This window comes from Hemicordylus capensis, chromosome 2 (assembly GCF_027244095.1).
Source record: "Hemicordylus capensis ecotype Gifberg chromosome 2, rHemCap1.1.pri, whole genome shotgun sequence".
Lineage (NCBI taxonomy): Eukaryota > Metazoa > Chordata > Lepidosauria > Squamata > Cordylidae > Hemicordylus > Hemicordylus capensis.
In genome coordinates this window covers 342,870,257-343,446,972 of record NC_069658.1, presented here as the reverse complement: position 1 = coordinate 343,446,972, position 576,716 = coordinate 342,870,257, and the positions used below count along the sequence as shown (strand labels likewise).

The 576,716-nt window shown below is 43.9% G+C and overlaps 6 protein-coding genes and 3 long non-coding RNA genes across 22 annotated transcripts in view; 3 read left to right on the top strand and 6 right to left on the bottom strand.

Moving 5' to 3' along the window:
- MGAT4B (alpha-1,3-mannosyl-glycoprotein 4-beta-N-acetylglucosaminyltransferase B) overlaps positions 1–146,689 on the bottom strand; it is a 151,537-nt gene extending 4,848 nt beyond the window's left edge. Inside the window, exons 1-14 of one of the 2 annotated variants that reach the window (XM_053296451.1) lie at positions 146,236–146,689; positions 41,774–41,953; positions 40,225–40,365; positions 37,786–37,919; positions 34,193–34,239; positions 29,625–29,738; positions 29,358–29,433; positions 29,004–29,118; positions 27,086–27,216; positions 22,327–22,434; positions 7,410–7,603; positions 5,179–5,257; positions 4,432–4,519; positions 1,395–1,507 (exon numbers count right to left, since the gene is read on the bottom strand). In XM_053296451.1, coding sequence (XP_053152426.1) covers positions 1,395–1,507; positions 4,432–4,519; positions 5,179–5,257; positions 7,410–7,603; positions 22,327–22,434; positions 27,086–27,216; positions 29,004–29,118; positions 29,358–29,433; positions 29,625–29,738; positions 34,193–34,239; positions 37,786–37,919; positions 40,225–40,365; positions 41,774–41,953; positions 146,236–146,332 — 1,617 coding nt within the window. In that variant the 5' untranslated portion in view covers positions 146,333–146,689. Of the gene's footprint in view, positions 1–1,394; positions 1,508–4,431; positions 4,520–5,178; positions 5,258–7,409; positions 7,604–22,326; positions 22,435–27,085; positions 27,217–29,003; positions 29,119–29,357; positions 29,434–29,624; positions 29,739–34,192; positions 34,240–37,785; positions 37,920–40,224; positions 40,366–41,773; positions 41,954–103,710; positions 103,760–146,235 lie in introns of those variants that run through there. The other variant, XM_053296452.1, reaches the window with a different exon arrangement.
- Positions 146,690–155,090: 8,401 nt separating this feature from the next.
- Positions 155,091–169,004, bottom strand: LOC128341598 (uncharacterized). Its single transcript, XR_008314484.1, has 2 exons — positions 168,789–169,004; positions 155,091–156,137 (listed from the first exon to the last, which is right to left on the bottom strand). It is a non-coding gene; the product is annotated as an uncharacterized LOC128341598 (long non-coding RNA).
- Positions 169,005–184,526: 15,522 nt separating this feature from the next.
- SQSTM1 (sequestosome 1) lies at positions 184,527–198,902 on the top strand. The gene is made up of 8 exons (XM_053295707.1): positions 184,527–185,376; positions 189,931–190,026; positions 193,207–193,442; positions 193,563–193,719; positions 194,023–194,109; positions 195,579–195,820; positions 197,897–198,104; positions 198,606–198,902. The coding sequence occupies exons 1-8, from the start codon at positions 185,193–185,195 to the stop codon at positions 198,764–198,766; spliced, it is 1,371 nt and encodes a 456-aa protein (XP_053151682.1). The 5' UTR covers positions 184,527–185,192; the 3' UTR covers positions 198,767–198,902.
- A 668-nt stretch (positions 198,903–199,570) lies between these two features.
- Positions 199,571–208,704, bottom strand: MRNIP (MRN complex interacting protein). 2 transcript variants are annotated; one of them, XM_053295708.1, is made up of 7 exons: positions 208,442–208,704; positions 205,856–205,915; positions 204,979–205,076; positions 203,696–203,768; positions 202,752–202,897; positions 202,493–202,583; positions 199,571–200,765 (listed from the first exon to the last, which is right to left on the bottom strand). In XM_053295708.1, exons 1-7 carry the CDS (start codon positions 208,499–208,501, stop codon positions 200,217–200,219), a joined length of 1,077 nt encoding a protein of 358 aa, XP_053151683.1. In that variant the 5' UTR covers positions 208,502–208,704; the 3' UTR covers positions 199,571–200,216. The 2 variants fall into 2 exon arrangements, with proteins under 2 accessions (XP_053151683.1, XP_053151684.1); XM_053295709.1 differs by lacking the exon at positions 208,442–208,704 and adding an exon at positions 208,292–208,339.
- A 6,029-nt stretch (positions 208,705–214,733) lies between these two features.
- TBC1D9B (TBC1 domain family member 9B) lies at positions 214,734–307,592 on the bottom strand. 4 transcript variants are annotated; one of them, XM_053298501.1, is made up of 22 exons: positions 307,221–307,592; positions 296,449–296,559; positions 292,359–292,477; positions 290,598–290,826; positions 289,890–290,148; positions 286,949–287,156; positions 273,579–273,791; positions 260,532–260,693; positions 258,795–258,945; positions 258,162–258,376; positions 257,085–257,202; positions 255,371–255,656; positions 253,921–254,050; positions 251,958–252,056; positions 249,603–249,671; positions 236,020–236,257; positions 228,390–228,455; positions 222,117–222,191; positions 221,554–221,604; positions 219,311–219,364; positions 218,786–218,892; positions 214,734–217,252 (listed from the first exon to the last, which is right to left on the bottom strand). In XM_053298501.1, the coding sequence occupies exons 1-22, from the start codon at positions 307,336–307,338 to the stop codon at positions 216,566–216,568; spliced, it is 3,765 nt and encodes a 1,254-aa protein (XP_053154476.1). In that variant the 5' UTR covers positions 307,339–307,592; the 3' UTR covers positions 214,734–216,565. The 4 variants fall into 4 exon arrangements, with proteins under 4 accessions (XP_053154476.1, XP_053154479.1, XP_053154478.1 ...); XM_053298504.1 differs by lacking the exon at positions 307,221–307,592 and adding an exon at positions 303,098–303,179; XM_053298503.1 differs by lacking the exon at positions 221,554–221,604.
- An 8,636-nt stretch (positions 307,593–316,228) lies between these two features.
- RNF130 (ring finger protein 130) lies at positions 316,229–404,320 on the bottom strand. Of its 5 annotated transcripts, none has more exons than XM_053298508.1 (9): positions 402,931–404,319; positions 390,957–391,151; positions 385,900–386,150; positions 366,609–366,680; positions 359,391–359,473; positions 344,280–344,376; positions 342,083–342,287; positions 338,800–338,890; positions 336,878–337,062 (listed from the first exon to the last, which is right to left on the bottom strand). In XM_053298508.1, the coding sequence occupies exons 1-9, from the start codon at positions 403,187–403,189 to the stop codon at positions 337,047–337,049; spliced, it is 1,269 nt and encodes a 422-aa protein (XP_053154483.1). In that variant the 5' UTR covers positions 403,190–404,319; the 3' UTR covers positions 336,878–337,046. The 5 variants fall into 5 exon arrangements, with proteins under 5 accessions (XP_053154482.1, XP_053154483.1, XP_053154485.1 ...); XM_053298510.1 differs by having other exon boundaries at positions 338,800–338,893; positions 385,900–385,982; positions 402,931–404,317; XM_053298506.1 differs by having other exon boundaries at positions 338,800–338,893; positions 402,931–404,316.
- On the top strand, positions 404,230–436,092 carry LOC128345888 (uncharacterized). Of its 4 annotated transcripts, none has more exons than XR_008316684.1 (3): positions 404,230–404,480; positions 408,891–409,072; positions 435,927–436,092. It is a non-coding gene; the product is annotated as an uncharacterized LOC128345888 (long non-coding RNA). The 4 variants fall into 4 exon arrangements; XR_008316685.1 differs by lacking the exon at positions 435,927–436,092 and adding an exon at positions 427,759–428,048; XR_008316681.1 differs by having other exon boundaries at positions 404,231–404,480; positions 435,924–436,092.
- On the bottom strand, positions 422,442–573,191 carry FLT4 (fms related receptor tyrosine kinase 4). 2 transcript variants are annotated; one of them, XM_053298500.1, is made up of 30 exons: positions 572,706–573,191; positions 526,913–527,009; positions 516,964–517,238; positions 501,878–501,990; positions 499,928–500,090; positions 497,026–497,165; positions 492,721–492,892; positions 491,136–491,253; positions 490,000–490,154; positions 487,544–487,706; positions 474,913–475,054; positions 466,398–466,506; positions 464,528–464,887; positions 462,324–462,470; positions 460,448–460,579; positions 460,021–460,127; positions 457,482–457,617; positions 456,519–456,623; positions 447,283–447,396; positions 446,951–447,039; positions 443,990–444,149; positions 441,481–441,575; positions 439,632–439,754; positions 438,483–438,594; positions 436,427–436,526; positions 435,995–436,100; positions 432,534–432,673; positions 430,087–430,207; positions 427,994–428,079; positions 422,442–424,909 (listed from the first exon to the last, which is right to left on the bottom strand). In XM_053298500.1, exons 1-30 carry the CDS (start codon positions 572,923–572,925, stop codon positions 424,693–424,695), a joined length of 4,317 nt encoding a protein of 1,438 aa, XP_053154475.1. In that variant the 5' UTR covers positions 572,926–573,191; the 3' UTR covers positions 422,442–424,692. The 2 variants fall into 2 exon arrangements, with proteins under 2 accessions (XP_053154475.1, XP_053154474.1); XM_053298499.1 differs by having other exon boundaries at positions 422,442–424,912; positions 572,706–573,189.
- Positions 572,545–574,571, top strand: LOC128345889 (uncharacterized). Its single transcript, XR_008316686.1, has 2 exons — positions 572,545–572,857; positions 574,148–574,571. It is a non-coding gene; the product is annotated as an uncharacterized LOC128345889 (long non-coding RNA).
- The last annotated feature ends 2,145 nt before the right edge of the window (positions 574,572–576,716 follow it).

The following is a 576,716-nucleotide window of genomic DNA, read 5'->3' as shown; positions in this document are numbered from 1 at the left end:
GAGAAGTGTTGACTTGCTGTGGTTGAATATATAGAGTTATAGGTGGTCAGCGAGGCTATGAAAGTGTCAGAATAAGATAATCATGATGTAAAAAGCAAATATAAGTGGCAGTGACTACTACACATCTGGTGAAAACAAATGAAAGTCGGCCAGGAGAGCTGTCTAGAAGGCTCCTGGATCCTGAGTGGGTGCATCTGTTACACCAGTGATGTAACAGGCTGAAACTAAGCAAAGTGTTTTAGGCATGCATGCTCTGAGCTTGGGCCAAAGTATCGGAGGCTTGAAACAAAGTGGCATAAAACTTGTAGACCGATTGCATCTTGCCTGCTTGGTAAAGTGGAGACAGTGAATGCAGGATTCAATTTTTTTGCTCTTCACCAAGCCACAGAAGGCAGTGATTGTGACAGTGGTGGTAGGGAGTTAAGCCCTGCAATGGTTGCACTTTTAAAAATGAGGTCTTTTGAAATTTTGCACCATAAGCCTGTGGCTGCGCCTAGGGCAATAGCTGTGGAAAGAAAGGGGTGCCAATAAATGGGTGATTAAGCAAGCAAGCAAACCCTCAGGGGATGGAGCCACTCTGGGAAGAGCAGAAGGTTCCAAATTCCCACCCTGGTATCTCCAAGATAGGGCTGAGAGAGATTCTTGCCTGTAACCTTGGAGAAGCCGCTGCTAGTCTGTGAAGACAATACTGAGCTAGATAGACCAATGGTCCGACTCAGTATATAGCAGCTTCCTATGTTCCTAAACCAAAACAAAGATTACAAACAAAAAGGAAACAAGTGAAGACAGAAGAAGACGAAGGGATTAAATACAGTGTGGTGGGTGGGGAGGGGAGAGGAAGAATTTGCTTGGTTTTAGGGGAAAGTTTATTGCTACAGCTGATAAAGGAGAACGGAGGGAGGCGACGTGGGTTGCAGCCATTTGGGCATGCTCACTTGTTCCACAGAGGCAACACCTTTTTTAGGCTGAGCTCTAGAAAATTCTGAAAGACATTCTGCACAGGCACAGCTCTCAAGTGTGACTAGACAGATAACCATGCTAAGACAGGAGTGAAACAACCTGTTCTTGCCCTTGCACACCTTGACCACAGCTCTGGTTCTTCATGTTCTGTAACACCAGCACTGACTACTTTAACAGGTATTTAACCACCTAGTATTTAACTGAATGCCAAAGATGCATTAGCATGAAGAACACTGTGCAATCCATGGATGGAACTGCCCATTCCCATGATCATGGCAGCTGGAAAACACATGGCAGCCGTGTATGTGGAAATGGCTGCTGGAAAGGGGTACCAATTGATCGTCTGCGTCAGTTCTTACATTCTGCACTTGAATGCATCCCAGGCATCAGTCAAGACATAATGTAGAAGGAGCTGCTCCAGAAAAGTGTGTTACCTCGCTCAAGATTATCCATACAGGAGAGTCCGTCTGGATGGTCAGCCGTATTGCTTCCAGGGGCCCAAAGGAAGGGTCTACTTCTCCTTCAGCAATGCCCTTCAAAAAGGAGCCTATGGAAGAACAAGAACACAACTTCAGTCCAGATCTCTCCTCCTCGAAGCAAGAGCAAAACCAGGTCCCTCCCTAGGCAAGGAACCACTCCTTTAGGCCAGCTGCCAAATAAGCAGTCATGTCTACAAATGCTGGAGTAGTCACTCGTGCCTCTGCATTCACACAATTCATCCACCATTAACAACTGCTGTCCCTAAGCCTCTTTAAGGAAAGTTAACCGCTGGGAGCTGGCAAGAGTTGAATGCTGCTTTCATTTTACATTTGGCCTGCCTAGCTCAAGCTGTGTGCACTCTCCTGAATTGACACACGTCACTCCGCACGCTGGCCCAGTTCAGAGACCTTTTGAAGAGCACATATCGGGTGGAGTCACACAACTGGATTGCCAAGTGATGTCTGTGTTTGTTTGTCAAATTTACTACAGGCGAAGCTGAGCTATGATCATGCACTGCTCATCATGCAGAACATGTGTGGCAAGCCTGGCATGGGTGATCTCACCACCCAATTTGAATACATGAAGTGCTTCCCTGCAACGATTCACCAGGTAATTCCACATGACCTGCTACTGGAGCAATGTAGCTGCTGCGAGCACGGGCAGCCTATCATGTTCGGGCTTCCCCATGTGGTGTCATCTTCGGTCCATCCATGTATAATCAAATCTGATCTCTTCCTCTCCAGCAGCGACCACATCCAGTAGTAGAGCAGCTATGAATCACAGTTTTAGCCTGTACTGCAGCAAGGTTTCTGAAAGGGGAAACATGATACTGTCCAAGGGGAAGGGTGTGTCTGAAGAACAGACAATATCTGGATGGCCTTGGAGAAGTTAAGCTAAGCATGAATCCCAGGATCATGGAGGACCATTGCCTTTGCCTTCACCAGTATCTGGACCCACTGGGAAACCCCACACAACCAACTCCTGTGATGCCATCTTTCCACAAGGAAGCATGACTATAGCTCTGTTCAGACATGTATTCATGTACAGCACCCCTGAAATCCCACCCCAGTGCTGCTGGCATGCCAAGAAGCATCAGCCTCTCTGCACTCTCCTCACAATGTTTGTCTGAAGAGGCAAATGCCATAAGTGCGAGGACGGCTGCTTCTGTGATCAGAAGGGTGGGGCACAGCAGCCTTCCCATCACAGGAACAACTGCCCTCGTGCTTTGGCATGTCAGCACTGCTGCAGGGCTTGCCAGCATGCTCTTGGAGGCTGTGCGCGAGTAAAAGGTCCCTTCTTTTTCTATGTCTGGACACAACTTATTTCGAGCCAGGATGTGATGCAACAACACACTTAATGGGACAATCAGTGTGGAAATTTAACTCATCAAATTCTGAGCTAGGCATTGTACAGAACAGACTTTGGTTTGTATCAGAAGACTTTGGTTTGTTTAGGCAAAACCCCACTTGTCCAGCAGGTGGCGATACTCCACAGGATAGCATTTTCAATATGTGTCTCAAGTACCAGCAATGATACTGAATAGAAGAAATTGTTTGGTGGGTCGGTCAAGTCTATGGGATAGGTGCCAGAAGCCATAGGTCTCACTGGTTCTGTAGCATCAGGAGTGGAGTGGTTCACTGGTGCTGCGGCCTGTGTAAGGAAGGCTCTGGTCTGTGTCCTTGCCACGTCCCTCACTGCTCCAGGCAGTGCTGCTGGAGGATCACAAATCGCTCCGGCTGCAGTCACCTCCTTGCCACCACTTCCCATCCATTGCCCTGCCTTTTGGACGCTGCAGAGCTCCATCTGCTCTGCGGCCTTGTGGCGAGCGCTCCCTGGCTGGCAGTTTCCTTTGGCTGCACGGGCTGCTGATGGTCGGAGCCCACTGGGCCTGTCCCTCGCCTGTGCACGAGGCCTGCTCCTGGGAAAACAGGTGTAGCTGTGGCTGCTAAGCACAATGGGCCTGCGTGGGCCGAACTATAGTCAGCCCGACTCCAGTGGCTATTGTTGAGGCCACAGCAGAGATCGACCACCCCGGGACAGAGCTGGATCATAATGCCCCCTGGGAGGGCTGGTTAAAAAGCAGGGTGGGGTGGGGAGCAATGGCGAGGACCTGGAGATGCTTGGCACGCTAGCAGACAGTTTAGGCAGCAAGCCAGAGGGAACCCAAACGTTCCTGATTTGGGGCCCGTGGCCCTGCATTCCTCAAGCTGAGGAAGAGAGACAAGTAAAGAGGAAAGGGGAGAGGAGTAAATAAAAGTTTTGGGGTTTGTTTGTTTTTTGTAGGTAGGAGAATAAACCAAAAGCAAGGAGGACTAATCAAAATACTGGTGAGTACAGAGAACAAGAACAACAGAAAGGGAAGAGGTATAGGCCTCAGATTGAGGAAGAAAAGGCTGTCTCTGGAGCTGTAGCAGGACTACAGAAACTGGGTTGGGCTATCCTTCCCAGGCTCTTAAAGCTTTTGCCCAATTAGCATAGTCCTGCCTCTGGATCACATGGGAAGGATAACTCACATGAGATGTCCTCCGTTGCAGCAGCAGAGAAAGGAAGTCACCAGTTCAAATTCTGCCATGAGCACAGAAGGTGGCCTTAGGCAAGCCACTCCCTCTCAGCCTTCCATGCAGATTAACTCTAAACCTCCTGTTGTTTTTGCCTTTTGGGTTTGTTCAAACCACTTGACCTCTACAGTATTGTCAACTTGGTAGTTGGACAGTAGTAACAGAGGGAACCCACCTGTGCAGAGTCATTAAAACGATTAAGATGTAAGCAAGTTTTAACCCTGAGGGGAAATACCAAATGAGATGTGTGTTCTAAGTCACTCTAATTTCCTTATCAAGTGGAAAAAACACTAATTAATTCAGGCTTAAGCTTACCCTCCCCTCTCAAGCCTCCTCTGTCACCACTCTGTGTAATTTTGTTATCTGAACAGCAACATGCACAAGGCATTATCCACACCAGCAGGCCACTGTTTGCTCTGAACCAACCATTTACCTATCTGTATGTAACCATCAGATGTCCTGTGGTACTTGAATGCTGTTGCTCTTCCCTCCTGCAGGGCTTCCTTATCGGACTGGAGACTCTGTGCAGGGAAATAGACAACCTTCAGAAAAAGCCCGCAACAAGGATTGAGGCAGCCTGCTGTGGGTACAGCTTGAGCCACGATGGCCATAAAACACCAGGCAATGTTCATGTTCTAGCAGGCAGGTTGTTCGAAGAGCTTCTCAGTGCCTTTCAAGGACCCATAAAAAGATCTATTAAGGTTGACCCAGTAAGGATGAGACTTGGAATGCCTTTTCCTGCCACAGACCGTGTACCCCAATTAGAGAATTATCAAGCAGGCTTCCTTCTAGGATTTGGAATCATGGCTGGAGAATTTGAACTTGTATTCAGATTATATGGCACAGGTTTCTCACTGGCCTCAGACACATATTCTTGCAATGACATTCAACAGCAAGGTAATAGGAATCTGGATCATAATAATCTCCTGGGAACAGGTGATGTCTTCAAACGTCTAATGAAAGCAATCCCCTATGAACTACAAAGCCACCACCTGTTGTCGTCATGGGCACAGCGTATTTTGCAGAAACCTTGCCAACACTATCCAAAAGGTTTAGGAGTAAATCAATACAAGCTTTATCACACATATCACTTGCTTTAAAAAAAAAAAAAAAGGTTCCCTCACATTATGCAGAAGGGTTCGCCTCCCACCTCTCCGAAACTATAAGCTCAGCAACTTACATCGAAAGGTAAGACTTCCACCGTCGTGTTGAAGAGCTTGTCTTCAGGGTGTTCAATGTTGCCACTGCGGAAGAAAAACCTGCACAACAGGAACCAGAAATGACTGCACAGATTCACAGGGGATATAATAGCACAGAAAAGTCCCCTGCTATGAAGGAACTTACCAAAATGTCTTGAGCCCAACAGGTGGCTTTCCTCCCACAGAAAGCCCACTTTTAAAGAGAGAGACAGCTCTAAGTGGAAAAACAACCAATTATAGATTGATTGTTTGATTGCTCTTGCAAATTAAGCACTCCACTGCATTTGAATGAATATAAGAAGCACAATTATCCACTCCCATGGCGAGAGCAGTTTACTGTTCAGCTATACCAAACTGGAGAGATCAGAAGTGGTGGTGTATGCATTTGAAGTGTAAAAATGGATTCTAGGAAGGATGAGAGAACATACATGAAATGTTCCTACTTGAAGGCTCAACAGAAAGAACCCTCCACATTAAATGTCCAGGGTAATGTACTAGACAGACTTCCAGCGATCACATTTTACTTTCCCCACACAGTTCCTACGGACATATTTAAAGGAGTTCAGAAGAGACAACTGTGGCGGAGAGAGAGCTGTGTCCATAAGATTTACAAACATTAAGAGTCCTGGTAAAGAAGAAAAAGGCATGGCTCTGTCATTTGCAACAATATATTTTATTATTTATTATTTCTCTCTCTCTCTCTAATAAATTTAATTTATATACTACCTGACTCCAAAGGCTCAGGCATTTGCATTTAGTTCTCGAGTAAAGTAAAGGGATAGGAAAGGAGTTTTATCCTGCATAATAAAGATGTCCCTCCCTTTCCGAATTGATGTTGAGGGAGCAAGAGGTTGCTGGTTTGAATCCCTGCTGGTATGTTTCCCAGACTATGGGAAACACATATATCGGGCAGCAGTGATATAGGAAGATGCTGAAAGGTGTCATGTCATATTGCGTGGGAGATGGCAATGGTAAACCCCTCCTGTATTACACCAAAGAAAATCACATGGCTCTGTGGTCACCAGGAGTCGACACCAACTCGATGACACAACTTTACCTTTATACTTCTACAAATGTTGTTCTTGGCTTCAAAACACATTTTCCAAAGCAGAGCAACACACCACACACACACCCTTTCGGCTGAGGAAGAATGAATCATTCTTATGCCCTTCCAAAATCTGGAAGAAAGTCCCTTCCAAAAGGTCCCTTCCAAAATCTGGAAGAAAGGACAGCTTGGCCAGAGGCCCTCTTTGTTTCTTGAACCCTGGGCTCTAGTATAATCTCATACGAAGACATTCTAGCTCTTTCCAGGCTGCTAGGAGGGTGTAGCCAAGTCTTTTCTGTTATAGTGCCTTCCAGATACGACCACTGCTGCTTAGTACACTTTTTAGCACTATCAAAATCGGGAAAATTCACTCAAGTCAGTCACAAAATTATTATGAGAGGAAATACACATAGCCTGAATGTTCAGGAAAGTGCTCAAGGCTAGACTACATCAGCCTTATTACAAAGCCCCCCCCCAAGAAACCCCTCCCCCTCTATACCCACCTGTTCTGTCTGTCTGTGTCTTCTTTCTTTCTTTTTTTACCACTGCTGCAGGTTCTGATGGGCTGACTGATGACCCACTCATTCTTTGCCTCATTCTAAATTAAATACAATGGTGACTGGCAGCAGCAGACCCACTGGAATCTGTTCAGAAACTGCAGCAGTAGCACAGGTGAAAATAGTTTTTGGAAAAAGTCCCTAGAAAACTACTCCCCGCTGAAAATTTCCTGATCGCTAATTGCAGCTGGGTGGATGCTTATGGACATCGCTGGACTCAATATTATATTCAGGTAACACTGATGCTTTCAGAACAACAACAACAAAAGGAAAGGAAAATCCTCCATGTAGGCAAGCCGTAACACAGAAAGCAAGGCAGGGTCAAGGTGGCTGGACACCAATGAGATTGGAGTGGAATTCCCTTTGTGACTTTGAGCAAGCCAATTCTTTCTGTGTTTTAGTTTGCTATCTGTAAGGCTGTGCTCACAGAACTGAAAGCTAAAGGCATGTTCTGCAATAAGTGGTGCAAACAGGACAGCAAGTGAAAGAAATACAACCTGCCTTTCAGATGAACCCTCTTCTTCTAACACAGGGGAGAGAGAATGAGCGACTTTTAAATGTCAAGCTAATCCTTCTTGTTCTTCACTTCCACAAAGCCTCACGCACTTACCGTTCAATACGGAGTGGCTTAAAGAAGCGGAAACGTATGAAGTCACCCGCCGTGGGGGTAAATGCCCAAAAGAAATCTTCTCTCAAATACGCTTTCTCCAAAGAGAAATGCTGATAGGTCTTCAGACTGGTGCTCACCTCCGCAGGAGGGTTGACATGTTCTTTTCGAAGAGCTTGCTTTCCGAAATCTTTGTCCTCAATATATGAGAAAAAAGTAAAAACATTTTATTTAAATGCACAACCTACCCGGTTCCACTTTTACAGAAATATTCCAGTTCTGATGTTCCAGAGGTGAGAATTTTAAATAAAGGGCTCTGTAGTGATCAGCCACCCCTCCCACTAAAGAGTTAACTGGAAGTGAACTCTATCCTGAATGACAGGCTGGTGAACTCCAGGGCTCAGCCAATCAGTACACCAGTTGGTTGGGATCTAGAGAGCTGTTGGGAGCAGAAAGGCAGTTCTTTGTTAGAGAAGGGCATGTGTTCAGGAAGGATGGCTGCAGGAAAATGACTCTGCAGATCCTTGAAAGATAGGACAGGAAGCTTGAATTCTCCTCTAGAGTTTGATGAGTTCAGGAAAAAGGAAGCCTGGGCTTTGGCTTTGGAAAGTTTAATCTAGGGAAATGTTTGTTTAGTCAGACTTTGCGTTAGAAGTTATATTCCTTTTGCATGTGTGTTTTGCATATTCCTGATACTGTAATATTATAGTTTACCTACAACATATTTGAAATAAGAAACACTAGCCTATGCTCCATACAGCTAGGGCGTAGCAAGAGACTCTATAAACATTTAAAGTGTGCTGCTCCAACATCATTGGGGGCGCTTTTGAAGTATTCTTGTAACCTACTAAGTATTTTTATCTGTAACTAAAAGCTGAGTAGCCTCAGATGGAAGCATCCTGTAGTACCTGAATAAAACTTTTTTTCTTTTTTGTTCTTTTAACTCAGAAAAGAGGGGAGCTAAAGGGGGATTTCTCTGATGCAAACATGTCTCCTCAGGCGTTCAGCAGCTATCGGTTTTCTCACCACGTGTAGGATTGCACATGGAAGATTTTTGTACTTGTCTAGTAGCCAGCTAATGGAGCAGCAGGGAAATGACTTGACTAGCAAGCCAGGGGTTGCTGGTTCAAATCCCCGCTGGTATGTTTCCCAGACTATGGGAAACACCTATATTGGGCAGCAGTGATATAGGAAGATGCTGAAAGGCATAATCTCATACTGTGTGGGAGATGGCAATGGTAAACGTCTCCTGTATTCTACCAAAAGACAACCACAGGGCTATGTGGTTGCCAGGAGTCGACATCGACTCAACTGCCTTTTACCTTTTGTAGCAAAATAGAGTTCCCCCTGGACAGAGGCGCTCTTACCCCTGGACTTTGGGGTCGAGGGCCTTCACAGCCCCTGGGGGCCCCCAAATTCTCTTTAGTCTGTCCTGGGTGGTGTGATCACCCAGCGGAGCATGATGATGCTTAATTTGCAGTGGGGGGGGGGCGCCTCCAAAGGCCTTTAGGTCCAGGCTCCAAAATTACCTCAGTGCACCTCTGCCCTGGAATTCCACCCCAAGCCCAGGGAGGTTCAAGCTCTGTAATAAAGAGGGGTGGTGGCAGCAACCATTTTTGAACCTACCCAAAATACAGAGGAATTTTAGGAGAAGCCTAGTCATGCAGCTCAGCAGGGATGATTCAGCATTTCTTTCCCTCAAGTGAGCTTGCTCTGAGACAAAGGCTTTAATCCGCTACAGGCTCACAAACAATTTCTTTTAAGCTTTCCTCTCCTCATATATAATTATCTACTATCCAATCTGTTGAACAAGCATAAAGCCTTGGCTTTGTATGTCTCCCTCTGGGTGGAGTTGATTTAAATCAAATCAATTTAAATCACGATTTAAATCACTAGTCAGTAAGACTAGACTTAAATCATGGGGTTTTTTTTTACATAAAGACTCATTCTTGCTGGTATAATCTTAATATTTACAACCAGATGAAGGTTTCATTTTTGGTCCTCTTCTAGATAGAAAAAATGCCCAAAATAATCTTACAGAAACCTCTGGAAGAGCATGACACTGTGAATGGATTAATGGAATTCATTTGCCAAAAAATTTAAACATTGCATATATACAGCCTCATGCTACATAATTAAAAACTAATCCTTAATTCATGATGAATAACCTTTGGACTATAATGTATATTAAACAGAAAAATATCTTTAGATAGATTTTTTCCTCAAAAAGTATTTTATTTAAAAAATCAGATTTAAATAAAAAAATCAGATTTAATTTTTTTTTTTAAATCCATTTTTTAAAAAAATAAATCATTGATTTTTATCCACCCTGGACCCCCCTCTCTTCTGGTCCTCATATTCAGCCCATCACCATCACGAAGCTTCTTCATGAACACCACCACTACGTATACACAACCTTTCCACTCCCACTCCATAAAAACTCTGGCCCATGCTCAAGCAATCTTCTACTTCCAATACTGAAAGGCTTTTCTTCTTCTCATGCTTTTCTCTGGACTTCTGTTGCCACACCTTAGTCCTCTTGCCTGTCCACGACTCATTCACCTTTCTTGGCAGTCCGAACAAAAATGCCTCTTAATTGGCTCTTTGTCCACTCCTACAGCCAGTACAAACTTTCACCCTTCCTTTCAATACACTTCACCCCTTTTCTCTCTGTACTCTCACACTCAGATATACTCCTCCTACCCAGGATCTTGTTCTACCAACCCCACCACACTGCAGCCATCCCAAGGTTTCCTGCTCCTGAGTATTCTCCAATGTTATCCCTTGCTGCCCCTTATGCCTGTAACTTCCTCCTACAGCACACCTTTCTTTCCCCCTTCAAATCCCTCCATTTCTGGGAAGCCTTTGGGGCAAGCCTAGACCTATTTCGTACTGAAACTAAGACACTAACTGACACTATCGAACTCCATCCAATGATCTGATGGCTGTTCTCGTGCTTTTCTCTGTCTATGGTGCGACCACACTTGGAGTACTGCATACAATTCTGGTTACCACATCTAAAAAAGGACATTGTAGAACTGGGAAAGGTGCAGAAGAGGGCAACCAAGATGATCAGGGGCCTAGAGCACCTTCCTTATGAGGCAAGGCTACAACATCTGGGGCTTTTTAGTTTAGAAAAAAGACGACTACAGGGAGACATGATAGAGGTCTATAAAATCATGCATGGTGTGGAGAAAATGGATAGAGAAAAATTCTTCTCCCTCTCCCATAACACTAGAACCAGGGGTCATCCCATGAAATTGATTGCCAGGAAATCTAGGACCAACAAACGGAAGTACTTTTTCACACAACTTATAATCCACTTGTGGAATTCTCTGCCACAAGATGTGGTGACAGCCAACAACCTGGATGGCTTTAAGAAGGGTTTGGATAACTTCATGGAGGAGAGGTCTATCAACGGCTACTAGTCGGAGGGCTGTGGGCCACCTCCAGCCTCAAAGGCAGGATGCCTCTGAGTACCAGGTTGCAGGGGAGTAACAGCAGAAGAGAGGGCATGCCCAGGGGCGCAGCTAGGGGAGAGGGGGCCCGTGTTCATCCCTCTCTCTGGCGGCCCCCCAGACTGAGGGAGACAATGAAGAAAATAGGGAGGGATGGAGCTGGAGGGCCCTCAGGAGCTGGGGGCCCGTGTTCTTTGAACCCTTTTGCTCAATTATAGCTACGCCCCTGGGCATGCCCTCAACTCCTGCCTGTGGCTTCCAGTGGAATCTGGTGGGCCTCTGTGCGAAACAGGATGCTGGACTGGATGGGCCTTGGGTCTGATCCAGCAGGGCTGTTCTTATGTTGATGTCATATGTTTGTCACTGAATCTGGTGATGTATCATCTATGGAAAACAGTGGGGATGGGGAGAGCAGCAGTGTGATTGACATCTCTGCTTCAGTACCTCAGGCTTGCAGGTGCTCCAAGCATGCCTGCAATTGGTTCATCTCTCTTCCACTCACAATGCTTGGGGGAAGGGACGTAGAATTGTATACTACAAGGTGTCTGTGCCAAAACTCTATCCTTCTGTGAGGAAGGTATCCTTCTGTTGGGAAGGTACTGCTCGCCAAGGGAGGGTGCAATTGAATATTGTTGACCTTATCTGAATGTATATATGCAAAGCACAACTGTGGCTGACGGGAGGTTTGCCTGCTTTCTCTGAAACCCTGGCACTTCTGCACAAAATGGAGGTGATATCAAGCCCTTAGATAAAGGACCACCATCAACTATAAGAGAGATCTCCCATGTTTGAAAGTTTTATCCATTTCTGACTTACAATAATATATTTTGATGACTTCCCTTTACTTTCTATAGGCCATTATATTTATGGCCCATCAAACAGCCCAGCTTAATCAGTCCCAAGACCTATCTAGTCCAGCATCCTGTTTCACACAGTGGCCTACCAGATGCCTCTGGGAAATCTCAGGCAAGAGGTGAAGGCATGCCCTCTCTCCTGCTGTTGCCCCCCTGCAACTAGTATAGAGGCATCGTGCCTCTGAGGCTGGAAGTGGCCTATAGCCACCATAGCAGCAGCCATTGACAGACCTGTCCACTATGCTTGTAATGGATTGGATCTGATAATTTCATTCATATACATCCCTAAGAACAACCTGTTTGTTTGAGCTGCTTTGAATTGTAACACGTCCCACTAATTGGACCTAGTGTTGAGGGCCAGCGTGGTGTAATGGTTAGAGTGCTGGACTAGGACCGGGGAGACCCGAGTTCAAATCCCCATTCAGCTATGAAACTAGCTGGGTGACGCTGGGCCAGTCACTTCTCTCTCAGCCTAACCTACTTCACAGGGTTGTTGTGAAAAAGAAACTCAAGTATGTAGTACACCGCTCTGGGCTCCTTGGAGGAAGAGCAGAATATAAATGTAATTAATAATAATAATAATAATAATAATAATAATAATAATAATAATAATACACCCCCCAGTGAGGCACTACCTTGGCGTGGTTGTGGGGCTTGTGTGCTCTGAGGAAGGTGAGAGCTATGCCAGAGGTCCAACCATACTGGACAGGTCTCACCAGAGGAGCCAGACAAAGAGTGCCTCTCCCATCAACAATATGGTGAGACATAACTTTAATAAATCTATACTGGATCGGTCGTCGCCCGGGTCAACAAGGACCGTGCCAGGTGCTGGAGTCCCTGGACATCTGGTGGCAAGTGGGCAACAGGACTCAGGATCTTCAGTTGAGCAACCAGGGCTGAAGATAGCAAAGTTACTGGAAGAAACGTCGCTTAACCGAAAAAAATATACGAAAAATGCTAACAAGGAAATAATGATCTGCTATTACAAGTCTAGTCCAACTAGAAGAGGTTATTTAAAAAGAATGTACCAAATTTGGGAAGAGAAGCATCCAGATACAGAAATAACAGAACAAAGGCTAGCAGACCAGATAAGATTCATAATAAGAAATAAAGTATTCACAGGAGTTGAGCTGGAAGAACTGCAAAGAGCAACACAGGCTCAAGATATGGAAGAAGAATTACCACCAACTGAAGCATTTGCTCAGGCGCAGGTGGAGGAGGAGGTGTTGGAAATAGAGGATGCCACTGTTGCTGAACTGTTTCAAAATCAAAACCAGGCAACCGCCCCTTTGCCTTCACCTCAAAAACCCAAATGCCGTTTAACAGAAAAGCCACAAGAACTAAAGCAATAAATAACTGAGCACATGAACCAAACAACCACCAGGGTTCGACTTCCAGCTCTAAAAACAGTTGCCAAAAAACAACTTGCTCGGGTATTAAAAGATGTCAATGCTGCACTTGCAGAAATAACAACCAATAATTTGCAAGAAACAAACCAACTAATGTACAGTGCAGCAACAACAACAACAACACAAGAGCTTGGATATAAGATCAATGGACCTGTAAAAAAAGAAAGTAGTAAATCACCTAAATTGAAGATTAGATTAGAAAATAAAATCTCCAGGCTTAGATCAGATGCTAGTAAACTGAAAGATATGAAAGACAAGAAGCTGAAGAATGAAAACACCAAACAGTATTTGATCCAAAAATACCACCTAGATTCAAGGAAAATTAGAGAAGTCCTGGAAATAATAAAGCAGCAAATAACAGCAGTGTCAAAGAAGATTAGCAGATACGAAGCCAGAATTACACAACACAGGCAGAATCTCCAATTGCAGTCGAATCAGAGACGTTTCTACCAAAACATAGAAGGAGAAACTGCAAGAAACATAGAAACACCAAATAAAGAAGAAACAGTGCAATTCTGGGGAAAATTATGGGACAATCCAATAGATTATAATAAAAAAGCAGGCTGGATGAAAGAGGTCAAAAAATGTAACCAACAAATGCAAGATCTAATAATAACACCAGAATTAATAAGTGAAAGAGCAAAGAAAATTAAAAATTGGACTGCTCCAGGCGACGATGAACTGCATGGCCTTTGGCTTAAACACCTAACAAGCATTCATAAACAACTATCAAAACAGTTCGATCACATTTTGCAAGGAGGTGATATTGAACAATGGCTAACAACTGGGAAAACTCATCTCATCATGAAAGAACCAGCAAAAGGTGCAGTTCCAAGTAATTATAGACCGATAACCTGTCTGCCAACCATCTTCAAATTATTAACTGGAATAATAGCAGATGAAGTGATGCAACACTTATTAACTAACAAACAGCTTCCAGTTGAACAGAAAGGAAATTGCCCAAACACCAGAGGCACAAAAGACCAGCTGCTGATTGACAAAATGATTTTAGAAAATTGCAAGAGAAGAAAAACCAATCTAAGTGTTGCTTGGATTGACTACAAGAAAGCCTTCGATTCATTGCCTCACACATGGATACTAAAATGTTTAGAAACAACTGGTGTCAGCAAAATCATTCCGATATTTATAAAAAAAAGCAATGAGCATGTGGAGTACAGGGTTAACAATCAATGGCAAGACACTTGGACAGGTTAGAATTAGAAGAGGCATTTTCCAAGGGGACTCACTATCCCCTCTGTTGTTTGTAATCGCCATGACCCCACTTTCACAAATACTAAACAAAACAGGCCTCGGATACCAAACATCTAAAACATCAAGTCAAATCAACCATCTGCTGTACATGGACGATCTGAAGTTGTATGGAAAGTCCTAGTCAGAAATCGAATCACTGCTAAGCATTGTCCGTATATTCAGTAGCGATATAGCAATGGAGTCTGGACTAGACAAGTGTGCTGCATTAATAATGAACAGAGGGAAAATAAGAAAAACAGAAGGAATAGAACTGCCCAATGGAAGCAAGATCAAGAACCTGGAAGAGAAAGAACCTTACAAATACTTGGGCATTCTCCAGGCTGATAACATCGCACACACTGAAGTTAAAAGAAAAATGGGAAGTGACTACATCAGGAGAGTTAGAAAAATCCTCAAGTCCAAACTCAATGGCAGCAACACCATACAAGCCATAAACACCTGGGCTATACCTGTTATCAGATACACTGCAGGAATAATAGACTGGACCCAGGCAGAGCTAGAGACGCTAGATCGTAAGACCAGGAAAATCATGATCATCAATCATGCTCTGCACCCCCGCAGTGATGTCGATAGGCTATACCTCCCTCGCAGCTCAGGTGGAAGAGGAATGCTGCAAGTTCAACAGTAGAGGAGGAGAAAAGAGGCCTTGAAGAATATATCAAGGACAGTGAAAAAGATGCACTTCAAATGGTCAATAATGCGAAACTATTCAACACCAATGTAACAAAGCAGGCCTACAAGAAAGAACAAGTCCAAGAACCGAGCAGAAAAATGGAAAAATAAGCTCCTGCATGGTCAATATTTGCACAATATAAGTGGAAAATCAGACATCACCAAGACCTGGCAATGGCTTAAGAATGGCAACTTGAAGAAAGAAACAGAGGGTTTAATATTGGCTGCGCAAGAACAGGCACTAAGAACAAATGCAATAAGAGCAAATGTAGAAAAATCCACAACAAACAGCAAGTGCCGCCTTCGTAAAGCAGCAGATGAAACCGTGGACCACCTAATCAGCTGTTGTCAAAAGATCGCACAGACTAACTACAAACAAAGGCATGACAAAGTAGCAGGGATGATACACTGGAACATCTGCAAAAAATACAAGCTACCTGTAGCCAAACATTGGTGGGACCATAAAATTGAAAAAGTTGAAGAAAATGAAGATGTAAAAATATTATGGGACTTCCGACTACAAACAGACAAACATCTGCCACACAATACACCAGATATAACTGTAGTCAAGAAGAAAGAAAAACAAGTGAAAATAATCGACACAGCAATACCAGGGGATAGCAGAATAGAAGAAAAAGAAATAGAAAAAATCACCAAATACAAAGATCTACAAATTGAAATTGAAAGGCTGTGGCAGAAGACCAAAATAATCCCAGTGGTCATTGGCGCCCTGGGTGCAGTTCCAAAAGACCTTGAAGAGCACGTCAACACCATAGGGGCCACAGAAATCACCATCAGCCATTTACAAAAAGCAGTTTTACTGGGAACAGCCTATATTCTGCGACGATATCTATAACAACAGCAACAACATTGACAATAAAATTCAGCCATCCCAGGTCCTTGGGAAGGACTCAATGTCTGGATAAAACAAACCAGTCAATAACACCTGACTGACTGTGTAAAATAATAATAATACACATTCTATGTTAGGCTGCTGTTGGTGACTTTTCAGGAGTTTCGGTTGAGACAGAATACAGCAGCCTAGTCTCCCTGTGTTTTAGAGAGCAAACTAAACCAGTGCTACAATATCTGAATTCACTCCCACTTTCTTCCAGGAACAATGTAAGGTGCTAACTTCGTCTTTGGAAATCCACCATGATTCAGGACCTAAATACCCTGTAATAATTTGCTCTCCTTTGCACCATCATGATCAGTTGAGAGCACCGTGTCTTGACTGTACCATCCGTTTACCACGTTCAGATAGCAAATACATGTACAGATGCAATCTTGGCAACTGCTCCACAGTTCTGGAACTTCCTTTCCCTACAAGTCCATCAGGCCATATCCTGAACACTTTCAAGAACTAGTTAAAACACACACACACACACCCCAAACCTCTTCCTCTTTGGCCTGGCAACCAACTGTCAGAGTTATGCAGATATGCGCATTTTCAGTTTAACAGGATATTTTGTTTTCAGTGTGTGTGTTTTATGCCATACGTATTATTTAAAAAACTATTGCTACTGCCCATAGCTCTTGGGAAGAGGTGGGAGAGACACCAAACTAAAATAAATATTCCTTGAGATGTGGGTCTGCTCTGTTAAGCAAAAGTCACTTGCTAAAACTCAAAGTCACTTAGAAGTGAGCCAGAAGATTCAGGAATTTAAAACAAAACCCTACAAGAATCTGAACACAGGCACTTTGGAACAGTGCTGTTAGAGCCGATCCCAGCAGTATAAGCTTCAAATGGGTTGTGATGCCTAAGACTTTCTGAAACTCCTGCTCTGAGGCTTTAGAAACTGCTGCCACACACAGGTAGCAAACACTTCCTAGCCACTATTAATCAGAGTTGATAACTGCCATGCTCCAGTTCCCTCGTCTCCTGACCTGATGCCTCCCCCTTTCCTTCCAACCCATTAAAAATCCCCCCCCCGCGACTGTCAGCGAAGCATCCCTTCTCTCTCTGCAGAACAGCACAGCTGACCTCCTTTCCCCAGGGAATGCACCTGCATCTGAAGCACCTGCTTTTTCAGACTAAACTGCTATACAGATTCAGAAACCCATGGGACATACATATGTATCTGTCTGAGGCCTCAAGATGCAGCATGCATACGCACACACACAGGCATATACATACCTCCTGCCTACAGGTGAGCTCCTTAAAACAAGCAGAGACTGTAATTTGTTAATTCCAAATTTGTAATCTGGAACATAATTTTGTATTTGTTTTCAACCATGACATATGTTCATTTATATTTACTTAAAAACGTGGAATGTACAGAGTGTATTTGGCATAAAACAAGATATCCAATGAATCCCAAACTTTAAGCAAAAGCCAGCTTCCAGACCTTCTAAGTGGAGGGGGAGAGAGAGAGAGAGAGATACATATACAAAAAGAGATGACTGATTTAGGACTACCAGGGGCTGAGGCTTCAGTCTCTTTCAGTAGCATTATTTTGTGATATAAAACCTTAAAAGAAAAGAAACACACAGTAATTAAAGGCTGCCCCACTCCATGGGAACAGGAAATGACTCATCAGTAATCCCACTGCCACACTCAACAGCAAAAAAAAAAGGGGGGGGGAAGATGCAGAAGTGGCAAGTAGGAAACTTTTAATTAACACTTGCAAGTACAGTTGTGGAAAGGGACTTACTTCTGTGATGTAGACATCACAGGAGGATTCTGGCCATGAGGGAGAGCATTGCTGGATAATATAGGGCTATATTAAGCATTTAGTGGAACCTCAGTTTTAACTCTCCTTTCAGCTGATTGCGGGAAAGCAATATTTCAGCAGCTCTAAAGGACTCTATTTATTTATTACATTTCTATACCTCCCTATCCATTCAAAGGCTCTAGTGTGGAAGCAACGTGCACTATGGTCCGGAAGCTGGCTTTGGCTCAAAGTTTGGGGTTCACTGGATATCCTGTTCTGTGCCAAATACACTCTGTACACTCCTTGTTTTTAAGTTAATATAAATGTATATATAGAGAACATATGTCATGGTGGAAAACAAATACAAAATTACATTCCAGATTACAAATTTAGAATTAACAAATGTATAGGCATGTATGTACCTGTGTGCGTGTGCGCATGCGCACATACACACACTCTGCATCTTGATGCAGACAGATAAATACATATGTAGTCCCATGGGTTTCTGAATCTGTGTGGCAGTTTAGTTTAGTTTAAGCACCTTAAGGCTGTTTCTGCCCATCCCTTACTCTAGGCCCAATCTTTGCCTCAAAAACGGAAAAACTGTCCTTAGCAACAGGATGAATTATGCAAAATTAGATGGTGTCACACTTCTCCAAAAGGAACAGGTTCGCAGTCTGGGAGTACTTCTGGATCAACGTCTCTCCTTGGTTTCTCAGGCTGAGGCGGTGGCCAGGGGTGCTTTCTATCAGCTCCGGCTGATACGCCAGCTGCGCCCGTTTCTCGAGATCAATGACCTCAAAACAGTGGTACATTTGTTGGTAACCTCCAAACTGGACTTCTGTAATGCGCTCTACGTGGGGCTGCCTTTGTACGTAGTCCAGAAACTTCAGTTGGTTCAGAATGCGGCAGCCAGGTTGGTCTCTGGGTCATCTCGGAGAGACCACATTACTCCTTTGTTGATGGAGTTACACTGGCTGCCAATAGGTTTCCGGGCAAAATACAAAGTGCTAGTTATAACTTATAAAGCCCTAAACTGCTTAGGCCCTGGGTGTTTAAGAGAGTGTCTTCTTCGCTATGAGCCCCACCACCCATTGAGGTCACTTGAGTAGGTCCGTCTCCAGTTGCCGCCAACTCGTTTGGTGGCTACACAGAGACGGGCCTTCTCGGCTGCTGCCCCGAGATTGTGGAATGCGCTCCCTGCTGAGATACGATCCTCCTCATCTCTGGCAATTTTCAAAAACACCTGAAAACACATCTCTTCAACCAGGCTTTCTCAGCTTTTTAAAACTTGTTTTTAAATTGTTCTGATTATTTAATTGTTGTTTTACGATGTTTTTAATTGTTAATTATTGTTTTTATGCTTTATAATTTTTGTTTTAATTATTAACTGATTTTAATGTTGTTTTAATGTAAACCGCCCTGAGCCTTTTGGAAGGGCGGTATAAAAGTTTTAATAATAAATAAATAAATAATAATAAAATGCAGGCAGTTCCCAACTTACAACTGGGTTGTTTTCCAAAAGCTTGTTTGTAAGTTGGATGCTTGTAACTAGGGACACATATAGTTCCCCAGAGCGATGACTTGTTTATATGTACAGCTTGGCGTTTGTAAGTTGGGGATTTCCTTAACGTAATAAGTTATGGAGCTTTTTTTGTATGTACAGATGTTTGTAGCTCAGGGAATGCCTGTAACTGATCTTTAGGCCGATGAAAAAGTATTATTGTACTGGCCCTGTAGAGTTTGTTATAATGGCTCATTGATCTGATTTTGATCCACGTTAACTCATGTTTCCTTTGCGTGCACACATGTGTATATATGGTACAAAATCAATGCAGTGGAGTAATACACACACAACCCTCTACAGAGAGAAGTGCAATCAGGTGATCAACATATACAGTGGGGCACTTCAGAAAAACTGTTCAAGACTCCCTTCATCTCAGCCCTTCAGCTGAAAACAGCACTAAACCTGCAGCAAGGGCTGGGGATGCTGCGATCTCAGTTCCTAGGCTCCAGAGCTAAAGCAACAACCTCCCCACTTTGGAGAGACTCCTCCAGTTGCCTCTATATTGAGCAGGGCAGCCAGAACAAGAAGGGAAGTTGGCGGTTACGTCAATAAGGGGAGGGGCACAACCCTGGGTGAAGCGGAGCCTGCAATTGCACAGAGCTGGGTGCGAGTGATGCAAGAGGTATAGTGCCCAACACTATATTATCTAAATAAATTGCTAAGCAGGGTCTGCCCTGGTTTGAATTTGAATGGGAGACTACATGTGAGAACTGAGAGATATTCCCCTTAAGGGATGGGGTTGCTCTGGGAAGAACACCTGCCTGCTTGCCTGCAGAAGGTTCCAACTTCCCTCCCTGGTATCTCCAGATAGGGCTTGGGAGAGACTCCTGCCTGCAACCCTGGAAAAGCCACTGCCAGTCTGGGTAGACAATCCTGACCTAGAAGGACCAATGGTCTGACTCAGTATAAGGCAGCTTCCTATGTTCCTATATCAGTGCCAATTTCCAGTATTCCTTCATGCTCTAGAGACCAAACAACATAGCCCAGGATGGGGCAGGAGCAGGTTGTGAGGAACAAAGTAAAGGGGAGACACACCTACCCCAAGCATATATCTTGACCTTCTCCCTTTGAGGTTGTCATTCACTCTTATTGGGAAAGATGGCCTGGTTGCAGGGGCATATCTAGGGTGGGGCAGGCAGGGCACGTGCCCCGGGCGCCACTTGAAGAGGGGTGCCATTTTGTAAAATTATTTTTTTTTAAAAAAAGCTGCTGAAAACAAAATGGCCACCACGCATGCTCAAATGGCCTCTGTGAGGCCCTAGGCCATGCCAGGCCTTGCAGACCCTCCCCCTCACGGCGTTAAGGAAGCCCCCCGAAGGGGCTACAGGTAATTTTTTTAAAAAAATAAATAAATAATATAATACAAGACACTGTACACATATTCAGATTGGCTATGTACAGAGAATCAGGGCTTGTGAATACTGAGCTGAAGCTTATGAGCTAGGATTGTATTCATTTGCTCTTACTTTGCTTCTTGTGATAAGTGAGTTAAATGTGATGTCTTAATAATATGGCTATTAATGGTGAATTTGTCTTTGAATCAGTGTGAAATCCTTAGTATTAAGGCCCACTGGGAGTTTCTTGCTCTCTTTCTCTCATTTTAACTATCTTTCTGAAATACTAGAATGTATTCCAAGCAGTGACACAGTTTACTCTGCATATCCTTTAATTATTTTCAGAGTATCTGGGGAAAGTCAAATTCTCCATTGATTTTTAAAACTTATGTAATAGTGATGCTACAATGCATAGTACAGAATTAGACAGGCACTTCTCTTTAGTTTTCCAAGTACACCTCCACATAGTATTTGGGTATTTCATGAGCCCTAGCATACTGAAATTTGTAGTTTCCCAGCATTTTTGGGTCTGGCTAAGTCCACTGCTAAATAGTTTTTGAAATATTAAAAGATTAACAAGCTTGACTTGTATTTTTCAGCTGATATCATGGTAAAGTTATCTGAAAGATGGGTGTCAGACGTTTGGACAGGGGGCGCAATTTCAGTGCTTGCCCTAGGCACTATTTTCCCTAGATACGCCTCTGCCTGGTTGACATTGTTCCCGTACAAATGCATTACTGTATAAAGAGACACTGCATTCCTCCTGGATGTTTTTCATGCCTGGCTTTTAGTTCGCATCTCCTCTGGAATGGAGATGTGCATTCACATATCAGCCAGATTTACCTTGAAGTCCCTGCAAGCTATCAGGGAGCACTGCACACACAATTTTGGTTTTTAATGGTGCATTCGCGTGAAGCCCGATTTATATCCTGGGTAAAAAAAATCCACTTTTTGCATCATTTTGGGGGGCAACTGTGAAGTCTCAGCAAAGCCTCACAGAAAACCCACGGTAAAGCCTGCTGTCTGGGAAAGCTCCTGAGGCAAGCTGGATCCCAACATTCCACTACCTTCTAGCACATCCAAGAAACACAGCGCTGGACTCAGCTATACAGTTCCTCTTGGTTTTTATCGAGTCATCTGGAGGGAAAGTATTGCTCCACAGTAATGCATGGGAGACACAAGGGCTATTCACACGACCGCAGGGAAGGCAGGGTTCAACCTACCTTCCCCCCAGATGACAGCTCTGAGCCCATGGCACGCAAGCCATGCACCCACATGACCAGCGCTGCTCCCAGTAATGTGGGTAGACAGAGAATCCCACAGTACACTGTGCTCTGAGAAACTCTCCAAGGGACGTGCGTTCTAGGCGCCCGTCTCTGTGTTAGAGCGAGCAGTTTGCGTTGCATTGACACTTGATCCTGGGAGCTGGGTTAAGGGTGCATTTGCGCCCTTAACCTCAGGTAACAGCTGGGCTTCAGTGCTGGGTTTCGCGCTGAAGCACCACCAGGATCTGTGTGGATCCTGGTGGTTCTCATGGGCAGCCGTGTGCTTGCATGTTCATGTGAGTGAGGGAGCGATAATGAACTCTCCAGTTCTCAACAGGGGCTGCAACTAATAAACATATGACAGAAATATTATTGCTTCCATCACACACACATTTGACTTTTTGAATGTCCAGCGCGATGACCCTGCATACTCACTTTTAGCTTCTGTATTTTGCCAGCAAGGGAGGAGTGGGTTCCTACATGCTGGAAAAGCGAGGGCTTGAATCGGATCCTCAGATTTGCCTTCTGTCTGTCGCAGTGTTTCTGTAATAGCAGTAAGCACAGCAAGAACTCAGGGTTTCTGCTTCCAGTCTAGGAGGTTGAAGCATGAAGTGGAAAAAGACGATGGCGAAAAGCCTTCAGTGGAGCTTGACATTTAGGAGCACAATCATTTCCCAATCATACTTATTAAAACTGTTGGAGTTACAATCAACTGCTGCTGGACATCTCTACCTAGCAAAGCACCATTATTAGCCATAGCTATAATGAGGAATTTCCATGATCCAAATAAACTCTCCTGCCACTAGTGGAATTGAAAAAAGCAGATACACCCCAGTCATCACTTTGTATGTCGTGTGACTACAGTGTTCATTTTCTGGAGCCACAGAATCCCACCCAACACCTGAAGAAGCAAAACACTATACTCTGAGTATATTTACAAATTTGACCAACAAGGGAAAAATTTTGCCCATGCAGTTATTTTCTTACTATTATTTGCCCATGTATAGAAATATAATCAGGATGTGGGGTGAGGAACGAGAAATGGCAGATAGCGTGAAGATGGATATAACAATTTAGTAAGTGCAGTGGAAGTGGTTTGAACATACATTTGCTGCTTTGAAAACAAACATCTCAGAATGAAACAAGTGTGCATTCATATCACTTCCAGCATCTTTATATGAAAATGTTACATCTTTCTTCTTCAATCATATACCAATTGGTATGGATGGCACTACTCACTTCTAAAGGGACCACTGACATCGTCTAACTCATATTCCAATCTATTAATTGTTTTAAAAGTTCAGATGCTGGGCATGGATTGAGTTTAGCTGTCTAACTCAATTCTGGTGTCACGACTGGTGGGCTAATGTCCCTGGACAGATCAGAGTAGATGGACACTCAACTCCCCAAACTGCCTTCTTTAATTTGAATTTCAAGTGAGCTAGCCTGAGGGAAAGGAGATGGACAGGTTAGGATCTTACTAGGAAGGGAAACCACCCCCCCTCCCCACTCACATACTAGTTCCCTTGCTGAAGGCAGGGTTGTCCACCATTAGCTTTGGTAGTTGTTACATGCTTGGTTGCAAACATGGAGACTGAAGAGGAATGTACTGCTGACCAACAACTTGTGGGTCAGGGTATGAGGAGGGGAAGGGTCGGGGGGGGGTCTTGGGCATCTGGATGTTGCAAACTTCTGGCTGGCAGTTTCAAGGATGTGTAATTGATGCTGGATTAATTAAGCAGTTGTCAAAATAAAGAATGGCCTTCCTCCCTACTTGGTCTGTTCATAATCAAAATGCTATTTTATAGACTTCCTTTACAACTGCTTCATTTTCTTTCACACAGTAAACAGCAAAGGGGGCATCTTCTGTTTTCACACAGTTTGCAGGGGAAAAAAGGAAGAAAGGACGTTCAGCTAACTCCAGAGGACAAGAAGCTAAAGGCCCAGCTACATGCTAAGCATGTTGTTAGAGCCGACACACTTAACTTTTCTTCAATAAACAGAAGCTGTGGAGTGCAGGGCTCTGACCTGGATCAATGCTCAGTAGTGGCAAAGGGAGCTTTAAACCTTGGCCCCATCACAGTTCTGACTGGGACTGCACCACCCGTCCCATGGCTCCTGTTCAGGATTGAAAAGTTAAGCATGACAGCTTTAATGATGCACTTCGTGTAATGTGTAGTTGGGCCCTAAGTTTTTTGAATTTATTTATTTATTTTAGGTCTATGGCCCACCTCATGATTCAGAGAAAGAGAAAAACACACCTGAATGTGAAAGTGTCCAGATACATGCTGCACACAGGAGGAGAGTGATCAGCACAGAAGCATGACTGATAATGCTTAGCAAAGAAGCCCCTGAAGTGGGGATGTGCCCAGACCAATTTTTTTTTCATACCATCTTCTACCAATAGCCTTATGAGGAATCTGCATCTTATTCCCTGTCATCTGTGCTTCACTTTTGTTTCCCTTATTTAACCATGCAAAGATGAACCTCACTAAAGAGATTCACTTCTTTTCATGACTGGTCTTAGCATGGTCATGGTCTTTTCATGACTGCTTCTTGGCCACCACCCACCACACCTTTTTCATCACTGGAGCCATTTCTTTTTAAATTCTCCCCCTGCCCAAATGGAGGATTTGTGCCACTGAGCTAATTCACCTTGTTCATTTAACTTGCTAATTTCTTTTAGCAGACACTGAGCTTGCTTTAATGAGACTCACTATTTCATGAACTTTTCAAGGTCATTTCTCGCCCTAACTTGTATTTTATGAGGCAAACCGCAAACTTCTTAGGATGTGTAAGAGCACAATTGCACTATGTCAGCATTTGTTATGGGGGGGGAAATAAATCTAAGATCTGAGTCTCAAATTTTATGTGGAGGAAACATACAAACACTAAGATGACAAAGGAGAAAACAAAATGAAATGTGTCAAAAGGGCTGTCCATATATTACATCGTGCTTAAGGGTCTTTTTTTTAAAAAAAAACCTTCCCTCTTGTCACACATCACTTCATTTTTGTTCAAGACTGAATTCCTGCCAGTCACAACTTTGCTTCACTTTCTCACTTCTAGAGGTGCAACATACTTTATGGCTAGACCATGGGAGTGGGGCTGGATGTGTGGTGTTTTTAGCACCAAAAGATCCCAAGTGAAGCTTTAGCCAGAGTTTTTTTAAAAACTAGAAAAAGTTTGCAGACACCACAGTACTGTCTAGAAAATAAATGAAGTCTCCTTTGGCCAGCCTTTTAAGCAGGAGAAGTCCAACATTTTATGAAGGGTGATCTCCTGCTGTCCCAGTGGAACGGTCTGCCTAATATGCATCGCACGGGCCCCTTGCACCAGCCCTGTCTCGTGCACAGGCTGCTCTGCAAACACATGTGCACTACCTGCAGCACTTGGGATCGTGCCTGTTCCCCGCAACCCAGCTCCAAGTTAATCCCCTAAATCCAGTTCTCATTACTTTAGAAAATTAAAAACCAGGCTTCATGCGTGGGAGGATTCCTGAAGGCTGCTAGCAAAGAGCTTTCCCCATGAAGCGATATGAAGCGAAGCAGGACCCTGCAGTCAAGTGTGGCCCCATTTCCCCCCTTGCATCAGTCGCTGTGGCTGATGTAACCAATGAAAGCAGCTAACATCTAAACTCTGCTCTCAGACAGCAACATTCAGATAAGGCAAAGCATTTACCACAAAACCTCGGGTCAAGCAAGGAGACAAATCCTACAAGTTACCAATTGGATTCAACACAGGAGGATTTACAAAAAAAAAAAAAAGTCCCGTTTGTGCAGAGTTAATCATGCAAACAGTAGGAGAGGGAGCCAGAAATCCATGCAGGAACTAGGTTAAATTTTTAAATAGGCAGTGCTTCAGATGCTCTCAGGATCCCCTAGAAAGTGTTGGGTAGGAAGAGACAAATGAGTCTGGATGCACTCTGAAACACTGCTCTATTTCAAGTCTTTGTAAAGAAACAAGCACCAGCAACACAATGCACAATGCTCAACGTTGCCTACATCGGGAGGAGAGTGTCTGCCTTTTATTCCATAGGACTTGCAGACTGCCACACATGAGGCACTGCTGAAAAGCATCTGGGACAGAGGAACAACTGTGTGTCCACTACAAGCACATATTTCTCGGTGTTAACCATCCTGAGCCAGTTTTGGAAGGACGGTATAGAAATCAAATAAATAAATAAATGAATAAATAAATAAATAAATAAATAAAATTGTTCAGCCCATGCTGGTCCTTCAGCTTTCTACACTGGGGACAGAGGTAACTGAAGGCCCACAAGCGCAGTCCATTCTGAGCGAGGGTATTTTACTGTCTCAGTCAATCTGTATCAGAGAGGCAGACTTCTCCCCCTGGTGGCCAATATAGGTGGCTGCAGTTGCAAAGCAGTTCCAGCACTCCATTCAGCCACATCACATGCCCTGGACACCTGGCCTAGAGATAGCTGTTGCTGCTGTCTACTTACTAACCCAGAACACAGCCAGCAGCAACAGCGTTCCTCTGCAGGTCAAAAAACACCTTGCTTGCTCTGGTGACTGCTGCCCTTCCCTAAGCACATCTGCTCAGGGAAGTAATCGTGGTAGTTTTGCCAGAAAAGGCAACATGCTGCTGCTGAAGGTAGCTTGATACTGGGCGGGCGGGCAGGCAGGCATCCCTCTCGGAGCAATAAATCATCTTTCTTTCAAATGAACAAGTAATGGTACAATGTCACAGGCACAAGGCTTCTGCTGGATGGTTACCATCCCTCTAGCTACTTGAATGACTATTATGTCACTTGTGTTTTAATCGAGAGCACTTTGCCTCAAAGCAATGCAAACCCGCATTTGTCTCAGGAGCTCTCTTGTTGTGGGGCCACCTAAGCTCAGCATGCCAGTGAAGGAAGTCCTATGCTACTTGTGGTTTTCATCACCAATGAATTACAGTCCCTCCAAATAAACAATAACTTGGGGACCAGGAATGGGCTCACACATGCCTTGAATTTTTATCCTATAGGAGATTCTATCCTCTCTGAATAAAATGTTAGATTAAATATTGTGAATTAGAGTCACGATATTGAAGAATCTGTAGGCCTTTTTAAAACGTTCAGTGCAGGTACCCTTTCAGAATGCTGTATAGGTTTAAGGTAGCTATCATGAAATACACTTCTGCATGAGAATAAAATGAGGGAAATTCCTTTAAGAAGGTATTCACTTACTGCATCTTTCTCCGGGTTGCAGACTTTGACCCAGAGGATGTGATCAAGGAGCCAATCAATGGGTTTGTCCTTGTAGAACATGAGTATGAATTCCACAATCAGACTGAGATCCAGCGACTTGAACATCTTTCCTGAAAGCATATTTGAATGCAGAAGATAAAAAGGTAAGTCCAGTCAAGAAACTGACACAGTTCAACACTTCAGAAGGGAATCAGAATTAGAAACCAGATCAATAAAAGGGAACCAATCCCTTCCTTACTCTGAGCACTTCCCTAAGGACAAGAAATCATCTTGTAATGCACCCAACCTTCTGATGCTGAGTGAATTAGAATTCATTAGAATTCATTCAACCCTGACACATAGCTAGCAAATCACATACTGTTGTGACCTTTACATATGCTCTAAACCAGGGATGGCGAATTCTCTACTCCCAGGGCCATTCAGTTATCCAGGGAGTGGTTTGGGGACCTGAAGTATATTGTGCTGCATAGCCAACCCCTACACAGGAAATAAGACTCTGTTTTACCTCTTGGCAATAAAGGGCTTTACAGTTGTGAGGAGCCTATGCTCAGACACAGCCAAGGGTCATTATGAGCAAATCCAAAGAGATTAGCATTGAAAATGTACAACAGGTGTGTATCTCACAACTTTGGAAACAATTTTTAAAATATAAACAATTATATTTATTTTATGGCTGATCCATATGACTCCCACTCTCTGTTTTAAGATCTGCTGATGAGGTACTGCTCATGGCACCATATTTTGTGGCTGCAAGATTAGCATCCTCTCAGAGCAGTGCCTTTTCTACTGTGAAATTCCTTCCCCTGGATGGTCTATTTGGTCCAATTGCTTGCCTCATTACAGAAGCAGATTAAAATAGTTTTGTTCTGCCAGGTCTGCGAATGAGGCCTTTGTTCCCACATGTGCACCAAGGAATGGGTCACCCTCTTCTGGGTACTCCATCTTTGGAGGTGAGGCACATGGTGGTCAGGAAGATGGTTCCCTCAGCTGTGACACCTGGCCTGTTGAGTTATCTCTCCAGGGAGGCTGCCTGGTACCTACATTACTGTCCTTCAGGCACCATTTACCTTTTCGTTCTCCCATGTCCCCTAGAAACAACTGCTTCTAGTGCTGTTTTCTAATCTGCTGTAAGCTAAGTTTGTTGTATTTGTTATTGCTACTATTGTTGCTTTTTTATTTACTGTTTTTGTATTTAAATATAGAAACTTCGCGATAATGTATCTTAAAACAAACAAATAAAATCCCTCCTTTTAATTCTTGAATGAAATGAAGGCTCTGCAGCAGCAGCTACACTTGACAAGCGGTTTCCCAGACCATATTTTTTTAAAAAAGAAATAAACACTGCTGCCTGTGAAATTATCACACATGGATTGCCACATATGGCTTCCTGGTGTAGCTGCGCCAAATGCTCACAGAAACCATCTAACTAGTTGCCTGCCAACTGGGAGTGGTAGGAAGACAACTTCTATGATTTATCTGTCATAACTGAAAGATCACAGTGGTGTGACAACTATGTCTTCTCATCTCCACAGACAAGTATGTACAAGAATGACTTGTTTCTCTCAGCTTGTAACAGGATACTTGGCCTGTTTAACAAGGAACATTAATAAAACATCTCTGTCGCATCCAAATCAAAGGGAAATCAGAGACGGCTGGCCCTGTTGTGTGTTCTGAACTCCAGAGCGAGAGAGAATGCGAGAGAGAGCACATGGGCCCCTGGCACAGGGCTGTGGGCCATCTTTGTGTCAAAAGATGCATGACTCAGAACTCTGAAGTGCATTCTTGCCCCAGCAAACAGGGTTGACCACCGTGCTAACACACATGCCATTTAGCAGGACTGTTTCTCAAAGCAGGATGCAACTGAAGGCAAGTGTTCATGGGGAAGAGAGTCTGTTACCGATAAACCCGAGCTGTGAGAACTCCAGGATCATCCACTCCTCAGAGGGTTGCTGCAGAGCAAAGTTCTTCATTGTGCTGAGATAGTTTGGTTTCGCTACAATATCGTCTTCCAGCTACAAAACACAGAGAGATGTCAGTGCTCACGAAATGATCCAGCCCTTCTACAGAGAGGACTCTAAGAGCCAAATCAAGATAAGAGAACTAATAGCCCTGTCTAAACCAAGCACCCATTTCTCCACTTCTACAGTACAGGACTTACTTCTTGCATTTTGTCCAAAGACCCAGATGCAATGCTCCTCATAGACCAATGGAAATAGTATTCAGCATATCCTTTGGCCTGTGATAAACCTACCTGCACATAGTAAATGCCTTTGGACTGTGCATACATCATTAAAAAGCAGTAATCGAGGTTCTGTTTAGTCCGCCACCTATAAAATGAAGGAAGATTGCAATAGCATACGAGACAGAAAAGATGTTACACGGCTGAAAGACAACAAATGCTTCCTTTGGAGTAACACCACAAATTCAGCATCACCTTCAGAAACTAGAACCATGCTGGAGTTACTGTGCATGCATGGCTGTCATGCCAGTTTGGATGAATCAAGTTGCCAGGAATTACCTGACTCTTTCCTTGGGGTCACCAAAAGATTCTCGGAGGCGGGAGAAGTCTGGGTAGAAGTGTGGAGAAGGGGAAATGACTTCTAGAAGACCAGAATGTATTTCATTGGGGAACCTAAGAAAAAGAAAAGACAGAAGTATTCACTTGCTACAAAAAGGAGAACGCAATCTAACGCTAGTGATTAAGAGTCTAAAAGTCATGGCACACCACAGAGCCAGACAACATTAAAAGCTCTAGACAAAGTCACCACAGGAGCTTCTGAACTTTCAGGTCCTATTTTAAACAGAGGAACATCAGCAGGGGGATGTGTTGCCATTTTGAAAATCCTCTCCCCACTTGCATTTCTCCAACATATCACAGCAGCCAGAAGCTGAAGTGATATTTTGCAGCAGCACTCACATCTCCTTCTTACATACACATTGCTATTGAAAATGGCTCTAGAATGGTTTTTTAAATGTCAGCTTTATGGATTACATAGCGAGTACCCTGCTAATTGCAACACAAAGCCAAATGTAAGCTTCGTTCCTTCTTCAAGTACTATTCCATCATAACCCAAGAGCCCAGCCACTAAATGGCATCCTATCTGAGAGATTGTAAGGAAGACTTGCAAGTTGCATCGAGGAAATCTTAACCGAATGCATATACTAAGGACAAGGAGAAAAACCCTGTGTCAGCCTCTCCAAAGGGAATCAAGGCAAAAAACAAACACACACCTCAAGAGCCTTCTGGACTAGTACTGTCTTTCTTGTCCTCAGGACAGTCACCTCAAAGGGAAATTTGGGAGGCAAGGCACTGAGTATACCTTTGGGGGAAAACTGATCACTATATTTACATCTCAGCACATACATACCCGCACTACCAGGTCAGATCAACTAGAAAGACCAGGGCATTTTCTTCCTGTCCCTGTGTGCATGTTGGGGGATCATTTCCTTATGCTATCTTTTTGTTAGCCACCTTAAGATTCTATGATTTGGCAGTATATAAATGTGATAAATAAGAAAAATAATACATATTTGCTCTGTGAGCACATTATTAATATATCCGCTTACATATCATAATTGAAGACTTATTATTATTATTAGCATCATCATCATCAATTCGATTTCTATACCACCCTTCCAAAAATGGCTCAGGGCAGTTTACAGGCTGATTTCGGAAGTGGGAGTTTGATGGTCATGTCTTTGGACTGGATGATTGGACGGTTGCTTTCATCTCCTATTCTATGGATCCAAAAGTCTGAATGTCCTATTAATCACAAAACTCATCCATCAACAGGCCATTCAAGCACCTGCATCACACTCACTGGGTAAGGATGCTGGGTTTAATATATCTTCAGCTCTATCAAGTTACATTCAAAATATTTGACTGGGGAAGAATCAATGAACAGTTCAAGCATGCCTTAGAGAACTGTGTCTGCTTTAGCCTTCAAAAGACTCAGCAAAACTCAACATGGGGTTACAAAAAAACTTATCTGTACACATAATTATTTCAGTAGTTTACCAGTAGAATTCATTTACTGGTATAGTGGCAGAGTTCAAAGAGAAGCAAAGATTTCACAGAGCCAGCGTGAGCCATCTCAGATTGCAGATGGGATAGGCAGGGAAAACCAACCATATCAATATAGTTCACTCATGAACAGTTGTCCTCTTTCAGCAAGGCTATTTGAGGTTGCCTGCATTTAACTTGGCAAGAAGCAAATCAACTGAATGAACAATTTCATTCCATTAATAAAGCTCTAGTTTTCAGAGAACTAACAACATAGTTAAATATAATAGTTCAATTCTTTAAAAATATTTTGTGTGTTATGTGCAGGTGCAAAATCTAATTTAATCAACATTCTCTTGCAGAATGACACCACTTCATTTAGTCTCACAGTTCCTTAGAAGCACATCTGATATTTTGTGGTGTTTAAAATGGGTTTTTGTGTGTGTGTCAAGTCAAGCTACCTCAGTATTTTTTAACTAAGTTACAATTAAGGACAAGTTAAAGACTCATTATCAATGCAGAAACCTCATTTTGTTTAAATATATTTCACAAGGTTGCACAATTATACTAATGAATATTCAAAGTCCAATAAGTTCAGGGCTTTGTTCTCCATTGCCTCAATATAACACAGGATTAGCATATAAGCAGGCAGGTTCACCATTTGCCTCATAGTGAATCTTACCCTCTTGTTCCAGAGATTAGGAAAGAACAAGTAGAGAGATTCAGCCACAAACTAGTCTCTCTCTCTGTACATGTTTATAAAAATCAGATTTCCTGTTGACAACTTTGTGTGTGACTCTAAATTAATCTCCTTTCTACAATATTTGAACTGTAGCTTCTTATTGCCAATGCTGTCTCTCTAGATACTGGAGCAATTGCTTTTTCTTCTAAGCCATTTCAACTAAAGACTGCATTCCAGTCCCTGCGGTTTCCCCTTCTCACACACTACTCAATTTACAGGAACTAAAGTAAGTTATTTTAGTGAGGGTGCAGGAAAGCCATCACTAAGCTGATTAAAGGACAAGTTTGAGACACTTGACAGAGGGCTACTTTCTTAGACAAGGAAGCTTTCCACACGAGCCGTGTGGAGCGCCTAACCGGGATCTGCAGGGAGAGCGGGCTCGTCGCTTAGTAGACGAGCAGGGAGCCGCCATGGAGCCAGTAGGGGTGCGAGTGCACGGGGCATCCCGGGGAGTCCCCCTTGTTTTAGCCTCCCAGCAGGGACTCCTCATGAGTCGCTGTGGCACAAAGTGCTGCATCTCACAATCAGGTAAACGGGGTTAGCAGAGCGCGTGCTTCGCTAACCTTGTTGAAAGGGAGGGGTATTTTCGGAGGCTTGCTGCCGGAAGCTGCACACAGCCGGGAGAAACTGGGCTAGGCTGCCTTCGCCCGATTTCTCTGGGTCGTGGGAATAGCCTCAAGGGCTGTCAGTTTCATCAGGGTCCATTACACAATCAGGCCCCTAGTCTCTTGATAACTCTATTCTTGCCAGGAGCTGAAAGAAGACATGTGATCAAGCAGACTTTTTCACATGGTAAAAGCAAAGCAAATGGGCCCTCTTTCACCACTGAAGGCACAATGGCACCAACTTTGGCTATTACAGCAGTCCCTCATCATCTGCACATTGTGGAAGAGAACGTTATCCTTCCTCTCCCTGCAATCTTGATCCCAGCTGTTGCTATTAATAGGCAGCGTGCAGGAGCAGCAATAAACTCTGGGCCTTTTCCATTACCATTATCTTCTAAATCTTCTGTCCTCCGAGCTTGCTAATTCCTGCTCACCATCTCTTACAAGCCTGCTAATAATTAAAAACAATCCACCAGGGTCTCCTATCCAAATCCTTAAAAACAAACAAACCACCACCAAAAGAAACTGGAGCAGCCAATTGATGAGAAAGCCCTGGCATTGCAAACAGTGCAGGAGAGCTGCAAGACAGAAATCAACCGTTAAGTCAACAAGAAGCTCTGGAGAAATCAGAGACGCTGGCCTGAGGTGAGGTGGGAGAAGAGAAAAATATGACCTACTGTAGTAAAGGGCATCAGAGATATTGATGTCAGCCAGAATGGAAGTGAACCCTGAAGACTACATTAAGCTTTACTCTGGTTTTGAGGTCAGTGCTGCCTGATTTCCAGCCCCTCTCACATTGTAAACAGGCTGTACCTTGCAGATAACAAGAATAGTGTTCCTGGGACGACTGTAAATCTAAGTCAGCAGTATCTGCCATACAGCCCATGAGCAGCATAAATACAGGCCACATCATACTGCTGTTCTAAATGACCAAGCTCTCGACAACCCTAAGAAACAAATGGATGCCATGATTGCTCCTGTGACTGATGCAGACTCACAACTGGATTTAACAGGTAAGGAAGGAACTAAAGTTAAACTAGTGTGCAAATTCAATGCACATGCTTTAGTAAAAAAAATTCTTATTTAGAGACAGTGGTGTGCACAGAACTGCCACAATGCGATTTGACACCGGGGTGTGTGTCTTCCTTTAAGGGTGAGGGAGGGTGCACTTACCCCTCCCGCCGCCTTCCCCCTACCGGCGCTCCGTTTTTTGGAAGCTTCTTGGGGAGGCAGCGTACCTCCCTGCCACCCCTTCCCCTGTTCCTGGCCAGAAGTAGCAACTGCGCCTATGTGTGCCCTGTGTGTGCCTGCCGCGCAGGGTGCATGGACGCACACAGGTCGCGCACGCATATCACATGCATGACGTGCGCGGCATCCGTGCGATCTACGCAGTGGGTACACGTGCAGTTGCTGCTTCTTGCCACTTCCGGCCAGGAATGGAGGAAGGGGCGGCAGGGAGAAACCCAAGAAGTTTCCTAAAAATGGAGCGCCGGCGGGGCGAAAGCAGAGGGAGTGGTAAGTGCAGCCTCCCCCAGCGTCGAACCGTCGAGCTGGCGCCTGTGCGAACCGGTTCAGAGGCCTTTTGAATGGCCTTCAAACCGGTTCGTGCACACCACTATTCAGAGAAACTGTCATATCAGAACAAAATGTTAATTATTTTTATTGAGAAAAGCAAAAGAGAATTCTTCCTACAGTACCACTATGATATCAATGTGTGATAGAAGGACATTGCTTACAGGTTTTTGATATTCTCTGCCACTCCAGTTGTATACTGTGGATCTGTCTGGAAAAAAAAGTGGAGGGAAGGTATAAGGCAATGAGCACACCCAGGTTTAAAAGGTCACTATTACATTTATTTTGTATCCCAAAATTTACTGCCAACAGCACTACTCTGCTAAAAGCCTGAATTGTTCCCATGTCTTACCAAGAACTGCCAGACATACTTTATTCTTTAATTCCCTATTTGGATCACTGCAGCTCTACCAAACAATGCAGAAGCATCTCCCATAATTCAACACCATCTCACAGTCTGAAACTGCCATTGGGCAACCTTTGCTTGAGTGTATGTGAACATTCCCTGTTCTTAAGCACCTACGTGCTTGGCTACCTATGGCAAGTTAAGAACAGCTTTCAGGTGACAAGGCATGAAGTTTTACAAAAGTTGGCTCTTTTTTTTCCTTATAGGCCACAGAAGACTATTACAAATACATTTGGGCAAGGAGGCTAATTCATTTCTTTTGGTGGGCAAATGATTTTGGTGGGTATATTTGAAAAGCTGTAATAACCTACAACAATAACAGGCAATTATATAACCAGGTATTAGGGACGAGTAAAGAAATCTATACAAACGTACAAGCAAGAATAAAGCAGACAGATGAATTCTGGGAGGGAGAAGGGAATGCAATACACACACACACACACACACACACACACACACACACACACACACACACACAGACACACACAGACACACACACACACACTGAAGAAGCACAGAACCCTAATGGATTCATTGCTTCATAACAATTCCTAGAACAAAACCAGCCAATCAGCACTGAACCCACTGGCTCAGAATTTGGCACCAGAAAGCAAAAGATGCATCTACCTGCAAGAAATGCCATCCTGACTTAACATGGCCAGCATTCCCCACCAAAGATCATGTTCAGGAAGGCTCTATCTATTCCATTTTGGTGACTACCAGTCTCCGTTGTGCTTCAGATCACCTGGTCCATTCAAAGGACTCATGTAAACATCTTCCCCTCATTAGTTTTTATAAGTCTTCAAAAAGAATATGATTGTTAAACTATTGTGTTACTATGAGATACTGTAAAGTGTGCTGTCAAGTAGGTGTCGACTCCTAGCAACCACAGAGATGACTTGACTACCAAGCCAGAGGCTGCTGGTTCAAATCCCCGCTGGTATGTTTCCCAGACTATGAGAAATATTTATATCGGGCAGCAGCAATATAGGGAGATGCTGAAAAGCATCATCTCATACTGCACGGGAGGAGGCAATGGTAAACCCCTCCTGTATTCTACCAAAGACAACCACAGGGCTCTGCAGTTGCCAGGAGTCAACACCGACTCGATGGCACACTTTACCTTTCTGAGATACTATTCTTTGTTATTATATTATGTTAATACTGTTCCAATAAAAACCTTTTAAAAATTCTTCAAAAAGAAAGGGAAGCAGACTGTAACATGCTGTCAGATAAAATCGCCCTTTTACCTATTGGAGCAGAGTTACTGCTCAGACAAAAAAAAAAAAAAAAAAGGATTTCAACAGAAGTCATTAATTTAAAAAAAAAAATCCCAAACCCCAAACTAGCATCTTCTTACCTAATGAGATGATCACTTCAACATCAATCATTTCCTAGCACCCTAGGTTATTTCAGCTCCTATGCATTTAGCTTCTTTAGGTAGTCTGATGTGATCACTGACTAGGTACATCTTATGGCTTGTCTACACATTGCCTGATCCCCGTGCCTCACCATAACACACAGTACTGCCAGCACTGCCTGCTAAGTGGAAAGTACAACTGAGGTATAGAGTCAAAGTATAAACGGTGAGTTTCAGACACTAGTGTGGAAACTCTCCACATCATTGAAAGTTTATACTTTATATGTGGTGCTACATGTTACAGCAGAAGACCTAGAATCACTAAGGGGCAGCTTCTCAGCATGGAGATCAGTTTTTATGTTAGCAAGCATAACTTGTCCCCTTAGCTAAGCAGGGTCCACCCCAGTTGCAAATGAATGGGAGACTTGATGTGTGAGCACTGCAAGATATTCCCCTCAGGGGATGAAGCTGCTCTGGGAAGAGCAGAAGGTTTCAAGTTCCCTCCCTGGCTTCTCCGAGTTAGGGCTGAGAGAGATTCCAGCCTGCAACCTCAGAGAAGCCGCTGCCATTCTGTGTAGTCATTACTGAGCTAGATGGACCAATAGCAGTTTTCTATGGTTCCAACCAGGCCTAAAAAGGGAGAATGGTATAAATTAAGATGTGTGTTGCATTTGGGGGTCTGAGGTACTTTACCCTTTGACACCAAAGATTACTGCAACTGAGTCTTTTCCATTTCAAAATTTTCAGTATTATACTTTTTAGAATGGAGTGTTCGTAGACTAAGTTGACCATCTCTTTAAATTCTAACAAGGTTCACAGATGTTGGCTGAAAACTAAAGATGGATGCATTGAAATGTCAAAAAATAAAAAAAAAACCCAAACCCTCTGAAGACTACTTGACATCACTTTTGATTCCCTTGTCAGGCAAAATATGTAGCCAGTAGCAGCAAGAGAAGATCACTGTAAGTGTCTTCTCTGCAGCAAGCAGCCCATCCATACACTAAATCAAGAAATGCTGCCCTTTGTGCATTACAGGGCACATGCTTTTTCTGGCGCAGATAAATTTAAATGTAAAAGGAAATTAACATGTGAAACAGCCTTCCTTCCACCTAAGCAACAGCTTTTTGCTCTTATGAATAGCAGCCAAAGATCTCCCAAAGATAACCACTTTCTTCTATTAATTAAAAGGAGGCAAAATTACAATCAACAAAAATCCCATCTATTTTTTAAAAAATGGAGAAAGGAACCAGATAGGGGACATTAAGGCAATGTTTCTTATTTCAGACCTGAGATAAATAATCCCAATGGGAATGCCATGGTGGGGGGAAATGAAAACCGCAAATATATAAACCCCAAAGATATAAAAATAATGGCAATGGATTAATGTGCTGCAGTCATTCTAACTACAGCATTCAGGAGCTGGTTCTGATGATAGGCACTGGGGTAGCAAAACTCACAGACAGTTTTGGTTAAGTCTTCTTCTTCTTCTTTTGAGAGAGGCCTAGCAGGGGGTAGCAGCAAATACAGAGAATTCTGAGAGGACCTTCTAGAAGCAATTTCCACTGGAGATCTTTTTAGAAGAATTCAGTCAACAGCTGCATGACATTCTGTATGAGCAAGGGTCAATGAGCTGAGTACAATTTAAAAACTAAAGAGATGTGTATACAACTGCCATCTTGGCAGCAGCCACACAGCCTTCTGCTAACATATTGACCCTCCACAGCTGAGTGCATCCAAGCATTGTTTCACCCTGGAAACAGCCCGCTGGGCCTCATTGGTGGATTGTACCCGATGATCCTTGTCGGACAGCAGCCTGAGATACGACTTATCTCCATGTACCAAAGTAGGCACTGGCCCATAGCCATGTGGAGAAACATCCTGCTGTTTTATTACATGCAGCCTCCTGGATCAACACCAAGTCCCTGTCAGAAAGACAATGAAGGGATGCAGAGCTACCCAAGCTGGATTCAGAGGTGAAAAGAATATTTTACCTCCGCAATCAGAACAACAATGACAGAGTCTTCCTTCTCCTGCTGGTTGAGCTCTGAGATTAGAGAGTTTAGGGTATCTGTAAGGTAGGAATGCACTTCCCGCTTGACGCTGGGGATCCCCATCACTATTGAAACTGCATAGAAACAAAACAGAACATACCAAAAAGTTACTTGTTAACCACTACCTTCCCACTTGCTTTCAAAGTTCTTTAGATTTAACCAATACTCCCAGGCACACCATCAATGGGTACAGGGTGGTGATTGCCACAGGGGAGCGACACCGGCATCAAATCCTCTAACCGCACGTGGTTTTCAACTGAGGAACTAGCCCTCCTTGGTCAAAACTCAGATCAAAACTGCAGACATTAACCTGAACATTTTACTTTTAGGAAAGTTACTTTTATTTTAACTGTCAAAGAATTCAAAGGAACAGTATAGCCAAGGACGGTCTCATTTTAAATAATGTCGCATAGGCACTGCATCCCTGAGTGTTTGGATATGGTGGCAATTTTGCTGCAGCTGATACTCAGAAATACTCCACACCCATCTTCAGCCTGTGCAAATCCTGCTACCCCTCTGCACCACATTCCATTCCATTCCATTCATTCATACATATATTGTATAATTTCTATACTGTACCACCTTTCACAACCTTTATTCCAAGGCTATTTACATAGTAGGGAATCGTGGGATGAGCTGAGATGGTGCAATTCATACAGGCAAAGTGCACTCAAGCAAATCAAACTTGTTCCCCATTGTTTCTAAGAACTTCCTTCACTATTCCCTGGTTAGTGCAAACAGATAGACAAATAACACGGGGAACTGCTGGGCAGACATGTTCTTGGGTGGAAAGAACAAGCTATTTTCTTGGGACGATCAAAGCATAAGCAGCAACTTGTATGTACACCTGGCTATCACACCAAGTTTCATCTTAAGGTCAATGAATACATTCTGGTTGCCAAATGAAGACAGCTTTTAAGTTGCTCCATGGTGAAAACTGTTATCAAATGACTTACAAATACAGCAGGAGCAATTTTCTCCATACCAGTGCAGGAGTCTGAAAATAAAGGCTTGTCCTGGAATGGTCAAAGAATTTTACCAACTACATTTTATGTATTTATTTATTGTTCAGTTTTTATACTCTTTCATAAGGCATCCCAAAGCTGTTTACAAAAGTTAAAACACAATAAAATTCCATAAAAATCATATTTAAAACCTTAAAAAGTTAAACAATACAAACCATATTAAAAAGTTAAACAATACAAACCATAGAACATCTCCTGCAAAAAAACCCCAAAACAAAACAAAAAACCCCAGAAAAAAAAGCCTGAACAAATAAAGGGGTATTTAGTAGTTTTTTTAAAAAGCAGTCAGAGATGTCAAAGAGCAGACATTTGCTGGGAGATCATTCCAGAGCCTGGGGGCAACAACAGAGAAGGCCCTGTCCAGTGTGAGTGACAATTTAGCCTCTCTCAGTGTCAGCACATGGAGCAAAGACCCAACTGACAACCTTGTTGGGTGGGCAGAAACCCTTGGGAGCAGGCAGTCCCTCAGGTAATTAGGACCCAAACCATTAAGGGCCTAAAAGATAATAACCAGCACCTTGAATTGGATCTGGAAACAAATTAGCAGCCAGTGCAGCTCTTCCAAAATAGATGTAATAAGCTCTGAGTGAGCAGTTCTAGAGAGAATCCTGGCAGCTGCATTTTGCACTAACTGAAATTTCTGACTATTCTTCAAGGGTAGCCCAAGTTAAAGTGCATTGTAGTAATCCAGCTGCAACATGACTAAAGCATGGCTAACCATGGACAGATCTGCCTTCTCGAGAAAGACTGCACTAGCCAAAGCTGCAAAGGCACCCCAGGCCACCAGCTCAACCTAAGCATCCAAAAGCAGAGTCGGGTTCAGCAACACCCAGAGAAGATCATGCAGCTGGCTTACAACATGTTAATGACCAGCAGGGGTGTAGTGGAGGGAGACACGCAGGGACGGAGCACTGGTACTTTCCAGCTTCTCTGGTTGTTGGGGTGGGCATGGCCATGGGGGCCGTCATAGAGAGCACCTGCACTTCTGAATTTGCAACTATATCACTGATGACCAGCTACAGGGAGTGGCTGGAAGCAGCCGCTATTTAGTTGCAACATGTAAACCATGTTGATTTATTGGTCCTATATGGCAATGCAGCAAGCAACTTGACTGAAATTACACTTTAATTAGGACCAACTGAAATGTCACAAAATAGTGAGGAGCTTCCAAGAGTTAACCTGCATTGGTTTTTGTATTTTTTCCTCCTAATGGATCAAGATGGGTACCTACAATTTTTGAATGAAATGAGCAACCTTGACAGTCTTCATATCTCACTCAAGACTAGGAGAGAGTAATCACGGGCCAGGCAAGATGAGATGAAAGGAAGTGACCTAAAAAGCAGCAGCCACTTACCTCCAGTGCGCCCCTGTCCCACGTGCACAGCCGGCTGCAGGCTATTCTCTTTTGATAGCAAATGTGGCAAATGATGAAAGATGGTGGGGAGATGCAGCACATTTTTGTTAGTGATATTCCACAGTTTTAATTTTGTTTCATCTGGAAAAAGAGAGAGAGAGGGTAAAGTCATTTACACAATGGGGAAGGCAGGGGGAGAGAGAAACTGTAAAGCTTTACAGACATACCCACTTCATAGCACCATCTGGCCAGCTTAGATGATCATTTAACCAGTTAATCAGTCCAATCTTCTTCACTTGCACCCACTGATCCCATTAAGTTTATCAGGAATTACTTAAGGCTCAAGACAGATGAGCATGCACATCCTCCCCCTGCCCTGCCTTTTGAGATGAGGACAATAAAAGTTAAATCGAACCCTTGAGAAGAGATCAACATTTGCACCCAGCATTTTTGCACTTTTTCCAGATCACAGGAACCGAATTTCTCCCTTACAATTATATAGGAACTTGTGCCAAAAGGCACACACCAGTGATCAGCAGTTTCAAAAGCAAAATAAGTCAGTGCATATCTGGCATGCAACATCCAGTTGTTCACGGTGACAAAGTCTTATTTATTTCAAAGTGTATGAGTATCTCACATTTTGTTTCAAAACTCGATTCTACACCCCTCTTGATGGCAGTTGTAAGGCTTTATAAATCATAAACATTCCAGATGCAGTCCCTTTAAGGCTCTCATTCAATCACCGCCAGGGGGCACCAAAGCAGCAGAGGCCATACCCTGCAGGCAGTCTCTTCTCCCAACACTGTCTGTGAGGGCAGGAAAGGTCTGTCTGTGCAGGAGATGAGCAATACTTTCTAGACTGCCTGTGGGAAGCAGCGGGCAAAAGCCATTGCATAGGGAAGAAACAGATAGAAGAACCCCTCAGAAAGCACAGCTGCTTGAGGGGAATAATAGTAAATAACAACAACAACAACTTTATTTGTTAACCACCCCGTAACAAATTGTTGTTATCTGGGCAATTTCTCTGGAATGAAATTAGTGTTCTTTGGGATAAAAGGAGTGACATTTGAAGCAACTGAGGGACTAAGAAAGGCGAGAAGCTGTGTCTGGGATTCACAAGGGACAAGAGTTGGGGTAGTGGGAGGGGTGTGTGTGAGTAATTTGGTTCCAGAGGACTAAGCACATAAGGAGTGGGATTTTTACTGGAGTTTTGCATGCTATATGTCGGCAGCTGGAAAATTCAGATTAACATAGGTTTTCAGTGGATTAGGATCATATTCCCATCCTATTCACATTGCACACATGGCCAGCGGATGATATCTAGAGGGAAATGTTTAATGCAGCCACACTCTCTCTCTCTTTCTCTCTCCAAATAATACTTCCAGAGACTTCAATATGCTCAACACTACATCCAGTGACCTGGCTCCCTGCGACAAGACTGCCCAGGGACACCCAGAACACCTGTCTTATCTGAAGCTCAACACGGATGTGCACACTTCTCTGCAACTTCATTGCATCAGGAGCTCATCCTTGTTAAAGACTGATTTACCAGATAAGCTGCTCCATGTCCGGTTTATATCCCTCAAGGCCTGCTTCTCGGAGATGGCTCGCTTGATTTCATCTAGGACTAGGTTCAGTTCCTTAGACCGCTTGAGGCTCTCCTGTTCTGCAGCGTGTAAGCGGTCTCTGAGCGCTAGGAACTCTCGCTGATAGATATCCACAACGTCACCTGCAGAGAAGAGGAAAATGCACTGACTTTTTTTTCTTCCTGCTGCAAGAAGATGCATTTCTGACATGGAGACAAAGTAGTGCTAGTTTTCATATGTTCTCTCAGTGGAGGCAAGGAGGAGGAAGAGAGCATCCCCCTCCACTGGTTAATTTGGAACCGGGAAACCTCTGATATAACTAGATGCATATTACTCAGAGCAATATACTCCATCAAGCACATCCTATACATCTGTAAACACTGTAAAATGTCCACACCTACATTGGTGGTTAATGCCCCTGGACAGGCATTCTGATAAACTGATAATTTTAGAAGTAGCCAGGAGCAAAGTCACAGTTAAATGGTTTATATATAAACCTGGGTCCTTTGAAAGTCACCTTAAGCTGGAAGCTTGCTCTACAATACACCAAACTTCTCATTCTGTTAAAACAATACCTATTAAGGGAAGCAGTGATTATTCATGCACAGTGTCCTGCTTCATGGTGATCATGCATGGAGAATAGCATAGGAAAGCAATGTGTTTGAAGGAGAAATATATATGAGGTACTAGCTCATGTATGGGATGAGCATATTGGCATGTCAATTTGAGAATACACAACTGAGAAAGTGACAGGATGAGCAGTGACTTTTGTAATGTGTGAGCATTTGAAATGATATACACAGCCAGCAGCATCTGCATATATGTACGTGTACACACACACACACACACACACACACTGTTTCAATAGTATGGGGATATTGTACAATTTTTAATAAGAACCAAGAGGTATTTTAGAAAACTAACTTGACAGTCTAAATTTCTCCAAGGTTAACAAGAAGGAGGAATCTCCTACTTTATTAGGAAGGGATGAATCCTATCTTAAAACCAACCTGTTTTATTCTCCCTTTCTTTTTCAGACTTCACAATTAGAGCAAAATGTAACACTCTGGGGCAGAAAATAGGGCCAGAGCTATACTTGAAGCAAGGACAGACCTCCTGCAACTGCCCTAAAGTTTAACTAGATCTCAAACATTCAGCTGGGGATTTCACTATGCTAAGCAATGTTGATATTATTACTATAGCAACTAGTACCCCTGAGAGCAGTCACTGGAAACATACAAAAATAGTCTGCCTCCACAAAAAACAAAACATATACACCCTCCTGTACTTCCCACACTCCTGAAACACTGTGTACAATCTGGAGTGCGGAATTCCAGCAGTGAGCAATCGAAAGAGAGGGGAAAATAATCAAGGAGTGAAATTAAAATTCCAGGCCAAAGGCTCTCTAACAAAAACACTGTTTGAAGACTGCGGAATGAGGATCCCTACCATCACCCCTCTGTGGCAGGCCATGTGAGGCTCGCAAGAAAGACCTGCAAGGCACCTCACCAGTGGGGTCCCAAATGTCAGCTGCTTCAAAACAGGCCTGCATGAATAATTAAGCGAAGGATACAGGACCTCAGAATGTCTCCTCAGACAGATGGCACAAGGCAGCTCTTGGGAAAACAAAATCAATGGCTGGAGCGAGTATTTAATTAGCAGGCTGTTAGGCATTTCCCTGAGTGTCCTATATGTAAAGCCATGCTTCTGATTAGCCAGAAGTACTTTGTAGGCAAAGTCAAATTCATATTATTTTCAGTAGAATGTACCCAGAAGGCAGTGATGGACAAGCAGCAGCTGCTCCCCAGCCCTGACTTTATCTCCTGCAGGCCTCTGTTCTAGCTCAGTTCTTTCCTTCCTGCCTTGAATTCAGCCACGAGTGAATTCAGCAAGAAGACCCTTCACACATACTATCTCTTGGCACAGAAACTGGAGCTGCAGCTCCTTCGTAGCATTTATAGGCCCTGGTCACTCAAGCAACGGAGCTCAATAAGGCACTTAGCAGAAATAAAACTGCATCAAAGAGAAATGAGAGGCTGAGGGGGGAAAAAAAATAACTACCAGACCCAGGCGCAGAGCATCTGCACCCCTAGTTCTCCATTCCTCCTCCTCCATTTCCGGGCTCAGCCTCCCATCCCTTCAGCCAGTCTCCGTCACCGCCATTTCCACCGGCAGCTCTAATCCTCCTCGCAAGGAGCCTGGCAGCCCATTTTTGTCAGCTGCTTGGTTGCTTGCAGTGGCGGTACAGCCTTCTCCTCAACCTCCCCCTGCCCACCAGCTCTCGTCCTTCTTGCAAGGAAGCCAGCGGCCCCATTTTTGCCACTTGGTTGGCTTTCCTCAGTGGCTCCCAATGGCAATGCTTCCTCCTCCTCCTCGGTCTCCCTCCCTCCCCACCAGCTCTCACAACTCCCGGCAGCTGCTTGCAAACTCTCGCGAGAGCTGCCACACATGGGATTAGCCATGGCTTAGAGAATTATATACACCGTAGAGAGTTATCTAGATAGATAGATAGATAGATAGATAGATAGATAATAATTGATCCATTTCCATCAAGAGTGCCTGTCCCAGACTGTCAAACAGCTCTTGATTTTGCCACATCCACCAGTAAGCACAATGTTCCTGACAATGACCAACATGATGGGCAGCTAGACACTTCCCTCCTTGGAAGGAGTGCTGTATTGTATGACTGCCTGGAAGCAGTTTCAAGTACTCTATAGCAAGTCTCCTGTGCTATACTACTATCTGGGTAACATTTCAAGTTGCACAGCAGCCCCGGAGGCTCCCCAGTGTCAATATAGGACTGCCTGTCACATCAGCCATCAGCTCCAGGTGAATAAAAAACTGCATCCCTTCATAACAGACGCAGGTCGTGGCTGACCTGTATGCTCATCATTTTCAAGACATTGACTGAAGCAAATACTAAAGAGCTGGGGCAGGCCCATCACAGAGCGTTGTTTGTCCTATTTTTGTAATGCAAACTATCTCCCCACACAGTGTCATCCTTCTGCTGTGTCTCTTTTTGAAGGGAAGATTTCACATTCTACAAATCTATCAGAAAAGCCAAGCCCTTTCCTTCTTTGAACCCTAGTGACAACAGCCAAGAACAGCTTACGAATGCCAAGGACAAAATTTAAGAGTGACAAGGGAACAGACCTTTACAGAAACAAAGTATTCCAACATGAAGATATCTTCCCAACAGGTGTCACCATATTCAGTCAGAGAGATGAAGATTTCTCCCTTGGCATAAACTTTCAACACAACTGCAAAATCACTATGATGCAGAGAGCATGAACACAAAGAAAACTAATGAGACAGCAAATGAAATATTCACTGACAGTATTCAAGAAGGTACTTGAATGCTTCTGTTGTTGGTAGCTTCAACACCAATAACAAATGGTCTATTCAATCTAGAAAGGGACTTCAGAAGGTTGCAAAGCAAGGCCACAATACTTCTTTTATTTAAAGAATTATAATATTATAATAATAATAATATCAGCTGTTGTAAAAAGATCGCACAGACTGACTACAAACAAAGGCATGTCAAGGTAGCAGGGATGATACACTGGAACATCTGCAAAAAATACAAGCTACCTGTAGCCAAAAATTGGTGGGACCATAAAATTGAAAAAGTTGTAGAAAATGAAGATGCAAAAATATTATGGGACTTCTGACTACAAACAGACAAACATCTGCCACACAATACACCAGATATAACTGTAGTCGAGAAGAAAGAAAAACAAGTTAAAATAATCGACATAGCAATACCAGGGGATAGCAGAATAGAAGAAAAAGAAATAGAAAAATCACAAAATATAAAGATCTACAAATTGAAATTGAAAGGCTGTGTCAGAATAAGACCAAAATAATCCCAGTAGTAATTGGCGCCCTAGGTGCAATTCCAAAAGACCTTGAAGAGCACCTCAACACCATAGGGGCCACAGAAATCACCATCGGCCAATTACAAAAAGCAACTTTACTGGGAACAGCCTATATTCTGTGACAATATCTATAACAACAACAAGAACAATATTGATAATAAAATTCAGCCATCCCAGGTCCTTGGGAAGGTCTCGATGTCTGGATAAAACAAATCAGTCAATAACACCTGTCTGACTGTGTAAACAAGAAATAATAATAATGAAACACATGCATAGACGTGCCACTGCTTTGTGTTAAAATGTACACAATTGGATACAATGTTGAAATAATCATTTGACATTTCTTTCTAACATTAAAAAATCTTGCGTGTTTTGTATTTTTTTATTTATTACATTTTTAGACCACCAAAAACAGGTGTCTCATAGAGATTTACAAAAAACAAAACAATAAAACCACAATTAAAGCCAAGTAATAAAAACAGTTAAAAATAATTTAAAAACAGCAGTAACAACAATAAGACCAAACTACAGCTGGCCAAAGGCTTGATTAAATAAATGAGTGTTAAGAGCTCTTTTAAAGGCTACCAAAGATGGGGAAGCCCTTTCAACAACAGGGAGTTTGTTCCAGAGTCTTGGGGTGGCCATGGAAAAGGCCCAGCCCTAAGTCACCACCAGACAAACTGGAGGCAACCACAGCCAGACCTCTCCAAAATATCGTAATAAGCAGTGGGAATCCTGAAGAAGAAGGCACTGTCTTAAATACCCTGGGCCCAAGCCATTTAGGACTTTGCAGGTCATCACTAGCACTTCATATTTTGCCCAGAAATGTATGAGCAGTCAATATAGTGCTTTTAAAATAGGGGTAATCTGTTCCTTTTGGGGGTGTCCTGAACACCAAACTGGCTGCTGCATTTTGAACCAAATGCAGTTCCCAAGCTATGTCAAATGTAACCCTCATAGAGCGCATTGCATAAGTCAAGTCTGGAGGTTACCAGCATATGTACCACTGTTTTTAGGTCATTCTGCTACAGAAATGGCCATAGCTGGCATATCAGCCTGACCTCTGGCCACTGCCTCCATCTGAGAAACCAAAGAGAGGCCTGGGTCAAGAAGTAATCCAAGACTAGATTCCTGTTCCTTTTGGGGGGAGTGTAATCCTGTCCAGAACAAACAGCTCTAACTCATCTCATGAATTACACCCCCAACCCCCCCCCCCCCGCTCAAGAGTACCTTTGTCTTGCTTGGATTCAGACTCAATTTGTTCTCCCTCATCTAGCCTATTACTGCATGCAGGTAGGCATTTAGGGAAGTTATGCTATTCCGTGATTAAAATGAGATGGGGGAAAAAGATGTAGGTGTCATCAGCATACGGGTAAACACGCCACACCAGATCTCCCAAGGATCTCCCCCAGTAGTTTTATACAAATGTTGAAAAGCATAGGAGACGGTATAAAGCCATGTGGAAAACCATACAAAGCCGCCCATTTAGAGGAGGAGTCTTCTTCAAGCGACACCATCTGGAATCTCCACAGAGGCGTATCTAGGAAAAATAGCGCCTAGGGCAAACACTGAAATTGTGCCCCCTGTCCAAGCATATGACACCCATCTTTCAGATAACTTTACCATAATATCAGCTGAAAAATACAAGTCAAGCTCGTTAATCTTTTAATCTTTCAAAAACTATTTAGCAGTGGACTTAGCCAGACCCAAAAATGCTGGGAAACTACAAATTTCAGTATGCGGGGGCTCATGAAATACCCAAATACTATGTGGAGGTGTACTTGGAAAACTAAAGAGAAGTGCCTGTCTAATGCTCTACTCTGCATTGTAGCATCACCATTACATAAATTTTAAAAATCAATGGAGAATTTGACTTTCCCCAGATACTCTGAAAATAATTAAAGGATATGCAGATTAAACTGTGTCACTGCTTGGAATATATTCTAGTCTTTCAGAAAGACAATTAAAATGAGAGAAAGAGAACAAGAAACTCCCAGTGGGCCTTAATATTAAGGATTTCACGCTGATTCAAAGACAAACTCACCATTAATAGCCATATTAGCAAGACAATCACATTTAACTCACTTATCACAAGAAGCAAAGTAAGAGCAAATGAATACAATCCTAGTTCATAAGCATCAGCCCAGTATTCACAAGCCCTGATTCTCTGTACATAGTGCCAATCTGAATATGTGTACAGTGTCTTATATTATATTTTTATTATTATTATTTTTACCTGTAGCCCCTTTGGGGGGCTTCCTAAAGGCTGGGGGGTTTGCAAAGGTTTCCCCTCACCCTGCTGGCCTCTAGGGCCTCGCAGGGACCATTTGAGCATGTGCAGTGGCCGTTTTTAAAAATAATCTTTTTTTTTTAAAGGCCACAAAACAAAATGGCCACCGCACATGTTCAAATGGCCTCCGCAAAGCCTGGCATGACCTAGGGCCTCACAGAGGCCATTTGAGCATGCACGGTGGCCATTTTGTTTTTGGCAACCTTTTTTTTTTTTTTTAAATTAATTTTACAAAATGGCACCCCCTTCAAGTGGCGCCCGGGGCACGTGCCCTGCCTGCCCTACCCTAAATACGCCCCTGAATCTCCACAAAATATAGGAGTGAAAGCACTGTAAAACAGCACCTCCCACTCCCAAATCCTGCAGAAGAATTTGGAAGGATCCAGAAGGAGACCATTGTTGATGATATCAAAAGCTGGTAAGAGACCCCAAAGGGCCAGTAGAGTCACACTTCCTTTGTTAATTCCTAATTGGAGATTATCCAAGCAACTTGTCCACATCCTCAGGAGTCATAAACTGAAACTGATCCAATCTAACCATGCAAGGGAAGTTCCTGGACACACACACACACCCCACCCTGACTCTGCCACAACTGAGGTCCTTAGTGTTAATGAGATTGTTCCGTAGTGCTGGCTAACACTCAAATCGGGCTTTTGGGCTAACGTGGGGAATCACCATGACTATAAGGAACAGTAAGTTACAGAATAAATTTGTGCAAGGTTTTGGTCTGGAAAATAAAGAGGAGATGGAAATATGGTACAATCAGATTTATTTGGTGATTATCGGGGTGCAGGAAAAGAAAAAGATTGATTAGGCAAGGTGAGGAGACAATAAAATATTTAACTAACAGTATTAACTAGAGTCTCAGGTAGAGACGTTTTAGCTTAAAGTCCGAATTGTTAAAGTATCAGCTTAAGGCTTTACTTGAGAAAGGGCCAAGATTTAGACTTAAGGAGAAGAGAGAAGGGAGCAAGGAGATTTAAAGGCATAAGCAATTCATATTACTGGTCCCTATCAGTTAGTGTTTTGGTTACACATGCAGGTTGGGGTGTGCAGAAAAGCGAGAAGAAAAAACAGTGAGGAGCAGAGCACTACAATTTGAGAACCCAATTCTGGTTCCAATTCTGATCCCCAGCCATGTGGCTAGGCCAAGGGTTTTTGTATACAGAAACATATCCTGAGGCAATGCATAAGTCAAGTGCCCTGACTGCAGGAGCTGAAACTCACATGTAACAAAGAAATTATTAATTTATTATTATTATTATTATTATTATTATTATTATTATTTTGCATTTATATCCCACTCTTTCTCCAAGGAGCCCAGAGCGGTGTGCTACATACTTAAGTTTCTCCTCACAACAACCCTGTGAAGTAGGTTAGGCTGAGAGAGAAGTGACTGGCCCAGAGTCACCCAGCTAGTATCATGGCTGAATGGGGATTTGAACTTGGGTCTCCCCAGTCCTAGTCCAGCACTCTAACCACTACACCACACTGGCTCATGTTTACATGAACCAAGCAAGTGGGTGTGCTTTTTAAGGAACAAAAGCTGGAATGGCTAGTGTGGGTACGGTACTCTTTGAGTGAACTCAAAAGCCTTATCAGAGACCGGGGCATCTCTTTCCTGAGAGAGATAGGTTTCATTTTCTAATGATCCTCCCTTTGGGTACCGGCCAGCTCATTAACATTACAATAGAAGACTGGGGTGTGTGACATGCTAATCTGAGTAGTTGTGAAAGTGATTAATAAAGCTAATCCCACTGCAAAAAGAGTTAGCTATTTCGCTTGTGAAAGTCTCTTGCCAGCTTCCTCCCTGTTCTGCAAAAGACAGCCCATGGGGGTCTCCTTGCGGTCATTTGCTAACCTGACCTTGGGCAGTGCTGCCCCGTTTGCTTATGCCAAACAATCAAACTGCACATTTACAAATATGGGCATATACAGTGTTCATTATCCTGCGAGCTCAAGTAGCTAAGATGGAGGATGCAACCCTGCAACTTCAAATCACATAAAGGGGTGCTGTTTGTAGCCCCAAGACAAGCTGTTTCTATAACACCAGATCAGCCCGAATGCGAAAGATTTTATCTGCAAAAAAATCATTACAAGTGTCACAATGTGTCACTGAAGGATCCAAACTGGAATTCATGGAAGAAGGCACCTGAGTTTGTTCCTTCACAACATTAGAGAATTCCGCCAGATGCGAACTAGCAGATGCAACACGAGCAGAAAAGAACAGGTTATTTGCTGTCCATATTGCCAGTTTATAGATCTTCAAATGTGCTCTATGTTATAATCTGTCAGATTAAAGTTGAGTCTTTCTCCAATTGCAGTCTAGTCTTCTACATTGCTGTGGCAGCTCCCACAATTGTTCTGTATGCAATGGAGCTAGTTCTGAAGCAGGTTGGAGAGGATGTGGGTACGATCATGTCTATCCCCTTAGTGAGTTCCCTTTTCCAGGCTTCAACCAGGGTACCAACAGAATCACTGGCTGACTCAAATATAAAGTCTTCCAAGGCTTCTTGGAACCCTATTGGATCCAATAACCTTCTTGGGCACACCATACTAATCAGTCTGCCCAACCACCTGCAAAGGTGGGGTGCGGCAGCAATACAGCTCTTAACCAGATGTTGTCCAAGACAACAGGGAAATCATAGGAGTCCTCACCCAAGGGACACTACCCTGATCAGAGAGAGAGAGAAAGAACATCAAATCAAGAATGTGACCTACAATGTGTTTAGTCCCAAGACCACCTGGGATAGGCTCATAGTTGTCATGGCTGCTACGAACTGCTGAACTGCACCTGATCAACTGTTTATGTTCATCATAAATCTGGGAGCCTTCAACACCAGCTCCATGACCAGATCAGTCAGCTCAGTTAGGGACTGGGTCGGGCAGCAAGGTGAATGATACACCAACAGAAGTCCCAATCTATCCCTGGTCCCTAGACCTAAGTACACACACTAGATATGGGCAGTTTCCCTGACTGGGATACTTGTAAGGGAGACAACATTCCTAGAGAACACAGTCACACCACCTCCTCTCCCACATCCCCTCACCTGCTCAATAACAAAGAAGTAGAAATCACATACTGTAGATGGAAATAGACTTCCAAATTATTAGCCCATGTTTGTCAGTTAATATTAAACTAATACACCTGCCCCCCTCCCCAAATCTGTGATGTGTTATAATCCAACAGATTATAACACATCACAGATTAAAAAAATATCATGTGGCTTGCTGTGTTATGACTAGAGGGTAAATCGCTACATTTTTAAGAACACTTAAGAACACTTCTAAGCAAATATATCTATCCTTCCTTCCTTCCCAAAGAACATCTACATTCTCAATGTTAAGGACCATTTTTCATACCACTGCAGTGCAAACTCTCCTTTGTCTAAGGTCAGAATATAGGAAGAAGGGTTTGTGTCTGCTATGTTTAGCCACTCCTGCATTCATCAAATATCCACATTTTTCATTACAAAGGCATGTCTGCACCAGTTGATTTGTGAGTATCTTGAAAATTCTGCACATAATTCTGCCCCAATTAGCAATCCACATCTGGGTTCTATAGCTCTAAAGCTAGCTCCTTATGAAATAAGAACTAACCTAACCACAGTGATTTGAAACATTATAAATGGTGTTACCAAAACTGCCCTAGAGCGATTGGTTAGGGTGCTCCAGCTATGCTTTTGGCTAAAGTGGCCTGGCTGGGGTATTTATATCCAAAACCGTGCCCTGAGGCAACTACTGACTCAATCAGGTGGCTAGCTCATCCCAGAGGGCAAGGAGTTGCTGTGCAAAACAAGAGAGTCCATTGCTACATGGACTCAATCATTTTTGATGAGTCCTTCTGGACAAAGGTGAGAGCAAACTATGCAAATGTGACTGTGTGAGGTGTATGGGCTGTGCTCAGGGGTGTAACTATAATAGGGCAAATGGAGACAGTTGTCTGGGGGCCCACTGCCTTGGGGGGCTCCCCAGAGGCAAGTCACATGACTGACTCCCCCAGCCGTGCACCCGCCCGGGCTTCCTTCAGTTGTATTCATCCTCCAAAATTGATGCGAGTGTTAAGACCTGGAGCTGCCAGAACAGCATGTCTTCCTCTAGTACCATTAAATGACTTGCATCATCCGCAATTTACAAAACCTTTTTAAAAATAATTTAGGATGATGTTCTATTGTGCACATAGGTGTTACACACACACACACACATACACACACACACACACACACAATGCTTTTTGTTACCCCCTATTCAGCCTCATTTAAGATTTCTTTACTTCGTGAGCTGAGCTTCAGTGAGGGGGGGAGGCATTTTAAAATCTTGTCTCTGGGCCCACTCCATCCTTGCTACACCCCTGGCTGTGCTTTTTTAGTATCTCAGAGATCGGGATCTCTCCAGGTGCAAAGATGCACTCCTATAGTTTGCTAATAAGTAACTCCTCCCTGGTCTTCACTAGTCAGTTCATTAACATGAACAAGCTGGGATATTTGCAGTTTATCTGTGCTTCTGCTTGAGAGCATTTCACTGTTATCTTGTAGACTGGAGGATTCCTTCCCAGAGTGAATTACCTTTAATGGGGGTCTGTATAGCTTGGCCATGCCTCGTTAGTGAGGAGCGTGCATGTCCTGTTTTGGTTTTGTTGACAGCTTGACCTGAAGTCACGCTTCCAGCACAGCCTATGCTATCGACCTTATTTTGAGCCCAGTCCTTTCAACTACACACAACTCCTCTTGTGTGGTTAGACTGGATCAATTTCAGTTTGTGACTCCTGAGGATGTGGACAAGCTGCTCGGAACGGTGCGTCCTACCACCTGTCTGCTTGATCCTTGCCCAACGTGGCTTATACTATCTGGCAAGGGGTTGTTGTGGAGAGCCTGGTGGCAATTATAAATTCCTCTCTGAGGGAGGGCAGGATGCCTCCTTGTTTAAAGGAGGCAATTATTAGACCTATTCTTAAGAAGCCTGCCTTGGGCCCCTCTGAGTTTAATAGCTACAGGCCTGTCTCCAACCTCCCATGGTTGGGCAAGCTGATTGAGAGGGTGGTGGCCTCCCAGCTCCAGGCGGTCTTGGAAGAAACTGATTATCTAGACCCATTTCAAACTGGTTTTCAGGCGGGCTATGGGGTGGAGACTGCCTTGGTCGGCCTGATGGATGATCTCCAATTGGGAATGGACAGAGGAAGTGTGACTCTGTTGGTCCTTTTGGATCTCTCGGCAGCTTTCGATACTATCGGCCATAGTATTCTTCTGGAATGTCTTGAGGGTGTTGGGGGTGGGAGGCACTGCTTTGCAGTGGTTCCGCTCCTACCTTTCTGGCAGATTCCAGATGGTGTCACTTGGAGACTGCTACTCTTCAAAATCTGAGCTTTTATATGGGGTCCCTCAGGGCTCCATACTGTCTCCAATGCTTTTTAATATCTACATGAAACCGTTGGGAGAGATCATCCGGAGATATGGTGCTGGGTGTTATCAGTATGCTGATGACACCCAAATCTATTTCTCCATGTCAACATCATCAGGAGAAGGCATATCCTCCCTGAATGTCTGCTTGAAAGCAGTAATGGGATGGATGAGGGATAGCAAACTGAGACTGAATCCAGACAAGACGGAGGTACTTATTGTGCGCGGTTGTCACTCGGGAAGCGATATTGATCTACCTGTTCTAGATGGGGTCACACTTCCTCAGAAGGAACAGGTACGCAGTCTGGGAGTGCTTCTGGATCCACACCTCTCCCTGGTTCCCCAGGTTGAGGCAGTTGGCCAGAAGCGCTTTCTATCAGCTTTGGTTGATACGCCAGCTGCGTCTGTTTCTTGAAGTTCATGATCTCAAAACAGTAGTACACTTGCTGGTAACCTCCAGACTTGATTACTGCAATGCGCTCTATGTGGGGCTGCCTTTGTACGTAGTCCAGAAACTACAATGCGGCAGCCAGGTTGGTCTGCGGGTCATCTAGAAGAGACCATATTACTCCTATATTACAGTAGTTGCACTGGCTGCCGATAAGTTTCCGGGCAAAATACAAAGTGCTGGTTATAACCTATAAAGCCCTAAACAGCTTAGGCCCATGGTACTTAAAAGAGTGTCTTCTTCTGCATGATCCCCATCATCCACTACGTTCATCAGGGGTGGCTCGTCTGTGGCTACCTTCATGTTGTTTGGTGGCCACCAAGGGACGGGCTTTCTCTGTTGTCGCCCTGAGACTTTGGAACGCACTTCCCGTGGGAATAAGAATCTCCCCATCTCTAGTGGCTTTTAAAAAGGGTCTAAAGACTTATCTTTTTACCCAGGCCTTTTAGCTTTTTTAACTTTATAACTTTTTAGCTTTTTAACTTTTTAAACTTTTGATTGTTTATTATTTGTTTTAAATTGTTTTTAGTATTTGTTGTGAACCGCCCTGAGACCTTGGGTTAGGGCAGTATAAAAATGTGCTAAATAAATAAACAAACTAGGCAAGGTTAAAAGTTCACGAAGATGATGAGCCCATGATCCAGTGCTGCTGAGGCATCTTAATAGAGAGCTGCTTTACAGCAAAATCCCGAAACATAGCTTATTGGCAACAATGGTTATTTGAAAAGTGTCTTTTCATTGGCAAGAATACAATTCAATATGATTACTGCCCCTCTATCTCTATCTCCATTTTTACTGGCTCACTATACTTTTTGATCTCATCATGGGTATACCTAACTATTCACTAGCCCACTAGAAACCTCATTTGTACACCTATCTTCCTCCTCCCCAATGAAGGTAACCCCTCAGAGATATCCCATTTCTCTTCCCTTCCTGCTTTTTAAAATTTGCTCAGTTCATTAGTCTTACTATTGCTCAGTTCAAAGCTGTTGGTGCGTAATTTGGTATTAAACAGTGTGCACATCTTCATGCACACACAGAAACCGAGACCCACACTCAAAATTGTATATTTGTTGTATTTTAAATTATGTATACTGCCTAGGGATACAAATACCAGGTGGTATATAAATATGATAAATAAATAAGTAAATAAATATTTGATCACAGTTCATTAATCACAAAATAAGGAAGGATACATAAACGGTTAATATACAAAGTAATGAAAAATGATGACGAAGAGGATGAAAAATACCAACAAATGCAACACATTGATACAAACGAAGTCTGCATCAACTAGTTGAAAACACTTGTTGAAAGTGTCATTCAGCTGTGGAAAATGCAAATTCCATGCTAGGAGTCATTAGGAAGGGGAATGAAAATAAAATTATTATAATGCCCTTATAGAAATCTATGGTGCAGCCACATTTGGAATACTGTGTGCAGTTCTAGTCACCATATGTTAAAGAGGACATTGTAGAAATTGAAAAAGTGCAGAAGAGAGCATCCAAGATAATCAGGGGCCTGGAGCACCTTCCTTAAAAGGCAAGGGTATAGCATCTGGGATTTGGGGTTGGCTTTTTTTTTTTTTTGAAAAATATTGACTATGGGGAAACATGATAGAGGTACATAAATGTAACCGGGGTGCTTGGCTTTAGCCAGTGCCTCTTGTTTAAATAAGAAAAGACAGAAGGAGGGAACTATAACTGAACAAGAAAGTGTTTGGAATGTTCAGGAGGAAAAATTGGTGGACACAGGGTTGCCATATTCTGGCTTTACGAATCCGGGTGCCTAATTTGCATATTATGTAAATTGGCTTGAAAATAATTTTTGAGCTGAACAGTGACTGCATGTTTTGCTCCATAACTCCACTTCTACAAGGGCTAGAGCTTAACGTTTTTATTTTTAATTTTTAATGAAAGCTGAAATCCGGGCAAATATGGGTGAGATGTTTAAAATTTGGGTGAAACCTGAAATTCCAGGGGGCATGGCAACTCTAGGTGGACAGCAGTCAGGAGACCCTCTTTTTCACTCAGGAAAAGAGGGGAGAGACACAAGGAGAAAGGGAAAAAGAAGAGGAAGTGAGAGAAAGACAAGAGAGGACAGAAAGAAACAAAGAGAAAACGGAGCAGAGTGCAGCGAGCATCTGGGCCCCACCACCACAATGTTAAAATCCCCTAAGAAGGGCTACATAAAATTATGCATGGAGTAGAGAGAGAGGCAAAGGCGTAATCTCATACTGCACAGAAGAAAGGCAATGGTAAACCACTCCTGTATTCTACCAAGAAAACCACATGGCTCTGTGGTCACCAGGAGTTGACACTGACTTGATGGCACAATCTTTCCTTTCCTTTAGAAAAAGTGGACAGGGAGAAATTTTTCTCCCTCTCTCACAACACTAGAACCAGGGGTCATCCCATGAAACTGAAGGCTAGGAAATTTAGGACCAAGAAAACGAAGTAACATCTACATGAAACCCCTGAGTGACGTCATCAGATCTGGTGCAATCAGTATGCTGATGACATATTTATTTCTCATCATCATCATCATCATCAGGAAATGGCATTCATTCTCTAAACGCCTGCCTATAGGAAGTAATGGACTGGATTAGGGACAACAAGTTGAAACTGAATCCAAGCAAGACGAAGGTGCTCAATGAAGGGGCTCACAATTTGAGGGATGAGTTAGAGCTTCCTGTGCTGGATGGGGTTACACTCCCCCAGAAGGAACAGGTATGCAGCTTGGGAGTGCTCTTGGATCCAGGCCTCATCCTGGTATCCCAGGTGGAGACTATGGCCAGGAGTGCTTTCCATCAACTTTGGTTGATTCGACAGCTGCATCCATTCCTTGAAGAGAACTATCTCAAAACAGCGGTGCATCAGCTGGTAAACTCCAGGCTTGACTATTGCAATGCGCTCTACGTGGGGCTGCCTTTGTACGTAGTTTGGAAACTTCAGTTAGTTCAAAATGCGGCAGCCAGATTGGTCCCTGAGGCAACCCGGAGAGACTATATTATGCCTGACCTCAAACGGTTGTATTGGCTGCCAATATATTTCCAGGCAAAATACAAAGAGCTGGTTAATTACCTTTAAAGCCCTGAATGGCTTAGGTACAGGTTACCTCAGAGAGTGACTTCTTCTGTATGATCCCGATCACATGTTAAGATCATCCGGAGAGATCTGTCTTCAGTTACCACTGGCATGTCTAGTGGCAACTCAGAACTGGACCTTCTCTGTAGCTGCTCCGGTCCTGTAGAATGCACTCCCGGCAGATATCTATAGTTTGGGCTCGTTGTTGGTATTCATATTCACAAGAGACCTGGCCTTCCAAGGTTTTTAAATTGTTCTTAAGTATTTTAATTGGTTTTAAATGGCTCTGTTTCAAATTTATTTTTACATTGTTTTAAGCAGTTTGTTTTAAATAGTGATTGTTTTTTTACTTGTTGTGCACTGCTCAGAGCTCTTAGATGGGACAGTATAGAAATGATATAAAATAAATACTTTCCACCACAGCACATAATTAATTTATGGAATTCTCTGCCATGGGATGTGGTGATGGCCACGAGCTTGGATGGCTTTAAAAGGGCCTTGGACATCTTTAAAAGGGGCTTGGCCAGATACATGGAGGACACGTCTATCAATGGCTACTAGTCTGGTGGCTATGGGCCACCTCCAGCCTCAGAGGCAAGATGCCTCTAAATAAAGTTTAGATTTGCAGGGGAGCAACAGCAAGAGAGAGGGCATGCTATCACCTCTTCCCTGTGGGCTTCCTAGAGGCATCTGGTGGGCCACTGTGTGAAACAGGATGCTGGACTGGATGGGCCTTGGGCCTGATTCAGGAGGGCTGTTCTAATGTTCTTTCCACATCACAATTTACAGATATAGCAGTCACTTGTGGGAGAACCCGTGAGACTGAAATTTGAGTAGGACAAAAGTAAGTATTTTAATAATTATTAATAATTATAAATGTTTATTATATATAGTTATGATGAAAGATAACAACTAAACCCTATTTCAGCATTACTTATCTTGTTCTAGTAAACAGTGAAATTGGCTGTGGAAAACTATTGCTAACGTCAACAGGCTGGGATACACACACATACAATTTCATTGGGTTAAGATGCACACAGATGTACAGCATATGAACAGGGAGCCAGCTGTGGAAGCATGTGCATCAAGTTCTGGTCAGATGCACCATTTCCCCCAAATCAAGTTTGAAGAAATTCACTACAGTAGAAGCTCGTTGCAGCAGCGCAAGCTAACTGTGAACAGTATTGATCGGTTTGAGCAAGTAATGTCACTAACTTACCTCCCTGGAGCGCTTTTTCAACATTTTTGTTTGGTTTTTAAAAAGGGGACAAATGAGCATTTATTTGACTAAATGTACATGCAATGCTTTAAATACTAATAAAAGTCAGAGCGCCCACCTGAAGAATGGTGGAAGAGGCAGGCTTGAGAACAAACTGTTGTTTGAATCAGCAATATATAAAGCCTGCCTTTCCACAGCGAAGTTAGCTGGAAGCTCACTCTGAAGGAGGAAAAACTATGCCAAGTCCTGTTCTTCAGGTATGTCTGCACACATTTTTATTGTACTTTTGCCTCCAAATCCTTTTAACAGGGCTCCTCAAATGTAGGATTAGCTCACTAGCCAGTTGTTATTTGTGCTTGCCACCAACCCTCTCTCTTCCACCAGGCAGAGAGCTTAGGAGAGAGGCAGATCTTCTCTCATTTGTACTGGGATAGGAAGAAGGTAAGAAACCACAGAAGGTCCTCTCCTACTGCTCAGAAGGGATTCCTGCTGTTTCTTGCCTTCTTAACAATGGCACTGGAAATGAGACCTCTGGGGAGGAGATCTGTATGGAGCTGGGTGTCCTGCTCCCCAGAGGGCTAGGGACACTCGCTACTGGCAAGCAGGTTTGCAGATGCCTGTTTGTGCACAAAACCGGAGAGATGAGTGAAGTCAAGACGTAACTCAGTGGCAAAAAACGCCCCATCCACCTCCTCATGGTACAGTCAAAAGAGAAATGTCACTGACTATCAGTCAATTATCTGTCTGTTCCAGCAGAAAGACACACTTTTTATTGAACTGGAACGCTAGGGCACTCTCAGAGAGATTTCTTTTCATTAGTTGGAAATACAGCAAATGTGAAATGGTGCCTTTTTAATTCTTTAATCTTTTAAAAGGCCCAGAGCTACTTTACCCCCAATCTCCTGCCTTTAAAAAACAACAACAAAACCCAACATTGCAGACACAGGATGGACTATTAATTATAGATATCCCTATATATTGTAAAGTTTAGCACAAAGATTTTAGGGGGGAAACAATGTTCAAATGATGGTCTTCCTCACATAACAGCCAGTAGAGACAGAAACAATTTTTCTCACTCACTGTGCTGCTGGACCCATATTTCTGGAGGAAAAAAAGTTACTCCAAGTATGCATTTATTTAAAACCACTGCTCTGAAAATCAGAAGCAGGCACTCCCAAGGAAGCACAAGTATTCTTAGCAAGCAAGATATATATTCCTTGACCTCCTCTCCTCTCACATTTGGTGTATAGAGTAATCCTCCCCCTTAGGTCCATTTCTCTGGAGGTCTTGAAGGCATGCAGTATGCTTCTCCCTTTCTCCGTGGGCATTCCTAGCTCCCCACCTGAGGCAATACCAAGGACTGTGCCTTTTGAGGCTCTGCCTTTATTTAAAGCCACCATGTTGCAACTGCTTTCAACATCACTCCATGTAGCAGCAGTTCTCTCATGGTGAGATGCTCGCATGCAGCAGTTCCCAATGATTCCTGCACTCACCACACATACCTACCCAGCTCTTCAGAACAACCTCACAAGGCCCTGATCTCTGGCCCACCACTGTCTTGTGTTTGTCTGGTGGTAACCAAGGTGGAAAACAATGATAAAATCCTCTTCCCAGGGAGATTTTTCAGATCCCTACTTTAGTGGCTTTTAAGATGGCTATAAAAACTTTTCTGTTTCAAATCATCATCTGTTAACCACCATCTTAAGGTGGTTAAGGTTGGTTTCATGGCCACAACCCAGCTTTTCAGGGGTGCAGGCAGGGGTGTAGCTATAATTGAGTGGATGGGTTTGAACAAGCCAGGCCCCCCAGCTCCGAGGGCCCCTCTGCTCCACTCCTCCTTATTTTCTTTATCTTCCTCACTCCAAGGGTCACCGGGGAGAGGGGCAAACACGGGGCTCCTCTCCCCTACCTACACCCCTGGGTGCACAGCCTATTAGGATGGTCCACCCAAGAAAGCTACTGGATCCTACAGGCTTCCAAGAGGCAGTGGAGGGCTTTAGAGTTGGTTCTGCTAGTGATTCTGTTGATGCCCTGGTGGAGACCTGAAACAGGGAGCTTACCAGGGCAGTAGACACTATTGCCCCTAAGTGTTTTCTCCGTTCTGCTTTGAAATTGGCCCCTGGTACACTGAACTGCTACGGAAGCGGTAAGGGAGAAGACTAGGGTGTAAGTGGAGGAAGTCTCGGCTGGGGGTAATTATTTGGGGGTAATTATTTATATAGCAGAGCTTTTCAGGAGCTAACTCACTCCCATTACAGATGAAGTTAACAGGGTCAGAGGGGCAACAGCTTGTAAATGATAAGCATGGAGATTCATGTAAGGTTAAACTAATCTACTTTATTCAGAAGTACATGACAATAGGAAAAGACCTATATCTAACAGCTGGCTACATGTTGGTCAGAGAGAGACCTATAGAAGCATGGTGCTCAGAGAGAAAAAGCTAGAAGCATTATTGGAAGAAGAAGAAGAAGAAGAAGAAGAAGAAGGAAGTCACTCCAAAGAAGTTCCTGAGTACATTCTATCCATAGAGGGGTCATAGAGGCAGAGATAAGCAGGAAAGAGAAGGAGACCCTAACTATCTCTACTCCTAATGCCCCTACTGGTCATTAGGGTTACTGGTGCAAAAGGTCGATGCCATCTGGATCTGGATTTCCCCAAAAAGGCACGACATAAAGCCCAGGCTTATTCTGTGGCAATACGTGCAGTGAAAAAGCAATTTTATTCTGCATTTATTGCATTCACAAATTTGCATCCAGCGGAGTTCAGAGCTGTGAGGGGATTTACTCAGGTTCCCTCCTCTCTGAACTTAAGATTTTTCATCATCCCACTGTGATGCTTTTAACAACTTTTTTTGCAAATAAAATCTCTCACATTCGAGTTGACTTGGATTCAATGGTTATGGAGGACCAATTGCAGAGGTATCCAGTAACTCCTCTGGTTCAATTGGAATGGATCAGTTTTGTGACTCCTGAGGATGTGGACAAGCTCCTTGGAGCTGTTTGGTTTACCACTTAGACTTTGGATCCATGCCCAACATGACTTATAACATCTAGCAGGGAGACTGTTAGAAATGGCCTAGTTGACATCATAAATGCCTTGCTGAGGGAGGGCAGGATGCCTCCATGTTTGAGGGAAGCAATTGTGAGACCTCTACTTAAACAGCCTGCCCTAGAGCCCTTGGTGATGGATAATGATAGGCTAGTCTCTAATCTCCCTAGGGCAGGAAAAGTAATTGAGAGTATTGGCCGATCAGCTCTATGAAGTTTTGAAAGATATTGATTATCTCGATCCACTTCAAATTGGCATTAGAGTGGGCCTTGGGGTGGAGACGGTCAGCCTGATGGATGATCTCTACCAAGGAATGGACAGCAGGAGTGTGACTCTGCTGGTTCTTTTTGACCTCTCTGCAGCTTTCGATAATATCGACCATGGTATCCTGGATCATTTGAGGGATTTGGGAATAGGTGGTACTGCTTTGCAGTGGTTCATTTCCTATCTCTCTGGTAGATTCCAGATGAGGAGGAGATAGCTCCTTGTTTCTTGACTTGAGGAGGTTTGCTATGACATTTCTGAGAAATCTTGGCACTAGTTGCATGTTAACTTTTAGCTTGTTTTATGGCTTTCCTTTTAATGAATTTCTCTGCTCTAGTTGGTTCAAAAAAGAATTCCAGATGAGGAGGAGATACACTAGGAGATAGTTGCTCTCTATAACTAGAGCTACTGTATGGTGTCCCTCAGGGCTCTATCCTATCTCTGATGCTTTTTAACATCCACATGGAACCGCTGGGTGAGATCATCAGGAGATTTGGAGCAGGGTGTATTCAATATGCTGATGACATCCAAATATATTTCTCCATGACAACATCATCAGGAAATGACACAACCCCCCTAAATGCCTGCCTACAGGCAGTAATGGATTGGATAAGGGATAATAAATGGAAATTGAATCCAAACAAGATGGAGGTCCACTTGGTGGGGGTCATACTTTGAGGGACATAATAGATCTTCCTGTTCTGGATGGGGTTGCACTCTCTGCAAAGGAACAGGTATGTAGCCTGGGAGTGCTTCTGGGCCCAGGTCTCACTGGTTTCTCAGGTTGAGGCTATGGCCAGGAGCGCTTTCTATCAACTTTGGTCGATATGACAGCTCCATCTGTTCCTTGAAGACAATTTATTTATTTATTTATTTATTTAGTGCATTTTTATACCGCCCTAACCCAAGGTCTCAGGGCGGTTCACAACAAATAAAAACAGTAAAACACTAATTAAAAACAAAAACAGAAAATTTGAAAATTTTCTCAGAAAATTTTGTTCTCAGAACTGTGGTTAACTCTCTGGTAACCTCCAGGCTTGAATACAGCAATGCACTCTATGTGGGGCTGCCTTTGTATGCAGTTCAGAATCTTCAATTGGTCCAAAATGTAGCGGCTAGATAGATCTCTGGGGTTTCTCAGAGAGACCATATTATGCCTGTCTTAAAACAACTGCATTGGCTGCCAGTAGGTTTCCAGGCAAAATACAAAGGGCTGGTCATTACCTTTAAAGCCCTGAAAAGTTTAGGACTGAGTTACCTGGGAGAACGCCTTCTTCTACATGATCCCCACTGTACATTAAGGTCATCAAGAGAGGTCCATCTCTGGATGCCACTAGCTTGTCTGGCAGTGACTTGGGAGCAGGCCTTCTCTATAGTCACTCCTGGGCTGTGGAATGCACTCCCTATAGACATTCACGGTTTAACATCTTTACCAGCCTTTCAAAGAGCCCTTAAGACACATTTTTTTAGCCTGGCTTTTAGTAATTGTTGAATGGTTTAAATTGTTTTAATAGCTGTTTTGTTTTTATTGTATTTGTGTGAACCGCCTAGAGCCTTTGGAGTCAGGTGGTATATTAATAAAATAAAAGATTTGGTTTTAGTCTGGTTTATGTTTGCATTTCTTTTTTATCAGGTTTTTAACCTTGTTTGTAATATAATTTTTAGGGATTATGTTTTATTGTAAGCCGCCTTGTGAGAACTTTGGGTCTGAAAGACAAGGTATCAGATCTTCTAAATAAATGTAGATCATACAATTTCCACCATGCCATCACAAATATTTTTGCTGAAAGAGTTTCATGTTGATGTAGTGAAAATAATAAGAATTAAGTGTGGTTTAATTCACAAATGGCTCACTGAGTATGAACATCTGCCACATGGATTAAAGTGGCCTCCCTGTAGCAGTCATAAATGTGCACAGTGACCCCCACAGACATTTAGGAAGGCTTAAACAGATTGTTTCTTGACTTGAGGAGGTTTGCTATGACATATCTGAGAAATCTTGGCACTAGTAGCATGTTGACTTTTAGCTTGTTTTATGGCTTTCCTTTCAATGAATTTCTCTGCTCTAGTTGGTTCAAAAAAGAAACAAGCCCGCAGACCAAATTTGGTGTGTGTGTGTGGGGGGGGGAGTCCTTTAAGACATTAGGCAACAGATACTCTGGAAATTGTTCACACACACACACACACACACACACACACACACACACACACACACAGACAGACCACAAAGACTTTTGAGATCTTTTTTCAATTGCAAAAAAGACTTGTTTTGGGGTGAAACAGATTCTAGTTAAATGTGTTTCAGTATAATGCTACTTAAATGGATAGTGCAAATTCCCAGTACGAAAAATAAAAGAACACTAAATGGGTCAGCTTCAGCAATATCTCTTGACTTTCACCATATCCCATCCACATTTCACCATCTCCCATCCAAAGTACTAACTATTTGGGATAACCACAGGCAGTAGGAGTAAGAAGCAAGACTGTGGAATTAAGCATTGACTAGAACAGTGTTTCTCAAACGTTTTGGAGTCAAGGACCGCTAAATTCTTTGTGCAGAGTTTCAAGGACCGCTACATTCTTCATGCGCCGTTTCCCAGACCAGCAGTTAGTAAAGGGGTTTCAAGTCTGTCTATCTATCTATCTATCTATCTATCAGACTTCTCTACTGCCCAAAACTTGCATCTCTGGGCAGTTTAGAATGAAAATAATATAAGCATTAAAATAATTAAATTTGGAATCTTTTGCAAACATGGAATATTAGGGGTTCTTAACCTTGGGTCCCTCAGTTAAACTCCCATAACCCCCAACAACAATGGCATTTGGCCATTATGGCTGGAGATTATGGGAGTAGAAGTCCACCAACATCTAGGTACCCAAGGTTGAGAACCCCTGAATCTAAAAGCCTGGGTGAACAAATTTGTCTCCAGTATGTCTTCAGTATGTGCAGGGTGGGGGTGGAGGTGCTTGTGATTACTCAATGGAGAGGGGATGTTGGGCCATTAGAAAAATCCAAAAGCTACATGGGGCCAATGAAAACAACATACAAGCAAGCCCCACTGATGCAAGAGAGAAACAGTGTTCCCTCTCAAGGCGCCTCGACCACAACAGGCAGCTGGGTTTCAATCAACCACCCTTTGGCTGCAAACAATGAGCATGCAAGAACCAGCAGCCCTTCAAGTGGCGCCCACTGCCATACTTTTTCCTCCATGCCCCCGCACTGCATACAGTTTGAAGCTGTAAAGATAGGGAATAAGATAGCTGTAGGAAGATCTCAGCAGCACGTGGAGGCAAGACACAAGAAGGGTCCCATGTCTCCGTGATACTCTTCCTCTTCCGTACCATGTGCAAAATTGAGGAAGTGAGTGCCTTGATTTCAGTTTGGGGGGGTGGGGTTGACTCCCAGTCAGGGACCGGCACTCAACCCTTCGGGGACCGGCAGCGGTCCAGGGACCAGTGGTTGAGAAACACTGGACTAGAATATGGGCATAGCGCCTATTGGACAAACAGGGACAAATGTCCCTGGGCCCAGAAGGTCAAAGGGCTCCCAAGTGGGCTGCTTCATGGCTGGTGCTGCCCCTGCCCCGCCATTCCTTAACTGTTGGTGTCTTGGGGGGGGTGGAGTGGGGGGTGAACCAAGTGGGTCAGGCCGCCCCCCCGCCAGCGGTGGGCGCTGAGGCTGCCTGGTAGGCCTTCCCTCTCCTCTCTGTCCGGCCGAACTGTGCACCTGAGCAGTCTGAATACAGACATTGCATGCCTGTGATGTCACTGGCATGAGACGTCCATATTCAAATGGCACAGGCATGCAGTTCAGCTGGCCAGAGAGGAGAGGAAAGGCCTGCCAGGCAGCCACAGAGCCCACCGCTGCCACTCATCTTCCTACCAGACAGTTCAGAACTAGAACAGCACCAAGAAGATCTGGGAAGTGGTCCCACTGGTAGCCATGTTCCCAATTATTGCTAGTCAGATTATACTGAATGAATGGCTAAATACTAAGAAAAACTGCCACTTCAAGCCAGTTGAATCTGGGGAAGCCTGTACTTGGGGTATTCACTTCGTCAGCTTGGAAACCATGCAATCGTTCAGAACACCACCTAGCCATCTAAACTGACAGTTGTACTTAACTGCTACCAACAGTTAAGTAGCAGTTGCAGGGCAGTGGCAGTGGCGGGGAGATGCTGGTTGCCCCGTCCCTTGCATCTGATGTCAGATGCAGGGGGCATGCCTTAGGGTGCCAGGGGTGCACACACGATGCCCCACCCCAAGAAGACTTTGTCCCCTGGTCCCCAGGGGTCTCACTATGCCCCTGGACTAGAGGAATAGGAAGATTCAGCCTAATGCCTGGAAAGGGGGTAAACCTCTTGTAGGGGTACAAGGAGAAGCTAAGAAAACACAGCAGCAGGAGGAGGGGGGCAGGGGGGAGTGTCAGAAGTGTTCAAGAGATGGAGAACAGGAGATTACCATTGCGGGATTACCATTGCGGGGGAAACAAGGAGATCAGAAATAGGTCACTACCTTTCAGGTCCTCAAGGAACAGATCTGATTCTCTGCCCATCACCACCACTGCACCTTCTTAAAATCTTCAAGTGGAGTGCATTTGAGAACAGTTTCACTGTTTTTTCATAGGATCCACTAGGTAAGTTTCTCCACCTCTATTGCTTCAATGCATGTTTCTTACATACAATGCATGCCTCTATTGCATGTGTCTATTGCTTCATGCATATTTACCTATTGCTTCATGCATGCCTCTATTGCTTCAGTGCATCTTACAAATACAATGCATGTTTCTTACAACTGAATAAATCCATATGTACAGGTAGGAAGCTCTGCAATTTATTCTGTTCCATAACTGTTCCATTAGAACACAGCTACACTCCATAGTGTAGCGATCCCTCTTTTACAGATGAAGAAGCAGACAGACACCTGACAGGCCTGGCTCCACATGGGGTCTGTTTTTCGCTATGTCACTTTATAATGATTGGTGAGGGTTGCATGGGGGACAGTCCCTTATGTCTAACTCGGCATTCATGATATAGATGCCCATCTGGGGGTTGCATGTTTAATGAATTCATGCAATTAATTGTTTTTATTAAAAATTTAATATGGCAAGAAAATTATTGAAAATAACTGACCATAAAGGATGATAGGATATTAAATTGCCTAGAGATTACAAATATCAGAAATTTGTGAACCTCAGACCCATCTCCAACACTCTTCACCAGCGATACAGACAGAGGGAAAGTTGAGAAGCAACTATGCGCTTAAATTTCTTTTGGAAGGAAGATGCTTTTGGGGGGCGTGGGGAGAGAAGGGTTATTCGGTTTGGTGGGAGGAGTTCAGTAAAATGAGGGGGACTCTCCTCAAATGCTTAGGGGGTATATCTGCACCCCTGCTCTCCACTGCATCTTACCTTCTCTTTTTCCACCTCTCACACATATAGTAATGTGTGTGGCTGGATTCTGTAAGCATTAAAACAACACTGGACCTGCAACAAAATGGTGCCAAGTATCTCAAGCTCCCCAGGGGAGTGCTAGTATTCAAGCCTACAAGGCAGCTTGGAACAAAAGCTGGGTAGTAATGTTCAGGTTTCACAAGGGGGGAGGAGTTTGGGGTGGGTGGTGAAGGACACCTTTCCCTCCTATCCTATTCCCTTACGGCCCTCCCCTGCTATGCTATCTCTCATTAGAGGGTAGGTTTTGGGACTAGCTACCAGTGGGGGGAGGTGGTTCTGGAGAGTGGGAAAGTGTCTATTTCATTTCCTTCCTCTTGAAACAACCACGTACAGTGCAAGGATGGTAGTTTTGTAAGCTCACAGCATGCACCCCCTTACCCTACTCCCCTGCTAGATACTTGCTACATGTATTATGAGGCTTGATCAGACCGATTACTTCTCCCCCACTCTCTTCTCCCCTACATTCAGCTCTCTCTCTCACTCTTTGTTAAATCCAAATGACACTCTGGCCCAAAAGCCTGAACATCATAAGAACATAAGAAACTTCCTTATACGGAGTCAGACCATTGGTCCAAATAGCTCAGTCTTGTCTACAGTGAGTGGCAATAGCTCTTCAAGGTCTCTTCCAGCCCTACCTGGAAATGCCAGGGAGTGAACCTGGGAACTTCTGCATGCAAGCAGATGCTCTTCCACTGAGTTATGGCACCACCCACTAAAGGGAATATCTTAGTGCTCAAATGTAGACTTTCATTCAGTTGCAGACTAAGGCAGACCCTGCTTAGCAAAAGGGACAATTCATGCTCACTACCACAAGACACATTAAGTGGCACAGCAGGAAAATGCTTGACTAACAAGCAGAAGGTTGCTGGTTCGAATCCCCGCTGGTACTACAAAGGGCAGCAGTGATAGAGGAAGATGCTGAAAGGCATCATCTCATACGGCACAGGAGAAGGCAATGGTAAATCCCTCCTGTATTCTACCAAAGAAAACCACAGGGCTCTGTGGTCGCCAGGAGTCAAAATTGACTTGATGGCACACTTTACCTTTACCTTACCACAAGACCAGCATTCTTCCCCTATTCTGTTCCCTCACGGTCTTTATACAATAGTTCCTTGAAACTCACAGGGCTGTTCTGGAATGTTAAAAAAATATTATTTTTCTTTCCAATTTACAAAAATGTTTTAAACTTTTTTTCTAATTTACAAACTAATCTACTTCTTATATCTATCTTCTCTGAGTATGTAGAAGCCACAAGCTTATTTTCGCGGGTGGTGCTGTTTCACATCTAAATTAACAGGTATTCAATCAGGTTTGCTATTAGAGTGAATGATGGATAAAACAGACAGCAATACATGGGGGCGGGGGGACAGTCATTATTCCAAGTGAATATAATTTAAGTAGCAGAAACACAGTCACAGACTGATGTAGAATGAAGTTATTCTGGGGCCAAATGTGATGGTATGAAAGTCTGAGGAAATATCTTACTGAGAGAGATGTCTGGAATATGTGCTTTGGCACCCAGCGTAGCATTCTAAGCGATGTACCAGTATACATTGCTACAAACATGCAAGATATCGGTTTGACAAACAGTTCAAACACACTGGAGCACATCAGGCAACATATTTCACCAGCTAGCGAACAAGCTGTACTGGCCTGAAAACCTACACTTCGGAGTGTGCGCCAAGTTTCACAACCTGGCACATTTGCTACACAGCTTTTAATGCCTTGAATTTCAAAGCAAACACTGACCGAAATATCTACAGCCACAGCACCACTTGACTAATGTATTACCGTGCTGTTTACAAGGTATCTGGCAGAACCTAGACAGCTAGCATGTTAAAAGTGGGGCCAAGATGATAGAGAAATACCCTTGAAATCACACGCTTCAGGCTCAGAATCTGACAGTTGGTCCTCTTCCCTTCTCTTTACATAATATTGAAAAAGATAATCTAGTTTAGGTATGGATCACTTATTGGCAGCTCTGACTCCTACGGGAGTGTTGAGGATATCTATTCTCTTATTTAAAACTTTCTACAGCTTATGACAGTATAGATACTCTGAATACTTTAAGGAAAACCTGAACTTAGTAATCAGAAAGCAAAGACCAGTAACTTACAAGAGACCCATATATTTACTAGTCTCACTGCATTTTTAAAAAAAGGGCTGATGTCTGGTACAGATGTAGTGTGACCTGTCCATTAACCATAGGGCATTCCTTCCTCAAGTTCTCTTTTTCCCCTCCTGCATGCAAATTCTGCTCCACCCCCTCCCCACGGCTTAACAATGATGGGAAGAGCTGCTCCTGGCTGTGCTGCCAACGCAGAGCCAGCCTTAGTTTAGCTCTCGAAGGGGCTGCACGGCCCCTGCTTGGGAACTAAACAAGCACTCCCGCAACTGAAGTCAGACGCAGGGTGTGTGTGTGTGTGTGTGTGTGTGTGTCGGGGCTGCGAGGCGCAGCCCCTGATTGGGCATGGCCCGGGTTCTTTGAACCCGTTGGCCCAATGGTGGCTCCGCCCCCTGGGCTAGACATAAAGAGGAATTGCTTTAAGAGCTGCTCAGCAGTAGAAAAGCTTGCCTCACACAGTGGTGGGCTCTCCTTTGCTAGAGATTTTCAAACAGAGGCTGGATACAGCTTGCTACACCTAGCAGGGGGTTAGACCAGAGGACCTCCAAGGGCTCGTCCGACCCTACAATTCCGTGATTCTATATCTCACGCATAGCTTTTGGTGTGTGGGTACAATAGCCTAAGCCACACAGTACTGTACTTGGTTTGAAAGTTGGTGTTTCAATGAATATGAGTACTCGGCGGTGCACATGACTAGTTATCAAACAAGCCTGTCTAGAAAACCTAGTTCTACCATGAAGTCTCTCATCATTCTTTCTTGTATTAACACATGACATCAATAAAGTGTAAAATAGCCAGAAAATAAATAAATAAAAATATAAAACAACTCTCAAAATAATATGAGAATGCTGGAGCAAGGAATAAAAGCTCTATAGGCAGCTATGTATTATTGCTTGTCAACAAGGTATCAGAAGTCACATTTCAGAGAGACCAAATATTACTGCACCATCAACATGCTGAACAAGAATTCCTACAGCACTTTCAGCAAATAAAATGCATTCAAACATCTTGCTCATCCTAAGAGTTATTGGTTAGGCTTCCGTTGGTTGGTTAGGCCTCAGAGACAGTAGTCTGACCAAGTGCAGGTGGATAATTCATGACTGAGGGTCACCTAATTAGTAAATAAAGAAACATTCACATAACCCATCTACTTGTATGAGCAGCACAACAGTGACAGGAACATACAAAAGTGGCCACAGAGGTTTTTGTGCACAGGGAGCACTGGAGATGTGGAAATTCTAACTCATGGAAGCCGCTGCCACAATTTCCACAAGTGTGGGCATTGGACGTTACACTGCTCACGTGAGAAGAGCACTTGCCCAGGTAAAGCAGCAGATGGAATGTATAAACTGGACCAGAGCAGAGAGGCTGGCAACAGCAGAGGGGTCCCCATGTTTTTGTTATGCAGTAAATCATACTCATGACAGATGGGACTGCCCTCAAAAATTGAAGTTAGGAACTGCTCAAAGCATTCTTATTTTCTCACAATGAGACAGTGTGCTACTGAGTTTGTGCATTCCACATCCATTCTTGCTGTTAGATGTACAAAATATTCTCAGTTGTACTTTTACCCTACACCATCAAAAGAGCAGCGGGCGCGCAAATGTGTGTGTACACACACACACACACACACACACAATCAAAATCATGTTTAAGTTTATCCTACCCATGAGAAGCCCCCCAACACATGCACCATGCTATTTCAAATCACAGTTGAAAGTAACTGCCAGCATCTCAAGCAAAAAATATATGGGGAAAACACTGTCTCTGAACCATCAGTTGATATGCACATAAGAAGAACACTCAGACTCCATACCATATGGAAAGGGAGGAAACGGAATCCTCATGCAGTGAAGAATCCTGCATCCAGGGCCCCAAGGCTTGCCAGAGCACACAGATGACATATGTGAAGGAAATCCTACATTCAAAATGCGCAGGTGCTGCTTGATTGCATAATTCTGGGAGGTGATGAGGAACATCACACACTGACATACTCCTCCTCCTCCTGCTCTCTGGTGTTGGAGCACCAGTGACTTTCCCAAATGTAGTTAGGACCACATCAAGTTTGCAAACCTACTTTTCACCCTGGTTGCAAAATGTGATTTGATGCTATCTGTGATCAGTACTGCAGATATAACCTTAACTACAGTTAGCTGCAAGACTGAAAGAGGGAAGAAGGAATGGCCATGCAAGAGGAGAGGAGGGAAAGGAAAGAGTACGTAAGCCCAAGGGTGATCTGAAGCATGGCTAGATGATCAGGCAGTGTTACATCTGCACCAGGCCAATACTCAGAAAGTAGGGCCACAAAGTTCCTGGATCACTCTCTCTTCTCTCCTCCTTTCTGCTGTGAAGATTTGCTTTAAGCCAACGCCCTCACAGATCTGCTTTATTAGCAGTCTAATTATTCAAGTGGTGCAGCACAAATAAAGCTTTCCAAGCATTTCCCCCCCTGTTCAACACAAAGAGCTTTGTTTTTGTTTTTATATTCTCATTTGGTTGGGGAATAAAACATGCTGGGAGCGAACAACAGAACATATTATAGAAAAACTCTGATCATCAAATCTAAAAATAAACGACACGACTAGCAGAAAGGATGGATTCCAAAGTTAAAAGCCTGAAAGTTTGTTCCATCAGTTGATGATTCCTTTCTCTAGTGGGAAGCGATTGCTTTCTGGAGCACTCAGAGCAGGGGTGTACCAAGATTGGAGTGAGCCCTGGGACAGACAGTGAAGACCCTGCCCAACCCATTCTTTTTCAGAGAGGCAGAAGGGGGGAGAACAAAGAGCAAGCTATTGCCCAGCCAGTGGGGGCCGCCCTTAGGGGCCCAGGCCCCCCCCATTCTATTGTAGCTACGCCCCTGTTCGGGGCTAACCTACATAGTCAGGACAACCATGTGCATGTGCTGGCCCCATTCACCTGTAAAGTGGAATTGGGGTATCTACTTCTTATACCAGCAAAAAGAGCACATAGGCAAGGGGAATGCAACCCATCCACCCTGACTTACCTCACCAAGCTTCACTGGTGAGCTTGGTGTTGAGTAATTTTTCCCTAGTCTAGCACTAAATATCAGAAGTAAGCCAAGCAGGGAGAAACTACGTAAAGCAACCAGGCACAAAAGAAAGGTGGGAGACACAGGTGAATTTTGCTCCCCTCCCCAGTTTCTCTGGGTACAGAAAGTAGAACATGCCTCCCCTCCCCCATTTTCTAGAAAAATGAGCAAGCATGTGGTTCCCTTTCATTTATTCATTTTTAAATTTATCTATCATATTTGTATACCGTCTGGTATATGTAACTTCATGTCCAGCTTGGCTCTAAGGGAAATGTTTACTTGCTTTATATCAATCTGGCACAGAAATGCAGTTTTTACTTCAGGCAAAACAGGAAGGAAAAGCCAGTCTTCAGGATCAACAACAAAATTATGATACAGTTAGCACAGTAGCTTCCATACCACGCAGTGCCCTGCTGATGGAAGAGCTCACCCTGTGCGATTCAAAACCGTGCCCTCGCGGCTACCAAACTGCTTGCAAAGCTCATGGGGCTCCTAAGAACTGTGTCACTACTATAGTGATGCTGCTCCCATTTGGAATAACTGGAGCAGCGTCACTACCGCAGCGACACAATTCTTAGGAGCCACGGGGGCTCTGCAAGCTCAGTAGCAGCGAGGACAGAGTTTAGAATCACACAGAGTGAGTTGATGGGACATGCTGCACAGTATATAAGCCAGTGATCCTCAAATTCAGCCAAACCTTCTCTATGAATGGCTGAGGGACACCAGACAATTTTGCATGCTGTAATGGTAACATATTTTTAAAAGCCAGTGCTCAGCATGTTTGACCAGTGCAGATTCAGCATTACCTCAAGCTGGAGATGAAGAAGGTTATAAAGGAAGTTTCTATATAACCTTCTTCATCTCCAGCCTGAGGTAACCCCTCAGGCTACTACTACTCGGAACCAGGCAGAGGAATTAAGCAGTCTAGGTATGTGTAAGAAATAGATTTACTCAATGAGGTTCCTAGCCAGCAGGCAGGCATCTTGGTCTGTGTGTGCACATGTGCATGTGTAATAAGAGCTTTTTTCACTAGAAGTGAGTGGAGCAATGTTTGCAGAAAAGACTAAGCAACACTGGGACAGCATGTTTTCTTACAAAGATAAACAATAAGACTGTAATTCTATCTTCTAGATAAAGGAGAAGTCACTTGGTTAATAATCTCTGAGTTAGTCTTCCCAGTTACTCCTGTCTAATGTCAAATTAACATTCTTATTAATCTTCCATTTAAAATTTACAGTATAAACTAGTACCATTTTTATTGTTTGCAAACTACTTCGGACCACTTGGCAATCTTCAGGCTAATGAATTTATCAGACCACTCTCAAGAACAGAAGGAAGTTTTTCAAAGAAAGAATAAACTCTTCCTTCTGCAAACTTTATAGAATTGAAGTCTTCAACCAACAAAAATACATTCAAAATAAATAAATGAAAAGCACAATGCAGTTATTTCAAGAATTATCTTAATGGACAGATACCGAAGGTATTTAACTCTTGGAAGGAACCAGGGTAGATCATATGTCATGCAGTGGTGGTAGGGATATAAACTTGTTTTCTGTGTTCTGCAACTCTATGTTCCAGGTCAGATGCAACCTTGATGCGATTAAGTGCCCTAACGAGTTGCATCCAACACTCCTTTGTAATACTGTTTCAAACTGCAGTTTATACTAATACAAGTATTTGGGTACTGCCAACTTCTATTGTACTGCATTGGAAACTGAAAGTACTATGCACTCATGGTGCTAGGGGTCAGAGACCTCACAAAATGCTGTTGTAATAATGTAATCACTTTTAGTTCTATAGGTGCTTAGACCAGAATCTGTTCCATTTCTTGTGGGAAAGAAAGAGAGGCTAAATACACAATATCTTGACTATGTTTATAGTAGATCAAGTTCTCACTTTTCTCAGTTTCTGTACAAATGGTTTTGGGGGTAAATAGTACCCTAAGGATATTACAAATTTACTGTATCAATCCGGTTTGGGGATAAGGAGTACCCTGAATCATCTATACACAAGGGCGTAACTACTATTGGACAAGGGGAGACAACTGTCTTGGGGCCCACTGCCTCAAGCCACCCCGAGACATGACATATGACTCCCCATTGCCTGTCCACCCCACCCGTTTTGTGTTTTTTTTAATTTAACATTTTTGCCATCGCGTGGCCAAGGGATGGCTGCCGGGGGATGAGCCAGGAGTAGTCCCCCTCCCCCCCAGCAGCAGCGATCTCACTCCCAGAGCAACGCAGGGCATGCCTTTTGGCCCTGCGTCTCTTCCCAACTGTGAGGCACGCCTGCACAGTGGAAAGAGCATTGCATCACAGCAATCGATCGTCACAATGAGTGATACTGCCGCTGCCGGGTGTTTGCCCTTCGTTCTCCAGGCCCCAGTAAAGATGAGTCCCAACTGACTAATTTTCAGGGCTACCCCCGATTTCCTTTAATTGGTTCCTATTAGGTGCGCACAGTTTGGTGCGGCAGCCGGCCCACCTTTGTCACATGGCTTTACACACTGGTAGGTGGAACCATCGGCCGCAAGAGGCAGAGCACAAGGAATGGTTAGAACCGGAAGAAGGCGCATGCAAGGAGGGAAGTGAGAGAACCACAGTGTTAGCCAATGATGAGAAATGTACTCATCCCTTCACCCTCACCTGTTTATTATTTGTGCCGATCTTTGGCAAATAAAATAAATAATAATAAAAGTATTGGGGGGAGCGGGGCAAATAGCCCCCTCTGAGTCGTGGTGTGCTGGTAACATGGTTGTTACCGCAACGCTGGGTGCTTTGTAACCAGACACTGTCCCTTTAAGCTGCTACAGGGTGGGGTGGAGCACAGCCTGCAATCCTAACAAGGAAGAAAGTTCCAAGACTAAATTCAGCTGGTCTGACTTCCAAGTAAACTTGTTTGGATCGGCCAGCACACACCAGACAATAGTGCACCAGATTGCAGCCCTGGTAATTCACCCATTCCTTGCAGATTGGAATCAAATTCCCCTGAAATCATTGGGAATCGCTTCCCGGTAAGGAAGAGGAAAGGAGCACCTTTGAGGGTCGGTGAAAGGAGCAACCATCAGTCGCATTTCAGTGTCTTTCATTCTCATCGAGTCCACTTGGAACAGAATATTGTGCATGTTTTCAGGTGCAGGGCAGGGGGAGATCACTTACATTTGCAACAGGGCTACATACTTCGGGAAGTTTACAGAAGCAGCGGGGAGAAAAAGTGGTGCCGGGGGGAGAAAAAGCAGTGGCGGGGGAAAGAGGCAGCGGGGGAAGTGGAAAGCGACAAACTAGTGGCGCAGATGCTGTGCACCAAGTTTTCTAGTTAAAAGAAAAAAGCCCAACCCTAGTCTCCTTTTGACCGGGAAGCAAAGCAGAGCGCTCCCCTCCTCCTCCTCCATCCTTCCAATGAAGAAGAGTTTCCCCCTGGAGTGAAGAAAGCAAGAGGAAAAATGGGGGGGGAGGGGAGAGACAGCATTTTGGGGAATGCTTTATAATTTCAATCTGGAATAGTAGCGCTCCTCCCTCCTTTTTTCTGTTGAAAGAGAACACCACACTAAATAAAACCAAAGGGGGAAATGGCAAATGACTCTTTTGCAAAAAGTCTGAGGGACACAGACCTTTCCTCCTTGTGGGTGAGTGACTGGGTGGGGTAGAGGGCTGTTCCTAGTAAGCCCCGTGGGTTGCTCCAAGTACATGTGCACACACAGGGTTGCAGCCGTGCAGCCCCTGCCACTGCTTGTTTACTTGGAAGTAAGAAATCCCTCTGGATTGAGTGCTTGCTCCTGAGTAAATATGTTCAGGCTTTCAGCGTGAGACACAGCAAAGTTTTGCTGCTGCCTTCCAAAAGTGTCCCTCTTCCGACTGAGCAACTGACAAGCACATTTCAGTTTTTAGCCCGTTACCTGGGAAGCCTTTAAATTCCGAAACTAAAGAGATAATTTTCTCTTCTTTCTTCTTTTGCTTAACTAATGAACCACTTTAGACCATCTGCGCTTGGTAGATATTGATAACTGAAGGGTTTTATTCTTTAACGCATGCACTCTCTCTTTTAGTAAACAGGCTTATACTTGGGACAATCCATTAACAATCCTCTCTTCGTTTCTCATATCATTTCCATGTTGCTTTTTCAAAAGTTCCCAGCTTTGCGAGACTTGCTTCTTTGCTTGAGGTGGGCAGAAAGGAACATTGGTCTTACCGTGAAGGGTTCTTTTTCCCTGTAGTAGGAGATCCTCAGGATGGGTAGTGAACTGAGCATGCTCGAGACAGAACTGGACCACGTGACTTGTTTGTGGGCGTAGCCTCCTCCGCCCTAACCCCAATTCCAGGGCTGTTGAGCGAGGTGGTATGTCGAGTGGAGAGAGCTCTGTGTAAGTACTCTGTAAGCTGTAGGTAAAGAAAAAAGTGGGAAGAACTCGGAGAGGTTAGAGAATAACACAGACAAGTGCAAAAAACAGCCTAGGAGTCTACTCCTGAGGGGCGGCCTCCGTCCCCAATCAGGCCCATCCTTCAGTTGGCCCCGTTAACCATCTGTGCATCTCTACCTCCCGAAAATACATCCGGGTGGGGCTGAGGATCTCCTACTACAGGGAAAAAGAACCCTTCACGGTAAGACCAATGTTCCTTTTCCCCCTGAGTAGGAGATCCTCAGGATGGGACGTGCCCAAGCTGAAGACACTAATCCCTGGGATGGGAAGGATGTATTCAAACCCCTTGTCAAAGCACCATGCGCCCCAAGGCTGCCTGTGCCGCTGAGTGGTCAGAACCTTATAGTGCCTAGAGGAACGGAGCAGCGGAAGGCCAAGTGCTGCTGCCCTGCAGATCCCCGATAGTGGGACGGGCTGAAAAAAGGCCGCAAAGGTAGCTGTGCCTCTGGTCGATCGCACCATCAACCGAATGTTGAGATCCGAGTAGGCCAGGCGAATGCATGATCCGACCCTGCCAGTCGAGGTGCCCTTAGTTCCCCAAAGAGGAGAGACGGAAAAAGACAAGGAGGGTGTTGGAATTGTGAATGAACGCGATGAACGTGAATGAAGGTGCGATGAATGCCAAGCCCTGGGCCCATCAGGCTTGTGCTACAATCATTCCCCTGGCTGGACAGGGGAAAGGCAGAATGAAGGAAGAATGTCAACTCTGGATCTATGAAAGTGAGAATTGACATTTTGGGAGGGAGGTGGCTCAGAAACCCTTGAGCCAAGGTAATAGCTACCAGGAAGAGGGCCTTATAAGACAAGAGCTTCAGTGGACTGGTAGCAATGGGCTCGAAGGAGTCCTTCGTGAGAGCGTTTAGGAACTCAGTTGAAGTTCCAGGCAAAGAACGCCTGACTAGAGAGGAGATAGGTGTGTCGCTCCCCCAGGAATTTGTATGAGAGTGGGCGCAGGTTCGGTTGGCCCAAGAAAAAATGGCAAAACCGAGGCTAGTGAGGAGGCTTGGTGCCTCAGGGCACTTGGTTGCAGAGGAAGGTCTAGGCCGGCCTGGAGAAAGGTGAGGACCTTAGGCACCCCTGTGGGGAGTGGATCTCTCTTTGTGAGATCAACCCTCTGCGGAAGGCGAGCCAGGAGGCTTGATATATTCAATTGGTTGATTGGTGTCTGAAGCCAGAATGGTGTCTTAGACCTGTAGTATCTTTCTTTCTTTCTTTCTTTCAGACAATACATACACATAATAGTAAGACCGATACATAAAAACATCCATTAACCATCCTTCCAGATATGTAAGTAATTAGATGGAGGAAAATAATTACAATTATCTTGATTTGTGAACAGAATAAAACTGACCAGATCCTAAAGAAAAATCAGGGGAATTAGCTTGATCTGTTCGAAGATGAATAATATGAGTCAATTTTTCCCAGATATGGTAATGTGCCACACAGACTGGTGCCAAGAAGTCAACGACATAGTTTTATGCTTCCAACGTAGTGCAATGGAAAATCCAGCCTCAGTTAACATAAAAACTATAAGCTCCTTAGGTGATAATGTCAAATTAACTTCCGAAAATATATGTAATAGAGGCAACTCTGCCCAAAAGCAGAACAAGACCAGCATAAACGGAAGTATGTACCCCTATCACAACAGCCATTCCAACATCATGGGGACCGACTCTGATTGATGTGGGCTGCTCTAGAAGGGGTCAAATACCACCTGAGAGAGAGCTTAACAAAATACTCTCTAATTCAGGAAGAGGTAGAAAACACCAGCTTCCATTTTGGTATTCCTTTCCACAGTAAGTCGCTAATAGTTTGCTGTAGGTCATTTTCCCAAGCCAACTTAAGGCCAGTTAATGGATCAGATGATTGGCTTATTAAAATCTCCTATAATCTAGAAATCAAGCCCTTAAGAGTCTTCTGAAGCCTTTAATATTAATTCCACAAACATAGTCAAACTCCTATTAGCTTGCTTAACTATATCAGGATGTAAAATAGAGGAGTGAAACTGAAGAAAATTTAACCAAGAGCAATGCGTATTCATAAACTTCTGCCAAAATGGTTCTAATCAATTGGCGTATCAAAATAATAAAAATCCTTTAATCTATTGTGTGACACCTCCCAGACATCAAGTAATCGGGAGGGAGAGTCAAAAGTTGGAAATTTGGGATGACTACAAATGGTTAACAAGGGGAAATATGGGAGGGCAAAATTTTTATGCCAAATCCCCCAGATCTTAAAGGTGGTACTTAAGGTGGATTTGTAACAGAATTAGAACTCTTAATAAATTCAAATATCAATAACTGGTTGTTGAAATTACCAAGATGTTCCTCGGGAACCTTCATCTTCACCCAGAACTTTTCCAGGTCTACTATTAACCACAAAATATCCCTAAGATGCGAGGCTTCATAGTAGGCCATTAAGTTTAGAACTCCGATACCATCCTGTTATACTTTCCTATATAATACACTATTACGAAATCTGAACCTTCTGACAGAAAAGCATCTTTGTGGTCCTTGGCCACTAAGTCCGTGCACTCAGCCTCCCGGCAGAGAGCTGTACTGCTGGAATCGGTGTGAAGTAGTGTTGCCTGTAAGGGTGATAGGGAACTGGACCAACTACGGGGGACCCATTGGGCTCTCTGTGTGGAGAAGACATAGCCTACTCTTATCCCATGTTTTGACCAAAAACTGGGTCTAAGTGGGACCAAAAGGGGTAGCTCCCACAAATGGAGCAGTAATCAAAGGAAACATAGAATAATCGTCAGCATTTCAGGTCTTAAGCCAAGATGACCTGTATACAGCCACGCCCACTGCTATGGCTCGACTGTGTACAATCTAAGCTAGATTTGGCTCTAAGAGCAGCAGTCTTGTTCATTTAGTTAATGCCCTGGTGAAACCTTAGGCCGGTCGGGAGGGACCATCTTGAACAGTGCCTTGGTCCAGAGTCGAAAGCTCGAGCAAAATGGGGTTGGTGGTGCAAAACTTGAGGGACGTGGCTGAAGGCGTCTCGGACTTTCAAGAGAAGGGAGTGTCAGCTCCTGTTGTCCTGGGGCTAGAGAGGTCCCTGTCCTATGAGTGTAGGAGACCAATTGAGCCCCTGGAAGGGACAACCTTAGGCATGGCCAAAGGTTTTGAGGGGTCCCCTGGGACTGGAAATGTTGCTTGGGGAGGTCAACCATCAGTTTGGCTGAGGCAGAGCGCTGCCACTCCGCGCACATCACCCTGCGAAATAGAGGGGGGAACGTAACTGTGGATGTTACCAGATCAGCTGCAGGGAAAACTTGTTAGTCCAGGGGCGAAGACGGCTCTGCAGTTTCCGACAGGGAGACCACACTGATTGTGCGCTGCGCCTTAGACAGTAAAACCTTCCGAGTTCTGTAAGGAAAACTTGTTAGTCAATGGGCGAAGACGGTTCTGCAGTTTCCGACGGGGAGACAGCACTGATTGTGCGCTGCGCCTTAGACAGTAAAACCTTCCGAGTTCTGTAAGGAAAACTTGTTAGTCAATGGGCGAAGACGGTTCTGCAGTTTCCGACGGGGAGACAGCACTGATTGTGCGCTGCGCCTTAGACAGTAAAACCTTCCGAGTTCTGTAAGGAAAACTTGTTAGTCAATGGGCGAAGACGGTTCTGCAGTTTCCGACGGGGAGACAGCACTGATTGTGTGCTGCGCCTTAGACAGGAAAACCTTCCGAGTTCTGCTAAGGAAAAAAGTCTGGCAGAGTTAGAAATGGGCGGCATCACATCCCCCCCGGATAATTCCCCTTCCTCCAAGTCTGGCTCCAATGGCCCAGTAGGGTCCAGAGGCAGAGATTGCAAGGAGCCCCTTTTCTCGATTGCTGCTATCAAGGCATCTCATTGGGTTATCCTCGTCACGTGCTCCTGGGCAGGACTATGTAAATTCTAATAGAAAAAACCTATAGAGCCTGATGGGGATAACCCCTCCCCAGTTCTTATAGTCCTGCGTTGCTCCTGGCAGGCTGTTCCTCGTGCTCTTCTAATCAGGCTTGTAGTTTTCTCTCCTGTCTCTTTCCTTAGTTCAGTTTCTTTGTGTTCCCTCTATATATATATCCAAACCCCCCCCCCTCTGTATTCAGTTAGTCAACTCTCTTCCTTCGTGTTACTCTTACCCGTCCTCCTCCCTCCCCCCCTCCCCCTGTCCTTTCCATCTGTGTATGGAGCACGCAGATAGAGTTTTTAACAGGCAAGGAAGGAGGCTAAACGTTCTAGTCCCGGCAGGACCCCCATCCGCACGCTTTCCAAAGCACTCAAGGCTTCCCAGTGACCCTCCTCCATTGGCAGTTTCGCTTGCTCCGGCCAGCTCTCAGATCCTCCCTGCCCCGGTCTCGGCGGACTGGTCTCCGTCCGAGCAGGCAGTTGGAGAGGCTCCGCGTTCGATCGCGCCCCCCTCGGGCTGCGAGTTCGCGAGCACGACGGAGAGGACGAGGCAGCTTGCTCGCCCAAGGCGCTTAACGCGCAGCTCGGCGGCAGAGCGGGCAATGTTTGAGAGATTAACAGAGCAGCTTCTCTCAGGTGCAGAGTCCTCGAGAGTCGGCCGTTTGTCTCCCCGATCCTACCTCGGCGGCCGAAAGACCGTCCGAGCAAACGGAGCGAGAGGGCCTCAGTTTGTTCCCACCATGGAGCGGTGAAAACCGGGCCTTGCTAAGGAGGGAGCCACTGCTTTACCTCAGCGCTTTACGTGCAGCGAAAATCAGCTCTCCCAAGATGGCGGACGCACGGAGCGAGCGGGGGGGAAAGCCCGCCAAAACTCAGACCTCGACACAACAGACGGTGGTGAGATCTGATCAATGTATGGGGGGTGCGGGGACCTCTGAGAGGAATGTTTCTGTAGCTATTCCTAAACAGGTCCCGCCCGAGTGGCAAGCATGGCTAAAGAGTGCCATAGTAGATACTGTATACCAATTAAAGCCCACTAAAGCAGTTAGAAAAGCTATTTCAGTGCATTCTTCAGAAATTTCAGGGGAAGAGTCAGGGAATCAGCTTCAAGTGACTGTGAAGAGCGCTTTGGGAGGCTCCCTATTGCCAATGCCCCACCAACCTCTGAGGAGATTAGGCGGATTGGCAAGCTGGCTAGCAACCTGACCGGCAGGGCAGCGAGGCCATCACAGGCATCTCCTGCCCCTCCTAAGATGGCGACGGTTGTGAAGAATCCCTCCATTTTACCTGAAGGAGCTGGCAATGTAAAAGGGAGACAGTCTCTAAAAGGGCGGGGAAAGCCTAAGACAGTGATTATGGTGTTTGGCCAGCAGGGGGAGTCCGCTGCAGAGACTGGGCCTAAAGAATCCTCCAGTTCTAACTCTGCTGTTCTACCTAAGTCTGTGCTGCCACCTGAGTAGCAAGCATGGTTTCGCAATGCAGTCATTGGCACCATCTACCAGGTTAGGCCCCTAAGAGGAGTAAGAGATCCACAAAGGGGAGAAGGCATAGATCACCCAGTGTGAGCTCCTCACCTACCGAGTTGGGCAGTCCTTCTCCCAAGAAGGCCAAAAGCAAACTTATGCATAGTGAGCTGGGCAAGTTGGCTGGCAAGGTGGCATGGGATTCCTCTGATGCTTCCGATCAGACTCCGGGGGTCCTAGGGGTTTACTTGCACCTAAAAAAAAATTTAAAAAAAATTGCAAACTCAGAGGGGCCTAATCTGCCTTCTGACCCTGAAGACCCAGTTAATGCAGGGGGAGGTTTTCATCCGGACCCAATGGTCTGGAGGGGAGGACACTGGTGATGCCTCGGTGTCACAGCGCCTCTTTGTGGCAGAGGACTTCAGCCCACTGATGTCCAGAATTCTTAAAACAATGGGACTGAGGCTGGGCAGAGTTCTGACTCTTGCGCCAAAGGGGACTTCGTCTTTCCTAGAGCATGCCCCAGGGACAGGCTGATACCCATGCCGGAGTTGTTTGTGGATGTAGTCAAACAGGAATGGTTGACACCAGCTTCCAACTGCAAGGCTATGTCCATGGCTAACAAACTTTGTTCTTTTCAACAAACCACTACAGATATGTTGAGGACACCAAATGCAGATGCCCTGGTTTCACAATTGGTGTCGGATTCCCTGGTATTTCGAGAGGGTAAGTTTTCTCAAAAAAAACCAAAAAGCTGACAAGAAGGCTGAGCTGTCATTTAATCGTGTCATGAGAACGTGTCCCTGGTGGTCCAGCGACAGCGGCAGCATCCAGGGCAGCCCGTGACTCATTATAGGCGGTCAGTCTTATTATAGGTGGTCAATCTTCTGAGTGATCCTCCAGGGGACCCAGTTAAGATGTGACGGCAACTATTAAAGATCCAGAAGGTGCAGGCCCTTATGGCCGATACCACTCTTGATACAATTAGATTCTCAGCGCAAGTGGCGGTTTCATCATTTGTTGGCATACGCCACTTGTGACTCAAAAGTGGACAGTTGGTTCTACCTCTAGGCTTAACCTCACTACCGTCTCTTACGACGGCAAGAAGCTTTTTGGTGAGTCTGCCCTACAAGACATTCTTGTAGAATCGTCTGATAAGTGAAAGATGATGCCTTCAACCAATAAAAAGACTGATAAACAGCCTTTCAAAAGGCCCTTCCAATACAATCGTCCCTTTCATAGCTTCTGGCCCTTCAGGGGCCGGGACAGAGATACAAAATTCCAGAGGGGATCTTGGAATCGTCAGAGAGCACCCCTTAGAGGATTTAGTACCTACAAAAAGCAAGCTGTTCAGTCAAAAGCTACTACAATGACTTGAAGCAGGGAGACCTGCTCTCTTCTTTCGACTTAAAGGAGGCGTACCTACATATACCTATCCATCCAAAGAGCAGGCGGTTTCTACGTTTCAAGTCGATTTACAGTGCAGGCTCTGCCGTTCGGCCTGGCATCCGCACCCAGGGTCTTCACCACGGCCCTGGCACCAATCATGGCCCACCTGAGACTTCGAGGGGTCCACGTTTTTGCGTGTTTAGACAATCTTCTTGTGAAATCAAGCTCTCCAGAAGCAGCAGCAGTCGACCTAGCAGTGACTCTATCCACCCTGGAACAACACCGGTTCCTCATAAACAAAAAGAAAAGCTACCTACGCCCACTCACAGGTTTCAACATCTGGGAGTGGTCATAGATACCTTGCAAGGGCTCCCTTTTCTACCAAGGGAAAGAATCCATACGCTCATATCAAAAGCACGTCTGGCCTTCCAGTTATGGGAGAGCCCAGTATTAACCCGTCCAGGGTCAGGTTATCGTGACGACGGACGCCAGCAACAGAGGTTGGGGAGCTCATTGTCTCCAATCCTCGGTCCAAGGGAAAGGAAGTCAGGAAGAAAAGAAACACTCAATAAATTGGCTGGAGCTGAGAGCCATCAGGCTAGCATTCTTACATCTCCGCTCTCAAGTGTCAGGCTGGGATGTCCTGATAAAGACGGACAATACAACAGCAAAGGCCCACGTCAACAGGCAGGGCGGTACGAGGTCCAGGTCCCTGTATCAGGAATCGATCCTTCTGATGAGTTGGGCAGAACACCATCTGAAATCCATTGCAGCCCAACATGTGAAAGGGGACCTCAACTCAGTTGCTGATTGACTCAGCAGAGAGGATCTACTCCCAGGAGAATGGGCATGGAACATTCAAGTTTTCAAACAACTGCCATGCAGGTGGGAGTCCCCAGTGGTAGACCTGTTTGCAACACCTCTCAACGCAAGCTAAACAGGTACATCACCAGGTTCCACTGCCGGACGGCGGTGGGGACAGATGCCCTCTCCTGCCAATGTCCAAGGGGTGTACTGTATGCTTTTCCTCCAATACCACTTCTAACACGAGTGTTAAAGAAAATAAGAGGACAAAAGGCAGAGGTCATCCGATTGGCCCCCTACTGGCCAAGAAGACCGTGGTTTGCCGAGCTGGTTGCTCTAACCACAGACAGGCCGTGGCATCTACCAGTCGGGCAAGACCTGCTGCTCCAGGGACCAGTGCGTCACCCAAACCCAGCGTGGTTTCAGCCAGCCGCATGGAGACTGGGCGGCGGTTGCTGAACGCACAGGGACTAACACAAAAAGGTGGCTGCTACCATCCTGGCCTCTCAACGTTCTTCCACAAACAGGATATACCAATATACATGGAGGGCATTTCTCCGTTGGTCTTTCCAACATCAGATCCCAAGAGGTCAGGCCACGCTAAATCACCTTCTACAGTTTTCTACAGGACTGGCTTGATAAGGGTCTAAGACCAAACACACTCAGACAACAGGCGGCCTCTCTGATCCTGCTACTGATGGGGAAGGTGGCGAAGTTATCGATATCACACCCTCTGATAAGACGATTCTTAAGAGGGGCGACTTTGCTGTCATCACTTGTGGCACACCGCTTCCCTACATGGAATCTCAACCTTGTACTGAAAGCGTTGAAAAGTACACTATTTGAACCCATCAGATCGATTTCTCTCAGATTATTATCCATGAAGCTAGCCTTCCTGGTGGCCGTGACGTCGGCAAGGCGGGTGTCCGATTTAAGGTCACTGTCGGTGCATGAATCCTACTGCATAATTTCACAGGATGCAGCTCGTCTGATACCGGACCCATTCAGCCGTCCAAGGGTCCTGTCGGATTTCCTTATGGCACAGGATTTATACCGTCCATCATTCTGCCCACATCCGACACACCCTCAAGAAAAGCTGTGGCATAAACTTGATGTACGACGCTGCCTGAAACGATACATTGAACGCTCTGTGGATTTTAGGAAGTCCCTTTTCCTTTCATATTTACCAGCATCTATGGGAGAACCAGTTTCTGCTAGAACTATCAAAAGATGGATCAGAGCTTGCATTTCTCTGGCATATGAGACTCAAAAGGTGCACCCACCTGAACACATACTAGCTCATTCTACCAGATCAATGGCTACGTCAGCGGCTTTCGCTACTTATGCACCGGTTCAAGAAATATGTAAGGCGGCAGTCTGGAAGAACCCCTCCACTTTTATTAAACACTATAAGCTAGACTTATATGCCTCCACTCAGGTGGCCTTTGGGAGGCGGGTTCTTCAGGGAGTTCTTCCCCAAAAATAGAGCAAATCTGTGGGATCCCTCCCAGAGACGTACTGCTTGGGTATGTACCAATGAGATGACTTGATAGCAGCAACCGAGAACGGAGCATTGGTCACTTACCGTGAAGACTTCTTCTGGTTGCTGCTGTCAAGGCATCTCAGCCCACCCTGAGTTTCTGGTTATTATTACATGTATATAGTTTAGACCTGCTCTACTCCAAGGGAAGATTTTTGGGGAAGATTGTAAGGAAACGTCTTGTCCTTTCAGGCTATTTCAATCATTTGGACCCTTTATGTTTGCTCTGCTGTATTCAGTTATTCTATTATATATGGTTATATGTACTTTATCTGTTAACTCGGCCTATAAGAACTGGGGAGGGGTTATCCCCGTCAGGCTCTATAGGTTTTTTCTATTAGAATTTACATAGTCCTGCCCAGGAGCACGTGACGAGGATAACCCAATGAGATGCCTTGATAGCAGCAACCAGAAGAAGCCTTCACGCTAAGTGACCAATGCTCCGTTTCTGACTGATGGTCAGGTGGTAACTGGGCTGTAGGCCTCCCTGGTCTTTGGGGAAGGGGAGGGTACGAGGTGATGCCTTTCAGGCTCTTTGTAAATCACTCGTAACTGTATAGCTACCCGCGGGGATTTGAGCTGGCATCCTTCTGCTTGTTAATCAAGCATTTCCCTGCTGCACCACTTGAGGTGACTGGGGGGAAGGGAAAAGGGGAATGGTGCAAGTTGACCCGGTGTGAGACCGGAAGGCCGCCTTATTATTATTACATTTATATCTCGCTCTTCTTCCAAGGAGCCCAGTTCGGTGTACTACATACTTAAATTTCTCTCTCACAACAACCCTGTGAGGTAGGCCAGGCTGAGCGAGAAGTGACTGGCCCAGAGTCACCCAGCTAGAATCATGGCTGAATGGGGATTTGAACTCGGGTCTGCCCAGTCCTAATCCAGCACTCTAACCACTACACCACACTGGCTCCACTAGGAAGCATGGGGTGTTAACAACTCCTGTTCCACCAGCGAGGGTGGGAGGAAGAGGGGAAAGAATCTCTGCGCCTTCTCTTGGTTTTGCATGGCAAAAAATCTGGGCATACACCAACCACGCTCATACAGAGGAAAAAACCCGAGCCATGGGCTGGGTTCAAGCGAGGGTGGAAACAACTTGGGAGTCACGCGTGTCCCTGCGTGTAAGGGGTGAGGCCCCCGCAGAACTGGTAAGGGCCATGCCAGGGGAGTAGCAAGCGAGGCTGTAGGTGGCTCAATGGAAAACTTTTATATCTTACAGCGCTCAGTCTCCCATTCAAATGCAAACCATGGTGGACCCTGCTTAGCAAAGGGGAAAAATTCATGACTGCTGCCACAAGACCACTTTCCTCCCACTGCTCCGAAAAAACTCACACAGCCATTGAGAATCCTGGGTGAGAAAAGGTCTATACTTACAGCGGTGACTGCTGAGGCTGTGCGGGGAGCGTGTGAGCAATCCATCATGCAGCGTGGAGGGAATGCGCGGACCAGCCGGTTCCCCCTCAAACGCTGAGGCCCCAATGGCCGGAGGATGAGACGCCAGGATAGTGCCCACCGGGCTCTGGTCATCTCCCTCAAAGCGAAGGCGCTTGTTTGATTCAGCCTTCCACTTGGCGCCATTTGGTTGCTTTCGCTTTTGATTTCCAGCTGGCCACCTGAATCAACAGGCGCTCCCTTAAAAGTACGTTGGAAGGACTCACTCAGGCTGGCGCCTCTATTTCTTGGCGTCCACTGCGCCTGGACCTCTTGGGGGTTTTGGCTAAGTGCCGCCCCCCCAAGGTCCCTGTCCCCATTGTCTGAGCCTGAGGCTGCAGGGGGAATCTGAAGCAGTCATGCTGGACTAAGGCGCGGCAACAACAAGAGCTGAGAAAACACGTGCAGCTGAGAAGCCTGAGCCCTGAAAGAGTTCTTCTGACCAGGACCCCTCCAAACAAATGCAAATACTTTAGTAAGTAGCCAATCAAGCCGAATGCAAGCTAAAAGGATTAACTTGAGAAGGAAATCTTATCTGATTGTTTGTTTGTTTGCTGGCTCCAAATAGAGGCAGCTCCCTTCCCCACCCTTGCAGAACCAAGTGGGGGGGAGGGAAACCACCAGGCAGGCACAGACCGAAGAGTTGTGACTCCTGTTTCCCTCAATAGCCAGAGGCTGGTCATTAAGGAGAATAAATAAAACAAACTGAAGCAAAGGCTTAACTGCATGAGCTCTCTCCTAAAACATCCTATTCCGAGCAAGACAGAACTGGAACTGGGGTTAGGACGGAGGAGGCTACGCCCACAAACAAGTCACGTGGTCCAGTTCTGTCTCGAGCATGCTCAGTTCACTACCCATCCTGAGGATCTCCTACTCAGGGGAAAAATGCAATTCTCTTTATGTAGATTCTGCAGGTAGCTCCCCCGCCCCCCCCCGTGTCTGCTAGTACCCAAATGACTAAACTTGCACTGAAGTCTTGGCTCTCCGCTTAGGTATGTTTGTCAGCCACAAGTGAGGAGCATATTTATAGATAATTCTGCAATTTTGTGGTGTGGAAGGTTTCAATTTGTCAGTTGAGCAATACACCACAGTTCTAGGCTCGCTCGCTCTCTCTCTCTGAGATATGCTTGCAGCACATATGTATAGCTATAAATTATATACAGTAATTGCATTTAAAAAAAAAAAATCCCAAGGTCCATTTAAAAAAACCCCATTACCTTGTTTTTTTACATCTTTATATTCTTGGAAATTCAGTTGCTTAAATTTTGGATCCTTTAGAGACAGAGAGGAGAGTGGATAAAGGATTAGGCAGGATGTGGGAATATGTTGTGTGTTGAAATGTTTCTGCTAATGCATATTTGATGAATATACTTGTTTTATAGTATTACATTTTTGTGAGTTCAGTTGCTGTTTGTGCCCTCAAGAACCCACATGTGCCATGTTGTGTATGTGTGTAGGGGGGAAAGATGCTAGACTTCCCAGTCAAATAGTACAGTGGTCCCTCGACTTACGTAGTTAATCCGTTCCGAACGGACGTTCGTAAGTCGAAATTTTCGTAGGTCGAAAAGCGCACCCACGGAGGTCTGGAAACATTCGTAAGTCGAGGAAACCGCATCTAAACCGCCAACTACTTCCGGTCTTTTTTGTCGTTCGTAAGTCGAAAACGTTGGTTATCGAGTAGTTCGTAGGTCGAGGGACTACTGTATCGCAATACACAGGATTGCAGTTTTACTATAAAAATATATCAGCACAAAGTCTCAGGTGGTGTGGTTGTGTTTTGAAATAAAGGTCAAGGTTTTCAAACTGAGTCACTTGGTGACAACCCTAGATTGGAAAAACTCTGAAAGAACCACATCCAAGCACTGGTTTGGAGGATTGCTTGGATGTTTTAATTGTAAACCACCCTGAGCCATTTCGGAAGGGTGGTATAAAAATTGAATTAATAAATAATAAATAAAAATGTTAAATTGATTTGCACTGCTCTTTAAGACATGTTATTTTACCATGGGAAACCTCTACTGTGAAAAGCCAATATACTTAAAACACAGCGTGTAATTTCTACAAGTTGCCTTTCCCATATTTTGCAAATTGTTTTGTTGGGTTTGAGAACAACCCCCCATCATTTGGTCCATATATCTTGGAGTGGATTCAGATGACAGTTTGGGTTGTCTGTTAATCTGTTACACTATATTAAACATGTCCTTAATGTTCCTCTGCAGCAGAGACATGGGTCCAGGAGAAGGAGATGAAGACAGCGAGGGGCCCATTTTAAAATCTTGTCTTTGGGCCCACTCCAACTTTGCTACGCCCCTGTCTATACACTTCAAAAATCTGGGGTTTACATTAAACCTAGGGGTAGCATGACACCAACTGTAAAGTCAACACCTTATTTACTTCACAACTTTTAATGGGAAAGAGTAAAAGAAAACAAGACACTAGGATACATGAGATCCCACCATGTAAGCTGCATTATGAATTGGAGGTGTCTTTTTGTAGCACTTTGCAAACTGGGTAAATGAACAACAAAATGGCAAAGGCTGTTCAATGCAAATTAACTGTATAATAAGCCACACTAAGGCAAAACCACCACCACCACCCACTGATGGGTTTTGAGCTGTTGACTAATGAAGGCTAAAAAGTTTGGGACTTTTGGTTTTGAAGAGAGAGAGAGAGAAAGATGACTATGGGGCAGACTGAGGTTTATAAAATTATGCACTGTTTAGAGAAAGCCAACAGAAGTAAATTTTTCTCCTCGCATAAGTAAATTTTTCCCCTCGCATAACACTAAAACTGGGGTCATTTAATGAAACTGACTGGCAGGAGATTTATAATATGATGAATGGAAAGTACTTCTTCAAACTGTGCATAATCAATCTTTGGAATTCACTGCAATAAAATGTAATGCTTGCCACTAGCTTAGCTGGCTTTAAAAGGAGATTAGACAAATTCATGGAGGACAGGTCCATCAATGGCGACTAGTCTTGAGGCAGAATACCAGTTGCAGGGGAAGAGAAGCAAGAGGAGGGTATACCTTCATCTCCTGTTTGTGAGCTTCCCAGAGACATCTGGTGGGCTACTGCGAGAAACAGGATGCTGGACTAGAGAGGCTTATGTTTTTATCATTGTATCTATCAAGGAGTCAGCTTCTCCCACCTGTTAATGAGAAATGCATTTTACAGGAGAGAAAGCACCAACCAGGTATCAATGGTTAAGTATTTAATCACCTGGAAATATAGGAAGTTAAAAAGAGAAAAAAGCAAAAAAAATTGGGGTTGGGATGTGTGTCAAAACGATAAATTAGTCATCAGTTTTATAATGGAGATACTAGTGTGACTTGCTCAGAAACTCTTAAGTTATAGTATCCTTCCAGACTTTTATTTGGGAGATAAATCAAGAAGCATCAAAAGACATGGAGTAGGGGAAGGAAAAAAGCACAAAAAATTCAAAATGGAAGGAAGAAGAGCTGCAACTAGAGGGAAAAAGTCCGTCGGGGGCCCCCGCCGGCCTTACTAGCTCTGACGTTCCCTCGGCAGCCAAGGCCAGAGAAGCCCCAGGCAAAACAGGCAGCCAGGCAGAGGAGCCCGATGAGCAGCCAGCCGAGATGCTGCACGACCAAGGAGCCGGGATAGAGGGGCCAGGGGAAGGGTGGGGGCGAGTGAGGCAGGAGGCAGCAGCAGACAGAGGCACAGCTGAGCGGGATAAGGGTGAGAGCAGCCTGATATGGCAGAGTGGAGGTTCAACCAGTGGGGGCGTGGGATGCATCAGTTGTCAGGAGGGATTTAAGGCAGGCTCGGCCCGTGATGAGGGGCAGTTGGAGGGCGAGTGGTGGAGGCCTCCGGAGAGAGACTGCCACAGTGACCCCGAGGAGCCTGGAGGAGGAAGACTCGGGTGAACCCAACCCCCTCCCCTCAAAAACACATGGTGAATCACACAAGAGGAGAATAATGGTTTGCACCATCAACCCAAGCCTCCTAGTAATGCAGAACCCTGGGAGCGGAGGTGATGCACTAATGAAGGCAGAGTGCCCACTTGGCTGGCTGAGGCCTATCTCCCTCTAGGCATCCTTGTACGCAAGAGGAAATTAGCTCCAAGTGCCCACCTCAGACTGAGACCATTCTGAGCTCTAGGAAGGGGTGGGACTCCTGACTGCCATATAAGCCATGACTAACCATATCAGCTCTACAATTCCGAGTCTGGCCTTCACTGGTGCAACAGTTCTACACACAGCTCCTCTTAGCTCCAGCCCTATCCTGGGCTCCTCACCCTGCCAGACCTGGGCATGGACACCCAAATGAGGAAACTAAGACTCCGTACAAGACTACTTGGTGTATGGTGAAGAGCAATATTTACTACTACCAGGCAAGTTTTGATTGCAAAATCAATTCAGTGCTCACACTGTTACCTAGGATAAGCTCATTTAGAAACAGGAAACCCTGCAGAATATAATGTATGTGTCACATTTATATCCTGCCCTTTGAATCATTTCATCTTCACAAGTCTGTAGTTAGGCTGAAAGCAAATCCCCTTAGTTCACTAAGCAAGCTTGATGTCCAAAAGCCAATTTACACTTCATGTGGCAATTCCCCCCCCCTCTTGCCTACGTGTGTAAAGTGCAATGTCCTTTTCCCTGTCTCCAGACATTTGGTTGACATGGACCAGGAAGCCATGGCTTACAGCAGCTCATTGTTCGCTGTGTTCCTCAGTTTCTACAGAGGAGTGTCCCTTTCATACCTTATGGACGGGATCCAGACCAAGTTAGTCATGACTAAGCACCACTGAAATAAAATAGAGACAAGTTAGTCATGACTAACATGTCCCATCAATTTCAACTGGACTTTGTCGCATCTAACTTAGCCCAGATCCTGTTCTATGTATTTAAAACAGCAAGCCCACCACTGCACAGGTAGGAAACACAACTGCTGCGTAATGTGAATCGAAGCTGGGGAAAGATTAAATCCCATATTAACAACAAAACACTAGCTACCGGACTGAGTTGGATCTTTCGCTTATGGGTTTGATTACAGTTGATGTATACAACTGTGGTATCTTAATAACAGCAATGCTGGCAGATAATCTCACATATACAAAGTGTCTGACAATTTCACAGGATTTAAAATGTCTGCTATGTATAGTCATATACAAATGTAAGGATAAAGTATAAATCGTCAATACTGTTTTCCAACATGTATAAAGTCAAATCAATTTTACAATAATGGTTCATAACTTTTCACTGGCAATCGTAGACAAACAGATTAAAGGTGCCTGCATGGAACAAAGTTTCAAACGCACAACAGGGGAGGGGAGATTTTCACCAATCCTCCGATCCCCTCTGATGATCCCAATGCCCCCTGAAAATATGTCTCAGTTGCGGATATTAGTCCGGATATCTGTCAATGTCAGTAGATTTCAGAACTGACATAAAAGGCTGCTTTGCCAAAACCCGAATTGATTTGAGGGAGTAAATATCTCCCCAAAGAATCCTATCTTGTCCCAGATTTCTTGCAAACTATGGGTAAATTCTCAGGTAACTTTTATTTCCATATCAGTGACTACATGAATAATTACAACAGAGAAAACCATAATCTCAGAAATTGTTGCCTATGTGAATTTTTCAGCAATGCTAGATAAACAGAAGCCAGCAGGAATCTAGTTGTTTCCTACCCACAGATCTTTCCTGAGAAATCCACTTGTATCATTTTTCTTCTGTGTGTCTCCATGGGAATCAACCTTAAAGCACTTGTGTAATATAAAGACACAATTTTATGTCAAAAGAGACCTAGTTATCTTTCCCAATGACATTTTCCATGATTTAATATAAGAGCCTGCAAAATAGATAATTGTATTACCAAATTTCTTCAAAAGAACCAGGAGCATTAACTTGCAGATTATTTCAATCTTATTTCCAATTTCTCATTCTTTGAAAACGTCCCCTTTAACCATTTGCCCCATCATGGTCCCAGTTCATATCAGGCCTTCCCTGTGTTGCCAATGGGAGATTCCCACCCAGAGCAAACAACAGCCATGGGGCAAGAGCACCTGCTAGGCTGCCATGCTAGGCTTCACACTGTCAGCGTGCTCTCCCTATGAACCTGTTCTGTTGACCTCACAATCCAGTGAAGATGCATCAGGTCCTATGACATCCCTGTCCTCAAACAAGCCTGTCAGTCCAAGCAATGTTCTACCTAAGGAGATACACAGACTCCATTGCCTTATCTTGCCTCCTCCAGTATATGACCACTAGGTCCAGCTCCAACCACACTACGTGGCTATGGATCATGGCTTTTATGTGCCTGATCTGGTACCTGCCCCTGGTTCATCCTCAACCAGGCCTCCTGCCTCTGGGCCTCTGCTCTCCATCTGCTTGATCTGGTACATGACCTTAGTCTGTCCACAGCTGCATCCACCTCTACCTACACCCCAATCTTCACTTGCCTGTGCCTCAAATGGATGACTCCTACTACGGCCTCAGAGCTTGGCCCAGGCATGAGAGTTGTTCAAAGAAAAGAAAAGAAAGCTAGATATACCTAAAGCTAGTTCTCTAGCACATGGCCATGATAATAAAAATGTTATCAATTTGCGGGCATTAATATTCCTGTATGTGTAGTCAGGGACACAGCACTGATTCAGTGCTTCACCTTTGCAATCAATATATAAACCCCATTATTATGCCTGTTTTTACCTTGTATTAGATGTTGTATTAGAAATAATTAGAGAAATAACCATTAGTGTTAATTCAGAATCTAAACGTATACTAAATGGGCAAACAGATTCACACCCACATTATCAGCATTAAGAGCTTCTGCAAATCTGTGTAATACCCAGAAGCATTATGGAAATAGATTTTGCATGGGGTGGGGGAGGATGAGAGATGAACAGTTGGAAGGGATTATAAACAAGCATGAAGACAGGCCCTCTAATAAAAATGGACTCAGAAGAAATTAACAGAACAAGGAGAAATAGAGGCATAGATGCAGGCTGAAGGCATGCCTGTTCTTATCAACTGATTCTAGGGGAAGTGAAGGCAATTCTGCCTTTTCTCTGTTTTCTTTTAGGTGCTAGGCCAACACAAATATGGTAGTTATTGCACTGACAGAGCTACTTCTAAACTGCTGCTGACAGGGCGGGAGAAGAGAACTTTCACCGGAGAGCAGAAGGTGATGAACAGAAAGCTTCCTTTGCAAGCAAAGGAGAGCTCCTTGAAAGCTGGCACGAAGTTGTAGGGTAGCCACCATAACTAACTGTCCATAAGGAGCTTCACAATGGTAGACTGCAAAAGGTTTTATGGCTATGTTGGCAGGTGGTGCTGGACAGAGTGCAACATGAAGTGTTCCGAAAGGGGGCAATCACCAGTCCGAAAGCAGGACCAGCTGCCAAGTCCCAAAGACAACTTCCATTCAAGCAGGGCTGCAAAAAAGGTTCTATGCTCCATTTTCAAGAGAAGCTTTATAGGATCTATTCTCTCATGAGCAGAGATTATTGGAGACTTGTGGTGATTTTATTAACTATGCCTCTTTACAAATAAATAGGTTGAACATGGGAGCAAGCTGGTACACAGACAGTCCTAGCCCTAAACCATACTGTTTTATGTTTTAATTTGTACACTGCCTAGATATTTCTATATCAGGCCATACAGAAATAAATAAATAATAAACCAGTATCAGTTCTCCAAAAAAATCAGCACAACCCCGCAGTCGCCCCATCAAGTCTGTTTATTGCCAACCAGCTCTTTACTGTTTAACTAAAAACAGTCTCGTTTCATTCTCCTGGTACACACATGCACTTCCGCCCTCTCTCCCCTCAAACTCAAGTCTATACTGGCCTTTTAGCCTTCATCCTAGTAGGAGTGCACAGCATTCTAAACATGGCGTTTTAAGCAAAAAGTTGTTATGGCCCACGGTCTCCACCAACATCAGGGCATAAAGTCTAAGGAAAGAGGCACTAAGACAGGTCTGCAATAATATTTTAAGGTTTTAAATAGCCAGGCCCTGTAGAGAAAAGTATTGAATTTCCTCAGCATCAGCATTATATAGGAGTCAGAGGCAACATAAAAGTGTTTCTAAGGGAAGGAGGAAATGTAAATATGTCACTTATTTAGGCAATGGAGTTAGCTTCTGCAATACATCCAACTCCCACAATCCATGCACGTGGGGGCTACAGTCTTTCCTAGCTCCCTACCCAGCTACTGGCAGAGCCTCACTCAAAGATTCTTGGGAGCATTTCCCTGAACTTGCCCAAACCAGTGTGGATAGCTGGTATACCAATGCTGATAACTCAGGTACCATGTGGAATACTCCCACTTGCTCATGGACATGAGCTACCTCAAATACAGAGGCCTTTCCATATCTTGGGATAGCAGCAATTCCCCATTTCTGCACTATGATCAATTCAGATCCACATAATCACCACCATCCCATCTTCCCTAAAATCTGCCATTTATACATATAACATGTTTTGGAGGCAGGTAGGCTCAAAACAATGGATCTCTCTGCACTTATCACCCCTAACCTGAGGGCAGAGCCAACCCTGTTTCCTTTCTAACACTAAAGCAGAAGTAGGGCACTTGCAAGGGACAAATGGTCTTCTGGAAGGAATGACAGTATTAACTCTTTTCCTACTTGCCAATTGCTCCCTGCAAATGTACCCCAGGCCATTTTAAAATTATCTTTCTCTAGCTGGGTTCCAAAACCAGAATTAAGCCTCAGGGGAAACTGCCTGGGAGGGCATTTATAGGGGAGAATCAGCAGGCATGGAAGAGGTTAAGTGCTCCTGTTTGCTACAAAGGCACTCATACTTGGGCTGCATTCACAGTACTTCAGCAAATTGAGGTTTGGGAACATGCAACATGCAGGGAACATCCCCTGCTAACTGGGCAAAGAGGCACCTTTTACTGCGGTGATTCTCTTTATTTAGCAGGGGGAGAGTAACTGGCCCTATCCACCCCCAGCACAGAACCTCCAGTGACTGTTGCTGGTGTCTATCTTGTGGGGTTTTTTTAAGAATGTGAGCCCTGTGGGGACAGGGAGCCATCTTATTTATTTATCATTTCTTTGTGTAAACCGCCCTGAGCCATTTTTGGAAGGGTGGTATAGAAATCAAATTAATAATAATAATAATAATAACAACAACAACAACAACAACCATCTGCCACACAATACACCAGATATAACTGTAGTCGAGAAGAAAGAAAAACAAGTTAAAATAATCGACATAGCAATACCAGGGGATAGCAGAATAGAAGAAAAAGAAATAGAAAAAATCACCAAATACAAAGATCTACAAATTGAAATTGAAAGGCTGTGGCAGAAAAAGACCCAAATATTCCCAGTGGTAATTGGCGCCCTGGGTGCAGTTCCAAAAGACCTTGAAGAGCACCTCAACACCATAGGGGCCACAGAAATCACCATCAGCCAATTACAAAAAGCAGCTTTACTGGGAACAGCCTATATTCTGCGACGATATCTATAACAATTGACAATAAAATTCTGGCATCCCAGGTCCTTGGGAAGGACTCACTGTCTGGATAAAACAAACCAGTCAATAACACCTGTCTGACTGTGTAAACAAGAAACAATAATACTAGAAGAAGAAGAAGAAGAAGAAGAAGAAGAAGAAGAAGAAGAAGAAGAAGAAGAAGAAGAAGAAGAATGCATTTTGTTGTGATATACCCTTGTAGTCCCACAATGCACAATGAGAGTCAAACTAAACATGAGGCGGAAGATCTAGGATTAAGATCTCCTCCCAATTTTGTTTTCTATTTATTAGAAGATAAAGTAAGAGGTACCATGCTGTTACCTCGATGTAAATCGCTCCCCACACTGCCTGAGCTGCTATTAGTTCCATGGGGGAGGAGGGTAAAGCCAGGTTGAGATGCTGTTCTTATCTCCCCACCCCAATGGAGCTAACAGCTTCAGAAGAGAATTGAGCTACATAAGGGAAAGAGCAGACAAGGGAAGAGAGCAGGAGATCCCCACTCAGTCATTACTCTCTCTCCTACCTTACCTCAAGTTTGGCCCTGAGATCTTAGCAGTCATGCATCTGCTGAAATCTGTTTCCCCCAGGGCTTCAATGAGAAAAATGTTTGGTGGATACACATCAAATTCTTTGTAAAAATATTATATAAATGTTTTAGGGAAGGCTACCATAAGGTTACCTTAAGTGGGACAGCGGGGAAATGCTTGACTAACAAGCAGAAGGTTGCCAGTTCGAATCCCCGCTAGTACCATATTAGTCAGCAGCAATATAGGAAGATGCTGAAAGGCATCATCTCATACTGAGGAAGCAATGGAGGAAGCAGTGGTAAACCCCTCCTGTCCTGTATTCTACCAAAGAAAATCACAGGGCTCTGTGGGTGCCAGGAGTCGAAATCGACTTGACAGCACAATTTACCTTTACCAAGGTTGGTCCCAGAGGAAAAAAATCAAGGAGGCAATGCCAATAGATACATTTCAGTCTAAAAGTATTCAGAGACACAGCTTTTGACCTTAAAATTCTTCAGTGAGAAAATTAACTAAGCTTAAATACCAAATGGGTTACTTATTACAATCAGGAATGGCTTATATATTTGACTTAGTGTGTCTAAAGAATGCAAAACTGGAAAGTTCTTATCCACAGAGATTGATCCAAAATTCAGAACAATTCTATAATATATGTTCTCAGCTGTGTCAGCTCTCTAAATGTGACAATGCTGAGGCCAGACTCCTCCTCCTCGATTATTTTTTCTTTGTTAAATAATTTGAAGTACTTAATTGAAACATATGTACTAAAGAACTGACATATCTTTTTTTAACTATGAGCAAGCCCCTTATTTTAAGAATGAGTCTGTCCCATGTACTGCCTGGATTTCTATACTCCTCCCATTTGTATGCAAGGAGAATTACTTACAGAAGGCCTTCACTCTTCTGTGTTATGGTGGCAAGAAGTACATGTAAACAAACAAGTTGCACCACAACAAATTGCTCTCTGGGTGACTCACAACAACACAATGCTAAAAAAAAATCCAATAAAAACACACAAGATGAACAAATTACAATATAAAATACAAAATATAATGAGGCTGTTCTCACACGCAGCCTAACCCAGGGTAGGGAAGCCCAGCCTGGGTTAGGCTGTGCATGTGAACCTCCAGGATTGGGCCCAATCCTGGTGGGGCAGTGCCGTCTAGCCCGGCTTTTTAGCTTGGCTATTAGCCTGGGTTAATGGCACCAATATGCCGTTAGCCCAGGCTCCGGGACTGTGCATCTCCTCGGGCTTCATTTAGCCCATGTAGACCACCTTAAGTGGCGCAGCAGGGAAATGCTTGACTAACAAGCAGAAGGTTGCCGGTTCGAATCCCCACTGGTACCTATATCAGGCAGCAGTGGTACAGGAAGATGCTGAAAGGCATCATCTCATAGTCCGCGGAAGGAGACAATGGTAAACCCCTCCTGTATTCTACCAAAGAAAACCACAGGGCTCTGTGGGCGCCAGGAGTTGAAATTGACTTGACAGCACACTTTACCTTTAAACACAGAGACATAGATTCTCCTGGGGGAATCCCCCAATGCACCGTACTTGTACGCAGTACATTGTGGGATACCTGGAGGCTGAGACTCATCGTTTTGGTTTCCAGAACTCAGTGCTGCCTAGCGCACCAGAGGATAGTCAGGGAGTGCAGTTTGCACTCCCAGCAACGATACATGGATTGTCTGAAGGAAAGGTAAGCTTCGTGCAGCCTTCCACTCCCCCCCAACCTGGTTATGTGAATGGCCCAATATAAAAAACATTTTTTAAAAAAAGTTTCTTTTTTTAAAAAATCAAGCAATTAAAAAAATCAAGTGAGCCTCACTGGGGAGGCTAGTCCATAGATGTGGTATCACCAAAAGAGCCTCTCTGTAGTAGCCCCCGCCTCAACTCATCTGACAGGGGTACTCAGAGCAGAGGGCAGGGAAGAGTTCAGGGAAGCTGGAAAAGAGCAGGGGGCAGGGAGAATTCATGGTGATTTAAAGCAAAATTAAAAACACAAACAGAAAATAATATCTATAGAAAATAAATGCAAACTACACTGAGATATTAGCAGCAGCAATAGAACAAAAATACACTGAGCTTTTCAATTAAGGCTACAATTCTATACACACTTGGGAGAAAATCTGATTGAAACCCATGGTACCAGTTGCAGGGAAGCAATAGCAGGAGAGAGGGCATGCACATACCTCTTGCCTGTGGGTTCCCCAGAGGCATCTGGTGGGCCACTGTGTGAAACAGGATGCTGGACTAGAGGGGCCTTGTGCCTGATCCAGCAGGGCTGTTCTATTCTTACTTACTTCTAAGTAGGAATGCATAGAATGGATTGCACTACCAAGTCGAAAACCTTAAACATTACAATACACAGATAGCCAGTGATTTACATCAAAATCAAGCTATCCTCTCAACTGCCCCATAGACATCCCCCGCTGACAAAGAACAAAGGCAACATTCCTGGAGGGGGGGTGATTACCTATCGTGAATCTCTCCCAGCCAGCCTCCTGTGCTTTACCTGCCTTACTTGAAGTCCAGCGGTTGAGCAGAATAGTGACTGCACATTTTGCTCCATAACTCCATTTCTACAAGGACTAGTTCTTAGCTCCACCCCCCTCCTTTTTTTTGTTTTGTTTTAATGAAAGCTGGGAATCCGGGCAAATCTGGGCAGGTTAAGCAATCCAGGTAGGTGACTTGCATAAAATCCAGTGACTACCCGGAAATCCGGGGGAAGATGACCACCTTACACAGAAGCCATTTGAGCCTCTAGTGATAATGCTGGACTAATGAACAAACCAACCCCTGCAGACAGCAGATCTGGTCCTTTAAGGCAAGGCTTCCCAACCTGTGCTACTCCAGATGTTGCTGAACTACAACTTCCATCATCACCGGCTACAATTTATCATGACTGGGGATGATGGGTGTTGTAATTCAGCAACATCTGGAGTACCACAGGTTGGGAACTGCTGCTTTAGGGGAAGTGCAACCCCATCCAACAGAGGCTGAACATCATTCACCCGGACACATGAACTACCGACCAACAGTACTTCTGTCTTGTCTGGACTGAGTCTCAACTTGATCACCCTCATCCAGCCCATTACCTCATTCAGGCACTGATCAGAACAGTCACCGCCTCACCTGCATCTAATGAAAAAGAGAAATACAACTGAGTGTCATCCACATACTGCTGACACCTCAGGCCAAACCTCCAGACGATCTCTCCCAGTGGTTTCATGTAGATGTTAAACAGCATCGGGGAAAGAACAGAAGCCTGCAGAACTCCAAAGCACAACTGCCAAGGGGCTGCACAGTCACCACCGCCCCAACACCTCCTTTTGGAAATGGGCCTCGAAGGAGGAGCAGAACCACTGCCAAGCAGTGCCTCCCACACCCAACTTGGCCAGCCTATCCAAGAAGATACCATAGTCAATGGGACTGAAAATAAGTTACCTATCCCTGTGGTTCAATTCAGACATTATGCCAAACTATTTTAGAACTGTTTTTATTTTCCATCAGCTCAGCATTCGTGTTTCTATGGTGCAGAGGTTTCCATGGGTCATAATTATTATTTACCAAGTTAAGACTTCATATTAAACTATAGTTAGCACAAAACACAGTTTTTAAGCCTACTCCAAAACACAATTTCCCCTGTATGCAAGCCAACTGCAACCATGATTTCTAAATTCACACCAAATAATAATAATTATTTATTATATTTACATTTTATATCCCACTCTTCCTCCAAGGAGCCCAGAGCAGTGTACTACATACTTAAGTTCCTCCTCACAACAACCCTGTGAAGTAGGTTAGGCTGAGAGAGAAGTGACTGGCCCAGAGTCACCCAGCAAATATCATGGCTGAATGGAGATTTGAATTTGGGTCATCCCAATCCTAGTCCAGCACTCTAACCACTACACCATGCTGGCTCCCTTACTCCTGAATTGAGCCTACATGTTCTGACATCCCAGATAATGAGCACTTGGTTCCTAGCAGTGACATTATTTATTTAGAATCCATGAGGAAAGGCCCACAGTAAAAGACAGAATAAATTGGATTTTAACACATGACAAAATACCAGCAAAACTACCCCCTCTCTTTCAGCATTACCCCACTGTTTCATTGTCTTTTGCTTTCATTTTATTGTATTCAGTTTCATGAGGGCTGAACACCCTCCCTCCCTCCCTCAGTTACCTGCATCCTTGTTTATTCTCGGTCAAGTGGCAAACGAGATGAATTGTCAAGCACAAGGTCCTCATCCTCTCACACTGTCCAGCCATTACACATGGATTCACATTATGCTATTATCCAAGAACTGGAAGTTGAAGAAACATCGCACATAGTATTACATGCAATTGGGGCACAGGATTCGCTCACTGATCACTTAGAATCCCACATCAGTTTGTGAGGAAAAGTGTTTCTGTAGCTAAAATGTACAGGTAAACCCCGTTATCCACAGGAGTTTTGTTCTCTGCTACAACCACGGATAACAGGGCACTTAGGAAACACAGATACTTAACCCCTCTGAATTCACAGCTAACGAGGACGGGTATCAATTAGGCTCCCACAGATACGCAGCACCTGTAATAGCATTTGTCATCTAATCTTTTACTATCTGCAGTCAAGGTTCTCTAGAACAATATGTCACAAGTCAAATAACTTTGTAGAGGAAGCTTCTAGACAAACCAATTATTTTTTAACACAAAACAAGGACACTTATTTCTGAATGCAGTTTTTGCTTTTTACACTCCCCCACATTACTGTAATAACCAAAATAGACAAAACTAGTCCTTTGTATTTCCAGTTTGTTTACCCTGAAAATCTGAAAGCATTGCCTGAATAAATTAGTCTGTTTGCTCTTTCAGATTGGTGGTTTGTGTAGGCCTTTCGCATTTGAAAAGACAAGAGCAATCTCATTAATAAAGAAAAAGCAAAAGAAAATGGCTGTCAAGATTTGGAAAGAGCCCTCACTGGACATCAAACTGATAAGTGTCCTTTCTTAAGTATCAGGAAGTAATAGCTAAAGATCTACAGTGCCAGTTCATTACAGAGTCCTTGCAAGCAATGTGAAGTCACAGTGCCATTCAACAAACATTGACAAGGTTGTACTCATGAGGAATGCCAGAGTAGGCTTGCAAACAGAAACAAAGCAGCCTACAACACACACAAAATTCACTCTTATGTTCTGCCAACAAAAGTTTCCCTCCCTCTTCAACCTATAACTATCTCTTTATGTTCCTAATCCTCCTATGTTATACAAAACCACAACAATAGGTTTAGTTAACATAACCCTGGAGTGAACTAATAGTTAACAGAGGCTTTCGAGTAACATCTGTGCAATAGGACAGTAGTGTCTAAAATCAATAGCCCTGTTACAGAAAACCTAGTTGAACATAAAAAGCATTCTTGCTGCCAAAGCCTCTCACAACACCTTGCCACCATAAAACACTAATGCCTCCCCTTAGAGAGTTCTACAAGCTTCTGCAATTCCTCTGAGAACATCCCCTCTCTTGTTTTCCCCAGCCAATTTCCCAGAGGCCTTGTGCTGTTGGTTGTGCTGACCAGGATGTTCTGCACACAGCTTCTTGTAATCCAGTAAATGTCACCCCTCATCCCACTGAATGAATGAATCCAAACCAAACAATGCACCAACATACTTCGCTGTGAAGCACAAGTACTTGGTTTAGGGGGATTAAGCCAGTCTTGCAGTAGTGAGCATGAATTCCCCCCTTTGCTAAGCAGGGCTCTCCTTGGTTTGCATTTGGATGGGTGACTACATGTGAGTGCTGCCGGCTGTAAGCTATTTCCCTAGGAGATGGGGCTGTTGCTCAGTGGCTAGAGCATCTGTTTTGCATGCAGCAAGTCCCCGGTTCAATCCCTGGCATCTTCAGGGAGGGCTGTCATTCAGTACTGAGCTAGATGGACCAATGGTCTTACTCAGCATAAAGCAGCTTCCTATGTTCCTGCAAATGTGGAGGGTGCCGTCTTCAGATTTAGTCTCCCTGTTCTCTAATTTTTATTAACTATAAGAAAAAACACAAAAAACAGACACTGCTAAACTACATTCTAAAATATCATGTGATCACAATGTTATCAATCCCTTTATAAAAGAGTCATATCAGTTTAGACAAGATGCATGAAAGTTCTCTGGCTTCACAGATAATGCGACTTGACCAAGGTCACAATGAACTATCAGCGGCAGACTTAGAAACAACAGAAAAATTACACTTTCCCAGACCGTGGTCTTTTAGTCCATCCCCCCACCACCACCGCGTGCGCTCTCTCTCTCGCTCTCTCTCTCACACACACACTCACACACACACACACACACACACACACACACTCTTTCTAGCCAACTAGAAAGTGTTTTGGATTTCATTTGTTCGTTTGCCCCTTACATTCTTTAGTATGTGCAGAACAAGTCACAAAGGCTGAAGTGCAAACAAATCCTCCCCTGGAAAGCACGTGCAGCAGCTACTTGCAAGGAGGGACAAGACACTGCTGCAAGTGCTTCCTATGGGGAACTTACTGAGTTCTAAGTCAGTTCTAATGGTGCACGCTTTAAGGCATTTCAATTACAAGACAAAAAAGTGGACTCTAGAGGAACAAACAGCACATGATGATGTGCACAGGGCTATGCAAATGGAAGAGTGTCTCTAGATTCGACTTTTCTTTTCTTGCACCGCTCTTCCACCAGGGTGGAAACATACTTACATGTGCAGGAGAGGAAGCAACAAAAGCTTTCCATTGGGGATCTGCATGTTCTCAGGGGCGTATCTAGGGTGGGGCAGGCAGGGCACGTGCCCCGGGCACCACTTGAAGGGGGGTGCCATTTTTAAAATTTTAAAAAAATAAAAATTAAAAAAAATAAAAATTAAAAAATTAAAAAACAAAATGGCCACTGTGCATGCTCAAATGGCCTCTGTGAGGCCCTAGGCCATGCCAGGCATTGCAGAGGCCATTTGAGCATGCACGGTGGCCATTTTGTTTTCAGTGGCCATTTGAAAAAAACCAAATTATTTTTAAAAATGGCCACTGCACATGCTCAGATGGTCCCTGTGAGGCCCTAGAGGCCAGCGAGGAGAGGGGTAACCTTTGCAGACCCCCCCATGGCCTTTAGGAAGCCCACCGAAGGGCCTACAGGTAATTTAAAAAAATAAAATAATATAAGTCACTGTACACATATTCAGATTGGCATTATGTACAGAGAATCAGGGCTTGTGAATACTGAGCTGAAGCTTATGAACTAAGATTGTATTCATTTGCTCTTACTTTGCTTCTTATGATAAGTGAGTTAAATGTGATGTCTTAATAATATGGCTATTAATGGTGAATTTGTCTTTGAATCAGTGTGAAATCCTTAATATTAAGGCTCACTGGGTGTTCCTTGCTCTCTTTCTCTCATTTTAACTGTCTTTCTGAAAGACTAGAATATATCCCAAGCAGTGACACAGTCTACTCTGCATATCCTTTAATTATTTTCAGAGTATCTGGGAAAAGTCCAATTCTCCATTTATTTTTAAAACTTATGTAATAGTGATGCTACAATATATAGTAGAGAATTAGACAGGCATTTCTGTTTAGTTTTCCAAGTACACCTCCACATAGTACTGAGGTATTTCATGAGCCCCAGCATACTGAAATTTGTAGTTTCCCAACATTTTTCGTCTGGCTACGTCCACTGCAAAATAGTTTTTGAAATATTAAAAAATTAACGAGCTTGACTTGTATGTTTGAGCTGATATTATGGTAAAGTTATCTGAAAGATGGGTGTCAGATGTTTGGACAGGGGGCGCAATTTCAGTGTTTGCCCTAGGCACTATTTTCCCTAGATACGCCTCTGCATGTTCTGCAATGGGCAAGCTAATGTTGTGCAATGCCTGCTAAATGAGCAGACACACCTTTTAAAGTGGTGATTCTCTTCTATTTAGCAAGAGGAGAGCAACTGGCCCTACCCATCCCCAACACAGTATCCCTACAGTGGCTGTTGCTGGTATCTGCCTTGTGTTTCTTTTTAGATTGTGAGCCCTTTGGGGACAGGAGGTCATCTTATTTATGTATTATTTGTTTTTCTATGTAAACTGCTTTGAGAAATTGGGTTGAACAGCGGTATATAAATATCTGTAATAGTAGTATGCGGTACAGAATCATCATGGGACACACTTCTTTGGATTCAACCCAAGGGCTTCCAGAGATAAATAAATAATCTCAAGATAAACGTTGCAATATGTTTTTGTATTACAATGCAAAAAACAAATGCATAAACACACAGATAAGTACTAAAATTGTTCAGCTTTTTAACCTTTTTGTGCTAAAACATTGTACTCAACCTCCAGGTGGAGAGTTGGAGCCACTGGAGCTCTGGGTGAAGTATGGGCCCTTGAACTAGAAGGTCCAGCCGAAGAGGAAGTTGCCAAGGTGGACTGACCAATAGGTTCTGGAGGCTTGAGAACCAGGGTCTCAGAAGCCAAAAAGGAACTACCAGGAAGAGCTCTGCTCTTTCGATGCAGAGCTTTTAAAAGGAGCTTCCCAATGACTGTTGTCGGGATGAAAGGCATACAGGAGGCCGGGCAGCCATGGGGCAGTCAGTGCATCCATCAACTCCACCCAGGGCTTAAAGAAGCGGGAGAATAAATGTGGCAGGAAATGATTGTGGGGAGAGGCAAGCAGGTCTACTTCTGGCTCCCCAAAGCGGCATGTGATTTGGAGGAAGACTGGCAGGTAGAGGGACCACTCCACCAGATCGATTGTCTCTTGACTGAGCCAATGGGCCTGGGAGTTGGCTATGCCCTGAAGATGTTCCACTGAGATTGATGTCAGGTGTTCTGCACACTGGAAAAGCCTGTAAGATTCCGCCATGCTCGGGACTTGGTGCTGACCTGGCAATTGATATGGGACTTTGTCGTGATATTATCCATGCGGACTAGGATGCTGGAGTGATAAATGATGGATAGGAAGTTTAGGAGGGCCAGTCGGACTGCGTGAAGGTCTAGCCAATTTATTTTGTGTCGCTTCTTGTGGGGACTCCACATGTCCTGGGCGTATTGGCCATTGCAATGGGCTCCTCACCCCGCCAGGCTTGCATCTGTTGTGAGGACTATCTGCTCTGGAGCCATCAGGGGAAGGCCCTGTAACTGGATGATAACCACCATTGTAGAGATTGTCGACCTGGAATTGGCAGGTGCATTTCCTTGTGAGAGCATGCCATGAAATCCTCCTGGAATGGGAGGAGCAACCACTGGAGAGGGCGTGAATGCCACTGGACCTATGCGGTGCATTCCATGCATGCAATCATGGACCCCAGAATTTGTGCCAGGAGCAATAGGTCACCGAATTACTGTTTGCAGAGGTCGAGTGAGGAAAGACAGCTTTTGACGCTACTCTGGGGATAGTGAGACAGTTGCCTGGGACATATCGAACACTGCCCCCAGACATTGCAGAGTTTGAGATGGGACCATACGGCTCTTCTGCTTGTTAACTAGGAATCCACGAGAATTGAGGGTCCGAAGTGTACAATGGACCGCCTGCTGTGCCTGGGCGAGAGATGGTGCTCTGATCAATAGATTGTCCAGGAAGGGGTGGATGTGAACCCTGCCCATTCTGAGTTGTACTACCAGGGCCATCATCACCTTGGTGAAGATCCCTAGGGCCGATAAGAGGCCAAAGGGGAGAACCCTGGAAGGATTGAGATGCGGAGGTATGCTTCTGCAAGGTCAATACATGCTAGGAAGTCCTGAGGAGGAATAGCCTCTTTGATGGTTCACAGGGACTCCATGCAGAATTTTCATTTGCAGATGAAGTGACTGAGGTGTTTTAGGTCCAGAACAGCCCTCCAAGTCCCATCTTTCTTTGGCCCTAAAAATAATATAGAATAAACACAGTGCCATAAATCTGTTGGTGGCACAGGTTCGATGGCATTGATCTGGATCAGATGAAGGATGGCCTGCTTCATCTTGAGATGTTTGTTCGGATTCCTTGACTTTGGTCACACAATGACGTGATCGGGTGGAAGAGATAAGAAGTCCAGAGTGTAACCATTGGCAATTGTCAAGAGCACCCAGCAATCCTGTGTAGTGGCTTCCCACTGAGGGTCGAAGTGGAGAATCCTGCCCCCCACTGGAGGGTAGTCACTGCTTATAGGATGAATGGGCAGAGCAGGGGGGAAGGCTGGTTAATACGTCCATTCTGTCATCATGACGTCATGGAACAGGGGTGGAAATGGAACAGTAGCTGTGTGAGTGGAGCTAGAAGGGAAAACATTTTGATCTAGAAAGGAAGCCACTGTCACAGATAAAACTACTGGCAAAGGGCTTCTGATAGGAGGTGCAGAGTTTGCAGGGGGGTGGAGCACCCTCTGATGATGATGATCTGGTTCTCTTTTTGTGCCTAGAGCCCTTAGTGTGAGGTTGAAAACGACCCCTTTCATTAGCAGGGATGGCTCGATTGGAGAGGCTGGAATCAGGAGAGGAAGACAAGGAAGGCCGCATGTTAGATCTAGGTTGGGCAAGAGGGAGTGCAGGGGACGGGGAGAGGAGGAGGAAGAGGAGGTGGTGGTGGTAAGGGAGGAGGAAGAAATACAGGCTTATTTGGAGGCGTTAGTTGAGACTTTAATAATGAGGTACACTGCCTTGTAATAAACTCCCCCAACCAAGTGGAAACATCTGGGGGGGGAAGGTTCCTTGAAAGGCAAGGGGACCTTACTTACATCTACCTCAACTGGTAAACTGGGGCCTGCTGGCAGGGTAGGCAATTCAATAGGGTCCAGAGCACATAGCAGCATGTGCGGCAATAGTGGAGGCTCCGAAGGCAGCAGCTGCACGGGGAGGGCCAGCACACATGACAGTGGCAGGCTGGGGTTGGAGGGAAGTGGCTCTGTCTGAGCGGAAAGCTCATTGCCATCAGGGAGCGGCTGAGGTGGTTCAGCTAGCCCTGAAGGCGGGAGAGACTCAGAAGGAGCAGGCGATTCAAGCCCCTCTATGGGCGCAGCAGGAGGTAGTTGCAGAGCTCCAAAGTCAAGAGGTAGCGCAGGGTTTTCCTTCTCTGTAGCTGGCAAGTGGTGTGGAGGGCACTCTTCACAAACCACTTGGAGGAGGAGCCTTTTGCTCAGCCAAACAGCCACTGAGGGCACTGAGTGTTTTCAGTGCTTTCCACCTGCCCATTTAGCCTCCTCAAAATGTTTGGTCTTCTTTTTTTGCATTTTTTAGAGCCTTCCTAGAGGCCTTCATGGCATTGCTGTGGGCAACTGGGGGATTGTGCATGTCACGCTCCCGGCAAGGTGAGGCAGAGCAGGGTCCTACTATCCCTAGCCTGGGATTCTTTCTCTCGAGGCCTTTCTCTGGCCTCCAATTGCAGACCCTCCAAAAGTGAGCCCTCTAGGGTGGCTCCAGCACGAGAGTGCTGCATACGCAAGCAGAGTGGGAAAATGAAAGCAGAAAGAAAGGCCAATAGGACCGAATTCAGAGAGAAATTTGGTTATTTTTAGAATAAATCACGATTTCGTTCCCACCCTGGCACAATGCTGAGAGCAGGAGGAAGAAAAAGAAAGAAGATCTTAAAAAGATAGCCACAAATAGCAAAAAAACCGAAGGGGTGCAGGAGATCCTTCACAGCCCTGTGTATAGAAGTAAGACAGGGCCGGGGTCTGGCGCTTTCCAGAAAGGAAGCTAGCCATGCCTTCAGTTCAAATTTGGGCCCTGTCTTTGGAGCATCCTCATTACACAACTCATATGTTTGGAGGATGAGGTCTTCGGGGTGTGGGGAAAGAGCTTCCATTTACATCTGACCAATATAAAATTCCAGCTACCCTTGCCTTTTTATCTCTTCTAATAGGTTGCTCAAACATCCTGGGTACAAATGGAAAAATCTGTTCTCTGGATAGTTCTCATGTTATGGGGGAGGTCACAGTTCAGTGACAGACCACATGCTTTTAATGCAAAAAGACCTAGGTTCAGTCCCTGGCATTACCAGGTAAGTCTGGGAAAGACCCCTACCTGAAACCCTGGAAAACCATTACCAATCAGTGTAGATTATACTGGGCTCAATGGACTGGCTCATTATAAAGCAGCTTCATATGTTAGAAATTTTCTTGTTAGAAATTCACCATTAAAAGTGTTGCCAGACCTTCTTACTTATCCCATTTGGGTGTATTTTATATTGCTTCATATGGTGTTATACAAGATTAGACCTAAATAATGTTATCCAGTTGGGGTGTATGTTTGTGTGTGTGTGCGTGCTCACGCATTCACACACATATGCATCATGCTGTCACTTTCGGACAGAACTGCTTTTATCAGGCAAATATTTCACCATTCTTTGCTCCTGTACAGATGACACAAGGTTGACCCTCTGGTTAAAGTCATGCTTTGGTTTCAGCACTAGACAGACATGACAATAAAAACAATTTCCATACCCACTACGGTAGAAGAAAGGCCATTGGGATCAACGCAGGAATGAAAACACAATTGCTAAGATTTGTTTACAAACGCGAATGAAGCTAGCGGGGGCAGCCAGGGCACGTGCCCTAGGCACCACTGCGGGGGGGGCGCCAGTGCCATGCTGCCCCCCACCCCCTCCCCAATTCGTTGATTTTTTTTTTAAAAAAAAGATACCTGTAGCCCCTTTGGGGGGCTTCCTAAGGGCCACGGGGGGCAGTCTGCAAAGGTTCCCCCTCCCCCCCACCGGCCTCTTAGATCACTGCCTCAGCCTGTCTCGGGCTAATTTTCAGGCCTGTTTGGGCCTACAAAGATCAGTGCAGCGGCCATTTTAGAGGTCGCCGCACATGCTCAGAGGGCCTCTGTGAGGCCTGGCAAGGAATAGGACCTCACAGGGACCATTTGAGCATGTGCAGCGGCCATTTTCTTTAATTAAAAAAAAAGCTTGCTGAAAACAAAAATGGCCACCGCACATGCTCAAATGGCCTCTGCAAGACCCCAGTCTAGATTTTTCCCTGATCTAGGGAGTCAGAAGAATGCAAAGTTGTTGGCAAGGGATCTGAGCATTTAAAAAACAGATATAAATGGCACAAAAGTAAGTGGACAAAACATATCTTAAAAAGACAATGTTGGTCTAATACCTTGTAAGCTGGCAAAACTGAAGAGTGGGCGGGGGAGAGGCAAGGAATAAAATAGAAATATTCACTCGCATGCTGTTTAATTCTCTATACTTTATCTGCATATTGTCAACCAATCTGATTATATGGTTTGTGGGATTTCAAACTTGGAAAGTGCCTGCCTTTAACTTGTGTGGTGCTTACAAAAAAACTAAAAACCCTGAATATCACACTGTTTTGCTGTTTTGTGGCTAGCTGCAGCTTCCACCTTCTTCCTGATCAGGCTGCTGGATCCAAGCCGATTGTAAGCTGCTGGATAATTTCAGATTGTTTTGGGCCCCTAGGATTTCCCATTGCAATTATCTCCCTTTAAGGCAAAAGCTGTTTGGACAGAAAAAACCCATCCCTGAATTTCTTGGAGGCAGCACCCTGTCGTGAGGTGTGCTGAGGTGGCAGAGAATTTGCTAAAGAGAGCTTTCACTGCTTAGCTCTATGGAGGCATGCCCACCACATGGATGTGCTGCGTTTCCTTGGGAAGGCGACTAGCATATATGTGCCACATGCATGGTTGTGTGTGTGTGTGTGTGTGTGTGTGTGTATGTGTGTGTGTGTGTGTATGTGTGTGCGCGCACGTGTGTGTTACTTACAACCTTTTTCTCCTGAAAGTGTCTGAACTTGTATTTTTGAGCTGATATTATGGTAAAGGTATCTGAAAGATGGGTGTCAGATGTTTGGACAGGGGTGCAATTTCAGTGCTTGGCCTAAGTGCTATTTTCCCTAGATATGCCTCTACACACACACACACACACACACACACTCCACTCTTTCAGAAAAGATAGATCTTGAAAAATCCTAAACATCTCTTAGCAATTTATAGGGTTTGGCATTCCAAACGCATGGAAATTTTGCCAAAGCAAGAGTAACCTACTGAGAGTTAATGCAGCTGAGATAATTATCTGGATCCCTCTTTATTCCATTACTGAGATTCATCTGTGCCTGGGAATACTATACTATAAGCGGATTGCTCAAGCATTATTTGCCCGTGTAGTTTCAATCCTGACTGGAATTATCTCTACCATTGTATCAAAGATAGATTACACACTTTCCAAGGCTAGCTGTAATGCCTTCTTTTGAGAAGCTCTCACACCATACAACAAAGAGAAGTGCTGTGTTTATTATCAATACATACAGAGGTGATGAAATGGCCTCCTCACCGTCACCATAGCTTAATTGGAAAATGAAAATAAAAAGGTGGCCTTCAGCTATGGCCTTCAATGTGTGTTTAAGTTTATTTATTTATTTATTTATTTATTTATTTGATTTGATTTCTATACCGCCCTTCCAAAAATGGCTCAGGGCGGTTTACACAGAGAAATAACAAACAAATAAGATGGATCCCTGTCCCCAAAGGGCTCAGAATCTAAAACGAAACATAAGACAGACACCAGCAACAGTCACTGGAGGTACTGTGCTGGTGGTGGACAGGGCCAGTTACTCTCCCCCTGCTAAATAAAGAGAATCACCACATTAAAAGGTGCCTCTTTGCCAAGTTAGCAGGGGTTATGATGGGTATGATACGTGCTCCCACCATAACTATACAGACAGCAGAATATAACACAGGGTTGAGAAAACATGATGAATAAATTTAACCAAGTAGAACGTTCCAAGCCAGGGGTGGCCAATATCTGAATTCTCAAGGGGCCAATATTTTCTTCAGACAATAGCTTGAGGTCAGAAATATATTTTGCTGCACCACCTGACCCCTCCATTACACTAGTGTTCAGCTTTTATTGTAATGGAAGGGCAGTATAGAAATCGAATAAATAATAATAATGTTGACTTCATCTAGCAGTAAGAAAGGTTTCACAGTACTGGAGCACATATGCCTGGGCTAAGCACGGGCATTATATATAAAAACCAGAGAGAGAGAGAGATCAGATTAAAAGTTAGGATATCTCTAAGAATAAAACCAATGGCAAAATGTAAATCATACCTTGATTAAAATCTGGTAGGGTCATAGGAAGCCAGATAAAATTGTTTCATAGGTCAGATCACATTTAGATTCACAGGTTATGAGGCAACACCTGGGACTATTTAGTTCAGAAAAAGAGACAACTGCGGGGAGACATGATAGAGGTCTATAAAATCATGCACGGTGTGGAGAAAGTGGACAGAGAGAAATTCTTCTCCCTCTCACATAACATTAGAACCAGGGATCATCCCATGAAATTGATTGCCAGGAAATGTAGGACCAGCAAACTGACGTACTTTTTCAAACAACACATAATCAACTTGTGGGATTCTCTGCCACAAGATGTGGTGACAGCCAACAACCTGGATGGCTTTAAGAGGGGTTTGGATAACTTCATGGAGGAGATGTCTATCAACAGCTATTAGTCAGAGGGCTGTAGGCCACCTCCAGCCTCAAAGGCAGGATGCCTCTGAGTACCAGTTGCAGGGGAGTAATAGTAGGAGGGAGGGCATGCCCTCAATTCCTGCCTGTAGGCTTCCCTTGGCATCTGGTGGGCCACTGTATGAAACAGGATGCTGGACTAGATGGGCCTTGGGCCTGATCCAGCAGGGCTTTTCTTATTTTGGCAACATTTGGAGTACTGTGTACAGTTTTGGTCACCACATCTTAAGAAGGGCATTGCAGAACTGGAAAAGATGCAGAAGAGGGCAACGAAGATTATCAGGGGCCTGGAGCACCTTCCTTTTGAAGCAAGGCTACAGCATCTGGGTTTTTTAGTCTGGAGAAGAGGCAAATACGGGTAGACATGATAGAGGTTTATAAAATTATGAATGGGGTAGAGAGAGTGGACAGAGAATTTTTTTCTCCCTCTTTCATAATACCAGGGATCATCCCATGAAATGGATTGCCAAGAAATTTAGGAATGACAAGAGGAAGTACTTTTTCAATACAGCTCATAATTAATCTATGGAATTCTTTGCCATGGGATGTGGCGATGGCCACTAGCTTGGATGGCTTTAAAACGGGCTTGGACAAATTCATGGAGGACAGGTCTAGCAATGGCTACTATGGACCATCTCCAGCCTCAGAGGCAAGATGCCTTTAAATACCAGTTGCAGGGGAGCAACAGCAGGAGAGAGGGCATGACCTCACCTCTTGCCTGTGAGCTTCTCAGAGGCATCTGGTGGGCTACTTTGGGAAATAGGATACTGGACTAGATAGGCCTTGGGCCTGATCTAGAAGGGCTGTTCTTATCTGACCCACAAGCTCACTATCGGCCATCTACATATGACAAAGGATAACCCATGCTTTAGCATTTAATTGGCTTGCATAGCTATACTAGATCATTAAGTGTTCCAGCGTTTCTTATGGTAGGTCTGATTAATTCAAAGCCCAATTAAATTCCCTGAATGTCACACAAGAGGGAAAAGAGGGTGCAAACCCATCTCGCACCCATGGACGTCCATGGGAGGGGTCAAGGGGGGCAGCTGCCCTCATGGATCCAATCAGCATTGGGGAGGAGGGGCAGCAACATCCCTCTCCCTATCTTTGGCTCTCGGTGCTTTGTTCAACACTGCCTGGAGGCCACTTTCTAAACTCCAAGTCAGCACTGAACAAAGCACCAACTGCTGAGGACTGAGAGACAAGCAGAGGAGCCCCTCTTCCTGATACTCACCCTTGTGTCTGATGTTGATGCAGGTGGTGTGGTTAGTCCGAGCACACTAGCATGCACACCCATTTACAATGGGGTAGGGGGCCCAGAGGCCACCATCAAGAACTTGGCCCCCCCCACCATGGAAAATGTCCTGTTGATGCCCATGGTCTCAGATTTCTAATACAGGAACACCCACGAGGAATTTTTCAGGAGCTTCTTCCAGTACACTATCCTGTAGCATTCCTTTACATGCAGGCAGCATGCAACACAATCTGTTAATTGCAAAATCTCTTTTATTTGCATACCCCAATATCTTTATCCCCAAAAAGCAACAACTGACAAAAGGAAGCAATCCACCAAATATGCTGCTATGCAACCTCAATTTATGGCCCTGAGGCTTAGGGAAAAACAAGCTACTTGGGGGGGTGGGCCTTCTCTGTTGCTGCCCCGAGGCTTTCGAATGTGCTCCCTGTTGAAGTATGAGCTTCCCCATCTCTGGCAGTTTTTAAGAAGTTGCTTAAAACAAACCTATTCACCCAAGCTTTTAAAATTGATTTTAAAAATTGTCTTAATGTTCAATTGTTGTTTTATTATGCTGTATTATTTAGTTGCATTTGTTGTAAACTGCCCAGAGACGCAGGTTTGGGGCGGTATACACTAAATAAATAAAACCCCACAAAATATATGAAAGAGATATTTCTGGACAAACACCCATTCCTGTTTCTCTCAAAGCTACACATGGGCCAAGTAACATGTTTTACTTACACATACATACATACATACACACACAAAAATTCTACAGTGTATAGTTTTATTTTATGTATTTAATTAATTTATATACCACCTGATTCCAAAAGCTCTAGGCAGTTCACTAAGATGAATACAATAAAAACAAAATAAAACTGTTAAAACAACAATTTAAAAAACATTCAAAGATTACTAAAAGTCAGGCTAAAAACATTCATCTTAAGGGCTCTTTTAAAGGCTGATAAAGATGTTGAGCCGAGAATGTCAATGGGGAACACATTCCACAGCCCAGGAGCGACTACAGAGAACTACAGGTTGGCAACTAAGTGGTTTCATATTAATACACGTAAGCTGTTCAACAACTATACATTACAGCTCTGTAACTGTAGCCATAGGAGAGTTGTCTTACATAACTGGATTTACACTGACTTGTAAAGAAAGGGGAGAGCGAGTGCTAACAGGTGCCAGTTATTCTAAAACCCTCCAACAGGAGTTCCTTTCTCCAAAGCAAGCTGCAATGTTGCTTGTAAAGCTGTTAACAGGTCTTTTTTTGCTTGCCCACAAGCAATGAATGTTTCTTTAGGCACTCCTGAAATAACCACAAGTTCACACACAGACACACTGCAGGCAGTGCTTCCACAGCTTTCTCCACAACACTGCACAAGCAAACCTGAAATCAATAAGACAGTAAAACAAAAGTGTATTAGTAATTCAACAGGCATTTAAATCTCTTTGAACCTAGTAGATGTAGTAATAGTCAGGCATGAGGGACAACTCAGCCTCAATTATAGTTGCTGTTTGGAGAGTGGGCTTCTCCAAAGGAAGAAAGCCCAGGATAATCAAATCCCTATGGCCCAATCCGGAGTGAGGTGCAGGGTTTACTGGACAACAGCCTATAGAGGAGTAGGGGAGGGGACTGTTCGAATTCAGTTCTTCCCTTGAGGCCTCTGAGTGAGGTCTGATCAGCAGCGACTGTAGGGAAAGGTGAGACCAATAGCCTTGGGCTGGGAATCAACTGGAAGTTCCTTACCTGGAAGCAAGAAGGATAGGGACCAGTACAGGTAGACGCATCAGGGAATTTATTTTTATTTAAGTGCTTGGATTTGACTGCATAGTTTTTGTTGTACCTGAGGAAGGATATTACTTGAATGGAAGCAGCGACTGTTGATGCCTCTAAAGTTTTTATAAGAACAGCCCTGCTGGATCAGGCCCAAGGTCTATCTAGCCCAGCATCCTGTTTCACATAGTGGCCCATCAGATGCCTCTGAGAAGCCCACAGGCAATAGGTGTGGGCATGTCCTCTCTCCTGCTGTTGCTCCCCTGCAACTAGTATTGAGAGGCATTGTGCCTCTGAGGCTGGAAATGGCCCACAGCCACCAGACTAGTAGCCACTGACAGACCTGTCCTCCATGAATTTGTCTAAGCCCCTTTTAAAGCCATCTAAACTAGTGGCCATCACTTTATCATCCAATTATTTCCTTATCATTCAATTATTAATAAATCCCTTGTTGTTTCTGTTATAGTGTGTCACTTCTTATTGGATCCTGCCCCACTCACACCCTTGAAGGCTCAAGACTGCTCAAGCCTTTCTTGTGGGGAGGAGTTTCCCACTTTACTCTCCCAGAATATTGCCTCTGCTCATATATAAAGTGCGGCTGCACGGGGTGAGAGGAATTCCCCTTTACAAGTATTAGCTGCCCGAACCACCAAAACAGGTTTGGTCAAACAGCCCAGATGGTCAGTTCAACCAAATATGTGTGGTCCCAACAAGAATCACACACACTCACACACTGCTGGCGAAGAATGGTGGGGGCTGCACTCCCAGCAGCTTTGCGGAAGCTTGCAGCAGAAAAGCAATGACTGGATGCTGCTCCAATGGCCAAGTCTGGAAGGGAGGGAACCTGGGTGGCACTGATGCCCTGCACTATATTTGGTGTTACTACTAGAAGTAATATAGTTTAAAACATTTCATCTAAATAGTGCTTGGCAAACATTCCAAAAATAACAGAATGAATAAGGATTTATAAGCTGACAAGAGGGGGAAAATCATACCATAAATCAGATGGAACAGAGGCTGGTTTTTATGAGGAAGTGATAGATAATGAATGAACAGAAAGCTATGCAAGAAAGGAAGACAATGCCTGGGACAGATTGTTCCCTAAAGAAAAGGAAATACTATGAGGTTAAGCAAGGGAAGGAAACAAACTAAGTTAACAGCCTAGGGAGACATATTAGTAAAGGTAGTCAGACTCCAGGAAAAGTGTTGTTTTGAGAGCATGAAAATTGGTTGAATAATATATGGAAATATTTCTTTGCACTATACAGTTACGTTAAGAACCCTGCTAACTTGGCAAAGAGGCACCTTTTAATGTGGTGATTTTCTTTATTTAGCAGGGGGAGAGTAACTGGCACTATCCACCCCCAGAACAGTACCTCCAGTGACTGTTGCTGGTATCTATCTTAAGTTTTTTTTTATATTGTGAGCCCTTTGGGGGCAGGGTTCCATCTTGTTTGTTTGTTATTTCTCTGTACAAACCACCCTGAGCCATTTTTGAAAGGGCAGTATAGAAATTGAAATAAATTAATAATAATAATAATAATAATAATAATAATAATAATATCATCATCAACAACAACAACAACAACAGGGATGATACACTGTAACATATGCAAAAAATACAAGCTACCTGTAGCCAAAAATTGGTGGGACCATAAAACTGAAAAAGTTGAAGAAAATGATGATGTAAAAATATTATGGGACTTCCGACTACAAACAGACAAACATCTGCCACACAATACACCAGATATCACTGTAGTCGAGAAGAAAGAAAAACAAGTTAAAATATTCGACATAGCAATACCAGGGGATAGCAGAATAAAAAGAAATAGAAAATAGAAAAAATCACCAAATACAAAGATCTACAAACTGAAATTGAAAGGCTGTGGCAGAAAAAGACCAAAATAATCCCAGTGGTCATTGGCGCCCTGGGTGCAGTTCCAAAAGACCTTGAAGAGCACCTCAACACCATAGGGGCCACAGAAATCACCATCAGCCAATTACAAAAATCAGCTTTACTGGAAACAGCCTATATTCTGCGACAATATCTATAACAACAGCAACAACATTGACAATAAAATTCAGCCATCCCAGGTCCTTGGGAAGGACTCGATGTCTGAATAAAACAAACCAGTCAATAACACCTGTCTGACTGTGTAAAATAATAATAAATAATAATAATGATACACCAAACAGTATCTGATCCAAAAATACCACCTAGATTCAAGGAAAATTAGAGAAGTCCTGGAAATAATAAAGCAGCAAATAACAGCAGTGTCAAAGAAGATTAGCAGATACGAAGCCAGAATTACACAACACAGGCAGAATCTCCAATTCCAGTTGAATGAGAGATGTTTCTACCAAAGCATAGAAGGAGAAACTGCAAGAAACATAAAAACACCAAACAAAGAAGAAACAGTGCAGTTCTGGGGGAAATTATAGGACAATCCAATAGATTATCATAAAAAAGCAGGCTGGGTGAAAGAGGTCAAAAAATGTAACCAACAAATGCAAGATCTAACAATAACACCAGAATTAATAAGTGAAAGAGCAAAGAAAATTAAAAATTGGACTGCGCCAGGCGACGATGAACTGCATGGCTTTTGGCTTAAACACCTAACAAGCCTTCATAAACAACTATCCAAACAGTTCAATCACATTTTGCAAGGAGGTGATATTGAACAATGGCTAACAACTGGGAAAACTCATCTCATAATGAAAGACCCAACAAAAAGTGCACTTCCAAGTAATTCTAGACTGATAACCTGCCTGCCAACCATCTTCAAATTATTAACTGGAACAATAGCAGATGAAGTGATGCAACACTTATTAACTAACAAACAGCTTCCAGCTGAACAGAAAGGAAATTGCCAGAACACCAGAGGCACAAAAGACCAGCTGCTGATTGACAAAATGATTTTAGAAAACTGCAAGAGAAGAAAAACTAGTCTAAGTGTTGCATGGATTGACTACAAGAAAGCCTTCGACTCATTGCCTCACACATGGATACTAAAATGTTTAGAAACAACCGGTGTCAGCAAAAACATTCAGATATTTATTTAAAAAGTAATGAGCATGTGGAGTACACAGTTAACAATCAATGGTGAGACACTTGGACAGGTTAGCATTAGAAGAGGCATTTTCCAAGGGGACTCACTATCCCCTCTGTTGTTTGTAATCGCCATGACCCCACTTTCACAAATACTAAACAAAACAGGCCTCGGATACCAAACATCTAAAACATCAAGTAAAATCAACCATCTGCTGTACATGGACGATCTGAAGTTGTATGGAAAGTCCCAGTCAGAAATTGAATCACTGCTAAACACTGTCCGTATATTCAGTAGCGATATAGCAATGGAGTTTGGACTGGACAAGTGTCCTGCATTAATAATGAACAGAGGAAAAATAACAAAAACAGAAGGAATAGAACTGCCCAGTGGAAGCAACATCAAGAACCTGGAAGAGAATGAACATTACAAATACCTGGGCATTCTCCAGGCTGATAACATCGCACACACTGAAGTTAAAAGAAAAATGGGAAGTGAATACATCAGAAGAGTTAGAAAAATCTAAAAGTCCAAACCCAATGGCGGGAACATCATACACGCCATAAACACCTCGACTATACCTGTTATCAAGTACACTGCAAGAATAATAGACTGGACCCAGGCAGAGCTAGAGACACTGGATCGTAAGACTAGGAAAAGAATGACCATCAATCATGCTCTGCACCACCGCAGTGATGTAGATAGGCTATACCTCCCTCGCAGCTCAGGTGGAAGAGGAATGCTACAAGTCCATCAAACAGTAGAGGAGGAGAAAAGAGGCCATGAAGAATATATCAAGGACAGTGAAGAAGATGCACTTCAAATGGTCAATAACAAGAAACTATTCAACACCAATGAAACAAAGCAGGCCTACAAGAAAGAAAAAGTCCAGAACGGAGCAGAAAAATGGAAAAATAAGCCCCTGCATGGTCAATATTTGCACAATATAAGTGGAAAAATCAGACATCACCAAGACCTGGCAATGGCTTAAGAATGGCAACTTGAAGAAAGAAACAGAGGGTTTAATACTGGCTGCACAAGAACAGGCACTAAGAACAAATGCAATAAGAGCAAAAGTAGAAAAATCAACAACAAACAGCAAGTGCCGCCTTTGTAAAGAAGCAGATGAAACAGTGGACCACCTAATCAGCTGTTGTAAAAAGATCGCACAGACTGACTACAAACAAAGGCATGACAAGGTAGCAGGGATGATACACTGGAACATATGCAAAAAATACAAGCTACTTGTAGCCAAGAATTGGTGGGACCATAAAACTGAAAAAGTTGAAGAAAATGATGATGTAAAAATATTATGGGACTTCCGACTACAAACAGACAAACATCTGCCACACAACACAACAGACATAACTGCAGTCGAGAAGAAAGAAAAACAAGTCAAAATAATCAACATAGCAATACCAGGGGATAGCAGAATAGAAGAAAAAGAAATAGAAAAAATCACCAAATACAAAGATCTACAAATTGAAATTGAAAGGCTGTGGCAGAAAAAGACCCAAATAATCCCAGTGGTAATTGGCGCCCTGGGTGCAGTTCCAAAAGACCTTGAAGAGCACCTCAACACCATAGGGGCCACAGACATCACCATCAGCCAATTACAACAAGCAGCTTTACTGGGAACAGCCTATATTTTGCGACGATATCTATAATAACCAAGAGTACTAAAGATAAAATTCTGGCATCCCAGGTCCTTGGTAAGGACTCGATTTCTGGATAAAACAAACCAGTCAATAACACCTGTCTGAATGTGTAAACAAGAAAGAAGAAGAAGAAGAAGAAGAAGAAGAAGAAGAAGAAGAAGAAGAAGAAGAAGAAGAAGAAGAAGAAACTGAAATATTGTTCAGCAAATTAATTATGGAGAGTGTAGCCTAATCTTAATATGTATTTTAGAGCTGGTCTTGTGGTAGCAAGCATTAATTGTTCCTTTCACGAAGCAGGATTCACCTTGATTTCCATTTGGATTGGAGACTACATGTGAGCGTTACAAGATGTTCCCCTTAGGGGATGGAGCCATAGCTCAGAGGAAACGCATCTGATTATATGCCATAAGGTCCCAGGTTTACTCCCTGGTATCTCCAGGTGGGGCTGTGAAAGACTCCTGCCTGAAACCTTGGAGAAGCTGCTGTCAGTCAGTAGACAATACTGAGCTTGAAGGAGCAATGGTCTGACTCGGTATAAGGCAGCTTCCCATGTTCCTATATCTGCTTCTCAACCCAACCTTTTTATGTAAAATAAAGGAGATATGAATGGCAGTGCAGAAAAAAGCAGCATCAAGATTGTGAGCATATGGAGCTAAAAGTACACTTTGCTCTGCTTAATTACAAAATAATGGACCAAAGAAAATAGGTAAAGGAAATCTTTCAAAAACTTGCCTGTTTTGCAAATTTTGAAGTGACAAACACAGTGTAGGGGGAAAGTTCTAAACAGAGGGTGTCATCTGATCCAGCCTCAAATGCTGCTTCTACACTAGGACCTTCTAGGGCTGCTGACTGAGTGTTGCTTTTCTACCATTAGCCGAAGGCAGGGTTGAAATTATGGGGAGTACATTAAAGTGAGCAAGGGTCATTGCTCTCCTAAATTTTGACATTGCTAAATGATTTAAACAGCTCACAGGTCTCAAAGAAATAAGTTGATTGGACAGAAATACACCTTTTGGAAGACTGACTAGATCTAATTGCCCTTCAACATCAAGTAAAAGTAAAGTGTGTCATCGAGTCGGTGTCAACTCCTGGCTACCACACAGCCCTGTGGTTTTTCTTTGGTAGAATACAGGAGGGGTTTACCATTGCCATCTCCCACGCAGTATGAGATGATGCCTTTCAGCATCTTCTTATATCGCTGCTGCCCAATATAGGTGTTTCCCATAGTCTGGGGATATGAACCGGCAACCACTGGCATGGTAATCAAGCCATTTCCCTGCTGCGTCATTAGGTGACATCCAGTACTCTCTGCTTAAATGTTCTTTTGGCCCGATCAGGACCCATCACAAGAAGCTCTTCCTGCGAGAAGCTGTAGAAGTATAGTTTCTGCTCTAAGGACCTTTTCCATTTTCAGACAAAGTTATCAGCCAAGGTCAGGGAAACTAACCCTACTGGGCAGAATAATAGTCTTAGCCAATACGTGAAGACATACAGCCAAAGCTCCGCTCTACTCTAATTACACCAGCTTCTTGACGGAGAAATACACTGGGGATGCAATGCGGAACCTGGAATATAGATCTTAAAAATTTGGATTGAACAGATTCCAGTACTGTGAGTTGTTACAAGGGCCAAGTTGAGCTCCATATAGGAATTATACCTGAGATTTTTCCAAGAATAGCTTTACTGCAACTGGAACGAATAATGCTCCTCTGGAATAGTTAAAGGATTTTATAGTAGATGCTGATTTCTAGGCATTTTGGGGTGCATAGTCCAAATGGACGTCCCGACAGCTGCCAGAAGATTAAAAGACTACTCCCAAATATTTAAAGATTTTAACTTGCTCGATTTTGTACCATTCAAATGCCATGAACAAATTTTGGGGCGTTTGGCAAATATGAGGATTTTTGTCTTGGAATACTTAATCTATAGGACTTCCTCCTAGTCCCACTTCTTTTGAAGCAGCTAATTAGTTGTTTTCTGTACAATCACGATGGCTTTCCTGAATTGTCCTTAATCAGTCAGTCCTGGGGGTGGGGGGCAGAGCTTGCTTTCTCTGGTACAGGTGCTGCCAATTGGCTAGGTTGGCTCTCTATATGGTTCAGTAAACTACTTCACTCATTTAAAAAGTCATTTTTATAAACTGTGATTAAACAAATTAACTACTAAATACAGGTTTCTTTCATTTCTCATCTGCATTTGTGTCATCAAATATATCTCTTATATTTTCTTGAACTCATTGAGGTGTAACAGACACGCCTAACTCTCTCCTGTGTGAAACAGCCACCAAAGTCCACTGCTCAGCATTCTTTCCAACTCTGATTTTTTAAAAAGTAGGCTTTTAACATTTGTTTGTCCTTCACCCTATGGCATCCCACTGATGCCATAGTTACTTAATTCTGTCAGGTCATAGTCACCCAGATAATGCAACAGACCATTGCAAAAACCCAGAATGAAAGTTCTTCAATGAGAGATTCAACCTTTACCAAAATGAATTGTGCAAAAGCTACCACTAGCTAATATATGCAATTACTTGCATCCGGAAGGAGAGAATCTTCCTTATCATCATCATCATCATCATCACCACCACCACCACATAATGGTACTCATTCCCCAAACACCTGCCTACAGGCAGTAATGGCCTGGATGAGGGATAAAAAATTGAAGCTGAATCCAAGCAAGATTGAGGTGCTTATTGTGGGGGATTGGAATTTGAGGGATGGGATAGATCTTCCTGTTCTAGACAGGGTTACACTCTCCTGGAAGGAAAAGATACGCAGTTTGGGGGGTGCTCTTAGATCCAGGCCTCACCCTGGTGTCTAAGGTGGAAGCTATGGCCAGGAGTGCCTTTTATCAGCTTCAGTTGATTCGATAGCTGCATCCATTCCTTGAAGAGAACAATCTCAAAACAGTGATGCTCCAGCTGGTAACCTCCAGGCTTGAATACTGCAATGAATGCACTCTGCATAGGGCTGCCTTTGCAGAGACGCTCATACCCCTAGACTTCGGGGCCGAAGTCCAGAGCCTCCACATCCCCTGGGCATGTTCCCTCTAAGGCGTGTGCACGTGCGCATGCTCACAAGTTTTTGGATGTCTGCTCAGTTCATTCTAGATCCCGCTCAGTTTGAATCAGGAAGGCCCCATTCTGAATGCAGGTGCGCACACACTGCCTTGATACAGCCGCCCAGAATAAAACTCATTCTGCACAGAGATGAAAAATATTAGAGGGACCACTGGCCCTGGGGGCCCCCAAATCATCTTTAGTCTGTCATGGGTATGGGTGGTGTGGTTTGTGCCCCCAAGAACCTACATGTTAAAAAATGATGCTTAACTTGCAACAGGGGGGCCTCCAAAGGCCTTTAGGACCAGGCTCCAAAATTACCTAGGTGCACCTCTGTGCCTTTGTACGTAGTTCGGAAACTTCAGTTAGTTCAAAATGGGGCAGCCATATTTGTCTCTGGGGCAGAGGCGTATCTAGGGAAAATAGAGCCTAGGGAAAGCATTGAAATTGCGCCCCCTGTCCAAACATCTGACACCCATCTTTCAGATAACTTTACCATAATATCAGCTGAAAAATACAAGTCTGAAGGTCACATACAAGTCACATATCTGAATATGTGTACAGTGACTTATATAATATATATATATATTAAAAAATTACCTGAAGCCCCTTTGGGGGGCTTCCTAAAGGCCATGGCTGGGGGTCTGCAAAGGTCCACCCTCGCTCCTGCTGGACTCTAGGGCCTCATAGGGATCATTTGAGCATGTGCAGTGGCCATTTTTAAAATTATTTATTTTTTAAAAAAATGGCAGCTGAAAACAAAATGGCCACCATGCATGCTCAAGTGGCCTCTGTGAGGCCTGGTATAGCCTAGGTCCTCACAGAGGCCATTTGAGCATGCACGGTGGCCATTTTGTTTTTGGCAGGCTTTTTAAAAAAAAATAATTTTAAGAAATGGCGCCCCCTTCAAGTGGTGCCCGGGGCATGTGCCCTGCCTGCCCCACCCTAGATATGCCCCTGCTCTGGGGTAACCCAGAGAGACCATATTATGCCTGTACTTAAACAGCTGAGGGCTGCCAATACGTTTCTGGGCAAAATACAAAGTGCTGGTTATTATCTTTAAAACCCTGAATGGCTTAGGTCCAGGTTACCCTAGAGAGCACCTTCTTCTGTATGATTCCCATCGCTTGCTGATGTCATCTGAAGAGGTCCATCTCCAGCTGCCACCAGTACATCTGGATTCAAACTCTATCCATTGATGTGTTGTGTGAAGAAGTAGTGTTCATCCTGAACCTCCTGCCAATTCGTTTCATTGGTTGTAGGAGCGTTCTATCTATTTTAACAGTTTTCATAATACTTTAATCTAATCAATAACTTTTGCGTACATGGTAACTCCCTCTGACCAAATGGGTGTCTGTCAAGAAGTGGACTCTAAAAAACTTTTATCACCCTGAGATCCTGTCTAGTACCCAACTGGCCCTAGGCCTTGGCCCTAGAAATTGAAAGATTGCCAACAAGCTCCTCTTTCCTCATTGTACCATGCCAGCATTAAAGTGAATAAATATTTGTACAGCTACATTTGAGTTAAAACTTGACATTGGGTTAAAAGAATGCTTGAAAAAGTCTGCAGTGCAAGCAGCTGTTTGAACTGTTAACACACGTTTCATTGTGTGAATCATGTGGCAAAAAGGAGACATTAGTTCTGCCTTGCACAGAACCAATTACAAATGTATGTTTCATTTACCACAAGAATAATTTCCATTCAAACAATCATCCAAGTTAACCTTACTCTTTATGAGCCTTTAGACCCTTATGATCTCTTTCAAAATGCAAAATCCTGGCTAAGGAACAGCTCTTATGTAATTCTTTTTCCTTCACAATGAAATTTCAACTTAAATAAGAGCAGCCCTTATTTAAAACTGTTCAACTTAAATAAGAGCAGCCCTGCTGGATCTGACCAAGGCCTATCTATGTCCAGCAACCTGTTTCTTACAGTGGCCCACCAGATGACTCAGGGAAGCCCACAGGCAAGAGATAAAGGCATACCCCCTCTCCTGCTTTTGCTCACCTGCAACTGGTATTCAGAGGCATACTGCCTTGAACTTGGGAGGTAGCATATAGCTATCAAGCTTAGTAGCCATTGACAGGCTTGTCCTCCACGAACTTGTCTAACACCCTTTTAAAACCACCCCAGCTAGTGGCCAGCACCACATATTGGGGCAGTAAATTCCATATATTAGTTAACTGTTATATGAAGAAGTACTTTCTTTTGTTCATCCTGCATCTCCTGCCAATCAGTTTCATCAGATGCCCCGTAAATGCAATATCTATGAAGATTTTGCAGGCAGGATCCATAAACAGGAACAGGCAAGAACATAATCTTGCTCAACAGAATGAAGTACATCACACACATGGGCATAACTATAATAGGGAAAGGGGAGACAGTTGTCTGGGGGCCCTCTGCCTTGGGGGCCCCTCCAGAGGCAAGTCACATGACTGACTCCCCCAGCCGTGCACCCGCCCGGGCTTCCTTCAGTTGTATTCATCCTCCGAAATTGATGTGAGTATTAAGACCTGGAGTTACCAGAACAGCATGTCTTTCTCTAGTACCATTAAATGACTTGCATCGTCCACAATTTACAAAACCGTTAAAAAAATAATTAAGGATGATGTTCTATTGTGGCACATAGGATATACACACACACACACACACACACAAATTTTACTATGCTTTTTGCTACCACTATTCAGCCTCATTTAAGATTTCTTTACTTCATGAGCTGAGCTTCAGTGCGGGGGGCATTTTAAAATCTTGTCTCTGGGCCCACTCCAGCCTTGCTATGCCCCTGCATGCACACGCGCGCACACACACACACTTATGAAATAGCTGCACTATATATAAGAAATGCATATGTACATCGTATTGTACAGGAAATAGTTCAATATAGACTTCCATAAAATTCACTAAGATACGATAAGTATTCCAACTGTCATTTTTAATATAAATGCCTTATTACATAGTGGTTTACAGGAGAAAGACACACTCCAAATACTCTTCAGAGTTTCTGTTTTACACACATTATCATGGCATTTTACCAAGTGATGTAAGCAAGAGAGACAGATCTTTGCCCTTAGGAGTTTACAATCTCCTTTTGTTACGGGGTTTCTGGTTGCAAGTTCACATACATTTTTTCATCAGAAAAATGTGTTGCAGGAATCTAAACCTCTAGCTTATGAATTTTATATTACAGTTCAATGTTGTTCATGGGGATTCCTTCATAGGTTTCTGTCTATGGAGGGGATACGAATGCAACAAATATTTATATACCACTTTTCAACAAAGTTCCCAAAGTGGTTTACATAGATAAATAAAATGGCTCTCTGTCCCCAAAGGGCTCATAATCTAAAAAAGAAATATTAGACACCAGCAACAGCCACTGGAGGGATGCTGTGCTGGGGATGGATAGGGCCAGTTACTCTCCCCCTGCTAAATAAAGAGAATCACCACTTTTAAATGGTGCCTCTTTGCTCAGTTAGCAGGGGATATGCTCAATTGGCAGGGCAACACGTTATAGAACTGCTCATAAGTATTCCAGTGGGTAGAGAAAGCAATCGAGAAAGCAATAATCTTTGGGGAAAGATTTAAAAAATTGTTAAAAATTGCCCACTTCCCCATTTCTTTTGTGGATTGGTTGGGTGGTAGACAGCACCCATCGTGCCAGCAACAGCACAGCATATTATACTCAGTGCTGAGAAAAGAAAACCACAAAATCAAACCTACTTTCTTCCTCTCCTGATATTTCAAGAGAGGCATAAGGACTCTCTCTGCATCCCAGGCTTCTTGAATACATTTTGAAATTCCCTCCTTTTGTGTTCTGCCCTCCGCACAGCCAATGGAGGCACATTTGCCCATGACAACATGATTTGTATGACAACAAGCCAACCAAGAAGCAAGGAGATCACAATCCAATTGGAAGCCAATGCCAGAAAACCAATCAGCCAGGGGAAAACAGGCCTCTGCAATGGCACTCGAAACGTTTTAGTCAAAACAAGCCGACCCCGCACAGAGCATCTGTGCACTCTTTGGGGCCGGCTACCTCTCTCTCTACACCCCCCCCGTCTCCGGCGAGGCCGAGTGCGGCTGCCGCCACCAGCGGGCCGAGTGCCACCGCCACCAACGTGCTACCGGGCTGGGCCGCCGCTGCCGCACCACCACCACTGTGCTGTCGGGCCGGGCCGCCACCGCCGCCTCACATCTGCGGCCAGGCTGGGGCCCGCCGCCCCGCCTCACATCTGCGGCTGGATTGGGGCCCGCCGCTGCGGCCTGGTCCACCACCTGGCCTCTGCGGCCTGGCCTGCGCCCTGGCCCGCCACCTTGCCTCTGCAGCCGCCCAGCCAGCCAATTCTCCTGGGTGCGCCAGGACCAATCAGGCACCCCCGCAGCCCAGCCAATCAGCTGGGCTGCTGGGACGCACATTCGAAAGGCACACCCAGGAGAATTATATATATAGATGGGGTTGTGCTTCTCTGAGCTCAAAACAGGCCCTTTTAAAGAGGGTATACTGTTTCAAGCTCAAAACAGCCCATTTCAAGTGGAAACGTTTTGCCATTGAAACATTCTGCACATCCCTTTAAAGACGCATCTGTTCACCCAGGCTTTTTAATTAATATTGTTTTAATGCTGTTTTAATGCTGTTTTAAAATATTGTTTTAAAAAAAATTTAATTGTTGTAATGTTTTAAACTTTTTGTTTTTGTTTTAACTAATGTTTTACTTTCTGTTTTTATTTTGTTGTAAACTGCCCAGAGACGTAAGTTTTGGGCGGTATAGAAATATGTTAAATAAAATAAATAAATAAATAAACAAACAAACATGCAAATCAGCAAAATTAATTGAAGGTTTGTGTAGTAGACCCCAAAACAATCTCTAGTTTGAGTAGAATTGCAAGCAACCACCATATGATGTTTCTTACACCAGAGCTCAATAAATCCCAGGCACCAGGGAGCAATGCCACCTAGAAATTTAACTGTGGCACCTAAACTAGCATATTCAGAGACTGAGTTGTTTAATAAAATATTTATTTGCCCCAGGAACCCATTTCTTTTTTAAGTATGTTACTTGTAAAGGGTATAAGGGTATGAGCCCCTGGTGGCGCAGTGGTAAAACTGCCGCCCTGTAACCAGAAGGTTACAAGTTCGATCCTGACCAGGGGCTCAAGGTTGACTCAGCCTTCCATCCTTCCGAGGTCGGTAAAATGGGTACCCAGAATGTTGGGGGCAATATGCTAAATCATTGTAAACCGCTTAGAGAGCTCAGGCTATAAAGCGGTATAAAAATGTAAGTGCTATTGCTATTGCTATTGCTATTGCTATTGCTATAAAGAGAAGCCATTTACCCTCCCCCTCCAAAATGTCCATCACTAAGTCCAGGGGCGTAGCTAGCCCACCGGCGGCCCGTGTGCGACCGCGGCAGGCGCCCTGATAGCCCAGCCCCCTGTGTCTGACATCAAACGCAGGGGATAGCCAGGCCCCCTGCGTCTGACGTCAGACACGGGGGGCATGGTCTGGCTCCCGAACGGAGCCTTGAGGCTCCATTTGGGAGAAGCAGCTTAATTGATGAAGGGGCCACGCGGCCCCTTCGGCTGTTAGACAAAGGCTGGTGCTGCATTCGCAGCGCAGCCCAGGAGCGGCTCTTCCCTGCAGGGAAGAGCAACTTCTGGGCTGCGTTGCGAATGCAGCACCAGTCTTAGCTCCTGAAGGGGCCGCGTGGCCTCTTCAGGAGCTAGTTAGGCTGGCGCTGCGTTCACAGCGCCAGCCTTTGTTTAGCTCCCGAAGGGGCCGCATGGCCCCTGTTCGGGAGCTAAACTACCGCCCCCGCGTCTGACGTCAGCCGCAGGGAGCGTGTCAGGGCCGTGAATGGCGGCTCCTGATTGGGCACGGCTCAGGTTCTTTGAACCCGTTTGCCCAATTATAGCTACGCCCCTGACTAAGTCTGATAATTTTGTCAAGTGACCATTATCTGGCTCCTAAATTTTGGGGTTGGCTCCTAGATCCAAAGAAAGTTTGCCAAGACCTATCTTAAGCAAAGCCAAAATTTATATATTCCTACAAAATACTGCTGTAAGACTGGGTTTATTTTCCTTATGGTTCTATTACATACACACATGCATATTCTTTTTGCTTGTTTGCAAGAGACACAGAACAAAGCCACTTGACAGGTACTTCAAACTACACAGTAATGTTTATACAAAGTGTGTGGCTGAGAAAACAGTGCCTTGCCATCTTCCCCTCTACAAGTTTATAAGTAATGTCTCTATATATCTGTTACTGAAAAATTATCTTTCGCCTAAGGAACTCAGAGGAAACTCCATACACCATCTATCCATCTTCTTTACCATGATTCCGCCTCTGCTCCCTCCCTCCTCCCTCTCTCCCTCCTCGCTACCACTATCTGCAAATCACAGAATAATGTGTACTGAAATTTCACTACTATAACCCTGTCTTTTGTCAGAAAATGAGGAGTCCTAGAAAGGACAATGAAGGACACACAAGTATGGTAAAATAGCAGCATGGAAGAAAAGCTATTCTAAAATATTTCCGATAATTATTTCAATACAGGTGGCCCTCATTATCTGTGGGAGTTCTGTGGCCACCAACAGGCTGTTAATGCAGTATGGGAACAATAAGCCCCCCCCCTTTCAGTTCATTCAACAGGTAAGGTATTTCCCTGCAATGATGATGGGCCACAGAAAACCTCTTTACAAAGAAGACACTGACTGAAGAAGTTAAGTGCAGTTAAACAAGCCCTATGCACACAGTAAATCTAATTCTACTGCAAAAGGGGAGACATGATCTGAGTAACCCAATCTGTCACTCTACATATACAGGGAGCCCTAGCAGCAGCGGGGGGGGGGGGAGGGAATCCCTTATAATAGCTCTACATTGGAATGTTGAAGCAAAGTAAACCTGAATTATTCTTTTGCATATTTTTGCATATTCACTTCATATATTTTTGGTATATGAACGAGAAACGAAGAGGAAATGTAGGGCAGATGTTGCAGCCATAACCACCCAACTCATTCCCATTGATTTCATCAGAACTTTGTTTCCAAGCACGCATGTTTAGAAATACAGCCACAGCCATGCCAAGAAAACACAGAATGAGACTGCCAGCACAGTAACCTTTCCTTCACTTTATGTTAAGTGATGGGTAGTTGTGTCATTTCTTCTTTTACTAATGCAATGGAATAAACTTACTTTATCCACTGCAAAGGTGGTCTGTGCAAGAAGCAGATGTAGCCATTAGTAAGCAACTACCAGCTTTTGACAACAGTAAGCTTCACAGGGTAAGTGCAGCACATTCCATTTGAACTGGGTGCTACTGCAGATAAATGCTGAATATTTTTCAGAAGCCATGACACAGAGTTATTCCTTTGTGGAAAGCAGCTGGCGCAACAGAACAAGGTGGTTCAAGGGTTTAATTGCTACCTGGGCACCACAGTATTTTTCTACCTCTAGATCATTATTTAAACCTGTCACAGTCAGCAGGCAGGAGTTACTACTGCCTGATAGTTTATTAAATACACAGTTTCAGTCCACTTCCTAATGAACAGGTTTTGACAACAGAAACCACTGCTATGCTTCCTTCTTAAATTCAGCGTGCAAAAAAGTCAATGACTCATTGTCATCCTCCTTTTTTGTAAGCCAATTTTTAGGCTGTGACTGACAAAACAGGCTTCAAGGGATCATTCTACCTTTAGATGCCAAATCCAGACTGGAAGATAGTTGGTTTCCTTCAGCATTTTTCCCCGCTTTGCCCCTGTGCTTTGTGGTGGACACCTCCAAAAAAAGTGATTATATGCCACTATCTAGATTTGCAATGTACAAAAGGATTTCGTGATGGTGTAAGGCTCTAACAATTGGTTGAGCTGCCCCAATGTCACTGGAGGTAGGGCAAGCAGAAAGGTTTAGATGCTCTTATTGCAAGGGTCTCAGGCTGCTGAACTGCTCAGTTTCTAGACTGAGTGAGGCCTGTGGAAGGAAAGGCAGGAAAAACAGGGGCATAGCCACCTGATGGCACAGCGGGGAAATGCTTGACTAACAAGCACAAGGTTGCCGGTTCAAATCCCCGCTGGTATGTTTCCCAGACTACGGGAAGCATCTATATCGGGCAGCAGCAATGTAGGAAGATGCTGAAAGGCATAATCTCTTACTGTGCGGGAGGAGGCAATAGTAAACCCCTCCTGTATTCTCTGTGGGCACCAGGAGTCGAAACTGACTTGACAGTACACTTTACCTTAGTGAGGCAGGAGATGAAGAATGGTTAGAGAGGTCAATATTAGGCATGTGCCCAAAACGTTTCGGAGGCCATTATGAAGGCCTCCGAAACGTTTCGGCACTGGGGGTGTTTCCGCGTTTCGTTGCTGACGGGGAGTAGCGCTTTAAGGGTGGGGGAGGGTGTACTCACCCCTCCCGCCGCATTTCCCCCGCCGGCGCGCTGTCATTTGGAAGCCCCTCGGGGCGGCAGCGTTCCTCCCTGCTGCCCCGTTTGCCCCGTCGGCCGGAAGTGGCCGGAAGTCACGAGCGCGCGTGCGCCCATCGTGCGTGCATGCGCACATGGCAGAAAGGCGCGTGCGCACGCACGATGGGCACACATGCGCTCGCGACTTCCGACCGACGGGGCAAACGGGGCAGCAGGGAGGAACGCTGCCACCCCGAGGGGCTTCCAAATGATAGTGCGCCGGCGGGGGAAATGCGGCGGGAGGGGTGAGTACACCCTCCCCCGCCCTTAAAGCACTACCCCCCGTTGGCAAAAACGATCTTCGTGCACATCCCTAGTCAATATGACCAAGAGGTGAGAGATCACATTTGGAATAACCAAATAAAACTTTCATGGCAGGTCTCTAGTAATGGTTTATTGTTAGTCTCTTTGCAGCTGTTGGAGTGGTGGAGGTTAGACAGTTTTATGGTTGGCAGGTTGGTTGATAGATATTTTATGATGTTTTTATGCTTTATATTGCAAGCTGCCTCAAACATAACGAGGCTACAGAATACAAACCTTATAAATACATAAACATATGTCATGAGCTAGGGCCCAGGGGTCTCAAACTCCAATCTCCAGCTGTTGTTCGACTACAGTTCCCATCATCTCCAGTAACTATGGCTAGTAGCCAGGAATGTCGGGAGCTGTAAGCCAACATCTGCAGGAGGGCTGCAATTTGAGGCTCCTGGCCTAGACTCAAGACACTTCTGCACTGAAAGAAGAGTACTGGGCCTTTCCAATCATGGGCCATCTCAGGAAGCGGCCACATGATTCAACCCCTCTTGATGAGACTTCTTCAGAGAAAGGGAAGGAGGAAGCTCAAGAGACGCTATCCCCTCCTCCCAATCCTGTTTCCTTGCCTGAATTCCCTCATCTTCTAGCACTTCGCCTTTGCCAACATGCCAGTTCCAGAAACAGCAGGAAATATACTAGCCTCCTCAGAGCAGACATCTCAGAAACAGAGCAATCTTCTGCAGAGATGGTCAATTTCCTCCAGAAAACGATTGGCCGATTTCCTCCAGAAAGCCTCGAACACAATTTTCCCTTGCAAAAGTATTTCAGCTCTCAGTTGGCAGGAGCAACACTCCAGGTTACCTGTTCTATATTCTGGCCCCTCTAGCTAACCTCAACCTCGCCTCTAACTCCCAGAGCTGGGCTTTCCCAAGGGGTGATGATGGACTACCAAGACCTGCTTCTCATTACTGCCTGCCTGGCCCCAGCTCTGCAGCCCATTCACAACCTAGAATACAGGCACTCTTCCTCAAGAGCAGTAGACTCCGAGAGACTGAGCTGCCTATCAGGACTTCCCTGGTTTGAATGCCCTGAATTCTGCAATGAACTTGGTATTAGGTACCTCTCAGCTTCAGCTCCCCAACTGCAATATGGAGATAATACTTACCTTACAGGACTGCTGCAAGGATAAAATAATTCATGTAAAGCGTTTTGAATACTCAAAAGCACTATACAGATGCCAAGTCTTATTATTACTCCACAGTCTTACCTCCATACTACCAGGATGCCTCAATTCATGTGACAGCCCAGAGAATCTTGCCCATAAAAATATTATTTCCCAAAGTTTTTCCACTCCCAGGTCGGCAACTCATGGTGCATATATTCTTGCAAGACCTTGGAGAATCTCCGTTTTCATCTACATGGGATGAATGGGGGCAGAAAGAGTTTCTAGCTTTAAAGGTTGCAAAGATATGTTTACATTTGATAGTAAAAATACAAAGGCTTGAAAATGAGGCATATAAAAAGAATGATACTGTTCATTCTCTTTCAACTTACATAATCTACAAGACTATGGCAAATTCCACTTTTTTTTCATTGCAGAATAAGAACAAAGGCCCACATGGTGAGCAGCCTAACATGGGCAGTGCCAATCCAGCCACATTGCTGCGGACTCCTAGTGAAGCACCGGTGGGCTCGCCCTTTTGCCCAGGAGCACAAATACTTAAAGCAGCGTGCTCACACTTCAGAAATGCTACTTAGATCAGAAACGCATCGCTGATGGTCTAACAATGTGTTTCCACTCTAAATAGCGCTTCCAGACTGTGGGCAGGCAGGCTGCACATATTTGTGCTCTTGTGCAAAAGTGCAACAGCTCCACACTTCGCTAGGGGTCCAAAGCAGCACGGGCAGATCGGCATCACCCATGGTTAGATTGTGCAACTTGTGGGCCAATATGCCTGTCGTCTACTGTATATGTAAATTCAGTATGTAAATTAAACGATGCCAGTTATTATCTATTTTATTTGTGACCCTCAACATAGGCTAGGAAGGATTGTGTATGCAAGCCATCTAACATTTCTCCAGATATACAAATATATAATATAGATAGATCTTTGTTATTTGTAAATAGTCAAAATGAATGAACTTTAGTTTTGTGTGTGTGTTTTTTTTTAATAGAAACACTTGAAACCTACATTTTTATAAAACCTCAGCCAGTCATTAATTACTCATGAGTAGGACTTCCTACTCCCAAGCAGTCCCACCCTATCCCCAGGTTTTCCAGACCACAGAACCTACAATAATTTTATATTTTGCATCAGGGAAACACAGTCGTGACCTGCCCAATGACATCCTGTGCAACTGCACACTCACTGAAAACGTAAGTTGTTAGCTAAGGAAAATGAACACTGTAAATACACTAAGGTGGATCCGTACTTCCAACATCTCAGTTCTCAGAATTTCGGCTGAAAGGACACACCTGTGACTATCTAAATGCAATCACTGCAGGCAGCTGGTCACGCGCATTTGACAAACCAGCCTCCCACAACCATCACTTTATTGTTTGTTTCCTGTCAGCTGTCCTTGGACACACACTTCTTGGATACATATAATACCAAAATCTTCCATTCTGTAAATCCAAGCCAAACACAGACAACAGTGCTTCCCTTTGTGAAAGTGGTTGCATCTCTGACACACTATGTCTGGCTTGTTGTGTCTAAGTGCCTATATAAGTCAACTCCTTGCTCAGGAGAACCTCGGCCAACTCCACACTGGGGGGGAGTTATCCCCCCAACACAATCTTCCATGAGCCGCTTAAGATGAACATAGCTCTGTACACATTACAACATTGTGGCAGATGTGCTCTCTGTATATCCATTGATCATGTGAGAGGGGTGTTGATCTGAATCGCCCCTCTACATGCACTCCAATAGGGTTTTGGAGTGCGTGTAGAGGGATGATTCAGATCAACACCCCTCTCATACAATTACATGATGCACAGAGAGTGTGTCAGCACATCCACCAGTGATGTCAGGTCAGGCGCATTCTTACTGTGGCCCCAATGTTATCAGATGTGCAGGGCTGTCTTCATCTGAAGCAGCCTCTTGTTCCATGGCTGTACAACGTGAAGTCCTACTTGTCTTTGCAGTAGTTCTCCAGCTTGCTTCCCAAGATCAACATCTCCTGTCAGTGGGTAGGATGTTTTTGCATCACAGCATACCCATATTTCCAAACGGTACCTCTTTGGTTTCCCTTGACATGTGTTGCCAGAATGAACAGCACTCTCAGAAACCAAACAGCTTTTCATCAACTGATAGGTCAGACCCAGGAATGTAGCACAGCTGCACAAACATGATCCAGATACCTCTAATGAGTGCCCACTTGGCAATCACTCTTCTCTCCTGGCTTTGTCATCAAACCTTAAATAACATGTGGTGCCCTCAAATCATCTCAGCTGCATTGTTGCACAGAAGTAGGACATTCCAAATGTGCTGCCCACAGTCCCTGCAGTGCTTCATAACTGGCATGAAACACACCTGCCAGGATTAGCAGGCCAAGATATATTTTCATAGGGACATAGGAAGCTGCCATCTACTGAGTCAGACCATTGGTCCATCTAGTACTGTCTACTCAGTACTCAGACAGTACTGTCTACTCAGACGGGCAGCAGCTCTCCAGAGCTTTGGGCAATAACTTTTCTATTGTGTCTCTGGTAGTTAGGATCTCTGATGGAACACACTGCTCTACTGTGTGTTCACGTATGAAGTCTCTATTGGGCCAGTGACAGACTGGCTTTGGGTGTTGTAGATTATCTTCTGCCATTCTTGTCTCATGTAACCCATGATCTTGGTATCTTCATTGGCAGATGAGTGAGGGTCAACAGACTGTTCAGCGTCATGCATCCCCCCCCCATATCTCCTTGCTCTCTCAATCTAGAATCAAACTCCAATCCTGCTTTTGTTGGGCTCAGGGGCGTATCTAGGGTGAGGCAGGCAGGGCACGTGCCCCGGGCGCCACTTTAAGGGGGGCGCCATTTTGTAAAATTGATTTTTTTTAAAAAAATGGCTGCCAAAAACAAAATGGCCACCATGCATGCTCAAATGGCCTCTGTGAGGCTCTAGGCCATGCCAGGCTTTGCAGAGGCCATTTGAGCATGCATGGTGGCCATTTTGTTTTCAGTGGCCATTTTTAAGAAAAATATATTAATTTTAAAAATGGCTACCGCACATGCTCAAATTGTCCCTGCAAGGCCCTAGAGGCCAGCAGGGGGAGGGGAAACCTTTGCAGACCCCCCATCCCCCCATGGCCTTTAGAAAGCCCCCTGAAGGGGCTACAGGTAAAAAGTTTTTAAAAAAAAATAATATAAGACACTGTACACATATTCAGACTGGCACTATGTACAGAGAATCAGGGCTTGTGAATACTGAGCTGAAGCTTATGAGTTAGGATTGTATTCATTTGCTCTTGTGATAAGTGAGTTAAATGTGATGTCTTAATAATATGGCTATTAATGGTGAGTTTGTCTTTGAATCAGTGTGAAATCCTTAGTATTAAGGCCCACTGGGAGTTTCTTGCTCTCTTTCTCTCATTTTAACTGTCTTTCTGAAAGACTAGAATATATTCCAAGCAGTGACACAGTTTACTCTGCATATCCTTTAATTATTTTCTGAGTATCTGGGAAAAGTCCAATTCTCCATTTAATTTTAAAACTTATGTAATAGTGATGCTACAATGCATAGCAGAGAATTAGACAGGCACTTCTCTTTAGTTTTCCAAGTACACCTCCACATAGTATTTGGGTATTTCATGAGCCCCAGCATACTGAAATTTGTAGTTTTCCACCATTTTTTGGTCTGGCTACGTCCACTGCTGAATAGTATTTGAAATATTAAAAGATTAACGAGCTTGACTTGCATTTTTCAGCTGATATTATGGTAAAGTTATCTGAAAGATGAGTGTCAGATGTTTGGACAGGGGGCGCAATTTCAGTGTTCGCCCTAGGCGGCATTTTCACTAGATACACCTCTGGTTGGGCTGTATCCCACCAAGAGAACCAGGAGCAGGGCAGATATGTCCAGATATGTACTTCTCAACGTGGATCAACTGCAGATGGTTGATCCACCAATGCCAGGCTTAATGAAGCCGACATGTTGTGGTTGCTGTTGTTTGTTCCTTCTGCCTTTGTTCAGGTGGCTAAAATCCCTGCTCCAATGAGGTCAAATGCTTCTGAATGATTTACTCATTCCAAAGCAAGGTCTGACATTGGGGACGGGCTGATTTCATTTGCCCAAACTCAGAAGCATGGACCTATACAGTGCCTCAGTCTATTGACCAAACACTATAACCTTTCAAGGTCAATTGAGCTTGCAAAGGAAAACAAAACTCAAGTTTCTGCAGGGAAACAGAGCGTTCTCTCCTATCCCAATTGACTTGACATGGAGCCAAGACAGGAAGTACCCCAAGCCAAGGAAGTCCATGCATTTCTAAGTAGTTTTTCTCTCAATTGACAAACAATGAGTATGGAATAGAAACTACCCCAGCATAGGGAGTCCATGCATTTCAGGATGTTTTCTACTCTGTACCTTATTTTTATTAACAACATAAATATCGTAACTGGTGAGGAGCTATATATATTAGGCCTGTTCACATGACCATTTGGAAGCAGATTGGAGAGTTCATCCCTCATTAGTAGCACATAAGCAGAACCTCTGTTTGGATCAGCAAACTCAGGAAACACATGATTAAATCGGGCATGATGTCTATTGTTGAAATAGGGACTAAAAGTCCTCCGACACCTCCATGCCTTCCCAACATGCTCTGCACTGCCAACAGTTTGAAAGTTCCATGACCTCAGCAGCTGCCCTCTGATTGGCCACAGAGGAGCAGGACACAGACTCAGCCTTGCTGAAGTTGCTCCAGCTACAGATCAGAGTGTGTGGCTTTGCAGAGTGGCACATACATGGATGGCAGCCGCAGCTCTCTATTGCTTCCACGCCTGCTGGGTCCCGATGGCTGGGTACAAGAGATAAGAGGATTCACATGATCAGGAAAGCAAGGAGGAACTCTCCTCTTCTCCTATCTTGGTTAAGAGCAGGGTAACCAAAGAGGGGTAACCCTGCTTTGAACAATCTGAACTGGAGGGATTGCATGGGTTCTCACAATCATGCAAAACAGGGTAACCAAGCTCCTACCCTGATTTTAATGGTTGTGTGAACAGGCCTAATGTGTACCATAATACAATGTAGGAATATGATGAGAAGGGCACATCTGGGAGTGCAGTGGTTTGCTTGTTTATGGACATAACTCAGATTGAGGGGTAAGGGAGGGAGAGAAAGATTTGTTCTACTCTGCCACACAAAGAAACATGAAACAAGAACAGATGACTAGTAGTTTAAACTACAGGAAGGGGTTTTCCTTTAATCTGGATCATCTCATTGTAACACATGTACTTAATGTGTCATGATGTTAATTTTCCTTTTAAAAACATAAAATCATTTCTGCAGCATTATACATTTGCATGTGTTCATTTTTTCCAGGCAAAAGTACATACCAACAAAGCACATCGCATATAATAGTTTGAGCAACAGGATCTAAATGTGGATATCAACTATTGGAAATTTCTTCACTGGTATCAGTCCTCAAATCTCTTTATCTGAAGCTCTGTTGGGAGATGGTTTTAATGGGATTTAAACCATAGTTGAAATAACCTTTTAGTTGATGAGTAATGCAGGGGAAGCAAGAAATAGCATTGCAAAGCCAAAACCCATTATACAGTAGTAACAAAGAAACATTGTTTAAATGGGTAGGGGGAACTGAAGTAGCCTCCAGACAGATGGATGATGTGGCCCTAATGACTTTTAAAGTGCAGAAACTAGCAGCAAAAGTAGAGACACTAAGTTAATAAAGAGGCTAAGCAGTGTGTAAAGCACAATATCCATTTGCTTCGCTAGACTAATACCAACAGCCAGAAATGACTATTCCTTTAAGCAGTTGTTTGCAAGAGCAGTTTGACAAAGGCTAGCAAAGCTGCCCCAAGCTTAACCCCCAAAGCAGCAATAACAGCTCATCCCTGTAGGTCAATGAATAATATAGCCCTTTTGTTATGGGACACTATGACAGCACAGTGTTCCATAAAGGAGGCAGTGCTAGTGAATAAAATCATTGTGTATGATGTTCCTGGTTCAAATTTTCCAGCCTGGCTCTATCACAAAGACAACAAGGTGGTGGATATACAGGAGCTGACTTATACAGAGTCAGACCCTTGGTCCATCTAGCTCAGTACTGTGTACCCAGACTGGCAGCTGCTTCTCCAAGGTTGCTGGCAGGAGTCTCTCTCAGCCCTGTCTTGGAGATGCTGCCAGGGAGGGAACTTGGAACCTTCTGCATGCACGCATGCAGGTGCTCTTCCCAGAGCAGCCCTGTCCCCTAAGGGAAAGATCTTACAGTGCTCACACATATAGTATCCCATTCAAATGAAAACCAGGGCAGATCCTGTTTAGCAAAGGGAACAGTTGGTGCTTGCTACCACAATTCATTCTGCCCCCAAACCAGTGGCTCTTGGTGTGTGTGGGGGTGTGACAGACAGACAATCAATGTAAAAAGGAAACATCATAAGTTGGTACAGAGTGTGACCGCCAGGTTGGTCTCTGGGTCATCTCAGAAAGACCATATTATTCCTGTGTTGAAAGAGCTACACCGGCTACTGTTAAGTTTTCAGGCAAAACCAAGGTGCTGGTAATTACATATAAAGCCTTAAGGAGCTTAGGCCCTGGGTTTTTAAGAGAACGTCTTCTTCACCATGAGCCCCATCACCCGGTGAGATCCGTCTACAGTTGGCACCAGTTTATCTGGTGACGACTCAGGGACAGGCCTTCTCCGTTGCTGCCCCTGGACTTTGGAATGTGCGCCCTGTTGAGATTTTATTTATTTATTTAAAATATTTATACCCTGCCCCTCCAGTACACTACTGCTCGAGGCAGAAATAAGAGCCTCCCCATCTCTGGCAACTTTTTAAAAGGCACTGAAGACATAATGGTTCACCCATACTTTTAATTAGATTTATGATTTTAATACTTTTAATGTTGGGTTTTAAATTATTTTAAAGTTAATAATTTTAATGTTTATATGATTTTAGTTGTAAACTGTCCAGAGATGAATGTTTTGGGTGGAACAGAAATATGTATGTTAGTTAGTTACTTAGTTAGAATAAGCAGTCTTAATCCCCTGGTTGTGCATATGAACCCCTGGTAGAGAAGCAGAGCGGCAGGTTTCACCTGATTAAAATAGGGAAATCCATAATGCAGGCAACACACCTAGATAAACTCATCTGAACCCACAGGATCCAGACCTGTCCCTTACTCCAGGGCAAGGTCATAATCCTTTTAAAATAAAAATGTTTTAAAGCAGGAATTGAAAAGTTCGAAAGTGATATCATTGCACAGTTAGAAGACACGAAGTGTGGCATGACAGGGGAATCTAACTCTCTGTAGTCTTTAATCCCATGGCCATAGAGTCTACCATTATAGTGCACATGCATGTTAAACACACACAATAGATTATTTATCATATTTTAATACTGCCTGATATGTACATCTCTAAGCGGTGTACAAAATTAAAAAGATAAAGAATAAAAAGTTTAAATTTTACAAAATACAGTAAAAACAGTCTGATAAAAACAAATTGAAGAGTTTAAAATTGATTTCAGTTAACAGCATACGAAAACAGGTGCGTTTTAAGGGTCTTCCTAAAAGCAAGCATAGAAGGAGATGCTCTTGTTTCAGCAGGGAGCATATTCCAAAGCCCCGGGAGAGCCACAGAGAAGGCCTGGTCCCAAATCAACACCAAACGACAGTGGCAGCAACAGAACATCAATAAGTGACAGGGATAATGACAAATAAGGCACTCTCTTAATAGGGGTGTGCAGAGAACCGGCAGGGGTTGGTTTGAAGGCAGGGGGGATACCTTTAAGAGTGGGGGAGGGTGCCCTTACCCCTCCCACCATGTTCCCCCTGCTGGTGCTTCATTTAAAAAGTAGGCACACATGCCGGGTACTTTCTTTTACTTCCAGCCAAGGAGGACACCCGGGAGGTATGCTGCCACCCCAATGGAGGGAAACGTGGCAGAAGGGGGTAAGGGCACTCTCCCCCACCCTTAAAGGTGTGCGCCCCCCACCTTTGAACTGGCGGAATCGCTGGTTGTTCAAACTGGTCATGTAGTTCCGTGCACATCCCTATCTCTTAAGCACCCCAGACCCAAGCTGTTAAGGGCTTTATAGGTAATAACCAGCACTTTGTATTTTGCATAGAAACAGATCAGCAGCCAGGGCAGTTCTTTTGAAATCAGTGTTATGTGGTCCCTTTGAGATGTCCCAGAGACCAGACTGGCTGCCACATTCTGTACCAATTGCAGTTTCCAGACTACGTACAAAGGCAGCCTTACATAGAGTGCATTACAGCAGACAAGCCTGGAGGTTACCAGAATATGCACTACTGCTTTAAGGTCATTAACCTCCAGAAATTGATATGGCCGACATATTAGCCAAAGCTGATAAAAAGCACTCCTGGCCATTGCCTCAGTCTGAGAAACCAGAGAGAGTTTGGGATCCAGGGGTACTCCCAAGCTAAATAGCTGATCTTTCATGAGTGTAATCTAGCTAGAAGCTAACTTGTTTCGTCCCACAGAACTTTTTGCTACACACCTAGATTCTACAGATATGCAAGACAGTGACAAGGATGACTTACACTGATATAATATCATGGAGACAGGCTTAGGCATAGGCTCATACCTACTGCTGTTGGGGTTCCTGGCAAAGAAAAGATGGGAATTACAATGATGAGCACAAGAATATGCTCAGCTAATACATTTGGCAAAATACATTTGGTGGTGGGTAAGTGGCCTCAAAGATGGTGTGCAAGCCCAGTCCCTGTTCATGCCTGCCCTCTCTCTCTGTGTACTTTTTATTTCATTGTAATGGATTTGCATTATACTGCATCTAGTTGTGATGGCTGTTGCCTATGCTGTGCAACAGCGTTAGCAACCCATGTTGTTGCACTGGCACAAACTTCCTGGGTTACCCATTTTGAAACTACAGTGACACAGCAGACTTGCCCCCAATCCTACACACTACGTTGCTGGCACCACAGCTCACAGGAAGGGGCAGTCTACCTGAAAACAAAATGAAGCAATTATCTCCAGAGAATTGGCTGTCAAGATGCCTAACAATGCAAGTGCAGTGGCATGCTGGTCTCCTCCTATTGGCTAGCTATGCCATTATGACAACATGTTTTGTGGTACAGCGTTAGACAAGCACTGTATGCAGCCCATTCTGAGCACTTGTATGCTGGGGCAGTAAATGTTAGGTCTGGGCTGCAATGTTGTTAGACGTGTTGCTTCTATTTCAGTGGGAGGAGCATCTACCTGTATCTACCTAATCTCAAAATGCTTGAGAAATATTCTACTTATGGTCATAAGTGTTAGTTTTCTCCTGGGAGCATGCAGTTATAATTTTATAACATGACTTTTTTCAAAACAGAAAAATGTAAGTACAGCATAAATTGAATCAACTTTGCTATCATGTTAAATTATAGAGGAAATACCATGTTATTTGTGTGATTTGTTTCCTTACTCAGTTCAGAAAGTAAGAAAAAATCCCGCATGCACTGATACATACACCTACCTCCCACCTGTTATATTGGAAGAGCAACAAAACCCTGCCAAGGGTTACAAGACACATTTGCCTTGAAAAAGAAATTGTTTTCAAAAGTGGCAGATGCCCTATGTTCTCTCAATACTAGAACAGTTCAGTGCTGAGAAAGAGATTTTCCCATTTCCATTCCCAAATAACTGTTATGATTATTAGCCTACTTTCCAGTAGGCTTATGAGATCAACCAGAATTGCATCTGTGTGTCTGTACATGTGTGTGTCCCCCTGTCAACTTCATAATGTATGGACCAATATGAATCAAATCGCATACAGCTGTAGGGACACGTAGGGACCCCTCAATGGCGTGGTTTGTGAACCACCTAACCTATTTGAACCAAATTTGCTACAGCTGAAAGGACACACTATGCCTCAGTGATGTAGTTTGTGATGATATCATCCACCCTGATCCAAGATGGCAGACACATGAACATTTGAGGCACAAGAGGGATAACTTGTGGATCGCTTAAGCAATTTGAACCAAATTTGGTACTGTTGTAGTGAGTGACGGACACCTCAATGGCATGGTTTGTGATGATAATCTATCCCAATTCAAGATGGTGGACATGTGAACACTTGAGGCACAATTGGGCTAACTTGCGATCTGCCTAACCAGATCACAAGAGTCTTTGGAGGAGGAATACAAGAAATTTCTAACAAATAAATAACCAATGTGAACCAAATTTGCCACAGGTCTAGGGACACATAGGGATGGATCAAGGGCATAGTTTGTAATTATGTCATCCACCCTTATTCAGGATGGCAGACACGTGAATGTCTGAGGTGCAAGTGGGAACCAATTTGGACCAAATTTCGTATAGTTGTATGTAGAAACACATAGGGTCAACTCAAACACATAGTTTGTGATGATGTCATCCACCCCAATTCAAGATGGTGAACACATGAACGTTTGAGGTGCAAATGGGCTAACTTGTGAACTGCCTGTCTAAACCTACCGATTTTGACCAAATTTAGTCCAGTTGTAGGGATAATGAAAGGAAAGTAGGCAGATTAGTTCTTACTAGAACAACTTGTTTTAAAGGAGGTTAGGAAAATAATAGGAATTGACCCCAAGATCAATATGAGCTTACCGTAAATATTACATGTATTATGATAACGGGACCATGAAAAGAAATATCATGGAAAATAATGGATTACCATTGGGATCTAGGATTGTTAGTTGGTACCTAGCAACTGTCCATAACACATTTCAGAAGACAATTACACTTGAAGAACAGTTTTGGTCATGAACAACTCAGAATACAAGTGCATCAGTGTTTTGAGGAAGCAAGGGACAATTAGCAAAATAGAGCCTTTAGATTAGCAAAATAGAGCCAACCATTGTCCCTGTCTCCCCACACCCCGCCTTGTTTTTTTAAAGTGCTTTTTCTTATTGCTATGCTGGAGAATGAATTCCATCCTCAATCTCCACACAGTCCACTCAAGTTTTTCCACGGGTCACCATTAATACATTGGAATAAACATACCTTTCCCTACAATCTTTGTGTAGGAAAAAGAACTTAACCCATGTTCTTAGGAATTGTTTGGATTTTGAACAACTAGATTATTCCACTTGCTTAAAGATGAAGAACTGATAACTCAGCTAATAAAGGAGAAATCCAGGGTAAATGGCAAAAATAAAACCAACGTCCGCCAAAACTACTAATTATTGTGGAACGTGACACAGCAATAAACACATACGGGAAGGCCACTATCTTCCATATTTTACAAAATACTTGCTCCTAAATTGAGTTTAATTTATGTACGTAAAACACAACATCTGAAGTGGTCCTGAGAGTTAGAAAATGTAATGTGTGAACCATTATGCAATTATGTTTCATATTCCCCAGGTTAGCAAGTCAGGGTCTCCATCTTATGTTAAATGTATAGTTTGGCCATGTGTGTGTCCCTCCCTGAGCTAACAGCAACTGGGTGTGTGTGTGGGGGGGGGGGTGTCTCAGGACCACAGTACAAATACCCCCTCCACAGTTCCAATCTTATCAGCCCTCTCCAAAGCTACTATTTAGGTTAATGCACACCCACACACACTACCAAACGTGTTTAATGCAGGGAGACACAACTTCAGCCCTCCTGCAGATGTTGGTCTACAATTTCCATCAGCCCTGACCAGCCATTGTGGCCAGGAGTGATGGGAGCTGTAATCTTAAAAAAACAGCCGGAGAGCCAAAGTTGTGCAGTCCTGGTTTAATGTAATGTTCAGGCTGGCTCTTAGCAGCCTGATATATCAGCTTTCCAGGACATGCACCTAGAGCTAAAAAATAAAAGAGATACCTGAACCACCATTGCACACAATACCTTCTACAAGTTCTTTCAAACAGTGATTCAACCTTCAAGTCTCAAAAAAATAATCTGCAACGCAGCCCTCAGACACCTTATAACACATCTCAGATATGGTCCTTCCTTATACTTGCATGCCCTCACATGTAATATTACTTTGTCAGAATATATAGAACATACAGTTTTCTTTTTGTATTTCTTTAGGGAGGCCAACAATGAAAAATGTTTGAGATCTCTAATCTAAAAGTATTTAGAATACACGCAATCAGCAAGAAGGAGATACAGGGAAAACATTACTGGGTTCAAAACAGACCCAAATAAAATGAAGAAAAAACACAAGTGCCCATTAAATTAAAAAAAGCCAATATCATCACTGGTTGACCTGATAAGCCTCTGAATACCAATAGGTTTAAGGAAATACAACAGCCACTGCTGGTAGGAGCACAATGCCCAGGTAACTCAGGGTCCTCTTCACAACAGGCAGCTAAGGGATACTGTACATACAGTGTACAAAGGCACAGGGCAAGGCTGAAGAACTCCATTACTCTTTTGTTCACTTTAAGTAGTATAAAGTTCAGAGGCATCTGAAACATGAGGGTTGCATCTTGGATAAACAGGTAATATCTGGAATTGTTGATTGCTTACTGGGGAAAGATCCACAGTATCAACAAAAGAGGACACTACTAAGCACTGAAACAGGAATAAGACCACCTGTTCTAGGGAGGAAACCCGAGGCCAGATTTTGCTACACTGTCTCTACCTGCAGTATGTCAACAAGCGAGCAGGTGGGGGAGAGAAAGGTGGAAGTGTGTGGTTCTTGATATATCACTTTCTGTAAAGAATGAACACAAGGAATCTCAGAGATGAGTGGCTCTTTTTGTGCCAGAAGCAGACAGATCCCAAAGACGGATGGAAAAGCAAATTTTGGCCAGAAGATAGCAATCCAGGAGGACGACTAGAATAGCGCGCTAAGTGTCAAAGGTTCTGGAAAAGCATGCTAGGTTTAAGGAGGCCAAGAGAGTCAGAATGGGGCTCAGTAGCCAGAGGTACACAGAGAAACACTCGAGTGCTTGTGATGGGTCATCATCCAACAAGAGTGCCGGGCGGGGGTGGGGGCGTCCCAGCAGGTGGTGGCCTTCTGGGATCCCCCGGGGAAGATGTTCCCAACCAGATTCCCCTTCAGATCGGTGGGGGGCTGCCCGTTCCTCCACGCCGGCCAGGCGCAGTGCGCAAGGCGGGCGCGCTCCTCCCTTCCCTCCCAGGCTCCGAGTCAGCCGCTTCTTTACCTTTGTGCCCGCCGAAGGCTCCGTACCAGGAGAGCGAGAAGAGCGCGCAGAGGCAGCCGAGCAGCAGCGTGAGGAAGGTGCCATTGCGGAGCCTCATGTCCCCCGTCTCCTCGGCGATGGCTGCGGCTGGGGAGGCCGCATGTCCCGGGCGCTGCGCGGCGGCCTCAGCCTCCCGGGCCCCGACAGGGAGCGGCGGCGGGGGCTGCCTGTGCCCGGGCGGGCGGGAGGGACGCACCGCCACCCCCGCCTCCTCCTCTTGCGCCTCCGCCCGCTGCCCTCATGCGCTGGCCGCGCCCCACCGGGCCGCCAGCTCCAGTGGGCAGCAAAGGCTGCTCCTGCCGCCGTTTGTTTTTCCCCGGGCCTGGAGTCGAGAGCGGGCTGCTGAGCCACCGAGGAAGGGAAGGGGCGGAGATGGGAACAGCAGCACCATCGTGTTAAAGGAACCGCGCGCGCGCCTCTAGCCGGCCTGCCGGCCCGCCCGGGCGCCGCCAAGAGCAGCCTGTGTGCAAGGGCATGCATGGCGACAGACACGTGTAGGCAGCAGCAGCAGCAGCAGCGTGTGTAATTGGGGGGCCGAGGAGGCGAAGGAGGGCGGCAGCTGCCGGTTAGGAACGTGGGCCAGAAAAGCGGCTTGCCAGACGTGCTGGAGTGTGTGGCGACTGTGAAAGAAGAACATCCCCGTGTCCAAGCGTTTACATCACGCGGGCAGAACCCCTCTCCCAAGAGGGGAGTAATGGAGGGAAGGAAGCATTGTCCTACATCTGCAAGGCCCTGAGAGCCTATTCACACATTCCTTAGGCACTTTGGCAGAGCAAGAAAAGAGCTTGAAACACCTGCGTGTACTGTCGTGGTGGCCCTCATTCAGTGGGAAGCCAGGTATCTCCACCCAGGTTCTACTCTCTCAGGGCTGGTTTTGTCACTTGATGACTAGTATATCAAATGATGACTTGCATATGAATGGGACATATGCACAGATATAACACCATGCATAATACCTATTCAGTTTCCAATCATGTATGAACTATCTGGAACCCGGGGGGCCGCACAGGCTGGGAGCAGTGTTCCCTCTAACAGGGATTCCCAGATGTTGTTGACTACAACTCACATAATCCCCAAGCAAAAGCCACTGCAGCTGGGGATTTTGGGAGTTGTAGTCAACAACATCTGGGAATCCCTGTTAGAGGGACTATTGGCTGGGGCTACCAGCAGCAGTTTTTTCTGCCATGCGCCACATTATGGCTGCATTCACACATAAACGGAACTGCGAGTCCAATGGACCCATGGCTCCACTCCCCCACCCAGAGGCGTATCTAGGGAAGATAGCGACTAGGGCAAACACTGAAATTGCACCCCCCTGTCCAAGCATCTGACACCCATCTTTCAGATAACTTTACCATAATATCAGCTGAAAAATACAAGTCAGGATCGTTAATCTTTTAATCTTTCAAAAACTATTTAGCAGTGGACGTAGCCAGACCAAAAAATGCTGGAAAACTACAAATTTCAGTATGCTGGAGCTCATGAAATACTCAAATACTATGTGGAGGTGTACTTGGAAAACTAAACAGAAGTGCCTGTCTAATTCTCTACTATGCATTGTAGCATCACTATTTCATAAGTTTTAAAATTTGACTTTTCCCAGATACTCAGAAAATAATTAAAGGATATGCAGAGTAAACTGTGTCACTGCTTGGAATATATTCTAGTCTTTCAGAAAGACAGTCAAAATGAGAGAAAGAGAGCAAGAAACTCCCAGTGGGCCTTAATATTAAGGATTTCACACTGATTCAAAGACAAACTCACCATTAATAGCCATATTAATAAGACATCACATTTAACTCACTTATCACAAGAAGCAAATTAAGAGCAAATGAATACAATCCTAGCTCATAAGCTTCAGCTCAGTATTCACAAGCCCTGATTCTCTGTACATAGTGCCAATCTAAATATGTGTACAGTGTCTTTTATTTATTACAAGTCGTGCTTGCTACCACAAGGCCAGCTCTCTTGTAGGCCTGGCAACTGTTCAGTGGGACTTACTTCCAGACAGGCTCACAACTGCTGCCAGGGGATTCGAGCCTGATGGGGGGATTGTCCCCAAATCTAAGATAACTGTAGTTATCTGCAATATGGAGATAATACTTTACAGCGTTCTTGTAAAGATTACATGAAGATAATGTAAGCACTTTGTGTGCTCAGAAAGCACTATGCACAGCCTAAGCAGTATTGGTTATAATACATTAGTGTGTGAGGCCCGTCATTGACCTGGCAATGTCATTTTTATTTGTTAGTTTATTTAGAACAAGTGAATTTTAGCCCGTTGAAAAACGGGCGCTAGTAATGCTTTCGGCCCCGCCGCCGAACCGCCCTCCCAGCTGCCCGATCCCACCATTTGTACAGGAAAGAGGAGCTCGCCAGCAGAGCTCCTCTTTCTGCAAAGGCTCTTCTCAAACTGGCGCTTTGAGCGGAAAGGACGCCCTTTCCGCTCAAAGCGCCAGTTTGAGAAGAGCCTTTGCAGAAAGAGGAGCTCTGCTAGCGAGCTCCTCTTTCCTGTACAAATGGTGGGATCGGGCAGCTGGGAGGGCGGTTCGGCGGCGGTATTTTTCAGGGCCAATTTGGCCCTTAGTAATTTGGCGGGGGGACGGGAATGGTGGGATCGGGCCCCAAGGTTTCCCCCCCGCCCGGCTTTACTGGCGGCGCCAGGCCTCGGCGGCGGCTCTGCCGCCACCTCGGCCAGCTTCCCCACCGCCTCTTCCCCTGGCGCCTCTCTCCTTTATTTGCGGCGGCCGCTTCTGGCCCCGCCGCCGCCTCACCTGCACTCCCGCCGCCAGTTGCCCCGTCGCGGCCACCGCCACCTCTGGCCACAGCCACGGCTGCGCCGCCGCCTCTCCCGCACTCTCCTCCTGGCGTAGGCGGCGGCCACTTCTCCTTCTCCCGGCCCCAACATGGCCGCCGGGTCCTGCCGTTCATGCCTCCCTTGCCCTGTTCTGGGCATGCCCAGAACAGGCCAGGCACGAACGCACGCTTGGTGTCCGTCCACGGACGGACACCAAGCGTTTTATTAGAGAGGATTATTATTATTATTATTATTAATTTATTTATTTATTTATTTATTACCTGTAGCCCCTTTGGGGGGCTTCCTAAAGGCTAGGGTTTTTTTTTGCAAAGGTTCCCCCTGACCCAGCTGGCCTCTAGGGCTTCGCAGGTACCATTTGAGCATGTGCAGCGGCCATTTTAAAAAATAATCTTTTTTTTTTAAAAAATGGCCACTGAAAACAAAATGGCCACTGTGCATGCTCAAATGGCCTCTGCAAGGCCAGGCATGACCTAGGGCCTCACAGAGGCCATTTGAGCATGCATGGTGGCTATTTTGTTTTCGGCAGCCATTTTTATTTTTATTTTTAATTTTACAAAATGGCTCCCCCCTTCAAGTGGCACCCGGGGCACGTGCCCTGCCTGCCCTACCCTAGATACGCCACTGCCCCCAATCCAAATTTGGACATAATGGAGAGCCCCCACTCTGCAGTCAGCTGCCTGGGCTTCTTTCTTGACTGAAGAATAACCCCGGCAGCCAATAGCAGCCAGAAGAGGGAGGAGCTTCCTCCCTTAACTCTGTTTACTAAACAGCCAGACAGAAGTGCCATGTTTGGACGTAACACCAGCACCGCTAAACCAGTCCAGGCGGCAACACTCACTACAAACCAAAGGTACAAATCAGAGTCTGGGGAGGGAAACTGCAGGTCCATTTTTGGTCAGAATTGCAGTTGCCCATGTACACAAATTGTAACCAGAGGCAACCATTTCAACTCGAGTTTTGTGATATGTGCAAATGTGAGTTCCAGATCATAGCCTAGGCACCCAGCTTTCATGCTGATTCGCTGATCTGATTCAAAACAAGACTCAAGCTGGTTCAGATGTTATCCTCCCCCTACTGCATGTGAGCTCTACCAAAACTAATTAAATCGTGCACACTGGTGTGGAGAGCTGGTCTTGTGGTAACAAGCATGACTTGTCCCCTTAGCTAAGCAAGGTCTGCCCTGGTTGCATATGAATGGGAGACTAGAAGTGTGAGCACTGTAAGATCTTCCCCTCAGGGGATGGAGCCGCTCTGAGAGGAGCATCTAGGTTCCAAATTCCCTCCCTGGCATCTCCAAGATAGGGCTGAGAGAGATGCCTGCCTGCCACCTTGGAGAAGCCGCTGCTAGAAGTCTGTGACTGCTAGTCTGTGTCAATACTGAGCTAGATAGACCAATGGTCTGACTCAGTATATGGCAGCTTCCTATGTTCCTGTGCTTCACATGATCTGCATCAACTTTTTACTAGTCATTTACAGTTATTAGTTTTGCCATGGAGCACCCCTGCATATTTTTGCAAAAGTCATGCAGGGACCCTCATATTAGAACTATCTGACCTTAAATATAGAGGGACTTTTCCTAAGTAGAAGAAACCATGCACCTCTATAAATTGATAATATATTTTATGCCTCACAGCACACCATGCAAACTAGCTACATAAGCATGAATTCACACAGACAGTTCAGCACTTGGTTACTGCCACCTGTTCATCCCTAAAGAAGCATTCTTTTCTTTGGGGGCAGTTCACATTAGCATGAGTCATTAAGTGTTGAGTAATTAAGTGGTGTGAACCAGGCCTAATGCACACTCCTAAATGTCTCTCTGGACTGCATTGGACTTCTGTTTGGAATAGTTGTAATGTTTTAATCTTTTTTACTTGTTGTTTTTATTGTTTTGTTGTAAACTGCCCAGACTTGCGTTTTGGGCAGTATACAAATATGTTACATAAAATAAATAAATAAATAATATGTGCAAAATACATGCATTTGTGATTTTCACATACGATCATTTCATGTTTATACAGTTGTCACATATTAACAATGTCACAGTTTTTCCTATAAGATAGTGTTTTCAATGTCCAAAAAGTGTAACTTATGAAGCAGTCCTCATTCACTCTGCAGAAATATTAAAAAAATAATCAGGTATAACCTCTCAGCAAACTTCATTGTGCCCCACAGTTATGGAATGTGTTATATGTGAATATGTGGTGCCTACCCCTTTAGCTATGGGGTGCAGGGGGAGAAGGAAAGGACATAGACTCTGGGCAAGGGAAAGGGAAAATAAAGCCTGGTGACAGCTGGAGAAGAGGGAACAAGAATAAAAGTAAGTGGATAGACAGGACATCAGAAAGAAGAGGAAAAGTGGACAGAGATTAACAGTACAGAAAGGAACTTTTTATGACAACTGCTATCCAATTAGTGATAGATAAGGGTCAAACTGCATGTTCTAAGAAGCTCATTATTAGCACTTCTGTGCTTGAGGTTTTGGGGTTTTTTTTTACTGGGGGGGGAAATGCTCCAGGTTGGGCAGCATTCGGATCAGGGCCATGACACATAAGTTCACTCTTCCCAATGGGAGTGGCCATGGGAAGCCCAATCCAGATTGAGACGGGGGGGGGGGAGTTACAGCCTCCTTCTCTAATGCTATGGTCCTGATCCATGCTTTGCAGGTACAACTGACAGTAAAATAAACCTAAGCCCAGTTGCCCCACTCAGTCATGTGCATCTCATAACATGTAGCAATCAGCACAGTTTTCATGTAACCCACAGTGTTTGGGGGTTGGATATACTTGTGTTTTTATTTCTTGCTATAACTATTTAAATTGGTTCTGTTAACTGCTTTAATCCATAGCACATGGAAATATTGTTCAAGCACCTGTTAGACTGCAGCCTGATTACCAATCTGCCTTTCTTCATCTGTAATTGAGGGCTGTGTGCATTACAGAAAATCTCTTAAGTATGCAAAGGATTGCAGACTTACTTGAGAGTAGGCACAAAACTGCTAATCTTGTGCCATGGGTGGAAGCAAATATGGTTCCTGCTGCTGGTGCCTGATAGAAGTGAGTTTATATAGGAGAAAGTGCACAATACCTTTCTGGCTACTTCAATCAGAAACTTTCATGCTGAGCAGTTTACCAAGGCTTTAAGCATCTGCCCAGGCAAAAGCAATTGGATGGGTGGCCTGGGCTCGCTGGACTAGGTGGTGGGATGATGCAACTCCAAGTTCATACATATTTTATAGTTCAAACATATGTTGTGGTTTTGTCATGGTTTCTCAATTATCCTCATTCTGCTAAATTTAAAGCAGATACAGCTCGAAGGGATAGATTTATACTGCCCTATATTGTAATCCAGTTTCCTATATTGTGAATAGCAATATAGGATTCTAGAGTGTGAATGGCTGACACCCTAAGTTTACTCAAGGAAGTCCCATTGAAATTAAAAGGATACATTAAGCATGCCTAATTTGTCCTTTTAATTTCAGTGGGACTTCCTCAAGTACATTTAGTCAGGGTGTCAGCCAGTATTCATCATTCCAACTCCTTCTAGTCTCTTTCCTCATTTCCTCTTGCTTAAGCAACAAGCCCCACTCCCTGCCCCGCAATTCATCACTTTGCAGTCGGTTTTGTTATTTCAAAATAAATTGTGCACACATTTCCTTGCAGCCTCAGTTGGCAGCTCAGCTATTCAGGGAACTGAAGGCTTTTGGAAGGCCATAGGGAGGAGGAGTGCCTAGGGCTGCGCAAAGCTACTTGTATGCTTGATAATCACAGATCTCTTGCAGATTTTTCAAAAGTTTGTTTTGCAAAGGAGAAGGTCATTAGAAACAACCTCCCAGCACATGAAACCTGTTTTATGGTACACACAAACTGAGTGAGGCAAGAGAATCGCAGAATGAAAACAGAATACAGGAACTCTTATGACCTCAGTCCAGTTCTAAAACATGAAAAATTGTCAGAAAAGAGTCAAGAGTTAGGGCGGGATGCCTATTTCCCGTTGTGTTTCTGAAGGCTCAGCATTGGAACATGTTTCCAGTGCCAATGTGCTGTCTAGGCTGGAAACTGTTATTTGCTCCTCCTGTCGTTATCAGCACTGGCTATAACAGTGCTTGTACCATTTTCCAGACTGTGCACACTCTACAGAAACATCTAATCTAATGTTTATCCCAAAACCAATATAAGTATGCATGTATGTATCTATAATCCCAGCTCTCTAGTGGCCCCTCTCTCTGTGTATTACAAATCAAATCCTAGCCAGGACTAATTGCCCCAAACACAAGCCCCCAAACCACAGTTACCTACCAGCCAGACTTAATCCCCCCTGCCTTTCCTAACAGTTCTCTTTCCACTTGTATCAATCAATAACTGGTACAATCCCCAGGCTTAAGTGTTCCAGCTGAGAGACGCAGGAGACAGCTGCCACACAGCCATAGCCACCCTCTAATTTCTCCCAATACTGGGAAGAAATTGATGGCAGGGGGAGGAATATAGATATGCCTGTAGGACGTTTGGGGCAAGGGAAAGGCATTGCAATATATTTGGTTTTTCTCCCTAATGATTTCTCAGATATCACCAGGGATATTAACACCACCATAGTTTGGAAGCACAGTTATTCCTGACAAGAGATAGCATTACAACAATAAGGTACTGTACCATTTGCAGCTTCTAAAGGCTTTAGGTATAAAACCCCTGCCAGGAGGAGGTAAAGAAAACTCAAGTCACATGATAATGCTAAATGTAAAAAAAGGAAAGGGAAAGCTGTTTCCCATTTTTCTTGTTTGCACTTTGATTGCAGATTCCAAATACAGAAGGAAATACTCATGTGTCCAGATGTCCTGTGTGAGTTTCAGCCAAGTCAACAGCACCATCTGCTGTTCTTACTATGGATTTTGCAAAAGAGGAGAAAGAGGGATTATGACCAGGGACATTCCAGACCACCCCAGCCCGTAAGAACTTGCTATTGCCAATGTTAAAGTGCTAGCTTCATTAAGGTAAAGGTAAAGTGTGCCGTCAAGTCAATTTCGACTCCTGGCGCCCACAGAGCCCTGTGGTTGTCTTTGGTAGAAGACAGGAAGGGTTTATCATTGCCATCTCCCAGGCAGTAAGAGACGATGCCTTTCAGCATCTTCCTACATCGCTGCTACCCGATATAAGTGTTTCCTATAGTCTGGGAAACATACCAGCGGGGATTCAAACCGGCAACCTTCTGCTTGCTAGTCAAGCATTTCCCCGCTGCGCCACTTAAGCTGACCGCTTCCAAAAGGGGTAATAAATGTGTTACCCTGCCTCAGCAAAAACAACTAAGAGTCTTGTGTCACCCAAAGTCTTATGCCTCCATAGTGTTGTGACCATGAGAAGGGTGCCACATTTGTCCTATGTGTTCATATGTAGCACAAACATGGTACACTTCTGATGGTCTTGACGCTTTGGATTTTTACGTGAAGTGCTTCTGATATGATACCCAGGATCAGATACTAAGGAAACAGCATAGTTTACCTCACAGTCTCAGCCATGTAGACTGTGATGCCATCCACAGCCTCAGAGACCATTCTGACATACTAATTCAAGAGGTGGGGCATGGCAAGCTGCCAGCCCGTGAATGAGGTGTGGCATGGTGAGGTGGCTGCCCAGATGGTGGAATGGCAGATTAGCCACATCCACAAGCCTGACGTCTCCCTCACTGCACTATGAATGGCTGGGTGGCTGCCACATAAGGAGAGATGAGGTAGGAAGATGGTGACTAGAACTGTATGCAGTACTCCAAATGTGGCCGCACATTTGTATGAGGGCATTATAATATTAGCATTTTTATTTTCAACCCCCTCCCCAATGATTGTGTGCTTGGAATTTGCCGTTTTCACAGCTGCCTCACACTAAGTTGACACTTTCAATGAGTTGTCCACCATGACCCCAGAATCCCACTCCTGGTTAGTCTCCAACAGCTCAGATCCCATCAGCATATATGTGAAGTTGGTGTCTTTTGCCCAAATAATATGCATCACTTTACACTTTATTATTATTTATTTGCACAGTCAGACAGGTGTTATTGACTGGTTTGTTTTATCCAGACATCGAGTCCTTCCCAAGGACCTGGGATGCCAGAATTTTATTGTCAATGTTGTTGCTGTTGTTATAGATATCGTCGCAGAATATAGGCTGTTCCCAGTAAAGCTGATTTTTTCTGTGGCCCCTATGGTATTGAGGTGCTCTTCAAGGTCTTTTGGAACTGCACCCAGGGCGCCAATCACCACTGGGATTATTTTGGTCTTTTTCTGCCACAGCCTTTCAATTTCAGTTTGTAGATCTTTGTATTTGGTGATTTTTTCTATGTCTTTTTCTTCTATTCTGCTATCCCCTGGTATTGCTATGTCGATTATTTTAACTTGTTTTTCTTTCTTCTTGACTACAGTTATATCTGGTGTATTGTGTGGCAGATGTTTGTCTGTTTGTATTCAGAAGTCTCATAATATTTTTGCATCTTCATTTTCTACCACTTTTTCAATTTTATGGTCCCACACATTTTGGGCTACAGGTAGCTTATATTTTCTGCAGATGTTCCAGTGTATCATCCCTGCTACCTTGTCATGCCTTTGTTTGTAGTCAGTCTGTGCGATCTCTTTACAACAGCTGATTAGGTGGTCCACGGTTTCATCTGCTTCTTTACAAAGGCGGCACTTGCTGTTTGTTGTTGACTTTTCGACTTTTGCTCTTATTGCATTTGTTCTTAGTGCCTGTTCTTGTGCAGCCAGTATTAAACCCTCTGTTTCTTTCTTCAAGTTGCCATTCTTAAGCCATTGCCAGGTCTTGGTGATGTCTGATTTTTCCACTTATATTGTGCAAATATTGACCATGCAGGGGCTTATTTTTCCATTTTTCTGCTCGGTTCTTGACTTGTTCTTTCTTGTAGGCCTGCTTTGTTTCATTGGTGTTGAATAGTTTTGCGTTATTGACCATTTGAAGTGCTTCTTCTTCTTCTTCTTCTTCTTCTTCTTCTTCTTCTTCTTCTTCTTCTTCTTCTTCTTCATTTTTACATTTATATCTCGCTTTTCCTCCAAGGAGCCAAGAAAAGAAAAGAAAAGAAAGAGAACAAGAATAAATGGACAGTGGGAGAGGGATATTTGTCTACATATCCCACTTCTAGGCTTCCCAGAGGCATCTGGTCAGCCACTATGAGATGGACCAATGTTCTGTTCTAGCAAGGCTGTTCTTGTGTTATTTTACCACAAAGTGCTGAGATCTAAAATGGCAACATTCATAAACCAGTGGGAGAACACTTCAGTCTCCCATGACACTCTACTGCTGTCACCATCTTCAAAAAGTAGCTAAAAAGGAAATCCCATCCTGAAACTCTAAATGAAAACTTATCAAAGGGGTGACTTTATTCACTAACTGGAACAATAGTATCCCATCAGATTAAGGTGTTAATTGACTTAGCAAGGCTAAGAAGATTATGTTATCGCCAACTGCTGCAGCTGTTAATTGTCACTCTGCTTATCTTATACATTTAAGTTTCATGACTAAACCTCTTGCATTTCATAGCTATTTGTCCCCACTATCTACATGTTTTTTTCTTTTTACCTGTGTGTGTGTGTGTACACACCGCACACCGCCCCCCCCCGTGACTGAGAATAATACTTCATAGAATAATACTATAATGAAGTGTGCTCTACAGTCCATGAAAGCTTATGCTGTAATCAATGTGTGAGTCTTGAAGGTGCCACAAGACTGGTTGTTTTTGCTTCAGTACAGTGGTATTGTCCTTAGGGACCCCTAGTACTACACATTGACAGGAGGCAGGGTTAGTCTGACAGCTATGGGACAAAGATAAACTCTTGCTTACTGCAGTAGACAGCAAAAGGACTGGTGGAGGGAAAGGCAGGAGACACTGCAGCTGAATCCTTTCTCACGGCTCTAAGCCTTTAAAAGGGATAGGATCTTTGAACAATTCTAGTACTGAATGACACCCGTCAAAGCACTCACACATACAACGCATGAGATATTATATCCTAAACTCTAACAGGTAACTGCAGGTTCAAAATTTTGTTCCCTCTGTTACTCAGAACTAAGCCCTCCATGCAGGGGTAGGCTTGATGCCATTACTCGATGCATCACTTTTGCAATTACAATACCTCATGCTTATCACCCAAATCACATTTCTTAGTAGGGATGCAAGGCCATTCTAAAGGCCTCCAAACCTGTTTGAATGCGGCGCCAGGTCGAAGTTCAAAGTTCCCCGTTCTTGGCCGGAAGTACCGGGAAGGGGCAGCAGGGTATGCTGCCACGGCCGCCCCATGGACTCTGCAAAAAATGGGGCTCCAATGGGGGGAAAGCGGTGGGAGGGGTAAGTGCACCTTCCCCTGCCCTTAAAGAGGCACCCCCTCTGGCTTCGAACCACACCTCCGCAGTTCCGTGCACATCCCTACTCTGTAGCTGCTCCTGGGCTCCGGAATGCACTCCCTATGGATATTAGAGGCATCAGAGTTTTATCAGCCTTTAAAAGAGCCCTGAAAACATATATTTGTAGCCTGGCTTATAGTGAGTACTGAAATTATTTTAAACAGGTTTTAATTTTGTTTTATTTATTTGTTTTTATCTATTTTTATAATTGTCAACCACCTAGAGCCATCTGGCTGAGGCGGTCCGTTTAAAAAAATTATACATTGCCCCTCCAGTACCCTACTGCTCAGGGTGGCTCACAACATTAATAAAATAGATAGAAAGTAAAGGAAAAGATTAATAAAATTAGACAAGTTAAAAAACCAGGCTAAAACCACATTTAAAATTACAAATTTTAAAGATTTCAAATTAAAAGTTATTAATAAAAAGCTAAATACTGAGAACTAAAAAACCTACCAGATGTAAGCAGCAGATAAAACATTAAAAAATCTCCTTTAAAATATATGTTTTTAATTGTTTTTTAAAACCCTGAGGGAGGGAGTATGGTGAAACTTTTCAGGGAGGGTGTTCCAAAGCTGAGGGGCTACAACTGAAAAGGCCCTGTCTCTAGTCCCCGCCAATTGGATCTCTGTTAGTGGCAGGGCCATGAGCAGGGCCTGAGATGCTCAGCAGAGGGACGGGGCAGGTTTATATGGGTAAATGCGGCCCAACAGGTACCCTAACCCCAAGTGGTGTAGAGCTCTAAAGGTGAAGACCAGCACCTTGAATCTAGTCCAGAAGCAGACTGGTAACCAATTAACCTGCTGTAGGATGGGTGTGACACACATGAAGTGACTTGCGCTCACGAGCATCCTTGCAGTAGCATTCTGGACCAGCTGAAGCTTCCAAACTGTCTTCAAAGGCAACCCCACTTAAAGCGCATTGCAGTAGTCCAATCTGGATGTTACCAAAGCATGAGTGACTGAGTTCACTGTCTGACTTCTCCCAGTATGGTAGCAGCTGGTGTACCAGTCACAGCTGATTAAAAGCACCTCTGCACACCACTGCCACCTATGCCTCCAAAGACAGTGCTGAATCTAAACATCCCCAAACTGGACATCGTCTTTCAGAGGGAGTGTGAAGGTCAGATTTACCTTACTGCTCAGATGATCAGTTTTACCAACACAGAGCACTTATGTCTTATCTGGATTAAGATTCAGCTTGTTTGCAAAGAAAACATGCTTAAGGACAAATAAAGCCAGTGTTTTACAGAAAGTGGGGGGCGTAGATTGTCACTTTTGTTTAATTTTGCAGGGAAGCATGATAGGCTAATTTGCAAACATTTGCATAGACACATGGTGTGCGTTCAATGTTCTGTAGCAAAAGCTGGGATCCTATCACAACAGGCGCTCCAGCTCAAATGCAGCAGCCCTCCCCACGGTTCCTGATAGGCAACTTGATATGTTTGCCTGCTCAGAAATAAGTCCCACTCAGTTTCGTGGGACTTGTAGTACTCCCTAGAAAGTACACCTAAAGTCGGCAGCCTTAGAGCTAAGCTAGACAACATGAGAGATTCTTTTGCTCCATGAAGCAAATACCAGTTTTATGCATGCATTATTTTTTAAGTAAGAAAACTGGCACAGGGGGAAGGATTAACCCACTCCTCCTAGTGCACCTGCACCTGCAATCTACATTTTTAAAAACAGCAGGATTTGCTCCAACATATCTAGTTTAAAGTAAAGTTGCACTCTCAAGTCAGTGTCAACTCCTGGCGATCACAGAGCCATGTGGTGTTTTTGGGGTAGACTACAGGAGGGGTTCACCATCTCCTGTGCAGTATGAGATGATGCCTTTCAGCATCTTCCTATATCGCTGCTGCCCGATATAGGGGTTTCCCATAGTCTGGGAAACATTCTAGCAGGGATTCAAACCGGCAACCTCTTGCTCGCTGGGCAAGTTATTTCCCCATTGCACCATTAGTATATCTAGCTTAGCCCTTCCTATTTAACTTATTCTAATCCCAGAGATGGGAGTGCTAATTCCGAATATCAGTGATGAATTTGTGACCATCGATGTGCATATTTTTATAGTTCCTCCCTTATATCTCTCTAATTACCAATACATATTCAATACAAAGAGTCCCCCCTCCCTTGATTCTTTGTTTCCTTTGTTCAGCAAAAGCAAAAGTTCAGTGTGGCTCAGCAATGAAAAAGGCAAATTTAATGTTAGGAATTATTAGCAAAAAACACACAATATTGTGGCACTTTAAAGGCTAACATATGTATTACAATACAACTTTATTACAGCAAGATTATATCTCAGCAAGACAGCAATCCTCTTTTCTCCCTGTTCACAAAATTTTATAACTTTTATAAATCCTTTTCATGGCTTCTTTTCGGGCTGGTTCACACGTGCATATTCATGGATGAATGGATGGACAGACATCACACTTACTCAACATCTGCGTGTTAGTATTTAATGTGATTATTATGCATTATCATGTTATTCATAATTCATGATGGCATTTACATAATGACATCAAATACATGTTTTAAAAAATTATTTCCTGTCACTCTTCTGATAATCCCTTCCAGGGGGTAGCTGCAAAACCAACATATTTGCAGGATGGAAAGCTCACATTTACAGATGGGAGAGAGGAGGTGAGGACAGAGCTCCATCACCACTTCCTCCAAGCACCACACTCGTCTGCAAATTGAAGCCTTCCCTCAGAGGCTCCTAAGATCAATTTGCAGATGGGAGGAGAAAGAGAGGAGACAACAATTAAGTGACTTTTCCAGCCAAGATCACTTTAAAAGGTTCAGAGCCATGAGAGAGGATGCAGCTGCTCCTGCCTTTTCCTTCACCACATAACTCCAAAGCAATACAATCACATTATTTATTATTGATTATTTTTTATTTATACAGTCAGACAGGTGTTATTGACTGGTTTGTTTTATCCAGACATTGAGTCCTTCCCAAGGACCTGGGATGGCTGAATTTTATTGTCAATGTTGTTGCTGTTGTTATAGATATCGTTGCAGAATATAGGCTGTTCCCAGTAAAGTTGCTTTTTGTAATTGGCTGATGGTGATTTCTGTGGCCCGTATGGTGTTGAGGTGCTCTTCAAGGTCTTTTGGAATTGCACCTAGGGTGCCAATTACCACTAGGATTACTTTAGTCTTTTTCTGCCACAGCCTTTCAATTTCAATTTGTAGATCCTTGTATTTTGTGATTTTTTTTCTATTTCTTTTTCTTCTATTCTGCTATCCCCTGGTATTGCTATGTCGAATATTTTAACTTGTTTTTCTTTCTTCTCGACTACAGTTATATCTGGTGTATTGTGTGGCAGATGTTTGTCTGTTCATAGTCAGAAGTCTCATAATATTTTTGCATCTTCATTTTTGACAACTTTTTCGATTTTATAGTCCCACCAATCTCTGGCTACAGGTAGCTTGTATTTTTGCAGATGTTACAGTGTATAATCCCTGCTACCTTGTCATGCCTTTGTTTGTAGTCAGTCTGTGCGATCTCTTTACAACAGTTGATTAGGTGGTCCACGGTTTCATCTGCTTCTTTACAAAGGCGGCACTTGCTGTTTGTTGTGGATTTTTTGACTTTTGCTCTTATTGCATTTGTTCTTAGTGCCTGTTCTTGTGCAGCCAGTATTAAACCCTCTGTTTCTTTCTTCAAGTTGCCATTCTTAAGCCATTGCCAGGTCTTGGTGATGTCTGCTTTTCCACTTATATTGTGCAAATATTGACCATGCAGGGGCTTATTTTTCCATTTTTCTGCTCAGTTCTTGACTTGTTCTTTCTTGTAGGCCTGCTTTGTTTCATTGGTGTTGAATAGTTTTGCGTTATTGACCATTTTAAGTGCATCTTCTTCACTGTCCTTGATATATTCTTCAAGGCCTCTTTTCTCCTCCTCTACTGTTTGATGGACTTGCAGCATTCCTCTTCCACCTGAGCTGCGAGGGAGGTATAGCCTATCGACATCACTGCAGGGGTGCAGAGCATGATTGATGGTCATGATTTTCCTGGTCTTACGATCTAGCGTCTCTAGCTCTGCCTGGGTCCAGTCTATTATTCCTGCAGTGTATCTGATAACAGGTATAGCTCAGGTGTTTATGGCTTGTATGGTGTTCCCACCATTGAGTTTGGACTTTAGGATTTTTTCTAACTCTCCTGATGTATTCACTTCCAATTTTTCTTTTAACTTCAGTGTGTGCAATGTTATCAGCCTGGATAATGCCCAAGTATTTGTAATGTTCTTTCTCTTCCAGGTTCTTGATATCGCTTCCATTGGGCTGTCTGTTTTTGTTATTTTTCTTCTGTTCGTTATTAATGCAGCACACTTGTCTAGTCCAAACTCCATTGCTATTTTGCTACTGAATATATGGACAGTGTTTAGCAGTGATTCGATTTCTGACTGGGACTTTCCATACAACTTCAGATCGTCCATATACAACAGATGGTTGATTTTACTTGATGTTTTAGATGTTTGGTATCCGAGGCCTGTTTTGTTTAGTATTTGTGAAATAGGGGTCATGGCAATTACAAACAACAGAGGGGATAGTGAGTCCCCTTGGAAAATGCCTCTTCTAATGCTAACCTGTCCAAGTGTCTCACCAGTGATTGTTAACTGTGTACTCCACATGCTCATTGCTTTTTTAAATAAATATCTGAATGCTTTTGCTGACACCGGTTGTTTCTAAACATTTTAGTATCCATGTGTGAGGTAATGAATCAAAGGCTTTCTTGTAGTCAATCCATGCAACACTTAGATTTGTTTTTCTTCTCTTGCAGTTTTCTAAAATCATTTTGTCAATCAGCAGCTGGTCTTTTGTGCCTCTGGTGTTCGGGCAATTTTTTGTTCAACTGGAAGCTGTTTGTTAGTTAATAAGTGTTGCATCACTTCATCTGCTATTATTCCAGTTAATAATTTGAAGATGGTTGGCAGACAGGTTATCGGTCTATAATTACTTGGAACTGCACCTTTTGCTGGGTCTTTCATGATGAGATGAGTTTTCCCAGTTGTTAGCCATTGTTCAATATCACCTCCTTGCAAAATGTGATGGAACTGTTTTGATAGTTGTTTATGAAGGCTTGTAAGGTGTTTAAGCCAAAAGCCATGCAGTTCATCGTTGCCTGGTGCAGTCCAATTTTTAATTTTCTTTGCTCTTTCACTTATTAATTCTGGTGTTATTATTAGATCTTGCATTTGTTGGTTACATTTTTTGACCTCTTTTACCCAGTCTGCTTTTTTATTATAATCTATTGGATTGTCCCATAATTTCCCCCAGAATTGCACTGTTTCTTCTTTATTTGGTGTTTCTACGTTTCTTGCAGTTTCTCCTTCTATGCTTTGGTAGAAACGTCTCTGATTCGACTGCAATTGGAGATTCTGCCTGTGTTGTGCGATTCTGGCTTCGTATCTGTTAATCTTCTTTGACACTGCTGTTATTTGCTGCTTTATTATTTCCAGGACGTCTCTAATTTTCCTTGAATCTAGGTGGTATTTTTGGATCAAATACTGTTTGGTTTTTTCATTCTTCAGCTTCTTGTCTTTCATATCTTTCAATTTACTAGCATCTGAACTAAGCCTGGCGATTTTATTTTCTAATCTAATCTTCCATTTAGGTGATGTACTACTTTCTTTTTTGACAGGTCCATTGATCTTATATCCGAGCTCTTATGTTGTTATTGTTGCTGCACTGTACATTAGTTGGTTTGTTTCTTGCAAATTATTGGTTGTCATTTCTGCAAGTGCAGCATTGACATCTTTAATGCCTGAGCAAGTTATTTTTTGGCAACTGTTTTTAGAGCTGGAAGTCAAACTGTGGTGCTTGTTTGGTTCATGTGCTCAGTTATTTATTTATTTATTAGTTCTTGTTGCTTTTCTGTTAAATGGCATTTGGGTTTTTGAGGTGAAGGCAAAGGGGAGATTGCCTGGTTTTGATTTTGAAACAGTTCAGCAACAGTGGCATCCTCTATTTCCAACACCTCCTCCATCTGCGCCTGAGCAACTTCTTCAATTGGTGGTAATTCTTCTTCCATATCTTGAGCCTGTGTTGCTCTTTGCAGTTCTTCCAGCTCAACTCCTGTGAATACTTTATTTCTTAGTATGAATCTTCTCTGGTCTGCTAGCCTTTGTTCTGTTATTTCTGTATCTGGATGCTTCTCTTTCCAAATTTGGTACATTCTTTTTAAATAACCTCTTCTAGTTGGACTAGACTTGTAATAGCAGATCATTACTTCCTTGTTGGCATTTTTCATATTTTTTTTCGGTTAAGCGACGTTTCTTCCAGTAGCATTGCAGTCTCCAGCCCTGGTTGCTCAACTGAAGATCCTGAGTCCTGTTGCCCACTTGCCACCAGATGTCCAGGGACTCCAGCACCTGGCGCGGTGGTGGTGGTGGTTGTTGTTGTTGTTATTTTATTTATCAAATTTGTACACCACCCCAAACTTTCGTTTCTGGGCGGTTAACAATAGCATAATTATTTAAACCTGAGGCGGATTGGAATGGGGACAATTCAACTGGCACAGTTTCCCAAAGGCATTAATTTCTGCCACCAGGTGCCATCATGTGACTTCAGTGCTGTCTGCCAAATCTAAATAAAGAATAACTAGTATACAACATGTATATGTTTTGGTGATGATCAAAGAAGCCCATTCATATAAGTATGTGGACAGTCTGTCTCCCATGTATGCCAGGGCTGCAGAACTTTGACCCTCTGGCTGTTGTTGGACTACAGCTCCTATAACCCTGACTACTGCCCAGTGTGGCTGGGGATGATGGGATCTGTAATCCAACAACAGCTGGAAGGCCAACATTGAGCAGCCTTGATGTACACCAATGCAATCTAAAACAATACAAAAGATCAGGGAAAACTAATATAAGCCTAGGTTATAATGTATAACTCCAAAGAATAAGGATATAAATGGGTATGTTTAATGATAAAAATTTTAAACATTGCATAAAATGGATTGAATTATAAATAAAAAGGATTCAATTACAATCTTTTTAAAAAAGTCATCAAACAGTTAAAAATCCTCATATATATGCAGAGTAAGTATTGTAAAAATCCTCATACATATGTCGTAATACTGTATTTCCAAATGAGCTGAAGTCCTCTTGGATTCTTAGCAAGTCAGTGCTGTATTTCCAAGTGGATTAAAGTCCTCTTAAGATCTTGTAAAGTCATATGCGTTTTGACTAAAAATCTTCCTCAGTGACTTTTCATATATTTCCATGAAGGCATAATGCAGGGGCGTACCAAGGTTGGGGTGGGTCCAGAGATGATATTATTTTATTTTATTTTATGTATTTAAACATTTTATAACATTTTATATTTTGCAACAACATGCCCAAATTGCCTCCCCCGCCCCATATCCCCCCCCCCCGAAAGAAGAGGAAGGGGAAAGAAGGAAAGAAAGAAAGAAAGAAAGAAAGAAAGAAAGAAAGAAAGAAAGAAGGAAAGGAAGAGAAGAAGGGAGAATCACCATTGCACTAGAAGATGTGGATAGGTCAGAAGGATTCTTATTCTAAGAAAAGATTAAGAAAGTTATCCCAAATTTCAGACCATTGATCCAATTTATTTACTTTTAAGAGGGCCCATTTTTCATGTGCCGCAAGCTTAAGCAGGTCCTGTACCCAATCCTCGCACCGAGGGGGATTGGGAGATTTCCACAGCCTCAGTATCAACCTCTTGGCAACCAGCAGGCTCCGCCAAAGCCATTGTTTAGAGCTGTATTTTAGTTCCCAGCTGGTTGGAATAAACCCCAACACTGCATTTCGATCCTTCAGTGCAAGAGATGAATCCAGCACTAAGTTAATTCGCATAGTGACCTCTCTCCAGAAGCCTTGCACTATGGAACATTCCCAGAACATATGTGTTAAAATGGCCTGTGGATTATTGCATCTCCAACAGTTACTATTTGAGGACATTTTTAATTGCATAAGGTAGAAAGGAGTCCAGTAGGCCCTGAAAATAATCTCCTGCGGGATGAGGCACAATTTAAGATCCAATGTACTGCACTGAACACTACTTAAAATATTTTGCCATTGCTCAGGTGACAGTTTATCAGAAAGTTCCAAGTTCTATTTGTCCCTAAGTAAATCTAACCCAGGGTCTATGTCTCTGTGCACACTGGCATATAGGTACTTATTTAGTTTTGGGAGAGAGGCCATCTTAATGGCAAGCCCAAAGATAGCTGGAGTTGCTGGGGTCGCCAAGGTGTCTGGACCGAATTGAGCCGATATGGTATGTCTCAGTTGCATATACTGCCAGGCACATGCTGGTGGTAGATGGAACTCCTCTTGCAAGAGTGCAAAGGGTTTGTAGCTATCATTTACATTTTTCAGCTGTGATAACCGGTAAATCCCTTTATCAATCTAGTGTTTCCACAAAATTGGTTGTTTGCCTATAAATATATGTGGGTTACCCCACAGTGTCATATCCATGTGGGCATAGGGATCGAAGTTTAGTTGCCTTGCCAGTTCCTTCCAAGCGTGTCGGGCTGCTAGTATAGTAGGGGATTGGTAGTGGGGATGTGGAGATGAGATTTTAAAATGGGTCCCTTGCTGCCTTCCTCCTCTTTTCCTGGCCCCATGTCTCTGCTGCAGAACAACATTAAGGACACATGTAATATATAGTGTAGCAGATTAACAGAGGACAGGAGGCTACAGTTACAAGGTATAAACAATAGCAGAACCAAATAATACAATAGTATAAACTCTGTGACAAACAAGGAGGCAATTCATACTTGCACGGCCCCTTCGGGAGTTAAACTCCAACTCCCAAACGGAGCCTCAAGGCTCCATTCGGGAGCCAGACCCCGCCCCCTGAGCCTGACGTCAGATGTGGGGGGCATGGCTAGCCCCGTGTCTGATGTCAGAAGCAGGGGACAGGGTCAGCGGGGTGGCCGCCAGCTGTCCCACTCCTCCACTGACCCCACACAAGATTTCCGCCTCACCTCACTCACCTATTTTTGTGGGATCAGGGAGGGGAAACACAGAAAGAGAGAGAACAAAGTCTCCAGAGAACAAAGTCTCTGCTCTGCCTCCATACTCATCTCCGGCATGGGCACCTCTTCCCTTCCTGCCTCCCCTCCCCTCCACTGACCTTGTCTGTCCTTGGGGGCCCCTCAGAGGCTGTGGGCCCGGAGACATTTGTCTTCCTTTTTCTTATTCATAGTATGCCCCTGGTTATGCCTCCAGACTCAAAATCCCCTTCTCACTTACTGGCACATTTTTCTTCTGTATGTTGTTCCCTGCTTATACAAGTTTTAAAAAATCCTAAAGCATTGGCTTAAAATACAAACATCTAATGCAAAGTGGTTTATTTCTCTTTATTTAGCTGGGGGAGAGCAACTGGCCCTCTCCAACCCCAGCACAGCATCCCTCCAGTGGCTGTTGCTGGTGACAATCTTATGGTGTTTTTTTTAGATTGTGAAAAATTTTGTTGAATAGCAGTATATAAATATTCTTCATATTTGTAGTTTACAGGGCACAACTTTACCAGAATTTTACCTCTGTTTACAGGCCCCAACAGGAGGAGATAAGTTGGGGAAGGTGCAGTGCCACTAATGGGAAATGGGAGAGAGACTGAAGCAAGGGAAGTAAGAACAGGCAGCAGGGGCAGAAAGTTAATGAGAGATGAGGGTTGGATCCCTCTTTGTTTCCACCCCACCATCCATCTGTGAAAGTTCAAGGTAACAATCCAGTGGTGCAGCCAACATCCAAGCCTTGGATGCATTCATTTACATTTAAATATTTTTGCATCTGAGGCCATTGTTTAGAGTACTTCCATACATACTTATATCAACATAACAGTACACATTCTTAGGTTGGAGAGAGATCATAGAGTTGAATATGGAATGTGACAGAGGCACTGTTGCCTTTCACATGCATATACATTTATTTTATCTCACTGTCAGTTCTGATTAAATAGGTGTTGCAGACCTTGAGAAGGAAAATTTAGAACTGTGGGTCCATCTAGCCCAATATCGTCTGCCTTGACTGTCAGCTCTCCAAGGTCTCAGGTGGAGAAGGAACCTCAGATTCTGTTTCTGGACATATTGGGGATTGAAACGTCTTCTCTACCATTGACATATACTGCCTGCCTCTGATAACTCTGTATTACTTTGTTGTTGTTGTTATAGTATGTTATTTATTGTTTTATTCACCTATCAAAAACTCAATAAAATTTACATTTTAAAAATAGTGTCTCCCCCACCCCGCTTTTTACATTTATTTATTTATTTAAAATAACAAACATTTTTATACCACCCAAAACTTACATCTCTGGGTGGTTTACAAGAAGATAAAAACAAAAGTAAAACATTAATTAAAAACAACAAGAAGAAATTTAAAAACAAGAAATTTAAAACACAATTTAAAATGTTAAAACAGTATTCTAAAAACAACATTAAAACAATCAAAACAATATCACTTAAAAACCTGGGTGAACAGATGCATCTTTAAAGACTTTTAAAAAGTTGTCGGAGATGGGGAGGCTCTTATTTCACTAGGGAGTGCATTCCAAAGCCTCGGGGCAGCAATGGAGAAGGCCCATCCCTGAGTAGCCACCAGAGGAGCTGGTGGCAAATGCAGACAGACCTCTTCTGATGATCTCAATGGGTGGTGGGGTTCATGATGAAGAAGACATTCTCTTAAATACCCAGGGCCCAAGCTGTTTGAAGCCCTAAACAGCTTGGGCCCTGAGTATTTAAGAGAATGTCTTCTTCATCATGAACCCCACCGCCCATTGAAATCATCAGAAGAGGTCCATCTGCATTATAGGTTATTACCAACACCTTGTATTTTGCCCGGAAACTTATCAGCAGCCAGTGTAACTCCTTCAATACAGGAGTAATATGGTGGTCTCTCCTTGATGACCCAGAGACCAGCCTGGCTGCCGCATTCTGAACCAATTGTAGTTTCCGGATTATGTACAAGGGCAGGCCCTCATAGAGCACATTGCAGTCATCCAGTGTGGAGGTTACCAGCATATGTACCACTGTTTTGAGGTCGTCTATCTCAAGAAACGGACACAGCTGGAGTATCAATCGAAGCTGATAGAAGGCACTTCTGACCACTGCCTCAACCTGGGACACCAAAGAGAGATTTGGATCCAGAAGCACCCCTAGACTGCGTACCTGTTCCTTCTGGGGAAGTGTGAATCCATCCAGAACAGGCAGGTCAAAATTGTCTCTCAAGTTCCGACCTCGCACAATGAGTAGGGGTGTGCACGGAACCGCAGAGCTGCGGTCCGGCACTGGGGTGGGGGGTTCCATTAAGGGCGGGGGGGGGGCTTTACTTACCCCTCCCGCGCTTTCCACACACTGCCGCCGTAATTATTGAAGAAATTGCTCCTCCGATGGCTGTTCCTATTTTAAAAAATGGCTGCCCCCTTGAAGCCCTGGCCCCCTGCTGCTGCCTTGAAGCCCCCTCCCACCCCCTTAAATCTCGCCCCGGGCCCTTAAATCATGCCCCGATAACATTAAGAGGCGGGCGGCGGGGAGATGTCCTCCCGCCCCCTTCCCTGCTAGGCTGCAAAAGACTTTAGGAAGGCTTCTGCGCGCGCACGGGCAGAAGCCTTCCTAAAGTCTTTTGCAGCCTAGCAGGGAAGGGGGCGGGAGGACATCTCCCTGCCGCCCGTTTCCCTGCCGGTCTGCAAAAGTACTTTTACTTTTGCAAAGAACTTTGCAAAGAACTGTTTCTTCTTTGCAAAGTTCTTTGCAAAAGTAAAAGTACTTTTGCAGACCGGCAGGGAAACGGGCGGCAGGGAGATGTCCTCCCGCTCCCTTCCCTGCCGGTCTGCAAAAGTACTTTTACTTTTGCAAAGAACTTTGCAAAGAAGAAACAGTTCTTTGCAAAGTTCTTTGCAAAAGTAAAAGTACTTTTGCAGACCGGCAGGGAAACGGGCGGCAGGGAGATGTCCTCCCGCTCCCTTCCCTGCCGGTCTGCAAAAGTACTTTTACTTTTGCAAAGAACTTTGCAAAGAAGAAACAGTTCTTTGCAAAGTTCTTTGCAAAAGTAAAAGTACTTTTGCAGACCGGCAGGGAAACGGGCGGCAGGGAGATGTCCTCCCGCCCCCTTCCCTGCTAGGCTGCAAAAGACTTTAGGAAGGCTTCTGCGCGTGCGCGCGCAGAAGCCTTCCTAAAGTCTTTTGCAGCCTAGCAGGGAAGGGGGCGGGAGGACATCTCCCCGCCGCCCGCCTCTTAATGTTATCGGGGCATGATTTAAGGGCCCGGGGCGAGATTTAAGGGGGTGGGAGGGGGCTTCAAGGCAGCAGCAGGGGGCCAGGGCTTCAAGGGGGCAGCCATTTTTTAAAATAGGAACAGCCATCGGAGGAGCAATTTCTTCAATAATTACGGCGGCAGTGTGTGGAAAGCGCGGGAGGGGTAAGTAAAGCCCCCCCGCCCTTAATGGAAGCCCCCAAACTCCCCACCTGAACCAAAACCACCCAGTGACCGGACCGGTCTGGAGGCCTTTAGAATGGCCTCCGAACCGGTCTGTGCACATTCCTAACAATGAGTACCTCCATCTTATCTGGCTTCAGTCTCAGTTTGTTATCCCTCATCCAGCCCATTACTGTCTCCAGGCAGGCATTTAGGGAGGCTACGCTCTCTCCTGATGATGCTGACATGGAGAAATAGATTTGGGTGTCATCAGCATACTGATAGCACCCTGCACCAAATCTCCTGATGATTTCTCCCAGCAGTTTCATGTAGATGTTAAACAACATCGGAGACAATGCGGAGCCCTGAGGGACACCATACAAAAGTTCAGATTTTGAAGAACAACAGTCTCCAAGGGACACCATCTGGAATCTGCCCGAGAGGTAGGAGTGGAACCACTGCAGAGCAGTACCTTCCACCCCCAATCCCATCAGATGCTCCTGAAGGATACTATGGTCGATAGTATCGAAAGCTGCCAAGATGACCAAAAGGATCAACAAAGTCACACTTCCTCTGTCCATTCCCAATTGGAGATCATCTAATTGGCGATCAGGCCGACCAAGGCAGTCTCCACCCCATAGCCAGCCCGGAAACCAGTTTGAAATGGGTCTAGATAGTCAGTTTCCTCCAAGATTGTCTGGAGCTGGGAGGCCACCACCCTCTCAATTACCTTGCCCAGCCACAGAAGGTTTGGAGACAGGCCTGAACAACTCCACTGAACGTGAACTTGCAGATGCAATACAGGCAGAAAAGAATCGCTTCTTTGCCGCACGTATCGCCTGAGCATAGGTCTTCAAATGAGCTCTATGTTGCAATCTGTTGGATTCAAGCCGAGTCTTTCTCCACCTGCGCTCCAGTCATCTACCTCACCGCTTAGGGCTCCATAGTTCTTTGGGGCCAGTATACTAAGGGGCCAGTTTTGAAGTGGGTTGGAGAGTAGGGGCATGCACGGAACCATCTGGCCTGGTTCAGTTTGAGGCCAGACCGGCCTCGAATGGAACCGGGCCTGTTCGGTCCAGCCCCTGGCAACCCCCCCACCCCCATCTGGCCCCAGACCGTGAACTTTTTCCTTTGAATTTTTTTTAAAATTAAAAGTAAGTACCTGTAGCCCCTTGGGGGGGGGCTTGTTGTAGCCACAGGGGGGCGGGGGCCATGAGGGTCCCCTCTCCCCCTGCCAGCCTCCCTCATCACCGCTGCGGCCGGGTCAATGTAGCCTTTTTGGCCCTTTAGGGCCTCCGTAAGGTGAGTGGCTGCCATTTTGGCTGCTGCCACACATGCGCAAATGCCTTCTGCGATGCCGTAGAAATTGGTCCTGAAATGAACATTGAAGTCCCCCAGCACCACAAGCCTGGGAGACTCCAACACCAGACACGAGACCAAGTCCGCCAGCTCAGTTAGGGACTCTGTTGAGCAGCAGGGCGATCAGTACACCAACAGAAGCCCCAGTCTATCCCTGGTCCCCAAACTTAAGTACACACATTCAATATGGTCCGACACCCTAACAGGGATCCTGGTAAGGGAAAGGTTATTCATATAGACCACAGCCACTTCACATCCCCGCTCACGGTCCCTCACCCGCTCCTCAACAGAGTACCCTGGAGGGAGAAGTTGGGACCACACTGGGCCCCCAGCCTCCCGCAGCCAGGTCTCTGCAATACATACCAGGTCGGCACCTTCATCCAGAATCAAATCATGGATGGTTTCTGATTTGTTCTGGACCGACCTGGCATTACAGAGGAGCAAGGTGAGGTTCCAAGGGTGGTTGGCACTGCTCCCCAAGGTCAAGGAGCTGGCAGGACAGCCGGAAGGGGAAGCAGCTAGTAAATTTCTATGTCCCCTTCTCCTGTAACGGCCTGCTGACCTGCCAACGTTACGTCTTCTGTTCCCGACCACCACCGGAATGGCTGCCCCACAGTCAGTGGACACGCCCCCGTCTCCTCATCTCCAGGTAATCCCAGACACATTATAAAAGATCCTCACCCAGGACAAATTAAAACAGAAGCCTCATTATTAAATGCCCCCCACATGCAAATACCTGGGCCAACAGGCCTGGCCCTCGCCTTTGCTATCCCCCAAAGTGGCTCCCCCAAGGGGGCAACCCCACTGGTGCTGTGCCCGCCGCCACAGGCAGCACTCCTATATAGGGCCAGAGAGAGCCCCTCTGGTCAGCTGACAGGCAGTATCTGCTGACTCACTCCTGGCCCCAATCCTGCAAAGCAGCCACTGCCAAAGGCCACAGTTCTACAGGTCAGGCAGGGGACAGGCCGGTGGACTCTCCCTCTCCTGCAGGCAGATGTTCAATGCAGCAGCTGCTGCAGCAGCAACAGATAGCCCACACCAGTCTCTCACCCTGGAGAGTTGTCTGGGAAGCAGGTGGTCTCTCCCAAGGCTGCAGGGCTTCTAACAGGCTGAGGCAGGAGGCAGCGCTCCTATAGAGGGCCAGAGAGAGACCCTTTGGTCAGCTGACAGGCAGGAACTGGTGCATGCAATGCCAGGAATCTTTTAGAACATTACTGATACAAACTGTAGAGGGAGCTTGACAAGCAGCAGCACAGAACATTTGTTGTGTTCTAGCAGTGTCAACAGGACAAACTGCATCACAGCATTCTAACAACTGAAGAGGGCTTCAGAGGCACATTCATACAGGCTGCTTCTCCCATCCTGCATCCAATCCTCTGTTTCTCAATTGCATACATTTCTGAACTCATTTTCTGAAATAAATGACTTGTAGAATGTGGATTTTGAGGCTACAATCCTAAATACGTTTACTTTGCAATAAGATCAATTTCACTCAGTAGGAGATACAAGTTTTGGGCAGTAAAGAAATGTAATAAATAAATTAATAAAATAGGATTTACTTTTGAGTAAATGTGATTAGGATCACAGTGTTAATCTCAAATGTTCAGTATGTTGTTTTTTTAAATTTAGGTTTTAATTTGTGGTTGATTTTTAAATTGTTCTAAGTTTTTGTATATATTTTAACTTGTTTTATGCTATTTTTAACCACCCAGAGATGAAAGTTTGGGGCAGTGTACAAATCTGATAGATAGATAGATAGATAGATAGATAGATAGAAAGATAGATAGATAGATAGATGTTAATATCCTGTAACTAATAAAGACATGACCCAATTTTCTCCTTTTTTATTTTCCTTTTTAAAAAAACTTCTGAACTAGAATGTTGTGTCCTGCATGGATGCACTCACTCCAGCATTTGAAATAATATTTTAACTTATTTTGTTTACAGTTCCTAGCATAACATTCTGTATCTCTTTTTATCAGTCTCTCTTAGAGGAGAGCTGGTCTTGTGGTAGCAAGCATGACTTGTCCCCATAGCTAAGCAGGGTCTGCCCTGGTTGCATATGAATGGGAGACTTGATGTGTGAGCACTGTAAGATATTCCCCTCAGGGGATGGACCCTCTCTGAGAAGAGCAGAAGGTTTCAAGTTCCCTCCCTGGCTTCTCTAAGAGAGGGCTGAAAGAGATTTCTGCCTGCAACCTTGGAGAAGCCACTGCCAGTCTGTGAAGACAATACTGAGCTAGATAGACCAATGGTCTGACTCAGTATATGGCAGTTTCCTATGTTCCTATGATGAGGAATGGAGTAAGCATTAAATGCCAACAATCTTGTCCTATTGATGCATACTTGGAGGCAAGTTGCATGGAGGTCAATGGATCTTACTCTGAATGGATCTTGAATGAAGGTCAATGGATCTTAGTAGGACTGCAGCCTGAGGCTGCAGTCCTACTAAGAGTAAACCTAATGGAAGTAAGTCCCATTGAATTCAGTGAGGCCAACTACTGAGCAAACATGCATAGGATTAGGCTTCACATTTTGTAAGGAATTGTACCTCCCGTGTTCCCAACTGTGGTGTAATTATTTCTGTGTTTCCCGTTTCAAGATCTACTAACATTACCTATATAGAACATGATATCTACTCTTTTATCAAATACCACAGGACCCCTGGGGGGAATTAAATAACAATAGTCTAACCCGTTGAACAAATGGCTTTCCTTTCTGTATTCTAGCTGATTTCAGGTATGCATGTAGCAGGATATGGAAATTATAGATGCCCCTTATTTGTGTCAGTCTGTCTGCATTATTGTTTTGCCATACCTGGATATTTGTTCAAAGAGAAGAGCTGTTGGCATATTGGTCCAAGTTGAATTCCCCATTCAGCCATGATACTTGCTAGGTGACTCTGGGTCAGTCACTTCTTTCTCAGCTTAACCTACTTACCAGGGGTTTGGATGACTTCATGGAGGAGAGTTCTATACTAGTCGGAGGGCTGTGGGCCACCTCCAGCCCCAAAGGCAGGATGCCTCTGAGTACCAGTTGCAGGGGAGTAATGGCAGGTGAGAGGGCACGCCCTCAACTCCTGTCTGTGGCTTCCAGTGGCATCTGGTGGGCCACTGTGCAAAACAGGATGCTGGACTAGATGGGCCTTGGGCCTGATCCAGCAGGGCTGTTCTTATGTTCTTATGTACTTCACAAGGTTGTTGTGAGGAGAAACTTAAGTATGTGGTATACCGCTCTGGGCTCCTTGGAGGAAGAGCAGGATATTAAAAATGATTTTTTTAAAAAAAGAATGTACTGAAGTGGAGAACCCCTATGTCCTTTAATCTAGTTCCAGGTATAGTAAATTCTTTTTTTTTGTACTTAAATAAGATAGACTGCTAGATATACCGTTGCCAGCAAGCCATATTTCAAGGGAACACAGAGAATGAGTTGTAGCCCTTCACTCCTTGCTCCTCTTCACTTTCCCTGCCTGATTTCTTGTGAGGAGGCCTCCCTGTCAACATGCAACGAACACACCAACTTACCTGGGAGGGATAGGTAAACTAACCTCTTGCCTTTCTAAGCCACCTTGCCACTTCTCTCCCTTCTCTGCCTCCCTCCCCGTTTCCCAAGCACTTTTCATAGTAAGCCTTAAGCCAGGCTCTAGTCTAAGAGCCCTAGCCAACCCGATTCATTCTTAATTAGGACTTTAGCTAAATTATTTCTAGTAAGACTCTCAGCTAGAATATTAAATGCATTGCCTAACCAATTTGCCTTAAGAACATAACACAAGAACAGCCCTGCTGGATCACACCCAAGGCCCATCTAGTCCAGCATCCTGTTTCACACAGTGGCCCACCAGATGCCTCCTGGGAACCCACAGGCAGGAGTTGAGGGTACACCCCCTCTCCTGCTGTTACTCCTCTGCAACTGGTTACTCCCTTCTGTACTCCCATTTTACCCTGAATAAAGCCTTTGATTGTATTCCTGTGTCCTCATTTTTCTTATACACCAAAACTTGCTCAAATTGAAATTGGAACTGAACTGCTCCCCAAACCAAGCTAATTTCCCCAATTCAAGTCCAAAGCATAGTTGAGGTGTCTAGCCAGCACCTCGGGACCTCTGGTAATAGTACTTACAATGTACAAAATACTAGGAAAAGACTGAAAAGAGTGTATTTTATGTGAGAATGTCAATTCAGTGGGCTAAACCATTGAATTGACATTCTCACATAAAACTAAATCAAATTAAATTGAATTGAGTGGACTAAACCACTGAATTGACATTCACACTAAACCTGTAGTTTAGGGACAAAGAACCTTTGACCACTCTCAAGGGCTTTCTTACTGAAGACTCAGGTTGCAATCTTAATGCCGTATGTTGGATGGCATATTGTTTTAAGCCTTAAGTAGTTGCCGGTTCAAATCCCACTGGTATGTTTCTCAGACTATGGGAAACACCTATATATCGGGCAGCAGCGATAAAGGAAAATGCTGAAAGGCATCTCACATTGTGCAGGAGGAGGCAATGGTAAACTCCTCCTATATTCTACCAAAGACAACCAGAGGTCTCTGTGGTCGCCAGGAGTCAACACCGACTTGACAGCACACTTTTACTTTATTCTCAGGGTGGCACTGTTTGGTTCTAAAGGCCAGACTTTGTATGTGAATGATTAACTAAGCTGTCATTATGTATGATCAAGACTGTCCTTTTTCTACTACCATGTTCCGCACACATACCTCTCTATTTCATTAGCTGAACATGGGGATCAGGGGGACAGCCATGGAATAGCAGCCTGTGCAAATTGTAATATATGCTCTCCTGTTTATGTAGCTTTATTTCATTTTTTTGTGTCATTGCTGGAGAGACAGGAGCTGAGCCAGGGCTCAGAAATGTCTGCCTTGAAAGAGCTTACAAAAATGACACCCAGCTGTGTCTCACTATGCCATCTGATCCCAGGAAGCCAATGGAAGTTCTGAGATGGGAGCCGGAGGCAGTGATGGACTAGATGTGACCCAACAAGCTATTCAATCCAGACAAGATGAAGGTGTTAGTAGTCAGCAGGAGAGCTGATGGGGCGGGTGGTTTCAATCTCTTTAAAAGAACAGGCACACAGCTTGGGGATCCTCCTGAATCCAGCACTGATCCTGGATAGTCAGGTGGTGGTGGTGGAGGAGGAGGAGGAGGAGGAGGAGGCCAGGAGTGCCTTTGCACAATTTTAGCTAGTGTTTGCCAGCTGCGACCTTTTCTTAGACAGCACATGTGGCCATTGTTACCCATGTTCCCGCCATACTGCAGCTGGACTATTGCAATGTGCTCTGCGTGGGTCTGCCCATGAAATGTATTCAGAAACTACAGATGGGTGCAGAATGTGGCAGTCAGATTATTATCAGGGACCACTCAGAGTGCACATATCACCCAGAGACGTAAGTTTTATACCACCCAGAGACGTAAGTTTTGGGCAGTATAAAAATATGTTAAATAAAAAAAAAAAAAAAACCAGTCCTGAAGGAAAGGCACTGGCTGCCAATCAATTTTCTGGATACAATTCAAGGTGCTCATTATTATCTTCAAAGCCCTAAACAGTTTGGGCCTTAGGTACCTTAAGGACTGCCTGTTCCCAGTTGAATCAATCCAACTGACTAGGTTGGCTGGGAGGGCTCTGATCTTCTATATACCTACCAACCAGAGGCATATCTAGGGAAAATAGCGCCTAGGGCAAGCACTGAAATTGTGCCCCCTGTCCAGACATCTGACACCCATCTTTCAGATAACTTTACCATAATATCAGCTCAAACATACAAGTCAAACTCGTTAATTTTTTAATATTTCAAAAACTATTTAGCAGTGGACGTAGCCAGACCAAAAAAAATGCTGGAAAGCTACAAATTTCAGTATGCGGGGGCTCATGAAATACCCAAATGCTAAGTGGAGGTGTACTTGGAAAACTAAACAGAAGTGCCTGTCTAATTCTCTACTATGCATTGTAGCATCACTATTGTGTAAGTTTTAAAAATAAATGGAGAATTTGACTTTCCCCAGATACTCTGAAAATAATTAAAGGATATGCAGAGTAAACTATGTAACTGCTTGGAATATATTCTATTATTTCAGAAAGACAGTTAAAATGAGAGAAAGAGAGCAAGAAACTCCCAGTGGGCCTTCATACTAAGGATTTCACGCTGATTCAAAGACAAACTCATCATTAATAGCCATATTAGCAAGACATCATATTTAACTCACTTATCACAAGAAGCAAATGAATACAATCCTAGCTCATAAGCTTCAGCTCAGTATTCACAAGCCCTGATTCTCTGTACATAGTGCCATTCTGAATATGTGTACAGTGTCTTATATTATATATATTTTTTTAAAATTACCTGTAGCCCCTTTGGGGGGCTGTGGGGGGGGTCTGCAAAGGTCCCCCCCGCTGGCCTCTAGGGCCTTGCAGGGACCATTTGAGCATGTGCGGTGGCCATTTTTAAAAATAATCTTTTTTAAAAAAATGGCTGCTGAAAACAAAATGGCCACCACGCATGCTCAAATGGCCTCTGCAAGGCCTGGCATGACCTAGGGCCTCACAAAGGCCATTTGAGCATGCACGGTGGCCATTTTGTTTTCAGCAGCCATTTTAAAAAAAAATTACAAAATGGCGTCCCCCTTCAAGTGGCACCCGGGGCACGTGCCCTGCCTGCCCTACCCTAGAAATGCCCCTGCTACCAACACATGCTGAAACTTGTTGTTCTACAGGACATGGCCTTCTTGGTGATTGTTCATAGGCTGTGGACAGCTGAGAGCTGTGCCACCCCTTTTCTCACAGTTGTTTGTAGGCATCAGAAGACTGCCATTTGTAAACAGGTGTTTTGTCAGTAGAGTGTGTGGCTGATGGTTGACCGCCCTTTAGACGGATGTTTATGGCTGATATTGTATTATGTTTATGTGTTATTGATATTGTGTTCTTTAATTTTTTGTACACTGGCTTGCCAATCCAGGATGAAGGGTGGTATAAAAATGTGAGTAAATTTAAACAAAACTAAGCAACTAACAGAATTGTGTTTTTAAAGTAAGGTGCATTTTGTCTTGTATTCTTAACATTAAAAGGTTAGAAAAAGTTGTTTTTGTGAAAGAAAAGGACTTGAATGTTCAAAATGACACATCAAGAAATGCACTTAGCTTCCAGGAGATTCTGGAAGGCCTTCAGCTGCCTCACAGGGCACTTGAATCACTATGACAGAGCAAAGCTATAGCTGCAAAGATACAAATTACTGTTCCTGAAGCATTATATAATTCCAGCCTAGAGCTCCCTCTTTAGGATTTTGAGGGAAAGGAAAATAATCATGGGACTAAGGCTGAGTCATAGCCATCTGATTTAAGTTCCTTCAAGCAGCCCAAAAGGGGTCAGCAAAGGAGTTCCTGGACGGCCGATGTTTGTGTATCTTTGTTTTGTGAACCCAATTATCTGTCAGAAAACCAGAAGTATGATGAGGAGTCCAAAACAGAGTGTGATTTGTGATGCTCTTTAGGAGAAGTAGGCAGAAAAAAACATCTTGTCTGTACATACAGTGTATTCTGGAATGTTTGAGGGGGTGCACATTTTCTTGACTGAAAGTAATTTTGTGATTGGCCCTATGACTGACATGTACCTGTAGAGAGAGGGAGAGAGAAAATGACCTATATCCCTTTCACACACTACATCACAGGAACATGTACCCATCCTACTGAAGTCCCCTGGAAGGACCCTACCCAAACAAATGCAAAAGTCAAGTATACCTTTCAGGTAGAGTTACCAACTTTTCTTATCTACCTCTATTCCTATGCTTTTAACAGCTTGATCTGTAGACTTTAACAGGTGGTGATGTTTATCTCCATGCCATGAAAAGCTTCACCTCAAAATCAAGCTGTCTCTGTTGAGTCTAGTTCAGCTCTTATAAATTGATCAAGATTGAGGATAAATTATGCTAAATCTGTGTATGTCAGGCTGCTATTAAGGCTAGTTAAAATGTTTAGCCCAGCTGTCACCCAACATAGCTCCAGTGGAATTTGCAGACCCCAGAAGAGACATGCTGACTTATCCATCAGTGGATGAGCCTTCACTATATAACTATTCTAAAATCCAATTAATTCCCTTTCCTCTTGTTGTTAACATTTCTATCCCATCCTTCCTCCAAGGAGCACAGGGAGGCAGACACAGATCTCATTTTATCTTCACAACCGTCCTTTGAAGCAGGCTGAGTGTGTATGACTGGCTCAATGATTTGACCCTAGATCTCCCCACCTCTAGTCCTATACTCATGAGTCGGGCACAGGTGTGAGTCCTCCAAAAGATTCTAGTCATAAAACCAAAAAATACTGGAACTCTTCTGGCTAGAAGAAAGAAGGATGAAAGCTATTTCCAGACTTCATTCTGCCCTCAAGCTCAATGAAGAGAACAGTATCAACCTGAACCCTATAAAGCACCTAATTCACCCAATAAACAGGTGACACCATCTCCAAGCTCCCCGCCTCCACAGTTCCCATTGCTGTAGGAATAGTCTTTTTACTACCCTATCAACAAGCATTACAAGAATACTACTGACAGTCTCCATCAGTCTCCAAAAGAGAATAGTATGGGGAGAGCAAACAAAGCACTTAATAATTTCATGTTAATTTTCTATGTAAGTGTAACCCTCTCCATTTTCTTTCTTCAGACTCGTGTGTCTTGTGTAGCACAATGACTATGCAGAATACTGGTGATACTATTTCACTAGGCCAATGAGGAAAAGGAGGAGTGATCATTGGACTCAGGTGAGTCACAAACAGCTGAGCTGGTTTCCTTTCAGATAAAAGGGGCCCCTCTCAGGGCTTCAGGAGTACAATAGCAAACACTTTATTTTGTCTGCTTCACTTTAGAATCCTCTAGAAGGGAAGTTATGTCATGAGACCAAATGAACTCAACAATAACAGGGAAATCCCCCTAGGTTTCTCCCACATAAACCTCAACTCTTGGAAACTAGGACTTTTATTTAATCTGAGGCCATTTCTTCCTTTCTACAGCTGCTCACTTAATCCTGGTTAGTTGCATACATGTGAGAAAACGTTGCCAATCCCATTCCACATTTTAATTCTTGAGGCAAGAGAGCAAGTTCTGGATTTTACTTTTCTGAATAATATCAAAGGTGATTTTTAAAAGTCAAAGTGCTTTTAATTCTATTGCCTTGCACTTATTAGCATAAGTGGGGTTGACAAATCTCTCTTTTAGGTTAGAAAAATATTTTAGGGTAGGAAAAAAAAGGCTGTACAGCTATTCCCTTAAAACAAGGCTATCGCTTCACAATTAGATCTGTAGCTATATTATGGCCTACTAGTTGACCCTGCACAGAGCATCTGTGTGCTCTTTGGGGCCGGCGGTTACTTCTCCCCCCCCCCCCCTTCTGCCTCAGTCTCCACTTCAGGGCCCAGCCATCTCTCCTCCCCACCACCACTTCTGCCCCCCACACTTTCTTTCCCCCCTCCTGGGCCTTGCCTCCTCTTCCCCACCCCACCTTCTGCCCCAGTCTCTGCTTCAGGGCCCAGGCACCTCCAGACGCATATCTAGGGAAAATAGCGCCTAGGGCAAGCACTGAAATTGCGCCCCCTGTCCAAACATCTGACACTCATCTTTCAGATAACTTTACCATAATATCAGCTCAAACATACAAGTCAAGCTCATTAATCTTTTAATATTTCAAAAACTATTTAGCAGTGGACGTAGCCAGATCAAAAAATGCTGGGAAACTACAAATTTCAGTGTGCTGGGGCTCATGAAATACCCAAATACTATGTGGAGGTGTACTTGGAAAACTAAACAGAAGTGCCTATCTAATTCTCTGCTATGCATTGTAGCATCACTATGACATAAGTTTTAAAAATCAATTGAATATTTGACTTTTCCCAGATACTCTGAAAATAATTAAATGATATGCAGAGTAAACTGTGTCACTGCTTGGAATATATTCCAGTAATTCAGAAAGACAGTTAAAATGAGAGAAAGAGAGCAAGAAACTCCCAGTGGGCCTTAATACTAAAGATTTCACACTGATTCAAAGACAAACTCACCATTAATAGCCATATGATTAAGACATCACATTTAACTCACTTATCACAAGAAGCAGAGTAAGAGCAAATGAATGCAATCCTAGCTCATAAACTTCAGCTCAGTATTCACAAGCCCTGATTCTCTGTACATAGTGCCAATCTGAATATGTGTACAGTGACTTATATTATATTAAGATTTAATTTTTTTTAACCTCTAGCCCCTTAGGGGGCTTCCTAAAGGCTGTGGGGGGTGTCTGTAAAGGTTCCCCCTCCCCCTGCTGGCCTCAAGGGCCTCGCAGAGGCCATTTGAGCATGCGCAGTGGCCATTTTGTTTTTGATGGCCATTTTTTTTAATTAATTTTAAGAATTGGCACCCCCCTTCAAGTGGCGCCCGGGGCACGTGCCCTGCCTGCCCCACCATAGATATGCCCCTGGCTACCTCTCCTCCCCACTGTCACTTCTGCCCCCCCTTTCTTTCCCCGCTCCTGGGCCTTGCCTCCGTGTCCAGGCACCAATCTGGCTGCTGCGTTCTGTAACAATGCTAGTTTCCAGACTACATATGAAGGCAGCCCCATGTAGAATGCATTACAGTAGTCAAGCCTAGAGGTTACTAGCATACGCATCACTGTTTTAAGGTTTTTTACCTCCAGAAATAGGCATAGCTGATGTATCAGCTGTATCACAGAGCTAGTGTGGTGTAGTGGCTAGAGTGCTGGACTAAGACCAGGGAGACCCGAGTTCAAATCCCCATTAAGCCATGATATTAGCTGGGTGACTCTGGGCCAGTCACTTCACTCTCAGCCTAATCTACTTCACAGGGTTGTTGTGAGGAGAAACCTAAGTATGTAGTACACTGTTCTGGGCTCCTTGGAGGAAGAGCGGGATATAAAACGTAAAATAAAAATAAAAGCTGATAAAAAGTGCTCCTGGCCACTGCCTCAGCCTGAGAAACTAGAGAGATTTGGGGTCCAGGAGCACTCCCAAGCTATGTAACCAATCTTTCAGGGGGAGTGTAACCCCATCCAAAACATGCAGGTCTAAACTATCTCTCGGGTCCTGACCCCCTACAGTCAGTACCTCCACCTTATGTGTATTCAGCCTCAGTTTGTTATCCCTCAGCCAGCCCATTACCATCTCCAGGCAGGCATTTAGGGAAGTTGTGTCATTTCCTGATGAAGTTGGTATAGAAAAATAGATCTGGGTCAGGGTGTCATTGGCATATTGATAACACCCTGCACCAAATCAAATGATGATCTCTCCCAATGGTTTTATGTAGATGTTAAAGAGCATTGGAGACTCTGGTACAGAACTCTGACACAGTGAAAGGCAGCTTAAGTTCGTCAAACCCCCAGCAGAAGCAAACCCAAGAGGAGTCTCAAGAGTTGCCTGACCAGAGTCCAGCTTCAACTTGTGAAGTGATTTTAGCACAACGTGAATGGTGAATGTAGTGATCCTTGTTTGTCCTTCCAAGCAGCAACAACCCCATTCCTCTGCACCAGTGGAAAGGAACAATGGGGGTTTCTTAGGATTTTTGTATCTAAGGCAGGCCTGCTCAACTTAGGCCCCCCAGCTGTTTTTGGATTACAACTCCCATAATTCTCAGCCACAGCAGCCAATAGCCAGAGATTATGGGAATTGTAGGCCAACATCTGCAGGAGGGCTGAAGTTGAGCAGGCCTGATCTAAGGGCATAGCTAGGGGTGGTGGTAAGTCTGGAAATAGGTGTTAATGGCTGTAAACAAAGAGTTGAGAAGGTTAAGAGAGGCATCTCCCCAATGCCCTTTCAGGTAGCTAGCTAATAGACACTATGAATGCTTTTCTTCAATCTTGGATACTTAATTAATTGACCTTCCCAGATGATTGTATTAGAGCTTTTCTGGGGAACTTGGAAAAGGGAGGAGGCCTGTTTGGCTTTGAATGCTCCCCAAAAGCATTCAACATGTCTTTTGTTCCATAATCTCTGTGCTCTTCCCAGGCCCTGAGTGACGCAGCAGTGTCAAATATTATCTCCTAGCTGGCCTTCTGTGTTTGCTGGCGAGAGCTCACTACAGAGGTCATTTTAGTCCGATGCGAAACTGGCTTTCTCTACAGGTGCTAAGATGCCAAGTCTCACACTGATCGGGTTCCTATGCCATAGTTTAGGCATGATAATTCATGGGAAAAGAGTTGTAAAACAAGCAAGGGACCCCTTGGATGGGCGGGCAGGCTGCTAACAGTTCAAAAATAAACCTTTTCTTCTCGTAGAGGTCAATAGCACAACAATCAAAAACTGTATTCTACCCAGGTTTCAGAGCTGTCTGTGCTCCCAATTTTTTGTTGTGTGGAAGCAAGGTAGGAGGAAAACCTGGGTAGCTTTTCCGCCTACCTCAGGATCAAAGGGGGATCAGGCTGTGCCTTGCTCTATTGAGCTATTGGCCATGATAGTTATATGGAGCCTTCAAATTCTGAGGACAAGCAACCAGGAATGGCTGTTGCTTTCATGGCCTCCTGTGTTCAAACTTTCCAAAACAGTCAGACTAGCCACTGTGGGAAATAATATGCTGGATTAAATGAACCTTGGGTTCAATCCAGCAGGGCTCTTATGTTCTTAACCTCATGGGCTCAGGTACACTGGAAGAAAGATTTTATTTATTAGTGTTATTTACAAACTGCTCTTAAGTAAAGAGTTGTTAAAGCTATTTACATAGAAGAAGACGATCATTTTAACACGATAGAAATGCAAGAAACAATATCGGGATAGCAGGCTGGTAGTGGAGGATCATCATAATGTACATTTGCTTGCTACAGTTGGAAGTCGCAATTAAACACTGAACCATTGTTAACATTGAAGAGGGGACGACTATCACTTTCTATAGTGCGAGAACCATCCTCACTTAAAGCATGAGCGTGGCACACTGCCAATATGGTAATAGATTTCAGTTCGGCAAGAAAACAGTTCTCGAAGGATTTGCCGGCCACCGCAATCCTCCTCGCTTAATCCCTTGGTCATCCCTTAAGGGATTGACCAGAGAAGGCGGCTGCAGATGGGGCCCACCTCATCTCGCCAGCCTTTTCCAGACGTTGCCACAATGAGTCGTCACCATCATCAGCAACTCGGGATGACCTCACCCAGTCCCAGGCAACCAGGTGTCTGTCATTGCTGCCCCACCCGCACCCCCCGCGTTATGTTTTGGGCCCTTCCGTGCGGCACCTGCCGCTTCCAGCCCCACCCCCTTCATCCTGGATCTCGGAAAACCAGGAAGTGCTGAGTCATGGTTACTTCGGGGTTTGAAAGGGAGAGCAGGCTGGTGGCCGCCAGCAGGATCGCCGCCTCCCACCCCGCCAGGCTTCCAAGCCACTCGCTCAGGACCGGCTCCAAGCTGAGGCTCCTCCTCCAGTCGCACCCAAGGCGGGGCATTCTCCTCTCCCGCCTCCATCTTTTCTGTGTTGTGCTTGTTTTTGGAAGTGCGTGGTGGGGGCGGGGGAGATATGTAGCAGGTGATCCTCAGAGGCCTGCCTCCTCCTGCTGCCGCTGCAAGGACCTCTTTTCCGCCTTGGAGCCCTCCGCCTGCCAGGCAGCCCCCCTGCTTCCCTTCCTTCTAGAGGATTCGCTTCCTTCCGCGCCGGGGGGTGGGGGCTGTTTTGCCCTTAAGGAGAGAGACCACCCGGCCCCATTAATTGTTGCAGTCGTTGTCGTCATCATCACGCCCCACGCCTTGTCCTCTGGGGTGGGGACTTTCCCAGCTCCAGCCCGGCCTCCTTGCGCCGCCTATAAAACAAGCTGCAGGGGCGGCTTGCGAAGTGACAGGCAGTCTGAGGTGGAGGAGAGTCCAAGCAAGCAGGCGCCGCTTCTGTTGTTGTTGTTGTCGTCGTCGTTGTGCTCCAGCCCGGCCGCCGCCTCCTCCTCCTCCTCCAGTCAATTCCTGCTGCGCCACACGATCCCGCCGCCATCGCCATGGCTCCGCTGACGGCGAAGGCTTACCTGCTGGGCAAAGAGGAGACGACCCGCGAGATCCGCCGCTTCGCTCTCGACTCGCCTGCCCGCTACCAGCCCATCCGCGACAAGGTCGCCGAGCTCTTCCAGGGGCTGCTCCGCAACTCCGCCGCGGCGACGGGCGCCTTCCAGATGTACTACAAGGGTGAGTGGCCGCCGAGGCAGGGGCCGCGAGGGGTGCGGTGGCTGCTGCTATCCTCCTCTCTCCCGACCCTGCTGCTGCTGCTGCTGCGATCCTTTGAACAGCAGCCTTGGCAAAAGGAAAGCCAACCGATGCAGCTCTTCCCACCGCTGCTCGCCCTGTGAGACTGGTGTGCGTCAGAGCTGCCGTGCCAGAGCCTCTTGTTGTTCAGCAGGGCCACTGAACAAGGGACGACCCTAAAGGGTGTGTGGGTGCCCTAGTGCCTTGCTGGACACAGAGGCTCTTCGTGTGGCTGGGCGTGATTCCCCATTATTACAGGCCTCCGTGAGTGGCAGCAGTTCAGCAGATGTAGGCTTTCCTGACATGATCGTACAGTGGGAAAGTTTGTGCCTGTTGAGTGTTTCCCTGCTGCCTTGCAATTAAGAGAAAGTGCCTTTGTCTACAATGAGGTGACAAAGCTAGCAAGTATTTGGGGCTAAATAATCTGTCATTATGCATGTACGGATGCTCAAACTGGTGCTTAACCTCTAAATAAGAGAGGTGCTGGTACTCAAGTCCGCTAAGAAGTTCTCTTCACTGATCCAGGAACCTTGTTTGCTAGAAGCTGAATGTGGCAACTGGTACATGTGCATGGCACTCTGCACATGTTCGGAAGTAGTCTTTCCACACCATTTACTCCATGGTTGAGGCCACTCTGGCACTAAGAATGGGTTACAGGCTAGGCCCCAGTAAGCCCTCACTCAAACCCCAATATAAGTTATATAAGCCCCAGTTCTCCCAGAAGCGTGTCCTGTGAGGTTGGGAATGAGGGAGCCACCCTTTGGTTATTCAGCTGCAAGTATGGTGTGTCTGCTTATATGTTCAGTCCCATGCCATTGTGGTATGAGAGCCAGCAGTGTGTGGGCAGGGCTAACTGTGTGAGTCCTGCCCATTTGATTGTTGCCTGGGAGAGAGGACAATGGTCAGATGGGAATGACCTGTGCAATTGAATTGGCACTGCCCATGTGTGTCATTCATACACACAGTCCAATGCCATGGCATTTTGCCATAGGAAAGTGGCTCCTGTGCTGCTAAAGGTGTGTCTGAATGTGGCTTCTGGCAGTGAGTTAAGGAGTAAATAAATCACTTATAAGTGAAGCTGAGTGCCCTATCTCGTGGCAAACCCCCCCCCCCCGCCCACCGTATTGCATGTAGTGTTGTAAGCAGCCTGGTCTCTGCTGTGGAGTGGGGGGTTGTTTCTGCTAGTATTAGACCATGCAGCCAAGTGTCTTTGTATTTCTGAGGAGGGAGCATCAGTCTCTCTTTTGGGTGGTGGGATGCCCTTAGTAGTAGGGTGTGGGTAGGAAGAGGTGGGGCTTTCTATGTAGTAGTTGGGGGAGAAAGGCATATGGTTTCTACATGACCTTCAAGAGTGATAAATGGCCCATGCCCAGAATCAAACTCCTCCTCCTGGGCCAATTTGGAAGAACTGATCCACGTTTGGAAGAACATGATCCACTTGTGGAACTCTCTGCCACAGGATGTGGTGACAGCCAACAACCTGGATGGCTTTAAGAGGGGTTTGGATGACTTCATGGAGGAGAGGTCTATCAATGGCTACTAGTCAGAGTGATGTGGGCCACCTCCAGCCTCAAAGGCAGGATGCCTCTGAGTACCAGTTGCAGGGGAGTAATGGCAGGAGAGATGGCATGCCCTCAACTCCTGCCTGTGGCTTCCAGCAGCATCTGGTGGGCCACTGTGCGAAACAGGATGCTGGACTAGATGGGCCTTGGGCCTGATCCAGCAGGGCTGTTCTTATGTTCTTAACTGCCTTCACTGTCTTCCCTTGATTCTATGCAAGCAAGGTCATTCAAGTTGTGAGAACAAAGGGAGACACAATGTTCCAGGGAGTTAACTGCTTCATGTGGAATCATTTTTAGAAGGCTTGTTTACAGATCACCATTGCAATGTGGTTGCTGCTGAGCCTCCCTGCCACCCTCCAGTGGGCCACCTAGTGTTGCTGACCTAGAAATGTGCCATTTGCATGAATTGCTCAGGTTACAGGGTTAGTTTTTTACAAGGCTGCATGAGGTAACTAAAGATGCCTATATTGGAAATACTCTGAGGAGGGTACTCTTACTTTCAGCATGTTTGTATATTTGCCTAGGAAAAATAATTAATCATTTCTTTGGCAATTGACTCTAGGGAGTTGTATGAATCCTGGGAGTCTAGCACATTCCACTGGGTCTTTTAGCCTGTCACTGAGAATTTACAGTGCAACAGAGAGCTGTATTGTGAACTTTCAGAGCTTTGGCATCTGAGTTAGTTCATGGAAGGGGTCCTGGCAACAGGTCTGCTTTTCCAAACCTAACATGGATACAAAATCCTTGTTTACACCTGTGTGCCATTTAGTACATGTCTATGTATGCGCGTGTGTGCACGCACACACACAATTTTTCAGTTTTCCTCAGGATTTTAGATGACCTTTGTGGGCTTACTTGTACTACTGACAATGCCAGTTGCTCTTGAAATTGAGACTCTGTCAATACTGCTTGCCATTAAAGGATTCCGTCCCCTCCATCTGCTTTTGGAGCTGATTCAGTGGAGAGGCAGGTTACAGAAAAGCCTCAAGGCTATTGGTGATTTCTACAGCAGTTCTCCATAATTAAAATAGCTTTGTACAATTAACTCTTAAAGCTTCAGTAATGCTTCTCCAGAGATGAGCCCTTTTCTGAAGCTATTGAACAAAAACTCAGTTGATAGCTGACAGAACTTGAATCTCTCTATCAGGGGAGGATTACATTTCTTTCATCGGAATCTCAACTGAGAAGAGTAACCAATCAATGCCATTTTGAGAGGAGAGATTACTACTGCTGTCTTAACTGTGCATGCAACAAGTCTTTGGTGTCATGCTTGAAGATCCAACACAATAGTGGTGTTTGCCCCATTAATGGCTCCTTGATCTGTACACTTTCTAATGTTAAGCCCAAGGCTAATGCTGCATAGTGGTTGAACTGTATGTAGATCAGGATCTCCCTGGTTTCTTCTCAGCTCTGCCATGAGCTTGTGTAAGACCTAGTAAGGGTCATTTTTGTATTATTAGATAAGTTAGCCACATCATGCTGGATAGGTGCTTGACATGAGTCCATGTGTTTGACACAAGTTCAGGCCTTGGCATGAGCTCATGGGCAAAAGCTGGTCATACAGGTGAATTCCCAATCTCCCACACTAAGTCCAAACTAGTGGGCCCGGGCACAGAGCATCTGTGCCTCAAGCGGGCCTGCCGCCGCCTCTGGCCTCCCCGCGGCCGGGCTGGGCCTGCCGCCGCCGCCTCTGGCCTCCCCGCAGCCTCCCCTCTCACCCCCCAGGGAGCACTGGGACCAATGCTCTTTAACTTGTTCATAAATGATCTAGAACAGGCTTCCCCAAACTGCGGCCCTCCAGATGTTGCTGAACTACAACTCCCAGCATCCCTAGCCATAATCTATTGTGGCTAGGGATGCTGGGAGTTGTAGTTCAGCAACATCTGGAGGGCCGCAGTTTGGGGAAGCCTGATCTAGAAGTTGGCTTAAGAGCCAAGTAGCTAAATATGCAGATGACATTGAACTATTTAGAGCAGTGAAATCCAAAACAGATTGCAAGGAGCTCCAAAAAGATCTCTCCAAACTGGTAGAGTGGGCAGTAAAATTGCAAATGCAGTTCAGTGTAAGCGAGTGTAAAGTGATCCATATTGGGGCAAAAAAAACCCATATCTGAGCTGTTGGTGACTGACCAGGAGAGAGTTCTTGGGGTCGTAGTGGACAGCTCATTGAAAGTGTTGACTCATTGTGCTGCAGCTGTGAAAAAGGCCAGTTCATTAGGAAGGGGATTGAAAATTAAAATGCTAATGTTATCATGCCCTTATACATATCTATGGTGCGGCCACATCTGGAGTACTGAGTACAGTTTTGGTCACCGTATCTTAAGAAGGCTATTGGAGAACTGGAAAAGATGCAGAAGAGGGCAACCAAGATGATCAGGGGCCTTGAACACCTTCCTTATAAGGCAAGGCTACAGCATTTGGAGCTCTTTAATTAATCTATGGAATTCCTTGCCATGGGATGTGGTGATGGCCACCGGCTTGGATGGCTTTAAAAGGGGCTTAGACAGATTCATGGAGGACAGGTCTATCAATGGCTACTAGTCTGGTGACTGTGGGCCACCTCCAGCCTCAGAGGCACGATGCCTCTCAATACCAGTTGCAGGGTAGTGGGAGAGAGGGCATGCCTGTGGGCTTCTTGCCTGTGGGCTTCTCAGAGGCATTTGGTGGGCCACTGTGTGAGACAGGATGCTGGACTAGATAGGCCTTGGGCCCGATCCAGCAGGGCTGTTCTTATGTTGGTCTTAGGATGGCAAGCATTTTCTTCTTAGCTTTGGCTTCCAATCTGCAATTTGAGGATAATGCTTAACTTTACAGGATTGTTACATGTAAGTTTTTACATGGAAGGATAATATATGTGAAGTTTTTAAACACTAGCAGGTACCATACAAGTACTAAGTATTCTGTTGAAATGAGTTAATCATTATTTCTTTTTTCAGATGGAGATGGAGATATGGTTGCTTTTTCCAGTGACGATGAACTGAAGCTGGCCCTGCCTTGTGTGAAAGATGGCATTTTTCGTATTTATATTAAAGGTAACTTTGATTCTCTTGAGTCAGCTTAGTATTGTGTGTCTCTTTTATTAGTCTTGGCAGCTGCTGTCTTGTAATGCATTCTAGACTAAGCCTGAGTAGTTGGAAATGACCTTAAAGAAAGAACCTGCACTATATAACTCAGAAGCTGTTTTTAGCAAGCTCCCTTTGTGCAGGAATGGCCACTCTGAGACTGATCTTTTGAGGATAAGGCAGAGGAGCTTGCAGCCTCCAGAGGGTGACCTAAAGATCTAAACAGTGCTGGCAAAAAACCCATTATTGTACCGACTCTGGAGGTATTTCCCGTTGTCAGTTGTGCTTTTTGCCAATGCAGTTATTTCCATTTCCTTTTCCTTTTTTTCAAGCTCTGTGAAGCATTGGGAGTCGACCTCTAGAGTTCATAAACTTCTCTACTTTCTTGCCTTTCTTCAAAATGATGATCCTCACAGTGGCCATTCCTTTGTTATGGTAACTTGTTGAAATGACCAGGCCTTGGCTGTTGGTCATAAAATCCAAAATGGCAATGACGGACATAACTGAGACAGACGTTACCCAGGGTGGACTGGCTAACAGCTAGCCCACAATCCACAGCATGCTGTATTCGTAAGATGCTAGCATATTAAGATGTTTGCCAGTGAATGGTGACCAACCTCCACAAAACACCCAGAGGTCCATGTAGAAGGTGGTGATCCCGTTTGTTAACATTCATTAGCTTTTATATAGTGATTTACATTCTAGCGGCTTTTTAAAAGTGTTTGAAGACTCATCTTTTTACCCAGGCTTTTTAACTTTTAAAATTTTAGACTGTTTATTGATTTGTTTTAAATTGTTTTCAGAATTTTAATTAATTTTAATGTTTTGTTTGTTGCTTGTTGTGAACTGCCCTGAGACCTTAGTTTGGGGTGGTATACAAATATGTTAAACAAATAAATAAATAAATAAATGCTTTTCTGTGACTGGTTACATGCTAAGAAATGGTTTTAGGATTTTAGGCGTACACATCATTTATCTGTTCTGTGATAAGTTATTATGTTGGAGAAGCCCCCTAACCCCCCCAATATTATTCATCCACAATATTTCCAATATTCCAAAGGTAGTAGTGAAGTAAAGTAAAGTAAAGGTAGTAAAGTTGCTGACCACCATGGATTACCTTATCTGGGCCATGAATATATATGAAAGCACTATTACTTTGTTTTCTTGAAGCTTGTTTCCTCTCTTTTTATTGATGACTTCGGTGTTCTAAGCTTAGGACACAAGGTCCATGTTTGAAAACTGGGGAAAAGGGTGCAGACGCTACTGAGAACTAACCAGCTACTATGATGGTAACCCATGCATAGCTTTTGTGATGAAAATTGATCACACCAATTCTGCAGAATTAGTCAATTTCTCCTTCACTTGTTGCATGCTGTTTCTGAACTGTAATGCAGTGTGGGTGAGGGGAATTGAGTACTGGATGTTGTTTAGAAGGCTCTACAGCAGTCTGAAATGGTACAGCCCAGAAACAGGTTTACCTTTCTCTGCTGTTTGAGAACTAAGTCACACAGAGAGATTATTAGCAGTTCTCTAGGAAAGGCATAAAGATGCTCATTAGAGCAATATGACTAAGAACAATGTTGCTGATCCAAGGTAACACAAATAGGCAGCTGCCATGCTGTCCTGAAGTGCAGTTTTCGCTTGCCCTCATATTGTGTCTCTAGAGCCTTTGGAATTCCCCATCACAACACTGTTATGTAGTAATGGGGGAAGGAGCTGCAGTTCAGGACAGTGAGGTGGGAGAGTCCTGCTTCCATGTGCCTGCCCACACTGGCACCAACAGAGTGCCATTGGGTTTCTCTGTTGGCAGTTTAATGCTAGACTTCTAGAAGAAATGAGATGTTACCAGGCACATCAGAAAAGGTGAGTAGCTAGTAGAACAGCTAAGTGGGATATGAGCCAGGGTGGCCAGAACCTCGGGTATACTCGTGAGTCATATGGGCCTTAACCCAAAATTTGGCTTTAAAAAAGCCAAATCTGGCAACAGAGGTATGAGCCCAGGTTAGGGGATCTAGAATTTGTCCTAGCACTCTTGACATCACTTGTGGTTAGGTTTTTTCCAAGACTGCAGTCAAAACGAATACTTGAATACTTGTATAATAACTTGAATATCCATATTGAACAATTATTAAATCTGCAGAATGAGTAAGGAATGACCTGGAGCAATATGTATTTGCCAATGTTCCCTACTGCCTTTCCTATAGCTGTTGCGATCTGCTAAACCAGTTCGACTGGTTCTAAAGCTGCACTGTGCTGAAGTGGGTTCAGTTTCTTGCTATTTATACTGTGTCCAGCCATACAGTTTTATGGCTGCATGTCTGTTGATAACAACAAATATTTATATACCGCTTTTCAACAAATGTTTCCAAAGCAGTTTACATAGAGAAATATTAAATAAAGATGGATCCCTGACCCCCAAGGGCTCAGAATCTAAAACCTTCCACAATCTAACATTTCATAGAGGGTTAATACAGTACAACTACTTATAGAACCAACCAAAATTGCAAAGTAGTGTGCAAGTTCTTCTGTTCCGCAGAATTCTTGTTCTGGTTGGATGTTAAACAAAGGTGAGTGGGGGTAGAGAAGAGAGAAATGATGCTTGGAGTGATGAAAGCCCCAGTCTGCAGTTTTAAACAATCATTAAGTTGGAAAAGAGAAGAGGACTTGCAAGTTTAGCTGAGCTAGATTGTAGCTGGTGCAAAACCCCCCAAAACAAACCCTTGGGTTTCAACTAGATTTGTTGCTTGGCTGATCTAAAACAGTTTAGAATTGAGACTAAATTCTCCATAGTCTTCTGAAATAAAACTCTTATATCTTAATTTTCCAGATTTCTGTGTAGTCTTTCCTAAAAAAGGATGGTAACTCTATGTGGGGAAATTCCATCTTGCTCATACTGCAGTTCCAGCTGCTCAGAGGCCTCTAATGAAAGGTTGTTTAGCTGCTGTACTTCTGGAGTAAAATGGCGGTGCTGTTGTGTGGGAATGAAATATGCATTTCTTCCCGTGTGTTGTCCTTCTCTCCTTCTTACTCTGTTGCCTGGCTTTACATTTCTGCTCTGAGAAATGCTTCTTAATGTTAAGACTGGATGCTAATTCCACACTATTTGTCATGGTATAGTTCAGCAGCCACTTGTCTGTTTGTGTCCTTCAGAGAAAAAGGAGCTGAAGCGGGAGCACCTCCACCGCCAGTCCTGCAGCCAGGAGCGTCCTCCAAACATTGTGCATCCCAATGTGATCTGTGATGGCTGTGATGGCCAAGTGGTGGGTGCCCGATTCAAGTGCACAGTTTGTCCAGACTATGACTTGTGCAGTGCTTGTGAGGGAAAAGGGATCCACAAGGAGCATAACATGGTCATGTTCCATAATCCATTGCTCAATCCACTTGAGGTGAGTCATGCCAGAAAGACCGTTCTAGCAAGGTGGCTGGCCGTAAAGGCTTGTCTTGCCTAAGACCAATGGCAGCTGCTCTCAGCGTTGCCCACCTAACCTGTTCCTTTTACCTCTTAGTGGCTTCCTAGAGGTCGCTGGCTTCGTAAGATGAGGCATGGCATCCCACAATTGCCATGGGTGCAGAGCTGGGGGCACCCTTGCCCAGCTCGCCAGTGTCCGAACTCTGGCCAGGCTCAAGCCGGTGCCACTTCCTCGAATGCGGCTCCTGAGCAAGGTGAAATTTCACTCTTTAATAACGGAGACTCTGATTTCAAATGCCTGAATGAAATAAGTTTCTAGTACAAGATAAACTGGCACTCTTACTCCATGCTCCTTCCTTAATAGTCCCACTTAAGTTTTCGCTCTCTTCAAAGGAACTTACTGTAGAATAGTTCTGCTTAAGACTTTTGAGTGTACTGCACCACTGGCAGTGGAAAAGAATGGGAGAGCCAGGCATTTATGAAGATGTGTCGTGACCTTTGCTGAGCACTTTCCCTCTTCTGTTCTGCTAATGATGCTTTAAAATTTATCTCTACAGAAGCTTCTAGCAATCAGTCACAAGATCCCAATGTTGCCTTCTTGCAGAATGTTGGAGAAAGTGTGGCAGCATTTCTGAGTCCACTTGGTAAGTGGCTGCTTTCCTCTCTCCTGCCATTAGTTGCTCTCCTTCTCTGCTACTGAATGGATCAGTGCAACTTGTATTTGTCAAACCCCACCATATTTGTGGTCCCTCTTCCAGTTCCGTGTGTTCCAGTTTTTTTCATCCGGAGGCATGAAATATAGAGAGGGTCACACTGTCCTCCCCCATCAACAAAGAGCCTTTTGCATGAGGGGGATGCTGGCAAAGCTGCCACACAACTTCTTTTTTATCTTCCTCCCTCCTGTTTTTTTTTTTTAATTGTAGTCATCCCTCATGTTCCTCCTGGAGCTGATTCACCCCAAAATGCACCAGAAAGGATGTGTCACTTCTAGTGCATGAGGGAGCAAGTCAGCTCAAAAAGTGGGGAGCTGAAACTTGCTGCCTTGTGCACTGGCAAAAACATGCCATTCCCAGTGCCTTATGGGGCAAGTGGGTTTCAAAGCAGGGAGTTTTAAAACACTAAAATGGCTGATTCAGCCAGTCAGCCACAACCCCTCAGCTGGTGTTCCATGGCACACTGATTGGGAAGTACTGCTCTTCCTTTCTCTTCAAATTTCACTGGGAAGTCTTAGAATGTGTTGAGTGGGCTACTTTGGCATCATAGAAGCAGTGTTTCAGCTATGTCTGTTCTCACTAGTACTATCGTAAACCAGGGCTAGTACAGTATATCAATCCCTACTGATAATTTGTTGGCATATCTTTTGAATGATGTCAGTCATGAAATGAATCTGTAAGCACCACTGCTATGGCACACACAAAAAATGTGTATATACCACTTTTCAGCAAAAGTTCTCAAAACAGTTTGCAGAAAAGAAGAAGAAGAAATGGCTCCCTGTCCCATAAGGGCTCAAAGTCTAAAAAAAACACCAAAACATAAGGTAGACAATGGCAGCAGCCAGTGAAGGATGCTGTGCTGGGGCTGGACAGGGACAGCTGTTCTCCTCCTGCCAAATATAAGATAATCATCACTTTAAAAGGCCTTTCACTTAGAGTGTCTTGTAGACTGCTTGTGTTAAGGTGGGATGTACAGTAAATGTGAAGGTTTTAGGGATGTGCATGAATTGCGTCCTGAGATGCAATTTGTGCACATCCCATGAAGGTGTCACAGAGCAATGTGGTCCATGAGGAAGAAGTCGGTTGACTAGACTGCAGTTGGCTTAAGGGTAGGAACAGAATAGCTGACATGTTTCCCATATTCTGATGTAAATGAGGTATCTATCTTCATATTCTCCCAAAAGACTGCTCATTGGGAATATATAGCTTCTGCCCCAAACTCATTGACACATCTATGGGACGCCTGCATCTGTCTGGTCTTCAGCATGACAAAACATTGAGCACCTGTGCCATAGTGAGAGAGAGACATCCAAGCTGTCTGTACTCCTAGAGATGAGAATCTGTGGATCTGTAGTATAAGTCTGGACGATGATGACTGATTCAACTCATTGTTTCCCTAGGCATCGATGTTGATATTGATGTGGAACATGAAGGGCAAAGAAAGAAAGTGACCCCCACACAACCTAGTTCTGAGAAGAGCAGCTCCAAACCTACAAGCAGTTCTAATGACCAGACTCAACCAGAAGCAAACAGCAAGGACAAACCGGCTTCAGAGGCAGGAGATGCTCTTACAGAACAGCTGCAGGAGATGATGGTGGATTCTCCCCCATCTCAAATGGAAGAGGAAAGCCTCATGGCACAGGTACTAGAATAAAGATCCCTCCAACGTGTCAGTTCTGAAATATGGAGCTTTTACCCTGAGTGCAGATCTTGTTCCACTTATGCTTGGTCACTAAAGCCTGATTCAGACATGATAAAACCACACAGGAGGAGGTCCTGTCCCTGCTGTGTCAACCACCCTTGTGCCGCACTGCTACAGTGGGGTTTGTCTGAAGAGAGAATGGCAGGTGCTGGATCGATATAGCCTCACAATCACATTTAGGGTTCTTCCCTCTTCAGACACGTCCCACTGTAAGTGTGAGCGGTGGGGTACAAGGGTGATTGACACAGCAGGGGTGGGACTTCCTCTCCTTGGCACTGTTGTATACTGCTACAGTGGTGTGGCTTTTATGCATGTCTAAATCAGCCTTAAGACTCGTTCTGATATGTGGTGTTGTGTGTGTATATGCATGGTTAGCAGTATCCCTTATTTATGAGAGAGATTCTAGAGTACTTGTAGTTTTCTCTAGCCTCAGTAATGCCTGATAATGTTCAAAAGAGGGAAAACTCACATACCATTTCAATATAAGTCATTATTGGCTGCAAGGTATGGCTAGTTCCAGTACTCCTTAGCTTGTTCGTCTATCCCTGTATCATTCTTGGCTTCAGCTAGACAATACCGATTCAAGCCCTAAAGTGAAAATGTCTGATACCTTGAAAATGGGCTCAGCTGATCAGTTGCGCAAAAGATTCCTGGCAGGCAGGGCTGTCTAAAAGAGGGGTGGGCTAGGGAGGCAGTTGCCCAGGCCCCTGTGCCTATGGGGCCCTGCACTGCAACACAGCAACAGGGACTCTTCTTGTTCTAGCAGGGCCAGAACAATGCTGATCCATCATGGGGACCCCTCCAAGTATTTCTGCCGAGCCCCCCAAAAAGTCAGGGAGCTGACAAGACAATCTAGATTAGAAGGAGGGAAAGATAAAACATTTTCCAAACTTTGGAGGAAAATATTAGTTCTGGGGGGGGGTCTCTGATATGTCAAAATTTTTGTTATAACTGGAGTAGTTATCTAGTAAGGTTAATGGGAATTTTAAACATGCGTTGGCCAAGGTTTTCTCTTTCTTATAATATGGGCCAAGTTACAGAGCCAGTCCTTTCTCCTTCCCCCCATACTTTCACACTGGAAACATGAAACACTACATGCAGAGTTGAACACTAACTTGATCATGGAAGTTGCCTTATTTCATCACTCACAGAGAAGAACATTAACTTTGTAACTTCTTAATAGTGGCTAGAATGCTATTAAACTGGAACTTTCAACTCCATAAGGGAATCGTTGCAGAAAGCATGGGAGTTGTACAGAATCAGTGCAGTGTGTGCTGGAGGGGCCACTGAAGAGCAGTGCAAGATTAGGAAGTATTTGCTTTATTGGAGGAGCAAGTTCTCATAGCAATATTGGGAATGACTGGCTATGGTAGAACGGATGTCTGCTTTTTCCTGTATGTTTTGTGAGCTGTCCAGTGAACAAATTTATGGGGCACTAGCAAAGTTTATTTGCTATGCCTCTGAAAACTATATGAAAACAAATGATTAGAGGCTGAAATTAGTAACTTCAGTGTGAATGGGAGGTTCTCTCAAATGCTTGTATTATATGATGGGAGTAATAAACACCGAAGTAGCTGAAATTCTCTTGTGAAGTATAGCTATTTAGTTTCTGAATGTATTCTCTGCAAGATGTATTTATTTATATCCCACTTTCCCCTACAAGCTGCTCAGAGCAGTGTTCATGGTTATGTTTATCCTCACAACAACCTTGTGAGGTAGGTTAGGCTGAGAGATTCATGACTGGCCCAGAGTCACCCAGTGAGTTTCATGGTTGAATGGGGATTTGAACTTGGGTCCTCCCCATCCTAGTCCAACACACTAACCATTATGATATGCTGGCTTTGCCAAGTCTGTCAGATTATATCTGCATCCCATGCTTGACTGAAGGCTGAAATGTGATCTGATGCTAGTGGCTGTAATAGTGTGTACGTACCAAGTCACTTTTATTAGCAGTGGGTCTGCCAACCCACTATTCTGTTTTTAGTACAGACTCTCTTTTCATTATTGTGATCACAGGAGCCTGGCGAATCCAGTAATAGTTCAGGTGGAGATGAGGACTGGACCCACTTATCTTCAAAGGAAGTAGATCCTTCAACTGGTGAACTGCAATCCTTACAAATGCCAGATGGGGACAGCCCAAGCTCCCTGGACCCAGCTCAAGCTTCTGCTAACACTGGACCAACAGGATTACGGGAGGCTGCACTCTATCCTCATCTTCCACCAGGTAATGAATGCTAGAAGATGATACACAGCTCTATGAAAGGAAAGCCATTGCTACTCCGGGGAGATTAAATCCTGCTGTAATAACTTCTCTCTCTACACCAAAGGTTTGAGCAAACTGTATGTTCTGAGTATCTTGTCTCCTCTCCTACACAAACACCTAGTAATCTGAAATGCATTCATTGTAGAATGGAATTGTATTAATAGGACTGTGTTACTATTGGTATCTGAAAAGAATGACAGAGGAAGCAGTTGTTTTCTAGTAAGGTTAACCTTGGCTTTTGGTCCTTTCTTTGTGTTTGTCTTATAAAAGTTCTAAATCAGCTGTTGCAAAGTGCACCAATCATGGGTGTATGCTAACTGAATAGGTCTTTGCAACCAGGATGTTAGTAGCCTCACTAATTGATTCACTCCATCTGTAGAGTTCTGTGTCAAGTCCCCTTGTCTAGGAAAGACTTGCTATTATGCAGCTGACCAACTAAATTCTACATCTATCTTGTTACAGAAGCAGATCCCCGCCTGATTGAATCTTTGTCACAGATGCTGTCCATGGGATTCTCTGATGAAGGAGGCTGGCTCACTCATTTGCTGCATTCTAAGAATTATGACATTGGGGCAGCCCTGGATACTATCCAGTTCTCCAAGCAACCACCAGCTTCCAAATGACATGCAACCTATAATTCTTAAATAGAATGTTAAAACCTGCTGATGAGCAGCTTCCTATCTTTCCTATCCTTGAGTAACCTGTCTGTATTTTCATCTCCAATTCATACTATAAAAATAAATATGAACATTTCCCATCTATTGTATAATCAACTGTCTATAGAAATAAGATACTTGCATTCTAATATTTGCATAGTGGTTACAATTTCAGGGAGAAAAAACGATACGGTAGTTGGCATAAGGTTTTGCCTTGCCTTTTGAGGAATCAGTCCTGTGAGATTTGCTTATAATGGGTGTATTAACTGTACGCTGAATGTACTATACCTCACTGTCAACTTGCTTCTCAAATTCTTATCTAGTATACATGTAGAACTCAATTTCACACAACTACTATACTCAAACCATGGTCTTGACTAGTGCAAGTGTCCATAAGGTTAAAACTGTCACTAAATACCAAACTATTTAAGGAGCAAAGTGGCTGACATCCAGTGTGGTGTTGTCTCCATAAGGGCTGCTGCACCTTTAAAAGGCAGTGTTGGGGCTGCACAAAATGGTGGTTATGCAAGCAGCACTTCAGATTTCCTAAATGGGGAAATCTGCAGAAGTGCTACTTGCTCAGCTCTGTTACTGCCATTATCATTTACTTCCTGTAGTCAGAAGTAGGTCTTCTAGCGGTACTCATTCCTGGTATTCTGGCCTGGCTAGGAGGAACAGTGTTAACAGGCTCTATAGGCAGAACGGTGGCATTTAAGAACAAGTCTATGTAACTTAGTCCATACTGGCAAATAAACTTGTTACAAGTATGACTGCAGTGAAGAAAACTCTTTACTACAAAAAACAAAAACAAATTACTTCCGTACAAGTTAACATGTAGCAGTCTTTAGTATCAGTGTTTCCTAAGCCAGCATCTTTTCCCCACCTTAACTCCAGACTGAATATCACCCACAAGGTGCTGGGGGGTGGTGTTTAGTTATAGAAACACCTGAAGACAGTAGGAATGTGTAGAACCAGTTTGCAACTGGGCCACTGAACTGGGCTGGTTTGATCTGGTTCATCAAACAGACTGGCCCAGTTGCTCAGTTCAAATACCCACAGTTCAGTCCAAAATCAGACCAAACTGCACTAACCAGTTCATACACACCCCTAAAAAACAGCTGCTAAACATTTAAGTTCCCATCCCTCTACTATATAGAATGCAGGCAATTGTCTGAATAGACAATTTAGTACAAGGCCAGAATTGCTTTCCGTTTCCAAGCATATTCTGTCATATCGTGAGAGGTTTATGTGTTCTGCAAGAAACAGCAATACTACCTGAATACAAACCCCTCTTTAACAGAAACAGCTTTGGTCAATGTTAGATACAGTTCTTAAATAAAGGCTATTCTGAGCCATTTTGAATAGCCCAATAATGATAAACAGTATAGAAAGAGGGACAAGGGTGGCTGAATAGTTCTTAGAGATAAGCATCAAAATCATCTTCTGTAGAGAAGATACTTCTGTACAGACCCTTTGTATTAGAGCCAGCAAGAGGGTTTGCAGAAAGATCAGAGGCAAGTTCTTCAGGCACTCTCTGCATCAGCCTTGTTTGAGGAAGAGTACTAGCCAAAGCTGAAGAATCTGTAGGTATGTTCTGTACTCTACCAAGCTCAGAGTTTGAGTGCATCAGGTCTCCATCTGGCAAGATTGATGCATTCTGTTTTAGTGCATGGCAGTTACAGGAGGCAACACTGATGAGGCTGGTTGTGGTAGCAGCAGATACTTGGAGTGGTGTTCTGCAGGTATTTGGAGTGGTGGTCTTCTCTTCTGCAGTGGCAGTCAAGCTACTATCGTGATTCTCAGCTGATGAAAGGAATTTCTCCCACTTTGAAAGTACAGGAACTCTTGATCCTGGCTCTTTATTCTTTCCAGGCACCAGAAGCTCCTCAGCATCCAGAGATACAGTACTTTTGCATTTTGCATCTCCACAGCTTTTTATACTGACTGTGGCTGAATATCTTCTGTTCTATAAGAGATGGAAAACAATCAGCAAGAGTAAGCCACAAATAGGAAAGAAAGTCCAGGGTTACCTTTTATTTTTCTTGGTGGGTCTGGAACTCTATAGCACACTTTGTGTTAAGAACATAACAGTCCTGCTGGATCAGGCCCAAGGACTATCTAGTCCAGTATCCTGTCTCACACAGTGCCCCCACCCCATGCCTCTGAGACACCCACAGGCAAAAGGTGAGGGCATGTCCTCTGTCCTACTCTTGCTCCCCTGCAACTGGTATTATTGAGAGGCATCGTGCCTCTGAGGCTGGAGGTGGCCCATAGCCACCAGACTAGTAGCCATTAATAGACCTGACCATGAATTTGTCTAAACCCTCTTTAAAGCCATGCAAGCTAGTGGCCATCACCACATCCTGTAGTAGAGAATTCCATAGATTAAGTACTGTGTGAAAAAGTACTTCCTTTTGTCAGTCCTACCTTTCCCAACCTTCAGTTTCATGGGACAGTCCCTGGTCTAGTATTGTGAAAGGGCGAGAAATTTTTTTCTCTGTCCACTCTCTACTCCATGCATAATTTTATATAACTCGATTATGTCTCCCCATAGTCACCCCTTTTCCAAACTAAAGAGCCCCAGATGCTGTATCCTTGCCTCATAAGGAAGTGCTCCAGGCCCCTGATCATCTTGGTTGCCCTCTTCTGTACATTTTCCAGTTCTACAATATCCTTTCTAAGATATGGTGAGCAGAACTGTACGCAGTACTCCAAATGTGGCTGCCCCATAGATTTGTATAAGGGCATTATAATACTAGCATTCTTATTTTCAAACCCCTTCCTAATTATTTTTAGTGTGGAATTACCCCTTTTCACAGCTGTCATGCACTGAGTTTCTGCGCTCTGGCTGAGTAGCAACCAATTCAGATTGACAGGAAGGGGGTCTACTTCCTAAAGAAAGGTCAACAGGCACCTCCATGCAGATGGAAGGGAGAATCAGAACTGCACACAAGGGGAGATACTCCACCCTTTCTCCTTGCACTACAGCCTCAATAGAAGCCACTCAAAAGCTGCTTTCAATTCTAAAGTGGAAGCTTCCCCACAAAAAGTTAAGAGCAGTATGATTTTTACTGGGACCATGGCCCAAGGGCTAAATATCCCCTCAAAGGGGAAAAAATAGCAAAAACACACACCCAGCATTTTCATTAGCATAATCTAAGTTTTAGCACCTTGGGCTCACGGTAGTAGGGGGAGGGCTTAAATAGCTGGCAGGGGTAGAGGATATCTAACAAACTCACTTGGAGGATCAAACTATACACTGAACCTATGAATCATTGGAATTTGTTTCCACACTATGCTTTCAGGAGCAGGAGTAGTAGTAGTAGTGAAATAGCAACGAACCTAGGCAGATCTATGCTGGAGACTAGGGCTGCACAACTCTGGCCCTCCTGCAGATGTTGGACTACACTTCCATCACCCCTCACTATTGGCCACTGTTGTTGGAAATGATGGGAGCTGAAGTCTGAAAACAGCTGGAGGGTCACAATTGTGTAGCCCTGCTCTAGACCATTAATTCTAGTCATTTAGGAGGGAGTGGAGTGATGCTTATTATGCAGATATTGGGTCTCTGTTCTCTTTTAAACAATAAGAAATCTTTAAATGACAAGAAATGCTACATAAGAAACTTTTAAGGTATTTTTAATGTCAGAAGGGCAATAAAAGTATTTTATAGGCTGTGAACACACTGAATACCTCAAAGTTCGTGTCACACTTTGCAAATCCAGCAACTCCTTTTTCTTCAGCTTCCCGGGCATCAATAAGGCATAAGCTGGTCTTACGTTTCCTAGCAAGCATAAAGTTCAGAGATTAAATGAACAAACAAACAAACAGACCATCCATGAAAAGCAAAGCAAACTACTACTATTCCAGTATACTAGCATTCTTTTGGCACATTTACCAAACAAGATACTAGTTACTAGATAAAAGTAATAGGAAAGCGCTAAATATGCACTTTGAATCTTTTACAATGTTCCTCTTGAAAGGGTACATCTGTTTTTCTATATGCACCATCTCCTCCTCTTCCTCTTTCTTCACAGACTCATCACAGCTTTTGTCCAGATATTTAGCCCAGCGGCTGATCAACTCTTCTTTCTCCTCCTACAAAAGTTGCAGAAAGTCTTAGACAGTATGGACTGCCTCTAAATTTCAGAACTGTCCTGTTGCTTTAATGATTGTTAAGAAACCGGGACAACATGGAAGCTTGTGTATTCCACCCTGCCCCCACATAGAGTTCTAGGCTCAAACAATCCCAAATTCTATGCCAAGAAGAGCTGAATTCTGTGACGAGTACAAATCATATAAAAAGAAACAAATATGCATTATTTATTCTGGTTGTGTCTATCATGATGAAGGAGAGAGCGCTATGCAGGACACAGGGAAGGGAACCTTATCTATCACCTCTTTGCTACTAAGATTTCAGTAGGCATTGGCCAAACACTTTCAAGCATATCTTCATCACCAAAAGGGCTTTTAAGTGAGAGCAGAGATTCTCAGACAGCATAATTTCCTTCCCAGTACCAACATTTCACATGTTCACTATGTTTTCACAGAACTGTGGCATACCAGATCTGCTAATATGCAATTTGCTTCAGTGGAAACAGAGATTGCCTAATGTCACATGGAAAACAACCCTAAATGATCTAGAAGAATGGAGATTTTCAGAAAGTTTCCTATAGATATATTCTGAGTTCCAGAGATCTCTCAGTTGTTAAATGCATTCAGACTGCCCACACATAAACCCAGCGTTGCCCAGCCTTTTAGCAGAATGTTCAGAATAACTTAAAATGCTGTCAGCTAAGCCGTCATCTTCCCTTTTTGTTTGATTTAATGGCTTATGACTGCTTGTTCTTTGATTTTGCTTTGAAAGTACCATTTATGTAATCCAAAGGGGCTTACCTGCCAGCCCACATTCTCTTCCAATTTAACAACTGTGTTCTCATCATCCCCCTCAACTGGTTCTTCGATACGCCTAAAAGTAATCAATACATTTAAAGTTGAACAACCATACCATGGTGTGTCAGTGTTTTGCACACATATTGAAAAAAGAGCTCAAGCTGTAGAGAACCATGCAATGAATATGCAGGATAATAAATCTAAAGAGGAAAGCAAATTATTTTTAAAACAACAACAACAACAATTATGCAAACCTTTGGAACATGCAACTATTAAGCTTGAATTTTTAAATAAAGGCGCAAAGGAAGTCTATTTGATACATCTGGTGGACCACTCTGTGAAACAGGATGCTGGACTAGATAAGCCTTGGGCCTGATCCAGCAGGGTTGTTCTTATGTTCTTGTGTATATTCTTATCATGTCATAAAAAGGGTCTATGCTAAACTGGCATGCCTAAATACTGCCAGACAAGACAGTGCCCTAAATGTTAACAAAGCCTCAATTACTGCAACAAATCTAGGGACCTGGTTTCAAGGAGTGTCCTAAACTCAGGACACACTACTGTGGTCAGTAATTTCTTGAAGCAGAAGGGAATAATTTATTCCCAGGGACAAAGTTCTGAACTGACTTTCATAGGAGACAAGAATAACTCCTCCAGTGTCACCCCTGCTAACTTGGCAAAGAGGCACCTTTTAACGTGGTGATTATCTTTATTTAGCAGGGGGAGAGTAACTGGCCCTATCCACCCACAGCAAAGTACCTCCAGTAATTATCCAGTAAATAAATACTCCAGTAATTAATTAATCTTATGTTTCTTTTTAGATTGAGAGCCCTTTGGGGACAGGGAGCCATCTTATTTATTCGTTATTTCTCTGTGTAAACTCCCCTGAACCATTTTTGGAAGCGGGGTATAGAAATTGAATGAATGAAAATGAATGAATGAATAAATAAATATCTCCTCCAAATGCTACAAGGAGTATGGCCAAGTCTCCTCCCTTGAGTTTGCCAGTATACACTGGAATTAACTAAATGGTAGTGGTATCATTTAATTACATTGTTTGTACAACAATTATGCAATTGTTGTACTATTGTACAATGGTTGCACATTTCTAATGTATTAAATACAATGGGCAGCATTCAGAATAGTCAAGACATGACTAAGCACCATTAGAATCAGAGACAGTCCCATTAATTTCAACAGGACTTAATCTGGATGCGACCCAATGTACATGTGTACAATATAAATTTATTAAGCACAAAGAAGAAGAGAAACTGTTAATACTATACCCAAGCATGTTCACAGGTGCCTGATCTACCTCTCCTTGCAGCAAGTTTAATTTTTGTACATGGCGCCTGCAATCAGATCCAGAACCCTGGCCCCAAACCTAAAAAGTTGTGAGTTTCATTAACATGAATACTGTCTTGGCAGGTAAAAGGTATCATAACTATATTTCCCTAGACAAAGGGCTGTTTGGACATCATACTCTTATAGTCAATCTGAAATACATGCTTTTCTTTGCAGATGTATTAGTATAGGTTATTTTGCTTTTCTTTGCAGATGTATTAGTATAGGTTAGATTACCAATCTAAACTGAAATAGATGTAAAGAAAGAATATGCTCCAGTTATTTTATCCTTCTTTGACTACCATGTTTAAACAATAACAATTAATGGGGATTGTTTTCTTTCTGTCAAGTCATGCTTTACAGTGGCACTCCCAGAACACCATATATTTCATCATAATCATCACATATTAGAATACATGCTTGTTAAATGTGCACAGGAAGAATAGTAAAATCCAACTGTTTAACCTTTTTAAAATCCCACAGTTATAAGAGCAAATACATATTTCAAGCTAAGGAGATAGTCTAATCCTATGCCACTATCATAGCCTTCTCTATTTTGGAAAAAGTGATTATGGTGTGATCTAACACTTTAAAGCAAGGTTTCTTAACCTTGGGCCCCGAGATGTTGATGGACGACAACTCCCATCATCCCCAGCCTTGTCAATTGTGGCTGGGGATGATGGGAGTTGTAGTTCATCAACATCTGGACTACAAGGTTAAGCCAAGGTTAAGAAACCTGCTTTAAAAGACTGAGGGAATTGTAATACAATCCAGCCCCACTGTCAATATAACCCAAAGACAAAATCTCTTTGTACTCACTTTTAGAATTGACTGCTTTTCATCACATACTTTGCAGTTCCATTTTTTGCTCCTTTTAACCTAAGAAAGAATTACAGGCATAGTTATCAGTTATTTACAGAATACATGATGAGCCAAACACACTGCCCATGTATGCACAATTTATGCACACTGCCCATGTATGCACAAAATGTTCACAGATTGCCAAGGAAAGCTGAACACTATATGTATAGCACACAAAATCATGACTAAGCACCACTGAAATCCATGAGAGAACTGAATCGTGTCTAACTTATATCAACTTCAATGAGACTTAATCATGACTAACTTTACCTGGATGCTCCCATATCTGCATATAGATCAATAACAGCTCTAAAGCTACATATATACCCAAACACAGCACCAAGAACAGCTAAACTCTTCAGTCTTCTAAATTATGGGGAAAATTTCATGTATTTGCTTATCTTGCATAATCTATTCTGCTAAGCACAGGCTATGAGCTACACACAGCATTGCAGTGTTATGATGATAGTAATAAGGGATTAGTGATAAGGGGACTGAATTCCAAAGAACCTCAACTGCTCACATCTCAAGGTCAAACTAGACATGACTTTAAGCATGATGTTTGCTCTACATGTGTGCGCGTTTTGGTAAATAATAGCCATGGGGTCCTGATCCCCTTTCCCCGAGCTGCTGTCCTGATCCAGATTGGAAAACCCACAGCTGCTACTTTCAAGAGAAAGAAAGGTGTTGGTGGGGAGGGAAGACAGAGCAATTAGGTCAATCTGGAAGCAATCTCATGGCACTGATTCCAAACACCACCGATCGGTCTAGAGATGCAGCATCTCACCCTAGTCATCTCTGTGCTCTGGCGGGGGAGAGGTCTCCTGCAGATATGGTTTCTCCTGGAACAGCCTTGCAACAACCAAGGTAAGAGGTGTCATGCTGATCCACACCATATGTTTCCAATTCTGATCAGTAAATCAGGGAGCATTTTAGGGGGAAGCTTCTTCTGGCAGCTGAGGCAGGTTTAAAGATTATTATTAGAAGCTTAGGGCTCTCAAATGTTTAGAGAAGAAGTAGTACTAATTGTCCTTGAGTGACTACTTCAGCCTGGACCACCTAACTTCTTTGAGATTTAATACACATTCTCAAACTTATCTCAGTAGCCATTAAAGGTAGAAAGAGTGCAAAATCTTGGCTTTTTGCCCAGGCATTTATTTGATTCTCTGCTGCTACTCTTTGTACTCTGTATTGCTTTTATTTTAAATTTTTAATCAGATTTGTTTAACATTTTTCACTTAATATTTTGTATCTTTCTTACAATTTTGGTTTTAAGTTTTGCTGTAAACCGCCTTGGGATTGTTTTAATGAAAGGCGGTATATAAATTTAATAAATAAATAAATGGTAGAAACATCTTTTCTAAGAGTGAAAGGAAGATGATGCTTCCATCCAATACTAAATGCCATTATGGAATCTCTACGTTCACAAGAGACATGGCCATAATTTAATCCTAATCCATAGACTTAGTTATCAGAAACCAAAATCCTTCTAGTCCCTGCCCAAATGCATGGCTGCCCACCATACAGATCAAAATAGCAGCCCAGTAAAGTACTTCTACTTTAGTCATTTGTATGTGAATTACCACAGGCTACTGAAGTCAGAAGTCCTCTGTTTTAAACAATATTCTCAGAGCTTCACCCCTCTAAGAGGAGCCAGGACTCATGTTTGTGTTAAATCCCACCCCCTTGATATATCTGATTGTTCAGTAATCAAAGGTATTGGGCAGAAATTCAAAGGCATCCTTATTACTTCTTCATATGACCCTGGGACGGTTGAGCCCCATTTCTGAAAAAGGGGTCAGAGAACAATAAATCAGTGAATTTTGTTTAAAGTGTATTTGTTTGGTACACTGGGATGCTGAGCAGAGACCCCACATCCAAACAAACTTTTGGATGTTCCTTACCACAGAAATGATTTACAGAGTCTCACACTCTTATAGAAATAATGGATTGTTCCACACTTCAGAGGGCTTCGCTAATTAGTGGACACTCCCTATTTCAGAAACCATAGAAGCGGGAATTCTTTTATTTTGTGAGTCTGCATGAGGCAGTTCTGCTATTCCTAAAGGACTGCAGTTGTTTTACTTATTATAGCAGATATAGCTAGAGTTTAATGGGTGAAGTGGGGGCACAAATGTCCCTGGGCCCCTGAGGCGGGCAGGGGGCGCACCTGCTGGGTGCAGCTCACTCTTTGACCTCCCCCTCACGCCTCTCAGAGGAAGGGGCCATTTTCATTTTCACCCACACTAACCTTGCTACGCCCCAGACTTAATACATTTTAGAATCCCGCCTTTCTTCCACGGAAGTCAAGGCAGCACACGTGGAAGAAGTCTCAGACGCGCTTAGGTTCAGCAAAGTCCATGCACTAGTATGCCCCTTCAGGTATGAACGAACCTTGGGGTCATCACGTGAACACGCCGCATGCATGCCCACGGCCACGCTCCAGTTCCCGTCTCAGAACCTGTTTTTAACCCAAGAGACCGAGAAGACAAAACTCCTTGCTCGCCTCGGCTTAAAAGCCCACGGTTCAGTATTTCACCTCACCTGCTGGACTTGGAAGATATTACAGGAGCAGCACCTCAGCACTTGAAATTGCTGAGCCATTAGGGTCACAAGAAGCCCTTAAGAGTCGCGAAATTGCCCTTTGCTTCTCGAAGCGGGGGCGGAAGGTCAGTCAGAACAGCGCCGGACTTCTGCTTCTTGCCAGCGCTCCAACCACATTCCTAGTGCTTCTTCTGCAGCTGCTTGTTCGGTTTGGTTCGATTTCGAAGCGAACGTTTGGCGCGAAAGCGCGCGACGAATACGCCAGCCCTTCTCATTGGCTAAAGGGCGCACCGTGCAAACTCAGAAAGTTCCGATTGGAACGATGAACTCATTGGATTGGGTGAGAGGACGGAGGCTCCCCCGAAAGAACCTTGGTAAAAACATAGATGCAAAAAGTACTAGACTTCGAGAGTCTATGTGGCTGTCTTTGGTTAGAGAGGTAACAGCTGCTCACAAGAGACAGACAGTATAAAATCCAAGACATTAGAGCGGTATCGATTTGGCATCGCCTTGTCCTCCGCCCGCGTTCTTCTTCCATAGGAGCGAAGTTCATGTTCTTTTAAACTCAGATGTGGGGGGTGGGGAAAATGAATGGTTTTGAGGTTTTTTTTAAATTTAAAATGTGTCCTTCGTAAGAAGAGCAAAATGTATTGCGGTGGGGAGGGGAGCTTTAACCTACATGTTCATAAGAACATAGGAACAGCCCTGTTGGATCAGGCCCAAGAAAGCCCATCCAGTCCAGCATCCTGTTTCACACAGTGGCACACCAGATGCTGCTGGAAGCCACAGGCAGGAGTTGAGGGCATGCCCTCTCTCCTGCTGTTACTCCCCTGCAACTGGTACTCAGAGGCATCCTGTCTTTGAGGCTGGAGGTGTCCCACAGCCCTCCGACTAGTAGCCGTTGATAGACCTCTCCTCCAAAGCTATCCAGGTTGTTGGCTGTCACCACATCCTGTGGCAAAGAATTCCACAAGCTGATTATCTGTTGTGTGAAAAAATACTTCCGTTTGTTGGTCCTAAATTTCCTGGCAATCAATTTCATGGGATGACCCCTGGTTCTAGTGTTATGGGAGAGGAAGAAGAATTTCTCTCTATCCACTTTCTCCACACCATGCATGATTTTATAGACCTCTATCATGTCTCCCCGCAGTTGCCTTTTTTCTAAACTAAAAAGCCCCAGGTGTTGTAGCCTTGCCTCATAAGGAAGGTGCTCCAGGCCCCTGATCATCTTGGCTGCCCTCTTCTGCACCTTTTCCAGTTCTACAATGTCCTTTTTTAGATGTGGTGACCAACAAAGGCACTATATACACAATACACAATATACAAAGGCACCCCAATGTAGAGCACATTGCAATAGTCAAGCTTGGATATTGCCAGCATATGCATCACCGTTTTACAGCCAGTTATCTCTAGAAATGGATGTAGCTGGTGTATCAGTGGAGGCTGATAGAACGCACTCCCAGCCACTGCCTCAACCTGAGATATGAGGGAGAGGTTTGGGTCCAGAAGTATTACCAGAATATGTACCTGTTTGGGGAGGAGTGTAACCCCATCCAAACAGGCAGCTCTGAATCATTTCCTGACTTCCCACAAGTACCTCCATCTTGTTTGGATTTAACTTCAGTTTGTTCTCCCTCATCTAGCCTATTTATGAGTATAAATACCCTTCTGATTTACTGTGAATGTCTGATGCTGTTTTCCCTTCCACTTTGCTTATATTTATATGCCATCTAGTGGAAAGACTGAGGAGTTGCCATTGTTTACTTCAAGAACAGCAAGGCTTATGTGTATGTAAAAAATCCTCACTTTAATCCTGGTTCACACATGCATATCACTGTATGCTTGATTAGTGACATCTGAAAGTATACACTGGAGAGCTGGTCTTGTGGTAGCAAGCATGACTTGTCCCCATAGCTAAGCAGGGTCTGCCCTGGTTGCATCTGAATGGGAGACTTGATGTGTGAGCACTGCAAGATGTTCCCCTCAGGGGATGAAGCCACTCTGGGAAGAACAGAAGGTTTCAAGTTCCTTCCCTGGCTTCTCCAAGATAGGACAAGATTAATTTTTTTAAATATATATAGGACAAGATTTTTTTATTGAACCAACAAACTACCAAAGCATACAGTACATTGCAAAAGGGCTGAGAGAGATTCCTGCCTGCAACGTTGGAGAAGCTCCTGCCAGTCTGTGAAGACAATACTGGGCTAGACAGACTAATGGTCTGACTCAGTATATGGCAGTTTCCTATGTTCCTAAAAGCTTTGTACGTGAGGTGATAGAGTCCTGTCTACAGTGTGACACGAACACATTGCATGCAATCAAAGTTAAAATTCACATTAGCCATTAATCACTTCATGATGTGGTCATTTAGTTATGTCTGCTTGTTTATATAAACCGCCCTGAGCTATTTTTGGAAGGGTAGTAGTATAGAAATTGAAATAATAATAATAATGCAGCACACTTGTCTAGTCCAAACTCCATTGCTATATCGCTACTGAATATACGGACAGTGTTTAGCAGTGATTCGATTTCTGACTGGTGCTTTCCATAAAACTTCAGATTGTCCATGTACAGCAGATGGTTGATTTTACTTGATGTTTTAGATGTTTGGTATCCGAGGCCTGTTTTGTTTAGTATTTGTGAAAGTGGGGTCATGGCGATTACAAACAATAGAGGGGATAGTGAGTCCCCTTGGAAAATGCCTCTTCTAATGCTAACCTGTCCAAGTGTCTCGCCATTGATTGTTAACTGTGTACTCCACATGCTCATTGCTTTTTTTATAAATATCTGAATGATTTTGCTGACACCAGTTGTTTCTAAACATTTTAGTATCCATGTGTGAGGCAATGAATCGAAGGCTTTCTTGTAGTCAATCCATGTAACACTTACAACTGGTTTTTCTTCTCTTGCAATTTTCTAAAATCATTTTGTCAATCAGCAGCTGGTCTTTTGTGCCTCTGGTGTTCGGGCAATTTCCTTTCTGTTCAACTGGAAGCTGTTTGTTAGTTAATAAGTGTTGCATCACTTCATCTGCTATTATTCCAGTTAATGCATTAATAATGAACAGAGGGAAAATAACAAAAACAGAAGGAATAGAACTGCCCAATGGAAGCAAGATCAAGAACCTGAAAGAGAAAGAACATTACAAATACTTGGGCATTCTCCAGGCTGATAACATTGCACACACTGAAGTTAAAGAAAAATAGGAAGTGAATACATCAGGAGAATTAGAAAAATCCTAAAGTCCAAACTCAATGGCGGGAACACCATACAAGCCATAAACACCTGGGCTATACCTGTGATCAGATACACTGCAGGAATAATAGACTGGACCCAGACAGAGCTAGAGATGCTAGATCGTAAGACTAGGAAAATCATGACCATCAATCATGCTCTGCACCCCCACAGTGATGTCGATAGGCTATACCTCTCTCTCAGCTCGGGTGGAAGAGGAATGCTGCAAGTCCATCAAACAGTAGAGGCGGAGAAAAGAGGCCTTGAAGAATATATCAAGGACAGTGAAGAAGATGCACTTCAAATGGTCAATAATGCGAAACTATTCAACACCAATGAAAGAAAGCAGGCTTACAAGAAAGAACAAGTCAAGAACTGAGCAGAAAAATGGAAAAATAAACCACTGCATGGTCAATATTTGCACAATATAAGTGGAAAATCAGACATCACCAAGACCTGGCAATGGCTTAAGAATAGCAACTTGAAGAAAGAAACAGAGGGTTTAATACTGGCTGCACAAGAACAGGCACTAAGAACAAATGCAATAAGAGCAAAAGTCGAAAAATCCACCACAAAAGTGCCGCCTTTGTAAAGAAGCAGATGAAACCGTGGACCACCTAATCAGCTGTTGTAAAAAGATCACACAGACTGACTACAAACAAAGGCATGACAAAGTAGCAGGGATAATACACTGGAACATCTGCAAAAAATACAAGCTACCTGTAGCCAAAAATTGGTGGGACCATAAAATTGCAAAAGTTGTCAAAAATGAAGATGTAAAAATATTATGGGACTTCTGACTACAAACAGACAAACATCTGCCACACAATACACCATATATAACTGTAGTCTAGAAGAAAGAAAAACAAGTCAAAATAATCGACATAGCAATACCAGGGAATAGCAGAATAGAAGGAAAAGAAATAGAAAAAATCACCAAATACAAAGATCTACAAATTGAAATTGAAAGGCTGTGGCAGAAAAAGACCCAAATAATCCCAGTGGTAATTGGCGCCCTGGGTGCAGTTCCAAAAGACCTTGAAGAGCACCTCAACACCATAGGGGCCACAGAAATCACCATCAGCCAATTACAAAAAGCAGCTTTACTGGGAACAGCCTATATTCTGCGATGATATCTATAACCATTGACAATAAAATTCTGGCATCCCAGGTCCTTGGGAAGGACTCAATGTCTGGATAAAACAAACCAGTCAATAACAGCTGTCTGACTGTGTAAACAAGAAATAATAATATAATATTAACCAGCTGCAAATCATTCTCAGAGTTAGGTTGATTAACTGCCATTGATATCTACTAACATTTTCAGGTTCTACATAAACTGGCAAGCCTTATTTCAATACAAAGTTTTTTGTGTAACACACACTTAGGGCCACTTTATTAGAACTCGGTGCTTTGATCTCTCAACTCCTTATTCTGGATATATCCCACTGGTTGTCTAACAGATTAATCTTTTGGCTATTAGGATTTCAAATTGCATCTTGCTGCAAGCCATTTACATACAGTAGTTCATGTCATGGAGTGGCTAGTTCTATGTACCGTTCACATCACTGCAGAACAAACACCAAAGCGGAAATGTAGAATTAGGCTCCAAATAGTGGTCAATCCATATGGCAAGTCTGCATGTGAATGGCTCACCCAATGAAGCAGTAACAATGGGAGTGCAATTTTGAGTGGTTTCTAAATCATGTCCAATTTTTTGTTAGAAAATGGGTGAACATGGGCGTGTTTGGGCTTTTTAGCAAAGTGACACTAAAGGGTGCTTTTATATCTGGAAACAACTTCCAGAAGGAGAGCTATGTTAGTCTGTTGCAGCAAACAAAACCACCAACCAAGAGTCTTGTGACATCTTCAGAGACTTTACAAATATATTTTGGCATAAGCTTTTGTAGACTAGAGCCCATTTCTTCAGTTGGCAGGCATATGGGATAGAGAAAGAGAAAAGACAGAGAGGATTGAAAGGGCTACGGGATGCAAGAAGTGCAGTTTGAGACCATTATGTACAGGGGTCATTCACAACAGCAGGCATAGCAGTCTACCTGGCAAAGCAAATAAATTAACACTAGTAGTGAAACAGGACCAATGTTTTCCTAAAGAGCCAACACTTGTTGACATGGGAAAACACTAGGGCAGGGGGAATCTACACGCTGCATGATGTTATGTTATCCAATATCAATTTAGGAACATAGGAAGCTGAGTCAGACCATAGGTCCATCTAGCTCAGTATCATCTAGAGCAGGGTTTCTCAACGTGTGGGTCCCCAGATGTGATTGGACTTCAGCTCCCATAATCCCCAGCCCCAGTGGCCTTTGGTAGGAATTATGGGAGTTGAAGTCCAATTACATCTGGGGACCCACACGTTGAGAATCCCTGATCTAGAGAATGGCAGCGGCTTCTCCAAGGTTGCAGGCAGGAATCTCTCTCAGCCCCATCTTGGAGAAGCCAGAGAGGGAACTTGGAACCTAGATGCTCTTCCCAGAGTGGCTCCATCCCCTAAGGGGAATATCTTACAGTGCTCACACATCAAGTCTCCCATTTATATGCAACCCGGGCAGACCCTGCTTAGCTAAGGGGACAAGTCATGCTTGCTACCACAAGACCAGCTTTCGTGGTAGGAGAAAAATTTATCGAGTTATTGTGCAATTTTCTTTCTGCCAGTTTTGATTACATGCAATGCTCAAGTTCCAGTGAAAGGTACCAGGGCCTTATTCTACCTGGAATTCATTCTCTGCCCTAAACCTTCTCCTAATGTCAGCTCTGTGGGAGTTGGCTGTGGTTACTCATTGGTGGATGAGAGAGACTCTTTATGTGCTCAGAGGCACTCTTAACATGTTCCAGGACCAAGCCATGGCATTCAAAATAGAATGAAGGGCTAAAAGAAAGTCTGGGTTCTGTTTAAATGCCTGTTAATCTCAAGTATTCTCCCCACAGGCTCTTGCTGTGCACGTACAAATTTAAGACTCAGGGAAGAGAGTGACAAGCATTTAAACAGGATCCAGAGTAAAAGAGTATTCTTCAGTTAAAATAAAGAAAAGGCACATTTATGGTGAAATTCTTTTTGTTTATTGAATACGTCATTGATCAGACAAAAACAATGTAAAATCACATGTATCTGTATTTAAAAAAAATTACAATAAATTACTGAAGAATTAGTAAAAGCAATGCTTTTTTCTACTGTCTGCTCTCCAGAGGTACATGACTAAGGAAGCAGAGACTTAAACATATGTTGGGTATGAATACACAGAGGGTACACCACAAAAATGTTGTAACACTGGATACTACACTGTGGTGTATTCCTCATACACATCTACCCAAGGGTTTTACACTTCCTCTTGCTGAACTGTGAACATGACCCACACTCACTGCTGGTCCAGCAACAGCCACACACTAATATTCAGTTTCATTGAACTCATGTGGCTGAATAAGATACTTGTGTAATGAGATGAGCATGTAGGTAGACATAAACATAATGGTGCTTCTTGACGGTGAATGCCTTTCTACAAGGAAGCTACCAATCCCAAAATGGAGCTCCAGTTTCCCTCTGGTCCACAACTGATTTGCAGAGGTCACGTCCCACACCTGTACACTCAATGCCTATGGAACACAGGGTGGTCTAAGCATCACACAATATTAAGTTCTGTTACAGTAACTGCTTGAATTGTAGTGGATCAGGGAGAGCTGTATGGTGTACAATATTTGAACCACCCTCTAATCAGTAGGATAGCCGGTTCAGGTGAGCAGGAATGAGGCCTAAGAAAACAACAACCACACAGCCTGCATACCTGGTATTGCCTATGGAGGTGTGGCTGGTTATAGCACACAGAAAAACCTGTAGATCTGCTTCTGACTATAGTAACGAACACATTAATTTAAGCAGTCTCTCCAGTGTTGCATCCATTCTATGACAACTGACTTACTAGGATGTGGGCTCAGGGCTTAACAATTAATATTAATTTTTTCACATCCCAAGTTCATTGAAGCTCTTCTTGGATCCCTTGTACCATTTAAAGTGATAAAAGAAGTAATCTAATTCTGAAAGCAGCAAAAACTGTATTCTTACCACTGTCGTGTGATTCTCAGGATTATTACATCCCAGTCTCCATAACTGTTGCAATCCTCAGTGCACATTCAGGGAAAGTTTTTAAAAAACCTTTTAAAAAACTTTCGGGAAAGTTAAAAACACACACATGGCACTGAAGAGTTAAAACCAGGCTAAAGGATATTAATATGCATCTTTCTTGGGAGGTGTTGAAGCCACATGCTACTGGGATGGTAAATCACTTGGGAAAGAAAGCAGCAACCTCAAGACACTGGTGCATTCTAGATGCAGGATGCCAAGAGTAATGGACTATAACTTTACGTTTGATAAGTAATTGCGTAGCATCTAACTTCCTAACAAGGCTCTTAGGTAGGCTGGAGATCTCTTTGATACATTGCATCATAGGGAAGCAGACAAAGACATTAAGGAAGGAATTCAAACTAGGCTCCATTTCTTGTGAACAAATACCAAGGAACCTAAAGCAAATGAAGGTAGAGCATAGTGTGACTGAAATGAAGTTTCAATAAAGAAAGACAGACAGAGGCACCCATGCATAATTTACGGCAGTAATTCTAGGCCACCGGGGCTATTAGGTTCTAATGGCTTTCATGCTCTTGATGTAATGTAAGCCCAGCAAGCAAGGTATCCTCCAGGGAGGTATCTATATAAAAACGTGACTGTGATAAGTCCCTTAACTTAGCTGAAGCTACTTTAATTGTTGGATAGCTAGAGGTGCAGGTTAAAAAACAAACAAACAGATGTCCAGCCATCCGCCAGGTTTTTAGCCTTCCTGCATTTATTACCCAAGCCTTGGTCTCCCCACCCCCCTCAATTCAGCCTGACACTGAGGAAAGGTCATAATCACTGGATGAACTGATTTGCCTTTCCACTTTCTTTTGCTCCTTGATCTTCTGCGTAATGTCAATTTTCTTTTCAAAGTAGTCAACGAGGGCGGTCTCTGTAAGCATGGAGGCCAAGATCTGTTCAAAAGAGATGGACCAGTCTGTGTCAATGGTGCTGCCATATCGTGCAGCTGAACTGCCCGCCTCGCAACCAACCAGCACTGTATCGTCTGCAATATCTTCACACTGCAGAGAGCCCGTACTGACCATGGAGTATGAAGACATGGACATATCGTCTTTGGTTTCATCATCTGACAGCAGCTGTATGGGAGATCCCGGACCCTCACCACTTCCATCCACAAAAATCTGATTTTCCTGTTGGTGTGTGTCAACCTGAATATCCCCAGAAGCTTCTGGGGTAGCTTGGGGATATCGCTCCACAGTTGAATTTTGACTCTGTTCAGATGTGGGAGACTCTTCTTCACTTACTGGATCCTGAGTGTGGTTTGCTTTGCAATCATCAGCTTTCTTAGCAGGCTGGTGGGAGAACTTTTTGCCCACCTCCCCAATGCGCAGGAGAAGGCTGGCAACTGTGGCAATGGCATGATACAACTCTTGCTCCACGGGGTCTTCACTGAACATGTTGTATAGGGTCTTGCACAGCTCTATGAATTGCTCCTTCGTGGGGGAGGGGGAACAGATAAGACATTACAGTAAATATCAAGTGTTAAGCTGCAAAACCATCAAGCTGACAATGATAAACCAACACAAGCTTAAACAGTGTTAGAAATTAGTATTAATTTCTAACAGACATTTTAAATTATTGCTAGTTATCAACACGCTGGTAACACAGTGAGGTCAATCTCACAACCACAACAGCTGGGAGGGCTGGAGGAAAGGTAGGAGCTTCCCTGTCTCCCCCCCGCCCCACAATCCTTGCCGCTCCTGGGATCTGCTGTGCCGTGTCCTCTTATGACCGGCAAGCAAACGCTCCTGGAGTGGCAGGGGGGACAGGGGAAACCAAGCTGTATCCTCTGGAATCCCACAATGCACTGCATGAGGAGTGAGGTGCACTGGGAGGAGCCCTGCATTGCCTGGCTGCTCCTTCCCCCTGGCTCTACGAAAACTCAGGGACAGCTGGTCATGAGAAAGGCCTTAGGACATTTTCATAATGTAGGACATTCACATTTGAGACACACACTAATCTTTCACATACTAAAAATTACAAACAAGTTGGGTTTTTTTTTTTTAAGTGTGATAAGTAGATAGCTAAAGGGTAACTCCCCACTTCAAGACCCTGTCCTCAAGCCATACTGTCAGGAAACCTCACATTTCAAATCTAGAGCAAATGGAGATTTCATATTAAGAGGGTTGGACTGGCACAAATTAAACAGAATGAAAGAAAAATAGAATGGGGTCTCTCTGATTGTCATTAACTCTCAGAAATGAGGCCTTTGGTTCAACTTTTTGTTTGGCATTCTCCGCTTGTCTGTATCATTGTTTTCGAAAGTTGAGACACCAGAATCAGTGGGCACTGTAATGCAATATCTCTGGCTGACATTCAGATGAATGTTGTGCATGCTGAAAAAAGATTTACACATGCAACAGGGAAGGGACAATTTTCACTGATCTTCCCTTCCCTCTGCAAGCCACTGATATTGTGCCTCCCAAAAATATTACCTGAGAATTGTGGGAGCCTCTGGGACATATTTTCAGGAGGCACAGTGGGATGGAGAGGGAAGAAGTGGTTGGCTAAAGTTGCTCCTCCCCTGTTGCATGCATGAAATATATTTTGGCATGTGCAACATTAATCTGGATGTCAGCTTCCGTTCTTAAGACTGAAATATCAGAATGAAAGCTAGTTTCCATGTTCAGGACACAATTCTGTGTATCAGGGTTGAGCATTGGTTTGACCTCAGACCCCGAGATATCACAATTAAAATTGGTATGTATATTTCTGATATAATTCTGCATATGAAATTTGAACACCAACTTGGCCCGTTTAATTTGGCATAGGGAGAAGGAGAAAAGATGCAAATTTTGAAATTTCCTATTCTCTCAAATTCCTATTCTGCTAATTGCAACTGCATTTTATACAGTAAAAATTACCAACCTTCCAGATTCATTTCAATAATTTAAGACCACATAAACACCAAATATTTTAGAGATTTGTTATTTACACACACAGCAGATTTTCAAAGAAATTCCTACCTGACTCATTTTAGGCAGATCCTTGATAGTTTCTTTTTTGGAATCTTTTTCCTTGGCCCACATTCGCAGGTGATATTTATAATCCTGGGGGCTTGCACCCTTATCCTCTGCAAGGAAATCAAGCCGCTATAACTAAGGATTTTTACCAGGCAAAAATGTAAGAATATGCATAATTTTGAAATTTGATGACCTTCACACAGATTTTTGGATTTCCTTTGGTACAACACATGCTCTTCTTTAGAAACTTTATCCAGCATTGCTTGAGAGAGCATGCTAGATCAATCTGTCATCTACAGTACAATATGTTCTACAGTGGCTTGAAAGAGAGTTGCAGCTTCCAACAGACCAAATACAACAAAATTGAGTGTTGAGAATATTATGTATGCTTTGTGCTCTGATCAAGGCCTCTGTAAAGGGGCAGCTTTCAGGCAATCTAGCCAAGCTACAGGTCTGCGAGGATGAATGCTTCATGGGTCATAAGTAAGGAAATGATGAGGGTACATTTCCCTAGGAAGATATAATCACCTTGGTCTTTGGAGTTCCCATTTCTTGCTGCTTTGTCTTCCTGCACAGCTGCGTCTAACAAAACAAAAAACAAAAACCCAGGGACAATACAATAGTAAATACACTTATTAGAGCAATGCACGAAACAGAATAAAAATGTCCATCCCAATACGGTTTACACTAAAACATACACAACAAAGCAAAGAGTGTGTGTGTACAGGCACACATAATTTGATCACTGAGCCTGCTTGGACACACACTCATCCATCATGTTTGGTTTAGAAGTGCAATCTCCTATTTTGGAGAAAATGCAGAGGAAAAAGGTTCTGTGTGTTCACTACAGAAGTCAGCTGTGAATTGTGTTGATAGCTGATATGCAAGAATCCAGTGATGTCATTAACTCACCTCCCTGCCCCTTTGAGACAATTCTTCAGTATTTTAAAAGCTGATCAGCTTTTTAAAAGGGTGGGGGATGGGGATAAATATACATTTATTTGAATAAATACACATATCCCACTTGAAAAATAAAATAAATTAAAAAGGAGGGAGCAGGAAAGGAACAAGACAGATTACTGAATCAGTTTTCAATTCAATGGCCAGTACATCTGTCAAATGACAAAGGGAAGCCAGCCTTAAGCTGCAGGAGAAACCCCCCCTGCAATGAATCATGGCATGCATATTTGTATACTCCCAAACAATTCCTACTGAGTGTAGTGGGCAGAATTTGGTGGGGAATGTTTGTGCTTGAACCAGTACAGTAAAACCTTGTCCCTGAAATACTTTTTAGTTTAACTCATTGGCAGTGGCAGAAATTAGAAAAAATATATATAAGCAGAGCAAGGAAGAATAAGGCTTTTTGTTTAGGTGAGAGAAGGTGAATAAGAAGAGATATTATAGACTAGAGGTTCATCAGCAGTATGGGGGGGGGGAGAGAGAGAGAGAGAGCAAGAGAGTGCAATTAGTGTCTCTGTCTTTCAAAGAACTAGAACTAGGAATCATACAATGAAATTTATTGCCAACAGGCTAAGGACAAATAAAAAGTAGTATTTCTTCACATAAAGTGTAATCAACATGGGATTGACTGCCACAAGCATGTGACCACTAGTTTTTATGGTTTTTTTAAAAAATGGGTTCATTAAAAAGGGAACACACCATATCCAGTGGTGGCATAACTGGATTCTGGGGGTAAACAACAGTGCATGTCTCTCTCTAGAAGTCCCTGCTGTCTTGGGTGCATTTGGATGGCCACTTTTGGAACCAATTGAGAATAGTAGATGGACCTTTGGTTTGATCTAGCAAGGCAATCTTTGTTCAAACAAAGAGAAGAAGAGGAGGAAAGACAAACAAGGTATTCTGGAGGAAGACATTACAGTCTAGTTAAATATTTGCTTTCAAGGGATAAAACAAACTGAACTGAAACACAGCATGCATAAAATGGCCACCACAAAAAGGTGGAACGAGCAAGTCAAAAAATCTAATTCTGAATAAAATGTATCTTGATCTACTAAACAGAAGAAGAAAAAGGGGAAAAAAAGAAATGATGTGTTAACCCAGAAAGGGAGTGGGAAGGAGGAGGAAGCTGGGATTAGTTTTTAAGCCCATTCAGACAACATGATATGGAGATGCACATTTCACTTTAGATCACTGGAAATATTTAATATTTTCCAATAAACATTTACCAAGTAATATGTTCTATATATTTTGCTACTCTTTCACAAACCATACAGACACAGAGTTGAACATTATTGGCATTAGCATGCCTGAATAGAGCATAACTTTCCTTTGTACTGCAAGGGTAGAGAGAAAGATTTTGATGGTTGATTTCATAACACTGGCTAGTAAAGCTTGACTTTCAATTTACTTAGGTACCAGACAAACACTGCCATTTCTGCCGTGAATTATGCTGTTATCAGTTTAATTATCAGCAACTGGGCTTCTTTCAGGCTGTGTAGTGAATTTAGAATAGGCATCCACTGAAGGAGAGGAAGAAATAACTGATTTTTAATTTAATCTATATAATATATCTATATAATCTATAGATTAAGACAACAACATATTACGGGCTGAATTCAAAAGGTTCCCTTTTGCTGATGGAAGGAGGCTCTTTTGGATCCACCCTTGTGTCTGGCTGCTATGTCACAACAGTGGCAGTGAGGAACATCACTAAAAAAATTTCATTTTATATGGGCTTTCATTACATTTGGTAAGCAGGTAATCCTAGCACACCAAGAGCAGCCCACCTTTGTACAGGCATTCGGACTAACCTTGAGAGTCACAGTGCAGGAAGAGATCCAGTTCTGAGACAAAAGGAGATACTAGAGAAGCAAAGAGGAGAGAGAAAGAAAGAGAGAGAAGGTTTGAGGGCAGGGGAGAAATTCAAGGCAGAACAAGAGAGCAAGCAAAACACAGAGCAACAGAAGTAAAGAGCAGGGGGAGGAAGACACAAAAAAGGGACACAAGAAGATCTGAGCAAGAGCCTTGGACCAGAAAAGTGGTTTGATAAGAATGAGCAGCATTAGCCTTCCACAGTAGCAGTCTAACAAAGCATCGCATAATGACAGTTCATGTCATCGCAGGCCATGACAGATCCTAGAGCAGGGATGGGGAACCTTGGCACTCCAGCTGTTTTTGGACTACAACTCCCATAATCCCCAGCCACAGAGGCCAATAGCTAGGGATTATGGGAATTGTAGGCCAACATCTGCAGGAGTGCCAAGGTTCCCCATCCCTGTCCTAGAGCATTTCTGGGATACCATCTTGCTAAGGAGAACCACCCAGAGTGGCTTCACAACATGTGCCGTGTCTATGTGAGAGCCATCACTGTTACCTTCTGTTGTAGCATTATCATCTGTGAAGAAACTTGCAGCCTCCAGAGCAGATTCTGCTTCCTCTGGGCTCAGAGCTATACAAAGAAAGGAAAATAACAACAACATTGTTTATTTATTATTTACATTTCTAGCCTGCCCTATACTCAGAGGTCTCAGAGCGGGTTACAATAAAAACAAAATAAAACATAAAACATAATAAAACCAAACATACAATAAAAAATACAGTGCCTGAAAGGGGAAGAACCACTACATCTCTAGTCAAAGGCCAGGGTAAAGAGGTCCGTCTTCACCATTCTCCTGAATGTGCAGAATGTTGGAGCTTGGCGCACCTCAGAGGGGAGAGCATTCCACAGCCTCGGGGCCACCACAGAGAAAGCCCTCTCACGTGCCCCTACCCCTTTAACTGCTGACAATGGTGGAACTACCAAGAGGGCCTCTCCTACAGATCTTAACTGATGGGCAGGTCTATATGGGAGAAGGCATTCCTTCAGGTATTTGGGGGCCAGGTTTTTCAGGTCTTTATAAGTTAAAACCTTGAATTGGGCTTGGTGGCAATTTGGCAACCAGTGCAGTTCTTTTAAGGCCAGCGTGATGTGCATCCTGCCAGAAGTGCCCATCAGTAGTCTTGCTGTTGCATTCTGTACTAGTTGAAGCCTCTGAACCATCTTCAGGGGCAGCCCCACATAGAGCACATTACAATAGTCCAGTCTGGAGGTTACCAGAGCATGGATCACTGTGGCTAGGCTATTTCTGTCTAGAAAGGGCCGTAGCTGGCGGACAAGCCTGAGTTGAAAATTGGTACTCCTGGCCACTGCTGCCACCTGGGCCTCCAGCAACAAATCCAGGAGTACCCCCAAGCTACGCACCTGTTCCTTCTGGGGTACTACCACCCCCTCAATAATAGGATATCTCCCCACTTCATGGACTCAAGAGCCCGACAACAGCACCTCTGATGTATCTGGATTCAGTTTCAATTTATTGGTCCACATCCAGCCCATTGCCACCTCCAGGCAATGGTTAAACACCTCAACTGCCTCTCCTGATTGAGATAGAATAGAGAGACAGAGCTAGGTGTCATCAGCATACTGGTGGCACCTCACTCCAAACCTCCTGATGACCTCTCCCAGCGGCTTCATATAATAGGGAATAAGACTGACCCCTGAGGAACCCCATAGGTCAACTCCCAGGGAGCTGAACAAAATTCCCCCATGACAACTCTTTGATATCAACTCTGGAGATGGGAGTGAAACCACTGCAATGCAGTGCCTCCAACCCTAAACTCCTGAAGCCTTTCCAAAAGGATATCATGGTCAACGGTATCAAAAGCTGCTGAGAGATCGAGGAGAACCAGCAGGGTAGCACAGCCCCTGTCCCTCTCCTGGTAAAGGTCATCAACCAGGGTGAGCAAGGCTGTTTCGGTGCTGTGACCAGGCCTGAAGCTGGACTGGAATGGATCCAAATCAGCTTCCTCAAAGTATGCCTGAAGCTGATTCACCACCACCTTCTCCAGTACCTTTCCAAGTTAAGGTATATTAGCAACACTGTTTTCTCTAAGGCGTGCGCACATGCACGCACTCACAAGTTTTTGGATGTCCACTCAGTTCATTTTAGATCCCGCTCAGGTTGAATCAGGAAGGCCCCAATCTGAATGCATATGTGCACACACGGCCTTGATACTGCTGCCCAGAACAAAACTCATTCTGCACAGAGATGAAAAAAATTAGAGGGACCACTGATTAGCAACCAGGTGGTAGTTATTCAATACGTCTGGGCCTAGGGATAATCTCTTGAGGAGGGGCCACACCACAGCCTCTTTAAGAGCTGGTGGAACAGCCCCCTCCTGCAACAAGGCATTAACCACTCCCACGACCCACCTGGCTATAGCTGTTCGACTAGCTCCTATCAGCCATGACAGGCAAGGATCCAGGAGACACGTGGTTGGCCTACAAGCAGCCTGTCCACATCCTCAAGACCACAAAAATTGAAACTGATCCAACAGACCATTCTGAGACGTGGCCTTGAATCCCATGCGGATCTGAATGATTTTATCCTCAAAGTGCCTTGCAAATTTATCATAGCAGGCTTCTGAGGGCACAATCCATTCTTTCTCTGGCCTGATGTCACTAGGCTGTTCACCACTAGGAAAAGCTCGGCTGGACGGCTATTCGAGGATGCAATAGTGGCAGAGAAATAGTTCTTTTTCGCCACCATCACTGCCACATCTAAACCGTGCTTGATCAGACTCACATCGGGAAGTGCGCTCTAGCCGTTGGCCCTCTTGTTTCATTACCTGGAGCTCTGTAGCATACCAGGGTGCTCTATGGGTCCCATAAGAGCATTGAGGAAACTTTGGAGCAATTGTGTCAATGATCCTAGTCATCTCATGATTCCATAGAGAGACCAGGGCCTCAGCAGGACCACCATCAATACCAACCAGTAATTTCCCCAGAGCATTCAGCGATCACTCAGATTTTGCAGGCGGACCATCTCAATGGGCCCCTCATCCCTATGGAGGGGAACTGCCACTGTGAGTCCAAATCTTACCCGCAAATAATCAGTCCATGACAATGTGTTCACCACCAGCCCACCTATCAACGGATTCCCACCAACCCACTCTGTAGCAAAGACCAAGTCAAGGGTATGTCCCGCTGTATGAGTAGGGCCAATAACTTATCATGCTTTATCAGAAGAATTCAAGACAGCTTACACACACTTATCCCTGCCCACTGGGACTCAGAGCAAAAATCCCACAGTGATATACTGAACGAAAAGCACCACTAATTTACTCTAAGAAATGGAACTGCAACAGCTTAATCCAGCATCCAAGAATGGACAACATATTATTTAGTTTGGATAAACAATTGCTGTCTTGCTGGTTCTGGAGAATAAGACATGAAATAGTGGAGGTGGTTTTTTCCTTTCCTTTTTGAGCCAACTTCTGCTGTAAACAGATTTTTTAAAGCAAATTGCCAAGGTCACTGTTTCTAAATAACTAGCTGACCCGAGTGCGGCCGCCGCCCTGCAGGGGCCAAGTGCCACCGCTGCCGCCAGCCGCTGCCTCGCCTCCGCATCCGGGCCCGGCCAGTACCGCCGCCTCGCCTCCGCGTCCGGGCCCGGCCAGTCCTGCCGCCTCGCCTCCGCGGCCGGCCCGGCCAGGCCCGCCGCCTCGCCTCCGCGGCCAGGCCCGCCGCCTCGCCTCCACGGCCGGCCCGGCCAGTCCCGCCGCCTCGCCTCCACGGCCGGCCCGGCCAGTCCCGCCGCCTCGCGTCCAGGCCTGGCCAGTCCCGCCGCCTCGGCTCCGCGTCCGGGCCCGGCCAGGCCCGACGCCTCGCCTCCGCGGCCAGGCCTGCCACCTTGCCTCCACGGCCAGGCCCGCTGCCTCGCCTCCGCGGCCGGCCCGGCCAGGCCCGCCGCCTCGCCTCTGCGGCCGGGCCCGCCTGGCTCCCTGGCCATGGCCGCCGCCACCGCTTTCTCTTGGGTGCGCCTTACCCAATCAGGCGCCCCCGCAGCCCAGCCAATCAGCTGGGCTGCCGGGTCGCACGTTCGAAAGGCACACCCAAGAGAATTAAATATATAGATGTTCAGGTCACCTTTTCTACTCTACTATTTCTATTACTGTATTTCTGCACCAAGAACCCACAGGTTCTACAGCTTTTTACAAACAGAAAAGGAGGGAGTGGGAACTTGAAAGGTTGTGGGCTGTCTAGCAATACCCCCTCAGCCACACTCCTCCTTCATGGACACTTCCCCGCCCCCCTTAGTATCTAAAAGACTGCAGCAGCACTAAGGAGTTCATTGCCTCTCTCCTCACTGAGTGACGAGAGAGGCAACCAAACTTCCCAGCGCCGCATGAGCTGGCTACTAAATGAGATGTGCACCTGCACTCCAATGCCTAATCTGGACGTAGGCACAACTCTCCATTTAGTATACAGCTCGCATGGCACTGGGAAGTACAGTCATCTCTCACCTCTCTCGTTGCTCAAATGAAAAGGGAGACAATGGAACTCTGTAGTGCTGCAGCAGGTTGGCTACTCAGCAGTGTGTGGGGTGGGGTGGGGGGGGAGGAGTGGCTGTGGAGTGTGGCTGATGGGGAGTACCACTTGCCCCCAGCCCTGCACATTCCTAGGAACGGCCTTGAGTGCATCCTTTACACTTACTTGCTCCAAGAGCCTGCTGGGAATTCCCAACAAGGCAGGCTCTTGAGAGCATACATGGCATCCCCAGCTCTCCCTGAAACAGCGAGCAAGGGTGTCTGTGTGTGTGTGTGTGTGTGTGTGTGTGTATGTGTGTGTGTATTAAAAGGTCCAGGAAGAGGAGGCGGTAAGGCAAGGCAGGGTGTGGAGAGCAGTTTGGTGTGGGCTAATTCATTTTTAACAAGAACTACTCAAAACTGCAGGCTCTAAACAGATACAGGCACTTATCGGTTCTTGGTGCAAAAATATGGTATATTAGCAGACCCATCCTATGTTTACAAAAAAGCAGGAGGAGGCATTTAAAAGAAAGACTTGCAGTGAAGAATCACAGAAGTAACATCCCAAAGGAAAGGAAAGCTTGTGCCATCGAGTCGTTGCCGACTCCTGGCAACCACAGAACCATGTGGTTTTCTTGGTAGAATACAGGAGTAGTTTACCATTGTCTTCCTCCCGTGCAGTATGAGATGATGCCTTTGCTGTTGTCACTGAAATGAGCATCTGTCTCCAGCACCTTCCTATATCGCTGCTACCCGATATAGGGGACTACAAATATATATTTACTAGTCACAGTCTGGGAAGCACACCGGCCAGGATTCAAACTAACAGCCCCTTGCTCCCTAGGCAGCCTGCTTCCCTGCTACACCACCACAGTGGGCTACTGACAAAAACTTCAAGGCTGCTCAGAAAAGCATTTGAAATGGTGCAGTGAGGAGAGAACTTGTACAGAGGTGCAGCCTAATGATCTTAAAAGTCTGGAGCCCTACAGATTAGCCAGAGAGGGGAAATCACAGATTAATGATTTCAATGGATAACTACACCAATCAAGTACAGTTAAACTTGCAGGCCTAATAACCCTAATTTAAAGCTGTATCTCAATGTAGCTTAAAACATCTGGGCATGATAAATCAGCCTTTCATTTACATCATGTTCCCTCAGAGCATTTCATAAGCCACCACTCTGGAGAATTATAGGTTGGTACCAAAGACAAACCACAGGGCTCTGTGGGCGTCAGGAGTTGACACTGACTCAACGGCACATTTTACCTTTACCTACCTTAGGTAAATGATGTGTCAGTGGACAGAGCATTTTGTAAGCCTAATGAATTTGAAAAAAAAACTATACACAGTCTCAACAACTAGTTGTAGTGGATTAAAACCTTTGTCTCAGAGCAAACTCATGTGAGGAAAAGAAATGCTGAATCATCCCTGCTTGAGCTGCCTAGCTAGACTTCTTCTAAAACTATTCTGTATTATCGGTAGCTTCAAAATGCTGCCACCACCACTCCTCTTATCGACAGAGCTGGAACCTCCCTGGCCTTGTGGTAGAATCCCAGGGAAAACTCTCTTTATTTTGCTATTGGATAAGTACAAAACCTTTCCCTGTGCAAGCCTACACGTGGTGAGAAAACTGACAGCTGGTGAATGTTTGAGGACATGTTTGCACCAGAGAAACCCCCCGCTTCGCCCCACCTTTTAAATATACATTTAAAAAAACTTTGTAGGTTACAAAAATAGGTTGTCTTAATGCACACTTCAATGTTTATAGGGACTTTTGCAATGCCCTAGGTAGGATGGGCGTAGGCTAATGTTACTTATTTTAATTACGTTACAGGTAAACAATAATAGAACAGTATCAGGAATATGCAAAAGCACACACACCAAAGAAATATAAATCCTAATGCAAACTCTTACTAAACCACTTTCTCCTACCCTAGGCTTCTGAAGCCACTAGCCTTGGCTTCCTTTTTCTTCGAACTCACCAAACTCTGGGTGAGAATCGAGCCCCTGCAGTTCTATCTTCCAAGAGCTGCAGTCATCCTCCTGCAGCCAACTTCCATGGCCACATGTCCTCCTATGTACCTCCCACCTAGTTTCTTCTAACAAAGACCTCTTTTTTCCCCTGGCAATAGCTCTCTAGGTCCCACCCACCTGGAGTGCTGATTGGCTGAGCCCTGGAGTTCACCAGACTGTCAAGACAGGGTTCACTTCCCATTAACTCTTTAGAGGGAGGGGTGTCTGATCACTACACTAATGTACAACATTAAATGACCATTAACAGCGATCTGAAGAAGTCAATCACCTGGAGGTAGATGTAGTTTGTAAAGGAGTTTTAGCTTCTCTGTCAGATCACCATGATACATTCCACCTGTCAGGAATAGGGAGGAAGAGAAAAAAGAAACACTTTGCATTAAGAATTACTGCTAGAGTTGCTAAGTTTTCCCTGGTTCTTTTTCCTTTAACAGCTTTCTGACATGCAGAAATTTAGCAGCTGAAGCTGCTCCCATCAGTTCCCCTCAGTGTTCAATTTCTGCATGCACAGAGCTTTCCCTTCACAACAGTAGTGCGAGGCAGATCACTAATCTAATTTTACAGCTGAGGAACAGAGGCTGAGGAGACAGTGACTTGCCCAAGGCCACTCTGGATATGGTTCTTGAACCTACAAAATGGACTGCCTCAGTTCAAGCTTCTGCCGGTCAGATTTAAATCTTATATAAGCAATGAGACACCATTAGAACCTATGGACACTAATTCTGAATAACAACTACATCATGAGAATTGCTCTGCGATTTGTGTCCTACTCCACAGGGAAGGGTGAATAAGTTGGCCTAATGAGAATGCACAGGGGCGGAGCCACCATTGGGCAAACTGGTTCAAAGAACCCGGGCCACCTCCCATCAGGGGCCGTGCCTCGCGGCCCTGACGCCCCCCCCCCCAAGATCCGAGGCCGCGTGGCCCTGTTAGGAAGTTGGACGGCCAACACTGCGTTTGCAACGCGGCCAGAAGCGGCTCACCCCTGCCTTTAAGGCAGGGAAGAGCTGCTCCTGGCCACGCTATGAATGCAGCACCAGCCTAACTCTTAACTCCTGAATGGGGCTGCGCGGCCCCATTCGGGAGCCAGACCATGCCCCCTGCATCTGACACGGGGGCCTGGCTAGCCCTCTGTGTTTGACGTGAGATGAGGGGGCATAGTGAGCGGGGCCGCCATGGCGGATGGGCACGGGCCACTCATGGTCTGGCTCCGCCACTGAGAATGAAGCAAACTTCTTCTAAGGATGCAAACCAAACTTTTACTTGGGTCACTGTCTGTCTATTGACTAGTGCACAGGACAAAATGTGGGGGCTGTCAAAGCAAGAACTTCTGTTTCAACATTCCAACTCACTTGGAATACTGTGTCCAGTTCTGGGCAATCATTTTAAGGAGGGGATTGATAACTGAAACAAGTTTAGAGGAGGCCAACAAAGATGGGAGAACGGAGCATTGGTTCACTCACCATGAAGGCTTCTTCTGGTTGGTGCTGACAGGGACATCTCTATGGGTTATCCCCTCTCACTAATTCCAAGGCAGGACAGATCTGATTAGTTAGAAAAGATGGACATGCCCACCTGAGGCTGAGGGGGATAACCTCGCCCCAGTTCTTTCGGGCTGAGAGTACGTAAGGAAAAATAAACACACAGTTTCAGTATAGAACATAATGGTAACAGGCACACAAAAAAGAGAAAAACACAGGAAGCTGTACACTATTCATCAGAGAAAACTAGGAGCGAGCTCATAGGCGAGAAAGCTCCCGAGATTCTAGAAGGTGACTTCAAGTAGGGCCAGGCAAGTGCGCCAAGACTGGGCGGGCCGAGATGTCCCTGTCAGCACCAACCAGAAGAAGCCTTCATGGTGAGTGAACCAATGCTCCGTTCTCGGTTGTTGCTGACAAGAGACATTTCTATGGGCCATACCACAGCTTGGCCAACCTGGGCGGGAGCTCACTTGCCTAATCTGTAGGAAGCACCTGCTGTAACACCCTCCTGCCAAAAGAAGCTTGGATGGTGGAATGAGGGTCGATCCTGTAGTGTTTGGTAAAGGTGGAAGGAGTGGATCAGGTAGCCACTTATGTCCTGGGCATTGGTGGAAAACATCAACAAAGCAGCTGCTGCCTGAGTGGAATGTGCAGTAATATGGGAAGGTGGCCTCAGACGCTGAACCTCTGATGATGCAGGCCCTGATCCACTTAGCAATTGTCGCTGACGAGATGCCGACCCCATGGATCGTGGGTGGAACGAAACAAACATTGTATCTGTAGTCCAGAAGGAGGACGATCTCTCTACGTATCTCTTCAGGCAGCGTCACACATACAGCTTGTGCCACAGTTTCTCTTTGTTGTGGACTGAACTGGACGAGGACAAAAGGATGGAAGAAAAACATCCTGCGCCTGGTGGAAAACTGACATGACCTTGGGGCGAAAGGAAGGATCTGGAAACAACTTGACAGTATCCTTTTCAAAAATGCAGAAAGACTTGTTCACGGGTAATGCTCAGAACTCTGAGATGCGCCTGGCAGAAGTTATGGCCAGCAGGAAGGCCAATTTGAAAGACAAAATTCTGATGGGAATTGTGGAGATAGGCTCAAACAGGGGGAAGTTGTAACGCCCTCATGACTATGTGTAGGTCCCAAGTCGGGAATCTATGTACAGTCAGTGGTGACAAGAGCGTAGCTCCGCACAGGAATCTTTTGAGGTGAGAGTAGTCTTGCCACCTGCTTTTGGAGAGCCAGAAATCAGGCTTATTAGAGATGCTGCTTGGCGCTTCAATGTATTGGGCTTTAGTCCTTGCTCCAAACCATCTTGAAGAAATGGAAGGAGATTGCTCAATGTGGCAGCATCCCTGGGCACCGAATGGTAAGCTGACCACCGTAGAAAAGCCCAGAAGTACATTGGTAAATGCGATTCATGGAGGGTTTGCGGGATGCCAACAAGGTACTGAGGACCCCCTTGGAGTAGCCGTGCTCACTCAAGACTCGCTGCTCAGTCTCCAGGCGGCAAGCCGTAACCAGCTCGGGTTGGGATGCCAAACTGGACCTTGAGTGAGCAGATCTGGCAGAACTGGCAGTTCCCACGGTGGCTCCGTCACCAGCTGGACCAGCTCGGTTAACCAAGGCCTCCTGGGCCATGTTGGTGCTATCAGGATTATGGTTGACCGCAGAAGACGCACCCTCCTTAGGACTCTGGTGAGCAGTGGCATCAGGGAGTAAGCGTAAAGGAGCCCCAGAGGCCACAGACTGGAGAGAGCACTGACCGCGGTTGCCCCTCAGCAAGGGAAGCGGGTCATGAACTTTTGGGTTTTTGCATTTTCTGGAGTTGCGAAGAGATCCATGACAGGATGCGCTATCCTCTGCGCAATTTGGGCAAACACAAGCAGGTTTAGGGACCACTCCCCAGGATGAAGGTCCTCTCTGCTTAGCCAGTCCGCAATCAGATTCAACTCCCTTTTTACATAGTGCGTTGTCAGTAAGCTGATGTTGTTTTCCACCCAAGAAAGAAGGGCAATCACCTCTTGATGGAGGGACCTGGAGTGAGTGCCCCCTTGCCGATTAACATGGGCCTTTGCCGTGGTGTTGTCGGTCTTGATCAGGATGTGTTTTCCTCTGACAACCTGTTGAAAAACCTCCAGTGCCAGCCGAATGGCATGAAGCTCCCTCCAATTTATGCTGTGACATCTTTCTAGGGGACCCCACAGTCCCTGAGCAGAGAGTGAAGACAATGGGCCCCCCAGCCCCTGTTGCTGGTGTCAGTCATCACTATGAGCCTTAGTGGTCATCACTATGAGCCACTAAGAAGTGCTTTCACCGGATCAATTTGCTTGGGGATAGCCACCACCAAAGGGAAGTGCGGAGCTGTTCGGGAAAGGTCAGAAGCATTATGCTTTTGTTTGCAATGGATGCCTGGTGGGGCAGCAAGAACCACTGGAGGGCTCGTAAGTGGAAGAGCGCCCATGGGACCACCTTGAGAGAAGCAACCATTAGACTCAATAACCTGGTGAGAGGAACCCTCAGGCATGACAGTGCTTGTGTTACTTCTGAGGTCAGGGTTATCAAGCAGTCCTGAGGCAGGAATAGGCGGTCTCTTTATGTATCAATCAGCACGCCCAGATGTTGAAGTCTGTGAGTGGGTGTCAAGTGGCTCTTATCGTGGTTTATTAGAAAACCATGTTGTTCCAGTGTGGCCAAGGTAGTTTTCAGATCCAGTTCTGCTTCCTGTACTGAACTCGATTGAACAAGCAGGTCATCCAAATATGCAAATATCAGAATGCCACGGAACCGTAAATAAGCCACTGGGGGGCCAACACCTTTGTGAAGACAGGTGGTGTGGAAGAAAGTCCGAAAGGAAGAGCGGAGTACTGATAATGGAGACCTGCTTATCTGAGGCAAAGGAACCTGCGACTTTCTGGATGTATGGGCAGGTGCAGGTAAGCCTCCTTCAGGTCTATGGATGTCCAAGTGATGCAGGGTCTCTGACACTGACTTTAAGGTCTCCATACAAAATCGCTCTCTCCTGACCCATCTGTTCAAAAATTTTAGTTTGAGGACTGCCCTCCTTGTTCTGTCCTTTTTTGGGATGGTAAACAAGATAGAAAAGGTGCCCCCTCCCTCCTGGCGTCTGGGAACTGGTTCCACTGCCCCAATTTCCAACAGATGACGAATTGCTTATAACATCTCCAAATGTTTTGAAAAGAGCAAGATTTCGGCGTTGGAAGGAACCTGTCGGGAGAGAGGGCGTCTAACTCTATCTTGTATCCATATTGTATGATCTTTAAAACTCTACTGTCTGTTGTGGAAGATTCCCAGGCGTGCAGAAATTTTTTTAGTCAATCTCCCAGCCTGGTTACCCCCAAGTCATTGTTGAGGTTTCTGTTGTTTGGGTTGCATTCACTGCTGTGTGGAGCCCCCGAAACGCCTGTAGGAAAAGCACTGCCGATTCCAGGCACCTCTGTGGCCTCTGGTGTCTGTCTCGTCCCCTGAAGCGAAGGTAACCCCGAAAAGGCTGGAACTATTAAAAATTCTGCTTGAAGAAGGAACGGTCCGGACTGCGAATTGCTAATGGCATAGTCTTTTTCTTATATTTTGATTTGACAAGAATGTCCTTTAATGCAGCCTCCCCAAAAAGCTTGGTGGTGTCAAAAGGAACTGCCGTCAGGTTATTTTTAGAGGTGTTGTCCACCTGTCAGTTTTTAAGTCATAAGTGTCTGCATCCAAGAACCGAATCCGCAGAAACACGGGAGCAGAACCCGATAGAGCCCAGCGTGGAGTCTGCGATGAAGGCCTGGGCTTTCTGCAGCTTAACCAATTGCTGACGCAGCTTGACAGGTTCAGGAGAGGGCTCACTGAGGAGGTAATCGAGCCATAGGAGCGAGGCCCGTGCCACCATAGATGCCATTGCAGCTGCTCGCATAACAAAAGAGGAGTTGTCATGGGCTTGCTTGAATGCCAACTCTGCTTTCTTATCTGCAGGATCCTTTAGCGCCACTTCACCGTCCCTAGGGACGAGAGAACCCAACACCAGTTGTGCGATTGGGGCGTCCGTGTTAGGAGTCTGTAACAAATTGGAAGCCTCCTGCTCAAAAGAGTAAAAACGGTTAGTAGTAAACTTTGGTTTTCTATTAGATGCTGGAAGGAGCCACTCTTGTTTAACTACTTCCACAAACAAATCAGGTATAAGCAACAGCATTTCCTTTGGTTTAGATCTAGGAAATACTAGATCGCCCTTATCAGACAGACTAGGTTCAGTGGCCGCCTTTGCCTGGAGACCTATCGTCTTAAGAACCCGGGACATGAGAGGATTGAAATTCTCTGCAACAAATAAACATTGAGAGACAGTAGACATTTCACTCTCCTCCCCTCCTGACCACTCTCCCTCCTCCTTATCAGGGAGGGGGTCCTGGTCCTGGTCCATATTCCCGGACCTGTGTGAGACCTCTACATCAGAGTCCAGTTCACCAGATGTAAGAACAGCAGAACGCTTCTTTGAGGGGAGTATAGACCTAGGGTTGGAAGGCTTAGGGTCCCCAGAGTCTTGGTCAGAAATGTCAGATGAATGAGGGGATCCACTCCGTTTAGTCTTTGGAGACTTGTGACTCTTTGAATACCTCTGCTTAGACTTTGCCTTCCTAGGAGGTGGGATGACTGCCTCATTTGAGGAGGAGGTATCAGAGGATGAACTAGCTCCTTTCCTCTTTTTGGATCTCTTTTTATCCTTTTTAGGGGGCCTAATTTGGTAGATAGCGTCCACAATTGCATTTCGGAACCAGACCTGCCATTCTGGGGGCACCGTCTTAGGAAGGGTAAGGGAGGCGCCTTGGTCCAGATTATCCTGAGCCCCCATTGCAGCTGGAGTGTTCCCCTTAGAAACATGTTGTCCATGCACACTCCCCGCACCCTCCCTTGATGATGAGGGCTGTGCGGAAGGCTCTGACTGCTGTTGCCCTATATCCTCCTTCCGACGCAGAATGGCACCTTTATCAGTTTTTTGCACTGTTTTCTGTGTGGCCACCATTTTCTTACTCTCCCACTCAAAAGTCGCCGCTAGAGCGGCTATAGTGGCTAAATACTGTTATATTCTTTGCAAAACACGTTCTAATGTTTAGTTTATGTTTGTAATGTCTGTTATTTGTAAAACTGCTGGTCAAGGACCGAATAAATATTATGTATGTATGTAGGTATGCCATGATTTCTGCAGAAGAGCGAGGTGGTTTTGCCAGGGGGGCTTGAGCAAATACGACCTGTCGCAAGGGTTGTCCTCCGTGGTCGTTTGAAGCCCTGGACGATTGCGGTGGGCCGCAGAGGAGCGGGTCTCACGGCCTGGTGGCAGGAGACTCGCGGCTGGCCCAGTAGCGAACGGCATGGGTGGCTCTGAAGTGGCCGTTGCTGATACTGTGCCCCGGAGAGGTATGGGCAGGTGATCTGCAGCCGTGACCGCTTGAAAAACTTTCAGTGTGCAGCCTCAGGGCGATGTCGGGGGAGTCACGGGCAGAGGAGGAGGCACTGGACCCTCTGGAGAAGCACCGCCAAGCTGCCTTGACTTGCCAGGACCAAAGGCTTCCTGTTGGGTCCCTCGCGATACCAGCACTTTTCTGTACCGCGCACCAAGCTCCATACAATGGGGGAAGGACAGGTGGGGGGTGGGGACAAAGAAGAAGGCAGAAAAATCAACAGTGGGTTTTTATTTTTGTTTTCTTAGGAGATACAAACGGGAAGGAAACTAGAAGAGAAACGTTGAGAAATAGGAGAAAAATAGCAGAATCTGAGGGAAAAAGCATTAACAAACAAGGATTGTTGCCTGGAGCTGAGCGAGGACAGGAAGAACTGGAGTGGGGTTATCCTCCTCAGCCTCAGGTGGGAGTGTCCATCTTTTCTAACTAATCAGATCTGTCCTGCCTTGGAGCTAGTGAGAGGGAATAACCCATAGAGATGTCCCTGTCAGCAACAACCGAGAAGGGTCTGGGGAAAAAAGAACCACAGGAACAGTTAAATTGGCTGGAAATGGTTAGCCTATAGAAGAGAAGACTAAGGGGAGATACTTTAGCCATCTTCAAATATCTAAAGGGCTGTCACATAGAAGATAGAGGAGACTTGTTCTATGATGCTCCTCCTGATGGCAGAAGAAGAGCCAATGGGTTGAAGTTACAAGGAGGCAGATTCAGGTTAGACATTAGGAAGAATTTGACAGTGGGACAGTCTGCTTGTGCAGTGGTGGACTCTCCTTCCCTGGAGGTTTTCAAACCGAAGCAGTGAGGAACTCTGTCGAGGATTCTGCAGCAGTTTCCCGCTCTGAGTGTGGGGTGGGCTAGAAGAACTCCCTTCTAACTCTTAACATTCTATGCTAAGAAGGTCCCTTCTAACTCTTAACATTCTATGGTAAAACTGAATCTTGAGAAAAGCCACTTACTCATCCCTGTTGCAAACTCCTTGAAGTTAATTAATGCATCTCTGTTCTCATCCAGGAGTCGGAACATTCTTTCTGCCAGCACTGGTGTGTGGGGGCCACAAGACCAAGGGGTAAGAGAAGCAAATAACTCTCTGAACTGCTCTGCATTGATGCAGTACTGCTCTAAGTAGGGCAGGCTCTGGTCTCGACGGGCAGCGGCAGTGTGATTGCCCCAGTAGCAGCTCATCAGGTGTTTTGCCTGTGAAGGGAAGGGATTACCAGGTCAGATGAGACATATTCAACCCTTCAGCCTTGAAGACATTTCAACGACTTGCAGCAGGGAAAACAAGAAACATCCAACTGTGAGCTGATCAGTGCTTTGCTCTCTGTGTAATCTGCTTTTTTAAAAAAAATATTTTTATGCTTAGTCATGACCTTCGCTCAACTCCACAACATGAAATAGAGAGAAGGTGGAGAGAAGTTCATTTTAACAATACGGAATACTACTAACTTGGAGTGCCGATTCTGGCAAAAATACTTCAGTAACCTGAATGGAAGGTCTGGGAATAAACTGGGCAGCTCTGCTGCCCTGGAAACCTCGCAATGAAACCTTCATTAGAACTGTGTCACTGAATGCCCTTGGCAATAATTGACAACTCATATTAATACTGTGACTAATAATTGAATACATTTAATTCACCAGATGACTTGATAGGCCCTGGTTGAAACCCTGCAGCTCTTGAACCCTTGCAGTTTAGCTGGTCAGACAATACCAACTGTGGCACTGCAGTAAGTTGCTAAATAAAATCTCATGGCTTTCTGTCACTTTACACAAAGGGATATGATGTGTGCCCACACACAGAGCTTTTTTTCAACTGTGTGCGTGTGCAGTCCTCCTCAAAAGCAATGACAACAAAGAGTTGTTTGGTGAGAGGAAGTGGGAGATGGCTTCTCTCAGGGATGTGATAGAGGCATCCCACTCCCAGGCTGATGGTGCCTCTGCTGTCAAGGAGAAGCAAGGTCTCAAGGAAGGAGGACATCAGTCTGAGGAAGAGGGAAACGCTCCCTTAGCAGGGACCTCTTCCTTGGGAGATGCCCCCTTATCTTCTTGCACAGAAGATACTCCACCAGGGGCTGGGGGTGGGGAGCCTCCTAGTAGTGGGTGATTTGATCATTAGGGGCATAGAGAGGTGGGTTTGTGACACACGTGTAAACCGCACAGTGGCTTGCCTGTCTCATGCGAAGGTTGCGGACGTCACACTGCATCTAGGTAGGCTCTTAGGCAGTGCTGGGGAGGAAACAGCTGTTGTGGTGCATGTCGGCACCAACCATGTTGAGAAATACAGTAGGGAGGTCCTGGAAGCCAAATTTAGGCTGCTAGGTAAGAACATAAGAACAGCCCTGCTGGATCAGGCCCAAGAACCATCTAGTCCAGCATCCTGTTTCAAACCAGTGGCCCACCAGATGCCGCTGGAAGCCACAGGCAGGAGTTGAGGGCGTGCCCTCTCTCCTGCCATTACTCCCCTGCAACTGGTACTCAGAGGCATCCTGCCTTTGAGGCTGGAGGTGGCCCACAGCCCTCTGACTAGTAGCCATTGATAGACCTCTCCTCCATTAAGTCATCCAAACTCCTCTTAAAGCCATCCAGGTTGTTGGCTGTCACCACATCCTGTGGCAGAGAGTTCCACAAGTGGATCACGCATTGTGTGAAAAAGTACTTCCATTTGTTGGTCCTAGACCTCCTGGCAATCAATTTCATGGAGTGACCCCTGGTTCTAGTGTTGTGTGAGAGGGGAAAAATTTATCTCCACTTTCTCCACACCATGCATGATTTTATAGACCTCTATCATGTCACCCCGCAGTCGTCTTTTTTCTAAACTAAAAAGCCCCAGGTGTTGTAGTCTTGCCTCATAAGAAAGGTGTTCCGGGCCCCTGATCATCTTGGTTGCCCTCTTCTGTACCTTCTCCAGTTCAACAATGTCCTTTTTAAGATGTGGTGACCAGAATTGTACGCAGTACTCCAAGTGTGGTTGCACCATAGTTTTGTATAAGGGCATTATAATGTTAGCAGTTTTATTTTCAATTCCCTTCCTAATGATCCCTAGCATGGAATTGGCCTTTTTCACAGCTGCCGCACATTGAGTCGTCACTTTCAACGAGCCGTCCACCACGACCCCAAGATCCCTCTCCTGGTCCATCACCGACAGCTCGGATCCCATCAGCATATACTTGAAGTTGGGGTTTTTTAACATTGAATCTCATTTGCCATTTTGTCGCCCACTCCCCCAGTTTGGAGAGATCCTTTTGGAGCTGCTCACAGTCCATTTTGGATTTCACTACCTGGAAGAGTTTAGAATCATCTGCAAATTTGGCCACATCACTGCTTAATCCTGCTTCTAGATCATTTATGAATAAACTAGTATTTTAAAGCCCGTTATAACAAAGGGCGCTAGCTTCTCCCCCCCCCTTTAAGCATTCTTCCTTTCTATTGGTTCCCCCCCCGTCTCTCTTCCTTTCCTTCCTTTTCTTGTTCTCCTTTTCCCTCTCTCTGTCTCTCCTCCCTCATTCCTTGTTTTGTCTTTCGCTGTCTGTCTGTGTCTCTCCTTCTCTCTCTCTCTTTCTCTCTGTCTTTGTTTTCCTCCACCCTTTTCTAATTTACCCTTCCCTCTCTCTTGGTTTTCCCCCCCCTCTCCCCTCTCCCTTGTTCCGTCTGCCAGAGGCGCTTGTCTTTGGAAGTGGGAGCCCCCTGGGGCCAGCGAGCCACTGATCTTCTGCTGATGAGTTCTCTAGGCAAACCGCTTTGGGGGGGACTCCTGTGGAAAAGCGGCCTCTACAGATTTGCTCTCCAGCCGGCCGCCGCTGGTCCCGCCAACCCTGCTCTAGCCGCTGCTGCCTGCAGGCCAGGAGCAGTGAGGAGCGGCGGCAGGGAGGGCGCGGCGACGGCTGCTCCTCCGTCCTCCTTCCCGGAGGACCCACGTGGAAGGTCCATGGAAGGCGGCCGCTGGCCAGAGCCTGCGAGCAGCACGCAGCAGACCCGTGCCTGGCAGCAGCGAGCGCCGGCAAGGCAAGCCGCAGGCAGGGGCTGCCTGTTCTGCTCTGGGGCGCGCAGCAGTGGGCGAGCAAGGTAGGAGCGGCGGCCTGCTCCGTCCTCCCCTCCAGCCGCTGGGACCTCCTTCCACCGGGCTCTCCCTTCCCCAGCAAGGGAGAGTGCAGCACAGCGCCCCCTCCCTTCCCCATCCCCCCAGGGATGAGGACACCAGCAGTTGTCCCTTGGGGGCGCAGCACAGCCTTTCCTTTCCCCCGCCGCCTCTTCCCCGGCTTCGTGGCGGCCGCTTCTGGCCTTTCCGCGGCCGGGCGAAGCAACCAAGATGGCTGCCTGGTGCCTGTGTCCGTTTCTGACTTGGTCATTCTGCGCATGCGCTCCACGCATGCTTAGAACAGCCGAGGGAGGCACGGACACACGCTTGGTTGTCCACGGACGGACACCAAGCCTTTTATTAGAGAGGATTAAAAAGCACCGGTCCCAGTACAGATCCCTGGGGGATCCCACTTCTTACTTCCCTCCATTTTAAAAACTCTCAATTTATACCTACCCTCTGTTTCCTGTCCTTCAACCAGTTAGCAATCCACACATGTACTTGGACCCTTATCCCATGACTGCTACGTTTCCTCAGGAGTCTTTGATGAGGAACTTTGTCAAAAGCTTTTTGGAAGTCTAGGTAGATTATGTCAACTGGATCACCTTGATCCACACACTCGTTGACACTCTCAAAGAAGTCCAAAAGGTTGGTGAAGCAAGATTTACCTTTGTATAAGCCATGCTGGCTCACTCCCAGCAGGGCCTGTTCTTCTAGGTGCTTTACAATTTTATCCTTGAGGATGCTTTCTATCGATTTGCCTGGAACGGACGTTAGGCTAACCGGCCTGTAATTTTCCGGATCGCCCCTGGATCCCTTTTTGAAAATCGGTGTTACATTTGCTACTCTCCAGTCCTCTGGTACAGAGCCCGATTTCAGGGATAAGTTAAATATTTTAGCAAGGAGGTCGGCAATTTCACATTTGAGTTCTTTGAGGACTCTTGGATGGATGCCATCCGGCCCTGGTGATTTGTTAGCTTTCAGTTTTTCCAGACAGTTTAGAACATCATCCCTTGTCACTTCTATCTGACTCAGCTCTCTAGCCTCCATCCCTAAAAAGCCTGGTTCAGGAACAGGTATATGCTCAGTATCCTCTGCCGTGAAAACAGACACAAAGAACTCATTCAGCTTCTCTGCAACCTCCAAATCCTCCTTAATAATCCCTTTCACTCCCTCATTGTCTAATGGTCCAACTGCCTCCCTGGCAGGTTTCCTGCTTCTGATGTACTTAAAGAAGTTTTTGTTATTCCCCTTGATACTTTTGGCTAAATGTTCCTCAAACTCTCTTTTTGCCTCCCTTATTGTCATCTTGCATTTCTTTTGCCAGAGTTTGTGTTCCTTTCTGTTCTCTTCGTTTGGACAGGCCTTCCAATTTCGGAAGGAAGTCTTCTTCCCTTTTATGGCTTCCTTGACGGTACCCGTTAGCCATGCTGGCATCCTCCTGGACTTAGTGGAACCTTTCCTCCTTTTGGGTATACAATCTAACTGGGCTTCTAGTACTGTGGTTTTGAGTAAACTCCATGCACTCTGGAGTGAAGTGACTCTCCTGATTTTCCCTTTCAGCTTTCTTTTTACCATACTCCTCATTTTGGAGAAGTTTCCTCTTCTGTCCGTGTTAGACGTCCTTGGTGATTCTCTCCCCGCATGTATGCTGAATTTGATGGCACTGTGGTCATTGTTCCCTAAAGGGTTGATGACCCTGACATCATGCACCAGGTCCTGGGTGTCACTCTGAATTAGATCCAAGGTTGCCTTCTCTCTGATCGGTTCCATGACCAACTGTTCTAGGGCACAGTCATTTAGCGTATCTAGAAATTTGACCTCTTTGTCCTGACCTGAATGTGAATATACCCAGTCTATGTGTGGGTAATTGAAGTCACCCATAGTTACAGCCTTGCCTCTCCTTGACGCCTCCCTGATTTCCTCCTGCAACTCCCAGGCACTGTCGGCATTTTGATCCGGAGGGCGAAAGCACACCCCCAGTAGCACATTCCCTTTCCGGCCTTGTATAGTCACCCACAGGGTTTCTGTGGAGGACTCCAGTCCACCTAGGTTTTCTACCTTGTTAGATTCTATCCCTTCTTTAACATACAGTGCTACCCCTCCTCCAAGGTGCCCCTCCCTGTCCTTTCTATAGAGTTTATACCCAGGGATAACAGTGTCCCACTGGTTCTCACTGTTCCACCATGTTTCTGTTATGCCCACTATATCTATTTCTGCGTTAGCAACCAAGCACTCCAGCTCACCCATCTTGGCTCGGAGGCTTCTGGCATTGGCATACAAGCACCTATACACTGAATCTCTCCCCTGATGTATGCTATTCTTTTGACTCTTTGACCTGCCGGCACAGGCTCCCGTCTGCTCTTTATGCGGTTCTGCTCCATCCCCAGCTGTTTTATCTGAATTCTTTGCAGCCTCACACTTTAATGAAGGATGGCTTTTGCCAAACGGGATACTGCCCAGCTCCCATCGGCTGTTCCCCAGGTGTCATTTTAAAAGCTGCTCTGCAACCTTTTTGATTTTAAGCACCAGCAGTCTGGTTCCATCTTGGTTCAAGTGCAGCCTGTCCCTTTTGTACAGGCCTTGCTTGCCCCAAAATGTGTCCCAGTGCCTAAAAAATCTAAACCCTTCCTCCCGGCACCAACGTCTCATCCACGCATTGAGACCCCTCAGCTCTGCCTGTCACACTGTACTTGCGCGTGGAACAGGTAGCATTTCTGAGAATGCTACCTTGGGGGTCCTGGACTTCAAAATGCTACCTATCAGCCTAAATTTGGCTTCCAGGATCTCCCGACTGCATTTCCCCACATCGTTGGTGCCGACGTGCACCATGACAGCTGTCTCCTCCCCAGCACTGCCTAGGAGCCAGTCTAGATGCTGCGTGATGTCTGCAACCTTCGCACCGGGCAAGCAAGTCACCGTGCGGTCAACACGTGGGTCACAAACCCATCTCTCTATCCCTCTAATGATCAAATCACCCACTACAAGGAGGCCCCCACCCCCCAGAGGAGTATCCCGTGCGAGAGGATATGGGCTCATCATCCACGGAAGGAGTCCCTTATAAAGGAGCATTTCCCTCTTTCTCAGACCGATGTCCTCCTTGCCCAAGACCTTCATTCTCCCTGACAGCAGAGGAGCTACCAGCCCTGGAGTGGGATGCCTCTATCACATCCCTGAAGGTCTTGTCCACATGCCTCTCTGTCTCTCTGAGCTTCTCCAGATCCGCCACCTTGGTCTCAAGGGAATGGATTTGTTCCCTGAGAGCCAGGAGCGCCTTGCACCGAGCACACACCCATGACTTCTGCCCATGGGGCAAATAGTCATACATGTGGCACTCTGTGCAATACACTGGGAAGTGCCCCTTCTCCTGCTGACCTTCTATCTTCATACTGTTTTTGTTGGCTGTTTACAGTATTTAGAGAGTTTATTGTCCGTTTTTTAGATAGTTTCAATAGGTAGCCTATTTGAAGTCAAAGACCCCCAGGTTTGCATTCTCTGAAGTGCTACCTGTTCCACACACAGGGTCGGTTAGACAGGTAACGCTGAGGGTCTCAATGCATGGATGAGATGGTGGTGCCAGGAGAAGGGGTTTAGATTTGTTAGACACTGGGATACATTTTGGGGCAAGTGAAGTCTGTACAAAAGGGACGGGCTCCACTTGAACCAAGATTTGAACCAGACTGCAGGCATTTAAAATAAAAAAGGATGTAGAACAGCTTTTAAAGTGATGATGCCTAGTGGATTGCAGACAGGAACAGAGTAGTATCTGGTTCAGCAAGTAAAATCCCCTAAGGTGTGAGGGTGCGAACGTTTTGGATAAACTAGAAGGGGACAGATTAGAACCAGGAGTAAAGCAGACAGACAGCTGGTCAAAAAGTTCAAATGACAGTAAGGGAGATAGAACATGACAACACCAGGTAAGAGACTTGGAGTTAACAATCTGGTTAAGGTTGGACTCATGACCACACCCCACCTCCACAGGGGTGGGGGGCCCATTAGGATGGTCTGCCTGCGAAGGTTATTGGATCCAATAGGATTCCAAGAAGCCTTGGAGGGATTTAGTGTTGGCCCTGCTGGTGACCCTGTTGACACTCTGGTGGAGAATTGGAATAATCAACTCACCAGGGCAGTGGACATGATCGCTCCTAAGTGTCCTCTCTGACTCACTTCAAAAGTGGTCCCTTGGTATATGGAAAAACTATGGGGGCTGAAGCGGCAAGGTACACATTAGAACGCAAGTGGGAAAAGACTGTTGTAATGTAGTAATCAGACAGATTTGCTGTAAACTGCCTCGGGATTGTTTTAATGAAAGGTGGTATATAAATTTAACAATAAATAAAATAAATAAATAGAGTGCATTTGAAGATCTATGCTGAGGCGATACGTGCGACAAAGAAGTGATTATTTTCCTCCCATATCGCTTCTGCAAGTTCATGTCTGGCAGAGTTGTTCAGGGTTGTGAACGGGCTAATGTGTGCCCTCTTCCCCTTGATTCAGTACTTGGAACCAACAATTACTCGCTGTGACATTTTTAAAGAGTTTTGTGGACAAAATCTCTTGTATTCGGGGTGACTTAGATTCAAACTCCACAATTGTTACAGAGTCTGATGCCGAGGTGTCCAGCAGCTCCTCTTATGTGATGACCCTGGATCAGTTTCAGTTTGTGACTCCTGAGGATGTGGACAAGTTGCTCGGAATGGTGCGGCCTACCACCTGCCCTCTGGATCCTTGCTCAATATGGCTTATACTATCTGAGAGGGAGGCTGTTGTAGAGGGCCTGGTAGAGATTATAAATACTTCTCTGAGGGAGGGCAGGTTGCCTCCTTGTTTTAAGGAGACAATCATTAGACTGCTTCTGAAGAAGCCTGCCTTGGATCCCTCAGATTTAAGCAACTACAGGCCAGTCTCCAACCTTCCATGGTTGGGCAAGGTGATTGAAAAGGTGGTGGCCTCCCAGTTCCAGGCGGTCTTGGAGGAAACTGATTATCTAGACCCATTTCAAACTGGCTTTCGGGTTGGCTATGGGGTGGAGACGGTCTTGGTTGGCCTGATGGATGATCTCCAATTGGGAATTGACAGAAGGAGTCTGACTCTGTTGGTTCTTTTGATACTATTTGATACTCGGCGGCTTTCTATACTATTGACCATAGTATCCTTCTGGAATGCCTGAGGGGATTGGGGATAGGAGGCACTACTTTGCAGTGGTTCCTCTCCTACCTCACAGGCAGATTCCAGATGGTGTCTCTTGGAGACTCTGGAGGATGTGGACATCTTCAGATTTAGTTCTTCAAAATCTGTCTACATGGTATCCATCAGGGCTCCATTTGTCTCCAATACTGTTTAACATCTACATGAAACCGCTGCGAGAAATCATCAGGAGATTTAGTGCAGGGTGTTTTCAATATGCTGATGACACCCAAATCTATTTTTCCATGTCAATATCATCATGAGAAGGCATAACCTCCCTAAATGCCTGCCTGGAGGCAGTAATGGGCTGGATAAGAGATAACAAACTGAGGCTGAATCCAGATAAGATGGAGGTACTTATTGTGCTGGGTCGGAACTCGGGATACGATTTTGATTTGCCAGTTCTGGATGGGGTCACGCTCCCCAGGAAGGAACAGGTACACAGTCTGGGGGTGCTTCTGGGTCCGAACCTCTCCCTGGTGTCCCAAGGTTGTGGTGGTGGCCAGAAGTGCTTTTTATCAGCTTCAGCTGATACGACAGCTGCATCTGTTTCTTGAGATAAGCAACCTCAGAACAGTGGTACATATGTTGGTAACTTCTAGGCTGGATTACTGCAATGTGTTCTGTGTGGGGCTGCCTTTGTACATAGTCCGGAAACTTCCGTTGGTCCTGAATGTGGTGGCCAGGTTGGTCTCTGGGTCATCAAGGAGAGACCATATTACTCCTGTGTTGAAAGAACTATACTGGCTGCCGATACATTTCCGGGCAAAATACAAGGTGCTGGTTATTACCTATAAAGCCCTAAACAGCTTACGCCCTGAATATTTAAGATAACGTCGTCTTCACCATGAGCCCCACCACCCATTAAGATAATCTGGAAAGATTCGTCTGCGGCTGCTGCCTACTTGTTTGATGGCTACTCGGGAACAGGCCTTCTCCATTGTTGCCCCTGGACTTTGGAATGACCTCCTTGTTAAAATAAGAGCCTCCCCATCTTTGGCAACTTTTAAAAAGACACTGAAGATACATTTATTCACCCAGGTTTTTAATTAGATTTATGGTTTTAATTTTTAACTGCTGGGCCAGGCACAGAGCATCTGTGCCTCCAGCCGGCCCACCCACCACTGCCTTTTTATCCCCCCACAACACCAGCCTGCCCACTTCTCCCCCGCAACCTCTTCTCACCCCTCCATGTTTTCTGGCTGTCAGGCCAGCTGGCCAGCCGGCCCACCACCTGCTCCAGCCCACCCGCCAACTCCTGGCAGTGGCCGCCTCTTCCCACTGAGTGGCCCGCCGCCTCCTGTGGCCACCATCCCTATCCCCACCCCCCCCATCCTTGTTGCTATCCTATCCGCAGCTGCTCACAAACTCTCACGAGAGCTACCACACATGAGATTAGTGACAGTTATGTCTAGGAGAATTAAATATATAGAAGATGTTTGTGTTAAATTACTCTAATGCTACTAATTTTAATGTTTAAATTATTTTAATTGTTTTAATGTTTTAAATGATTTTAATTATAAACCACCCAGAAATCCCCTAAGTTTGGGGTGGTATAAAAATATGTTAAATAAATAAATACCAATGCCAGAAGCCTCCGAGCCAGGATGGGCAAGCTGGAGTGCTTGGTTGCTAAAGAAAACAAAGATATAGTGGGCATAACGGAAACTTGGTGGAATGGTGAGAACCAGTGGGACACTGTTATTCCTGGATACAAACTCTACAGAAAGGACAGGGAGAGGCAAATTGCGGGTGGCGTAGCACTGTATACTGAAGGGATAGAATCCAATAAGCTAAAAAACCTAGGAGGATCAGAGTCCTCCACAGAATCCTTATGGGTGACAATACGATTGAAATGTTTTATTAGGGACGTGCTATCGTCCTCTGGATCAAAATGCTAAGAGTGACCTGGAGTTGGAGAAGCAAATCAGAGAGGCATCATAGAGAGACAGTGATGTAATAATGGGTCACTTCAATTACCCACACATAGACTGGGTAAATTCACATTCAAGTAATGACAGAGAGGCCAAATTTCTAGACATGCTAAATGATTGTGTTTCAGAACAGTTGGTTGTGGAACCAACCAGAAAGAAGTTGACCTTGGACTTAATCCTGAGGGGTGCCCAGGACCTGGTGTGAGATGTCAGAGTTGCAGAACCATTATGGAACAGTGACCATAGTATGATCCAATTCAGCTTATATGCAAGTTGAGCATTGCCAAGGAAGTCTAACACAGATCTGTTCGACTTCAGAAGAGGAAACTTCTAAAAAATGAGGGGACTGGTAAAAAGCCAGGAGGATCAAATCACTCCAGAAAGCATGGAACTTATTCAAAACCACAATAATAGAAGCTCAGTTGGAATATGTACCAAAAAAGAAGAGAAAGGTACCGCCACATGCGGAGAAAGGCCAAAAACAGGCTGCACAGCAGATGGGCCCGTGTAGTCACTTGCAAGGAGGGGAGCTGGAAGGAGCTTGCTGCCCCCCCATCCTGCCACGCAGCATTGTTTTCAAAGGTAAAAGGGTGAACTCTCCCCTCCTTGCTGCCCTCCAATTCTTCCTGCAGCTGCAGCCACACCCCATCCCACCACCATCAGTGGCGTTCTTTACAGGGCAAAAGGGGATCGGTACTGGGACCAGTGCTCTTTAACTTGTTCATAAATGATCTAGAAGATGGGGTAAGCAGCTAAGTGGCCAGATTTGCAGGTGTCACTAAATTATTTAGGGTAATGAAATCCAAAGCATACTGTGAGGAGCTCCAAAAGGATCTCTCCAAACTGAGTGAGTGGGTGACAAAATGACAAATGCGATTCAATGTAAGCAAGTGTGAAGTGATGCACAATGGGGCAAAAACTCCAGCTTCGCGTATATGCTGATTGGATCTGAGCTGTTGGTGACTGACCAGGACAGTTCGTTGAAAGTGTTGGTTCAGTGCATGGCAGCTGTGAAAGAGGCAAATTCTATGCTAGGGATCATTAGGAAGGGGATTGATAATAAAAATGTTAGTATTATTATGCCCTTATACAAAGCTATGGCGTGGCCACATCTGGAGTACTATGTATGTACAGTTTTGGTCACCGTATCTTAAGAAGGATATTGTAGAACTGGAAAAGGTGCAGAAGAGAGTAGCTGATTAGGGGCCTGTAGCATTTTTTAAATAAGGCAAGGTTATAGCATCTGGGGCTCTTTAGTTTAGAAAAGAGGTGACTATGGGGAGACATGATAGATGTGTATAAAATTATGCATGGAGTAGAGAAAGTGGAAAGAGATAATTTTTAATCCCTCTCTCACAACACTAGAACCAGGTGTCATCCCATGAAACTGAAGGCCGGGAAATTTAGGACCAAGAAAAGGAAGTACTTTTTCACACAGCACATCATTAATCTGTGGAATTCTCTGGCACAAGATGTGATGACAGCCAAGTGTCATGGGCATGCTGTCGGACTCTGAGGATGAGGAGGTAGGCAGTGTGACAGTGGAGGAGGGAGTGCAGCTACCTCAAAGGCAAAAAGTTGCAGAGGCAAGTGGGACCAACTCACAGGACGTTGAAAAAGAAACAGAGCTTAGTATGACAGCTCCCGTGGAGGAGGCACAGCCAATCTCAGCTGTAGAGAGGCGTCAGTCGAAGAGATAGGAGATAAGGAGACACATGCGCAGAACGGCTTGACTAACCAGGAGAGCTGCTGAGTCAGGGACCAATGATTTAGAGCACATGGCTTCAGCCTATTTAAGACAGCTTTGCCGCAGCCGCATTGCTGGTAGCAACGTCCTGTTTTGGTGAGCTACCCAGCTGTGTTCCTGCTTGTTTGATTGTGCTTTGACTTCAGACTATTTGGACTCTGTTTGTGGAATTCAACTTGGACTTGGTTTGACTGACTGGATATTGTAACGACTCAGACTGGCTGTGGTTTGGACACTGCTTACTGTTTGGCTCTGACATTCTCCTTTTGACCCTTTGCCTGCTGCACACTCCATCTGCTGATATATAGCTCTTGATTTGCCTGACAGGTTTATGACACCAACAGCCTGGATTGCTTTATAAGTGGTTTAGACAAATTCATGGAGGACAGATCTTTCAATGGATACCAGTCTGAGGGTTATAAGTCCACCTCCAGCCTCAGCGGCACGATGCCTCTGAATACCAGTTGCAAGGGAGCAACAGCAAGAGACAAGGCATGCCTTCACCTCTTGCCTGTGGACTCCCCAGAGGCATCTGGTGGGCCACTGTGTGAGACAGGATGCTGGACTAGATAGGCCTTGGGCCTGATCCAGCTGAGCTATTCTTATGTTCTTACAGGTCAAATCCTCCGCAGTCCCTCTACAAAACAGAGATACAAGTTTTGGGTGGTATAGAAATATGTTAAATAAATAAGCAAACAAACAAATAGCAGAGAGGTGAAATTGTTGCTTTTTGAAGGATTTGCTTGTACAGACTCAGCTGCTGGATTGGGGAGCACAACTCCACATGCAGCAGCCATGGCTCTTCATACAGCTACGGAAACACCTGTGAAAGTCTGTTTCCATGCACATGCACCTTCTAGTTGGATGAGTACAACCACAACAGTTTGCCTATTGTCAAACATGCTGGACCTAGTTACACTGACACCCTCTGTTTCCAATGGCCAAAGATGCAAGTTACATTAAGCCCATTATTATCATATGGGTTTAACAACAGAAGTGTAAAGATCAGGCATGGAGGGACCAGATATGGCTTGGGATTGTGGTGCATATTGCGGTGGGGTGAGAGTAGGTTCTTGTAACATTTTACCCATGGAAAATAACTTCCCAAAATGGTTATTGGCAGCAAATGGCGAGGGGTTGGCAGGAAAATGGCATCCTCCTTGTGTCTCACTGCAGATGTCCTCCATCCTCACTGCCAAAAGGACATTTTTGTTAAACCAATCTTTTAATGATGGGCATAATGTAATGTGTAGTTTAGCCCAAAGTATCTGATCTACTTTTGAAGAATAAATTTGTATACAGAGCCACCATTTCTACATTTGTTCATCTGTCTTGTGCATCCTTATAAAAGGACAGAAGTTGAAAAAATGTTTATCAAGATTTATACCTTGCACTATCCTGAAGACTCAGGGCAGATAACAAGAAGGGAAAGAAAGAAAAAGCAATGCAGAGAATCTAATTCAGTGAAAGTTCCCCCATATTTTTTCAAGCTGCAAAAGTTAGTCAAAAATCTTTGAAATGTGCTCGGGCTTGAATTTTGGTAAATATGCAATATGACTGAACAACTAGGAATGATAATAAAAGATAATTTTATCTTACCTTAAATACTACATAAAGGTCTTCTAATTCTTGCATAGAAAAACCAATATCACCAGATACAGCTCGGACCTACAGGAAGGCAGATGAACAAATATATTTTAATTCTATTATTTGTGTGAACTTTGACAAATTGCATTCAATAAGATCAGAAAAGTTTATTTTACAAAGCATGACAAAGTGACTTTCAAGAGCTGTGGACTTGGCCGGAGAGAGGAAGGAGCATGTAATGATTTTGAGAATAATAGTAAAGTCTGCATTTGGGAGCTATTGATCTCTAAGGCAGGAAGATCTAAAAAACCGATGACAGCGGGAGAAGAATAGCTCTATTTCCTTGAACTTGGTGGGTAAACACAGCAAAAAGCTGGTCAAAAACATTAAATGCATTTCCTGCTCTCAATGCATTGTAATTGGAAGTGGGAACAGGAAATGTGTCAGCTCCTCCTTCCTTTCAGCTTTTATCTCTTTAATCTGCTCATTGTCAAACATCTACAAGGGCATTAGAGACATTGGCTGGAGACATCTGATGCTATTTGGAGGGAATGCACACCACAATGGCACAACAACAGAAAAGAGGCAGCAGCAAGATGTGAAAGCTACTCTTCCCTTGAGATCCCCAGCACAGCAACTCTGAGGGTGAGCAAGGTCAGAATCTCCTACTGCCACACTACCACACTCTTAGTGGGGGGAAAGAGGGAAGAGAGGAAAGCTAAATCGTAGGGTTTTGTGGCAAGGCCAGCCAAGCTTCTCTCATTGTAAAAAAAATCACATTATCATATCAACTGTTCCCTCGCAACATTATACCAGCAGAAAAATATACGGCAGTTACTCAAACCAGCAGAAGCATTCTGAAACCATGACAAGTGGTTAAGAGGACAAGGGCTGGTTTTGTGGTAAAGTAAAGTGTGCCATCGAGTCAGTGTCGACTCCTGGCAACCACAGAGCCCTGTGGTTTTCTTTGGGGGAATACAGGAGGGGTTTACCATTGCCATCTCCCATGCAGTATGATGCCTTTCAGCATCTTCCTATATCGCAGCTGCCCGATATAGGTCTTTTCCATAGTCTGGGAAACATACCAATGGTGATTTGAACTGGAAACCTCTGGCTTGCTAGTCAAGTCATTTCTCCGCTGCGCCATTAGGTAGGTCTTGTGGTAGTGAGCATGAATTGTCCCCTTTGCTAAGCTGAGTCTGTCCTGGTTTGAATTTGGATGAGTGCCCACATGTGAGCACTGTCTGCTCTAAGATATTCCGGTTAGGGGATGGGGCCATAGATCACTGGTAGAGAATCTTGCTTGCATGCAGAAGGTCTCAGGTTCAATCCCTGGCATCACCAGGTAGGGCTGGGAGAGACTCTGCCTGAAACCTTGGAGAAGCCGCTGCCAGTCACTGTAGACCAGTGTTCATTGCAAGGCCCGGGGGCCATTGGTGGCCACATCAACCCTAAGTGCGGCCTCCTGACTAATTGTTTATTGGGCTTGTGTGAAGCTTTGGCCAAAGCTCAAAACTCTGCACAGCCCCCCTGGTACCATGTGGAAACAACCATTCTCACCATGCAGTGCTGTGCCTTGCCCACTGTTGGGTGGAGGGCTCTTTTAAAGGGAAATGCAGCCCCCTTGAGCACCTACACCTAATGGGAATGTGTACACAGAGTGCTGGGAAATATAGCCCTTCCCAGGGCTTTCTTCCTAGTGCTTTGAAGAGAGGATTCCAGCCATGCAGAGGCCCATTAAGTATGCACAACGGAGAGCAGGCCCAGAACGGGCTGAAGACCACCCGAACTGGGCAATTTGGACATAAATGGAGACTGATGGGGGGGGGACTTCTGGAGACACACACACCCCGTGGCCGAATCTAAGCCCCCCAAAAGGTTGGCAGCAAGTAAAATGTAAATATTTAAAAGTTTTTTTTAAACTGCGAACCCATGGACAGTCGGGGGTGGGGGGTAAGGTTTGATGTCGAACTGGTTCACACATCCCTACAGGACTGTGCTGAGGTCAGCACATTGGGAAATGGCTCTTACAGTGAAGATTTTTTGCCAAGGTGGCCCCTTCATAAAAAATAGTGAAGATCACTGCTGTAGATAATACTGAACTAGATGGACCAATGGTCTGATTTGATATAATGTAGAGTTGTAATTTCTTAAATAACTTCAACCCACATTTGCTACAAAAATCCTCTTGGCAGAAAAGCTCTACACAAAATGTCATTCAGTAGCATGCCAACTGATTGCTTACCCAGTTTATTTATTTGGATAGTTTAGCTCACCCTGTTCTCAAAGACTCGGGGTTTATAATACCTACAAAACCACAATCAACATACTTAAATATATATTTGTAGAAAATTAGATCTCACATACCACACTTCTCTTGGCCGTGTCCTCTAAAGAATGGATCACCTTCAATCTTTGCTTAAACCGCATCTGTTCAATATCATCAGCTTTTAAGTGGCCAAATTTCTGTAGTCAGAAAAGTAGATAAGATTCATCTTTAGAGCCACAGGAGAACACCATGCATTTGATGACACACTGGAAGCTGGTAAGATAATTTACTAAGCAATTATTTCATTGGAAAGGAAGCAAAGGTCTGTCTGAAACAATGGTAACCAATAGGGATGTGCACAAATTGAGGTGTACAAGTTTGTTTGGACCTTACCTACTCTCCGAACCGGTTCAGTCCTTACCTGCTCTCCGCTGCCCTGGCGGTCCTCCCAAGAACCTGCACATGACGCAAGCATGCACATGACATTCGTGCATGAGCAGACGCCACTTGCATGGTCAGCAACACCATGCTGACCATGTAAGAACATAAGAACAGCCCTGCTGGATCAGGCCCAAGGCCCATCTAGTCCAGTATCCTGTTTCACACAGTGGCCCACCAGATGCCGCTGGAAGCCACAGGCAGGAGTTGAGAGTGTGCCCTCTCTCCTGCCATTACTCCCCTGCAACTGGTACTCAGAGGCATCCTGTCTTTGAGGCTGGAGGTGGCCCACAGCCCCTCTGACTGGTAGCCATTGATAGACCTCTCCTCCATGAAGTCATCCAAACCCCTCTTAAAGCCATCCAGGTTGTTGGCTGTCACCACATCCTGTGGCAGAGAGTTCCACAAGTGGATCATGCGTTGTGTGAAACAGTACTTCCGTTTGTTGGTCCTAGACCTCCTGGCAATCAATTTCATGGGATGACCCCTGGTTCTAGTGTTTTGTGAGAGGGGAAAAATTTCTCTCTCTCCACTTTCTCCACACCATGCATGATTTTATAGAACTCTATAACGTCTTCCTGCAGTCGTCTTTTTTCTAAACTAAAAAGCTCCAGGTGTTGTAGTCTTGCCTTATAAGGAAGGTGCTCCAGGCCCCTGATCAACTTGGTTGCCCTCTTCTGTACCTTTTCCAGTTCTACAATGTCCTTTTTAAGATGTGGTGACCAGAATTGTACACAGTACTCCAAGTGTGGTCGCACCATAGTTTTGTATAAGGGCATTATAATATTAGCCCTATTATTAATATTAGCCCTAATATTAATATTAGCCCTAATATTAACATTATAATATTTTCAATCCCCTTCCTAATGATCCCTAGCATGGAATTTGCCTTTTTCACAGCTGCCGCACACTGAGTCGACACTTTCAATGAGCTGTCCACCACGACCCCAAGATCCCTCTCCTGGTCAGTCACTGACATCTCAGATCCCATCAGCATATACTTGGCATATACCAACCATGCATATGCATATGCCATGTGTGTGTGCTGGCGCCTTGTGTGGGTTCTTGGGAGGAATGCCACCCCAGCAGGAAGCTGCATGGGGCAGCTGAGAGCGGGTAAGGATCTGCTCTCCTACTTTTTAAAAGATCCTACCTCCCACTCCCACTCCCCCATGCCCCGGCATCACCGAACTTGTGCATGTTTCATGCACATCCCTAGTAATCAACCACACCCTTGTAGCTATGCTTAGAAGCCATCAACACAAACAAGGCAGAGGAGGGAAGCAGAGGCTATATTAGCAGCAATTCAATAAGAGTCACCTTCTGAATAATGAAAAGGCGTGACAGAGAGATGTAGCCATACTGTACATGTACATTTTTGGAAATAATTTTGCAACCAGAACAAAACTTAAAACAAAAACAAAACGGTAGGGGAGAGAGCAGAAGCAGCAAAATCACATGGCGGAGCCCATTCCACACTTAACAGAAATAGCTGAAGACAGCTGTATTCATGCATTCTATATACTTATACCGAAGACAGAGTTTTTGTTTCACAAGCAATGCAAGACCAGACTTCTATGTTGAACACATCATATGAGAAAAAAAGGTAAGGCAGCTCCTAACCTCATAGGCTGTTTTTATAAGTTCAAAGATATCAATTTCCACTGGCGGATCATCTCCACTTGTCAATAAGGCGTGGAGGTGGGGGATAGGCGGAGAAACACTTTGTCGATTCACTACATTGTCTAGGTACCTATTGGAAAATCAAGAGTGAACACAGGACCTTGGATCACTGCATCATCCGAAGATGAAGCTACAGTATCATTCCCAAGAGTTTTCATCCTTCTGTCTAGCGACATAATTCCACTGATGATATTCTCACTGGTGTAATCAAGTTTGTGATTCATTCTTTATACAAATCTTTTGATTTATTGTGGTTTTCAGAAAATTAGTTGGATATATGCTGCAGGAACATATTTATTGAAATACAACATAATGAAAATTTTAGTCTTCTATAGTCTCCTCTGTAACAAAGATTTTAGTGTTGTTTTCATACAGTACTGTATTTATATCCTGCCCTTTTTGAAACAAAAACAAAATAAATACAAGTAATATGGAGTACAAATGGTCAAAGCAGACAAATGGAAGAGGCCTAGTCTCACCTTCTCCTGCCAGCTGAAGAAAGCTTCTGCTCTGGAAGGAGACAGGCTAGATGGCAGCCAGCTTCCAATGGCAAGGACCCACTAGCTCCACCTTTTCCTTCTGTAACCTGGGGAGTGACTGGTCATGGATTTAATTCAAGAGGGGAGGGTCTGGATGGGAGTCAATCCCAGTACACAAATGGAAGAAGCCTCCTTGATTCTCTTGCTCCTCAAAGTCAGGTGGTCATTAATGGAGTCTCTTTTGGACTGGAGTGACTGGCTAGCAGCTGGTTCCAGCAGAACCCAATTATTAGTTCAAGCAAAAACGTCTTGCAGAGCTCAGAGCTCAGTTATGAAGAAAAAATTCATAGCAAATATTCAGCTTTGATTCGTTTGTCCACCTGGTCTTGGCTGAAGAGACTCTGTCAGTCTCTTACACGAAACCAGATTTTCAAATCACATTCCTAGCCACAGCTCAGTGACACAGGACATGCTTACAAGGCAGAAGGTCCCAGCTTCACTACTTGGCACCTCTAGGTAGGACAGGGAAAGATCCCTGGCATGACAACCTGGAGAGCTAAGTCAGTGTAGACAATACTAAGCTAGGTGGATCAGTGCTCTCACTCAGGCATGGCAATACAGAAGGCTACAAATTAAGCTATTTTGGCCAAAGGGATCCTGCAATTACAATAGATCTTTTTGGACTTTATTTCTCACACGGATATATTTTACACCAGACTGATCACACAGTGACTGGTTTAGGGCAAAATGATTTTATTACTCTTGTAATGTAAGTGGTTCCAGTCTTCTTAGGAATTTATACCAGGGTGCAAGAAGCTTCAACCACTAACCAGAAATAGGAAAGAAAAGTTAATGGAGATAATTACTAAAGCCCATTCATTAAATTATGAAAGCAGAACAGCAAAAGCTACCTGCCCAAGGCAGTCATGGCCTCGCCTTCATCACAGCAATTTAGCAGCTTCTCCATGTTGGCATCCAGTATGGCCAGCGACATCTGCAAGATGACCTTGATGCCTTCGTAGAAGAAACAGTCAACAATGACCACAGCGCTTTCAAAAGGCATGACATTGAGGAAGAGGGTGAGGAACCAAGAGAGTGAGATACTGGAGATGACTCCTAGCTCTTGCATCTTTTCAGACAGCTGGGGAAGGCAGTCATGTGTCAGTTCCTCAAAGATGCCCTGATCCACCAATGCACCTTAATAGGCAATGAAAACCAAAAGAAAGAGAGAGACAGTATTAAGTAAACTCGCATGACAAATGAAGGATTGAGATAAAGCTAGTGGAAAATAAATTTCAAGTAAAAACTAGTTTGTCTCAGAATGAGTTCACACAAGCATACTGACCACTTGCCCCGCAAGTGAGTTGCAAATTTGCTTCTACTGAATGTTACTGCAACTGATGAAGTTATGCTCGGTGAAATGAATTCTAAAAACTCTGACTACAATGTTTAGACTGCAGTGGCCATTTCATTCACCTGAGATGGCAGTCAGTGAGTGATGAGCAAGCATGCTTGAACTCTCTCTCACATACCCATTTGCTTCTGAAACGGATTAGCACATTGCTATATTTAGGATTATCATCAAGGTTTTTACTAAAAACATTTGGTCTTGCAGGCATCTGAGAGCAAAACGCAACCTACTGTTGCAGATTCAACAACTTGTGTGTATGCAATAAATAATTCATTAAATGACGGATATAAAACATTAGAATTATGGAGATTCTGCCTTCAACTTAATTTACAATCTTTACTGTCAAGTCTTTGTTTAACTCTTTAATTTCAAAAGAAACAAACCTATTTCAACAATTTTCTATGTTTCAGGAGTGTTAGTTGCTGAATTATTTTGAGAAAGTGGTACCATTTTCAGACTCTGGAAGCAATTATATTATTTAAATATAATTAAATATATCTCAGTGCTTAAGATCTTATCAAAAGGGCTGGTGTTCTTTTCTGGGCACTACAGAGGATACCGACAGCTAAAAAGGATTCAGAGGAGAGATACGAGGATGCTAATAAGAGTCTAGGATGTTAAGTACGAGCAAAGGCTATAGGAATTGGGTAAGTTCAGCCCATTGAAGAAATGAAAAAAATGAGGAAAATATGTTGGCAGCATTTAAATAAATATTTGAAAGGATTTCATGCAAGATTATTAATTCTGTCCTATGAAGATAGAATTAGATGTAGTGGGTGTAAAACAACAGAAAAGCAACCTGAGCATAAAAACATTAAAAAAAGACTTTCTAATCACAAGAAAAAAATCAGTAGACTGAGCTGTCTAGGAAGGTTCTAGAACTTCTGTCCCTGAAGGTTTTCAAGTAAAAGCAGGACAGGAATGTACCAGGAATGCTTCAGTTCTAGGATATCCTGTCTTAGAAGACTGAGTTTGGACTAGATGGCTCACTTGGTTCCTTCCAACTCTCTAATTTTAATATTTTAAGAAATGTCTTATACAAAGTTATGGTGATCTTAAGCAGCCAAAGCTTTCAACAGGCTTTGTGTCTCTTGTTCTAGGTGCAAGTTGTTTTAATGATTCAACTAAACTAAATTGTCTGATCTCTTTCAATGCCCTGGGTTGCTTTGGACCAACTAATCCTAGTTTCCAAGATTGATTTGGCAAAGACTTACCAACCACCCTGCTGTTGTAGTAATCTGGCAGCATCCTTTCACACAGGGCCACAAGGAGCCAAAAAGCTTCTTCCTCATTACAGTACAGAAGCAATACCGATGTCACAATGTTCATGGCCTGACCGCAAGCAGACAAGCACACACACATAGAAAGAGAAGAATCCATACTAGTTGAGAATCCATGGACGTTTAGGAAGGCAATCATTTAGTATCATTTTGTTTGCTAGAGCCTTGTCAGACATAAATGATAAATGAGAGAACTTGAAGCAAAGATTCAGAACCACATCCTTGGCCTCATGCAACTAGCATAGCGCTTTTATTAGAAACTGATAACTGCCCATGACATTTCACAGGTAAGGTGCAGTGAAAAAGCAGGATTTCTTGCATCCCTCCCTCATACCTCCATATCCCCTTCTCCACCTCCTTCCTCCCCGCTAAAGCTCCCAAAGGATGTAAGGGAAGAAAGAGCATTTCAATGAGCTAGGGATCTCATCAGGATATGACCTTCCTCTGTCATTGGCTGTGCTCTACCCAGAACAGAGACTGTGGCCAAGCAAGGCTCCTGATAAAGGCAACTTGCCTGCCCACCTAACAACAGAATATGGGGCAGGGTGAAATGCAATACATTGCCTCTTTTCTTCACCCCCACTTTCCAATGTCTGATACCCAACTTTAGTTTGTCTGTCACATGCCAGTGTAATCTTGTTAAAGTGTGAGAGATGAAATGTTGGGAACTGGCATACAGACAGAGATCAAGCTCCAGGGAGAAACAAAAGGGGACAATTTGGTTATAACAATATGTAGGAACAAAGATTCAGAGAACTGAGCTGAGCTTTGCTTCCTTTGGCTTGGCTAAAACAACCTAAGAAAATAATGAGGGTGTGCATGGTGCAGTCCAGAAAAGAATGTTAAAAGATGGACTTCAGTTAATGTTTAGATATAACAGTCCTTAGTGATTTCAGTATGTTATCAGGATTATTCCCACTTGCAGCATTAGCACTGATAGGAAACCTGTACTCCTGCGTGCAATGTGGGATTTCTGTTGCCATTACACTGCCTGGATTGCTTCTCTCTTACCTGGCAGTACCCAATGGTGGGATTCCGAAAAGCATATGCTGTCAGTACCCTACGAAGTGCAGCGAACCCTAGCTCATTCTGGAAGGCAGGGTGCTCTGGCATTGAACGATGCAGGTCTCTTTCAATTTCTTCTGTAGCAAGGCTGTATTTTCCCATTGACTGTTCTACCAAATCTGTGTAGTACCCAGGATGAGTGGTCATCTCGTTCCATGCCCCTACACACACAAAAAAAATCCCTAGTTTTTATGTCCAAGACATTCAGGATTTGTTTGAGGCTGGTGTATGCTGTATGCTGTATGTTTTCCTGAGACTGCCAATTTCAATTTCTTGTAGCTGTATTAAATCCAGGACTAAATGCATGGCATAGCTGAATAATGACCTTGATACATTTAGATGAGACCTTTTAATACATGCCATTTACTCTATAAAAATGTGAGATCTCCATTAAACAGTTGTCAAGGAAAGAGACTGAGTATGGGTCATAATTCCATGGAAGGAGTTATTCTAGATGCCCCTTAGGTTGCTTCTAATTTTAGGAGCCTTTCCATCTTAATTGTGGAAACACTCACAATTGTGAAACGCTACAGTCCCTTTCAACTTGGGAACCTGTTAACTAGTGCATAAACTGTTCACCTGAAAATAGGAGCCACAGCTCTCCACGAAGATTCTCTGGGATCCCTTTTAACACCAGTTCACGGGTCTTGGCGGTCCGATACATGCACATTCCCCTCCCATATTCAAAAAAATGAATGTTCCATGACTCTTCCTTCATCTTCTCTTTTGCCTACAGAAGAAAACATTATTAGTATCACATTTTTTGAGATTTTAGTTGTTTCTATTTCTGGTGTCATGGACTGCCTTTGTTTAGATTACTTTCCACGCCTTCAGTATTTAGATTAGCCTTAAGCTATATCAGGAAACTACAGAGTGTGCAAAGTTCCAATTTAAATGCTACACCACTATGCGAGTTTGTGTTCAGTAGGGTATTTCATTTACAATATAAAATACAAGAAGTTGAGAAAAAAGTGTCTACAAAAATATTTGTTTACTTATTTGAATTCTAGTACAGCATACATAGAACATAAAGCACAAAGCAAAGGACATCAAAACAGAATGTACTACAAATGGCTTTATATTAAAGATAATCCCTAAGATCTTATTCTTAATTCAGAATTTTACCCATAGCTGTCCAGAATAAGGTGAGGTGCCAGAAGACAACCTGATTCTCCATTTTTTAATTTTAACATTATTCATGATCAAGCAGAAAACCGTAACTAGAAAAATGTCAGCATTCCAGTCAATGGAAAAAAGACCAGTTTGTTTACAAATGTTCTTTGTTCCACTGTTACTCCAACTCAGATATATAATTAACCCCTTTCACACAGATCTAAAATTTCTTCACTAATTTAAGGAACAGAGAACAACTACGATATCAAAAACAACCTGAAAAACACTATCATGTTATTTCAGGTAAAAAGGTTACAGGCTTTTCTAAGAAAACCACTAGTTTCTAGGCCAGAATTGAATCAAAAGACCTAAGGGGTGATTTTATTCTTAATATTCCTGACACTGGGTTTCCCTCACCCCCAACCCCAACCAGCACACTTCACATAATCTATGAACAGTGACCTCCTATATTTACTCACAAAGACATTGCAATAAAAATGTGCAAGCTAAAATAAAATAAGAAAGAGTTTCCTCTGAATGGGGAAAATAGAGATTGGTGTGCAAAGCACTAAAATAGCACAACTCACAAACCATTAAGAAATTACTATGTTCCTGTACAGAACTTTGCATTTCTAGATACCTAAAGGATTAGCACAGACATGCCTTTCTGGAAAATACCGAAGAACATACAAGATAAGATAGCATAATTAAGCACACCTAATTTTACAACATAAGATAGTACAGTGCATCATATCCTGGATGAAATCCAGTGGTAGATCTTCATGGGAGCACCAACACTAGAAACTGATGGCTGCCAGTAGCTTTCAGGCCCAATTCAAGGTGCTGATTTTAAGCTAAAAAGTCTCTCCTCCTATGAGCCATTAAGATCAGCAAATGGGGCCAGCCTTGGGAGTCGTCTCCCAGGGTGTGGGGAGGTGTGAGTGGCAAGGCTTTTTCAGAGGTGGCCCTGGTGCTTTCATACTTACTGCCAAAGGAGACCAGGTTTAGCCATCTGTCCAGACTGTTAGAAAAATATGTAAAAATGTTTAGATGAACATATTTTAAATATTTCCCTCTTTAATTGTATCGGATTGTATTTGTCTTGTAATTATGGGTCGGGTTTTTCGGGGGGGGGATTTTTATTGTTTAAAATAAAAACTGAAGATTCCCTTCCCCCCAGTTGATAAAGAGTTGTTTGTTTACCCCTTTTGCTCCAAAGAATTCCTCAGAGTTGGTCCCAAACAGTTTAAGTAGTCCCTGGGATGCTGTTGGTACCTCATCAGTGCAAAAATTGGCTAGCTGATTGTTGAGAGGAGAGGCAGGACTGGCTGCAGGTGGGCTGCTGGGAGACAGTGCTGGGATTTCCTAAAAACAAATATATAAATTGTTATAAATTTATGTTTTCCAAAGGTACAGGCTTACATTACAATTAACATTTGGTGTAGCCAAAAGCTGTTCTAGGTAGGCTTTTTACTATAGTGAATTGCAGAACACAACAACACAGTTTCTTAATCCTGTCTGGTATTGAAACCCTACTTTAACAAGGGTTGAAGAGCCATTTTCCATTGGCTCTCTGTTGATGAAGTGGCCAGCTATGATGTACACAGGTTATGCAGTATTAACTTCTCATATAAACAAGTGGCAACCTCATAGTCACTACTGTACATGTATCTATTAGAGAGCTATGGCTTAATCCCAGCTCTCTGGTGAGTGCAGCATTCATACACTCCATATGTGTGTGTAAAACAGCACTGAGTACCAGCTGGCTAGAAATGATTAACAGGCTTACCAAAACACCAGCAGATACACTCCAGGTTATTGGTCAGAATCAGAACAACGGAGTGCTGTGTCACATTACTAGTTGCAGATATTATGAACTGACACTGAATATATCAACCTATCAGAGAAGATGGGAAGAGCTACCCACCTAATGGAGGAAATTTTCCACTTTCCCTAAACTCTAGACTCCAATCTCATGTCACCATTCTTTTAACTGAGTACCTTAATTATTTGTCCTGGACCACTCAGTGACTTTCAACATCATGGCATCTTTCTGGATAGGCTGTCAGGCTCATGGGGGGCGGGGTGGGGAAGCATTGCCTTGTGGTGGTTCCACTCCTATAAAGACAGCCAATTCCAGGAGATTTGTGGTCGGGGGGTGGGGGGGACTACTGCATGGCCCATCATTTTTATGCTATTGGCTCCTAAGGGTTCCATCTTGTCCCGCATGCTAATCAACTCCTACATGAAGCCACTGGTATGGCTGAAATGGATGCTGCCCTTCCTGCAACATTTTCACTGCCCCAACTGCAGGCAGAGAAAAGTGTATGGCGTCCCCCCCCACCCCATTTTCTGGAGGTGGGAAAAGATTTCATGTTAGGGGCTTGCCTATACTTAGCAGCAATGCATGCCTTTTTTATTTTTAAAAGCTATTTTATGCTGCCACCTGCACTGTTGGAAGCACTGGAGCATTTTCTGGAAGCCAAATGGCCAGAGCAGACATCCTGCCCCTGCAATGTAACAGAAATGACACTATGTCACACATAGCATTATTGTATGCTATGTAATCCTAATCCTGGTGCATTTGGGGGGGGGGGATACTGGCTGCAGCTACACCTCTGCAGGACACCCACTGGTGCCATTAACTAGAAGTAAGCCCCATCCCCGCAACATGAGACTTAAGAAGTTGTCCTTTCCCCTTCAAATCCTCATCATACCTGTGAATTTTACACCAAGAACACTGTGGTGAAATTATTCAGTATCAGCCCTACTGCTGAGTGAGGTAATCCAGAGGTTTGGAATTCACATGGAGCAGAGTTGTCTAGGGTTGTGAGAGAACTAGAATATGCCCCTCCTCCCTTAGGAGGAAACCAAATTTAGAATGCTCAGTTACCAACTGTGATGTTTTTAATGAATTTTTTGTGGATAAAATCTCTTGTATTCAAGCCAACTTGGACACCACAGTTACTGCAGAGTCTACTGTGGAGGTGTCCAGCAACTCCTCTTATGCGATCAGACTGGATCAGTTTTAGTTTGTGGCTCCTGAAGACATGGACAAGCTGCTTTGGATGGTACATCCTACCACCTGTTCCCTTGATCTTGGCCAAACTTGCCTTATACAATCTATTGGAGAGGATCTGGTAAATATCAGAAATGCTTCTCTGATAGATAATGGAGAGGATGTGGGAGGGTAGGATACCTGCTTGTCTTAAGGAGGCCATTATTAGACCATTCTTGAAGAAACCTACATTGGACCCCTTAGGCAATTATAGGCCTATCTCCAACCCCCTATGGTGGGGCAAGTTGATTGAGAGGGTGATGACCTCTCAGCTCCAGGCAGTCTTGGAGGAGACAGATTATCTGGACCATTTCAAACAGGATTCTGGCCAGGCTATGGGGTGTAGACTATCTTGGTGGGCCTGATGGATGATCTCCAATTGGGAACTGATGGAGAAAGTGTGACTCTGTTGGTCCTTTTGGATTTTTTGGTAGCTTTTGATACCATCGACAATAGTATCCTTCTGGGGTGTCTGAGGGGGTTGGGGGCAGGAGGCACTGCTCTGTAGTGGTTCCACTCCTACCTCTCGGGAAGATTCCAGATGGTGTCCCATAGAAACTATTACTCTTCAAAGCAAGAGCTTTTGTATGGAGTCCCACAGGACTCTGTACTGTCTCCAGTACTTTTAACATCTGCATGAAACAACAGGTTACTCACCTGTAACTTTGGTTCTTCTAGTGGTCATCTGTACTTTTACACTAATGGTCTATGTGCCTGTGCAGAGACCTCATTGGAATCTAACAAGCGCAATTCTTCTGCTTTGGGAGGGAACCCCGCCACCAGGCGCTATATGTGGCTGCACCACCCCTCATCCCCTCAGTCACAGAGTCCAGCTTCAGTGAACTCCATGGGGAGGACGGGAGGGCGTGTAAAAGTAAAGATGACCACTAGAAGAACCAATTGCAGGAGAGTAACCTGTCGTTCTTCGACATGGTCTCTGTCTTTTACACTAATGGGCACGTAACGAGCTAGCACCCAAGGAGGAGGGAAGACAGAAACAAGACGCAATCTACCAGAAGAATTTTATTTCAGAACAAGTACATCAACCAAAAATGGATTGTAGGACACTCCTGCCAAATATGGCATCATTCCGTGCCTTGGCATCAATTGCATAATGACAGATAAATGAATGGGGTGAAGCACAGGTAGCTGCCTGACATATAGCGTCCAACGGAACCGCACAATCAAAGGCTACAGAGGCCACCACAGACCTAACAGAGTGCGCCTTAACTGTTGCAGGCAACTGTTTATGAGCCAATTGATAACAAAGCTCAATTGTGGAAACTATCTACCTGGACATGGACTTGGCCAACACTTGGAGACTATTATTATTATTATTATTATTACTATTATTTTACATTTATATCCCGCTCTTCCTCCAAGGAGCCCAGAGCGGTGTACTACATACTTGAGTTTCAATTTCACAACAACCTTGTGAAGTAGGTTAGGCTGAGAGAGAAGTGACTGGCCCAAAGTCATCCAGCTAGTTTTTTTATGGCTGAGTGGGGATTTGAACTTGGGTCTCCCCGGTCCTAGTCCAGCACTCTAACCACTACACCACGCTAGCTCTACACCATGTGGCCCATCGTACAGATCAAACAAGGCAGGAGATTTCCTCCATTCAGCAGACCTCTGAACGCAGAAGGATAACGCCCTTCAAACGTCCAAACGATGTAATCTTCTCTCCGCATCCGATGATGGATTTGGAAAAAACAGGCAAAGTGAGCTGGGACGAACGGTGAAACATAGACACCACTTTGGGCAGGAACTGGACATCTGTCCCAAGTACAACCTTGTCTTTGTGGAATTGAAGGTATGGTTGGTCAACCCTCAGGGCCCTTAACTCACTCACCCTCCTAGCAGAGGTAATGGCCACCAAAAAGGAGACCTGGTGGTAATGGCCACCTGGTGGTAATGGCCACCAAAAAGGAGACAGGGATCAATTGAAGCCAAAGGCTCAAATGGTGGTCGCAGCAGATCAGCCAATACCACCGATAGGTCCCAGGCTGGTGACACGACAAGATCGTCTGGCAACATATGTGTTAAACCTTTTAGAAAACTTTTCATCACTGGGTCTTTAAACCATGAGGCCTGTTGGTGGGGGAATGCGCCACAACAGGAGCCAAATACACTTTAAGGGACAAAAGCTTTAAACCAGACTCCTTAAGGGACAACAGATAATTACATATATCTTGTACAATTGGATTACACATCAAACCCCTGCAGGGAATCGAATGAACAGAAAAAAATCCACTTGTGATCATACAACTTCCATGTGGACTGCTTCCTGGCAGCAACCAAAATTTCCTTAAGTCTCAACGGAAAGTCAGCAGGACCTTCCATGCCATCAGGTGGAGGGACCGAACATCCGGGTGGAGCACCCATCCCTTCTCCTGTGACAGCAGGTCTGGTAGGACATTCAGGCGTTTCCAATCCACCTCTAAGCACCTCAGGGCTGGAAACCAAGGCCTCCTGGAGCACCACTGGGCTATCAGGATGGCCTTGGCCTTATCCACCCTCAGTTTGCACAGGACCCTCGGAATGAAGGGAAACGGGGGAAACATGTACAGAAGAGGGCCCGTCCAAGATTGGGCAAAGGCATCGCCTAGAGAACCCAAACCCTCCCCTTTTCTCGAGCAATGGAGGACACATTGTGCATTGTCCCGGGAAGCAAATAGGTCCGGAGTTGGGACTCCCCAATTAACAAATATGTCTGAGAACACTTTGGTGCAATGCCCACTTGTGGGAGACCACTGGCATTCTGCTTAGAATGTCCGCTTGGAAATTCAGGGAACTAAGGCGACACAGCATGTGCCACACACCAATGCCAAAGGTCCAGAGACAGAAGGCTCCTCGAGGACGTGCCACCCTGTCAATTGATGTAGGCTTTTGCCATCGTATTGTCTGTTTGTATTGTCACTGAGTGACCCCCAATCAGGGGCAGGAAGCCCCTGAGAGTGTTGAAAATGGCCAACAGCTCCAAATGATTGATGTGTCGTCCTCTCCTTGGGGTACGAATGGCCACTCACACAAAACCCTTCTAGGTGTGCCCCCCCAACCAATCTCCGAGGTGTCTGCCATGATCACCCAACGGGATCGAGGGGCCTGAAAGGGAGCACCAACACTCAGATGCCGCCACTCCGTCCACCACTCTGCTGTCGCCCGTACCCATCGAGGGGGTGTGCACTCTAGATGGCCTGGATCCCAAAGGGGATCGAACACGTCTAAAAACCACCTCTGAATGATGCGTATTCAAAGACATGCTTGAGGCAGCACATATGCATTAGCCGCCATATGACCCAACAGGTGCTGCACTGAGCACATAGTCTGCGGGCCTCCAGCGAAGAAAGCGGCCACCAGCTTCCAGAGAGTATCTATGCGGCCTACTGGAAGGAAGACCTTTTTCAAGGTCATATCAAATATCAGCCCAATGAACTGAATCCGTCGGGTGTGTTCCAGGTGAGATTTTTTGAAATTTATTTGGAAACCCAGAACCTGCAGAGTATCCACTACAATCTCGAGGGCATCCAGGACCGCACATCTGGTGCTCGCCACGATGAGCCAAATGTCTAAATACAGTAAAACCTGCAACCCTCGCTCCTGCAGAAAAGCCACCACCGGGGCCAGGCATTTCATAAAAACCCTCGGTGCTGTCGTGAGACCAAAAGGCAAGGCCTTGAATTGATAGTGGATCCCCCTTATCTGAAACCACAGGAAGCAACAATGCTGAGGATGTATCGAGACGTGGTAATATGCATCTTTTAAGTCCAGGGAAACCATCCATATGTTCTTTTCCAGGATGGTCATAATGTTCAGTACCAACAGCATTCGGAACCGTTTGTAGACCAAATGTTTGTTCAGGGCCCTGAGGTACAGTATGGGGTGCTGACCACCGTCCAGTTTTGGTACAAGAAAGTACTGGGAATAGAACTTGGGGCTGTCGGGATTGGTGACCTTCTTGATCATGTCCTTTGACAGAAGAGCAGCGACCTCCTGGTCCAACTGTGGGGTGCATGGCGTCACCACAATTCTGGACACTGGCCGTATTCCACATAACTCTAGGGCACAGCCCAAACTTATGATCGTAAGGACCCACTGGTCCATAGTCACTTTATCCCAGTTTGTATCTTGACTGGGATTTGTTCCCATGAAAGGACCGTTCCAAAGCCGACTGTTGTGGGAAGGGGCCTTCTGCAGTTGATAAGGCGACCACTTGGCAGTTTTCTGTGGTTTAGTAGCCAATGAAGCAAATGACATGGACCGTGCTGTGCTCCTCAATTTCTGAACTTTCTGGAGCATGTCATCAGTCTGCTAAAAAAAAAGGCTAGAGCCCTCAAAGGGCAGATCCTTGACCGTACCACGGGCCTCATAGTTCAATCCAGACGAACGCTGTCAAGCGTGTCGTCACTCGGTGCCAACTGGCTGTGACCCCTGGTCCTTTGCAAGGGCGCCTCCACAACAATTGAATTCGGGTGGGATGATTTTTCAAAAAGGTTGCGCCATCCTGCAATTGCACCCTGTAGAAATTCTCTGAATGCCTGTTAGGCTGGGAAAGCATTGCCAGCTTCTTCCAGTGATCTCACATGACCCGGAACAATGCTGGATTCAGGGGCAATGTGGCCTGTACCTTGGCCTCCGAATAAATAAGGCTGAATAACAGGTCTAGTTCTCCCTTTAGCTGAGTACCAAGGCTCACTGCCAAGGCTGAAGCCATTCGGGTCACGTAAGCGGAGTACAGCTTGAAGTCCTCTGACGGGGAAACAGGCTTCGAGTCTGACTGTATGTTATTTTTTTAAAAAATTATTTTTACATTTTATATCACGCTCTTCCTCCAAGGAGCCCAGAGCGGTGTACTACATACTTGAGTTTCTCTTTCACAACAACCCTGTGAGGTAGGTTAGGCTGAGAGAGAAGTGACTGGCCCAGAGTCACCCAGCTAGTTTCATGGCTGAATGGGGATTTGAACTCGGGTCTCCCCGATCCTAGTCCAGCACTCTAACCACTACACCACGCTGGCTTTCTATGTTGAGTGGGGAAGAGCCCAGAGAAACAAATGAAGAATCCTGGGAGCTGGCATCACTCGCACACTCGGGCTCTGGGGGAGCCAAAGGATCTGGTGCCATGGGTGTCAAACCCGAAGGGGAGCCCGGTTTGCTATCCGGATTGTCCGGTACCGAAGTGGAAGGTCCTGCTGGCAATATTTGGATAGGCATGGGAGTCTGTTGTATCACTGGGACTGACTGGGGTGGTTCGCGAAGCTCATTTTGATCCCTCGGGGAGCGTTGTGGTGAGCGGGAACACGGCCTCCCTTCCAAGTGTGAGGGGGGTTCACACCAACCCCTCATTGTCACAGGCTTCCCATATGTGGGACCATCCAAGTAATGGAACCCATAGTGGGGCTGAGCATGGTTCTAATCGTCAGACTGATAGTCCACCTAGTATCGATCGCACGACCCAGGGTCCCAGCACCAAGCGCCATAAGGAGGCTCAACTTCACTCGAGGAGGGACATTCCACCGCCCAGTATTGATCTGGATATGATTGATCACAACAGTCCCAGGACCGATCTCATCTGTAAGTCGAGGAGAGTTCTTCCAAGTCCCAACGGGCACCCTGGTCCCTCAGGAAGATATCCTCCTGTTGCCTCTGAGGAGGTGACCGATGGCTAGGCAGCCACGATGCATCTTCTGTGGGCTTGGTTGGGGAATAGATCTCCTCCTCCGATGAAGCATACCCTGGTTCATCCATTGCTACCAAAAGTTCTCTATTCAATCTAGCCTGATCACGGGCCAAGTTCAACGACTCCACAACCACATGCGGGCTAGACTGTGCCAACACCGACGACTTCTGTATGGGACTATCTGAGGCCGCTTTAGTCTTCTTGGCCACAGGGGCCTCAGACATTCTTCTTATTAAGTATAGGAGGGAGGTGTCAACCTGCTGGCAAGTCACAATGCAACTTCAGCTTCTTCTTTATCTTAGGTACCAAAGTTACAGGAATCAAGGATGATTTCGGTATCATGGTAGCTGAACGCTGCGGAGCGTCTTCTGAGTGCACCGGCTCACTCAACATCACTGCAGGGACAACCTTAGGGGGTGTCGATACCAGTACAGAGCTCAGGTTCTCGGCCTCTACAGGAGCACACACAGAACGCTCCGATATCACCAATGAAGCCTTTTTCACGGATCGCTTCAACGATAAGGCTTCTGATGAACGGAGAGCCAGGTCCCACAGGGCTGTGCGCAGGCAAGAATTTTGGCGAGCCTGCTTTGTGAACTTCTGACAGTGAAGACAGGTCTCGACAATGTGGGATTCCCCCCCATTACACAAGAGACATTTGGTATAAGTATCAGGGAAAGGGATATTTGATCCACACCGAACATACTTTTTGAAGTTCGTCGTGCCAAGCATAAACGCCGAAGGCTGGCCACCACGGTCTGTCCCAACTGGGATCGGAGCTCCAAAAAAAGGAAAAGACTGTAAAAACCAACACGCCAAGAAAAACCCGCTACTACCCTCAAAGAAATAAAGAAATAAAGGAAGGAAGGAAAACGAAGCAGGGAGAAAAAACAACAAGGGGATAGACAGATCCTACTCGTTGTCAAGCTGCAGACTCCGCAATGTTCACTGAAGCACGGACGAAGAATGACTGAGGGGATGAGGAGTGGAGCAGCCGCATATGGTGGCTGGGGTGGGGAGGTTTCTGGCCGAGCAGCAGAATTGAGCTTGTTAGATTCCTACAAGGTCTCTGCGCAGGCGCATAGCCCATTAGTGTAAAAGACAGAGGCCATGTCGAAGAACCACTGGGAATGATCATCAGGAAATTTGGTGCAAGGTGCTATCAATATGATGATGACACCCAAATCTATGTCTCCATGTCAACTTCATTGGGAGATAGCATAACTTCCATAAATGCCTGCCTGGAGGTGGTATAGGGCTGGATAAGAGATAACAAACTGAGGCTGAATCAAAGTGAGATGGAGTTACTTATTATTATTATTACTATTATTTATTTACACAGTCAGACAGGTTTTACTGACTGGTTTGTTTTATACAGACATCGAGTCCTTCCCAAGGACCTGGGATGGCTGGATTTTATTGTCAATGTTGTTGCTGTTATTATATATAGAATACAGGCTGTTCCCAGTAAAGCTGCTTTTTGTAATTGGCTGGTGGTGATTTCTGTGGCCCCTATGGTGTTGAGGTGCTCTTCAAGGTCTTTTGGAATTGCACCCAGGGTGCCAATTACCACTGGGATTATTTTGGTCTTCTTCTGCTACAGCCTTTCAATTTCAATTTGTAGATCTTTGTATTTGGTGATTTTTTCTATTTCTTTTTCTTCTATTCTGCTATCCCCTGGTATTGCTATGTCGATTATTTTCACTTGTTTTTCTTTCTTCTCGACTACAGTTATATCTGGTGTATTGTGTGGCAGATGTTTGTCTCTTTGTAGTCAGAAGTCCCATAATATTTTTGCATCTTCGTTTTCTACAACTTTTTCAATTTTATGGTCCCACCAATTTTTGGCTACAGGTAGCTTGTATTTTTTGCAGATGTTCCAGTGTATATACCTGCTACTTTGTCATGCCTTTGTTTGTAGTCAGTCTGTGCGATCTTTTTACAACAGCTGATTAGGTGGTCTACTGTTTCATCTGCTTCTTTACAAAGGCGGCACTTGCTGTTTGTTGTGGATTTTTCTACTTTTGCTCTTCTCGCATTTGTTCTTAGTGCCTGTTCTTGTGCAGCCAGTATTAAACCCTCTGTTTCTTTCTTTAAGTTGCCATTCTTAAGCCATTGACAGGTCTTGGTGATGTCTGATTTTCCACTTATATTGCGCAAATATTGATCATGCAGGGGCTTATTTTTCCATTTTTCTGCTTGGTTCTTGACTTGTTCTTTCTTGTAGGCCTGCTTTGTTTCATTGGTGTTGAATAGTTTCTCGTTACTGACCTTTTTAAGTACATCTTCTTCACTGTCCTTGATATATTCTTCAAGGCCTCTTTTCTCCTCCTCTACTGTTTGATGGACTTGCAGCATTCCTCTTCCACCTGAGCTGCGAGGGAGATACAGGACCAGGTCTCACGATCAGTGAGACCCGGTTTAGGGCACTGAGCGGGAAGAGCGGGCTAAGCCCGCTCTCCCCACTCACGAGCGGGCAACGAGCCCTGGGCGGCCAGATCGGTTACCCACACGATGGCCGGCTCCGAGACGGAGCCGGTGGGGGCTGGGGAACTCAGGGGCCATGTGGCCCCCGGAAGCACCAGTATGCCCTGCGCGAGTGCTCAGGGCATACTGGGGAGACCCCCGAGCCGGGAGGCTGTTTTTAAGCCTCCCAGCCGGGGGTCTACTTGCGAGTAGCTGCGGCGTGGAGCCGCAGTTACTCATGAGCAGATAGCCCAGGTTTGCGGAGCACTCACTCCGCAAACCCGGGCTAAGGGGCAGGCTACAGGAGAGGGTTAGCCGCTCCAGTACCACCGGGCTTGGCTGCGAGCCCGGTGATTCTTACGATCACAAAAATCGGGCTAGGATTTTCCTAGCCTGGTTTTTGTGATCGTAAGAATAGCCCCATAGCCTATCTACATCACTGTGGGGGTACAGAGCATGATTGATGGTCATGATTTTCCTGGTCTTACAATCTAGCATCTCTAGCTCTGCCTGGGTCCAGTCTATTATTCCTGCACTGTATCTGATAACAGGTATAGCCGAGGTGTTTATGGCTTGTATGGTGTTCCTGCCATTGAGTTTGGACTTTAACACCATACAAGACATAAACACCTGGGTTATACCTGTTAGCAGTTACAGTGCAGGAATAATAGACTGGACCCAGGCAGAGCTAGAGATCATTTTTATCATCATCATCCATCATCATCAATAATTTGATTTCTATACCACCCTTCCAAAAATGGCTCAGGGAGGTTTACACAGATACATAACAAACAAATAAGATGGAAACCTGTCCCCAAAGGGCTCACATTCTAAAAAACCCCCATAAGACAGACACCAGCTACAGTCACTGGAAGTACTTTGCTGGTGGTGGATAGGGCCAGTTACTCTCTCCCTGCTAAATAAAGAGAATCACCATGGTAAAAGGTGCCTCTTTGCCCAGTTAGCAGGGAATCTACTTATTGTGCAGGGCCAGAATTCAAGAGATGATTTAGATCTACCTGGTCTAGATGTGGTTATACTCTCCCAGAAGGAACAGATACATCATTTGGAAGAACTCCTGAATCCAAACCTCTCTCTCTGGAGTCTCAGGTTGAGGCAGTGGCCAGGAGTGCTTTTTATTAGCTTTGGCTGATACGTCAGCTATGTTCTTTTTGTGAGCTATAAGTCTTTAAAACTGTGGTGCATATGTTGGTAACCTCCAGGCTTGATTACTGCAATGAATTCTACATTGGGTTACCTTTGTATGTAGTCTGGAAAATATAATTGGTGCAAAATGCGGCAGCCAGGTTTGTTTCCAGGGCAACCCAAAGAGACCATATTATTTCTATTCTAAAAGAACCACTAGATACCAATATGTTTCCAGGCAAAATACAAAGTGTTGGTCATTACCAATAAAGCCCTTAACGGCTTGGGCCCATGGTATTTCAGAAAGCACCTCCATCATGAATCCTGCTGCCTTCTGAGATCATCAGGAGAGGTCCGGTTGCGGTTGACACTGGCTTGTTTGGTGGTAACTCAGAGCCAGGCCTTCTTTAAGGCTGCCCCAGGACTTTGGAACATGCTCCCTGTCAGAATAAGAGCTTCCCCATCTCTGAATGCCTTTAAGAAAGCTCTCAATACACACCTGTTTTCCAGGTTTTTAGTTAAATTTTTCTATATAGTGTTTTAATCATTTTAACTGTTTTTATTGTTAGCTGTTTTTAGATTTTGTGAATTTTATGTAAACCACCCAGAGAGGTTTTATTAGGTGGTTTATAAATTTAATAAACAAACAAACAAACAAATTTGGTGCCCTCAGTAACACTGACAACACCCAGCTCTATCTCTCTTTCCCCATCTTATTCAGGTGAGACAGTGAAGTTGCTGAATCAGTGCTTGGGATGGAAGCACAATCCAGACAAGATGGAGGCACTGATGGTTGGTTGTTCCAACTATCCAGGGAGGTGGTGTTCAAGTGGTTGTAGACACGGTGCACTACCCCTAAAGCATCAGGTCTGCAGTTTGCTCAGAGATCCAGCTCTGTGGCTGGAGACCCAAGTAGCATCTGCAGCATGGAGTACTTTTCATGGTACACCAGTAGCGGCCCTTTCTGGGCAAAGCTACCCTGGCTATGGTTATCCATGCTTGTCACCTTCACACTAGACTACCATAATGCACTGTACATGGGATTGTCATGGAAGACTACTTAAAAACTACCGTTTGTCCAAAATGCTACAGATTACTGACTAGCAACCTGGAGACAGACAGTTAGTTGAGAGTATATCTCAACAGCTTGTGTGGCTGCTGGTCTGTTTCAAGAACACATTTTAAGTGCTGGTGGTTATAGGGCCTGGGACACAATTACCAAAAGAACCTGACAGGGCATACCATGTTCTGAGGCTTTTCTCCTTATGCTTCTACCTTCAGAAGGAAAGTGGGTGGCAGCTGGGGAAAGAATATTTTCAGACATGGCACCTTGCCTTTACATGTCCTCCTGAGGGAAGTTTAGTGTCTTTTTGGTGCCAGGCAAAGACCTTTTTATTTTCTCCATCATTTTATGTGGCCATCATTTTATGTGGCTGGTGTGTTTATATTGGCTATATATTTGTTCATATATTTATTGCTGTGAACCAATATTATTTGTTTGTCTTCTTTTTTAAAATGTGAGATGCCCTGAGAGAACTTGTGCTGAAGGTCTGGATAAAAATTGACTAAACAAAAAATAAATAAGCTTTTCCTTACACCAATGCAAGTACAATTTCAAGTGCATCAATGGTAAAGCTTTTCCCTCTCTTAAAAAAATTACCACGGGACTAAAACATAATTCTCTTCTTCATCTTGTTTTTTTGTTACATTGGGAAAATGTCAAATGTGACTCAAGAAAATAATTTCCCAAGCTTTTTAATGGAAGTCGCATACAATATTGGTTCTCTTTCCTTTGCTCCTCATTATACACAAAAACCTGGGTTTAGCAAGTTCCCAGCTTTAGAAGCAGTCTCCTAGTTATGAAATACTGATAAGGCCTTTTCAGAGTTCAATTCGAGTACCTCACATGCATGATCATCAAAGCTCTTCTTCTGTCCTCCGCCATTGCCACATGATTGCTTGGATGGAGTTTTCTGCAGGAAGTCAGAGATCCTCTGTACCAGGAAATCCCGATCTTTCAGGTTGGCAAAAAGGAAGGTCATTTTGCTTTTGGTGCTGATGGACAGTGGACTAGGCAAGACGCTGGAACTGTCAGCTTTCTCAACAATTGTGACCTACAAAATACACACAGGGACAATCTGGATGTGATTAAGCTTCTCCCTTGTTACAATGTTCAACAGTCATGTAGTGGAGCCAGAAAGCACTGGAACTTCTTCCAGCCCCATGTTCCAGGTGGAACATAGGGAAAAGAGGGGCAGCAGCTGCCAGAGGGGCCAGGGCCAGTTCCATTTCCAGCTCCAGAGAAGGTGGCAGGGGCGGCATGTGATTCTTTTTAAGAAAGTCGCCCGGCTCTTCACCACCTCTGCAATGGTTCCCAGAGGTTGCCACTGGGTGCCCGAAGGCAGGCAATGAAGAGTGGGCAGTGTTCTTAAAAGGAATTGCGTGCTGCCCTTGCCACCACCCACTAGCAGCAGCAGCAGATCTGGCTCCAGGTGTCTCTGTCTGGAGGCTTCCCTGGGGCCCTGCTGTCCGCCGGTCTCCTCTCCTGCCTGGCTGGCTGCACACCCTGCGGATCTGCTCCCTCCCTCCCCGCTGCCCACTGATCTACCCCTCATATGGCATCTGTGCCACACCTCCTCTCACGGCTGGCTGGCTGTTCTCAGGGCTGGATAAAGGGAGTCGGAAGCCTGCTGCAAATTGAGGTTTGTGCCCCTTCCCTCTCCCCACCCCCCCGCCACAGCACCACCAATTATTTTGGGTGGGGGGGCTTTTTCTATAACTCCTCCCACCCCAGGGACAGCAAGCAGCCCCATAGCCACACTCATCCTGACAGCCATACCTCACAGCCATGCCCACCCCAACAGCCACATCTAGATGTCTTAGTGGACAAACTGAATATGAGGCAGAAGTGTGATGCAGCTGCTAAAAAGGCTTAACAGAAGCAGAGTCCAGATCATGAGAAGCAATAGTTCCACTCTATTCTGCATTGGTCAGGCCTCATTGGGAATACTGTATCCATTTATAGACCCCACATTTTAAGAAGGAGCATGGGTGGCACAAGAAACTTTGATGCCTGAGGCAAAGAAGGAGATGACCACATTGACTTTGTTTTCTTTATGCAGCAGAATTAAGTGGCACACCTTTTCCTGGACCACACTACTTAAATGTTTCCTCATATAAGAATATGCCTGCGAACAGAAAAGTAGCATGCAAGGGAAAAGAGTTCAACCCAGCATTCTTTGTGACAATGCAGGGGAGAAGCTTTTCTAATTGTTTGGATTTGGGGGGTGGGGGAGAATTTTCAAATATGTAACCCTACCCCAGCTTGAAATGGTGCAATCCAGGAAAAGCTTTACTGCTCTGAACAGTGCTGGGTTGCTGGGATTCAGCCAATGTGCCCCTACTGCAATAGCCTTTTGTTATTCTTAGTAGATGGAAATTGCCAATACAAACTTGCCAGTACATAGGAAGACAGCTTCCATACCCTCCAGCACTGGCATTGCTGGAAACAGGGACATAAATAAAATAAATATTTATTTCTTCCATTTCTGTACCACCTTGCCCAAATGGCTCTAGGCGGTTCAAAAATATAAAAACAGATAACACACAAATAAATAAGTCATTAAAACAAAATGGAGCATTGGTTCACTTACCGTGAAGGCTTCTTCTTGCTGCTGCATCCAAAGGCGTCTCCTTGAGTGGGTTATGATTTTCCATGTGACCCCCTAAGGCATGACTATGCAAATTAGTTAGAGTCTTTAAAAGGTGGAGAAACATGACCCCACCCAGTTCTTTTCGGACAAGAAATCCAAGAGTACTCTGAGGAAGGGAAACACATAGTGAAAATAACTATAACAAAAACACTGAACTAGGAGCAAAAAAACCCAACAACTTCCAACAATTTGGAAAAAACTGATTGTGTCCACCAAAAAGGTGGATGATATAAGAGTCTTCTTTGGTTTTAGGCAAATAATTTAGAGATAATTTAGAGAACGCTCCCCCCGAGGGACGGTCTGGATGCTAAGAAAGATGGGTCCTTAGAGATACCACAGCCCTCGGGGGGAGCACCCGCGCCTACTCCAAGGGAAGAACCTATTGGAGCACCCCCTCCACAATGCATCTTGAGCAGAGGTGAAGGTATCCACTCTGTAGTGCCTGGTAAAAGCTGATGGGGCAACCCAGGTAGTTGCCCTGCAAATGTCTGGGACCAGAGCATTAGTAGAAAAACACTGCCAAGGTGGCGGCCACCATGGTTGAAAGAGCAAAAACTTTAGTGGTAGCCCTAAGATTCTGAGATTCATATGCTAGGGTTATGCACACTTTGAGCCACCAAGCTATGGTGGTGGAAGTCACAGCCTGACCCATGTTTCGAGGCAAAAAGGAAATAAATGACGACTCCGTAGTCCGGATGGACTTTGTGCACTTCATGTAGGTCTTCAGGTACCTACGGACATCTAGCTTGTGCCAAGCTTTTTCTGCTGGATGAATCGGTTTTGGGCAAAAGGACAGTAATACCACATCCTGGGACATATGAAAAGGCGAGGACACCTTGGGTTGAAAGAAGGATTTAGGGATGAGTTTCATTGAGTTCTCTGAAAAAATGCAGAGGTTTTTGTAAACTGTAAGAGTTTGGAGCTCAAACACCCTCCATGCCTATGTGACAGCAATAAAAAAGGCAGGCTTTAGGGTTAAGAGGCGTAAGGGGATAGATTTTATTGGCTCAAAGGGAGGGCTCTGTAGAGCCTTTAGGATCATGTGTAGGTTCCATGTAGGGAAACGGTGCACCGCTCATGGAGCTGGTAGGGTTGCACCTTTGAGTCGCCTCCACAAATGCAGATGTCTTAGCCTGGAGCGCCTCGACCCCCAAAAAATAAGATCTACTAGGGCGGCAGCATGTCATTTTAGTGTGCAGTAAATGCTTCATGGTAGCTGCCCCTTTTGGAACTCCATGTCTTGCAGGCCATGTCTTTACTGGAGAAAAACTTGCCAAGTGCATTGATAGATTCTGTTAGTGGAAGGGCATCAAGAGGCCAGCATCATGTCAAAAACCTGTGAAGAATAGCCATGCTTTTTCAAGAAGCACTGTTCAGTCTCCATGCAGCTAGCTGTAACCAGCCTGGCTCTGGATGGTGCACTGGGCCCTGCTGGGGTAGGTCCACCATGACTGGAAGTATCAAGTGATCTGCTGCTGCCAGGTTTTGGATTTCTGAATGCCAGGGTCTTTGAGGCCCAAACAGAGCTACTAGTAGGACCTGGGCTTTGAGGAGTTTCACCTGTTGTAGAAGCTAGGCATGGAGTAGCATCGGTGGAAAAGTGTGTAGGAGATCCCCCGGCCACGGAGATGAGAGGGCATCCGCCGATTCCACTTGCGGAGAGGGGAACCAAGTGAAGGACCTTGGTACTTGAGCATTCTTTGGAGTTGCAAACAGAACCACGGACAGGTGGCCGAAGTGGTCCGATATTACTCTGAAGGTGTTTGGGTTCAGCCTCCAATCTCCTGGGAGAATTTCCTTCCTACTGAGCCAGTCTGTCACCATGTTCAGGTTGCCTTGCTGATGGTGCGTTGTTACTGAAGCCACATTTTGTTCAGCCTATTGGAACAGAAGAACCACTTCTGCCTGCAGAGAGTTCTACCTGATGCCTCCTTGGTGGTTGACATGCGCTTTCGCTGTGGTGTTGTCCGTGCAGACCAGTATTCATTCATTCATTCGATTTCTATACCGCCTTTCCAAAAATGGCTCCAGGCGGTTTACACAGAGAAATAATAAATAAATAAGATAAGATAGCTCCCTGTCACCAAAGGGCTCACAATCTAAAAAGAAACATAAGATTAGACACCAGCAACAGTCACTGGAGGTGGATAGGGCCAGTTACTCTCCCCCTGCTAAATAAAGAGAATCACCACGTTAAAAGGTGCCTCTTTGTCAAGTTAGTAAGTATGTGTTGATTCTGGACCATGTGGTGGAATGCCAGTCAGATCGCTCAGCGATTCAGATCATTTATGCTGTGTTGCTTTTCGCTGGCCACCCAATTTCCTTGTGCCAACTAGTGGAGACAGTGGGTGCCCCAACCGTGCTTGCTTGCGTCCGTGGTGACGACTCGCGGAGGGTCCAGGAACTCCTTCCCCACAGAGAGGTGTGGGGGTGTAATCCACCATCTCAGAGACTGTAGTACATGGGGTGGAAGGTCCACCTGTTTGGTGGATTTCATGGCAATCTCTGGGTGGTGGGGTAGCAGAAACCACTGTAAGGGCCGCAGGTGGAAACGCGCTCAAGGTGTCAATTCCAGGGTTGCCACCACTAGTCCCAGGATCCATGTCTATCATGACCCCCAGATGCAGCCGTTGGTGGGAAGAATGTAGCTAGCTTTTCTCCCACTTGATCAGGAAGCTGTGATCCTGGAGGACCTGTAGCGTGGTGTCGAGGTCCTTCTGGGCGGCCTTCAGAGACGGAGATTGAAGGAGCAGGTCGAGCAGGCAAGCAAAAATCCTGACCTGTAGGAGTCGGAGATGTGCTATGACTGGTGCCCGGACCTTTGTGAACATGTGAGGAGCTGAGGAGAGGCCGAAAAGGAAGCGCTCTGTATTGGTAGTGTGTTTTGGAATATAGAGATCATAGTAGAGGTCGGCTGCTTTGATGTATAGGTATGTGTAGATAAGCCTCCTTCAGGTCTATGGAGGACAGGAAGTCCCAATGGTGTAGGGCCTCTGCAATCAACCCGAGAGATTCCATGCGGAACTTCCTCTTTTTTTACGAAGCAGTTGAGGTATTTTAAGTCCAAAACCACCCAGAGGGAGCTGTCCTTGGGTACGGTGAAGAAGATGGAGTAGATGCACACTCCCTGTTGGTCCACTGGCACCAGTTCTATTGCTCTGATCGATAGGAGGTGTTGTATCGCCTCTTGCAGACCCTTGTGTTTGGAGGGTAGGCAGGAGGTTGGGGTGGGTAGAAGGTGGGGGGGGCTTTCAGTCAATTTTATGCGGTAGCTGCCCTTTATTAAGTCGAGAACCCAACAATCTGAGGTGCAGCCCTCCCAAGTGTGTAAGTGAGAGGAGAGGCGACCACCCAGGGGTGACCCGCCTGAGTTAGGATTGCTGTTTTGGTCTGTTTGCCCTGGGCGGCAAAAGATGCCCTGTTCCCAAACCCTTTTCATGAAGGTCTGGATCTGCCCCAGAAAGGATGTTGGGATCTGAAACCCCGCTCCCTGCCAGCGAAGGGGGACCAAAACGGGCAAAAGGAGTGGGGAAAAAGTCTCCCTTGTGGGCAGACTAGTTTACACAATGAGAAGGGCATAGTCTTCTTCACATCTTTTGACTCCACTAGGATGTCTTTTAGGGCTGCATCTCCAAAGAGCTTTTCCCACATCAAAGGGAACTGTGGCCAGATTGGTCTTAGATGCAGCGTCTACGCATTGGTATTTTAACTACAGGTTCCTGCGGCCCAGTACTGAAGCAGCTGCTGCCCATGAAGCAAACCTCATGGAGTCAAGGGTGGAGTCAGAGATAAAGGCCTGAGCCTTGTGTAATTTTAACAGGGTTTAGCGCAGTCTTGCCAGGTTAGAAACTGGGTCCTGGCCAGTTTGAGACATACCATGTTTGGTTACTATGGAGGCGGCCGCTGAGGCTCTCATTGCAAAAGTGGCAGCATCATGTGATCTTTTCATATCAGATGCAGAAACAAGTCCATTCCCCCTTAACAGACTCAATTAAGTGTTTTAAGACTTTAAGACAGTCAAGATAGAGGAGGGAGAATGGAGATGGGGGGGGGAATAGATGAACAGTTTAGAGAGAAAATCCTTTTTTTAAAAAAAAGAAAGGAAGGACAAACAATCAGATAGCAAGCAAAGAGAACCTATGAACAAAAGTATGAGCCAGAAATGAAAGTAAAAGGATATTTGAGCAGAAACTTAGCTAAGAAGAACTGCCTTGGAGCCACAAAGGACTAAAAGAGCTGGGTTGGATCATGTTTCTCCACCTTTTAGATACTCTAACTAATTTGCATAGTCCTGCCTTAGGGGTCACATGGAGAATCATAACTCACTCAAGGAGATGCTCTTGGATGCCAGCAGCAGAGAATTAAAACCAGTTAAAAATATTTCAGTACTCACTAAAAGCCAGGCTAAAAAGAGCTCTCACCTCTTGCCTGTGTGTTTCCCAGAGGCATCTGATGGGCCACTGTGTGAAACAGGATGCTGGACAAGATGGGCTTTGGGCCTGATCCAGCAGGGCCGTTCTTGTGATATGTTTTTAGGGCTCTTTTAAAGGCTGCTAAAATTCTTAAGCCTCTAATATCCATAGGGAGTGCATTCCAGAGCCCAGGAGCAGCTACAGAGAAGGCCACTGCTTACTATCTATCATAATGCAAAAACAACTAAATTGTGTAGCATCTTAACATGCATGTTTGTATTGTTGAAACATAACAAAACACCTCTCACACACAAGACAGAAATTAGAAAAAGAAACTATTCAAATCTGTCCTCTTACAAAAACAACAACAACAAATATTTACATACTGCTTTTCTACAAAAGTTTCCAAAGTGGTTTACACAAACAAACAAACAAATAAATAAATAAGATGGATCATACAAGTGGACAAACACTTCTCTCATAACACTACTCACATGTTATGTTCCACACACATAAAATTACTGCATGCACATACAGGTCTGTACAGTTGTTCATACATTATGTTCAACACAGGACAGTAATACATTTCCTGTCCTGTAGCTTTAAGGTTCACTTTTAAAATGAACTCATGTATTAGTTATTCAGACAAAAGCAAATACATGTGTATTTGTACGCATGTATTTACATATGTATGTAAATACATATGTATTTACATATTATGTGTACACACATTTGTATACCATGTGTGATGTCTGAATAGAATTCCTGTACTGAAAGTATAAGCCTTTTAAAGGGAGGAAATCAGAGGGCCTTTACCCCTCTCTTCTATCTCCTTTCCCCCCAAAAAACCCCAACATTGAAAAATGGACAAACATTCCTTTTCAGCAGGAAACAAGCACCAGGGTGTTAGAAGAGTTGGCTTCTGAAGAAACCACTCAGAGACATAGTTTATAACTGTAAGAAACTGCGTTCTACCAAACATAAGCTGAGAAAGCATAGAGGGGGGGAAAACAGAAATCAGAACTCTTATTTCTTCTGGATAATTGTTAGATGAAAAGATTTTAAAATGACTGCTCCACTCCTCTCTCTCTCTCTGTCGCTGTTGTTGACTTATTGTCTTTCTTTCTCACTCATATCAGAGGTCCTCAGTTCCCCCACCCCACATCCCATAACTCCCAGATCATTCCAAACCAGAGGGCAGACCAATCTTTTTCTTTCTCACACACATTCACTCACGGCTCACTCCCATAAAGATATCACAGGTCTCTCTTCCACAGCCCTGCCCAGAATTTGAATTTGCTGAATTCAGTTCACTCACATAAACACATTACAGGTCTCATAGGAAACTGCCTTATACAAAGTCAGACTATTGGTCCATCTAGCTCAGTATTGTGTACCCACACTGGCAGCAGCTTCTCCAAGGTTGGACTCATGAGTGTCTCTCAGCTTTATCCGGGAGATGCCAGGGAGGGAACTTGGAACCTTCTGCATGCAAACACGCAGGTGCTCTTCTCAGAGCAGCCCCATCACCAGTCTCATTTCCCTTTCATCCTCCCCTTTGCTTATTGAAATTATTTTCTTTCTCTCCCAGCCCCTACCTTACTAAACTTGGTTCTCAGATAATTCCAAAGCAACAAAAAGCCAAGAACATCTGACTTTAAAAGTTGCCTGGCACTGAAGTAGGTGGGAGCATAATCAGGAACCTCCTCCACTTTCCATTTATTTGATTTGGTGAAGTTACTGCTACTCAAGTAGCCAGCCCCCTCCCACTCCCCCAGTCTTGTTTCTTGGGACTTCACATAAGGCAGGGGATACTGGTGGGAGAAGAGCCAAGTCAGCAGCAGCTGGAGAAGACTCTGCAGAGCACCTAAGATGTAAACAGACTCTGCGGGAGCCAGCTTAACACTGATTGATTGGTTGATTGATTAAATGCCATTAAGTCGGTGTCAGCTCTTAGTGATCACACAGACAGATTCTCACCAGGAGGATCTGTCTTCAGCTTGGCCTTTAAGGACTCTCAGTAGTGCATTCATTGCTGTCATAATCGAGTCCATCCACCTTGCTGCTGGTCGTCCTCTTCTCTTTCCTTCAACTTTTCTCAGCATTATGGACTTCTCAAGGGAGCTGGGTCTTCGCATAATGTGTCCGAAGTATGATAGTTTGAGACTGGTCATTTGTGCCTCAAGTGAAATTGATTTGTTGTATGATCCATTTGTTTGTTTTCCTGGCTGTCCATGGTATCCTCAAAAGTCTTCTCCAGCACCAAAGTTCAAAAGCCTCAATGCTTTTTCTATCTTGCTTCTTCAAGGTCCAGCTTTCGCATCCATTGAGTGTCACGGGAAAAGCTATTGTCTGAACTATTCTAATCTTTGTACGTGTAGACACATCACAGAATCTAAATATATTTTCCAAGGCCTTCACTGCAACCCTACCAAGTGCTAGTCTGCGCCGTATTTCTTGACTGCTGGATCCTTTACTGTTGACAGTTGATCCTAAAAGACAGATGCTATCCTCCACTTCAATGTCTTCATTGTCAATTCTGAGGCTGGTTGCTGTACCCATTGTCCTTAGTTAAGTCTTCTTTACATTAAATTGTAGTCCCATTTTTCCCACTGTGCTCCTTGACTTTCATTACTAGAGCTTGCAGATCATGCGCATTCTCAGCTATCAGCGTAGTGCAGGTTATTGATGTTTGTTCCTCCAACTTTAAAACCATGCTCATCTTCTTCCAATCCAGCATCTCTCAGTATATGTTCAGCATATAAATTGAATAAAGGAGAAAGTATACAGCCTTGTCTTACTCCTTTGCCAATCTGGAACCAGTCTGTTTTACCATTTTCTGTCTGGACTGTGGCTTCCTGTCCTGTATATAGGTTTCTCATGAGAACAATAAGATGTTATGGGATGCCCATTTTCCTAAGGATATTCCGCAACTTGACACAAAGCACATATTGACTTCTTTCTGATATTCTTTGGCTTTCTCAATTATCCAGTATGAATCAGCAATGATGTCTCTTGTTCCTCTGCCTTTTCTGAAACCAGCTTGAACATCCGGCATTTCCCTTTCCACGTAGGGCTCTAGGCTGCGTTGGATGATCCTGAGCATTATTTTGCTAGCATGTGAAATCAAGGATATTGTGTGATGGTTTGCACAATCTGTTAAATATCCTTTATTTGGGATGTGTATGTAGACTGACCTCTTCCAATCTGTTGGCCACTGTGTCATTCTCCAAATTTGCTGGCATAGTTTGGTTAGAGCCTTGACTGATTCTTCTTCTGTTGCCTGCCATATTTCTGTAGCTATTCCATCAATTCCTGTAGCTTTCCGACTTGGTAATGACCGGAGTACTGATCTAACTTCATGTTCCCGTACTAGAGGTTCTTGCAAGTAGGGAATATCTTCTAGAGTATCTTGGATGTTGATGTCCCTACTGTACAGATTTCCCGTATACTCCTTCCATCTCTGTTTGATCTTCTCTGAATCAGTTACTATCTGTCCTTTGGCATCCCTTAACATAGCAATTCAAGGTTGGAACCTCCTTCTGAGATCTTTTGGAAAACTTGCCTTTTTCCCCCTTGTCTATTTCCATCCTCAAGGTCTTTACAGATGTCATTGTAGTACTGTTCCTTATCTCTTCTAACAGCTTTCTGAAATTCCCTCTTAAGTTCTTTCCTGAGGTCTTTATCTTTAATTGACTTTGGCTTTTCTCCTCTTCTTGGCAATTCCCACTGTCTGTTCTGACATCCATTTTGCTTTCTTCTGTTTCTTGGTCTTTGGCAGTATCTTTTCACATTCGTCCTTAACAACTTCTTTGATTTCATTCCACAGTTCCTCTGGCTCCCTATCAATGAGGTTCAGAACTTCAAAGCGGTTCCTGATGTTTTCCTTGAAAATGGTGGGTACATTCTCAAGATCATATCGTGGAAGCTGGATAGCTTTGTTTTTCTGCTTTAGCTTGACTTGGAACTTGCACATGAGCAGTTCGTGATCTGTTCCACAGTCGGCCCCCAGCCATGTCTTTGCTGTTATAACTGAGCTCTTCCACCTCCTTGCACCAATAATGTAATCAATTTGATTTCTGTGTACTCCATCTGGTGATGTCCATGTGTACAGGCACCACTTCGGTTGTTTGAAGAATGTGTTAGCAATGAAGAGATCATTGGATTGGCATAAATTAAGTTGTTCTCCTGCTTCGTTTCTGTTTCCTAGGCCATATAGGCCATCTGTGTTTTCCTCCTTACCTTTTCCAACTTTGGCATTCCAGTCTCCAACCACCAGCAGCACATCTTGCTTGCATGTTCTGTCAATTTCAGACTGGACTTGAGCATAAAACTCATCCTCTTCTTCTGCATAGTCGTTGGGGCATAGACTTGAAGAACTGTCATGCTAAAGGGTTGTCCACAAAATCTAATTGATATTAGTCACTGACTGCATTGTACCCAAGTACTGCCATTGCTATATCCTTCCTGATTATGAAAGCAAAGCAATGCCTTCTTTGGTTTTCGTGTCCTGAGTAGAAAATGGTATGATTTTCTGACTGAAAGTGTCCAATTCCAGTCCATTTTAATTCACTGATGCCCAAAACGCCAATCTTCAGTCGATTCATTTCATCTTTCACTGTGTCAAGCTTTCCCATATTCATGCTGCTTACGTTCCACGTTCCCATTGTAGTTTTGTCTTTGCAGCTTCAGATTTTATTTTCCCACACGGCAACATCAGCCGCTAGAGGTCCAAAAGGCTTTATTCTAATTACGTTGTAAACACCATCGGTACTCAGAGATCCTCAGCTCTTCCTCAGTAGCATGCTGAGTACCATTCGACCTGAGGGGCTCATCATCCGGCACTACATCGACAATCATTCTATTTTGTCTATCAGTGTGGTTTTCTTGGTAAAATACAGGAGTGGTTTACCATTGCCTTCTCCTGCACAGTATGAATTGATGCCTTTGTCGTTGTCACTGAAGTGATCGTCCGCCTCCAGCACCTTCCTATATCACTGCTGCCCAATATAGGTGCCTGCTTGCTTTAGCTGGGCATCTGGGATGACCTTTGCGCTTTGGGTGACCCTATTGGGAGTATACCTCCCGGCATACTTCACTCATCCCTCCCAGGAACACCTCCTCTGCCACAATGAGGTAGCATAGCAGGACTTTTGGGTGGGGGCTTAACACTAGACATTGTAATATAAACAATGGACTTCAAAGGGCTCACCAAGTTCTCCCAATGCAATTAATCTGGACCTGAGGTGGCCCCCACAATGGTGTGCCCCCCTCCCATAACTGCAGTACCTACAGTATGCTTTTGCATACTGTATTTTCCAAATTGCATTTGGATGGGAAACTACATACGAGTGCTGTAAGATATTCCCCTTATGGGAGGAGGACACAGCTCAGTGGATGAGCATCTGCATCCTTACACGCAGAAGGTCGCAGATTCCATTCTGGCATCTCCAGGTAGAGCTGGGTAGGACTCCGGCCTGAAACCTTGGGAGAACTGCTGCCAGTCAGAGTAGGCAATACTAGTGGTATGCATAGAACTGGCATCTGCCAGTTCGAAGGTGGGGCTGGGGATATCTTTATGTACGAGGAAGGGTGCTCTTACTCCTCCTGTTGCGTTTCTCCCACCAGCACTGTCTTTTAAAATGGTCCAGTGTGGCAGCAGCATACCTTCTTGCAGCCCTGGTGCCTTCTCAGACCAGAAGTGCTCGGTGTGTGTGCTCGGTGTGTGTGTGAGGGGTAAGAGCACCCTCCCCCATCCTTAAAAGATACCCCCCTCACCTTTGAACCAGCTGAACTACTGGACATTCAAACCATTTTGGAGGCTTGTAAAAGGGCCTCCAAACCAGTTTGTGCACCTAGCCAATACTGCAATCAATGGACCGATGTACTGACTTGGTATACAGCAGCTTCCCATGGGAAGGGACCACAGCTCAGGTACCATAGGTTTTAGAGTACAGTGCCTGTTTAAAACTTATGCAAGCAAAAAGTCCTAGGGTTCAATCCCTGGCATCTCAAGGTAGATTCTTGCCTGAAACCTTGGCGATCTGCTGCTGTTCAAAACAAAAGAAAAAGGAAAGGGCAATCTTCGGGGCAGTGGCAACCAGAGAGAGATAAGTTGATCTGTGGCTAAGAACTCAGCGTGTTCCTGAGGGCACCAGAAATAGAGTGGTTGCTAGCCAGAATGTTGAAATTATTCCAATTTGGGAGGCCATAGAGCAAAACAACTAAAAATTGTCATTAAGATGTCCACCCAATTATAAAGTGCTGCATTTTTATCACCCTCTCTTTCCTTCAGAATATAACTGTTTGGTGGTGCTACTACTATAGTCCAGAGTACTTTGGTTTCTTTTAAAAAGAGGCGTTTGTTTTTACAGTCTGCATGTTTGTACACAAAACAATAATACTACATTTAAAAATATGAATAATATAAAGAGGCCATTTGTTTGGGTTTTTTAATTGCAACAGTGGCTATGGATCATGGCTATCAGGGTGGGCAAGGCTGCAGGAACTGTCATGGCGAGTGCCTGCACTGAATTTGTGACTGCACAACAGATGTTCAGTAACGGAGATTTAGCCTTCTGTAGATAGTTTGCAGCTTTGACTGTTACCTTACAGACAACTCCATCATATGGAGGCTAGTGCCATAAACATCTACCTGAAAACTTTTTTCCCTCCAGAGAGAAAGATGGCAGAGTGCATGTGAAAACAAAGAATTAAAATGTTGCAAGGAATCCAATGAAGAAAGACCCTTTTTGCCTTAAACACCAGATTCACATCCACTTTGAATGTTTGGTCTCAGACCGTCAAGATCTCTTCAGTTTCTTATGCTAAGTTAAACAGTGGTTTGGCTTTTCAGCTCTGGTAGCTGCTTTTGACAAAAACTGGAAAAAAAGCCCTCCACGTGCATGGGTCTCTAGCATGCATATACACTGCTTCTTTAGATTATTGCCACATAAAATCTTCACCTTTATTTAAAAAGAAGAAGAAGAAGAAGAAGAAGAAGAAGGGACAAGACAGCAGAGCTGGATCTTACTTGCATCTTGAGGCTCAAAATAAAATTTTTACAATCTTCTAACTTGAAACTAAAACCAATGAAAAAAGTTGCCCTGATTCTGAGAGAACTCATCACCAGAAACAAGCTCTCACCTCCCTGAGTGGAATTATGAGGTGACAGGCCTCCTCTGCCTTGCTAGCGAAGCAGATATAGTTGTTGGAAACGAACATCTGGCCAAGGATATGGATTTTGTTGAATGGAGTCCACAAAGTACAATCTGTGTGTCCATCAAGACGTTCATCCTTAGGTAATCGGAAAGTAGCACGGTACCACTCATTTTTGGCTCGAGCATCGAGATCTCTAAAGAAAAAGAGAGAAAATGAAATATTCACCTAGTGGGAAAACAATACATTCACTCTACATGACTCCTGAGCCACCTAATGGTGCAACTTGCCTAGGGAGCAAGAGGCTGCTGGTTCGAATCCCTGCTGGTATGTTTCCCAGACTATGGGAAACATGATATCGGTCAGCATCAATATAGGAAGATGCTGAAATGCATCTCATACTGCATGGGAGATGGCAATGGTCAACCCCTCCTGTATTCTACCCAAGAAAACCACATGACTCTGTGGTCGCCAGGAGTCGGCACCGACTTGATGGCACAACTTTACTTTAGATGACTCCTGTTTTTAGGGATGTCTGTACCTACTGCTACTGTGTCAATATCAACAGCTTAAGTGTTATTATCCCTCGGAGCCTTTCAAAAAAATTCTTTATTCCCAATGGGCTACTGTACATAAAAGGTGATGGCCAATATCCAGGCTAATAACATTCAGACTAATAACGTGCAGAATAACATTCTATGCATGCAGCTGGGAAAGGCAATTTTCTCCAATCCCCCCTTCCCTCTGCAGCTGCCTGTGCCTCTAGAAAATGTCCCTGAGGGTCCCACAATCCTTAGGGACATATTTTTGGGAGGCACAGGCAGCTACAGAGAGAAGAGGAGATCAACTAAAAGCACCCCGTTGCATGCATGATATTATTCCTCATGTGTGACACTGGTCTAGACACCATGTTAATAACCTGGAACAGGGTCCCTCCACTATTATGCAATGCAGTTCAAATAAGTTAGCAACAGAAAATCTAAATTCTGAAATCTGAATAGATTATTAAAGAAAGTACTTTATTCTGAATTTTATAACCAGAGTTAGGCTTTGTACTGGATTTTCTTCCCTGGAATTTTTGTCAAAGTCTGGACCTCTGGGATAGAATCAAACATGAGGCATACAAGACACTGCAGGGAAAACAGGCAAGGTGTCTACAATTCTGCTCCAAAAAACAAACAGCCAGCAAGATCCAGTCCAGCATGGATGCAGCACTAATGTGTGAAGGAATCCTCAAAGTACATTGTACCCAGTTCATTTCTCTGCCACTCACCACCTCACGTGTACCGAAACGTGTACCTATAGAAATTACCTAAACATGTACCTATAAAAACTGAAATAATAATAATAATAACATTCATTACTTGGGCTCATTATGAGGAGCGGGAAGTCTGTCTGTACCTCCTACATCTCCAGCAAGTCCTTCCCCATCCTCCTAACGGAGTAGAGAGAGATGGATGGGGAGGGACACAGATCTCCCATTCCCTGTAATTACCTGGCATATCAAGTGAATGACTGAATGCATGTTAGAGGAATAGCGAAACACAGGGCTGTGTCATGACTTATACAGATCCATTTGCATGTAGGTTCTGTAGCCATGGTGGGCCAGAGTGAGCATATAATCTAAAACTAGAAACCCTTGCTATTGGAATAGCCCTAATAGAATGGCTTCATATACATGAATTTCCATAGAAGTCATATTTCCTATTAAGTATAATGTTCAAGTCAGGGGTGTGAGGACAACGAAGCAAGGGGGAGGTGACCATCCCTCAGCTGCCAGGGTCTGGGGGTCTGCCAAGGCACCCCCTTGCCCACTCCCACACCCAGCCAGCAAAACAAAAGCTCGCTGGCTGGGAATGTGAGGCACATCCCTTTCCTCCCCAGCCAGTATTTCATTGAATTCATTGAAACATTGGCTGGGGGGGGGGGGAGTCCAGCCAGTGAGCATTTCAATGCAACACTTGTTGGGGAGGATGGGAGAGGGTCTGAATGGACCCTCTCCTGGGCATTAGCCACATCCCCTGCATCACACATCAGGTGCAGGGGGCGTGTCCAATCAGCCCCTGCATCTAATGTCAGGCGTAGGGGGTGTGGCTTGGGGTGTGCACATTTTCTGTGTGTGATTAAAAATAAAAAGAGGTGGGGGAGCCACCAGCAGGACTTTGTCCTCCAGCCACAGGCAAGCTCCCTACATCCCTGGTCCAAGTCAAAAGATTCCTAGACCACGGAAACAATATGTCAGAGGGAGCGTACCTGGGGATCATGAGAAGGGGTTGGGAGCTTTGTTGGGTAGAAAGCCAAACCCCAATTACTAGAAAATGTCTCTCTCATGCTTTCTGGCTTCTGTAATTTCTGCAGCAGCACTGGTGGGGAGGGGAATGAGAGAGGGAAAACAAGCCCTGGCTTAACGGTTGGGAGATTTAAGGAGAAAATGCAGAAAGCTCTGCTGCTTGGTTCAGCAACTGTAGTTCAAGCCAAAGCTATTGCCAGTTCTGACAATAGTGCTCTGCTGAGGGTGGGGAGAGGGAGGACTAGAAACTATGTTCAAGAGAGTGGGTGAATCCACATGTCCAGTTTTGACCTACGTATGTTTTAACTAGAGGATGAATGCACATTTTCAAGTGTTCCTTTTGTGCCCATGAAGGTGAAAAATGTGCTCTAATTTTCTCTTTTTTAATTATTTCCTTTTATGAAAAAATCAAAAGGTGACAGTAACAGGATACTGAAGACAACACAAGATCTCCAAGTGTGAAGATTCAGGATACAATCCATGCCATGATCACACTTTAAACAATTCATTGTGTCTGGGATCAAACAAAACTTCACAATGCTAGCAAGTATGGACATTTCATGATAATACACAAACTTTCTTTTACTTTCAATTGTGTTCCCCCCAAACCCTGGAAGAGAGAGACATACACAAACATACCTCTTGAGTGCTGAGATATTCTTGAAAGGTTTGCTGGGCTTGGGAAGCAATGTGTCCTCCACAAAACCTTTATTATCAAGTAGCTGCCGCATGGCAATGTTAGCTAGCTGTTCCATCAACTTGAAGGTCTCGTTGATGTTGAGGAACATAGAGAAGTAGAGCTCACTGTCCCTAGTACTCACTTTGATGCATTCAGGGAACAGGAGAGTGGCGTTCTTCTCCAGCTGAGTTACATCCACCCACTGGACTATTAAGGTCACTAGGAAATATGCAAACACAAACTGCCACTCACCATGAGTCTGCTAACAGACATTTTAAACAAATGAAAGCCTAGAATGCTTACAAGCTACCTTTTTCTATTTTCCTGATTATAACATGACTCATCAGTGTTCTTCTACCAAAAGACAGTAATTGAACTAGGAAATGATGCAAAAGGTTGGCCAGACAATATTTTTGGGGCCACTGAAGATGCAAAACAGCTAATTAATCAAGAGTGGGCCACAGGCATGCATGCTTCTCCTCCCCACTCCCTTCTGAGATGAGAATCCCTGCCCTCTCCACTGAGTAAATGGGTTAGCTATGATGTCAGGAAGGATGTTAATCATAGTTAGAGTTAACCAGCTCAACCTTGGATCCAAACCCATCTTAAAAGAGGCAATAATATCAAACCAATTAAAAGTGTTAGGTGTCAGCAGGCTGACAGCTTACCTTCTTTGCCCAAAAGGAAGGAATAGAAACAGAGATGGTTAACAGTCAGATACAGCCAGCCTTGCCTGGGGACACGTCCTTTCCAGTAGCTGCAGGAGTAATAGTTTACCAGCTTCTCTACTTCAGGCATTCCAAACTGCTTCCGCATCTTCAGTTCTGCTTCCTTAAATTTACCTGGATCTTCTTCCCCCTGAGGTTGCTGATTCTTATTCTCCTCAGCAATAATGCCCTACAGGAAAGAAGAAGAAAAAAATAAGTAGAAACCTCCCCACAGAAAGTGAGCTTTGGGGTTATTCAGTTATTGCTGATTTGATAATCATAGCCCATAGGTCTGATACTTGAGGCTAGCTTCTGTTGTGGGTATGTACTGCATTCCTAAGCAATCAAAACTCAGTATTTTGTTGTTTTGTTCATGATGACTCTGCTTGTTGAGTGGAATATGGTTGCTCAAATGCACAACTACCCAGTGAATACAGCCAGTGACATATTTAGCAACAAGCTACATGTATATTCAAGCTCACACAACTGTATGAATTTTATTTTTTTTAATGTTGTACTGTATTAATTTTATGTTCTTCTGTTGTCTGTGTAGAAAGACCTTGTATTTCTCTTATCCATAAAGAAAGCTATACAGGAATCAAGGGAGCAAAACTGCAATGAAAGAAAGGAACACGTACATCCAAGAGAAAAGCAAAGCAGCAGTGGTCCGCCTACATTTAAACTAAGAGGACACAGGAATGCCTCCACTTGCACATGGAAGGAGGTGGTGGTTTTCGGCAATCCCTTGTTCCCTCTGCAACTGCCTGTGCCTTTTGAAAATGTGTTGCAATCCTCAGGGGCATTTTTTTTGGCAATCTCTCCTTCACTCTGAAGCTACCTGTAGCTTCTGAAAATATGTTGTTGAGGGTCCAACTACCCCCTCAGGGACATTTTGTGGCATGGCACAGGCAGCTGTAGATGAAACAGAGGCAGAGAATCACCAAAAATTGCTCTTCCCTCCACTCTATGTGCATGCTACTCTTAGCCTGGACGTAGGCCAACACATCTGAGCAGGAGGAAGAATAGGTGAAAACTCCTGGAAGTCTGTTTAAACTGACCCTTGGCACAAAACACAATCATATAGGTGCTGTTGGTTTTAACCATATAGTGCAGGGGTGCACAAGTCAAATACCCTGGTGGGCCAGAACCGACCATGATGTGGTAGGCAGGGGCTGAGGTAAATTTTCAGCACAGAAATTTTCAGCACATTAATGATTACATTAAACATGATTAAAAATATTAATGAAAGCAAGTATTAGTTACCCACAGCATGAGGAGGGAAGAGGAGGCTCCTAGCAACCTTTCCTCTTCCTTGTCCCGCATACACTTTCAATGCCTTCAAAGGTCAATTCTGAAAGGGGGCTGACCCCCACCAGGTCCATGGGGCAAGGCGGCATTTTGTACCTCACCTCAAGCACCACAAAACTTTGGGCCAGCAAAAAGGTCCCTGTGGACCGGATCTGGCCCCCAGGCCTTATGTTGTGCAGGCCTGATGATATAGTGGAATGTTAAATTGCCCCACTATTTTATTGTATCAGTTAAAACATATATATCATAGATAACTGTCTCTTCGTGCACTACCCTCCCTCCCTCATAATATAAACTGCAAGCTTGTTTCCCATACTGAGCTTCACATGATGATTCAGATTCTGCAGCATATAAGACTCTCTCTTCATTCTGGTGCTAAAGATTGAAAAAGTCTGCAGGAATAAGTGCCTTTACATGTATCTTGCCCTTGACAAAAGTAGTGATGTCTTCTTCATTATCAAAGATGGCGAGAGTCTGGAGCAAGTTATTTTCAAGCCATTCCCAGTGCTTTGTGATTTCCTTACGAGATGAGCCTAATAAGAAATGAAGAAACAGTAATAAAATAGCAGTTTCTACTCTCAAACAATTTACAGCATAAAAACATATAACACTATGCTTGATCAAGGAAGTAACTGCTTATCCAAGAAGTGCAGGACCTTTAGAGCTTGACCCTCAGGGGGAGATAGAGAACCCTCAGAAGTTCACTGTGACTAATTTGTGAAGCATTTTGCAAATTAAATCATTCATATCCATTCCAGCTGGACTCCTGTTATTTACAGAGTGTGTAGGAGGTTCTTACTCCTCCTTCTGATGAGATTTTTATCATCATCATCATCATCATCATCATCATCATCATCCAGCTTGTTCTATCTGAACATACAGACAAGACCTTGGGTGACAGAGTGTCACTGACCACATACTTTGGACCTTCAGGACTGCCTTCTCTTGTTATGTTCCCCCTTGAGTGTTGAATTCAACATCTAAGGTCCTGCTCAGACTTCCTCTACCTGAGGTGTGGAAGATGCCAATAAGGAACAGGGCCTTCTCAGTTGGGGCACCGTTTTGCGGAACGTCCTACCTGCACCCCACACTAGGTGTTTGCAGATGTCAAATAAAAATGTATTTCTCTTCTGAATGCTTTTGGCATGGGACAATTGCTTTTTATTTTCTGCTACTATGTGGGATTTATCCCCAGCCCTCCAGTCACTTTTTATTTTAAACTGTTGCTGGTTTTATGGTTTAATGCTTAGTGCTTATTAGTATTTATTACACTGCCAATATGTTTTATTGTATTGCATTTTGATTTCATTTTAAATTGTATGTGGGATTTTTTTGGCAAGCTGTTTTATTGCTGAAGAGTGGGGTATCAAGTTTTAAAATATGCATATCTATTTTATGATAAAAGTAAATAAAGACTTCTTAATCACTATGTTAGAAAAAGCCTATATATGGTATGGATGAAAAACAAACTTGTGTTAGAACCAAAAATTCCACTTTGGGTATCTCCACTGGAAGTTATATCTAGAAAACAGAAAAATATGTAACAGACATGGCCTGCGTATCGACAACTGCTTGTTCCCCAAGGTGCAAAATATGAACTTAAAAAACTAGATCTTATGCAGGATTGGAATATTTCTTGGTTTCAGTATCACCAGATTAGCACCTTATTCAAGTAAAAAGGGTCTTAATCAATCAAAGTCAGAATCTGAACAACAGTTGCGTGACAAGAAAGACAAACTAATTTCTAGGATGTATGATCTGTTATTATTGGAAGATACAAGAACGGAAATAGTGAAATCTTCAGTGATTAAATGGGCTTGGGATTTTGGTTACAATATAGACTTGGAGAAATGGGAAAAACTATGGATAGAAGACATGAAATACACTGCCCTTAATTTAAAGGAAAATAATCTTGATGTACAGATGGCATCTAACTCCTAAGAAGTTGGCTTTAATGTACAAGAACATGTCAAACAAATGTTGGAAGTGTAAAAAAAGGAGCGTTCCTATATACATTTATGGTGGACTTGTAATCAGGGGCGTATCTAGGATAGGGCAGGCAGGGCACGTGCCCCGGGCGCCACTTGAAGGGGGCGCCATTTTTTAAAATTAGAAAATGGCCACCGAAAACAAAATGGCCACCCACATGCTCAAATGGACTCTGTGAGGCCCTAGGCCATGCCAGGCCTCACAGAGGCCATTTGAGCATGTGCGGTGGCCATTTTGTTTTCAGCGGCCATTTTTTAAAAACAAAATTTATTTTTAAAAATGGCCACCGCACATGCTCACAAGGTCCCTGTGAGGCCCTAGAGGCCAGAGGGGAAGGGGAACCTTTGCAGACCCCCCCCACGGCCTTTAGGAAGCCCTCCAAAGGGGCTACAGGTTATTTAAAATAATAATAATAATAATATAAACAACGGTACACATATTTAGTTCAGCACTAACAGAATCAGGGCTTGTGAATACTGAGATGAAGCTTATGAGCTAGGGTTGTATTCACTTGCTCTTACTTTGCTTCTTGTGATAAGTGAGTTAAATGTGATGTCTTAATAATATGGCTACTAATGGTGAATTTGTCTTTGAATCAGTGTGAAATCCTTGGTATTAAGGCCCACTGGGAGTTTCTCTCTTTCTCTCATTTTAACTGTCTTTCTTAAATAGTAGAATATATTGCAAGTAGTGACACAGTTTACTCTGCATATCCTTTAATTATTTTCAGAGTATCTGGGAAAAGTCCAATTCTCCATTTATTTTTAAAACTTATGTAATAGTGATGCTACAATGCATAGTAGAGAATTAGACAGGCACTTCTGTTTAGTTTTCCAAGTACACCTCCACATATTATTTGAGTATTTCATGAGCCCAGCATACTGAAATTTGTAGTTTTGCAGCATTTTTCGGTCTGGCTATATCCACTGCTGAATAGTTTTTGAAATATTAAAAGATTAACAAGCTTGACTTGTATTTTTCAGCTAATATTATGGTAAAGTTACCTGAAAGATGGGTGTCAGATGTTTGGACAGGGGGCACAATTTCTGTGCTTGCCCTAGGAACTATTTACCCTAGATACGCCTCTGCTTGTAATAAGTCTAAAGACTGTTGGGATTTAATATACAATGAGCTTAAGAAAGTGTTTAAAATGACTTTCCCTAAAAGCCCAGAAACAATACTATTAGGCATTGACAACAGTTCATTGCCTAGGAAATACTGGGTCCTCTTCATGTATCTGACAGCAGCAGCAAGATTGACATTTGCATACAAATGGAAAGACATCCATTGCCCGAGGAAAGAGGATTGGATACTTAAAGTGTTAGAGTTGGCAGAAATGGCCAAGCTAACAGCATTATTAAGAAATAAATTTGAATCATTTAAAAGGGAGTGGGACCCTCTTCTTATTTACCTAAAAACATATTATAAAATGGATTTCTATCAGGCTTTTGAGTGGTAACAAAAATGTTTTAAAAATGCCCTAGAGCTGACTTTCATACGATTTAACTGGGGGTGGGGTGGGGGAGAACGATTACATTATAGGCAAGACTTCGGTATTGTAACTGATATTTGTTCTAATGATGAGATGGAAGTCCTCTTGTCTTTTTTTGTGGGTTTTTCTTTTTCTTTTTTCTTTGTGTGTGTGCATGTGTGTATCTTATGTTGTGAAAAATTGAATAAAAAGTTATTTTTTAAAAAGAAGTTTAAAAATCAATCAATCAAATGAAACCCATTTCTGCCCACCAACCCCCACCCGAACGTTCCTGGACTGTCCCACTTATTCACCCATTCTGTAAGCCAGCATGTTGAATGAATTCTGTGTTAGTCTTTGGTTTGAGTCTGAGCTCTGTCATAAAATCACTAGATGATCCAGTGCAAGTTAATCATTGTAAACTTCTGATTTAAACTGAGAAAAAAAGTGGCCTGCATCACAGTACTGTTGTAAGAAACACACAGAAGATAAAACACTTGGAAGTTACTACATTAGCATGGCATAAACTAGAGTGTTGGCTTTGTTTCATCTGGGAAACTGAGGTCCACATCCTTCTTTGACAACAACACATTGGGCTAGTCATGGTTTTTCAGCATAATTTAACATAGGACTGTGAGTGTTACTCTGAGAACACACAAAAGGAAAAATTTCATATTGTAACTGCTTTCTTTGAAAAAGAAGTACAGGACTAATGGAAAACATTTCTGCAAGAAAAGCACTTGTTAGGAATCTTTTTCTTTAAACTTCCTACCAAGATGGTTTTGTTTTGTTCCACCCGCTGAAAGAATTCTGGCTGTGCACAAAAGCCACATTCCAGAAGTGCATGCCATATATATATGACCGACATGGATACCCAGATTCTTCTGATTACCTGTATTAAAAGTGCCCCTAAACTGTTCAAAAAGAAGTCTGGGGAATCACTGCAAGACCATTTAAAAGGGGGAAATTGAAGAAAATAGCAAACACCTCTCAGTATTTCCCCTTTAAAACCTCTTGCTTATTTTGATTTGTAATAGTACTTACCACATGCCACTGCCCAATAGATTTGAGAATCCTGTGTCTGGTGCAAGATCCTATAAGGCGCAACTCTAGCACTGGAGTCCAAAACCACATCAAGGGTTCCCACAAGCAGACCTAAGAAACAAAGATGCAGAGCACAAACATTATGAATCTGGTCTTAGAGGAAGGGAGGGGTTGATTCAGATGTCACACAGAACCTCAGCTTATTTCTTGTAACTTACATGCCCTTATCTGAACCCATGCCATGGAAATAACCGCAGTTTATTTATGGCCACCTGACTAAGGTCTGGACCCTAGGTTTGAAGTTGACTTGTCTAAGTGAAACTCAACCTTAGTTCTGCATTATGTCCAAACCTACTCTCAGAATAAACCATGGTTTGTTTCTTTGACTCCTCTCTCCAAGAGCTGCTGCTCACAGAGAAGCCAGTCCAGAGCAGTAATGAAAAATGGCTGCACTAGGCTGTGTCTCTCACTGATGCCAGAAAAAAACCTCCCCTAATCTGCCTAGCAACGTCTTATCTCTCCAATCTCTACCTAGAAACAAAGTTGCTGTCAGGATTCACCTTTCCTTTTAAATCTAGAGGCTTTTAGCAAAGTCAAGTAAAGACCACTCTGCCCTCCTGCACTACTTTCACCCCCACCTGAGCTGAAGTACTACAGCAGCCTGCTGTCACAGCAATGGGCTGGATATTACGGGGCGTGCTGAAATCCATTTCCCAACATGATTTATCTCTCTATTTTGTCCTGTAGTCTATTCTTTACAAACAAGAGCAAAGCTGAAAGTTCCTCTTTTTCTTGCCAGCTAGCCCAGTGGGGTGCCTCACTGCTCCCCCTTACAAGGGAGACTTGTGTGAAATGTTTGTGGAAGGGAGAGCAATACAGACCTTTTGGCCAGCTTTCTAGTATCTCTCTGCTGACAAAGCCCCAAGGAATATGAAGAACAAGCATTCAAGAATGAGGATTCTTCATATTCATAAGCCACGATGTAGGTCTGCTCCCCAAATTGTGCCTCCTCTTTCTCTCCCATAGCTTTAACACTTGATAGCAGTCCTGCCCTAAATTTTCTCCCCCTCTTTCAACAGTAAAACTGCATCCACAGGAAATTTTCCTTTGGTTTCCTGATCTATCCCCACAACTTTCTCTTTTTGGTGGGTCCTGTCAGTCGATCTCTCCTTTGTTCAGGTATGCAATTCTTGACAGTTTGCCTTTCTTCCATTTTCTAACAGCAGTCCCTTTTGCCTAACCTCTTGTACTATTTAAATCCAGATCACCTATTTGTAATTAATCCTGTCCTTCCATTACTTCATTCCTCCTTCTGGTTCTTTTCAAAATCTCTCAGCTTCCCCAAAAGACATCAGTGTGGCTTTCTGCTAGAGTAAGAGTGGCTAAGAAATAATTAATTGTGCTTGGTGCAAGACTGCTGCTGCTGGATGGAAGGATTATTTATTATTTGTTTATTTGATTTCTATATTGGTCTTCCAAAAACAGCTCAGGGCAGTTTACATTAAAACAAGCTGGAATCAATTAACTATTAAAATCAAAAACTGTAAAAATAACATAAAACCATTTTAAAAACAATTAAAACAGTTTGTAAAACCCTGGAAAACCAGACCGAACCTTAACTGTTTAAAAACCCTGGAAGGCCAGGCCAAACAGATAGGTCTTAAGGGATCTCCAGAAAGCCAATAATGATCTCAGATTACAGATTTCTGCCGGGAGTGCATTCTGCAGCACAGGAGCAGCTACAGAGAAGGCCCGCCACTGAATCGCCACCAGACGTGTTGGTGGTAATTGAAGATGGACCTCCTCAGATACCTTAATGTGTGGAGTGGATTGTGTAGAAGAAAGTGCTCTCTATGGTAACTCATTCAGGGCTTTAAAGGTAATATTTGTATTATCCACTTTGTATTTTTACTGGAAACGTATTGGCAGCTAGTGCAACTGTTTCAAAACAGGCATAATATGGTTTCTCCAGGTTGCCCCAAAGACCAATCTGGCTGCCGCATTTTTAACTAACTGAAGATTCCAAACTACATACAAAGGCAGCCCCACATAGAACGCATTGCAATAGTCAAGCCTGGAGGTTACCAGCTGATGCACCACTGTTTTGAGGTCGTCCTCTTTAAGGAATGGACGCAGCTGTCGAATCAGCTGAAGCTGATGGAAAGGCCTCCTGGCCATAGCCTCCACCTGAGAAACCAGGGTGAGGCCTGGGTCCAGGAATACTCCCAAGCTGTATGTCAGCCACTTCCGGGGGAGTGCAACCCCATTCAGGGCAGGAAGATCTAACTCATCCCTCAAATTCTGAGCCCCTACAATGAGCACCTATGTCTTGCTTGGATTCAGTTTCAATTTGTTATCCCTCATTAAGGATGTGCATGGAACTGGTTGGAGGCCCTTTATGGGCCTACGAACCGGTTTGAAGAACCGGTGGTTCCGCTGGTCCGACGGCAGGGGTGTGTGCCTCTTTAAGGATGGGGGAGGGTGCACTTACCCCTCTCACCGCTTTCCCCCCACCAGCACTCCATTATTTTTTAAAATCTATGGGGCAGCAGCGTACCTACCTGCCACCCCTTCCCCCGTTGTTGGCCAGAAAGGAAGAAGTATAGTCTGCGCATGCGCCCACTGTCGCACTTGTGCGCTCACCATGCACATGATGTGCGTGCGTAACATGCACAGTGGGCACACGCGCAGACTATACTTCCACGTTTCTGGCCAACAAGGGGGGAAGGGGTAGCAGGGAAGTATGCTTCTGCCCGATGGATTTTGGAAAACAACGGAGTGCCAGCGGGGGGGAAATGGTGGGAGGGGTAAGTGCACCCTTCCCTGCCCTCAAAGAGCCACTTCCCCGGCGTTGGACCGCAGCTCTGCAGTTCCATGCACGTCCCTATCCCTCATCCAGCCCATTACTGCCTGTAGGTAGGCATTTAGGGAATAAATGCCATTTCCTGATGATGAAGATGAAATGGATAAGTAGATTTGGGTGTCATCAGTATATATAACACCCAGCACCAAATCTCTGGATCACCTCACCCAGCGGTTTCATGTAGATATTAAAAAGCATTGGTGACAGAATAGAGCCTTGAGGGACTCCATATAACAGCTCCCATTCTGAGGAGCAACTTTCACCAAGCTCCACCATCTGGAATCTACCCAAGAGATAGGAGCGGAACCACTGCAAAGCAGTGCCCCCTATCCCCAACTCCCCCAGGCAATCCAGAAGGATATCATGGTCGATGGTATCGAATGCCACCGAGAGATCTAAAAGAACCAGCAGAGTCACACTCCCTCTGTCAATTCCCCGGTAAAGGTCATCCATCAGGCCAACCAAGGCTGTCTAAACCCTGTAGCCAGCTCTAAAGCCAGTTTGAAATGGGTCTAGATAATCAGTTTCCTCCAAAACTGCCTGGAGCTGGTTGGCCACCACCCTCTCAATCACCTTGCACAACCAAGGGAGACTGGAGACTGGCCTATAACTATCCATCGCTAATGAGTCCAGGGAAGGCTTCTTAAGAAGCAGTCTAACCATTGCCTCCTTCAAACAAGAAGCACCCTCCCCTCCCCCTCAACGATGCATTTACAATATTAACCAGACCGCCTCCAACAATCTCCCTGCTAGAAAGAAGCAGCCAAGTTGGGCAAGGATCCAGAAAACAAGTGGTAGGCCGCACCGCCCCAAGCAGTTTGTTCACATCCTCAGAAGTCACAGATTGAAACTGATCCAATCTAATACTGCAAGAGGGATTACTGGTCACCTCCTTCATGGACCCTGCAAAAGTAGTGGAGTCCAAGTTGGCCCGGATACAGGAAATTTTGTCCACAAAGAACCCATTCAAAGCATCAAAGCAGAATGTTTCCGGGGACTGGTTTAAAGCAGAAATCAAACTCCTCTCAACCCGGAACAGTTCTGCTGAACACAAACCTGCGGATGCAATGCTTGCAGACCAAAATCTCTTTTTTGCCGCAAGCACCACTACAGCATAAGTCTTCAAATGGTCCTATGCTGCATCCTGTCAGACTTGAGCCGGGTTCTCCTCCACTTGTGTTTCAGTCGCCTACCCAGCTGACTAAAGATTAGCACTGTAACAGCTCCTTTGCTTTTTGCAGAGAGCAGAGTGTGTCCGGAGGACTCTGGAAGTGGATGGAAAGAGTGGAAGGAGCTTGTTCCAGGAGAGCCTGCCTCCTCTGTAATTAGAACCAATGGTTGGGAAGTAGGTAATAGTGCGAGGGCCTGCCAGAAGCAGGGCAGCCTGGAATTGCATGCAGGCCCTTCATGGGAGTTGAAGACAGTGGTGGGCCAATTACAAGCCATGGTTAAGAGAATCAAGCCAAGACTGGTGATCATTTGCAGTACTACTCTGGTTTATTTCGGAAACCCAGGATAAATTTTACTGAGGTTCCATGTCACGTCTGAACCAACCCAGAGAGAAAACTACCAAATAATGTGTGCATCCCATGTTTATTAAAGGACAGAATTTCAGTTAGGATTTGAAAAATTGATGCACTTCCAGCCCTAAAGAGACGCATCAGATAAACTGGTAACTTAGTGCTACTGTGGACAACTCAACTGTTAAGACTGCAAGTAATCCTATAACAAACCTAATTTTCATATATTTCTGCTCTGCTTTATTTTAGGAAATAACGATTTGCTTTTGACTAAACAGAAGGAAGAATCATTTTGGAAATGCTTAATGGAGTCTTAAACTGAAAAGAAGTTTATGTCTTAAAGAAATGCAGGGAGATCAAGGAAACTTCCTTGCAAGGATGGCACAACAGAAAATAATAAAATAATACTTTAGAGTAGGAGAGGACTCAAGAATACATGGAGATTTCACCACTTCTAAAAGGCACATTTATTAAAACAAAACGACTTTACTTAATCAGGTCAATGCCTTGCCATTCAAGAATCAGGGCCAGTCTTCAGCCATGAAATGAAGCGTGTAGTTGCTAATATGTTAACTAAAGTGATAGAAAGGCACTGATCAGACACTGAAGTAGCAGAATTGCTTGTTCTATTCAGTCCAAAGGTGGAGAGTCTCTGTTTGTTAATAACTGGAATACGAAGGTTAAGCAAGAAGCAGCAGCTCCATTGACTGAAGCAAACCAACACACCTCCCATGGCATTCACCTAATATCCAAGTCCTAGGCGGAAACTCCATTCCCCTTATCCAGTTCCTAGCTCTAAATCTGCTCACATCTCATATACCATTGTTCTTTGAAAAATATCAGGGGTACATTTTGTGTAGGTTTTCTGAAGTATTTTCTTGAAATAAAATACTATGCACCAATATTATGCACCACGTGCATGCCTGACCCTTGCCATTCATGGCTTATTAAATCTAGTAAGGAGGGGATTTTTAGCTGGGCCCAGCAGGTTCTAAATGCCTCATTGAGAGAGGCAGTGGTCCCAGCTTCATTGAAGCAAGCTATTATTCGACCACTCCTAAAGAAACCCAGTCTAGACCCAGAGGATGTAAACAACTATAGGCCTGTGGCCAATATTCCCTTCCTGGGCAAGGTGTTTGAGCATGCACTGGCTGACCAGCTCCAGAAACCCTTGGAGGAAATAGACTATCTAGATCCATGACCTTGCAACACACACACACACACACACACACACACACACAACCTGAAATGAGTCCACAAAGTCAAGGGGCTAAGTTTTGCATAAGGTCTGGTGTGCAGTTGAAAAAGCAGACACTTGAACAATGAAGGTCTAAGAGTGAAGGAAACACTGCAAGGTATAGTACCTGCAGAAGAGTCGAGCAAATGTTAAACATCCCTCAATTAACAATTCATTCTTAAGGGAAGGGTGCAAGATCGAAACCTGCACAATAGTTTACAAAATAAACCCTGTAAAGTCAGATCGGGCAATTTTGTGATACTAGGCACATCCATAGGAGATATAAGCACCAAGCTGTATCTGTTTATAAGTTTCATGATTAATTAACTGCTAAAAACTGATCCTCTTTCTATGGTGGTGACAAATCTTTATGACTACACAAAGAAAAGGGATATATCCACAGCAGCTTACCATGAATCAGGGTCAGTGCATGGTGACCCCTTGCTGATCCCTGAATAGCAGGCAGTATGCATGGTCAGAAGACCTGAACATTTGGACATGAAGGATTAAAAGTGCTGAAACAGGCCACCCAGCAGGGGTCCCTCTAATTTTTATCATCTCTGTGAGGAATGAGTTTTGTTCTGGGAGGCAGAATCAAGGTACTGTGTGCACACATGCATTCAGAATGGGGCCTTCCTAATTCAACCTGAGCGGGATCTAAAACTAACTGAACAGACATCAGAAAACTTGTGACCGCGCACATGTACGCACACCTTAGAGGGAACAGTGCCACCCAGTATCTAAAATGAGATCCTTCTGGACATCTTGGAAATCTGAAGTCAATAAAACATCCATCTTAGCTGACATCAATCTTATGGCACACAAGACCAAGAGATTTTGGGACCAATTCAATGAACTCCAAAGCATATACTTAAGTCTGTGTCTTTGACAACACTTCTAAGTAGAAGCAGGAGAGCTTACACAGACTTAGCAGAACAGCGGCTTCTCATTTCCACCTACATTACACAGCAAATCTTCTGACATCAGTAAACCATGTTTTAAAACACATTCAAAAAGATAATGATGTACCTTTACACAGTATAGGCAACTTAAGCTTTGTGTTTCCATGTTTATTTCTAAAGCTGTTTGAAACCATAACCTCCAGTTATCAGGAAGCTCAGTATGTCCAAATCCAGATAATGTTTCAATTTATTGAATTTCTTAAATTCTAGTTGTCCTCTGACTTCACAAGCACTACATTTGTACAACATCACAGCCTGATGTTGAAAGCTGAAATACAATACACCTGTAGCCCAAGACACACTCCCTGCTAGAAAACATCAGGAATGAAGCTTACTTCATAATAAAGGCCAGCATTCCAGCATGGAACAAACCAAGCCACATATGGGGCAGAATGCTGGGCTGTAGGAGTTCTGTTGCCTCTTCAGGCTTGGATTTAGGGGAAGGTACACCCATTAGCAGCCAGGAATATAGCTATGTTTGCAGGATGCAATATTCAATGGCCGACATCCATTCAGATGGACCCTCTGCCAATGTGCTAGGGTTTTCTGTTGTGCAAGGGGGACAGGTGATTTTCAGTTATCTCTCTTTCCCTGAGCATCCTCCAGTGGCTTCTGAAATTACATCCCTGAAGACTGGGGCATCCTCAGAGAGACAGTTTCAGGAGGCACAGACAGCAGCAGACAGAAAGAAAGACTGCTGAAATTTGTCTCTTCCCCTTCATGCAATGGAAAGCCCTAGTGTGTTGGAGAGGGTTAGTCTGAATGTCAACTACTGAATAGTAAAATGAATCAAAATGTGTCAATGCATAAACCAGTGTTTTTTTCATAGCTTTAGCGTTTCCCCCCACCGCGCCGCCCAACCTGCCTAAGTCTTCGGAATAATGAGATGAGCTTTTTAAAAAATCAAGTAAAGTTTACAAAGCACACCAATAATAACATAGTATTTATTGGCCTAGCCTGAATGATCAGATTTTTTAAAAATGGGTCACACTTAAAAAAGGAATATTTTAACCACATTTAATCATGGCATACTTCACAGGCTCATATGCTCTCTTTCCCTCTCTTTTACACAAATTTCCTCTTCTCTTTTCAGCATTAACCATGGTGTAGCATTAAAACTGTAATAAGATTAACACTAACTATGATTATCTTTAAACAGGATTTGTAATATAAAGCTAACCATGGAAAACATTAGCATCAATTCAGACATAAGGATACACCACGGTTAATGGTGAAAAAAATAAGGGGGTGGCTGAGATCACATAGGAAAAATCAGGGGATGCAAAAACTTGCAGGGTACTTCCAATCTTTGGTGTTGAAGAGAACAGCATTATTTCTGCACTGAGTAGATACTGAGTGATCTGTCTCCAAACAAGTTCTTGAATAATTAATTTTTCAGGAAGTAACATGTTGCTTGCACCAGTGATGTCACAAGCACTACTGAATAATAGGTGTCCATGACACTCTCATAAACACATTCCACAGAGCACTAACTGAAGCAATGAAAACATTGGGTGGGGTGGGAGGGGGGTCACATGCTCACAGTGACAAAATAGAATTTTGTTGGGAAAATGTAAACATTGTTTTCCTATAACACTTCCATGAGGAAAGGCATTCAGATCCTCTATAATGAGAAATGACTATGCATTAATTACTTTTAAACAGACAATCAGTGATGTGAACAGGAAGCATTAGTGATCTCTTTGAATACCATATGAGGCAAAAACTTACACAAGAACAATATCTCCCAAGGACTGCAATGTCTTTTTGCTTATGACAGCACACACTACTGTAAAAACTAAGCATCAGACAGTCAACCTCCCCATATTATTTATTATTAAAACTTTTATACCGCCCTTCCAAAAGGCTCAGGGCGGTTATTATATAAGGAGTCCTGTACCTTTAGCAGCCATGTTGATGCAAGAATTCAGCAGGTGCAATTTCTCAAACTTCCAAAGCATTGTAGCATAACTTATATACAGGCGGCCCTCATTATTCACAGATACGGAAATTGCTAATAACAAAATCTTGCATCAATGGGAATTGGGGGGTTAGGTTCCTTGACCTTAAAAAAGGTCCAAAAAAGTAGAAATAAATGGAATAAAGCATAGTACCATACTCTCCAATCCTCCAGGTCTACAGAAAGCTGCCCCCCACACCCTTTGAGGGAGGTTCCCCCCCCCAAATTATTAGGATGTTGTTCGGTTGTTTTTTTTTTTTTTACAAAGAGCCACTAAATGGCTCCATGCTAGGGATGTGCATGAACCTGTTCGCTGTACAGGTTTGGAACTCCATGTTCAAACCGGTGGCTTTAAGGAAGGGGGAGGGTGCACTTACCCCTCCCCCCTGCCCGTGCTTCCCCCTCTAGTGCTCTGCGGACAAATAGTCCCGTGGGGCGGCAGTGTACCTCCCTGCCACCTTGTTGCTTCTGTGACTTGAAGTGCCTTGCACCTATGACGTGTGCATGCACAGCACTTCTGGTCACAGAAGCAATGGGGCAGCAGGGAGGTACACTGCCACCCCTCAGGACTATTTATCTGCAAAGTGCAGGAGGGAGAAGCGCATCAGATGTGTGTGTGTGTGTGTGTGTGTGTGTGTGTGTGTGTAAGTGCACCCTCCCCCATCCTTAAAGCCACCCGCACACCACCATCGGCTCGAAGGGAGTCGGTTCTGTGCACATCCCTACTCTGTGCTGCAAAATGGGACCTGGAAATGACATCAGAAGTCATTTCCGGCCACCCAGGAACTGCAGATAGGCAAATTTTGCCTATTTTTAAAACTGCAGATAAAGTAAATGGGTTCCTACGACCAACTGTGGATATGCAAAACTGCAGGTGCTGGGACTGCAAATAATGAGGGCCACCTGTATACTTTTAGTTTTATAGGAACAATATGGCAAAAGACAACACTGACACTATTCCTGTGTCAATGCAGACTGTCTTGGCCCCACATCCAAACCTATCTATAGTACAAACATGTAGATATCATGTGGTGCACAGCCATGCACAGGTCTGATCTGCAGCATTTAATCCAAGGTCTTTCCAGATCTGCAGGAACAGACATAACACAAGTATGGGAGCATGTGGTGTGAGTAAACACAACCTGTATCTAGAACAGAGTCAATATCTGTCTCGCTTATGGGTGAGATAGGATGCATTAGTAATTTACAACATTGTCAGTGACTACAGTCAAGGAAATTTGCTGTAGTTGTGCAGAAAGCTAATCTCAAAATAGTTTCCTTTTAACACTAAGCTACTGATTTCTGCCAGCATTCATCTGAAAAGATTTACCCTCCCTGTTTAAAGCAGTGTATCACTGGAGTTTTTGAAAGCAAGATCCACCATACACTCTCTTATTATTTTGCCAAGTGCAACTATATATGTGTGCATATATATAAGAGAGAGAAAACAAGAGGATAAAGGCTTGGTTCTGACAATGTTTTGATTGCATCATTATTATGAATGTGAATGGCTATAACAACTGTGAAATGTAAGTCTAAATACAAAAGCATCCATGGATATCCACAGAACTCTTCTTGCTCTATCTTTTTAGCAGACATGATGGATGTTCAGACGCATATGGAATGGTTTGCAATATTCAAAATATGCATGGGATGCTGGCCTTTCAGGAGCTATGGAAACGTCCTCAAAAAGTCAAAAGCCTGCTGACATCATCCTGTGGGAGGGATCTACATGTATCCCAATGCGCATAGTCTTGGAGAGAGGAGGGGACGTCAGAGCTACTGCTCCGTACAGACTCGAGGCCACAATGTACAAGGGAGGCAAGCCTCACACACGCTCCAGCTCAACAACACCACTCTGGGGGGTTCTTTCTCCAGCACACGGAGACACACACGGCCCCGCTGGGGAGCAGCCCCTGGAGATGCTCTCAGCGCCCGTGCTACTACCTCGGGCCAGTGGCACGGCGGCTGCCATTTCACCCTGCTGCAAGCCGGGGGTGGGCGGCTCCTGGCCAGTTCCTTTCAAAAGCCCAGCAGGGGTGAGGGAGCCTCTCGCCGCTCTTGCCATCCTGGCCTTGCCCGGAGCCTAGGCCGCAACCCTTCTCGGGAGGCCCAGCCCATCCTCCTCCTCCACCACCACCACCACCACCACGGCAGGGAGAGGAGGAGCCCTGGAGGAGGGAGGCGACCACTCCCTCCTTGCGCCCAGCGGGCGGCTGACTCTACTCACCCGTCAGGCCGCCCCCTTTGCCGTGGCCCCTCCGCCGCTGCAGCAGGAAGAAGGGGTTGGCCCGCTCGGTGACCCACAGCGCGTTGGCCAGCAGCACCTCCTCGGGCGCCAGCCACATGGTGCGGGTGGTGATGGCGAGGAGGAGGAGGAGGAGGCCGTTGTCGCTGCTGCTGCTGCTGCTGCGGCCCCGCCGCCACCCGGCCGGCTCCCCCACTTCGGGCCCGGCCGACAGTCACAGGTGGGTCACGGGGGCTGATTACGTTGCCGCCGGAGCCCTGCAGCCTCCGCTGCGCTGGCCAGGCCGCGCCCTCTGGCGGCCTGGCTGCAGCACAGCCGAGCAGACCAGCCATCATCTCCCCACCCCCCGCAACTTGGTCATTGCAGGAGCCCGCGATTGATTAAAGTTATTATTCGATAAGCAATAACCAAGAGGGGCGGGGCGGGGGGGGGAGGCCTGGACCCGACTCGCTCCGCTTGACGCTGCTATTCTATGCATAGTTCCTGGAAGAGAGAGAATCTCGTGGAACTCTCCTGTGGTGGAACTTGCCGTGCAGCACCACGAGCCCAACGTCGTGCCTGTGGGTTGTCCGTCTTCAGAGAAAGGCTCATGCGCTTCCGGGCCTTCTCCGAGGTTCCAGGATGGAACTGCGGCATCGGCAACGGGTTCCACGGCTGAGTCTGGCTCAAGCTAAGCCCTGCTTGAGAACCATCTTTCCTTTCACCTCCACAGAAACTAATTCGCGGAACTCTCTGAGTACACAAAAAACGTTGGTAGCTGTGCTAGTCCATTAGAGAGAGAGAACATCCTAAAACCTCCCGCTTTATTAGGACCAACCAAAATGACACAAAGTCGTGAGCAACAAGTAGGATTTAATCCACGGCGGATTGAAAAATGGAGTTTAAAAAAAATCAAATTGGGTATTTTCGAAGTTGCAGCTGTAATCTTCTCTTTTTAAAGTAACCTAGTTTATAGTTTATACTGAAATCTTAACAATGCGAACAATATCATAAAACTGAATTCATGACCTTCTTATGAACCTATGAAAGGCTGCTTTCCTTTAAAGTGGGGAAAACCATCTTTGCCGGTCATTATACAGCCTAATCATCTGTGCGTTTATATCACGGCTTGATGGTGGACGCCAGAGCTTGGCAAGTCACCACAAATGTCATCCATAGAGCCAACTGGGTGACCTTTTATCCTGTCATTTAATTTGTTGGCCTACTTTCCAGTAGGCTTATGAGATCACCTGGCATTCTGTGTGTGTGTGTGTCCCCATATCAACTTTGCAGTGCCTGGACCACTATGAACCAAATCGGGTACAGTTGTCCACCTCAACAGCATAGTTGGTGATGATGTCACCCACCCTAATTCAAGCTGGCAGACGCGCAAACTTTTGAGGCACAAGCAGGCTAACCTGTGGACTGCCTAACCGATTTGAACCAAATTTGGTACAGCTGTAGTGAATGACATGCAGGGATACCTCAATGGCATAGCTGGTGATGATGTCATCCACCCCAATTCAAGATGGTGGATGCATACATGTTTGAGGCGCAAGTGGGTTGACTTGTGGACCGTTTAACCAATTTGAACCAAATTTGGTACAGTTGTCATGAGTGACACACAGGGACATCTCAATGATGTAGTTTGTAATAATGTCATCTACCTTGGTCCAAGTGGGCTAACTTGTGAATTGCCTTACCGATTTGGACCAAATTTAATCCAGTTGTAGGGATACTGAAAGGAAAGTAGGCAGATGAGTTCTTACTAGAACAACTTGTCCTTTCCCCAAGGAACCCAGGGCAGTATACATGGCCTCCTCATCCCATTTTATTCTCACAACATTCCCTGTGACATAGAGAGAATGACTGGCCCAAGATAATACAGTGAGCTTCATACCTGAGTAGAGATATACCTACCATTAATGCCTAGTAACTACCTGGTCTCTATAACTGGCTCAAAGTCAGCACTCTAATTATAAATATTTATTATGTTACCTACCAACTAAAGGACAGTTACTTGCATCTCATGGAGAACACAGATCTGCCCAGTAACTACATTAGCAGGGAGAGGAAAGTAGAGCAGTTAAAAGAAAAAGAAGGGGCAGATTCTAACAGAAGGAACACCGGAAAGACAAAGGGCCTTCTAGTATTGATTCCAGTCAGCTATTTCTATAAAAACTTGCCATGGCTGCAGGTCGTAAAAGCTCACTTATTTGGCAATAGTTTGAAAAATCTTTTATCTGGATAAAAAAAGAAAATGTGGTTAAATGTATACAGTGCAGCAATTAGATGCAAGCCACTGTTGTCAGGATAAGCAATATTAATATTGTTCATATCTATAGCAACCATTTAGTATTCACTTCTATTTAGGAAGTGTCTAAATAATAAATAAAACATTATTTACATTAGTTATTTAAACTGGCCTTTTTCTTGTTGATTTAAATTGCTGCTTTCAATTGATTTTATTTAAATCCACCCTGCTCATGACTTTGTGTCATTTTGATTAGTGCTAATAAAGGTAATACATTATGGTTTCTGGATGTGCTCTCTATAGTATCATGGGGCCACATTCACTTGGACCCTTCACAGATTAAAAGAGGGGCACTGGTATAACATCCCTATTGTGCAAGGATTACTGCTTAAGTCTTCTCCATTACATATTGAAGACTCTACTATATTTGTGTAGTGGCATGCATCCTGCATGGTTCTAAAAACCAAGGAGCTGTTCTTTAGGTTATGTTCTAGAAAAATATATAATTGTCCTACAATTTGTTATCAGCAGTTCAAAATGAGCCTTGCCACCAATAGGTGAAATGGCAGGTTGTGCACACGGTCCCTTAGTATTCTCAGCACTTGTTGTTATGATTAATCTCTTGGACCCAGGAGGGTGAGGAGGAGATGTAACTTCCAGAAATGTAACTTCCTTGGGGGAGGGAGCTGAATCCTGAAGACAACTCTAGCAGCTCCCAAAAACTCTGAGACAGCATCCTAATAGTAAAAATAGGAAAAGGTTTCAGAAAATAAGGACAATTGAAGCAAAAAGAAAAGACTTTCAGGATTAACATCCTCCTCTCTCTTACAAGATAGAACTATTCAGAAGCCACAACAGAGCAGAAGCAATAAGGCTGCATTGCAAATAGTTCCAGAAGAGGGCCACCATCTCTCTCCCCTGCTCCTTTAAGTGGAACAAGTGCACAGAAATTCAGTTACAGGAAGTAAAGGCATATTAAGCAGTACAGACAATGCTGCTCTAGACTCGTGCCTTAGATACATGAGTTTCACAAGCAACAACTGAGTGAAGGCAAAACAATTCTCAGGGTCATTACTCAATTTGACATAGTGGAAAATTACTTCCTGACTCCAATCTCAAGTACAGCACTATTGGCTCTTAAGTGCATTGACAGGATTTAGCTTTTAGCATACTTCGGCAAACACTTGAAATGCAATATTCATAGTAGCATGCCAATTTGGCATTTGCACTACCAAAGCCAAGTTCCCTGCCATCTCAGATAAGGTTGGCAAGAACTCAACTCTGAATAGTTGCACCCAGGTTGTGAATTTCCCTCCCCTGTCAAGTTTGTTAGCCTGCTTGCTTTTCATGTTCCAGAGTGTCCTTCAGACCATCCTTTTTCATCCCTCGTGACTTGGTGAAAGTTATATGGATCTAACCTTCTTAAAATATTGTACTTGGACTGCTGTTGATTTCATTAAGAATATTTACACACTGCCTTTCCATATGTATAATACGTACTGTGGCTGATGGTATTTAAATATATATATTAGTTAATACATTAAAAGCAAAGCTGGCTGATATTCAGACCAACAATGTGTGCACAAAATAACATTTTGCACATGCACCAGGAAGGGGCAATTTTTTTACCAAACTTCCCTTCTCTCTGAAGCCTTCTTTGCCTCCTGAAAACATATTCCTGAGGCCCCACAGCTCTCAGGGACATTTTTTGCAGGAGGCACAAACGGCTGCAGAAGGAAGGGGGAAATTATGGAAATCACCTCTCCCCTGTTGCATGCACAAACATTCTTCTGTTCATGTATAGTTTGTCTGGATGTCAGCTGTTGTGGTTCATATTTTCTTTTATTGGTTTGCTTATTTTTGTAATGTTTAGTTTTATGACTGTACACTACTTTGAGTGCTTTTCAAAGTAGAAATGTGCTATAGAGATAACAAATAAATGAACTGGCTTGCTTGGTTAAAAGCCGACATGAATAAGTTTATCCTGCAGCCCCTTCCTCATGCTTCCTTAAAGGAAAATATATTGGGAAAGATGCAAGTTGATTTCACCCAACATCCTGTCTTTAGTTGTGTCAAGAGTTGAAGCAGCTCTTGAGAAGACAAGGCTCAGACCAGGGGAGCTTTACTACCCAGAGCTTTGTGAACAGGAGTTAGCTAACCGATATCGAAGGAGTTTAGCGTGGAGTTTAGTGGGGAAATGTGTGGGGAGGCACACAAGCAGTCCTCATTTATCACAAAGGAGATACCCAGCATGAGGAGAAGGTGAGTACTGTCCCACATTTGTAATTTGTCTTGAAGGAGAAAGCCTAAAACCCTTGATTAGCTGACAACTGCAGCTAAAACCTAACTTTCAAGTAAACAAACACTCTATAGTCTAAATAGCCAAGAAAAGCAGTTATGAAGGTAGAATGACAGCAGTGGAGGGGGCGCTTCCCAGTATATTGCACCAAGTGTTGCATGTATTACTATCTGCCTTGGGGCAGAAGTCATGGGTGTGCGCAAAGAGCTCTGGGCTCTCAGGGAACATATTCGTTCCCTTGAAGCCAAGATGGCTGACCTGGAGAAGCTCAAGGAGGCAGAGAGGTATGTGGGTGAGACCCTCAGGACACAATAGAGGCATCCCACTCCCAGGCTGACTGCTGTCATGGAGAATGAAGGTCTCAGGGAAGGAGGAAATTAGTCTGAGGAAAAGGGGAATGCTCCCTTAGAGGAAAAGGGGAATGCTCCCTTATTTATTATCTCTCTATGTAAGCCGCTTTGGAAACTTTTGTTGAAAAGCGATATATAAATGTTGTTGGTGGTTAAAAGTTTGTGAACGCCATGCAGCATCTAGATATGATGTTAAGTGGTGCTGGGAAGGAGTCAGTGTCGTGGTGCACGTTGGCACCAACGAGGTTGGGAAATGTGGTCAAGAGATCCTGGAAGTCAAATTTAGGCTACTAAGTAGCATATTGAAGTCCAGGATCCCCAAGGTAGCATTCCCAGAAGTGCTACCTGTTCCACACGCAAGGCCAACAACACAGGCAGAGCTGTGGGGTCTCAATGCGTGGATGAGCTGGTGGTGCCAGGAGAAAGGGTTTAGGTTTGTTAGGCACTGGGATACATTTTGGGGCAAGCAAATCCCATTCAAAAGGGCTGAGCACCACTTGAATCAAGATGGACCCAGGTTGCTGGCACTTAAAATCAAAGTGGCTTTTAGCTGGAGAAGCAAATCAGATAGGCATCAAAGAGAGACTGAGCTGTATTAATGGGTGACTTCAGTTATCCTCACATAGATTGGTCAAATTCACGTGTGGATATTGACAGAGAAGCCAAATTACTAGACATGCTAAATGATTGTACCTTAGAACAGTTGATTGCAGAACCAATCAGAGAGAAGACGACCTTGGACTTAATTCTGAGTGGTGCCCAGGACCTGGTGCAAGAGTTGGCCCAGGACCATGTCAGAGTTGCAGAACCATTGGGGAACAGTGACCATAGTGTGATCCAATTCAGCTTATATGTGAGTGGAGCACTGCCAAGAAGAAGTCCTTAGATAGGCTTTGGGCTCAGGGCGGATTAAGCTTTCTGCTGCCCATAAGCAAAGCCCATGCCACCCTTTCACCTTCTTCTCAGGGGCGGATTAAGGTTTTACCACCCTTTCACCTTCTTTAAAAAAATGCTGCTGTGTGGTGGGATGGGGTGCGGCAGCCACCGCTGTGGGGACAAGAGAAGAGGAAAAGGTTCCCCCCTTTGCCCTCTAAAAGATGCTGCTGCTGGTGGCTGCGGGGAGGGGGGTGAGGAGGGAGAGTTCCCCCTTTTACTTTTTAGAACGCCACTACACGGCTCCCCTCCTCCCAGGTGACTGTATGGGCCTCTCTGCAGCCATTTTTGGGCCTTCCTATGCATGAGTGGAGGAAAGCCCAAAACGGGCTGCACTGCATTTTTTAGAGGGCAAAGGTGGCAACTTTCCCCTTGCTCCCCCCTCCCTGCAGCCTCAGCAGCTGCCATCATGCCAATCCAGACGCACAGTGGTGGTTTTTTAAGAAGGTAAAAGAGGGGAATTTCCCTTTGCCCTCCACCCTTGGTGCAGTAGCTGTTGCCCACCCATCCCCAGTGGGAGGGGCGGCAAAATTTGAGGAGTGCAAAATTTGCCACTCCTCTAATTTTGCCGCCGTAGGCAAATGCCTACCCTGCCTTTCTGTTAACCCGCCATTGTTTGGGCTTGATCTAGCTGGGCTGTTCTTATGTTCAGTCCTTGGTGCCCCAGCAAAACGGATGAGGAGAGAAGCTTCAAGTACAGGAAGCATCCCTGGAAAAGTCAGATACCTTTCCCTTCAGAACTCCCCTACTCTGGCTGTAAGAAGCTGGTCCCACCGTTGTTCATAGGAACAGTAGTGTGACCATGGCCACACAAGGAACCAGCATAGCCTGAAGCCCCTGCTCCATGCATACTGCAGGAACTGGAGCTGGTCCCTGATGGCACAGATGAAGTGGTTCCTTGCTGAGCTGTTGAAATATCAGGTGCTTTTACTGAGGTCTCTCTTTTAGAGCTCTGTGGTTCCAATTAATAAGCTATAGTTATATAAGAACAGGCCTGCTGGATCAGGCCCAAGGTCTGTCTTGTCCGGCATCCTGTTTCACACATTGGTCCACCAGATGCCTCTGAGAAGCCCACAAGCAAGAGGTGAGGGCATGCCCTTTCTCTTGCTGCTGCTCCCCTGCAACTGGTATTCAGAGGGAACTTGTCTCTGAGACTAGAGATGGCTTAGAGTCACCAGACAAGTAACCATTGATAGATCTGTCCTCCATGAATTTGTCTTAAGTCCCTTTTAAAGCCATCCAGGCTAGTGGCCATCACCACAACCCATGGCAGAGAACTCCATAGATTAATTATGCACTGTTTGAAAAAGGTACTTCCTTTGTTGGTCTTAAATTTCCATCTTGGGATGACCCCTGGTTATAGTGTTGTGGAAGAAAAACTCTGTCCGCTCTCTCTACTCCATGCACAATTTTATAACTATTGTGTCTCCCCGTAGTCACCTCTTTTCCAAACTAACCCCCCACCCCAGATGCTGTAGCCTTTCCTCATAAAGGAAGGTGCTCTAGGCCCCTGATCATTTTGATTGCCCTCTTCTGCACCTGTTCTAAAATGTCTTCACATATGGTGAACTGTACACAGTACTCCAAATGTGGTTGCACCATAGATTTGTATAAGGGCAAATCATTCTACTGGATGAAGCAGCAGCTATAGTATATTGCATTTCTCTGTGAATTTTTGTGGAAGCATTGGAGAAGCATAGAACTTCTGTTCAGTTTAAGACCATTGGGACATTACAATTCTTGAAATACAAACCATTTCTCCACTCCTTGTCTTTGTCAGGCTCATGGTTTTTGTAAGCTAGCATCTTTTTCAAAATGCCTAGTATTCACTTAAATGCTTGTCAGCATGGCTACATTTGTCAGACCAATTCATGTATAAATGAAGCTGTAGATCAGGCTGGCTCAACTTAGGCCCCGCAGCTGTTTTTGGACTACAGCTCTCATCATTCCCAGCCACAGTGAACAATAGCCAGGGATTATCGGAGTTGTAGGCCAACATCTGCAGGAGGGCCAAAGTTGAGCAGCCCTGCTGTAGATGGATGGAAGATATTTCTTTGTAGCTCCCTTGGGATGTGCTGAAGCTGTTATTATCTATCTATCTATCTATCAATCATGTTTCTATACCGCCTGATATATGCATATATTTGAATGCTTTCTGCTTTTTGATGCACGATTACATACCATATTTACCTGAAATGAAGATGACTCTAAATTTAAGACGATACTCTTAAAAGTACAGGTTAAATACAGGTTATACCTGCATTTATCTGAAAAGAAGAGGACTCTGAATTTAAGACAACCCCCTGATTTCTGACATCAGAGAACTTGGAGAAACCCTAGCCTTTGATTCCGGTAAATACAGTATTGGTAAACAGAAATCTTCAGCTTTTAAACAGCTCTGATTTTCTAATTAACTAATATTTGATTTAGACCCATTATTTTTTTCTCTTTCCACCCTAACCAAATATCCCTTCCTGAAGAAACAATCTGTTTTGTTTATTACCAAGATAATGACGGATAACGCTGAAATACAATGCAGTGTGAACACTAGGCCAGAATGAAGCCTTATGCTTCCCATTGTATTGCTAACTAGTTGCTGTTTAGAGGTAGCTTGTATATGCCAAATTCAGCACTACAATGGCACAATGGAGGCCTGGTGCAGCACCATACACTCCCTTATATACACTGGCAAACAGGTGAGATCATGTGCATGAATTCAAGCATTCATAACATCCAGAGCAGTTATTCATGCAGTCCATCATTTGATCACCATACTGACTGTGCATCCTGTAAGAGTAATAAACAACACAGGCCAAAACTTGCTGTGTGTAAATAGAGCCTGTGAAAAGGAAAGTGTGTGTATTGGGAGTCTTTTTGGAAAGATGAGGCTGATGGATTTATTTTTGTCCATTGATTCCTAATCTGCAAGATGGTCACATGGCATCTACGCAGAATAAGTGATAAAATGTAATATACTCATGTAACACTAAGCACAATGAAACACAAACTTGGTTGGGACACTTCTAATATACCACCATATATGTGCAATGATGTCCATTTTGCCCATGGAGAGGTTTCTCAGATTGTCTTACGACTTGTGCATCAAATTTGCAGACAAAGTTCTCTCTTAAACACAGAGTCCATTAAACAAGATTAAGCAGACACTTCTATTTTTGAATAGATTTTTATTGAAATGTATTACATTAGCAAACCCTAACTTAAAGGTATACACTATTAACATATCAGCATATACCACAGAGCTACAATATAGTCGTATACGTACATCAAAAAATATGTAGACTAAGAATTTTTGTGGCTGCCAAGCTACAGCTTATCACATGAGTCTGAATATTTCGATTGTCAAGGTGGCACACTGCCTGCACATGTCCAGATTAGAAACAAGGCAAAAGAGAGTCCATTTCGCCTTGCTGGGCTTCTGGTTGTTTGTTTGTAGTTTCAGCTCTTTGTTCACACTGGAATAATTCACGCGATGGCAATGGAGAATGCAAAGACATCGGTCCCGCCACTGGATTTCACATTTGCAACCTTTGATATTTTAATCACACTTCAACATGTCCGAAAACCCTCTGCTCAAAATTACTCTCTTGCTGCATTTTGCGCATAGTTAGTCTTGTCTTGTCTTTGGGGAGCCTGAGCAGACACAAAGTCACATGACCCTTAGGTACATAGCTATTCACTTCATTTTCTATCTGGGCTAACAGTCTGGAATCAAGACAGCTCATATTAGTTAAATGTGCTCAAATGAGGATTTGGGATGCTGACACCCTCAATCACACTTTGTGCTTGTGACAGAGCATGTATGCCTGCTTTCCCCATGGATAGCCGCAAACCTAAAGATTGTATGCATTGCATAGCCTTTATGTGGCAGCTATCTGACATCGATTTCTCTCACGGCAAAATGTGACCAAATAACTGCATTTTGGAAAGGCGGTTTTTCCCAGCAAGTAAAGCTTAGTGTAGTGATAGTCTTTTATCACCACAGTGAGCAATATACAGATGTGGAGAAGACAGTAAAACATGGCAATTGTCTTATTTGGGTGGTGGCAGTTCTCCAAGTGTGGTCTTCCTACATTCTCTCCCCGCCCACAAGGCTCGCATGATCGTAATCACTTTGTGACAGTAAGGAACTCAACAAGGACAGCTGGCTCTCTCATCATTGAATGGTTATGCAAGGGGACAAGGCTGTACAAGTTGAGTTTTAGCTTGACTTGCAGCTGTTAAAGGTACAGTAGCCCAGTTAGAAAATGTAGAGAGAGGCAAGCCCATGGATGGTATCTAGCTAATCTCAGGCATGAGAGTTATTCTTACTGAAATAAACACCAGAATGCTCTAACCACCACCACCACCACCACTTCAGAGATAGTCTAACTAGCACATAGCAAGCACCTCTTTTCTCTCCTGCTCCCAGAACAGAAGGCAATTTCTTTGACCTTGGAGAAGGAATAGCCAAAGCCATTCCAAATCTGATTTGTAGCTGGAAAAATAGCAACTCTCTTCACCAATCTACTGAGCTGGATACAGCTATTTTACATGTGCTTCTTGCTAATGCAGAGCAACCTCATTAGCTTAACAAATGTGATAGCTGGGTATTTGGGGGGTTCTTACACACTCTTGCTGGGATAATCAGCAGGTTGTCCCCATAGCGATAAGAACATAGGATTTTTAGCAATCCAATTGCTTAAAGAACCACAATGTAAATAGTCAGCCATAACTAACATTCAATGATTGACTGGCATTTCTAAAGGGATAAATTGCTGACCCCTTATGCTAGTGGCATAGACCTTCTGGAGTCACTGAGACTACACCAAAGCAGCAAGTCAGCAAATCATCCTGTCAAATTATTTCTCTTTCTCTATTCTACTGACTAGATGCACCAAAAGAAACTACAGTAGAAGAGCTACAAGCAGGGCCAAGCAAGCATAAGTGAACCAACAGTGAAAGAATAAAGGAAAAAGCAGACATCAGCATCAATACTGTATACAAAAACAGATCACAGTACTCTAGCCAACATGGTTCAGCATCACAGAGTGCCTGACAGCAATGAGAAAAACTGTGGGCAAATGGAGACATACAAGCAAACAAGCGGTGATCTTCAGAACAAGCAAACATGTATGCACTTACATAGCACCACCCATGCAAGAAGCTTGCCATTCTTTATACATATTGATGAATGAAACCTCACACAATTCCTGTGAGGTAGGTATTATTCCCATAGTATATTTAAGAAACGGAGGCATTGAACATAACTTGTTCAGAACTGATGGGATGACATTCTCTCCTGTTTAAAAATGTCTCGTTTCCAGTCTGGTGAGTGAGGAACACCCCAGGTCACTGAACTGATCAGAAAATGAGCCAAGTTCCCTTCTGTACCAAATGCACTGGTGTGCTCATAGCAACACAGCAGTGTACATTCTGCTAACATTTCAGAACACAGGAACATCTGGGCTTGTGTCCTGCCATTTTATTGCAGGTCACTTTAAGTGTTGTAACTGATGTTACTCCTATGTCCTCTCAGCTGCAATATCAGGGAATTTATGCTTTAAATAGCTGCACAGCAGGAGGAAGCTTAAGAGGAGCAGTGTTCCTCCATCACTGCATCTTTATGCCAGGATAAGCTTTAGACATTGGGTGCCACCAAAAATCTGTAGTTCAAATAGGACTGTTTTGAAGAGGGGCAAATATCCCTAAAGCATGCAAGCATGATGCAGAAACCTTCCGAAATCCTGAGTGAAGGCGATGACTCTGGCATTAGGAACACAGGAAGCTGCCATATATTGAGTCAGACCATAGGTCCATCTAGCTCAGTATTGTCTACACAGACTGGCAGCGGCTTCTCCAGGGTTGCAGGCAGGAATCTCTCTCAGCCATATCATGGAGATGCCAGGGAGGGAACTTGGAACCTTCTGCTCTTCCCAGAGCAGCTCCATCCCCTAAGGGGGTGTGGTTCTGGGTGGTCCCAGCTCATCATTGCCTGTGTACTCCCCTGTCCTTCCCACTCCTCTCTCTTTCCTGCCTGGCACAAAGTGAGATACCGCACACAGGTAGACCCGCTTTCTACCTGGACAACTTTTAAAAATTTTCTTGTGCAAATGGAAGCATCAGTTTGTGCAGCTGTGCTGCTTCAGTAAGACAGGGATATTCAGTTGAGGCTGCATCAATCAACTGCAATAAATGAGAGAGCAAACCACTCTCCATATATTCCTGGGAGTAGTAGTAGCATGAGCTAAATCATGCCACTTTGGCACAAGATAGCCCACATTATGCAAATCATGGAGTCTGCTTCTTGTTTATAAGTAGTTAACGAAGAAGAGTAGGATAAAATGCACTGTTTTTAGAGCCTTATGTAAGACTGCAATGGACCATATTTGATGGTGGTATTCAGGAGCTTTCGGTGTTTTACTGAAAAAATGCAACTTTTCAAAGGAATATTAAAACCAAACTGCTCCCTTGTTGAATGCTAAGTTCTCCAAGGTTGAAAGGATGACACTCACTTCATTTGGCACAGCAACACCTAACAGAAAGTTCTTCAAGATCATCAGCACAACCACTAATATGCTGATTTAACAAAACAGTTTAGAGTTAATACAGAATAGTCAGGTAGAAGCCTGTCAAAATAGCTGATTAATAATATATTGTCTGCTTGAAGCCCATTATCACATACTATAAACCTGATTCTCTTTTCTGAAAAGAGAAAACATGATGAGCTGAGCAGGTAATGCCTTTGTTATGCTAAAACACAAAACACCTGTTGGGGAATGACTGAGGAGCTCATTTGTCCTGTTCTCTCCCACTAGATGTCACTGCAAGCAACAGAGGCTTATGGAACAGCAAGATGCAGATACCACTTTATTTCTTGGTCTCATCTCTGTAAATTCAGATACAGCAATGTAAATGCAGTCTTGCCTTGACACTGAATACAGTCTCTGTGTATGCATGCGTGCTTTAAGTAAAATGTGATGCCCTTTTAGACCGAGATGGACCCTTCAGTAATTACCAGTAATTAAATGATCAGTCAGATTTGTGGGGATGGGGCACACAAGTTAGGACATGATCACTGAAAATGAATGGGGAAAATATAAATATAAGTAGTATGAATAATTACAAAGCATCAATAGGCAGAGGAATAAGCTACTAAGAGAAACTGCCAAGTCTCCTTCACAGGGCATTTTTCAAAGGAGGTTAGAGAAATATTTTCAGTGGTGGCTAAGGTGTAAGTCTTATTTAGGTATGAGCCACCCTGACCCGGTTCCGTGGACATCCCTAGTAGCTAACTGAAGTCCAGAGAGAGGCAGAATGAACCTGATATTTAAAGTAAGATGGCACCAACTTTAATTTTCTTACTACTAGTTGAACATATTATTGATTGCTGGAATTAGTCAATGATTTTTAGTTCATGCCAGATTGAGTCAAATCACTTCTCTTTTTGATCACAAAAATAGAATAAAAGAAAACAGTGGGCTGACAAGGAGGAATGGTTAATTTGAGAAATTTGTCTGGGCTTTCATTATCAAAGAGAACTCCTAAAAGAGGAGATAATGGGCTTAACAGTTGTTTTCTGTTAAGCCCATTATCTCCTCTTTTAAGAGTTCTTTTAATGCAATAGTTTAATCTTAATCGCTAAATAATTGCTTTGCACAGAGCAAAACTGATTATGCATGCAAACATTTTATTGAATGAGCTTGATGTACTGGGTGTCTGAGATCTTTTGAACCATCTTTGTTTTGTATATACACTGCTGACATCTATACTACAATCTTATACTGGTATAATTGTCATTCCCTCTTGCTAGGGAATCCTGAGAATTGTACTTCTGTTTGCCCAACTTCTGAGTGGGGCAACTGCAGAGTTTGATATCTGAATTCACAGCACCTCACAAAACTGTATTTCTCAGGATTCTTTGCATAGGGGAAGCCATGACAAAGTGTAAAATAGATATAAATCATTGCAGTCATTCCAATCCACTCCGGTTAAGACTCAAACGTTTTTTCATTCCTACATTAACATTGCCCAAAGTTGATTAACTTACATCTTTTTTCCTTTTGTTTGGGACCTGCCCAATCAGGGCAACCTATGTCTAAATACAGAGAAAGATGGATTATCCCCAAATTAATGAACTTCTTATTAGATGCTCCTTGTGGAGGACATCTCACACAAACGTGTACTAGTTCAGCATGTATAAAGCACACTAAAATAATCTACTTTTCAGCCCTCTGTCTTGTACTTCGAAGGGAAAAAACTTGGGAAGAGGACAGATACAAGGAGCACTCCAGCAAAACGGAAAGTGTGCACAGTTGTTCTATGGCAGGTAGTATCCAGCCATTTGGTGCAGCAGTTCACAGTCAGTAAAAGATGCTTTCTTTCCCAGAAGGAGCTTGCTCCAGTGGCGCACTGAGCACAGAAGCTCTGGATACCACGCAAATATATTTAGTGTTTAGATATATTTAGTCTTTTCACATTACCCACATCTCTCCACCATTACTTGCCTATTGGCAATCGGATGGGAGGAAGAGGGCCATTTGGCTTGGCCCTCAAGCTCAAAGGGGGCCTCACATTCAGACACTTGTTAATATTGCGGTGCCTTATTTTGTTTTCATGTGCTATCATTTATTTATTCTTGTATCATTAAGGGCCTCAAAAGCTGGGAGTGGCCCAGGCCTCTCTGGACATCTGAAAAGGCCTGCCTATTGCATCCTTTAGTCTTAACTGAATGGGTTTTCACTTCTGCAGATTAACATGTGAAATAGGCCTTCCTAAGATCTTTTTAAAAATTATTATTTGAAAAATACAGCTTCTGTACACCCTCACACATAATAAGACACGAGACATATGCTTTATATGAAGGTCCAGTTTTCTCTTCAAAAAGCAGAGGGTGAGGAAGGAACTCATATGGAATGGACTTGTGTGTATGAATAGGCCTCTGAAATATCCACCTTATCCAATATGTATTTATGGTGGATGAGAAGTACACACAGACTCCACCATGCAAAGAGACTCTACAGCCTAGTAAATGTATGAACTGGGCCAATATCAATCAAATGCCACAATTTCTTACTGCTGGAATAACAACATAATGGGAAAAGGAGGGTGTGTGGTTTCTATTAACTGTGTCACTGTTTGGTTTATTTGCAATAATATAATCTCTACACACTTGCACAGTTTTGAAACAGGTCCACGCAAAGTTCAGGTAATTTGATAATAAAGACAATATAATTCTAAAATATTTTGTTACATTGTAAACCTGAAATAGTTAAATTTGTCATCACACACAGTGGGATAACATTGAGCCAAGATGTGTGTGATTTGCCAGTCTTTCAAATGAACTGATTGCCATCCTCAGAGAACTGTAAGATTAGAAGCAGAGAATTCCCCTACTTCCTGATGGCCTGCATTACCTTCAGAAGGGACTGCCCTTGCACCCCTAAAATATATGTTCCCTGGAAAGCTACATTCATTGGATTTAGTCTCTGCAGAGCCAGTGGTGCTCTCTTGATTATACAAGGGGTTCCTAACCTTTAACAAGTGAACCCCTTTTGTCACAAATCTTCAGGTACCTCAGAGAGATTTTTAGTGTGTGCACGTAACTACTAATGCAATATGTGTGTGTGTGTGTGTGTGTGTGTGTATGCACACACAAATTTAAATTACCGTTATGAGACAGACTACTCCAGTTACAGCCTACATCCAGACTAAGTTACTCATGAGTACTCCTACCGAAATTAATAGGACAAATAAACTTGTTCCAACAGACTGCTGCAAGCCAGTGATCCTCAGATGGGAAACAAACAATGTGGCTGTTTTGGAGTATCCCCTGCGAGTCCTTCAAGTATGCCTAGGGGTACTAGTACCTCCTGTTGGGAACCCCTGGATTATACCAACCACATATATGGTCTGCAGAACATAAGGAAGGGCATTTGCTAGGGCGTGTCCAGAGCTGCAGGAAAAGTTGCTTTTTCCCTTTCCTTCAGGAAAAGTTGCTTTGTCTGTCATATTATTTTTAGAAGGGATAACCTCTGTGTAGAAAATTGTGTGTGATATATAATGTGCTGTGGATGTCTGCTATACTTTTAACTCTACAAACTGAACAGCCATTTCACACATGACTCAAGCATCTTTCAAAAGCGATGCAAACCTTTTCTACTTTGAATCCATTTGGTGATCAAGGCAGAGCAGGATGGGAATGTTAAAACTTGAGGTTTTTGTATAAGGTGAATTTCTCTGAAATCTTTTTGTTTTCAAGTCCTGTTACCCACACAGAGATAGTTGGGTACAGTCTATGATAAAATGGTGGTGGATTTGCAAGACCAAATTAGATTCCTCCCACCCTCCACTATGACGACAACCTTCAGTCAACTTTGGGCTGATATACATGTGCATTTTTGTTCAGGGTACACTCCCACCACAGGCTGGCCTGTGCTCACAAGTCTTGATTTTGCAAAAGTCACTATGGGTAGAAAGAACAGGTGAAAAATACTATCATGAGGCAAGGATTTGCCTTGAAACACAATACAAATTACCAATTATTCTCAAAGAACCATACATGAACCTGAATAAATTACTAGTCCTCTTACTACAGTGTTCTCTCAGGGTCTACAGCAAAATAAATAAAAACAAATAAATAAAACAAATAAAATGGCTGGGCTTATAGGAGAGGGAAAAGCAGCACTGTGGGTGCTCAGCTATGCCAAGAATCACAAAGCCTTTCCTAAAGATGCTTTTTTGTGAATACAAAGGGCTTATTTCTTTGTTTTTATTGCTCAGAGGGAGCACTGGCTATTACTGCTTAGATTCAGTGTTTGAAAAGCTCGGAGAGTATTGAACTAAATACCTTTGAGTTCTGCCCACTCCTAAGATATCCACACACAAAATGTCGTCCAATGGCAGCTGTCTGTCTTCATGAAACTGTCTCTTCATGAGCTAAGAGGTGTTCAGGTTTGCCAACATAGCGCAACACTCTGACAGGAGAAGAACCAGTGAAAACTGAGTTTAAAAGTTTCCATGTCTTATTTTTAGTCTTATTCTCAGTTTTAGTGCCTGTTGCCAGTGCCTCAGACACCAACTGGAAATTACCTATGGGAGAATTAGATACAGCTTACTGCAATCTAATCTTACGTCCCCATGACAAGAAATTGTCATATAAGAAATTGTGAAGTGGTCAGAGCTCAGTGACAGAGCATATGCTTTGCATCAGAAGGTCTCAGGTTCAATACTAACATCTTCAGCTAAAAGGATCTCAGGAAGCAGGGCTAAGGGGGACCTCTGCCTGAGTCTCTGGAGATCTGCCAGTCAGAGTAGATAATACTATGACAGATGGACCAATTGTTTGATTCAGTACATGGCATTTGAGTATATGCTTACACACTGCAATCTGTCTAATTTCAGATCACTGTTTGCTAAATATAAATGAAATTATCAGATATAACAGACAACAGGAATTACCCTATTCCACTCCATGAAATTATTCCATCCAATTAAAACAGGAAACAGAAAACCTTGCAGAGAAATGTACAAATGTGCTAATAATATTGATCTGTTGATAACAAAACAGTCTATGGTAGAACAACTCACCCACTACCTCCCCTCAAAATCTTAATTCAAAAGAAGTTAATACACTTAAATCCCAACAATAGTTAATTTCAATGGAACTTAAGTGAGACAAACATTCTCTGGATTGGGGCCTTATTGAACAAAGGTTTTTGGGTGGGTTTGGTTCTAATCAATACTCCCTTAGCCTCTAGATCTACTCAAATAACAGTAATCTTTAACAGTAACAGGGCAGTAACCCTGCTATACCAAAACTTAACAATGTTTAATAATATTAATAATCTTAAGCATCCTAATGTGCAAATGCTTCAGCTATCATATAAAGAGCAGTCAGCAGTTTATAAATTTTAAAATTAATTAAATTAAATTAATTATAAAAATTAACTTTAGTTTGTCATACCAGCAGCATGATTTACTACACAAGGGACAATGGCAGACTTATAGTTCTAGTATATTTGTGGGAGGGGTTGAATCTGTTGTAGGCTTTTCCCATCTGGGTACTAGCCATGCACAAAACACTTGCCATAAGAGAGCACTTTGCATGAAAAAGACACCTCTTTAACAAGATTCCCTCTTACCAACAGAGAAGTCTACCTACATCTTGGCAGTTTTAAAAAGAAAAGAAAAAATGATGCTGGATTTTTGTGTTCACTCAAGTAATCTCACTCTAGTCACTAACTGTGATAGTAGTCAAATAACACCAGTGACTTTCTCCACCAAATCTTCCCATCTTCATTCACAATACTTCAATACTGTGCTTTTAAAAGATTTTGTTTAGAATGCCTCATGAATAGTGGAGTACATTAAAACTTACCTGACACATATAACAAAGAGAAGGCTGCCAGGGCTAAGTCCTTAAGGTCTGCATCACCCAGTCAAGAATGATCAGAGAAAATATGGCCATCTCAGCACCACCAACTAAACATTCCTGCTAACAAAGGATCACTTAGCTTTACAAAGCTAGTTTCAAGCCTGTGCATTAATGTCACAGCGTCACTGCATTCCAGAGCAGGATAGAGAAATACTAGGTTCTGTAGAAAAATACAAGACCTATGTAGAGAGCTTAAGCTTGCATACAACTTAAGCTGCCTAAATCAACAAGACAACCACTCAACATTCCTTACCTTTGTTCTTCTGTCTCTTTAAGAAGATTCCTAGAGAATTAAGCTTGTGTTCACACTATAAGGATACCATATCTATTTCTACAGCAGCTCAGATTTGAAATGGGGAAAAATGACATTTGTCAATTGTTAATTATGCAGCATTCAGTAGGAAAAACTACATTAAATGCACAATCTTGTGGTTCATATCTGATTTTTTTTTGCTTAAGCATTTGTTGTTGTTGTTGTTGAGTGCTTTAAAAACATCATATAGTTTATTCCTTTAGCTGTTCATTTTTGCATCAATTAAGAAGTTTATTTCCTACAGTTTCTGTCCCATTATAGTAAAAAATGTATTTTCTCCTGGATGTCAGAGTACATAGCAGCTGCCTTTGCCCTCCTTTCTGTATTCATAATATATTGATGTCTTCTGGAAAAGGCGTAGCTTCAGAAAAGTGTTTGTTGTTTCATTAGAGTTCTCTCAGGTAAAAACATGTAGGACGGAAGCTTCTAGCTATTTCAGTATGTAACACTACATACGATTTTTTAAAAAAATCAGAGTGAAAAAGAACATAGTCTAAAAACCAAGCATAACCTATTTTTGATTCCTGGATATTGAAGAAGTCTTAATAATCTAAAGGTCAAATAAGGATTTTATAAATATCAGCAGCATCTTAAAGTCAGAAATTCCTTCAGTAGGAAGGCTGGAAAAATGGCTGTTTTGGAGTGGGTTTGTTTTTTGTTTTTTGCATTTTTTCTAAGCAGTTTTTGTCCATATTTATCCTCAGCAACCAAGTGGGGGTCTCCCCCCACCCAAAGTCTTGAACTGATGCTGCAGGCTGTCAACACTGCTATAATGTTGGCTTGTTTTGTCATCAAGCCACTGAAATTGTAAACTGGAACGTCACATTTCTCATAGATCCCTTTGGAATGGGGATGTTCAATGTAAGATTAAGGGCAGAATGAAGAGTAACTGGAGTACTTCAGGCAGTATTCTGCAACCTTCTCCAGCAGGCAACTAAGCTGGCAAACACTGCAATTTTTGTTTAAAAATAGAAATACCATGTGCCTACTCCAGAGAGGTGACTTGTATAAATTAAAACTGAGTAGGGCAAAACCTCTAGCATACTGACACCATCACGCTGGCACTTCTAATGACAACTTTGTAACTCGGCAACCTCCAACAGCCGACTTTGTGCACATACTTCATTCATTCACAGATGTCGTCCTCGGATATTGCCTCAGCTGAGCTTCACCTTTGCAGCCTGGCAGCCAGGCATATGTTCTGAAAAAGGCAGCTCTTCTTCAGACAAAGGACACCCATGGAAGGAGTACACAACAATAGGAATGAGAAAACGGAAAAAGGAAAAGGGAAAGAGAGCAAAGCAGGAAGAATGCAGATCCCCTTCAGGTCTTATTTTCATCATACATGTCCAAGACAGGCTCAATGGAAGAGAAGTCATTCTCATAGACCAGGCTCCGAGGGGAGAGAGAATTACGGTGAAAGAAATGGCCACCTATAAAAGGAGAGAGAGAGAGAGAGAGAGAGAGAAAGAAAGGTGAGGTAGAAGAAATATAGGGAATCTGCTGACAACAGTTTACAGATAATAAAAGTGTAAAAGAACTGCCATTCTTAAGAAAATAAATCAACGTCAATGGGCTTATAGGAGTCATCAGAAAAAGAAAGGAAGATCTCTTTCTTGTGATACATAACTGCAGAGTCATGAATTCAAAATTTTGTATGGATTACAAATAGATCTGTCACTCAAATAAATCTTAGGAAATTAATTGTATGAATTTTAGGTAGGTGATTAAATGCATATATTTGCATATGAAAAAAACAATCATTGAAGAATATAGCAGACTTCCTCTTGTAGTTAGATGATCAAGCATGTGTCACAATTAGCAACACCGCAGGAGACATCCCCCATTCTTTCTTGCACAGGAGGGAATGCCTCTGTGGATGGTGCTTGCCATTTGTAGTTCTTAATAACTATTTGTATTCAAGATAGTTTTAAAAGTTTAAATGTGCTGACAAACTTAATTGATTTTAGTAATCTGAAATGTTTTTAGTCGATTAATTAATCAAATGCTGCCTCCATAACACATAATAGGTGAAGGTGGGATTATCCTAACAGCTCATACTTAAGCAAATGTTTATTTACAGATCTTCCTACATTTTAAAAAATGTAGGTTATCTCCATTTTAACCAATACAACTGTGTTTCTTCCAAACAATACAAGACAGAGGATGAAAAAAACTTCAGAATACTAGCTTAGGCACAGGTTTTCAGAACTCTCAAACTTTTTAATTACCCCACCAGTTCCAAACATCATTTCCATTTGTCACACACCAGCACTGAAGGAGGACTAAATTAGATGTGATGCTGGTCACATCAGTTGGTTTCCTTTTGTGTAAACAACCACCATGGAAGATCCTGACACAGACTAGAGTCAAAGCCCTCTATATCCTGGTCATAGCATCTCTGAGTGCACTCTTTCATTTCCTCCCATGTGAGGAAATAGGTGTTATTTAACTCTTAAAATTACAGAAAGACTGTAAAGTGCTCAATGCAGGGACACTAGTATGGTAGACACAAAGATCTCCTATGACATCGGTAGGCTGACTTCTACTGACAAGAGTTGCACACGACATGCATCCCCCTCATACACAGCCTTGCAATATATTGGCAATTTCTCTGCTCTACCCATAATGATGACAAGGGTTTTCTAAATAGCATGAATGTAAGTAATATGATGCTCCCCCCTGCCCCGGATTGACACATTAGCATCTCGCATCGTTACACTTTAGGATCACATTCTTGCTTGGCGAAGAAGCGAACCTAGGAAGGTCTGTGCAGAAAGTACAACATTTATCTCAAAAGCTCCACTGGGGTTCCATGGGATAGGCTGCAAGTGGCAAGATGATTCTCTCACATAGGAACATAGGAAGCTGTTGTATTCTGAGTCAGACTATTGGTCTATCTAGCTCAGTATTGTCTACACAGACTGGCAGTGGCTTCTCAAAGGTTGCAGGCAGGAATCTCTCTCAGCCCTATCTTGGAGAAGCCAGGGAGGGAACTTGGATCCTAGATGCTCTTCTGAGAGCGGCTCCATCCCCTAAGGGGAATATATCTTGCAGTGCTCACGTTTTCTCCCATTCAAATGCAACCAGGACAGAGCCTGCTTAGCTAGGGGGACAAGTCATGCTTGCTACAAGACCAGCTCTCCTCTCCAGACCAGCTCTCCTCCATGACCTAGGTCACTAGAGATAGCGGGAGGTTAGGGGCAATATTGTTTTAGGTGCTGAGTGGTGTGTTTTTTTAAAATAGGGGGTGAGTGCAGCCCCTGTAATATAAAGGCCATACATCCAACATCAACTCCACTCTACTTCTGAAGAACATTTTGCTAGTAATAAATAATGCATGTTATTATCTGCATGGCTCAGAGATATTGTCTTGAAACCACAGGACCCAGATTTCTGACGTGAAGTTTACCACTCACTGACTCCAGGCTAATCAAATGATTAGTCTGGCAGTCTAGCTACACAAGTATGCCATAAAACAAGAGAAGAGGCTTCCTAAAAGGCAGAGATATCTTTTTCATCTCTTTTGACAGATCTGTCTTCCCCTAACTTTGATATCAGCCTCCATTACCATTGACCATGACGTTCTTCTGGACCACCTGGCATGGATTGGACTAGGGGACACTGCTCTGCAGTGATTCTGCTCCTTCACTGGTGGTGGGGCTAGGGAACTTTTACTCAACACCTTGGCCTATGGCTTACACTATCCCACAGGATTCTATCTTGTACACATTGCTATTTAACATCTATATGAAACTGCTTACAGAGGTTTGTCCAGGCATTTACGTGAGGTGTTGTCAGTATGTAGATGATACTAAGCTTTACATCTCACTGCCATCCCCGGTTGGAGAGGTTGTGACAGTCCTGAATCATTGTCTGGAGGGAGTTTTGAATTAGATGATGGTTAACAAGCTGAAACTAAATCTGGAGAAGGCAGAGGTTCTCCTGATTTGCATCCATTCTTCACCCTGGTGATCCATACTGTAATCTGTTCTACGTGGGGCTGCCCAGAGACCCTCCAGAAATTACAGCTGGTTTAGAATGAAGCAAGGATTCTTGCCCGTATCACTTCATTGCTGCACCAGCTACACTGGCTGCCAGTGCTTTTCCAGGAACAATTCAAGGTGCTAGTTTTGTGCTTTAAAGGGCTTAACAGCTTAGGGTTAAGATACCTGAAAGAGCACCTACTCCCATATAGTTCTGTCTGGCCTATGAGAGGATTCTTCTGAGCATCCCACCACCTTCTGAAGCATGACTGTCAGCAATGCATGGTCAGCCTTCTTAGTGGTGGCCCTGGCTTTCTGGAACTGACTGGCCTCTGATCTTAGGCTCACCCCTCCTTGTTTAATTTTAAACGAAACCTGAAGACCTTTTTATTCCAGCATGCCTCCCCCTAACTCTATATATACTTCTCTTTAACTGCTGTTTTAATGATTCCCCCCTGCATTTCTATTATTTGAGAAATTATTGTGTTTTATTGTGTGTTTTAATGAATGTTGTGTAAGCTCTCACAAACTCCTATATGAAGAATGGTGGCATATAAATCTTCTGAATAAATAAATCTGAAAATACTAGTTTTGTGACTAAAAATACATAAGCATCTTTACAACAAGACTGGGAACAGTCCAAGATACAACTCTAACTGAAAGCAATAGCACTTATGACCTCCCATCATTAAGAGTGGGATGGCATGATTAGTCAACATGCTTATTTTACAATTAAGACATGCTTATTTTACAATTACAAACATGCTAATTTTAAAATTACAATTACTGGGGAGTTAAATCCCATCCCATTTTTTATTCTTCTTGGATGAATTGTTCGTTACTGCAAATCACATACTGTATTTTATGGACTATAAGACTCACTTTTTTCCTCAAAAAATATCCGCCAAAATTCAGGAGCGTCTTATATGTTTTAACAGTTTAATATGTTAAAACTCTGAAAAACTGGATTAAAATTAAGGTGCGTCTTGTAGTCCGTAGCGTCTTATAGTCCGTAAAATACGGTATCTGCCTGGGCTTATCAACTCCCAGAAAGATTAAAGTGGGTTTCTAAACAGATTCATTTAAGACTTCTACATAGTATTTTAACATCAGGATCATGCGCACACTAAGAGTTGAACTTCAGATTGCACTATTAGCGAAAGAACTGCTATCAAAAGCTAAAGTTTACTTTCTTTTTTGCAGCATTTTTAAATTGTGAAACTGATACTGTGGTACAAAGACCCTGAAGTCAAAATTTCTGAAAACCAAAGGGAGACAGGTCTGTAAGCAGCCTCAAGATTTATTTATTTTTTGGGGAGGGATTGCAGAAGTCAGGGGTGGCAGGTTATAAAATGTTCAGTGAAAACAGTCAGTGAGGCTGGAGAGGAAAGAGAATTTTTTGGTGTGGCAGGCGCATACCATGGCACCAGCTGGCTATGGGCCTGAAAGGAGATATTAGGAATCAGATGCCTAAAGCAAATCATTTCCTCTGATCTTTCCTCAGACTTCAAGAGAATAAAATGAATCAGCAAGCAAAATGATGACTGCAATTTTTCTGACAATCTTTTTAAAAATAACTTGAATTGAGTCTATTTTCACTGTCCTTTACTATCTAAGGAATCAGACTGGAAAGTAGCATCCAGCAGAATTCCACTGGGATCAATCACTATTTGTAGATATCCTTTATCAAATTTCCATCCGTATGTATAAGTACGTTCTTTTCTAGAATACAAATTATCTTCCAGATCTACATTAAAGTTATTGGAACCTGTTTTGGTACAGCAGAATAGAATAAATAGCAGTGCATTCCTCACTCCAGGCAACAATCTAGCCCACATGTGAAGATGACTTTTAACCACAGATGAGCAACATCCAGGCATCATGCATGTGCTTGCATGGGAAAAAAGGAAAGCATAATAGCCTTTATTCAGAATACATTTTGGAGTCACTGGTCACAATACAACAAAAAAAGGTCAATCACCCTTAAGCTTGTTAATCCTTGCCCTTTTGAAAGAAAATATCATCTTCCAGTACAATGCCTTCATCAAAGATTTCTACAAAGGAGTTGATCAAATGTGTGTGTGTTTATCAAATTTGCAGACAACTACAGAGTTGGGAGAAAATGCAAATGCCAGATAGACTGAACATTCAAAATCGTCTTAAACTGAAGAGCTGGGCAAACAGCCGTCATGAAATGCAAAGGATTTCCCACTCAAAACCTAATGCACATGACAGAGGATGTCTTGTCAGGCAGCAGCACTCTCAAACATACATTTAGGACATAAATCAACAAATACGACACTGCAGTGCAAAAACACCAAGAGCATTTTAGGCTGCACTAGCTTTATCCTCAAGACTTTAGAAAACAAGTTTACAGCTCTGTTCTGCACTGGCAAAACCTCATGATAAAAATGGTATAAAGATGTTAAGGGTCTAGAAGGCAAATTCTATCAGGAAAAGCTGGAGAAAGAGAGACATACACTTAAAGAGAAGAAAACTGTTCATTCTATTAATTAAGAATATGGCAGGTAGCAGCTCCTATAAGCGGCATGAAGGGAGACAGAGATGCAACATAAAGGAAACTTTCCTAGATAGGAATGTTTCAGCAAATGCCCAAGGTATCTGTCTCTCTCACATGTACAATGGCTAATTCTGTTCAGCAATCCTTGGCACTAGAACTCTTTGCTATTTGGGTCTCTCCATCCACCTTGCTCTAATTTAAACTTCCAAAACTTTCTACAACTCCACCCTTCAAACTCATATTTTACTTCACTATTTTCCTTAAAAATATATCTTATAAAATGGATATTAATGCAACCTACCTCATCAGTTCACCATGATTCTGGAGAGAACAGATTTCTGCTGCAGTTAGCTGACAGTCAGTCTGAATTGATTTCTATTTGAGATTTGCTTTTCACTGCCAAGAAAGCAGCAGAATGGTCTAAATTTAAACACAGCCAAGGGCTTTTTGACGTGTCTACAATTTGGTCTAATTTTCTTTAGCTTTGCATGAAGACTATGCCTACTCACAGTACACACTTAAAAATGCTCTAATCAAGTATCAGGTAAGCCTGTTTTCAGCACAAAATGCAATAAACAACTTGCTGTGTGCTTATATTCTTGCCTTAACCAATCTGGTCTGTGCTCTATGACCACAGTTTCTCTTAGCAACTCCTGTTGTTAGAATCTGAGAAGACAGGGCACATTTGCTCACAAGAGTGAGGTTCTAGTACATGCCTGGTAATCAGAACACATTGAGAACTTGCAAAGCTCCGGCATGCCTAGCACAGCACTTCGAGAACTTCTTGCCTTTGACAGGGTGACCCAAAATGAACCCATCACAAAAGGCACTAAAAGGACTTATGTGTCACATTCATGCCTCCCTCCTCATATTTTCCAAGTTCTTACGTTATTGTCAGATATAACACAGCTGTATCTACACATAGCTTGTGAATGTGAAATGAAGACAGCTAAAAACTGGAACAGAATGAACAAGAGGCTGAAATCAGAGTAATACTACAGTAGTATTAGGTATTTTATAAATTGTAACAAATTAGTACAGTGCATTTAAGTTAATAGAGAAATATGGCTTTGAAACAAAGCTAGCAAGCTGAGGTTTTTAGATTTCTATAAAATCCCATGCTGTGTTAAAGATAACAGGTAGAATTTCTAGGTGCCCTACTTACAGTATCAACCCTCCCTCCCCACAAACCAATTAGGAACCCTCTTCTTTGATAGTCCATGCTGCATTTTAGAATGGCTTTCTGCTATTTTATTTATTTATTCGATTTCTATACTGCCCTTCCAAAAATGTCTCAGGGCGGTTTACACAGAGAAATAACAAACAAATAAATAAGATGGATCCCTGTCCCCAAAGGGCTCACAATCTAAAAAGAAACATAATGTGATAACTTGTGCATGTGTGAGTGAGGGGAGGAGGCACCCAATTTCATTGACACTTTTAGAGCCCATCATGCATCTCCTCCACTCTTCTCTTTCCTGCTGAGATGTATAAACTGTCTCCACAACAGTCTGTGCACCACACCCCAGGCAGGAATGGAGGGCAGGAGGTCTTTATATTTATTTGTATCACTTAACAGGGATGCATTTTCTGTTCCTCACAAGTTAATGTTAGCACTGATGGATCCCTAACTCCGATACTGCACTGCGTGGAATGTTGACCACTATCTATAGTATGGAGATAAACAATACTAGCATCCTCTACAGTTTAGTTGTAAATAATGAGACAATAATGCAGAAGGCATAGATCAATTAGTAATTGCTTATAGCAAAAGCACTCTGTCATACTATTCTGCTTTTTAAAAACAAAATGCTGTGAAGTTCTGAGAACTGAAAATATTCTCTCCCCACTCTTTCCTCTCTCAAATACTCTCTCAAAACTCAAATAGAGTTTTGCAAGCTTTCGAAAGCTGCCACTGCCACATTTGTGATGCTCCTTTGAACATTTCACAAGGACATTTTAAAATATCAATTACATTATGGAAACTTTAACACACTTCATTTCTAATTATAAAAGCTGCCATCTCAGCTGAAGTCTTCTTGACAACTACAAATTAAGCAACTATTTTAATATAGATTTTGGCTGCTTTCCAGGGTTCAGAAAGTGCCTCTAAGTCCCCATCATCAATATTTCTTAAAACATAATTCCTATTATTAAAAAAGGCTCCTTTTTGATTGCTCCTTTTGATACAAACTGAAGTATTTTAATTAAATACAGTACTAAACGAAAAAGTAGGTTAAACTTTGATTGAACACAAACACACAAAAGGTTCTCGTTTTGGCCAGCATATGCCTTTTTGTCAGCCTGATTCAACAGTCAATCTCATTAAGTCTGACATTAGCTTTTGGCTGGGAACCAGAACTCAGCATTGCTCAATTCACTAACAAGGCCAATGTAAGTTTCTTTAAAAATTGAGTTAGATTTCTTGTTCTGGGAAAATATGTAGGCATATGCACATGTGCAATACGTTGCGAGAGTAAAGAAACCACTAAAAGAAAAAGAAAAAAGTCAGCAGCAGGGACACAGACTCCCAGTGTCACTGACCAGATTTAAAATTAAAGAGTTAATTTTAATTAACTCTTGCACAACTATCCTATACACAATTTCACATCCCATTTCTGAACCTTTCCCACTTCTCATGTGGCTGTTGGACTATACCAGAGGTCCCCAACCTTGGTTTCTCCAGATGTTGCTGAATTACAACTCCCATCATCCCCAGCCACAATAAATTATAGCTGGGAATGATGGGGGCTGTAGTTCAGCAACATCTGGAGGAACCCAGGTTGGGAACCACTGGACTATACAAACATAAGCCCCATGAAGAATATTTTGAGCCACACAAAAGGAGTATATAAAGGGGGAATCAGGTGGTTTGCAAAGTTGGTTGTATTTAACTTGGTTTTCCCTGAGCCCCCCATCCCTTCATCTAAAACAAAGCTAAACTACTTGAACTTTTTCAGCACAATCTTTGACAATGAGGCCACAAGATATTAGGCCATTTAGTGATTTTAATCTGCACTTAAAATATGCATGTATCAAATAAAACACACCACTAAAACTATAGAGTTCAATTCAGAATGAGAGCATAATATACAGTACAAACCAGATGACTTTGTAGTCTTCTTTGTAGATCTGGAATGCATACAACTCAATGAGGCTATTCACACGCGAATGCAAAACCAGACTAAGGGAGCCCAGCACAGTTTTGCACACAAGTTTGAACTGCCAGGATCGGGCCGATCCCGGCAGCACCATGGCGGCAAACTCGCCTACGAAGCCTCCCTTTAAAATGAGGTTAAGGGAGCAAGCACTCCCTTAACCTTGTTTTACCAATCATCTGTCAGTTGTGGCTGCAAGCAGCCGCAGCTAGCAAACTCAAGGAGGGGAGGAGGGATCCCCATAGTGCACTGCGCATTCACACGGTGCATTATTGGAGCTGTGTGTGTGTGTGCTGACACTCTGACCCTCGGAGCAACTGGCTGGGTGGGTGATCCACCCACCCAGAGGCAAGGACCTGCTTGTCTGCAGGGAAGGTAAGCTTTTCGTGGCTTCCTCCCCTCACCCCATCAGAGCCCTTTCTCGGCTCATGAGAAAGGGCTCAATAACTGAGCATGTGCACATGGATACACACACTCTTTCATTTTGAACTGTTTTACCTGTGCAATCTCTGATCATGATCAAGCACCGAGTGGGCACTAAGGTAAAAACACTACACACTATGCACAATTCCGCTATTATGGACACCTGTATCTTTTCAGCAGCACGGATAAAAACAGTTTTTAGAGGCAATTTGGAGGGGTTTTAAACCCCTCCAAATTAAGTTTTTTCTCTTGCCCCATGCCAGGTTTTTCCTTTCAAACTCAAGACTCAGTGGCTCTATAGTAAAAATAAAGGGACAATCCATAAAAGAATCATGCATCTACATGTGACATGTAGACCTGTCTTAAGATGGCAGGTCTGGTGCTAGGTAAAAGGAAGGACAGGAGAGATAGCTAGTACACTGGTACTATTCATGTACTGAAGTCACTTCTGTCTAATGCCATTCTGAAAGTGGGCTGTGTGAACATCTATTGCTTTATTGGCATACCTTACGCTCTGGACAATATCATTAACCCCAATTACAATTAAAGTTATTCAAACCAACCAGATAGCTCTCTGTCTTCTTACTGAATATTTATTTTGTAAGATGAGCTGAAAGCAAGGAATATTCTTGAATCAAATTATAGAGCATTTTAGTATTTTATTTAAAGTAAACCATATTGGGATTCATTCTCTGCAGTACAAGAATTACGGTATGAGAGATAAAGATAAGGAATGTCAGAATAATTCTACTAGTAAGAAAAAGTTAAGTGTGTCATTTTGCTTTCACAGAGCCAGAATTTCACCATATTGTTCAAACTTGTGGTAAGAATAAAAAACAACAACATCAATACAAGCTAAATCTGTACGTAACTATAACATATTAGAGCACTTAGTATTATAGTATCAGGTGAAACATCCACTGGATTCAAGCACAAAACAAACTTTCACTGCTGAGATTGTCGCATAATAAAGCAAATTCAATCTCAGGCCAGGTTTTTATAACCAGTTTTATTTATTATTTTCTTAATACAAAGCTTTGGTATTAGCATTTTATGAAAATAGAATGTATTAAACATATGCTTGGGTTACATGATCAGTAAAAGATGCATAAAAATTGGATGTTTTTCTCCAAAGTGAGCTCTTGGTCAAAGTGGTTCTTCAATACCATTCAGTGCTGTGAAGTAAAAAGAACAGGATATCAGTAGCAGTATTTTACTGCTAATATTTAACATACAATGTTTAAAATCACTTATAAGCAGATGCTTATTTTGAACTACTAACTTAGTAAATATGATTTCTTGTTAAATGCAAATGCTTTCAATCAATGGAAAGGAAGGCAGAAAGCAGTTTCCCCCCAAAATGGGAAAGCTAGCACCATTGGAAGTGAAGCGCAAAGAGCAGAAAATAGAGAACATGTGATGAATGAATTCTAGCTATCACCCGCACCCTCACACTACTAGTCTGGTTTACTCCATAAACACGTTTTGAAAATCTTAACTGAAACTAGTTTCAGGCACTATCTTGCCTTGTGGGAACATAACATGTGCATTTCCCCATAGGCTTTTCATTCCTATGTATCATCATGTCCAAAATACAACCTTTGCATTTGTCCTGCCCAGGAGAACTGTGCTGGGAAGATGCATTCAGAATATAGCATTTGCAACACTGCAATATGCAAAGCCATTTTCAGTTTAGTGCCTACTACCACTGTTAACAACATAATCACTACTCATGTAGACATTACTATTACTTTTTGATAAGTCCAAGGTGGGCTTTTCAGTTAAAAGCAGCAGTTATTAGCAACAGGAAGTACTGTGTAAAGTCACTACAGTTTCTTCTCTCTTTGAAAAATACAAAACTATCCAAGAGAAATGGCATATTTAGGAGTTGCTAAGGCAGCTGGAGAAACTATTCTTTTATATGGATGGTGGAATGAAGCCTGAGATTTCCCTCCCCCGAGCCCTCCTCTTGGGCAAAAGAGCAGTTCTCAGCTATATCTACAGAGCAATTCTCTACTTTCTCCCATTCTGCTACAGTAACATATACTGAAAAAAATAGCTACAAAATAGGTGGCATTTCATATTTCTCTGCCACATATTAGGTATAATACAGAAGAGTTTCTCAATCAGGTTACTGTACTGGGTGCCAATGAATTCATAGTAGTAAGTTGTCAATAATTAAAATGAAAGAAAATGTTAAAAATTGATCCAGAGAATCCACTGTGAACCCTTAACCTGAAGAAGTTTTAATATAAAACTTGCCATACTAACATCTAAAATTACCTAATGAAAGCTCCCTTTCACTGCTAAGGCTGCAAATGATTATTTTTCAATCTCCAGAGAGCACTGAAGACAAACATGACACTTGCCATGTGTAGTGGGAATCGATATTAGTGCACATTCATTTGAATGAAAGTAGTATCAGCCCACCTAATTCATCCCACCCCATGTGCGACAGATTGACAAGAGGTACAGGGCCTATTCATAAACAAATCATGGTCTATAATTTTCAGTTCACATGGAACATCCACAAGATTCAATTCCATGCCTCACTGCATGTAGGCCATTCATGGCACACATTTGGAGCTTCATCTTCCAATTTCTCCTTTTTGCTGCTATAAGAATAAATCATGTTCACTGTCCCCTTCCCAAAAATACAGGCATTTGTATTTTAGGCACTTCTACTTCAATCCCTGATAGTAAGCATGGAAATAAAAGCTCATCTAAAAGGCTGAGAACGCAAAAGGTAAAAAGAATAAGTGCGCTAAAAAGATGATGTTAATTCAAATGTTCATATATTATGATCTTCTCTTTTTGAATAGCCCACCCTCAGACAGTCTAACCAATTGCCACTAGAACTTCCGATTCTTCTACTCTTCTCACTCATACGCACACAAAGAACATTTACTTACTCATTAGCATTTAAGCTAGCTGTAGCTTTGATGATCATGTAGCAGAGTGTAAGGGCACTCAAGAGGCCAAAGCTGGCAATAATAAACCATTCTTCTGTTGACAAAGGAAAGGGAGGAAGTCACTCGTGGAAGAAGGCTTATGTCAAATCGATGGCAACAATTCTAGCCATGAGAGGCACCAGGAAGTGAAGCACAAGAGGGAAGCAGAAGGTTAGCCATAGAAGGTACTAAATGGAGAAGGCCAGCAGAGTAGTTATAAGGAGAAGTTAGAAAAATAGGCATGATACAATACTATCTACAAGAAAAGCCCAGAAGTTAGTGATAAATGATTAAAGTAAAATGCAAAACAAGGAAAGCATAAGCAAAATGTTTACCTGCAGTTAAAATTGCAAAGACTGATTATCTTCAAATGAGGACCTGTATTTATGAGTACATACAGCACATACCCACCCACAGATACATGGAATCTGTTTCATAGTCCGTTCCACCTTATCCACACAGAAGAGTGTTCTAATTATTTTTCAAGGCAGAATTGAATGTGAAATCAGTAATGACACAAATTAAAATGTAATTTTAGTCTAAAGTTAACCTAAAAGGACATCAACATAAGAAGGAATGTGATCATGTGCATACTGTTTAGAAATTTTCTAACTGAAGCATTCTTAGGTTTTAACTTTTTGTTCCACAGAAACGTGTATGTAACAGACAGAATTATAACATATATGAAAAGCTTCCACAATGCAGCTCTTGAAATGTTGCATACATTTCTCCTCCTTTACAATTTTCTGCTTCTTTCTTCCTTTACAAAGTTCTGTTTCTGCTGCTTAACTCTCATCAATGGCCTCTCCCACTCGCACAACAGAAGCTGCTGCTTCTGAATCACTTCTCTCCAGCATTTCTGCTTCATCCAGTCTTCCAGGATTTCCACTTCTTCCCATGGTCTACCATGACCAAGGCCCATGACATATTATTCTGTTGCCACCACTAGCTTCCTCTCCAATGCTTCTGCAATCTTTGTGTAGTGTGTGTTAGGGGCAAAGTCCATTTACTTGTCAAAAACTGTCTGTCAACCACTCATACTACAGTTTGGCAATACTTAATCTAGACAGGACAAGGGTGCCAAGGCTTGGGATTACAACTGAACAACTCATTCTGGACAGGGCTGCCCTTCTCAACCTGTTCAGGATCAGGACTACAGCCTGGGGATGCTTCCTGATCCATGACTTCTTTCGGAGGCTCAGGTGGTGACAACAATAAGGAGCATCTTTTATCAACATCTGCTGATGTGTCAGTTGTGACCATTCCACTGAAAAGTCTGACCTGGCCATGATCATCCATAGTTACCTCCAGATTGGACTACTGCAACATGCTCATTTGAAAACATCAACTGGTGCAAAATGCTGCTGCCCCGCTATTAGCAGAGACTGCTCATCAGGAACATATTGCATTATTGGACCTGCATCAGTAAGCTGTTTGTTTCCAGGCCCAATTCAAGGTGTTGGCTCTTACCTTAAAAACATTACAAGATTTGAGTATGTGAAGAACTGTCTCCACCCATTTGCACCTCCCCCTGTACTCCATTCAACATCTGAGGCTTTGGTCTGGGTGCCTTCTGAAGCACAGTGTGCATGCACTAGGAGCAGGGCCTTTTCAGTAGTGGAGATACTGTACAATTCTCTCCCTGTGGAGGCCTCTTTGGTCCCTTATTTGTACTCCTTCTGGTACTAAGGAAATAATGGGCTTTTTCAGAAAACATGTGGCACTGGTTTGTTACTGTCAAACTGACTGTAGGTATGGGATTGTGTGAATTTCTTTAGGATGAGATATTTTACATTGCTACCTTCTACTATTTTGTAGTGATCCTTATGCCTTTTTATTGCTTCTCTTTATTCAACTGTCAGCTGCTTTGGATTTCATGTGCAAGAAAAAGGGAATATATATACATACATACATACACACTTTTAAATATATAAATATAAAAACAACAACATATCTGTCATGTTATTCTAATAGTTTTCTCTTCAATTAGTAGTTGGTCAAGCAGTGTGCAAGAACATCTTCCTGCTCATTTCTAGCCATCTACCACAGCTAGAAGATACAAACTCAACTATATCAATGCAATTCTGTTAGTAACACACCCTATAGCTCCAGACATTTGCAAACAAGGATTTTTGACTTTCATTTGACAGACTGCGTATTGTAGTTTCCTCACAAGATGCAGTACTACGCGGTGTGACAAGCTGAAAGAGACATCACATCCTACTGCTGAACATGGGTCAGATCCAACCATGTTCAACATTAGAGAAAGAAAGAAAAAAGGCAACAATGTCCTCTTGGAAGTTTAGGATCCTATCCTTTTAAGCTTGGATTGTGAGAGTTAGAATAGCACTAGCACTAGCACTAGCAATAGCACTTACATTTATATACTGCTCTATAGCCGGAGCTCTCTAAGCGGTTTACAATGATTTAGCATATTGCCCCCAACATTCTGGGTACTCATTTTACCGACCTCGGAAGGATGGAAGGCTGAGTCAACCTTGAGCCCCTGGTCAGGATCGAACTTGTAACCTTCTGGTTACAGGGCAGCAGTTTTACCACTGCGCTACCAGGGGCTCTATAGATAAGAAGAGGAATTCTTATCTATATATCCAATAAGGGCTGTACAGTACTTAGCACATTGTACAACATTATGCTTTGCCTAAAGCATACACCTTTGCACTCACATCAATCATCTGAAGTTCATTCACTATTTTCAACACTATTTTCTCAGGCAGATGGTTGTATTCTTTAAGCAATTATATGATGTTCTGACAGTGCTCAGACTGTTTGAAGACTGCGACAAGCCCAAAAAGAATAATGAAAGATGACTAATATAGTTGGATTAAACTAGCAGTTTAAGCTTCTTATTTGCTAACCACTTATGTACTTCTTTTACTGGATCTCTTCGGCTAATTGATAGGCAGTGATCTTAAGAACCAGATTCTGCCAAAGCTATTTGCAATTCAAGTGACTTGATGAAGATCCTGTTTAGGCTTCATCTTATTCAAAATATCTTCATACTGTCCTTTTAAAACACACACACACACACACACACACACACACACACACTAAAGCATTTATTATATAGCAATAGCAATAGCAATAGCACTTACATTTATATACCGCTTTATAGCCGGAGCTCTCTAAGCAGTTTACAATGATTTAGCATATTTAGCATATATGTGGGTTTTCTGTTAACAGAGAACAGGCATGATACTCAATTTAAAACCAAACTTTCACTTACTAGTTACAGCAATGTTGATCTCTCCTGTCCTTGGAGTCAGCTCCCCATCCTGTGGAAATTGTGATATTCCAGAGGTACGCAGAGGTTCAAGACTGAGTGAGCTGTCACTGGTAAGGTCACCAAGTACAGATCGCCTGTTGCCTAGCTGGCCTCTAGCAAGCCTTTCCATGTCAAAGGCCATATTGTCAGCACATGGCACATTTGTCTGCAAATACAATATTGCTATGTTAACATGTTTCATTTCTGTGGGCTTCTGGCAAAATCATGCAGCAAATTGAGTAAAATAGCAAAAGTGTCTACAAAAACCTATATGTAGAATAAACAAGAAACCAGCGGTGGACTATTAATCAGTGTGGTGCATAGGAAAAAGCCATCGTTGCTGAGCAGCAACCAAGTGGCAGTAAGAGTGTCAGCAGCTACACAAGCAGATTGTTGAATCTTTTAAACAAATAATTTGCTGTGTGATAGTGTTCAGACTATGAGGTCTATGACCATATCAGTCCAAAAATAATAAAGTGCGACGGAAAATACACTTTGAATACAGTCCTGATTTTCTTGCAGGTAGGTCCACACACCACACTCACATAAATTAGGAGCCATGTGCCTTCACAATGCTGATTCCAATGACCCCATGCCTTTGCCACCATCTTGCGGCACCTGTCAGTTAGGGCAGGGATCCTCAACATTGGGCCCCCAGATGTTATTGGACTTCAACTCCCATAATCTCCAACCAAAGGCCACTGGTGCTTGGGATTATGGGAGTTGAAGTCCACTAACATAGCCCAACGTTGAGGATCCCTAAGTTAGGGCACCTCATCACCCTGGCTGCTGTCAGTGGAGGCTGCCTCTTTCTACACATTCCTCTACCTCACCAGCCACTGCTGCAAATACCACCTTAGGGTGCAGAACGTTTCGAGCTAGAAACGTTCTGACTCAAAACGGGCTCGAAACAGGACACCCCCCTTCAAATGAAGCGACTGTTTTAAGCTTGGAATGGGATGACCCCGTTCTGAATCAGAATGTTCCGAGTACCCTTTTGGACTCCTGGCGAGAGGTGATGGGAGGTACCTTTAAAAACCATTACCTTTAAAAAACATTAATGATAACCCGGTTACTGCTTGCACCTGTGAGCCCCCACGGGCAGTGGCACTCCTTCTGGCATTTCTCACCAAGGCTGCTCTACCCACAGAGCTCTTCTGGCCTCTGCACACACGTGGCACCATTTGCATGGTCAGCACTCCCATGCAAATGGCTGCCGTGCATGTGCAGAGGCTAGAAGAGTGCCATAGGTGGAACAGCATTGGCATGAGATGCTGAATGGGGCACCGCTGTTCATGGGGGCTCACAGATGCAAGCGGTAACCAGGTAATGATTTTTAAAAGGTACCTCCCATTGCCCCTCACTGGGATTCTAAAAGGGCACTTGGAATACTCAAAACATCCCAAGCTGGTTCTGTTGGAACAACCAGCTCAACCAGTTGTTCTGACGGAACGTTCCGGATATTTGCATTCCATTTTGAGTTCAGAATGTAACGCAAATCCTGTTCCATGCACATCCCAGTACCACCTAATTTTTCCAGTAGTAATGCTCTGTAATGGGGTGTGTGTGTGTGTTGTAGGAACACCATATTATCGTAAGAGCCAGTCACTTAACTATCATAGGTCACAAAAAAGATCTTTTGACTTTGCACCTGTTGTGCCTACAATGTGCTTATTGACACTGTATCTCTCACTGATAGCACAAAGTTGTTAAATGTTACAATAACTGCCTCCTGGCAACATAGGATATTCGTTTCTAGAAGAGGCTGAGTGTGTTCTGGCTGAGAAAATGAAGAATGGCAAATTTCTCCCATAATGTGCTTGAAATTTGAAAGGCAGCCCCAACAGTATAGAATGGCAGGACAGCTACAGAACGACTTAAAACTGCTTCTGGGCAGTCACGCAGGTCCATTGTTTCAGTAGCTCTGTGCAACTGCCCAGAAGCGGTTTTATAGTTCTACAGCTGCCTCACCACACTACACTGTTGGGGCTGCCTTTCACATTCCACAGCAGTCCTGGTGGATCCCCAATGCAGACATTCTGCTGTGTGGAATGCTGGCCCCTGGAATTTTCATGTTTTCTTAGATAAGTTTATCAATTTGTGAATCTTGGGCAGCAAAACTCTGCATTCATAGCTGCATAAATAAGCCTTGACTCACCACAATTCCCAGGGCCTTCAAAATGTTCAGCTTACACATAGGACAGGTACAGTGTTCACTCAGCCATGGATCCACACAGGTTTTGTGGAAAACATGCCTAAAAAACAAGATGACTGCTTATAAAGTGCTAAGGCATGAGAAGTTCAGAAGAAATTGCAATCATGAACATTAGGAATTTCTAACAATTAATTTAGAAAGTTCTAATAAACCGGCATGCATCTTCAGTTGAGCTCTGTATCACTCACTAACTACCTCCTTTATACAGACATAATATTTGAGTCTCCTGTGAATACACGGAATGCATATTTCACACAATTCCTCTTCTAAAAGAAAAAAAGACCTGAGTAAAAAGAACAGAAGAATAAAGAGGACCTTGAAATTGGGAGTTTCAGTAGATGGATAGGCCATGCAGAGGAGAGTACTTCTGAATGCATTTCCAAGTGTCAGTTCTTTGGTTTGAGGGCAACTTAGACCCCATGGGATGAAGGAGTAGCTTCTTTCCACTGCAATTCCACACTACTGAGGACCAAACTAAACACTTAAGGCAACCAAGTGTTTGTTAAACATATATTTTTCCTCATTCACCATAAAGTGGGGGTGGAGTGGGTCTACATTTTATACCAAAACGAGTATGCAGGGAAGGGAAGCAAATACTACCCCTCTCCTCGACTTATCTCACCACTTTCTGCTACTTTTGACCAGTTCTTTAGCCTATCCCCAAAACCTGAAGTGAGCAGGGTAGTGAGAAGACTACATAAAGCAGCTGAGCACAATGAGGTATGACAGAGAATGGGCAAATTCCCTCTCCTCCATGCTCCTTTTGGTATAAAAATATCCCTGGATAGCAAAAGACTGCATTCTTGACTGTATAAATAAAATAAGTATATTTATACAGTCAAGTGTAATTTATACATTATTAACTGTAAAAACAGGAAAAAGAGCAAGCATGCATTTAATACACAAAGGGTTTTTCTTAAGTATCTAATTTGGACCTCAGAGTGTGTAGAATAAAGCAATCACAAAGGAAGGGGAGCAATCATATGGGGGTGTCTGCTCAATCTCTGCTGTTATTCCCAGGAAACACTCTGGTTGCTTGAAACACAGGTAATCCCTAGCAACATGGGATCTTAGCCAAAAGAAAGCCGCACCAATTGAACCAGGCCACAAATTGAGTGAATGAAGAAAGAGTGTTCTGCCTAGGCTTCCCCCCTACTTATACAGACTGAGGGGAACTTCCTGATTTCCAGGCACTTGCAAACGCTGAATGAATTGCTTATTAATGCAACTGGGCAGAGCTTATTTTCCTTTTGCCTGGTTCTTTGGAAAACTCAAGAGCAGCTTTTATAGGGCTCCCATTGGTGTCCCATTCAGGTTTTAACCAGGTCCACACTCACTAAGCTTTAATGCTACAGCATCAAATGCATCCAGACCATTCACTGGACCATTGGTATTATGAACTGACTTAAGAAAAATTCAGCATTAAAATATCAGTGCTACCAGAAGTGCCAACTAATTTGATTTTGTCAGAATTCTCCAAAACTTCATTATCTGACCCCATATATAAAATCTACAGAAACAGCCTATAGATAGCACACTGTAACATGATTTGTACAGATGAGTCCTATTCAGACATTATGTTGTATGAGTGTTCAAATGTCTGTACACTTCTACATGTTTTCGTATGAATGACTGTACCTGCATTCATTTAAAACAAGGCTACTCAACTTTGGCCCACCTGCAGATGTTGGCCTACAATTCCCATAGTCTCTGGCTATTGGCCACTGTGGCTGGGTATTATGTGAGTTGTAGTCCAAACACAGCTGGGTGGGGCCTAAGTAGAGCAGGCCTGATTTAAAAAATGAACCCGGGTGCAGGCCTCTCAAATGCATAGTACAGATAGGAAGTGTACTGCTTCACCTGGGTTCAACATAACATCTGAATCACTGTACCTGCACATAGATTTGTACCTGTGTAGACTATACTTTGTGTAGACTATACTCTTGCTGTATGAGTATTGGACATAATGGCTGCATAGGGCTATGGACACATAGAAATTTGGATAGAGTTGCTGCACATTTGAATGCTTGCAAGTTGGTGACTCTATGGACTGCACACCAAACCAGTCAGGCAATAACCATCCATTCCAATAAAAGGATCCTGGTTCTATTACAAGCAGCAACACCCCATGTTACATCTGTATTAAAACAATTACTACAATTCTAATTTGCTCCATGGGAAAGAAAGATCAGGGTTAAATTATCTTGGTAGCTGCTCCTAGAGATGGCATTTCTATACTCCTAGTGGAAAACTAGGCACAACTAAATCCAGGCTGCACAATTTCAGCTCTATACCTGTTTCTGGACTACAACTGCATAATCCCCACCCACAGTGGCCAATAGTCAGAAATTATGGGAGTTGCAAAGTCCAACATACTGTTGAGGAAGGCTGAATGAGCAGCTCAGGAATAAATTATAAGGGGCGTTTAAAAAGAAACGAAGCCAATCAGGCCTAATAACTCTTTAGTCAAAGCTGGTTCAACAGCCCCTCATGGGACAGGTCCATGGTGAGCAGATAAGGACAGGCCATAACAAGGGGTCATAGTGGGCAGAGATGAAATAAGCACTTGAAATTATGCTTGACAAGGGAGATAAAGAAAGAGGCAACCAGAAGACAATGGTCAATGGAATGTAGAGATGGCAGCAGTGTTCCCTCTAACAGGGATTCTCACATGTTGTTAACTACAACTCCCAGCATCCCCAGCTGCAATAGCCTTTGCTTGACGATTATGGGAGTTGTAGTCAACAACATCTGGGAATCCCTGTTAGAGGGAACACTGGATGACAGCAAAGTGAACGTAGAGGGAAGAATGGCCATCCTGATTCATTCAGTTAGAGGAGGTAGGACAGGATCAGAAATATTGAAAACAAGGCTGTATCAGTGTCATGAGAAAGAACAAAATCAGAGAACTGGGCTCAATTGTGTGCATAGCAATGGTAGGCAGAAATTATTTGACTCCAAGAGAATGTGTTTGCAAGAGGTTTGCTGTAGTGTTTGGCTGTGGTTGTGGTGGTCAAAGAACTGAGAGAGGAGGCGGCATGGGCCACACCTACTCAGGCATGTACTTTCACTCCATAAGGGCCAAAACTCTTGAGGTGTAGCTCAGCTCTGGAAAGTTATCAAGGCTCTGCACAGGTGCAGTTCCCATATATGTCAATGTACAGAATTCACAAAGAGGAATTGTGAGGACTTGAGGTATATTTTTGTTGAGGAGACATTTAACCTGTTTTTCTACAACATATCCTCAAAGTAAGAGTATAATCAAAATTAAAAAATAGCCAAGTCAATACACGAATCAATTAATTTCAAACAGCAGAAGTAAGCAAAAGCAGAATTGCAGCTGGCATATTCAGTGATCAGAAGCTAATCAGAATAAAGAGGTTCCCAAGGCACACTTAAAAACAGATCAACTTTCTTGGATTGAGCTTCAGTTTATTCATCCCCATCTTCACTGACCTCAGTCTGTCAGGGTAAAAACCATAACATGCAAGTCTGATGGAAAGGAGAAACAGTTGGGTGACATGTGAACTTTGATGACCATCCAAATATACACAGTGAATGGTCTTCCTCAGGAGTTTCACGCAGATGTTGAAAAGCACAGTGGACATAGATCCCTTCAGGATTCCATATAAACTCTCACTAGGAAGAACAACAGTCCTGCATCACCATCTTTTGAAGCCTCCCAGTGAGGTAGAATAGGAACCAGAAAAAGAGAGGCCAGGCCCGGAAGCTCCTTAGAAGGGACCAAAAGGCCCAAGCAGAGTCTGCTTTATCTTTCATAACATTTTGTTGCCAATTTGGCATTTTTAAATTGTAAACTGCCTTGGCAAAAAGGCAGTATATAAATGCAGTAAGTGAATGTAATACAACATCCCTCAATATAACATCAGCCCAAATGAATACCATGGCTGATAGTATCAGAAGCCTCAGAGGTCCGAGGTAATTGATAGGATCACAATCCCCATGCCTAACTTTGGCAAAGCTTGTCACTCAGAGCAACCAAAGCAGTCTCAGTCATCAAATGAGGCCTAAAACCAGACTGAAATTAATCTAGATGATCAGCCTCAGTCAGAAACACTTTTAATTGTCTGGCCACTCTCCCCTGAACACTCTGTTTAGGGTGTGACACTGGTTCTAATTGCCTACATAAGTTTCTTTGCAAGAGGTCTCGCTACTACCTCCTTCAAACCTGATGGCATGTCACCCCTCCTCCCTCAGAAATTAAGAATCATTAAGCTGGGCTTCTGCCAACTAGCTAAAAGAAGCAGATATGGACAACAATCAAGCAGACACTTTGGGCAAGAATAGATCCATGTATACCATCCACATTCTCAAGTACCAGCAACTGAAATTTGTACTGTCAAAGGTTACTTGTGAAGTGCAAATATTGCATTAGGTTATAAAACTCCAAATTATTCTAAACATAGTGCAGCTGGGTTGTGTGGGACTATTCCATTCCAAATATTGTGTTTCTCCATTTCTCTTATTTTCTTGCAGTTAAACTCCTTTTAGTGAGCAGGATAATCCTGAAGTATACTATGAACTAGTATCTTACTAGTATCTTTACTACTTGTATGTTTACTACTAGTGAATGTTACCACAGAAGTTCTACTTTGTCATAAAATTCATGCATAAACGTCTATTCAAAACATGGAGTCATGCCACAGAATTTAGTTCCAGCCTGCTGCAGAATATACAGAGCTCTGCTTGCAGTACAGCTACCAAAACAGCTTCTTAGCAATCACTGCTAGAAGTATCCTGCTAAAACTCTCAACAGAATATTACAATTCTAATAACTGGTTAAAATGCCATTTTCAGTGCCAAAGACAACTGTATGTTTCTTATTATTTGAAAACTCAGTGTACAATAAACTATAGCTTACTTAAGTAGTAAGCTGGATGAATAAAAACCAGTGGCTAATAGTCTAACAGTGTGTTTGCACAAGGGTGTTTGGCTTACAGATGTCTTTTTATCGCTTAATTACAGGGGACAAATGCAGCATAAAATTGAGAAGGCTATAGTAATATCGCAACTTAAGGGACATGTGTAATGCAATTTTAAAAAACACAACAAAACCTATAACCATCTTTCTGGATGCTTTCTTGATTACAGCAAGCATCCAGAAAGGCCACCTTGTTTAGAGAAGAGGTCATTACTATGGAGATTAATAAAGCTCTTTGAATGTATAGGATGACATAAGACATCTTTTAAATGGCATAACACGAAAATAGACCAACAAAATTACAATCTCATTAGACAAGGAATTTATGAACCATACACACACTCTAAATGCATTATAAGCTTAGAATGAGATTGGAGCTATACCAACATTTACAACTCTTACCAATTGTGCAGTTTTAACTGAAGCATTCTAGATTGGTGGTGGGGAGTCAATGAAAGTCAGTAACAAAGTAGACAAATATTTAAAAAGATGCTGTATTCAAACACACACACACACAATTATTGATTGTCATTGTATAGAGATTCATGAATAAGGCTACTGCCAAAACAAGTGCAGGACAGGCATTCTATTCACAAATAAAGACTTAGTTATTCATGAACAGATTTGGAAACCATGTATGCAGGCATAGTTGAAACTGGACTCATCTTTACTATCTTTTTGTGAATTTGTGACTTTTTGTAAGTGGCTTCACAAGAAATATGTATGTTTACTTTTTGAAAGAGCATCTTTTTTATATTTGTATACAGTGTTTCAGAGCATTTTCAGCTAGCCATCTTTTTCTGCTTCGCAGTTTTGGGTATCTGGGCTTTCCCCCACCTCTGATGCCCAGTGTATTTTATACCTGCTTTGTGGGACAGATCCCTACCAAAAATGTAGAAATGCCTGGGCTCTCAAAGGAAACTAATCCTTTCATTGGTTTTTCATTGCAAGCCAAAGATTTAAGGAAGATCAGAAAACAACAGTAGAAAGGAAATTCATATGATGAACTGAGAGATCAGACTGAGAAACCACTTGAGGGCTCAAACAAATCTATAAAGGCACGGTGGATGGGGAGATAATATACGGTCTCCAAGGGCCAATTCACTCACTTTTTGAACTCCAATACAAAAAACCAAGCTCAATAGTAAAATACAGGTCCAATGCATCATTTGCACCCCCAGGCCCCCAATGAAGACAGGAACATGCTTAGCTGGAGTAAATAAGGGCCACTTTTATTATAGTACAGAGGTAATGACACTTGCAACGGGGTCCCAATTAACCAGAGTGTGGGTACTCCTCTCACGTGGTGGTCCTTCCTAGTTAAGGGCACACCCCACCAGGGCGAATGGCCTGGTCCTGATTTGGTCAGACTCCAAGTCCTGACCTCCTCACCGCGGGGCTCCACCCCTCCGAGGGGGTGGTGGTCCGACACTCCCCCAAACCAAGCCGTCAAAGCTCTGAGCCAGTGAGTCGTGCCCATCCCCTAGTGGGGGCCATTCCCAACCTTATGGGCCATCAAAGCCCTGAAAGGCTGTTCCTTGACCCCCCCCTCACCTAACTGGCCCTCCAGCCAAACACCGATCCCTGAATCTACCTACCCAACACCAGCACTCTCCTGCCACAGAAGTGGGGCAAACCTCTGTTTAGCCCCGCTTTCCCCACCCTGCTAGTACCTCCTGAAGACCGCGTTGCACGTCCCAGAGGAACACCTCGTTCCCCTGGTCAGAGAGATGCACTCCGTCCCCTCTGTACAGGGTCGCATCCTGCACTCGTATGTCAGGGTGCTGTATTACTGTCCCCCCTAAGGCAGTGATCGCTCACCCAACCGCCTTATTTACTTTCGTATGTGCCCTATTGAAGCATTAACTAAGGCATTCCATCATCATCAATTTTATTACAGCCATTGGCCAGCAGAAATAGAAATAACAAACATATCCAATACAACAATACTAAAACACAATAAAACAAAATACAGTCATTCATTAAAAATTAGTTTAAAAGGTATAAACAGCTCCCACAGTTAAGCACTTAATTGAGACCTTAACCTAATGGCAATATAAAAAATTTTTGCTACAATTTTTGTAATAACTAAGGCCTTCCACAGAGGCTCCCCTACTGCGGGGGGAAGAGCATACCATGCCCAAGGGGTGCGTGGCATGCTGCAGCATCAAGGGCAGCTCCGAACAAAGGCCGCACGGGCTGGTGACAGCAAGGCCACACAAGGCAAATCTACAGGGAGGGGGAGAAAAGAGCGTACCGCTCCTGGGCACTGAATGGCACACTGCAGCGCCTTGAGCCCCTCGTCCCAGGCCATAGAGGCTTCCCACCACAAGAGGAAGAGCACACCAATCCCAAGGGGTGCATGGCATGCTGCAGTGCCAATGGTTGCTCAGAACAAGGCAGCATGGGCTACTCGTGACAAGGCCGCTGAAAAAAGGGGGGTGGAGAAGTGCCAAGGGCCACTCAGAACAAGGCAGCGCAGGCCACTTGTGACAAGGCCGCTGCAAAAAAGCGGGGTGGAGAAGAGTATACTGCTCCCAGGCACTGCACAGCATGCTGCAGCGCCTTGAGCCCCGTGTCCCAGGCCAATAAGCGTTTCACGCCACATAGCCAAGATCAGCGTCCCAGGCCATTCAGTGTTCCACGCCACATCGCTGGAACCCGTGTCCCAGGCTGATCAGTGTTCCATGATGCCAATCAGTGTTCCTTGCTGGGACCCGTGTCCCAGGCCAATCAGTGTTCCGTGCCACATCGCTGTGTTCCAAGCCATGGGAGAGACCCGCATCCCAGCCCAACTGGCGTTCTCCACCGCACTGCTGAGACCTGCGTCCCAGAACCATCTGTGCTCAACACCCCACAACGTTGTGAAACCTACAGCTGAGGCCAGCGTCCCAGGTCAGTTGTCAAGCAAGTGACCGTGGCAGACCCCGAGGGTCTAGAACTAAATGGCATTGGGCAGGGGGTATGCCACTGGAGGGTCACACTGCCCTCTAGGCTCGCTGCCTGGCAAGGGAAGGTCGAGCCCATAGTGTGGGGATCTGAAAAATATTAAACCTGTGCAACTGCCTTCTATTGAATTATTGTTACTCCTCAATACTTACTCATTTATTATCACCTTAACCTGTTGTATCCTGCCCTTTCACCTGGGAGCCCAAAGCCATGCACCACACAACTAGGTTCCTCCTCCCAACAACCCCATGGGGCAGGTCAGGCCGCGAGAGAAGTGTCTGGACAGGAGTCACCCAGCAAGAATTGTGGCTGAATGGGGATTTGAACTCGGGTCTCACCCATCAAGTCCCCCATTCGCATGCAACCAGGGCAGACCCTGCCCAGCCAAGTGGCAAGCCACACAACAGTCCTGTGGAGCCGGTTAGAAAATGACTGGCCCACAGTCACCCAGTAAGAACCATGGCTGAATGGGGACTTGAACTCAGGTCCCAGTCTGGGTACATTTAACTGATGCCAGGACTAAATTGCAAGAAAGGTGCTGCAGTCCAGCATCCCTCAGATAGGCAATCCACTACTATGGATGTGGTCCAACAGTGATTTATCAATTATTCAGGTATGGCTGTTAGCTCTTTTATTATTAGTAGTTTATTTTATCTTGTTCTATCTATCTATCTATCTATCTATCTATCTATCTATCTATCTATCTATCTATCTATCCATCCATCCATCCATCCACATTTATATCCCCGCTCTTCCTCCAAGGAGCCCAGAGCAGTATACTACATACTTGAGTTTCTTCCCCCAACAACCATGTGCTCAGGAAAATTGATCCTTGAATCCTGCAGGGCTTAATTTGAGCAGCCTCTTTGAGCTGCCTCTGACCGCAACACAATTGCAGGTACAGCCAAGACCTGGAGGCATGGCAGGACAGTGAGGGAAGAGGGAGCCAGTCAGGTCATAAAAGTCTCACTGCCTGATGGTTCTGGAGAGTTCCCCCAGTCATCTCTGATTTCTTTAACAGCCATATCCACCCCACCCTCCATAACCAGGATATTTAAATTAATGTGTTCCCCCCTATTTTTTTGCATGTAGAATTATGTCAGCTGAGTTGAAATAAACAATAAAGGATAGCTGCACATACTGATTCAGGAGGGGGGGCAACTGGAAAGAGATGGTACTTAGCCAGAGTAAATAATGGCACCAAAAATCTTGTCCTATCTTGTAGATGCTGCCAGGGAGGGAACTGGGAACCTACTTGCTCTTTCCATAGCAGCTCCATCCCGAGGGGAATATCTTACAGTGCCCATACTTCTAGTCTCCCATTCATATGCAACCAGGGCAGACCCTGCTTATCTACGGGGACAAGTCATGTTTGCTACCACAAGAGCAGCTCTCCTCCTCAATTGCTCTGGAAGGGCAGGGTAGTTAAAGAGTGGTACTATGGATACCACTTCTCAAAAAAAGCAATAGGAAGCAGGAAGCCATTTTTTGTAGGGTAAAGGATGTCATATCAAAAGAGGATGAGGAAAGGTAAAGCGTGCCTTCAAGTCATTTTCAAATCCTGCTACAGTTGCCAGATTGGCTTTTTTTAAAAGCCAAATTTTGGGTTACGGCCCATTTGACCCATGAGTATACCCCTCAGGTTCTGGCAACCGGCACCTACAGAGCCCTGTGGTTTTCTTTGGTAGAATACAGGAGAGGTTTACCATTGCCATCTCCTGCCACAGTATGAGATGATGCCTTTCAGCATCTTCCTATATCGCTGCTGCCCGATATAGTACCAGCAGGGATTTGAACCGGCAATCTTCTGCTTGTTAGGGAAGCATTTCCCTGCTGTGCCACTTAAGGTGACAAAGCATCCTCTTACAAAGACTGAGGACATAATTATGTAAGTAAACAAATAAGACCCCAGAGAAGGTGAAAAGAGAGTTTAAGCAGATCTCATAGGCCAATTATTTGGTTATAAGCCTACAGGAGATACTCTTGAAGGAGATCCCACCTTCTCTTCTTGCTTGCCTATGCTCTCCCTCTGGCCACCACAAAAGTGGGGTTCCGGTCCAGCAAGGCCAATCCTCTCCACTGCATACTAGGAGAGTGAGCGGAAGGGCAATCAACCATCTAAGCTACGGCTTCCTTCCAGTTGCTTGCAGACAAGCAATCGGGAGCAACTAAAAGCAGCAGCAGTGGCGACCCCTTGGAGCATGCCACTTGCCCAGTACTCCCCACTGAGGAAGTGAGCAAAATACCACTTCTTCATCACGACCGCCTGCACTCTTCCTCTGGGCAGTGCACATTGGCTCCAGTACATGCTAGTAACTCAGTGGCTCACACACACAAACACACATACTCTCTCTCTCTCTCGGAGGTGCCACGGGGCCCTGTCTTCCCCGCCACCTATCCAGTTAGAGGTAGCTAGTGAGAGCCAGGAAGCCGCTACTTCTTTCTCTGGTTTGCATGATCTCCCTAGGACGCCCACCGCTGCCCCCAAGTTCGCCCCACTGTGCTGCTACGAGAGGGAGGACCAGGGGACAGAAGGGCAGCAACAGCTGCTCTCTCGGGGCAGCGTCGCAGGTCCAGCCACTCAGCCAGAAAGCCAGCCAACGGGGCCTCAAACCTGTTTATTAATCTATTTTACTTGGTAGCCGCTGCGGGGATCGGCGGGCCGCACGCTGAGATTAACTTCCTGCCTGCCTGGCCATCCCAAACTGCCCTGAGCACATACCTGGGCCGGGGTAGAACACGGGCCAGCTGCTGCGGCCTGCTCGCCTGCCCTGTGGCCGCTCGCTGCTATGGGTGGTTGGGCTTAACAGTGTGCCCCCTGCCCCTGGGCGCCTTGCGCCATGAGAGATCCGGAGGCCGCGTCTGGCCAAGCTGCACAAAAATTGGGGAAATTTATTAACAGGTGCTATAACAACAACAAACGAAAAATGGGTATTATGAGTAAAAACGTGCCCGGTCAGTCTTCCGCAGCCACTTCTGATTGGGATTGGGGGGGGGAGTAGATCACTGCAACCCCTTGGCACCAGCGAGGCTTCCTCAGGTAGCCGCCATCTTGTTGAGTGGTGGTGGTAGGGAGCTGTACAGTGGGCCCACCTTGGTAGGACTAGTGCTGTGCTGCCGCAGGCTGATCTTAACAGCCCGCCTGGCGCCTACCTGGTCACCAACCACCCCCAACAAACCTGGGCCGGGAACCTGGCCAGCTGGTCCTGCCTGGTCACCAACCACCCCCCACAACAAATCTGGGCTGGGAACCCGGCCAGCTGCTCCCGCCACGTCCCACGTGGGGGCCATGTTAGGCCTAGCCGCGTGCCCGCCAGCACTGCTTGATAAACCGCAGTCCGAGGCTGCCACCGCCTCAGGACCACTCGCAGCTACAGGTGGGTGGGCTTAAAAGCCTGACCCCCACCTATGACCGCCGCAGCGTCAGTGGAGGTCCGTTGGCTGCGTCGGGCCTAGCCGCACGCCCAACAGCGCTGCCAGCCAAGCCGAAGGCAGAGTCAGCCTGCTCGCCTGCCCGCTTTGTGACTGGGCGCGGCTACTGGCAGGCGGGCTTAAAAGCCTGACCCCTGCCTCCGCCATCGCGCATCCCGGCAGCAGAGAGACTGCCTGTGAGGAGGCTGCTGGGCTAGCTCCTTCCCCCGGCCCCCTCTCCTGATTGGCCAGGCCCTGGCCACATGGAGGGGGCCAAGATGGTGCTGCCGTGCCTGCTTCTCAGGCCGGGCGCACAACCCCGCCCACCACCCCACCGCTCAGACGCGGAGGTGGAAAGCAGCATTGCAAAGGGTGCATGTGTGTTTAAATGGCCAGGTTTTTGTTGTCACAAAAAGCTGAGGTAACAACCAGAGGTCTGATCCTTCTCAAATGTTGCTTTTATATTTACTCTGGAGAAACTCTAACATTTAGAGAAACACTGGCCATTCACAACCAGCATTCCAAAAGCATTAGCAGGTATGTAGCTTGGGAATGGTCCTGGACCCAAAGCTCTCCCTAGTTTCTCAGGCTGAGGCGGTGGCCAGGAGCACTTTTTATCAGCTTTGGCTGATATGTCAGCTACATTCATTTCTAGAGGCTGGTAACCTCCAGGCTTGACTACTGTAATGCACTCTATGTGGGGCTGCATTTGCACATAGTCCAGAAACTACAACTGGTACAGAATGAGGCAGCCAGATTGTTCTCTGAAACAACAAGAAGGGACCACATAACACCGGTTTTGAAAGAATTGCATTGGATGCCAATATGTTTCTGGGTGAAATACAAAGTGCTGGTTCTTATCTATAAAGCCTTTAACAGCTTAGGTCCAGGCTATTTAAGAGAGTGCCTCCTTTGTCATAAACCCTGCCACCTGTTACAATCTTCTGAAGAGGTCCAGTTAGGGATACCACCGGTTCATTTGGTGATGACCCATGATCGAGCTTTCTCTGTGGCTGCTCCAGGGCTTTGGACTATGCTCTCTACTGAAATAAGAGCATCTCCTTCTCTGTTTTCAGGAAGAACCTCAAGACTCTCCTGTTTTCACAGGCTTTTAATTAGAAGGAATTTTAATAATTTTAAAAAACTTGTTTTAATAGCGATTTTATTCTATGGTTTTATTGTCATGTATTTTAATCTGTAACTTTTAAATATTTTAAATTTTGAACACTGCCTAGAAATGTACATATCAGGCTGCATAGAAATATTATATTTTTTAAAAAACCCACAGATGACACGGGAACAATAATATGATCTTCACATGCAACTAGTAGCCTTTGTATTTTTGCTGCTTTTTCCTCTACTAAATCCAAGAATATTTTTGTCATTTCTCAATGAATATGCAAGAAATTTAGAAACATGAGAGTAACTGTCACCTAGTTACTCCTGCCAAATTTCAGATGGTTCGGACAGACAATTTGGACGGACAGACAGTTTGGGTTTTATGACCAATACTACAGTTTAGATCACTACTCTTCCAGTATACTTTAGTCACAGAGTTATTTACTACACTAGTCACATTTATATCTTGACCTACTACTACAAATATTTATATACTGCTTTTCAACAAAAGTTTCCAAAGCGGTTTACATAGAGAAATAATAATAAATAAATAAGATGGCTCCCTGCTCCCAAGGGCTCACAGTCTAAAAAGAAACATAAGGCAGATACCAGCAATAGCCACTGGAGGGATGCTGTGCTGGGGCTGGATAGGGCCAGTGGCTCTCCCTCTGCTAAATAAAAATAATCACCACTTTTAAAAGGTGCCTCTTTGTCCAGTTAGCAGGGACCTACTTCCAAAGAGCTTAGGGTGGCATACACAGGCTTATTCTAACAACTCATCATCAATTTTATTATGGCCATTGGCCAACAGAAATAGGAATAACAAATATGTCTAATACAACGCTCAATAAACAATACTAAAACACAATAAACAGAATACAATCACTCATAATAAATTACTTAAAAACAATAAACAGCTCTCGCAATTAAGCGCTTAATAGGGACCTTAACCTAATGGCAATGTAGAAAAATTTAGCTACAATTTTTGTAGTCTTGGAGCTTGAATCCGTGAGCCAGTAATATGTATAAAAGAGCTCACACCTTCCAGGAAATCTGAGTAACAAAGGGCAAATAAGTTCTTCTCTGGCATCCTGATACGAAGAGCAATATAGCAAAACATGGGTGGCAGTTTCCAGGAGGCCAGCACCACAAGGGCAAAAAACTGTAACAGGATGATCTTAAGCAAACCTCCATTCCAAAAGAGAAGAGGGCAACACGTTAAACTGCTGAGCAAATGAAACCCTGAAACCCGAAAATTTAGAAAAATGCAGCGTTGTTAAGTAATTAGCACCTCTATCTCCCCAAGGTGTCAAAATCCCAAAATGATTCTAACAACTCACTGAGGTAAGCTGAGAGACAGTGAATGATTGGCCCAAAGTCATACATTGAGCTTCACGGCTGAGCATTGCTGAAGCTTATTAAGAAATTATTAAATAATTCCCATATTCAGAGAGAAATGCAGAGTTAAATAGATTTCTCTATTAAAATACCACTAGGTAACAGCTTTATAAACAGAAATTTATGACACAAAAGGTAAAGATTAACTTTACAATATTTAGTTATCCAATTAATACCACAGAAAGTAAAAATCTTTTAACTCCAAGGTAGTCAAATCTGCAGTAAGTACTATTCTTTGGCTCTGTATTCACAATTTCAAAGCAGATTAGAGCTGCCTCTTCTTACGCATCAGTATTCACCTAAATAAGAGCAGAAACAGGCTCACGCAACCCTGATTGCAGTAACAGAATAAAACATTCTATATTACAGCAAACTTGAGTATGCATCTTTAAGTTAAGGGGGTCCAGAGGTGGTATCTGTTCTTCAAGTGTTACTATAGAATATTCAACTATCTCAATTCACAGCAAGCCTTCAATTACAGTTTCAGAAAGTTAAGAAACAACTCTTAAAACTTCTGGTGCTTTCTGTTCCTGATATAGCCAACATAGTTGACAATCTTATTATTATTATTATTTCCCGTTTATAACCACACCCTGATGGAAATAGAGCATTTTCTGCAAAATTGTGTGAGCACTGAACACCTAAAATTAGGGATGTGCTGAAAAGCGATTTAGTTGTCCAAATTGCAGGCACCTCCCTTTAAATTTGAGGGATTACATAGCCTCTTTAAAGTGGAGGAGAGCAGGTCTATACCTGCTCCTCCTCTGCTCGCCACCATTGCTAGCATCCCGGCACTCCCTCCCACTATGAATGCATGCTGGCGGGGCATCTCCCAGCTGCCCCTGTGTGGTGTTGGCACGCACATGGCTTCTGTGCATGCAGATCAGCAACTGCCATGCATGTGCAGAGGCCATGTGTGTGCCGGCACCATGCAGGGGCAGCTGGAAGATGCCCCGCCAGCGTGCAGGTATAGCTGGGGGAAGCGCTGGAATGGCAGCAATGGTGGTGAGCGGATTAGTAGTAGGTATGGACCTGCTCTCTTCCCCTTTAAAGGGGCTATGTAAGTCCTCAAATTTGGACAGCCAAATCATGTTTCAGCAAATCCCTACCTAAAATGCATATACATGTACATTTTGTTAAAATGAAGTCAAGTGTTTGACAAAAAGTGTATACACCGGACAGTTATTTTCAAGGATAAACATTCTCCAAAAAGAGAAGAAGAACTGTTTGCTTACTTGCATGGGAGTATACGGACCACGTCATTCTGTTTGTAACTTTCAATGCAGACAGCACAATGATCAAAGTCTGGGTCTGTTTCCTAAAATGAACAGAGCGAAAATTCAAAAACTAGTACTGAATATCTGGAAAAGACAGTAGTGCCCATAAGGCAGCTGTGAAATGCAGGAGGAAAACATGGCTCACACATTTTTCACATCAAGTAATCACAAGTACCCCTCAGAGCAGGGGGTGTGACCTCTCATTCCTTGTAAAATGCCATGTACATAGAAGGAACAACAGCAGCAGCAGCAGCAACAACATTCATAATGTTTCCCACAAACTGAAGATAAACAAAGTAACCAAGCCATACATGGGACAGAATGCTAGCTGAGAGAGTTATGTTGCCCCTTTTCATGTTCAAATAAACTTTGGACACAAAACATTATTTCAAAAAGGAGTTAAAAAAAATAAATTAAATCTTTATTATCATATGCATATTTTGATATCATACGCATATTTTGATATATGCATTATCAGTATCATTAACAACAGGCAGCAGCTATGGCAGCTGCAGGACTGTCTGAGAACTATGAACATTTGTCAGCTTTCTCTCTCTCTTTTTTAATTAAGTGGTTTTATAATACTTTATAAGCTATCTTGAATACCATTATTTGTAAAAAGATGGGACAAACCATCAAGAATGCCATTATTTGTAAAATTGTGGAGCATAAATCCTGCCACCTTCCCACTGTCATGGACTGATCACCATCTGGAACTTACAGCCACAAACCACCTCTGTAGCAGTGAAGGACCTATTAGACTGGTGCACCCAAGGAGGTTATTGGATCCAATAGGATTCCAAGAAGCCTTGGAAGGGTTTAGGGTTGGCTCTGCTAGTGATTCTGTTGATACTCTGGTGCAAACATGGAATAATGAACTCACTAGAGTGGTAGACACAATTGCTCCTTAGCATCCTCTCCAACCTGCTTTAAAGACAGCCCCGTGGTATTCAGATGAACTACGGGAACTGAAACGGTGAGGTAGATGTCTAAAGTGCAAATGGAGGAAGACTCGGCACAAGTCTGATCGGGCACAACACAGAGCACATTTGAAGATCTATGCTCTGGCACTGCTGGTGGCAAAGAAGTGGTTCTTTTCTGCCTGCATTGCTTCGGCAAATTCACACCCAGCTGAGTGGTCTAGGGTTGTGAGGGGGCTAGTATGTACCCCTTCCTCTTGAATTTAAACTTGGAACCATCGGTCACTTGCTGTGACATTTTTAATGACTTTTTTGCGTCATTAAATCTCTCAGATTTGGGCTGAGCTGGATTCCACAGTTACTGCAGAGTCTACTGTGGAGGTGTCCAGCAACAATCCTTATGGGATTAGATTGGATCATTTTCAGTTTGTGACTCCTGAGAAAGTGGACAAACTGCTTAGGACTGTGCATCCTACAACCTGTTCTCTTGACCCTTGTCCAACTTGGCTGATCTCATCTGGTAATTATTATAAATGCTTCTCTGAGGAAGGGCAGGATGCCTCTTTCTCTTGAGGCTATTATTAGACCACTTTTGAAGAAACCCACATTGGATCCCTCAGAGTTAGCTAATTACAGACCTGTTTCAAATTTTTCGTGGTTTATTTATTTATTTTATTTATTAAGAGATTTAATATACTGCCCAATCCACAGGACTTAGGGCGGTGTACAAACAAGAACAGCATCTGAGATTTTAAAAACAAACAAAAAACAGAAACAAAAATGAAAAATTAAAGGGCAAACATCTGGCAGAAAAGTAATAGAATAAAAACTTTATTTCAGTCACAGACCAGAATACCAATACCAATACTGGTACAAATAAGCACTAATAAGTACAATCATCATATAAGATCTGGACCTCCCATCAATTTAGTACGAATTTTACATATAATGTAACAGTATCTGGCGACGGTGTGCGAAATTGGTGTGCAATTAGTTTAAGTTTAATATCCCTGTAATCGTCACAGTACAAAATTACATACGTAGTTGTTTCAACAATTCCGGAGCCACATGGATATAATTTTAATGCGTGCGGTATACCCTTAAGCCTCTGTTGCAAGATGGCAGTAGGGAGGGCATTTACACGAGCAAGTGTTAAGGCATGTCTAAATTTTGGGGCTAAGACCTGGAGGAAAAGAAATGTCTTCAATAAGGTTTTAAAGGCTGAAAGGGAGGAGGCAGAATGAATGGGGCGGGGGGAGAATTCCAAAGTGAAGGGGCAGCAACAGAGAAAGCCCTTCCACAGGTCCTACTACTATGGACCTTTCTGAGACCAGGGACCGAAACAAGGGCAACCTGAGAAGATCTCACAGGACAGGACAGGACTGGCCGGGAGAGGCAGCCCTGCAGGTAAGCAGGTGCTAAGCCCTGAGGGATTTTAAAAGGTGAGAACCAGCACTTTTGGACCCAAAAGCAAATAGGTAACCAGTGCAGTGACCGCAAGAGAGTTGTCACACCATCATATCTTCTAGCACCCATAAGCAGGCGAGCCGCCGCATTCTGGCTGATGGTATCGAAAGGTGCTGAGAGATCTAAAAGGACCAAGAGAAGAGCGCTACCCTCATCAAGGTCACGATACAAGCCATCAACCAGAGTGACCAATGCCTTTTCCATGCTATGCCGTGGCCTGCAACCCAACTGACAAGGATCTAGACGGCTGAGCAAGGTGATTGAGCGGGTGGTAGCCTCTCAGCTCCAGGCTATTTTGGATGATGCAGATTATCTAGACCCATTTCAAACTGGCTTCTGTGTGGGCTATGGGGTTGAGACTGCCTTGGTTGGCCTGATAGATGATCTCCAACTGGCTATCGACAGAGGGAGTGTGATTCGGCTGATCCTTTTGGATCTCTCTGCAGCTTTCAATACCATTGACCATGGTATCTTTTGGGACCACCTGAGGGAGGTGGGATTGGGTGGCACTGTTATACAGTAGTTCCATTCCTACATCTCTGGTAGATTCCAGATGGTGTCGCTTGGAGACTGCAGTTCTGCAAAGTGAAAACTAAAGTGTGGAGCTCCACAAGGCTCCATATGGTCTCCGATGCTTTTTAACATCTACAGGAAACTGCTGAGAGAGATTATCAGAAGGTTTGGTTCTGGGTGTTATCAATATCCTGATGATACCCAGATCTATTTCTCCATGAGAACCTCATCAGGAAATGGCATATCTTCTCTAAATGCCTGCTTGGAAGCAGTAATGGGCTGGATGAGGGATAACAAACTGAAGTCGAATCCAAATAAGAAGGAGGTACTGACTGTGGGGGGTTGGGACCTGAAAGATGGTTTAGATCTGCCTGTTCTGGATGGGGTTACACTCCCCGTGAAAGATCAGGTATGTACCTTGAGAGTGCTCCTGGATCCAAAGTTCTCTCTGATATCTGAGTTTGAGGAAGTGGCCAAGAGTGCTTTTTATCAGCTTTGGCTTATATGACAACTATGTGCGTTTCTGGAGATAAATGATCTTAACATAGTGGTACAGAAGCTGGTAACCTCCAGACTTGACTACTGTAATGCTCTCTACTTGGGGCTGCCTCTGTATGTAGTCCAGAAACTACAATTGGTACAGAATGCAGCAGCCAGATTGGTCCCTGGGACAACTCGAAGGGACCACGTAACACTGGTTTTAAGGGAACTGCACTGACTGCCGATATGTTTCCAGGTGAAATACAAAGTGCTAGTTCTTACCTAAAAAGCCCTTAATGGCTTGGGTCCAGGGTATTTAAGAGAGCTTCTCCTTTGTCATGAACCCTGCCTCCTGTTACGATCTTCTGGAGAGGTCTGGTTACAGTTGCCACCGGCTCATTTGATGGCCACTCGGGACCAGGCTTTTTCTGTGGCTGCCCCCAAGGCTTTGGAATATGCTCCCTGCTGAAATAAGAGCATCTCCTTCTCTGTTTGTTTTCAGGAAGATCCTCAAGTCTCATCTGTTCCCACAGGCTTTTATTAGAATTAATTTTAATAATTTGTTTTAATAATTATTTTATGTTACTGTTTTTATACTACTGTTTTAATTGTGTTATATTTTAATCAGTGTTGATTTTTAAATATTGTTTTAAATGTTGTACACCGCCTAGAGACATACATATCAGGCAGCATAAAAATATGATAGATAAAATAAATAGATAGATAGATAGATAGATGTGTTGAACAAACAAATCCCTATCTTAAAATGTTGAAATACTGTGTTTTGGAAAGCCCAGGGTTTGTCACACTCAAGTTACTGTTATGTCTAGCTGAGTAGCAGCTCTACTGTCACTTGCTGCCTAACATGTTGTTAATAATTGTGGCTGACATGATTGGGAAAATTACACAAGGTAGACCCACTGAAATTAATTTAATTTCAATGGGGCTACTTTGAATAATGTTCCTAAACATGTCAGCCATGATTATTAATAATTTGCATTTATAGCGCATCAGAGTGTACAAAATGCTTCACATGTATTATCTTTATGTAATCCATACAACAACCCTATAGGGTAGATTAGTTTTATTCTCCTCATACTACAGAAGTTGGGCTGAGGCTGAAAGGAAGGGCCTTGCATAAGGCCACCTAGAGAGTTCATGGAAGACATGAAATTCAAATCAGGGAGTTCTGCATTTGTAGCTCTGTCTCTTAACCACTGCACTATACCTAGTGCAGATATCTAGTACATGGTCTCTATGCATGCATGCAGTCTATGTTTTTCCTCAGGCATCCTCCCTTAGCTAATACAGCAATAATAAGGTAGAAAGGAGATCAAGAAGTACTGCAAGACAAAATTAGCAACTTCACTGCTGTAAATGGAAGTAATTCATATAGAAAACTATGATAGGTTACACTGATAACTGGCAGCTTTATTCTCCATATTTTATTTATTTTTATTTTATTTATTCATTCAATTTATATACCGCCTGACTCTAAACATTCAAAAATTACTAAAAGCCCAGCTAAAAAATGTATCTTACAGGCTCTTTTAAAGGCTGATAAGGATGTTAAACCATGAATGTCTATAGGGAGAATCAAGGAGCGACTACAAAGAAGGCCCGCTCCCGGGCTGCCGCCAGATGAGATAGCAGCAGCATCCACAGATGGACCCTTCTTGATCTGGTGGAGATCATGCAGAAGGCGGCTCTCTCCCAGGTAACTCGGCCTTAAGCCATTTAAAACACTTTAAAGGTAATTACCAGCACTTTATATTTTGCCCAGAAACCTATTGGCAGATAATGCAATTGTTTTAAGACAGGCATAATATGTTATTTCTGAGAAACCCTGGAGACCAATCTAGCCGCTGCATTTTGGACCAACAGAAGTTTCCGAACTACATACAAAGGCAGCCCCACGTAGAGAGCATTGCAGTCATCAAGCCTAGAAATTACCAAAGAGTGTGCCACAGTTCTGAGATCATTATCATCTAGGAATAGATGCAACTGTTGTATCAACTGAATAGAATTGCTTCTTCAGTGCACATATTGCCACCGAATACAACTTCAGATGGGCTTCATCTTGAGTTTTATTGGATTCAAGTAGAATCTTCTAGGGATGTGCAAACTGGCTCGACGTCGAACAGGTTTCATGTCGAGCCGGTTTGTTTCGATGGTCCGGGGTTGAAGCGAGCCACCCCGTTCGGTCCAGACCAAACACCTCCCAACTTTTCGAGGGGGGGGATTTCCCCCCCAAATTTATTTTTTAAAAAAACCGTATCCCCTTTGGGGGAGTTCCTTGCGGTGGTGGTGGGGGGGGAGGGTGCGTGGAGGTTCCTCTTTCTCCTGCCAGCCTCTGTTATCACCGCCAGCAGCCTGTTCGGCCGGTTTTTCGGCCCGTTCTGGCCTTTGAACTTCGGCGCAGCAGCCATTTTGGACACCGCCATGACTGCGCAATTGGCCTCTGAGAGGCCTGGCATGACTCTCACTTAATCTCACTTTTTAGCCAGTTAGCCAGTTGCTACATCAAAGAGAGGAAAGCTACAAATAAATTAGGCCCTGAAGAAAGAATGTAGACACTGGTGACATCCAGAGCACCCCAATGGGGGCGCTTCGTTCATGCAGCACTAGTCCTAGTGTTACTCTGCACTCTCCCTGAAGCACAAGCAGTCTTGTGCAACAGCGCAAATATTTCTGGAGCCTGCCCATGCTCCAGAAGTGCTTATTAGAAACAGACAAGCAACATGTTTCCTCTCTAGCAGAGCACATCTCGAGCACAGGCAGACTCCAAAAAGTATTTGCACTTCGTCTGTGCTTCAGGGGAGGGAGCAGAGCAGGACCAGGACCAATGCTGCACACCTGTGTTCAGCTGCTCTGGATTTCAGCCAATATCCATAGCACTGCAATACTGCTTCTCAGCTAGGAGGAGCACATTGGACTCCCAAGCCTGGAAAAGCGTTCTCAGCTTTAAAGGGCTGGGATATGCAGCTGAGACACCACTGTGGAGACAAGCAGATATGTCAGGGCCACAAACAACTGGATAATTACTGAAAACATTAACACTTGGAAAAAAAAAACAACTACTGTGGTGAGGCAAGTACAACCAGAAGTTAATTTTTACGACATTGCTGTCTGCTAACAGAACATGTGGATAGGCACAGAATCTCTGCAAGCTCAAAGTGTGTGTGTGTGTGTGTGTGTGTGTGTGTGTCGGGGGGGGGGATTTGGTGATGCTGGGGAGGACCACAAGGCATCCTCAAAAAAGTTAGTTTTGAGAGGGGAACCCAGACCTACCTCAAGGTCCAAAACCCACCCCTAAAGAAGCACAGAGCACATAGGCTTTGCTGCCAGAGAATGCTCAAACAAAGGTTCTGAAATGAGGTGGTTCTCCTTATGTCAATCAATCAACAGGGCACAGCTAACACTGGAAGTTTGTGGGGGAAGGAAGGTGAGAGAATGAATTGGGAGAAGGGGTGAGGAGAGAAGAAAAACCATTGACAATGGGCAATAATTGTTGTTAACTATTACACACACAAACAAAAGTGGGGGGGGGGGACATTATGAAAGCAACAAAACATGCCATACCAAACCATAAAACAAAGAAAATTGTTTTTCCTACCAAGTCTACATTTCATCTTCCTAATGCCCATTAATGCCCTATTCTGTTCCTTCCTCAATGATATGACACACGAGATTTCAGATCTGATGCAACATTTTTATTGCAAGTTCCGCTTGTTATAGTTTACCTATAAAGTGGCAAACACACTCCATAGCTAATATTTAGTTTGCATGACTATACCTTATCACCCTTCTTCACAGTCCTCGTCGTCAGTTTGCCAACAGCTTTCTTGGCAGCATCTCCAAGACGACGCTATACAAAAATAAATACATGGATAAGAATCTGAAAAACTGAGGGTATTTTGAAAACTAAGAAGTCTCTGACTGTAAACATCAAACTCATTTTTAAGGACATCCATTTTGGTCAGAAGCAGAAATGTGTATACTTAAAACGCAGTTTCTAACTTCAATGTTATCTATCAAAATAACTGAGAATGGCTACCTGCCAGCTGATTTCTCCAACAGGTCACTTTGAATTGAGCAAGCTCACATTTCCTTGCTTCAATAATCAGGATTCCCCACAGGAAAAGGATTAGATTGATGCAGTGGAGATCAAGCAAGGCAAGTTAACTTCTTTATGTGTTTTAAGCTGCTTAATCATGCTTTCAATTATCTGGACAGTTCTGCCTTTTCAGAGAGGTTTTCTGGGATCATTGTTCATTTTGTAGCCTTCCCATGTACTGCTGAAGAAAGGGTGCAGTTACATCAATCTTTTCTGCCTCTCTTAAATTTGATAGAGTAAGGAAGATATTTAATTTTGAGTTTATCTTAATCTGTGCTAGGCATATTTGTATGTTTTATCTATGTGCTAAGGGGATAGCTCCTTAAGTAAACAATCTGAGGTCCTAAACAAGAAACAAAGGCCCTTCACAGTACACTTTAAAAATAAAGACAATTTTATACTGTTTTAAGTAATGGAATAAAGCTAGAATACTCCTCCCCCTCCAAAGAAAAATTCAGCACTGCAGTTCTGCAAAAACAATGTTTTTTCCTTAAGAAAATGGTTTATTACTGCATAGTGGAACAGGTTCTGAATTCAAATAGGTTTCAAATTCCCATCTCTGCCATGGACTCAACCTTAGTTCCTTTACAGAACGGTTACGACTGTGTATCTGCATCTGAAATACTATATAAGAAGACTTTTATCCCACCCTTCCTCCAAGGGTGGCATACATGGTTTTCTTCCCCTATTTGGCACAACCACATTGTGAGGTAGATGAGACTTAGGGTTGATGACTGGACCAATGTAAATATCGCAGCTGCTAATATCATAATGCCGTTATACAAATCTATGGTTTGGCCACATTTGGAGTACTATGCACAGTTCTGGTCTCCATACCTCAAAAAGGACATTATAGAATTAGAAAAGGTGCAGAAGAGGGCAACCAAGTTGATCAGGGTCCTAGAGCACCTTCCTCACACACACACAAAAAGGCTATAACACCTGGGGCTTTTTAGTATAGAAAAAGAGATGACTAAAGGGAGACATGATAGAAGTCTATAAAATTATGCATGGTGTGGAGAGAGCAAAATTTTTCTTCCTCTCTCATAGCACCAGAACCAGGGGTTATCCCATGAAACTGATTGCCATGAAATTTAGGACCAACAAAAGAAAGTACTTTTTCACATAAGGTTTAATCAACCTATGGAATTCTCTGCCACAAGATGTGATGACAGCCACCAGCCTAGATGGCTTAAAGAAGGGCTTAGATAAATTCATGGAGGAAAAGTCTATCAATGGATACTAGTCTGAGAGGCCACCTCCAGCCTAAGAAGCTCTAAATACCAGTTGCAGGGGAGCAACAGCAGGAGAAGGCATGCCATCAGTTCTTGGCTTTAGGCTTCCCAGAGGCATCTGGTGGGCCACTGTGTGAAACAGGATGCTGGACTAGATAGGCCTTGGGCCTGATCCAGCAGGGCTGTTCTTATGTCACCCAGAGAAGTTCATGGCCAAGTGGCATGAACTCTGGTCCCAGTCCAACAATCTAACACAGGGCTGCTCAACTTGGGTTACTCAGCTCCTGCAAATGTTAGCCTACAACTCCCATAATCCCTCGCTATTGGCCACTGAGACTGGGGATTATGGGATCTGTAGTCCAAAAACAGCTAGAGGGCCAAAGTTGAGCAGCCCTGCTCTAACCTGGCTCTCACACTGGCTCTGTATGCTATGTAAGTGATCAACATAACATATGCAACCCAGAAACATTTGGAATCCAAAACATTTTCAGTAGTGCATGATATGGTGCTATATAGCTTCATGTTTAGAAGGCAAACATAGAAACCAGGAAAAAAAATCCTATCATGGAATTTTTGAATCCTATCAAAAATTCAAGGATGCTACTTTTCAAGTCTCAGCATATTGAAAAACAGGTTGCTTACCTGTAACTTATGATCTGGATGTGATCCGTTGTATTCATAAGAACTGGGTTTCTGCGCCTGTGCAGGGACCTCCCAGGCTGACTAGCTAGCTCCTCTTCGCGCCCCGCCCGTCTGCACGTGCCTTGCAGATTCCGTTGGAATCGACGGTTGGGGCGCCTCTCCTTCAGATTTCTCGCAGACCGCCATATAAGTGACGATCCGCACACCAGCATCCACTAGTCCATGCATTCTGCAGCGGGGCCGGCTGGGAGGGACTTATGAATACAACGGATCACATCCAGATCATAAGTTACAGGTAAGCAACCTGTTTATCTGGATTGTGATCCATTGTATCCATAAGAACTGGGTGTTTAGCAAGCTACCCCATAAGGAGGCGGGTGCAGATGACCCCCAGCTATGCCAACACACGTTTCAACACTGATCTTCCAAAATTCGCCTCCCTAGCCATCCGCAGATCCAGAGCATAATGCTTTACGAATGGTAGATGCGATGACCATGTCGCCGCCAGGCAGACATCTGCCATTTTAATGCCTGACAGATGTGCCGCAGACGTTGCGTAGGCCCTAGTAGAGTGAGCCCAAACCGTCTTCGGCGGTGTTATCTTCTGGCTTTTATAGGCGAGGAAAATCAGTTCCACTAGCCAGTGAGCAAGTCTCTGGCGAGAGATTGGACGGCCCTTGCTACGCCCCTGGAAGGAGAGAAAAAGCTTTTTACTCTTCCTAAAGTCATGAGTTCTCTCCAAATAATATAGGAGTGATCTACGCACGTCCAACGTGTGGAGGGCCTTCTCTTAAGTCCGTCTCCGGACTACTGAAAAAAGTTGGCAGCACTATGTCTTGATTTAGGTGGAAATCTGTTACCACCTTCGGCAGGAATCTCCGATCGAGACGCATCACAACCTTGTGTGGATAGAACTGAGTGTAGGGTCTATCCATCCGCAGGGCCGTCATCTCGCTCACTCTCTTAGCTGATGTAATGGCTACCAAGAATGCCACCTTTAAGGTCAGAAACTTTAGTGGAACAGTCGCCAGTGGCTCAAATGGTGCCTCCGTTAGGGCAGAGAGTACTAAAGACAGACTCCATTGCTCCATTGGGCTGCGCACAGGCGGGTAGAGGTTATTAACACCCTTCAGGAAACGTTTACATTCCGGGTGGGAGAAAACCGTGGACCCATCCCATCCCCTGTGCTTTGACGAGATTGCAGCCAAATGCAGCTTAATGGAGACATTTGCCAATCCACTCAGTTTGAGCGATGTCAGGTAACGTAGCACATCCCGTGGGGTCGCACGCAATGGCGTGACACTCCTCCCCTTCATATAACTCTTGAAGCGGTTCCACTTGCAGGCATAACTGCGTCTTGTCGATGCATGCCTACTATTCAGTAAGATGTTGTTTAATAGTTGATTCTCCAAGCGGTCAGCTTGAGAGAGTGCACATCGGGGTGTAACACCTTTCCGTGTTCTCTTTGTAACAGGTTTGGAGCCTTGGGGAACTTGTGGAACACTGAATGAGACATTCCCAGAAGTGTGGCAAACCACGGCTGGCGCGGCCACCATGGAGCCAGAAGTATGCATTTCGTTTGGTCCCGCAATATCTGCGCAACCACACGGCCCATTAATGGCAGCGGGGGGAAAAGATATAACAGTCCCGTCTTCCAGGCCCGTTGAAAAGCATCCCCCAGGGATCCTTGGCCTATGCCCGCACGCGAGCAATAATTGACACACTTTTTGTTGGCAACCGTGGCAAATAAGTCTATCGATGGGACCCCCCAGATCTCGAACACCCTGTCGAAATACATCGGGTTGATTTCCCACTCGTGTCTTTGGTTGAAACTGATGTCCCTGCTGAGCCTGTCGGCCAAGCAGTTGTCTACACCCTTTATGTGTATTGCCACCGGGTGAATCGAATGTCGAATGCACCAGTCCCATATTTTTCTCGCAAGTAGGCAAAGAGACAGTGACACTGTCCCCCCTTGATGGTTGAGGTAGGCAATCGCCGTCGTGTTGTCTAACTCCAGCTGTACTGCTCGTCCCCTTATCATAGGTTCGAATGCCCTTAGGCCCTGGAACACAGCCAATAGCTCCAAGTAATTTATATGCTGAAGTCTCTGCAACTGGGTCCATGTCCCCTGCACGCATACGCTGGCGCAATGCGCACCCCAGCCCGCCATCGAGGCATCTGTCGTTATCCGGGAGGTGGGCTCCTTGGACACAAACTCGACTCCTTTGCCCAAATTGCCCATGTCTAGCCTAGGCTGGCGAGGACATGTTGTGGTAATGTCAAGTGCATATTCTGGCCATCCACATTGGGTCGGAAGTTGTGGAGAAACCAATGCTGCAATGTGTGCATGCGGAGGCGCGTGTGCGACACCGTTGCGGTGCATGATGCCATCAAACCCAACATCCGCTGGATTTGAACCGCTGGCTGCCGTGGAGTCCTCTGAAAGTGACGTATGAGTTCGTGCATTTGGGTAATTCTTTCCGCAGGTAAGAACACCCTGGCCAATTCCAAGTCCAGCACCGCTCCGATGAAGTTCACTCGAGTCATGGGTTCGAGTCTCGACTTCTTCCAATTCACATTGATGCCGAGGCACTCCAATAAGGCTAGCAGCATCTGCACTTGGCGGGTAAGTAAACTCCTGTCGTGGCTCACCACGAGCCAATCGTCTAAATACGGATACAGCCTCAAGCCCTGAGTTCGTAGGTGGGCCACAACCACCGCCATCACCTTTGTGAACACTCTGGGCGCAGTAGAAAGTCCAAATGGAAGCACCACATATTGATAGATCTGTGCCCCCACTGTAAACCGGAGGAACTTGCGGTGACTCTCCTGTATCCCGATATGAAAATAAGCGTCCTTGAGATCCAGAGTAACTGCCCACTGTTCGTTTACCAGCAGAGGCAGAATTCCCTGCAGCATCACCATTCTGAATTTCTTGGTCCGAATGAAGAGGTTGAGCCCCCTCAGGTCCATTATGGCTCTTATTCCACCGTCTCTCTTTGGTATCTGAAAATACCAGGAATAGCAGCCGGTCAGTCTGTTCGCCCATTGCACCCGCGTGATCGCCTGTTTCTCCAGCAGCACCTTGACCTCCTCCCGCAACACCTCTGTGGCCGGAGTATAGACCAGTCCAGAGAAGGGAGGCCTTGTCTCGAACTCCAACGCATATCCAGTCTGCACTATTCTTAGTACCCACCGGTCGGATGTTATGTTGTGCCATGCTGGCGCACGGCTTGCCAGTTTGATGTTGATCCTGGCAACTACAGGGCCGATGTAGTGGGTCCTGGATTGTAGCGTTGGACTTAATTGGCTGCTGTAAAACTGATGCAGTGGACGAACAGTCCCGTCAAAAGCTCTTGCTGGAGGCGTCCTTGTCACCTTGACGAGCTGTTTTTCCTTTTTGTTTTTGGTTAAAGACCTTACCGCGCTGGTAAGGTCTGAATTGCTTTCGGTATTCTTTGCGGTCCCGATACCGATCACTCTTTCTCTGATAATAAGTGCGGCTCCTTGCAGTTGAGCTGGAACCGCTCGAAGGCACCATAAAGGTGCGGGCAGTGAATTTAGATTTTTTCAACGTCTCCATTGACGTGTCCGTGTCCTCATGGAATAAGCCTTTGCCGTCAAATGGCAAGGACTCGACTTTCTCCTTCATGTCTGTCTGCAGGGTTGCTGAGCGAAGCCACGCATGCCTGCGCAAGCTCACTGCCGTCACCATTGCTCTCGATTCCGTCTCCGACAAGTGTTTGAATGCGCTCAGTTGTTGGCGCGTTATTGCCGTTGTTCTTTCGTACACATCATTAAATCTCCATTGGAAGTCCTCCGGAGATAAAGAGGATGAATCCTGTAAGAGTGCATCCCAAAGTAAATGGTTATAGCGTGCCATACACGCCGCATAATTAGCAATACGAATTGCTAAACTGGAGGTGCTATAGATCTTTCGACCCATAACGTCCATTTTCCTCCCCTCTTTGTCAGCAGGCGTGGAATGACAGTGTCCACTCTTGGTGGATGAAGCACAACTGACAACCAAGGAGTTCGGTATAGGATGGCGTAACAGGTAAGAGTTCTCTCCTTCAGTCACCCTATACAAATTCTCAATGCGCTTGGAAGTCGGAGCCCCGACCCCCACTGAGTCCCATGCCACCTTCACAGCCTTGTCTATCCCAGGAATCATGGTGAGGGCAACAGGATGCGAAGTCTTAGACCGCTTCATCATATTATAGACCGGGTCAGCAACGTCCGCATCCGGAGAGCTTACGTCCATGCCCAGGGCTTCAGCGATATCCCTTATGAGGATATGGTAAGCTTTCAATTCCTCATTTGGCGAGGTGGATAGTTTTGGTGGCACATCCGAAGGGGGGTCTGACCTATGACTGATATCATCCCTGTCAGAGGCCAGTCCCGACTCATCGTCCTCACTGTCATCAGAGGGTGAAGATGATGGTTCAGAAGGAGGAGGTGTTGCTTTCCTCTTTCTTTTCCCAGCAGGTTTTTCTGGCATCCTCGTCTGGACCACAGGTAACTGTGAATTCTCTGGAAGGTAAGTTTGAACTTGCACCAATGGTGTTTGTATAGGTAAGTTCACAGACGGCCCCTGATGCTCTGCATGCTCTGACTGCAGCAGCGGCTGAGCAAGTTGTCCAGCCTGCACAAAATTCCGCAGCCCTTGCACTGGTTGCATTTCTACCTGTGCCGCCTTCCAACGCAAGAACTCTGCATAATCATCCGGCACACCATGGCGGAAACCGCAGGAATGAATTGGCTGCAGCATCGTAGAGCACCCGACATCAGTTCTCGGATCCTGGACCACTGCTGGTGTCAGTGAGGCAATATGAGGCAGATCAGCCAGCTCTCCACCTCCAGGACCCTCGTCTAAGGCTGTCGACAGGAAGCCGCGAAATGTCGCACCCGAAGGAGTACTCGAACTCGACTCCAGCAGTTCTCTAAGTCCGTCCCCGTGTGTAGCCAGACTCGGAGTCCTCGGCGTCGAGGGGGACTGTGCCGGCGTCAATGCCGGTGACAAAAGATGAGGAATCCTCCTCAATGTCGAAGCCGTCAACACCGACAAAGGAGCAGTGCTCACATTCAATATCTGCTCTGGCACCGTGGACGCCGACGGAGGAATGGCATACACCGCCTGGGCAGTTATGGGAGGCTCCGATGCCGAGACTTGCAAATGCCTCGACGTCGATGTCGATGTCGATTCCAATGTCGATGCCTGTCCCAGACTGCCTTGGTCCAATCTCGATGTCGACGCTGGTGTCGATGTCGAGACTAAAGTCGATGTCAAAGCCGAAACCATCCTGACCGTCGATACCGAAGGTGTCGACGTCGAGGCTGTAGGGGACTCAGCCGAGTCCACGTCGTAAATCTGTGCTGCCGTCGGTGAGGGAGTTCGATGTCGAGACTCCTCACGATGGTGACCTTCCCTCTCAGAAGCATGACGATCTTTATCCTTATGCTTCCATTTTTTTGAAACCTCCTTTGGTTTCTTAAACAGAGTGTCAACAGCGGTTTTAGACTGCATATCAGCAGACCCACTGGAACCCAATCCCGGGGAGCTTGACGCACCACACTCCTTCGACATCGAAGCTCCCGATGTCGATCCGGAACTCATCGACGCCGACGGATGAGGAGTTGGCGGTCGAAGTGCCTCCTCGTATAACGCAGCTCGAAGCCTGAGAGCTCTATTTTGTCTAGTCTGTTTTGAAAACGAGCAGCATATCTTACACGCCGCCGTGTTATGATTCTCTCCTAGGCACATCAAACAGGCGTCGTGATAATCAGTTGAAGGCAACTTTGCTCGACACTTTTCACACCGTTTGAAGGTCTTCTTAGCTTCCATTGTCCAAATGCCGTTCCGAGTCAAATTCAGTAAACAATCTTAGGAACAAACAAAGCAGAGTCCGTAATCAAGTCCGTTCGCCGTTCCGAGTCAAAACCGTCCTGTACAAACTTCGTAGTTAGAATCAGAGTCCCAAAATCAAGTCCGTTGTTCGTTCTGAAGTCAAACCAATTAATCCGCTCAGTAGAGAATAGTCAAACAGTCCGAAGTCAAATTTTTGATAACAATTGAGGAGCAACAGCCAAGAGGTGTAAGCGCTTTGGCGGTCAAGAGAAAACTGAAGGAGAGGCGCCCCAACCGTCGATTCCAACGGAATCTGCAAGGCACGTGCAGACGGGCGGGGCACGAAGAGGAGCTAGCTAGTCAGCCCGGGAGGTCCCTGCGCAGGCGCAGAAACCCAGTTCTTATGGATACAATGGATCACAATCCAGATCACACTGTTTTACTGAAGTTATGAACTGAATTTCTATCTGCATTCTAATGCCAATGCTCTTGCATATGCTAGCTGAGGAGCAGCTAAGATGGCCTAATTCACAATATGTTCTCCCCAGAAAGAGTTCTGAAAAACCAGGAAGATGTAATGTTTGAATTAAAGAAGCAGGTATCATTTTTGCAGAGATCTCGGTGGGTATCCGCTGCTAACTGGGCAAAGAAGCACCTTTTACCGTGGCGATTCTCTTTATTTAGCAGTGGGAGAGTAACTGGCCCTATTCACCCGCAGCACAGTACTTCCAGTGACTGTTGCTGGTGTCTATGTTTCATTTTAGAATGTGAGCCCTTTGGGGACAGGGAGCCATCTTATTTATTTGTTATTTCTCTTTGTAAACCGCCCTGAGCTATTTTTGGAAGGGCAGTATAGAAATCAAAACAACAACATCCAACAACAACAACATCATCCAACAACAACAACATCATCCAGTCTTGTGTTATCAAAATTAAGGTGCAGATGGACCTGAAGAACAGATACTAATAAGACATGTTCACGATCTTATGTATCGTCTCATGAAACTTCAAGACTTCATAGTCTCACTGTTCCTGCTACAGACAAACACTTAATTTTGGGGCATGATTCTCACAAAAGCATTCCTTAGATATGTCTGAATAAGTGGTGCTACAGCAGCCATATTCCATATTAACTTTGCTGCTCATTCTTGAGTGCAGGGTTAATAAGGTGTATCATTGGCTACTTATAGCAGCTCAGCTATGAGAAACCAAGTTCACATGTTCTTAGGCACTACAGCTCACAGGTTCAACAGCGATACATATGGCAATCAAAATATTCAAATTTCAGAAGTAATGTATGAACACGACTAATGAGAGACTAATGCACTAGCAGTCCAACAAACTGGACAGGATAACACACTGGAGCAGGGGCAAGCAGTTTAGTAGGAATTAATTGCATTAAATGCTTTGACCTATTCATCCTCCTCTCTCAGCCACTCCTCTACATTTATTATGTGTATTTCACCTTATTATTCTTTTTCTGTGTAAACTACTTTGGAAACGTTTTGTTGAAAAACAGTATATAAATAGTAGTTGTAATTAAATGTAAATAGTAGTCGACATTGAATGCCAGCGTGATGTAGTGGTTAGAGTGCTGGACTAGGACCGGGGAGACCCGAGTTCAAATCCCCATTCAGCCATGATACTAGCTGGGTGACTCTGAGGCAGTCACTTATCTCTCAGCCTAACCTACCTCACAGGGTTGTTGTGAGGAGAAACTCAAGTATGTAGTACACCACTCTGGGCTCCTTGGAGGAAGAGAGGGATATAAATGTAAAAATAAAATAAATAAATAAGTAAATTACACAACCATGCTTTTTCTATTTTTTCTCTTAGTCCTCCAAATATGGACAAAGTCATGAAGGTAGCTTGGATTATGTCAAAACAGTAATTTGTACTTTCTTTGTTCTAAACATGTACATCAAGAACTAAAATTCAGTCAGCTACTTTAAAAAAGACAGTTTCTATGTTTCAGCCTACTACTAAGCAGGTCTGTCCTGTGTTTTTGTTTACCCATGTCTATACAGTAATGGGTTCATACATTCTCCCACATTCATCTAATTATATGGATTGTAACAGCAGAGGAAAAAGACATTTATATCCCAAACTCTCTTTTCACTCAAAGCAGCTTACTAATTTTTCAGAAAACAAAAACGCAATAAAAGTGCTAAAAATACAGTTTAACGTAAAATAAAGCCCCCCAAAATTAATACCACCAGCAGAAACTGGCCAAGGGAGAAACACCATGTCTCATTTCCAAAGGACTGCATAAACAGATAGGCTTATAATGGGGGAAAGATCAGCCCAATTCAATTTTAAAGAGAAGAGAGAATGAGGGAAGGGATGGGTGTGGGATAGTAGCAATTGCCATCATCTTCCCCCTTCCTCTACTCAGATGCTGCAGAAGTTTAGAGATTGTTGTATGAACCACAACTTTGGATTAATAATTACCAACAAATTAAATCATGCTGGTCACACAAAGAAGCAACGAGAAGCCTACTTTGCTCACTACCAGTTATGCGTTCAGACCAAATCCTGGCCTCTATCTTACAGTCCTCCTTCAATTCTAGAATTCACATGACTTGTGAATCAAAGGAGGACTTCTCAAAGAATGTTGCTTCTTTTCTTTTTAAAGCACTGCAAGTTCACTTCTACACAATAGTTTAATGTCAGTAGCACACTTAAAATGAGCAGTTATCCTATCACTATCAGCTGTTTTCTCCTTTATAATAGCTAAGCTTTTCCAACTGTGCTCTAGCTGTTACCTCTACATGAAAGTTTAATTAGATGAGCTTTTTAAACCACATAAAATTTTTATCAAGTTTCTTCTGACCTTTGTAAAATTCTCAAGGAAAAAAAGAGGTCACAAATCTTTTATCCTGCTCCTAAGTGTGGCTTTTTGAAAGAAGGAAATAGTCAACACATGGGGCTGTCCTTTTTGCTATGTTTATTTGCTATGGTTTGTTTTTTTCTTATTTGCTATGTTTTTCAACTGTCAAACACAAAATTGAGGGGAAAAGATGAATGCAAATTGGTTTTTAAAATGTTATATTTCAAAACATTATGAACACAGAGATCATAATATAGAGAATGCTTTAATAATGGGGTCCAAAGCCAATAGAAGAGATCCACATAGTGAATGTATTTTATAAATCAAGTAGTTCTCCCTATTCCTGAAACTGACAAGGCAACAAGTCTCTACAAAACTGGCAGAATATACTGAAGATCTTGGTACTGTCACACAGTAATCAGAACCACCTTCTCAGAAACTCACACTTTTTCTCTTTCCATTTTTATGTAGAATGGTGAAAAAGACAAACTAACAAAGCTACTCTATGCAGAGTTTATATGGTTCACATACAGTTCCAATGCAAAAAGAATTTAATTTTTTTAAGTAAGCACAGATACATTTGAGAGTTGGTGACCATGACATTTGAATTTAAACAGATGTATCAACAGTCCATTATTTCATTTTCAGATATGGGCATTTATTTCAATATATTCCCCAATATCTGTGATACAGAGCCCCAGAAGGCCCAAGTGTCAAGTGTGGGAGTGAACCTCTAGCTATCTTTGCCTATGGGAAAAGGGATGGTCTGACTCACATGAGATGTGAAATTTTGAAGCTATGGACATTTATGAAATATACCATATATACCATATGAAATAGTACTATCTGGTATATTTAAAACAATATAACAACATCAGCCTTATCATGCAGACATATAGGAAACCTAATTTTAAAGAAACCTCAAAAATGTGCCTTTAATATAACTAAGGTATAGCAATACATATGGATAGTCAAACTTTATTAACACTATTAAATTCTTCAACAGCACATTCAATAAGCCTGCAATCCTATGTTCTCTTGAGAGTGAGCCCCTCTGTACTATATGGGAGTTGCTTCTAATTAGGTATGCAAAGGAACATGCCGAAAGCATAGACAGTTACTGTAGGGAAAGTGAAATATCCTGAACCCACATGTAATTTATGTTTTACCCCATCTCATCAGGGGCGTAGCTATAATTGAACGAAAGGGTTCAAAGAACATGGGCCCCCAGCTCCTGAGGGCTCTCCAGCTCCATCCCTCCCTATTTTCTTCATTGTCTCCCTCACTCTGGGGGGCCGCCCGAGAGAGGGATGAACACGGGCCCCCTCTCCCCTAGCTACACCCCTGCATCTCATCTAATATATCCTTTAAAATACCAGCAGTTTTATTTCTCTATTCAATCCTTGAAAGATCCATGGCTTCTGATTCTGAACTTCATGAATCCATGTGAGGATTTCATGAACTGAAAGAAGTTTCTGAAACTGGCACATGTGAATTTGTTCCTAAATAGTGAGTGAGTGGAGATGTGTATATTTTCAAACACGAATTAGTCACCATAGCCGCATATTCCACCCAATGGAGAGCCGAATAAAGTTCCTGCTTCACCACCTGAATAGCCTCGTGAAAAAACACTTGACAGATCCCTCTTGTCCTGTGGGCAGAGAACCAGGAAAGGACCCACCTTCTCCCACAAAAAGTGGTTATATTGGGCATTATAAGCCTGATAATTGGCCACCCTCAAGTGGAGGGCTGAGGCCGAATAAAGCCTTCTCCCAAAGGAGTACAATTTTCTGCCCTCTTTGTCATTCGGTGCCGACTGGCTGTGACCCCTGGTCCTTTGCAATGACGTCTCCACAACAATCAAATTTGGGGTGAGATGATTTTTCAAAAAGGTCGCACCATCCTGCAATTGCATCCTGTAGAAATTATCTAAATGCCTGCTAGGCTGGGAAAGTATCGCTGGCTTCTTCCAGTGATCCTGCATGACCCGCAACAATACTGGGTTCAGGGGCAAAGTGGCCGGTACCTTGGCCTCCAAATCATAATGCTGAACAACAGATCTAGTTCTCTCTTTAGCTGGTTACCTAGGTTCACTGCCAAGGCTGAAGCCATTTGGGTCACGTAAGCGGAGTACAGCTTGAAGTCCTCCGACGGGGAGACAAGCTTCAAGTCTGGCTGTATGTCGAGCGGGGACGAGACCAGGGAACCAACTTCAGAGTCCTGGGAGCTAGCATCGCTCTCATACTCAGGCTCCGAGGGAGCCAAAGGATCTTGTGCCATGGGTGTCAAACCCAAAGTGGAGCCCGCTTTGCTATTCGGATTGCCCGGTACCGAAGTGGAAGGTCCTGCTGGCAATACTTGGATAGGCATGGTGGTCTGTTGTATCACTGGGACCGAAGGAGGCGGTTTATTTATTTATTTATTTGAAACATTCGATATACCGCCCACTCTGAAGACTCTGGGCGGTTTACAAAAACATGCAAAACAAGACAGCATTAAAATTACATTCTAAATAAAGCTAAAGTAACTAACAGGGGGGCAGGGGGGAATAGATAAACTACAGGGTAAAAGCCTGGCGAAAAAGAAAAGTCTTCAATAAAGATTTAAAAATAGACAAAGGAGGAGCTAAATGAATGTGCAGGGGAAGGGAATTCCAGAGAAGTGGGGCGACAACCGAGAAAGCCCTTTCATGGGTTCTAGTTCCCCGAACCTCTCAGAAATCAGGGACCGACAAAAGGGCCATCTGACCAGATCTGACCGGACGGGATGTAACTGGATGGGAGAGGCGGGTCTGTAGGTAAACCGGTGCCAAACAGATTTGCGATGCTCATTTCAATCCCTCGGGGGAGCATTGTGGTGAGTGGGAATGCAGCCTCCCTCCCGAGTGTGAGGGGTAGCAGTGTGCACGGTTTTGGTCTGGCCTCATTGGCCAGACCGCCGGACCGGTCTGGAGGTTCGGAGTCCCCCCCGGTCCGGAGGGGGGGGGACTGTGACTTTAAGCGGGGGGGTGGTAGCCACTAGCGCTCGTCTTTCTAACAGCCTTGCAAGCGACGACGGGGGCAGGGGCGGCAGAGCGGAGCTCTGTCGCCCCAAGAAGATTTTAACAAGGAACAGCGCCGGAGGGGGAAGCGCGGCGGGGGTGGGTAAGTACTACCACCCCCCCGCTTAAAGTCACAGTCCCCCCCCTCCGGACCGGGGGGGGGACTCCGAACCTTGCACACCCCTAGTGAGGGGAGTTCATGGCAACCCCTCATTGTCACGAGCTTCCCATACGTGGGACCATCAGAGTAACGGGACCCATAGCAGGGCCTAACGTAGTCCAATTAATCAGACTGATAGTCCACAGCACCATAAGAAGGCTCAACTTCACTCAAGGAGTGATATTCTGCCGCCCGGTATCGATCTGGATATGATTGATCATGACAGTTCCAGGACTGATCACGTCTGTAAATCGAGGAGCATTCTTCCGAGTCCCAACGGGCACTACAATCCCTCAGGGGGATATGCTCTTGTTGCCTTCGAGGGGGCTACTAACGCCTAGGCAGCCACTATGCATCTTCTGCGGGTTTGGTTGGGGAATTGGCCTCCTCCTCTTCCTCCGATGAAGAATACCCCAGTTTATCTGTCACCACCAAAAGTTCTGTATTCGATCTAGCCTGATCATGGGCCAAGTCCAACGACTCTGCAACCACATGCGGGCTAGGCTGTGCCGACACCGACAACTTCTATATTGGACGATTTGAGGCCGCTTTAGTCTTCTTGGTCACAGGGGCCTCCGATGTGGGAACTTCCTCTGTCTTCTTCCTCTTGGGTATAGGAGGGAGGTGTCGACCCGCTGGCAAGTCACGATGCAACTTCAGCTTCTTCTTCTTTATCTTAGGTACTGAAGTTACAGGAATGGAGAATGATTTTGGTATCATGGTAGCCGAACACTGCGGAGGGTTTTCTGAGTGCACTGGCTCACTCAACATTGTCAAATGGACAGCCTTAGGGGTTGTAGATACTGGTACTGAGCTTAGGTTCTCAGCCTCTACAGGAGCAGACACAGAATGCTATGATGTTAACGATGAAGCCATTTTCATGGATCGCTTCAACAATAAGGCTTCTGACCAACAGAGAGCCAGGTCCCACAGGGCTGCGCGCAAGTGAGAAGCCCTATTTTGGCGAGCCTGCTTTGTGAACTTCTGACAGTGAAGACAGGTCTTGACAATGTGGGATTCCCCCAAACACAAGAGACACTCGGTATGAGTATTGGAGGAAGGGATCTTCCACACCGAACACACTTTTTGAAGTTCGTCATGCCCAGCATAAATGCTCAAGGCTGGCTGGACACTACACTCCGTCCCAGCTGGGATCAGAGCTCAGAAAAAAGGGAAAGACAGTAAAAGCCAAAACGCCAAGAAAAACCCCCTACTAAGCGAAGAAATAAAGAAAAAAAGAAAAATGAAGAAGCAGGGAGAAAAAACAAGGGGATATAGATCCTACTTGTTGTCGAGCTGCAGACTCCACGATGTTCACTTAAGCACAGATGAAGAAAGACTGAGGGCATGAGGAGTGGAGCAGCCACATATAGCGGCTGAGGACGGGGTTCCCGCCCAAAGCAGGAGAATTGAGCTTGTTAGATTCCGACGAGGTCTCTGCGCAGGCGCATAGCCCATTAGTGTAAAAGACAGAGACCACGTCGAAGAATAGGGGTGTGCACAAACAGTTCACAGTGAAGTGCTCCGACACAAACTGGGCTGGTTCGAGCAGCTCGATCGCGAACTGGACTGGCTTTCAGTCAATTTCGGTCTGCAATTGAACCGCATCAAGCCCAGTCCATAGCAAACCTGTTTGGCAGTTTGAGGGTCTATGTAAAGTGGCCTGTAAAGGGGAATCCAGCGAGAATTGCCCTTTACAAGCAAAGGAGAGTCCTTCACGAAAGGTTTCTAAAGGGCGGCCGGCGGGACGATGAGAGCCAAGGCACCTATAAAAGTAAGTGATAAGGTGCTTACTGGCACCGGAAGCTGTGGTACCACTCCTCAAAGCTGCCTAGGCCCAGTGCAGAGCAGCAGAGCTTCCCCCAGCAGCCCATGCATGGCGGTGTAGCTCTGGCACTGACCGGGCTTCCGCACGTGTGCGGTACTGCTCCTTGAAGCTGCCTGGGCCCAGGTAGCTTCAAGGAACAGTACCAGAGCTGCCACTAAACACCTTATCACTTACTTTTAAAGGTGCCTTGAATCTTGCCTCCCCAGCAGCTGCCAGATTCCCTGCCGGACTCCCCTTTACAAGCCACTTTACAGGAACAGACCGGACCAGCCAGGCAGCCCAACCAAACCCATTTGTGGACCTGCAGTTTGGTCTGAATTTGGATCGCGCCACAAAACATGGTCTGTGCACACCCCTTCCTGAAAATATGACTGAGGACTGCAGGACCCTCTGACACATATTTTCAGCAGTCACAGAAGGCTGCAGAGGGAAGGGGTGTGTGGATTTGACGAAAAAAGACTGCACTGCCATTGCATGTATTATTCAATGCGCACCGCATTAGTCTGGATGTGAGCCAATACCTGTTATAACCACAGATCTTTACATGAGTCTGCCTGTTGGTCAAGGCAGCGCTTGTTCCACTGTCCCAGCAATTGTCAGGACTAAGCATCTCTCTAACAGCAGTCTCAACTGTTTAATATTCATACAGAACTAGACAATTAGTACATTGAGATGAAGCTATTTTTCTGCAGGGCTTACTTACATTTATGTAAGGATGTATACAAACAGAGGTTTGAGCACAAGTTCGGCACCAAACTGGTTCAGATGAGATCTGAACTGGTTCGGTGCTGCATGGAGGGGAGCAGCAAGCGGGAGCTTTAAGGAAGAGAGCAGGTCCTTACCATGTAGCTTCCTGCTAGGGCGGTGTGTGGCCCAAGTACCTATGTGCGGTGCCAGTACACACATGGGGTCCGTGCATGCACAGCTGCCATTTGCGTGGTCAGCAAGGGGTGGTGGAGAGAAGGTAGGTACTTGCTCTCCTCTTTCTTAAAGCTCCTGCTCGCCGCTTTCCCTCCCTGCAGCGCCAAACCTGTGCTTGAACCTCGCTTCATACATATCCTTACATCCAAGCAAAAATATTAAATGACTTTATGGGATGTTTGTGTAGGTCGATTTCAAAAGCAGCTTGAATGTCAAAGCCCTACTGTGTCGATTATAGACATTTAAAAATTAAGTCCTTATAATAAAAAGCATAATAATATTTGTTTGAATAATGATGTTTAGAGTGATTTGCACTTAGTTTTTCAAGCTGTTAAGTGTGCTATCACATTTCAAAGCTTTTCCCACCCTACATTTCTGAATAATTAATTTAAAAACCAAGAGAAAAGGTTATCACATTTAAGACTATGGATTCAAACAACTATTTGAAAGACTTCCCAAGACTCTTCAAGAATGTATCTTTTTGAAAAAAGAAAAGCTGCTCTTTTAACTAGCAGATGCAAAGCCAAACAATCTTCAGTTTCAATGTACATTAAATATACAACACAAAATGCCATGAGCTTTAAGAACTAAGTATTCAAGTCCCAGAAAACATTTTACAGAACTTCACAATATGTTGGCACAAGAACAGCTCAAATTTCACTTGGAGCCAAAATTAAGCCTTGGCTTTGTGTAATGTCTCAGAGCCTTGGGAGTGCATGTGAGCCTCGGAAGAATGCTGCTTCCGATTTTGGTTAGAAACAAACCAGGATCAGTCATGACATCTGAACTGACCAATCCTGGTTCATTCTAACCAGAGGTCTTGAAATAAACCATAATCTGAATCCAAGATTTTGAAGTCTGAGGCTTCTGCTCAAAGGAGAGGGGGGACACATGCTCCCAAGATTCTGAGATGTCATGTGAAACCAAGGTTTAATCCTGGATCTGCTTGATATCTGAACCAGCCCATACTGTTATGGAGTTTTCACTGAATATATATTTGAAAATCTATATAATTTCTAATGACTTATAATAGATTGCTAGAAATTCAAACTCTAGTATGGAACCTCCAGTCTTACAAGACTATCCCATTATCACACAGCATACATAATGCAATGTTTAGAGGGAACTTATTTTAGGTGGAAGTTTCCTCAATCATTTGAGAGAAAGACACTTCACCTATAATGCAACTCCAAGTTGACAAGAATTTAAGAACCCATTGCTGAAGCATGGTATATGGCAACTGTATCTGTTCACTACAGGAACATACAAAGCTGCCTTATACTGTATAGAATTAGAACATTTCCCCATCTTTCCCAGTATTCTCTACTCCAAGTAGCAGTTGCTCTCCAGAGTAGAGAATCTTTCCCAGCACATGCTACCAGAGATCCTTTTAATGGAAGATGTACAGGAACAAACAAGTGACTTTACAAATGTTATCTCACACTGCTTATGGTCCCTCACCAGACTGTTTATTATAAAAAAACCCAACAACTATGAACCTTTTGTACTTCCTGCTGCAGTGAGAAGACACTTATAGGAAGGAAAGAATTCTACTTCTATATTAACATAAATATGAAAAACCATTACAATTTAGAAAGACGAACAGTGTCTATCCTCTTCTTAACAAGGACTCCCAGACAGCTGAAAGTCACCCATGTCATTTAATCACATCACATCAAACAGCACTACTCTAAAAATATCACTTTTCTCAAGGAACCTGATATCTATAGAACCCAGGACCATCTTAAGAGATACCTTGCAAACAGACAAGTAAATGAGCCATCTTTGCTTTGGTGACAAATGTTTCATTAAAATTCTACTACTTTTATATATCGGGCTGAGCCAAAATGAGAACATTTATTTTTCATTTAACACATTTCTATATCACCTATAACCAGATCTAAAAGCAGTGCAAATAGCTTTTCACAAACATCTCGGACAATTTCAAGAAGCCCGTCATTTCAGGGCTTATTTTGGGGGGCAGGGGATGTTGCACTGAAAGAAGACAGAAGTACTTGCCCACTGAGAGAAAAGACCATGGTTCCTGAAAGTCCAGTGGCATCAGCACATAACCATCTCTGATTGGCTGCACAATATCATTACATTAGCTGGTTCATTAATTAACTGGAATTGCCTGCCCAGGTTACTATTTTCAGGAAGATCATCAAAGGACAAGATTGGAGAACCTGGCTCATAACAAGGTCAATATTTATGTAAGCATTGTATTTTTAAAAAGTATTTGCCTTCACCACAAAAGCACTACTTTTACTCTGAAAATCAAAATGGATGAACATTCAGTGGCACACCATTTATATGCCCTCTTGATATCTACAATCAGTGCTTGTGAGAGAAACCTTATACATAATACAGAAAAATAATTTCTATCAGATTACCACCATTTCACAATTCCTTATATTATTTCAACTTTGAATCTCTATATCATAAAAAATATTAAAAGATAGTTACCTGGTTTCGATCACGTGCACTTGTATATCTGATCTTCTGGATGAAGTAAAATATTAACCACGCTGAAGAAATTATCATCAGAACTATAAATGATATTGATACAAAGACGAGAGAGCTACGATTATAGTTTTTGGTTTGATAGCGAGTTCCAACTGCTATTGCAATTAGGACAGACATGTTTTTTTCTAAATAATTCAGGATCTCCTTAACCTTTGTTTCTGTGATCATGACAGTCACAATGTCTCCAGTTCCTACCAAAGGAATAAGAAGGGGGGGGGGATGACATCTGAAACATGTACACTTAGTCAAGAGCAATTATTTCAGTTACACAACTAAACAAATAGAAAATATAAGTAAAGTTGGTCTTCAGTAGTTCATTGAGTGCAAAAGAAAAACATTACTAGTAGTCTGAAATTTCAGAAAACATTCTAAGTGAAACAGAATTTCACAAGTACTTAATTAAATGCACAACAGGGTCTCTTCAGTTATTAGTTATTAGGTCTCTTCAGTTCACCAGGACACATGTCAATGTTCACTGTCTTATTTACTAAGTGACATACAGGATCTTCTTTCCTTCTAAACATAACATCTTAGTTCCTAGGTGAGTAAAAGATCAGGAATCTTGAAAAGCATCAAGACAATAATAGTGGAGGTAATCCAGCCTATACTACCAGTAGTATATGAGAAAGTAATATGTTTCGTGGCCCAAGCACCTTTTGAAGTACATAATACAGTGCTGAGCAAAGAGATGCCACCTTTTAAAGTGGTGTCTTCCTTATATTTAGCAGAGGAAAAGCAATTGGCCCCATCCAACCCAGTATAGCAGCACTCCAGCGGCTGTTGCTAGTGTCTACCTTATGTTTCTTTTTAGATTGTAAGCCCTTTGGGGACAGGGAACCATCTATTTATTATTTATTTTTCTATCTAAACTGCTTTGAGAACTTTGGCTGAAAAGCAAAATATAAAATAGCAGCAGCAACACTCATGGGCACTACTACTGAAATTACTAACAAATAATGGTATTGGTTCGCTCTCGGAAAAAGGAATCAGGATCACAGTGTATCACCCCAATTTGCTGTGGCAATGAAAAAGGCAAATATAGTGGTGGGTACTGCTGGGAAAAGAGTATGGAGTAAGAGGACCTATCATAATATTATTATGTAAGTCTATCTACAATGCATCTCTATTTAAAATTCAGTACCCAAATGGGTCATCCAGTGTCAAAAAATATTGTGAAACTGGAGAAAGTACAAGGAAAGGGGTCAGTAAATTATAATAAGTGGAACCTTTTCCCTACAGAGAAGGATGTACAAGGTTGGGCCATAGGCACACATTTATAATTTTTTTTTAGAGTGTACAGAGTAAACAGGGAATATATCTCTTAAAATACTAGAGTTCAAAGATATTCAGTGATGCTGGCTGGCAGAAGATTCAGGCCAATTTAATAGAAATATTTCTTAATACTACCCATAATCCCAGATTTCATTATTACAAACTGGTCTTTTGGTAAAGTAAAGTGTGCCATCGAGTTGGTGTCAACTCCTGGCTACCACAGAGCCCTGTTGTTGACTTTGGTAGAATACAGGAGGGGTTTACCATTGCCATCTCCCGCGCAGTATGAGATGATGCCTTTCAGCATCTTTTCCTATATAGCTGCTGCCCAATATAGGTATTAGTAGCAGGCATGAACTGTCTCCTTTGCTATGCAGGGTCCACACTGGTTTGTATTTGAATGGGAGACTACATGTGAGCACTGTAAGATATTCCTCTTAGGGGATGGGTCCACTCTTGGAAGAGCATCTGCATGGAGAAGGTTCAAAATTCCCTCCCTGGCATCTCCAGATAGGGCTGAGAGAGACTCCTGCCTCTAATCTTGGAGAAGCCACTGCCAGTTTGTGTAGACAATAATACTGAGCTAGATGGACCAATGGTCTGACTCAGTATAAAGAAGGGCCACTACGGGTGCATCAGTGGCAGGCACTTTAAGGAACTCCAGGCTTTCCTCAGGGAAACTGTAGAACTGATTGGCCACCGTACTAGGCTTTCTGGTGGTAGCAGGAATTGCCTATTCCTGTGTTTCCAGATAACTGAAAAATTCTGGGGCAGGAAAATTCTTTTCCTTGGATCTATTTTTAGGAAACACAAGGAATGGATTGCTCCTCCTGGGGAGTATCCAAATGAAAACACGGGTGTGTGTGTGTTGCTTTATTCAGTAGAGGGGCAAAGTCATCTGGGATAAATAATCTCTGAGATTTAGCAAAAGATTCAATAGTTTACCATTCCCCCTTCTCTCGAGTCATTGTCAGGATCCTGATCACCCGGAACCAGGGGGTCCTCTGAGAGGGGTTGCTCTGGAAGAGGAACCGACTCAACATTATCAGGGACTACTTGCACAGAATCAGGGACTTGTGGCCATGGCTTGAGAGATACACGAGGATGAGACCTCAGGGGAATGGGGGGGGGGAACTATGCTTATGTTTTGAAGATTTTTCTTTACGCTTGCTTTTCTTTTTAGATTTCCTGTGAGTATGACTGTCGGATGAAGAGGAGGAAGATAATCAATAGATAGATAAAGTTTATTACGGTCATAGACCAGCTAATCTTTACATTTTACAAAATATTTGATTGAGTAATACAGACTTTACGAAGTTTACATACAGTTAAACAAAATTTGGCCACATTAACAGACATCCCAGGTTTAAAATTGGACAGCAGATATTCCATTTAGAGATGATCGGTGTGGCCAGGAGAGGAGGAAGATGATGAATCCCTCCATCTCCTTTTACGCTTAGCCCCCTTCAATGGCCTGGATTGTTGGAGCGATTTTGCCAGTAGGTCTTGGAACCAGGTCTGCCATGCTGGGGGCACTGCATTAGGGAACTCTGTAGGTGCTGCGGCGGTGGTTCCCTAGTTAAGACCATTGATACTGATGGAATATTTAGCCTGGGGGTGGGGGGAGGCCTTGAACCATCTCATTCAGAGTCACTATCTCCGACAGGCAACTGGGGTCCCCCCCTGCGCTGTTGGGTTTGCCCACTCCTTTTTCACACCTATTGACTTGTGGGCTGTTGTGGCCTCCATGGCCTGAAACAGGCTGCTTGGCCCATCCATCCTCCCTCCTACATGCTACTAAGGCCGTTGCCCTTGTGGTGTTGTGGGGTTACTCTTGGTCTTGGCAGAGCCCGCGACTACAATCCAAGGCTCTGGCTGGGGCCGATGAATTTGGGCCTGGCCAAGAAAGCCTCGAGAGAGCTGCTGTGAGCATGCAGCTTAGTTCGGGGCCTCCGTTCCTGCGATGCTCCCCACAGGAGGCACTCCATCTCCTTGGGTCCCGAAGTGGTTGGGAGGGAATCAGGTCTCCTACTTCCCTAGGCACGACAGGACTTGCAGCCTTGTTCCCCAGATCGCCTGAAGTAACAGCTGCTGGGGCGGCAGGTGACGACGAGGGCCTCATGGTGCTTGGTGTGCTGCTGGGGGGGGGGGGGCCTCCATGGAGGAAAGTTTGAAAAATTCTGTTTCCCATTTGGGAGAACATTCCAAATTCTGGGACTACTCTGCATCCTGAAAACTGCTGGCTCTGAGAAAAGGGTAAATAGGAGTAGTAGGATAGAAGGTGAAAAACAGGGAAAGGAATCTTTCTTCCTACAATAAGGAGGAAAGCAGAGGTGCTTTCCTTACAATTTTAATTCAAGAAAGAATTAAAGGAGTTAAAGAGTAAGAGGAAGTAGGGAAATGCTAAATAGAGAAGGCTTTTGGAGAGAGGAGAAAAGGCTGTCTCTGGAACAGATGAAGGACTAGCAGAACTGGGTGGGGTTATCCTTCCCAGGGTTATTAAAGCTTTCTAAGTAAATTTGCATAGTCCTGCCTCTGGAGCAATGGGAAGTACAACCCACAAGATGTTCTCTTTCGACAGCAGGGAAGGGCTTTTTTCTGTGTGGCAGTGCCACAATTCTGGAATTCTCTCCTCAAGGAAGTTCAGAGGACAGACCTTCTCCTTGTCTAATTTGTTGGCAGGCAGTAAAGGCATTTTTTATTCCACAACATTTTTAATGATTTAGTTCTAAAATTGTAATGATTTAATGAGAGAAAGATCGACTTAGTTCAAAACTTGTTATTGTTCCTGTGAGTAAGCTTATTGCTTCTAACTGCTTTTTATATATCTCCTTTATAATATTTTTATATTTTGTTACTTATTTTGTATATATTTATACATAAATTATATTTATATATGTATTTGTACAGATATATTTTGTATGTATTTATACATTTTATCATGAGCTGCCTCAGACTAGTTATATGAAAGGCAGGATGTTGGAATAAATAACATTAGGATAGCAATTTAACATACAAATCCTTTCACCACTCCAGTAAAATTGTATTTTGGCTATAGAGTACAATATCTGTGAAATGAAGGACTAGTCTTTGTTTTGCATGTTGCAAATGTGACAACAGGGGGAAAAGGTGATACTCAGGAACCACAGTCAGAAAAGAGATTCACAACACCTCATTCCGTATAACCCAATTTAGAAAGCATTCTTTATCCTAGGACTGAAAATACATGTCACTCATAGCAGCTAGCCTGTTTTGAACTTTCTCTTTGCAACTAGACCCTGAGTAATCTATATTTTAATGTAGAAAGATGATGTGACAGTAAAGCTTCCAATAATGGTTGCTTGCTCCAGCCCCCTGTGACATCAGGATAGCTTAGCCAGAGCTATTAGCTAAGATGCTCGGATACAAGCAAGGGGCCTACATGTGCATATAAAGCAGAAGTGGCTTTAAGACATAACACAGCTAATACAGACTGGTAATAGAAGCACTGTCAGGCATCTTTACAATCAAAACAATGCGAAAATGAAGTTCCTTGCTGGATGAACACATTATTTGCTTTCATTGTCAGTCAATGTTTGGAAAATATGCCCAAATACAAGCCATGTACATTGCCACAGTTCTGGTGAAAAACTTGTAAAAAGATTAAATTAAAAAGCTACACAATATGAAGGAAATAAGAAAAAAGCTCAAAGGGATAAGAAGCAGGGAGGCATCTTAGCTATTACCTTGATGGGTCATAAGGACAGGCTCTTCGCCGGACACATTGTTGTAGATTACCACAGCTGAAGCATTATGAAAAGCTGCCCGCAGTATTTTTTGTCTAAAAGTACAATTTCCTCGCTGCAGCAGGGCAATCCACTGTTTGGTGTTTGGAGGAACTTGAAACCGTGTTCGTGGATCACAGCCTAAGCGATCTGCAACTAAAAAAAACACCACCACTAGAAATTTGCTCATAAAGGTTTTAAAAAAGAAAGATAAATACACTCTGTTGGCTGAGAAGTTGTTTATCCTCTGTTTACAGAACTACAGCTATCTGAATAATTGAAAGCTACTTTTTAAGCCGCACATTAATTTGGAGGAGTTAGTTATACATCTGAGGATTATGGTAACTGGCCTTAGGGGATTTTTCCCTTAATTCCTGAAGAGTTAGAACAGTGAACATTTTAAATCAATATCTGATTGTGGGGGGGACAGGACAAGACATCAGTTCTTCATGCATTAACATACAGGTAAGAGTCTGCCCTACTACAGAATTTAAACCAATTACTGGTACATCATTATTTATTTATTTATTTATTTATTTGATTTCTACACCGCCCTTCCAAATATGGCTCAGGGTGGTTTACACAGAGAAATAACAAACAAATAAGATGGCTCCCTGTCCCCAAAGGGCTCACAATCTAAAAAGATACATAAGACACACACCAGCAACAGTCACTGGAGATACTGTGCTGGGGGTGAGTAGGGCTAGTTACTCTCCCCCTGCTAAATAAAGAGAATCAGCATGTTAAAAGGTGCCTCTTTGCCCAGTTAGCAAAGTTAGCATTTAACTCTTGGTTGCCAACAGACTCAACAATGTATTAAGTTCAGTTTATTACTGTTAGCCTTTAACATACATGCACATAAAAGGAATAAAATTACTGCAATCTTCTCCTATTCTACATCATCACATTGCAGGAACTTTCATGTACGACTTTCAATTTTATTATTTCTCTGATGGAACTTTTCTGTTGTGGTCTTTCACCATTGCATGCAGTTTCCTCTGGAATACCAATGAACATAACCCATACATATTTTGCTTTTTTTGGTCATGGGCCAACAGCTGCCACCCTAGCACATTTCTTACCCTCCCACTTACAATACTGAAAATCAGCAGCTTTATACGGATTTTAACTTCTTTCACTTGGCTCTGTCACTTTTTTTAAAAAAAAGTAGCATCCAGAATCCTTTCTAGAGAACATCTTGTGTTATGTAGGTGAGGAGGAAGAGGGAGGATGTAGACAACTCCCTTAAACTCAGAAGGCAGTTAAATATATATTTTAAGTCTATCGCCACTGAAACAAAGCTTGTGCACAAAACCCAAAAGGTAATAAGCCAAGTTTCTGTTGGACAGGGAAACTACTGCTGACTCAAGATGGCTCTACTCATCTGGCATCCACCATAATCCAAGATTCTTTATATGGTGCAACTGCCACACCCTTCCTCAACCTTTCCCCAGGCCTACCTAGCTCTTTAGTCATGCTCCCAAATTTCCAAGCAGGATAGAATAGGAGAACATAGAAAAGAAAGAGGATGATGGTACCTGCTCATTCAGCTAGCAGAAGGAAGAAGGTTGCATCCCATAGTTTCCCCCATCCTCCAGGAGCTGAACTTCAGCACCCTCAGAACTGCTCCAACTTAATACAAACAACAATGGGCTAACCAAATTTCACACTTTAATAAAACTAAGGGTAGCTTCTATTACAATTTCATATCCATCTCCTTTGCACTTTCTTATTACTCCACAAGTAAGAACTTTTTATATTCATTCATTCAACACATTTTTATACCTTCCAATATGCAAGTCCCTGAGTGCTTCACAATTTTTAAAAAATCTAAGCATGTTTATATGGGAAAAATCACAACAAATGCAGGCATTAACCAAGCAGATAGCAGAAGTCAAGTGCTACAAGATGGGGCCTAAAGAGTTACCACGCCCTTTAAATGTTAAATGCATTTTGAAACAAGCAACATTGTGTGTCTGTATCAAGAAGCTAGAAAAGATAACTAGGCCAGAAAGCTCTGAACTCTTCAGAACTTCTATTTACTGGAACTACAGGAGACTACTATACACCTCAAGTGCCAGATGTATCAATCAGCATTGTAAGGGACATAGACAACCAAGTCAGCAAGTTTAATTGTCAATAGTTGTCCATTACCATCTGTCATCTATGATCAGTTATTCAGAATCCATCTGTAATGTATTTTATTCCCCCCACAAGCAGAGGACTCTGGATATATATGCTGGAATGTCTCCATGACATAATGAAAAGCAATTTAAGAGTAATTTCAGACTTCTACAAATCACTTATTTAAAAAAAAGTGATCTGAAGCCATTTGTGCCATTTCACAATGGTATGAAAAGATCAATATACAAAATGTTTTCTCCCTTTTCAGTAAAATGCCAAAGTCCATCACTTACACTGCTTCAGTTTCTAAGCCTCGTCTGGACAATTCTGCATTACTGGCCCAAGCTTACTGAATGATGGAGCAGGAGGCCAACAGTTTACTTTCTAGTTTAAGCTGCCATTTCCAAAAGCCCAATTGACTCAGTAACTTTAAAATTAAGCCATCTAAACTCATCCTCCCCATTCTGACCTAAAACTGCTCGCAGAAAAGATGGCCAAGGCTCCCTCTCTCACACAGGTTAATGATTTTTTATTTGGTGAAATGTTCAGTGTTTACAGCCAAAGTTTGCTATCTTCTTTATATAATTCTCTTAAACATACCCGTCGCTAATCCCATGTGTGGCAGCTCTCGAAAGAGTTTGCAAGCAGCTGCCGGGGGGTTAGCGACAGGAATGGGGGGAGAAAACAGTGATGGTGGCTGGCAGGCTGGAGGTGGTGCTGGGCCTGCCAGCTGGACGGCAAGAGAAAGCGCGGCTGGCGGGAGGATGCAGTGGGCCTGCTGGCCAGCAAGAGAAAGTGCGGCCAGGCATGCGAGAAGACACAGCCACCAGCGAGAGTGGGCGGGTGGTGCTAGGCCGGCCAGCTGGTGGAGGTGGCGGGCCGAGGCAGTCAGCAGGAGGGTGGGCAGCCGGGTGGCAGCCAGCCGGCCAGGAAAATAAGCAGGGGCGGGGGAGAGAAAATGGCTGTGGCAACTAGAGGCGCAGATGCTCTGTTTCTAGTATTCAGCTAGTTTCTAGTATTCAGGTATTTGACAAGTATTTGATTATTTGAGGCCACTGTGGTAACCAAACATACAGAACTATGCATTTTAAACAGGGTTGATTTGATTTAAATCAAATCAATTTAAATCACTTCACAGGAGGACTCAATTTTAATGATTTAAATTACTACTCAGGAAGATTCTATTTAATCATCATTTTCTTTTAAAAGTACATTCTTGTTGTCTAATATAACCTTAATACATATTTAGAGACAGATGTAGGTTTCATTTTTAAAAGGTATACACTTCTCATAATGCTTTTGCATTCAGGCAACGAGGCCCTGCATTTTATTGTTGCACTGTTTGCCTTTCGCACTCATGCCTTTCTTACCCAGAGGTAGAGGAACATCATTAAAATATTCCCAAATGGGGTCTCTTTTATGTCCTGCTGCCACAATAGTCTCTTCAACTATGGAAGATACACTCGGAAGGAGGACTGCATGAATATATTCTGTTCACTTTTGGTTTCACTTTTTACTCCCCCACCCCTTCTGGTTCACTTTCTATCCCCCTCTCCATCCCATGCATTTATATCCAGAGTACTCCTCCTCCTTGCTCAGATCTACTCCATATCCCCTATTCATTCATTGACCTTCTTTGTCTTTGCACTTTTGATGGGGGGGGGGAGCAAGAGCTTGACTATGTGTGCACCAGCTTCAGAAAAGGACTGCTTAGGTCTGTCATCTCTTATCTCCATATACTGCTGTTAACATGTTGATAGAATATAATTAAAAGTTATGATTAATATTCATCTTTGACAATTCTTTATGAATTTTTAAAAACAATTTTTAAAAATCTGATTTAAATTTTAAAAATATGATTTTTGATTTTTTTTTAACATCGATTTTTATCAACCCTGATTTTAAACATGGAGGCTTGGGGGGGGGGGGGTTATATCTAACAAGTCTGCTCAGCACAACTTAATTATACTTAGTACAATATAAGACAAAGAGATTTCAACTTTTGAATGACAGGAAATGGGAGTCCAGACAGAAAGCAGCAGCAGAACAAGAAAGGCTCTTGTTCTTTACAGGTAGCAGCTGCATTTTGGATTTGAGATTCTAATTTTAATTTAGCACAATAAATTCAAGAGGGAAAATAATCTGCACCACATCAGAATAATAAAATATTCTGCGCAGTACCACAACATAATGGTTACGATTTAGTAGACAGTGCTGACCAGATGCCTCTCTTATGAACTATCTATATATTTAATTATCTTGGGAGATACGTGCCCAGGATTTGGTGGTGGAACTCACGCGACGACACGCTGCAAGAGTTCCAAAGTGAGGACTGAGGAGGAAAGGGGGAAGAAAGTGCAGTGGTGGTCGGCTGGCGGGCGGCGGGCAGGGGGAGAGAAAGGCGGTGGCAGGTGGATGGGAGGGAGAAAAAACGGCGGCGGCAGGGCCCTTCTTGGCCGCCCGCCTACCATGGCTCTGTGTGTGGGGAGGAACAGGAGGGGAGGAGGGCTGGAGAGCGGGCCAGAGGGAAGGGAAAGAGAGGAGAGATGGGGCAGGAGGAAGACGGAGGGGGAAACAGCCGGCCCCAAAGCGCCACACAGATGCTCTGTGCAGGGTTGGCTAGTGACTGATAAAAACAGCTATTAGCATCTAAGTCTCAAGCGTGTATAAACATTCCTTATTTCAAACTTACTTCTACCTGAATCATAGGTGCAATTTCTTGTAGACAAGTTTCTCTGCCACATTTTACAGGGGCTATTGAAATGCACAGTCAGTCTGCGTAATGATTCTCCACTAAGCTGCATCACTTTAATGGGGGATTGAATGCTCCCACTTTTTTTTTAAGTTCTCTCTCTCTCCTGATATAATTAACACATCTATGAAAAAAATTAGAGAGAACACCGCATACATACATACAGTTTTTAAATTAACACAGTTTGAGCTTCCGATAAAAAAATACTTCTTTCCAGTGAGAATGTATTTGAGTGCAAATATTTCTGCTTTAAGCTATATAAAGCAACATATAAAAGCTGCTTTATATAGCTCTAATGTCTATAGCTTTACATTATATTAAATGTAAGCTGGGGATTCAGTTAACTGGGAATCACACCCTTGTATTCTATATGCTAATTGAATATGCTAACATATTCTCTAGCAGCAACCTTTCACCAACCAAATTTCTTACAGCCAAGTTATTAGCAAACACACACATTTCCCTCCCCCCACCAACGCCCCCCGCCCCCCAAAAAACTTTACCTCACACATCCACCAAGAAGTATGCAATTAGGGAGGCAATTTCACTATGGTTGTTCAACTATAGCACCACCCACTGTTGTCAAATTCTAGACCACAGTGTAGGCAGAGTTAAAACAGACCAACATAGTTGTGGCTTCTGATGCAGTTTTTACCAGAGATTCCCATGAACGTGAGTGCTACTCCCAATCATCATAATAAAATCCATTACAAGTACCAAGATATTTTTCTGCTTCTACATATCAGATGCCACTCCTCCAGTCACAAGTATGCCTTCAAGTGCAGTTGTGCACTGTGCAGGCTATCCTCCTCAACATATCTAAGCTGTTACAGTCTTAAAGAAAAATGTTTTTGTTACAATCCTTTATAGTATATATCACATGAACACATTGGTTTGAGGATAAAAAGGGAGGGGGTACATACCACTTTGGAGGTAGGAACTTGCCACTCTAGGAAGGGCAGGATAATGACATTCCAAAATTATATAATGACATTCCAAAATTGTCTCTGATGCGCAACTATTTATGGGATTAAGATTCATCACATTATATACCAGATCAAAAATGTTTGCAAATATCTTATTCTGAGGAAAATCTGCAAATATCTTATTCAGAGGAAAATCTAAGCAGATGTCTACATACCACTTCGTAATCAAATTTACAGCACAACATTACACTACTGTGAGACAGGCACAAAGAAACACCATAGGGAAAAAAAACTATGTTAAATGTTTCTGAAAAACTGACAATACTAAAATATTCTAGGGCCTGATTGCAAACATGATCGTATATGATCTGAATACTCCCACTGAAGATTAATATTTATATACTGTTCAACAGAAAGTTTGCAAAGTGGTTTACAAAGCAAAAGGAATAAAAACATTAATGTAATATTACTGGTTACATGCCTTCAAAAACTAGAGTGGATTGAGCCTTCCACTCAGGATATGTAGTGCACACACAAGGGGGAAGCCTCTGACTTTTACCAGTTTGCCTTTCCCTCTCCAGTCCCTGAAAATCTTGTCCCGAGTACTGGCGGATTCTCAGGAGCAGATATTCAGGGAGTGCAAAAGGCTGGAGAGGGGAGGATAATCAGTGAAAATCAAGACCACCTCCCTTACATGAACGTTAGACAATGCTAACAGAAGGTGGCTAGTGATCACACAAGGCAGCATTTTGGAGTCAAACCAGTGTGCTCATGAAAGATAATCTTCTCCTTTATTTAAATGAATGCCAGACTTTTTTAGTGCATCAGAACACCCATCCATTCCTAGGCATAATCTCTACTATTCCCAAGTTCAGAAAGACCACAAGTGAACTATTATTCTTAATTCTAGAAACTGGATCATAAAAGCTACACTTCCCAAGCAAATCAAGATGAACTGGCTGAAACTGCACTGTTTCCAATAATGATTAATACAATACTCTTTCTCAAAAGTGAGAGCCAGCATGGTGTAGTAGTTAAGAGTGCTGGACTAGGACCGGGGAGACCCGAGTTCAAATCTTGATGGAGTTCCTTCTCCATCAAGAAGACAGCAAGTGACAAAAGGGCAAAAAACAAAACTGGAACAGCAGCAGTAAGGCAAAGTGCTGGACTAGGACCAGGGAGACCCGAGTTCAAATCCCCATTCTGCCATGAGACTTGCTGGGTGACTCTGGGCCAGTCATTTCTCTCTCAGCCTAACCTACTTCACAGGGTTGTTGTGAGGAGAAACCTAAGTATGTAGCACACCGCTCTGGGCTCCTTGAAGGAAGAGCGGGATATAAAATGTAATAATAATAATACTTGCACAGCCATAATAGTGCAAAAATACTGCACCGGTTTCCAGTCTATATCCAGCTGATACTCTGCATCTGCTGCTACATGCAGTTTTTGTTGTATCACCATAAATGTCACTTTCTGAGCACTCATTGACAATGTAGAGATCTCAATCTTGCATTCAGCAGCAGATGCACACAACTGGCTGGCCATGGGCTGGGAACTTGCACACAAGATTTCAGGTGCCTTCCCCACTGCCACTGCATGCAGTATCATCTTGCAAAGAAGTGCTCAGTCACTATGCTAAGACAGAGCACTCCTCCACAGTTTGAAGCACTACGTGAAAGACAACTGGTGCAACTGCTGGTCAAGAAAATCTGTTTTGGATTTCACTGCCCTAAATAGTTTAGTGTCATCTGCAAATTTGGCCACTTGGCTGCTTACCTCAACTTTTAAACCAGTCATGAACAAGTTAAAGAGCACTGGTCTCAGTTCGGATTCCTGGGGGACCACACTCCCTACTTCCCTCCATTGTGAAAACTGTTCTTTCATTCTTCTGCGCCTCTGCTGGCCCGCCCGGCCTGCTTCTCCCCCCGCCCAGCCGCTGTTTCTGGCTGGCTTTCAAGCCAGCCTGCCCCTTCCTCCTGCCTGCCGCTGCCTCCTCATCCTGACGGCTGTTTTCTCTCATCCCCCATTGCTAGTCTGGCAGTTGCTCACAAACTCTCACGAGAGCTGCCATGCATGGGATTAGCGACAGGTGCGCCTAAGAGAAATAAATATATAGAAGATAGATTGCTACAGGCAAAAAGCACACAAACAAGAGAGAAAAGGAAATCAAAGAAAAAGAAAGGGGTGGTGGGGGGAAGAAAAGCTATGAAGTGAAAAAGGGTGGAAAAGGAAGGGAAAACACAGTAAAGCCTTAATTGCAGAGTGTTCACAACCAATAACTGCACAAAAATATTTATACAGAACATATTCTTCCCTTGACCTCTGTATATACATCCTGATCTCAGTTGGTATTTTTTAATTTCTATATCACTTTCCAGTATACAAAAAGAACAATTTGCAATAGATATTACACTGTGTTCGGCTTATAAAACCTTATTTTGACATTCCTGTTGGAAGTAGTCCCTTGACCCCACTCCCTGTTTTCTGAACCAGGTTTGAATCACAACAGAAATTCAAGATAGCAGAATCTACTAAATATATACAGGCAGTTATTTTATGAAAGTGAAAGCAACTAGTCTTGGGCATCAAGACATTGTATAAAGTAAATCAAAACATCAAAATATTGCTCTTTAAAAAACAAACCAGATAACCAAGGCTATGAGAACTCTCCTTGTCTGTGGGGTCAGGACCTTTTCAGACTTTTGCTTTAATAAGTATGTTTTTAAATCAATGCAACAGTGGTGATGGGAATTGATTTTTAAAGGATTAGGAAAGCACAGGTTTCTGCAAAAATGAATCTGACTGGCAGAGGTTAGGCTATTTGTTCTGAACTGAATTGCATTCTATAAAGGAGGTTTCTAGGATCCAGGTGGCATCCCTGGCCAGACTGTTGCTTATTCTCCATTATATCTGCTATGTGGCATACCTCCTTTTACAGCAAGGAACTTCCCACCATCCTCTCAGCTTGAAGGATGTATGAAGCTGCAAGTGATAAAGAACATCACTACTTCCTTGTTTAACATGTTACACCAATTACACTAGCTTACAATTTTCTCCCAGATTTGAAGTGCTGGTTATTATCTGTAAACTCCTAAATGGTCTGGGCCAGGAGTCTCTTAGAGATGCCTCTTATTTGAAACTCTATACTAATTGAGATATTCTGTGGAAGTCCTATCCCAGGTACTACTTGTTAGGCACCTACAAATTCGCTTGCCAGCTCACCAGTGGCAGTCACTTGTCCCTCCCCTTGGTGAGCAAGGACACCCAGCACCACACTGATACTAGGTCTCATGTCTATATACATTTTGGAGAAGGTAAGAAACAGCAGGAATGCTTTCTGAGCAGTAGGAGAGGACTCCCACTGTTTCTTACGATCTTCATATTCCAGGGCAGATGACAGAAGACCTACTTCTCTCACAAGGACTTCTGCCTGCATGCCAGAAAAGGATCTGAGGGCATTGTTGGCAACCACAAATAATGGCTAGCTATTGAGCCAAGCCTAAATTTATGGATTAAAGAGAAAAGAAAAAGCCCACTTTTGTGGATCCCTGCTACTTGTATGGAAATTAGATCTGAGTCCACAGAACAGAATATTCTATGGTGGTGACAGAGCTCAGGAACTTTCTGCCCCACAAAAGTCACAAGTCATCACTTCATAGTTTTAGACACAGTGAGAATTTTTTCTACTAGGCTTTTTTGCTCCTTGAAATTGAAAGGCATTTGTATTGCTTGCTGACATTTATGTTGAATTTTATATTTTTAGTAGTTGCTTCATAATGCTCAATATACTGTACTACTGTAAACCATTTAATTGGAGAAGAGATAATTTGCTCATTGTTTCCAACAAACTTAGACATAAAGGTATGGTGTTCTTTTTAAATGAAGTTCATTATGATACACGCAGGTCTTACCTCAAAAGAATGAAAATGAAACCACAAACTTGTATACAATGCATGTGCTGCATATACCAAACACATATAATAATATGTCAATCCCAGTTTGGTCTCTATGAGACATAGTGCTTTTTGCTGTATCCCTAGAAATCGGGAGTGCCCTCCAGGGCCCATGTGGCTACCTTTTTTTTTAACCTTCTAGAACAGGGTTGCACAGCTTTGGCCCTCCAGCTGTTGGTGGACTACCACTTCCATCATCACCAGAAAGCATGGCCAACAGTCAGGTATGGTAGGAGATGTAGACCAACAACAGCCAGAGGACCAAAGATGTGCACCTTTGTTCTACAAGCAAGTTATGTCCTTCCTACTTTGTTGTGCTTCCAGAAACTGGAGTTGTTCTGCTCAGAACCTGAGCTTTATTCTCCTCTATTGTTCATTTAATGGCTTTGCTTTTATGCATTTTTGTTTTGAAATATTATATTTCATGATTTACAAATTGTTACTGTTTATGTTGTACACTCTGAAGATTTATACTGAAATGTGGTATAACATTATCCTAAATAAATGTATATGTATACCACTCTTATCTTGGCAGTGAACAGGGATCCAAAAGCATTGCTACAAATGTTATATGCAATAAGCTAATCAAAAATACTGTTTAATTATTTTACATTTTACATAATGCACCAAAGAAGTTCATCTTGTGGCTATAGTAATAACCTAGGATGAAACCTGTGGTCACTTTTAATGTAGAAACTCAGCCTGATCTGGCTGGAGTTGCACTCCACCTGAAGAATCAGGTTTACAGTCCTGGGGAGCTCTGCACCCAGTGTTGCTTCCGGATGCCTAGATAGATGTTGTTGCCAAGAGTGCCATTGCTCAGCTTAGACTGGTGTACCATCTGTTCCCATTCCTGCAAAAAGGGGACTTGGCCTGTCATCTTCATTTTAGTTGCATTTTGTGTTAACTACAGCAATGTGCTCTTTATGGGACTACAAAGGCCACTTGGAAACTACATAATGCTGCTGCTGTGGTTTGAACTAGGACCAATTTTGGGGAGCAAGTTACTTCCCTGTTGAACCAACTTCACAGGCTATGGTGTAGTTCGGGGTGCAATTCAGTGCATTGGTTATTAGAGTCCTAAATGGCTTAGAACCAGGATATAAAGCGGGACTGTACAACTCTAGTCCTCCAGCTGTTGGACTACAACTCCCAACTACTGGCCACTGTGGCTGGGGATGATGGGAGTTGTAGTCCAACAACAGCTAGAGGGCCAAAGTTGTGCAGTCCTGCTATAAAGGATCACCCCCCAACATATAAAACTGGTTGCTCATTCAGATCACCCAGAAAGGTTCTTGTGCAACCACCCCACAAATATGGTGGTGGCAATGTGTGGGAGGGCCTTGAGCTTTTTTACAATTGGAAAAGTAAAAACAGACATTAATCTACATTTTTAAGCACACCAGCATACTGAGACAACAGCACTGTCCAGGGCAGTCAAACAGATTCCTCTGAATAATTGAGGACTCATATGACCATTTCACAAGAAAAATTGACATTTTGAATGTTTCAAGTTACTCAGGGGAAAAAAACAGCATTTCCTTAGAAGAATTATCTTTATCCCCCCCTTCCCTCCTCCAGTATCAAAGAAATACCAAACAGATGCATAGGATACAATTTGGATCAACAGCTGATGGTGCTGAATACAATGCACATTAACCATCAGTCTACCAGAAATAGCAAGTTTTTAATTTTGTTCTCCCAGACAACACAATACAAAGGACACACACAAAGAGTTTATGCGATGCAATGCTAGATTAAGATATGTGGGGCTTAGGCTCAATCTTCCATTCAATGCCCTTGAACACTCATGAAGGGCCAGTTCACACATTACACAGCAGCAAACCCAGGTTTATCCCTAAAGGACAATTGGACAGGCAGCTTCAGCCAATCCCAGCTAGCTGTTGAGAATACCTGTATGATACATGTATTTACAATTATGTATCTATCTGTCATATTCACACTTTAGATGTTTTCGGAGTATGAAACCCTAACCTCCCAGTGCATTCTGCCAATACAGACTGCTTAAAATAAATAGTGAGATCCTGAAGTTAGGGGGAATGGAGATGATTTCTGACAGTTTCTGCAAGCAATCATACACACACAATAATCCAGCATACAATTCCTAGTTACATCCTAGCTATTACAGTAAAAAAACAGCAGGTATAAAAGCGCCTTACCTCCATTGATTGGCAAAGGCGCCAGAAGGAGGCCTTTGACCGCTACTTTGGGAGAATCCTGTCCATAGCGTCCACGATCCACTACTAGCAATGTATGCGTTGAACGCTCAGGATTCAATACAGTCACATTTATGAGGGCTGTATAATATGCTTGATTAGCATTATCTGCACTAGCTAGGAAAGCACAGCAATTAAACAGGACCAAAATGGGCACAGAAGGTAAATAGTTCCAATAAGGCAAAACCCACTTTGGGATCATTTTCAGCCCTTTTTTAAAAAAAAGTGTTGTCAGTTTTTATCTTCAAATACTCTACTAAACAAGTAATTTGTGTTTAGGCACACAAACATATCAGTTATTCCATGCCACAGCCAAAAGAGATTATAACCAAAAGGGAGGCGAGAGCGCGATCCTGGGTGTCTGGCCCTTTCTATCCATTCATCTGTTGAAGAAGCTTAATATGGCTGAAATAAAAATCTTTCTGTATATATAAAAAGGTAGAAACAAATCGTACGGAAAAAGCCTGGATATACTCAAGAGTGGTGCTGCAGCTGGCAGAAAGACGAGGCAACAGCTTATTTATTTAAGGGGAAAGCGGAGAGAAACACTTGTATCCAAAAGGTTTAAAGCCAGCCCTCAAGAGGCCGACCACCAGTTCTGGACTCCGGATTTCCGAGGTCAGGGACGCGGCATCTACTGTTCTGGGCCTGCTTCCCTGCCCGCCGCTCTCCAGGCGGGGGCTTTCCCGGAATTTCAGCCAAGGAGACGGAAGACGAGGAAGGCGGAGAGGCGCAGCAGACTCCGGCGGGGCTTCGTCCCTTCGGGGCTGCACTAGGGAAGGGACCGCGCCGGAGAGAAGAGGGAGAAGGAGGTGAGCGGAGAGGTCGCTTTTGCTTGCTTGAGAGACACGCCAGAGCCAAATGCCGCCGCCGAGTCTCGGCGAGGAACCAAGCGCGGGAGGCGGTTCGACGCCGCTGCCTGAAGCGCCCCGGAGACTTCGAAGCCCACTGCGGCTGCTGCCCGCCGGCCGCGCCGCTCAAGGCTTATTGTTGGCTGCCGAGGCGCAGCCCAGCTTCGCACGCAGCCCCCGCAGATCCTCTCCAGCCGAGCAGCGGCGGCGGCAGCAGCAGCAGCAGCAGCTTCATGGAGGCTGCTTAATCGGCCCCGCGTTCGACCCACTCGCGCGCCCTCACCACGCCAACAGCCCCACCCATCAAGCAACAGCCCGTCTTCCTTCCTTCCCCACCGCCCCCCCAAATTAAAACAACGGCACTGGCGGCTGCCGACAACGCCCGCGTGGCTTCTCGCAGCCGACCCACCAACAGCAACCTGCCGGCCAGGTCCTCGCGCCCAGTGCGCGTGCGCACTGCGCCAACCCACCACTCAGTCACCCCCCGCCCGCCACTGCCACGAGGAAGTGGGTGGAAACGAGAGTGAAAAGTCACACCCACCCATAAGGGAGGAGAAGTGTGGGCGGAGCTAGGGGCAAAAGCCTCCGGGGCAGGGCAAAGGAGAGCGCCGCGCCTTCTTGGAGGTGTTGCTGATGCAAAAAGTGGGTGGTAGTGGATTCAGGAAGAAAGAGCGTAGTAGCCGGGGAGGGAGGCGGGTGGAGTAAAACAAGAAGAGGGTGACGCTTGCATTTGTTTTTGTTTGCGACCAGGAAACAATTCTAATACTATTCCCCTATGCAGGTTTGATGTGCAATAAGGCAGACCCCCTCCCCCAGCAGCTTCCGCTCCGCTCGGCTGCTGGGGGAGTCACGTATCCATTTTTACCACAGCCACTCTTCCATTTAAAGAGGCATGGGCATCTTTAGTGCCTTGGATATAGGATTTCTTCCATCAGGTTTCTTCACACGCTTATGTAACTCGTTATGTAGCTAGTGAGATTATTTGTTCGTGTTAGGAGAAATGACCCAATAAACCCATTATTTTGATAGCTAGAAATCGGGAGGCAGGGCATAGGTACATAAGAACAACCCTGCTGGATCAGGCCCAAGGCTCATCTAGTCCAGCATCCTGTTTCTCACAGTGGCCCACCAGGTATAATTGGACAAAGGGAGACAAGTGTCCCTGGGCCCCTGAGAGAGGGAGCCCACCAGCTGAGTGCCACCTTGCTCTTTGACCTCCCCCTCTGAAGAAGATGGGGAGATCACCTTCCCTTTCTGTCCCAGGACCCACTCCAGCTTCTAGCAACAGCTACTAGACGGAGGGCTAAAGGCCACCTCCAGCCTCAAAGGCAGGATGCTTCTGAGTACCAGTTGCAGGGGAGTAACAGCAGGAGAGAGGGCATGCCCTCAACTCCCGCCTGTGGCTTCCAGCAGCATCTGGTGGGCCACTGTGCGAAACAGGATGCTGGACTAGATGGGCTCTCTTTGGCCTGATCCAGCAGGGCTGTTCCTATGTTCACTACTCCCCTGCTAGAAATAACCTAACAATTCTCATCCTAAATTCACCTCACCGTACCCAAAGTCTCTGAGGTTCAGATAGCTCACCCAGCTCTATGCTGTATTGACACCTTGGCACATGTATATTTTCTAGGACTTTTAAATCGTAAAGCAGGTTAAATTTCATGAGGGTTAAATATGACTTAAGACACACATACAAGACCCCCCCTCCACCACCACATACACACTGGCAACATACATAATTCCACCAAAGTATCAAAGTCACATTTCTGTTAAGCCACATGTCATAAACTAGGTTAACATACAAATTATCTTCTTTCTAACCATTGGTATGCAGAGAATTCCTACCCCTATAATCATTTACATGAATTCAACATTACTGAATGGTTGTTTCAATATTTTCTTCAAAGTAAGCTTTGGTACACAACTGTAATCACCCAATGTTCAAAAAGCGGTGTATCTTGAATTACCAGAACAGCATGGTTACTTTAAAAATAAATAAATCACACACACACACACACTAGCTACATACCAAAGGCTCTCCCATTCAGGTCATATGGGTGAATGGTTTTTTTGTTTTGTTTTTAAACTGTACTAAAGAGTAATTTTTGTTCTATAAAAGTAATACATGAATCAAGATGTCATGGACAGAAGTGCAAGGGGAGCACTGGAAAGTGAGTGTGGGTGGGTGGTATCTGTTAGTGGTGGGGGCGGGAAAGGAGAAAATATATTTGTTTAGCAACTGCAATTTCATCCATAGCTGCCCACCAGTAATGCCAATGGAGTAGAAGAGAGAGCAGGAATTGCTCAAGCATGCCCCTATTCACCACTCCTGGAGCACAGCCCATGTTAAAGTGTAATTACAAATCATGTGCTCTTTCATAGAGACTGACATTCCGAGCAACAGATGCACAAGGAAGATGCCTGCACTGCAGAGAGATTTCCTAGCTCTGAAGTAGTATACTAGGGAACAAATTCTGATGATCTACTCTGATTCTGAAGTGCCTGGTACCACCCAAAAATATGTCCCTAAGGGTTACAGAGACTTCCTGACTCGACTTGCAGCCCAGGTCACACATTTTGCACAATACTGTACAGGCTACATTTATTTAATTCAGTGGGCCTAGGTCAGCTTCGTTTGTACTATTACCACTTAACTGGACTTTGGATTGAGCTGTGAGCTATGTCATGAAGTTCCTAGCTTCTAGGATTAAAGGCAGATGGGATTGTGTACAGGTCTGTCTGTCAGCATGCTTTTCTGTGTGAGAGTGATCTGTTAGCCTGTATATTTGCAGAGCTGACAGACATGGATACACTGAAAGAAAAATCAAAAGGGTCTAGAAAAGCCCACAAACTAGATTGAATGTTGTTGTTTTATTTGACACAATATGTGGCTGTTGACATACTCAATTTCCTTAACAAAGGAATTGCCAATAATATTTGGCTAGAATCTTCCTTGATATCTCTGGACGATATCTTTAGATTTATTTATTTACTTATTTATTTGATTTATATACCGCCCTTCCAAAGATGGCTCAGGGCAGTTTACATTAAAAACAAACAAACAAAAAACAATTAAAAGCAGATTACAATTACAATTAAAACTAAGTAACATTAAACGCCCGGCTAAAAATATGGGTCTCTAAGGCTCTCCTGAAGGCCTCCAACGGAGACAGTCATATGATTCACAGGGAACTAGAGTTGACAACAGAGAAGGCCCTATCCCAGGTCGCCACCAGATGAACGGGTGGCACCTGAGGGCAGACCCCACCCCCATGATCTCAATGAGCAGTGTGGATCTTGTAGAGAAAGGCGTTTCCTTGGGTAACCCAGACCTAAGCCATTCAGTGCTTTAAAGGTACCAGCACTTTGTACTTTGCCTGGAAACATATCCGGTAACAATAATAGTGATAAATATAGGTTTTATCAGGTATACTGACCAGGGTCGTAGCTAGGAGAGAGGGGGCCCGTGTTCATCCCTCTCTCTGGAGGCCCCCCAGAATGAGGGAGATAATGAAGATAATAGGGAGGGATGGACCTGGGGGGCCCTCAATTAGAGCTACGCCCCTGAGACTGACTAAATAATTGGTTTTAATAGCTGTTTGTTTTCTAATTCAGCAAACTAGGCAAGAGGACAAAAACACAGGGTAAAATGAAGCACGACTTTTCTGTTGGCTACTAAAGCAATACATATGTATTGAGAATTGAAGAATAACCCGTTAAGTGTGCAATTTTATGCCCAATCACCTGGGAGTAAGTTCTAGTCAACACAGTGGAACTTACTTCTGAGTAAACATGCATAGGATTATGCTGTAAAGCTCTTAATATAGTAGCAGAATGACATACTGACCAGATTAAAAAACTTTTTTAAAAATTTACATTTTATATCCCTTGACTAGGAAATTAAGCATCTAATTCCTGCTCAGCCATGGTGCTTATTTGGCTTCCTTAAATAAGTCACTATCTCTGAGCCTAACCTACCCCACAAGATTGTTGTGAGAAAACAATAACATAACCTCAACAGTACTGCCCTGAGTTCCTTGGAGAAAGGGTAGGATAGAAATAAATAATACCAATACGTATATCAATGGTAGATCAGTAGTAATTTTGTTCAAACTTCACAAAACATAATTATTCACGGAATAAAAGTGAGCACTCTAAATTATCCTTATATTTTCTAAAAAATGAATGCAATGGAAATAATATTCAAAAACAACCCTCCAACTCTTCCCATAACATAACAACTAATCTATATATTTATGACAGCTTATAAACACAATTATTTTGAGTTTCTGTTAAGGAAAAATAACTGAATTCTGTAGCAAAGGTTTGCCTACTTATTCTGCTGGTATATGTCCTCTCTGATTATTTTGTTGGCAGTTATTGGAAGCTCCACATTAAGAGCAATGATTAATGTTAAGCAGTCTGGCTAAATGTTCCCTTTTGGAGCAGATGAAGAAGAAAATCATATTGTGTTAGTTTCATTTCCCTTTTAATGAAGGCCATATTTTATCCTCTGTGTGGCTTTCAGCAAATGCAGTGGACATTGTGTGTGTCTGGGATCACATATATTCACCAGTAGAGCCCACTAAAGGCAGGTAACTTGTGGATTTGTAAAATCCTTAGAGATGTATTTTATGAAAAGCTCTATAGAAATGTCAATACAATACAGGAAATGTTTTTGAAGCAGTAGCTGAATGTTCTGCTTTCACATCACATTTTTTCCTCTCTCCTGGTTGGGAAATGCTGGGTGATGAACCACAATGATTTCACTAATGGCCTCTAACGCATGTTGCAAAATTTTCCATCTTTTACGCAAGGGAGAGGACTATGCAGCACAAAAAGGACAATCATTTAGTCTTTACTAGTGTCCTTCACAGAAAAAATGTTACTGTGTGTGTCACCGTGCCTAGAATGGTGACAGGAGTTTTATTTTATGGGCAGAAGGCTTGACATGATAATATTTAATTTAAAACAAATATGTTCCATGCATCTTTACTATTGAAAATATTTTTTCGTAGAAAACAGCTGGATTCATATCTCCATTTGTTACAGGAATCAACAGAGAACTATGGAGGGGAAAGAGTATGCATTTTCATAGGAGTATAAGAGCGACCTTACTATCCACAGCTCCTTGCCCACTTACATTTGCTTTTGCTTGAAGTTACAGGAGTATAAAGCAATTAGGAGTGCTACATCCTCTTTTGATGAAGGCTAGTTATCCTCACTGGGAAAAGGTAACAAACTCTCTTTTAGTGATGATTTAAATAAATGTGCATTTATCCCTGAAGGGATTTGTTTCTGGATAGTGACTGTCCATGGTCCACTTAGTTGCATCTGGATCCTCCTGACCGTATGGAAGGTTTCCAGGCCAGTTCCAGAGGTGCAGATATGATGGGTCTGTCTAGTTTGGAAGGGCAGTATAGAAATTAAATAAATAAATAAATAAATAAATAATTCAGAGTAGGCAGCCCTGGCTCTCCAGCTGTTGTTGAACTAACAGTTCTGTCATCCCCACTCCCCAGCCACAATAAATTGTTATATGGGATGATTTAATTAAGGTCCCCTGCATAATTTAAGCTCTGTGAATATGCTGTCCTTACAACTACTTTATCAACATAGAAGAGAGTGGCAAGGCTACAATCCAGAAAAGGCAACGACAAAGAGCCTATCTCCCAGGCCCCCTAACTAAAGTGTTGATTACCTAGAAAGTGTTCCTTTTCTCAGAACTGATCATAAGAATACATTTCTTTGGAGCAATTTCACAGTTGGTCTGCAGTGAATAATATCTTGTGATCAAATGCAGGTTTGACCATTCAGTCATACTGTATAAATCACATTATATCAATTAAGTTCACAGTTAACTTAACTGTGGGCATTTTCAGATGGTGGTGGATTTCAACATGACTGCTGATTTGTTGTGGGCAATCTAGATGACATTTTGCACATCCTGCAACTTCCTTGAATACGGTTCTTGCCAATTGGTGAAACACCAGTACAGTATCTTTCCATTGCTACATTTCTTTCTAACTTGATCACAGAATTTTGTATGAGGTGTAGACAAACCATAGTACAATCTGTAGAGGAGTGGTTACCTGCTTAGGTAGGGGTTCCACACACCCTCACTTCTGCACCTGAGCACACTTTTCATTTGGTCCTTGCTTCTGCCATCCCCCACCCCGCTTTTTAAACCAAGCCCAGTTTGATCAATATTACCCTATTTCAATCTTGTATTATCTTTAAGCAGGGGCGTAGCTATAATAGAACGAAAGGGTTAAAAGAACACGGGCCCCCAGCTCCTGAGGGCCCTCCAGCTCCATCCCTCCCTATTTTCTTCATTGTCTCCCTCACTCTGGGGGGCCACCAGAGAGAGGGATGAACAGGGCCCCCCTCTCCCCTAGCTACACCCCTGTCTTTAAGCCTTGCCCCCCATTCTCTGTGTCCCTCCAAATGATTATTGCTGCTGCTCTTGATTCAATATCGCAACCACTGTTGAATTCAAAATCACATCGGAGGCATTGGAAACATTGTTTCCCTCTCACTTCTCAGATACTATTTACTGAGCAAAGAAGCACCTTTTTAAAGTGGCGATTCTCTTTATTGAGCAGGGGAAGAGCAACTGGCCCTCTCCATCCCCAGCACAGCATCCCTCCAGTGGTTGTTGCTGGTTTCTAATGTTTCTTCTTTGGATTGTGAGCCCTATGGGGACAGGGAGCCTTTTAATTTATTTATTTAGTTATATCTATGTAAACCACTTTGGGAACTTTTATTGAAAAGCAGTATATAAATATTTGTCATATTCATCATACACCATGGAGATTGCAGTGATTTAAATGTCCAAAAGTCAATGCTCAAAACTTCAAAGTGTGTGTGCACAGAAAGCCCCACGGCCCACACCTATATGTCTGACATTAAGAAAGCATAAAGTCCTCAGAAAGAATCTCCCATGCATCAGGTTTCCATCCCATTCAGACAAGAAACAAACCACATATAAACATTTTAGTTATTTCCCATTATAGTCTATAGCCATTATCATCTATAATATAATAAGCAGTATCTTTGTGTTGTATCAGTGATTCCCCACCCCCAGCAATGGAAAGCGCTCAAGAACAGCACTGTGATATCAAGAACTAAAAAGGAGGAAACTGTGGTTGCAACAGCCAAATAGATGCATATTTGCTTGGAAATACGTTCTACTAAGTTCAGTGGGGCTTACTTTCAATAAAGCATATAGAGGATTGCACCCAGTACATTTCAAACAATTGGACAGGAGGCAGAACAATTCAGCACGATTTCAGAAAGACGTTTATTTAAGTGTGGTTTTCAGCAAGTGATTTATTAAGAGAACAAGAAGGCACCAAAAACCACATTCAACCATGGCTTCCATTCCAAACTCCCTTGGAGTCTCAGCAGAAGGTGGAGGGAAATGCTGCAGAAGTTCCTTTGCTTCAAGTGTGCAACAACAAAATTTAAATGTATTAGAAGTAAACTTCAGTGGGAGGAACCCCTGCATGTAAAGTTCCCCAACACTCTGCTGGTACAGACCGAAAATAGTGTGATTAATTTGTCTGCTAGGTAAAGACACCCATTTATCATGTCTCTCCATGCCATTCCCTGTGCAAGCCCATGGACGCCCACATGAAAAAGGATATCAGAAAATATCCAGTGAGTGAAAAGTAAAGCACTAAAGATTTGGAAAGACTGCCATTTTCTTAAATATGTAAATAGATGCCCATGATAGCACCCTGTATCCATTATATGAGTATTACTATCAGAGCAGTTTCTGTTTCTCTGGCAAAACAAAAACTACTCCCTTTTTCTCCAGGCACACCTACTTGTGTAGGGCAAATGAGCATCTTTAAATCCTTCAGATAGGTGTGGCTAGTATGCACAGTAGGTTTTAGACCAGGGATTCTCAACATTGGGTCCTCAGATGTTTTTGGACTTCAGCTCCCATAATCCCCAGCCCCAGTGGCCTTTGGGTGGAGATTATAGGAGTTGATGTCCAATAACTTCTGGGGACCCCACATTGAGAATCCCTGTTTTAGACAAAGACAAGTGGGGATCCACAACAAAACGTTGAAGTATATCCCCAGTTCCTAATGGAAGTGTTAATAAGCAGAGCTTCAGCTAACCAGAAACAGGAACCTTATAATGCTGTATAGGATTTGTGGCAGAGGGGAAGGGTCAGGAGCAGTGTTCCCTCTAAGGTGTGCACACACAAGGTTTGTGATGTCTACTCAGTTAATTGTAGATCTCACTCAGATTGAATCAGGAAGGTCCTACTCTGAATGCATGTGCACACACACACTGCCTTGATACTGCCATCCAGAACAAAACTCATTCTGCACACAGATGAAAAAAATTAGAGAGAACACTGGGCAGGGTGGGGGGTGGGGAAGAAGGCCCTTCTTTCCTTTTTACCCTCCTGTAACCTTCCACACTGTGTTGTATAGCTCTAAAGGCACTGGGTTTTGAACTGGCTGCCACATCTGAATCCAAGTGCTTCAATTGCATCCATAATCTATTGTCCTTAAAAATAAAAATAAAATCACCGGGGTCCGAACCAGCTCTCAGCGGCCCTGGTCCTAGAAGGCACTGAGTGAACATAAATCTGGTCAGGTCATTTTGTTTTTTAAACATTCCTTTCCTTTTGATGTACATGTTGGTGTACTTCTTCCTACCTAGGGAGTCCTCCTCAGCATATCCAGAAACCACTACATTGTGTTTGGGTGGCCCCTTTCACTTCCAAACAAACAGGCATTCAATCACCCAAGTTTACTGTCAGAAGAAATAGGGATAGCATGACCATTAGTAGCTATTAGTATGGCCAATTAGTAGCCATTAAGGAAACACCTATTGAGCTCCATCCACTAGTAGACATTGACAATACTAGAATCAGGACCCATGAAACAGATTTCCAGGAAATTTAGGACTAACAAAAGGAGGTACTTTTTCACTTGGGACACAATTAATCTATGAAGTTCTCTGCCATAGGATGTAAAGGCCACCAGCTTGGATGGCTTTAAGTGGGACTTAGACAAATTAACAGAGGACAAGTCTATCAGTGCCCACTAGTCTTGATGGCTATAGCCTACCTTAAGATTCAGGCAAGATGCCTTTGAATGATAGTTGCAGGGAAACAATGGCAGGAGATGGGGCATGACTTCATCTCTTGCCAGTGGGCTTCCCGGAAGCAGCGTAGTTAGAGTGCTGGACTAGGACCGGGGAGACCTGAGTTCAAATCCCCATTCAGCCATACTACTAGCTGGGTGACTCTGGGCCACTCACTGCTCTCTCAGCTTAACCTACTTCACAGGGTTGTTGTGAGGAGAAACTTAAGTATGTAGTACACCGCTCTGGGCTCCTTGGAGGAAGAGTGGGATATAAAATGTAAATTAATAATAATAATAATAATAATAAATATAATATAAAATTAATTAATTAATCTGGTTGGCTACTGTGGGAAACAGGATGCTAGACTAGATAGGCCTTGGGCCTGATCTGGCAGGGCTGTTCTTAGAGGGCTTTTCCCCTGCATGTAGCACAACAATATAACATGATGATAACACAGTTGTTGGGTTTATTGGTTTATTATTATTTAGAAGGGTTACAGTACTCTGCAAAGTGCCATGTACATGGATAGTGCTGCATATATGTATGTATCAATTAATACCTACAGTGACTGTTTGCTTCCAAAGGAGTCCCCCATTAAGGTTATGCACAGCCCGGCCTGGGTAGGGCTGCTTGTGGGCGGCACCAGGATCGAGGCCAATCCCAGCACTGCCTCCCCTGCAAGCCTGGGTTTTGTACCTGTGCTTATACCTGGGGCAAAGGGTGCGAGCACGCCCTTTACCCCCGGTATGGTGTCGTGTATGCAGCCCAAGCATATACAGAGATGAGTGCCTAGAGCACCTGTCTCCCAGGGGTATCCCCCAATGCACTGGGCTTGTCACAGCAGCATGGATCATCTGGGAGCATGAGCTGCACTCCTACCAGCATTTCTTTTTTTGGGAGAAAGGTAAGTTGGACTCTGCTTTCCCCCACACTGCCCACCCGGTAGTGTAAATAGGCTTTTTGTCAGTCAGTCAAAGACACTATGAAGAATTAATGATGAGAGGGTATGTATGCACAGGATGCATTCACACAAACAAAAGTGAACAAGCTTAGATTTGTCTGTAATACAGAGATAAATACCTAATTCCTGTTCTCTTCAGGCATTAAAAAGCACATACTGCCCTGAATAGGCAAAGAGAAGTAGGACTTCTCCCTTTGGGGATCACTTCTTTCTCCCTCTGATGATACAGGCAATAAATAATTCTGAAAGTTAAATATACTTCTTTATATGTCCAATAGAACAAGACCTTAGTCAGGGGAAAAAGCACACTTTGAATTAGTAGCACAATTGCTGTCGTAACAAAAGAAAGTGTCGCTCTGACATCCAGATGAAGTTGCTCAGGAGTTACTCTAAAGAACTACTACATTTAATTGAATTTTCTTTAGTAAATTTAGTCAGGATGTCAGAGACCAACTCTTCTATCCTTGATTTCTTCGTCCACTGTTCTCTTTTATTCTAGAATAAGAAAGCAGACTCCAGACTCTTGGGATTCAGCTTTGCATGTAATGTCTTGTTCCACCTGCCTCTTCTTTCCCCCATGCACAGCTTTTCTTTCCATCAAGACCTTGTCATCCAAGAATCTTCCCGTGGGCAGCATTTATACTTAATCATCCTTTCTGCAGCCCGCATGAGCTCAGATTTTCTCTGGCTCATCCTTGGTATCATTTTCACTGAAGGAACATGAGTGTACCAAAATGCCCTGATACCAGAATGCTAGAGCATCTGGCACAAATAAAAATGACTGTACTATTTTCTCTGCATTATAATCCTTTCATGCTTCTCAGACATGTGTTTTTGATGGAGTATCCCTAAAGAAATACAAAAGTCAGTGAACCAGAAAATGCCTTTCTTGAGATAAGGGGGAATTGGGCCACAATCATGAGTCTATAATAATTAGAAATTTGGGTCATACATGCCCAGTCTGAAAATACAGGAGATGCAAAGGAAAATAAGATTGCCTCTTGTCAGTGTCTGGCTCTGAACCAGGGATAGCTGATATACCTTTCAATCAATGATAATCTAAAACATAGCTTTAAGAATTATTTTTACATAGAAGTTCCCATACCTGGCAAACATCCATGCTTTTACTACTCTTTAACATCTTTTGTAATCCTAATAAAGATGGTAAAAGTGTTTTAAAGAGTAGATAATTCAGCCTATTGGGACAAACCAATGAGCTTTCAGAGTTTGTTGTCAGGCCCTTTGTTGTTAACAAGACTCTAATGGTGCCTTTCCACTTCTCTTGTTTGTCAGAAACTGCATCACCCTCCACGACTTTCTTACAGATCCAAGGTGAACAAGTTTCTGCTGTTTTCTAAAAGAACTGAGCTAATTTCCTCCTCTCCCAATGCAACCTACATTTCATTATGACCTCTATTTTTTTTAATGCAGCCGAAACACTTTCCTCTCTATATGTCCTATATTCCTGCACCAGCAGCTTTGAAAATGCACATATCATAATTGTGCAAAATGCAGTATTAGAATTGCAGGATAGTTTGGGGGTCCTTAGCAAACCCTTTTCGGGGAAAATCTAGGATGAATTGAATTGCACCTTATGATGCAGAAATGGATGTCAGAAGCAGAGCTTATTGACATGGAGTTGGTGCAGCGGGGAAATGACTTGACTAGCAAGCCAGAGGTTGCCGGTTCGAATCCCCGCTGGTATGTTTCCGAGACTATGTGAAACTCCTATATCGGGCAGCAGCAATATAGGAAGATGCTGAAAGGCATAATCTTATACTGCGTGGGAGATGGCAATGGCAAACCCCTCCTGTATTCTACCAAAGATGACCACAGGGCTCTGTGGGTGTCAGGAGTTGACACCGACTTGACGGCACTTTATTTTAAGAAACTCAGTAGCATCTTGTAGTAGGCTTGGGAGTCTCTGTTCACAAATATAAATATGACCATCATGAGTATTAACTTCAGGCCTCACATTGTTATAGCACAGTAAAGTTGAAAAGCGGTATATACATATTTGGCAGCAGCAGTGGCTGTAGCTCAATGGTAGAGCACAAAAAACTTTGCATGCAGCAGAGCCCAAGATCAATCCCTTGTGGCTCTAGGCAGTACCGGGAAAGACCTCCTCTGAAACCCTGGCAAGCTGCTGTCCGCTCAGTGTCGATAATGCTGACCTAGATGGACCAATGGTCTGCGCACGTGTCTCTTTGGCCCTTTTATGTCCGCTCCAGGGAGCCACTGATGCAGGACTCAAAGCAGCGAGGAGAGGGAAGAGGCCTTGTGTTTAGCAGGCTATTCGCTCCAGTAGCACTAGCAGAGCGGGGGAGGAAGCTCAGCTGCAGCAGCCGTAGCAGGAACCAGGAAGCTCCCTGCCTCCCAGCAGATCGGCTGCCTCTTTTCTCCCCTGGCTGGCTGGACACACTGCAAGTTTAAAAAAACAACAACAAAACTAGCTGCAGGGTGTGCCCCCCCCCCCCGCTTTTGTGCTTTTCTTGGTGGGTGAGGCGTGCAGTCCCTCCTGCCCTTTCTGACTGGCCACCACTGATTACATTATAGATGACATTGGGAAATGCTCCCTGCTCGTTTTAGAGTCTGAGAAATGAGACAGGAAGAAACTTGCCAAAAATCACACAAAAGTGGGCTAAACTAAGATCTTGAAAGCTCTAGAGAACCACTCTAGAAATAGCTCATCCTTCCACTCTAAGGAAACTTTGGAGCCTGCAGAACTATTATTGATACCACTAACTTAAATAGCAGCAGAAGTATCCTCCAGTCTCAACCCTGATATTGGACTATTCATATACTGCTTGGAGAATGAACATTCCTACCGGAGAGATAAGCCAACAGTTCCACATCATCACCCCTAAGGGCTTTATCACCCAAAGAAGTGCTGGGGAAACTCAGAGCTGTGGGTGGGGTCTGGTTCCATGCAGATCTAGTTAACAGTCCCTCCCTGCATAAGCTTTGTGCATAAGAACACTCTCTCTTGTTAATGCTATTGTTAATAGCTATGTGCTGAATTTTGCTTCTATACTGAAGGTGAGTTGTGTGCAGAGCAAGAGCTTGCTTCCAGCATTTTAAACATTGTTCAGTCCAATAAAAGAAAAATCTTTCTATTTGCTTAATTGATAAGTACTGTAAATATGACAATGAATTTCTGTGGTACCCTTCAGTTAAAACAGCATCACAGGAACCACTTTTCCATGGGTTCTTTCTAGAACACTGGTGTAATGCTTACAGATTCATCTATATACAAGATCAAGAGCCTATGATAAGAGTAGGCACTCACTCATACAAAGGTCAAAGTGTATCTCAAAAGTAACAAGATGTTCTGGTAAGAACTAATCTGCCTACTTTCCTTGCACTATACTTTTAATTGATAATTACCATCTTCACAAGTTAGCCCACTTTAGCCTTAAATGTTCACACATCTGCCAACTTGAACTGGGGTAGATAGCATCATAACAAACTACACTATTGAGGTGTCCCTCACTATAACTGCACCAAATTTGGTTCAAATCGGTTAGACAGTCCCAAGTTAGCCCACTTGCACCTCAAATGTTTATGCATCCACTATCTTGAACTGGGGTGGATGACATCATTACACACTATGCCACTGCGGTATCCCTGTGTGTCCCTGCAACTGTTCATTTGGTTTAGATCAGTGAGGTGTTTCACAAGTTAGCCCACTTGCACCTTAAACATTCACTTGTCTGTTGTCTTGAACCGGTGTGGATGACATCATTACAAACTATGCCGTGGAGGTGTCCCTATGTGTCCCTGCAACTAACTACCAAATTTGGTTCATATTGGTCCAGGCATTGTGAAGCTGATGGAGACACACACAGCCATGTGATCTCATAAGCTTACTTTCCTTAAGGAATGTAGGCTAAAAACACATCTATTCAAAGCAAACTAGGACTGCACAGGCTTTTAATGGAGCAACAAGATAAGCACTGAGTGAAAGGCTACCAAGAAAGTACAGCTATACCTTGTAGAATAACCTGAGGCTGTGTCTGAATTAGCATCAGTTCAGCAGCTGGCTGAATATTAGATAAGCAACTGAGCCACAGCCCAATTGCATGGACATCCCATGTGCAACCAGCGTGTGTAATCTGTACTGCAGACAGGTGTGATCTGTAACTATGTTGGGGTCTGCACTAAGACATAGGAGTGTTGTTGGAACAGTGTGCTCTTCTGACACATTTCCCTCCATAAGCAGATGGAATTATTTTGTAGAATGGCCTGGGACAGTGTTAAGATAAGCAGGATTTCAGAGTTATCTAACAAAAGTCTGTGGGAGAACTGGGAATTGAACTACTAACCCTTGTATTCAAAAGATAGCATAGGGTGAAAAATACAATAGACCTTTGAAAGTGTAAGATAAAATGCAGAACTTGCATTTCTGTCACCCTTTACTTTCTGTCTTGAATGCTCTCAGTACTTTCTCCAACATATTTCCAGTTTTACAGCACTTGTGTTTAAATAGCCACTATTCCAAAAATAGTGAGAAAAGAAAATGGAAAGCAAGGGAGGCCTATCTTTTGGTAATAGTGAATCTGCGAATTCTGGGGGTGTTTTGAGTTATACATTTAGCAAGTCACGATGCCATTTAGAAAGAGCATGGTGAAGGAATGTCAATCCTCTTGCCTCCCCTGATTTTATCTGATGGGTTTACATGTAATAAAGGACAGCTTGGTTTCTCTCGGCAGACAAGAAGTGAGAGTTAAATGCAGTTATGTTCAGAACAAGATTAACCATCTGTCATTGGCCCAAGGACAAAGGGCTTCTGTAAGATTAGTGTTATTTGTTCTAAGTTGCCTTGGGAGTCATTTTGATTGAATGGTGGGATATAAATAATCTAAATACATACACATACCAGCAAGCACTAGCCCAGTAGTTTTAAAACTCTGTTCCAGGTAACTCTGGACACCCTTGGAAGGTTATAAAGGGTTCCTCATTGAGAAGATCAATAACAGAGGACAAGCTGCCCTGAAAGACAGCTTGCACACCATTGCAAATCTTCACCAGCAATGCAGGGGTGGCTCCCCTCTGAGGCAAACTGTGGCAATTGCATCAGGTGCCTTGCGGGTGGGGGAGGGGAGCAGAATGCACCTCGGCTGGCTGCCACTGCCATGTGCCTCTGGCCCGTCACTAGCTTTACCCCAAGGTGGGACCCAGTGCCGACACTGTCCCACCCCCTTGTGGCTTTGGTACCACCATCTTTCTCCTCACAGAGCTTGACTTCTACAGATCATGTGCACAATGCGTCCACGAGAGGCTGCCTGGGTTTTCCTCTAGTCCCCACCGATCCCCTTTTTTCCAGGCATCATACTTTGCAATGTCCCCAGACAAATATGGTACTTGGGGGGAATGGGTTTCAGTGGGAGCGAGAAAGGGAGGGGCACAACAGCCAGCAATGGAGGGTCAGGCACAGTGGTGTAGTCACACATTCAGAAGTGCAGGAGCATCCCATGACAGCTGATGACATAACCACACCCACCCATCAGCCACACCCCATAGTCACATCCACCCCACTTAGATAAATGCCATATTTTTTGTGAGTTCTGTCAGAAGAAGATTATAGATAAAATAAGAAGAAAAAATTAAAAACATTTGGGGTTAGGCAAATGTTCTGTTCCATCCTCCCCCCATGTCTGCATATATGCCTTCTCTTAAAGGCACATTTAGCACGAAAGGGATATTTTAGTTAACATGGACCAAAGAAGAAAGGGAAAGTTTAAACCTTAATTCCCAGAATTTTTGATCTAGGAATGAAAATAAAACAAACCAAGAAAAAGTGAAGGGCAAGATTGGAAAAGTTGAATGGTAGAAAAAGACTATCATTTTCCTGCCATGAATGGTAGAAAAAGACTACACAAATCATGCAGTCTGTTAGTTCTGCTATTATTTAAAGCTACAAGCTAGCATTTAGAAATAGTATAGCTGGAAATCTATGCCCCTGAGCCCTGGAAGTGCCACGGAGAGTGAGAATACGGACTATGAACAGGCAGACCCAAGTTCAAATCCTGTAGCCCTAAGGCTATGGAGGAGCTTCGCAAGTTGCAGCAGCTTAATGAAGCCACGAGGTGCTACCTGAGTCATGCTGACTGGGACTCTGGATGTTCTGCTTGGTGGGGAGAGCATGGGGGTGCCACAAGAAGGAGTGCCGGAGCTCCACTCCTGACCTCTCCTGCTCCACTACATCACTGACTGGTCAAGCAGTCACCCACGGGGCTGGCTCCGTGCTGCCTCCACAGGAAGTGTGGTTCAAGCAACCAACGGTAACGGCAAATAGGCAGCATGGAACATGCAGACAGCTGTCTGGGACCTCCATGGCTGGCTGCTGCTGCACCACCAGCAACAGTTGTCTCCCACTCCCTCTGCCAGTGAATCCCCTTCCCTCCAAGCATCAGACTTGTCTGGAGCCATGGAGAAGTATGATGCTTAGAAAGAAAGGGATCAAGTGGGAGGGTGCACCATGCAAAGGGCCAGCAGTGGTGCACGCTCACCCTGTGTGAGGAGTATTCAGATGGTCGTGCTTGGGCTTGGGAGCTGGGGCAGCATCAGCATGGACGACCACCCCAAGGTGGAGCCAGTGACAGGCACAGGGCAGATCCTTGCCAGTTTGCCTCCAGCAGCACATGGCGACAAGCCGGCACTGCAGCACCGTACAGAAGCGAGAGTGTGTTGGGTATAATATTGCGTGTGCTCTCAGTTCCCAAGCCAACTGTAGTGCCCCATTGATCATGGCCTGGGTAATTAGGAACATAGGAAGCTGCCATATACTGAGTCAGACCATTGGTCTATCTAGCTCAGTATTGTCTTCACAGACTGGCAGCAGCTTCTCCAAGGTTGCAGGCAGGAATCTCTCTCAGCCCTATCTTGGAGATGCCAGGGAGGGAACTTGAAACCTTCTGCTCTTCTCAGAGCGGCTCCATCCCCTGAGGGGAATATCTTACAGTGCTCACACATCAAGTCTCCCTTTCATATGCAACCAGAGCAGACCCTGCTTAGCTATGGGGACAAGTCATGCTTGCTACCACAAGACCAGCTCTCCTTCTGAGTGTGTGCCTCAGAACATGCCCCTGGCTTCTCTGCAATACACCTGGGTGCTATGTTAGAGTTGCAGGAGTTTCTTGGCAGATGTTTTGGGCAGCTTACCTAATGGAAAAACACAGTTAAACAATAACATACCAGCAAGAGCACTGGTGAAGAAAGGGAGAGTTTTCAAAACCACTGCACAAGTCAAACTCTGGTTCTCACCAGTTTCCCCTCTAACAGGGATTCCCCTATGTTGTTGACTACAACTCCCATAATCCCCAGCCAAAGGCCATTGCAGCTGGAGATGCTGGGAGCTGTAGTGAACAACATCTGGAAATCCCTGTTAGAGGGAACAGTGGTCCTCACTGTAGTGCAAATATATGGGAACTCCCCAGGATAGAAAATCAGTTTATATGATCAGCGCCCCACACTGAGCCCTTTTATGAGTTCCACCTGATCAGAAAAGGATTATTATTAGTTCACCCCACAACAGAAGACAACTGGCCATGGTCCAGGTTTTGAAGCCCTATGGTATCTGACCTAGCATGAGCAGAATGTGTCTCATACTTGGGTAGCGCTAGCATGGATAAAGAGGAAACGGGGTGGGGGTGGGAGGATGACAAAGAAAAGATAAAGCAAGAAAGTGGTTTTAGAACAGCAAAACATGAAAACAAAAGTGGAAGTGGATCCTAGCCTTAAAGCAGGCTGTGGCTTCTTTACACACTACCACTAAGGGTTGCTTTATACCCAAGTGAATTTCAGTGGATTTACTCACTGTGTGGAGTTGTAGCATATCCTTATGTCATCATGTGACAGTCAGATGCCTGCCTTTCCTCTCCCCAATGGTGCAAAAACCTGTCACTTGTTTCAAAACACTCCAACTCCTGTACGCTATAGATGCAGCCCTCACGTCATTCAATGCAGGAATATATCTCCATTAAAAATCAATTGGAGACAATGACAGTACTACAGGACAAACAAAGTAGCTTATAAAAACACTTTGCTATGGTTTCATACTATCCTTTACCTGAACAATCTTACTAGGCACTAATACTAATGCTAAGGCAGCTGGAACACTGCAGCTTGATCCTTCAGCCTCCCTGGCAAGCTGCAAGCCTTGATCAGAAGAGGTTTACACCTTAGAGGTCTGTGCATGTGTGTGAGTGAGCACACATACTGTACTGGTATATCTACAGTGCAGGGGGTAGGGGGACTTTATTTGGATATGAGTGGTACTATCAGATAGGTTGTTAGAAGTGATCAGGGTGTGGTCCTCATCTAGTCACAGCAATACAGCTCCTGTGACAGAAATGAGGAAGGCCATACTCTGTGCAGAATGCTGTTCTCTATTTTGTTAATTTATGTGCCACTGAGTGCCTCGTTTTTGGTAGAAAACAAATTAAAAATATAAATATGTAGATATGGAGACGAGAAATTCATTCTCCACCATAGCTTCCACTGATGAACTAAACCACAACTGTGCACTTGTGTATATATAAGAAATGTAATCAAAATAGACAAGACCTTGAATGCACTAACACAAAGTACAAATCAATGTGGAAACGACATGGACAATGACAGTTACAATGGTGTAAATGCATAAAATCCTCTTATGGAGGAAAAAAAATATAATCTGGAAAAAAATATATGCCTGATATGAAAAAAAAAGAAAGCCTAACTGAAACCATCAGTTCTATACATAGAAGCCTGGCCTGCAAGCAGAAATCCTTTGACATGGAGACACCATCAATACTGGGAGCTTCTGACCAAGGAGTGTGCAGGATTCTTAAAAAGGGAAGTTCACAAGCTGCTTCACAAAGCTTGTATAGGTGTTCTTGTGAAGTTGTTCTATAGCAATGTCTCTCAGAACTGGAGAAAGTATGGAATCTCTGGTAGGGTATGTGTGAGTGAGCAATGGCATAAACAGATTCATACTGGCTCTATCTACATATGCTCCCCATTTACATAAAACACCCCACTGAAGCACTGTCTTACAACTCAACTAGGAACAGAAAGAGAGAAAGATACTGTGCTGACGACTGTGGCTGGGATAGTGTGGCCAAGTGTATACATGCACATGTTATATCCTCTAGTTCCAGAATCAGAAAAAAAATAATGCAAAGTGCATAAGTCTGCATAAAATTAACTTTGGAATATTTATTCTGACTGCAGAATTTGGAATTTGCTGACATAAGCAAGGCTTAACGATGCCTTGGAAAGAACAAGGAAGTGTGTAGGGAATGTGGACCCTGATGGAGAATAAGGAGATGCGCACAGTTCAAACACCCACTTAACTGGAGTGTTGTCAGATTCTCTGTGGAATTTTAAATGTTCTTCTCTGCAGTCCTAAGGGCAAAATGTATTTATTTAGTTATGTAAAATGGAGCTACATTCAGTTCCACAAGGACAAAGTTCTACACTTTGCAGCAAGATTATGGAGGATTCTGTCATTTCCTAATTATCTAAAGGTGATTGCCAACAGAGAAAGTGGAACTGTGCTCTCTTTTAAGGGGAAACTGTAATTGCCTCAATGGCTGGGAGCCAATATAGACCATCCTTTAATTTTTCTCTCCAGTTAGTGAAAGAGAGTTAGGGAGAGCAAGAGATTAACCCTGGACATATAAGTGGGTCTTGTTATTTTTCTTAGTTGTAGTAATTCTCGATTTTTGGACATGCCTTGCAGTAGTTATGTACTTTTCTACCTCTCAGGGGAGAATGAAAAAAATTAATTTCCTGTTTATATTAGTTAATGCCCAACTCCCTAAAACTGCAATCCTAAACATAGTTATCTGAGAGTGAGACCCTTTGAATTCAGTGTGAGACTTGCTTCTGGTCTGAATAGGATTGCACCGAACCTTAACACATATAGGTGAAGAAAACACTGATAGGGATCGCTGATAGTTTGTTAATTGCTGCAGGAAAGGCAGCTCCGGAAGTATAAAAGAATGTTGATAGATATTTCAAAAAATAATTAAAGGAAAAGGGTATTTCTTGGAGGATTTTCCCTATTGGCAAGTGACCATAGGGTGACCTACTACTTTTACAGTAACCCTTTTTCCTGATTTGTTAAAAGACAAGTAAGTGATGGGGTTCTGTCTTGGTGCCTAACATAGATAAAACATGCAAGACCATGCAAGAATGAAGTATGTTTAGCGACGAGCTGATGTGTCCACAGAGAATATTCATAGTTGGTGGGATGGGACTATCCGGATCTGAAATATCACTGCTCTTCTGTTATCAGTGTTCATTCATTTCATTCTGTTTTCCTCCTCTGCTACTTGAGTTGAAACAAGAGCAGAAGCAAACAAAGCTGCATATCAGGAAGAAACTGAGCTAAGACGCATCTATTTTTATCTGACCTGAAATAAAGCTTATTATGGCAAACTATATGAATGGGGACTGAATACTGAGGAGTGGCTGCAGTTCTCAGCAAAGACATCTTATCTGGTGGCAGAGCAGTGCTGTTCCATCCAGAAAACTACATCCAAGAGCTAATTAAACAAAAATACAGCATCAGATGAAGGATGTGTTCATGCCAATTGCAATAATTGTATCCCACAGTGAAGTGCTTGGCACCTATCTTCATATCTAAGAAGTTCTCCATCTGTGGCACAGAGGTTCCCTGCTGTGGCTTCTTCCAGGATGAAGGCGATGTGTGCTCCATAGAACAGATGCCGTGACATAGAAAGGGGTTAGGTGGTCTCTCAGTGTGGTATCTCCACCACCTGTTCCCCTTTAGTAGTGGTCTGAAAAGAATGAGGCATGAAGGAGGGAGGGACTGGCTCCCTCAGTGGGTGGAGTGCAGCTGCCTTCCTCGGACTGTTCTGATAGTTCCCCATATTCACTGTTGTAAAAAGTCTGGCCTCTGAGCTGGGACTGATATGATGGCCGAAACTGACCCCTCAGATCGGACTGATCCACTATTGATTCTGCATGGTGACTGGAGCCTTTACTGCTGTTGGGGAACAGAGAAAGCAGAGGAATCAGTTCTGAGCAAAAAATAAACACCCTAAATAACTTTCCAGCAAAAGAAAGCTAGAGACAAGCACAAACCATATCGCAAGTTGGAAGGTCTGGCAAATCTCTGACTAACATTGTAAAAGAAAGCAAAGAACACCTTTCCATGAGAAAGTGAAGGCATGAGAAAGGGATGCAAGGAGGAACGCTGGGTAAAACTTTAATGCTGCAGTCAAAAGTTTGACTTGCTATAAGCAAAACTAGTTTGACTCGCTAATGCCACATTTCAAGGAGTTTCAGTTTACCCTTAAAAAAAAAAAAATCAAAGTAGTTATCAGTGTCTGCCCTGCCAGGAAGGTGTCAACTTTATCACCAGGGATGATCTTGTTCCTCTCTGTCCTTTATTTACATGGGAGCACCTGAACAAACACGAAGTTGTTGTGCAGAGTCAACTCCTGGCAGCCACAGAGCCCTGTGGTTTTCTTTGGTAGAATACAGGAGGGGTTTATCATTGCCACATCCTGCGCAGTATGAGATGATGCCTTTCAGCAACTTCCTATCCTATATCGCTGCTCCTGATATAGATGCTCCGCATAGTCTGGGAAACATTCCAGAGGGAATTTGAACCAGCAACATCTTGCTCTCTAGGCAAGTTAGTTTCCTGCTGCACCATTAGGTGGCTTAACAAACACAAACCACTCCCCATATACTCAGCTAAATACTATAGATGGCAATAAATATCAGTTACATAAATGCAATGAATGGAGCTGTCTTGTTTGTGCACTACAGTCGTGGCTTTGAGACAAAAAGGGTGTACAACATTCACTGTACCTGTTGTCACATTAATGGGAGTGGTGGACGGGGAGAGAAGAGTAATGTCTTAATTGTGCAATTTCCATTGTCCATTCATTTCAGTTTGCAGTGCCATGCCTTTTTGAGAAGTTTTTTGAGCCATTAAAAAAAACATACCCAGATAATCTCCTTAATGCTGCTTTTGTGTATACTCTGATCCAGCAGCAGTAGTACAATATTCTGTACTCATGTAATTGGGAGTGGGGAGACAGACTGAGCACAGTTTGATGAAAAAGGGGGGTGATATTCTGTAGTGATGTTCTGTAGTCTTAGAGAAGGAGAGCACACATCCATCAAAGCCATTTAATTTTTATTTTTAAAATCAAAAACAGTTTCATGAACTGGAAGAAGGACTTGCTGTGAGAGAGATAATGTTGGTGCTCCTTAATTTCATTTCAAAGTACTACACAATTCTTATGGGACAAAGTAAACTAAGCTCCGTTAATTTCAGTGACAAAGTAAATGCTTTACTTTGCTGGTCCTGTGCTTTAGCAGTACAGCAGGAAAGTGCTTTAGCAGTACAGCAGGAAAGTGCCTTTGAAGAAGTAAAACAACAAACAAATAGGAGCAGCCCCATGCAGCCAAATTAAGCACTTAAGTATCACTCAGCAGAAGAGATATTTTGTCACTGACATTAATGGAGCTTAGTTTACTTTGTGCCATAAGAATAAAACACCTAAAAAATGAGTCATGAAAGAGTGTGTTGGAGCTGGGGAGGCTTGCCACTCTTCACTAGTGTAGCGGATTAAAACCTTTGTCTCAGAGCAAGCTCACGTGAGGGAAAGAAATGCTCAATCATCCCTGCTTGAGCTGCCTGACTAGGCTTCTCTTAAAACTTTTCTATATTTGTGGTAGGTTTAAAATGCTGCCGCCACCACCCCTCTTATGGACAAAGCTTGAACTTCCCTGGAATCCCAGGGAAAACTCTTTATTTTGCTCTTGGGCAAGTACAAAAATCTTCCACGTGCAAGCCTGCCTGTGGTGAGAAAACCGATAGCTTCTGACTGTTTGAGGACATGATTGCACCAGAGGAATCCCCCTTCGGGGCCCCCTTTTCCTGAGTTAAAAACCAACTCGTAGAGCCTTGTACAAATAAAAGAACTGACCCACTCCAGTTTTATTCAGTTATTACAGACTGCTTCCGTCTGAGGCTTTCTCAGCTTTTAAATACAGTTAAAAATACTTAGTAGGTTTCAAAAGTAGGTTTTCTTAATGCACACTTAAATGTTTATAGAGTCTTTTGCAATGCCCTAGGTAGGTTGGGCGTAGGCTATTGTTTCTTATTTTAATCACGTTACACGTAAACAATAATAGAACAGTATCAGGAATATGCAAAAGCACGCACACCAAATAAATATAAGTTTCTAATGCAAAGTCTGACTAAACAAACCTTTCCCTAGACTAAACTTCCTGAAGCCAAAGCCCAGCCTTCCTTTCCTTGAACTCACCATACTCAAGATGAGAATTCAAGCTTCCTACCTTCCTATCTTTCAAGGATCTCCAGAGTCATTCTCCTGCAGCCAACTTCCATGGCTGCATGCCCTCCTGTGCATCTCCAGCCTAACTTCTTCAACAAAGACCTCCCTTCATCCTGGCATCAGCTCTCTAGGTCCCACCCACCTGGTGTGTTGATTGGCTGAACCCTGGAGCTCGCCAGCCTGTCAGTCAAGACAGGGTTCACTTCCAGTTAACCCTTTAGTGGGAGGGGAGTCTGATCACTACAACTAGTGATGCTGTGTTCATTATCTATGATGGGCACTCAAATCCATTCCACCAAGCTTTCTCAAATTCCAATAGTTCTGTTAGCTGTAGAAAGAACTGCATGACAATATATAGTAGTTTGAGCATTGGGAACGTGACATATTTCCAAAAGAAAGATCATTTTTTTGAGAGAGCTGTGCAATTGTTGCTTAACTGTGTGGAAAGGCCCTTCATTTCCTGTTGTATTTCATCACCATGGAAGAAGCTTCCTCTTTTTGTTTCCTTGCACAGATTCAACTGGCTCCACTCAAAAGCCATTAAGCTCAATCAACCCTTTTTGTTACAAATGCCTTCAGGAATGCTGCCGCCAGCAGCGGGTTACAGGAGGATGGATGTGCTTGCATTTCTGTGTTCCCAGCACATTTACAGGAGGCTGCAGTGAGATTTGCTGCAGAGAAGCACTGCAGGGAATTGTACTTTGCTGTGGGCTGTAATACACAGATGTGAACGCTAGACAATTAAGTACCTGAATGCACCTTCTTTTCTATGTCTGTTTTCTATCCTCTCAAACTCCTCAGATGCCAAAACCATTCCACTGTCCGTCTGATTGTCCTGCAAGTAAACAGAAGCAAAAAGTGTTATTGGCCACGCATACTTTGACTTTGTCACCATAAACCTTCCTCTCTGGAAGGTGGAAACTGAAAAACAAAAGTGAGGTGGGTCAGTAGGTGGGTCTTGCAGATGAGAGGATATTTAACCCTTTGCATGCCTTGCATTTTGGGCGGTATAGAAATATGTTAAATTAAAAAAATACTGATTTTTCTAACTCGAAAACCTGCTTTTAGTAAGCCTAGAAGAGTGGGGTGGGGGGAGGCCAAGGGAGGAATAATCAGAGGACACAGGAAGAGTTAAGCACCCCTTCCTCCCAATTATGCTCCCCTCAAATGCCCCCTCTACCTTCAGACGCTTGGGCTGAAGTGTATCAGTTGGGGTGTAGCTATAATTAAGCAGATGGGTTCAAAGAACCCGAGCCCTTCAGCTCCCGAGGGCCCCCCAGCTCTACCCCTGCCTATTTTATTTATCTCCCTCACTCCAAGGGACCGCTAAGGGAGAGGGGTGAACATGGGCCCCTTCTCCCCTAGCTACATCCCTGGTATCAGTATGTCAATGACAAACATTTCTACCTCTCATCTCAGCCATGTTATCTTAAGGAAGCAGTGGTAACCCTGAACCTGGCATTATTTCTGAATGCCCATGTGACTGCTGAGGTCAGGAGTGTCTTTTACTATCTTTAGCTAAGTCCTTACCTGGAAAGGTAATATCTGGTCGCAGTTATCCATGCTCTGCTACATCCAGATTAGACTACTGTAATGTGCTATACCTGGAGTTGCCTTTGAAGACTCTTTGGATGCTTCATGGGTTCAAACATAATGATGTTGCTAGATTATGAGCAGGCAAAGCTACATGAGCATATTCCTATAGTCTCAACTACACGGGATGACAATTGGCTTCCAGGCCCAATTCAAACTGCTGGTTTGGGCCTTTAAAGCCCTTTATGATCTGGACCAAGTTACCATAAGGTCTATTCCCCTATCAACCTGCCCAGTTTTTGCAAACTACTTTTGTGACCGACTCTGTGGTCTGCCACTAGCACAGATGCATCTGGCAGGGAACAGGGACAGGAACTTCTCAGTGGTAGCCCCAAAGCTGTGGAATTCCCTTCTCAAAGGGATCCAGGTGGCCTCCTTTCTTGCTGTTTTTAAATACAAACAAAATTCATTATTGTTCTGTAACATCTTCTCTCCTTAAATTATATATTTTGGTGGTTTCAGTCATATACACTAGGGTATTGTAATATAAGTGGTATTATGTTTTTATAACTGTGTTATATGTTCTATTCTATTTCCTTGTTGTGCTGATCATAGATTGTAATAAACCTTGAACTAAACTAGATTTTAGGTATTTATGTCTTATCTGTTGGATTGTGATCTTATTGCTTGTTGCTTTTTTATCTGGCATTTCATAATATAGTTTTATTGTAATATTTGTCTTATTGGATTTCACTTGTAAGGGGCTTTGAGGTTTTTGTGTGTGTGAAAAGTGAGCTAAAATTATTAAACAAATAAACAAACAAACAAATGCTAGCATATTGGCCACATAGAATGTGTCTTAACAAATATAATGGGCCTAGATGCTAACGGCATTGTATTTTCAGCCTGATGGAGGGGTGGGATCAATCTAAGCACGTAGCCAGGCAGATACAAGGAGAAGAGAAGGATGAAAGGATAGTGCCAGGCTGGGGTATGCTGTGAGCTCTAGAATACAGGAACAAATTATGGGATATAGTTGTGAGAGGGTCCCGATTCAGGTCAGATTCACTGTATTGTATTTCCCCCCACATCTGGGCTGCATTTGTAGGCTGTATATCACACAGTTAGTAACAAAGAACTATTGCACTATAGGGGGAAATGCACGTGGGCACACACCGTTTGAATGAATGGACTAGTGCTTAGTACTACCATGAATATTTATATACTGCTTAGACGATAGTAATAGACAAGTGTATGTTCGGCTAATGATTTTTTCCTTTTTTCTCTTGCAATCTCTTTCTCTACTCACCGGATGTGCTTTATACATAGTTTGTGTCATAGGAAATTCTTCAAAAGTCTTTATTCTGGATGGACACCTTATCTGATTCCCACCAGTCAAGCAGCCGGGGAAAGACACACAGTTATAATATCTGGGGGAGGAAATAAAGCAAGCAGTAAATCTGAGATGATACTCTTCATATGCTTCAGAGCTGGTCTTGTGGTAGCAAGCATGACTTGTCCCCTTAACTAAGCAGGGTCTGTCCTGGTTGCATATGAATGGGAGACTAGAAGTGTGAGCACTGTAAGATATTCCCCTCAGGGGATGGAGCCGCTCTGGGAAGAGCAGAAGGTTCCAAGTTCCCTCTCTGGCTTCTTCAAGATAGGGCTGAGAGAGATTCCTGCCTGCAACCTTGGAGAAACCACTGTCAGTCTGTGAAGACAATACGGAGCTACGTATGTTTAAAGGCTTAAAAGACATTGTACACAGATGCATGTAAAATTCTGTTATATCTATCTATCTGTCTCAGCCTAAAAAGGGTGGGGCTGGCTGGCACTGGTGAGGCTGGTGTGGGAGGAGTTCTTAAGTCTCCCCTCGGACATGAGAGGGAAATGCAGGTTTGAATACATAGGTAAACAGATGGAGTGAAAAATTTGCCATTCCTTATCATAGCCTCATAGGGCTGGTTTTTTATTATTTAAAAAGTTTTTTTTAAATGAATGTTACACAAATCTGAGTGCAATGTCTAGTTTGGCCCTTAGAGTAACTTTACTGAGTGGACCGTTTGTTTGCATGTAGCAACTTGCAGCAGGGATACATTTGTTGTCATTTGGAATTCTTTAGTTTTTGTTGGGAATGGAGCATTTCTCTTCCTGTGCTATCCCAATAACTCCTGTTACTTTACAACTTCAGGTTATATGCAAAGGCTATGCAGCAGTTTCCTTTGTAGTACGTTCAGTACCCCCTGGAACTCCCCAGTCCAGGGGAAGCCTCTATTGCCCTATAGGACCTAGGTCATCTCATATCTATTCTCGAAAAGAGCTGGAAATATTATGATCCTTATGGATTGATCACTGGACTGGAGTACCTTTTGGCAAGAGGGTGATACTGGCATACTTGGGGTGACCCACAGATTTATTGGTGTTTAAAATATCTGAAAGAAATAACCTAAAGTGACTCCAACCAACCCCCCCACAACTGCTCCCATGTTAGACAGTGGCACAGAATGTCCGTGAGCAGATTGCAGTTATCAAACAAGCAGGTGGGCAGAGCTAATGGAACTCTGTGGTGAGGGTGGGGAGGAGGGCTTGAACAGAAAGAGCAGGACATTTATCAGCTTGAAGAATACTCCCTCAAGACAGTGGGTTTTTTGTGGGGAGGGGACACTAGTGTTCAGTCCCAGCTCCTTGTGCTTCTGAGAGGGAAAGGGGTTTGAAAAGGAGCTGAGACTGAACATCAGTGCCCCCGACAAACACTCAGAAAACAGAACAAAATAAAATCTGCAAATTTACATATGAAATAAGACCCAAGTTACAGCAGGGACACCAACTTTGCTAATTTTTGTTCTTGACCATTTCACCTTAGCCAGAGACTCTGGTAACGCACCGTGGATATGTTCTATCTATCTATCAAATTTGTATACCACCCCAAACTTTCATCTCTGGGCAGTTTACAATAACATAAAACCAGTTAAAAACATATACAAAAACTTAAAAACAATTTTAAAAATAACAGAAATTAAAACCCAAAAATATTAGAAAACTGAGAAAGCTTGGGCGAAAAGATAGGTTTTCAGATGTTTTTTGAAAATTGCCAGAGATGGAGAGGATAGTATCTCAGCATTCCACAATCTCGGAGCAGCGACCGAGAAGGCCCGTCTCTGTGTCGCCACCAAACGAGTTGGCGGTAACTGGAGACGAACCTCCTCAGATGACCTCAATGGGCGGCAGGGCTTGTAATGAAGAAGACGCTTTCTTAGATACCCAGGGCCTAAGCCGTTTAGGGCTTTGCAAGTTATAACTAGCACTTTGTATTTTGTCTGGAAACCTATTGGCAGCCAGTGTAACTCCATCAGTAAAGGAGTAACATGGTCTCTCCGAGATGACCCAGAGACCAACCTGGCTGCCGCAACATATGGCAACATTTTGTTGTGGGTCCATACTTGTGTCTATATAATCAATATATAATTTCTATATAAGAACAGATCTTGCCAATTTGTTCTCAGAAAAATCTATGGGAGGGATTCCATAGGCACAGAATGTGGAAAGATCTAGGGGTAAGCTTTTGAATATGGCATGCAGTTGTGGCTGAAGTGTTCCTCATAGCCTTGGGTGTGGGGCCAGGCTGCAGAAATGTTTGATGAAGTGGGACAGAGATGTGATCTTTCTAAAACGCATCATTAGAAAGTTGATTGGCTCTCTGTTAGGCTCTCTCTCTTGCCATGGTCATGTTTTACATTGAATCAGTTGGACACTTACCTTGCTGCTATATTGTGACAGTGTGTCCTGATGTCAAATTCCTCTTCGTCAGAGTTCTGCTGGATGGAAGACGCCACCTGGGAAAAGCCATCATCTTCAGAGCCCTGGGAGTCATTCAGTGGGATATAATCTTTCCCCTCCTGATGGAAATGTATATAAATGTTGATAAGCAAGGGGAAGGGGAGGCTTTGTACAAGGAAGAACCAGAAACAGTGGGAGTGAATACAGTTTATCTCTTTTTTTCCTGGGAGGTGGGGGAAGAACTGTCAAATATGTGTTTGTAGCATTTCTAATGGGGCTGTGTAGATATCTATTTGTGAAGGATAATGGAGAGAGAAAAATTCAGCAGGGGAGCAAGGAAATAAAATCCTTCTAGCTGAGAAAGTGATACTATGCCTTAACCTTTTCTCCTGATGAGCAAAGCTAAGATGTGCAAGGGACGCCCTCTGCTGCCGTCCATCCCATTTGACTGCTTTTAGACTGCATTAGCTCAGTGCAGTTGAATACACTGTGCCACTTGCATGGTCTTGGTCTCAGAGTACAACACACACACACACACACACACACACACACACACACACACACACACACACACGGGAAGGTGTGACTGATTGTAGTTTTAAGTGGCAGAGAGCTCTTCTTCAAGCACTACATCATACAGTCTAAGGTAAAAAGGAAAAGAATGGGAGAAACCTCTTTGCAGAGAGAACAGCTTGGTATGTCACCTATAACTGCACACGTACAAAGTTGCTTATCTTTGAGTGCGGATGAGTTTTATAGGGCCTAACAACCTCAATGGACCAGACCATCTTAGAACAAATGCTGAGGAGGCATTTAAATTTGCATTCATGCCCTCAAGAATATTTTTTTAGTTTTTAAATGCAAGCAGTCATATATTTCATAAGCCTGGATACAGTTTTAAAACTTTGTCAAGTGCACAGCATGAGGCCTGGCTAGAATCGAACACGGATGTTAAACTTGGTCATGTGTGAAATTTGGACACGAACATGTACAAGTGCAAGATAAACAGCTGGTGTGTTGTGAAATGGAATCTGTTCTGCAACTGTGACTGTTACTAGGCACCCTCTAAATTGTGAGGTTTCATGTGATATTACTTTCACTTGTCAGTGAACCCATGGGCAAGAAGGCCTCTGTTTTGGCCTACTGATCTCCACTATGGTAACGAACAGTTACAAGCTAGAGACGGACAATTTCAGGTCTGAAGAAAGGTTTTAAATGATGGAAATGTGAGAACTCTTCACAGGCTTCAAGACACTGCTAGAGATACATGATGGATCATGGATGCCATGCTATTTCTTTCTTGATGCCTCAGTTGCAGCCTATTTGAGTTCTCCCCTGCCCCCTTTTCCAGGGAGGATAAGGAACTGCCACAACCAGGAACTACATATTGGGTGTAGCTCAGACGTCGGCAATTCATTTTCCCTTGGGATGACTAATGCACAAGTTTTGGTTCATACTCGAGGTCTGACTGATTATTGTTTTGTGGTTTATTTTTGTGGGATATTTCCCCCCAAGTCAGATCAACAGTGACCTAGGGGGATTCTTGCTTTCTCCTGCATAATATGTGCCTTGGCTCACTTCACCTTTTCACGAGTTACACATGGTGGCCTCAGGCTGGCAGATCTGTTATGGCACTGAGGCCTAGAAGTTTGTACCTCAGGTTGGAGTGCAAGTTCCCCCCACGCCTGAGCATTGCCAATGCTACACAACTGCTTATGTTGCAACAGCTCTCATGTGGTTTCTGTTTGAAAGCTGAAAGCAGGCCTATGGCATTGACTGTAGGAGATCCTATCCCCACATCTCTATGGGTAATACCTATTTGCCTGTCACTACCCAAACAGCCTTCTTCAGTTATAAACAGTGCCAATCAAACTGCATTGGGACTGGGACTCCTTGGTTAGCATCTGTTTTGTAAACTACTAGTATGTGAGGCCTGCTGTTGACCAGACAAAGTAATTTTGCATAGATTACACTGATAAGAAAGTCAGTCAGTCAGTCAAATAAATTAAATACATGTAAAAGAAGTTTTCATTATTGTGCTTGCAAAAAGGAAGTAAAAGGACAGTTTGAAATGTGTAGGATTTCAACTACAAACATTATTCATTTAATTGAATTATCACCATAGATGGTAAATTTAAATAATTGTAAATTTGAATCTGAGAAAGATGGATCTGTTTCTCTTGGGCATGATGTTTTTTAGTTATTGATCTGATTATTGAGTGTTGAGAACAACAATAGTTCAAATCTGCTGAATATATTTAGAATTTATTCTTTAATACCAAAAAAAGTATTTAAACTTCCCCCCCTGCATATTCCAGTACTTCCAAAAAGTAGTGCATTCAGCTAACTTCAGCAGCAGAATTGTATATGCAAAATTTGGTATCTGTAAGTAATCGGGAAGTATGAATTTATTTTGCACAAATTCACAAACTCTCCAAAATATAAAATAGATAGGCATGCCATAAGTACAGCCCTGCTGGATCAGGCCCAAGGCCTATCTAGTCCAGCATCCTGTTTCACACAATGGCCACCAGATGTCTCTGAGAAGCTCACAGGCAAGAGGTGAGGGCATGCCCTTTCTCTTGCTGTTGCTCCCCTGCAACTGGTATTTAGAGGCATCTTGCCTTTGAGGCTGGAGGTGGTCCATAGCCAATAGACCTGTCTTCCATGAATCTATCCAAGCCCCTTTTAAAACCATCCAAGCTGGTGGCCACTGTACACTTATTCCTACCCTCTGTTTCCTGACCTTCAACTAGTTACCCATCCCTAGCACGGAGTTTCCTCTCCATTGGAAAAGTTAAATCAACAGGAGTTGGGCCATGGCGATATCTGCTCTGGTGCCCCAGTGGAGGAACATGCTCTTGAGGGAAGCCCTTCAAGGTGGAATGGAGAAGGCAGGTGAAAGTTCCTTTCTTTCAGCAGACTCACACTGTGTGTTCGTTTTATTGACATTTGAACACTTGTACCTCACATGCTCAGCCCAAACTATGGAACTGGTCTTTTCTCTGGCTTTTGTATTGCTCATAGCGAAAAATGTTCCATTAACAATAGCAATAGCACTTACACTTATATACCGCTTTTATAGCTGGAGCTCTCTAAGTGGTTTACAATGATTTAGCATATTGCCCCCAACATTCTGGGTACTCATTTTACCGACCTCGGAAGGATGGAAGGCTGAGTCAACCTTGAGCCCCTGGTCAGGATCGAACTTGTAACCTTCTGGTTACAGGGCGGCAGTTTTACCACTGCGCCACCAGGGGCTCTTTAATACCAAGCCATCCACTTAATTTAATACAAGCCATCCACACAAGGTTAAACTGGAATGGATGAGTGTGCCCCTAACCGTCTCATATCTAACTGTCTACTCAGCAGCTCAGCAAAGAAAAAACTCTTCAGACATTGCTGGCTAGCTCATCTGGCTTCTTTGAATGGGAACTTACATGCTGGACATTTTCCTGAAGAAGGTCTCCCAGAATCTCCACCAAGTCAGAGAATGTTGGTCTCTCCTTGGGATCACCATGCCAACAGCTCAGCATTATACGGTAACTGCAAAGTAAAACAATATGAGCCTTTGCAGAAAGTTGATCAATTATTTCCAATGTCAGTTAATCAGTTACAGAGCAGCTGGGACTAAATTTGTGAATCCTTTCCGAGGAAGCCCTTCCTTATGGTGGAAGCTGTAGTTGGGCACATGCACTGTTGCTATAGAAGCAAATTAAAGCATTGGGATTGTACGTCATTGCATGCTTATAGTACATTAACATAAGCAGACAAGACAAGAATGCTTCAGAACTCTGGAATATTTTGTGTATCTATATTTTGTTAGCTTATAGCATGTTCATAGCTGACTGTTTTCGAGCATTTTGACTCACATTTCCGCAGTGGCATATTCAGGAGCTCTCATCCTGGTGCCATCTTTCAGTCTCTGGCAAAATTCCTCATTGATCTGGACTCCTGGGTATGGAGAGGCACCTGAAGAGGATAATCCATAATATTGTCAGACAGCAGTGTGGGAAGGGAAGAAAGCACTGGCACATCTGCAAGAATGTTTCCATCTGCCCTTTTATGCAGAACACTATGAGAGAGCTGAGTGAGACGTTGGTCTTCTTTGTGTGTCTGTAATGGATCCTCTTTCTCAGCCATTATCCTGGGGCAAGGTCCATAGCTCAGTGGTAGAGCACATGCCTTGTATGCAGAAGGTTCCAGGTTTAATCTCTGGCATCTCCAGGAAAGCTGGGAATGACACTTGTCTGGAACCTGAAAAGCTACTGTCAGTTAGTGTAGACAATACTGAGCTGAATGGACCACTAATCTAAGGCAGTTCCTTTCTCACACTCACAAACACTTAAAGAAGCTAAATGAAATAGGCTACTTGGAAAGGCCTGGACGTGCAAGACTGAAGTTCAAGATAGCATTCAGCAGCTAATCAATTTTGGTCAGGCATTTATAAAACTGGCCGTATGCACAAGAAAGGACACTAACTTTCTAGTGAAGAAATTTTGTAGAACCAAAAGCTAGTGGATTAATTTGGGAGGTGGGAGGTTACTGGATGCAGTGCAGGGATACAGTACAGGATGGGCTGCTGAGATCCAAGAGTAGGCTTCATAATGCAAGAAGCTGCTGGTTTCAGCTCACATATAGCAAAGTGACTAATATAGAGAAACCTTGATTTTCAGATTCCAATAGTCCAGATTTTCAGGATAGTGTTGGTGAAACTGGAAGTCTAGCCATTTTGCTTCCTTATTCTGTCATTGACTGCTGTCCTGGGCATATGCTGTGTGACCTCATGAAGAAAAGTCACTTTCTGTGCTCCAAAGAATGTTTTGTGTGATAGAGTACAAACTCTTTTTGTTGTCCACTGCCTTCTGTGTCCCAAAAACTGCATGTTCTGTGTTGAAAAAACATACCATATTTTTTGGTAGAAACCCTACGGCGCATGCATCTTAAAAAGTTGTTTTAAGGTGCCTGTGGCATTTATGCTGATGCATTTATGTGAGAAAAAGGGACAGAGGGAGGCAAAGCAGCAGCACAGCAGGGTGAGAGGCTCCACACTGCCCAGACTAGAGGCTCTCATCAGCTGAGAGGGCCTCAAAGCAATGGAGGTGGAGGAGGAGGGGCAACATTACTGTTGGGCCTTCCTGGTCCTGGGTTTGCTTGTTCTCTCCTCCCCGTTTTTTCCATTTGCCATGGCTGTTTGGAGGCATTTCAGCCAAGAGAGCCTCAAAGCAATGGAGGTGGAGGCGGAGGAGTGGCGACAGCAGAGCTGGCCACATTTATTTGAATAATTGGTAATTGACTTGGTTTAGTTGCGGCATTTATGCCAATGCGGTGTTTACTATGGATTTTTAAAATAATTTCCAGCCTTTCCCGCTCATTCTGGCATTTACGCCAATGCGGTGTTTCTACTAGAAAACACGGCACTGTGGCTTATTTTAGTAACTTCCATTGCCTTCTGTGTCCCCAAAGCTGCAAAAATGTACTGTAACTTATTTTAGCAACTTTTGTGACTATGTGTTATTTGCCTTGATTTTCCAGACAATAGCTTAATTCAGACTGACTTTCCCCACGATTAGTCTGGAAAAATAGAGTTTTTTTCTGTAGAAGGAACCAGCAGTTGCAGTGTTAGGCTGGAAAAGATAAGGTTGGTGGCAAAGAAAAGGAGAGGGGGGAAGTGGCCTATATCATGAGGAAAATTACTCAAAGCATTGCCTAACTTGTCCTTAGATTTCAGTGGGACTACTCTGAATAATTTTCCTCATGTCAGCCAGTATACTTGGAAGGTCCTTGCAGCAAACCATCTACAAAACCATGTGCACATTAAAATATGAGTGCCAGAAACTGATGTTTTTAATGCACAAAGATGACATTGTGAATCTCTGAATTCTGGTTTAGCAGGCCTAATGGAGAGTCCAATTGTTCTGCACTCACCTAGAGAGAAGATCTCCCACAGGAGGACTCCAAATGACCAGACATCACTCTGGGTGGTGTAAACTTTGTCAAAGATGCTTTCTGGAGCCATCCACTTCAGTGGGAGGCGGGCCTGTGGAACAGAATTTGAAGTGTATGGTCATATGGTCCTGAATAAAGATAATAGCAGCTAAAACAGAAAAGTCACAGGAAAAATTTCAACCCTCCTATACAGACAGGCAACAACTTAGATGTGGAAGAAAGTATCTAGTAAGGAACAGCAGAAGACACTACAGTCTGCTATTATATAAAATATACTGGATAGAATAGAACAAACATCTATATAACTCACTCAATAACTCAAGGGGGTTATACAAACGACGAAGTAATTCCATAAAGCTGAATTGGCACATATACTCCAACACAGTCTGATTATTAGACAGCCCTAAAAACAGATTATATTCTGTTTTAAGTATGCTCTACACATTAGGATATATTTTTTCTCATTAAAATGGCCTTGGTTTTCTCTGTGTTGAACTGCTGGTGACTGTCATAAGGCAGTTTTGAAGGAAATAAAAATGCCTCACTGGCAAACCTTTTATGATCAGGGTGTATTGCAGTATACGTGTACATAAGGATGAATGTGTTTTGATTCAATTGGCAAGGCACATAAAAGCCAGAAAAAATTAAAAAGGCATATGCGTTTTCCAAGTGAGGAAAGCATAATGATTATTGGGCATGGCAGCCATATGCCACAGATAGCAATGCTAAAGGCTTGTGTTTAGTCTGTCCGCTAGGCCAGTCCTTCAGCCAAATACTCTCCATGGAGGTGGTCACATGCTGCACAACATCTCCATGCAGTATTGCACACACCTCTCTCTCTCTCTGGAGCCGTTTTATGGGAAGCCATGCCCTTACCACCCTGGCAGCAGCTGGGACAGCCTGTGAGGCACGGTGGGAGGTGTGTGCAGGGAGCACTGGGGACCCTTCCAACCACTGCCCCCAGAGAGCTGTACTGAGCACCTGTTCAGTGTATATGTCTGGCTCTATTCAGTGCCAGGGTAGTGCATCATACAAAGCTTCATTATGATTACAGACAGATAAGTTATGCTGACCAACTATGAACTTTTAATTCAATTTCCATTCTAGCATCTCAAATCCAGAACTCACACTGCCCTTCCGGACATAATCAGGGTCTTTGTAGATGTCCCGGGCCAGACCAAAGTCACAGATCTTCACCACATTGTTTTCTGATAGTAAGATGTTGCGAGCTGCCAAGTCTCTGTGGATGCACTAAGGGAAAACAGGAGTGGGGGAAATTAAAGGAGAGTCCTAGAAATGGATTCAAAAGTGGGAAGGACAGAGGGGAAATCGGAAAAGCTGAACAAGTGGCAGAAGTCTATTTTTTTCTTCTCAAATAAAGTAATTAAAGCAGGACACTCATGCTTTGAAGCTCTTCAATACTGATTTCCTCTGCAGTGTTAAGTCAGCTTTCCAATTATCCACTCACTGAGGGCAAGCAACAACTGCTTCTGGGTGAACAGCTTGCCAGACCCAGGACACACACATCACCATATCAAAAAGCAGGCAGGCTTTTTTCTCAGTTACATGAATGACATTTGCATTAAAAAACATAACAGGAGCCCGGATGGATCAGGCCAAAGGTCCATCTAGGCTAGTATCCTGTTTCCGAAAGTGCCCAACTATATATTCCCAGGAAACCTGTAAGCAGGGCATGAATAGGCCTCCCCTCCCCAGCTGTTTTCTTGCCCCCAGCATACTGCTTACGAACATGTAAGCTTCCTTATAGCCATCATAACCAAGAGCCATTAATATGAATTTGACATTTCCTTTTAAAACCACTGGCTATTACAATATCTTGTGGCCATGAATTCCATACATGAATGAATACAAATATGACGAGTTTTTCAACCCAAGTTCCCAAAGTGGTTTACATACAGAAATTAATTAAATGGCTGCCTGTCCCCAAAGGGCTCACAGTCTAAAAAAAAAGAAACATAAGAACACCAACAACAGCCACTGGAGGGATGCTGTGCTGGGGTTGGATAGGGCCAGTTGCTCTTCCCCTGCTAAATAAAGAGAATTATCACTTTTTAAAGGTGCCTCTTTGCTCAGTTAGCTGTGTGAAGAAGTACTTTATTTTGTCTGTACTGAATCTAATGCCAGTGAATTTCACTGGATGATCCCAAGTTCTAATATTATGAGGGAGAAAACTGTTTATTTGTCCTGTTTTTTCACACCATGAATAACTTTATAAATCTCTGTCATGTTCCCCCCCCCCTTTTTTTTTTCTTATTTAAAAATAGACTCGTATGCTTTAGCTATTCCTTGTAGGGAACAACCTTTGCTCTTGAACATTTTGGATGCCCTTGTCTACACCTTTCCCAGATCTATAATATCCTTTTCATATGGGGTTATCAGAACTGTACATAGTATTCCAAATGTCGCTGCACCATAGGCTGCTATCTGTCTATGATAAAAGAACTTCTGTTCTGTTTAGAACAGAAGTTGACCAGGGGCATGACAGAGATTTATAAAATTATGCATGGTATGAAGCAAGGAGATAGAAATTCTTAACACTAGAACTTAGGATCACTCAATGAAACTTATGGCCACAGAAGCTGATTTAGGACAGACATTTCACACGTAATTAACCTATAGAATTCACTGGCACACAATGTGATGATGGTTTAGAAGGATCTAAAAGCAGATTAGATAATTGCCTATTAGTCATAATAGCTAAATGAAACCTCCAATTTCAGAAGCAACATGCCCTTCTAGTTTAGGGGGAGGGAACATCAGGGGATTTCATGTTCTGCTCATGGCCATCCCAAAAGCATCTGGTTGGCCCCTGCTAGAAAGACAATGTTGGATGAAATGGCCCCTTGGCTTGAGTCATCACAGCTATTCATATGCCCTTATGAAGTCATTGAGAAAACAGATGCTCTAGAAAAGCCTATAGACAGAAAATGCATGTCAGGAGGAGCAGAGTGTTCACCTTTCTGGATGCTAGGAACTCCATACCACGGGCCACCTGGAAGCTGTAGCAGATCAGATCTTCCATAGTCAGAGGGCTTTGCCACAAATCGTCCACTATAGGAGAAATGCAAGAAAGGAGATTTCATTCCGGAGGTTTGGGGCATGGGGAAAAGGTGACTTTCTCCAGGCAACAGGTTACACTAATGCTCTTTTCTTGATTCCTGGAGAAATCTTGACTTCCAGGCATCTATGTTACTCCAGAGTGCTTAGGTGGAGAGCTATAGAGTGGATTAACTGGGATCAATGATTGCAATCCAGTCCACAGTTATACATACTTAAATTCTATTGAACTCAATGGGACTTGAGCACCTGAATACTAAAGTGAATAATAAAAAACACTGTAGCATTTGCACTGCTGTAAGCATGACATGATTTCACATAAATGATCACACCCCTTTGCATTAGACATTGAGGCACTTCACACGACCCGTGTGAATCGCCAGGAGGGTTTGTGCGGGGAGAGTGAGTTTAGCCCGCTCTCCCCACACATGAGCAGCTCCAAGCCCTGGATCGCTGCATCGGCCGTCCACACAGCTACCGGCTCTGTCCCGGAGCCGGTGGGGGCTGTGCAGTCCCCAGAAGTCCCAGGATGCCCTGCACAAGTGCACGGGGCATCCTGGGGAGACCCCCGAGACCGGGAGGCTTGTTTTAGCCTCCTAGTGGGGGGTCTTCTTGTGCGCTGCCGTAGTGTGAAGCTGTGCCGTGGCAGCACACGCTCAACTAAATGGGGTTAGCGGAGCGCCCGCTCCACTAACCTCATTTAAGGGGAGGGGTGGTTTGCTGCCAGGAGCTGCACGACTCCCATGGCAGCAGACGACCAGGAGAGAATGGGCTAGGCTCCCTTAGCCCGATTTCTCCTGGTCCTGAGAATAGCCCCACTGTCTTCATATAAATGGAGGTGGTGCTTAACACCTGTAAAAAGTAATCAACTGAGTTATGAGAGACACAGCAAGCGGTTCTGAGAGCTGTAGAAGGGAATAAAAACTGGGCTTAAGTCCCTCTTTGGGAATTCTGCTTCTGATAGAGAAAACTATATTTCCGTATCGGACATATAGGAAAACTTACTGCTGTCCTCCAGGAAAATAATTCTCCTAGAGCTCTTTAACTCTGACCAAGGACTATTAGTATTCGGTAATAACATTTGCCATAAAAATTTCTATATAGGTCACATACTCATTTTTCCTTGTGTTGGTATACACAAATTATCACATGACAAAGTCTTATGAAAGGAGAATTGTCAGTTCCAAGGGAAGAGCCACAACCCTCCATGACTGTCTCCATACGCACCAACCTAGTTGTGAAGAGTGAGCACAGAGACAGAGTGCTTTCTTTCTCTCTCTCTGTCAGCACAGGACTGGCTACTGTGTAAGCTGTACTCCCCTTCACGTTTTGTGCTGACTGAAGTTGCTGAGGGCCCAGCACTCTGTTTATTCCTTTCATTTTGGTTCCTTGAGGTTCTACACAAATGTAAAGTGTTCTACTTTGAATGTAAAGTGTGCATTTAAAAGTTAAGCCTGTGCAAGGAGCCCTGCTTCACTTTGGGGACCACTTCAGAGCTGTGCTTCACCCCCACTCTGAGGGGTCCTGCTTTGTTTCAGGCCAAACTCTTGGGTGCTTTGGCCAGCCTTAATAACAACTTACAGGAGCAGGAAAGAGACATACAATTTCCCTTTATTTTCACTCCTGACGCAAGGGAGCAGGAAATCGTCTTCAGAGGATTGACTTCTAAATTACTGCCCCCGCCGCATCCCCCGGAGTCCTTGGAATATTATGGGTACTCATGGGACTTGTAGTCCTTTCTAAAGCTATCACTATTGCTTCAGCCTCAGAAAAGGCCACAAATCCCAGGACTCTAAGGGAAGGAAAAAGGTAATTTTAATAACACCAACTTTATTTATATGGCAGCTGTATTACAAATTGTTCTCAAAGTAAAACTCACAGGTGGCTCACACAGTCAATTCATGGAAGATAGCTGCCTGCTCCCTCATGGCCAGGAATGAACACAGAGGAAAGCTGCATGTTTCTTGCCCCCTGCTGAGTCCAGTAGGTAGGTTTAGGTGGGCAGGTGAGAAGGGTTGAAGTGAAGTTTTGCAGGTGGTGGGGGGAAGCAAAGGGTTCAGACCAATTTACTTCACTTTGATCCTGCTTCAGCCCCAGGCAATTCTTCCAGCCAAAGTTGAATAGGTCCCCAAAGCTTCACACAGTCCTAAATCCATCTAGTGTTACTCCTTCCCTTTTCTTCTGCCTCTAGGTCCAGGATGAAAACAAACACCGTCCACCCTACCACTGGCCTAGCCCTTAATTACACTCACTAGTGTAATTAAGGCTCACTAGTATAAAGCTTAAAACGGTGCAATTTATTTTGGTCCAGGCTCCCTGCTCACACAAATGTTAATTTCTTCATGATAATTCAATATGTTGCTAGATTAAGAAGAAACACTGGATAACTGAGGCATGTGTCTCTTTACCTTCTTGTATAATGAGAGGTTGCGGTGCTGTTGCCTGGCTCTTGTTCATGAGAAATCTGCTAAGAATTGCACTGTCACTGGTACAAGACCGGCTCCTCCTGTCTGCTCTGACAGCTTCCACAATAGAACGAACTTGGATGCGCAATCTGGGGGATTTCTCCTAGGAAGACCATAGAATTATCATGAGACAGACCAACAACTGCAGTGAACCAGACACTGGTGAACATTCCTTCTCAGAACATTCCTTCTCAGTTAAGCAATCTAGAAACTCAAATTTCTGTTTAGTAGAAGGAAATTAAGGGACTAATTAAATGTGAAGGTGACAGACCAGTGTGTTATAATGCAGATAAGTAAAATGGATGTGGGACAATTTAAAGTAGATAAAGAGAGATGCAGAATCTTTCCTCTGCTGGTTGCCTTTTGCTTGTTCCCCACAATCCTTCCCCAGTTGCTTTTCTCCTGATCAATCTCTCAGATTGTGAGCAAGCTCAGCCAGGAGAAATGCAGCTGGAGGGGGTAGGAGGTTTTTGTGTGTGATGGGAAGCAGTGGGACTGCCACTTCTTCATTTAAAGCACTTCCCTGCTTTATTGTGTCAAGTCAAGGAGGCTATTCACACAATGGGGCAAAATCTGCCCCATCGTGTGAACCACCGGTCTCGGCTGTGAGCCTGGTGGTTCCTAGGCAGGTAACCTGCCTAAGTACCCCTCCCCTTAGCCTGGGTTTGCGGAGCAAGCACTCCGCAAAACTGGGCTATCTGGTTGTGAGTAGCCCCCGGAGGGGAGACAAAAAGCTGCGCGTTCGAATGGCCCCCGAGCTCCCCAGCCCCCGCCGGCTCCGTCACGGAGCCAGCAAGCATGTGGGCGGCCGATTAGGCCACCCAGGGCTCCCTTTCCGCTCGTGAGCGGGGACAGTGGGCTTAGCCCGCTCACCACCCCAAACCGGGTCTCACAGATCATGAGACCCAGTCCAAGGGTTGTGTTGCTGACATTCGTCTCAGCATATTTATTCAGACATCAAGCATTTACAGTGGAACTGAAAACATGCCTAAGCACATAACTGAACCCATTTCAAACTGGCTTTCAAGCGGGCTATGGAGCTGAGACTGCCTTGGTTGGCCTGATGGATAATCTCCAACTAGTTATTGACAGAGGGAGTGTGACAGAGTTTGGTTCCTACCTCTCTGGTAGATTCTAGATGGTGTTGCTTTGGAAACTTGCTCTGCAAAGTGAGAACTAAAGTATGGCGTTACACAAGGCTGCATACTATCTTCAGTGCTCTTTAACATCTACGTGAAACCACTGGGAGGGATAATCAGGAGGTCTGGTGCAGGGTGTTATCAATATCACCCAGATCTATTTCTCCATATCAACCTCATCAGGAAATTATTATTATTATTATTCTTTATCTGATTTCTATTATATTTATTCAATTTCTATACCGCCCTTCCAAAAATGGCTCAGGGCGGTTACACAGAGAAATAATAAATAAATAAGATGGAAATGACATAACTTCCCTGAATGCCTGCCTGTAATGGGCTGGATGAGGGATAACAAACTGAAGTTAAATCCAAATAAGATGGAGGTACTGACTGTGGGTGGTTGAAACCCAGATGGTTTAGATCTGCCTGTTCTGGGTGGGGTTACACTTCCCTCAAAATAAAAAGTAGGTAGCTTGGGAATGCTCCTGGATCCAAAACTCTCTCTGGTTTCTCAGGCTGAGGTAGTGGCCAGGAGCACTTTTTATCAGCTTCAAATGATGTCAGCTTTGACCATTTCTGGAGGAAAATAACCTTAAAACAGTGGTTTTTCTGGTAACCTCCAACCTTGACTACTGTAATGCATGCTATGTGGGGCTGCCTTTGCATATCGTCTGGAAACTACAATTGGCACAGAATACAGCATCCAGACTGGTCTTTGGGACAACCCAAAGGGATCATATAACACTGATTTTTAAAACAACATTTGTATTTGTCCATCTAGTCTATCCAAAGATCTCCCCAGATGATGAGGGTTCATATTAAAAAAGTAGGGATGTGCACAAATTGTGATTCAATCACTAATTCGAAGCACAGCCTGGGCACTTTTAAAAGGGAGGAGAACAGGTCTGTACCTGCTACTCTTCTGCTCGCCGCAACTTCCTGCTGTTGCGGTATGCTCCCCAGCTGCCCTCATGCACTGGCAGTGCTTGCCCCAGTTGACCTCGTGCACTGGCAGCATGCACGTGGCCTCTGCACATGCGCAGTTGTAATTTCTGTGGTCAGCGTGGTTGTTGTTCACACAAATGGGCACTGCACATGCACGGGGACCATGTGCATGCCACCACTGTGCAAAAGCAGCTGGGGCGAGCGCTGCCAGTGCATAAGGGCAGCTGTGGAGTCTGCCGCAGCAGCAGAAAGCTGTGGTGAGTGGTGGAGGAGAAGGTACAGTCCTGTTCTCCTCCCTTTTAAAAAGGTGCCCAGGCTGTGCTTCGAATTAGTCGAATCGAATCACGATTCGTGCACATCCCTACTTCTTTATCATGAACCCTGCTGCCCATTAGGATCATCTGGGGAGATCCAGTTACGGTTGCCACCGGCTCATTTGGTGGTGACTCAGGACCAGGCTTTCTCTGTGGCTGCCCCAGGGCTTAAGGAATATGCTTCCTGTCAAAATAAGAGCATCTCCATCTCCGATTGCTTTTAAAAAGACCCTCAAGACACACCTGTTTTCTCAGGCTTTTAACTAAAATTAATTTTAAACTATTTAATTGTTTTTATTCTGTGAAATTGTTTCGTGTTTACTCTGTATTGTGTGCACCACCTAGAGATACACATATTAGGCAGCATATAAATATGATAGACAGACAGACTTCTTTGCATCATATTCTCAGGTCTGCAACATACTAGATCTATGACACACACTTTTTTTGTCTATCTGGAAGACGAGGTTAGAAATATTACCAAGATAATGTCAGTCACATACCCCATAAGGACTAAATCCTTCCCGTTTGGTTCGCAGGTAATTGGAGAGGTTTCCATATTTACAGAATTCAACAATAACCATCAGGGGACCTGCAGAAAGAAAGCCAAAAAGCAAATATGTTCTTTAGGCAGTGTTCAGAGTATGAGGCTTCATTTTACCTTGACTGTCACACTGTACAATCTTCATGATACATCTTTATGATACACTACCAAACACAGAGGAATGTATACAAGGGCAGTGTGGCTGAGAGACTGCTGCACAGACAGATAAAAAATCTTGTATTTTCCCCTGACATCTCCTGTTAGTCATTTAAGCTGAGAAAGAATACTTACCATTTGGTTTGGTGCAGGCACCCAGCAGGTTAACCACGTTGAGATGGTTTCCGATGTGGATGAGAATCTTCAGCTCTGACATGAGTGCCTTATGCTCACTTGCAGTAGCTCCCTCTGAAAACATAAAACCATGTAACATTTACTTCCTAATCTCTGCTTCCAGCTTCATTTACATCTCTATTGGTCACCCAAACCATTCAAGCTTTTTCTCTCTCTTTCTTTCTTCCTTTCCTAAAAATGTAAACATAGCATTACACTATGAGACGTTAAAATAACCACAACGAACAAAATACACTTCCCTTCATTCCATAAAATCACTTCTACAAGGGAGAAAGGGTAGCCTACGCAACTGCACAGCATGGACAACTTCTCCAGACAATAAGTATACTGCTTTTGATTAAATGGCATGACATTTAATGCTCTCATGACTGCGCAAAAGAGCCTTTGTCCTCCAAACATTTGCCTTGATGAATCCCATGCAACATAGCCATCATCACATGCTGATTGGCCCTGCATGGCAATGCTACTGCATATACCGGTAGATGCACCATGTTCAACTTCTGTTAATTGACCCAACTGATAATTGTTTGCAAGGCATAAGCTACATTTGTAGTTCATCTGCTAATTTGCAGCATATGAAATGTATTAGCTGATGCCTTGCAAACAATTTTCAGTGGGGACTGCAAGTGTCACTCTTGAATCCCTTTTGCACAAGAGTAAATTATTCGGTAAGGTACTTGCAGCTATTGCCCCAAATAATATTTCTTGGGAAGAGTTCAACAAGTCTCTCACAGTTTAGAGTCTTCATAGGTAGGGGAGTAGGACTGGATATGTCCACCCTGCCCACTGGAAATGCTCATCTACCTTCAGGACTACTTGATACCAATGCACGTAGGCATAAGCTACATAGTAATTAACTCTTGAAATATTTAGGCTGAACTTAGCAGTCTAATTCCAATGTTTTATAACATGGACATCCAACGTACCTTCAGAGAGAACAGGTGGGTTCTAAACAGAGCATCATCTGAATTGCCCCTTGCTAATTTGGAATTATGCCTCAAGCTTTTCTGAAAAGTTAGAATTCTAAGGGGTTTGGATTTTCATGGTTGTGACTGAAGCAGATGGGTTCAGAGCTTCCTGTGGAATTTTAGACCCAGAGGTTTATTTTGACAAACAATACCCTAAATACCCAAAGGTACCCTTGAACAGCTGGTCTTGTGGAGAGCTGGTCTTATGGGGAGAGGAGAGCTGGTCTTGTGGTAGCAAGCGTGACTTGTCCCCTTAGCTAAGCAGGGTCCACCCTGGTTGTATATGGGAGACTTGATGTGTGAGAACTGTAAGATATTCCTCTTAGGGGATGGAGCAGCTCTGGGAAGAGCAGAAGATTCCAAGTTCCCTCCCTGGCATCTCCTAGATAGGGCTGTGAGGCAACCTCGGAGAAGCTGCTGCCAGTCTGTGTAGACAATACTGAGCTAGATGGACCTATGGTCTGACTCAGTATATATGGCAGCTTCCTATGTTCCTAACAGCTAATGCAAAAAAGTTGACACCTGGAGAATCTGAGCAGCACCTGTAGCTGTCTATGGAGTCAATTGTTGCTCCATTAGAGTATGTCACTCACATCTGTTTTCACATCATCACCCACAGCATAGTCCTAGCTAAATTTCTGTCTCCTGCACTGCAGTCAGTCTCTGGGAATCATAACATTTTACTGTTTCCTTTTCCTGCTCCTTACTGTTTCTCTTAAATAATCTAGTGGGCCTCGTAAGACTAGCAGTAGCAATGTCTATAGAAAAGCCACAGAATTACATTTACTGTACTTTTAAAAAGAGCTCTGCTTTAGAACTACAGCAGTTTTACATATGCAGCTCTGCATGCATATGATAATATTATTCTATATTTAAATCCTTTTTCTGTCTATGTCCCATAAAAACACTCTTTTTTTTTGGCTTCTCTGTGTATATTCAGTACAAAAATATTGCTAAATGCTTTAGGAATTTGACAAGAGTAATTTTTTTAATCCTCTCTCTCTTTTTTTAAAGTTAGAGATTTGGTTTTAAAAACCTAATGGTTAGCCAACAAACACACAAATTTAGGACACAATGTAGCCAAAGTGCTTCCTATTGATTTCAGTGGGAAAGTTAAGCACATGTTTAAATCTCTCCCATAGGAATTAATGAGACTTATCTGCTTCCACTTTAACAGCCATTACTAAACCACAAGCTTTTTCAAATAACCAGTGAAAGAATATTTTTCTACAGTTTCTCTACCCTAATTGGTACCAATTTTAATTTTAGAAGAACCCCAACAGTTAATTAAAAAAAGGAGAAAGACAGAGAAATATTTAAAAGGTACAATTTAAAATGTTACTTTGATTATGAAAATCTTTTATTAGTTTTACAGACCTTAAGGATTTCTATAAAATGAGTTATTCCCCGGCTATCAGTGTTTCAGTATGCTTATTAGCTAAAAGCAGTAATCTGTGCGATTCACAGATAGATTGGCCCTAGGTTGTTTTGTACACTTTGCGAAATATTAAAATATCTCCCCTTTCATTGGCACTACTTTGTATCAGTACTGATGCCTATTGCCTCCCCACTTCTTTCTAAAAGCTGGCTGGGTAGGCTTGCTCCCTTCCCCTTTGTCTGCTGATAAACTCTCCCACAGCAGTGGAGGAAATCACTCTCAGACCTCATCCATGGTCACTCTCCATGGCCTCCAAGAATCACTCTTTGACGTCATCCTGGGCCTGCTCAATTCCTTACTTATCCCTCCTCTCTGAAGTAATTTGTTTTTCCTGTTCAATAGCTAGCTGAGTATTCCTTCTGTCATTTTCTACATACTTCCTCCTGACTTTCTCCAACTTTTCAGCCACCCCGCTTAGCAACCCACAAAAGCCTTCTTGTTCCATCATATACTATACTTCTTGTTCAGTATAGTATGCACAATGTCCCAAGGTGGCACTGGAAAGGAAAGGCCCTTTCGTTGTGTTTTGCTGCAAGTACTGCCACTTGCAAAATGCTGTCCAGATGAACTAAATGTAAGACTGGCTCTATTAACAGATTAATGAATTTACTACTTGGTAAATGGTCATCTGTAATCAGCCATGCCAGCTTGTGCTTCTCAGGGACAGCTTTCAATCCAAGTCTGTGGCTCCTTCTAATCCTGGTGCTGCCCGACTGCCTGCCCCGATCTTCCTGGACTGGATAGCTTTTGTCCTACCTGGGCCTAAACCTAAGTTTTAAAGACTCTGTAAACCCAGTCTATGTTGTTTAGTAACATATAGCTTCTATAAGCATCATCAAAATATCATGTGGAGATATCATAGCATTTTTTTCAAATCAGTTCACTAATTTATTTATTTATTTATTTCATTTATAGACTGCCCCATCCATAGGCTCTGGGCGGTGCACAAGAAGTTTAAAAAGACATAAAACAAACACCATCTTAAAAAACACTACATAAAACAATATAAAAACAATTCAAAACAATTTAAAACCAGTTAAAATACCCCCAAACAATTTAAAAACCTTGGAAGGCCAGGCCAAACAAATAAGTTTTTAGGGTTCTCTTAAAGGCCAACAGTGAGCCTAAACTGCAGATATCTGCAGGGAGTGCATTCCATAAGTCCGGAGCAGCTACAGAGATGGTCCGTTTCCGAGTCGCCACCAGACGTACCGATGGTAACTGGAGACGGACCTCCTCAGATGACCTTAATGTGCGGTGGGGATCATGCAGAAGAAGGCGCTCTCTAAGGTAGCCCAGATCCAAGCTGTACAGGGCTTTAAAGGTAATAATCAGCACTTTGTATTTTGCCTGGAAACATATCAGCAGTCAGTGCAACTGTTTTAAAACAGGCATAATATGGTCTCTCTGGGTTACCCCAGAACCAGTCTGGCTATCGCATTTTGAACTAACTGAAGTTTCTGAACTATGTACAAAGGCAGCCCCATGTAGAGTGTATTGCAATAGAGGTGATGCACCACTGTTTTGAGGTCATTTTCATCAATGAATGGACGCAGCTGTCGATTCAGCCGAAGTTGATGGAAAGTGCTCCTGGCCATAGCTTCTACCTGAGATGCCAGAGTGAGGCCTGGATCCAAGAGCACTCCCAAGCTGTGTACCTGTTCCTTCTGGGGGAGTGTAACCAAACTCAGCACAGGGAGTTCTAACTCATCCTTCAAATTCTGATCCCCCACAATGATCACCTCTGTCTTGCTTGGATTTAGCTTCAATTTGTTATCCCTCATCCAGCCCACTGCTGCCCATAGGTAGGCATTTAGGCAGTGAATGCCATTTCCTGATGATGATGATGATAAGGGAAAATAGATTTAAGTGTCATCAGCATACTGATAACACCCTGCACCAAATTGCCTGATGACCTCACCCAGCAGTTTCATGTGATGTCAAAAAGTATTGGTGACAGAATTGCTCCTGTTTCAAAGAGCAACCGTCACCAAGTTCCACCATCTGGAATCTGCCTGAGAGATAGGAGCGGAACCACCGCAAAGCAGTGCCTCCTATCCCCAACTCCCCCAGGCGATCCAGAAGGATACCATGGTTGATGGTATCAAATGCTGCCATGAGATCCAAAAGAACCAACAGAGCCACACTCCCTCTGTCAATTCCCTGGTAAATCTTATCCATCAGGCCGACCAAGTTGGACTCAATCCCATAGCCTGCTCTAAAGCCAGTTTGAAATGTGTATAGATAATTGGTTTCCTCCCAAACTGCCTGAAGCTGGTTATCCACCACTCTCTCAGTCACCTTGCCCAACCATGGGAGATTGCAGACTGGCCTATAACTATCCATCACTGAGGGATCTAGGGAAAGCTTCTTAAGAAGTGGTCTAATAATTGCATCCTTCAAACAAGGAGGCATCCTACCCTAGGAATGTGCAAACAGGTTCGATGCCAAACATCGAATGTATCCCAGACCACGCAAAGGCCAATTGCGCAGGCAAGGCAGCCTCCAAAATGGCCGCTGCTGCGGAGGAAGGGCTGAAAAGCTGTTCAAACGGTTGGTATAGGTATGAAATGAGGCCGGCGGGGGAAGGGGGAACCTCCGTGGAACCCCCCACTGCCTCCAATAACTCCCCCAAAGGTGGTAAGTAAAAAAAATGTTCACGAACCCCCCAGGACCAAACTGGGGGCGGGGGGGGGGGGTTCAAGAGGGTGTGGGACCGAACTGGCCTGGTCCGGTTCGGGTCCAGTCCAGACTTGAACCGAACTGGACCAGTCAGTTCCATGCACACCCCTATCCTACCCTCCCTCAGCGATGAGTTAATGATATTAACTAGGCTATCTCTAACAATTTCCCTGCTAGATAGAAGCAGCCAAGTTGGGCGCACCACCCCAAGCAGCTTGTCCATGTCCTCAGGCATCACAGATTGAAACTGATCCAATCTAATACTGCAAGAGGGATTGGACACCATCCTAATAGATTCTGCAAAAATAGTGGAGTCGGTAGGAATACAAGATATTTTGTCTTCAAGAACCCATTCAAAGCATTGCAGCAGAACAAAGTCTTCAGTGACTGGTTTGAAACTGGAGGAACTTGAATCAAACTCCTCATAACCCGGGACAGCTCTGCTGAACATGAACCTGCAGAAGCAATGTGTGCAGATCAGAATTGTTTTTTTGCTACATGCACTGCTTCTGCATAAACCTTCAAATGGGGTCTATGCTGTGTCCTGTCAATTTCGAGCTGAGGATTTGTTATGTTTCCAAGAAAAGGCCTGTAAATTTAAAAACCTAATTGAAGTTCAAAATTTGGTTAGTAATTGGTTTCAGTATCATCAGTTAAATGAAATTTATAAGAAGGATCTTAAAGTTGGATTTGAGGATCAAATGTCGAGATTTGAGAAGGAGCTGTGTGAAAATGATGAAAAATTAGTTTCTAAAATGTATAAGCTCTTACTTTTGGAGGAGACAAGAGATGAAGTGGTTAAAACGACTATGGTAAAATGGGCTCAAGATGTGGGGTATAATATAGAAATGGCAGCCTGGGAAAAATTATGGAAAACTGATTTAAAGTTCACTGCATGTTATGTTTTAAAAGAAAATGATTATAAAATGATGTATAGGTCGTATTTGACACCTAAAAAACTGGCATTAATGTATAAAAATGTTTCAAACAAATGTTGGAAATGTGGACACTCTGAAGGATCTTTTTTTCATATGTGGTGGTCTTGTAGGAAGGCTAAGGCCTTTTGGGACATGATATATAATGAGTTAAAGAAAATTTTCAAAATGACATTTCCTAAGAAGCCAGAATCCTTCCTGCTGGGAATAACGCAAGGAGTGTTTTCCACAAGAAATTTAACATTCTTTATGTATGCAACCACGGCGGCCAGAATAGTATATGCGCAGAAATGGAAGGATAATGAATTGCCCTCAAAAGAAGATTAGTTGATAAAAATTTTGGAATATGCTGAGATGGCAAAACTTACAGTACTGATAAGAGATCAAAACTCTCTTGAGATCAAAACTCTCTCTTGGAATGTTTTAAAGAAGTTTGGAAACCATTCTTATTATACCTAAAGAACTATTTTTCTAATATTGATTTTTCAACAGGGTTTGAAATTTAGTAATATTAGCAAGTTGAGTAGAGTAAAATCGAGTTTGTAAGGTAAAGGATATATGTTTTGAATTACTATAGCAATGGTTGAATTGTATAGTTAGTGATTCACGTGGATTGGTGAGCGGGAAGTCAACATTTGTTTAATTGGATGTTACGAGATTAAGATATTGTAAAAATCAATTAAAAAATTAAAAGCAAAAAAAAAAAATAATTTCAAGCTGAGTTCTCTTCCACTTGTGCTCCAGTCACCTACCTTGCTGCTTCAGACCCTGCAACTCCTCTGTATATCAAGGTGCCACTTTTAAAGCAGGTCGGAAGGGACATTTAGGAGCAATTGTGTCTACTGCCCTGGTGAGTTCCCTGTTCCAGGTTCCCACCAGGGCATCGACAGAATCACTGGAAGGACCAACATTAAAAGTCTCCAAGGCTTTTTGGAATCCTCCAGGATGCAGCAGCCATCTTGGGCAGACCATCTTAATAGGTCCTCCGCCCTGCAGGGCTGGGTTGTGGCTGTGAAACCAACCAATGGTCCATTCGTGACAATGGGGAAACCACAGGATGCCCCACCCACGGAACACCCCCCTGATCTGAACAAAATACCAAATCGAGTGTGTGGCCAGCAACATGAGTTGGTTCTGAAACTAGTTGGAATCAGTGTTCCCTATAAGAGGGAATCCCAGATGTTGTTGACTACAGCTCCCAGAATCCCTAGCTGCAGTGGGTTTTGGCTGAGGATGCTGGGAGTTGTAGTCAAAAACATCCAGGATTTTCTGTTAGAGGGAACACTAGTTGGGATAGGCCCATAGTTGTCATGGCCGCTATGAGCTCCTGAGCTGCACCAGACAAGTCAGCCTCACAATGGATATTGAAGCACTAAAAGCCACCCCAGCACTAAAAGTCTGGGTGACTCCAACACCAGCTCTGTGACCAGCTCCGTCAGCTCAGTTAGGGAGTCAGTTGGGCAGCGGGGTGGATGATACACCAACGGAATCCCCCATCTATCCTTAGTTGCCAGCCTCAGAAATACACACTCAATATAAGTCAACTGTCACACAGGGGCCCTGGTAACGGAAATTGCATTCTTATGGAGCACAGCCACTCCACTGCCCAACCCCCACTTCCCCATGCCTGCTCCACAACAGAGTAGCCTGGTGGGAGAAGCCGGGCCCAAAATGGGCCACTATCGCCCCCCATCCAGGCCTCAGTTATACAAGCCAAGTCTTATAACATTAAATAAATAGCTTCAAGCTTAGCCAGCTCCAACATGGCTGTCCTTGCAATGAGAGCTCTACCAGGAGAGATAGGATACTGATTAGTGGATACTGACAGAATAGGCAGAGTCAAAGACCAAATAACTGAGAGTTAATTGCTATTTACTTTAGTGTATGGGTGCACCTAGCTGATTTGGGTGCCCAGACCTCCCAGGTCTGCGAGGCCCCCCCCCCGAAACCTACACTTGGGGGGCCTCGCTAAACCTGCATTTTAAAAATGTTATTACAGCCGCTGCACGGCTGAGGGGTGGCTGCTGGGGGTGAACGGAGCAGTCCTCCTCCGCTCTCTCCTCTCCAGTGATGGCCAGATCAATGCTGGGCCCATCCGCTCAGGCCAGTATCTTCTACCAACTGCGAGGTGTGCCTGTGCAGCTGAGAGATCACTGCAAGCTCATGATGGGCTTGCGATGATCTCTCAACTGGCGCACCTCGCAGTTGGTAGAAGATGCTGGCCTGAGCGAACGGGCCCAGCGTTGCTTCGGCCACCACCAGGGCAAGGGGAATAGGGGAGGGGGAATAGGAGAAGGACTGCTCCGCTCAGCCCCACTGGCAGCCACCCCTTGGCCATGCGGTGGCTTTAATTAAAAATAATAATGGAGGTTTGGTGGGATGGATGTGGGGTGGCTGCTGGAGCCCCCCTGGCCATTTGGAGGCTCCCCGGGCCTTAGGGGCCACGGACCGGGGCCCCAAGATCTGGGGGTTAGAGCATCTCTGCTTCAGTGAAGGAATCAGCTTAGTGGATCCTGTTGGTGTAAGCCAGGCCTGCTCAGCTTTGGCCCCGCAGCTGTTTTGGGATTATAACTCCCCAAATCCCCAGCCACAGTGGCAAGGGATGTGCACGAACCTGTTCGGAGGCCCTTTTACAGAAGTAGCTGGCACGCGTGTGCCTGGTGTGTGGGCGCATGGGCGCTTGTGACGTGCACGCACTTGTGCCCACCGGGCGCACACACACACACGCTACTTCCGGCCACTTCCGGCTGAAGAGCGAACGGGGCGGTAGGGAAATACGCTGCCACCCCATAGGACTTGAGGAAAACTGGGCGCCAGCAGGGGAAAAGCAGAGGGAGGGATAAGTGCACCCTCCCCCCCCCTTAAAGTGCACCCCACCGCCACCATCGAGCCACCTGGTGAGGTTCTGTGCACATCCCTAACAGTGGCCAATAGCCAGGGATTATGGGAGTTGCAGGCCAACATCTGCAGGAGGGCCGATGCTGAACAGCCGTTGTGAAAGTACAGGTGGGCACTGAGGAAATGATGTGGAATTTATAATGGGAAAGATGTCTTCCAGAGACAAATATGAACCAGACTTTTGTTTCCAGACAGACAACTAATACTCTAATTAACAGAAGCTAAATATTAACATAAGCTATATATTCTGCCTACCTTTGAGCATTTTAACTGCCACTGTCTCACAGCTGTTACTCTTATTAATTCCAAATGCAGAGGCTTCCATTACTTTCCCAAAAGCTCCATGGCCCAAGACTTTACCTGAAAAAGAAAGGGAAAAAAGAGTAGGATAAATAGAGGGCCAAGTGCAATGGTAAGAACTATTCAAAGTTCCCACAAATGAGTAACTTAATGGGACGAAAACAGAACAGGAAATTGGAACAACAAGAACAACAACAACAAGAAGAAGACAGAAAGAAAAGGTGTGAAAAAGGAAGAGGAAGGAATGGTGTTTTTACCATCTCCAGGGAGCTGCATTTTCAGAGAAAGAGCCAGGGAGGAAGTGAGATAGACCCAGAGTTGACAAAGCAAAGGAAGGAAGTGAGGTACCATTTGTTGCCCTTGACTAGAACGTGTGGGAAAGGTGAGGGCAACTCCGTGGATCAGGCTGGACAGGGATGATGACTTCATCATTTCTCTGACTACTGCTTGTCTGCCTCTCTTACATCAACTCCTGGGCAGCTGCACAGAGGCATGTGTGCATATACTGATCTGAAATGTGATGATGGATGTTTTGCTGGGACAATGAAAAGACCGAGTTCTGTGATTGATTGCCTGGACAATTGCTTCTGTAGGTGTGTTTTGTAATGGAAACCAGCTAACAGAAAGCCAGCGGGGTGTAGTGGTTAGAGTGTTGGACTAGGACCAGGGAGACCAGAGTTCAAATCCATGATACTTGCTGGGTGACTCTGGGCCAGTCACTCTCTCAGCCTAACCTACCTCACAGGGTTGTTGTGAAGATAAACTTAAGTATGTAGTACACCGCTCTGGGCTCCTTGGAGGAAGAGCGGGATATAAATGTAAAAACAAAACAAAACAAAAAAACCCAAACAGAAATGGCAATGAGAAAAAGAACTATCCCTATCTCTAACTAGTCACAAACAATGTGCTCCACCTTACCTAGCCGAAGTCGCTCCCGAGGGAATTCCCATTTGCTGGAGTCATATGGCAGGTATTCACATTGTTCCTCCAGAGGAACTTCGCCGGGGTCCATGATAATGGAAAGGTAGCCAGTCTTGATATCAGCATGAGCAGGCTGCAGGAGTGAAGTTAAAAGCAAGAGAGGCTAGTAGGGCTCTGTCATTTGGCAATGCACATAGAAAAATCACTTGCAGTATTCTTTTTGTCCTGATCATTTACATTGTGTTTTGGTTTTTATATCCTGGAACAGCAAAGGGGGAAAGCAGGTGGTTTGACACTTCAACATCAATACCAATAAAACGTCTATCCCAATAAAAGTGGGCATGTCTTTGAAATAAAACATTTATGGTTAATCCAGGATAACTTGCAGTTTTCCCTAGTTCTCTCTAAATTAGCATCTGAGCAAAGAATGTCACAAATCAGAGTTCATCCTTCAGATGTGCAGTATCCTAGGTCATGCTCTTGAGATGATGGAAATTAACATTATGCACATTGCTGCAGAGAACAACCAGCAATGGGGGTCAACCTAGCTAGGAGAGCAGGGCCCTTTTGATTTTCCTTCCACAGCAATTTTACTGAAGGATCCATTTTATCTTATGCATGTATATTCTGCCTTCAGAGCTGGCCTTACTATACAGCAGAGCAAAACCAAACCATCTCAGGTAGCAAATTTGGGGGAACAGATTGGGAGCCACCCTCCCCCCACCCCACTACTGCTGTTGGCAGCACCATATAACTGGAAGAGATACCACTAGCCAGCTTAGCAGTAAGGGCAGCATTACTCAAGCCTAACTCTATGGACTGAGATCCCTCCTTTTCTCCCTTTCCCTCCTCTGTGGTATCACTGCTCACTACAGCAGTGCTCTTGCTTGCTATCAATGCACAACAAAGAACCAAGGCCATGAAGCAGAAATAGCAGCAGTTCAACTGCTAGCACTTCTCACCAAGGAACTGAGCAGCCAAGTAAGTGGGTGGGGAATAAATGTGTGTGTATGTGTGGTGACAGGAGGGTGGCATTTAGTGTCCTGCTTAGGCACCAAAATGTCTTGTTTGCCTTTAAAAATCTACTGCTTGCCTTTAAAATATAATCTTACCAAGATGGCTTACATATATAAACTATTATTACATATTTTGAATAATTTGTTTGTTGGTTCATTTGTGCGAAATAAAGTCATACTTCCCGCTGACTTACAGATACCAAATTTTGCATGTTGTACCACTCAAATTAGCTGAATGCACCATGTTTTACACTGGACTATGCTTGGGCAAAGATTTGATTTTTTTTTTTAAGAAGAAACTGAATATAACCATATTTTAACTGTTATTGTTCTCAACAGATTTTAACACTTAATAATTAGATCAATAATTCCAAAATAACATCATGCCCAAGAAAAGCGGAAGTTCTTTCTCAGATTCACATTTACTGTTATTCCATTTTATTCAATTTTTATTATTCAGTTGGTCAATAAAATGAATAACGTTTGTAGTTGAAATCCTACACATTTCTAACTGTTCCTTTATTCTCTTTTTGCAAGCACATTAATACAAAATTCAATGACATGCAGGTAGCCCTCGAATAACTCTTTTGCCCATTCACAGCTCACTTTCCTGTATTCCAACTTAGTTATTGTGGGGGGCAGTTTAGGTTATCCATGGTTTTCTACCTCCCCTACTTAAATTGGTATACAGTTTAAATAGCCACTCCCCCCACTTCTCAGCTGGTGCATGGAGACATTTTAAAAAGCGGCATCCACTCTTGCAAGGTGCCATTTCTTTAAGCCTCCCCACGCATCAGCGGAGAAGTGAGGAGACTGGCTTTTTAAACTTTATACCTCCCTGTGCTTCTCAGCTGACATGCAGGGAGGTTTAAAGTTAAAATAGCCACTTTCCCTGCTTCTCAGCTGAGTGATGCATCAGGAGGTTTGACATTTAAATAGCCACTCTTCCTGTGCAGGCTGCTCCATTAACTTTTGTCACAGAAGCGGCTTGTGTAGCTAAAGAACCAAACTCCATTTTGGGGGTGAGGTCAAGCACTCTCATATCACGATTTCTGCAATATTAGAGAGTCTAATATTGTCATGATTTCTGATATTAGTCTCCTGCATTTCATTTCTCTAACTTTCTTAGCAGTGTAATCTATGCAAAATGACTTGGGCTAGTCAATGACAGGTCTCACTTACTTGTAAAATATAAAATTATCACTTTAAAATAATCACTTTAATTAAAAATTAAAACAGATCAACATAAAAAAATCAGCTGTATTCCATTGTGATTGTCAGGGCCATTGGGGGGGGGTAATGTTGAAAAGTGGATACACTCTGGCTCTGTATGACATCTTAAAAGGTCCAGTGGCTGACATCCTGACTAAATGTAATAGAATAAGTCCTTCAGATTACCTCCTAAGTACTAAGTTATTCAATACTGTAGTACTATTGACTAACTTAGTCTGGATGTCAGCCTCCGTCGCTTAATTACCAAACTGGGTACACTTGGAGGCCAGGCAGAATAAGAGACTTACCCTCTTAATGTTACAGAAGATGAGGATTAGGAGAATCCAGAAAAAGATGGTAATGACACCAGTCCCAATTAAAATAACGATTTCCACATTGGTTCTGTCATCTGAGCCTACGAGTCAAGAAGAGCAATAGCAGAATTAGCAGTTGGAGAGTTCAAAATATGCACATAGCAACACTGAGGATATATTGGGAGAGAGCAAGCAAGCAGAGCATATGCTGCTGGAAATATACAGGATTCCCTTTAAGCTAGGACAAATATAGGAGAGTGTTATTTTTGTGGTTTGAATGAAATAGGATGAAATTTCATTGTCCCCTAGGCATGGTGAAGGGCTTTTCTTTCTGATGGACTCCAATTCCTGCTTCTCCTTCAGCTTTTTCCCAAAAACCTTTCCCCCCTAGAGACTTAAGGGTTGAAGTTAATAATAGTACCTTCCACAGAGACACTGGCGGAGGAATTCACACAACCCTTGGCATTGCAGACGCTACACAGGTAAAGGCCAGCATCCTCTTCTCTCACCCTCTGGATACTCAGCCTCTGCTTGGAATCTGCCAGGTCAATCCCTGAAACAGGCAGAAGGGCAAGGGCTTTCAAGTGTGAACTGGTGGCGCCTGGGGAAGGCTTGGATTCTCAGGCCTTGGGCTTACAGTACAAGTTCTTTCTAGAGAGCAGAACCTTAACTAGACCTTGGCGACATCAGTCACTTTCGCCATCACATTTCACATCTGTTGTTGGCACTTTCAAGGAGTTATGTCTCATATACTAGCAATAAAATCATGGTTTGGATGACGACAGTGGCAGCCTTGCAGGCACAATTCTCACAGCAGGCAGCACATCAGTATGGACACAGGTAGATATAAGCATGTTGATTCCACGCAGGTATGTTTACCAGACTATGGGAAACACCTATATTGGGCAGCAGCGATAAAGGAAGATGCTGAAAGGCATCATCTCATACTGCGCGGGAGATGGCAATGGTCAACCCCTCCTGTATTCTACCAAAGACAACCCCAGGGCTCTGTGGCCGCCAGGAGTTGACACCAACTCGACAGCACACTTTATTTTACTTTACATCACAGAATATATCTTATAATTCATAGTACAGTAACTTCTGTAGATCTTAACAATGCTCAGCTTTCTTTGCGGGGGGTGGGGGGTGGGGGAGTAACAGGTTACTAGTCCTTGTGATTCTGAATAAAAGCCAGAAACTGTGCAGGAGGTAATTTCTGAAGATTTCACAGCCAGAGGAAGTCTAGGAAGGCTTCCAGTACTTAGCAGTTACACAGATTCTGCCCACCCCCGCCTTCTCAGCCCGTGTATATATAAACATACAATTTAACACAGATTAATGGTAGATTAACAATCCAAGGAACTATTGTTTCCTACAGTCTTTTGCCTTGTGCCACAATTCTGCTTTGAGGCAGATTCTAATATGGTCTGACTTGCCACTGCGGAACAGTAGCAGTGAACCTGTTATCCAAAGGAGCTATTTAGTCATGTGTACTTGAAGAGTGTATGTGGCCAGAGATTTCCGTCATTTTTAAGTTCAGAACTGATGAAGCAAGCTGCTTAATCTTAAAAGTCTCTTGCCTTATAGCTATAAGGAACTGGGGTGGCAATAACTACAGAAAAGCTATCGCTCAAGCTGTGTCTGTGGTTCCTTTTCATGCCAGCAAATGGCTCCTTTGGGCTGCTGCCCATATTTCAAGTACAGGTATTTATGGGACGGGCTTAAAGCAAACTACATAAATAAAATTGAGTTGACTGCCTGTCATTTGGAAGCATATTCTCAATCTCTATTACATTACCATATATTTTTCTTATTGCTCTGTTCCTATGCAATTAAGACACGGTGCATATATTTCTCACTTCGTAGGGCATATTAGTGCATGCATTCAAGCAAAGCAGGGAGCATGGAAGGTTTTCAGTATGAATGAATGAACTGCATTCCTACTGCATTCCCAAACTCAAGGTGGTGCATATGGGTTCCCCCCTCCCACTGTATCCTCACAACTATCCTGTGAGGCAGAGTAGACTAACAGGTGATGACTGACCCAGAAGCTTTCAAAGAGTTTCATGGCTGGGTGGGGATTTGACCTCAAGAATTCCAAGGGGGGAGATTTTGGTACAGCACTTGGATTGCTCTTGAGCTGAATGTACCACACCCATTACTGGCCATTAACCCTAGCCAGGATTTGAACTTTCAAACCTCCATATCCCCAGATCAGAAGCTTGTAAGTATTCTGCACCAGAGGAAGATTCATGTCTCCCTTCTTTCCAGCCACAGATCTTGTCTATCAGTTATACCTGACACTTCTTCGACGAGCTTCTCATCCTTATACCAGCTGATGTTTGGAATGTGTGTGCCATCCACTTTGCAGCGCATCTCTATGGAATCACTCACATTGACCAAGATGTCTGATAGGTTCTGCTTCAACCTGGGGACCTCCAGAGCTAAAGGAATAACATTCAGAAAATAAAGCGGGTTAAGCACAAACAACCAATTTGGTAGGATGACTTGTTGGCTGACAGAGAAAAGAATGAAGATTCCATGGGAAGCAGAAGACTTTGGCCTTTGGAAATACGGTGTGCATGCATGCATGAATACATGGCAACTTTTATATTTGCAAACTGCATAAAATCTGCACGGTCACTATGGAACCAGGTCCCAGCTAGCTGAAGTGTTGCATTTTTTCTCCAATGCCATTTGTATGGTTTCCAGTATGTAACAAGAAGAGGCCAAATTAAGAGGTCTCTAAGGTGATAATTAGTGAAGCTAAGGTAGCAGTATATACTCAGGGCTAGAGCATAACATTATGATGTCAGCAGCAACATTTACTGTGATCAGAGCTAACCTGGGTTGGATGCAGGGGCATAGCAAGGTTGGAGTGGGCCCAGAGACAAGATTTTAAAATGCCTCCACCCCCACTGAAACTCAGCTCCTGAAGTAAAGAAATCTTAAATGAGCCATATATATATATATCACCTATGTGCCACAATAGAACATCATCGTAAATTATTTTTTTAAAGGTTCTGTAAATTGTGGACGAAAGACATGCTGTTCTAGTCGCTCCAGGTCTTAACACCCACATCAATTTTGGAGGATGAATATAACTGAAGGAAGCCTGGGCAGGTGCGCAGCTGGGGGAGTCAGTCATGTGACTTGCCTCGGGGGGGGCCAAGGCAGTGGGCCCCCCAGACAACTGTCTCCCCTTGCCCTATTATAGTTACACCCCTGGATGGATGTAAAAATAAATCTAAAGTATGGTTTCAGATCCTGTTAAGCAGTTACAGTTAACATTGTAATGTTGTGATCATGGTTAAGTAATCATGAAGACTGCATTTATACTGGGCCATTAATATCCACAAATAATGGTCTACACAAGGTGCAATACAATGGCCATCTGTTGGTGCTGCTGTGCATGAACCAGGCAGCTGCAACAGTGCAGCGCAAACAGGGAGCTGTGCAATTACTGAGTGCCTGCAGTTGCATAGTGCTAATTCCATTGAAAACAATGGAAGTTGTGCTGCACAACTGCAGGGACACATTTTAAGTAGTCAAGCAACTGTCCATTTGTGAAATACCATTGGGGCTGCCTGGAACATTCACAGCAGCAGCAACAGCTAATGGGTAATGCCAGCATTATGTTGCGCATCATGTCACATTTTTGCCCCTAAATCCACATATCGCCAACAAGAAGAGTGACAATGTTAAGAAGTTTAACAAGACTCCTTTTGTTACAGCAGAGTCTGCTAGCCTGATCAGGATAACTATGAACACCGATACTGCTAACTGTGGATGTTTAAAATCATGTCAGCTTCTCAAAAGCCCAAGAATTACTTGGAAATAATGCTAGATGCATATTTGGAGATTATTTTATCTGTCATATGACTCATTACTTTCCCCTTTTCTCCATTTTTCTACAGCTATGAGGGTTAGCACCTGCCTTTGTCATGTCTTCAAATGAAGGCTGATCCTCCAGATTTCAAGAAGAATCAGTGACTCAAGAAGACGTGCCTTGTAAACCAATTTGCAGCTCACAGAATTGAGTGGTGAGAGTTTCATACAGCCAGGATTACTCACCACCATTCTGTTCTGATCAAAGGCCCACTCTCACCTTCAAAGTCCAGAGTAATGGAATGCCTGCAAGAGGAGGGGGAATCCTAGATGATGGTTCTGCCCCTCCCATTCTCTACATGCTCAGTTACAGGTGAGAACGGGCTCTCTGTACACACAACTGGGAATCCCGACTGCATATACAGACCTTAACTGTATACAGCTGTAAATGTGTAGAGCCCATTCTCACCTTTAACTGAACGCAGGAAGACCGAGGGTTGGAGCCAGTGGAGGCTGAAGACACATGGAAGTCAGTGAACATGATCCTGCCTTCCCCTTGAGTCAGCCTGAATTTTGAAGGTGAGAACAGGGCTTTCCTTTCCTTTCTGTGCACCTTTCAGAATCATGAAGCCCTGCCTACCAACCGGACTAGCATGTTTACAGTGGTTCTTACCATGAACAGAGATGTATTTTTTGTGGCAGTGTTTCTCATTGTTCTCCCTGTTCTGCACCTCACACACGTAGTCTCCCTCATCCTCCAGTGAGATATTTGGGATGGTGAGTGTCAAGGCAGCATAATTGGAGTTGGGTTTGAAGTGGAGTTCGCCTTGCATCTGAGTTGCGTAGTGGTGGACGTTCTTGCAGTCCAGGACCAGCGGGTTGCCCTCTTCATCATGCAGCTTGGAGAGGTTGAGCCGATACCACTGTAAGTTCTCATAGGTGTAATTATCAGCATTGCAACTAAGCCTCAGGTCCTGTCCCTCAATGGGCTCCTCTGAGGGCTGTGACTCAATTTCAAACCCATTTGGGATGGCTGCCAGGAAAGCAAGGTAAAGAAACAGATGTGTGATTGAAAACCTTAACGCTTATCGCAGATTATGCTTATAGGACAGTATTCTCTTCATGCACTTAAGGCTATGTATTGAAGGAGAGGGGGGGAAAGGCACTGCTGGCAACTGACCATTCGCATGTATTATTTAAATGCATGCTGGCTAAAGAGTCCTGTAGTCAGAGCTTTGCATGTCCTGCCCACAAGGCAACTTCAGGACCTTGGGCTTCATCCAGACATATAGAAGGATGAAAGACGCCATCCATAAATAAAACTACAATCCAGACATGGAGGAAAAGAAACCATGGCTGAAAACCTAACTAAATTCCTCAATGGAAATCCCACTGAAATTAATAGGACAAGTTAATCAGTAACTGCTCCTATTAATTTCAATAGGACTTCTGTCAAGTAATTGAGTCAGAATGTCTGCCTACGATTACTATGATTTCACATTTATATGAAATGGATTAATCTTAGTTAAACTAAGCATAACACTGAAGGCTAGGCTCAAATTATGATCGGATCCAACCAAACTCACTGACAATTTGGTTGAGTTTCAAAGTAGTTTTCATTGATAAACAATGTATTCCTGCCTGCATGTACAGTGCTCATTTTGCTCATTAAGGGCTCTTTATAGGCACCCAATCACATATGTATGTGTATATGCTGCTTGAAGAAACAAAACCTCCTAAATAATGAAACCAGGACAACATGAGAGTCTGTTCATGGAGTAGAGCACTAGGGGGTGCTACTGCACCATCCATGCTTGAGGACTGCCAGCGTTAAGGTTTAATATATATCTATGGAAAAAGAGCTCTGATCTTGAACATCAAAATCTGCTCACAGAAAGCATGAGAGGTGAACTGGGCTTGTCAAGAGATCAATGTATTTTCTGTTTTCTAACTCCAAGACTTAGATCTCACTTTGCTACTCTACTCTGCAGAGTGCAGCACACTCCATGCTGACTTTTAATCACCTATAACTTGGACACCTATTGCTCTGGGTGAAGAATGTTATACAGTGGCCTATGCTTTTGCTAGAGATTAAACCAATTTGAAATATGAAATTTCACTTTAAGATACGCATACTCAAATATGACAAAGGCAAGCCAAGTGAAAACTGCAGAATTCAAATGCTGAAATCCCAGTCTGAAAAATCTTCTTTTGGCAAAAACTCAAATATTAGTCATGATGACATATGATTTCAGGTGGCCAATGTGGAGTTCTAGTGGCAAAACTCAAATTTAAGTATCAAAATTAGAGTCTCACCATTAAAAATTATTTATTGTTCAATTTCTGTATCACTTTTCATAAGACATCCCAAGGCAGTTGACAAAAATTAAACTACAATAGAACTCCATAAAACTAACATGATGAAAGTTTCATCACATTTATATTTTTAAATTTTTGAATCCTACAAATGTTTATAAATGGCTTGTTTGAGCAAGTGTCAGAAAGAAAGATAAAGAAATGAGCCACTTTATCACAATACTCACTAGTCACATAGAAATATATCAGTCGTTCATCGCGGCCTGCTTTGTTGGAGGCTACACATTTGTACATGACAGAAACGTTGGCTTCTTGAATGACTAATTTGCTGACCGTCTGGTAAAGGGAGAGAATAGTAACATGAAGGGCATTGAGGGACACAGGACTTCCACCACTTCTAACCAATTTTTCAGGAGGGAGGATGATGTATGTATCCCTGCTCTGCAGGGAGTTGCAGAAAAGGAAGATCTAAGGGTGTGTTCACTGTTCACTCTATTTCTCCCAAGTTCATCTAGCTTCTTCTTGTATTCTCTAATTTTATTTCACTTTGCTCTTCATTCAGTATTGTCCTATTCAGATTCAGATTACTTTATTTACGGTCAATGACCAAAAGAGAGATATACAATAGTAAATGACATAAAATAGTATAATATCCTTAAAATAAGTGTATACATATATCTAAAAATGACAATTTTAAAATACACTCATAACTTTGAGACTCTTATTTTAAATACCACATAATAGTACTTAGCAACTGTTCTGGAAATTGCTGAATCTTCATCAGCTAATAAAGCTAATACTTTACAAATAAAGCTAATACTTTACAAGGAAATCCCTGGTTTTTCCCTTCAGATTATTTAGCAGGGGATTAATTAATTGCTGTCTTACATCCTGGTAAAGTGGGCACTTTAATAGAATATGGGCCATTGATTCGATCTCCTGGCCGCAAGGACATATGCGTTTTTCATAGGGCAATTTGTTATACTTCCCGTATAATAGCGCTGATGGAAAGGCATTAAACCTTGCCCTAGAGAAGGCTAATCTATGATTACAATGAGTAATCATAAACAAATAAGTAGCTGGACTTAAATCTGTCTTAAGCTGTACAGATTTATAAAACTGTGGTAAAATAGCCTTCTCATTTTGTATTTCTATATCGACCAGTCTTTGCTGCACCAATTTGTGAGCTGTAGTCACACCAGCCTCCAACAAAAAAGTGAGAGATAATCCGCAGCAGGAAAGCTTATGCATTATTTCCTTGCACCAGGATGCTTGTGGTTCTGCTGCCAGTAATTTGAGGATTAATCCTGTTGGGAAAAGATGCAGTTTTGTCCAATAGTTTATTGATAACATCCAGGCCTTGGACTCCAATTTAAGAATGCCCGCCTCTGAGCGGATCACCGCATTGGACACACAGTTGAGGGAGCCAAATAGCTTCCTCAAGAAACCTGTTTGGATTTTTTCAAGTTCGCCAAATTTTGCATACATCCCCAACTGGGCTCCATATAGAAATTGAGGAACCACTTTGATCTTGTAGAGTTTGATTGCTGCCAGAATATAGTACCCCCCCGCCTTAGACCAAAAAAATCTCTGTATTGCTGCAATATTACGCTTGGCCACTTCAGCCACTGAGCTGATGTGAGCATTCTTGGAGCCATTAGACTGGAAGGTCATCCCTAAACATTTAAATTGTTTAACCTGGTCTATTTTATGGCCTATTTATTGTCCTATGATTTCCATTCACTTCATCCCTTTTTCTTAAAAAAAAAGTAATTTCTCAATGTGTGTGCAAAGGCACGCTTTAGTCAAAGTGTCTGGGTGAAAATGAATTGCATTGATACTCTGATGAAATGCTCATTGTGCATTAAGACACACCCCTTAGCTTAAAGTTGGGACTAAATACACAGCACCTCACTACGTGCTGCTTCTTATTTACAGGGAAAGTAGGGCAATGGTGTGGCAGGGTAATGACTTGACTAGCAAGCCAGAGATTGCTGGTTTGAGTCCCTGCTGATATGTTTCCCAGACTATGGGAAGCACCTATATTGGGCAGCAGCGATACAGGAAGATGCTGAAAGGCATCATCTCATACTGCATGGGAGATGGCAATGGTCAACCCCTCCTGTATTCTACCAAAGACAACCACAGGGCTCTGTGAGTGCCAGGAGTCGACACCGAATCAACGGCACATTGTACCTTTATGGTGAAAGCGGCTTTGAAAGCCAAAAGAGGGTACATACAGACAGTTTTAAGGAAAAGCACAAAGATATGTGTATCAGATAAAAATTACCACTTGGACCCATTTAAAGAGGATTATTGACAGCACATCCAAATCTAAATAGTAGGAACAGCATATTACATGAAAAATGGCTGGTGCTGACACAGCCGAAGCTGTGTCTGCTCATGCAGGAGGTCAGATAATTGTGCAGAAAGGACCTGTTTACTTATAAACAAGTAAATCCAGGGAGTATCAACATACCTTTGGGCCACTATGTTTGACAGAAGTTGCAGTAAGTTGTGAGGTAAGGTTTAATTTGTATTAGAGTGCATCGAACCAGTGCAGATTTACAGGTATGGGCATGGTCCTTGACATTAGTTAAAACAACAACTGAAGCTAATGATATTCCATTTGGACAACTTTAGATTTTACAATGAAACAGCAAACATGGAAGCATAAATGACTTCAAGCTCTTTGTGCACACCTGGTATGATACACAAAGCAAGGATCTCACACCTTACTGCTGAGAAAATACATGAGCTCCCCCTTCACATAGCATACAGGAAGCGTGAAAAGAGAATGTGCAGGTCACTTCTGCTTCCGTTTTTGCTACTTCTGTGCAATGTCACAGTCACTATTAGTCCACAACTGTTCTCCAGTGTTCTCCAGCAACAGACAGAACTGATTTGGTGAGAAACAGCATATTTTGTAAAATACCCTAGCATTATGAATGCCAGGGAATTATCTGAGGATTCATGATAATATTACACTATTCAACTTAAGCAAGTTCCATCCTGGGAAGTACTTTGATGGGGGACTGTCTGAGAACACTATGGTCTCCTTCGAACACAATGGCAAATGGACCTGTGGTTTGCCTCCATCCCCTCCAACCCGCACACTCCCAGATGATTACATTCTCAAGTCTGGGAGCTGGCAAAGGGGGTCCTTCCAACCCTTCTTTCTTCCTTTCCTCGCATTAGTCAATGGGAGGAAAATCCATGGGCGGAGGTTTGGGGAAGAAGCCCAATCCATACATAACAGAGAAAGGAGTGGACCCTCAGTTGGGTGAGTGGAACTCACTACAAACTGAGGGTTTATTCCTAGTTTTGGGGCCCAAACTGGAACCACGGTTGGGTACGGGGACTGCGGTTCCGATAATCCCCACCACACAGGGGGCGAACCTGAGGTGATTTTGCCTCCGGTTTGACATTATGTCCGAAGGGGGCCTTAGTGAAACACTCTGAATTTCCCAAAGAAAAAGTGGGATGGGATGGATGGACAAACAGATAAAATGAACTCTCTCACAGATAATGCCAATACTAAAAAAAATCACACCAATGCCTCCATATATTTTCAGTGGATAAACTCATTCAGTGGGAACTGCTTTACCATTATGTTACCATTATGTGGGCTTTTCAGAGGCATCTGGTAGGCCATTGCGGGAAACAGGATGCTGGACTAGACAGGCCTTGGGCCTGACACTGCAGGGCTGTTCTTTTGTTAACATTCCAGGAAAATAGACCTACAGCTTAATCCTAAGTGGAGGCTCAGTGGAGTTTATATTTAAGTAAGTGTGCATAAAATTTCACCCTTAGTATGAAATCTTTACTTTTGAGTGAGTCTTTGCCCACTGGCTCTTGTGATGCAGTTTAAGCCTCCCTGCCCTTAAAAACAAAAAACAAAAACTAAGTACATGGTGGAAGTGAAAATAATTATTCCAGGTGAAAAAACTCTTATTAGTAATACATCCTTTATTTAGAGCTAGCTATATCTTTCTGCTGTCTCTCTTGCTGCAATACTGTTTACCAGGATACCAGAAATATATTTCAATATATTTACAAATATTTTCTATACATGATTCTCTTATATTGGCAAGTGGGAGAGGAAGGGGATAAAGACGATAGTGGAGACCACAAGAGACAAAGCAGGAAAAGAGGTGGGAGGAAGGGAAAGAGAAGTAAGATAAGAGAGGGGATCCAAGTAATATTCTGAAATGAACTTGTTTGTATCATCATTATGTATAATGTGTATCATTATTAATTATTATAAAGTGTTTGTATATTTGGATAATTTCCAAATGAACTTATCAATATAGCTACAGAAAACAGTCTGTTAGGGCTAAACCATAAATCCATGTTAAAATAGAACACGCAGTTTGTTCCTCTCATTCCTTTCATCTTTTCTGGCCCTTTCTGTGAAGAACTCCTGACTGGGGCATTAGAACAGGAAGTGATTTTGGAAGCACATATGAAAACAGGAAATGACTTTAGGAAACTGGGAGCCATTTGTTTGCTCTTTCGCCTGGTTCACCATTATGTGCACATGTTTGGTAACTGACATTCTCACCTAGAACGGGAAGCTAGTCACAGAGAAGCATGCATGCCTCTGGCATGCTTAGCTACCCAGGGGGAGATGGGGAGGAGCAGTTATGAAACCCTGACTAGTCACTGACAGGGTCATGCGTCAGAATGGAGGAGCGAAAAACATCCCTTTGGGAGGGAAATGCAGTATAAGATCGCACAAAACTTCTCACACTTCAAAGTGACACCTCACACATTTAATTCATATACCTATACTGGCATCATGCTCAGGTCCAAACGAGATGCAATGGTGGCAGCCCTGCACATTAAAATCAGGTTGGCAGCCTGATCTTTAAAAAGCTGGGGGAAGAAGGTCTATTTGAAGAATAGAATGGACAGGAGGGAGGGGGAAGCTAAACCCTTGACTGCTTGCACTTTTTATAGTAACAGAGTGGTAATACTGGGTGTGCCCAGCCCTTCCTTTATTAATTGCTGAATATAGAATGTCTGCTTATATACTTGCATGCTTTCTTAACCCTATTTTGCAATCACCTCTTGCCATCTCTCTCTCTCTCTCTCTCTGCAAAAAGTGAAGTATCAAATCAAAAGCACTGAATGCAAGAAGGAGTGTTCCCAGAAAAGCCGGGGATAATATACCCCCCCAAATACAATAAAAACAACAAAGAAAAAAGCCAGTTACAGAGTTTTAAATTTAAACTTCCATTGCTATTGGCTATGGCCTGGCTTCATTATAGTGAAACGGGACTTCCTATCCACTGGCTTAACTGTTGTGGCATTGTAAAATTTTCTAAGAGCATTCCAGTTGAGAGAAGGGGCTTTTTTTTTTTTAAAGGTGTTTTTTAAAAAAAGGATTCAGGAACAAACAAACCTGTCAGCACACTAGTCTAGGCCTAGTGACTACTGGTTGTAAGCGGTGCAGAGAAGGGAGTAGGCAGCATTAACATTACAGCTGTTTGAGTATTTGAATGTCTCATGCAGAGGTGCACCTAGGTAGTTTTGGAGCCTGCACCTAAAGGCCTTTGGAGCTTTCCCCCTGCCCCCGCTGCGTTAAGCATCATTTTTTAACACATAGATTCTTCAGGGCACAAACCACACCACCCAGGTCAGACTAAAGAGGATTTGGGGGCCCACAGGGGGTGTGGAGGCCCTGGACCTTGGCCCCGAAGTCCAGGGGTAAGAGCGCCTTTGGTCTCATGAGAGAAAGCTAGATATGAATGGGATGTTTGAGTAGTCTGAATGGAGTGCATGTGAATGGGGTTGTGTGTGAGAGTTAATGGGAAATGGTCACAGAAGATGTTACAAAATAGAAAAACAGCATGTGTTTGTACTGTACACAATTTTGCTGTTGCTGCCTTTATCGGAATGGCTGGTAGATATAGTAAAGTTGGCAGAACAATTATCTTGATATCAACAATTCTGCCGGCTCACAACATTGTTAATTCTGACCATTCTGCTAGGCCTTTTAAAAAGTTGTCCAATAATAAGATGCCTAAATTTCTGATTTCTAATTTTTACAACATTAACCTTAACAAACACTTAAAATTCTATCTTAAATGGTTACCCCACATTTGCTGTTCTCACATATACTGTATCTGTAGGCATAATTCCAAAAGCCAATCTGTAGTTGTAAAATATTATGTTGGAGCATAAGTGCTATTTCCAACATAACATAAGATCTGAATCTTAAGAGCTTGACTCAGGTAATGGCTTCACCATAAAACTACTGATCATCTACATCCATTTCAAACCAGCTTTTGAGCAGGCTATGAGGTTGAGACTGCCTTGGTCAGCTTGATGGATGATCTCCAATTAGGTACTAACAGAGGTAGTGTGACTCTGTTGATCCTTTTGGATCTCTTGGCAGCTTTCAATACCATTGACCATGGAATCCTTCTGGGTAACCTGAGGGAGATGGGATTAGGTGGCACTGTTTTGCAGTGGTTCCATTCCTACCTCTCAGGTAGATTCCAGATCACTTGAAGACCGCTGCTCTGCAAAAAGGGAGTTACTGTATGGAGTTCCACAAGGCTCCATACTGACTTTAATGTTCTTTAACATCTACATGAAACTGCGGGGTAAGATCCTCAGGAGATTTGGTGCAGGGTGTGATAAATATGCTGGTGACACCCAAATCTATTTCTCCCTATCAGCTTCATCAGGAAACAGCATAACTTCTCTAAATTTCTGTCTGGAGGCAGTAATGGGATGGATGAGGGATAACAAGCTGAAGTTGAATTCAAATAAGACAGAGGTACTGACTTTGGCAGGCGGTGTGTGTGTGTGTGTGTGTGTGTGTGTGTGTGTGTGTGTGTGTGTGTCAAGAGAGATGGTTTAGATCTGCCTGTTCTGAATGGGATTACACTCCCCCTGAAAGATCAGGTATGTACCTTGGGAGTGCTTTTGGATCCAAAGCTCTCAGACCAAGGCAGTGGCCAGGAGAACTTTTTATCAGCTACAGCTGATAAGTCAGCTACGCCTATTTCTGGAGGTAAATGACCATAAAACATATGCTGGTAACCTCCAGACCTGACAACTGTAATACACTCTATGTGGGGCTGCTCTTGTACGTAGTCCAGAAACTACAACTGGTACAGAATGCGGCAACCAGGTTGGCCTCTGGGACAACCCGAAGGGACTGTATAAGATCAATTTTTAAAGAATTACACTGGATGCCGACATGTTTCTGAGCGAAATACAAAATGCTGGTTATTACTTCTAAAACTTAGATCCAAGTTACTTAAGAGAGTGCCTCCTTTGTCATGAACCTATGAAGATCATCTGGGGAGGTCCGCTTATGGCTGCGGCTGGCTCATTTGGAGGCGACTCAGGGCCTTCTTTGTGGCTGCCTCAGAGCTTTGGAATGCACTCCCTGTTAAAATATGAGCTCTCCATCTCTTATTGCTTTGTAAAAGACCTTTGATACACCTGTTTTCTCAGGCTTTTAATTAAAACTAATAAGAAACTGTTTAATAGTTTTACTCTGTGAAATTATTTTGTTTTATTCTGTGAATTGTTTTTAATTGTTTTTATTCTGTGAAAGTGTTTTAATTGTTTTTATTTTATTTTTATATTGTAATTTGGATTATGTACACCACCTAGAGAGATATACATATCAGGTGGTATATAAATATGGTACATTCATTCATCCTGGTGGAAGCTTTCTTTGGCAACTGAACAATTCTGAGAGTTTAAAATTAAAAGTAGTAAAGAATAGCTACTTCTCTGCTTCATTTTAATTGAGAAAAACAGGAGCTGTGGGTGAGATGGTAAAGGACTACTAAAGGCAGTCAAGACAATATCCCGTTCTCTGTCTTATCTCTGTAGCAGGTTCTGGACTAATATTTCAGTAACAGCTTTCATACTGCCATGAGTCTCTAGAAGATAGTCAAGTATTATAAACTGTAACAGAGTGAATAGTTAATATGTGGGTTGCAAGATTTTTATAAACCTCATTAAATATGGCATTTAGTATCCTTGCTAGAATCCTTCTTAGTGCATAGAAAGTTAGGAAAATAGGAACCTAGGAAGCTGCCATACAGTATACTGAGTCAGACCATTGGTCTATCTAGCCCAGTACTGTCTTCACAGACTGGCAGCGGCTTCTCCAAGGTTGCAGGCAGGAATCTCTCTCAGCCCTATCTTGGAGAAGCCAGGGAGGGAACTTGGAACCTTCAGCTCTTCCCAGAGCTGCTCCATTCCCTGAGCCATGGCTTAGTATATCTGAGTGTTAAAACCTTCAGAGCAGCCAATACAAAATGCCACTAAGAAAACAACTTTGCAACCTTTCCAGGCCATGGACAAGAGCCCAGAGTCACCCAGGGCAAGGATGGACACTTGTATATATTGCTCACTTTCAGCTCAGCTCCTGAAGCAGTTCTACTCTACTAGTATTCATGCAGTCACAATGGGTTCATTTTTAATATGGTGAAATTAATCTTCTTATAGTAATTTCAGCGTATACCCCAAAGGTGAACACTCCCCATCAAAGTGAAATTCTCCAAACTGAAACTCATCATGTTCTCATTCAATCTATTTCTGCAGCCTGGTCAGAGATGTAGTGAGCGTTTGACGGGCGATATGTTGAAACAGCGGCATAACAGACTGACCATGCAGTGAAGCAACTCAGGCAGACTTCAGGCGAGTCTGAGGTATCTCTCTTCCATCTTCTTCCAATACTGAAAGGAAACAGGGAAGTGGTCTCACCTTGTTCCTTCCTTCCACAAACTCTGTCCAGGTGTCGATGCTCTCAATGGGGTTCACAGCATCCTGCTGCAACACATTCTTCCAGTCCTTACACTCTGGCATTCGGTCCCGCTGATGGCGCTTTACAGCCCTCCGTCTGCTACTATTTATCCAGAAGCCGTGAAAGAGAAGGAGATGAAGAAACAGGAGATCTTGTGAGCAGGGAAATCACTATAGAAAAGTGTACAGAAGAAAGCTACAATACTGGATATATTATATGATATAATTAGGAAAAAATAACTCAGTTTGAGTTCTTGGTGCTTGAATTCCTTAGATAGATGGGGCTGGTCTGCAGAAGGAGAGCCTTGTGGATATGAGTAAAAGTATTTCTAATGTTCAAGGCCTGGAGATGTCAATAGATTCTTTGATAATAGGGGTCCAGGAGTCATATTGCCACTGTTTGTGTTAAGGAGAGTCTGTCATGGTGTGTGGTATCCTGAGGTATGGGTCAGAAGACCAGGCTCAAGTGTAATGCAATGGGTACCTAGGTAGAGTGTTCTGGAAGATGAATACATGGTGGGAAAGGGCTGGGCAACTGGCAGTCCAGAGCATTTGTGAGCATGCTGGATTGTGCTGACCCTCAGTTTATTATCTGGAGATTAGTGTGGCCCCCAGGAATACAGGAGGTTAGATATCCTTGCGCTAGAGGAGATGGGAAGACAGAACTCCACTGTGGAGTGAGTAAGAGTGAGAATCTGTGTAAACAACAGGAAATCATGATGAAGTCTCTTGCATCCTCTGGAGCTGGGCTAAGCAGAAACATTGTGGCCTTGGGAGACAGTGCTCATAATTCAACAGCTCTTCTTCTTCCTGACAGCACCACAAAGCATTCTGATGAGACTGGAAATGCCCTTGTTTCCTTAACCACTCAAACAGCACATTCATGGCATCAGTATTTATATAGACACCCTACTTCCTCCAGGGTCAATAATGTCCCCTCCTCACATTCCTCTCTACTTTTGAGGCCTCTTTCTCTCTTTCAGCCTCAATATAACACTTTCCTCATAAAATGTCCTAGCAATTCTATCCAAAGGAAGAGGAGGCAGCTTCACTCCTGTGCATTAACCACCTGGAACGGAGATAGGTGTCATATAACTGTCATAGTTTCTAACAACACTTCCACAACTACTTTAGGTTGGAGTCTATCATACCATGTCAAACATGGCCTCCACAAATTTTGAAACCCACACACCATGAAACCAATCCCCCGCAGTGCATGTTGAGTGCATGTCCTGTCAGAACCAAAGTTCAAAAATCATACCTCTCCTGCTAACTGGTCAGAGTCGTTGGACAAAAGGAACATTATAGGGAGTCACAAATACCATAACAACTACAGCTGATCAGGCTATGGTGAAGTAGGGTTTGTGATCCACTGCAGCTGCTTGAGCTATGCTAATGGAGAAAGGACAGAGTGGTACTCTGTTCCCCAACCCAGCCAAAGCACGCTCCCATAAAGCAGACTGGGAGGAGCCAGAGAGTTCACACCTTTCCTTGCAACTGCTGGACTCTCCTTGGGGAGGTCTGCTTTACACTCCCAGAACCATGCAACTAAGAGGCCTATTTTGGTGTTAGATATCAAGGGGGACAGCGTCCATTAAATTCTAGCATGTTAATCTTTAGCCTAGAACTGTATGCCAGAGATCTTCACACAGATTAACTGGACTGCTGTGGTTGCTAATCTGGGCCAATGTAAATGGACATGAGAGTATTATGATTGCACTAAGTCTAAGCAAAGCCAGAAAGCTGCTTCTGGAAAAGTAGATATAACAGCCCACTCTGTCGCATTACTCTTAAATGCAGAGCACCATTGTTAATATTTCTTGCTGCAAACTTTGTAAAATGATGTTACACAAGACCAAAGTCTGGGATGAACAGGTTTTATTTAATGCTGTGTAATTCTTACAGCAACCAGACTCAAAATGATGGCAGTTCTCCGCTTGTGTTCCTTATAACTGCTTCCTTCCATGTACCCAACTAAAGGAATGCTTTGGTTCCTACCATAATTACATCTCTCTTTTAGAGCAGTTATCACTCTCTAGTAGGTTTTCTTATTACTGTAGTAATAAGATGTAGTCACGGTGGCCAACACCTTCTCTGAAGCCTCTCTTACTTACACTGAGTACTGCAACAGTTCCCTTTGTTTTGTCTTGGGGCTCTAGATTGCCTATATCTGAGGCAGGCAGGCTCATCTACATTCCAGCTTGTTTCATCTGGCATCAGCTCAAGACTTTTAATGCTCTACACAATAGGGATGTACACAGAACCATTCGGTGCTCCATTCTCAGGGTGCTGAACTGCTTCCGTCAACCGGCGTTTGAGCCAGTTCGGAGGGCAGGGGGGTTCTTTAAGGGGCAGGGGAGGCGCTGCCTACCTGCCAGCCCCTGCCCCACTGCCTTTCCCCTGCCAGCGCTCTTGCAAAAAATGGGTACACAGGGCTGCAGCGTGCCTTCCTGCAGCCCTGGTCAGTGTCTCCACGCAAATGGCTGATGCACATGTATGCTGTGCGCATGCGTCAGCCATTTGTGTGGCGATGCTGACTGAGGCTGCAGGGAGGCACACTGCAACCCTGTGCACCCACTTTTTGCGAGTGTGCTGGTGGTGGGAAAGGGTGAGGCAGGATCTGGCAGGTAGGCAGCGCCTCCCCTGCCCCTTAAAGAACCCCAACCTCCCGGGAGTGCATGGAACTGGTTCCATGCACATCCCTACTCAACAGTTCTCTTCTGCTCATCAGTCTGAGCCAACTATGTTATTGGTGTTACGTTGCTCAGTAGCTTAAGTTTCCACACTCTGTTTTGTCAGAAAGTAACTGGGTCTTTCACATGCAACCACTTAAAGACATTGCACATTCGTCATGCTGATGTCTCAGTTTCTCTTGACAAATTTCAGATGGTATCAGCTGAGATGTAACAATGGTGCTGAGACAAGCAGTTTGGTTCTCAAATGTCTCTGTATTAAAAATTGTGCAGGTAGCCCTGTGTTGTATTCTATCTAGCAAGCTTTTATGTTTTGTTAATTAGAAGTTTGTCCCTGTGGGGATCCTGCAGTAAGGGGTGGAGTCAAAAAGGAAAAGGAGGGGAAAGGGAGAAAAAATGGAGTTGTTTCTGAATAAAGCTTAAACAAACATAGGGCTTCTTTGTGTTTAAGAGGGAAGCAGCTACAAAACATTTGGTGATGAGATTTTGAACCAGCTATGTGTGTGAGCCTGCAAAGTTTGTGAAAATTCCCACACATTCATTTCATTGCATGACTGGGCCTACATTCCTGAACTGCTGCATTCTACTATTGCTGCTGCTGCTGATTGTTTCTGCTAAATCTTTGGAACACAACTGCAGATTGTTTATCTCGACTTCCACTTCCAGGCCAAGAGACAATCACAGAAGAAGAGGATGACGGAGTAGTAATTGTGTTCATCCACTCATGGAATGATCACGTCTTCTGAGTGGAAAGCGGCCCTCAGTGCTGATCAGGTGCTTACTGAACATAAACCTTACATAACTAATGGATGGCCCTGCAAAAACAGGGCACCTGGACATCTTCATGTATGAACAGACCATACATGCACGTAGCAAGTGAGCTGTCCCTTCTCAATGAGCTGCTGCTGAGGACTGATTGTTTGGTGATGTTTCTTTACAAGCAAAAGTGATAAAATTGCCCATGAAGGTCACTTGGGCTTGAGCTTGAATCAGAGAAGGCTGTTACAATTGACATTGTTACAAACTATGCCATTGGGGGATACCTATGTGTTCCTACTGCAGTGCTGTAGCAAATTTGGTTCAAACCAGTTAGACAGTTCACAAGTTAGTTCACTTGCACCTCAAAAGTTTACACATCCACCATCTTGAATTGGGGTGGATGACATCATCACAGACTATGCCATTAAGGCTATTAAACACCCTGTTTCTCCTATAGATATAGTCCTGTAATCTAGTAGGCTAAGATACAGATCCAGGTCATCCAGATAAGATTTCTTTAGACTCTTATTTATTATTTGTATTATTCTTTCTGCCATTTCATTGGACTGAGAATAGAATGGAGTTGATGTATTAGTAATAATAAATAAATTAATTAATAATAATTATTATTACATTTCTATCCCTAGAAATCTACATTTCTATCTATTTCTAGCCTGCTGGAGAGGAAGAGAAGAGGATACCATCTACTCCAGGGTGAGAGGCTGGGGTGCCTGCCTGGCTGCCTCTTCTCTTCTGCCCCCCTGGTTGCCATCTGCCTCCCCCCAGGACTGCTTGTGGAGAGGCTTTGCGGGACTGGGGCTGCAAGGGTGACTGTGCAGTTTTTCCTGGTTCCACCTGCTGAGCTTACTGCTCAGCCTATATAGGAAGATTGCCAGTGGCGGCGGGCCAGCCATCAGCAGGGTCGCCACCGAAGGGGCAACACCAAAGGGGGTTGCCCCTTTGGGGGAGCCACTTCGGGGGAGAATCGAGGGCGAGGGCTGGACATTTTGTCCAACTATTTGTATAGAGGGAGGCATTCAATAGTGGGGCTTCCATTTAATCAGTTTTAAGTTGTGCTGAAGTTGGGTTGAAGTTGTAATGTGTGTGGGTTTGTCTAGAGATGGGGAGGCAGGAAGCGCCTTCATTGAATGTGGGGCTGCTATTCCAGTGGTGGTGGGGAACAGAAGAAGTAATGTTGGCAGGTCAGCAGGCCGTTCCAGGGGAAGGGTAGTCAGAAACCTAATATCTGTCTCTCCTTCCGGCTGTCCTGCCAGCTCTTTGACCTCGGGGAGCACTGCCAACAACCCACATAACCTTACCTTGCTCCTCTGCAATGCCAGGTCAGTCCAAAATAAATCAGAACTCATCCATGGTTTGATTATGGATGAAGGGGCCGACCTGGTGTGTATTACCAAGACTTGGTTGGCGGAGGCTAGTGGCCCAGTCTGGTCCCAGCTTCTTCCTCCAGGATATTCTGTAGAGGAGCAGGTGAGGGGACGTGGGCGGGGAGGTGGAGTGGCTGTGGTCTTTAAGGATAACATCTCCCTTACCAGGGTCCCTGTTAGGGTATCGGACCATATTGAAGGTGTGTACTTGAGTTTGGGGACCAGGGATAGATTGGGACTTCTGTTGGTGTACCGATCGCCCCACTGCCCAGCGGAATCCCTTACTGAGCTCATGGACTTGGTCGTGGAACTTGCGTTGGAGACTCAAAGACTTTTGGTGCTGCGGGACTTCAATGTTCATTTAGGGACCAATTTGTCCGGGGCAGCTAAGGAGTTCATAGCAGCCATGACAACTATGGGCCTATCCCAAGCGGTCTCTGGACCGACGCATATTACAGGTCACACACTTGATTTGGTCTTTTACTCTAATCAGGGTGGTGTTCCGTGGGTGGGGACTCCTATGATCTCCCCACTGTCATGGATGGACCACCATCTGGTTAAGGTTGGACTTATAACTGCTTTCCACCTCCGCAGGGGCGAGGGGCCTATTAGAATGGTCTGCCCGAAGAGGTTACTGGATTGGGTAGGATTCCAAGAAGCCATGGAGGGATTCAATGTTGGCTCTGCTGGTGATCCTGTTGATGCCCTGGTTGAGAATTGGAACAACTTGCTCACCAGGGCAGTAGACACGATTGCTCCTAAGCGTACCCTCCAACTTGCTTTAAAATTGGCCTCTTGGTATTCGGAAGATCTACGGGGGCTGAAGCGGCAAGGTAGTCGACTGGAGCAAAAGTGGAGAAAGACTCAACTCGAATCCGACAGATTACGACATGGAGCACATTTAAAGATCTATGCTCAGGCGATACGTGCAGCAAAGAAGCGGTTCTTTTCTGCCTGTATTGCCTCTGTGAGCTGACATCCAGCGGAGTTGTTCAGGGTTGTGAGAGGACTAGTATCTGCCCCCTCTCCCTTGAACCAGAATTTGGAAGCATCAGTCACCCGCTGTGATGTGTTTAATGAATTTTTCGCAGACAAAATCTCTCGGATTCGGACCGACTTAGATGGAGACTCTACAATTAATTTGATTTCTGAGCTGGAGGTGTCCGACAACTCCTCTTATGTGATTCGACTGGATCAATTTCAGTTTGTGACTCCTGATGATGTGGACAAGCTGCTTGGAACGGTGAGGCCTACCACTTGTTCTCTTGATCCTTGTCCAACATGGCTTGTTCGATCTAGCAGGGAGTCTGTTGTAGGTGGCCTGGTAGAAATCATAAATGCTTCTCTGAGGGAGGGCAGGATGCCTCCTTGTCTTAAGGAGGCAATTATTAGACCTCTTCTAAAGAAGCCTGCATTAGATCCCTCAGAGTTGAGCAATTATAGGGCAGTTTTCAATCTCCCATGGCTGGGCAAGGTAATTGAGAGGGTGGTGGCCTCTCAGCTCCAGGCAGTCTTGGAGGAAACTGATTATCTAGACCCATTTCAAACTGGTTTTCGGGCAGGCTATGGGGTGGAGACTGCCTTGGTTGGCCTGATGGATGATCTCCAATTGGCAATTGACAGAGGAAGTGTGACTCTGTTGGTCCTCTTGGATCTCTTGGCGGCTTTTGATACTATTGACCATAGTATCCTTCTGGAACGTCTGAGGGTGTTGGGGGTGGGAGGCACTTTTTTACAGTGGTTCCGCTCCTACCTCTCGGACAGATTCCAGATGGTGTTGATTGGAGATTGTTGCTCTTCGAAATCTGAGCTTAAGTATGGTGTCCCTCAAGGCTCTGTACTCTCTCCAGTGCTTTTTAACATCTACATGGAACTACTGGGAGAGATCATCAAGGGATTTGGAGCTGGGTGTTACCAGTATGCTGATGACACCCAGATCTACTTCTCCATGTCAACTTTTTCAGGAGTTGGGCATATCCTCTCTAAATGCCTGCCTGGAAGCAGTAATGGGCTGGATGAGGGAGAATCAACTGAAGCTGAATCCAGATAAGACGGAGGTACTTATTGTGCGGGGTCAGAACTCTAGAGACGATTTTGATCTACCTGTTCTAGACGGGGTCACACTTACCCAAAAGGAACAGGTTTGCAGGTTGGGAGTACTTCTGGATCAACCTTTCTCCTTGGTTTCTCAGGCTGAGGCGGTGGCCAGGGGTGCTTTCTATCAGCTCCAGCTGATACGCCAGCTGCCCCCGTTTCTTGAGATCAATGACGTCAAAACAGTGGTACATTTGTTGGTAACCTCCAGACTTGACTTCTGTAATGTGCTCTACGTGGGGCTGCCTTTGTACATAGTCCAGAAACTTCAGTTGGTTCAGAATGCGGCAGCCAGGTTGGTCTCTGGGTCATCTCGGAGAGACCACATTACTCCTCTGTTGATGAAGCTATACTGGCTGCCAACAGGTTTCCGGGCAAAATACAACGTGCTAGTTATAAAGCCCTAAATGGCTTACGCCCTGGGTATTTAAGAGAGAGTCTTCTTCGCTATGAGCCCCACCGCCCATTGAGGTCTCTTGAGGAGGTCCATCTCCAGTTGCCGCCAACTTGTTTGGTGGCTACACAGAGACGGGCCTTCTCGGCTGCTGCCCCGAAATTGTGGAATGCGCTCCCTGCTGGGATACGAGCCTCTTCATCTCTGGCAATTTTTAAAAAACTTCTGAAAACATATCTCTTCAACCAGGCTTTCTCAGCTTTTTAAAACTTGTTTTTAAATTGTTCTGATTATTTAATTGCTCTTTTACGATGTTTTTAATTGTTAATCATTGTTTTATGTTTTATAATTTTTGTTTTAATTATTAAATGATTTTAATGGTGTTTTAATGTAAACCGCCCTGAGCCTTTTGGAAGGGCGGTATAAAAGTTTTAATCATCATCATCATCATCATCATCCCACTCTTCCTCCAAGGAGCCCAGACATGGTTATGTTTATCCTCACAACAATCCTGTGAGGTAGGATTACTGGCCCAGAGTCACCCAGTGAGTTTCATGGCTGAATGGGGATTTGAACTCAGGTCTACCCAGTCCTAGTCCAACACTCTAACTACTACATTACACTGGCTCCACTATACCACACAAAATCCCATTCTTAAAACATTTTGAAGACTCTGGAGCAAAAATGTACAGTGTTTTCACTCACAATCTTTCCTGATATACTATGCCTTGAAAATATCAATTCCCAATGTTTGATTACTGATTACTTGTGATGCTTTAATATATCTTGAATAGTAACCAACTAGACGACCACAGTATTTTTCTTTACATTCAAAAAATCAGTTTCCAGCTTTTTTGGAATCTCATGAAGTAAATAGGTTCTTTTCATTTTTTATTTCTGAAGATCTAAGATCTGATACATCACTGTAACAATTTGAGCACACTTGCTGACCGATAAGCAGCTTCTCAGGTCCTTCTTTTATATAGTTCAATTTCCAGGGGCATGGTATTCAGTTTCCTTAGGTCTTGTGGTGCTAAGATTTTGTCATTTTAAAATACAAATCCATCACTGTTTCTTCACAAATGGACTGCTGGACTAGTGTCCATTCATTTATTTTTGTATCTGGGCCCAGTTCCATTGGGAGTTGTCAGTGCTTTGGAGGTATATGCAGCAAGTGAACTTTTCTGCAAGAATACAGCATCCAATACTCTAGAACTCACATCTTCTGCCAGATTTGGCGATTATTTCACATTATAATACTTCAGACACCGTGTTCTGTAGTAGCTCCATTAACTGCTTAAATGCTACTTCATGGATTTCCACCCAATCAAGCTCAACAACATGGATCAATAACTGACTTAATAGGGTTGTCACTATCACCACATTTGAAATAAACTTTACTGGATTATTCCTAGCAAACCTTGTAGAACAGCTTTGTTATTTGGACTAGACATTTCAGCCATGGCCTTTGTTTTAGCTACATCAGGTTTTAACTTTCTGGGGGGCCGTTAATATAACCCTGAGAAGTTTTATTTCCAACACAACAGATCTGCATATTCCTTTATTCAGTTTCCATTCCTTCTCTTGTCTAGACCTCATTACAGCTTCTCATTATGTTCTTGTCCGCTTTTTCATCCTTTGGTTTAGCTCTACTGCACACAATCGGGCAGGCAGAAAGCAGGGGTAAAGCCTACCTTCCCCACAGATGATCCGAACTGGTCCCAGCCACGCTGAGCCACCACGCACACGATCGTCACAGCAGCAACTGGCTCAGTGTTCCAGAGGCTGGGGAATCCCACAATGCTCTGTGAAAGGAGCGCAGTGTATTGGGGGATTCCCCTGGGAGACTAGGTGCTCGTCTCTGTGTCAGTGCAGGTTGCAAGCAGCCTGCACCGACACATGATCCCGGAGTCTGGGTTAACAGTGTGCTTGCTAGGAGCTAAGAGATGGGCTTTGGCACTGGGTTTGGCGCTGTGGATCCCGGCGGTTCTCACGGGTAGCCAAACCCAGGCTTGGCTGCCCATGAAAACAGCCTCAATGAATGACAATGTTGTGCTTATGAAAAGGTGAATTAAATGTACATAGACTAGAATCTTTGACATTCAGATGAATTTGCCATATTCTACTACTGGCATCAAGGAGTGTAAATGTTTCAGCTCTTACCAACTTACTGATGAATTCTTCTATAGTAGGCAATTAAAAATGTTCTCTTACAGTTTCTTTGTTGATTTATTTTATTAGATATCTCTTGGTCTTAGCTGCTTTTTTCCAGGCTTAGCCAGAATAACTATTGGACTGACCCACTCTGTAGGTTCGTCTACCTTGATTATCGCCTTCAGTTTTTCTAAACAATTTAGTTCCTTTTGAAACATATCTTTGTAATCTATATCAGCATTCACACTGATCTTCTAGGTCTGATCTATTAAATGGGAGATTAGACTATAGAGTTAGTCTAATCTATAGAGTTAGTCTAACTTCCAGCCTAATAATTTTCGGTTTGCTGCATTCATTTTATGCAGATAAATAAACACTAGGAAAACCCCCACAGATCTGGCATTGTAGTACTTTATGCCTGCATTATTTCCATGCACAAACAGCAGGAAGCTTTTACGTTATTTTTGCCACCAGTATGGTCAGAAGCAAATTTCTTGTAAAAGGCAACCAAACTCTATAGTTTCCTAATAGCAGTACAAATTGCAGCAAGTACCAGATAGCAAAGTTAACATCTGGTTTACTAGATGTTTTTAAATATAGGAGAAAGAGCTGCTTAATAATAAGTTATTCTTCATCTTGGGGCATTGTATGTATCATTCTTCCTTTGGCCCACTCAACTATCCAATGGCCAACTAAGCTCATTTTACAAATTGCTTTTTCAGACAGCTATTGGTTCAGATAATATCTTATTCATATTTGTATAGAATTGCTTCACGGCTCTGGTTTAAATTGAAGCAAGACTACCCAATTTTCTCATGCTGACAGCCAAATTAGAAGCTATTTATTTGTTCAGATTTTATACTGCCTTTCATAAGACATCCTTTTAAAAAAAAGTTAAAATACAGCAAAACTACATAAAAATCACATTAAAACCTTAAAGTCAGTTAACCAATTAAAACCATAAAACACCCCAAACAAAAAAAACCCATTAAAAATACAAACAGAAGCAGGAAAGCTGAGACACCCGGCAGGCCCTAAGGGGTAAAAGCCTGAACAAATAAAAATGTCTTTAGTTGTGTTTTTTTAAAAGCCACAGATGTCAAAGAGCAGACCAGGAGAACATTCCATAGCCTGGGAGCAACAACAGAGAAGGCCCTGTTCCGCATGTATGACAATTTAGTCTATCTCAGCACTGGCACATGGAGCAAAGGCCCCTCTGACAACCTTGTTGGGTGGGCAGAAACACTTGGGAGCAGACAGTAATTCAGATATCCAGGACCCAAACCATTACAGGCTTCAAAGGTAATAACCCGCACACGGATGATAGAGGTCCATAAAATTATGCATGGTGTGGAGAAAGTGGATAGAGAGAAATTCTTCTCCCTCTCACATAACACTAGAACCAGAGGTCAGCCCATGAAATTGATTGCCAGGAAATCTAGGACCAACAAATGGAAGTACTTTTTCACGTAACGCATCATCAACTTGTGGAATTCTCTGCCACAAGATGTGGTGACAGCCAACAACCTGGATGGCTATAAGAGGGGTTTGGATAACTTCATGGAGGAGATGTGTATCAACGGCTACTAGTTGGAGGGCTATAGGCCACCTACAGCCTCAGAGGCAGGATGCCTCTGAATACCAGATGCAGGGGAGTAACAGCAGGAGAGAGGGCATGCCCTCAATTCCTGCCTGTGGCTTCCAGATGCATGTGGTGGGCCACTGTGTGAAACAGGATGCTGGACTAGATGGGCCTTGGGCCTGATCCAGCAGGGCTATTCTTATGTTCTTATGTTCTTGAATTGGTTCTGGAAACAAACTGACAGCAAAAGAGAAGCAGCTATGTAGAACATCCATCAACTAGCTTTCCTTTTTTAATGTTTAAGAGCAGGCACCCTCTCTTTTGATTGGGGGAGTGGCATTGGAGAAGGGTTTTAACTCTTCTCCCTATTTTCCCAATTTAATGCCCCCCACGTGCCCACAAAACTGCCCCACAGGGGAAAATATACAGGCTCCTGTATGGTACATTTTCCCAAGAGTCAAATACCACCTTCAAGATGAGCAAGTTAAATTGGGGAAATGATAGGGCAAGGGGAAAGGAATATCCCTCCTGCACACACCACCTTCCTAACCTAAATCAGGCCACTTTTCAATTCAAAAAAGTGGGAGATTGTATTCATGCATTTCCTCCATCAAGTCCAGCTGAGCCAATAGTTCAAAGATGTCCTCCAGTGGCCAGTAGAGAAAGGCCAATGTGGCTGGGGATGATGGATGTTGTAGTCCAACAGCAGCTGGGGATCCAAGTTTGACAACGGCTGCTCTAAGAGGAACATTCTGTGCAGACCTAATCAGAAGCAGTTTCATTCATTACCAGAAGAAAAGCACGCCCTGCTTCAGTCTGGGTTACTCCTGAAATCTGACATGCAAATGCAGTTTATCTCCCAATTTCCTGCTTACCAGAGGAATGTGGGAGCTATTTCTCCATAGTCCAATCCCATGCTAACCTCGTCACACCTGTTAGGAGGAAATGTTGGGTGGGCCAAATTACATGATCCTTTCCCACACTCTCATCAATCCTCCCTCTGGAGCCTGGATGATGCTGGCATAAGAACAACCTGTGCATCTGGTTTAGAAACTGATGATCTTGCACTAGAACCAGAATCCATTCTTTTTTCATTGTGTATCTCTTATTCTCTCTGATCAAGATAGTCACATTAACCAATTATTTTAAAAGAGTTTGATCTTCTTCTTGTGATTTTTAAGGAATTAACAGACTGCAGGGAGCTCCTGTTAACTTTATAGTTTTCTCCCCACTAGGACATCAATGGCTAGAGTGCAACTCATCACACGGACTAAAATATTTTCCGAAGTTACTGCAAGTGTCCCTCAAAGGGTCTGTGGCAATGTTGAGAAAAACCTCCCAGTATGTGTGGGGAACCACTGCACAGAAAGAATTCATTACATGGAGACAGTCATCATGTGATCTAGTTTAAATCAGTCTCCATGTGTTAGCCATATCATGCCCATTGGCCTGAAGCACCATGCCAAGACCTCCCCTCTCTTGCTGCTAGTATTAAGAATCCAGCAAAGAGTGAAGGAGGGAAGTCACTTACAGACTGCGCTGGGAGAACATCGGGCAGGGCGTCCAAGGCCTCCACTGCCACTGGATTGTTCCTGGGGCTGGGATGCCATAGACAGTGCAGGTGAGTGCTTGCCGGCTCTTGCGGGAATAGATGTTGGGTGAAGATGCTTCTTTCTCATGGATGTGTGGAGGAACTGAAATCAGAAAAATATTATGATGTCAGTCTTGGAAAAGGCTCCTCTGGAGGAGGTTGCTTGTGCTGCTTCCTCTGCCAGTCCTCTATGTGCCCAAGCCATTCTCCTGTCTCCTTCCCTCCTCCTTAACTCATGCTGCTGCCACCACCATCATAAGAAGCTGCCATATACTGAGTCAGACCCTTGGTCCATCTAGCTCAGTATTGTCTACACAGACTGGCAGTGGCTTCTTCAAGGTTGCAGGAAGGAATCTCTCTCAGCCCTGTCTTGGAGATGCCAGGGGGAAAACATGGAAACTAGATGCTCTTCGCAGAGCGGCTCTATCCCCTGAAGGGAATATCTTACAGTGCTCATGCATGTAGTCTCCCATTCAAATGCAACCAGGGCAGACCCTGCTTAGCAGGGTAGTCATGCTTGCTATCACAAGACCAGTCTCCTCCCACCATAGCTAGTTATTTTCCTTCTCCCCTAGGAAATTATTCCGGGTGTCTGTCCCAGGTAAAGTTGTGCTATCGAGTCAGTGTCAACTCTGGCGACCACAGAGCCATGTGGTTTTTCTTTGGTAGAATATAGGGGGGGGGGGTTACCATTGCCATCTCCCACGCACTATGAGATGATGCCTTTCAGCATCTTCCTATATTGCTGCTGCCCTATATAGGTGTTTCCCATAGTCTGGGAAACATACCATCAGGATTCGAACTGGCAACCTTTTGCTCGCTAGGCAAGTTACTTGCCTGCTGCGCCATTAGGTGTGTCTTAGACAGTAGCATTTTAAAGCTAAACAAGGGAGAGTGAGAGAACTTGCTTGCAGTTTTAACTGTGCTGCCCTGTGTTAAGCCCCTGGTGGCGCAGTGGTAAAACTGCCGCCCTGTAACCAGAAGGTTACAAGTTCGATCCTGACCAGGGGCTCAAGGTTGACTCAGCCTTCCATCCTTCTGAGGTCGGTAAAATGAGTACCCAGAATGTTGGGGGCAATATGCTAAATCATTGTAAACCGCTTAGAGAGCTTCCAGCTATAGAGCGGTATATAAATGTAAGTGCTATTGCTATTGCTATTAAACAGGGCAGAACTACGAAGTTCATATATGCTGGTCTTTTCCTGCTGTTGGAAGCCATTATGGTAGTGATGGGGACTCCTTGTTACCAAAGGGCAACCGTTTCCTGCTACAGATGAGCAAGCAAATACTGAATGACCAGTTGTCATATACAGTAATTCAGCACCTTTTGTTTTAGAACGTAGCAACTGAAAGTGATGGGTAAAGTGGTGTACTTGTGATAACACTGTGAAGTGTTTACAGTGCATTTAATGCATTGGAGTGCCCCCCCCCTTTCCCACAAGCACTTACGTGATGTGACTGCCAGGATGCTATGCATGACAGACTAGCTCAGTGCTAGTCCCCTGTGCAGTCTCACAGACTATGTGTAACTATATATACTTTTCTCATAATGAGACTCCTGATTTGCTCCTCTTCTCATATCTCATCATCTTTTCACCTTCTGCTCCACTGAACCAATGTGATGATCTGTACAAAGCGGAAGGATAGCAGACTAGAGGGAGTTTGAGTGCAGTGTGGTTAAGTGATGTGACTGCACCACTTGTGATGTGATGTGGCAAGTGTGGTGCACTGGGGGATTCCCCCGGGGACAGGCGCTCTAGGCACCTGTCTCTGTGTCGGTGTGAGCGACAAGTAGCCCGTGCTGACACATGATCCCCAGAGCCAGGTGAAGGGCGCATTTGCTAAGAGCCAGGCTTTGGCGGTGGGTTTGGCACTGTGGCACTGCTGGGATTCACGTGGATCCCAGCAGTTCTCATGGGCAGCCAAGCTGAGGCTTGGCTGCTCATGAGAACAGCCTCCTTATCTCTTAGATGAGTCCATCTCTGCCCTGAAACACAACCTGGAGCTACCCAGTGAAATTTATAGCTCAGCAGGTAGTTAAACACAAGTTTTCCTGGTCCCAATTTGCCACTCTACCCACAAGATTATACTGGCTCTCCATCCTCACCCTACTTAGAGTGATAAAGAACTCGGAGCTTGCCCTGACTGCATGCTTTTTAAAGCTTTCTTTCTTTCTTTCTTTCTTTCTTTCTTTCTTTCTTTCTTTCTTTCTTTCTTTCTTTCTTTCTTTCTTTCTTTCGCTTGCTACAGATAAATCTCTGATGGGAACAAGAGTTGAGAAGGCTCCTGCTCATGGACAACTTGATGGACTAAACCCACCAGGGATGAATGGGTGTCAGATGACATGCGTGCCTCCAGAGGACTGACCTTCCATTCCCAAGCTGCTGTGTCCTTACCATTGACCACCAACTGCAGACTAATGTTCTTCTCCAGGCCAGCCAGCTCGTTCCTCAGGACCAAAGTGTAAATGCCAGAATTTTGCTCTGCCACATCCTTGATCTGCATGGAGTATTGAGAGTGCCTGTGGGAAATTAACTTTCCATCCTTAAACCTAGGCAGAAGCAGAGAGAGGAGATGTGTGTGTATGGAAAAGCATATTCCTTCTGAAAGGCAATCACAGGGCTTCAGCCAATGAGATGGGGCACTTTCTCAAAAAGTGTTTGCTTCCTAATTTCCCCAAGGAATATTTCCCCATAGTGCATTTACTAGCTAAAAACCCTCAACAATTTTTGGGGGGGGGGCAGCAGGTGTATATTGAGATTAATAAATAGTTTCTTCACTGCCTTGTGATAACTTTCACAACTGCCATCTGTGATAATCCACTGCTCCTTGAGTGAGCAAGAGAATAAAATGAAGGGCTTATAATGTTTATTCTTTTATACCCAATGTACAACGTAAATTAATTTTTTATAAATAATAAAGTGAAGTAGAATTTATCTCCCTGACTCTACCTTCCATTCCAGCTTTATTCTGCCAGGCTAATCAGCCCACAGGAACTTTGGGGGGATCACCACCTTTGGCCAGGGCAGAGCTGGAACTATAAGCCTGTTTCCACAAGCCAGACCATAAGCCAGCTGCCTACACACCAGATTCCATGGCTTTCCCTTAGTCAGAAAGATCTAAGCCTGCTGCAAGTATAACAGGTGTTTCACAGCCATGGAGAATGTGAGACAGCACTTGCATGTGGGTGGATGCTTTCTCTGTGTGTGCATGTATATGTTTGGCAACAAAGCTAATGATGAGGGAGATATTTTTCCCTTGCCACTAATGTCTGCCAGAAATCTGGGGGGTGGTGAGACTGAGGAGGATTTTTTATGTCTCTGATGAAAAGACTGGCTTGTTTCTCCACAGCACAGGAGAACGCCAAAGCCCAGTTCCTCACACGATGTGGGTGGCGGGGGGCAGGGTCTCTCCTGTGGCAACAGAGTAGAGCATGATGCTTCTTAATTAGACTGGTCTTTAATTAGAGCATGGTGCTTCTTAATTAGTCCTCAAAGTCTGCTAAGCTTGTGTATTAAGAGAAAATCATTACCACTGGAACTCGGGCTGGGGGTAGGCAACCACTTTCACTGGCAGCTTCACAATTTCATCGCCTGCTGTTGCTTCAACCACTGGGCCCTTCCTCCATTCCACATTGATGAAGGGCTTCTCTGTAAAGCCAGTACAATAAAGAACACACAGAACGGAAGTTGTCAGAGAAGCTTGCTGAGGCAACAGCAGAGTTGTTAAACATAAAAAAATGAGGCCCTTTCAGAAAACAATCAGCATGTATGCACAAATATCCATTAGGTGCTAAATGTGTACGTTTGTACAGATATGGAAACAGTCTGTGATGATCACCCTAAATCACATTTTATACCATAAAAAGACACTGAGGCTATTCACACATTCAAAAACTAGTAGGACAAGTGTCCTCTATGTTTAGGAACGTAGGAAGTTGCCATATTCTGAGTCAGACCATTGGTCTATCTAGCTTAGTATGGTCTTCCACAGACTGGCAGAGGCTTCTCCAAGGTTGCAGGCAGGAATCTCTCTCAGCCCTATCTTGGAGAAGCCAGGGAGGGAACTTGGAACCTTCCGCTCTTCCCAGAGCAGCTCCATCCCCTAAGGGGAATATCTTACAGTGCTCATACTTCTAGTCTCCCATTCATATGCAACCAGGGTGGACCCTGCTTAGTTAAGGGGACACGTCATGCTTGCTACCACAAGCCCACCTCTCCTCTCCTTGGGAGATGTGCATGCCTGCGTTTGGGAGATGTGCATGCTCCAAACTATCAACTGTATGTGAGCAAACAACTAGAGAGGAGGAGGGAGTGATTGTGGGTGAGGCTGGAGGTGGGTAGGGCAGTGCTGTCCTATCCAGCTTTCATACCCAGCATTTTACCAAGGTAGAAGGAAATATGTCCTACCCAGTTTTTGATTGTGTGAACTGCCATACATCTGCCTTAGACTTCAGAAATACGAGCATACTTTATCCTAATAATAATGTTTCATTGGGTGGAAATTTGAATAGAAACTTACCAGTACGTTTGCCAGAACTTCTCTATTCAAGCAAAAGTTTGCTTTATGGGATGGTGGTGATTGGCTTATACTATAGATCACCTTTAGAATGATACAGGCACAAGGAGGACAAGTGTCTAGCTCCATACACTCAATGCACCAATCATCCAGCTGGTATAAAAACCAGCAGTCCCTTATTTACAAGGGAACTCCGCTCTGACGTCTCAGTGCCGGGGTGCTCCTACTACACTTAATATGATACTTGGTTATCTGATTACTTAGCTCAGGACAAGCCCTTAGCTCTTGTCTGCCAGGGACACTGGATTCCTGCTCTGCCAGTCCACAGTCAGAGAGTGTGGTGTGTCACATAATGGTGTTATCACCAACATGTGCAAATATGGTGGGCAACAGAGGACAAAAAGGATAGATTTCCCAGGTGGCTCTCCACTGCTTCCTTTGTCTGGGAAGTTTCCTTTCATTCAGCAAATCTCAGAGCATCTGACTTTCTCCATTGTCCAGGAGAAGGTCTGCTGTGCTGTCTTTAAGGCTGCTTTCAACTGTGTTAATTCACTAAAAGCACATAGAATATTTTCTTAGCCGGAGTTAAAGGTTTTTACCATGTACAATGACATCTATGCTCTCTTCGAGGTTCTGCTGCCCACTTGTAGCCATGCATGTATATTTTCCCAAGTCTTGCTGGCTCACATTTTGGATGATCAGGATGCTGGAGAGCTCAGTATGGGTCTGCTGGGAGCGCCTCTCAGGTACTTCTGTGACTTCCCGGTCCTTCTGCAGAAGAAGGTGATAGAAGGAAAGGAGCAGAAGATAAGAGATCAGGATAAATAATGTAGGAGGCAGTTTCTCCCCAAATCAAAGCATTCTGTCTTTCTGATTAAAAAAATGAAAGGCAGACATAGTGGTCAAAGGCTAGCTCTCACTGAGATGATAAACCTGTGTTGGGGCTGAACCACTTCAGACTGCATGTGTGGGCGCAAAGACCCTTCTCCTTTAAGTGAAAGCCCTGTGTGTGAAGAGAATCTTTTTGAATGGAAGAACATTCATCATGTGAGCTGCTCCTACCAACAGTCTGAAGTGGTACAGGCCAGACATGGGTGTACCAGCTCAGTGAGAACTAGACCAAAGAGACCTGGGAATTTCATCTCACAGCACAGAGAACATGGATATACCACAAAAAACAACAACGAGTAAAATAATTAGGCTCCAGATCCTTTTAGAACCTATTAGTGCAAACTGAGAAAAATGATGTGTGTTTATTTGTGCTGCTGTGCAACTGGGTATGTGAGGGTTAGCTCCTCCAGTCCATACAAACCAAAAACTCCCATACAAGAGGTGGAGTCAAGAGGCAAAACGAGGCACACAGAAAAGCAGAGCAACACTGCTGGGGTGGTGACAAGAAGCATCCATTGTAGAGTTGCCATACCTCTCAGAATTCCAAGTTTCTTCCAGATTTGAAGCAACTCACCTAGATTGCTTAACCCACCTGGATTTGCCCGGATTTCAGCTTTCATTTTTTAAAATAAAAGCTAAGTTCTAGCCCTTGTAGAAGTGGAGTTATGTAGCAAAATGTGCAGTCACTATTCTGCTCAACCGCTGGACCTGGATTAAGAGAGGTAACACAGGAGGCTCGCTGGGAGGGTTTCACTTTCACAAGTACAGTAACCCCCTGAGGAATCTTGCCTTTGTTTTGTTTTGATCAGCAGGGGATCTCTATCAGGCAGTTGAGAGGATAGTTTGCTTTTGATGTAAATCATTGCCTGCCACCAGGCTGTGTATTGTAATGTTTAAGGACTTTCTTGGCTTTACATTCAATGCATGCCTACTTAGAAGTAAGCACCATTGGTTTTAATCAGATCTTCTCTCAAATAAGCATGTGCAGAACTGCAGCCTTAATTAAAAAGTTATGCATTTCCTTTTGTTCTATTGCTGCTGTTAATATGTCAAGGAAAATGATCAGGCAAGGCTATCTTCCTCAACTATTGCTGGTAGATATCCAGAGCAAATACAAGTCAACTGGAAAGTGCAGCTGCTAATTTGCACATGCAAAATTATTTTAAAACCAATTTACTTAATATGCAAAACCAGAATATGGCAACTCTAATAATCCACAGTAACTAGGAAGAGATGAAGCTAGCCATTTCCCACCTGGTCATCCTGCCTGCTTTGCTGAAGGAACTCCTGTACAGGAGTCTGCTCCATTTGTTGGTAGGCCTTACGCCTCACCCCAGGTCAGTGCCAGGAAGCTAGGATTTCGCACAAAATGGCCTTTTCAGTAGAAACATTAGTGATGAGCTCACATTCCTAGTGAACAGTTTGGGGTGCATTTGGGTTAGACCAGGATTGTACTTAGGGGAGCTCTCCACCATCCTGCCCTGTGAATTGTGGGTGTGCTATAAAAATTGTGCCTGTAAGTTTCCCCCTGAACAGCTAATAGCAGCTTAAGGCAAAGATGAAACTGGCATGGTGGGGAGAAGGTTAGACAACCCCCCTCACCCTATGCCAATCCAAATTTTGCTCCTGGCTGCTTGTTGAGGAGAACAACATATAATTCTAAATAGAAAGAACGGGGCCTACTCCCTGTTTCTTTTAACACTGACATCACATTTAAAAGGAAAGGCATTTGACAGATTTTGATTATTGTTCTGGAGGTACTTCACAGTGGGAAATGACTTGCCTAGCAAGCATGAGGTTGCCAGTTCGAATCCCCACTGGTATGTTTCCCAGTCTATGGGAAACACCTATATCAGGCAGCAGCAATATAGGAAGATGCTGAAAGGCACCATCTCATACTGAGTGGGAGGAGGCAATGGTAAACCCCTCTTGTATTCTACCAAAGACAACCACAGGGCTTTGTGGATGCCAGGAGTTGACACTGACTCAACGGCACACTCTACCTTTACTTCCAATGTATGCAAACAGCCATCTTGTTTCAAGGCAGTGGACTGTAACAAAAAGACCCCCACCAGAATTGCCCAGAATTGTCTTACGTGCTGTGAATTTGGTTTTTCTTTAACATGAATTTTCAAGGGGCATTGCTTGTACTTGAAGATGTTGCTAGCACTGCCATTCTGTGGGCTCCCAGAAGCCTCTCTGCTTTTGTTTGAGACTACAGGCTTGTAGCTCCCACTCTTAACATGCTCAGGAGTCTCATAGGATTGTGGGCTCCTCGTTTGTTGGCATATGGGGACAGGTCACTTAGCAAGCAGTGGGACAATTGCCCCCAGATTCACCAGCTGCCAAGCAAACTGAAAGGGGATTAGCCTCGCACCTTTCCCTATATTAGGCAATGTCTAAGCAGACCTGAGTTAGCTTGTGAGTTAACTTCACTTTCAAGGTCTCTCTGTCCAAAGACTGACCCTTTACTTCCCCCTCCTCTGCGGTTGTCTCAAACGAGCTAAAGTGAATCACCTCAGAAGGAAAACAGATAAGGCACTGTGGATGCTACTCCCTTCCCCATTACAAAAGAGCTAAGAGGGCAATAGGAACTCAGGAGGTGCATTCATTAAAATTACTGATTGGTTTACTGGGTCCTTCTGACCTGACAGATGCCATCCTTGCATGTCCATTCAGTCCATTTACATACAGGTTGTTCTTGATTAGAGTTGTGCATGGAACTGCGGAGCTGCGGTCTGGTTCTGGGGTGGGGGTTCCTTTAAGGGCGGAGGGAGGGTGTACTTACCCCTCCCACCGCTTCCCCCCTCTGGCACACGTATTTTAGTCAGCAATTGGGGTGGCAGGATACGTCCCTGCCGCCCCTTCCCCCGCTCGGCTGCAAAAGGCTTCAGGAAGCCTTTTGCGCGTGCGCATGTCGCACGTGCATGTCACGTCTCCGCAACGTGCGGACTGGTCCGGAGGCCTGTAGAATGGCCTCCGGACCAGTCCGTGCACATCACTATTCTTGATCATTCATGCCATTGAGTTTTACTCAAGTACAGCAAACAAAGACAATGGATCCTTTTGAGATCCACCAGAATTTCCCTCCTCAGGAAGAAGGAGAAGATGGTATTTCGCCTCCGGGCCCATTTGGGGCTATAACTGGCCCTGATTTCATAAACCAGTGTGCTTTATTTGGTCTTTACACCATGGAGTCACCCACTGTTTGGGCAGTAGAGCTGACATGAGCCATAACACCAGGCCATGCCTTGCACCTTTTGGATTTACTCCTGCTGCCTATCCCCCAAACTACTTTCGGTTTTTCGCTGCTGCCTGGTTCCATCGCTGAGGAGAGAGGTCCTTCGGTTGTGCCTGAGCCATGAGGGTCCAATCGCTACTAACTGAAGGGTGAGGCTCAGTGGTCCTTCTAATTTTTTTCATCTCTGTCTGGAATGAATTTTGTTCTGGGTGGAAGTATCAAGTCACTGTGTGTGCACATGCATTCAGAGTGGGGCCTTCCTAATTCAACCTGAGCGGGATCTAAAATTAACTGAGCAGACATCAGAAAACTTGTGAGCGCACTCATGTGCGCATGCCTTAGAGGGAACAGTGACGAGGCTGTACGATAATCACTGCACCCCTCTGGGCTCTTCCTATCCCTGTTCTTTCTTAAATCCAAAAACCTGTTTCTTTGAAGCATTGTTTTCTCCAGCCAGCCCAAACACATCTAGGGGTGTTTGCCAAAGTCTGCCTGCCATTTTGTTTCAAAATATGTTTGTGAGGGCAAATATGATAAGGAATGGACTGGATTAGCAGATGTTTGGGATAGAATGTTGTTTTGTTTTTATTTTTGTTCCAGAATAAATAAGGATGAGACGAAGGCAGCAGGGAACACCAGTGATAAATACCAGTTAGGTTTGCCAAGTATTCACACATCCAGTGCTTTTCACTATGAAGCAGGAATAAAAACCAGTCATTACTAACTATCTGTAACAGCTAGAAAATAAGAGTTATGGGACAAGACAACTTACCAGTTTGGTAGGGTAATCCCAGCGGAAATCAACTCCAGAATTAAACTCAGCCCATACAGTGCAGTTAAGAACTAGCCTTTCTCCTACTAGTAGCTCCATAGCCTTCCCTGGAAACAACTGAATATCGTAAAGTTCATCACCTGGTGTAAAAAGTAGTAAGGGAAAAAAAGCTACTTAAGAAAAACACAATTCCGTCCTTCTGATAGAGAAACAGAACTTTTGCTACAGTTGTGTGAAACTGTAACCTATTCAGACTGACTAATTTTATATGTCCTTTTCGCTAGGTCTGCTTAATTTTGTAAGCAGTTGACCAAATTATCATATTATCTTAGGGCTGGATGGTCCACCCTTTCTTCCTTGAACCTTGTTGATCCAATTCCTGATTCAGTTATCCTAGTTTAACAGACAATAGCCTCCAGAATAAAGCAAGCCATAGGTGAGATAGGAATAAGGAATGTGTACCTTATCAATGCATCCATTTTGGACAAGAAATATGCTTGGTAAGATGCACCCACACTTGAAGGTATAATTATGAATGACAGTGTACTCAAATCTAAAGAATATGGAGGACATATTTTCATACTTCATTTCTCTGTTAAATTTCATTTTATTTCTCCTGAAATGGTTTCTCTGGGTATGGACTGTCTCTTCCTGAAACTGTGTATGTGTGTGTGATAGTTGATAGTTGTTTATTTACGATCTTAGATCAAACATCAATATACGCAGAATATACACAGTAAAAAGAAAATAATGGAAACAAAGTCTAAAATGTCATCAAATATATAAAATCAGGAATCTTTGACAGTAACCAATTGCTGTGCTCTAGCTTCTCTTAGTTTGGTCAATGTGTAACAAAATTTAGCAACCGCCAGGGATATTGTTGGGTCCCTGTCTTCTAATAAGCATATAAGAATTGTCTCCACTGAGTGGCTTTGGAGATCTTTCAGATACTGAGATAAAAATAAATCTCTTTCATCTGTATAAAGTGGGCAGTGTAACAGTGTGTGTGTGTTTTGGGGAGTGATGATGAACATTAAAAATACTGTATCTGCACAACTGCAGCTACAGTAAATTCCCTGTAAAGGTAGGAAAGATCCTCTCTTGGGGCAGTTTTTCCATCCGTTTTTCTAGGGTGGCTGCCTAAAGCAGCAGAATTTTGGAGCACCGCTGGGGCAACAGAAGGCTCCCTGACACCTCCACCTTCTTACCTGTGCCACTCACCATTCTGGGAGCACTTCTACGTCAAGCAGTGCCACACCACTCGCCAAAGAGCTGCTCCCAAATGGCCCTCCTCCTCCTCTGCTCCAAAAGGCAGAGGCAAACGAATGGAGCGAAAGAAAGTGGACTGAAACTAGCAGAGTGGAGGCACTCTAGGCCACCACTCTCCTCCTCAAAAAATTCCTCCTTCCACTTCCTTCTCTGGCAATGGAGGAGGGACGAAGGAGGGTGAGGACAGCTCTTACAAGTGTGCTGCTGGGTGAATTTGCAGTTGTTTTACACATATGCTCCTAAATAAAATATGTTCAGCTAATAGGCTTGGAAAAACTATGATCTGAGGTTGCATTTGCACCAGTCCTTTAAAGAGAAATGTTTTTGCAGAAAAAAATCAAGAAGGGAAGCCCCAACAGAAATGGCCTCTGGGATGTGAACTAAAATTGAACCTTCTTGTCTAATCCCTTAGACCTCTTCTTTCAACTCCAATTCTTTTCTTCTTCTACTTTTTTAAATATGAAGAACTCTCTCAATTCCTTTAAAAAGCACACTTTCCCCTTCTTAGCATACCTTTAATCTGTACTAATTCTGTTCTATAAGCCAAATATTAAATTATTCTTGTTATTCTACTTGTATTGCTGTAGAATGTGCCCGACCCTTGCACATTTTTCATTTTCCCTCTTCCCTCCTTCACTCTCTCCTTTTGTGGTGTCTTGTTTTGTTTTTAACATTGTAAAGTGACCTGCTATAAACTTGCCTGTTTTTAGTCACTGGGCAGCACTTAGCAAAACGAAGCATGTAATACATAGATTAAAGAAGAAAAACAAGAATCTGACAGAACTAGGATTCAAGTTTCATCCATTTTTCAAATGTTAGCTGTTTAGCAAATTTAAATTTAGGCCTCACTGGGAATGTCCTTGGCCAGTCTCTGTCTTTCAGCCTCAGTTTTCAGACTGTAAAATGGAAATGCTAATAACTTACCTCACAAGGTTAAGAAAATGAAAGGAAAAAATTATTTGCACTCGCATATGTGCTCCATACTTTATGAATTTGTCAAAGAGAAATTATCAATGAAATGGCCAAAGACAGTGACTGACACCCTGCCTAAATTAGTCAGCACAAGTTCTACTGAAATTAATAGGACAGGTTATTCAAGAAGATTAATTTCAATGTGACTTCTGCTGAATAATTTAGTCAGGATGTCAGTATTTCTGTACCTGGGAAGGAGTGCAGCTTTCATGTAATGATTAGCACACTCATACATAGGGCTCAGCCTCACTCTCACATATTCTCCCCCGCCCCCCTCCACATATTTTCATACAAAATACATAATGCAACTCTTCTTTCAGTCTCTTTGTAATTTGAATGCAACACCTACATGGCCAAAATGCTTATTTGCATTAGAATTGCTTCTTCTCTTCCATGTTAATGTGGCAGTCAAATGTAAATATAAGTAATTTTAAGCTTCCTGTGAAAAGGTTTTTAATGTGGCAGAGAAAGTGGAAGAGGCATCTCTGTAATGCAAATGAACATGCTCAACAGCATAGATTCTATATTATATTTACAGTGTTGTATTGGAAAGCAACTGAACAAGAGCCATTTTAAGCCTCATATGGGAAATCAGTTTTTGTACTGCAAAAGCACCTTTACAAGGCACTTTCAGAGTCATCAGCTCTGTTCCAAAGCTTACCTGCAATGTGGAGAACAAAGAAACTGGATCTGAAGGGCTTTCCATCAATCAAAGTTTCACAATGAACAAATAAACAGTCCCAGATCAGAGAGGTAGGAACGAGCATCCCTCTTTTGTTGTCCCAGAAAATGTTGTTCCCATCTGGGTAGAAGGCAGAGGTTGTCTACAAACAGAAACAGTTCTGAAAACTCTTTTTAAAATTATACACATTACTACTCCATTTAAAAAAAAATTCTTTCAAGGCTTCTCAGGGTTGTCCTAACACAGTGGTCAGCATCCAGACTACATTCAACAACAAAAAATAGTTATATACCGCTTTTCATCAAAAGTTTCCATAGAAAAATAATAAACAAAGAAGATGGCAGAAAGGAGGAGGAAGAACATTCCTCCTGAGTAATCCTGTTGAAATTTTAAAATCCTATGGAGTAACTCTTGGGTAGGACTCTTGAATAACTTAATCTGGATGCTGCTCAGTATTTTACATCTGAGGGGGAAAAAACACCTAGAGAAAGTGATACTTTGGAATGTTACCAAAGGGGTGTGTGTGTGTCTCCTACACTTCCCTAATGAAATCTAAACATGCTGCCAATTGAAGTTCCCACCCTCCGCCATTTTGATTTCTGCAATGAATTCCATGTGAGGGAAAGGATATATGAACGATGAGGTGGAAAAACCATCCCAGAGGGCAACGGACATTGTTGTGCAGTTTTCTGCTGAAGCAGATTGCACCAGTTGCTGAGTAGGAAGGTGAAGGTGAGGATGTTACATAATTGGAGTCAGCAGAAGGCATAAATTCATATCCCAGGAAAGTAGTGAGATTAAATTTTGCACATGCTACATTGGCCACCTAATGGTGCAGTGGGAAAATGACTTGAATAGCAAGCCAGAGGTTGCCGGTTCAAATCTCTGCTGGCATGTTTCCTAGACTATGGGAAGACTATGGGAAACACCTATATCGGGCAGCAGCAATATAGGAAGATGCTGCTGCGCAGGAGAAGGCCCCTCCTCCATACTGTGCAGGAGAAGGCCCCTCCTGTATTCTACCAAAGACAACTACAGGGCTCTGTGGTTGCCAGGAGTAGACACCGACTCAACGGCACACTTTACCTTTACCATTTTCCTCAGACATGGAACCTGGTAGATGGAATGTATTGGTCTTTCAGGATGAATATTTCCCTTTGCATTTGTGAGAAAGCAGCAAATGCAGTAGTGTACTGGCCCTCCGTGGAGTTTCTAAGGGCAATGATGCCCCTTAAGAGACTGCATCCCATGCAAAGGACTACTTCACACATCATACTTTTTTAGGGGTATATCTAAAATGTTTGAATTGTTTTCACTTAAAAGTGAAAAGTGTAAATGCCACAAACGTGTTCACCTTATACAGGCACACTCATCAGTGAGGCATGAATAGCTACAACTTCTTGCTGAGTGTACACTTGATTGCAAAGCTGGCTTTGCCTCTGGGTAATGTGTGACATGACTCTCACAGTGTCCCCAAAGGCCATGAAACTTTCAGAAATGGAAGCTGTCATGGCAGCAACAACAGAGGTTGCTATTTATTTTATTATTTATTTATTTATCATATGTTTATACCTCCTGATATGTACTTCTCTATTGACACGCCAGACACAGAAGCTCTAGAGAACTGAATGTGTGAAGTGTTTCTCCTTTCCTCTTCAAAATGCCTGCATAATAGCAATACATCTCCCCAGAAAGATCAGTAACATTGCACAGTGACTCACAGGGAATCTGAAGAGCGCAGTGCAAAAGAGAACAGAGACCAAAATGAAGGGCGGGGCGGGGGATGTGACTGGGAAACATCACTAAGGATTTTAAAGGATAGCCTGTTTGTCAAACACCATCATCCGGGGTGTTTTCTCTGTTCCTCTTAAAGTTGTTAAGAGAGAAACAAGGCAGAGTCCCGAGCCATTCTGCCAGGAGGCTTCTTACCGAGAGCAAAGTGATGTTAAGGTCTGGAATGGATACCAGGCATGGTACGCAGATAGTCTCCTTCTTGTAGATAAGAAGAGTTCCTGGTTTATTGATAAATGGCTGTTCAAAGTCTGAGAATGAAACAACAGAGAATCATGGAAAAATAGCAACAGAATCATGGAACAACATATAAAACAAGAAAAGTGATTATTATTCTCCCTAGTAGTATTCTTTTTAAACAGCTAAAATCTGTAGGAAACTGTACTGAGTCTGGCATCAGTATAAGAAGACTGTATCAATATGAGAAGGGGAAGCATACACTGCCCTTGTGATCAACACTCTGGCCCAAAACTAAATGAGACATCAGAGCTTTTCCTGGCATTTTTTTTTCTTTCTCAAAAAGAAGTTGTGTGGCGGGGAGGGCCCAATTTGAATGGGGGCTACAGCATAGGAGGAGGGTTCTTAACCCTTCCCCCCTTGCAGCCATTTCTCAGCTCAAACTGCCCATCCAAACTACTATTAGCTGTCAGGGAGGAAAGTATCTATAACTTTTCCTTGCTATGGCTACCAGCAGGGGAGATTTGGATCAGAGCTACTCTGCAGGGGGAGAAAGTTAGAGCCAAACAAGACTCCACCATGGCTGCTTTTGAGAATGTAAAACAGATAGTGGTCGCGCCCAACATGTTGCTCCCACACACCATTCTCTCTATTTTTTTTCTTCTGTGTGCAGAATGAATTTTGTTCTGGGTGGCAGTATCAAGGCAGTGTGAGTGTGCACATACATTCAGAGTGGGGCCTTCCTGATGCAACCTAAATCTAAAATTAACTGAGCGGACATCAAAAAACCCGTGAGCGCACGCACGTGTGCATGCCTTATAGGGAACACTGCTCCCCTGTCAGATCTAGACTGGCACTTAGGCGAACAGGCTGACTGTTGGGCTCTAATCGCTAATACATTTCATAACCAAAGAACATCCAGTGAGAAAAGGAAATACTTCTCCAGATATGTTGGCCACTGTATCTGCTACAAGGGTGGATAAACTACTACTCTTTATCCTAGTGGATAAATTGTTTGACCAGAAGCAGATAGACTTGTGTTTAAATCTCTCCTCAACCCAATGTTTCTCTCTCAGCCTAACCTACCTCATAAGGTTGTTGTGAGGATAAAATTGAATAACCCTTTGTCCTGAGCTTCCTGGAGGAAGAGCAGGATGCAAATATGATAAAAATGCCTAAAGTCAATAATGGGATGGATGAGGGCTAAAACTTAAGCTGAATCCAGATGGAGGTACTGTGGGTGGAACAGACCATGGAGATTTTTATGATTTATTTATTCATTCAATTTTTTATACTGGTAAATGGTATGCAGTTGAGATGGTATGCAGTTGCATTCTCCTTTACAGAGAGCATGGAGCTCAACTCTCCTTTAACAACGAACTCTCCTTTAACAAAGCCTGCAGAAGGTGCTCAGCCCAGCATTGCTGCTAGATGCCCAAATGGCATCCAGAGCTCAGAGTGTCTTTTTCATGCTTCAGTTGGTATGCCAGCCTTATCTCTCTTCCTGGAAAGGAATGACCTGGCTACAGTTCTCCATTCCTTAACAACCCCAGAATTGATTATTATGTGTTTTCTGTGAGGTTACTACTTTGTCTTCAGAAACCTCAACTGGTACAGAATACGGCAGCCAGGCTGTTGAAAGGGACAAGCCAAAAAAGCATGTGTCACCTGTACTCAAGGAATGTAACTGGCTCCAGGTTTGTTTCTTGGTACAGTTCACAAAGTATTAGCGTTTGCTTTTAAAAGCGCTGAACAGTCTGGGAGCAGGATACCTGAAGCACTACCCACTCCAGTTTGAATCTGCCTGGCACCTGAGAAAGCCCTTCTCAGAAGGCCCTTCTTTATGCCCCTTTTCTAGTGCCTTCTGTGATTTTGCCCTGATTGTGGAAATCCCTTCCAAGGATGATACATCTGGCCTGAAGATACCCGAGTCAAAAGGATAGATTTTGCCTGGTTTCAGGGGAGGGGCGAAAGCGGCTTCATTGATTTGTTGTGTTGGTTTTAATTTTAGGTTTTGGCTTCAAACTCTCCTATTGGTCGTTTTATTGCTTTTATTGATGTATAATGGCATGTTCTTAGTTTTTTTAATCTGCTGTTTTTTAAATCTTTTTTTGATACCTTCATGATTAAGTGGATTTGAGTGCAATCTCTAACGCTTAAATGTATATGTACACACACACACACACACACACACACACACACACACACACACTCCCTACCTCTCTACTTGAATTTGGATAATCTTTGGCATGGAAAATTATGTTTTGTTTCCATTCTAATGCACTGAACTATGGGTGAGGGGCAGCAGCCTAGCTGGCATAATGCAGGAAATTCGCCTGACTGCTTTTCATCTCTGTTTTGTTAGTTACAGTACACCTGCATCCAAGTCAAAGTTTCCCCCCTCGTAATTGTTTGCTTAGTACATGGGTTCTTAACCTGAGGTTCATGGACCCCAGTAGGTCCAGGTGGTCCATGGAAAATCTTTGATGCATTGCATTTTATTTGCTTTCTGGTATGCCAGGATAAAGTTTTTGAAAATAATTCTCCTGAGTACTTATTCCCCCCCCGCCCCATTTTTTTCATATGTATGAAAATATATAAGGGGGTTGAGAGTCCATTGGTAATACTTAAGGATCTGCATGGTCCATAGATGGTAAATGTTTAGGATACCCTGGTTTAGCATGTGCTTCTTGCCACTAAAAGCAAATCATTTAAGTGGGTGTATAAACTCCTCCTGTATTCTACCAAAGACAACCACAGGGCTCTGTGGTCACCAGGAGCTGACACTGAATTGATGGCACATTTTACCTTTACCTTTATTAACCTTACAGAATTCCTAACTACAGCTTAGGGTGATCCATCAATTGATATAGCAATAATCTTTGTACAATAGAAACAAACTCAGATCCTTAAATGCCAATTCAAAAATCAGTAATAAAAATATTTGCTAAAACGCTTTTAAAATCTCAAAACAACAGAGGCTACACTCCTCTGCCCCACATTGCAAGTCCCTATTAAACAGAATGGGTCTTACTTCCCAAAAAAATATGTACAGGATAGAGCTGAGTTTAATTCATCTGGCATTTCAACTTCTTTTGGCAATTTCAAACATGTAAATATTCATGATTTCAGCATAGTTATCAAATATGGTAACACAGAAAAGAATTTAAGTGGGAATTCCCTCATGTCCCAAAGCTGTCCTCCAATTCCATAGCATCTCATTATTTTTTGTTGGGTTTCACAGATGCCACAAGTGGCTATAACCACAGGATTATTACATCAGGTATTAAACGAAATCAATAGGGTGTGGCTATATAAACAATACATGATTTTCATCTTCACACCCCAGTTTATAGACCAGGGATTGCTGAGGCTTCCAAAAAGGAGGAGTGTTACAAGTTCCACCCGTACTACCAAGCCACTTCTACCATACTTCCCTCAGTTTCATAATTGCTAAATGGAGCCTCCATGTTCAGAAACAGTACACTTCTGTATACCAGATACTGGGGACAAGAAACAGAGGAACAGAGTTGCCTTCTTCAGGCACTCCTTGCGAGCTCCCCAGAGGCATTTGCTGGCCCCTGCTGCAAACAAGGCAAGTGATCTGCCCCAAACGATAAATTGAGCCCTTTCTCACTATCAGTGAGAAGGGCTTGAGGGCACGTGGAGAAGAAGGCTGCTGAAGCTCACCTCCCCAGCAGATGATCGTTGGGTCCATGCTGGGTGCGCAGATTGCCTGCCCAGACGGACAAGGGCTGCCCCCGAAAATCCCATGTTTAAGAGGCTAGTTCTACAGGTTGGTTTGCCGCTGAAGCGCCGCTGGGATCAGGAGGGATCTTGGCGGTTCTCACATGCAGCCAAGGCTCCCTTAGCCTGGTCTTGGCTGCACATGAGAACAACCTGACTGTGTACAAGGCAGATGTGAAATGCAAGTCCCAGACATCAAACCACTCTCTGGACCCCGCACTTCCTGCTGCCACATCCCTTTTACAGAAGACAAACTAGAGACACCTATGAGACAAGTGTCTTGCTCAAAGTCAAAAACTGAGTACAAGGCAGAAGTACTGTCTTAGCACCAAATCCCCCAACCAAGTTTTCCCCTTCCAGTCATTATCAGTCTTTTACTCCAACCTATGTTGCCATGCCATGGCATGCCATGCTCAATTTGAATTGCTCCTCCTCTTCCCCCATCACAACCCCGCCCCCCCTTCACATATTTTCAGAGATAAAGGAAATTCAGGCAGCCTCATGTAGAAATGAAACATTGCTCTATGTTATTCCAATTCTATGTTATTCTATGTTATTCTAATTATTCCATAATTAACTCATGGAATTCACTGCTGCAAGGTATGCTGATGGCCATTAGTTCAGATGGCTTTATAAAAGGGATGAGACAGATTTGTGGAAGATAGGAGCTATATACTAGTGAGAGAGCAAAGCAGGGGCATAACTATAATAGGGCAAGGGGAGACAGTTGTCTGGGGGCCCACTGCCTTGGGGGGCCTCCCAGAGGCAAGTCACATGACTGACTCCCCCAGCTGCGCACCTGCCCGGGCTTTCTTTATCCTCCGAAACTGATGTGAGTGTCAAGACCTGGAGCTACCAGAAGAGCATGTCTTTCTCTAGTACCATTAAATGACTTGCATCACCCACAATTTACAAAACCTTAAAAAAAAAATTTAGGATGATGTTCTATTGTGGTACATAGGAGATAGATAGACAGACAGACAGACAGACAGACAGATAGATAGATAGATAGATATAAATAAATTTTACTATGCTTTCTGTTACCACTATTCAGCCTCATTTAAGATTTCTTTACTTCATGAGTTGAGCTTCAGTGAGTGGGGGGCATTTTAAAATCTTGTCTCTGGGCCCACTCCAACCTTGCTATGCCCCTGGAGCAAAGGCTTCTTTCTTTGCATGCAAAAGACCCTAGGTTCAAGCCCTGGCATCTCTAGGCAGGACTGGAAAAGACACTTGTTTGAAACCCTGGAGAGCTGCTGCTAGTCAAGGCAATACTGAGCTAGGCGGACCACAGTATAAGGGCAGCTTCTTACGTGCAAGACAGATTACCCAGGATAGCTAAATGTTCAGAGGCAGGATACCCTGAATCCCCGAAGATTCTGGGGACAGACAGGGAGGACCATCATCTTCATGCCCTGCTTGTGAACTTCTGGTAGCATTTGGCTGACTACGCTTGGAGACAGAATGCTGGACTAGAGGGACCTTGGCCTGACCCCACTGGGATCTTCTTAAGCTCTAATGCAACAACCAGACCTTGAAATGCCACTCCTCTGCCCCACATACATCACACATGTCTTTTCTCTTTTCACAGTCACTTGGCTTCATAATCAACAATCAACCCAGTTCTAAATTTAATTCCAGATTTCCCCCAGATTCCTTCTACCGCTTCCCCTTCTAGAACTCCATTTTTCTCACTTACGTCTGTTCTCAGCTCTTTGAATGTGTTGTGAGATGTGTGTGCTTGCATGTGCAGTTATCTCCAGGTGTGTGGTTTCTGCCTTTGGGCCAGTGGGAGGGGAAGGATCCACCCCCCCTCCCCAGTGTCTCTTTAGTGTCCCCAAGAGTGGTATATTTCTAATAAAGAAGTGGGAGAGAGTCTTGCCAAATTTCTGCTTGTAAGCACCTCTCTTCCCTGCCTGCCTGCCTGCCTGCTCCTCGGGACTTAAAGAAATGTGTCTTTTTGCCGACTTTTTCAGTAGAGCTCACACAATCGCACCAAGAAGCACTCTTGGGGTGTGTGTGTGTGTGTTGAGGTAGAACAGATCACTGTCTTTATTAACTACACAGCCTAAGAATAAGAACACAGCCTCAGAACTGCCCAGAGATGTGAGTTTTGGGCAGAATAAAAATGTGTCAAATAAATAAATAAATACATACATACATACATACATACATACATACATACATACCTGCAGTAGCGAGCATGAATTGTCCCCTATGCTAAGCAGGATCTCCCCTGTCCTGCATTTGGATGGGTGACTATATGTAAGCATTGTTGGCTGTACAAGATTCCCCTTAGGGGATGAGACCATAGCTCAGTGGTAGAACATTTGCTTTGTGTGTAGAAGGCACCAGGTTCAATCCCTGGCAGCATCTCCAGGTGGGGCTGGGAGATACTCCTGCCTTAAACCTTGGAGAGCTGCTGCCAGTCAGAGCAGACAATGCTGAGCTAGATGGACCAAGAGTCTGGTTCTGTATAAGTCAGCTTCCTATGTTCAGCTTACAGCTTCAAGAGGAGTGAGAACAAAGGTGTGAAATTAAAAACAACAACAACTCTGGGACAACTGTTGTTCAGTCAGCAGGCACCCAGCCTCACCATCATTATCCAGCCCTCACTGTGAAAAAGGCTTTTCTCTGACAGCTTTTTAAAGGGCTGCAAAGACACATTTATTCATCCAGGCTTCTAATGAGATTGATAGAATCCATCACTGTTTTTAAATTGTTTTAATGTTTCAGTTTTGTTTTAATCTGTGTTGTTTTATTGTAAACTGCCCAGAGACATGAGTTTGGAGTGCTATATAAATATGCCAAATAAATAAATAGATAGATAAATGCATGCATGCATACATACATACAGCGTAGGTGCCCAAACAATGCTCTGGTCTCATCTGCATAGGCAGGAGGGGGTGCAACCTGTGCATTCTTTTAGTGCACTGACACTGATTCCAAATCTTGAAGCCTGTTTAGGTTCTGACTGCTCTCTTAAGGGTGGACACAAACACACACTCACACACACACACTCAGCATGCTGTGCACACTGTTTATAGATGTGCAGGTGTAATACATACAGGAGGATACATGCACACCATTTTTCACACAGCACATAATTAATCTATGGAATTCTCTGCCACAGGATGTAGAGATGGCCACTAGCTTGGATGGTTTTAAATGGGGCTTAGACAAATTCATCGAGGACAGGTCTATCAATGGCTACTAGTCTGTTGGCTATAGGCCACCTCCAGCCTCAGAGGCAAGATGCCTTAAATACCAGTTGCAGGGAAGCAACAGCAGGAGAGAGGGCACACTCTCACCTCTTGACTGTGGGATTTACAGAGGCATCTGGTGGGAAGAGACAGGAAGCTGGACTAGATAGGCCTTGGGCCTGATCCAGCAGGGCTGTTCTTATGTTCTTATGACAGATCTGTAATAATAAACTTCACATGGGTAGACAAGTAACTAGACTAAAAAGTTACCTGATCAATCAAAGTTCATTTCATTGTGACTTGTTCCACAACTCTTCAGCAGTCTCAACCATTAAAAAAAACAAGAGGTTCTAGTAGGAACTAATCTGCCTACTTTCCTTTCACTATAATTTTAATTGGTAATTACCATCTTCACAAGTTATCCATTGGGGTGTCCATATGTGTCCCTAAAACTGCACCCAATTCAGGTAAATCAGTTAGATGGTTCACAAGTTAGCCCACTTGCACCTCAAATGTTCACACATCTGCCATCTTTAACTGGGGTGGATGAAATCATCACAAACCACACCACTGAAGTACCAAATTTGGTTCAAATCGGTCCAGGCATTGCAAAGTTGATAGGGGCGTGCGCGCGCACACACACACACACACACACACACACACACACAAAGCTGGGTGATCGCATAAGCTTACTTCCCTTAAGGAAAGTAGGCTAAAAATGATGGAGATAATAGTGGGGATATGTACAATGAGTTATTCTGTATTTTAATTTTGTTATTATTGATCACAGCACAACCATTTTCTCTAAAGAAAACCAGTTGTTAATCAGGTGTTAGCATCTTTTCCAGCTTGCCTAACCTAAAGATCTTTTGTCCTCCCTTTGTGTGTGCAATGTGGAGACACTGCAGTTAGGCCAATATGTCCTTCAGACACTCCTTGCTGAGGGATCAAACCCTGTCACAATCAGTTGACAATAATCAAACCTTAGTGGACAACTGCTTGTCTTCCTTCCTCATGACTCATATCTCAGTCCTTGTCCAATCTAAAACATAACCTCATGCTTGTGGATTGATTCAACATCACCTGACTGATAGCGTCACTACTTATACTTAAAACTAGAAGCTTTCTCCATAAAGAATTCTGTTCTTTTGAAGACCTTGGCTTCATGAGATCTTCTTGGGCCTCTGTACAGAGTAACACTTCTCTGCCAGTAGAGTGGGATCTTGCTTAAGGACTTCTTGGAAAGCTAATCTTGTCCTGCCCCTTCCTATTGCTAGCCAAGTCAAAGCTATTTTATTTATTTCAGACACTTGTATCCTGTCTCTCCCCCCACCACCCGCACCATAAAATAACACTCAAGGTGGCTCACAAAACACAAGTACAAAAAAAAATAAAAAAATCAAAACTATGTTTTTTAAAAAAACAATTCAGGCAACAACACTCATGTGAAGTAAGAAAGTAAAAGTTAATGAGATGAAGGGAAATGGTGAAACTTGTTCAAGATATACCGGAAAGTCTGTGACAGAGACTGTGAATAAGTTAGGCATCTTATATTGATCATTAACACACCCTGTTCTTCTCCAGAAGCTCATTATATCTACAAATCACCAATTCGATTTCTTGTTATGCTGGCAAAGGGTAAAGTAGTTCTAGATTCAGAGAGAGAAAATGTACTTCAGCAGCTTCCTAAGATCGTAGCTCAGGGTCATAAAAGAGACATATTTTCATGGGCAGTGTTGTACATCAGCGTCTCTTTTCCTAAGTGCTCCTGACTAGAGGTTTTGGATTTTATTCCATCTCTGTGTTTTTTATATAAATATTCCTCCAGGATGTATCTGAAGAGCAGCCACAGATGTTCATAGCAAAGACCAAGAGTAGATTAGATTAAGAGAGAACTAACATTCACAAGGGGAAATTCCTGCCAAACTTCTAATGCCTCTGGCTATTGTTATTTTGAGTTTGTTATCTGAGAATGATTTATTTTAAAATACCAGCAACAGTTGCTCAGCTGGCAAACTGCAGGGGCTCACTATTAATTGCTCATATTATATTCACACTGGACTGGACATATCCAAAGTCCATGATCTGCACTGATATCCACATAACTCAAAAGCAATTGCAATTTCCCTTTAAACAGCTACTCCCTGTTTTCAAAGTGTTTTGTGCCTCACCCCAGGGAAAGGAAGGCTGTTGCTAGTGCGGGCATGTGGGTGGAAAAATGTCCCCACTTTATCCCCCTACCTCACTTCCTTCCTTTCCCCCGACTCTGGCTTTTCTCCCCACTCCCGTGCCACTCTTCCATCCATGTCCTCCTTCACGCCAGCAGGAAGGAAAAGGAAGTGTGGAGGAGGAGAGGAGAGTGCTGGGCTAGACTAGAGTGGCCCACTACTCTCCTCTTCCACACTCCTATTCCACACTCCTAAAGTGTATTTAGGATAAAGCGGTGTGTGCAATAAGGAGTGATGATAAATGTTACTGTGGCTAAGGCGTGTTCTTGAGTTTGGGACCAACAAGATGGGGCCAGTAGGGCACAAAAACTTTGTCCATCAGTTTGACTTACAGATTTTCACACATCCAAGAGTCAATTCGCATAGTGCTGGGGTACTTTGGTTGCTACTTCTATGTCACATAACACTCAAATAACCTCTGTAGAAAGAAATCATGTTAAGTGATATGGTTACTTCCTATAACAGCATCATCCTTCCCCTGGAGCCAGTAATGCTGTTTGGCATGGGAAGTAACCTTCCAATCAGGAAGAGGAACAGTGTGCCACTGGGTAAGAACTGAGGGAAGTGGTTGGCCAGCTGAGGTGGCAAGACAATGAACAATCTGCCTCTCCCAAACCTCACCTCACCTCACCTCAGCCAGCTTCATTTGCAGGCCAGCCACGTCCTTACACAAAATAAGTAAGTAAATATTACTATCCCCATATTTGTCATGATCCCTGCTCCGAGCAGCAGCATGGAATTTAAATCTGAGAAGTGGGAAACAGAAGAGCCAGGCTAGCCTCAAGCCCAGACAGCAGGCCAGAGCCTGGCATCAGGGCAACTCCAGAACTAGCGCTCACTGAGACTGAGCCCAAGTCTCCAGGGAACCAGTCTGGGAACTCCAAACTGGAGGGCCACCCTGGTCTCTAGGCAGGGAGGCATATTCTGAGCCTGGAGACCTCATTCTACCTCTGGCACTTGTCACTAGGAGCTATCCAGGGTGCTGCAACCTCCACCGCCCTGCCCTGCTTATTTCTGATTTTAGGATGGGACAATACTATAGCTGGAGAACGGAGGCTGAGAGGAAGCGGCTTGCCTAAGGCCACCTAGTGAATTCATGGCAGAGGCAAGATTTAAACTGCGGAAGTAAAGGTAAGGTGAAGTGTGCCGTTGAGTCGATTTTGACTCCTGGCGCCCACAGGGCCCTGTGGCTTTCTTGGGTAGAATACAGGAGAGGTTTACCATTGCCTCGGTTTGCAGTCATGTCCTGTGGACAAGAGCCCATGAGGTTGGCAAGGCGGGTTGCAGCACTTTGGACAGCTCTGCCGAACAAGTTGCTCTGACTGTAGGCAGAGGTAGAATGAGCTCTTAAAAACCTAAGACTCCCCCTCCTGGGCTACACCTCCTTGCCTGGAAAGTGGAAGTCTTATATCGGCAGCCTTCTGGCCTTGAGTCTCACATGCCACCTCCTCTTTATCTGATTCCACCAGTGTGCCACCAGTTGTCAGGGAGTGCAAGAGTGTGTGTGGGGGGGCGGGGGCTGGCACTTCAGGTTCCAAGGTTGCTGCTTTGTGGTGGGGGCTCAGGCCCTGAGGGCACTGTTTTGGGGGGAGCTCCAACTTTGGGGCTCTCTCAGACTCTGGCCCAATGCCAGGCATCTGGACTGGATCCAGCACTAGTCACACCTCCTTAGAGGTCAGACTTGAATCACTATGCAGAGTAGAGTTCATGACACCTAACCATCATGCTACGTCAGCTCTCCGATCACACTATGTGGGGAAAGCAGGATTTTTTTAAAAAAAGACAGAATGTATTTTTCATATTAACTGAATTCATGTTTTGGGGAGATTCTTAGCAATCTACAACATTCTACAGCAATCACATTTATTACAAGAAAGTTCAAATGGACTAATCCGGAACATTCTCTGAGTCAATGAAACCCTAGAGAAAGGAGATATTTAGACATTCTTCTGTTATCTTTATATGTTATGTACATAGTATAGGTATATATTTCTTTTTTGTATGTACATGATGCCCCAGTTTTCCATGGATTCTCCCATCACGGTTTTGGCTATTAGCAGTTGGGCTACAGCCACACAATTTACATTATTGTGGGGGTGATTTGGGTGTACCTGCAGTTCCTGCATGCGTGTTTCACACTTCTGGTGTCATTTCTGGCTTGGAGGCAGCATGGAGCCATGTTGGGGCATCCCCCACCCCAATATTTAGAGGATTTTGGGGTGAAATTCAGAAGGATGGGGGGGGCATTACTGGAGGAGCTGGAGGGTTCCCGGTACTGTGCTGTACTCCTCTTATTTATGTTTCTCCCCCTTTTGATTATTTTTAGCACTTTAAAATGTGCTGAGGAACCTAACCTCAAGATCCCCAAATATTGCAGTTTCATCATTTTGTAGGCGGACCATAACCCCTGTGAAAAATGAGGGCTTCCTAGTTTTCAATAATGATATTATTATATACTAAGCAACTCATGGAGAAAGCAGGAAAGATTGCAATACTAACAAGAGAGAGCTTAGACGTTCACATTGAGCCATGTATAGCATAAGCATAGCCCTGATGCTTCAGGCCCAAGGCCTATCTAGTCCAGCATCCTATTTCCCACAGTGGCCCACCAGATGCCTCTGAGAAGCACACGTGGGGCATGCCCTGTCTCCTGCTGTCGCTACCCTGCAACTGGTATTTAGAGGCATCCTGCCTCTGTGGCTGAAGGTGGTTTAGAGCCATCAGACTAGTAGCCACTGATAGGCCTGTCCTCCATGAGTTTGTCTAAACCCCTTTTAAAACCATCCAAGCTAGTGGCGATCACCACATCCCATGGCAGAGAATTCCATTAACTATGCACTGTGTGAAAAAGTACTTCCTTTTGTTGGTCCGAAATTTCCTGGCAAGCAGTTTCATGGGATGACCTCTGGTCTCAGTGTTGTGAGAGAGGGAGAAAAATTTATCTCTGTCCACTCTCTCTACTCCATGCATAATTTTATACACCTCAATCATGTCTCCCCTTAGTCACTTATTTTCCAAACTAAAAAGCCCCAGATGCTGTAGCCCTGCCTCATAAGGAAGGTGCTCTGTGCCCCTGATCATCTTGGTTGCCCTCTTCTGCACCTTTTCCAGTTCCACAATAGCCTTCTATAGATACGGTGACCAGAACTGCACGCAGTACTCCAAATGTGGCCACACCATAGATTTGTATAAGGGCATTATAATGCAAGGAGGCAAGGAGGCTGTTAACATGAGCAGCCCTACCCAAGTTTTGGCAGCCTACTGGGGTAGGGCTACTTGTGGGAAGTGCCGGGATTGTCACTGATCCCAGTGCTGCCTCCCCAAGTAGTGTGCCCTTTTACTCAGGTTCCTGGCCATGTGTCTGCTTAGGCTGCAAGCAGTCTGAGCAGGCACAGAGAAGGCACCTAGAGCGCCTGGCTTGAGGAAAACCCCCTCAATGCACCATGCTCCTTTGGAGACCCAGCTGCATTCCCCCAGCCTCCAGAACTCGGTGCTGATGGGAGCAGCACAGACTGTGTGGGAGCATGAGCTGCTTGTTCTGCACATGGATTGTGATCATCTAGGGGTTAAGCAAGCTTGATCTTGCCTCCCCGCCCCTGCTGCACCCTCCACACTTGCCAAGAATGGTCATGAGAACAACCTAAAAGAGTTCTTGATGTTACCCCTAGTGCAAAGTCTCTCCTAATTTTAAATGCTAATTCTGCTTGACTGACAGAATGTACTCCTAAGACAGAAACTTTTACAAGCAGAAAAATGTTGTATGTCAGGACTTCAATTAATTGGCAAAAATCTAGGGAGTTTAGCATATCCAGGGATATCGCATTTTATGATTCAGGTGCAGAGGCAAAGCAGTGTGTGACTGCTGCCTCCACACTCTTCAGTGCTAGCATTCTATTTAGCAGTACAGCTTTTCATCCTTCTCTGCTCCAGTTTTATTGAAAGCAGCTCTCACTTTTTAGCCTTCTCTCCTCAGCAATGGATTTAAATGTATCTTAAAACAAAAAATCAGACAAGGCCATTGCTGTAATTCTAGGGTGCCATGGAACTGAAAATTCCTGCATTCCAGTCCAACAGAAACATTCACCCCAGGCACCAATGTAATTGAATCCCCCAGACAGAGCAGATCTTCAGCAATCCCACACAAGAGGATGAATATTGATTTGTTCTCAGCAGGAGAAGGCTTGACACCCTTCCCTTCTAAACTCTCCTGGATTTAATCAGCCTTATGCAGATGAGAGAGGGAACCAGCATATTTACAGAGAGAAATTCAGAGAGCATGAAGCATGAATTTAACCCTGACCAGGTGCCACTGGGAGAAACACTATGCAGCCTCAGAGCTTGGGGGACAGGGCAGCCTTTTACAAAATCACTCTGAATGTTACAGATTTTCTTTTTATCCTCCATTCAGTTGGCAGCTTCTATCTCCTAGCTGATATCCCTTCACCATGGTTTCTTATATCTAGGGCCCGAAGTAGCTGGAACATGCTCATATGACTGGAATAGAGAGTCTGTGCTTTCATTTCCTCTTTGCTTCTTTGAAAACTTGTGGTCAGGACATTTCTGACCACCAAACATAGCTCCTGAATTATAATGGGCCTTGGGCAGCGGGCAGCCAGACATGCTAGCCAGTCAATGTTCTCATATAGTTTTTGTTGCCTGAGGGACCATGCTCACTGAAGCTGACCCCAGTAGGGGTCACCTGGGTGGTTAGGGCACTGACTACTGCTGTGGTTGACCACTGCTGCCCAGTAAGCCTGTCCATTGGGCTCCGGCTTACTGGACAATGGTGGGCAGCAACAGTCAAATGTTTCTCTTAGTTGTGGTACAATTTTAAATTCTCCATGTCCCAACCCTCTGATGCTGGGACAAATGGTAAGAATTACCAGGTGGCAGTGGGCAGCAGTGGCAGTGGCTGCTGCTCCAGTGTAGCCACTCACAGCTAGAGCGGCAGTGCTAAAGGAAGAGTATCCATCAGCTCCCCTTTTAGCTTCCCTGGATGAATGGGCACCATCGGGAGGGGCCCCACAATGGTGCCCAGCTGAGCAGTGGATGGATGCTCTTCTTTCAGTTCCACTGCTGCTTGGCACTGAAGGAAGACTGTCCATCCACTGCCTAGTTAGCTTTTCCAGGTGGCCAGGTACAAAGGGGATGTGGGGAAGTCAGCAGTGTGTGTGCTGTGGAGGGGTAAAAGCTCACTGCACCATTATGGGGCCTTTATATTTTGCAAACTGCATTGAATGTTTTGTTAGGGGAAACAGCCAGTAGCTACATCAATTAAAGAATCTGCTATCCCTGCTTCTTGGAGTGGGGTATGGGAGCCAATAAATCTGATATGGGTTTAGAGACAACGTTGAATCCCGCTGAATGACTAAGTACCCTATGGTTGTACATGTGCAATTGCTGCCTCTGGCTCTACTTGAAGCACAAAGAAACTCATAGTGTCCTCCCAAAACAAAATATGCAGCTATATATGTTTCTTTATAGCACTTCCAGCCCATCTAGGTAATGGGGAAACCCTTTAACAGCATGGTGCAGGAATATAGCAATACTATAAGCAAGCATAATTGTGGAGCAGGTCAAGATTAAAACAAGCTGGTAAAATTGTACACGAAAATCTCTCCCTTGCACTGCTTTAACCTGCATTGACATTTCACTATCAAAAGAAAAAATACCTCTCCTTCACAATGAATTTAGCTCCAAATAAATTTTCCTTGATCAACTTGCTACATGATTCAGAGTTGCTATATCTATGTCTATGTCTATGTCTATGTCTATGTCTATGTCTATCTCTATCTCTATATCTATATCTGTAATGTAGATTGGCCAATAATTTGTTTCACCTGGAGTCTAATCTACTTCGCCCTCTTACCTCTCACAAACACATAGGTGCTGACTGCAGTGGTGCCCTCGATTTTGGCATTGATGTACTTGTAGTAACAGCGGTAGTAGCCCGTGTCGTTAGCCTGAGCCCCTGTCAGTGTCAAGACCTTGCAGTAGGGCTTTGTGTCAGTGCCCTCACAATCCTCTTCCTTGACTGTTCGGATACCGTCGAGACTCACCAACACCACTGATTCATTCTCCTTTCCAATCTGGACAGGGTCCTCTTGGCCTCCAGGCCACGACCACTCCAGGGGATGCTGGCCTCTTTATTGGAAAGAAGAAGAAACACCAAAAACTGTGTTAAGGGGATTATTATTTATTATTATGGTAAGTCTCAAATTCTGAGATGGACTCCTTTTCCCTTTCCTAATGCCAGCACTACAAATTTAGGGAGTCAACTGAATTCCTTCAACGTTCTCATTATCTCTGTCCCTCATATATTTTCCTGTTCAAATTTAATTTCAAATCATGTTCATTAACCTGCCCACCTCAGATTTCTCTTAACATGCATTGTTCTTGTAACAGATGCACCAACAAAAACAATTTTCCAGACAAAAGGAGGGGAGCAGTTTTGGCAGTAGATCATTGTTGCCTGTGACAAAAATTGGTTGTTACTATCTGTAAGCATACTAAGCAGGTAAATAGAACACATTGGTGGCTCTTCCTTTGTTTGTATTCATTTATGAATGTATATTTTGCATTTTTAGTAGAATAATCCAAATGGGTTAAGTACATTAAAGCAGGATTACAGTTACAATAAAAGATTTAAAAGTACCACAAAAACAAGAACCACCATTACAAATTCAAAGTCTAATATTATATAGTATCACCAGCCTTCCATAATATATTTATTATTTTATTTATTATTCATCTATTACATTTATAAACGCCCCATCCAAAGGCTCTGGGAAGTGTACAACAAATTTTTAAAGATGTAAAATCACACATAATATGATTTTATTTTATTTTTTTATTGGCTGACATGATCTGCCACCCTCCAGCGATGAAATGTGGCAGCCTTCCTGCACGGAGGGCTTCTTTTCTCAGTGGTCTGGGTGCAGAGGGGGAGGGGGAGGGATTTGTGCACCCCTCCCTTCCCTCCAAAAGCCTTTTACACTCCTAGAAACCTGTTCCTGAGGGCTGTATGACTGTCTCCCTCTCCACACCTGGACTTCTGTTAAAAGGAGCCCTCAGTGCAGGGACACTGAAGACTTCTTGTGGAACCGAAGATCTCCACAGCCCTCTTCCCAGCACTGGAGCAGACCTGGTCATTACCTTCCATTATCTTCCCATCAACCTGTGAGGTAGATCAGGCTGAAAGAGAACGACTAGCCCAGGGTCACCCAGCAAGCTTTGGGAATGAGCATGGATTCGAAACCGGATGTCCCTAAGATAAGTATCCACCACCACGCCATAGTGGCTCGCTCACTCCACAAATGTTGTGAAGGGTTCAAAAGAGTCAGGAAGGCTCTGCTAGTGCTAGATAGGAAAAGACACAGTGCAAACATTTGTCCAGCAGTATCTTGCTCCTGCTCTGAGCAAGACGTTGGACTAGAAGACCTTCCTCCCAACTCTAAAATTCTATGCTTCCCAGCCAGCTGCTTCACTCTTTTTACTAGCTCTCAAGCCTTCCCTAGTGGAGCTGTAACAGAAACTGTGGCAGAACAAGACATTGCTTAAATTGAAGAGGCTTCAGGTAGGACTTAGGACCAACATTGTTTTCTTGTGTCTGACTTGGCCTGGGTTTACAGTCTCCCTACAGGATCCGCATATCTAAGGAAATGGTTGCAGAAATGGCCTCTGGGGCAACAGGAAGCAAGCAAAGGTCACGGTGCGCACTGTGGCTTAGCCAGGCAGAATGGCTGAGCAGGGGAGTCTCATCAAGGGCCTGGGCAGATTAATGGTCCTGCCTGGCAAACTATTCCAAGTTGGCAGCCAAAATGAGCACTCTGAGGGGAAGCATGTGGAGCAGATAAGGCTGAAGTGTGGGGAGGACTTGAGGCTGAAAGAGCAGCAAGCCAGAAAGCACAGGAGGGTGAGAAAGGCACCACAACCTCAGAGCAACTGCAGGCAGAAAGAGGAAACTATATGAAGCTGGAAGAAGAGTATACTGGGACCAGTCACTTACAGCATATATTATATAGGTGTTATACCAGACAAATGGTCATGGCTTCTTCAGAGAATTTCTGGGAACTGATATTTGTTGAGGTTGCTGAGAATTCTCAGTTAGAGAACCAGACTGGGCATTGCCTGGTCAGCCAGGCCCACAGCTAGGGGCCTGAAGCTAGGGTTCTTGTGTGTAACGTTTGCTGTGTGGTGGCATGCATATATTATACCAACCCGCATATGTAAATTTTATGCAAAATGGAGACTTTTAGAGACTTTTTTTTTTTTGGTGAACAGCACCAACTATTGCTGACAGATTTTGACTATTTTCATCACGTGGACCTGGCAACCCTACCTGAAGCTCTAGGGCCCACCTTCTATCAGTGGTGAGGCAAGCCTTTCAGCTGGGACACTTGCACCACTGCTACCTTCTCCCAGCACCCCCATCTGCAAATGGGAGCATCCCCCCAAGGGACAAAGACCCCTAGCTCTCCTCACATAACTGCAGTTCCCGGGGTTTTTGTGCAAAGAAAATGACTATTAAATCAGTTTTTGCATGGAGTATAGATATGTCTGTAGACCTTGTGTGTACCTTTTGGACTCAAGTAGCAAAATTAAAGGTCCTAGAATTGGAACTGGGGGAGAAGGGAGAGCTTGCCCCGACAGTTGTGCTCAGCTTCACAGATGTGACATCACAAACAAGACCCCCCATTTATCTTTGGGGGACAGGCAAGAATGGTGGTAACCCCAAATTGCAACTGACTGTGAAGGCTAGTCCAAGTCTGTGGACCCCTGAGCATGTTACTATCATCCCCTTGTACAGCTCCCAGAAGTACCCTGATTACCCTGATTAAAGGCTTCCAGAAATGCTGATAGTTTGGAAGACTGAATCTGCATGAGAGAAATCCTGGCAGGCACTTTTGCAAGCCAGACTCACCCTGATCTTTCATGTCCTATCACTGCCTACTGCCTATCAGTGCCAAGGAGGGTAGTGTGATCAACCTGTAGTAGCAGTTAAAAGCATTCCTTGTACACTCTCACTATCATATTGTAGATAGCAATACTTCACACCTTTCTAAATGTTTTGTGATTAGGCTGTCTGGTGCTTGCTGGAAGTTGCATGCAGTAAGGGCTGATAGTCCCAGTTTCTTATACTTTCTTTTGGAGCTATGCTGCCAATTCCCATATGTAATACTGCTCAGTCTTTGAGTAGGATCTGTGTAGATTCTTTGTAGCCTCTCTATACTGAAGCTTCCAGGGCAAACTTATAGGAATTTGTCGCAAATCCTTTCATTCAGCCTAGTGAAGCTCATGGAAGTCTTGCCTATGTGAACTTCTCCCTAGTTTTGGAGTTTTGAACTACCTGGTTGTTTTTGCAGTTTTACTCCAATAAGCTAACAATAACCCACCATTCTACAGTTTTGGATTTCCAGACTTTGCCAGACCACTACACATGCACAGTTGGCTGCAATTTTCAATTTGACCCCCCCCCTTCCCCCGTCTTACTGGTCACTAATGCAAGTGAGAATATGCATGGCAAAAGTAAATCCTGATGCAAGTCTATGGCCACTCCAAGTCTATGACCACTTTTTGTGCTGAAATTTAATCAGTGCACACATGGACTTGTGCACATCATAGAACATAGGAAGCTGCCTTGTACTGAGTCAGACCATTGGTCCATCTAGCTCAGCATTGTCTACACAGACTGGCAGTGGCTTCTCCAAGGATGAAGGCAGGAATCTCTCTCAGCCCTATCTTGGAGATGCCAGAGAGGCGACTTGGAACCTTTTGCATGCAGATGCTCTTTCCAGAGTGGCCCCATCTCCTAAGGTGAATATCTTACTGTGCTCACTCATGTAGTCTCCCATTCAAATGCAAACTAGGGTGGACCCTACTTAGCAAAGGGGACAATTCATGCTTGCTACCACAAGTCCAGTTGCTACATAATGGCGCAGTGGGGAAATGCTTGACTAACAAGCAGAAGGTTGCTGGTTCAGATCCCCACTGGTACTATATCAGGCAGCAGTGATATGGGAAGATGCTCATACTGCGCAGGAGGAGGCAATGGTAAACCCCTCCTGTATTTTATCAAAAGAAAACCACAGGGCTCTGTGGGCACCAGGAGTCGAAATTGACTTGATGGCACACTTTATCTTTACATCACAACAAGTTCAGCTCTTCTCTCTTCCTTTGTGTCTCTCCTCCTCACCAGTAAGGAGGTGGGGCACAAAATAAAAACTGCATATACACTAGTTTTGGAATTAATTTTGTAAATGCTCCAAGTAAAACTGAAAGGCAGGAGAAGTGGAATATGGGGCCAAACAATTACAAAACAGAATGGTGGACATCTCTGCTCATCCTGAATTCAGTTTTTGCACTGGAACTAGTGATTGTTGCATTGTACATCTCCTTCTCTTGTTTTATTTCATTCTGGTTTTATTAAGGTATAACTCAGAGGAATATATTCCTGGAACTAAACATATGTGCAAAAAAGCAAAAACCTCTACGTTTTGTAGAAGAAGCTGGGATGGCTAAGGCCCATCTGAATTCTGATTGTTAGCAGCAGCTAGAGCTATTCTTTCCAGAGCTACAACATGAACACACTTCTTTCTAGTCCTCCAGTGAAACACAGTGAGATAAGTTGCTTTAAGCTAATTTTTAAATAATATTGACTTATTTCAAAAATCTCCTCCTGGCTTATCCCAGCTTACCCCCCACCATTGCTCTCCCCAATGGACTAGATTTTGCATATTTTTAATAAACTCCCCCAGCTCTCACTAATGTGAGCCATGTCTATTCATGGTGGTCTATGGTCAAGTGGAGAGAGTGCGAAGCACAGCTGGGCAAGATTAAAGATACACAAACATGGAGGAAGTTGCTTTTAATTCAGATTATGAAGTTGCTGCAGGTGGTGGGCAAGGAAGAATAAAAAAGGTAAACTGTTTTCTTGGGGAGGCCATCTCAAGGCACTGCAGAAATTAAAACTCACACCTAGAACTGAGGAGGAGAAGCTGAACTATGTCTTTAGCACAGAAAAGAATATGGCTGGGGCAAATAGCAGTCATGGAAAGTAGAAATTGATTAAAACTGTGATAGGGGTGGAGAATCAATCCCCTTCTCCTCCATGCCAAAGTTCTGATGCTCCCCCTCAAGACGGCTATTTAGGAAACAAAAACCAGGCACACCGCTGTAACATGTATTTTGGCTTTGATGCTGCCCTGACAAGGTGTCAAAGAAATTTTTTCAGATGAAGCCAGGATGAAGGTATCATATTTCAATATGGCTTGCACTGAAGGTTTATTTCACTGAGGGCCAGTTCTTTAGTTACTTATGGAATGAAGGAACCAAACCTTGTGGTTTGATATCCATGATGTTGTACACAGATATGGGCCCTATTCTTTATTGGTGACCTTTGATCAGGACTATATTAAATTGACTATATGGCCTGAAAGCACAAGATGAGAACACTTCCTTCCTGCTGCATACAAGCTGGCATGTATGCTAGAATCTCCCCCTGGAGAATTAAAGATGATCTGGATCACAACACCAGTGAGGGATGGAGAATCAACTATTTGGGAAGATTCCTTTGTATAACGCAGAAATCAGGTCAGCTTCTTTGCATTGGCAACAGCAGTTTTCCTCATAAAAGTCCAGACTGGAAATAAGACACTTGTCTGCTCCCATGATTCTCTGTCATATAAATAAATGCTTAACAAGATTTGAACTGAAAATACAATGTTATAACTGGTGTTCTCTCCCTAGGAGGAGGCATTAAAGGAACACATTTATGATAAGGAGATGGGCATGTTAAGTTAAGCAGGAGGAGGAGACAGAGACTCAGCCATTGTAAACTGTGCTACATTTTAGCTGATGTGGACCACAGTTGCCTAGGGAGGAAAACGTTCAGCAACATATAGGTTTTGAGCAGAAAGTGCAAGTCTGCAGGAAGTGTGGATGCATGGCAATGCTGCATTGGCCCAGACATGACTGTACGTGTGTGCAGGGGCACTGACTTTTGGGCCTTCTCTATAGCTGTTCATTTATATAGTAATAACTATAGAAATCACTGCCTGTAACAAAGGTGACAGAAAGCGGGGGGGGGGGGCCTTTTCAGGTCACTATTCATAATTAATAATAATAAACGTTACTATTATTAATTATGAATAGTGACCTGAAAAGCACCCCCCCCGCTTTCTGTTACCTCTTTTACAGGCAGTGAAAATGAAAGGAGGCTTTTAAAAAAAAAAGGTTTTGTGAAGGTCCCACTTCAACAAACTGTTCAAGGCAGGGCTTATTTCCGTATCTTTTTGTAACCACTACGAAAAATGCCATGGCTCATAATGTACCGGGGAATGACGACACAGGGAGTTGACATTTCTCCCTCCCCGCCCCACCTCCAGCACCTAAATGATTTTTGTAGCATTATTTCTTGGTGCATTTCAGACAGGAGTGGCTCGCTCATGAGGCAACATTCTCAGGTGGACTGCAGGCCGCTGCAGACATCATCCATTTGCCTGGAGCTACTGCCCCAGTCTCACCTCTGCTGCCATCTCTGCATTTGCTGACCAGTGAGCTGATCCTTCCCTGCACTTGACTCTTTCCTCCTTGCCCTGCCCACCAAGCTAGGGGCTGTCACTGAAGCCTATGCTCTTCTTCTGGTGCTAACTCCACTCTTGTCTGTGGGCTGCCCCTTGCCAACTTCCCTCCATTGATGGCTGCCTCTTTTACTTCCAGCACCAAACCTTTGGTGCGGGAATGAAGAGTGAGGCCACAGTGAGAGGCACTCAGTGAGAGGCAGCACAGGCTGCCTGTTAACACCAAGGAGGAGAAAACAGAGGCACATGTTGGCTTCAAGAGAAGAACACAGTGCATGTGGTATCAGGAAGCTTGCACTGCCTCCTGTCTCACTAACCCATCTCTTGCTGTTTTTCTCCCTATCCTGAGAGAAGCAATGGGTGACAGGCTAGCAAAATGGGAAACAGTGTAAAGCTTCCCGATACAGCAAGGAGCAGCACAGCGTGCACTCCATCCTTGTGTTGGGGCTGGCACGCAGGGATGAGCCGGTGCTGATTCCAGGGTGGGGAAATGGTGGCTGGCCACCACCCACAGAGATGTGACAGGTTTTTATTTATTTATTTTTTAAAAGCAAGTCTCCCCACTCTGAACAATTTGTCCAAATGGGGTGCCCCCTCCCAAAAAACTACATGAACTAAGAACATAAGAACAAAAGAACAGCCCTGCTGGATCAGGCCCAAGGCCCATCTAGTCCAGCATCCTGTTTCGCACAGTGGCCCACCAAATGCCTCTGAGAAGCCACAGACAGGAGTTGAGGGTGTGCCCTCTCTCCTGCCATTACTCCCCTGCAACTGGTACTCAGAGGCATCCTGCCTTTGAGGCTGGAGGTGGCCCACAGCCCTCTGACTGATAGCCATTGATAGACCTTTCCTCCATGAAGTCATCCAAACCCCTTTTAAAGCCATCCAGGATGTTGGCTGTCACCACATCCTGTGGCAGAGAGATAAGAACATCTTATCTCTTAACACAACTGCCCCTTCAGGACTCATACATTTGCTGAAATCCTATGCAGCAAATATAATCAGACGGCATCACACTTATGCAAGTATTTAAAATATTTTTCCCTCTGAAAAGGCACCCAAGGCAACTAATATACAAAATAAATAACACAATAATATAGTCATTATCACAATAAAATCATTAAGAGCTGCAAACCACACTCCATAGCAAGGGGAAGACACCCCCGCCCCCTGATGATAATAAGTATAATGGTTGGGAAAAGACCTACTGAAATGAAAATGCTTCACAATGGCAGCAGAATGTGCAAAGAAGGAGCAAATTGAATCCTCCATCACAGAGAATTCAGGTGGATGCCACCACTGAGAATGCTGTCTTGCAAATATAGTCACCCAGACTTATGATAACAGGAGGACATGAAATAGAATATTTTCAGATGAGTGCAGGGAATAACCTGTTCTGTATGTGAGAAGGCAGTTCTTCAGATAGTTTGGTTCTAAGGCCATTTAGGGCTTTACAGGCAATCCAGTCCCTTGAATTGCACCCAGAATGAATTAGCAGTCAATGCAGTCTACCACAGTACAGACTTGTCAACCTAACTTCTGTCCCAGAAAAACTGCAGAAAGCATTATGGAAAGCATCATTAAAGCTATTTTGGTCTTTGCCATATCACAGGGTACTTTTGTAAGCCCCTTTAATTTCAAAAGTGGTTTGCTGTGTGGCATTATGGCATCTGCTGTTCGAGAAATAACAAGCTCGAAGTCTCCTTCAGCATGTGGAACTAGTTGTTATTCCACATGGATCTTAGCTTTGAATCTCAGTCTTTGTATTTGCTTTTATGATGACCTTGAATTTGAACACATGGATGAAAGTAGTGCTTATTCTAGGCAGCAACAGTGAGGCGCTATTTCATATGCCAAATCACAACCTCTCAAAAGTCCACTGGGGAACACTACCTAAATATTAAAATCAACATTCAGGCATTTATAATCAGAGAGTACAGAGAAGATATGTATATTGAGATATGTATATTGTTCTTGCCAAACCCTGCAATTAGCTACGGTTGACGGATCTTGGCTCTCCTGATGTGCCAAGTATCTGACAGGTCACTACTCCATGTTTTGATCCAGCTTTCCTGAGAAGAAAGAGAGAGAGGACATGCCCAGTTGCAAGGGAGCAACAGCAGGCTTGGGGGCAAGCCCTCACCTCTTGCCTGTGCGCTTCTCAGAGGCATCTGGTGGGCCATTGTGTGAAACAGGATGTTGGACTAGATGGGCCTTGGGCCTGATCCAGCAGGGCTGTTCTTATATTCTTAGATTCAGAGGTTCACATTTCAATTTGCTATGTTAGGAGTTTGAAGCCTTATTTCTAGGGCTGCCTGCAGCACTTAATTGATTGATCCATTAGATTACAACAACAACAAATATTTATAACAGCTTTTCAACAAAAGTTTCCAAAGCGGTTTACACAGAGAAATAAATAAATAAGATGGATCAGATTAGCTGATCTAAAGACATTTAATCAACTAAAAAGGTGCCTCAGATTAATTGGGGGCAGGAGATTTACAATATAGATTATACAAACACTGACAAATCTCAAAGAAGCCTCCTCCCCTCTCAAAAAAGAAATAATGCCTCTTCTAAGGCGATTCCTGATATGAGGCACATGCCTGTATTATCTGAACACAAAGGAAGCATGCTTCTTGATTCAGAAGTATTGTTTTTACCGATATGCAAATTGAATTGATTGAATAAACAACTACATCTCATATGATTGATTGTGTCTTTAATCAGTTGATAGGCCTATTTGTTTTATCGATTAGACCCATAGCCAAATTGGCTGTAAACTTAGAACCTACATACTCTTACACATCCCCTCTCACCACTATTGGCAAGTATACATCGTCAGTATACTATGGTCAGTATACCTAGTGCCCAGACATACATTTTATGTGGTCACTTTGTACACCCAAAACCTGAAGGCTGCTGTTTATTTTCAGAGTGGTGCTAGAAGGCGACAATTTGCAATGGAAAACAGTGGATGGGAGTGGATTGCTTAACCCTGCAACTCCTTCCTCCCCACCTGGTTTTCCCCATGCTGGGTGCCAGACCTGTGTTTCCATCACAAATTGGCAGTAATTAACATCTGGAATAGGACTGTAACCAATCAAGTGGCATTCAGCCTTTCCAGCTGTTCTGAAAGCAGGAGGTAGTTTCCTGCCAAGTGCCAATGAATGGACTTCAAGAATTCTTGACAATAACAGCTGGCAAGAGTGAAGGACATTGTTATTTGACTCTTACCTGCAAGTAATATTCAGTGTATCCTTAGTGTTGATCACATATTCCTCTTCTATGATGCTGAGAGTGGGCGGGGTCATAGAATAGCCACTCACCCGATCTAGGGAGAGAAAAATAGGTTCATGGTATAGCAGAATGCCACATCTGATCAATTAGCATTATTTACTGCATCCATTTTATCAAGTGCCTGCCATGGCCTGGCTTGGTTTGTCTGATTAACACTGCAGGAAATATTCAGTAACAGGCATAACACGATTCAGTTTCTATGTTTTAATTAACGAGTTATAGGGGACAGAATAGGCATCCTGTAAAAGCAGGGCGTACCTGTCATTGGTGTTCCAGTTAGTAACACTGCCTTCACTTGGTTTGTCACCAGGGGTGGCCCTTTCATGAGGCGAGCTGAAAGCGTTGCCTCAGGTGGCAGATTATGGGGTGCCAGCAGGGTGGCAAATGCCTCCCACAGCTACTATTGGAGTAGCTCTTCTTGCAAAGCTTGCAAGAAAAATGAAGAGAAAAGAGCAGGCAGCTGGCAAACTTCCCTCCTCCCTGTCCCCTGCACTACTTTCAAAACATGCAAGGGCCAGTTCTGAAAGCAGTCTGGCCCTCATCAGGGTCCTGGGGCAAAACAACATTTGGCATCTTGTCACAGGTCCCACAATGCCGTGGGCTGCCCCTGCTCATCACTGTAGCATCTTTTTCAAAGTTAAAAAGGGGTGACACAGATCCATTAAATGTATATTTAGATGTGGCAGGACCTGCTTTGCGGATACTTACCAATCCAATTATGCCATGGCTGCCCTAAATTATTTTACTGCTGATCTGCAAGGGCCTAAGCTCCATTCTAACCATTAGATATTATAGCTCCAGCAGTGGGTAGCAAGGGAACACACAGCCCTTGAACAAAGGCAACGGAGTAGAAAAGGTTGTGAAGAAGCCCACAGCACTGGAGGAACATTAAGCATCACTCAAGCTCCGAAAGAAGCTCATGATAAGTTCTCATGTAGCCTGACTTGAAAATTGCTTTCTTTATTAGTAATCTCATAATCTAAGATATACTGAATTTGATATCCTATGGCATTGGTGAGGAGCCCCTTTATGCATAGGCCCCTAGTTTTTAAAAAAAGCAAAAAATATACACACTGGCCTGATTAGATTCGTCTTGAAAGCCGGAATCACAAAAACAGGAGCTATTTTTGATATTTACACTCTCTTTTAAAAGGGAGAAAATAGCAGTGTTTGAATCTGAAATAATTCTGATATCAGATATCAGCTACTGCTTAAATCACTGGGATAAACAATGCACTACTGCCTTACCTGAATAAGAAGTTCATAATAATTATCGCACCATTTCAGTAACACGGTGCTGTATGAGAAAAGCAGTATTTGTTTTTCAGTAACACTGTGGTGAAAGTGATTTCATAAGAACAAAGGAAGCTGCCATATACTAAGTCAGACCATTGGCCCATCTAGCTCAGTATTGTCTACACAGACTGGCAGCATCTTCTCCAAGGTTGCAGGCAGGAATCTCTCTCAGCCCTATCTTGGAGAAGCCAGGCAGGGAATTTGGAACCTGGATGCTCTTCCCAGAGCAGCTCCATCCCCTAAGGGGGTGATCTTTCAGTGCTCACACATCTAGTCTCCCATTCATATGCAACCAGGGTGTACCCTGTTTAGCAAAGGGGACAAATCATCCTTTCCACCACAAGACCAACTCTCCTCTCTTTAATTTAACTCCTTAACCAGTACATGTATGTGCTTCAGAAGAACAAAGGGAGACTTCAGGGAGGAGAATGGTAAAGAGAAACAGCAAACTTTCTCAGAATGAATTACAATCTTGAAACATAGGTAAGAATGAAATGCCAGAGAATCGGAAGAGGGCATATCTGAGGAAAGGATTCCCCACAGACTGGTGAGAAACGTGCAGATTCGCATCCAGATCACAAGAATGACCCACCCAAAATGTAGCTTTGTGTAGACAGCCTTGCTCTTTTTAATTGTTTTACACTTCCTTCCCACCAAGAAGTCATTCTGACAGCAGTGATTTGACTAAGTGTATCTATAGTAACTGGACTGGCATCAGCAATCTCACACTTCTGACTCTGATGGTTATGCTTGTCTCTCAATCATGCTTTTCCTGTAGTAATAATTGGAGTAATACTAGCAGCAGCAGCCGCCACCCAAACAACAGCAATATAAGATAACAGGATGGAGGCAGACCCTCCCTGGATTATTTAGTTTTTTTCTTTGTTCAAGGCATTCAGAGTCATGTTTTCCAAGTATGAAGCAGATGTTCTTAAGAAGCCTCCCCACTTTTCCTAAGAAGTCTCTGACAACTTTTCTTGTTGAATGAGACCAATCGCATCACCATATCACAATGGACAGAAATTCTTGGGCCAGATTAGAACCAAACATTAGGGCATGCTCAGATTGCAATAATTTAGGGTATCAATAGCGGACACGGACCTGCATAGGAAATGAAAGCTGCAGAACCCACATATATGGCTTCCCATAATGGCATGGATATGTCCTGAGCAGCCAGAGAATTCTCTGAGGGTTTATGGTGCTCTTTCATTGATAAAGTTAAGCTTGTATAGGTTTGGTAAGTTTCCTGACAAGAGACCACTCAGGAGCACCATGCAAGATGCTCTGAGCTTCAGTGGAATATAGATGTAGATAAAACACGAGTCTGGACACTAGTTTAGGATACAAATCGTCTGGACACTTACCATTTCCCAGTTGTGCACTACACCATCAAATGAGGAATATCGGAAGCTTCTGTGTGAATATGAACTAACAGGGAGGGTTCATAGCTCACTGGCAGCACATCCATAGGTCCCTGGCAGAACACTGAAGGTCCCAGGTTCAATCCCTGCAATATTCAGGTTTTTAAAAAAGGGATCAGGTAGCAGGTGACAGGAAAGGCCTCTGTTTGAGACCCTGGAGTTGCTGCCAGTTAGAGTAGACAATGTTGGGCTAGATGGACCAACAATCTGATTCGGTATAAGGCAAGTTAATATGTTCATTGACCATCTGACCAAGATGGTGAGCATAACTAGAAGAAAATAGAAGCAAAAAATTAAACATCACTCAGTGAGCATGAACACTTAGCTCACAGACTTCAGGCCTGGCCAATTTGATTTCCTGGTACAGACACTACCAATGCAGTATGTGACCAGAACATGGAGAAAAAAATGGCTCTATTGCACAGATAACATTTGAATCAGGTCACTGCATGGTAGATTTTTCACATGTGGAGCCTCCCTATGGTTCCATTTGAGAACTGCTGGTTTTTGCTATGCAAGAGAACTACTGTTCATTTAACTGTTGAATTAAATGTACTAAGCCTTGGTGTTCTTTGGTTTACATAAATGGAATCCATGGCTCTCATCATGACTGATTACAGCCCTTTTGGTATGGATTGGCCTAATTAAAATATATCCCATAAAAATATGACCAGAGTAAAAGAAATGATATACAAACAATGGATATTGATCTCCAGGTCAGTAACTGAAGCCTCATTTGAGGGTAGCAGGAAGGACACTCTGAGTCTGAGCTCTAGGGGGTTGCCTCCCACCACCCCAAATAAGAACACTATGGCAAAAGGATGAGTAATTAGTCCCCAGCTATTGGCTAGAGCATGAGCTCTCACAGGAAACGTTTTTCACCCTCCCTTGTCAGAAAGGTTTCTGCTCTGCTGCCATTTATCCTGAGACTGCAAAAGTGAAAAAGAGAACACTTTGGCTTCTGCCACCAGTCTGAAGAATAAGGGCTGCTGGATTGTTTTCAGTCTAATTTCTGAATAGAAGAAGGTGGCTTATGAGATCCCCACGTTTGTGTGCCCCTCTAATAACCTTTTCATTTACAATTGGATACAAACTGTATTCACAGCATATGGGAGGGGGTCCTAGAGGACCACAAAAGGAGTGTTTTTTGTCTACCTGCCATGTTGTTTCAAGGAGGTGGCCACAAGATTTTACTGTATCAGTTTTTTGTTTTGTTTTTGGCTTGGTGCATATTTCATTTGAATGTGCCCTTATATGGTAAGAACAAATAATCAACATAACTAAGCAAATTCTAACTTCTGTTTTTCAGGGGTTTGCCCTCATATGGCGATTGTTCACCATGTAAAACTATCAAGATAGCCTACTTCAGGGTGACTTTGAGAAAGTAATGCAAGTATAGATTCTCTGAGGATCTTCTGTGTGAGGAGATAAACACTGAGTGAAGAAGTCTATACATATATTTACATTTCCCATCCCATCCCCAATTTTAAATGCAAGACGAGTTAGAGATTTTTATTGCCTTCTGATTTTTGAAATCCTTCTGGCTTGCATTTTCACAATATTAATACAATACTTTTAAACATTTTAATTAACACATTTTTCATTACTCGCACCAGCAATTAAAGCTCAACTTCTGAAACATGAACACTCATACAGCAGCCAGATCATAGGTCCCTGTACAGATTTTATACTGAAGAGCATTGGTCCTTCTAGTTCAGTGGTGTCAGCATTTCAGACAGCAGTCTTTCCTTGCCATACCTGGAGATGCAAGGGATCAAATCTGGTGCCTTCTGTGTGGAAAGCATGTCTCTGCCACTTAGCTACAGCTCTTCCCCCATACTGAACTATGATCTCTCCCTTAGTCCACAATACCTCAATCAGGTTAGGTCCTAGCCCTGGGCACTGAGGTTTCTGATTAAATCTCTAGAACCCTTGGTAGCCAGATAAAAGCACAAACACAAGATGAAAAACTGTGCTGATGCTGCAGTTCCGAATTAAAAATATATAATGAATGTGTGGGAGAAAAGGGAGCAGTGCAGGTGGAAAGGGTTAAGCCTCATATCCTCCCTTAAGCTATCACTTAAGAAAGTGTTCGATGACAAAGAGACAAAAACATTTGGACGTTGTACAAAAAAAATGTGTTTTATGGTTATGAAAATAAATGAAAGCATTTTTGTGAAATCCCTTGAAAATATAATCATTCTAAAGCAAAAATATTTCTGATGCATTTGGAATACAAATCTGTATTTCCAATTTACTGCCAAACATGTCTGTCTCTAGTACAAATCCTGGTGTTCAGATTACTATGATTTTTTTAACAGAAACAGTTTCACCATGCCCCAGTACATGTTTAGTAAAGTCTTGTGAATAACCAGGATAAAGATTAAGTGAGGATATTATGAAGCATTTGGGGGTTTAAGCATCCAACCCAAAATTGTAGCAGGAGATCATGGATTAAAAGACCCTGAAACATGTAGCCCTAAGTGTATAACCCAGGCAATCAGTTCTGCAGAGCAACCAATCTGCTTCCTCATACTGGAGGCGGAACACATTCTTTTCTTACTTCACTTTGACTAGTCAAATTTCTGGAAAATATGGAAGGTGAAGGCATTTGGAAGAATCAGTAGAAGGAAGGTGATTCTTAGTGCAATAAGCAAAATTCAAAATTCTGTTGCCAAATTTTATTTTCCATGGTTTGAACACCATTTTGGAAAATGGCCATCATCCTTCAGAAATTGTTATGGAAGGTGATGATATTTGCAGGGATGAGTAGTGGTATCAACTAATAATTTCTTAGAAATGAAAAAAACAAACAAACTTGTGCTGAATTTCAAAATCAAGATTGCCAACTTTTATAGCTCATGTTTTGATTGGCCACTGAGTCAGCATGTTTGAGAGCAACACACACACACATAAAATGAAGCTCTGGGCCAGACAGATGCCACAGCATTTTTAAGTGAGAGTCTTCTGGTGGTGTGGCTCTGTCATTTCGGTATTCCAAAGGTTATTTAGGGATAAATATATACACTCAAAGTTCCTCATTAAGATTATGTGCATTGTTATGTATTGCCAAAGGGATAGCACACCTGGGCATGATCAAGCCGAGCTAGCAGTGTCCATCAGGCTGGACACGAACACAAGAACATCTCACAGGCACCATCTCACAGCAGTGTGGGTGCAATTTGGGCTGCCCCAATGCTTATTTTGGGGTGCACATGCCCCATTCCTTATTTAGTTAATGGGCACTGGCTACTTGGTGAAAGGGGAAATATATATAGGAACATAGGAAACTGCCATATACTGAGTCAGACCATTGGTCTATCTAGCTCACTATTGTCTTCACAGACTGGCAGCGGCTTCTCCAAGGTTGCAGGCAGGAGTCTCTCTCAGCCCTATCTTGGAGATGCCAGGGAGGGAACTTGAAAATTTCTGAATGCAAATGCTCTTCCCAGAGCAGCTCCATCCCCTGGGGGTGGAATATCTTACAGTGCTTACACATGTGATCTCCCATTCAAATGCAAACCAGTGTAGACCCTGCTTAGCAAAGGGGGAAATTCATGCTTGCTACCACAAGACCAGATCTCCTCCCATAAATAATATCCTCTCATATGTTTGAGAGGGACTTACACTATAATGAAGCATGGGGATGGACAGGACACTAAGACAGCTCAAATATGACAGTCCCCTGGTTGGTTGGCTGGGTTAGGGTGCATGATTTAAAGTGGCCCAAAATTTATTTTGGAAAGCATATCCCAAGTACTTTATTCACTTAACAAGTTCAGGTAAGAATTAATCTGCCTACTCTCCTTTCACTACAATCTTAATTGATAATTACCAACCTCACAAGTTAGCCCACTTCAGCCTTAAATGTTCACACATCTGCCAACTTGAATTGGGGTGGATGATATCACCACAAACTATGCCTTTGAGCTGTCCCTATGTGTCACTTACTACAACTGTGACAAGTTTGGTTCAAATTGTTTAGCGGTTCACAATATAGCCCACTTGCGGCTCAAACATTCAGACATCCACCATCTTGAATCAGGGTGTATGGAATCATTACAAATTATGCCATTGATTGAGGGATCCTTATGTGTCCCTACAAATGTAGCAAATTTGGTTCAGATTGGTTAGGCAGTTCACAAGTTAGCCCTCTTACACCTCAAACATTCACACATCCGCTATCTTGAATCAGGATGGATAATATCATATTAAACTACACCACTGTGGTGTCCCTTTGTATCACTCACTACAACTGTGCCAAATTTGGTTCACAAGTCAGCCCACTTGCACCTCAAATGTATATGTGGTGGTCATCTTGAATCAGGGTGGATGACATCATCACAAACTATGCCACTGAGGTGTCCCTATTTATCCCTACAATTGTAGCAAATTTGGTTCAAATTGGTTAAATGGTCCACAAGTTAGCCCATTTACACCTCAAACGTTTACATGTCTGCCAACTTCAATTGGGGTGGATGACATCATCACAAACTACGCCATTGAGATGTCCCTATGTGTCTCTATAACTGTACCCAATTTGGTTCATAATGGTCCAGGCACTGTGAAATTGAATTTGGGGGTGGGGGAGGACAGGACACACACACACACACACACACACACACACACACGCAAGACATACAAAATGCCTGGTGATCTGATAAGCTTAATTTTCTTAAAGAAAGTAGGCTAAAAATATAAGTTTCTGAGAAATGATGGCAAAATGGTGGGATATATTATTTGGCAATCTGGATCTTTAAATTCAGTACACTAAGAGACACTTGATTGCTGCTAATTCCTTAAAAATGCCTTCACCAAGTTTTCCAGTGGCTTTTTCTGGATTTCTACTTTATGAAACTTAATGGTCTGAGCAAGCAATAAGGCCCTCACTATGCTTCTTCCAATTTTTCTGGTGAAGTATGCTTCAGTGGTACTCATGAAAAGTGGAGTTTAGCTAACCAGAAGCTGGGGCACCTTCATGATGGCTATATCACTCTGTTGCTCACAGCCTTCTTGGATATTTCTTCCCCTTGTGAAGTGCTGAGATAATACAACATCCCGTAAGGCACTGTTTTCTCCTTTTACCCAACTGGATACGTAAAGTGTCTGACACTGCTGTAGTGCAGTATTTTGTTTTTTGTTTAAATAGTGTTACCAGATCTTTGAAGCTATTGTTCCCTAACTTACCCAGCAAACATCCTTGGTTTGCTGAGCTGAGCTCTTTCTAAATCCAAGTGTTTATAGGACAAGAGATGGCATCCCTGTCCCTAGCAGTCACTAGCCAGTACACCTCCCTTAGGTGGGCTGCATGTCCCCTCCCATGCAGACAATTGTGGGTGACTGAGATGTGAGTGGTAATCAACCTGTACATGGCTGGATGCCTAGATCCTTGTGCAACACACTGAACTGGGTGGAGGGTACAAGGAAGGATGCACAGGAACAAAAATTGAAGCCATCTCTCTCAGCTTTATGACCTATTAGGCAACAACTCCATGAAAGGGTGGGGGAAGAAAGAAAATGTACGGTTTGTGCAGGTTTAGGAATCCGAGATTCCTGCAGATGTATCCTGTCTGTAGCTCTACACAAGTACAACAGGAAAAGGAACAAACTCTCAACTGGAATACACCACAAGCTGCATTCACTGCACTGAGTGTAGTTGTACAAACATCTGTAACATTGACTTGTCAGCTTGGAGTCATCCTTCCCATCAATTTGTCCTACATGCCTTGGTTCCTCTTTTGTTTCCTTTCTTCTGCACCTTCTCACAGTAGCAAAAGGGAGCTTTCCAAGTGACATTTGGAAATCACAGCTGTGAAATTTCTCCTTCTATATGCAACTTCTATGAATTAATCTGGAAAAGAGCTACAATCTTTAAGGTTTGTTATTCGGCCTCCACACCTAAACAGGGTAGTGACTAGAGGTGTAGAGTTACTCGAAGCACATGGAGTAAGAGTGAGGAATATTCAAAGTGCTGACAGTTGGTGTTTTTTTAAAAAAAATAATAATTAAAACACTGGGGTTGTTATAACATACTATCGCTTTAAGGGGCAGGGCCGGAAAACCTCTAGATGAAATAGACCATGTGAGAGAACTGGAGAAAACAGTTTCACTGTTGTAGCAGAGATCTGTGTGAGTGCTGGAGGCTGTATGATCTCCTCAGGGGCTTGAACCGCTGCACAGATGGGCCACTAGCCTTTAGTGGCACAGATGGACCACTGTTCAGAGAAAACCCTCAGCAGGGGAAGAGCTACCATTGTTCAAGCATATTCCATGAACACTGGCTGCTGTATCCCCAGGGGCTGCCAGGGCCCTGTCATCCTCCGCTGCAAACTTGGCCTCTGTGGGCCCTCCTTGCCCCCACCGCTGCCTCCTCCTTCCTTTCCTTACAGCCTCCTGCCACCTTCTTCTTTCTCTCCCTGCCCCCGCCGCACACCATGCCAGCTGTTGCAGCAAGTGGGGGATGCGATGCTATGAGAGGAAGCATCTCATCCCCTAACTTCACACTCCTCAAGTCTGTCAGGAAATGTCTCCCTGCACACAGGGAGACAAATGTCTCCCCCACACTCCCTGCTGCAACAGCCAGTACTGGACAATGAGGTGGTGGGAGGAAGGAGGAGGAGGAGGATGGAGGTGGCAGTGGCAACGAGTGGAGAAGGAAGGAGGCGGCAAGGTGAACATCTAAGAGAATTATCTTCTTCGCTATGAACCTCACCGTCCATTGCGACCATCAGGGCAGCTTTGTCTGCAGTTGCCACTGGCTCATCTGGTGGCTACTCAGGGAGAGGCCTCTATTGCTGCCCTGAGGCTCTGGAATCCACTCCCTGCCGAAACAAGAGCTTCCCCATCTCAGAAAACTTTTAAAAAGTCAGTCAAGACACATTTGTTCACCCAGGCTTTTAATTAGATACTGTTTTGATAGTTTTTAACATTGCTTCAATGTTAAAGTTTTGTAATTCTATCCTTTTTATTTTGTTGTAATCTGTATTTTATTGTAAGATAAACAATATGTCCGGAGATGTAAGTTTTGGGTGGGATATAAATATGTTAAGTAAATAAAAGTGGGGCTGCATAGAGGGGCTAGCACAATTCCCCTGCCCTTATAAAAAACTAGGGGGTGATGATGAGGTAGAAGAACACAAGATGCCATGAGGCTTATTATGCCCCTGGTCCTCAGAAAAGCTGTATTTGTTCTTTCACCAGTCCAAATGTTTTTGGCCCTGAGACTTTCCAGTAAGTTGTAAGTAATAATTCTCATCATTAGAAGTCCACTTTGTGCCGCTGGTCTCACATCTTCAACAATTATATTGAGGTCTACGGAGACAACTTGTGAAAAATAAAAGCAGGGGAGGAACATCTAATCTACTGTACTCTATATTTCTGTAAGGCAGAAAAATGATTGTTATTTATCATTTCCATAGCAATTTGTGCACAAAACATTTAAATCCTTATGTAATATATCCTCACAATATTCGCTTACTTGCTCACGGCTGCCCTTGACTCAACCGGTCATTGAACACAGGAGTTCAAACATTTTGTCCCCCTGCATCATAATAACTCCCTACTTAAGTGGCAAGCAACCCTTTCAAATATGGGGTGGCCCTTCAAATGAGGGGTGTCTGGCAATGGCAAGATGTCTGAGGACATTTCCGAAAGTTGACAATAGTCTTTGGAATGCATGGGCAGCCATTTTGCTGTTGCTTTCTCAAACAGCCTACACTTGCAGCTTTGGAACTAGTCGCAGACTTCAGGATATCAAGGAAAGATCGAACATTCAGATTCAAAGTCTCCTCCTTCTACAAGCCATCACTGTTCCTTTTGCAGTCACTTCTGTATAGTTGAGCTTCTGAAAAAACTGATCCGACCCTCCCCCACCCCGGTTGGAATTCTCCCCTGGGGCCTGCAAGGCACAATCTGCCCCTCCTGACAGTTGATTTTGGCAAGATTTGCTATGAAAATGGCAGCTGACTAACATGCAGATGGTTTGTGTCTCTAGTAAAATCCCAAGGTGTGAGAGAGATACTTCTGCTAGAATCTAAATGCCCCCACTCCCTTTCCAAGATTTATATGCTGTCACGCTCACCCTTTAGACTTTTTCTCTACAGCCTCATGGACCAAACACCAAGTGAGCTCAGAGACATACAGAGTGTGACTATAGGAAGAAGTGCAAGCCACTGTATCTCATATGTGCATATATTATTTGAATATGCACAGACTTAACATGGAGAAAGAATTAGTGTAATTAAAAAGGCATGCAGCAGCTCCAGCAATATTTGTTTTTTCAAGATGGTCTCCAAGAGAGTTGGCAGCAGGATATTAAAACAAACAGAAGAGGATTGATGGGACACTGACAAAGGAAGCAAGATTCTGCAGCCTCTCACACCTTGTCTATTTCTGGAAAACTGTGCTTCCTATCGGTTTTCCTTTCCTTGATCTCTCATTTTATGGCCCTTAGAGGGGCAAGCTGCAGACAACAGACATTATCCAAACTGGATTTATTGTCTGTTATGGCTTAAATTTACTTGTCACCAGACTTCTGTTCATGGAGATTGCTGATTCAGCACTTCTTATGCAATGACTATATCATTATTGGCAAGACTGAGAAGTAATTCCTGCTTTGACCATTCCTCTTTGTTCCTGAAACAGATATCTCATTGCTGGACTATCAGGGAATGAGGGCTAATCTCCCTGAAACAACACTTGTTAGTGAGTGCAGTATGCATCAGAAAGAGCCCTTGGTGTACTGAGAGATTAGAACAGCAGCCCTTAATGGTCTTGGCACTGGCTCTTCACTAAAGTTACCACCTATTATTATTTTTACTCTCTCCCCCCCTCAGATAGTTACAGAGGAATGCTTAAAGCTAAGTAATGCCAAGTTGTACACAAGAGACTGCCCACAGAAGAGAGTTAATATCCAGAAAGCCCTTCATTTAATAAAAAATGCATAAATCAGATGCCCAGGCCATGGGAAGTAAAAAAGGAGAAAAGTCACACTTGCAGCAGTTCTTTTGATTAATCTTGTAGTTGGGGCTCTGAGTCTTCTGACAGATACCATCACATTTTCAAGATCCTCCCTCAAACCTGGCTGCTCTGATGTAACGCAGGGCCAAACGACAGACTTGTTAAATGTGTCAGAGTGTGTACTCATGAGCAGCACCCACACAGAGCCACTGTTTGGATCATGACTAGTATTCTGATGTATGGGTATTTAACCCTTTACCTGCCAAAAGTGCCTCCCAGTTGGTAAAGGTAAAGTTGTACTGTTGAGTCGGTGTCAACTCCTGGCGACCACAGAGGCCTGTGGTTGTCTTTGGTAGAATACAAGAGGGGTTTACCATTGCCAGTATGAGATGATGCCTTTCAGGGTATAGGTGTTTCCCATAGTCTGGGAAACACAGTCTGGGAAACATACCAGTGGGATTCGAACCAGCAACCTCTTGCTCCCTAGGCAAGTTACTTCCCCTCTGTGCCATTAGGTCCCAGAAGGTATTTATTTATTTAATTTATTTGAAATATGTCTATACTGCCCCAAACTCATGTATTTAAGCCCAAAGGGCCATTGTAGAAATGGGATGGGGGTAGGGCATTGGCAGGGAGGGGATGGGGGTGGGTAGGCGGAGCATCTGTTTTGCATGCAAAAGGCCCCAGGTTCAGACCCTGCCATCTCCAGGCACAGATGGGAAAGACTCCTGCCTGAAACCTTTAAGAGCCACCAGCCAGTCAGAGTAGACAATACTGAGCTATATGGACCAATGGTCTGTCTCAGCAGATGGCAGCTTCTTATGTTTCAATGAGATTTTCAGCAGGAAAACATTACAGACACAGAATTAGTTGCCGCTTACCTCCCCCTTCTCCACATGTTTTGACCCAAATTGTGGCCCTGCATGGCTGCTACTCATGAACAAGATTAGGCCTGTAACTATTACTGACACATTTAACATTAGGTATAGTTTGTCAGGAAGCGGGAAGAAAAAATAACAGCTCTTCTGCATTGTCACTGATGATCTTCAAGGACCCTTTGAAGTTGTAAGAGTTGTGTTAATTTCCTTGCAAATTAAATTGGTGTCAGAAGTTGTACAAAATTTTTTTCTCAAAAAGATGATTGCCCTATCTGAATTATGTAGACCAACAGAAAAAATATGACAAGCCAGCATATTTATTCTGTAATGGATACAATGTAAAATTCATATCAAAAATTTTTGAAACAGTTTGACCGTTTTGGGACAGGAGGGAGGGTGAGGGAAGAAGGGTGTGGGGTTTGCTTTGTGGCTATTGTTCTTTTAAAAGATATCAGATATGTACAGCTATGACTTGTATAAGAAGAAGAAAATATGACAAAAGGTTTACAAAAAAGATGAGTGGCAGACTCAGAGAAGAGCTGGTGTATAAAGGAAATGGGCTACAAATCAGAAAATCTCCAGGCTGATCCCTGCATCTTCCATTAACTTACCAGGTGGCTTTAGTCAAGCCCCTCCCTCTCAGGTTCAGACCCTATCTGCAATATGCGGATAACAATGTTACTTAAAAGGTTTGCTGTAAGGATAACAAGATAATACATGTGATGTGCTTTGAGCACTCAAAAAGCACTATACAAATGCCAAGTATTATTATTAAAAGAATATGAAGATACATTATTATCCATATTAAAGCCTTCTGGGAACCCTCATTTCAGCCAACAGAGATAATATTGTGGGTGAAATTCATAAATTTCATAAATGATCTAGAAGCAGGGGTAAGCAGCGATGTGGCCAAATTTGCAGATGATACCAAACTCTTCCGGGTAGTGAAATCTAAAATGGATTGTGAGCAGCTCCAAAAGGATCTCTCCAAACTGGGGGAGTGGGCGACAAAATGGCAAATGCGGTTCAATGTTAGCAAGTGTAAAGTGATGCACATTGGGACAAAAAAACCCAACTTCAAGTATACGCTGATGGGATCCGAGCTGTCGGTGACGGACCAGGAGAGGGATCTTGGGGTTGTGGTGGACAACTTGTTGAAAGTGTCGACTCAATGTGCGGCAGCTGTGAAAAAGGCAAATTCCATGCTAGGGATCATTAGAAAAGGGATTGAAAATAAAACGGCTAACATTATAATGCCCTCATACAAAACTATGGTGCGACCACACTTGGAGTACTGCGTACAATTCTGGTCACCACATCTTAAAAAGGACATTGTTGAACTGGAGAAGGTACAGAAGAGGGCAACCAAGATGATCTGGGGCCTAGAGCACCTTTCTTATGAGGCAAGACTACAACACCTGGGGCTTTTTAGTTTAGAAAAAAGATGTCTGCGGGGAGACATGATAGAGGTCTATAAAATCATGCATGGCGTGGAGAAAGTGGAGAGAGAGAGATTCTTTTCCCTCTCACACAACACTAGAACCAGGGGTCACTCCATGAAATTGATTGCCAGGAGGTCTAGGACCAACAAACGGAAGTACTTTTTCACACAACGCGTGATCCACTTGTGGAACTCTCTGCCACAGGATGTGGTGACAGCCAACAACCTGGATGGCTTTAAGAGGGGTTTGGATGACTTCATGGAGGAGAGGTCTATCAATGGCTACTAGTCAGAGGGCTGTGGGCCACCTCCAGCCTCAAGGGGAGGGTGCCTCTGAGTACCAGTTGCAGGGGAGTAATGGCAGGAGAGAGGGCATGCCCTCAACTCCTGCCTTGAGGCTTCCAGTGGCATCTGGTGGGCCACTGTGCGAAACAGGATGCTGGACTAGATGGGCCTTGGGCCTGATCCAGCAGGGCTGTTCTTATGTTCTTATGAAAAGCATCATAGTGTTTTTCCTCTGGGGCACCATTTCAGATATTGGTGGTGGAGGTTTATAGCAAAGTTCAAAGGCTTGCTTAATCCTGTTGTCAGGATTAAATGACAAAAGAGCATTGTACTTTCAGAGCATTTGAAGGCATACATTTTATACCTCATAACAACCAAAACTATTCTTGAGAAATCCTCACATAATCTAGGAGACTAAGGTGCATCAAGATTGGCAGTGTTCTACATTATTTGCTATAGCAAACCATGCAGAGAAGTGGCACAGCCTCTCTGTCCCTGTTTGTACGTTGATTTCATGCAAACCCTTGTACCTCAATAGAGTATTAGCTAGTGACTGGAGTACATATCAGAAACATTCTTTGGCAGTCTGCCAGATTAATATAACAGCTGTTTCTTAGTGGTCCCATCCTGGCAGTTCACTGTAATTCATCACAGGCACGTTTTTCTGTGATTGGCCTAGACAGAAGTCTCACTGTATCCTTCTCAGCCACTGTCCCCTCCCCTCCCCTCCCCTCCCCTCCCCCTCCACTATGGGTCTCTTTGCTTTTGGGGGATGATGAATGTATTCCTCTCTGCACGCTTCTCCCAGTTACTATGTCCCTACCATTGACCATCCAGCTGCCACACACCTACTTCCAGGCTGTACACAAACCCTGTCTTTTATCTGGGGCCAGGCAGTTCCATCTCCCCGCTGCCTGGCTATGACCCAGTTCCACATGCCCATCAGCTGTCATCCTAGCCTAATGATGGTTAGCCAAAGATGTTTGCACCTCATTTCATGTATGCATTGTGCAGCTTCAAGGGCAGGCATTTGGTCAGAGCCAGAACAATACATGGTCCTTGCTTTGCTAATTGGGAAGATCACAGAGCAAGGCAGGTGCTGTGTAGAATTTCAGAGGTGAGAATGAAATACAGAAGACACATTTTCAAAAGCTTCCTTTCCTGCCAGCAGGAAGTCCACTTCTACATTCTCACCACTAGTTCTCAAAATGCTTCAGCAGTTTTTGCATTTTGCTCTTGGGGAAATAACCTGACCTGCTAATTAAGTTCTTCCCAGAGAAGTGTTCTGTTTGCACACACACTTTATCACCAGTGGTCCCAGTATTGAGAGAGAGAGAACTGAAGTATTTAAAACAATAGAAAATATCTAACAATGGAGTTTCATCAATTTGTTCCCTTGTTTCCCAGTGTTCTGCTTGACTTCATGAAACTCTCTCTTCTCTCTTGTCCAGGGCCATAACTATAACAGGGCAAGGGGAGACAGTTGTCTGGGGGCCCACTGCCTTGGGGGGCCTCCCAGAGGCAAGTCACATGACTGACTCCTCCAGTCGTGCACCCGCCCGGGCTTCCTTCAGTTGTATTCATCCTCTGAAATTGATGTGAGTGTTAAGACCTGGAGCTACCAGAGCAGCATGTCTTTCTCTAGTACCATTAAATGACTTGCATCGTCACAATTTACAAAACCTTAAAAAAAATAATTTAGGATGATGTTCTATTGTGGCACATAGGATAGATAGATAGATAGATAGACAGACAGACAGACAGATAGATAGAACTATGCTTTTTGTTACCACTATTCAGCCTCATTTAAGATTTCTTTACTTCATGAGCTGAGCTTCAGTGAGGGGGGCCCCATTTTAAAATCTTGTCTCTGGGCCCACTCCAACCTTGCTACGCCCCTGCTATTGTCTCTCTTCATATATTTCCTAGCTTAGCAGCAGACCCCACATCCCACTCAAGCCCCTTTTCTGTTTTCTCCCTATATTCCCCCTCTTTGTCCACATCGTCCTTTTTACACTCTCTGTCATGCTCTAGATATAGCTCCTATGCAATGGCTCCTTTCACACACATGCTGAGCCACATGGAAGTCATTTCCCTTTGCTGCTATTCCACGCAGCTGCGGGATGTGTCTGAATCCACCTGCTCTTGTAATGACTACAGGTAGCAGGTCCTTGGGCATCTCCAGCTTTCCAGGATTGTACTGCCTTTTAATTCATGCAGAAGTGCTGGATGGGACAGTGGAGGATGGTATAGAAAAAAGACTAACAGCCACTATGTGGGAGTAAGGCTTGAAAATTGGGATCTGTTCCAAGCCTTAGAGTCAGCAGAAAAAGATGGGCTGCAGGGAGGAGAAAGAACCAGTTCTGAACAAGAGAATGAAGTTAATTTTCTTAACTAGCAAAGCAAATGGCCCTCCTCTATCCCCCCCCTCTCCTCTTTGTTTGCTTCCAAGTTGATCTCTGAGCATTTCCAGATATTAGTGTAAGTTGGCAGCAAACTCAGTGTCTAGACAGCCTTTTGGGTTAGTTCCTTGTGTCAACAAGAGAAGAGGTTATTGCTGGCTAGTGATGTCAGCCCCACAAGTGGCAGGATAAGGCCGCAGATTTTGTCTTCCTAGTTCCGAGTTTCTTCCATCTCTCTTGTTACAGCTAGAAATGAACATTCACACTGTTTGGCACCAAATCATTTGGTTTCAAAAGCACAATGAGCACACAAGAACACCCAGTCTAACATTTATGGATGCTCTCAGAAGGTCCCACAAATCCACAACAAAGTGTGGGTTAGATTTGCCATTAGGAGTAAATAAAGGGGGTCAAATTAACTGTGCAATTAGCATCTCAACCTAGTGGATGTGTTTGCTAAGACCATATGGTACTACTGTTCAAAGTTATGTATTGGTTCTCTCTGTACTTTCCAGATACTATTCCAGTTGCTTTTATGAACATATAAAGATCTACACTGTTTGGACTGTAAATGCCTTAAGCTGAAATAAAATATAAAGGGAGCCTGCAGTACATTCACAAACCTGCAATCCTGTTTTTACAATTTTTAGATGAGCATACCAGCAGAGAGCAAGGGGGGTGGGTGGGTGGGAATATGACTGACAGACTGAATTGGCACTCAGTGCATTGATATGTTTGTCTTACAGCTTAGCTGAGAAGGTGGACTTGCAGTACAGCTGGATTATGCCGCAAGTTCTCTTTTTAAAGTACATCTGGCTCTAGACTTATGAGACCAGCTCTCTTCTCCCTCCCTCTCTCTCTATTATTATTATTAACATTTTATATCCCGCTCTTCCTCCAAGGAGCCCAGAATGGTGTACATAAATCTTGGGACCTTGAGAGGAGAGCTGGTCTTGTGGTAGCAAGCATGACTTGTCCCCATAGCTAAGCAGGGTCTGCCCTGGTTGTATATGAATGGGAGACTTGATGTGTGAGCACTGCAAGATAATCCCCTCAGGGGATGAAGCTGCTCTGGGAAGAGCAGAAGGTTTCAAGTTCCCTCCCTGGCTTCTCCAAGATAGGGCTGAGAGAGATTCCTGCCTGCAACCTTGGAGAAGCTGCTGCCAGTCTGTGAAGACAATACTGGGCTAGACAGACCAATGGTCTGACTCAGTATATGGCAGTTTCCTATGTTCCTATGTACTACATACTTAAGTTTCTTATGGCCTTAATCGTCAGTCAGTCAAGGGCATAACTATAATTGAACAAAGGGGCAGCGGAGTGGGGGTGACCTTAACGTCCCTGGAATGCCTGAGGGAGGATGTATAGTGACAGCTTGCTCTTTGCTTTCCCCCTTGCACCTCTACAAAGAAAGCGGGGTGTGTGTGTGTGTGTGTGTGTCCTAGGGCTAACTTCACATTTTCCCCAGGGCCCACTCCTACCTTGTTATGCTTAAGTCAGAATTGGCCGCTTGATATTGTCTACCACATGTCAGATGAGGGGGGCATCTGAGGACTAGCAGACAAGTAAACCCTGTGTTGCCTCCCCAACTCTGAAAATGACTTTTATAGGAACATTTTCTGAGGTGATACAAAACATTTTAATATGGCTAGAAATTTGCAAAGGGTTATATTCATATTCATTCATTCAGTTTATATACTGCCTTTCCTGATGTGGCTCAGGGCAGTTTACATTAAAATCAAATACAAAAACAAAACAATAAAAATAAAAATGTAAACCAGATAAAAATTAAAATTAAAAAACTATAGAGATAATTAAAAGCCAAGCTAAAAAGATGGGTGTTTAAGGTTTCCAAGGAAGATAATCCTCTCATATCCAAGGGGAGCGCATTCACAACCCAGGGGTGACAACTGAGAAGGCCCGATCCCAGGTTGCAACCAGATGAACCAGTGGCACTTAAAGATCTTAATGATCTTAATGAGCGGTGGGGATCTTGCAGGGAAAAGCATTCTCTCAGGTCCTAAGGACCTAAACCATTAAGGGTTTTAAAGGTAATAACCAGCATTTTGCCCAGAAACATATTGGCAACCCGTGCAACTGTTTAAGAATAGCCTTAATGTGGTTTCTCCAGGATACTCCAGAGACCAATCTGGCTGCTGCATTTTGAACTAACTGAAGTTTCTGAACTATGTACAAAGGCAGCCCTATATAGAGTAAATTGCAGTAGTCCAACCTGGAGGTTACTAGCTGGTGTACCACTCTTTTCTCAAGGAACAGGCGGAGTTGTCAAATCAGTCATAGCTGGTAAAAAGCGCTCCTGGCTGCAGCCTCAGCCTGAGGCACCAGGGTTAGACCCGGGTCCATGAGCAATCCCAAACTATGAAATTGTTCTTTCTGGGGGAATGTAACTTCATCCAGAACAGGAAGTTCTATCCCATCTTGCAGATTACGATCAACAATGAGCACCTCTGTCTTGCTTGGATTCACCTTCAGTCTATTATCCCTCATCCAGGCCATTACTGCCTCTAGGCAGGCATTTAAAGAGCTAATGCCATTTCCTGATACTGATGACAAGAAGAATTAGATTTGGGTGTCATCAGCAAATTGATAACATCCAGTACCATATTAGCTGTGCATTTATACTTTTAGTTTATTTTAATTCATAAATGTGTAGATATACAGTAACCTTATTCGGCCTTAAATTTTGGTATTCAAATCTGAACTATTTTAAACTATTTTTAAAAAGAGTTTTTAAACTGTTTTGTACTGTATTTTGTATTTTCTTCTTTTTTGTCTGTTATGATTTAATGTGTTATGTATTTTTTTTGTATGTTTCAGTACTCTGTTGTGAGCTGCCCAGAGAATAATTTGTTATTGAGCAGCTAGTAAATTAACTGTATTATGTATTATTATTTACTACTACTATGATGTCAACAGTGACAAAATGTACATGCAAATAAATAAACTCACACCCAAAGCAGATGAATAGAATTCATACTGTGTGCTATTTTCATAGGATCCAAGCCAATCCTTTCCCTGTTTTTCAGAAGAGGGCATCAGGCAACATCCCATGTGTGCTCCACATGGGGTTAATTTTATGTCTTCCATCAATGTCTTGCTCCCATCACATGCAAGATTAATTGCAGAGTTTCATCTAGTTCCCTCTCCCTTAGAAATGTATAGCTAATTTCTAGTCAACATTTTGCCATAATTTACAAGGTGCTGATTACAACAAGAGTACCTCTGCCCACCCAACCAGAGTTAATCACATTGAAAGTTAGTCCAAATCCTTTATTTATCCCAGGTGTGGGTAAATAAAATAAACTAGGGATTAGTCAATGTCCTCTAATGTTCCACAGGTGGTGCTAATTAAACTGTTAAGCTCCCAGGCCTACCCTAAGATAATTCATAACACTGGGAAACTAACTCTGTTCCTTTCCCAAGTGGAATCTACTATGGAGTACAGCCGGTTTGAGATAAATGGCTGTACTTAAACTATTTTAAAAAACAAATAAGTAAATAAAAAGGCTGTGAGCCAATTCATTAACTGATTAAATCAATTTCTCAGTAGAGGTGTTTTGAAGACACACACTGAAGAGTAAACCTTCTCTTAGCTAAACCTTAGAAGTAATTTCTTGTTGGAAAAACTACATGCCCCTGAATAAAGGTAAGTACACAACCTCTTGGTTTCACAAATTGTAAGCATGTAAGGTTCCCCTTACTTGTGTGGAGGTTAATATCAAAAATTCAGCCTTCCTTCAATTGCAGGCACCAACAAAGAACTTTGGTAGCACTGCAGCATGGGTGTAGCTACAATGCCTCTCGCAAAAAGGAGGTGGGAGGAGGGGGAACCATCTTCATTTTTTGTCCGAGCCCACTTCAATCTTGCTACATCCTTGGGTAGAAGAATCTTGAAAAGAAAAACTTAAAGTTACTTTGAAGACCCATGAAGCAGGAAAGAAATCTGTCTAGTTCTCAAAAAAGTGGGAAACCTGTGCCTTCTGGGTTGTACCATTGCAGATTTCACACATGGGGCTCACATAATCGAATGGTCCTTCATGACAAAAACAAATCAATCATCCAAACAGAAAAATAGATTTCAGGGAGAGAGGTTCTTCTCCTGGATGTGTTCATTTTCTACATGGATGGATTAATTTCTATGGCAAAACTCAGTTATGTCAGCCCTCAACTGAAATCTGAAGTGGTACAGCCCAGATAGAGGCTCTTCCACATCAGAGAGAACTAGACCAGACAGACAGCACAGCTACTAAGAAAATGCTCTGACTACTACTTAGGAATGAAAAAGACAGCCATATAAACAGCACAGAGACAACTGATATCTGAAGACATGTCTGTGGAGCAGAAATGAGAATGTCAAAGGATGGTGGAGGAGCTGGCTAGGGTGCTTAGCAAGATATAATTTTAAGCAATATATAATTTTAACTAACACACACACACACATGTTATTTGAACATCATCACCAAAAAAAAGAAGACTGTCTACTTGGCAAGTGGAAGTCACTGCCATCATTGGTGCATGAACAGCTGAAGTGAAAGAAAGAGAAGGCATCAGGTGTTGGTTTCAGGGTTCCCTTTAAGGCAGGGATTCTCAACGTGTGGGTCCCCAGAGGTAACTGGACTTCAACTCCCATAATTCCCAACCAAAGGCCACTGGGGCTGAGGATTATGGGAGTTGAAGTCCAATAATATCTGGGGACCCACACGTTGAGAAACCCTGCGAAGGTGTGCACACACATTTTTTGATGTCCGCTCAGTTAATTTTAGTTCCCGCTCAGGTTAAATCAGGAAGACATCACTCTGAATGCATGTGCGCACACATTGCCTTGCTGCCACCCAGAACAAAACTCATTCCGCACACAAGATGAAAAAAAATTAGAGAAAACATTGGTTGGTTGTGGTGTACTTTAATGATTCCAAAGGAGAGGACTGATGGAACCAAGAAGTCCACATAAATGATTAAGCTCTGTTGGCCTTCAAAATGGCCTGTCAACCCAGGTAGCATATACGCCACAAAGGAATCCATGTTGCAGTGATGAGGAGAGAGGGGCTGATGCTACATCATACTAGTCAGGGCAAGATATAAAACTTGGAGTCAGGTTACTGGGATACAGTGTTCCCTCTAAGGCATGCGTGTGCACACACGCTCACATGGTTTTTGATGTTCACTCAGTTAATTTTAGATCCTGCTCAGGTTTAATCAGTAAGGTCCCACTCTGAATGCATGCGTGCACATACTGCCCAGAACAAAACTCATTCCACACACAGATGAAAAAAATTAGAGTGAACACTGCTGGGATAGGTTAGTGCATCTCACATTTCTCTTTCTCTCTCTCTTCTCTTTTCCAAAAATGTTTATTTAATAGGAAAGAAAAGAATAACATATATAAAATTAACAGATACAAACCAAGAAAAAACACTATTTACGTTTACATCCCCTTGGATTACATCTTATACAAAATTTAAATCACGACAGCATATCTCTCATCAAATAATAATAAACTAAAGTAGTATTAGTAACCAATGTAAAAATGTTTAAGACCTTATCAAAGCTAGTAACCACTTCTGCCTCCTCAAGGAGGCCTACCTTCCACTTGAAAGTTGTAAACATATTGGCTAAACATAGCTGTTTGAACAACATGGTTAAATTTGGCATCAGCTCTGAATATTCTTTTAAAACATACTAATGCTCTACAAGAAACTGTCACAGAACCACTAGATCAAAATGGGTGACGCCAAGAAGCTAGGATACTTTGTTTAATGGAGTTGGAACATTCTGGAATATTTTGAAATGTGATAGAATAATACAGAGGATGTGGCTATCTTAAATTGTTCTTTGACAAAACATTATTATGGCTGGAGAGAAAGTTCCAATTAGCCTGCATGCTTAGGTTCAACAAAAGACTCCTGGGACTAAATAAGGACATAAACGGATGGGCGGGGTGGGGGGGGACCTGTAAGGGCCAATCATCTGCAGGGGTGGGGACAAGTTAGTCCTTTAAAAAGAGTGAGCTGCTCTTCAATGACTTTATTGTCAATACCTTAGTGCAACAGTGCCTCCTCAAACTACTATTAAATATATTCTTACAACACTCAGGTAAAGGGAACTGTGAAGTGTGTGTGTGTATACACACAACACACAGAGTCTATTGTAGTTGGAGCTATAGGGTGCATTTGTTTCTGTCTATCCAATATGAAAATTATGTAGATCAAGACAGAGATTAAGATGGTTTCATGTTCAGTCTGAACTCAAACACTGACATATAAATAATCTTCCAATATATTTGATTAAATGCCACATTGCACAGGTCCAGCATTTGTTGCTTGTACTGTTGAGGTCTGACTATATTTTCCCCTCACTCGTTTGCTGTGGAGTGGAGCTGAGCTCAGCACTACCACAATTGGAAAAATGTGTGGAGCAGGAAAAACAGTTTTTGCCCAGATCCTTCTATGCAGCATAATTGTTGAAGATGCAGGCATTCCAATAGACGGGAGATGGCAATGCTGTTATTATACTATCCCTCTGAGGTAGTTCGATCAGTAGAATTTTCTGTTCTACAGATGACAAACTAAGTTTTACGTGTGGTTTTTAAATAAATTAATAAATCATAAATAAATATGTTTATAAGACAAACACCAAACTTTATCTATCTATCTAACAAACAAACTTTACTTTGGTCTCTGTCCAGCAAACAACCTTTTAGCTACACATACTTCACTAAATTAACACAAAAGAAACAATAAGTTTTAAGCAGAACTAACAGAGCCTGCTCTTTGCTTCTTTCAGCACTCCAAGGACATGTAGCAGAATACATCACAATCTACAGCCAATTTGAATCAGATGCAAGTCCTTCTAATTTGAGTGGATGTTTCAAGATGTTTGCTTCAAGACAGTAGACTGAAATAAAACTACCCCCATCAGGATCCCCTAGGACCCTCTTCCATAAGTTATTTTGATTGGACTGTAATCATATGAGTTCTAAAGGGGTGGTGCTGAAAATCGGAGTGGTTGTCATCTTGTTTCAAGGTGGTCAAAGGAAAGTAACTCCATCAGGATCCCGCCTGCCTCCCTCCGACATACTGTAAGTTTTGTTTCTCTTGGACTCTAAACATAAAAGTTATCACACACACACCACATGGTGATCTCTTAAAGCCTTCTTCATTTTGGAAAGGACTCTTAAAAACAGAATGAAAAGCAACAATGGAAAAATCTATTAAAAAATTCAACAAATTACAATCTAACACTTATAGACAACATAGTCCAACCACTACTTCATCAAAAAAAATCTGCATATTGGATAGAATATCCTTTAATTGTGTCTATTCAGTACCAAGGTCATCAACTGTACTAACTTGGCAGAATACAATTGGCTTTTCAATCATTTCTTAAATGGATGGAATGTTGTCAGAATTCCATTTAGTAGCAACTGGAATTTCTGACATTATCAACATAATTTATATTATTGTTTTCCTATATGCTGAATATTTAATGTAACCAAGTAACCCCACTTTTGGTTTTCATGATATTATACACTGTGTGACAGACTTGAAAAACCTAATAATGTCAATCCAACAGAATTTAATTTTTGAACAATCCTACCAAAAATATGCAAAACCAGCTGTTCTGGTTTTGACATAATCAGGCCCTATAAATCATTAACATGCATCTCTGTGTTTCATGTTTCCATATGGATTGCAATATCTATTAATCTCAGAAAAACGGGGCGGTTGAGTGCCAGAATATCATGGCATTAATATCTGAGACAGCCTCACACGTAACAGCATTTTTAAAAGCCTGGTGGTTGGGTGTCTGGGGGACATTACCGGAACTTTCTAATGCCTTCTGGTCTTGCCTTCAAGTTCATATGCAGGATCCTTGGCATATTGCCAGGTATTTTGAACAATATTTAATGTTTAGAAAACAGTAGTAAGAGGGAGGGGGAATGGTCCCTTCTCTTCCTAATATGTTTGCCATATGTGCACGCCCTTGAAGTAAAAGTAGAAGACATACGGCAGTGGCAGAATAGGGAACAGAAACCAAACTTTGGTACGTTTCCAACTGCATTGTGCCTTCTAGGGGTCCATCAGGGAATAGCATTTGTTCCTTTGGTCTGTGTCCTTCTGACTGTTTATCTGTCTGTGTTTCTCCCTGGCCCATTCAGGAAACTCTCTCTCATCATCCCCCTGCTTTGCTGTAGCCTGATTTCCTGTGTTCTCTGGCCAGGTTTACCCTTCATTTTCCTCCCCCCCTCCCCCCACACCATGACTGTGAGGCCCTGTTTGCATTTCCCTCCCTGTCAGCTTTCCTCCCCCCACCCGCCCCGCCTTTTCTCTCCCTGCTCCATCCTCTTAGAGAGGAGATGTCCTGAGCCAAAGTTAGCCTGTCAGGTAACCCACATGTCCGGTCTAGAGCCAGCAGGTCAGTCGGGGCCACTCTGCAGACCTCCTCTCGGATTTGGGTTGTCAGCAGCCCCTTCCATCCTTCTGGGAAGCTGGATATTATCAGCTAGTTTCACTTGTAGAAGGGATGCTCCTAGCACATCTGAAAGCACTCCTTTCCCTTTGGAGTCTGCCTGCCTGCTAATAACTGAAGACATGCCCCTCTTATACTGGCAAGGCGGCCAGCCATTTCCTTCTCTAGGATTGCCCCCTTTCTCCCCTATCAAGGCACGACAGGCAGAAATTCAACAAGCGAATAACATAGGAAGCTGCCTTGTAGGGATGTGCACGGAACTGGCTGGCCTGGTTCAGTTCAAGGCCAGATCGGCCTCCAATGGAACCAGGCCAGTTCAGTCCAGCACCCCTTAGAACCGCCCCCCCCGGTTCGGTCTGGAGGGGTTGAGAAGGGTTTTGGGGGGATTTTTTTAAACCTTTAGTCCCTTCAGGGGGGCTTCCTATGGGCCACAGGGGTGTGTGTCTGTGAAGGTTCTCCCTCCTCCACTGGCCATGATCATCACTGCCACGGCCCATTTTAGATATTATTTCAGCCCATTCAGGCCTCTGTATCTTTGCGCAGAGGCAATTTTGAGGCCTGGGGCCTCGCAGAGGCTATTTGCGCATGTGCGGTGGCCATTTTAAATGCAGTTGTCTTTTTTAAAAACTAAAAAGCCCCAGATGTTGGAGTCTGGCCTCAAAAAGAAGGTGCTCCAGGCTCCTGAACATCTTGGTTGCCCTCTTCTGCACCTTTTCCGGTTCTACAATGTCCTCCTTAAGATATGGTGACCAGAACTGTACGCAGCACTCCACAGATTTGTATAAGGGCATTACAATATTAGCATTTTTATTTTCAATCCCCTTCCTAATGATCCCTGCCATGGAATTCACCTTTTTCACAGCTGCTGCGCAGTCAACACTTTCAACGAGCTGTCCACCATGACCCCAAGATCCCTCTCCTGGGCTCAGATCCCATCAATGTATATGTGAAGTTGGGGGGGGGGGATTTGCCCCATACTTGCTAACACTGAACTGCATTTGCCATTTTGTTGCCCACTCCCCCAGTTTGGAGAGATCCTTTTGGAGCTCCTCACAAACCTACTTTAAAGGTAAAGGTAAAGTGTGCCGACGAGTCAATTCCAACTCCTGGTGTCCACAGAGCCCTGTGGTTGTCTCTGGTAGAATACAGGAGGGGTTTATTATTGCCTTCTCCCACACAATATGAGATGATACCTTTCAGCATCTTCCTATATCGCTGCTGCCCGATATAGGTGTTTCCCATAGTCTGGGAAACATACCAGCAGGGATTCAAACCGGCAACCTTCTGCTTGTTGGTCAAGCATTTCCCTGCTGCGCCACTTAAGGTGGCTCTCTGCATTATTTGGGGATTTCTGCCTGACAGCTCTGTTTTCTTTCCTTTTGAGACAGATGAGGTTTCCCAAGCATGTAAGCTTTCTTTATCCTTCCATGAGGTTAATAAACCCACAAGGGCTTCTCTGATAGTCATGAGCCAGAATCCATAACAGCACAGAGAGGACCACCTTGAGATCACTTAATTCTTACAGGGCAAATAATCTAATATTTTATGCTGTCATTTCTAGTATGTGATAGGGCTGAAGGACTTCACAGGCTTCTTTCTTTAATAAAATGTTTTTTATTTGCATTTGCAAAAGAGTAAATCAATTAAGGTTTGAAACAATAGAAACAATATAGGATTAATTTATACAGATATCTCTGGCAGCCTGCAACTAGTAGTAATCATATAATTAGATGATATAGGCATCAAATGAATTCAGTTTTTTTTCAGAGAAAAAAGATGTTTCAAATGCACTGGCTATCTCTGGCTTCCCATGGCCAATTAGACATATTTTCATAATTAGGCAGAATGTCAAGACCTTCAGAGAACGCTTTTTATTTTAAAATGGCCAGGTCTACCAATTGTTTTCCTATTTAAAATGGTTCCTGTACACAATAACTCAAACCCCAGGAGGTGCTCACAGTCAGAATACAATAGTAGGGAAGTGTTTATATATGTTGACTTTCATTTAAGGATAACAATTACTAACAAGGAGACTGCACTAAATAACCCAGTATGCTTGAGAGGGTTTGAAAATCACATGAACTAGTTGGTTGCATCATGCCTTCAAGCTGTAGCAACACAATGATGGAGGCAAAATCACAAAAAGTATAGAAACATTACAAAATCTGTAAAAGCTCCAATTGCCTCTAGTCTTGATGAAGCAGACAGTGGCTGATATCCAGACTAAGTTACTAGACAGTACTACTCAGTACTATACTTATCTGAAGGACTGCGTAATTTGAGGAGCACTTCCATTTAGTCAGGATGTCAGCCAGTATATTCACATATGCTCATAAGTACATTACAGATTCTGCCTGCACCGGTTTTTTAAAAAAAATATTCAGTTCTTCTTGGTACATCAATCTAAAAATAATGCACCAACTTTAGGTTTTCATGGGACCTGATTCCTAGAAAATATCCTTCTGGTATGTTATTCAGACCACCATTCAGGATGTGTGGAAACTGGGGGAAACCTAAACCAGGAAACTGTCAGGGTCTGATAATGAACTGTGTAGACCAATATTTAACCAAGCTTTTCTTAGCGGAAACAAGGAAAAAGCCCAACAACAAAATCAAAATATTTCCTAGGTATGGGGCAGAGCGTGGGGCGGGGGTGCGTGTGTATGTTCACCGCACAAAACAGGAGTGATGGTCAGAAGCAGGAGTAAGGGGTATCTGGTGGGGTAAAGGGCTTCAGGCAAGAACTGTGAGCAGTGGTGGATATGGCAAGAGACACAGAATCTGGACACAGTACTGCCAGGTTTGGCAGCCACCCTGGAAAGACTTCTAATGAAGTGTAGGATATATATGTGTAAAATTTAAAATATACACAGCAGAGAGAAAGCAGATAAGCAGAACGGAGCAGGTGGAGGTGAGATTCTTCTGCTGTTCTTGCACCCAGACAGCTCTTGAAGCCTGGGAATGATAAGGAGGAAAAATGTTTTCCTCCATTTTCCTAGGCTTGCTTCACATCATCATGAGCTGATAGATTCAATCCAATTCATATTTACTTAAACAGGACTGCATTGGATCACAAAAAATGCTGTGCATGTAAAGTAATATCAATCCACGTTGCATTGAGCTGTGCCAGGGTGTATTGTTCTCTCACAAAATAAAATGTTAATTGTACATGGGAATAATAGCCACCTGAAAGTAGGGGTGTGCAGAGTGTTCTGAGTTCGGAACGTTCTGACTTCAAATGGGCTGATTCGAGTGTTCTGAGCACGGAACAGAACACCCTTTAAAAGGGGTTCCTGTTCCAAGCTCCGAACGAAATAAGTCTGTTCTGTTCGGAACTTTCTGAGTGTTCTGGCTTGTTTTTTTTTAAATTTAAGATAGTGAGGGTGGCACTGGGGGAGGCGAGAGGTACCTTTTTAATATTAAATTAATCTACACTCTTACCAGTGGTACTGCAAGCTGCCACCGCTGTGATACCCCAGCTGCCATCACGCGCGGTGATGGCACGTCTCTGGAACTCACCTGGTCTCCGCGCATGCACAGAGGTACCTCTTGTCATATGTACACGTATTCTATAGCACTGCCCTCACTATCTTTTTTTTTTTTTTAAGCTGGAACACTCAGAATGTTCTGAAAGGAATGGACTTATTCCATAGATACACCAGGTCATCCCAGTGTTTCAGTTGAAAGGTTTGGGCCATGTTGCATTCTGTTCAGAGTTCGGAACACAACACAAAACCCATTCTGTGCACACCTCTACCTGAAAGTACAATTATGCCCTTAGGATGGCAGCAGGTAGCCACTGGAATAGTCCTGCCAACGTGAGGTGTCAACAGTGGGTCTGAATCTGATGCAGAAGCTGTTAGACAAAGTTCTACAGTTTATACTGTAAAGCAGATGATCCAGTCCCTTTAGCCCATTTCACACATTATATTCAGCTTATGTACAATCTGTATACAGTGTACATCCATACAGCTATTCCCACATTATGTTAAACACACATACAGTAGTACATTTCCTATCCGTAACCTGCATTTGTTGGGCCAGTTTCACTTGTATATGAATATATGTACAGCCATTCACACAAAAATATGTGCCTAGACACCAGTATATGAAGGGGAAGAATGGCAGTCCAACTTCCACTAGCAGAGCAAACCCAGTTTGGGGAGAATTCAGCCAAGCAAGAGGTCTGGAGACAGTTCTTTAAGTTTGAAGAACAATAAGGATTTATTTAGAAGTTACGAAAGGTTAGGAAAGCTGAGCTCAAGGCTGAAAGGGGAGAGAGACTAAAACAAACAACCATCTCTAGAGAGACAAAATGGAGACTAACACTGGAAGAATAAAGAGCACTTCTATCCACTATGAACCCTAAACCCCCCTAGGGGTCACTATGAGACATTACAGCTGACAGCTGATGCTGCCAGGGTCCTAGCTCCAACAGTATGCACATACAACACACAGTAATGTCTGGATAGGGCTGCTATTCTTTTAAAAGTCTATAAAACTGTGGTCATGGTAGAAGCAAGGGTTTCAGTTGTCCATTATTAACCAAGAACTTATTTCACTGTCGACACACATTTTTAAACTTACGCAAGTGTCTAGAGTTTGCACAGGACCACATTTATTGTTCTTTTTATGCAGTATTGTAATAAAACATGTTTTCATTTAGGTTGGGTTAGTAAGAGGTCAGTTCTGTGTGGAATCTTTTGCCTTCCCATTCATAGCAATAATAGCTAATAGCAACTAAGCCAGAGGCTTTTATCAACTGTAAAGTATTACATTTCTCTTCCAACCCTCAAATTAAAAGAATATATTCTAATTCTAGCTGATTTCAAACCCTCTCCAACTGATACATTCTTTGAAATGCCACCCAGGTCTTGTTATTGCTCCGGAGGACAGAGAGCCAGGGATTAAAGGCCTTCAGTTAGAATTAGTTTTTATTTGTCTAAGCAGCTGGAGGTGGGGAGGGGCAGTAAATAATGGAAAATGCCAAGCCCTGGGAGCAGCACAGGCCTTGCTGTCCAACAGCCACGGAACTGCAAAGTCAAGAGCAAGCTCAGGGCTTGTCAAAGCTACACATCAACATTATGGAGTGGGTGTTGAGGAAGGGATCAGGAAGGCCATCGATTAAATAACAAAACAAAACACCCATCTTTCTGTTCCTCCAATGAGAATGTGGAAAACATTTTGGGCACAATTCATAGTTGGTCTACTCTTTCAAATACCATCTTTGGCCTTTTGGTAATGTTTCCAATGGCTGACATCTGCCTGCATGCTTCTAACAACAACTTGCATGCAATATTAGCCCGCACACTTCCAAAGTGTGGGTGCTCTTGCACAAGTGCCCACTGACTTTTGACATTCTCCTCATTCTATAAGCTCTCTGTTACAGTGGAATCACAACCCTGACCCTCGTGGACATGTTTTTGCTGCAAAAGAGCACTTCTGGAGCACAGGGAGAGTGCTGAAAACAGTCACATTCTGGTGCAAGAGTACCCAGGCTGTTGTCAGAAGCACACCTGTAGTGTTAGTCACTGGCACCAGGATGTCAGCTACTCTTTCCTTCGTCTGTCCTCTTATCCCAAAGAAATGGCCCTGCAAATATTAATGCACTCTGCATGCAATAATGCAAGTCTGCCTTCTAGAATGCATTCAGTGCAGGGACTGACATGCAGTTACTATGTAGACAGTTGATGTGCAATGTGCATCTAGTGAGGCACAGACCAAAGCAGACATAATACTTAACAATGGTTACTAGTAACTACAGTTTGCTGCCTTATCCTGATTTCTGGCAAAGATTCTAAATTGGCAGTGAAATCACATGTGCATTTATTATATTAGGCTTTGCTTTTGGAGAGTGTGCATATAGGGAGATACTAATGAGAGCTGCTCATAACCTCATAAGCAGAAAAACTGCTTTAACAATGGGTTGCTTGGTGCAGATTAATACATAGCACTATATACCGCAGCAAGGAATAAAAATTATATGCTCATTTCTCTATTGCAATCCTAGCTACTGAGGCTGTTGGGAGAGACAAAAACTGCCACTGTCCATTTCTCACCACAACACCATCTCATAAACAGACCAAACTACAACTCAAGGAAGACAGGCAGGCACTCAAATTTTCCTTTGTTAATCTGAGATCCAGCAAAACCAGATAGAAACCAAATAACAGCAAGCAATAGCACAGCAAACATATTATACTTAGTGCTGGAAAAAACCACAAAATCAAAACTTACTTACTTCCAGAAACAGGAGGACAGAGCAGTCATCGCCTGATGGACCAATGGTCTGACAAGAAACAAAGCTTATACACTGAGAAGAAGTCTTCTTTCTTCTCTTCTCCAGTGTACATCCCTGCCTGCCCACCTACCTGCCCATGTCTGGACAACACCATGGTCTCAGATTGGTGCTGGGCCCCAGCTGACATGCTGCCTCATGGGTTAGGGCACCAGTCCTTCATCTCACTATCAGTCATGATGGTGGCATGTATCAGCAGCACTAATGGGTAGACCTTGACAAATCTAGGGTTGGGGTTAGCCATGGTGACGTAAGCTTACAGTGGTGTTGTAGCAGGTGGGAGTGACCATGAGTCACTTACCCTCCATGGCCAGCTCGGGATAGATGAGCAGGGGGAGGTTAGCCTTCAGAAAGACCGGCCACTCCATCATATCAGCATCCATGGAGAACACCCTCTCACTCTGGACACTGGTTGGCAAACCTGAGAGGAGCTGTCCAGCCACTGCCACCAAGTCTGGCCTGACTTGGCAATGCATTGCCCAAAACTGGTTCAGCTCGGTCTCCCGGCCTGCCACCAGCTCCTGCAGATACTGCAGCACACACCACTCAGCACTGCTTCAGGGCTTGGTGGGCTCCTCCCATACCCCTGGCAAGGTGCCAAGGAACCCCTCCATGAACTACCAGGTGGAACATGGCGGTGGAGTACTGCAGGCTCTATTGGCCCTGCCAGGAACACCACGCTACTGGACTGGGAAGTGGAGGTGATGCTGCTGCTAGGGATGGACTGCACACTCCAGCATCCTTCTCCTGGTTGTGCCCCAGCCTCTTCTCCCTGGCTTACCTAACCTCTGCAACCAGAAGGTCCCTCCACCTGGTCAGGAGTGACAGTGTTGCCCTTCATCATAGGAAGGACAAAACATGTGCTGCTGATTCAGGGTGCTCTGAGCCGATCCACCACTCCAGTCCTCAGCTGACCTGACAAGGCAATTGCTCCCTGAGTGGTCAGCATGCTCCAGAGCTCACCCATCATCTTCTCAAGGAGAAGAGTGGTGGGCAAAGCCTGGCTCAGTGTTGCTGTCTTGGCACACAAGCTGTTTGTGACAACAAAGAACGGTTTGAGTGCCAAGAAAACCATGGAAAGGAGCTCTCAGTGCTGGTTAGACAGGTCGCACACTTCCAAGCCACGCCTCCTTGCCAGGGTATGGATGGCTGCCTCTTGGTCCTGCAGGCGCTGGAGCAAGAGAAAGGTGGAGATCCACCAGGTCAGAACATCCTGAGGGATCAGGTGTAGGTGAAGCTCAAGCTGCCTCTCCTTGAGCATCTGCCTATGCTTTTTACTCAGGTGGCTGTTATCTTGCAGCACCTCTCCACAAGAGCAGCTGTGGCAGAAGCAGGATGGCACCCGGTGCCTGCAGCAGGAATGTCTCACCTGGTTGCAGCCCCAGAAGGGCCAAGCACATCCTGCATGACTAGGCTCAGAGTGCGCACCACACAATGGATGAACACAAACTGATCCTGCCTGGCTGACTTAGTTATGATAACGCATAGGCAAAGTATGGTGGCAAATTTTGAGGAGTGGCAAATTTGCCTATGCGTTAACCCACCACTTGCACTTGGGCAGTGGAGTGGCAGGGACAGTGGTGAGAGCTCCTAGTTGGCTGGCCTACCTCCCAAATCATGATAGGTCAAGCCATTTTTGGCACATTGGGGGAATCTGTGCTCCATTTACTTGTAAAGTAAACCTTTGCCGGGGCATCAAATCTTTGGCCGCCTATGGGTGGCAAAGCTTAATCCACCCCTGATGTTGGCAGCATTGTCAGTGACCATGAATCCTTGGTGAAGGGTTGGCTGCCCAGACAGCCAACACCCCACCTGGTGATCTATGGCCACCAACAGCTCATCTGCTGTGTGGTCAGTGTCCAGCACCTCCACATGCAGCACAGCCCACCTGTGCTTTGCTGCATGGGAGGGGTTGGCAATGCCACCAGCAGCAGATTTCCCCTCACTCTCCTGCCCCCACCAGTACGTCGTGAGGGACAGGAAAGCAGCATGCCTCCCACTGAGACGGGTCCACAGATCCACAGTGAAGTGCACGCTGGTGTCAAGCTTTGCTGTGCACAGCAGCCCCAACATGAACTCCCTGCCCTACCCACCTGCTGAAGGTGGTCTGTGAGGGGATACTGTAGTCAGGGGCAAGCAGTTGGAGTAGCCAGCATAAGCCAGAATGGCTGGTCACCCAAAGTGATCATCTCCCCAATGGCCTGGATGATGAGATGAGGTTCTGAGTGACCAGACCACCAACTGCACAGGCAACTTCCCCTGCTTGGGAGCAGGACCAGTTGCCTTGCCGCTAGCTGATGACACCCCAGGCCTATTGCTGCCAGCAGGAGCAGGATACCCCACCCCCCGGGTGATGCTGTTGCAGGTGCTGCAGCATCCCCAACATCATAAGATGCTAGCGGTCCTTCCCCCTGCTGGCCTGTGTCATACAGTGGAGGCAGGCAGCATGGTGTGGGTCACCATGGCAGAGCGCAAAGTGGTCCCACACCAAGCTGCTATTGGTCCGGGACGGTGGTGGTGGTGGTGGTGGTACTGCAGCTGTTGGCTCATTCTGGGGGCCGCCAATACTACCACCCTCCATCCAGGGCTGAGAAGGTCCAGGAAGCAAAATTAGTTCCTGTTCCTCCTGTCTCAGCACTCCTGTTACACTGCACTGTGGGACCAGGCTCCTCCAGAAAGGACTGTGGTGCACAGAAGCTAGGGAGGAGAAAAAAAAACCCCAAACAAAGAAGTAAGCTTTACGTGGGGGAGGGCTTTTTTTTTTTTTTAAGGGGATTGAGCAACGATGAGCAAAGTCAAAGAGAAAGGAAAGCTTGATCTTCATTTTGAGCACTACACTTAGAAAAGTTAGTATTGTACGAGTTGGAAAACGTTAGTCATGGAGAACATAAGGCAGAAATAATCGAATTCTGAAATAGTTCCAGTGACTTTACTGGTAAAACATTTTTTATGGATTATAATCTATGGCACCAATCCTAAATATCCTTACACCTCTTTGTTTTAACAACCATCAGATTTACTGGAAAAATAACACAGTAAAATGTAGACCGTACAAAAAGTTCTTGGCATGCAAAGGGGACAATATTCTGCTTTAAAATGCTACGTGCCCTGTAGTCATCCAGTAAATTTGGGAAATCCTCTATGTGGATACAATGAGAAATGTAACATAATGCTTACATAGTATTGGATTGGATGGGGGCTACACTAGATTTGGATATCCAGAATGTTTAAATAACTAGGTTTACGATTTAAAAAATCATTATATTCCTTTCTGTAAACTCATGCAAGGTATACATACGGATGTATTAATTAAATAGCTACAATAGTATGTATTAAAATAGCTGCAAACTCTGCACAAACTGTACAGGTAACTGAAGTACATGCATGGCTGTACTGACTGGGATCTCTGAATTTTTAACTAATCTTTTGCCAGTTTTCTTTTAATTCACAGCAATTTTTGGTAGATCCATCCAAGGACTTGCTTGAGTCCACGAGAGAACAAATCTGACCTTCCAGGGACATAAAGTGACTGATGTATCTCACAGAAAGTGACCGATGTAAGACCCCTGCCAAAAGCTGGTGAAGACTAGTGGTTAAAAGCACAAACTGGCATCTCCCAATGCAAACCTAAACTCATCCCATACCCTCCAACATTCCACCAGTTAAAATTCTGTAAGTGTGCAGGGGGTGTGTCTAAGCCACGGGGGGGGGGGGGCAGGGTGTACAATTCTGACTACAAGCATGGCACAAATGGAAAGCAGGTAATAAAGCACATGCAGAGCACATTATTCTAGATTACCAAAGCCATCCAGTAATTCATAGTGTGGCTCTAGGCTGGAAAGCCATAATCTCAGCTCCCCATAAAATAATACTGGCCTTCTTTATAGAGGTGTAAAGATTATTTAGATAATGTATGCAAAACACTTGGACCACTTAGTGAAAAGCAGTATATAAAGTGATGATCCAACAGGTGGGGGGAAAAAAACACCTAACATGGTTGAAAGATTTGTTCCTCACCCAGTATATGTATTCAAGTTGTAAACTCTTATTTCCATTATGGATATGTTAAGGAAGGACTACTGAATCCTTATAGATGGTATCAGTTTCATAACTGACACCATATCATAAGTTAGTTAGGACTCATCAGCATGTTACAATTATTTCAGTGGGACTTAACTACCCATTATAATTTTATCTGTATTTGGGCCCTTAAATATATTTCATAAATCATGAAAAACCTGGCTTTCCACAGATCTCAGTTCCACACTTCCTTGATTATTCAAATTTGCCATGGTGTTTCGCCCAGTTCAGACCATTCTGAAAAGTAAAGCAACCCCTGGAATTTTTATTCCTAATTTTAATCAGGCAACATTCTCTAGGAAGTCATTGAATGTAGAAAGACAAATGTAGGATTTAGCTTGGTAATAAAAACTTCCTTCCTTCTTTCTGAAGCACACTCTGCAGGACTCTGCTGTGTACCTTTTTGCTCTGTCAACATCTCCCGAGACTTGAGCCATCAGCTATTCTGGTAGCTGAGCCACCATCTGCTAGAGATCATGCTTCTTCCTTCCTGCAGATGCTAACCACTATAGTGGAATTGTGGAAAGCGTTAAAACCATTGGCAAGGAAAACTGAATAGGTGGCAAGTTGAAGTAAACAGAAAAGGGCAGCAAGCTATTCCAGAGATATATAATCTGGCACAACCACCAGTTGTCTTCACATCCCCTTTTGTTACAACAACCCAAACAATCCTGCACACTATTATGTATGGTCAGGGCAGATGTGTATGTACACTAACTCAGCAACAAAGCCTGCCAGTTAATGGTGATGCAGAATGGGCAGGTACCAGGGAGAACTGGTTGGAGAGGATGCTGAACTTGCCTACCAGCTCTCCCACACAGCCCCAATCTCAGGCTTTCACCCACCCCACATCCCAGGCTCATTTTTAAATTTTAATGTGTTTCGAATGTGTTTTTATCTTTTTATGATTATATTGTATGTTTTAATTCTGTACACTGCCTAGAGATTTTTTTTATACTAGGCAGTATATAAATTCAATAAATTATTAAATAATAATAATAATAAATAAATTTCCAGTCTCAGAGCTAGCCAAGGTAAAACACAGGGGAAATCCGGCATGGGAGTGCGGGAGGTGCTATGGGAGAAAACTGGTGGACGGGAAAGATTTAAGCACTCATATACTCAGCAATACTCCCCTTCAATTGTCTGCCCCTCATACACATGTTAGGAGACAAGCATGGCATTAGAAACCCAAAATACACAGTTTCTCATGGCGTTAGAAACCCCATGTCTACCTCACAATACACAGTTCTCCCTGGTGAAATTTTGCATTTAAAAATCTCATATTCTGCAGCCAGAAAACTACAATTGTTTTAGTAATCTAAATCACACTAATTGAAGATATTTGCACAACTGCATGCCTTAAAGCACCTTTCACTTCTTCCCTACATAGAACCAGCATGGTGTAGTGTAATTATTTATTTATTATTATTATTATTATTATTATTATTATTACAGAGTGGCTGGTGCAACAACTGAAAGTGGAGCCTATGTGTGGACAGTGATATCTGTGTGGCTTCTCCTTTCAGATGTTGCACCAAATGTGTGAATAGCAAGGGCAGGACCATGCTGCCCACAGCCCTGACCCCCTGCTGTACATTTAGGAAGTGTGTGTGTAGATCGTTGTGTTTTGAATCCAGAGTCACATTATCCTCTTACGTGGCTTGGAAACTGGAGGGCTATCCAATTCCTTATTTCATGTTCTCCTATTTGTGTTTTCCAATTGTTTCTCTCCAGAGCTCTCATTTCCCCCCATACATCAATCATGATGTGGAAAATGACACCATTGGTATAGAGAAGTTTAAACTACAGATTACGCTAGAGTACACATTGGAGTTTATATGGATGGCTATGATAAAGACGTTCATTGGCCCTTGAACCAGCAAGATGGGTTGCTCCATGACCAAGGGGGGGAAATGGAAACATATGGTGGCTGTGACTTTTGGACATATCTTAATTACATTCAGATTTTTTAATAAGCAAATATCTGTTTACCTAAACTTAGGTTCTGGTATGTACTGTAGGTCATGTTGGAATTCCATTTGTGGTGAGCATACATGTCTAAATGTCTCATCAGTGCTCTTTGCACACAAAGCTGTCTGGCTGCCTTCAACCTCCAGCTGACAAGCCCTGCGTCACCATGTACCAGGCCATTGTTATCGCTGGCCTTGCTGACACATTGTCACCACAAGCAAATGGAAAACTCTGCCCAGATCTGGACACTAGCCAGGAGGCTCTACTCCAGGACCCCCCTCTCCTCTCTCCATGAACTCCTCCCTACATCAGCTGGTTCTGCCGCCCACATTAGAACTCCTCCGAAGAATGTCATCTTTTCACAGCCTTGATGACTTTCCAGCTTGTACAAATGAGTGAGCAGGGAAACACAGGGAAACACAGGGAAACACAGATGTGGTCCTCCTTTGGAAGAGGCTCCTTATTAAATGGCCAGTGCCAATGCTGCCCAAGCGAAAGGGGAAGGGGGAGCAGGCTAGGCATGCTGCTGTCCTCCGCCATCCTAGCCCTACTGAAAACTAACCTATTGCCTCCCATGACACCCATCGTAAAGGGGTCTCAGAGCTGTTATCAGGCCATGACAGTTTCCGCCATCGGATTCCTCCTGCCCATCAGGAAAGCTAAATAAGGAACGTAGTTCAGGCGGCTGCAGGAAAAGGGGAAATGCAGGACATCCGGCCCAGCTGCCAATTTTTCCTTTCCCATGAACCACTGCTGACCTCCACCATCAAGGGCTTGGACATCATGCCTGGCATCCTAGCCAGCCATCTTCGTTTAACTCTTTGGTGGCTGACCTGTTGATACCTAGCTTAGCCATGTAGTGGATGGGGCACAGTGTCTCTTCTTGTTACACCAGCTCGAAAGAGAGGAATGCTTAACACAGTTTGATTTCAACAACTGCTTGGCTTGCTTCCATTTAGAAAATGCAGGCCTTGGCAGTGCACAAATTTAAGCAGTTAGTCCAGCAAACCTTGGACTATGCACATCTATTCAATTAATACAAGGGCTCTAAACATGTGTAGGTCACAAAAAACAGAAGCGGCTTTCTTTATCACAATACAGGCAGGTTTACAGCTGCTTGTTTACATTATGACTGCTCACATACTTCCAAGTCACTGAAATGAATATTTCCTGGTATGAAGGTATTAGAGGAGTAAATAATATGTTTTAGGCCATCTGTGAACAGGTAAACCCTACGAATTTCCTGGTCCTCTTGCAAACCTACTAGCGCTGAAGGAGAAAGCCCCAAGAGGTTCACATCTTTCCAGCTCTCTTTACTAAAAGATATCATGTTGGGTTTTTACTTTTACTGTCTGATTGGGTAGCTCATTTACGTTTTTAAAAATCCATACTGGTAATGCATAATACAGAGGTAGAAGTGAGGGAATCCATATTATATAGAAGACATAGCTGTGAAAAAAGCAGCAATATAGTCTAACAGTACCCGGAATAAAGGTCAGAGGGACTACTTGAAGACTGCAGTTACAGCATCTTAGGCTAAGATTCAAGAGGAATCTTGGTTAAGAACACTTTATGCCCAGTCCTTCACGCTATGCAATTTTGCATTCATAGATTCATGGAACGGGAGAGGGGTGCTTGTTGGTCACCTAGTCTAACCCTCTGCTTGATACAAGAAATCCAGAGCTAAATCATCTGGCTGCTGCCTGTAGACCTCTAAAGAGTGTGAGTCCACTTCCCCAGATAACTGGTTCCATTGTCAAACTGTGTTAGGAAGTTTTTCCTAATGTTCAGCCAAAATCTAGCCTTTTGTAACTTAATTATGTCTAGTCCTGCTTTCTGGGATAGCAGTGAACAAGTCCTTGCCCTCTTCTATTGATAGCCCTTCAGATATTTGAAGAGTCCCCTCAGTCTTCTCCAGGATAAAAATAGCCAGTTCCTTCCATCTCTCATCATGTGGCTTTTGTTGCCATCATCTCTAAACCTGTTCCAATGTATCTACATCCTCCTTAAAATGCAGCACCCAGAACTGGACACCCGGTGATTCATGCTTGCCTTGTGATTTTGCAACAGTATCCTTTTTGTGTGCTTTATGGGGACATTTAAGGACTGCAGTGCAATATCTGAATTTTCACTTGGCACTTGCCAGCTTGCTTTAGTTTCTCCATCACCTCTGGATTTGGCCCACTGATACCTTTTAGAGTCACACAGGTAGTCACATTTCAGTTGAGCTGGCATTGCATGCTTTTCTGTAATGTGATAAGAGTGTTGCAAGAAAAGCAACAGAAGTGAGTGGGAAAGTAAAAGGCGGACTGGAATTTCTCCTTTGTAAAGAAAGTATTCTAAAAAGCATAGTGGACAATCTGCAGCTCAGTTTTTTTTAGAGGGGTGGAGCCAGACTTAAAAATGCAGGAGCGGCTGTCTGCCTTGACTTATCCATTAAGCCAAGTTGTGCTCCTTTAATGACAAGACAGTTTAGAGAGGCAATAACACTTTGTGCTTTAAGGACCATTACAGTTCTGACCTCTGAAGAAATGCACTCATGGGACTCATCTAACCCTCCTCCTCATTAACCACTTGAAATAAGCAACAAAGGTCTAAGATAGCCAGAGGCAACAGAAATCCTAGGATTAATGTATACAGTCATTGGATAGCAGAGCAGCTGCAGAAGTACTTCCATGCCCACAAAGGAGAAATTATGGCTGCACTGCAGCCCACTGGAATGCTGAGCACCCAGTTGCAAGCTACAGGGAGCAAGGGGGTCTCTGCTCAACCCATTGTGTGAAGCGTCCTCAGTGCAGCAGGTGCTGCGACACTTGGGGAGCCATCGGGGAGAAGCGAGGCCATAACACATTCCACATGCCCTCCATAGACGTGAAAGCATGCTCCGCTGCGTCTGCCGCAAGGATTTGTCTGCCTCCCTCAGCTACATTCCTGGAGGCTGTGAGCTGGAGTTTTACTTGGCCTTGTGCCAAAAGGATGCTTTTAGCACTCTCACTGTAAATGGAGACTGGATCCACAGAGTGGGGCGGTCAGCTTGGTGTGGACTAGCCCTCTCTTCTGCACGGTACTGGCCAGAGAGATGGGTGCACCCCAAACCATGCAGCTTGGATGGGCCTGGGGGGAACTGACTGTATACTGCAGAGCTCATCACTTTCCCCTTGATTCCATGCTCTGTGCTGGACCAACGCAAATCAAGGAGTGGTCACAGAATGGGTTTTGAAAGAATGCAACAGAACAAGAAATCTGTAAACCTGCCCCTTCCTTTGAATGGCAGCAGTCCTAGATTACAAAATTAAAGTTTGCTCAACAGCATCTGTGATTAGTTTTTCCAGACTCCTGAGCATCTTTGTTGCCTCCTCTGAAATGGGAGAGGCTTCAGAGGAGGGCAACAAAGATGGTCAGCACAGCAGTCTGGAAAACAAGTCCTATGAAGGGACTTGGCAAGTTTAGCCTGGAGAAGGGACAACTGAGTGGGGAATGATAGCAAATACCTCAAGGGCGACCATGTAAAAGAGGACAAATATTTGATCTCTCTTTTCCAAATGGCAGGACTAGATCTAATGAGCTTAAGTTACAGGAAGGAAGATTTTTGGCTGAACATTAGGAGAAACAGCAAGAGCACTTCGACAAGGAAATCAACTTCCCGTGGGGGTGATGGGCTCTCCCTAACTGGATGTTTTCAAGCAGAGACTGGACAGCCATCTGCTGAGGATGTTCTAGCTCTGGATTTCCTGCATCAAGGAGGGGGCTGGGTCAGATGGCTTACAACACCCTGCCCCCTCTATGATTCTATGCAATTGTGGGTCAGCCTCAGTATTCCCTGTAACAGGGGTTTCCAGATGTTGTTGACTACAATTCCCATCATCCTTAGCCAAAGGCCATTGCAGCTGGGGATGCTGGGAGTTGTAGTCAGCAACATCTGGGGATCCCTGTTATAAGGAACACTGGTCAGCCCTGGTGCCAGGTACGCATATGGCAAAAGATAAAGTGCGCCATCAAGTCGGTGTTGACTCCTGGTGACCACAGCTCTGTGGTTGTCTTTGGTAGAATACAGGAGAAGTTTACCACTGCCATTTCCCATGCAGTATGAGAGGATGCCTTTCAGCATCTTCCTATATGGTAGCCCCACATTAATGCTCAAGTCAGTGATTCCAGATAGTACAAATGACCACATGTTCCTGTATGCCTGATCTGCACGGATGCATAACTTCTCTTTAGTCAGAACACAGAACCATTACATGCACCTCTTTTGAGTACAGTTTCTAAGAAAATCACTCTACAGCCAAGACATCTGCTACTGTTTTTGAAGCATCTTCTTTATCACACATGATCTTTGCTTTCGTTCTTTGAGTGATCTTTCAGTTGCATCATTTTTCTCACAGCTACTCTAGCTTTAAAACATAAATAAATATGATCAATGGAAGAAGAACTATGGTAGTAATCAAGTACTTTTGAGTGTGTGAATGTTCACTGCCAGTGCTGCATGATTCCTTGGAGCATCGAGTCTCTCATTCTCCACTAGTTTTAACTACTGCTTACGGGTACTTGATTATGGCCACTGAAGAAAGAAAAGCTCCTTACCAATAAAACCTACATATACTAACACTCACAACCAGTAGGGTGAATTGGGGCAATTTCCCTGGGCCCCCCGTGCTTTTGCCCCTCCCTGACTCTCCTCTGGCAGAAGTGGCTTTGTGCGGTGCTAGGCCAGCCGGCCGGCCAGCTTCAGTTCCATGTGCCGTTGGGTTTCCTGGGAGCGAGGCCACCACTCAATCCCTGATGCAAGTCCAGACTGGGCCAGGCTTCCCAGGTGGCTCTATCCCTTGCCCACCTAGACAACCCGTGCCCACAAAACCGCTGCCATCACTGCTGGCTCCCACCGCCTCCTTTTCACTGGCTCCATCCAGCTGACAACAGCCGGGACATGCAGCAAACCCCCTGCCCGGCAGAGGAACCCCCCTCCCCAGGCCTTGCCAGGCCCCCCACTCCCCCACATGTGTGCTCTGGCATGCTGCCTGCCTGGCTCCCAAGGGAGCAGCACAGCTCTGCTGGAGGAGGAGGAGGCCCTGCTCTCCCCTAGGAGCAGCCCCCACTGCAGCCCAGCACACCCAGCCTGCCCCCCCTTTCACTTCAGAGCCAGCCACGAGGCAAGAGCACGCTTAGGAACAGCCCTCTGTGCTGGCACCCGGGCAGGACTGGGCAGACCAGCCCTTGCCTCAGCTGGAGGCAAAACATCTCCCTACTCAGTTGGATGGTGTCAATAGCCTCCAACCCAGGGGTGAGGCTGGTGAGTCAGAGGGTCTAGGTAGTTATATGTAAAAGTTAATCATTTGTGTTTACGTATGGCATACAATTTATATTTCTATTCTATATACAAATCAGGCTCACTCTGATTTGTCCTGACCATCGGACTCCCCCCAGGACAGCCCTGCTTATGACAGAAGTTAGAAACAGGCGGTGGAGTGTGAAGGGTGTTATACCTGCTGTCAAAACTGTTGGGCATAGGAGGTCTCCGTGCCATTCCGATCCTATACACACATCTAGAGGAAAGTAAGTTCACAGGAACATAGGAAGAGAGCCTTACTGGATCAGGCCCAAGGCCTATCTAGTCCAGCATCCTCTTTCCCACAGTGACCCATCAGATGCTGCTGGGAAACCCACAAGGAGGAAACAAAGGCATGTGCCCCCTTTCTAGCTGTTGCTCTTCTGCCAATGGTATTCAGAGGTAGGTATCTTGTCCCTGCACTTGGAGGTGGCCTATGCCCATCTTGACTTTGTCTAACCCCCTCTTAGAGCCATCCAAGCTAATGGCCATCACCACATCCTGCAGCAACAAATTCTACAGACTAATAATAACAATAAATAATAATAATAATAATAATAATAATAATAATAATAATAATAATAATAATAATTATTATTATTATTATTAATAATACACTTTTGTTAGCCACCCCATAACAAATTTTTCTCTGGGTGGTTCACAACGCAGCATTAAAACATCAAGTAACAACATATAACACATGAACTCACAACACAATCAATCAATCAATCAATCAATAAGATACAAAACAATTTAAAAACTTGTTTTTAAAAGTTTTAAAAGTCAAATCAAATTTGACAATCAAAATGTAATACTGCCTTTTGTCCCAAGTCTTCTAGTTCTATGGAAATCCGTCTAGTTTCATGTATAGGAACCGAATGACACTCCAGTGCTTCCCAACAATGAGCTTAGGAGGGAGTCGTCATTGGCACAGCTCATATTGCCTGCCTACCTCTTAAAACCTCGTCTCAGTCAAGCCCTCTGGTTTCACAACAGATTTAAGAACATATACAATAACGACATAATCCTTTCATCATCCCTGCGACGGAAGCATCATCTTGGTGCAATTCTCCGTCCAAAACGGAGCTCTCACACTGCAGTGCGGTCAGTCACTCCATCCTCATGGTAGCAAGCCAGTGTGTCTTGGCCAGAGCCAGCATCACCTCATCCACTGCACCCCAGTGCAGCATACAAGACAGCCCTGCTGGATCACATTAAGAGCATCATTCTGGTCTGGTGGGGCAGTGGTGCTAGGCTGCCTCAGTTGCCTCTCACCTACTGCTCACGCAGGATTTTACATCACTTTGGAGTATGGCAAAGAACACCACAACAGTGATGAATCATGGAGCTGGGGTTATGGAAAATTGACTTATGTTGTAAACATTGATCTTACCACATGTAAAGCTTCCTGCATTAAGATGTTGCTTATGGTCTCCCTGGTTCTTTATGGCCTCCCCATTTGAACTCTAGCAAGTCATGTACTCCTCTTCAGAAGTATTTTCTCCATCTCAGCAAATGTGGCCTACATTTTATGGTTCCCCCCCACCTCCCAAGTCTGGTTGGCACTTCATGGAGCATGTTTACTCAGAAGTAAGCCACACAAGGTTCAGTGGGCTCTCCTTCCAAGTAAGTGTGCACAGAATTGCAGCTCTTTTTTTCTTTCTTTTTTTAAATTTACTTTTACTGTGCTATATGAATCAATGTGCTTTGCTGCTAAAATGCAACCCAGATATGCATCTTAGCCTGCCTGCCTGCATCTGTGACAACAGTTACTTTCACCAAGAGGCTACAGTGGTCGCCCAGAATTAAAATTAGTCCAGAGTGTTCATAAACAAAAATGAACACCCTAATAAATTAGATTGGAAATGATGACTTTTTTAAAAAGTAGTGCTTACGCGGCACAGCCCATATTCAGTGATTTGGTTCAAACATTCAGGCACAGAGGGCCATATCAGCCAACCTCACATCGCAGCCCGCTCACTTAAAATGACATAACAGCCGCAAGTCACACGCAACAGGCAATGCATTTAAAAGAAACACATACACACAGATTCATCACAAAACAAAGACAAGCTAGATTAGTTCAGGATCGCACTAGACGGCAATCTGAATTCCCTGAGGAAGCAGCGTAGGCTGGAACCCTACAAATCCGTGTTACGGGATTAATTCGAAGGGCCATGCGTACGTAGGCTCCTTCCCTGCCCCGACTTGGCGGAGTACAGCCGGTCAGAGGAAAAGATTAGTCACCTAAGATCGCCCTCTGGTGGGTGAATGAAGCTCAGGTCAACTTCGACCAGGGAAGCGGCTGCATGGAAAAAGACGCGCTTGCTGAAGGAAGCGGGTGGGTTGACAGATGCTATGCCCAGAGTGGTGGAACTGGACAAAAGGGGGAAATACAGAAGAAAGAGGAGGGGGAAAGGGCCAAAAAGGAAGGGCAACGGGGCAGAAGGCTGGCAGAAATCATGGTGGCGGTGCATAATGTAAGGCTGCAAAGTGGCCAGCGGAAGGGAAAGGGAGCAAACGGGCCGGGAGGGCCGGCGGGTGGCACAGACCGAAGAAAGAAAAAGGCCCGCTGAGCAGAATGACAGAAGGGACGTGGTCACGTGGGAAGTGGGCAAAGGGAAATCCAAGGGCTGAGAGCAGTCCGCGACAAGTGGGTGTCCCTGGGAAACTGGAACGGAGTCGGGCGGGAGGCGAGGCGGGACACCTGACAGGGGCGGCGGCGGAGGGTGGCGATGGCCCCCCTGGATCGCCCGTCTGCAGCCCAGAGCCAGCGGTGCCCGTCCCGCCGTCTCTTTCTTCCCATCCCCGCTGCCACCAGCAGGTCCTCGGCTTGCGCGGCGCAAGCGTGCGCTCCGCCGACGGCGCGCCTGCGCGGGCTCACCTGCTTCCGAGACGATGCCGATCCAGAGCCAGAGGGACAGCGTGCACACCCTCTTCATTTCCAGCGCCGGGGCGCGGGCCCGTCGGGAAGAGGCAGCTGCGGCCGAAGCGACGCCTGGCAAGGGGGCTGTGCTGGCGAGGCAGTCCCGACCGGTGCGAAGCTGCCCCCACGCCTGCGAGGCTTCACTCCCGCGCGGCTCAGCGCCCGCTTTCGCCTCCATCCATCCCCCTCAGGCAGAGCGGAGGCGCCTTCGGAGCTCAGCCCCGCTTCCCTTTCCTTTTCCTCTCCCGACGCTTAACTGCGGCCGCGAGCGAAACCCACTTAGTCGGCTCGGCCAAGTTTGCTGGAGCGCAAGAGTTGGGCCGGCGTGTTCGCGAGAGGGACGGCGAGCCGGCGGGAGGAACCGGGGGGGGGGGAGGAGGAGGGGGGAAGGAAGGAGGCGGGGAGGGGGGTGGGGGTAATAGGCGGCCACGACGGAAGGGCTGGTGGCTGAGCCGAGCGGCGCAGCAGGGCGAAGGGGCAACGTGGAGGAAAGTGTGAAGGCGGGAGGGACCTGGCCGCAGAGCGCGGGGGTCGGGGGTGGGGCTTGCTGCTGGGGAGCGAAGTGGAGCCCCGCGGGGTGTTGGCTGAGGGGAGGCTGGGCAGTGGTGGGGGCGAAGCGAGGCGGGGCGTGGAGTTGGCCGCAGTGGGGGGTCCCAAGAAGGAGAAAGGAGGGCGAGTGGGAGCAACTTGGGCTCTGGGGCTGCTGCTGAGGAAGAGGAGAAAGTCGTCCTAGTCCGAGGAGGGGAAGGGGTGGGCAGAGAGGCGGCGTGGTGGCGCCCTGCCAGCAGGTAAAGGAGCGGGCCAGGGGTGGCGGCTCCGCGGTCGGCGGCTGCTGCTGCTGCTGCTGCTTAGAGTACAGAGCGTTCGCTCAGGTGCGCCTTGGTCGCTGACTCTTCTGCAGTGCAGTGGGGATGAACAGGTTGTTCGTTTCTGGGTGAGGTTTCCGGTGTCTTTATGTGGCAGGTAGAAATTCAACAGGATTGTCTTCAGTGACGGGAAGGCCTCGCCTGTTTTGTGTCGTTTTGTTTTTTGCCTGTATGCTGCTGTTAAAGGCACAGGAGTTCTGCCAAGTCGTAACTCTAGGAGAGGTGGCTATTTCTTTAACTAAAGGCGCAAGCGCAAGTACTGGGGAACTTCTTGGTGCTCTGCTGTAAACTGTAGTCTCTGTGTTCACCTGGAAATAAGTGAGCATAGGCTTGAGCACAAGGAGACTTTCTTTTTGAGTAAACCTACATAGGAGGATTGTGCTGTGGATGTGAATGCAACCAAGAAATAGCCCCTCCCAAGGTACAACATGGTGGCACATAGCTTTGTATGGACTGTACTATCTGGATGCTGATGTTGAGATTCTGCATAAATGGCAAGACTTCTCCTGGCTGATGGGACATTGTTGCTTGCAGGGATGGATGCTCTGAAGAAAGACACTGAACCCTCAAAAGGTCTTCTGCAGATGTTGTGCAAAAACCAAAGGATATATATGGGAGAGAGAGAGAATATAAGACAGCCAGATGTGTAAATATTGAGAAGACTTGGACTGGGTAGACCTGGGCTCAAATCTCTACAGCCTTAAAACTCACTGGGTGGCCTTGGACCATTCAGAATCACTCAGCCTGATCTGCTACCCTGGCAGGATTTTTGTGAAGATAAAATGGAACCTCATGTATGCCCCTCTAAGCTCCTTAGAGGTAGAATAACAATGGTAATGTACAGCAAGTGCATAGATATATGTATAGAGTTGGAGAGAAAGAAACATCTACAGTTCATTTACAAAGGCATTCTGACACAGGTATATTAATAAACATCACTGCCATACATGTCTGTCAACATGGGTGAACAAAAACATGGTTATTTATACACAAATCCGTGCACACGTATTCAGAACTGTATAGAGTGTGCATGCATAATATCACCTCTGCATACACAAGAACATAAGCCTATGTATGCATATGTGCACATGCACATAGATAAGAGCATTTTAAACACATGGGAATCATTGGAAGATCTCTCTCCAGCTGCAAAACCAGCGCCTCAGGGACCTGACCTGCCATTTCCTCCTCCAGCTGTTTGTTGTTTTGTTTCCCTTCCTCTCCTTCCCCTCCCCCTTTTAGCAAAGCCCACATTAATAAGTGCATAACGAATCTTTCAAAGCAGAGCTAGGACAAAGGCAACCAAGATGTGCCAAGGAACAGCATGACTCGTTGGCATCTGCAGGCAAGCTGTTCTTGGGCCGAGGCTACTTAGAAGCTGTTCTGCCCACAAAGCAGAGTTCCGTAGCCTTTTGATCCCACTCGCAGTACTAGAGCAGACAGCCATAGAGTGGAGCCAAGCTTTCTCCACAGTGGAATTTGAAGTGTGTTTCAGGGTTCCTCCAAGGAGAGATGGAAATTTGAAGATAATTTCAGGTTGCATCCCTAATCTCATATCTCATTACAATCAAGTTGGTCCCTAGTTCCCAATTTCTTATTTGTCACAGAAGCAAAGAGCTGCATGAGCATCCTGAACAAGGAAGCAGGTTTTATGCCATTGCACCCCAAAATAAGCTTTGGATTGCCACTTACATATCCCCATCACTGGAAGAGTGTCCTCTACAAGAGGATTCAGCCCAGTCCAAAGTGTAGTACTACCTACCCATTTCCTTATTTGTAAGTGTTGCTTGGGAATATCATGTGTCAACTCACTGTGTGTAAAAATAAGCCATGCTGAATCCTTATGCATCTTGTACAGGAGAGTTTTCTGGCGATGAATGTATATAATGTGGTAATCCAAAGCCTATTTGAATGAAACAAATAGTTCGTCTCTTATTCAGGCTGTTAATTTGTCCCTGAGACAAATAAGGAACTGGGGACTGGAAACCATCCTCAGCATTGTCCTCTCAATTTGGAGAGGAAGTTAATTCCTGATACTTTGTGAACTTATAGGTGCTGGCAGCCCAAAACTTGGTTCCTTATTGAGGCTGTTCATTGAGAGCTCTTTGTCTCTGAGAAAAATACAGAATTGTAACTAGAAACCAACTGTAGCATTGTCCTCTCAATTTGGAGGGGAAGAAGATTATTCCTGATTCTTTGTGAATGTTTAAGTGTTGATAGCCAGATAAATGCTAGCTTTGTCTACAATTTTATGGGATGTTATCCTTTTGTGAATGGCCTGTAGAGAAGATAATAACTCTTTAATAATCCTGTGATAGCACATTTTAAAATTTCTGATTGTTAGAAGCTTATGGGCCATGTCACACCTTGCATAGCAGGCTTGTTTCCCAATGTGCCTTGCAACCATGTTTGAAGGTGAGAAACATTTCTGTAAACATGGGGGTGGGGGACCCAGTGGCCCTGCATTGAGTTGCTGTGATATTTAGGGTATTGAAATCTATTTAGGGTAGTGAAATCCACAAAAGATTGTGAGGAGCTCCAAAAAGATCTCTCCAAACTGGGGGAGTGGGTGACAAAATGGCAAATGTGGTTCAATGTAAGCAAGTGTGAAGTGATGCATATTGGGGCAAACCCCCCAGCTTCACATATACACTGGTGGGATCTAAGCTGTCAATGACCAGGAGAGAGTGTGGTGGACAGCTCATTGAAAGTGTCCATTCAGTGCGCAGCAGCTGTGAAAAAGGCCAATTCCATGCTAGGAGTCATTAGGAAGGGAGTTGAAAATAAAAATGCTAATATTATAATGCCCTTGTGCTAAACTATGGTGCGGCCACACCTGGAGTACTGCGTACAGTTCTGGTCACCATATCTTTAAAAGTATATTGTAGAACTGGATAAGGTGCAGAAGAGGGCAATCAAGATGATCAGGGGCCTGGAGCACCTTCCTTATGAGGCTATCTACAGAATCTGGGGCTCTTTAATTTGGAAAAGAGGCAATTGAGGGGAGACATGATAGAGGTGTATAAAATTATGCATGGTGTGGAGAGAGTGGACAGAGAGAAATTTTTCTCCCTCTTTCACAACACTAGAACAAGGGATCATC

Coding starts and splice junctions, on each gene's coding strand:
- SQSTM1 (XM_053295707.1), top strand. CDS start 185,193: ATGGCTCCGCTGACGGCGAAGGCTTACCTGCTGGGCAAAGAGGAGACG. Junction 193,443..193,562: donor CATTGCTCAATCCACTTGAG/GTGAGTCATGCC, acceptor TTTACCTCTTAG/TGGCTTCCTAGAGGTCGCTG. Junction 198,105..198,605: donor CTATCCTCATCTTCCACCAG/GTAATGAATGCT, acceptor ATCTTGTTACAG/AAGCAGATCCCCGCCTGATT.
- MRNIP (XM_053295708.1), bottom strand. CDS start 208,501: ATGGCTCAGCAATTTCAAGTGCTGAGGTGCTGCTCCTGTAATATCTTC. Junction 202,584..202,751: donor AACATTGTAAAAGATTCAAA/GTGCATATTTAG, acceptor TATGCTTGCTAG/GAAACGTAAGACCAGCTTAT. Junction 200,766..202,492: donor AGTGTGACACGAACTTTGAG/GTATTCAGTGTG, acceptor CATCTCTTATAG/AACAGAAGATATTCAGCCAC.
- TBC1D9B (XM_053298501.1), bottom strand. CDS start 307,338: ATGTGGCTGGCGCCCGAGGAGGTGCTGCTGGCCAACGCGCTGTGGGTC. Junction 219,365..221,553: donor CCTGCACTGTGACTCTCAAG/GTTAGTCCGAAT, acceptor TTGTTTTGTTAG/ACGCAGCTGTGCAGGAAGAC. Junction 218,893..219,310: donor TGGGAACTCCAAAGACCAAG/GTGATTATATCT, acceptor ATTTCCTTGCAG/AGGATAAGGGTGCAAGCCCC.
- RNF130 (XM_053298507.1), bottom strand. CDS start 403,189: ATGATCCCAAAGTGGGTTTTGCCTTATTGGAACTATTTACCTTCTGTG. Junction 391,152..402,930: donor GCCTTTGCCAATCAATGGAG/GTAAGGCGCTTT, acceptor TGTTTTTTTTAG/TTGCAGATCGCTTAGGCTGT. Junction 342,288..344,279: donor TGAAGGCCCTGGGAATTGTG/GTGAGTCAAGGC, acceptor TTGTATTTGCAG/ACAAATGTGCCATGTGCTGA.
- FLT4 (XM_053298499.1), bottom strand. CDS start 572,925: ATGGAGGCGAAAGCGGGCGCTGAGCCGCGCGGGAGTGAAGCCTCGCAG. Junction 501,991..516,963: donor CACCTATGTGTTTGTGAGAG/GTAAGAGGGCGA, acceptor TTTCATTCTCAG/ACTTTGAACAGCCATTTATC. Junction 475,055..487,543: donor ATGTTCTCCCAGCGCAGTCT/GTAAGTGACTTC, acceptor CTGGATAAATAG/TAGCAGACGGAGGGCTGTAA.